The 576,716-nt window shown below is 42.5% G+C and overlaps 5 protein-coding genes across 5 annotated transcripts; 3 read left to right on the top strand and 2 right to left on the bottom strand.

Annotated features, from left to right (window-relative positions):
* The first annotated feature begins 87,885 nt into the window (after nt 1-87,885).
* KCNK5 (potassium two pore domain channel subfamily K member 5) lies at nt 87,886-127,076 on the top strand. Its single transcript, XM_056853191.1, has 5 exons — nt 87,886-88,071; nt 120,476-120,587; nt 123,661-123,827; nt 124,704-124,872; nt 126,184-127,076. Exons 1-5 carry the CDS (start codon nt 87,886-87,888, stop codon nt 127,002-127,004), a joined length of 1,455 nt encoding a protein of 484 aa, XP_056709169.1. The 3' UTR covers nt 127,005-127,076.
* A 100,553-nt stretch (nt 127,077-227,629) lies between these two features.
* SAYSD1 (SAYSVFN motif domain containing 1) lies at nt 227,630-229,976 on the top strand. Its single transcript, XM_056853699.1, has 2 exons — nt 227,630-227,752; nt 229,580-229,976. The coding sequence occupies exons 1-2, from the start codon at nt 227,630-227,632 to the stop codon at nt 229,913-229,915; spliced, it is 459 nt and encodes a 152-aa protein (XP_056709677.1). The 3' UTR covers nt 229,916-229,976.
* Nucleotides 229,977-242,501: 12,525 nt separating this feature from the next.
* Nucleotides 242,502-376,204, bottom strand: GLP1R (glucagon like peptide 1 receptor). The gene is made up of 17 exons (XM_056853359.1): nt 376,098-376,204; nt 334,694-334,772; nt 326,272-326,337; nt 319,608-319,667; nt 310,406-310,502; nt 307,058-307,168; nt 295,962-295,970; nt 294,988-295,088; nt 291,094-291,200; nt 289,208-289,361; nt 287,045-287,204; nt 263,197-263,257; nt 253,001-253,070; nt 251,449-251,537; nt 249,746-249,884; nt 247,555-247,596; nt 242,502-242,669 (listed from the first exon to the last, which is right to left on the bottom strand). Exons 1-17 carry the CDS (start codon nt 376,202-376,204, stop codon nt 242,502-242,504), a joined length of 1,620 nt encoding a protein of 539 aa, XP_056709337.1.
* A 980-nt stretch (nt 376,205-377,184) lies between these two features.
* Nucleotides 377,185-535,911, bottom strand: DNAH8 (dynein axonemal heavy chain 8). The gene is made up of 89 exons (XM_056853358.1): nt 535,789-535,911; nt 533,426-533,615; nt 532,555-532,718; nt 530,494-530,670; nt 527,160-527,273; nt 526,129-526,236; nt 524,647-524,748; nt 523,766-523,912; nt 522,814-523,011; nt 521,920-521,996; nt 520,607-520,706; nt 516,433-516,552; nt 514,543-514,678; nt 514,207-514,394; nt 512,406-512,486; nt 510,160-510,276; nt 508,254-508,370; nt 506,481-506,625; nt 502,167-502,282; nt 501,382-501,488; nt 500,079-500,178; nt 497,561-497,747; nt 496,421-496,617; nt 495,655-495,781; nt 493,521-493,756; nt 493,317-493,421; nt 490,621-490,734; nt 488,827-488,889; nt 487,635-487,735; nt 486,613-486,750; nt 485,940-486,180; nt 483,909-484,108; nt 482,495-482,648; nt 482,210-482,373; nt 480,057-480,159; nt 479,277-479,381; nt 478,087-478,248; nt 475,341-475,565; nt 474,493-474,665; nt 474,052-474,230; nt 468,711-468,898; nt 467,044-467,130; nt 466,788-466,895; nt 461,098-461,232; nt 459,897-460,058; nt 459,363-459,609; nt 457,928-458,169; nt 457,694-457,834; nt 457,216-457,453; nt 455,664-455,806; nt 454,987-455,121; nt 452,646-452,768; nt 450,796-451,009; nt 448,718-448,827; nt 448,054-448,217; nt 445,013-445,205; nt 443,665-443,787; nt 442,571-442,701; nt 441,190-441,343; nt 439,229-439,393; nt 436,643-436,869; nt 435,687-435,805; nt 433,834-433,937; nt 432,800-432,976; nt 432,200-432,367; nt 430,876-431,088; nt 427,974-428,111; nt 426,704-426,831; nt 423,756-423,927; nt 420,690-420,845; nt 418,798-418,953; nt 417,611-417,793; nt 416,233-416,338; nt 412,070-412,322; nt 411,761-411,951; nt 407,730-407,851; nt 405,687-405,805; nt 404,344-404,546; nt 401,092-401,165; nt 398,270-398,422; nt 396,516-396,671; nt 394,489-394,605; nt 393,562-393,663; nt 392,279-392,439; nt 387,475-387,631; nt 383,398-383,550; nt 380,849-381,038; nt 378,621-378,742; nt 377,185-377,561 (listed from the first exon to the last, which is right to left on the bottom strand). Exons 1-89 carry the CDS (start codon nt 535,894-535,896, stop codon nt 377,274-377,276), a joined length of 13,497 nt encoding a protein of 4,498 aa, XP_056709336.1. The 5' UTR covers nt 535,897-535,911; the 3' UTR covers nt 377,185-377,273.
* A 16,682-nt stretch (nt 535,912-552,593) lies between these two features.
* Nucleotides 552,594-563,233, top strand: GLO1 (glyoxalase I). Its single transcript, XM_056853085.1, has 6 exons — nt 552,594-552,677; nt 554,148-554,230; nt 557,077-557,217; nt 560,763-560,830; nt 562,143-562,232; nt 563,081-563,233. Exons 1-6 carry the CDS (start codon nt 552,597-552,599, stop codon nt 563,167-563,169), a joined length of 552 nt encoding a protein of 183 aa, XP_056709063.1. The 5' UTR covers nt 552,594-552,596; the 3' UTR covers nt 563,170-563,233.
* Nucleotides 563,234-576,716: the final 13,483 nt, after the last annotated feature.

Here is a 576,716-nt window from a genome sequence, read left to right as displayed (position 1 = left end):
GTAGAGTCCAATTGCCAAAGCAGCCGTTTTCTCAAGGTGAACTGATCTCTGTCGGCTGGAGATCAGTTGTAATAGCAGGAGATCTCCAGCTAGTAACTGGAAGTTGGCAACCCTATAGTACCTGGAGGTTGGCAACCCTATGCTTTGCTGATGCTGTTTTCACAGCTGCCTCACTTTCTCCACAGAGAAGCATCCAGCAAAGAAGGAATGGGCCTATATACTCTGCATATATTTCTAAAACCTGGCTAATGCTGCTATGGGCCGTTTAAGAGAATTACCTTTCCTATTAAGCAGACAGATATTTAACCTGGCCATTTTTTTCTCTCTGAGCAATGATCAATTTCACTGTAATTACTTCCAGTGTTTATAATCTTGCACCATTGCTCTGTGTCAAGGCCTGCCTTGATTGACACTCTGCTTTCATCTTCTATCCATTGTCTTCTACAACACACAAATGCTTTATTTCTTAGAAATATGTGGGTGTACTGTTGTGTACAACAGGCTGTTACAGATGTTTTATTATTTTATGCAACCACTTTTCTCAAAAAGGCTATAAACTGCCACGTAGAGTGTAAAACAATAAAATACAATACAACCCATGAAACAACAGACATAGATCCAACAATCCTCCAATTAAAACCAGACTCTCAAAAGACCATCAACAATCCTAAACAGGTAGGAAAGGGCACTCCATACCTAGAGTGGTAGCCCATTCCAGAACATGGGGGTGGGGCAGTCACAGAAAATACTCTGGATGCCATCTGTCTGTCCCTGATTGAAAGACCTGCAAGGAGAGACTGCTGGGAGGAATGAAATGGGTTCCTATTTTGTCCATTAAATGTTAAATGGTATAGTATTATTTTTTGCAGGGAGGGTGTTCATACTGGAATGCAATTTGCACACACTGGCATCACTCAAATGATGTCACATATGAACCGGGCAATCTCAGCCAGGAATGCAAGTGCATTTACCCCAGTCCTTTTGCATCCTGGTTACTCCTGGTCCAACATCATATTAGCTGGGCTGTTTGGAGTAATATGGAAGTCCAAAGGTGCAATAATTCAGTACCATAAAATATGCAAGATAAATGGCAGAAAGTGCTGTCCTTTCTACTGTAGTAAGTTTGTCGGCCACCTGGGAGTGCTGAGTGATTTTATAGGCTAACGATCAAAACAGCTGGAAGCCAATTATCACGAATGGTCAGGTACGCTCACTATTATTAGACACCTACCAGGAGAGTTTACACCCTCACTTCTCAAACCTTTATTCTGAGCATTAGATTATCTCTTTTAACAAAAAAACTGTTTTTCTAAATTTAGCATCAGGAAGGATAGAGGCACATAGAACTTGGAAGAAATGGGATAACAGGTTTTCCTTTTAAGGAAAGGTAGCCTTTTAAAAATATGTTTACTAGGCCTTTTACATTGTTTCTCATTTTTCAGACCTAAATAACTAGGCAACAAATTAGCAGACAAGAAATGTATTTATTTAGATTTGTTTACCCTGAATTATCTTTAATTGATTCCACGTGAAGCACTGTTTTGAAAATCTAACATGCCTGGTAAATAAACTGCAGTTTTACCCTATCTTAAACTTATTTTCTATACATAGAATTGTGTGTGTGTGTGTGGGGGGGGTATCTAGTATATTTGCAACATCTGATTAAATGCATCTCCAGTATTACTCAACTCTAATACATAATGTGGTGAATCCAGCATGTCCTATGAGATTTCACACTAAAATGGCCACGTAGTGTCTGCACAGCCACATTTCCTGCCTCAAGTGGTTTCACGATCACCGGCACTGCATTTGGATTTTGTGACTGGCTCAAATGCAGTATTTACCACCGGTTAACATACCTTCAACCTCCAAAATGAATGAATGAACAAATAAACTAGTCCTCTCCCCCTTTTATCTTGTATTAATAACTGTCACACATACACAAAACCACAAGAGACATTTAAATGTACCTTGAGTGCCTCAACATGTGAAGCAGATCTCTGATTATTTTCAATCCAATTAATAAACCTCATTATTATCTCTGTAGTGTAGTCATGGGTCGCCATGAGTCAGAAGTGACTTGTCGGCACTTAATACACACACACAGTGTAGTCATGGACAGCCATGGTCTCATATAATCATATGGAAATGAATATGCAGAGATAATAATGTTTCAAAAATGTATTCCTAAATTTAAATTGCACCGCTGACTGGGACATTGCTTTGGATGTCTGAACTGCAGAATGAATTATGTAGACATGACAAAACATATATGAGTCCACAAAACGTGTTTCTACTAGGTGTGCATCTCCTTCCCAAACAAACCAAGCAAAGCAATGTTTCCTTTTCAAACAAAGGATATTAAATCTTTTGTATATCAGACTGAATTGGACGACGTAGGGCCAGTCCGCACAGGAATTCCAGTCATGGAACTCCAGATGTGTAATTTGGCCTCTAAAAGCAGCTGCTAGGAGGGGGAAAGTGTCTGAACGAGCACTTCACCTCCGGGACAGGAAGAGTTACCTTTCCCTTCATCCCCAATGCCACCTCCCTGATCTGGAAGAAAAGACAAGTTTCCGTATAGTTTGAAATATATTTATGGAAAAATTGACCCATCAAAGATTAGTACAAACTGAAGTAAGTGCAAGCAAGGCACATTTATAGGAGCTTGGTTCTGGTTTGTAGATAAACCAGATTCACATGTTGTGATTGTTAGGGGGAGGTTCCTCTACAGTACTGTTATTAATCATTGTTATTTATGGCTTCTGTTTGTTTTGTTGACTTGTGTTTTGTTTTGATCTGTTATTTTAAAGCAATGATAGTGTGTGTGAGTGTGTTTGTGCCAGAGAGAGAGAGATGTGACATGATTGATTCCATCCAGCAAAGATGAAACAGACAAGTGAAGCCATGGAGAGAAAGAGCAAAAGTACCCAGCCCATCTTCAAAATGTCACCAGCTGCTGCTGTTATGTGAGTTTAGTCAATGTTTTCACATATTGCTTGTTATATAAGCGCCAAGTATCATTATTGTGAAATAGTGTTTTCCATGAGACATTCAGCGGCTTTTAAACAACAACTAAATTTATCCCTGCGGTAGCTCCAGTGACTTGAATTTCTCCCACTATGTCTGAGTGCTTCCAAATGTACAAAAATCTGGACTGATGCTGGACTGATGAGGAGGTAATGGTTTTTAATATGTGGAACACGATATCCCTTGATATACATCCGCATGTTGGATCTCAGCCCGGTTCCTCTTTTCTTGCAATTCTGACATTTCATTGTACCATTAAACAAGGCTTTAAACTGTCAAATGTAGCAAGTGCCTAAAACCACCAAATCCACATAAAACAATCCTAACCTCAAGAGGTTTCTCTGATGTCTTCCTTTGATGCCAAGGATCATTCATAGTAACAAGTTTCCACTGTCAAACTCACTCTGTGGTTACAAGCACAGATGGGAATCAAAACAGCATTTATCATTAAACTCCACTACACCATTTGGAGAATTAAGAGTACCAATAAAACACAAGGTTGGATCTACTGGAAAAGTTTACAAAAGGTGCTGGTGCTGGTCCCTTCCTCAAACAGCCTAACATTTGTCCTGAAGATCCTTTTTGAGAATGGGCAGACTCTCGCAAACAAAATGTGCCACAGGCTAGGGGACTGCAGCAGTGAGGAATTAGATAAAACTGCCCATCGTCCTCTTCTGCAGATGCAAGCCATGAACCTAAGAGGGAAAAGGAGGCAATTTTACCTGATTTCCCCTTGTCTATGCTCCCCCCCACCACCTTGTGGTGCATTCTACTTTGCAAGGTTCTGCAAGGTTCTTGTTTGTGGCTTCCTAGAGGCACCTGGTTGGCCACTGTGTGAAGAGACTACTGGACTTGATGGGCCTTGGTCTGATCCAGCAGAGCTTTTCTTATGTCCTTATGCTGATCATTAGAGAGCCATTTCAGGACAAATAACAAGCCGTTTCAGGACACATAACAAGGTATGTAGGGCAGGGAATTGTAGGGCAGGGAAAAATCATTTCCATCAGCACCTTTGGCGAACTCTTCTGGTAGATCCAGCCTGTAGCCAGCTGCTAGCACTGATCCTAGCACAGTGCAAAGATTTATGGGGGGAAATTTCCAATTGCAGAATGTTCTATCTATACTATTGATGATGATGTGGAAACTAAATTGTTCTTTAAGTGTCCTGCTATATGAACGTTATATCAGGTTCTAGGTTTGACCACTGGTTTGAATGCTTTCCCATATTAAAGATCTCTGCACCTAGGAAACTAATTTGGCAGGGAGAAGGTTATCGATAGGGAATATTTTATATGGCCCCAAGTAAGGGATTAATGAATCTTCCTTCGTTCTATTTCTCTTCATATTTGTTCATATTTTTGTCAGTGGTTATCTGCTTTTCACTGGTGGTTTTGTAGATTCATATACCGTACATTTTACGGGGGGGGGGGGGGAAATCAGTGTGTGGAAACAGAAAATGGCACAATAATAAATAACAGGTTTGGTTTACACAAGGGAAGAACACAAATGAAATAAAAATTTTAAATCAGAACAGCAGTGATGTAAAGTCTGAAATCATCTTCATTCAAAATTTGATGCATGTAAATCCTGCCTGCAATTTGAAGGGGCACAGTAGAAGAATGGTGTCCCATGATTCTGAAAGTCCACAACTGCCTCAAATTTCTCTTCTACACTTCTAAGGAGGTAGATTCCTGTATCTTAGCCCAAAATGCAATTAATTCCAGTACAGTCCCAGTAAATATTTCTTCACAAGAGCGATGCTCAGTATTTGAAGTCTCTATCATAATGGCTGGAGGAGAAGGTTGGTTTTTATATGCTGACTTTCTCTACCACTTAAGGAAGAATCAAACCAGCTTACAATCACCTTCCCTTCCCCTCCTCACAACAGACACCCTGTGAGGTAGGTGGAGCTAAGAGCTCTAAGAGAGCTGTGACTAGACCAAGGTCACCCAGCTGGCTTCATGTGGAGGAGTGGGGAAACCAACCCAGTTCACCAGATTAGCATTCGTCTACTGCTCATGTGGAGGAGTGGGGAATCAAACCTGGTTCTACAGATTAGAGTCCACTGCTCCAAACCACTGCTCTTAACCACTACACCATGCTGGATCTCTGGAGGATAATCATGAAACTTCAAAGGAGATATGATTTGCCCCTCTCTCCTTTCTTTAGAGTGGCCATGAAATTCAAGAATACAGGACACCCCCTTCACCATCCTCTCTCTCACTTTCTCTCTCTCTCACACACACATAATCATGTCAGGGACAACCATGATACTAAATAGGTAAACCCTGCAAAAAAATAATTGAAGCAGCTTTTACTATTTGTTCCTGAAGCCTGGAACCTTCTTTCTTTCTTGCTGAAGTGGTTCCCCAGTTAGTTTAGCTGAAGTGGCTAATGAGTTTAGCAACAGTTATATAATTTCATAATCCTCCATTGGTGGCTCACCTTTTCAAACCACCAGTTCTAAACCACGCTTAAATCAGGTGACTATGGAGCCTTCGGGTTAAGGAGGAGAAAATAATCTAGAACACCACCTACAATAAAATCAAGACAATACAAGATCGCACAAGGGCGAGGGAATTATTGCAAAGAGCATCCAAAAGGCCCGGTTTTCCCAGACATTATATTGCAGAGCACACATGAAAACAAGACCAAATCAAAATAGTAAATAATCCAATCAGATAGAGTGTGGCCCATCTCCAACTGCTGATTAAGTAGCAAAGTGGTAGTAGTAGTAGCAGTAGCAGCAGCTACAGTAGTATAAATCTATCAGTCTAATAGATGTAGTCTTCATGCATCTGAAGAAATGACCTGAATCTAGAAAGCTTATGCTAGGATAAATGTATTTTGGTGACCTTGCCACTACAAGTCTTGACTGAATCCTCATCTGATAACATCAAATCTGCACATCAGTTCCATTCTATCTAAGCAGCTTTTGTTAGGAATCTCTCTTTGAACTTCCTCTGATGACACTCTATATTCTTTAAATCTATTAATGAAAGTCCACGGATCCCCACTTGGGAAGGTTTAAGAGGACTTTGTTACTGGTCACAAGGCTGCTATACTGTCTTTTTTCATTTTTTATTAGCAGATCAATGAAAATGTAAAATGTTCTGCTAATTAAGTAGATCGAGCTGTTCCTGGGTTTAATGCTGTATGTGCCTATGACAGAGCACAATTGTGACTTGCATTGACCTGTCTATAGAGGGGAAGGAGGACCAATTCATCCAGCAAGGTTGCCATAGTTTACAGATTAGCACTGATTATGATGGCAAAATCTGGAGTCAGCTCAGCCAGAAACTCATAATATAGACCCCTAGATTATGAAAGTCCTGTCCCAGATGGCCCAGGCTAGCCCAATTGACTAACCAAGGTTGGTCCTGGTTAGTACTTGGATGGAAGACCACCGAGGAAGTCCGGGGTTGCTATGCATAGACAGGAAATGGCAAACCACCTTTGTTAATCTCTTGCTTTGAAAATCCTATGGGGTCAGCACAAGTAGGCTGTGACCTGATGGCACTTCCTTTCCTTCCTTTCAGATTATGAAAGCGGAATATCACTAGTGGGATGTTCTGTTATTTCAAAATATTGTGGCTTTGCTCATATTCAGTTCAGATCATTTTTATATCCTTACTAGTTGCAAGTTGAAATAGAGTACATTATAAAATAAGTTAAAAGACAAATGGCTTGTATCCTATGAAGGGCAAGTTTGAAGGCACGGAGACAGATCTTTCTGAGTTTTATATCAGCAGCTACTTCTAAAACTGATCTATAATACTTAAGGATGAAAGATCAGGAGCAAATATAGAGCAATTGTGAAGGCAATGGCTGATATAGTGGTTAAAAGTGGCAGAGTAGGATCTGAAAGACCAAGGTTGGGGGGCGGGGAAGGAAACCCATACCATGAAGGCTGCTGAGTGAACTTGGGCCAGTCAAACTCTTGAGACTTAGTCAGCAAAAATTTATGTTCAAGATATACTGGACACCACACTGTGACTCTTTAGAAGAAGAAGAAGAGTAGGTTTTTATATGCCGACTTTCTCTACCACTTAAGGAAGAATCAAACCAGCTTACAATCACCTTCCCTTCCCCTCCCCACAACAGACACCCTGTGAGGTAGGTGGGGCTGAGAGGGTGTGACTAGCCCACGGTCACCCAGCTGGCTTCATGTGGAGGAGTGGGGAAACAAATCCAGTTCACCAGATTAGCCTCTGCCGCTCATGTGGAGGAGGCTAATTTCCTCATGTAGAGGAAATCGAAGCCATTTCTCCAGATCAGAGTCCACCGCTCCAAACCACCGCTCTTAACCACTACACCACGCTGGTGAAGTGTTGGTGAAGTGTCTAATTATTGGTGAAGTGTTTAATTATTGGCATTGTAACTCACCGGACACAGCCCTTAAACATATGCTTTGGCTGTGTCTAGTCATTTGGTTTTTCTGGGGAGAAGTTATTACTTATATCAGTTTTGTATTAGAATGTTCATTGATTCTTGAGGATGTCTATGTACTCTTAAACTATTTTTCTGTTTGTTGGAGGTTAATCCATAGTCAACAAACATGGATTCTTTGTGCCCATACTACCGCTAAAAGATTTATGTTACAACACTGGAAAGATAAAAGTCCACCTCTGGTAAATTAATGGATTGAGGGCCTGAGGAGGGTGGGGTTTGGAGAGTGACTTCAATGTCATAGAGTCCAATTGCCAAAGCAGCCATTTTCTCCAGGTGAACTGATCTCTATCGGCTGAAGATCAGTTGTAATAACACAAGACTTGCTGCCTTGTCTCCAAAGATGTACCGAGCATATTGGATGGGATTGAGCCAGCTTTTTTCACTCAGCTCAATTCCCTTCCATACTACAGCCAGGGTCCCACATGGCTTTTGTACAAACCAAGTCCCATGATTCTTAGTGTTGCCTTTCTGATGGTCAAAGGGGACCCACTTTCTTTTTTCACCAACAGAAAAACTGCTTGGGCACAACCTTTAGTGTACAGCATGCTTTGAAATCTCATTGTTCTCCACAAATCTGTAATGTGGTTTGTGATATGCATCATATGAGGAATAACACAAAAGGATTCAGTGTGCATTTTTTCTTGCTTCATAAGCCCCCTGAGGATTAGATTCATAAAGTGAATGGGTTATTGATCATGCGTGAGAGACTGTGTAAAAAGAGCTAAGCTAAAATTAAAACAAAATAATAAATTGCATCTTAAGCTATAAATGCACGTTCTTTGTGAGTAGATAAAGCCACCATGTGTTGCAAGAATAGAACCTACATAATATGAGTCACACTAATAGCCCATTTCTAAGGCATGCTATTGTCAGCATATAAGGGAATAGAATGAGAGATACTAACAGTTCTTCCCACGAGTACAGCATCACCGACCAAGATATTATGCTGGTATTATAGCAACAGTACATGAAGACATGAGGTGGATTGATTCAATAAAGGAAGCCAGGGCCCTCAGTTTGCAAGACCTGAGCAAGGATGTTAACAATGGAATGTTTTGGTAGTCATTAATTCATAGGATCACCATAAGTTGGAAATGACCTGATAAACATATTTAGGACTGTTGTGCCAGATGTGCATGGGATCTTCCTTGCATCCACCATGTTATGCACAATGTCCTGGCTTAATTAATATCAGAATGAATAAAGGACAATTTCATTCATTCAACTAGTGTGTTAAAGATGGTCCAGTTCACTCTGACAGTAGGAATGGCAACCTTAGGTTATGATTATCTCTTTTTGGAACCTCTGAAGAGCTGCTGATTGATAGGGTTGCCAGGTCCCTCTTCACCACCGGCGGGAGACTTTTGGGGCAGAGCCTGAGGAGGGTGGGGTTTGGGGAGGGGAGGGACTTCAATGCCATGGAGTCCAATTGCCAAAGCGGCCATTTTCTCCAGGGGACTGATCTCTGACACCTGGAGGTCATTTGTAATAGCAGGAGATCTCCAACTAGTACCTGGAGGTTAACCATAAACAACAGCACTCTGGCTTAAAATAGTATCACATAGGGCAAAAACGCATGGTCGCTTTAGCCTCCTTTATTCCCTGTTTCAGCCAGGATCGAACGCATGCGTTTTCGCTGAATGTGCATTCGATCCTGGCTGAAACAGGGAATAAAGGAGGCTAAAGCAATCATGCGTTTTCGCCCATAAACTATACTAAACAAAGTGCTAGACACTACGTAAATATCAAACAGGGGTTGTGAACAAAGACACAAAATCTTACAAACGAACTATCAAACATACATCAGTGAAAGAACATATATTACAATCATGCAACCATATATGCACAAAGAAGTCCATCAGTCAAATTTTTCTATACACTCTATCAAGTCCACCGGAATCATACTTTCAAGTTGTCCTGGGTGAAGATCGTAGGATTCATGCTGTTCTTCAAAAACACTGGTGTAGAATCACAACCAGGAGATACTGGACATACAGGAAAAGTCCTCCGGATTGGTTAAACGTTTTCACCTGGAGGTTGGCAACTCTACTGATTGGGGATTGATCTTACTTACAGTGAGGATGTACACTAATGTTCCTGGGAAAGCATATTGAGCTGATACATTGTGTAAGACCTCTTTGAAATCAGCAGGCATGGACGAACTCCAACACAGGGCATGTGTAGCCATTCCCAGATTGATGTCACCAATGTAAACTGGTCCTTCTAAGAGGGGTTGGCAATGTGACATTCAAGCCATTGGGGAGGAACAGTATAATGGTACACTGAGCACTGAGAAAGAAAAGACAAACTCCTGTGGAACTGGACTCTCAATAGTTAATATATCTGGCTGCTCCTTTGAGTGCTTAATGTAATAAAATGTGTCTGTTTTGTACATAATGTGCATAGAAACACTGAACCTGAATATGTTTTAAAAGAATTATAACTTATGCTCTGTCCCTACCCTCAGGGACCAGAATTGTTAGAAATAAAGAGGAAGCAGACAATCGTAAAGAAGAACTCTCTTCCCAACCATCAACATCTTCAAGTAGAAAACCTGAAGGTGCAGAACAACAGACTTACGAACTATTCCAGGCACTAAAAATGCAGAAAAGAAAAGACCTACGAGAAGTATTCCAACAGTTTATGCAACTGGAGCTGTCGACTCTGAGTCAAGAGCAACAAGAAACCTGAATGTGTTTTGAAGGAATTATCACTTTTGATCTCTTTTCTTTTAAAAGCAGCCCAAGTTACTCTTAGGGGGAAAAACTCCTGAGTCATTAATGACATAATTAGGTTAACCCTATTATTATATATAATCTTCCTTTCCTGGAAATATCTGTGTGTTTAAGCTGTACATAAGTGCCTGTTGTTAACAAGGATTACAAACGCATCTCTGAATATACTTTCCCCACAAAGGGTTACAATGTCATTGCTCCTTCAAAGTATGTTTTGTCCTCAAAAACAAAGGATTCTGGCTGACTCATGGACAGTTGGACTCCTGGGCTGTGGATTAAGGGATTCAGATTGGGACCACAGCACTGGGGTAGGCAAGATTAAACCTTCCTCCTGTTCCATTTGCCCCATCTCAGTGCTTCATGTGAAGCTGCATGGGAGGAACAGTAAGAATCATGAAACAGGCATTGCGCAAAGGCAACAGAACAACTGTCCTGGCCACCATATGGGATGCAAATCCTGGCCACCACAGGGTCTTACAGAAGGGGTTCTCAGGCCACAGCCCAAATGCCACAGTCTAGGGTCCAATAACACAATCAAAGGGAAAGTCAGAATGCAGTCCAAGGTCTCACTCCAGGGTCACTTATTCCACAGGCCGAATCCAAAAGCAGGTAACCAGGTTCTGTGACTGACATAATGCCTTTTTTACTAAGCGATAGGGACCCCAAGGCTACATTGTCAGTGGCAAGATTTGTTTCAGTCCTTATATCCCTCCAACAATAGATATATGCTGCTCAAGATCAATTGATCAAGGAGCTTCTAAGCGATAAAAGAAAAGGAAAGGAAAGGTAACCAGGTTTCACGAATGGATATTAAGCAGGTCAGGCAACTGGTGGGGTAGGCAACAAGACTGCAGACAAATGGATCCTACGCTAGCGCTAGCCTCACTGCAGCCTTATACAGACCATTACCCTACAGGTGAGGCTAATCCTACATTAAGCTCCTGTCCAAAAGCTGAGTCAGCTCCTTTACTCATGAGGAGTAGTGGGGCCCAGCTACAATGACTTATCTGTTTCCCTTGGCATTCCCTCAGCAGAGGGGCTGCTTCTGGCTGCCAAGCACTCCCGAACCTGGTCCAAGCCCTTGCTCTTCACCTTCCCTGCTGTTGGGGTCCTTTGGGACACCATGGCAGGTTTGGTGGTGGGCGGGTCAGGCTAGAACCTCCTGGCTTGAGGGTCCTGCTAGCTTGGGGCACTGATGGTGCCCTGAGACACTGGCCTCACGGGAAAGGTCTACCAAGGCAGGGCTCGGGGAAAAGGTTTTCCTCTTCCTCCAATGAGGACTCATCTTCCCATGCTATGCTGTTTTGAAGCAAAATTATTGTCCTTGAAGCGAAACTGGCTTTTATCATAACTTGGAAACATTTGATAGGGTTAATTATTTATTTATTAAAACATTTATATCCTGCCTTTTCCTATGGCTCAAGGTAGCTTGCAATACATAATTAGAACAATAAAACCTCAAATTCTCCCTGTGGTAGAATGGCCCTGCTGACCTGTAGGCCCTGCTGCATTTTGGACCTCTGAAGCATCTGGAAACCGGCAGTCATCCCGCGTCTCCACCCAGCAACATGCCACTCTCTCAACATACCCACCTCTGAGGGGTTATCTCTTGTTTCTCCTTAATAAGCTGCCACCCGCTTGTCACTTTCAGAATTACTCACCAAGAGGGCCAGCACTCCTAGTATCCATAAGGATACAAACACATAGCCCTCTGTCCTTCAACTCTATACATTTCCTCCCTTCCTTCAATTTTAACATTCATGTGGATAATTCCTCTCACCCAGCTGCTGCCTAAACGGTTGCCAGGTCCCTCTTTGCCAACCGGCAGGAGATTTTGGGGGAGGATTCTGAAGAGGGCAGGGTTTGGGGAGGGGAGGGACTTCAGTGCCATAGAGTCCAATTGCCAAAGTGGCCATTTTCTCCAGGGGAACCGATCTCTATTGCCTGGAGATCAGTTGTAATAGCGGGAGATCTCCAGCTAGTACCTGGTGGTTGGCAACCCTAGCTGTCTGTCATTTTAAATTAATTTTCTTCTCCAGTCTCTGCCTGATAGGATTGCCGACCTACAGGTAGTAGCTGGAGATCTCCTGCTATTACAACTGATCTCCAGCTGATAGAGATCAGTTCACCTGGAGAGAATGGCCACTTTGGCAATTGGACTCAGCAATGCTGATTCTGTGACCTTAGGCAGATGATGAGAGGGAGGGCATCTTGGGCATCTTCTGCTCACTGGGGGTGTGAGGGGGGAGGTAGTTGTGAATTTCCTGCATTGTGCAGGGGGTTGGACTTGATGACCATGGTGGTCCCTTCCAATTCTATGATTCTATGACTCTATGGCATTGAAGTCAAATTCCACCCTCTTCAGGCTCTGTCCTAAAAATCTCCAGCTATTTCCCAGCCTGGAGCTGGCAACCCTACTGCCTGACTGCATTACATGTGGCTTGAGAACTCTGTGGATCTGGAGTACCCCAGGAACTGCTCCACCTTTGGCCTTTGTGCTATGGAATACCGTTTGACTGACCATCACTCTATCTCCTTCAGCTTTGCACACAATCTACCACCCCCAATAGTCACAATTTGCTCCTTCTACCACCTCTCTTCAGTATGTTATTTTCCTCCATACCGATTTTCATGCAAGTCAGTGGTTCTAATGCCCATTTCATTTGGCATTGATCATGTTTGTTGTTTCTAAAGGGCTTGACTGAAGAGGGAGATCTTGCTGTATTTGTGTGTGTATACACACATGGGAATTACTGTTCTGAACTGAATGGTTCCACTACACATGTGATGTGCAGATACACTTTGCCTTTCTCAGCACCATGTTACTTCTAGGCTGTTGTCAACATGCCCTAGAATGATGATATGATGGGAGCTGAGGGTGAACAGTTCCGTGGAGCCAAGCCACATCAGAAGAGAGTTCAGCCTTTGATAGAGAGCCAGAAGGATTTTGGCTTCTAGATACTGGCTTCTATTATCAACAAATTCAACACGAAATGGCACAACAATTACATGCTGGATGCCTGGCACAATGATGGTAATTCTCCACAATCAAAGCAGCCTTCCCGTCTTTGACATCACAGTGGTTTTAGAGTTGCTCTGACCGCCAGCCCAAACCTCAAGGGATGGTGTCAAAGTGAGGACAGTTGCATTTCACTGATGGTAGTGCAGAGACCATCATGTTTCTCTGAACTGAGGTCTGGTCTCATGATTACCTAAGTAATAAGTGTTCAGCTCTTCCTACTGCAGCTTCTTTTAACTTTTATCCGCCCTACACCATTTGGTCTCCTTGCTACACCCAACAGAGCACAGTCTCTTCATTCTCGCTATGCATCATCCCAGCCTGCGTGCTTGCTGTTGTAACCTCCCTGTTTCCTCTATTCACAGTTACCACGTCAATGTCTTCTCCTGGTTTCTTTTCATATGTGCTTTCTGCAGTCTCATAGGTCTCCCTCTGTACCCTTTCTGCAAATGTCTGCTTGCCCCCTTATTTCCCCCCCTTAGTTTTGCTGTTTCTATCTTAGCCCCATCTCTCTGACAGTGACCTTTTCCACACATTGGAGTTACTCCTGATTTTCTTGGGAGTTGACCTACAAGCACTGGAATTGATTTGGGCAGAGTTCTTCCACACGACTACCCTCCCTATGCATTTTTACAGAGTCAGTTTATTTTCTTCTGAATGTGGCTTGAATAATTAGGATTTTCCAGGGAGGGTGCTGTTGCCAATGGTGTAATTATCAGTAGCATCACAGCACCCCCTTGTTTTTTTTAAAGAAAGCACTAAAATGTCAATATAATGCTGTAGTGTTGTAATGATAGTTTAAGCAGGTTCTCTGAATTCCCAGCTTTCATTTTAAAAAAAAATCTCTATCCCCTCCCCTTTGCAGAGATATGCCTTTTCCCTTATATCTCCATGAAGGAAGGAACTAGAGACTTAGAAAGAAAAGAAAGAAAGAAAGAAAGAAAGAAAGAAAGAAAGAAAGAAAGAAAGAAAGAAAGAAAGAAAGAAAGAAAGAAAGAAAGAAAGTTCAGAGAACCTGCTTAAACTATCATTACAATACTACAGTATTATATCAATATTTTAGGGATTTTAAAAAACGAAATCCCTGTCTTGGGGGGGAGTGGTTTTAAAATGATGACTGTCCAATTATTTAAACATGGGCTGCAGATGGATGGGAGTGGGCTGGATAAAGAAAACTGATAGAAACATTGTGCCTTAAGAAAAAGCAAACTCAAAATCGACTTCCAGGAAAACTTTGGGGTAAAAGTGGTATCAAAAGAGGCGAAAAAAGACTGGGGGGGTGGGGACACAAACAAACAAACGAAAACAGAAGTGAAAACTAAAGGCACAAAAATGTGTGTGGAAATCAGGGGGTGAGCTGAAGAAGTATAGGGCCAGAATTGATGGGGGGAAACCCGAGGAAAAGCCCAACTTACAAAGCTTTTAGTCTTCAGGCAATTCATATACTATGAGCCTCAGACATAGCTAGGGTTGCCAGGTCCCTTTTTGCCATCGGCAGGAGGTTTTGAGAGTGGAGTCTGAGGAAGGCGGGGTTTGGGGAAGGGAGGGACTTCAATGCCACAGAGTCCAATTGCCAAAGCAGCCATTTTATCCAGGTGAACTGATGTCTATCGGCTGGAGATCAGTTGTAATAGCAGGAGATCTCCAGCTACTTCCTGGAGGTTGGCAACCCTAGAAATAGCCATGCTTTGCAGCGTGAATGGCTTCATGTGGGTCTGTCTGCTTGCACAGCACAGGCCATTTTACTTGAGCTAATGCTTCCCTCAGCTTTACCTTTTTACTGTAGCACCCACTACAGAATTATACTAAAATATAACAAAGCAGAATGCAAATCCCTCAGCTGTGGAAAGGGGCTTGCGTTCTCCATTTAATGAGGCACCACTTGAGTTAATTAACAGTATTTAGCACATACCTCATACCTATTTGTCTGGCCTCCCTTTCAATTAGCACTTGTCTTCTTCCTCTTCCCTTTCCACTGGATTACCAGGAGGGCAGAGTGACCTGCCAACAGTCAAAACCCTATAGAGCATGGGTGAGAGTAGTTAGCCATGAAAAAACTGGCTCACACTTTGCCTTAGGAGAGGAAATGTGGCCTGGCAGATGTCATCAAGGGAGAAAGGAGTCCATGTTCCCTGCAGGTACATCTACACTTACATCACCAGTAAATGCATATTAATCAATGGGCTAGCTGGAATCTACCTCAAGTTGCCTGTATGAACTGCCTAATTTAAGTATCTTTCTGGTTTTCTTTTTCTTTACTAAACCTTAAGCCCTAACCTGAATGGCCTAGGCTAGCCCGATCTCATCAGTAGGGTTGCCAACCTCCAGGTGGTATAGCTGGAGATCTCCTGCTATTACAACTGATCTCCACCTAGAGAAAATGGCTGCTTTGGCAATTGGACTCTATAGCATTGAAGTCCCTCCCTTCCCAAACCCTGCCCTCCTCAGGCTCTGCCCCAAAAATCTCCAGGTATTTCCCAACCAGGAGCTGGCAACCCTACCCATCAGATTTCTGAAGCTAAGCAGGGGCAGCCCTAGTTAATATTTGGACGAGAGACTTCCAAGGAAGTCCAGGGTCACTATGCAGAGGTAGGCAATGGCAAACCCCCTCTGAACATCTCTTGCCATGGAAACCCTATGGAGTCGCCATAGGTCGGCTGCGACTTGATGGCACTTTCCACCACCACCAAACATTAAAGCATCTGGTAGGGGGAACGTCTTATCAGGAAAATGGCATAGAGAGGGAAAGAATTACCACCGCGCCCCCCCCCCACTTCCCTGATCCAAACTCCTTTCTGCAAAGCAGTTTTTTCCAGGCCAGATGACATCTCTGGAGTTCCTGTCACAGAACTGGCAGCATCGGGGGTAGTTTGTCGCTATATTATGAATTTATCACAGGGCAAGAAACACATTTCCTAACAATTATTCTGACTCTAGGGGCATGTCTGTAAGCCAGTGTTTTGGAGAATCACAAGCATTCTGTCACATGTACACTCTGAAAACAGGTTGGCATAACCCTTGAACCCATGGCCACTGTATTCTGTTCATTACAGATCAAAGAGCTGAGGTTGCAAATGGCCACTAAAAGCCAATCCATGCTGAATATCAAATGCGGTGTCACCCATCTGGCACTTCTGTTCCACCTTACAATGTTAAAAGGTTGAAAATAACTGAAGCCACCATGGGTTCAAAGGGTAATGCCAATAGGCTCTAAGGCTTCAGGCTGTGAAAATCCTTAGCTTTTCCCCATTCCAGATCAAGACGGTTATTGGGTCTGCCTATAGGGTGTAGTTTCTATAGTTAGGTTCTATCATCTTGTGGGAACCCCAAGGAAAGGGATAGCTACCTTTTTCCAGGGATATTTCTCAAGTTGCCATATGTGCTAGAACGCGGGGTCATCTGCTGAAGCTGGAGGGCAAGTGATTTGAAACAGATAAAACGAAATGTTTCTTCACACAACACGTTGCTAAAGTGTGGAACTCCCTGCTCCAGAATGTGGTGACGGCTGCCAGCTTGGAAGGCTTTAAGAGGGGAGTGGACATGTTCATGAAGGATAGGACTATCCATGGCTACTAGTAAAAAGGAATGCTAGTCATGATGATGCATCCTATCTCTCTAGTATCAGAGGAGCATGCCTATTATATTAGGTGCTGAGGAACACAGGCAGGATGCTGCTTCAGTCATCTTGTTTGTGGGCTTCCTAGAGGCGCCTGGTTGGTCACTATGTGAACAGACTGCTGGACTTGATGGGCCTTGGTCTGATCCAGCAGGGCTTTTCTTATGTGCTTACATTATGCCTTATGGCACTTAGTTTGGGATCATGAGCGTATACTGGGCCAATGAACCATTAATGTAATTTCAAGTTGCACAGACAGAACCTTTGTGAAAGAAGATAAAGAATATAGCTCAAAATGTGAGGGAATGTCAAATACGGTAAGACTTTCTCCTCCTGGTAAGAAATCGAAACATAATCATTTCCATAAATACCGGTAGTGTATTTAAAAACGCTGAATGCATAAAAGCGCTGTTTATGTGCTTGTCACATGTTTACAACATGAATACATTTTTTCATTGAAATAATAATAGCTAATATGCATAATACTATGCTTGGCACATAGCTGGAACCATACATTAAGGCAGGGGTCCTGAACATGTAGCCTGTGGGCGCAAGTGTGCCCATGGACACCTTTTCACTCAGAATGTGGCAGATATGACGGTGTTTGTTTTAACACATGGATTTTGACTGGGTATTTGCTTTAGCTTCTCTCTGTCCCGCTAACCTAACTCAAGTAACTTCTTTGATGTGCCTTTATGGCTCCCTTTTTGTGCGGCTTTGTCATTCCTCTAGTTGTTGACACTCCCACTTTCCCCTCCCTCCCAAATGCTATTTGATATGGGATCCTTTCTTTCATCTCCCGGCCTGGCTGGCTTGAGCAGTTCCTCCGGAGCTAACTAGCTTGAAGGGAGAGGAAGGCCCTCTCGCAGAGCCAGGTGTCTTCTTTCCCTTTCGAGCAGCAGCACCCGGGAGAAGTAGGAAGGCTCCTACTTCGGGGAGGGGGCAAGAAACTATTCATTTAATATTTTTCTGCTTTTTACGCTTGTCAAAATGAGCAGGAAACGGAGCAAAAAACCCAGGACCTACTTTTTCAATTCTGACTGGGAAGAAAGATAGTGTTTTGTGGATGGCAAATGCAAAGCTGTGTGTTTGTTGTGCTCTTTAGCTGATGCAATCCCCCAAAAAGCACAACATTGAAAGTCACTTTGAAATACAACATAGCACCTTTACAAAAACTATCCACTCGGTTCTGAGATTGGTAAAAGAAAATGTCTGCACTGAAATCAAAATTGGCCTTTCAACAGTAGCTGTTCTTCAAGCCAGGGGTGCGAAGCAAAAACACCACCGTTGCACCTTTTATAGCTGCAAACTTGCTTGCAAAAAGGAAGAAACCTTTTGAAGATAGAGAGTTTTGCCAAGAGATACTTTTTGGCTGTTAGTAAGTGGTGTTTTGAAGGTTAGTGTTAGGAAGTGGTGTTTTCACAATAAAGGTGAAATCTGTCTGCAGTTGCAGCTCTCTAGGAACACAGTGGCCAGAAAAAATGAAGCCATTTCTAGTGACCTGGAATATCAGTTGCTAACTGATTAGCAGAATTGTCTGTGGCTTTCACTCCAACTGGATGAATCCACAGACATAACAGACAGCGGTGAGGATGGTGTTCAGTGTTTTTTCTGTCCAAGAAGAGCTCCTCAAAATACTACCTCTGATAGAACGTACAAGAGGTGAGGATATATTACAAATTTTCAAAAAACTATGCTACAGAAATAAATTTGCCTCTTCACAAACTATCATCCATCGCCACTGACGGAGCACCAGCAATGGTGGGCTGCATCAATAAATACATCGCCCTCTGCAAAAAAATATATTAAAAATCCCAAAATATGTTTTGTACCATTGCATCATTCATCAGGAAGCTCTGTGTGCTAAACACATCATAGGTCTGGTTACAATAATAATCCACCAAGTGTTTTTAGGAAGTGAGTGGGGCCAGGTAGTGTTTTTGCCCAGTATGGCTTCTGATTGACTATTGGAGATTTGATTGGCTTTACAGGTTTTTTAAAATGTTTTTTTGGCAGCAGCTAACACCACAGCACAAAGATCTGCACTGTATTACTGAAGTTAAGCAGTGGCAATCACTTTGTGGCTGGCTCCACCTCCTGTGGCAGCCATTTTGGAGCAGCCATTTTGTTGTTGTGCCCACCGTGCCACATCTGAATTCCAAATGTGCCCGTGGGCTCAAAAAGGTTGGGGACCCTTGCATTAAGGGCCCCTCAGTTCTCCCATGGTTCTGGCTTAGAACTATGGGTTGCAAGCAGGGTCGTGGCAATGCATTCTGGGAAATTGCTGAGCAGCTATACATCAGACGTTTAGGCTACAGGTACCAGGAATGCTGAACATCTGTTAAAACTATCTAGGTGAGCCCTAAGCTATAACCAAGATTAGCCAACCAAAGAAGCAGCATAATGTAACACAACTTGACTCCAACTCATTAGATGGAAATAAGGGCTGGCGCACGTCACATAGTAATTCACAGCAAGCATGTGAATTGCATCCGTCAGAAAGAACTGTATTTGAAATGGTGTTGGAGGATATGAAAATTCTCTCTGACATTGGATCTGTGAAGACTGTTCTGACTATGATGGTGTTTGATGCATGGTCGCTTTAACCTCCTTTATTCCCCATTTCAGCCAGGACCAAATTTTTCAGTATGCACGATATCTCATTCCTTGGAAGCCCAACGCTGTTTCGACGCAAAAGGGACCTGGCTTTTCCCATTCCTCTTCTGGCCTGAATTAAACCGTTCATCCTGGCTCACTCCGGAGTCACAGAGCGTGCATACTCCATTCTCGGGTTGAGCTTCCCCGCGCCATCACGCCCCTCCCTTTTCCAACCCCCTCCTCAAAGCAGCATGCTGATAGTTAAACGGGAAAACAGAAGATTGGCTTCTCTCACAGCCAATCACCAAACAGTGTGTAAAGAGGTGGGGATTCAAGTGCTTCCTGCTTCCTGCTACCTCGGAGCTCTTTCTGAGCAAAAGAAAGGCTTTTTAAAAATGAGGCTTGGGATTTCCTCCTCCCCCCCACTTCTTTCAGGTAGCTCCATTTTTTTTTTTGTTCTTAAAATGCTTTTTATATGGCAGTTGGGTCTGGGGGAAGGAAATCTCTCACGGGGAGCACTGAAGTAAGCCAATTACAGAGCAGCATTTAAAGGGGTGGAACTTGATTTGAGCTTGGGAGACTGTTTGTCTGTATTCATGGTTCAATTACCACACAGTTTCGTCCCTGATCATTCAAGCCAATGCACACAGTTTCCCCCAACCCGGGTTACTTTAATGTGCGATGAACCCAGGTCCAAGCAGGGAGATCCAACTGATGCATAAAAGACCATTGTGTTCATCAATTGGTGATCATGCATGTGTACACTCAACCAAAGCCTCACTGCAATAAATGAGAGTCTGCTTTAGAATGAGTGAAATGATTTTAAAGAACGCGGCATGCTATAAATAGTGTTTCCAGCTCTGGGTTGGGAAATACCTGGAGATTTGGGGAGTGGAGGGCAGGGTTTGAGGAGGGGAGGGACTTCAATGCCATAGAGTCCAATTGCCAAAGCAGCCATTTTCTCCAGTTGAACTGATCTCTATCGGCTGGAGATAAGTTGTAGTAGCAGGAGATCTCCAGCTACTTCCTGGAGGTTGGCAACCCTAGCTTTAGATTTATACAGCTTTAGATGTATACAAGATACATTTCTGCACATAGAAGGATACTTGATCTTCATGAGGGCAGCATGCAGGGCTTTCATTGGTTCTGTGGCCCTTTTGACCTGAGTCTTCTCTTGTGTTTGACCTTTCCCCCTCTCCCTCAAACCACTATGACACATAATACCCACAGATTGTGTATCAAGTATCTTATTGCCCTACCTTGCTGGTAGGGTTGCCAACCTCCAGGTAATCCAAAAAGACCCAGCACGAAGGCTCTGCTCTTAAACATCAGATTATATTCACCAATTATGACTATCCCTTACTAATGCATCACTATATGTATCAAAATACAAATAAAAACATTTCCACATAATAATACAAAGTGTTAATTCACACTATTCAATTTCAAAATCAGTTACTCAAGTGTAAGCTGCAAGAGAGTCCAAATGAAATCCAATGACAAACTCAAGCAAAAGTTGCACTGCAGCTGCCTTCCCGCAGCCAAAAATTAGGGACTGTACGGCTTGTATGTTATAAAGTTCAAAGCAAAAAGTTGCGCCGCGACTGCCTTTCCGCAGCCGGAGACCGAGGATCTCGTGCCAGCCGTGAAGCAAGGCGCAAGAAAGCACAATTGGTGAACGCCCAAGCAGGTTACCAGATGAAGAATTTGTAGAGTTGAATTGAAGATTACGCCAAACCGCGCCTCCCTGGTGTCGGGAGTTCCCGGAACAAGCCATACAGTCCCTGATTTTTGGCTGCGGGAAGGCTGCCACAGTGCGACTTTTGCTTGAGTTTGTCATTGAATTTCATTTGGACTCTCTTGCAGCTTACACTTGAGTAACTGATTTTGAAATTGAATAGTGTGAATTAACACTGTATTATTATGTGGAAATGTTTTTATTTGTATTTTGATAGTGATGCATTAGTATAGTGCATATAGTGATGCATTAGTAAGGGATACTCATAATTGGTGAATATAATCTGATGTTTAAGAGCAGAACCTTCGTGCTGGTTTTTTTTGTATAACTGCGGTTAATACAGCATAGATTTGTTGTTAATATTAAAACCTCCAGGTAATAGCAGAAGAGCTCCTGCTATTACAACTGATCTCCAGCTGATAGTGATCAGTTCACCTGGAGAAAATGGCTGCTTTGGCAATTGGACTCTATGGCATTGACGTCCCTCCCCTTCCCAAACCCTGCCCTTCTCAGGTTCCGCCCTCAAAATCTCCCACCAATGGCGAAGAGGGACCTGGCAACGCTACTCGCTGGAGGGGAAAAAATATCAGAAACAGATGGGGCAGAAATTGCAAGAAAGCCTCAGAGGAAAACTCTGAAAGTTCTGTCTAACCAGTAGCTACAGAAGGAAGAAGAAAGCATCTAGCTGGAACTACATCTAGCAGTGCAGATATTATTACTGACCCTTTGTGTGACCTTTTTTCTGACCAAATAACATATTGTATGTATTTAACACAAAGCCTTTGCTTTCTGTTTAGCTCCTATTTTTTTCCCTACTTTCCAGATAGTAAAAATTAAGGTATATGGGCTAAGGTAGCATAGGGTGAATCAGTTTGGGGTTTCCTCTTAAGCATTGAGTATATCTGCAATTTTGTTTGTAAGAAGCTTTTAAATTCCAGAAATATTTCAAATACTGCAATTTTGTATGTTAAGTCCGTTATAAATTATGCATTTTTCTGTTATTAAAGCAGTGAAATTAGTTTACATTTGATAGGACAGCATGTATTTCAATTTTCCCACAAAATTTCTGTTTTTTTTCTGGAAAAACTTTTTTGTGTATGGCTTCAAAATTTCTCAAAATTTCACATCTCTAGACACAGCAAAGGGTTTTTTTTTTTGGGGGGGGAAGGGCTTTTTTGGGGGAAAGAAGCCAACTCTCAGTTGAGTAGCAGTGGGCTTTTGCTCCATCCTCTCCCTGAAATATCTCTGATTTTGGGGGTGGCTGAGGCACAGCAAAGTTATAGATCGATGCTATCTTGTGTTAATGGTGAAAAGAAGTCTAGAGATGAAAACCGAAGCTCATGTTTATAATGGAAGAAGGTCCAGGATGTAGAACCAACTCAAAATGATGAAACCCTTTATATCAAAATGATGACACCCTTTATATGAAACCCTTTATATCCTTCTACCTGACTAGTGCCAGGTGATTGCAACTAGGAGGTGTCAGAGCCCTCATGGGAAAACCTGGATGACTGGTGCCCTTGGCCAGGGTCCCTCACAGGGTGGACTGGAATGTCTAATGCCCTCGCTGGGGGATTAGTAACAGGTCAGGAGATAGGATGACCCTGCCTGATGGAGGGTTTGGTTAGGTTTTTGACAAGTCTGACTTGTCAATAGTATGGTATGCAGACAGTGTCTTGCAACCACTGACTATTAGTGTAATGGGTACTGGAAAAAGGGGGCTAGATTGGGGTGTGAAAGCATTGCCGTGCGGTTTATGTATGTGTGTGTGTGTGTGTGTGTGTGTGTGTGTGTGTGTTTGTTTGTTTGTTTTGATTCCTATTCCGCCCTTCCCAGCAAAAGTCAGGCTCAAGGCAGCTCTTGGGGACTGAGGTGTGACAGGATTCCTTTTGCAATTATATTTATTTTATACGATGTGATGATAATTTTGTGGGTTGATATGAAAGAGAGAGTCTGCTGCTACATCTGGCTGTATATTACTCCAATATCTAGGGGAGCTGCAACACATGGTTCTCAGCAGAGGGTCTTAAGGAATCAGTTAGACCATTGGTTCTTGGAGAGAGCTTCTAGACATGTACTAAAAAGGGTCAATGACTTATCTAAAGCAGAAAGCTACGTGTAGGTTCAGGTTAGACATCCCTTAAAGTCAGGGTGGATAGAAGCGGCATATGTCAACACAGCAGTATAGTACCTCAGTCACAACCATAAATGCTAGCATTTTATTGCTATCAGTTACACAGACATTTTAACCAAATGAATAATTTAACTCCTTCAAGGATGCAAATTAGGTAACTGCCTGAAACCAGCATTTTCCACTCTATCTGCAGTGCCATGTTCTGCCACTAGATGGCTATTATATATATTTCCCCGAAGTTTTACATTGTTGTCTCTGACTACTTGGCAGAGTCTGGGCAGGCCTGATCGAAAATGGAGCATCATGCATGAAATGACAAATGCTGAACATGGGAAATCCCACTCACATTTACCCAGCAGCTTTTGACTTTAAAGGATCTGGACAGGCAATGTGTGTGCAGAAGCCTATTTTAACATGTGGATCGTATTTACCGGACTAGGCCAAGTCTCTATATTCTAATTCTGAACATTTGGTGGGCAAGTCTGCACTAATTGAGACTGAAGCTCCATTCAGCCCATAAGCCATGAATGGCAGCTTTTTAGATCTTCTGTTTGCTTGGGATGGCACAGCATACTATAATGCATAGCTGGTTCAGGAAGCTGGTTTACTATAAAGATTTCCCCCCAATATGCTTTATTCATGCAAAAGACGAGGGGGGCGCACCAAAGCAAAAAGCAATGAATGGTGCAAGGGAATAAAATTTAATACATAAAGTACCTCTACGCATTTCGCACGTAAGATCTCCCTGAAGAAGCTCATGCGAAATGTGTAGGGGTACTTTATTCATTAAATTTTATTCCCTTGCACCATTCGTTGTTTTTGTCTCCATTTCAGTATGCTCTGTATAGTGGGGGATTGCAATATACTCATTTCAGTTTTCCCAACATTTCTTTCTGCTGGCAAAAAAAGGATGGAATAGAACATTTTTTCCGATCAAATAACTATAACCTTGATAGCATGATTGTTTTACAAATGTCTCTTATGAAGACACCTTTCTCTGAGAAGACTGCCAGTACAGTCCTAAGAAGAGTTACAGACACACAAGTAGTTTGACTTCAATGGACTAACAGCACATTCCTGACCTTCAAGGGCGAAAGCCCTTAGGAGGCTAGGAAGGGGCCACAGCGGCATTCGATGCACCCACGCCAGCACCCGGGCTACTTACACCAGCAGTAGTGGCCCCAGCGCTGGCTTGGAGGCCTGGACGCCAGTATCTGGATGCCACTGCGGCAGCGCCACCCTGGAATGCTGGTGGGACCTTCCGCTGGTGTCCACAGCCGTAAAGGCCCACACCAACGTTCTGGGGGGCGTTCTGGTGTCCCAGGAGGCGTTCCTGGGGCATTCCAGGGGGAGGAGCTGCTGTTAGGCAGCCTTTTGTCCCCTTTCAGCCCTGGACACCGGCAGCGAGAATGGCGTTGCGCCTGTTTTTTTGCAGGCGCAGCCTCGCTATTCTCTATAGGGCTTTTTGCCCCATTTTACATGAAAAAAGCTGGTTAAAGACTTTTTTCGTGCTTTCGGCATGCAGGGAACATTTTAGGAGGCGCCACGGCGGCACCTCCTCCCTGCTGTCCCCACACTCCAAAAGCTCAGGAATGGGCTGTAAGAAAATTAGGTCTGTTTAGAACTGCACTGCTAGTGTCGTGAATACTCATTAATCCCTGTCCTTTTGGTGCACTCCCCCCTTAACCTTATGCACCATTTCCACATGGTGGAAATGTTGACTCTGATAGTACTGGTCAACAAAAATTTTGACCAAAGACCCAAAAGACTGTTAAATTTACTTCCTCTGGAAGATACCTGTGCAGTTTTGGCTGCATGAAAGATGCCAGATAGAATGTTAGTCCTTCAATGCTTGCCTGATCAGGTAGAAAATTATTAGCATAGCTTTCTTGTTATCTAACACTGGGATGAATTCCAGGATGGGATAAAGGCAGGGAAGTCATCTTCATTCTTTTCAATTCTGCCAAATAAACAGCATTCCTCGTTGCTTGTTTTGTTACTCTTGGAAATGGAGTGATCTGGTTTTCCTCCCCCTGAAGCTGTTTAACAAAGGAAACAAGCCCTGGTCCACAGATGCAACAGAATGATGTGGTAGACTCAAGAGGTGCTGAAGTGGAATATGCAATTCAGAGCGGAATGAGGATGCCATTTTTAATGTTTCCCTATTTTTAAAAAATCCTGAAAGTAAAAAAGATGTATTTATCTACTATTTATTTGCTTAATTTATACCCCAGATTTCTCCCCCAATAACGACTCAAATCAGCTTGCATAATTCTCCTCTCCTCCATTTTATCCTTACAACAATCCTGTGAGGTAGGTTAGGCTGAGTGTGTGGGCTGGGCCCAAGGTCACCCAGCAAGCTTCCATGGCAGAGTTTAGATTTGAACCTGAGTCTCCCAGGTCCTAGACCAACACTAGGTAGCACACTGGGGATGACATTTGGAGCTTTTTGTGCTAGTTTTCAGGGAGTTTATTTAAACATATGTGAGAATTCCAAACTGTGATTCCATATCTGTACTCGAAAGTGGTGCAGTTCAGGACTTCCTGTAGAGCGTTTGGTCCGAGCGCCATTGTTTCCTGGGGGCTCCCAGGAAACACCAAGAGTCGTTTAGATTTGGAGTGCAAAAAGCACTCCAACTCGGTCCTAAATAGTGGATCGGGAAGCAGGAAATTCCCCTGCAGCCTTCAAGAGCGGTTTGGACTCCCATATTCTCCGAGAGAGCTTTTTAAGCCTCCCGTTGAGTTGGAAGTTGTCCCCGCCGGCATAGGGGCTACCATTGCCACGGACGACTCTTTGGATTATAGGCTTTGACCTCCTCTATACATTAACATCAAATAATCTATGAAAAGAACAAGAAGCCTCACCTTTGGAAGTCAGAGTGAGTAAAAAGACACTTTTTGCCTTTATCTTGATTGAGAAGACCTGAATGACGATAAAAACACCTACGAAAACCGGCGACTCCCTGCCCAGCGTAACGAGACTTTTAAAATAAACAAATGCCATTAAATGAACTGACTAAGACCTTATCAACTTGATCAGTGAGTAGACGCAATAAAAGGGACTTCTGAATGACTTTACAACTACCAATTAAATGCTTTGAGGGGAGGGAGGGAGACGAGAACCTTCCCCCCCCCACTTCCGGCTTCTTTGATTCAATGTCCAGCCACGTCGCCTCTTAAGACCGGAAGATAACAAGAAGGGCTTTGTTACCATCGAAAAGACAGGGCAGATTGGAAGACTTGAAGTGAATCTCCCCGGTGTAACCATCAAATCGTTCCTACTACTTAACCACCGAGAGGAGACGACGCAGGGTCTATGATACTGCAGTTTCCTGTCTACTTTCTTTTCTTTATCTGTGCTGCTTTGAAGCATAATTGAGGATATCTTGAAAATTACAAAGCCTGCTTCTATATAAGAATACAAGCAGATATGTCAAACAAGAGGTTGGAAGAGATGTTACTCAAACAAATGGACATGTTTGCAGTGCAACAAGATTTAGTCTTCGAAAAACAACAAGCGCTCTCACATCAAGCATTTCAACTAGCTGAGGTGATGAATATCCTATTTAAATCAATTAATGGAAAACTGGACACAATTATTGAGGAGATCCACAATATGAAGACCCAAGATTTTAAAGAGGTAGCTGCAAGTGACCAGCTGGCAAGGAGAGAGAGCAACATGAAAGAACTCAATACCTCTACAATTTACTTGTCTGAGTCACTGCTGACAGGAGGAGCATTATTATCCCAAGAAAACACTTCCTGGCAGCCAGCGATGGAGGGAGACATGATGAAGGATTTTACCAAGAAGATGCTGGAAATTTTAACAAGAAGCCAATGGATACAATCACCGGGATCTTCTTTTACATCTTCAGAGGCCAGAATTGCAGCTACTATATTGAAAAACGGGGGGTGGGGATTGGGAAATAAAGAAGGACTGGCAGATCCCCTCCCAAAACAAGATAATGGCTAAAATGATGCTTATTTTTGGGGTGTAAGGGAGCCACGGTGGATTTACTTTGATGAATTTTTAATGGGAAAATTTGTTTATGTATTGATCTAATCCCTTTAATTTAGAATAATAGAATGTTATATAGAGACAATGATGATAATATTATAACTAGGTAGGACTTGAAATTGCTTATAGAAGTAGTATAGATAGCTTAAAGCAAGTCTGTATGAGAGAAAATAAGGATTAGAAATTAATTTGAAATGCAAAAGTGTTAACCAGTAGAATTAGTGACTGAAGAAGATGCGGGGAAGTCACATATAGTAGATAGCATAGAATATTATAGATAACATATTCTCAGTAATAGCAATGAACTTTTTTTGTTACAAGCAGTTACAACTGAATATATTGTTGAGATATGTTTATTTTAGTTGAATTGTAGAAAATAATAAAAATAATTTAAAAAAAAAAAGAAAGTGGTGCAGTTCATTCTGTTACCTTTGGACTTTATTACCCTGTTTTACCTCATTCTGCTGCACCTGTGGATCAAGCCCAACATGTATCGAGTGGTAAGGAATATCATGTAGTCACTGCTAGTGATTAAATATCTATATAATATCTAAATATCTTCATGCTACAGGGTACACACATGGGGTCCAGGGTAACAGTCAGAAGTGAGTTGCGGATTGTCCTCAGATTGCAACTGTGGCAATTGGGGGAAAGGCTTCCCCACCCCTATGCCATACATCCTGACTCTAAACAGCCCCGACTAGCCACTTTTTGACTTGTTGAGGAAACCCATGTGAACAATTGTGGGCCAAAAGGCACCCCCAGATTATTTCAGGTCTATTATTAGATCTTCTTAATATGTTGTTTCCTATCAGTTAAGATCTTCTGCAGGGGGGTGAGTGGCTACCAGTGATAGGATCTTCTCAGTGGTGGTTCTTCATCTCTGGAAGTCTCTCTCCACAAAATTCACCTGGTGTCTAGCCTATTTAGTCTTAGACACCCAGTGACGGTGTTCCTTAGTTCTCAGATTTTAAGTGATCAGTTTTCTAATCTACTCCTATGGCTTTGTTTATGTATGTAATCAGTTGCTGGTTTTGTTATCCTTGTTGTTTGCAGTAGTTGACATTTTAGGCTGCTGTTATGCTACTTATAATTTTATTTTTTAGATTCTTTATTAATGGAGTTGATTATTTTTGTTCTGTTTTAGTCTAACTTTGATGCTGACAAGAGCGTTTTAGGCTTAAAGTTGTGGAGTAAACATTTGCTCAGGAAATAAATATATTCATTGACTGCAAACTTTTAGTATTGATGATTGTGTTCAGTCAAAGTATATGATGAAGATCAGTAAAGGCAAGAAAATCAAAAGGGGTTTTAAGCTAGCCTAATATGTCAGTTACCAAATGTAATTGGCATATTGCTGTAGTTTGTACTAGTTGATAATTGATAACTAATATATTTCTGTAGTTTAATGCTACAGTGATACGTAGGGTTGCCAGCCTCCAGGTACCAGTTGGAGATCTGCTATTACAACTGATCTCCAGCTGATAGAGGTCAGTCCCCCTGGAGAAAATGGCCACTTTGGCAATTGGGCTCTGAGGCACTGAAGTCCCTCCCCTTCCCAAACCCTGCCCTCCTCGGTCTCCCCGCAAAAAACATCCCACCAGTATCAAAGAGGGACCTGGCAACCCTAGTGATATGTAAATGATTGATTTTTAAAAAAAGACCCCCAAAAGCCCTAGAGTAGTGCATGGGGTTGGAGGTGGGCGTTGCAAAATGTTGAGGCAAGGGCAGTGCAGGAAAAACTGCAATTTGGGTGCTCCGTTGCTGCTGCATTCACAGTGGGAGCAAGCTCCAGGGAGAGTTTTTGCTGCCTGGAAGTAAACTTACGCTAGAATGTTGCTGGGGGGGGGGGGCAGTCTTTCTGCTTACTAATACTGCTGGCACACTTTCACTCATACCTTTAAAAATACAAAGCTTTACTTTTTTTTTGTTTTTCAAATGAAAGCTAAGAATCCAGGCTACTTAGTGCTCCAGACAAACACCAGATGGTACGCCTAGAATCTACAAAAAACAAGCGATGGCTGCCATATAGAAACCTCGCTGGAAATAACTGGAGAACATTCTTCAACGGCATATTTTCAGCTGCAGGCCTTGATCTAGCGACCACAAAATTCAATATTTTTGATATTCACTTATTCTGAATGGCAAAGGAGAGATGTTTGCTTCCCTCCAAAACCAAAATCATTTAAACCATCTTTCATAAGGAAAAAATTCTAACTCACCTTGCACCCTGAAAAAGGCAATTTAAATGATTAAGGACTGAGATGTGGGAACAGCAATGGTGTTATTTTCCTGCAGCAAGATTACTCCTCTCTTCACCCATGAAAACTGCAGTCCTAAGCATATTTTCTTGGAAGCAAGTTTGACCGATGTCAACAAGATTTGATTAGTATTGGGCTGTAAATTCTGGCAGGGTTGGGATCAGGGATGCTTGTACACCTCCCAGTTCAGGACACTTCCCACTCCCAGCAGTGATCAGGCAAACCATCGATGGGCAGTTCTCAACCTGTTTGTGTCTATTCACAGGGACAGGCTACTTGCAGCCATCAGAGGTTGACTTCCAGCAGATCTAGGATCCACCATTTTTGCATGGTAATTAGCAGCGCGTTCCAGGCTGAATTGCCCCGCACATTTTTTTGTGAATTTTTTATGCTGAACCGTCATTACAGAAGTGACTGCAAAGCCGGCGCATACCTGCTTCGCATTAGTACAGAGCCCATTTAACATGATCTTTGGTGTTTGCCGCGAAGAATCCCCCTCAAGGAACTATGTAAAACAACAGAGGCAAATTAGCTGTGCACATGCTAATGGCTATGCAAACCTGAACAAAGGAGCAGGCGAGTGGGGTGGGGTGGAATTTCTCCTTTTGCGTTGGGACTGTGAATTGACATTTTTAAAGTCACATTTTTAAAAAGAACTTTGAGCGAGCATCAAAATTGTGCAAAAATGGCCAGCATGTGTGTGTGTGTGTGTGTGTGTGTGTGTGTGTGTGTGTGTGTGTGATCAGTAGCCAGATGATTGCCCTTCCATTTTCCCCACTCCAGGCTGTCTGCTTTGGATGCAGAGAAAAGAAGAGAAAGAAGCACTTTCTGTCCCCTACCCAGCTGAGAGGGAACAAGTTCCATCTCTTCTGCCTTTACAACTTCACTGCGTAGCAATTTTGCTGATGGGAAGGGTCCAGAACCTGACTTCCAGCTGCTCCCTGATTAGCTGTGAGTGGGTTTCTGAACAACAGGCAGTTGCAAAATTGTTTGGCAGCTGTTTGAGTTGCTCAGTGCAATCTGACCATATCCATGATCAGCACACAGTTTGATTGTGAGTGTTGAACAAGGTAAATTCAACGACTGAACAGGTTCACTGATAAGTTTGTGGCATCCCTAGTTGAAATGAAATAGCCATGAACAACATATCTGGTGGAAGAACCACCAGTTCTCAGTGCAAGGGTAAGCTAAGCTTAGCGAATGAATTATTTTTTCACTCAGTCACAGAATGAATCTAGTACAGAATAAAGCTGAAAATATTATTAATAGCGTCCTGGATGTCTCAGTTTTAGTTTGGTAACAACACAGAAATATTTGGGCTGGCCTTCATTTAAAAGTTGCTCAATATATAAGTAATATCAGTGCATCATAATTGGTGGATGTGGCTTTGGGTTTATGGGAAAATATCCTGGCTTTGAAAAGAGCACGCTATGATTTGGATTTTGGGTGGGAAATATATTAGATAAAGAGCACGGCAGAATTCAACAGCTGTTGCCAGACACTACTTTACTGCATCTTCAGTCTCTGAAGCAATTTTGGCAGCCTTGATGCCTCCTCTGTTACAGCCACAGTGCTGTGGTATAGGACTATATTAATCCAACCTATAATGAAAGAAGAAGACTGAAATAAGAGGCAACATATATGTGAGCACTCAGAAATATTTTTTCCTGTCATCAAAGCCCAACGTATACATACCGCTCAAGGTAAAAAATAGTATAGAACTTCTACAGTATGCTTTTACTGCTTTCCAATAAAATACTATCAAGTATCTTAAACTCCCCTTGGGCTTTATAGACTCATATATACCTCACCTTTATTGCATTAATTGGCAAAATAGAATGATTTTGGCTTATGTTTTTATTTCATTTCGTTATTTGAGTCAATTCTACTTCCACGTGAGTTTGCGAAACAGTAACGTACAAGTAAAGCAATGCTCAAAATCTTACAACAACTGTTACCATATACTGTGTGAAATGAGAAATACCTGATGTTCAAGCTGGATTCAGAAAAGGAAGAGGCACTAGAGATCATATTGCAAATTTACAGTGGTTACTGGAGCATACAAGAGAATTTCAGGAGAAAATCAGCTTATGTTTCATAGATTACAGCGAAGCTTTTGACTGTGTGGATCATAAAAAGCTATGGATGGTTTTAAAAGAATGGGCGTGTCACAACATCTGATTGTTTTGATGCCCAACCCGTACTCTGGACAACAAGCTACTGTTAGGACAGAATATGGAGAAACAGAATGGTTTCCAATTGGCAAAGGTGTCAGACAAGGATGTATTTTATCTCTTCAATCTATATGCAGAACATATCATGAGGAAAGCTGAATTAGATTTAGATGAAGGTGAAATGAAAATTGGGGGGAGGAACATTAACAATTAGAGATATGCAGATGACACCACATTACTGGCAGAAAATAGCAAAGACTTGAAACAACTACTAATAAAAGCAAAATCAGGACTACAGCTGAATATCAAGAAGACAAAAGTAATGACTATGGGGAATTACTCGACTTCAAGACTGACAATGAGGAAATTGAAATTGCTCAAGACTTTCTATTCCTTGGCTCCATCATCAACCAAAAGGGAGATGGCAAATAAGAAGGAGATTGAGACTGGGAAGGGCAGCCATGAAGGAGCTAGAAAATATTCTTAAGTGTAAGGATGTGTCACTGACAACCAAAATCAAGTTAATGTAAGCCACAGTCTTCCCTATTACTTATGTATGGGTGTAAAATTTGGACAACAAAGAAAGCTTTGAATTGTGGTGTTGGAGTTTAGTGGATACCATGGACAGCCAGAAAGACAAATAAGTGGGCTCTAGACCCGTGTTGGCGAACCTATGGCATGCGTGCCATAAGCGGCATGCCAAGTGGGCACGTGCGGAGCCGTCGCATCTGCCCCCTCCTCCACCCCTCCTCGCGGCCTCGATGCAAGTTTCCACCACGCCGCAGGCAACTTTGTTGCGGGGCGGAGGCAGGGGCGAGGCGGAAGGTGTAGCGGTGCGGCCGGCCGGGTAGCCCTCAGGGCTGAGCATGAGCGGCCGGTGGCGGGTCTGGAGTGGCACCTGGGTGGGGCGGCGGCCGAGGAGCTGCTGGCCCGGGCGGCAGCGACGGCAGCTTCCTGGTGCGCAAGAGCGTGGCCGGCGCCTTTGCCCTCTGCCTGCTGTGAGTGGCCCTGGCCCCTTGGAGGCTAGAGGAAGAGGGGTTTCTCTCCCCCCAGTAGGGGGGAGTTGGGAATCGCCCGGGGTTTGCATTTCGCTGCAGGCGGCGGAGGGGAGCCAGGGAGCTGGACCGGAGGAACGGGGTGGGAAAGCCCCCCCAACCCAACCCACTTTTGTAAACTGGCCGCCCTTTGCACCCGCACGGCTTTTGCTGCTGGCGTGGGAAGCGCGCGAGCTTGCCCCCCCCCTCTTACCCGGGGTGCAATGCAAAGGCTCCTCTTCCTCTGCAACGCGAGAGGCTTTTTTGTGTGTATTTGTGTCTTTGCATCGTTGGGGGGCGAGTTGCAAAAGTTCACCTTGCGGGTTTTCATGCAAGCCTGCGGACGACTGGACCTTTCCTTGGGGGGGGGGTGTCTCTCTCTCTCTTCCCCCCCCCAATAAACCCGGTTGCTGGGGCAAGATGGCCCCTTGCACATTTTCCCCACCCAGATTCTCAAAACTCTGCATGGGGGGTAATTGGCCATTTGTGAATGGGAGGTTTTGCCTTGGATTTGCCACTCAGATGCACATTTCCCCCATCCAGATTCTCAAAACTCTGCATGGGGGGTTATTGGCCATTTATGAATGGGAGGTTTTGCCATGGATTTGCCACTCAGAATTCCTTAAAAGTGTGGAATTCTCTACCAAATAATGTTAAGTCAATGAAAGCACTTGGGATTGCTTTCCTCACTTTGTTTGTGAGCAGCTGTTTTCAGCTTTGAATTATATCAAATCTGACACCAGAAACAGACTAACAGATGACCTGAGTGCTGCATGTGTTGCTCTCAAACTTACAAAGTATGAGCCAAGGGTAGACAAATTATCAGCATGCACACAACAGCAAAAATCACATTAATTGTTCAAAAGCATGCCTTTCGATAAAAAGTTGTTTGTATCATTGAAAGCTCTGTTATTGTGTTTTTCTTTTAAGGCAAAAGATGTGAACGTATGAGTTGTTTTTTCTAAACTAAAACCTCAGTATTCAGGTTAAATTGCCGCATTGGCACTCGGCGATAAATAAGTGGGTTTTGGGTTGCAGTTTGGCACTTAGTCTCTAAAAGGTTCGCCATCACTGCTCTAGACCAAATCAATCCTGAACTGTTCCTAGAAAATAAAATGACTAAACTGTGGCTATTGTACTTTGGTCACATTATGAGAAGACAAGAGTCACTGGAAAAGACAATAATGCTAGGAAAAGCTGAAGGCAGCAAGAAAAGAGGAAGACCCAATATGAGATGGATTGACTCTATAAAGGAAGCTATTGCCCTCAGTTTGCAAGACCTGAGCAAGGCTGTTAACAAAAGGACGTTTTGGAGGACATTGATTCATAGAGTTGCCATGAGCCGGAAGTGACTTGATGGCACTTAACACACAAACTATGTACAAGCCCCTGCTGGGGGGCATCTTTCCCCCTCCCCCACTATTTCATCTCTCTCTTCCCTGAAAGCCCCCAATTGGATGATGAGCCATAAGAGCATGGACCTTGAATAGTTCTCCACATGGAGAGCAGACAGAACTGGCACTATGGTGAGTTGCATTTCGATTTAAATAATAGTCATTATGTGTACTATTGCATCTATGAATGTAAATTAGCATATGCAAATTTTCTCCTCTTTCACGCTCTCTTTTGAAGGCCCGCCCTTGTCCTCTTTTTGGGTTTCCAGGCAGTGCAGCTATCATGATTGCCATTTCTCTGAATAGTTGAGTCTTCCTTCTTTAATCTCCACATCTCACAACACCAGCGTCTTTTCCAAGAAGTGTTTGGGGAAATGAAGAAAACAGCTATGAGAATAGCAATGAATGGTATTTCACTCCAGGGGTGGCAGTACATTTTCAGTGATGCATCTGAGATTTGAAATACTGTTAGGCGCTCCCAGAATTAAAGTGTACTAGGAAGTACTTTAGAGCAACTTGAAGCATATAATTAACATGACACCGAGAATGAAATGATTGCTGATCTGTGATTCTCCTTGATGCAATTTTATGCCTGTAAGGTTTTGCTTCTTTCTTGGACTCCTTATATGTAAGACCTATAATGGCACCTCTCTGTAGTGTTCTGAGATGATGTGTTCTATGCTGCGTCCTTGCTTTCGTTAGGGTTCCTTACTTATTTTTGATGCCACAAAAGGCTCTCACCTTTGGTGAACCCAAAGAATAGGATGGTTTAGTTATATTTGGTAGAATGACAGAATGGTCAGCGCATGGGAGAGTGGCCCTAAAGTAAAAGGGAATCCTTTAACTAAAACAGTTGTTTTCTCTTAAACATAAACAGAGATTATTTAGAAGTATAACAGAATAATGATTTCAGTATAGTTCATAAGCATAATGGTTTCAGATAGGTACAGTTCTCTTCCTTTCTCTAAACTTCCTTAAATATACCTAGCACAAAGTATTATTTCCTTCACTTACCACTTAGGCTCATAACTTCCTCATAGGCTGATTTTCCTCACTTGCCTCTCAGGTTAATAACTTATGCAAAGCTTAATTTTTTCACTTGCCACTTAGGCTAATGACTTCCAAACAGGCTTATTTTCCTCGCTCACTCACTTCACCCACTCAACTTCCTTCTCATTCACACAAACCCTCTCTACAAACCAGTCAACTCTGTCCCCTAGGGCACAGCTACCATCCAATCATATCCAATCACTCTCCCAGCCCCCTTCTTTTTAGTCTAGAGGCCTGAATTTTAAACCACACCTGGATGGCCCAGGCCAGCCTGATCTTGTCAGATCTCAGAAGCTAAGCAGGGTCAGCCCTAGTTAGTATTTGGATGGGAGTCTACCAAGGAAGTCCAGGGTTGCTATACAGAGGAAGGCACTGGCAAACCAGCTCTGTTAGTCTCTTGTCTTGAAAACCCCATAAGGGGTCGCCATAAGTCAGCTGCGACTTGACAGCACTTTATACACACACACACACAAAACATACTTATAAAACCCTACATTAAAAAAAATATGCACAAAATATTTACATAGTGAAACACCACAATACCCTTAGATATATTTCATGTGATATACTCATCCTGAAAGCAATTCACATGTCCACAAAGAATTCCCATCACCATCCATTAAAGATTCCACAGTACTTCGCAATGAAATATGAATTAACAGTAAGTGCAACTAGTGATGTAGATTGATGACCTACGCAAACATTATGTTATCTTACTTTCTTACTCCATCTTTTAAAAAATGGTTGAATGAAGCTCTTCCTCCCCCTCCGCCTCCTAAATTGGCTCCCAGCTATTCTAATAAATACTTATCAGGGTTCCCAGTGAATATATGTTTTCTGAACAGGTATTTTAGGTCACTGGCTTATGTAGTTGCTAGATAGACAATAGCACACACACACACACACACACACACAAATCCAGAATGGGCTGTTCCCCAGTAAACAACTTGGTTAAACAGGTTTACTGAAAGGGCTAATTGTAAAGGCAATGGAATATCTATCAGGGTGAGATAGCTCTATTAGAAATGAAATGAAATTATTGTTAAGTTTCCAAGTGTTCATGAGGGATGGTGCAAGCATGGCAAACAAGCCATTTTTGTGCCCAGCATGAAGGAACGGGTCTAACAGTGCCATCCTAAGCAGAGTTACACCCTTCTGAACCCAATCAATGGTCTTAGAAGGGTGTGACTCTGCTTAGGATGGCACTGTAAATCCTCTCCCTTTGAGATTATTTGAAAAAGTATGCAGTATGCGGCAGTGCATTGTCTATTGGGGGAAAGGGGAGAATTAATAGTAAAATAAGAAGGGCTATATTGCACTGCATAGCTTTTGGGGTTAATTAAACTTACGTGTTATCCTGATTTTGATTATTGCCTTTGACTTCACACATGCAATTTTGTATTCTTTCATTTTTTACATTGTACAGTGACTTAATAATGTTAATTGCTTTCATCAGTCCGATAGAACCTGTTCAGAGTTCATAGTATGATATGAAAAACAAAGATAATAGCAATGGTTCACCTAATGACGAGTGCTTTGAAGCCACGTTGATTACAGTTGGAGAAATTTATAGCACTGTCCTAAACAGAATTACACCCTACTGAGTTTATTGAAATCAATGAGCTTAAAAGGTTGCAACTTTACTTAGGATTGCACTGTTTGTCACATGTTTAACTCTCCCTTGGACTTAGGGGTTGCCAACCTCCAGGTACTAGCTGGAGATCTCCTGCTCTTACAACTGATCTCCAGCCGATGGAGATCAGTTCACCTGGAGAAAATGGCCACTTTAGCAATTGGACTCTGTAGCATTGAAGTCCCTCCCCTCCCCAAACCCTGCCCTCCTCAGGCTCCGCCCCAAAAATCTCCAGGTATTTCCCAACCCGGAGCTGGCAACCCTACTTGGAATCAATGGCATGTGAAAATGATTCACAGGATCATGCCTAATGGTTTTGCTATTCCAAAATGTGTAAGCAATGATCAGCTATTACCATGGTGGGGACCTGCAGAAACTGTCACTAAAAGTAGTTCTGAGAGGCCCACAGCACACTCAGAAAGGCTATGTCCACACAGATAGTCCCTTGCATGGAATCCAGAGAGCCCTCATGTATTGGGCAGAAGAAGATTCTGCCCCCTTTTCTCCATGTTCAAGTAAGGAGATCGGTTCTCCAGGGGAACTGATTTCTATCGCCTGGAGATTAGTTGTAATAGCGGGATATCTCCAGCTATATACAATGTTAAAATTGTATATAATGAAGGAAGTATTATTAGGGTGCCATTGAAAGCAACTTAGAGTTTTAAGGTCTATCTATTGATGGTTTTATGTTTATGTTGAAATTAATATATAATGTAAATTATATATGTTGTTAGCCACCCTGAACCCAGCTTGGGCCAGGAAAGGGCGAGGTAGAAATTGAATAAATAAATAAATATATATATTTGAAAGGAAACCCATTAACCACTCTACCTCACACACCCCTAAGGCTGATGGTGGAGCTGGGATAGTAAACACAAGTCTCTGGCCTGAGGGGCTTGTTACTGGTATTAAGAGAGAGAGAGAGAGAGAGAGAGAGAGAGAAACACTGACCCTCCTTCCTGTTTATAGGTTGGTTTATGTGTTTGTTTTAAAATTGTTTTTATAATATGAATTTTAAAAGCCTTTAAAGTGCTTTTTGCTTTTCCCAGCTGAGCCACACTGTAGCATTACTAGGGCTGCCAGGACCCTCTTCGCTAGGGTTACCAGGTCCCTCTTCGCCATTGGCAGGAGATTTGGGGGGCAAAGCCTGAAGAGGGTGGGGTTTGGGGAGGGGAGGGACTTAAATGCCATAGAGTCCAATGGCCAAAGTGGCCATTTTCTCCAGGTGAACTGATCTCTATCAGCTGGAGATCCGCTGTAATAGCAGGAGGTCTTCTGCTATTACCTGGAGGTTGGCAACCCTACTCTTCACCACCGACGGGAAGTTTTTGGGGCAGAGCCTGAGGAGGGTGGGTTTGGGGAGGGGAGGGGCTTCAATGCCATAGAATCCAATTGGCAAAGCAGTCATTTTCTTCAGATGAATTGATCTCTGTCGGCCGGAGATCAGTTGTAAGAGCAGGACATCTCCAGCTAGTACCTGGAGGTTGACAACTCTAAGCATTACAGTGAGGCTCAGCTGGGAAAAGGGGGTATTGCCAGATCACAGACAGGCCTGGTGCCATCTCCACTGTGTCTGTGCTTTTTCATAGTCACAATGGAGGGAGAGGGGTGGTTGCAGCAGCAACAGGGAAGCTGAGGAAGCAGGGCCCACCATCTCTAGTTCCCCCCTGCCCTTCTACACCTGCTACCAGGCCAGGGATAATCTTACAGTCCTGTGGGACAAAACAACAAACAAGATTCCCTGGGAGGATCTTACTTGGGGGGGGGGGATTTTTGTTTGTTGATATTTCTTAGAATGGCATTAGACAGTCTTTTACTTGCCCCAAGACTCTTAGCTGAACCAGGATGAAGGTGTAATGCATGTAACAAAAATACAAAGATTCAAGAGATTCAAGAATACAAAAATGTGTTTCTTAGATTAATTATTTTTAGGTGTATTCACTCTAGAATTTTCATTTCCCATAGTAAACAGTAACTAAGATTGAACTTTGATATCCAGCAGGCTTGTGACACAAGTGTCTACGAGGGAAGGTTGGTTGGCTGGCCTTAGGCTGAAAAAATCCAAACAAAATTGAAAGAGGGAACTGTATCTGAAGTAAAGTCCTTGGAGTCTCTCAGTCTCCCTTCCTTTTTTATAATAGAAGCTCTTTCACAGAATGTGTTTGGTAGCCGGCTTGAGTTTGGGTCTGTGCACAATAATTATAGCTTCACTGCTGGTCATTGCCTCCCTCTGGAGAGGGAATGCTGTGAGACTATAATTGTGCAATGTTAGCAGGGGTAATCTCAGGGCAAGTAGCTCTTGAGGTTAATTGGATATATTTGAATCTACATTTGCAGGTAGGAGTAAAAGGCAAAGGCTGGACTGGTTGAAAAGCACAGTTGTCTTCTACTGAAGCACAGGACTTGTTCTAGCTGTCCTCTTCTCTTGAAGTGCACTACACCGTCAAGCCAAGAGGCCTGAGCTCAGACAGTAAGCCATTAGCAATTAAGGTGGAACTGTTTGTTATAAGAGACGTGGAACGGCTGTCACTCTATGTTTCTTTGATCTCGGTTCCTTGTACCATCTAATTCAACACAGTGCTTGACATGATGCCATCATTCCCCAGTCCAACCAACTAGTGAGGTGAGGTTAAGGTAGGAGAGATGAAGGATGGCTCTTTTATATCAGCTGCTCTGAACCACATTGGTATTGTGCCCTTTCCTGTAGCTCAGGAGCAATTCATTTTGTTCCATTTGGAATTTAAAATTAAAAGGAATAATAAAAATGAATGCCATTAATGCATTTGCTCGATTCCTTCTCCTTTTCCATCCTCTCTTATTAACAGTGCTCCAGCCATAGCTCCAGACATCTAATGGGTAAAGGAGTGGGATGAGAATCTCTTCTCCAATGTTTTTTCTAGCACATTAGATGCTGGATTATTTTCAGTGTCCATTTTGCCTTAGTTGTCCCTGGGGAATATAGCCCAGGGTTACATCTCCATTATGTTAAATGTGGGTTGCTAGTTTATTTTACTGCCAGAGTTCAGGCAGACCAACTCTGGCTCCAACCTTGGCCAGTGTCCTTACTGATTGGTTTTTCCTAACCTGCATATAACATAGTCATCTTGTAAAGTGCAGCTCAAGCAACTATGGAGTTGTTTGATGCTGTTCAGCACCAATGGTGTCCCTCTCCAACCTACTGGCTACTCCAATCAATGATGGGTTGGTTAATGCCCCTTGCATGCTTCAAGGTGCTTGCCAGTTGCCCAGTCTACCTGCAAAAATGGTATGTACATCACCCACTAGGACCTGTAGTTTGGTAGATAATTGGTGGAAATTCAGCTGCCTTGTGTCTCCAGGCAAACACACCAAAGAACATTATGTTTTAGATCTTGATAAAGTTAACAAGCACATAAAATGTTATCAGGAAACAGTTGACAGGATTGAGTGGCCCAGACAAAAGAAGATGCTTAGCAGCTAAAAAGCAGTGTGATCAGGTGATCTGGTTTATTACTTCACAGCAATCAATAAGAGTTTCATTTAGAGTAAGCAGTTAACGTGAAAGAAGTATACTGTCGTAGGTGTGCCTGCTGACGGCTCCTTGGGTGAGGAGGAGATGGAGGAAACCAGCCCCAGGCCTCGGATGCTGCAGAAGGACCCACTGGATGAGACTTTGTTGGGTGTGGAGAGAAAGAGTCTTGGGCTGAGGCCAGTACACCACACCCTCAATCCCACAGCCTCGGTCCTGAAGCAAAAGCAGCCGCCCCGCAGCCTTCAGCCTCACCCCCCGGGGTAGCCCGGGGCCCTTGGAATGCTGGAGAAGGCAGGCCCGCAGAGAGGGGCAGCACCAGCACCATAGCACACAGCTGGCAGCTCAGCAGCGGTCAACCTCTGACTGTGACCTTGGATCACCTGAGGATCAGGGCTGACAGCCACATAGGCTGCTCAGCCATTGATGAGTTGCACTTGTTCCTGGATGACTCAGCAGGATTTTCCTGATAAAAGCAGCCAGGAAAGGGCGAACCAGTGTGGAAGCAACTGGTCCACATCCCTCGTGTGCCTGCCATTGGTCCTTGTCCTAGACTTCAGTGTGTTTGACCTTCTGGACCGTGACCTGGCTTGTGCTCTTCAGATCCGCCCTGCTGGTTTTGACCCTTGGACTTCTGAATACCTGTGCTTTGACTCCCAGTCTGTGTTTTGACTACGCTTGTTGCCACAGGAGCTGGCCTGAACCCGGACATAAAAATTTCTGGGACATGGCTTTGGGTTCCTTTTCTGCTGATGGCTGTTTATGAACATACTCAAAATCTTATTTAACACCCCAAGCCAGAGAATACTCTTTGGGGAAATAATATTTTATTAGTAAGAGTACTGGAGCTGATCAAATTCGCACACTAACCAAGTTGTTATGAATTGTAATAACACTGTTAAACCTGGCAAGTCTTGGGCAGAGTCTGGGGGAACCAGAGGGTAAGTTCAATAGCAAGGTATTTAGGCTGGTTGTGACATTTATAGTTTTCAGAACCCAGTATCAGTAAGCTCTCAGGAGCAGTTTTAGTCAGACAAGTAAAATAGTAGATGATTGGCAACTCTGCTTAAGGGGAAAGAAGTTAATTATTATAGAAATTAGTCTGAAATTAATTCCTTGAGCTTGATTAGTCATCCCTTTTTATTTTAACAAGAGTCTTATTAAGGCTGAGCTGAATTGAAGAAAGTGAATGTTATCCATTAAAGTATACAATAGAGGCTAATTTTACTGGGGCAACACGTAATATACAAATATTGGAGAATATTATGTTAAGGTTCATTTTTTCATAAGGTCAGCTTGGGACAAAAAGTGATGGGGGTAGGACCGAAAAATCAATAAAGTTTTTGTTTCAACCTGCACAAAAAGTATTATTGTCTGGGGGGGGGGTGTTAATTAAATTTACTACTCTGAGCCTGGAGAGACCTAGGAATTAATTGGACATAGACCATATTCCAGCACAAAGTTAAGGGTGCTTAAAGTTTCAATACCTAACTTTGAGCTGAACTGTATCCATTAAACATGACTGAAGAAGGCCAGTGAAATTATTAATTCTACTTCATCTTTGTGGGTGTTGAACACAATATAAAGGCAAAACAAGAAGCACATTTTCTTTGGTATTACCATTCTATTTAACATTTGGGAACAAGAGTCATATTTTTTTGTATAAAGAGACAGTAGTAAGTGGCGTCTATTTGGATATAACTTCATTTCCTTTAGTCCTATGTCTAAAACCTGTTTATGAAAATTGCTTAGGCAGTTTTAATAACAGCATGGGTTTTTCAAGAACAAGTCATGTCAGACTACCTTTATCTCCCTTTCTGAGAAAGTTACTACCTTGCTGGTTAAGGGAAATGCTGTGAATATTGTTTATCTTAATTTCAGTAAAGCTTTTGATAAAGTTCCACATAATATTCTTGTTGACAAGTTGGTTAAATGTAGTTTAGATCCTATTACTGTTAGGTGGATCTGTAACTGGTTGACAGATTGCACCCAAAAACCGCTTGTTAATGGTTCCTCATCCTCTTGGAGAGGAGTGACAAGTGGAGTGCCTCAGGGATCTGTCCTGGGCCCTGTGTTGTTCAACATCTTTATGAATGATTTGGATGAAGGAATAGAGGGGCTGCTTATTAAATTTGGAGATGATACTAACTTGGGAGGGGTAGCAAATGCGGTAGAAGACAGAGCCAGGATACAGGATGATCTTGACAGGCTGGAAAACTGGCCTAAACCAACAATATGAATTTCAACTGAGATAAATGTAAAGTTCTGCATTTAGATAGGAAAAATCAAATGCATATTTATAGAATGGGGGAGACCTCTATGTACAAAAAGGATATAGGGGTCTTAGTACATGAGTCAGGATAGTGATGCGGTAGTTAAAAAGGCAAATGCAATTTTGGGCTGTATCAACAGAAGTATAGTGTCCAGATCACGTGAAGTGATAGTATTGCTTTACTCTACCCTGGTTAGACCTCACCTAGAGTATTGTGTTCAGTTTTGAGCACCACAATTTAAGAAGGATGTAGACAAGCTGGAACTTGTCCAGAGGAGGGCAATGAAGATGGTGAGGGGTCTGGAGACCAAGCCCTAGGAGGAAAGGTTGAAGGAGCTCAGTATGTTTAGCCTGGAGAGGAGACGACTGAGAGGTAATATGATAACCATCTTCAAGTACTTGAAAGGCTGTCATATAGAGGATGGTGCAGAGTTGTTTTCTGTTGCCTCAGAAGGTTGGACCATAACCAATGGGTTGAAATTAAATTGAAAGAGTTTTCGGCTAAACATTAGGAAGAACGTTCTGACAGTTAGATCGGTTCCTCAGTGGAACAGACTTCCTTGGGAGGTGGTGAGCTCTCGTGCTTTGCAGGTTTTTAAGCAGAGGCTAGATGGCCATCTGAAAGTAATGCTCATTCTGTGAACTTAAGCAGATCATAAGAGAGAGGGCAGGAAGGGTTGCGTCAGTGTTTGGCTCTCGTGACCCTTTCTTACATGCCCAGGGTAATGTTGCTCACCACTTTGGGGTCAGGAAGGAATTTTCCTCAAGGCCAGATTGGACAGGGATCCTGGAGGATTTTTGTTGCCATCTTCTGTGCATGGAGTAGTGGTCACTAGGGGTGTGGGGAGAAGTAGTTGTGAATTTCTTGCATTGTGCAGGTGGTTGGACTAGATGACCCTGGTGATCCCTTCCAACTTGATTATTCTAAGCACATCCCAGGACTGGTTAAAGCATTAATGAAACTTTGAAGATACAAGACATTCCTAGATCATGATGGGTAGCTGTGTCAGTCTGTCAATAGCTGTTGAAAAGAGCAAGAGTCCAGTAGCACCTTAAAGACTAACAGCAAGATATTCCTAGTCATCCCCATAGAGCATCCAAAGATAGAGGAATGGCTGGTTAAAGTTAAAGAAATTTATGTTTTAATTAAGCTAACAGCATATCAGAAAAATAGAGATACAATAAGTTTAGATGAGTTATGGTCACAAACTATAAATAAAATAGAGAATTTTATAAATAAGGGAAAGAAAGGGGAATGCGTTGTACTCAGTCAGGACGGAAAGATGAATATGAAGACAAAGAAATAAGCTGTAACACAGGAATCCTGCTTTTATCTTATTGTGTATATAGATATACTGTTTTTTAAATCATGAAGATTGTCTTTCTTTTTTTCTGCTTCTTTCAATTGCTGTTATTGTTTATTGTTATTTTTAAAAAAGGAAATTGGATTAAAGTTCCCAGGGCTAAGACAGAGTCAATACTATCAATATTCAGGTTTGAATAAGCAGTTTATTGCTTAGTCATTATGGCTCTTCTGATATGTTGTCTCCATATAAATGTAACAAGAAGATTCCCTAATTCCAATTCTTAATTTTTTCCAAAAGTGTATGTGTGTTGGGAGCGTGTGTGTGAAATTTCCATCTACATTACATGTGAATTCATGTGATGGCTATTTTTGTCAATGTGATCAGACAGCAGTACCTTGAAGGCACTACTAGATACAGCCTCCTTTGGTTAATTAGGCTGTGAGTGTTTTTAACAATACCCTGAATTCTCCAAAAGACAAAGTTCACACATCACTAGCACTACATGTGACAGTGTATTTTATACTGCAACTTGTTCACTTAAAGAAAAAAACTATGTATATCCTTTATATGTCCTTTGTGTGTCACACAACGGCTTCTTCTCTTGCCCTGCAGACGCTCCAGATTCCTCATTACTTTCTCATTAACTGTGACGTCACTCACTGACAAGAAAAGAGTCTTTGAAGAAAGAAGACAAGAGATTCCACTTTGTAGATGGCATTACTGACATATTTATGAGCTTATTTGCTGGTTTGGAAAAGAAGAATGTAATAAAGAGATGCTTGTGCAAGTGAATTAAATGGAACCGCAATTAGATTTCATCTTTCTAGAAGACCACAAGTCATAAGGTTGTCTTTGTACTGAAGATAATTTTAGAATTAATTTGTGCAGTGGTAAAATTTATTCCTGTAACAAAAAATGAAAACAAGTATTCATCTCCCCTCCTTTCCCCCAATTTCTTACAAATATTGGGACTTGTTTGTTTAGATAATGTATGATTGATTTTTTTGAATGCTGATATCTCAGCTAGTGCTCCAGGCATCCTTTCTCAAGAAAGTGCTACTGTTTCAGGGAACTTATGTTTTGTTAAAGCTGAAAACATTTTTTACACCATTGAATACATCTATTGCTATTCCTAGTGCTGTATGAGTGATTGCATTGATGTCCTAGGCACCTTCTGGATGGTGCCCATAACATCATAGGTATCCACTAATTACTCCTTTGCTATTACAATTTTCAGGGGGGGGAATGTATACGCGTGCACACACACACACACACACACACACACACACACACACACAGCCTTTTCTGCAGGTGAAAGGAGGGGGAAAGAACTGACAAAACAATCCTAAACAGTGTTACACCCTTCTAAGCCCACTGATTTCAATGGATTTAAAAGGACATAACTTTGCTTAGGATTGTATTTTAATGGTATGAACAAGCTCTGAATAAAGACTGTAACAAACATGATCAGAATAGATAGTATTGTATTTGTTTTAGCTCAGCTACATGGGATAAAATATGATCGTTTTCAGTGAAACACAGTACCATCAGAAGACATTTTGTTTGTTTCTCTAAACTGCCAGGTAGTAGCAGGAGATCCCCTGCTAATGCAACTGGTCTCCAGCTGATAGAGATCAGATCACCTGGAGAAAAATAGCCGCTTTGGCAATTGAACTCTATGGCATTGAAGTCCCTCCCCTACCCAAACCCCGCCCTCCTCAGGCTCCGCCCCAAAAATCTCCCGCCAGTGGCAAAGAGGGACCTGGCAACCATAGTTATATGGCAAGCAGCATATTAGGCCTTGTCTAATACTATAACCACTACACCATGCTGGCTAGCTCCATGTTCTGAGCAAGCTGACGTTTTCAGGCTTTCTTCTAGGGCAGCCCCTTGCATAATATGTTTTCATAATATAACCTGGATGTTACAAGAGAATGGGCGACAGTGACAGGACTGTCTCTTTCTAAAGAGAGGATGAAGTTGGTGCACTAGCTAAAGTTGATAGACAGCACCTCTATATGCTGCTTCAGTATCCAAAATAAGGGCTGCATCTTTAAGGAGGAGTACAACCGGGATTAACACAGCCTGAATACCATCTCCCAGAACCATGAACTGCTTACTGAAAGTATCTCCATCTTGTATGACTTGAGCTTCAGTTTGTTGGACCTTGTCCCAGTCATTACCAGTCCCAGCAAATCCATGACCACTCCCATCGGAGACAGCCACAGGCAATTAGCCTTGAACTGGTGAAGCTTATTAGTACATGTGAAAAGGAATAACAGGAAGTTTACAGTTTCAGAGAAGTGAAGAGGAGGCTGCTATTGAGAAGTGCAAAAGAAAGAAGAGAAAAGGAGTGAGACTTTGCTGCTGTACTATTTCACTCTTTTACTATTTATTGCTGCTTTGAAAATGACTTTGAATGCATACTGTATATTTCTGTTATATGGGCTGAACAGGTTGCTAAGGGCCAGGCCGACACGACATTTAAAAACAGATATCATGTCCTATTAAAAGTGAATTAATGTATGAAATAATGAAAATGGGTGTATAAAAATAGATGTCCATTGCTAATGAAAAATAGGTATCTACACATTTAAGGATGCAATCCCAAAACAGAAGTACCAAGAGCACAGGAAGCAGTTTACCAGTACCTCTCATATTTCAGGATATAAATGATTATTTTTAAAGAGCACCAACATTTTAGTTTCTTTTGAGTTACAAAGTAGTAACAAGAAGAAATGTGATCAAAAAGAACTACTTCTTTTGTCTTGTAAGCCAGAATAGATCCAACATACCAAACTGATACCCCTAAGTATTGGAAGGTTGAGACTCTGTGCTCCATTACAATCATTGGGGCTCCTCCCACGTAAATGTGTTTGGCACCTGAGAAGTTGGATACATCTATGTTCTCAACAAATTCCTATGTGTCTGGGCTGTCCGCACCTCAAACTTACCCTTACGCTTTGTTGTTTTTCTAATGGGTTACTTTTCTTTAAAGATCTCTTTTGACTGAAAGCATTTCTGCTATTTGAAACCCTGCACATGCAGACTTTTACATCAGTCTCTTAGATCATACTCTTGGCAAGCAGCCACTGAAGCAAGATAGACAAAACCTGTTTTAATAGGCATTTTGAATGCCACAGGAAGAATGTCAACAGACAAATTATCATAACCTGCCTGAACCAGCTCCTGCCCTCCTTGGAAGTCAAAGCCAGACCTGTCTGGGGATTGTTTCTTTACCCAGTTAAGAAAATAAAAGGAATCAATGGATATTCATAGCAATCAGCAAAGTAAATGATTTGCATGGACGTTCTCTTCTGATCCATTACAGCTACTGCTGACTAATTGCTGTTCCGTTTGCTATCAGACTTAATCACACCTGGAGAAGCTCCAGGCACTGCCTGAGTCACAGACTTCAGCTCAACAGATTAGTCGGTTGTGTTCATTTGATAGTGATGAACTCTGGAATACAGTTTGATACGTACCAAGTCCATCTGGAAAAACAAACCCATGAGATAGCTGTTTTGCCATCATCTTCTCAAACTAAGCCATGAAAAGTTAGTCCCCAACAAGATTATGTGGATGAAATGCAATCTTTAAATTCATTTGACATATACAAGAAACACAGTCCTTAAATTCATTCGATGACACAACCAGCCTGTATTTGATGTCCACTTCAGGTAACCTTTCTTCCCCTATACATAATTTCATAAGAACATAAGAAAGGCCCTGCTGGATCAGACCAAGGCTCATCAAGTCCAGCAGTCTGTTCACACAGTGGCCAACCAGGTGCCTCTAGGAAGCCACTAACAAGACGAGTGCAGCAGCACCATCCTGCCTGTGTTCCAACGCACCCAAAATAATAGGCATGCTCCTCTGATACTAGAGAGAATAAGTATGCAGCATGACTAGTATCCATTCTAACTAACAGCCATGAATACCCCTCTCCTCCATGAATATGTCCACTCCCCTTTTAAAGCCCTCCAATTTCAGCATACACCCTGTGACGGATAAGGGGTTCACCAGCAGCAAGAGCTGACAGGCGAAGAGTGGGCGGAGCCAGAGAGCTGACACTCTGAGCTGAGAGAGGCAGAGAAAGCATTCGAAATATTGTCAAAGGCTTTCACGGTCAGAGTTCATTGGTTCTTGTAGGTTATCCGGGCTGTGTGACCGTGGCCTTGGTATTTTCTTTCCTGACGTTTCGCCAGCAGCTGTGGCTGGCATCTTCAGAGGAGTAACACTGAAGGACAGAGTGTCCTTCAGTGTTACTCCTCTGAAGATGCCTGCCACAGCTGCTGGCGAAACGTCAGGAAAGAAAATACCAAGGCCACGGTCACACAGCCCGGATAACCTACAAGAACCAAAGCATTCGAAGTTTGGGACCCAGCCTGACAGGAGGGCTGTGATAGGATTCAAAGCGTGGAACCAGCCTGGATAGGAGGCTGAGAAAGTAGTGGAAGCTTGAGACCAGCCAGAGAGGGCTGTGATAGATTCAGAGCTGGGTGAAAAGACGAAGAAGAAGCGAGACTATGCCCTGTGAACCTGAGGGTTCAGTGAAAGCCAAAGCTATTGACACACACGACCTGTGGGAGTGACAGGAGTGAGAACTGGGTTAGAGAGGGCCCATTCTCAAGTCACAAGAGGAATTAATCTCTGAGGTAGAGCTATTCCAGTGGCAGGAAGGTGTGGAGGATTACAGCCACTGAGGTGGGCTAGTCGGAGAGAGAGCTAGGCTGGGGACAGAGATGAGAGTCTGAAGCTGAATGACAGACTGAGGGTCTGAACGTCTGAATAATAGTTCTGTGAGGTAGAACTAAGCTTGAGAACTGAGAACTGAAAGTAACTTGAGTAAAGGGAACATCTAAGCTATTTCTCTAAAGCAATCTTGCTTGTATCAATCTAACTCTGAGTTTTCCCTCAAAAATATTCTGCCTTTTCCTTGAAAACCTATTTCTGTGAGTTCTGTTAAATAAACTTCCCTCTTTTGTCTGTTTAATTTGAAAAGCCTCTTGTCTCCTATTTCTCACTGAGGTAAATACAGATGTGGGACTGGAGGAGGAGAAGGAAAATAATTCTCCTCACAAATATACTCAGGCCAATGCCTTTTCCCCTCAGCATATACGACCGGGCTGAATGAGTGGGATATTGAAGTGGTTGGAAGGGGGGGGGTGCGTCATACACCCCTTTCAACCCTTCAGGAATCTGAAGTCAGATGGATATAGGTATACAAAAAGACCACAATACATTAAAGCAAAATGGGTAGTTGCAAAAATAAAACAAAGATTGGCTTGCAAAATTAGGATTACAGAAGATACTCTTTGTTTTATTTACTTTCCTATATATTTATATGTGATTATCATCATTTTACCATTTATCATTCCAATCTTCATATTTGCCAGGATTACATGAATGAGAGACCAGGGGACATTGGCAAGGGATAATTTGCGGAAAGGAGACAGGGAGTCTGATGCACACACACACACACCCTGGAACCATTTCCACATCCATTTCCAGTGTCTGAGCCCAACTAGGAGACAAAGGGAAACAAATGGTCTGTTTGAAGGAATTGCTGGGGGGAAATGGTAGGGGGGGGGGGTAAGAGCTCCTCCAGTGTGCTGCTTTTCTCTTGCAAATTCCTAACCTGCATTCACTTTGAAGTCTTTAGCTCTGTGCGAAGTTTAATTGTAACTGAACAGCCTTAAGCAGGAATGGGCAACCCCAAGCATGCCTGCCAACAATAGCACCATCCTTAAGATGCCGGTAGTACATTTCTCTCCCCCCACCCCAATTTTGTTTGCTGGCACACCAACATCTTCACCGGCAGATGTTACATTTTTTCAGCATTTGGGCCAAGTTTGCCTATCCTTGCCTTAAGTTTTCCATGGAATTTGGGCATACATAAATTTGTCTAGGTCACACCCAATATTAGCATAGGGAATACCTGGTATTGTTTCATAAAATTAAATGTTGCTGGAATATTTTTTTAAATGCATTTATTTTCACTTTTCTAAGGAAGCACATTACAAGATTAGATTTCCAGACTATGCTGTTGGCATATTTCTAAGATAGGTATCCTCGAGTCCCCATGTATCAATTGCAGTGTTTTTGCAAGAAAAAAAAATCTATTGCGGAAAGTTTTTTTTAAAAAATGGTGCTGCTGTTGTACAACAGTGAATAAATGTCACTAGCGATCATTAAAAAAACAACAGTAAGGTTTCAAAAATAACAAATTGTTAGGGAAGCAGGAGCTTGTAACTGCTCTGATGTTTTTGTTTTGCTTACAAATTAGATTTTGCTTATAAATTTAAGTTCCATGGGTGCATATCAGTGTATAACAAATGGCACAATTGAAAGATCACTTTAATAGGGAGGAGGGGACTCGGTGAAGTTACCCGAAATTGATCTCAGTGTCACAAGAAGCAATTATCTTTGAGTGAATCTTGACTAGAGGATGTAAGGGTTAGGTGAAGCTGCCCGAAACTGATGTAATTAAAACTCACATTTGAAGGGTTGCTGAGAACAGGGAATGTGGAAGGGAAAGGAAGAAGGTAAGCAGGAAAGCTCCCTTTTCTGATTTCCTGATGACAAATCCATCCTTTTTTCTTTTTTCTCTTGCTGAGGGGATAGTTATTGTAAGAGAAGGGTGGGGAACGTCCGGCCCGAGGTCTGGCCCTTCGTGGGTCCTGGCAAATCTCTTGCTCAGAAGGATCTAAGACTCGCGATCTGCCCACTCCCGCGGACAGGAATAGCCTCTATTCAAGGCGGATGTGAGTTTGTTTTGCCAAGAAAATGAGCCTTTTCCCCCCTTGCAGAAGAGTTGTTAGCTATGGAGCTGCTAGGACCGCCCAAGAAACTGTGTTAACCCTTTCCCACCGGGCCGTGGAGAAACGTATTCCCTCTGTACTACAAGAGGGCTGGGGGTGGAAGTGGCAACAATGGAGGGGTTAAAGGGGGCAGGGCCAGAATGCGCGGGGGCGAGTTCTTAGCCAGTGTGTCCTCATTTCATCCCTGCAGGTGGAGGTAGCAGGAGCCAGATGTAGAATCTGGCCCCGACCATGCGGAGCAGGAGCAACTCCAGCATGTGGCTGGATGGCAACAGACCATCCTGTGCCACCAGGTGGGCGAGTGCACCACCGGATGGATGCCTGCCTGCTTGCCCATGTGGGGAGGTCATCTGGGGCAGCTGCCTGCTTGGGGCTTGGTCGGTATCCCCTCTCCCTTCTGGTTCTTTCCCCTCTAAGTCTTGCAAAAGACACATAGGGTGGGAAAGTGCTGGATCGGGGCGTTACTGGACTGGACTCTTTCGCCTACAAGCCCCGAGCAGGTTGTCACTCATTCCATCTTGTGTTTGCTGCCCTGCCTGAATCTCTCAGGCCCAGCTGGGGATGGCAGAGCTCAAAAGTGAGTTGCTCTACGTGGCAGACACTCAGAGCCATCTCCGGTCGTGCCTCTTGGCTAAATGTTTGACCAAATATAGCAGGCTAATTTTTGAAAATTTTGTATGGCCCGCGAATGATGTTATAAATATCCAAATGGCCCTTGGCAGAAAAAAGGTTCCCCACCCCTGTTGTAAGATAATGGATTCACAGTTATAATTCCGCTTCTAACAGATACTAAAAGAGGGATACTACAGCAGTGCTAAGAAATCCTATTGTGGAGGACATTGTATAGCATCTTCAGAATTGCCAGTTATATAGCTTAGTCTTTTTTCTGGGATGATAGACCTTGACGGGATTATTTATGTGCTAGAAGATGTTGATAAATGTGTTACTTATAAAACAATTTTGTATCTGGTGGCAGCTGAGAAAAAGAAAGACAAGTATATTAAATCTATTGCTAGCCTTTCTCAAGAAGATCCCTTATCACACTGATGCTATGTTTTTCACTTGTCTCATTTGTATTACATATTTTGTACTTGTTCAAATAAACTGTGCCTGAATGTTAGTTCTCTGAATTAAATTTTACTTCTTTTTCTTTTCAGCAAATAAAATACTGCCTGATAACATCTGATTGAGTTGATATCTAATTCCATGGAATTAGAAGATGTGGATAGTGACTAGCCCAAGGTAACCCAGAAGCTTCGTAGCTGGAAGGGGATTTGAACGTGAGTGTTACAGGTCCTGGTCCCCCACTATGGCTTTCTGAGGTAGGCTATTTGTTGAGTTTGATGTTGTTAAGCCAGAGCCAATCGAGATATAGATACATTATCTAAACCAGTGTAATCTGGTTTACACTAAATTGAGGCTAGAAGGTATGATTTACAATGCTGGTAAATATGAAAATATTTATCACAGTGTCACCCAAGAAAATATTTGTCTGCTAAGCAGGAGCTATTGTGACTAATGCCCTTTGCAGACATAATGTTTAACTCTGGTGTTTTTGTATGTGCAGAAAATATATATAATAAACAATAACAAACCCAAAGCCATAATAAAGTGGGCATCAAACCAATTCCAGTAGATTTATCTCTCTTAGTATAGTCCGCAGGTCAGTAAATCTCAGAATATTATCAGGATTTTCTTTTGTCAATTTCCCCTTAGAATCTGCATATTTGGATAGGGAGAGGAAAACACAAACTGAAGAACATGCAACTAGTCCTATAGCAAAAAACAAATCATTATTTTTAATAGGCAAATTCACTCCCCTCCCTACATCAATCCCTCACCGTTTCACATATATTTCCTCCTCTTTTTTTGATGGCTGTGCTCTCAATCCAGATGAGACTGAGGTGCTACTAATCAGTGACAAAGCGGCTCAAGAACTGAGGAGTGAGGGGGTTGTACTCTCCCTGAAGAAATAGGTTCATAGGTAGGAGGTACTACTGGATCCTGGCTTACAGTTCGAAGGCCAGATCTCCTCTGTGGCATGTAGTGTCTTCTATCAGCTTTGATTGATATGCCAGCTACTTCCATTCCATAAAAAGTCTGGCCACCGTGATCTTCAGCTCATCCAAAATGAAGCAGCCAAGCTATTGTCAGGAGTGGGATACAGGGATCATATCATTCCAGTGCTGAATGATTCTACAATGGCTGCCCATGTGTGTCAGGACACAATTCAAAGTGCTGGTTCTTATCTTTAAAGCCTGAAATGACTTGGGGGCAGGATATCTGAAGGGGCACCTCCTTCCAACCTGTCAGTTAAGATCTGCCTTTCAAGCCCTGCTCTCTGTGCTCCTGCCATCAGACGTAAGGTGGGTGCAACCAGACAACAGGACTTCTTCCTCCCCCAAGATGTGGTGATGGCTGCCAACTTGGAAGCCTTTAAGAGGGGAGTGGATATGTTCATGGAGGATAAGGCTATCCATGGCTACTAGTCAAAATGGATATTAGTATCAGAGGAACATGCCTATTATATTAGATGCTGAGAGTTGCCAACCTCCAGGTACCTGCTGGAGATCTCCCGCTATTACAACAGATCTCCAGCCAATAGAGATCAGTTCACCTGGATAAAATGGCCGCTTTGGCAATTGGACTCTATGGCATTGAAGTCCCTCCCCTCCCCTCCCCTATTCAAACCCCACCTTCCTCAGGCTCCACCCCCAAAACCTCCCACCGGTGGTGACCTGGCAACCCAAGCTGTGGAACACAGGCAGGATAATGCTGCTGCAGCTGTCTTGTTTGTGGGCTTCCTGGAGGCACCTGGTTGGCCACTGTGTGAACAGACTGCTGGACTTGATGGGCCTTGGTCTGATCCAGCATGGCTTTTCTTATGTTATTACGTTCTTAAAAGATTCTGATGTGAAATTATAAATAAACTTTCAGTTGGAGCCAGCCAGCTTTTTGTTCGATCTCAACTATCTGGCCTCCTTATTACACACACACCCAATTCCACATGGCTTTTTTATGCAGATCCAATAATCTCAAACATAGCCCTCATAGTGGTCAAAAGGGACCCCTCCCCCCTTTTTTTCCAGTAGAAGAGTTGGATCCAACTCACTTCGAGTGAGAATTGCTGAGAGATGCTATAATAAAATCATTGTACCACAGTGAAATTTCTAGGCAATATGGTGATCTGCCACTTGGGAACTTGCCCTACTGTATTACATCAAACACTGTCTTTTACAGAAGAAAATATTCATTGCTCTGCATGGTTTGGACTCAGATGTAGCTGTTTCCCAGTTGTTCCTCCTCCTTGCTTTCATTATCATATCTTTTATACCGGACTGTTTTATTTTCTTATTTTGAATATTGGGCACAAGCTTTCCCCTTCTGGTTTCATAGAGAAGCAACCTTCCCTTAATGCTGATGTTCCGAGAATCTCACAGTGCACCCAACCATTCCCAGGGCTGTAAGGCTATTCCATAACTACCACTCATTTAGTGAGTTGCTTCTCTTTAAGTCCTACCACACAGAACATTTGAATCCTTTGTGGGAACAGCTGGTGCACAAAGGAGCTAGAAAAGAACAGGTCACTGGGTAATTAGTACAGCATGGATGGGAAAATCTCATATTACCAGGAACAAGTAGCTGTATTACAGCACGCCTACCAAAGTAGCAATGTTTCCAACTTTATTTTAGGAAAATTCAGTAGAATGCCATCTATGGAGAAGTCAGTCTATATGTGAAGGTAGGATCATGTTCATTGGGAAGTATTTGATGACACTGTTCTGCTGTCAGTGGAGATTTCTGATAGCATAAGGAGTGTATGGAGCTGGTGTATGGAGTTTCTTTCACTGATGAAAAGTTTCCAATCATTCAGAGCCCAATTTGGATAAATACCATAGAGTGTGGAGAAAATGGGCTTCTGCATTCTCCTGAGCTGCTTCCTCAATGCGAAATGGCCCTGGGGGGTTGCTATTTGTCCCCTGGGGGCTGCAGGTGTACTAATGAGCCACTGCAGCCTCCCAATGGGGCAAATAGCACCCCGGGACTGTTTGGGGCTGGGAAAATGTTATGGCAGAGAACTAGGGCAGAACATAATAAATGCTCATGCTGGTTCAGAGCAAGATCTATTTAATCCAGCATTCCTATTGCCTCCAAAAGTGGTCAACTAACTGCTTCTGGGAAGCTCACAAGAGGAGCAAGAAGGAGATAAACAACCCCTTTTGTTTACCTCCTAGCATGTATTAACAACCCTGAATACAGAGACAGCATTTAGTAGTCAAGTCTAAGAGCTGTTGACAGCTCTATTTATTTATCTAATCCAGGGGCCTCTGACAGGTAGCTCATGAGCTGCGGAATAGCTTGCGCTGCCCTAGGGAAAGATTGTAGAAATATCTGCTGTAGGCTGATTCCTCCCCACCCCCGCCCGCCTCTGGGGTTTCATTTCATTGGATTTTTCTCTATTCTGCTTACTTGATAGCTTCATTTCTGGTGCTCTTTCTAGGACAGAGCAAAACTTGGTGACATGCCATGGTGGGATGGATACTTTTCATTACTATTATGTGTTCCTCACCATTTGTAAATATGCAGGTAGAGCACAGGTGGACGCAAACAAGCACTTTTACAGGGCAATACACCAAACATCTCACATCAGATTTCCAATGAAAGAGATCCTATACCTTCAAGATGCTTCAGGCAGTTCATAATAAATTGCATCCAATAATGTGCATCCTTTGCTAGAATCTAAACTACTGCTGTTTCACACATAGACACACATCTGCCCCCTCCATCCAGCCAGAGGAAGTCATTTCCTCTAACCTCTGTTGGGTCTTCCACAGAACCATCACAGGGCCATCTCCTAATGATTGGTGTACGTTCTGAAAACACCATTGTTGTTAAGAAACTTTAACTACTTTAGTCATAGGCTTTGGCCCTTCGAGACATAGCACCATAGGTCAAAGCCATAGGTCCTATTTAAAGTGACCAGACTCCAAATTTAAAACAAATTGAGACATACCCTAAACTGGTATTTTCTGGTGGGCAAGAATGCAGAGGTTTGGGAGTGATTTGTTCTTGTATCATGGACAGATCATTGTCTGATATTGAGGCATTCAGAGAATTCCAACCCTCTGCAAAGCTGGAGGATGATTCAGGTTACCGTGATGGTTTCCAGAAGTCCACAAGGAATTGCTTTAGTTCTGTAAAAGCCTTTGGTCTTTTATGCAGGGACGTTGCCCTGCAGTTACCCCCGTTGACTGCTTTGGGGCTTCCTTTAGATTATGCATGCCTTTTCCGTCTGAGAGAGGTTGCCTCGCTCTCCCTGCACATTTTGCCCATGTTTTCCAGATGTTGTTTTAGTCAGAATCTGGAAAAGGTGGGCAAAACGCATGGGGAGAGCTAGGCGACCTCTGATGGATGGAAAAGGCATGCATAATCAAAAGGAAGACCCGACGCAGTCGGTGGGGGTAACTGCGGGGAAACGTCCTTGCATAAAAGGCCTTTGTCAGCCTCTGCAATAACAAGGTAAACCAGACAGTTTGTGCAATTGCTCCTAGCTGCCCTCTTTTGTCAAATATAAACCAGCTCCCTGGTATATAGGGGTACTTGTGGCAATGAAAAGTCAGACAGACCACCAGTGAGAAAAGAGTGCCATGAACACAGATTACAAGAGTCCACTTCACAACCTACCATGATGGCAGTAAAGAAAAGTTGCTTCTTGTGCAGAAACATCAAGGAGAGCTGTTTAGAGTGGTCAGGAACCTGCTTAATGCAGCCCTAGCTGGCAACCATATGGAACACTCAACCTGCTGCTATGACATCTCTGCAAGGATTTTTTTTTGATAAAATCACCTGCATCACTTTGATTTTAACGCCACTATTCACACAGTGCAATTATCTGACGTCACAAGGGCACCAAATAGACATTGTTGCTTCAATAGGAGTTTTCCCTATTGCAAACCAAGAATGTGTACAAGATGCTTAGGGAGTTGCCTGTTTGATCCTTGGCTGATTATATCCAGCCAGAGGGGAATGAGTGGCTGGATCCAGGAGGTCTTGAATATCTCCCTGTACATACTATTAGTCTTGGCCACCTTGGAGGCAGTCATCAGGCCACTCTCAATGAAACCCTCCAATGACCAAACAATTGTTTCAACTATCAGCCAGTCGCAGTTTTCCTTTCTTGGGCAAGGTATTCAAACAGTTGTTGGTGATTCAACAGCAGATGTTCTTATGGAAACCATGTTTGTTTTAATAGGCACCTCCTTTTACAGCCTAAGTGCCAGGGCATCTAGAAATTTGGGAAGTCTCATAAAGGCACCTGGGTTCAACCATGACATTGGAAATTCCCAGGATGAAGAGGAAGGGTGTCGTTGTAAGGAAAGAAGAACAAGTGCAATCTCCACCGGCTCAGTGGCAATAACTCAATAACAAAAGACTTTTCAACACTGGAGACATCACCCAATATCCTGACATACCCCAGAGGTGTCTGCCCAGCCCAAGGACATTGCTGATTCATTAACCAACTCCCGGTTCCTCTTTTTCCTTTTTTTATTCAATCAAGAAGGGCACAAGTCATTTATTTGCCCTTCATCTTGTTTCAGGAGCTATCTTGCCTCACCCAAACTTTTGTGTCCATGCAGATTTGGCTCATAATAGCCAAATCAAGGTATTTTTCCCCACCAAAGTTTGACAGCAGTTAATTTTAAACCAGCCAGTGAGATTAACAGTGCATTCCTGATCTTTAAGGGTGAAAGCCTTGAGGAGGCCAGGAAGGCACTGCGCCGGCGTTGGGGCCCTCCAAGCCAGTGTCTGGGCTACTTACACCACCAAAAATTGCCCTAACCCTGGCAGGCAGGACCCGATGCCGGTCACCAACATGGCAGTGCCACTTCGGGACATTGAAGGGGCCTTCCGCCGGCATCCCACCGGTGTAAAGGCCTGCGCCGGCATCCAGGAAGGTGTTCCGGGAGGAGGAGCTGCCATTAGGCAGCCTCCTGTCCCCATTAACCTTCAGTACATCGGTGGTGGCAAGAAGAGTGAGGCTGCACCAGCTTTTTGCTGGTGCAGTCTCGCTTTTCTCAATGGGGTGAAAAGGCCTCATTTGGCCCAAAAAAAGCCTCTAAAAGTTGGAATGGTCAACCACCACCTACTGTGGGGATCTTCTGTCCTTAAAAGAAGGACCCCCGGACTCAGCAAATTGCTCCTCAGATCTCTAGTCCAGATCTCTGCTGGTCATAACTCTGGTTTCCTTTTGAGAACCCATGCTGTTCTTCACAGGCTTTTTCTCTTTGCTTTGCCAGCTCCTCACTCTGCTCCTTGAATCTCTGCTGCATCTACCCCTGGACCTCTTCAGGCCCCAAGCCCCAGATTTAAGGTTGCATGTCCTTTCCCTAAAACTTCCCAATTTCCTCCCTTCGCCCTTTTATAAAGTGAGTCATCTCGTTGGTGTGTATGTGTGTGTGATTGATCAGGGAATTCAGTTCTCAGGTGCTTAGTGTAGGTTCTTTACATTTTTTTATTTTTTAAAGTTTGTATACAATAACATTATTTGTTTGTTTGTACAATCACTCTTACTCTCTTTCTTCATAATTTTATTTTGGGTACCTCTACCAAGATCCACCTTGGTATACAGAAGCGACAAGGTCTCACTTTCTTCCTTTTAAAAGGTAAAGGTCCCCTGTGCAAGCACCGGGTCATTCCTGACCCATGGGGTGACATCACATCCCGACGTTTCCTAGGCAGACTTTGTTTACGGGGTGGTTTGCCAGTGCCTTCTTCCTTTTGGGAACCCTTTTTAAAGTTAGTTTCCCCTTCTCTGGGTCCAGTTTGGGTAACAAATTTGTTTCTTCCACTCTCTGCTAACCATTCAACATCTCTCAAATGTCATTCTCTGTCTCCCATTCCATCATCCTTGATTACTAACAAATTATATTATAAGACCTTAGGGCAAGGAACCAGTAATTTAATTCTGTGTTCTACATACCATCTAGTACACCATGGGCATTAAGTAACAATTAAACAATAGCAGCAATAAAAGCCCATTAAAACTACCTGCAAATTTGTTTATATGAATGAATAACACTCATGGTATTTATTTCCATTGCTTCTGCTTAATCATTACTTAGTTCTGTTATCGTGTCTGCTATTTTGGATCTGATACTATACAGAGGCTAAATTATTATAAGCCATCCTAGAAATTACACACAAAACTCATGGCAGTTGAGCCTGAATACTTCAAGTCCCAGTATTTTACTCCTGTTGTTTCCTTTCATCTGTCATTATACTAGTTTTTGTTCTTATTTTGTTTCGTTGCGTACGCTGGACCTTGAGAGGGGAATGTACCTTCAGAAGTGAGCAGCGCCCTTCAAATTCTTATCTAAAGGAATCCCACAGGAAACCTTGGATCTCTTACAAAAATTTGGGCTGTCTGTTATTTATCAGTTTTACAAGGACACTAGTCTTTGGCTATTGAGCCATTCTGTAAATGACCAACCCTTTCCCCTCCCATTCTTCAATTTAACCAAAGAGGAAAATGCTGACTTCACTATGCTGTGCAGAGCTACGTTTGAAGGAAAAATATTAACTAAAATGCTAGCTAGACTCTAGCTTATGATTAGCTACTGAACTTTGAAATCACTGGCTGATTATGTCAAGATGACATAGTGTCCAGCAACTAGCTGGTCAAGACCACAGCAAGTAGAATCTTTGAATACAGAAATGCCTTGTTTTCTAGAATGTTTTGACTAATGTTACATAGCTGGTGATTTCAGAGGTTTTCATGCTATTTCTATTACTTTTTTTCATAATGCTTTTAATGTGCTTAGGGCAACTGCGGCAGTCAAGTGCCTGCTCTTCAAACACTAACACTGTTATACAGTATTGGGACTCAGTATTTTATTTTATTTTTAATTTGAATCTGTTCCAAAGTACTAACCTGATTTTGGCATGCAGAAGGTACTGAATGATATAGTTCACATGTATTTTGACTCAGGACAGAGTTTCCAAGCACAACATTTAACAAAGCACAACATTTAACATTGCGACAAAGATTATATGCAGGCCACATGTAGCCCAGCTAACCAGGCACAATTTTTTTTAAAAAAATGCTGCTACCATTATCCACTAAAAGTATGGGTAAACAAGATGAACTTTGCCCGGTGCCTGTAAGATAACAAACACAATGCCTGGTAAACAGATCTAGGGAGGGAGTTCCACGGCGGGGACACAACCACAGAAGTGCCTTATCTTCAGCAGACACCTGCCTTTAGTCTGAAGGCAAGGGCAACCAAAGAAGAGACTCCAAATGTAGACCTCGATGAATGGGCAGATTCATAAGGTGGTTCATAAACTAGCACTCTGAATTGTGCACACAAACACAGCGGAAGCCACTAAGTCCTTTAAATACAGGAGAGACATGTTCAGTACAACTCCCAGTTACAAATAGACTAGCAGTTATTTTGGATCAGTTGATCCAAGAGCCCTCACATATGCTTTATCCTAGCAGGACAAACTCAGGACAAACATTGGTAGCTGCCAATGCAAATTAGCTGTCTTTGGTCAGCTCAGTACAACATAATGTTTCATTGCAACTGCTGACTCTGACCAGCATAAGCCAATGATCATACAGTCAATTACTGGCAGTACAAAGGAGAAGTTTCATATGAATCTCACCTGGCTCCCACCAACTAGCCTCAGGATAAGCTTTCAAGCCACTTTTACTGACTATTTGATTATATAATCTGAACATGGTTTATTCATCAAAGTGGTATAAGCTATGCATCAGAATAATGTTGAGATGCATTATCATATCTGGAGATATGCTGGCATACTGCCCCACCACCACACCAATGTAAAACCAGCATTGCCACAGCTGTACTAGTGTAGAAGCCAAGAATAGGCAGCACCAGGGACATACAAGGGAAGCAGCAGTTGGTATTCTAAACCTCTCAGTCCATGCCCTGCCCCAAGCATAAACCCAAGTAGTATGAAGTTTCTTCCCTGCCTCTTGCCATGCCTACTCAGCCATGCCACAGCTAAAGATACCAACTAAGTCTGCAGGTAGTCAAAGCACCATATAAACCCCATATAAGCACCATATAAACCACAGCAAGGATACACATGGGTCAGATGATAGATGCACGATGTGGAACTACCCCTCTCAGCTAGGGCTGCCAACCATCTTCAGCTGATCTCCAGCTTTTCAACTGATCTCCAGCTGAGAGAGATCAGTTCACCTGGAGAAAATGGCTGCTTTGGCAATTGGTCTCTATGGCATCGAAGTCCCTCCCCTTCCCAAACCCTGCCCTCTTCAGTCTCTGCCCCAAAAATCTGCCAGGGGTGAAGAGGAACCTGGAAACCCTACTCTCAGCCCACTTGGGGTGATTCTGATGAAGGGAACTCTAGATAAAGGGCACTAAAGATGAGAACAAACATGATTGCAGTATATAGCTTAGTTCAGAATCCTCACAGGAACTGCACCTCAGGATGCAAACATCACTTTTACCCTCCATTTCCCCATCTGGGAAAGGAAGGGAGATTCCCCAGCTCAAATGTGGACTGCTGCAAATGTCTTCAACCACCTACCAACACGTACTTACTGTGCACTGTTCCTTCTTCAGTAGTTGCTGCTGGGCTTTCTGCATAGTGCCAAGGGGGAGGGTGAGATAAAGTTGAAAAACATCACCGTGATGTCAATATTATGGTATGCTGGTATAACCTCACATACAAGTGGAAGAAATGGCGAGCGCAACCAGATTTACCAGCCACTGTACTCCAAGCATTGCATCTGTTTGCCAAACATTCTGCTCTCCAAACATTCAGTACCCCCCTTTGCCTTGAAGGATCAAAACCAGAGGAGCAGTCCAAACAGAACCAGCCAACAGTCCCAACACAAGTCCCTACTATGAATGACCACAAAACAATTGAATTGCAAGTATGGGAACCCACAGGGAAGAGAAGAAAGAACTGGGCAAGCACTTTAGTGGTACCACTGTAGTTCACACTATGTATGGAGAGCTTTAGTCCACTTATTGTTATGGAATATTACTCATTACTGTCCTTTTGGCTCTCCACATGCAGCCCTCAGCAGTGATAAAGGCCAAAATTGACCACAGACACAATGAAGAGCCAACCCCTCTGCTACAACACAACCACTTGCTTGTTACCCCGGAAAGAGGGTACATATACAGGCACCGTCACAACTATCCCACTAAGAGTTTTAGGGTTTTTGTATACACAAGTGTGTTTGGGGGGTAATAGTAAGAAAAAGATAGAAGGCAGTTGTAAATTCACAAGTTCACTTTTATTGGCTACTAAAGGGACAGAGAAAGGCAAGCAAAGGGGCAATTTAAATGCAATGCAAATTAAAAAAATTCAAAATGTGAACAATAGTTATATCTAGTTACAACCCTCCCAACGATTACTCTTCAATTCCCCCCCATGTGTGGTTTCATGAAAAGGGTGTCCAAGCTAAGAGAAAATAGTGGGGTTAAGTGAAAGGAAGGAGAGGGAAAACAGACGAGTCCAGTGCTCTTGCTCAGAGAATTGTAAATATAACAGTGGAGGGAGTAAGAAGTAGAGGAGCAGCAGAAACCTGAGGGTAGGGCAGCCAGAGAAGGGCTTCTGTAGAAAGGGGAGGAATAGGTATCTGGGATGTAATGGATGCTGGGAATGTGACCAGTAGAGAGGAGGCAGGAAGGGGGAAAGGTTTCAGGGGTAATTCCAGGTACTGGACAAAGAAGGAGTGGGAGAGACTGGAAAGGAATTACATTGTCTGATCTGAAGTATGAGCAATGAGGAAGATGAGGAAAAGAGGAAGACCCAACACGAGATAGATTGACTCAATCAAGGAAGGCACGGCCCTCCATTTGCAAGACCTGAGCAAGGCTGTTAATGACAGGCCACTGATTCATAGGGTTGTCATTGATGGCACTTAACACACACACAGTTTACTGAAATGCTTATCCTTTAAACTCTAAATTCATAGGCTTTTTGTCATGGTGTGAGATTAGGGGAACAGATCACCTCATTGAGAGTGATTGCAAGACAGAAGATGGCTCTGCTATTATTATTTAATTCTGAAGAAGAGCTTAATTGCCCTACTCTGTAGGACTGAAATTTCTTTGAATGCGTAGGAATGGCTGTTGATGGCTCACAATTGTTGGTCATCCTGTTTTTTTCCTGATTTGAGGTGTTCTCCTGGAGTCACATGACAAGTCTTTAGGCAGAGGGGTTTCTCATCTTCCTTGTCAACTCACACCAAGTCAATATTCATCCTTGAAAGCTTCCTCAGAGTTACTTGCTGTAGCTGTTTGTCAGTGCAGCTTTCAAAAGCAAAGGAGTCTGGCTAGATCAAGAGAGTTTACACCCCCCATTCATATGACTCTTTTCCAAAACTCCCATTTCTCGTGCAGTTGAATAAATGCTAAGATCGTGTCACATCTGTCTCTCTAATGGTTCGTAGACAGGGATCTATGCCAATCCCCTGCTCATTGGTAACCTCAGCTATTTTCAGCATGGGAATCAAAGAAGGAGGGGGAGCTGAGTTTTCCAACATCTGTAGCACTGTGCTCTTGCAAGGGTGAGGAGCAGGATCTTCTTGAAATACAATCCCTCTGGTCTCTATTAATATGCAAGAAACCATGCAGGCTACAGGGCAGGGTAAGGAGATAGAGAACAAGGGTTGCTGTGATGAATAGCAGCAGGCAGCAGTAATAAACTTCATGAACAAGTGGAAGGATAGCCACATAAACAAAATGGAGGTCTGAAGCCCTCCATCAGTATAAGCAGCCCATCCCTAGTGACTAGGTTTGAAGGTACACAATTCTCACCTGTGCCTAGTACCATTTCCAGGACTGTTTGGTAGGTGGCTGTGTACATGCATGGTTTGAATGGAGAACTTCATGTATGCTAAACCAGTGCTTCTCTGCAATCATTCCTGCCTGGCTGTTCCTGTATGCCTGGTTTTGACAGATGTGCATTTTTCCTCTGTGCCTGGCTGGGATTGTGGTTAGAAGAATGCACTGCAGTGTGTGAGGTTTGGGTGCTTGTCCTGTTCCTTCCTTCTGTTTTGCCGGTGATCAGTTAGTTGCTGGCCAAAAGATGAGCTCTGCTTTATCCCCAGCTTCTCCTTTGTGGTACAATCCCCTCATTCCTCATTTTCCAAGAGTGTTTGATCCTACTGAGCTATTGAGGAGATGACAGGAATGCTTTCTGTGAATGTGTAGTTCTGTGTTCTTTGTTGCTATCCTAATAACTATGCAGCTCTTGTCCTGCAAAAACAGTCCATGGGGCCTAAATCCAGGGTTAAAGGGCCACTGGACTATCTATGGAGGCTTCCTTTGGCAAGTAGTGGTGTCATGTCTGGGAGATATAGTTGGAGTGGTCATGCTTCCTTCCCTATGTGGTGTCTTAGCAAAAAAGGTACACGCTATAGCTGGGGATATGAACCCCCCACCTGCTCTTCCAAGACCATGGTAGTTACATGCTCCTACAGAGTACATTGTAGTCCTCCAGACACTGGAAGGTTCTATGTTTCATTTGTTCCTTTCTTTGGTCTGTTTATGAGTAGGGACAGGGTAACAGCAAAGAATCTTGGAGGTATGTTGGCTGTCTGCTTCCATATACAGTGACTTGGGTGCTCCATCAGAGCCAGCATGGTGTAGTGGTTAAGAGCAATGGTTTGGAATGGTGGAGTCTGATCTGGAGAACCGGGTTTGATTCCCCATTCCTCCACATGAGCGGCGGAGGCTAATCTGGTGAAGTAGATTTGTTTCCCCGCTCCTGCACACGAAGTCAGCTGGGTGACCTTGGGCTAGTTGTGCTCTCTCAGCCTCACCCACCTCCCAGGGTGTCTGTTGTGGGGAGGGGAAGGGAAGGAGATTGTAAGCCGGTTTGAGTCTCCCTTAAGTGGTAGAGAAAGTCTGCATATAAAAACCAACTCTTCTTCTTCTTCCATCAGCAGAGAGAGGGGATTTCTTTTTTTCTGCTAAGTATGCATAGCATATTAACTACCTACAGTAGAATCCAGGGTCCCGAGTTGTGTAAGCAGTTCCAAACCGCTGAGGACCCTGCAGTAAAGTCCCTCCCATCACTTGTCAGTCCCCACAAATGTTGGGGAATGTCAGCGGGGCAGAAAAGATAGAATGATTTTTATGGGGATAGGGACCTTCTAAAACCCAGCAGAATTTCCAATATCGTATCACAATAAATCCAGAATTCTACCATTTTCTAAGCACGCTCTGTCCATTGCCCGAGCTCACCACAAGCTGTACCATTATGCCTATATCACAAAGAGATGTACCCATGGATAAGCTTCATTTCCGTAAGAGTTTTTGTGTGTTCCGAGACACGATGTTTAAGAGCGTGGGATTACAAAAGGCCTTCGGCTGATGTAATAAGGATGGGCAGCAGTTACACTACTCATTTTATAAACAAAACAAAGCCCAAGAGCTGAGCTGCCTGGAATGTCTTCCTGTTATGAAATCAATGCTTTCATAAAGAAGATAAAAACAAGGAAAAGTCTATTCTATGCATTATTAATTGGAGCAAGGATGCGGATAGTAACTTGGTCTCTGTATAACCATCAGCAATGTTGTCAAAGGGCCTTTCCAGACAATATTTTTTCCCGTAGGGAATATACAGTTATTACCTTTTTTTGGGTGTGGGAACCAGATTACATTTCCCTTGCTCACAGTGCCATTCTAAGCAGAGTTAAACTTTTCTAAGCCAATTGACTTAGAAAGTGTAACTTTGTTTAGGACTGCATTAGTTCCTGAAAACAACATTATTCAAATTATACTTAAGGTGTTGAGGGAAATACAATTTTCTCATAAATAACTATATAGATCCTAGTTGTGGTTGCACACAAGTATCTCTTGGATACTGCTGGCTAGCAACATTATCATCCTGTGTACATCATTTTGAGTTATCTGAATGCTCTGCCATTTCATTTAAGTCCCTTCCCCCCAATTTAGGGTTGCCAACCTCCAATTAGTAGCTGGAGATCTCCTGCTATTACAACTGATCTCCAGCCGACAGAGATTAGTTCACCTGGAGAAAATAGCCGCTTTAGCAATTGGACTCTATGGCATTGAAGTCCCTTTCCTCTCCAAACCCTGCCCTCCTCAAGCTCCACCCCAAAAACCTCCCGCCAGTGGCAAAGAGGAACCTGGCAACCCTACCCCAATTAGGTCTTCCAGTAGATAAAAAAAATCCACTGTCTTATGTCAACAGAACCATAGTTCCCTTTCATTATAAGAAAATGATGATAAAATACCATTGGCATTGCATGGTGCAATCTATCACATTTTAATACACCCTTCTTCCCCGAAGTTCAGAGTGGTTTCCACCATCCTCCATTTTATCTTCCCACCAACCCTGTGATATAGATTATGCTTCATGAAGGTTGATAGCCCAAGGTAGGGTTGCCAGGTTCTTCTTCACCACCAGCGGGAGGTTTTTGGGGGTGGAGCCTGAGGAGGGCGGGATTTGGGGAGGGGACTTCAATGCCATAGAGTCCAATTGCCAAAGCGGCCATTTTGTCCAGGAGACCTGATCTCTATCGGCTGGAGATCAGTTGTAATAGCAGGAGATCTTCTGCCACCACCTGGAGGTTGGCAACCCTAGCCCAAGGTCACCTAGTGGATTTCATGGCTGAGTGGAGCTAGCTCTGAGGAATAAAAACTGTTATCCTTGCATAAACAAAATACCCCTCAGACTGAAGACAATGCAGAATTTAAAACCAGGACCTGATTCTCACTTCTGCAAAATCTATGCACAGGACCGGGTTCCATTTTTACTGTTTAATTCTGTTAAGATGTACAGCCATATGTAAAAAAGCACTATGGATATTATTAAGACTTCAAGTATTTTACCCATTAAAACAAAAAGTTGAGTGGAGTGTGATTACATTTGTTTCTTGCATGCACATGTCTAACACTGCGGAAATTTTTAAATAATGGTCACTGAGATCATTGTTTGATATGGAAGATGCTTGTGGTTTTCCACTGGACTTTCTGTTCTATTTGGGAGCTTTATTGTTGGCAAAAACCATGAAGCCACTGCTCTATAATGCACTCAGGAGCCTTGAACTGTGATAACAGCATACCAGTTGTACTTTGTGATATTTTGAGTTCTCAGTTGCTTTGGGAGGGAAACCAGTGTACCAGACGGAGTGGGAAATTTGACAAAATATAGTATTAGTCATAATCAAATGTGTTATAATGCAGGTGTTCAAACCAAAATATTTATGAAGACAAAAATGGATCACAGCCACTGGCAATGTACATAGACAATTTAGAAAACAATGTGCTGCATCTTTATCAATTTTATTCTTATCAATTATTCTAGAGGCAAGGGCTTTGTAGCACCGTCAAAACACTCAGGGCCTATCCACAGTGACATTATAATTTCAAAAATTAGAAGGGCTGCAGCTAAAATCTGTCAGGAAGTATGGTTCTCTGAGCTGCACATCTTTTCCCCAGAACCCTAGACAGGTGGGACGTGTTCCAGTCAAAGCAACCTATTGTGGTACCTGCCCTGACTTGGATAGCCCAGGCAAACCCAATCCCCTCAGATCTTGGAATCTAAACAGGGTCAGCCCTGGTTAGTTCTTGGATGAGAGGCCACCAAGGAAGTCAAAGGTTGCTACAAAGAGGCAGGCAATGCCAAACCATCTCTGAATGTCTCTTGCCTTAAAAGTGCTGACCCTACAGAGTCACCATAAGTAGGGTTGCCAAACTCCAGGTACTAGCTGGAGATCTTCTGCTATTACAACTGATCTCCAACTGATAGAGATCAGTTCACCTGGGGAAAAAATGGCCGCTTTGGCAATTGCACTCTACGGCACTGAAGTCCCTCCCCTCCCCAAACCCCGCCCTCCTCAGGCTCCACCCCCCCCCCCAAAAAAACCCTGTTATTCTCTACTTACACTACCATAGTGTTATTGAGCAGGGTTCAGTGAAAGGGACATTTTATTGACATGAGTTTAGAATTACTCATCCACTAAACATTTTGCTGTTGCTACTCTGCTACAGTTAAATCCCATTCTTAAAGCTTCCCCACTGAAATCAATGGAAAGTTAAAAGTATTTCACTTTGGCTGAGTTATGCTCCATGTCACTGGCTTACAAGCAACAGATTATTAGTGGTTGTTCACTAAAACGATCAGGGTATAAATCTTCTTGCCAACAGTGAATTCAACAGTGAAAGTGATCAACAAGGAACACAGCATACTCCATTACAGCGTAATGCTGTACATTTTCTTTCAGTACATTCTGTGCTAGCCACTGTCAAGGCAAAATACTATTCTCAAGAATAGTATTTGGCTTGATCTTGTAAAACTGGTCTTTTGTTCATAAGCACCCTTTGACAGAACCGCAATCAACGGCAAGAAATTGTCAGTTATAAGGTACCAGTAGGGCAGGAACCACAGCAGTCCTATAGTCTTTCAGCACCACCGAACTTTTAAAGACAAAGATATCTTGTCTGGGAGAAGATGTGGCAATCCTTTATGTATATATTCGTTCGTTCCCATTTTCAGCACAGACTGTAGTGTGGTCCTGCAGTGCCTGTAACCATAAGAACATTCTCACTGGATCAAACCAGGTGTCACGGAAAGGGGTGAGGCTGTGAAGGGTTTGCTAGGAATGGAATGTCCCTTCCAGGGATCTCTCCCTCCCCACACATACCCTCTATTTGGCCTGCAGTAAACAAGGGCCTTAACTGGCTGCCACCACTCTGGTTCTAGGGTAGGGTTGCCAGCTCCAGGTTGGAGATTTTGGGGGCCGAGTCTGAGGAGGGGAGGGTTTGGAGAGGGGAGGGACTTCCATGCCAGAGAGTCCAATTGCCAAAGTGGCTGTTTTCTCTAGGTGAACTGATCCCTATTGACTGGAGATCAGTTGTAATAGCAGGAGATCTCCAGCCACCACCTGGAGGTTGGCAACCTTATTCTAGGGCTTTTCTGGAGAGAGTCCAGAGCACCCTCCCTGTCCCTCACACATCTCCCTTTTCAATCAAACGGTTTGAGGAGGAAACTTTGCGCGATTTATAGTTTATGCAGAGGACGCAATTCCCCGGCACTACGGTCCTATACCGGCTTTCCATATACAATGTGTTCTTATTTATTGCCGGTTATAGTAAAGCACATAGAACTGAAGAAGCCTCTTTGAAACGTGGATGTATGACTAGCCACATGTTCTGAAGCTTTGAAACTCTTTGGATTTTTGCCTTCGGGCTTTTCTTGGACTGAGCATACCCACCACCGAATTCACTGTCTCATTTTTCATGTGGGGTGCTGCTGTGCCCTACAGCTGAGTGCCTTTAAAACTTGTGTTGTGCTTCATTATATTTGTTCATTTCCATTGTATGTTTGTCAGTTTCACTGTTTCACTGTATGGCATGATGTTAATGTCCACTTACTATATGGCATGAAGTTAATGCTTTATTTTTCTTTACAATAAATTGTTTAGCACATAATTTATGTTTATTGTATCTGAGCCCTTGGCTGCCAATTCCCTTAAGGTATCTTAACTCTGGCACAGGTGTGTTTAATTGTTGTAACAGTACCTGGAGGTTGGCAACCCTACTAATGTGACTGTCTTACATAGTTCCTATCCTCTGCCAATATTTGATCACAGTAGTCCAGACTCACCCCCACCATGGGGCAAGGGATCAATTCCCTTGTAGAGTTGCCAACCTCCAGGTGGTGGCTAAAGATCTCCTGGGATTACAACTGATTTCCAGGCAATAGAGGTCAGTTCACCTGGAGAAAATGGCCACTTTGGAAGGTGGACTGTATGAAATTATATCCCATTGAAGTCCCTCCTCTTCCCAAACCCTGCCCTCCTCAAGCTCCACCCTCAAAATCTCCATGTGTTTCTCAGTCCAGAGCTGGCTTTAGGGAATGAACACCTTCCTTCTCTGTGCAGTGTCTTATATGCTGTCTGTCCAATCTTTACCTCCACACCAGTGACTGGCATCTGCTTCAATGCCATAGAGTCCAATTGCCAAAGCGGCCATTTCTCCAGGTGAACTGATCTGTATCGGCTGGAGATCAATTGTAATGGCAGGAGATCTCCAGCTAGTACCTGGAGGTTGGTAACCCTAGCATTAGGCCTAGGATCAGGTAGGATCATCACACACACTACTTGTTATATACAGAATTATACAAACCCAAAACCTGCAAAATTTTCAAATTGGTATTGTTTTGCAGCCTGGAATTCTACGGATCACTACTTTTTCCAAAACTCCTCAGCCTGAAACATTTCTTACATTAAAATACCTTATACCCACATTGAATGTAAGAATTCAGTAGCAAACGGTTTCCATAGGTCCCACAGTGCATACTCCATCCTTCAAAGTTTGGGTTGTAACACTATAACAGTAGTTAGGTAAGACACAACAGTTAAAAATTAGATGGTGCTTTTCAGAGTTCACTAGACATCTCTGCACCTGTAAAATAAGAACTAGGTAAATGTCCTCTGAGTCTTTAATGGGCTGGGGGTCTCCTGGTGTCTCCTCCATTGTTATTTTGTTTGCAGGATACATTCCCCCTCTGGCACTTTGCATCAAAGTGTCTTAGACTCACTGCAAATTTCTTTTGCACAATCATGTTTGGATCCAGAGAGGCTTCCTTAAGGCTTACTGGCTGCCTATTCTTTAGCCTTAGGCCTAGGACCATGACATCAGGCATCCAAGAACTAAAAGCACACTGGCATTTTTGTTATGCTGCCAGAACAGCTTTAATGGAGGCAAAAATGTTGCAATTCCTCTTCCCTACTAAATTCCATCCCAAAGTTTGATATTTGCAGATTGTACTACACAAGGATATAAGGAATCCCTCAACTACTAATTTGTGACATCTGACGGAAACTAAAATACAAAAATAAAGAGTGGTACATTCACGAAACTCTGTTCAAATTAAATACGGTTGCCAACCTCCAGGTGGTGGCTGGAGATCTCCCGCTATTACAATTGATCTCCAGGCGACAGAGATCAGTTCTCCTGGAGAAAATGACCGCTTTGGCAATTGGACTACATGGCATTGAAGCCCCTCCCCTCTCCAAACCCCACCCTCCTCAGGCTCCAGGTACCTGAGGTTTCCCCACCCGGAGCTGGCAACCTTATAATTAAAGCTGTTAAAATTTGGTTTCGGCCAAGAAATCTTTACCTGCTTACCCTAACAGTAATTATTCAAGCTTGCCAACCTAAACACACATAGTTTTCAGATTACCTCAAAGCAATGCCATCATCTAAATATTCATTTATCTTCTTTCTACTAGAACATGGCATGTGGCCTACTGATGAAGTGCCCTGCATGCTTTATTTCCATTCTTAATTTCCTCTGGCAACAGAAAAAAAATTGTCAGAGTTGTGAGAATATCACCGGATGTAGTCAACAACCTTCTAACCAAAGACTTGACCTTTTCCTTACTAGGAAAATGCTTGTGAAACCCCCATTCTCTAGGACCCATAAAACTCATATAGCTGGACATTTGTAGGAGGCCAAGGGTATCCAACCCTTACAAAATCCTTATGATTTGGCCACCAAACCTCAGGTACTTTTCTGTATGGCCGGATAAGGTATTTCCAAAGCCAAATACAATCCAAGAATGTGGCACTTGATGTCTTTAAGCAAAATTAGAGTAACTAACTGGAAAAACGGTATTCCTTCAGGTAAAACTTGGTTATACTGGGGTCTATGTACAAGTATATTAAATACCATGCCCTATCAATGATGTAAATACAGGACAGTTCTGTTAGACTGCTCATTTTTATTGTTTATTATTCTTGATATATTTTAATTTAAAGTTTTTAACTATAATTTTAAAAAATCCTGATTTGGATCCAGCCAGTTTTTCCACTGGTGAAAAAGGGAGGGGAAGTCCCCTTTGGCCACCCAAAAGACTATGCTAGGGATCACGAGACCTGCACGAACAAAACCCATGTGCAACAGAGGCCATAAAAAGAAGAAAATTGAGCAAGGTTTAGCAGAAAGCTGGCTGGATCCCAGCCCCGTGTCTCCAACAACTCTGCCCCCTAGAAGATGTGGCCTATTCTTACTGCTGTAAGGCAAGCAAATGGAGAGCTTTGGCACTAAAGAGCCCACTGATATGTTCAATAGGACCATATGGCACATAGTAAGAGAATATTTGGTACCTTTTCCAGAACACTCATTCCCTTCAGCAGACAGGTCTCTACAAAATCTGATAAGAGTTTGCTCTGGAGACCGCTGAGCTACTTTATGTATTAGGAAATAGCCAGGCCCCTTGACAAATAGGTCTCAGGAGCATTACAGAATAACCTATGATGTGCTGACAGTTCTCTAAAATTCCTTCATTCTCAAAGGGAAATGAAAGCAGAGGGCATCTTTTACAGACAGATTCAAGAAATGTGATTATTTGCAGTAAAATTTCAATTCATGCATTGAAACGAACCAACAACTCTTGTAGTGTCCCATGTACTCAGTCTTGTAATCAAAGTAGCCAGTTTGCCCAGAGGAATGAACTTGGTATAATGCAAACTAAAAACATTTCTGGATGATCTGTGAAAACCTATCACAAGCAGTATTATTGGGCAGTGATATTTCGTAAGTGATCTGTTCAGTGACAACAAATTGATTTTAAAAAAATGTAGTTAGTTATGCACTCCTGAGCAATAAATAGCACAGTCTTTAATTATTATTTTTTTAGAAATTGAAAAAATGTGGCTGCATGCAGGCTTACCACAGCTGGGTCTGTTCATGCCAACTATGTCCAGAGCGTAGGCTGCCCACTCATGGCAGTGTGTACCCTCCTGACTCTGGGTGACTACAGAAGCAGATTCTTGCTGGGGGGGGGGAGGGTGAACAGTAGGGTTGACAGCTCTGGGTTGGGAAAGCCCTGGAGATTTGGGGATGGAGCCTGAGGAGGGCAAGGGTTGAAGAAGGGAGGGACTTCAATGCCATAGAGTCCAATTGCCAAAGTGGCCATTTTCTCCAGGGGAACTGATCTCTGTCGCCTGGAGATGTTGTAATATCGGGAGATCTCCAGCCACCACCTGGAGGCTGGCAACCATAATGAACACTGATTCCTGGGCCCCATTCTGGACTTTTGCCTAGGGTCCCAGAATCAATAAGCCTGCCCCTAATGACTGGACTGTTGCCAAACAGACTATCCTAGGAGAGGGTAGCACCAGACAGAGGCTGTATGAGGAATACAAATGGTCACAGGGGGATATTAGGAGATGCAGTCTGAGAGGTATAAGAGTTCTGGATTGTGAAGGTCTTTAAAGGTGATAACCAGAATTTTGGATTGTGCCTGAAGGCAAATAGGCAACTAATGCAGTTGACACATCAGTAGTGTTATCTGTCCCAAGAGACTGACCCCAGACAGGAATCTCATTGCCACAATCTGCACCAATTGAAGCTTTTAAGATGCCTCCAAGGGCAGCCCCACATAGAGAATGTTACAGTAGTCCAACCTGGAGGTTATAGTAGAATAGATCAGTGGAGCTAGGTCAGCAGAGTCTAAGTAAGGGGCTAGCTTACAAGTCAGATGAAATTGAAAGAAGGTGTTCCTAGCAACAGCACTGATCTACTTATTGATCAAAAAGTCTGGGTCTACAGGCCAAAGAAAGCTTACCCCGCAGGTAGATTGACCCCAGCTAAGTGTATTGGTGACAACTCAGTCAGATCTAAGTATTGGTGACAACTCACTCAGAAGCTCCCAATGATCTTTGCCTGGAGCGTTAAAAACAGATTATAAAAAGCATTGGTGATAAAAATGGATCCTTGGGGACCCCATAACACAAGTCCCCTCTAGCTGATTCTGCTCTTTGCTTCTTGCCTGCAAGAAATGAGGAAAACCAATGGAAAGCAGTCCCCTGTACTTACAATTGATCCACCATAATATCATGGTTGATAGGTCTACTGATAGTTCTAGAAACATTAGCAGCAAGTAACGAAGCATTCGTTTTTTTCCTGGAATGCAGTTCTGCCATCTTTGATTTAAAAAAATATCAATGAGCATTGCTTATGAGATGTAAACAACTCTGGAAAAATTGGTCTTTATCAGAAATATTATACATTCTTTGACAGGGTATGTTGTTGAGTAGCCCTAGCCGACGTATGTTTATCTAGAATTAAGTCTAATTATTTCTGAGCACACAGGACCGCAGCCTTAGGTTGCATTTTCATGCACTAATTGAAGCACTTCTCAATCCTTTATCTGCTGTTAGTCTGCATGTGTGAAAAACAAAACAGTAGGGTCAAAAACGCGTGGTCGCTTTATTCCCTGTTTCAGCCAGGATTCAGCCAGGATCGAACGCATGTTCAGTGAAAAAGCATGCAATCCTGGCTGAAACAGGGAATAAAGGAGGCTAAAGCGACATGCGTTTTTGCCCTAGGTCTACATGCACTAGTGTCAAATTTTTAATGTGTGAAAAGCAGAAAGACTGGTTTTAATGTGCATGTACTGGGTTTATTAATTGTTTGACAGCCATGTAGGAAGGTTGCTTTACAATTGCATTTCAACCTCGATACACTTTACAATGCACATGTGATTTTGTCCCTCATTTGTATTCTCGTTCTGCTGCAAAATCATTAACAGGTTGGGCTGTGACCTAGTCATGCACCAAAAGACCTGATGTTAAGTTCTCCCTCAGCCATGAGTTTACTAATTACTAGGAAGAAGAGGGCAATTCTCCATCCCTGTGCATGAGTGACCCTTGACAGGCTAAATGAATCACAGCCGGTATGGAATGTGCACACCAAAGTTTGAACCTCCATTTAAATGTACCACAAGTAGTTATCTCTCAAGCAATTGCTGCTGCACAGCAGACTTCGTTTGCTATCCTTTTCCATTTGCTTGATCTAGAACAATTTTTCTGACAGTTATTTATTTGCTCATCCACTTGATCTAGGAAACATCTGTACAGCAAATGTGTCTTAGACATACAGTTCGGTTGAAAGATATTTCCTTTCTGGACTGGGCAGCCTGAAACAATGATGACTTATGCAAATAGTATGAATGATTGATAATTGTAGATTGCTCACAACACTATTATCTGTTTCACCTCATTCTATTTTTTTTAAAAAATAGACGTATTTTTAAACATTTAAATGACCTATTTCAGCCCTTTTCATTAACTCAGTTAACAGGAAGAACCATGGGGCCCATGTGGCAGGTGCCAAGGATGAACAATAAAGGTACTGTTTAAACAGAATGGTGAGAAAGAGACTGGGAGTGGAAGAGGAGAATAAAAAATGGAGGGAACTTTTACGAGGTCAAGAGAGCCATTTTAAATCAGCAGACATAAAAAGAGGTGTCAGCTATGGAAAACCACTTAAGGAAAAGCAGAGCCTTAAAAGTGCTGAATAAAAAGGATCCATGGATTAGACAAATTCTTTCTTGCCATATAGACCTTAAAAGCTGAAAAATATGCCTTGTAATTCTTTCAGCAGGAGACAAGAAGGACTGAAGTGAAGTTTCCAAACAAGAAAGAATAGTTGACATAATAAAAACATAAAAAAAGAGTTAGCTTCCTACTAAAATTATATTGCAGTATTTTTCTGATGCACTGTTACTATTCTGAGTTGGCTACAAAAGGGGAGGGAAACAATCTGAAAAGGCATGGCATGAGTAATAATGTTTTAGTGTAGAAAGGAGATCTTAATGTAGATTATAATGTATATTTTCCCCTAAATGTCTGCAACAAATATTTTCTTCCCACCCAGTTTGCAAAACTTCAGGATGACTAGAAATATTTCTCATCTCTAAAGGTGGTTGCTTCATCAAGTCAGTACAAGCTCATGTGCATTAAAAAAAGATAAAATAATAATTATTGGCAGTATCCCCTTTATACATAGTACAAGGTTTGTATTCTGTGACCAAATGAATTTATACTGAATGATATTAATTTTGCTGTACTGTGCTCTAATACACCCAAGCAGAAAGTCATCACCAAAAATATGTCTGGCTCAATTTATGACAGGTTGAACTATATATTCTGCCAAAAGACTATTATTCAGAGCCTTCAATTCCAAACAGACAGTTACCAAAACCATATGGAAAGTTGTTTTGCTCTTGTACCCAGCTGTTTTGAAAACCTCTGTCCTAATCAAAGTCAAAAGTTTGCTCTAACGTGTATTATACTGTAATAATTTGTGAACATTCTTAATCACTGAAATATCTGATTATTTTATTTATTTACTTCACTTACACCCCGCCTTTCTGCCCACCATGCAGAATTGAGTGACCTGTCCACTAAGTAAAATATTTACCTTCTGTCCTCTCTAAATATAATTAATTTCAATTTCATGGAAAGGCTTTTTGTTCTGATTCATTTGAGTTCTGTTGCAGGGTATTCCCATAAGAAAAAAAAGAAAAATTGAACAATTAATACATCAGTGGAATTACATTCACTGTACTTCCATTGCAGAGCTTGTAATTCTTTTGTATAAGGTATGAGACATAGCGTAAGCCATTATCTTCATTTTTTGGAGGTGCAACATACACAAACTTACACACACATTAAACTTATGCAAGTCAGCTGCTTGAACAAATGCAGCCAGTGAAGTTTTATCCCCTTCACTTAAAAAAAATATTTTTAGTTCTGTTACATTTAAATACTCTCCGTTTCGTCACCTATAATCTTTTCCACCTACAACCTTTAAAAAATCAGAAGTTAAATTTGTAATAGAAATATTTTAAAATTCAGGTGTAAAAAAGTGGTGACTATAACAAAATGTAGCCTGGTTTAGTCTGAGACCTTAATTTAATCCAAACATGTTTAAGGCTACAATTCTGAAGGGGGGAGGGCTGAAGCTCTTTAAGAACCGGTGCAACCCCGTGCCGGTGTAGGTGCCATCTTATCATGGAATAAAGTGGCACCTACGCCGGCATGGGGGCAAACATGCTGGCGCCAGGCAGCCATGCTGCTGCGCAGGGCTCTGCTGCTGCTATGCCGGCAGCAAAATCCCAGGAGCGGGAGCTCATGCACGTTCCCAGAGTATTCCAAGGGGTGGAGCTGACATTAGTCAGCTTCCTAACCCCTTTTGCCCTGAGAACGCCAGTTCGAGCTGTGGCTTTGCCACACCACCTTTGTGGGTGGTGTAGCCTTGCTGTTCGCTACTGGGGCATTTCCCCTTTTTTAGTTTTAAAATTGCTTTTATTTTATTTTTGGCAGGCGGGAAGCCTCTGGAGGTGGCGCAGCTGCGCCACTCCCAGCCACTGTAAATCTCCCCCCCCTTTGGAATGGCTACCCATCTACGCTGACAAGCTCTTAAACGGAATCATGATGACCTAACAGATTGAGTTAAAGGTTAATTTTCTATGGCTTGTTTTTTTTTGTTTTTTTTAATGAAACACAAGGAAAATATCCGATCACTGAAGTTTAGGAATTAAAAAGCATTGTATTGTGTTTTTTTTTTGGGGGGGGGGGCGTTCCTGCAGTATCCAGGGACTAGCAAATTGGCACAGGCATTAAAATCCTAGAGATACCCTATATATCATAGAATCATAGAGTTGGAAGGGACCACCAGGGTCATCTAGTCCAACCCCCTGCACAATGCAGGAAATTAACAACTACCTCCCCCCACATCCCCAGTAACCCCAACCCTCCCCCCGCCATGCAGGATCCCACAATCAAAGCACTCCCGACAGATGGCCCATCTAGCCTCTGCTTAAAGACCTCCAAAGACGGGGACTCCACCACCCTCAGAGGCAGCACATTCCACAGAGCCCAACGGGCTTATGTTATTTCTTGTCTTTAACATACCTGAGCTCTGCAATGTGTTCGGTTCTCTAACAAATAACTCTACTAACTGAACAGCATGGATATTTACTTTCCGTCTGATTGAGAAACACTAAAGCCTAGAATTAGTTGTTTATGGAAACTGAGCCTTCAAAGAAGTCATCTCACTTAGTGCGTACAGAGTCCACCAAACAGAACTCTTTGATGGAATTCTGCAGTTCATGTGGGCTGCAAGCCCAAAGATTTTGGATTATGCTCTTAAATTGTATAACGGCTTGGTAAATTTGAAACCTGGTAGGCAGTATGCATGGTTGTTCAAGAAATATGTTAATTTCTAACTGGGAAGTTTGATTTAAACCAATCACGGTCTTATCCCTCTACTTTCTGTCATTTTCAATATTTTTCTCCCAGATTAAGCTGTTCTCTTTCTTTTTTCAGTGTTGTGTGATGGTTAGAGTGTCAAACCACAATGTGAGAGACCCAAGTTCAAATCCCCACTCTGTCAAGGAAGCTTGCTGGGTTATCTTGAGCCAGTCACACACCCTCAGTCCAATCTACCCTGCAGTGTTGCAGTGAGGAGAAATGAGAATGATATAAGCCATTTTGGGTTCCCAACGGGAGAAAAGAAAGATAAAAATAAAGCAAAAACAAGCAAGCGAACAAATGTGTGTGTAAAGTGCTGTCAAGTCGCAGCCGGCTTATGGCGACCCCTTATGGGGTTTTCAAGGCAAGAGATTAACAGAGGTGGTTTGCCAGTGCCTTCCTCTGCATAGCAACCCTGGTATTCCTTGGTGGAATCCCATCGAAATGCTAACCAGGGCTGACCCTGCTTAGCTTCTGAGATCTGACGAGATCAGGCTAGCCTGGGCCATCCAGGTCAGGGCAAACAAATAAATAAGCATTAATAAATATTTATTCTTAACTATTTGCATATTGAAAAGGCTGCTGTAAATTCACTTCTGTGGTAACTTACGTTAGTCTTTACACAGGTGTTTTTTGTTTGTTTTTGCAAACAAAAACTGACACACAGACTCCAACTTTTTATTTATTTATTACATTTATAGCCTGCCCTCATTCCCAGCCAGGCTGGGCTCAGAGCAGGTAGCAACATTTTAAAAAAACAAACATAAAAACACCAGCTAAAACCACAATAACTAATCACAAATATAAGATAAAATAAGATAAAATCAAGATGTCATTCTCACACCGGGGAATAGCAGTCGCTGTGGACCCGGTCAGGCAGTGTAACCCCCACAATCAGAGAGAGGGGGGGAGAGGATGGGGAGGCCAGAAACAATATAAAACTTACGGATGCCCTCAGTTATAGGGTTGCCAACCTCCAGGTACTAATCTTCACATGGTCAGTCGCTGAAGATCTCCCGCTATTACAGCTAGGGTTGCCAACTGCCAGGTAGTAGCAGGAGATCTCCTGCTAATACAACTGATCTCCAGCCGATAGAGATCAGATCACCTGGAGAAAAATGGCTGCTTTGCTATTTGGACTCTATGGCATTGAAGTCCCTCCCCTCCCCAAACCCCGCCCTCCTCAGGCTCTGCCCAAAAAACCTCCCACCAGTAGTGAAGAGGGACCTGGCAACCCTACTTAGTTATAGGCCTGGCGGAATAGTTCTGTTTTGCCGGCCCTGCAGAACTCACATAAGGAGCCCTTCCAGTTGGGAGTAAAGATCTATCAAGTCCAACATTCTGTTTCAAAAAGCAACCAATCTCCAGGAATATTACAGACCCAAGGTAACAGCTCTCCCTTACTTTGTGTCCCTGATATCTGATGTTACCACTTCTAAAAATGATAGGCCCTTTCAGCTATATCAAGAATAACAGCTGTTGATAGTCCTGTCCTTCATGAATTTGTTGAGTCTTTTTGAAAGCCATGACCATAATCGCATTATGCGGCAAGGAATTCTTCAGGCAAATTACTCACCTCTCCTCCATTCTACCAGCGATTAGGGTTGCCAACCACCAAGTACTAGCTGAAAATCTCCTGCTATTACAACTGATCTCTAGCCGATAAGAGATCAGTTCACCTGGAGAAAAAGGCCGCTTTGGCAATTGGACTCTATAGCATTGAAGTCCATCCCCTCCCTCCTCAGGGTCCACCCCAAAATCCTCCTGCCGGTAGCGAAGAGGGACCTAGCAACCCTACCACCACCCTGTGTCAGAATTCCAAAGGTGCCCGCTGGCTCAAAAACGTTGGGAACTCCAGACATAACATGATGCTATCACATCATCATATAGTCAATCAGAATATAATTTAATTAAATTACATAGTAAATAAATCTCTCACTGTGAATGGGCTGGGAGAGAAGAAGTAATCTTGTTACTAATTGTTAACACTCCCCGTTTTGCTCTGTGGCATTGGGCAGTTGTATTGCAGCAACATTACAAAACAGGAAATGGTGGCTTGGTTTCCTTAAGAGGAGCACCTTCATGAACATTTCCAGTAAAATAAATAATAAACCTACAGAAGGGGGAATTTTCATGAAAATTTCCACCCGCGAGGGTTGCCAGGTTCCTCTTCGCCACTGGCAGGAGGTTTTTGGGGTGCAGCCTGAGGAGGGCGGGGTTTGGGGAGGGGCTTCAATGCCATAGAGTCCAATTGCCGAAGTGGCCATTTTCTCCAGCTGAACTGATCTCTATCAGCTGGAGATCAGTTGTAATAGCAGGAGATCTCCAGCTAGTACCTGGCAGTTGGCAACCCTACCACTCACCCACAAATATGCAGCAATCCTATGATGCTCAGGGCACTGATGCATTAGTAGATTGGGAGGGCTATTCTACCCTCACTTGTAACTGTAGCTCATAAACTAGAGAGGAGAGTGTGGCCACCAGGCACACAGTTGTCATACCGTTGCCCTCTCTAACAGGGTAGAAGAAAGAATGTTAAAGTTCCACAGTTTATCACTGAATTATCTTTGGCCAATACCAGACATTACTGGAAAAACAAACCTGCTACCAATACAGCAGTTTCTTGTTCCCTCCTCCCCACCCCCTTACATCTAGAAAAACAAAATGCGTTATATGCTATTATCATGTTCTGATTTTGCGTGATTGCAGAGGCAAAGAAACTTTGAGTCTTATTGCATCAGATCACACTTTAATTTCCTCCCCTGTAGTTAACCACAGAGATGGTGCAGGCTTCCATTTGTAGTGTAAGCCACGTAATGAAAGCCAGTAATGTCTATTTCCAAACTTTGTTTCCTCTATAAAAGGTCCATAAGTTCTTTAAGGTTAGAAAGGAGAATAAAAAAGCCACATGTGCAGTGATTATATGCAGCCAACATGACGACGGCTGCAAAATTTAGCTCTACAGCCATGCCTCCTGCTTATATCCCATCCAAAGATTAGAATTCCACAACCAGAAAATGTGTGAGACAGTCTACGGCCCAATGTACCTGTGCACATATCCAACTGGAGCCACACATATCAGTAATTGCAGGACTGAATCCAGTGCAGGACTAAATCCAGTCCCATCCTGTCTTCCTGATTGGTTCTACTGCCAATTTTCTGGCAGAATATCTAGATTGCAGAGGAATTGTATCACCTGTTTGCACACAACACACCTCATTTCTGACCCTTTAAATGGTTTCTTCCACCCTCCCCCACCCATCTAAAATTCTCCTTCTCCCTTAACTGACTTCATCCTTTACCGCCTCATGTGCCAGGAACCCTTTTTGGGGGTATCTTTGGCATGACACTTCTTTGTCTTCTACCTCTTTCCTTTAAAAAACTCACATTTTCCATGAAACTTTTGGCACAACCTCTTAATCAATCATTCCCTACTGAAACCAAGCCTAAGGACTTATTACTGAATGGAATGCATATTCTTCCTTAGTTTACCATTGTCATCGTCCCTTGCTCTTCCCCCACCCATATCTCACTTTAGATAGCAAAGTCATCAGGACTGGAGGGATCTGCCTTTTTTCTTATTGTTCTTTAAAAGCCCTGTGGGGGAATCTATGCATGGAAGTCTGCTTCTGTTCATCCATATTCCCCAGGGGGCCACAGACAATGCAATCCTATGCAGAGTCTAAATCAATGGGCTTAGACTGGAGTAACGCAGGAAAGGATTGCATCAAGAATGTCTTTTGGGCTGCTGTAACAAATGAGCAAACCAGCTGTAGAATGAGTCTCCTTATTTCCTGAATGGCTAATAGTTAACATAACTCCAGTGCTCTGAAGATCTAGCTAGAATTATATTAATTGTTGCATTTCTTTACAATTATCAACCCAGAAGTCATCAGCTTGTTCTTAGTCCTGATCATGGAATTTTGTGAGATCCTGCTATAAGTATTTACTATCTGCTTTGTACTTTAGTTTTTATACTAACTGTGGTCAAAGTCTGCTTTTAAAACCTATCACAAAAAGCCAGAAGGAGCTTCTTCCACGTTATCTAGTGTACACAATGTTCTAGTGGAGTGGTCGGCAAACCACGGCTCGCGAGCCACATGCGGCTCTTTGGGCCCTTGAGTGCGGCTCTGCGCGCAGGCATGAGGGAAGGTGGGTGCCGCCATTTTGTCGGTGCAACAGGGAAGCGGAGGCCTTGCCGGGGAAGCTCATCCCGAGCCTTTGTAGGGCGCTGCTGCTGCTTGTGACCGATGCCCTCGGGGCCAACGCCACCAGTAAGCACAGCGAGCGGGTGGAGATGATGGCTCCGCTCGGTCCGGGCCCTGATCCGAGCAGCTCTGGTGCCCTGAGAGGAGAGCCGGGCCTAGCGTGTGGTGAAAAGGCAAGGGAGGGAAGCCGCGCATCGTGCTCGGGGGACAGGGGCTGCTCTCGTAGGCAGAGGCACGGGTCCATGGAAGGAGCGGTGACCTTTAGTGACGGTGAATGCGAGGCGCCGGCGGCTGCCGTGGCTCGGAGCACCTGTTGCTGGAGGACCTCGCTCCATCCCCTCCGGGCCGGGTGGATCGACCCCAGGAGACTGCCTTGCAGCAGGGGGGCTGCCGTGTTCCCCCCCTTTGGCGTGCACAGCCTCTGCGCTCCTGGTGCTCTGGCAGGGAAGCAAGAGAGGCACGCCCAGCACCCTTCCCGCTGAAGGCAGCGTGCTCCCTGAATCCCCAGCAGGGCTGCGCCAGGGAGGAGGGGGGGCTTTGCATTCAGCGGTTCCAAACGCCCCCCTCCCCCCAAAAAAACCCTGGACGCTCCTGTGAACCAGTCGGGGCTATTTAAAAATAAGTGGCGAACAGGCCGAGAAGAGGCAGGAGTCGGCTCTGCGCAGCCCCTTAAGGGCGCGGAGGGGCCTCGATCCCATGCGAAGAGCCGGAGTCGGAAACCGACAGGGATCAGTCTCTTCTAGGCCTGCTTTTGCATGGGGGTGGGGCGGTGGGGTCTTTTCATTGCCGGGGTGGAAAGGGGCCGCCTGTTGGTCTCGCACCGTGAGCTGTCTGGGCCATTCCCCACGTCCTCCTCCGGGCCCAGAAGCCCCCTCCCTGCTCTTTGTGCTTCTCTCTCTCTTCCCCCCGTCCAGGTCTCTCCCCCCTGTGAGCTGCCCTGGCCCTCAGCCCAGCCGGGTGGCGCCATCAAGGAGGCGTTGCGGGTGAAGGCGGCAGCGGCGTGGGAGAACACGGCGGCGCTGAAGGCCTGGCTGGGCTGGCACCGCCAGAACCCCTACCCCAGCAAGGGCGAGAAGGTGCTGCTGGCCCTGCTGAGCCGTATGAGCCTCACCCAGGTCTCCACCTGGTTCCCCAACGCCTGGCACCGCCTCAAGAAGGGGGACCGCACCGGCCCTGCCAAGCCCCCGCCACCCCTCGAGGGAGACAAGCCCCAGCAGCGCCCCAGCCCGCCCGCAATGGATGTTTTTTTTGGGGGAGGGAGGAGCAGTGAGGGTCCTGCTCCGCTGAAACATGGACAGCTCTTTCCCCCCCCCCACGATAATGCGCTTGGTTTCCAGAGGACCAACAAACGCCCCCTCCCCATTCTCAATTTATTCCAGAGGGCTGCAATCCTCAGGGGCAGACCACATCTCCCATCCGTTGGATTTACTTCCGAGGAGACCGGTTGAGGGGCGAGGCTTACTTAGATGTGAAATTGGGGGGAGTGCCTCGCCTGCGAGTTAGGGGCTCCCCACGACTTCAGGGTGCGACTGGGGGGGGTCTGTTTACTCGGGAAGCAAACCCGGCGGGGCTTGGAAGGGCTTACTCCTAAGTAAGCCCGCAGAACCTTCGGGGCTACCTAATTCTCCCTGAATGGGCTTTGAGTGTCTGCAGTGGAGGAGGGCGCAGTGGGGGGGTCAGGTTCTACATATTCATGTGAACAATCTTTTTCAAGCATGAACCTTATCAAGAGTAAACTGAGAAGTCATCTTATCGATGAGAACCTGGAATCATGCCTAAAATTAAAAACAACATACAAACCTGACTTACCCAAACTTTCCAAAGAGATGCAAGGCCATTGTTCACATTAAGTGTTTGTAAGATCATTATTAAGTATGGTTTTGGACTACTCAGTAGTTTTGGACTACTCAGATATCTCCATATGAGGGGAGGAGGAGATCCTAGAGAATTAACAGTGACAACCTAAAAAGATTTGTACCCTTCTAAGCCCACTGATTTTAATGGACAGGCAGCCTATTCCTAAGGGGGGGGTGTAACGACGGCGGCCGGGAGCAGGGAGTGGTGCTCCTCCTCAGAGGCTTCCCAGCCGCCAAAAAGAAATTAGCCTGTTTTAATAAGGGGAAAAAGGAAAATGCCACCATATACTTCAACGGAGCTACGACGCCAAAACAGGTGTCTTAGCTACGCCACTGTGAGAAGGGGTGTTCCCGGAGCAAAAGGGGTTAGGAAGTTGCCTAAAGGAATGCCTCCCAGGATGCCGGCGCGGGGACTTGCACCACTGGAACATTGGCAGGAGGCAGTGCCTGTGCCTGAGCCCTGCACTGTGGCATGGCATCTCGCTGCCAGCGTGGATGCTACCCATGATAGCATAAGTGCCCCTTATCATGGGTTAAATGGGCACTTACGCCGGCGCAGGGTCATGCCAGCTCCTAAGAAGCTTTGGCTACCCCCTTCAGGATTGCACGGTTAGAAGGTATAGTAGTTAAGGTGTCGGACTAGGATATATATAGCCATCAGGTCACAGAAAACTTATGGCAAACGTTTGGAGGTAGATTGTCATTGCCTGCTTCTACCTCATGACCCTGGTATTCCTTGGAGGTCTCCCATCCAAATACTAGCCAGGGTCAGGGCTGACAGTGTGTGACTGGCCTAAGGTCACCCAGCAAGCTTCTGTGGCATGAGTAGAGATTTGAACCTGGGTTTTCCAGTTCCTAGTCTAACACCTTAGCCACTACACCACCCTGGCTCTCTAAGCCACACTGGCTCTCTATTATGCATATAGGGCTTACCTAATAAGGGGTTCACGAATGAGAAGCAGGGAAGTTACCGACACTCCATAATTGGAAAATGCAAAATATAACTAGACTGAAAATGTAATTACTGAAGTACAAAAGCAAAGTGTGTTCTGTCTTTAAGAGTATATGCAACATTGGTGGTAAACCTCATTAGTGTAATGTTATTCCAGATAAAATATTGTTACCTGCGGACACTGAAAAATACTATACATTTTTTTCCACTAAAAACAAAATGTGTATGATCACACACACTGAGGTCTGAAGACCCATGTGGCATTTTTTATATGGGATTCACCAATCTAACTCGTTCATATGTTGGGAATGGTTAATAAAGGCTCATCCAAAGAGCAAGTTGTCAAAATTACCAAAGTGAGAAATAGGGTTGCCAACCTCCAGTTACTAGCTGGAGATCTGCTATTACAACTGATCTCCAGCCGACAGCAATCAGTTCACCTGGAGAAAATGGCTGCTTTGGCAATTGGACTTTATGGCATTGAAGTCCCTCCCCAAACCCTGTCCTCCTCAGGCTCTGCCCCCAAAAAACCTCCTGCTGGTGGCAAGGAGGGACCTGGCAACCCTAGTGGGAAAAGGCAGGCTAGGAAAGTGGCTGGCTTAATAGTGTTGAAGTCGCTGGGGAAAGTACTGAGACGTTGAACAGCCATCAGATTTGGCTTGAGATCATTCTCTTGGATTGCCACTCCTGATTCTTGACCTGCCGTTTGGACTAGCAGGGATCAGCACTACACTCCATGCCTGTTCTGTATCAGTATACCTGACACCATGGAACAGAGCCAGCCCAAAACATATGCTGCTTCAAGCAGCTGCACTGAACAATATAAGATTTCCTATGATCTTGCAGGGAAAGCTGAGGTAACAGATTCTCAGATTTCACTAACAGCTTTATCGATGTTCCTAAAAAACAGTTTCCCCAAGCAACAACCAGTACTGCTAGGGGACAGGACTTCATCCCAAAACAGCCTAAGGTTGCTACATATAGCTGGAGCATAAATCCAGTGGGATTTTTATATTGTGCCCTTCCTTTTCATCTTCATAACTCATGGTAATTTGCCCAAGGGTTTCATGGACAGGTGGGGATTTGAAGCCCTTCTGAGGAAGCAGGAACAGAACAAAATCCTTAAGTGTGCTTTCAGGTGAAGTCATTCTGGGACAGACTTCCGAGGTTAGGCTTGCATTGCTATAAGCAGACGCTTAGCTGCCAATGGAGATAAATGTGTTATATCCTCTAAGGCATGGGTTCTCAACAAGGGGGGGGGGATTTTTCGGGGGGGGATTTTAGGGTTCCAGGGGGGAATTGGGACCTCTATTCAGCAAATATGCATACTATTTGGAATGCACCTTTTGAGTTAGACTATCTTGGGAAGGGGGAATCATATTCTGAACAATGGTGAAAGGGGGAAATGGAACAAAAAAGGTTCAGAACCACTGCTCTAAGGCATGGGTTCTCAACAAGGGGGGAATCCCGCCCAGGGGGGATTTTAGGGTTCCAGGGTGGGAATTGGGACCTCCATTCAGCAAAGTGTGATGTCCTGTAGATTATGTACAATTTGTAAAACTATTTTTAATTTAATCTGTGATATTCATTAAAACTTATGACTATTTTGGGAAGGGGGGAATTATATTCCGAGCAACGGTGAAAGGGGGGAATGGAGCAAAAAAAAAAGTTTGAGAACCACTTCTCTAAGGGAATGTAATTATTAATTTTACTGTCCAGAGTAGCTATTTTTTTTTACTGGGGGGGACGACGACCCAAAATGACTTTTTTTAAAAACAAAACAAAAACACAACATTATCTGTGTTAAGGGGGTTACTGCACTTGTATTCCCAGCGATGTATTAAGAGTTTGAAAATGTTATAAAAATACGGTTCGCACTTTCTATGTATTCCCACCGATGTATTAAGAGTTATAAAAAATACCGTTCACACTTTGTTTGGTCCCTTTAGCTGCGAAGACGTCTTCCAACCATTTATAAGCCGTGGCGTCCAAAAACCCTTTTAAAGCGATGTTTTTTTTTTATAACATTTTCAAACTCTTAATACATTGCTGGGAATACAAAGTGCGGTGACCCCCTAAAGCTTCCCTCAGCCCCGCAAGGAACAGGGAGAGAACCAGCGACTTTTGCAAGGGAGGTTTAGCCTTGGATTGGCCCCTCTTTAGAGGCGCATTTCCCCCCATCCAAGTTCTCCAAACTCAACAGAGTTCTGAGAACTCAGATGGGGGGGGGGGAGAGAAGGAAACGCGCATCTGGAAGGCAGCAAACCCAGGGCTCCAACCTCCCGGGCAGAAATGGCCCCGGGGTCACCCGCAGGACACGCTGCCGACTGAGGTTCCCCACCCAGGTCAAGGCAGGAACCCGCGCCTCGCTTCGCCGCGGCCGGGCGCAGCTCAGCCCGCCCAGGCGGGGGCAGCAGCCGCTGCGGAGCTGCCCACAAGCGAGCCGGGCGCCGGGGGAAAAGGCTGCCCGAGCGCCGAGCGGGGCCATTTCTGGACTTTGCAGAGAGGGAGGGATCAAGAAAGAAAGAGAAAGTTGGGTCCGGCGGAGCCACCCCAGCCGGGCCAAGCGCGGGGCTGCCCAGCCTCGCTTTCCCCGCCGGGCAGGACGAAGCCGCCCACCCGGGGGACGCTCCGCATGCGCCGCTCGGTGAGGAGTGCGGGGCGGGCCGGGGGGAGCAGGAGAGCGCCCCATGCAGACGCGGGAGGGAAGGAGGGGTGTGGGGGGACAGCCGGGAGGTGGGGACGGTGGGAGGAGAAGCGGAGCGGCGGGGTGGGGGGGGGGGGAGGGAGAGGGAAATAAAAAGGGAGGGGGGAAGAGGGTGGGAAGCGAGGGCCGGGCCATTGAGCGCGCTCCTTTCTCGCCCTCTGTGCAGAGGGAGCGCGGCTCTCCTCCGTCCCTTCCTCCCGTCCCGAGGCGGCTCCGAGCGGCCCCCCGCTGTTGGCTGCTGCTGCTGCTGCGCGTCCCCCGCTGGGCAGCGCCATGGTGGACAGGGGCCCCCTGCTGACGTCGGCGATCATCTTCTACCTGTCCATCGGCGCCGCGATTTTCGAAGTCCTCGAGGAGCCTTATTGGAGGGCGGCGTCCAACGAGTACAAGTCCAAGAAGACGCAGCTGCTCAAAGAGTTTCCCTGCCTGGGCCAGGAAGGGCTGGATAAGATCTTAAAGGTGAGCTTTCCGTTCCTTCTGTTGCTGTTATCTGCCCCATTACAAAAAAAAAAAAAACCCCAAGACTGAGAGCTGCTGAGTTGGGAGAAGTCTGGCGGTTTGCCCCCCCTCTTCCTCCTCCTCCTCCTCCTCCCCCCCGTGATGTGCCTAAAAGCGCCAGGTGCGGATTTTCAAGGGTAGCCTTTTGTTATGAGCCTAAGAAAATGCCATCCGAGAGGATTTCGGGATGCATACTGTGTGTCTTGCACAGGAAAGGGAGAGTGGGAACGGCCTCTTTTTTTTCCAAACTGGAGGCGATTGTGTGCCTGGTGGAAGTCAGACGTTTGAATGAAGACACGCTTATTGTTCAGCTCTGATGGCGCGTTTCGAGCCCTGCGCTTGCCTCCCTCACCAAATTGCACAAACCTAACAATGCATGAACGAAATTCAAAGTAGACGAACGCTGGAAGACATGTGTTTGCAGAACAAACCGTTCTTTGCAAGAAGGGCATTAATGGTGACGGCAAGAACTTGAGCTGTGAGCAGTAATAATCTCGATTCATTTTTCCTTATGCTCACTGTATGTGAAATGTCATAATGCTGCTTTTCTGAAATAATGGTTATCAAAAGGTTTCCCGCCAGGTCTGTTGAGATTCAGTTGGCTTGTCACTTTTTCCAGCAACTTGATCGTACTTTGCGACTGGTTATTTTATGGTCTTTCTAGGGGGCAAGCCCAGTTCTTTGTTGGTCTGTTTTATGTCAGCAGCAGGTGCTTTGTTTCCCATTCTACTTTTTTTAAAAAAAAATGTTGCTCAGATGTATGAGTAAAATTCAGAGCAGGTGAAAAGAGTTATGGAGATGGAAAACAGAAAACAACTGCCAGGATGGAGGGAGAGACTAGCTTTGCAAAATGGTTTCTTTCCCCTTAAGCCTAACGGAAAATGCCCTTGAAGGAATGTGTAGCTTCATGGTTGTTGGATTTTCCCCCCAGGATTTGAACACCAACTTTAAGATGTATGGGTGCAATCACTTGAGAGTAAGCCCAATTGAATTCTGCAGTACTTATTTCTGAGTGAACATGCATAAATCCCAGCTGTTTCATGAGAAAAAAGTCTTGTCTGTTAATAAGCACTTCAGTACTGGTAGGCTGGATAGCCCTTTGGGCTCTTTGTCTCCTTCTGTTGCTTGAAAAGTTCAAAGGTGAAGGTTAGTTTAAAGGAATTCACCGTGAAATGTTCCTTCACTGGTTCACTGGTAATGCAATATTCAGTTTCTCTTGCTAAACTAAGAGCTCTTTTAAAAATAGCAGTATGGGGATTCTGATGAATCTTTGTATTCATGTTCAGATTTAAGTCCTCAAAGCCCCACTGATGGAAGAGGCACCAGATTCTGGAAACAAAAGATGATGCTAAATAGTTTCTGCACTTGATCCTTCTCTTTGTTTGCCTGTCTCTTTTTATGTTCTTAGTAAAGCCTACTGTGTGAAATTTTGCTTGGGACTTTGTTAAAATCTAGCTTGAACAGGGTATGAGGTCAGAGAATAAAATAAAGAACTGTGGAATTTTTGTTATGATGGAGTGATGTATGACTTGGGTTGAATGTTAAAAGCACTTAATCTCCTATGGAAATGTTCTCCTTTTTCTGGAGTAAAAGCAATAATTAGCACAAAAAGCTTTCATGGCTTTAAGAGTTGGCAGGTGTATATATCAAAAAAGGGTGGGGGCAAGATGACAGGAAGTGCAGAGAAGTACAGTAGTCTGTGACAGTTCTGTGTAAAGCTCATAGTTGTGGGGTGTTTGTACAAACTGTCTTAGAAAAGTGAACATGGAGCGTGGATGATCCAGCACTAAGGAGTACTGCATCTCTCTTTCCACTGAAGACTTTTGAAGCTAGTGTGATTGTAGATGATCCTGCAACAAGAGCAGTCAATTTTGTCAGCCAGAACAGAAATTCATAGCGCTAGTGAGTCTATGTATGTCTATCTAAAGGGAGTGGGGGGGAGACTAACAAACATTATTCTTTAAGCTTGTCATTGTCTTTCCTTTTGCGTTATTATTTGTATTGCATCTTTTAGCTTGCAAAATACGTTAACTGTCCTCACTTTAACCACAGCTATGTGAAGCTGACCATTACTGCACCTCTTTTACAATGAGAAAATGACTTGCTGATGAGCAAGAGATGGAATTTAAATTCAAGTCTCTAAGGTTACAGTTAACTATGGAATCTGTCGGTCCACTGGCATTGCACTGTATAATGTAGATGAATTGAACTGAGCTAAATTAGGACTCAGAATGAATATAGAAAATCCTGTTTAGGGGCAAGGGGTAAGTTAGGTGAGCTTTAGGAGTCTTCCGCCTTCGAAATTTGTTTGGCCACTTTTTTTTTAGTTTTTAGGCTTCTGAAACTCCTCCCCTCCTTTTAACCTTGCTCAGTGATAGACTGGCACTGTGTCATCTAGGGAAGTGGTTCTTAATCTTTGACGTATTAATGAGCGGTACTGTAGTTTGCTTGTTATTTGTGGACTTGTATTTTCATGCCCTACACCTACTACATGGGAGGCTGCTTGACAGGCTGCTAAATGAAAGCTCAGTTACTGCACAATCCATTGTGTGGGTGTTTATCTGTATAGGTGAGAACCATGCACCCACTGTTGAAGGGTTTTTGACATTTTCATAGAGGCCCCTTGCTCTGTTTAAGAGGTACTTCTGACTCTTCAGCATTTTACTTTGATGGTGTAGTCTCAGAGGCTATCTGGAATGCATCAAAGATTAGTAAATTGAACTCCAGGAACTAAATATCGCTGGTCTGGAGTAACTAACAGTGGTTTCTAAGCAGAGTCACACCCTTCAAAACCCCTTTACTTCAATTGGCTTACAGGGGTGCAACTCTGCTTGGGATGTCACTTAGGGTTGCCAACCTCCAGGTACTAGCTGGAGATCTCCTGCTATTACAACTGATCTCCAGCTCATAGAGATCCGTTCACCTGGAGAAAATGGCTGCTTCGGCAATTGGACTCTATGGCATTGAAGTCCCACCCCACCCTCCTCAGGCTACGCCCCCAAAACCTCCCACCAGTGGTGAAGATGGACTTGGCAACTCTAATGTCACTGTTATCTAAATGCTGTAGAGTGTGCCTGGCATGATTGTACACCTTTTGTAATGTTAAGCAGTGAGAGAATCTCTTGGCTTTTTAGCATAGATTCCTCCAGCTGCTTTGTCACCAAGGTTTACAATACTTTGAAGCTCTGATTCTTACTACAGTTCTCTGACAAGATGTGCCTTGCAGCTTGACACAGAGCATGAAGACATCTCTCCTGCTGAGTCATGATCTTATTTACAACACCTCCAAAATCTACCCTGTCTGTGTGCTCCAGTAGCCTAAGATTTGAATTTTTGTTCAACTGGTTAGCACTTCTCCTTTTTCAACTTCTTGTTCATCTCTTCCCATTACTCAAGTTGCATCACATCCGCTTGAATCTTTTGTCAGCTTCCATATGGTGCTTCAACTCAACTCAAATCCATCTTTTGTACTCTTCTGTCCTTCAAGGGCATTTGCCGTTTTTCTCTTTGCTCCTTCTATTTTTTTTTCATTAAAATTTCTGTGCCAGCAGGCTAAGAACTATAAGAGCTACATAGGTTTTGATACAGTATTTCTATGCATAGCCCAAGTGCATCCACCAAGGAGCTTGGATGGCATATATAATTTCCTTCATTGTACCCTCACAATAGCCTTCTGAAGTAGGGTAGGCTTCGAGAGACTGGCTGGCCCAAGGTTCATGGCCAAGTGGAGAGTTGAACCCAGTGCTCCCTAATCTCAGTACAGCTCCATAGCCACTACACTAACATGTGCTGTGGGAAAGAAGTCCACAATTCAGAAATGAATAAAGTCAAGTTTAACAAATCCTAGTTCAGTAGTTTCACATTGGAGTGGAGTTCTCACTTAGGAGTAGAGTTCTCATTTGGCCACTTCACTGGGTGAGTATTGTAAACCTTTCATGTCTGAGTCTCCGTCTAAGAAACTAGACCATATGCTTTTAGAACATGGGTAGCAAACTGGAAGAGTGTAGATATGTGTGGCAGTCAGTGGATTCCAGTAAAAGGCACTGTCTATAAAGATAGCTAACAGTTACACTGTGGTGTTCAGAACTTGAACTTGCTGTATCCCATTGTGTTTAATAAGGCTTACAATCGTATTTACTTTTTTTTAAACGTATCTTATGTCTGAGAATGTTTTAAAAGGCATGTAGTGACAGCAAGGGATTAATTGGTACCAACTAGTGAACTTTTCTGCTTCTTTTAGCTTTGTTTAAATAAATTGTTATGTTGTATAGCAGCTGGCAAAGGCCATTTCTAAAGAAATGGAGAAGTTTGGATAAGTGTCGGCGGGGTGCACAGAGCTGGCTGGGCATGTTGGAACGACGCGAGCCGGTGTTCCCCACCCCGACGGCCAGCTGGGAGGTGGGCGGGGCGCACAGAGCTTGGCGCGTCGGGACGGCGCGCTGGGAGGCGGGCGGGGCGCACAGAGCTGGGCGCATTGGGAGGGCGCGAGCCGGCGTTCCCCACCCCGACAGCCAGCTGGGAGGCGGGCGGGCCCGCACAGAGCCCGCTGGGCACATCCAACGGCCAGTCTTATGGTCAGGTGCGTCTTATGGAGCGAAAAATACGGTATTTTGTTCACAAATGCTGGATTTCCATGGCACTCTACTTCAGAGCAAGAACCATAAGAATTTAGTTTTATATACAGTATGTATTGTTGAACTTGACATATCCTGTGAACTGTTTTTTTTTAAGCTTAGTGTCAATGTTAAATTTTCCTTTCATCTATTTAACAAGTAATTTGTGGTGCTTTATAATACCACAATAATTGCATAATCATTTGCTCCTTGGTGGTAAAATGATAGGCATTTTCTAAGAATCTTTTGTATTGTATTCATGGGGTCACACAATGTCCCAGCTAGTAACTAGTTTCATTTCCTGCATCATCAGTCTAAGGACTTTCTCACTAGAATCTTTTGAAGGAGCAAGTGCACTTGTTAGTCCAAACTTCCACCTGTAAAATGCACATAATGTAAATGTATATGAGAAAAGACTCATTCCATGTACATAGCTGTGTTAAGTTTGGATATGATGCCAAACCATGGTTTGGCATTATGTGACGTAACCATGTGCTTGTAAATGCGTTCTTCTCTCTTATACTTATTTAGTCGTAGGCAGTTACCGCACATGTATTCCCAGCGATGTATTAAGAGTTTGAAAATGTTATAAAAAATACTGTTCGCACTTTCTATGTATTCCCACCGTTGTATTAAGAGTTTGAAAAAGTTATAAAAAATACTGTTCGCACTTTGTTTGGCCCCTTTAGCTGTGAAGACGTTTTCCAACCATTTATAAGCCGTGGTATCCAAAAACCCTTTTAAAGTGATGTTTTTTATAACATTTTCAGACTCTTAATACATCGCTGGGAATACAAATGTATTCCCCCCATTGTCAGTAACTGACTTCAAAATTAGTGCAAGCTGTACGTCGGTGGAAAGTTCTGTCAAGTTGAAGCTGGCTTATGGCAATCCTGTAGGGTTTTCAAGGCAAGAGTGAAAAGGCAGGAGTGAATAGAGTTGGTTTGCCATTGCCTGCCTCTGTGTAGAAACTCTGGACTTCTTTGGTGGCCTCCCATCCAAGTACCCTGCTTAGCTTCCATGATCCAACGCAATTGGGTTAGCTTGGGCTATCCACTCAGAGCAGGCTGTACTTTACAGTTGCATAATCCTTGACAAACTGTAGTTTGTATTTCTCCTCCAGACCACTTTGTATGCAACAGTAAATTAAAGCTTGCACTAAATCAGAAGAGATGCCAACCCACGAAGGGAGAAAGAAACATAGTGCAGTGTTTGCTTGCATAGCAGACATAAGAGAAATGTAGCATCAAATAAATTTACTGCTCCCTTCAGACATGGTTTAGTTAAACGGATGGTTAGCATTATCCTATATTCTAATAGCCAAATCAGCCAAAACAGAGGTTACTTAAATCTGGTGACTGGAGCCATGAACGAACAAGACAGATCTTTCTACGAGCCTGAAAAATGCCCCAGGTTTGCAGAAAAATCAGAAATCTAAATAAATACACTGGAGAGGGAAAAAACAAACAAACCCAAAATGATAAAAAAGAGCACCTGTAGTTGAAGAAATAGAAGCCCTCAGTGGCAGTCTGCCATGGAAGATCACTTGGTGATGTTGTAGTGTACCAGTCATATACTTTCAGCCTAATCTACCTCACAGGGTTTTTGGAGGATAAAAATGAGAGGAAGAATTTGTAAACTGATTTGATCCCCTCTGTAGAGAAAGGCAGGGTGTAAAGGAGGGGAGAAAGCTGACGACGACAGATGGCAGATAAAAGGTCGGTTGGTGAATGGCTGAGAAGGAGGGAATGAGGCAGAGAAAGGGGAGAGGATATGGGGGTTGTCATATGGTGGCACATAGGAAATAATGTGGGGAGGGAGATACAGGAAGAAGTGATGTGTCATACCACAAGTCTTTGAGGGTTCCCTACCATGCAAGTGGGCCTGCCCCAGCACCCAACACCACACCACAGGGCCATAGTTTTCCTACATAGTGGCTGGGGGTGGGGGAGCTGAACACAGAGGGGCAGATACAGATAGGTTGACTGTTGGGTGGGAAGGAGAGAGGGAAACAGGAAAAGGGGAGAGGCTATGGGGGCTTTCAGGGAAGGGAAAGAGGAAAAAGTGGAGGAGGGGAAAATGAGATGCCCCCCTCCAAGTCTGTGCGGGTTCCTTTTTGTCATCTGAATAATGGCCACTCTGCTCAATATCATTATCACATATCAAACCAGGATCTAAAAATTTGATTCAGAGTTAATATATTTACAACAGTTTGTCATTTGAAACTAGTGAACACCTGGCCAGAGTAAAAATAATGAAACTATTTCTTTTAAACGCCAGAATTTGAGTGATCTGTTCAGACTTTCACGTGCAGCAAGATTCCTTGATTTTAAGAGATTTGTGTATTGTGGCAGTGCTAGAGTTCCTGTAGAGCACCAGTGGTCTTCTGTCTGACAAGGCCAAAAATCCTCAGCTTCTGATTTCTTTGTGTAATGCCAGACTCCCCTATACTTCTGAAATTGTGATGGAAATCAGCTATAAGAAATGTCTAAAAATTCTGCACCATGACCACAGATCATCCAAATGGCTGTCTTAATCTTGCAAGGATGGAGATCTTGCATTTAATTTTGATTGCATGCTGTTTTTCCACTGGCATGCCTGAAGCCATTAGAAAGGGAAATGCGATAACTATATTGAACAAAAACCAGTTTACTTCTGCCCAACAATCTTAGTTTGTGGCATTTACACTTTTAACATCTGCATGAAGTAACTAATTTTTTTGCCCTCTTGCAGTATTCCTTTCCCTAGATTTAACAGCCATTGGCTATTCATCTGCCATTTCACACTTTTAAAAAGGGGGAAATGAAAATTAGTTTTTTCTTGACATTATAAAGAGAAAAGTTGCCACATCTCTTCCAGTATGAAAATACTTTATGCTTTTGAGTTGTATACTGATGATAAACTGTTGGCAAAGGTGGAATTGGATAACCGAAGAATTTCTGTCCACCTGGATTGATTGTCTGACTACTAATAGCTACATGAGATGATATTCTATGTTTAAAATATAAGGGAGGTGCTAGGGTACAATTTTTACCCTTCTGTGAACAGGGCTAGAGCAAATGAAGTATATACCCGTGTGCCTTCATTTGCAGCCTTCTTTCTTACAATATTGTCAACAGAATTTTAGATTCTAGATTTCCTGGCACAGACTTGCTGCATGCAATGAAAGCACTTTACCCTATTTGTGTTAAGAAACATGTTTGTGTGACACCAGTATCAGTTATGTTGCATCATTTCCCTTGTTCTTGTGCCTGAAAAAAATTGGGATTGCGTACTTTATTAGGAGAATTATTTTGAACCCAGTAGCATTTTTAACAATAGATATTATCTATGTAGGCATGAAGGGGGGAATATAACGCAGTATAAACCTTATTCAGAATCTTGCTGCTGTCTTGAGAATTGTGTGTCTCTACCTAGTTCTCTATATATGAGAAATGACATTTGTTCCAATTGCCACTGAAAGCAGAACATGCCACTAAGTGGCATAGGAAGTTGCTTTAACTGTCCTCTGCCAAAATATTGTTTTTTTCCATGGTTGTTGAAATGGGCTTGTGAAATGGCTGACAGCCCACTGGGTTTTCCAAGGGCTCAAACAGCAATGTGAACATCCATCAGAATATCATCCTCTGGTTCTTCCCAGATGAGACATTTTTATCTGAACTGTGAATATAGAGACAGATGCACCACACAGACTACAATTTTAGTAATGTGTCCAAAATATTTTCTCCTTTCCCTAAAAGTAACAGACATATTACAAATAATTCAAAATATTGCTGGGCTTGTTTAATCAAATGCTTTTTATACTACTTTTCACACCTATTGAAGTTTGCCTATTTTTATTAATATTTATGTTTTAAGCTGTTTCAGAAGCAAAAGTATATTGTTGGATGTAAATACAAAATCTCCTCCCAACTATGTCCCATAGTGCATCGGACCGAAACAATAGTGGTAGGAACCCCCTAAGGTGGGAAGAAGCTTTAACATCTCATTATTCCAATGTGTCTGTAGTTGCTCCACCCCTAAGATGAGTCAGGAGCCACATACTATCTGAAGCCAGGTTTTACGTATTGTTCATATCTGTTATAAGCTACCTTAGAAACAAAATGATCAAAAGATAGAGTGTAAATCCTCAAAATAAAGAAATGGTAGCTTGGTCAAAAGCTTGAGTTGATTCTGGTTCAAGCAGTGAATTGAGGACCATGGCGATCATGACATTTCAAGACAGACATACCATTGATTGTCCCAGTTGGGTAAGCGAGGAAGCAGCTGCTGCGGATATTACAGTTAAGTCCAAAAGTGAACAAGATGTTTTTGGTTCTTTTCAAAGAACAGGATGCTATCTTCGCCAAAGCAATATCTTGCCCCACCCTTCATTTGCTTCTGGGTGTCCCACCCTTAATTCATTTCTGGGTGCTTTAGGAAAAAGGCACAGACCGTCTCCAAGTAAACTGTCCAGCCTAGTTCTGTATTGCTCCTTATAATATATAGAAGACATATTGCCATATCTTTGGCCTAGGACAACACCCTGAGTAGTCCACTATTTCTGTCATTTGTACAATGTAGTTTGTCTAGATGTCTAGCCATGCAAGCCTGTGGAAAATTACTCCAGTCAAAGCCCGTTAAAATCGATTGACCTATACTGGAGTAACTCTGCATAGGATTGCATTGTTAGCTGCATAGCTTCAGTTTAACATTTGGGGATATTGTACATAAAGGATCTGTTTTTGCCAAGAACTTCATTGCAATCTCTGGAAATAATTCCAACTTTAACTATATTATGCGGGGGAAAGTGATTTTAAGTACCAATATGACTCTTGCAAGTTGAGAAGTAAAACTAAGGTCAACACATGTAACAGTAGTAACACAGAGATTTTTCAGGGAGTATCCTAACTTTCATTTTACAGATATTTTAAGAATGCAAATCCAGACGTGCTCCAGTATGGACAGCTGCTCTGTTGGACAGAAGTCCTAGCAGCTGTTTTCCCTTCTCCGACAGAGCATAGAGATGATCCAATTTCAGACTTCATGATGCAGCTTCACTTGCAGCTGCACTTGTTTCAAAAGCGTGCTTCCTTTTTAGTGAAACTGCAGTATGCTCAGGAAGTTAGAATATCTGAGGCGAAGTTTTAACAGATAGAGGGAAGTACATGATAACTTTTTTTCTGTGGCACTGAGGGAAGAGTAAACAGGTACCAGAATTAGAAATGGGGACAGGGAAACAAAGAGTTCTTAGCAGAAGTCTGCCGCTTGGTCGCATTTTTCAAAGGCAAATTTGCATTCGGTATCCACTTCTTATTTGCCTGTAATATGAATACTCTGTTTTCTAAAAAAAACCTTGTTTCTTACAAGAGCTGATTGTGCTAGTTCTTCACATGGTTTATCAGCCCACCATGCAACTATGTTGATATTATGAAGAACAACCACAAGAAAGCAACAATTGTGTAAAGCCTAGGGTTCCACTAGAAGAATGCATCATATGTAGAAACGACTCAAAGCAATTGCACCCCATCACAGGCCATAGATTTAGTGGATATGGCTGCATTATTTATTGATCAATAAATTTCTATGCTGCCTCTTCAGAATCCTGCTTGAGGCAGTTCACATTCAAGTACAAACTATTAAGACATAAGCAGCATAAAAACTTTCCGTAAAACAGAGCACACCATTAAAAAGTTGATAAGACAACCCCCCCAATTAAAAGTTGGACTAAAAAGATGTGTTTTAGCTTGGTGTCTAAAAGAAAGTAAAGTAAGTGCTGGGGGGCTTTGCAAATGCAAGGTGCCACCACTGGAAATGCCATCTCTAGTCACCTCCTGTCTCACCCCTAGCAGGGGAAATAGCGCGCTGTGAGCTTTTGTCCAAATATTCTCCTAGCCAGTGTGTAAATTCCATGGTGATTCCAAATCAAGCAGTGGGAAGAACAATAATTGCTAATAAACCAGACTCCAAAAACTCACATGACCAACCACTGAAGAAGTGAGCTGTGGCTCACGAAAGCTCATATCCTGCCAGAAATTTTGTTAGTCTTTAAGGTGCTACTGGACTCTTGCTCTTTTCTACAGTTCCCAGTGGTTTCATGTAGCTATTAAGTAACATGAAAGGCAGAACTTTTGGCCAGGTAGCAACGTTTATGTCTGTCTTCTGGAGTCTTCCTGACACAGGCAACCAAGACAGTGTTGGTTCTACCATCCCAATCTCTTGGGTGGGAAAGAAAAGTTATCTCGATCATTTGAAGATCCTGCAGATGTCTGAAACAGAGATAATATTACAGTACATTACCTTTCCGTTGGTACTAAACCTCTGAATTTTATCAGGTTACATGTTAATTTTTTCTGAAAAACACACAAGGAAATCGCTTTTCCATTTTAATCTCCCTTGGTGGTTCTGGGCTTTGAAGGGTGCACGTGTGTTTTGTACATGTACAATACGTATATGTGCAAGGGGTTTGAAGGGTGCACTTGTGCTTTGTATATGTACCTTAGTACAAAAAGCAAAGTAATTTTAGAATTAAGCAACCAGTAATGCTGTTTGTACACCAAGACATATATCTGAACTCCAATTGTACTAACAGTGGAACGTACCCTGTGTCGCAGCTCCTGTTTCTCTGTGTTGCTTATGAAACACTGAATTTCTGTTGCATGGCCATTTAAACAAAAACAATGGAGATGAGGTTTTTTTTGGGGGGGTAATACCATTGACCACACCCTTAATCATCTGCGTAAACTGAAAATATCTCTAAAGTAAAAATATCTAAGTGCTGTTGCACAAAACAGCAACCAGATACTGCTTTGGCAGTACTCTGCTTTGAATGGTTTGTTTAAATATTATTGAAGGATTCCCCCCCTTTTTATAATTACATGAGATGTTTGTTCATTTGTACCTTGTTTGAGCACCATGCCAAATAAGTAAATGTGGATGAGCAAGCTATTTCATACTGGAGATGCAGGTAGATTTCTGTATTCAGTATGTTGTGTTGGAAGTGGCACATCTGAAGAATCGCTCCAGTGATGCTTTGCAAAGATTGAAATGTAGCTAACTTCTGAAAAGGAGGAAATGTGTGGTATATCGTTGCTTCTTGAAAAACTGCTTGTGTTGATGAACTTCTGTTCATTCTCTCTCTCACTTCCTCAATACAAGAATAGACCAAAAAGTTTCTGCAGAATTCTTACAGATTTGTTTGTGTGTGAGAGAGACAGACAGAGCACTCATTTGTCCGCCTCTATTCAAAGTTGGATGGACTAGAAAAAATGTTATACAGGCGATAGGTAGAAAGGTAAAGGTAGTTCCCTGTGCAAGCACCAGGTCATTACTGACCCATGGGGTGATGTCACCTCACGACGTTTACTAGGCAGACTATGTTTATGGGGTGGTTTGCCATTGCCTTCCCCAATCATCTACACTTTACCCCAGCAAGCTGGGTACTCATTTTACTGACCTCGGAAGGATGGAAGCCTGCATCAACTTTGAGCTGTCTACCTTGAACTGACTTCTGTCAGGATCGAACTCAGGTAGCGAGCAGAGCTTTTGACTGCAGTAGTGGAGCTTACCACTGTGAGCCACGGGGCGCCTTCATAGTGGCGATATGAGAGCTTTAATTGCTGCTAAATACTAACATTATGGCAATTTTAAGCATAAACCATTTTGGGATCAATTTTCAAATGACAGTTCTCAGTTGAGCTCAGTTAATTTGGTTGCTTGGTGAGCCATTTGTGCAAGTCAACATAACACAAAATTGCAAATTCATCCTGAGGTGGGCAGAAATGTTTCTCAAACTCTCCTGTCTGATTCAGCAAGGTTGAAGTCCATTAATGCTAACTTTGCTGCACAAAAATTAGTCTGAAAAGCCATAGTAAATATGACAACCTGCTAGTGTAACCACCAATACATTGTTCCATTGCGTGGAGTGGAGGAATGAGTACTGTATGTTATGAAAAGAAAATGTGCTAGTTACATAGCTTGGTTTGTGCCTCCAGTCACACTGAACCAAAGTAAACGCTACATGGAGTAAAATGTTTTTTTTTATATGGATTGAATGAGGTAGAGCTTTTCCCCCCTACCCTCTCTGTTTGAAGAATCCAGACAATTGTGGGAGATAGAATTTGTGAGTATGTCTTTAAGGGCATATGAAAAGAGAAAGAATCCAGTAGAATCTTAAAGACTAACAAAACTGCTGGCAAGAGTCTGAGCTTTTGTGAGTCACAGCTCACTTCATCAGATACAGCTAGAATGTGACTCCATCTGTCCTTAAGCAGAGAAGAGTGAATTCAGACACCCAATGGCAATAGCATGTAAATATCAATAGCAAGTGAATAACAGTAGCAGGCGTGATTGGATTAGGTGTGATATGCAGAGGGGTAGTAGGCAAGGAGAAATCAGCATTGGTAATGATTACCATTGCTTATAATGATTACCAGTGCTGATTTCTCCTAGCCTACTACCCCTCTGCATATCACGCCTAATCCAATCACGCCTGCTAATTTAACTGCTATTGACATTTACATGCTATTGCCATTGGGTATCTGAATTCACTCTTCTCTACTTAAGGACTGAGGGACTCACAGTCTAGCTATATGTGAAGAAGTGAGCTATGACTCACAGAAAGCTCATACCCTGCAAGAAATTTTGTTAGTCTTTAAGGTGCTACTGGACTCTTGCTCTTTTCTACTGCTACAGACTAACAGCGCATTCCTCAGAGGAATGCCTGTGCCGGGCTTAGGAGGCAAACTAGCGGCCTTGCCTCCTAAAGAGGCACCACTGAAACCTCTGTGTGTGTGCGTGTTAAGTGCCGTCAAGTCGCTTCCGACTCATGGCAACCCTATGAATGAAAGTCCTCCAAAATGTCCTATCTTTGACAGCCTTGCTCAGATCTTGCAAATTGAAGGCTGTGGCTTCTTTTATTGAGTCCATCCATCTCTTTTTGGGTCTTCCTCTTTTCATGCTGCCCTCAACGTTTCCTAGCATGACTGTCTTTTTCCAGTGGCTCTTGTACTGAAACCTCTATCCGACGCAAAAAAACCTCATAGGGTTGCACGGGAGATACACCTAAAAAATGGCGTATGAGCCAAAATGGCTCAGGAGGCCGACTAATGTCAGCCCTGCCCCCCGGCCGGCGCCATAACGCCCCCCAGCTTGCCGCTGTGGCCTGTGCCGGAGGCCGGATGCCAGCAGGAGGCTCCGGCAGCTTCCGGGTCCAGAGCTGCCACGGCGGCAGCCGGGAACTGGCGTCTGGGCCTGCACACCGGCGCTGGGGCCACTCACACCAGCGTGTACCTTCCGGGCACTGGCGGTGTGAGCCCTTGCGCCAGCATGTGCCGTTGCCGGCCTCCTAAGGCCTTTTGGCACAGCCACCGGCGCATCTCAGGAATGCTCTGTAACACAACTACCCATCATGATCTATCTTTGAGGATATACGTAGGAGCAGGACATATGTAGGAGCAGAAAAGAATGTTGTATATTTGCCAGGTGATTACAATGATGGGAGGGAGACAAACCAAGAAGGATATTAATTGGAGAAGCCCAGATGGGTACAATACATATGGTACCCAGAACCCATGCTCCATATTAAAAACCAGCCTTTGAATAGTGGAAATGGAGTCAACTTTTGTTTGTACTTGCAGTCCAGTATTCCCCATTACGTTGTGGATTACATGTTCTACAGAGTGGTACTATATTTATAAATAAACTGTACTGAGGCAGTCTTTTTAAAATCACCTGTTGTATTAAGGCCCGCTAAATAAAGCAGGAAAGTTGATCCAGCTTTCCAACTGCCCATATTGATAGATGTAGTGTATTTTCTGAACCTAGATTGATATATTAATGGTCTTATTTCCTTCCACTGCTGTCAACACAGTAAAGCTTCTGTAACTTCAAAGCAAAGGAAACAGGCATCTCAACATCGTGACTGAGCATTTGTATAATCATTGTTTCTGGTGATATGAGGGCAGGATAGCTCCTAGATTTTGTTTTTTTGTTTTGTTTTTTGGTGGGGGTTTTTTGCCATCAAGTCACAGCTGACTTAAGCAACCCAGTAGGGTTTTCAAGTCAAGAGATGTTCAGAGGTGTTTTGCCATTGCCTGCCTCTGCGTTATGACTTCACTTCCACTATTCAAAGGCTGGTTTTTAATATGGAGCATGGGTTCTGAATACCAGATGTATTGTACCCATCTGGGCACCTCCAATTAATATCCTTGGTGGTCTCCCATCCAAATACTGACCAGGGCCAAGTTAAAACACTGATCTTTAAAGGGTTTGTTTATTTGTTTATTGTTGTTATAGCCAATGGCCAACATAACTCTTTAAAGTGATAGTTGCCTAAAAGAGAATACTTGTAAAACAGTTACTTATCTGGGTACCTTTTAAATGTGCAAGTGCTAATTTACTTACAGGATGTTCTCACTCTACCTGTAAATCCTGTTGGACTTAATTTTCTAGCATGTTAATTCCCAACATGAGGTTGGGGGGGGGGGAACATGGGACATGGCACTTGTTAATATTTTACCTGGTGCCAAGTCGCTCTTTGAGTCTTGGTGATAAAATCCCAAGTGGCTTGACTGGAACAGAAAAATACAGGGAGCTTTGAGTCAGTCCCTGCATAACTTGCAAAGCACTCAGCTCATCCTGGGTAGTTGCAACACAGCCATGTGCCCTCGGCTTGGCCATAGACACCCAACTTCCTTATGTCTCTGAGTTGGAAAACCTCTGCACACCATGAAGGAAACAACACCCTTAGAAACTGAAACCATGCGGTATCTCTTCCTGAAAGCACTGCTCAGCACGGGAGGTCCTTCAGAAGAGCACAGGAAGCACTGGTTTTTCACTAATTCAGAAGCAGCTGAATCAGTTATAAGATGATGTTTGGCTAGTTGGCTTCCCAGGATTTTGTAATCAGCCTTCACCTCCATGACTGCCATTTTGAAACTGGCTGTGCCCCTGTGGCGTTCATTTTGTTGAGGTGTCTCAGAATTCTAAAATTCAGAGGCTTATCAAAGCTGAAGATCCCTCTTCTAGCCTTGACAGTACAGCCACTTACCTTCCTATGGGTTTCTTAGAATTATTTTTAGTTTCATTAGTCTGGAATTACCATAATGTTTTGAAACGGAATGAAAAGGGACAGTTAAAAGATTAAAGATCCTGTCTTTAAGATGATGTATTACAAGAAAGCTGCCTTGTAACGTCAGTAGCTATTTCCCAGGATATATTTTTTTCCATTTCCTCTTAAATGTTCTCTATGCCAAGAGGGGGAAAATATGCTCGTGCCTCAAGAAGAATCCTGACCTCAGGCAGACTTTTGTGTTCAGTCTTGTTTCTCTTCTGTATTTTTCCATGTGTTGGTTATAATTGTCACAAAATTCTGAAGAAACTGTTTCTCTGCACGCTTGCAGACAAAATTGCTATCCTTCAGGACAGAGAGGGTACAGCATGGTGCAGTGGTTAAGAACAGTGGTTTGGAGCGGTGGACTCTGATCTGGAGAACCGGGTTTGATTCCCCACTCCACATGAGCAGCGGAGGCTAATCTGGTGAACCAAGTTGGTTTCCCCACTCCTCCACATGAAGCCAGCTGGGTGACCTTGGGTGAGTCACAGCTCTTTGAGCTATCTCAGCCCCACCCACCTCAAAGGGTGTCTGTTGTGGGGAGGGGAAGGGAAGGTGATTGTAAGCCGGTTTGATTCTCCCTTAAGTGGTAGAGAAAGTCGGCATATAAAAACCAACTCTTCTTCTACTGATGACTGTTTGGAGTCTGGAATCCTTTGTGCATAAAGCAAGACATATCATTTGTTTTTATCTAATACCTGATCTAAATCAGGGGTCCCTTTTTGTGCCTGTGGGCACATTTGAAATTCTGACACGGCATAGTGGGTGCAGCAAAAAAATGGCTACCACAGGAGGCGGAGCCAGCCACAAATTGACTGCCTGAGCTTAACTTCAGTAAGATAGTACAGATCCTTGTGCTGTGGTGGTAGCTGCTGCCAAAGCAACATTTTTTTAAAAAAAAAAAATTGCTCAGCCAATAGTCCAGTAGTTAATTAGAAGCTTTGCTGAGCAAAAGCCCTATCTGGGCCCATCCACTTCCTAAAACCCTTAGTGGGCTCCAGAAGAGGTGTTGGTGGGTGCCATGGGTCCAAGGGCACCACATTGGGGACCTGTGATCTAAACCTGTGATCTAAAGAGATAGTATGAACCCTGGGTGATGGCCACTGTTTTTGGACTGTATCAAGAATATGAATTCTAGACAAAAATTACCACCTCTTCTCTTGGCCTTCTTTGGCTTTTCTTCAAGAAATCTTCTAAGTTGTTCTTGACAAACATGACACTTGAATAGTCTCATACAGAATGTGCGGGGAAGGAGCTGTTGCTCATTGTGGTATAGCTGTCTCACTTCATCGCTACCCATTGATGGGACCTTTTATCAAAAAGCCTGAATGTTCATTTTATTTGTAATTCTTAGGCATATGAAGAAAATCAAAACAGATCAATTCTGGCAAGCATAAGGCAGGGTATAGACAGTAGGCAACTGCGTTGTCATCATCCTGTTCACAAAGTCACTAGTAGTATTTTCTAGTTCTGCTGATCTTTGCAATGGATGCAGAACTGAATCTTGAGATTTCCCAAGCAACAGTTGGCTATTATATGAGAGAGCAATAGGAGAAAAGGCATCTCTTTGGTGCTAATGCTATCAGCTTTCAGGGGCTCTTCAGCAGTGTAAGGTGTATGCGTCTTTCCCCTCCCCAATAATATAGATGCTGAAGATCACCTTCTTAGACTATCATCTGCAAGGGCAGATAGGCTATTAAAGCCTCCAGGAAGAGTCCTGGAGGGCTGTCACCCCCCCCCCACCTAGAGAGAGTGGTGGGCCCAACTTGGAAGCGTCTCCCAGCCCACCCTCGTTCTGCCCACCCTCACCACAGTGTGGGACAGGATGTGCCTATCCTCGCCACAGTGAGGGCTGGGCAGGTGCTGTCTCCCTTGCAACAGGGCTTAGGTGGGCTGGGGGCAGGGCTCTTTTCCAGGGCCATTTCCTCCCCCCTCCCCCGTCCACCCCAATCACCTGTGTTTTTACTTGCTTCTGCAAGAGAAACTTGGCTACCATTTGCAGAGAATACACCTAGTCTGGTCAGAGGCAGAAACAGCAATTTTAAGTGCTGCAGGAAGACTAGGAGTAGGTTTTAGAATCAGAATTTGGTGAAATAATTATTTTGCCATCCACCATAAAGAAAGCAAAGGAAATTGGTGTAATGGTTACACTTTTTTGTATATATGCCATTTATTTGTTTAATTGCTTAATTGGGATTACAGTTTAACTAAAACTGATGATCCTTACACATTTGTATCAGTTAATCAATCCTCTCTCTTATCAGGACAAGTCATGCTCTTCAAGGGTAATTGTAACCAGAAGGATTATTAACTAGAAGTAGCTTTTGAAGAGAATGAAAAAAAAAACCAAGCATGTTAAGCCTTATATAGAGAAGTGTAAAGCCTCTGAAATATGCTGTTGCTTATTTTTTTTCTGAGATCACGAAGTAGGTCAAAAGTGTAGCGATGACAACTTTGCTGTGGGTGTGGTCCAGAAGTCTCTGGCTCCCAGTAACTTTTGCTGGCAATTATACGTGCAAATGTACTGTAAACTGTCAGACTCGGGGTGGGAGTGAGGAGGTTACAGCTACCATGCTCATCTTCCATGCAGATATCAGCATGGCTCAGGTAATGAAGAAAATAAAAAATAACAAAGAGTAATGTCAAACCACAATTTGCGGTAATCATAGGTTGGTTTACATCCCAGACTTGAACACAGCAAATTATGGGTGGTGCTTTTTGGCTCTGTACCTGAATCTTCAGGTGCTATTCTAAACTGCTCAGCCTTGTTGCTCACCATTATACTTACATCACCTAATAAATGCTTGGAGGAAATGGGTTTTGGTTTTTTTAACATGGCAGATGAAATTTCTGTGCTGTCACTCATCGGATGTTTATTTTCTTTCACTTAAACGCAGCTATGGGGTGGAGGTTGAGAATGAGTTTATGGTCTGGAGAAAGGAGTGTTTTGGGAAACTGTCAGTGAGAACTGCCAGAGCGGCTTCATTTTCTGCTCACTCTGGTTTTTCATCCTTGAAGGGTGCCAGACCACAGAGCAAGACTGACATCTCAAACTCTCTTTTGATGATTTGGATGTAGTGCCAAACCATAGTTTGCCCAAACTGTTGCTTCCAAGCCAAGGGGATGCATTATTTGAGATTCCAGTTTGCTGTCTGCTCTCAAACCATGGCCTGACAGGTCAAACGTAACAAACCACAGTTTGCAAATTAGTGTTTGATGTTGTAATTGGTCGATGCTACCATGTTTAAGCTGCAGTTGTTGGTTATAATGTTGCCTTTTATGTCACTGTACAGTGTTCATCTGTATGTCGTGTTAACTGGTTACAACATGCTTACTTGGCCTCAACATCTGCACTGAAGTAACATGACCCAGCATCTTGTCTAATTCCTTTCCTTGGAAGATGAATGGTTCTAGTGTGCAATTCAAATTGTTCAGGTTTTTCTTATACCGTATGAAGCCAAATTGCCTAGTTGCAAGCATTAAAATAGCTAGCAATTGTATGGAACACACACAAAAAAGGGAAACGGAAATGGGATTGTAATAAAACATGCTGTACTAGGGCTTTTCGGAAAAAAGAAAAAGAGATAAGATTCTTAAATTTATGGTAAATCAGGACCTAGCTGTAGATTATAAAATATAACATGGATTTCTCCCTAATCGTATTGGGAATAAAACTACGCATAGTGTATAATTTTCTTACATAGAAAATAAACAGGAAACCAGGGAGTTTACTTATGTGCTTTCAGTTTCAGACTTTGCCTTAAACTTTGGGCACTCGGGTAAGAGGTTTGCTCAAATTTAAATCCACGTTGTGGCACAATGAAGTTACAAATGACAGAGAAACAAGGATAAATGTGGCATCATGTCTTAAAGTCTCAAAATGTCTGTACGTGCAGTAGTACTGTTGAATAAATGCTGTGGAAGGTTGGGAGAATGGTTAAAAAGGGTAAAGGCATGCCATTCACGGAGGATTAAAATATAGTTTGGATATCTTGTTTTTTTTGTATTGGTGGGTTAAATAGTTGAGATGTAAATACATCTTACCCCATTTATTATTAAACTTTTGTCCATGCACTTGTAGCTTGGTTTGCCATCCTCCAGGTGGGGTCTGGAGATCTCCTTGAATTACAACTGATCTCCAGACTAAGAAGGTCAGTTTCCCTGGAGAAAATGGCTGCTTTGGGGGGTGGATTCTATGGCATTATATCCTGTTGAGCTCCCTCCCCCTAACCCCACTTTCCTCAGGCTCCTCCTCTAAATCTATAGGGATTTCCCAACCTGGAGTTGGCAACGCTATTTGCAGCGCAATGTTAACTTCATCGGCTGAGAAGGTATCCCTGTTCATTATAACGAGAATTGTCTGCAAATAAGTATGGCTCTGTTTGTGGCCTAATTTTGTTTGAGATATTGATTTTATCGATTTTATGTTATTTACTTTGGTAAAAAGTCTTTGCACAACATGTTGGCCTGCTGATTAGAAGGAATCAATGGCCAAAATTTAATTTGATATAGTCTGAGTCACCAGATATTCCACTGTGGTGCATAAAGCTTTCTGCACCTGTACAATTGGAAAAGAAATACTTGTTTTAGAAGAGGGATTGCAACACACCACTGGAACTTTATTGCTGTTTTTGGAAAGATAACACTGCAATTCAAAACAATTGTTGAATGACAAATGGTATCTGTTGGCAACAATCAGTTTTTTCATAATAGGCAGTGTTAGAAGAGAATTTGAGTAAGGCCTCTGCAAATTTAAACAGCTATCAGAAAGTGCAAGTGTTAACACCTCATTTGTTTGTGAACTTTATTTTTTTGGTGAAATAGCAAAGATTGCATTTCATGTTTATCATATGGATAGTTGGTCTTCTTAAACTGTATCAGCACATTAAATAGAGTTTAGCTTGCATGTTGTACCAGTGCACAGCTCTTTCCCAATCTGCTAATGCAACCCTTGGGACAAAGATCTGCCCAGGACAATGACATTGCATCATGTTTTCAGGAACCATTTCAAAGAGGAAATAGCACATAAGCTCGATGGTTTTGGTGCAACTCATGTTTGGCATTGGAATTAATTCCATGCCGAATCCACTCTTTGCACATTAGAGTGTGACTACAGGCTGGTGTCAGTTGTCTTCGGTGCTTAAGAAAGCTATAGTCGATAAAGGTCACACTGTACCTTTTTGGCAACGAGACACAGAGGGAATCGATTTCTAATCCCAGAAAAAACACCTTCTTGTTTTGAATCTTTTGTAACAAAACAAAAATCATTGTTACAGTCCTTATAACACTTTTGCCCCAAAGACCGACTTTTGAGTAGACCTGTTTAGGATTATTTCTTCAGTCTTTCCAAATAAAAGACCCACTGAACTAACAAGCATATGATAGGAAGTAGTATAACATCAATTACATGATAAACTAGTGGGCACAGAGATATGACCCAACCAGGGTCAAGTCTAGCTCTGTCCACAGTCAACTAAGAGATCTGGGGACATGAAACACAAGCTGAGTGCCTGGAAGTACACCATAGTGAAGAACAAGCAAAGATTCAGAGCCGTGAAGGACTCTAGTACTACTAAGTGACCTTGCCCCTCCATCATGACATTGCTCTTAGTCCGCATGCAAAGAGAAGTAGGAGACGTGGCACTCTTGTTCTCTCTGCATGCACACTAGCAGCAGGCTCTTTTAAAAATTCTGCTGCTCTGTCATTTCAGGAAGTAGTGGCAGGCTGCCAATTTATAGTGTGTTTTATAATGCTGCTATAATGTAATTATAATTTTATACTGTACTTTAGGGTGGATTTTTTTTCCAAGTTGTAAAGTTGGAGTAACCAGAGCCCTCTCCCCAACCCTCAACATCCCTAATTCAGATTACTCATGATCTGTTAGTACCCAGGGAAGGAGAAGAGTAAAACTCTATAATGGACCCTGAGACATCAGAGAGAGCTTCCGGTTTGAGCAGCAGGATATCTCTCTAACCACTGAGGCAATTAAAATAATCACTGCTGTTGTGGGACTATATGTATAGACCCATTTTACAGTATATCTGGGGTTTTAGAATTTTTAATTAATGATATGCGCTTCCCTTAATGCAGGTGCAAATGAATGCTGCTGCTGACTCCCATCCTGGGCCTTTTGCAGTGGTTAGGAGCGGTGGACTGTAATCTGGAGAACTGGGTTTGATTCCCCACTCCTACACACAAACCCAGCTAGGTGACTTTGGGCTAGTCACAGCTCCCTTAGAGCTCTCTCAGCCCCACCTACCTCACAAGGTCTCTGTTGTGGGGAGGGGAAGGGAAGGTGATTGTAAGCGGGTTTGATTCTTCCTTAAGCGGTAGAGAAAGTCAGCATATAAAAACCAACTCTTCTTCTTCTTCTAACCCCTTCCAGCTTCACTATTTTCTAGGAAGGTTATTTAAATGAAGGGATAAAATCTCCACACAGGTTGCAAACCTCTAGGGTGTTGCCTATTAACCTTGAGGTAATGTACACATGAATACATGAAGCTGTCTTATACTGAATCAGACCCTTGGTCCATCAAAGTCATTATTGTCTGCTCAGACCGGCAGTGTCTCTCCAGGGTCTCAGGAAGAGGTCTTTCACATCACCTTGCCTGGAGATGCCGAGATTGAACCTGGGACTTTCTGCATGCCAAGCAGATGCTCTACCACTGAGCCACAGCTCATCCAATAACGATGATGATAATAATAATCTAATCCAAAGGTCACTAACCATTCCCAGAAAAGTCAAATGTGAAGTGCATTTATCAGCCATCTTGAGTAAATTTGTAGAGTCCCAGAGAGACCGGTGTGTCAAAAGCCTGAGGCTTCTGGTAAGGGTTGCTCACTTGGCTGTGTACTCTTGACCCTAGTGATGTTCCAATGCCTTTGAAACAGCTGAGGATTGAGAGGCCAAGTGAACATTCATAACATTGCCATTTATGTCTGAGACCAAAAACTAGAATGGACAGTAACCAAAATTCCTGGAAATGCATTTGATAGTTCACATTGCATGCCCCATTTTATCCTTAAATTTGTTTGCTGTGTAAAACTTATTTTGGCACAATGTAAATTTGAACATCAAAATTGGCATTTATTTTTTTAATTACGGCTTTTCCACTAAAATAGCTTACAGCCCTGTTTTAAAAATTCTCTAAAACAACAAAATAACAACTGCTAGGCAAAAATTTTAAAGGATAGGAACAAGGATGTTACTGAACTTAATGAATATACAATTCCAGTTCAAAAATCCAGTTTCAGTGTGGCTTCTCCCTGCTTGGGATGAAAATGAAGTAGTCTCTTTCCTAACTATAGTAATACGTTAATAGAGTCATCACTATTGTCATTGCTACTTTCTTTTTGCATCAGTGGTATACACCTTAAAAAGGGGATATAAGTAGCATTTAAAAATTAATTTGGGAAGACCAACAAAAATGAGCTGAATGAAAAGGCTGATGACAGCATACAAAAAGAAATTTACGGCTATATATATGCATTCCTAAAAAGGATTCCAATACTAAATTTTTTTTTTTATTATTTTCAAGAAAAGACTGTGTGCAGCCTAAACTCCTTTAACTGCATATTGCTGGATTGGAGCCGCAGCTCTCTATCCCCTCCACTAAGAATATCTGGCCTGCAATCAAATCAGTATATTTTCACCCTCTGTAATGGGGAAGACCCATTGTGAGGATTAGGTAGAGGAAGGCTGAAATAGTGTGTAGGGTTGCCAACCTCCAGGTACTAGCTGGAGATCTCTTGCTATTACACCTCATCTCCACCTGATAGAGATCAATTCACCTGGACAAAATGGCCACTTTGGCAATTGGACTCTGTGGCATTGAAGTCCCTCCCCTCTCCAAAGCCCACCCTCCCCAGGCTCTGCCCAAAAAACCTCCTGGTGGTGGCAAAGAGGGACCTGGCAACCCTAATGATGTGTCATTTTGCTTTGGGTCACTAATCAAGGAGAAAAGCAGAATATAATTTTTAAAAATCTAACAGATCAGAAGATTGCACTGTAAGACGATGCAGCATCTTGCAAACTTTCCACTTTTTCGTCTCTGTGTATGCAGTAAGAGACTGGGGGGCAAAGATATGTGTATGTGGGCAAGAGCAGGACATGCATCTTGAAATTTTCTCTGATTATCCTTTAAGAATTGGGCTAGGGGACCATAGTCCCTCACCTGTAATTTCCCTTGCAATGCATGTACCACAGTTTGCTATATTTAGTTGCTTTTGCATCTGAATGTCTTTTGCCACAAGGATTTTGCTGATTATTTGGATACAAGGCGAAGATCCATAGGGCTCCCTTCTGTGGGTGAAGAAGCATGGGAGTCTCACGATTGGGCCACTGTTGCTCTGTGGTTTATGCAGAATCACGTGAACATGTATTATCCTTTTATCCAACCCCTGGGTCTCCTTTTTTCATTTTCTTTGTTCTCTTCCCCTCCAAAGGACTTGTTACAAAATCAAAGGCAAGATTGCAGTGAGAATGGCTAGAGGATTTATTGTCTCTTGCAATTTTGCTTTGTTACTACTGGCTTCCATTAAAATCAATAACTGACAGGGAATGGGTATAAAATTTCATCTGATTTAAAACCCATGCTTTTGGTTTATTATTGTGATTGGCTGAACACTTGGTATATTTGTGTTCCTGTGGTTAGATAACACATCCACAGACTTTTCCCTATCTTAAAGCTTATTGCGTAAGAAATGTGGAAGCATGCATGAAATGCAAACTCAAAGTTGCTAAAACCTGGGAGCTTTAACTGATAAGGCTGATTGTAGGTAATTAAGGACATCTAAGCCTTTTGGGTAGGGCAGGCAAATGAGCATAAAATGAGTTTTTAAGTTAAACGAAAGGTAATTTTTTAACCTGAGGTGAAACAGGAATGCATTGAAGAAGGGTACCATTTACCATATTAGTCTTCTTTGATAAATTACCTGGAGTCTGCATAAACATGTAGGCATGTTTTCTGGCCAAAAATGTGGCTAGCTCCTAAGAGACCTATTTCATAGAGACCTTTTTACATAAAAGCTTATGGGTTTGCATAAGACTACTCTATCATCTGAGACATTTTTGGCACATATGTACATGTTTTCCATCTACTGAAGCTATGACTTAAAAGTGTGGAGAATGTCTCCATTAATAGCCTTGCAATCAAATCAGTATATTTTCACCATCTGTAATAGGAGTGTTCTGTGGCCAGATATTCTTAGTGGAGGGGATAGAGAGCTGTGGCTCCAATCCAGCAATATGCAGTTAAAGGAGTATAGGCTGCACGCACAGTCTTTTCTTGAAAAATAAAAATAATCATCTTTTTATGAAGCAGGCGTGTGGGAGGGATAGAATTCAGCTTTGTATTCTCCTTTGTATTTATTGGAATGTTAACTTTATTCAAAGGGTTATATGTATGTAGCCCTAAATAAAAGATTGGGAAGGGTTGATGCAAACAAAACATGTGTTGAGTATGAGATTTACTGTCCAGCAAAGGATGAGTACATGGAAGCCTGCTTTCTAATTGTTTCACCCTTAGTTGCATTGGATCCAAAATCCAAGCAGGATCATAAAGTTATATTGACCCAGGGTATTCAGTATTCTTTCAAAAGTAATTGAGCTGCTACTAGTGTTTAAACTTTCAGCAGTGAAAGTGCCCTCTTTTCCCCAAACAAGTGGGGAAAATATGGGGAATTATACAAAAATTTAATTTGCCATGTTAGAGAAGCAAGTTTTATAGTATATAGTGCTTGTATGGAAAATTTACACACTCCCCCAACCCCCGTATAACTAACTGGTACTGAAGGAACCCCTCTTATCACAAATGACAACGTATAGTAACAATATATGGAAATTAGTGTTAGAATATATAAACAGAAATGTGAACTTTCCTTCGTGAATGCAATACAATAACCTCTGGACTATTAGGGACCATATTCTTTTTTAAAGAATGTGTTAAGAGATTTTTTGCCCTGTGTGTCCCAACTACCTAATATTTGGTCAGATTTTATATAGTTTCTATAAGCCCATAGTAAGACCTGCACAGGTATGGAACACATTACAATCCCCAAAGAGTGACATAAAGTTAAAGGAATGCATCCTTTAAAATTTTACAAAACAGTTATTTTCCTTACGTGTGAATACATGTTTTAAAACGTCCTGCCACATAATTAAAGTTTGCAGATGAGGCTTGACTCACCAGTGGATCTTCCCTGATTTGCCTATTATAGCAGAGGATGTAATTCTGACAAGTTGTTTTTAAATCACGACGATTTCTATGGTGGCACATAAGCACCATGGTATATAATAATGGAAGTTTACACCATTAATAGGATGGTAGATGTAAAAAGAAAATCAGAAATCCTGTTCAACTAAAATGTAATTTACAATATTCTATGAACATAAGAAAAGACCTGCTTTATCAGATCAAGGATTGAGCTAGCATAGCACTTGTTTCTAACAGGGATAATCCAGATGCCTCCAGGAAGACAAAAAGAAGGCATGAAAACAGTAGGTCTCTAACATCTGGAGTACTGCCTGAATCCTACCATGAATTAATGTAACCCTTTAGTCTAAGTTACGTAGCTTCCACCCCAGTTTGGCTGCGTTTACCTTCAATGACATCACACCGTCCCCTGATTGATTGGGGATCCCTCCAGAAAGTAGCATCCAGAAAGAAGGGGGGGAAATGGCGAAAACCCAGGGCAACAATTACAGTGAATGAACTCCTGAAAAGCACAAAGTTTGCTCTGACAGAGTAGGCTCACAAGTAAGCAGGCTAAGAGCTGTGTAACTGTTCCCTATGCGAATAGAAGTTGGCAAACCCAGCTCTTTTTTAAAATCAAAGTGGTGTTATTATTGTGCTGCTAGTTCTACTCGTGTGTTGACATGTAAACAGTCCTGTGCCAAGGGGGTTTAAGTATTGGAATCATCTAGTGAAACCTGTTACAGGTGTAACATAACAGGGTTTATATGCCCATCGTAACCTGCTTTGTCTAAGCAGATAACAGTTGTGACTTCACTAGCATATCTTCAGATAATATTGTGCTGGTTAAGGGTAAAGGAATGAGACTATAAAACTTTTGCTGGACTTAGAACACTCTTTGTCTGGTAATCTGGTGACTGCTGGTAAGTGATGAAACTGAAAATGGAGTACACTAGACTTTGTCTATTAGGAGACTTAAGAAAAGAAAGGCAAACAGCTAGCATTGATGCTTCAGATAAGCTAGGGTTGTCGGGTCCCTCTTCCCCATTGGTGGGAGGTTTTTGGGGCAGAGCCTGAGGAGGGTGGGGTTTGGGGAGGGGAGGGACTTCAATGCCATAGAGTCCAGTTGCCAAAGCGTCCATTTCCTCCAGGGGAACTGATCTCTATCGGCTGGAGATCAGTTGTAATAGCAATCTCCAGCTAGTACCTGGAGGTTGGCAACCCTAAAATAAGCTGGGAAATATGCAGTGTCTTCTGTAAATTCTTACTTTGCTGAAAAGTCGAGCACTGATTCCAGAGCTGGGGTTGGAGTTACCCTGTCATGACTTTCTTTCAATACACAGTGTTCAACAGGATAAGGGCTGCATTTTTAATGCTGAGTTGTTTTGTGCACCCTAAGATAATTTGCTTCAAATTTTTGTGTTGTAGAATTTATTTGGCTGAAATGGCTACATACTTTTACAAAGTGCAACAATATTAACTTCCTTGTTTTTCCTGCCTTGTGATTTGTTTTTATCTCCTACTGATATGATTAGTTTGTTAGCCTTTAAGGGACATGGGACTAGGGCTGTCAAAAAAAAAAAATTTGGTACAGTTCGGATTCGGCCGAATTTGGCCCTTGTGGGTTCGGTACGTGCCGAAGTCCGAACTCCCCCACTTCGGATCCGTTCAATTCGGCGGGAATTCAAAGTTCGGAAAAAAATTCGGCCGAATAAAGCCATTAAAAACACAACCGCGCCTTTCCGTGGCTCTGGGGGGGGGCATTTTTGGGCTTAGAGGTCCCAAACTTTCAGCAGAGCTTCAAAGGACGTATATTGAAAGACTCCCCAAGTTTTGTAAAGATTGGGTCAGGGGGGGCTGAGATATGGGCCCTGAAAGGGGTCCCCCCCACCCTTAATGTGTATCTCTCCGCAGAGCTTGCCGCCCACGCACAAAGCTCCCGCCCGACAAACAGCTGATGAGAGCAAGGGCGGGGCAGGTGCTAAGAACTTTGCAAAGCAACACAACGGCAGAGCAACCCCTTTGCAAACATGCAAAGAGCGGGGCAGGTGTGAAGAATTTTGCAAAACAATACAACTGCAAAGCAACACAAGCACGCAATGCAACACCTTTGCAACAGTGCATAGCAACACCTGATGCCTGGGAGTTTGCATACCATGGAAAGGGACAGAGGCAGCTAGCTATGCATAATGAGCAGGAGGGGGTGGAATTTCTCCTTTTGCATTGGACTTGGGACCAGGCAGATGCATTCTTTAAGCAAGCATCAAAATAACCTAACTGATCTTATGAATGAGGAAAAACCTGAAGAATAAAAATGAAGCCCCCCCTCAAACCAGGGAGAGAGAGACTGAAGGGGGAACACACACCCCAGGCAGAACCGGCAAAAGCCCCCTTTGGCTTCCCCCCCCCCACAGAAACTGCTCCCTCCCCACACTCACACACAGACTCTGCTTTCCCCCCCACACACACACAGAAAAGAAAAAATATAGATTAAAGCCCCCAAAGGGGTCTTACTGTGGCTGTCTTCTGTTCCAGCAGGAGGGGCTGGGAGGCTGGGTAATCCAATATGATTCCATTTGTATCCAATATAAGATCCATACGTATGCATCTCTCGAGGGTGATCCATTCATCCCAATAGGGAAAAGGGGAAAGCCCATATCTCGGGGGGCCCCTACCCAATGTTTACAAAACTTGGGTGGTATCTTAAAAAGCCTTGACTGAAGCTCCGCTGAAAGTCTGGGGTCGGCACACCCAAAAATGCGCCCCCTGCAGCCATGGAAAGAGAAAAGGGGGGGAGCCGATATTTCAGCCCCCACTGAACCCATCTTTACAAAACTTGGGTGGTCTCTTAAGAGGGATTCTCTGAAGCTATGACAAAAGTTTGGGGGCTGCACCCCCAAAAAAGCGCCCCCTGCAGCCACGAAAATGGAAAAGGGGGGAGAGGAAAAAGGGGTGGAGCCCATATCTCGGGGGGCCCTGACCCAATGTTTACAAAACTTGGGGGGTATCTTAAGAAGCCTAGTCTGATGCTCCGCTGAAAGTTTGGGGTCGGCACACCCAAAAATGCGCCCTCTGCAGCCATGGAAAGAAAAAGGGGGGGAGCCCATATCTCGGGACCCCCTGACCCAATGTTTACAAAACTTGGGTGGTCTCTTAAAAAAACCTGTCTGAATATCCCCTGAAAGTTTGGGGTCAGTACCCCAAAAAATGCGCCCCCTGCAGCCACGGAAAGGAGCGAATGTGCACAAGCACCCCCTCACACACACATGAGGATTTCCCTCTCTCTCTCTCTTTCCCCGGCCGGCCGCACATCAGCTGATTCCTCCAGTACTCAATCCTGACTGATTGGCCAGAAGAAGACCCAGCTTGGCCACCGATTGGCCGGGGGAGGAGAATGCTGCTTACTGAAGGTTATGCTGCTTACTGACGGCCCCGAATTGGCCGAATTTATTCGTGAACTCCCGAACTCGCTGAATTCGGCCCCCCGGTTGCCCGCCAGTTTTGAGTTCGGTTCGTCCCGAACTAAAAACCGCCGAATCAAGGGAAATTCGGCTGATTTTCAGTTCGGGCCGAACCGAATTGACAGCCCTACATGGGACTCCTTTTGGGATTCTTTTCCCCTGTACCAAACACTCCTACTCCTCGAGTATTGATATCATTGCACACAAAGTCTCAAGGTTGCCTATGTATCCTAAGGCATTCTATGGAACAATTTACAAAACTCAGCTTTTATTTTTGGAAAATACTCCATTTGAATTAAAAGTTTAGTGTAAGCAACAGCAGTTATAACCAGGAGGCTTAAAAACTTATATTGAATTGAGCGGATATTCTCAACTACATCAATTATCTTCTTGTCTCATAGCATTTTTTGCATGTATAGAGTGGAATCTTTGGACGTTCCTTTGGCTTATGCTACAGATTCCAAAACAGGGTTTGTGCATATAATTACAGCTCCAGAGGACCAGAAGAATACAAGACTTCATATTTAAAAAAATCAAGTTTCTAGATTTCAGTAAAAACCCTGAGAAGCGAGATAATGTACTGCGTAAAATGGATAAAATTGGGTTCCAGGGAAAGTACAGGATTGCAAGAATGGACCCCAATAAGAATGATATTTAGAACCTGAATACATATTTAAAACCAAGTATATATAAAAGAATTTCTGCTGCAAAAAGAGGGAGAAATTTAGCATAAAACTTCAGGCACCCGTTAGAATATACTGAAAAGAGAGAAAGGGCAACGACAGATCTGCTCTGTTTCAGGCTACTTCATCTTCCAGAAGTACCATGCACGGTTAAGGTTAGATTGTGTGTTTTGAAATAAACCCTGTTGCTTCAGTTCCATGTTGAGATTTATTATAGCCAAAAGAAATGAGGAAAAGAATGAAAGCGGTGTCAGGCAGGGCCACGGCTCATCCTAGGTAAAAGCATGCCAATGGGGACAAGAGGGAGGTGCAGCTTTGGCAGAGGGACAACTATGAGTATAAACCTGTGAAATGTTGACACAGCAATGAGAAGAGCTGGCCCTGTAGCTTTTCTCAGGATATGAACTACACTGATAGGCTCTTCCTCTCCATCTGCTGCTTTATGCTCCTCACCTCTTTATCCTGACACCCGAGCACTTGAAGACTGTGTCAGCTATTTCATATAGGTATTGGAGTAATCCCATTAGGAGGGAAGTTCCACCCTATGCTAAACTCGTTATATCAATGTCAGTTTCACTGGAGTGTGCTTTAATGGCTTGGGAGTTTCCCGTGGCCTTCTGTCAGAGGCAAATGTTAGCACAGGTATGTCCGTGTACACAAGGGAAATAAAAGCAAACCTCTCTTGCATGGCAGACTTCACAGGCTCTTGGACTGTTACATATTTCAGTCCTCAGCAAACCGGCTGCAATTCAAACAGTGACTAATGAAGTTGCTTACAATAGGATTAACATGCCTGAAGGACCACCTCCTCCCATACTATCCAGCTCGCCAATTAAGATGTGCCTCTCAAGCCCTGTTCTCTCAGTACCCCTGCTTTCTGAGGTGAGGCAGGTGGCAATTAGAAACAGGGCATTGTCTGTGGTGGCACCTTGCCTTTGGAACACCCTTGCCCCTTGAAGCTCACCTGGCACCTACTGTATTTTCTTTTAGGTGCCAGGCTTTTACCCAGGCTTTTAATTATTAATTATATGTTTTTGATCTTGGTTGTAATTAATGTATGAACTTGTTTTCTGCTGGGTTTAATAGAACCTGGTATGGCCTAGTAAAATGGTACAGGATGTCAATGGTGCTAGTGGTAATAGGAGGCTGCATATGTAGGGGGAGATGGAGAGTCCCGAGATAGCACCTACAGAATGCAGAAGCTGAATTTCTTGAATTCTGGTACCCTGAGAGAAATGCTTGAAGCACTGAAATTTTTGACGACGAGGGTCTGACTTGTTCTAAAATTGTAGTAATCAAATATTTAGTGTTCATATTAATGCAGCAGATTCAAACAAGGGGTGTGTGGTGCAGAGCACATGCTTTGTACGTTGAAGGCCTCTGCTTCAGGTCCTGGCAGAAAATATTCTGTAAACTGGGGGATCCAGCAGGTTTGCAGGACTTATGTTGCAGGAACTCCCTGCCCCAGGATGTGGTGATAGCTGCCAACTTGGAAGGCTTTAAGAAAAGAGTGGACATGTTCATGGAGGATAAGGGCTATTCATGGCTACTAGTAAAAATGGCTACTAGTCATGATGCATACCTATTCTCTCTAAAATCAGAGGGGCATGCCTATTAGGTGCTGTGGAACACAGACAGGATAATGCTGCTGCAGTCATCTTATTTGTGGGCTTCCTAGAGGCACCTGGTTGGGCCACTGTGTGAACAGACTGCTGGACTTGATGGACCATGGTCTGATCCAGCATGGCTTTTCGTATGCTCTGATGTTCTTATGTGGTTGGCCCTGTTGTGTGGATTTGGCTATCAGCACGGGGGCCAATCATTTGCACTTAAGACAGAGATCTTCCCTTACTTTAACTATTCCCAAAGCCACTGTTTTAACACTGGAGTTCTGAAAAAGTACTATACGCTGAAAGATAAGTAACCACTGGCTTGTACTTCATGGAAAAGCCAAACTTGAGAAATGTGAAAAATATATTTCTATGCCTCTGTTTTTGGATGACTATATGAAAGCATGACATTCTCTCCCCCCCCCCCCGTTTTTGCCATCAAGTTGCATCCAACTTATGGCGACCCCATGGGATTTTCAAGGCAAGAGACATTCAGAGGTGATTTGTCATTGCCTGCCCCTGAATACCAACCCTGGTATTTCTTGGTGTTTCTTGGTGATCTCCTATCCAAATACTAAACAGGGCTGGCTTACGTTGCCTAGCTTACAAGATCTGACGAGATCCACCTAGCCTGGGCTATCCAGGTCAATATGACATTCATTTACATAAATTATTTTGCTTGCATAGAGTAACCTCTGTCACTTTGCTGCAGATTGTGTCAGAAGCTGATGGGCAAGGGATTTCAATTGATGGCAATGACACCTTCAACTACTGGAACTGGCCAAATGCGGTTATCTTTGCTGCTACTGTGATTACAACCATTGGTGAGTATTCAAAATGCAAGAGCTTTATTTGATGTATTTCCTGGTGATAACGAAGCTTTGTATATGTGTGTTCCGCTTCCCGCTGAAGCAAGTGGTTAGACAGGCTGTTCAGAAGACAGCCCAGGAAATGTATTATGAGTGAGAATAACTTGTAGCTGTTGGGTCCTAGTACTAATCAAATGCACGATTCATGGCTGCGAGAGCACAGCCGAGGAGTATGTTGCACCAGTTCTGTGAGCTTTAACTGTCTTCTGATGGTGGAATTCCATTTTAATGAAGCCTCCCATTGCCAATTCTGGATATTCTAGCAAATTTTTGTTTCACTGCATATAATGAAGAGCATTCAAAGTCAGAAGGTGGTTAATTATAATTGTGCTCTTGGCTTCAAAACTCTCACATCTAGTTGTGTTATGTTTCGCTTCTACACATTATCTTTCAAACAGAATAGTCCTACAAATTCTAATAAATACTATCGATATTTTAGATCTTTTCTCTGTGACCTAAAAGGTTCTGTTGAGAGTAGGTTTCTGTTACCCTTTGTACAAATGCTTGTAAGGGAAACTAATGTATCTGTAAAACTTCCCTTTGTGGCTTGTCCATGACTATAGCCCAGAAAGTGGAAGGGAGACAGCATGAATCCGAGACCAGGCTTGGGTTTCTTCTCATCTTGCCAGTCTTCCTTGGCAGCAGTACATTTGTGCCTTTCGGCTGCCACAGACAGGCTTGGCTTTGTTTCCAGCTGTTATCCTGGTTTCATACCCAGCGATGTTGATCTAGAGGAATGCAAACAAGCATTGCCTGGCCCAGGTTTTACATTGCTTACCTTCCTCTAATAAATTTGGTGGATTTAGTTTCACATAAATCAGTTTGTGAAATTATTCTCTTTGCTGCCTTAAGGTTTCCAAGTCCAGATCATGTGATAGCCTCTAGCCCAGAAGTGAAAATTTACCATGTATGGCGTTCTTATATTCTTATAATGATGAGAGAAACTGCATCTGAGGAATCTCCCCTTCTCAACCTTTTTTGCTCCATTCCCCCCTTTCACCATTGTTCAGAATATAATTCCCCTTTTCCCAAGATATAACTAAAAAAAAAAAAACCTACCATTTTACAGATTGTACATATTGTATTTTTCGCTCCATAAGACACACTTTTTTCCTCCTCAAAAGTGAGAGGAAATGTCTGTGCATTTTATGGAGTGAATGTGTGTCCTGAGACGGACCCTAGCCCGGTCCATCCGGGGCAGGAGCCGAGCAGCCCGGACAGCCCGCAGAAGCCAGGGAAGACCAACCGGCTGGGCACGCCGGAACGACGCAAGCAGGCGTTCCCCGCCCCGACGGCCAGCTGGGAGGCGGGAGGGGCCGCACAGAGCCAGCTGGGTGCGCCGGAATGACAGAGCGGAGGCCGAGGAGGAGAGCGGTCAGGAGTCCTCAAGCTGACGTCAGTCAGAGTGAGAGACCCTGGCTTCCACGGAGGAGGAGAAGCCTTTTCTTGTTTTCCTCCTCTAAAAAACTAGGTGCGTCTTATGGTCAGGTGCGTGTTATGGAGCGAAAAATATGGTAATCTACAGGACATCACACTTTGCTGAATAGTGGTCCAAATTCCCCCCCCCCCGAACCCTAAAATTACCCCCCAGGGGGAATTCCCTCCTTGTTGAGAACCCCTGTCTTAAAGTAAAAACAATGTAAACAGGTGTGGATCTGGCAACCTTACCCTTCACTTTTTGTTCTGTTGCCCACTGGTTTCCCCTGTTCCTTGCTTTCAACATTTCTGACTTTAAGGTGCACGCCTTATTATTATTGAAAATGCTTTGAAAGAAACCTGACTAATGGTGCAGTTATAGCCTTCTAAATCCATTGATTAAGGATTGTGCAGTTAGCTTTTTTTATATTTCCCGTAAACAGTTCAAGAAAAGAAAAAGTAGTTGACGCTTAAATATTCTGTTCTATAACACGTGGCTCCCTGCTCTGCCTAGGTCTTTGCTTAGAACGCCACTGAGTACATGTTCTGTCTAAGACAGTGTCTGTCTTGAGCCACTATGCTGTAGTGGTTAAAGTGCTGGCCCAGGACAGGGGAGTCCCAAATCCCCATTCAGCCGTGAAACTCACCAAGTGACCGATCATTCTCTCTCTCTCTCTCTCTCTCAGCCTAACCTACATCACAGGGTTGTTGTGAGGATCAAAAGGGGGAAAGGGTCTTTTATTCCACCTTGAGCTTCTTGGAGGAAGGCTGAGATTAAAAATGTAGTAATAAACAATAAGAGATTATACTCAGTTTTGTTTCTCTCCTTCACTGGAAGGAGGTTCATAATATGTTTTAGGAAGCAGTTATATAAACGATCTAATAAAACTTCAGTTCAGTGAAAACAGGACACTTTTCTATCTTCTCTTAATCCAGAATGGAATACTTTGCACTGTAGAATGATAAGTGCTGGTTTGCACATACAATTTCGGGATCTGATACCGTAATGGTGAGACTGGGAGATGTCACCAGGATTATATCCATGCTGATTTTTCGATAGCATGCAGTTCTTACCCAAATTCTGTACAACTGTACAACACCTGTGAGGTAGGTGAGGCTGAGAGAGCTCTAAGAGAGCTGTGACAAGTTCAAGGTCACTCAGCTGGCTTCATGTGTAGGAGTGGGGAAACCAACCCGGTTCACTGGATTAGCATCCACCACTCATGTGAAGGAGAGGGGGAATCAAACCCAGTTCTCCAGATCAGAGTCCACTGCTCCAAACCACTGCTCTTAACCACTACACCATGCTGGCTCTAGACACAGGATCTTTAGCCTATCTCAAATAGTGTATGTCTTGAGAGCCAGTGCCATGGTGTGGTTAAAGTGCTGGTACAGGATTTGGAAGTCCCAATCTAATCTCTGGTTGGAAGTCCACTACCCAAGAATGCACCGGATACATTACTAACTCATGGATATGAAGTGATCTAATGCTTTATAGTGTGTGAACAAGCACTGGAGGCTTTAACAGCACCTGGTAATAGGAGAAAGGTTATGCCTCTACCCAACGTTTCAAATTGGTGTGGGCCCCTTTAAACACAACGTTCTCTTTCAGGATATGGAAATGTTGCTCCTAAGACTCCATCTGGGCGGCTTTTCTGTATATTCTACGGACTCTTTGGTGTTCCTCTCTGCTTAACATGGATCAGTGCTCTGGGGAAGTTTTTTGGTGGACGTGCCAAGAGGCTGGGCCAATTCCTGACAAAAAGAGGAGTAAGCTTGGTATGTATTTCTGTGTGCCTTGACCCCTAGAGACAATATACGCAACTCTGGGACCTTTTAAATTCTAACCCTGGATAATCCTCTTTTCCTTAACTTGTACAGAATGTTCTAAGTAGCTTCTCTGGAACATGAAATATGCTCCAGGGTCTATCTACCATGTATATTATGGGATATTAGCGTTGACATACATCTCAACTGCATGCAGTATAAATGGACATCACATGGAATTAAGGACAAGATGGCACAGTGATTTAATTTTTTGGCACACGTTCCTTATTAGCTATGTAAAAATGAAAAAAGGTACTGGGACATAACTTAGGCTAATTTTTTTTCTACCATATTGCCCCAATTCCAGTGGGAACGCAATATCACAACAAAAAAGCCAAAAGGAGGTTTGGCACTTTGAAGCATAACATTTCATAGGCAACAGTGTATTTTGTTAGTATGAGATGGATTCTCAGTCAGTCTCATTTTCATTGCCTGATTTCAGTTACACGAGCTAAAAGTATCATTTGTCTGTTGAAGCAGTAAAGGTTGCTGAGAACTGATTATTGGATTGTGTTCTAATATATTTGACTAGTGTATACCGCTTTGAACATGACTAAGTTTAGGAGGAAATGCAGACATTTCCCCAAGCATAATTTGGTAAATACCATTAAATCCGATTCATTTTATTTTATTTTCAACTTTGTGTGCATAAAATATCTATAGAAATTACAAGAAAGCCAGAAATGGGCCTGCACATATATTTCCTTTTGTTAGGCTGCAGTGTTAATTTCTTGCCATAACATGGACTAACGTTTGTGACAGAGGAAAATGCACTAAAGGGTACAAGTTTGACTGACTTTCCCTTCCCCCTCTTTCCATTTTTTGCAGAGAAAAGCACAAATTACATGCACAGCCATTTTCATAATCTGGGGAGTCCTAGTCCACCTAGTCATTCCACCCTTTGTCTTTATGGTGACTGAAGGCTGGACTTACATCGAAGGGCTATACTTCTCATTCATCACCATTACTACCATAGGATTTGGAGACTTTGTTGCTGGTCAGTAATCTCTCCCTCTCTCCCTCTCTCCCTCTCTCCCTCTCTCCCTCTCTCCCTCTCTCCCTCTCTCCCTCTCTCCCTCTCTCCCTCTCTCCCTCTCTCCCTCCCTCCCCCTCTCCATCTCAAAATGGTAACTGGTTTAGTTTAGCTTTCAGCAATTCCTAATTCAGTCCTTTCTGAAATTTTTGCTGCTGTAACAGGCTACAATGTTCATTGTTCTGTGAGGGGTGCATAACTTGAAGCAACGAGAGAGAAGGGATGGATGAACCATTTTCTAAGGGCCACACTAGATGTGACGGCATCCTCATGATTGCCATGAGCACCCCCATAATCATTTTAAAGTGACTTTAAAATGCCATGGGGCCCAATCCTGACAGGACTTGCAGTGCTGTGGGCTAAGGGGCTCTTTTTCATGCACACCCATGCCTTTTCAAGTGCAGCATCATTTTTAAATGACTTTAAAAAATGCCGAATGCATCTTCATGGCCACCGTCACGAGGGCACTGTCACTTATGGTTGGGCCCTTAGACAATGGCCATGAAGCTAACAAGACTTGGCATCACACGTGAAACAGTCTTATACTGGATCAGACCATTGGATCAGACCATTGGTCCATCAAGGTCAATATAGTCTCAGCTCTCCAGTGTCTCAGGCAGAGGTCTTTCACATCATCTACCACCTGGCCCTTTTAGCTGGAGATGCCGGGGCTTGAACCTGGGACCCTCTGCATGACAAACCATAGGTTCTTCCATTGAGCCACAGCCCTTCCCAGAACATCCTGTTTCATCTTGCAGCAATATGAATGGGCAAGAACATATTTATTCTCTATATATTTATGGTGTTTCATCTGTCTGGGCTGCCACAGATATCTCTGTCTGTGTGATAAATAAACCGTTCTTAAATGTTCAAAAGCCAAAGTTTCCAGATATGAATGTTTATTTGTAGTGGCTGGCTTATGACACATTGTCTGACCCAAATGATAACTTGTGGGAGTTATGAAAGACACTGAAAATGGATCATAATTGGATTGTGATTTGCTATTTTTGACGAGCATATGAGAAGGTAGAATGTATTTTTTTCAATAAGTAACTAGATTTGCCACTCACTGTTGGATACCCATGTTATCAGAAATTCCTTTTAATGTGCTTTAAACGCAGATTGTTTTTGTGTTTTCTCTTGTATATGACTCCGTGAAAATAATGATTTGAGGCACACTGAAGGCTTTCCAATAGTTTTCATCAATTTCAATCTATGACATGTATTATATGTAAATCAGGTTCTATAATTTTTGTTCTTTGTGTTTTCTTTTAGGTGTGAATCCAAGTATCAATTACCACTCACTGTACAGATACTTTGTGGAGCTCTGGATTTACCTGGGCCTTGCTTGGCTTTCTCTCTTTGTTAATTGGAAAGTCAGTATGTTTGTCGAGGTTCACAAAGCGATCAAGAAACGAAGGAAAAAAAGGAAGGAGTCTTTTGAAAATCACCCTCCTGCCAAAAAAGCTCTTCAGATGTCTAACACAAAAGACGTGAACATTTTCAGCTTCCTTTCCAAGAAGGAAGAGACCTACAATGATCTCATCAAGCAGATTGGGAAGAAGGCTCTGAAAACGAACAATGACAGAAACCTAAGAGCAGAGCAAGTTCTACCCGCCTTGCAGCATGGTAGCTCAGATATGAAGGTGATGTACACAAAGAACAAGTTATTTGACTATGATGAAGTTTCTCTGAGTCTCCAAAACTGTCATGTCATGAGGCATTTGACTGACAGGCGTGTCGGGGACAGCCCAGTCGAGGGATCTGTATTTGTAAATCAACTAGACCGGATCAGTGAGGAAGAAGGAGAAGCATGGGACTCCAGGGATTATCGACCATTGATCTTTGAAAATGCCAATATAACATTTGTAAATGAGGATGAGGACGAAGGGGAGGATCTTTCAGATGATGAAGAAACATCAAAGTCTTCTATGGATGACAATCTTGCAGAGGAACCTGAGAGTCCTACACAACTGGTGAAATTTCCATCCTCTGATGAGTCTACCTTTACCAATAATGAACTAGAGGTATCTGTACCTTATGAGCAGCTAATGAATGAGTACAACACAGTGAATAATTCAAAAGCTGCAACGTGAAGAAATACTTGTCTAGTCACTGGTTTTCTGAAGATCATTTAATGCAGATTATGAGCAGATAAGCATGGGAGGAGGAATGTATATCATTTTCTGGCATTTTCTACTGCCATAGCCTTCCTTGTGCAAACTGAAAGGATCCCATGACCATTATCTGCAGTTATTTATTGGCTCTGATGACCCACTGTGAATTGACAGTTTAATTTGTGGGTTCCTCTTCCTTTTCTGAGAGTTCTTAAAAGTTAGGAAGAAAAACCTAGAGTTATCACATGGGGTTTATTCAGTATTTGTTTCCTTCTTGGTGAAGAGTGAAGCTCTGATGCTGCAGTCAAGACGAATTTGGGTCAGCGCATGGCGTGACAGGTTACTGCCTTACTCCTTCAGCTCTGAAAAACTGAATAGAGGTCATGCCCGGGCACAAAACGTTGGTGGCATCACCTTAGCTGCACATCCCAAACTCCCTCTCACGCTATGATATTTCCCTTCTCTTTTAAGGGATGCTGTGAACTGGAAGAGTAAAGTATCCTGAAAGTTAATTGAATTGTACCAGCTCGGTTTACCAGTGAGCTTGAACATTTTGTTAAAAACAAACAACAACTAGCTTAGAATTCAGAGCTGATTTAGAGAGAACTCCTCCTACTAAAGACACCTGTGGTTAAACTCTCATCATGGTCATGGAAAGCACATTGAGATGAACATCAGAGAATAATAACAAAGAGCAGTGCAAGAAGATGTGCGGAGGACAAATTTCAAAATGAAGAAATGCACAGTGACAAACTCGGTTTTGCATTGGAAGTGCCCTTTCACGGTCCATACTCTAGAGGAAATACTTGAACAAACTTTATATGCGAGTGTCTCTAAGTGAAGTTTAGTGATGCTGCATTTTCTAATGTGTTTTTAATAGCAAAACACAGCCTGAATATCTTAATTTCCATCTGAAGGATCTAAGAGCTGCTTTAAAGTCCTTTGTACACGTTATGTTCAATGGCTGTACTCCTAAAAAACTTTATTTCTCCTGCCCTCTCAACTCCAGTTGGTAGTTTAAATCAGATTAGATAGTATATTTAATGACTGCATAACTATTTTCCCATAAGGTTTTTTTTAAATGATAATCTACCCTAGGTAACTTAGCTATACATTGGCAAGGAAGTAATTAACTCAGTGGTTAGTGTTCCTTTTGAGAAGCCAAGAACCGCCTACAGTTTTCCAAGTTACTGGAACTAAGAAGTACTGCTGTACAGTCCTCATAGTGCTTCCTAGCAGTGTCACTTCTGAGCTGTTCAGGGATGAGGTTGTGAGTCACTATTTAACTGTGTGTTGAGCTGCCACTGATTCCAGTACGAAATGGAAGAAATCATGAGTGGAAAGCCCGGGAGTGGTGAATTTCAAACATTATAAAAGGCCAAATGGAATTTTGCAATACAATCCTGTACAATTAAGTATACTCAGAACTGTATTGACTACTGCTTGGCTTTGGAATTGTTGAGGTAGAAGTGCTCTGATTTGTTAAAGATGCCTCCAATCAACCATACACTCCTATTTTTTTAAAAAAACCTCCTCAGAAGGACACCTTGAAAGACGTTTGCTGCCACAAAAAAGGTCTCTCTTCATTTCTGTTCAGAAATTTTGTACTGTACATGCAAGGAAGTTAGCTAAAAAAATTAGGTATTTGGGTCCAATGTTATGCTTTTTCTAGGTGGGAAATTATTATTCTGTATTTACTTGTGTTATCTTGGGCATGGGCTGAAACGCAGCCCAAATTGCAATGGACGACTGGGAGGCTACTGTTATCCTTGGAGCCCCAGTGGCTGGTTCTTCTCTTTCCCCCCCCACCCCCTGATTGACCCTGGACAGCCATGAATGAAGTTAATCTTTTGACAAAAAACAAAAAATTCATCATCAAACAACTTCATCCAGCCTCAACAGTGGCATTCTATAATTTAGTGTTTCTCTTATTCCATGGCTGATAATACACTGTGAGTTCTAAGCTGTATCCTCTTTTTGTTCTGAAAGTTCCCGTCCTCTTAGTAAAAATAAACTCCACGAAGCAGGTGTTCTGGTGTGTCTTCCATGACCGGAAGGCTAAAAGGTTTCTCTCTGCTGCACTAAAAAGAGAGGGACTGAATGGTGCACAGAAGACAGTTACAGGAACAACCAGCAGATGATCAGTGTTTTGTCTTAAAATGTGGTTTCTCTTTATGTGTAATTACTGCAGCACATGCAAAGCTGGGCTACACAAACAGGCAGAGAGGAAATGTTGCAAGCATGAAGCTGTGGTTTTCTCTATATTAAGCCTTGCATCTGTATATCTAGAGATGAAGATAGCTCAACGTTAACTTGTTGTGTTGAAATACAGGTTAGGTGCTGCTCTGTAGACCTGATATATACAGGGTATTTAAAAGAAGTGCCCTGAATTTCTAAGAACTTAACCAGGTTTCAAGGAAACAAGGCCGGATTTTCAAATTAGACAGATACAAACACAGCCAGTAAAGGTTGCTGTGCTCCCTACTGCTTGGAAGGAAGATCCCATTAAAATCAGCAGGGACTTATTCCCAAGCAGATGTTTGAAACATTGATACACTCTTACATCCAACAACTCCACTGTGTGCCTTGTAGTGGACAAAGTTTAGCTGTGTTTTTGTCTTAAGAGCTCCAGCACAAAACATACAGAATATTATTCATTGAGACTTTGCTTTTATTAGCTGCACAAGCCTTACATTTACCCTTTACTTTCCGAGTGAGTTTTATCTCTATTTTTAAACAATAGAGACTTCCTGAAGCTTGCTGAAAACTGAGCTGCCTTCACAGTCTACTGGGTATAAGTACTGTTTTCCACTTGTCGAAGGGGAGCTGAAGTCTTCTCAGTCTGAGTCAACTCTATTTCTCTACTTTGCATCTGATGAAGTAAACATTAAAATCTTGATTCCTGGAAAAAAACCAATGTTTGAAGTGCCTTGATGTCCCAGCTACATTTCAGGAAGGATTTGTATAATGTGAAACTGTTCAAGTAAACTGAAGGTTAAGGGTTTGACTATTCTGTGTCTCCCTTCCCCCCACCCCCAGGTCTATAATTTAACTAAGGGTAACCATCTCTGCTTTATGTTGATGTTAAATTATTTAGGAGTTTGTAGAAGGTGTTTTTTTTTTTTTAAAGATAGCTGCTAATTTTGAAAAGCAACAGACCACCAATATGTGTTTCTGGGAAGGGGGGAAGAGGACTCTTGCACCCCAAGCTGTGGACCACTGAATCTGAGCTTCTGGATTCTCATACCACTGCTGTTGTTAGTGGACTCAAAACAGAGAATCTGCTCAGCTCTGTACTGTGTGGGGAGGGAGTTGGTTACAGAAATTGGACCAAAAAAACAACAAGTAGTGATTATTTTCCTATTATGTGATTGCTTATAATATTCTCACATGGTGAGAATTGGCTAAACATGGAGACCATTCCTGGGGCTAAGTTCTGTAGCATCTGCATTCAGTAATTGTATAGCAAGGCAAAAGTTTGCTGTCAGGGGGTGGGGGGAGTACCACTCAGTTACAGTATTGTTGCATGATTACTGAATGTGTCCAGTACAGAACTGGCTAGCAAAAAAAAAATTGACCTGATACGTACAGCAGAATAATTGTTAATTTTCTTTCAAACTGGTCCACTTCAATGAATCCTTGAAATGTTGCTTACACATCTGGTAGCATAATGGATTCAATATAATAGTACAAAACTGTTAAGCAACACTTTAGAAAGAACCCTCTTATTTCGAAGGCATGAATGGCTCCATTTCTGGCAACAGATGTCTTAAAACATAGAACAGTAATAAGTGCTTACTGATTGCCGTCACCCTGAATGTGGCTTATTTCATTCTTTAGTTTGTTTGAATGAGCAAGTAAAAATATGCCAGTGAACATGGAAGCAAAAAGCAATAGATAGTAGGGATTTGGGCCTTAAGAGTACCCCAGCAGCTTGACTCCTCTGTAATTTTCATGCCTTTCACTGCACTGAACTTTTAAAATGAGGGTCTCCATCTTTCACGTTCATCTTGAACTTTATATAGCCTTGATCTCATCTGTGTCACTCCATCATTTGAGCAGATACAACTCTGTCTTGGTCTGTTCTTTTATTTGTTGATTTTGTGTCACTGGAATCACACTGTATGTAAATATTAGACTGCGAAATATAATTTATTTTAACTTTTTTTTCAATAAAGTTTTTTTTAATAAAGCACATTGTTCTTGATTTCTTAATAAGAAGGCACTGGAGCTGAATTAACTCCAGCTGTTGCACATTGGATTAAACACTCAGATCCTATAAACTTGGTGCTTGTGGGCAGGGGCCCGGTAGTGTTCTTACAGCACAGTGGCAAAAAGAATGGAAAGGTCTGTGGCTTGGTGATAAAGCACAGGCCAGCCAATATCTAGTAGGTGTTGTTGCCATGAGACGTGGCAATAAGCTTCATATGTTCCAAGTGAAACATGTCCTGTAGGAAAGTTACAAGCTGACTATTGAGCACCAATGACCAGAGCATATGAACTGTTTGCTTGTACACCACATATTTTGGTAGAAGCTCATTAGTGAATGTACTAACAGAGTTAGATGCTTTTGAGGCAAAAAAAGTTCCATGTTTACAACAATTGCATTTTTCAGTTTCTTTGTAAAATAATGGAACTACAAGCAATAATGGAGGAAAAGGCCATAGAGAGTATAGACCGAGCAAAACAGAGCAGTATTTTTAAAAGCCTACATAGGAGATACGCCCTTGGAACTTAAAAAAAATAATTTAACACCACTTTACAACATACAAAAACACAATTTGAAATTACAACAATTAATACGACTCTTGTGGCTACATTTACACTGTCATGAAACTCGCCCAGCCCCAAACAATGGGGCTTGCTTCCTTCCTTGTTTCATAATGCTGTCCTCCCCTGCCTGCCTCCTCAGCAACTTTGGGAGTTAGTCTTGTCCTGGGCTGAATTTCCGGCTATGAACAGTGAGAAAGCACAGGCAATAGTATAGTGGGTGCAGTCTCCTTTTTGGAAGCCAGAGCCAGGTTGGGAGGTCCTTGGAGCCCTCTGCTACAGATTCCCTTTGCATAGGCTATTCCATCATTTCAGAACTGATCACCAAGTGTTTCTTGCACCATTTGTGCACCTTGTACCGAGTAAAGGGCACAAAGTTTGGGTTGGCATCACAAAATAATACCATTCCCGAATCTTCTTCTCTTTGCTTGGTGGACTGGAATAAAAAGATTTCCAGAAGCTGCACTTCCTGTAACTTATAGGTATGATGCTATCTATTGAGTAGGACCATTTGGCTGCAGGTTCTAAAACTTCCAGAAACCTTTTGTAGTAAAATTACATGCCAGTGCTTATAAAATTCTAATTCCCTTGCTGTTCCATGCATGGCATCAGATTTCTCCTCCAGCTGACTCATGTAAGAATTTTCCCAAGGGTGTTGCCTTTGATGTAATAGTAATCTTGTTGCCTTTCTATGCTGTGCATGCATATTTGAGCCAACCAGTGCAGACAGAAGAGTATCTGTTTAGTATATTTATCCTGCACCTTTCTTCAAGGAGCTCTTGGCAGCATATCCTCCATTTGGCCATCACAACAAAGCTATGATGTTGGTTAGGCTGAGAAAGAAACTGGCCAAGGTCACCCAGCAAGCTTCACGACACAGGGAGGATCAGTACCGGGTCTCCCAGATCTTAGTCCAACCCTTTAACCACTATAACAAGCTGCTTCTGAAGACCTGACCTTTTCAGTGGCAGGGGGTGGTGATGGAAAGAAGAAGAGTTGGTTCTCTTTTGCCACAAAAATGTGTTTCAGTAACTTTATCTCCAGAGGCCCATTTTTGTATTGATGAAGAATAACACATGAAGCTGCCTTATATTGAATCAGACCCTTGGTCCATCAAAGTCAGTATTGTCTACTCAGGTGAGCAGCAGCTCTCCAGGGGCTCAGGCAGATGTCTTTGACATCACCTACTTGCCTAGTCCCTTTAACTGGAGATGCTGGAGATTGCACCTGGGACCTTCTGCATGCCAGGCAGATGCTCTACCACTGAGCCACAGCCCCTCCCCTGGAATAGATACTTGCATACCCCACACAGTGTCCAGAATGTAATCGGGCATGTGGGTATGCTCATTATTTAAATATTTTAGTTTTCCCCCTCTCCAGGAACTCAAAACCGCTTGCAAAATGAAGTACACACACACACACAGTTGGTTTAACCCAACAAGGCGGGGTTTGGGGAGGGACCTCAATGCCATAGAGTCCAATTGCCAAAGTGGCCATTTTCTCCAGGTGAACTGATGTGTATCACCTGGAGATCAGTTGTAATAGCGGCAGATCTCCAGCTAGTACCTGGAGGTTGGCAACCCTAGCCACAGCTGTGAGATCCAAGTGTCAAATCTAGGCTTCAAATACCTGCAAAAAGGAAGTGCAGATGTTCAGCCCAGATCATATTCAACTGGCTCAGTTCTCACTTTCCTTCCCTCTTCGTGCCTCTGTCTAAGTTCATGTTCCAAATTCCTGCAAAAACATTCATGAATAACCTTTACACACACACCCAAAAGTAAACAGAAGAGAATGGCAGTAAAAGGTCTGTTCTCTTGAACTTGGTTCTCCAGAATGCTCAGTTTGGGTTTACAAGTTCCCCACCCCTCTCCGTTCTCCAGCCAGATGCCTTGATGCCTCCAGACATTGTTGGGTTTCTGACAGCCAGCCCTGTCAATTGACACCATCCTCAGGTGCTTCCGTTCCCCCTCAGCCTGCCTCCAGCTGTTAGGAGCCAGCTGTGCAACAGGGGTCCTGGACAATCTGGCCACATGTATACCTACTGCATAGGATAGCTCTGTAGCTTGAGGGGGAGCAGCCTCACCAGGTGTGGGGGCTGTCACCATGGCATTCCCAGTGGAGGGGGTTTGGTTGCTTCAAATTCCTCTGGGTAGGGCATGGGGCAGAGCAATAAGCTTCAGTATCCAGTATATTTGATTAACCCACAACCACCATTGTCTACAGAAGTACCCAATAACAAAGCTTTTACTATATTACAACTTTTTTTTGGTAGTAGCTGCTTTTTACCAACTCTGTCCACCTTTGGCTTAATATTTTTTGGAGAGACAAAAAAAAAATCTAGAAACATGCATCATTTTCCAGTTATGAAACATTAGCATGCCCAGCAGCAGGTTGTGTTCCTCATAACAATCATTATGTAACTATATAATTTTCATTTCGTTAAGTTTGCCAAATGATTGATGAGATATGTATATGCAGAAAATAATAAATTCCAGGGCCATGTCACTGACTCCCTCTGATCCTGAACCACCTTGGAAGAATGTCTCTGTTTGCAGCTTCTGTCTAGGAAACATTGGACCCTGACTTTTTAAAAAAAGAAGTAATCTACTGCTTGTATCACTTTGGGTAACAGCAGCTTACTTTGAGACTGGAGATGTCCTGCGTTGAAGGCGTCTACCTTTACACTCTCTCACAGGTTTATGGCTTCAAGCCCATGCTGATTAAATCTCCCTGTACTGGCCCATCAGTTTCTGGGCGTGTGCAGAAGTACTGCTTTCTAATGAGTTCTAAAAGGAGGGCATCTTATTTGAGTGGGCTGGGTACTGTTTTGTGTTGGTAGTGGTAATACACTACCTGGCAATAACACACAACACAACACAACACAAGCCTTTTTTGGCATATAAAAAGGAAGAACATACATTTGGATAAAACCGAGTACAACTAAATAAAATTGGATAAAACCATCCCAAAGCAGCCATTAAGGAAAGCTACACACCATTCACAATGCCTGATTGCTAGCGGTAAGAACCTTGCCACTGATTCAATTATTTTTGGGTTTTGTGTGGTCATAAGCAGGCTAGCCTGATCTCATCAGATCTCAGAAGCTAAGCAGGGTCAGCCCTGGTTAATATTTGGATGGAAGTCTACCAAGGAAGTCCAGGGCTGCTATACAGAGGAAGGCCCTGGCAAACCACCTCTGTTAGTCTCTTGCCTTGAAAACCCCAAAAGGGGTCGCCATAAGTTGGCTGCGACTTGACTGCACTTTACACACACACACACAAGATAGGATGTCCTTATTTCACCAGAGAGCCATTCCCTGTTTACTAACAGTGGGTCAATGAACTGAGATCGGCTACAATATAAAAGGACATGCACAATTGAAAAGGACATGCACAAGGGATTCAATTTCACCATTCTCCATGAGGTGAAGAGCATCTTGCTGATAGACGGGTGTTTCCGTTCCTGGGCTCATAGATAGGCAGGAAGTACAAAAAATAGACCTCACTTCCTGTCCCCTGACAGGAAATGCCCCTTCGTCTCCACTTGAGACTTCCAGAGCTGGACGGGAATCTGTAAGGGTAAGTAATGAAGGACAACACAGGGCCAAATTTCGGGCACTTGGGTGTTGTAACTTTAATGAGGAATAAACTGGGGTACACTGAACTTGGGTCCACTATCAAACACAAACTTTTTTTTTATATTCACGTATTCTACGTGCAACTTGTCGAACAGGTAGCGTCAAAGGTGTGTGAGTGGAAGGAGGCCAGCTCTCTCCCCAACTATGACCAATAAAGGACAAGGAATATAGTGCTCCAGTCTCTGCCCCAGGGTGGGGCCAAGATGCCCTTCGTACCTCAGAGGAGAAGGAACCTTCTCGGTAAGTAACCAAGGTCCCGTTCCCACAGGGGCAAACTGTCTGCAAATGGGATTTTATTAAATCTTCCATACTACCTGGCAATATTGTCAGATCTATCCATAGGACTCATGCACAGGGCTTCTGATATCTGTAAACAGTCTTTGCTTGAGGAAATTTATATCTACCAAGAAAACAAGCATGAAATGGCCACCTAGAAACTAAGAGACAATGGCAATTGGTTGAAGATGTAGCCCATAATACTTGTGCTCATGGTGGCTGATTATGAGAAAACGTTCAGCACCCTCGTGTGTGAAGAAGAATGACCAGTGATGCAGTTAGGTAGTTTTAAACTCTGGACATCATGGGTCAGATCCTATGATCTGTGAGTCCAAGGATCACAGATCTTTCTCGCTTTCCTCTCTCAGCAGTCCTTTCTGACCCCTGGAACATTTATTTGTAGCAAGAAAAAAAAGCACATGTAGCAAGAAAAAAAAGCACCTCCTCCCTCCTTCTGTCTGGAAAGAGGAAGGCAAGCCTTTCCAGAGCCAGGGCTGCTGGGAGAATTAGTTTCTTTGAAATCCCATTACAGTTGTAATGGAAAGGAAAGATACTCATCATTTAAACAAATACACTGTTTGCTTCCAATACGAATACGAGAATTTTTCTATGTGAATGTTTTTCTGTGTGGGCATTTTTCCATGTGGGCTTTTCTCCATGTGGGCATTTTTCTTGTGCACTTTTATGACAGTGGTTTTTTTTTTCTGTGTGCAATTTTCATGTGGGCTTTTTTCATGTGCCTTTCCCCATCCCCATAGAACCCATTTATTTCCAGGGTTACAGGACCCACCTGGTCTAATAGCCATATGGGTTGGAAGGCTGCTGTGAGAAGGGAGCATGGTGACCTTTTCCTGCCCTTTCATTCTCTTCTCCCCACTGCATTCCCCAACCCATACTTCTTTTTGTGAAGGACAGTATAGCAAGCTGACACCAATGGAGTATTTTCTCCCCTTTCCAATAGCCAATTGATCTGTAAGGGTGTTCTTTGGAAAGGATAATGCTGAGTAGCCATGATAACATGAGGCCTACTCTGGTAGATGTTGTCATACAGTCCTGTTCCTGACTATGCAAGTGGCCATCCTACCTCCCTCCTCAGTTTTTGTTGCCATGTGTTGCTCCCTGTAATTCTACAATCATTGGCTTGAGCCACCAGGGCCCTTCCACATATGTAGGGTTGCCAACCTCCACGTGGTGGCTGGAGATCTCCCGCTATTATAACTTATCTCCAGGTGACAGAGATCAGTCCATCTGGAGAAAATGGCTGCTTTGACAATTGGACTCTATGACATCGAAGTCCCTCCCCTCTCCAAACCATGCCCTTCTCATGCTCCACCCCCAAAATCTCCAGGTATTTCCCAATCTGAACCTGGCAACCCTATATGGATGGAAGGTTTTCTATCTGTGAAGTGTGATTTTCTCATCTCCTTCCTCCCGCTGCCACCCCAAACGCCCTCTGAAATGCTGGTCCTAAAGGACAGGGAAATCCCTCTATCCACAGAAAAGCTGCCGCGAAGCCAGCATATTGAGTCCACTCTGAAATGTTCCCTCACACATGAAAAATCTTTTTACAATGCACTCCCATGAAGAGTAACTCTGATCTCAGCACTTTGATTTCAGTGTGCTTAGACTGGAGTAACTCTGCATAGGATTGCACTGTTAATCTCTTGGTGGGGAAGTATATGTATACATATATGTCATTGGGGTGCAGCATCCCTGAGGTCAGTTTCCCACCTCTTTTCACTTGCTGTGTAGAGAATTTTACTGTGCAGATTGCAACCACTGTGTGAAGAGTCTCCAGGCCCCCCAGTTGCAGTAATATCCAAGGGAGGCAATGAAACTCTCTCTGTGTGATGTCAGCAATCTAATTACCAAAACATTCTACAGCAAACTCTCTGTGGCAATACCATTTTCATTGGTCTCACATGGGCAAGTTTAATATCTGTTCCGGCTGTTAAATAATAGTTGTGAGACTCAGTTCTTGCAATACGAACTGTTTGAACTGGTAGATCTGTTGATTATCCCATTGCATAGCCTTGTCCTCAAGCGAGCAGGCCAAAGTTACTGTATTACAGTAATCTGACACCCTACGAATGATGTAGCCATACCTTGTTTTATTGCGTTTCACTTTATTGCGCCTCACAGATATTGTGTTTTCGAGCAGGTCTATCTGCACCATTTGCCCAACAGCATGTGTGCATGTCATGTCTCTGTGTTACATTTCAGTAATTCTCCCAATATTTCAAACTTTTTCATTATTATGACAGCACATTTTTTTAGACATAATGCTACTCCACACTTAATAGACTCCACAGTATAGTGTAAACATAACTTTTATATGCACTGGGAAACCAAGAAATTCATGTGACTCGCTTTAGTGCAATATTCGCTTTATTGTGGTGGTCTGGAACCGAACCTGCAACATCTCCAAGGTATGCTTGTAATCTCTAGCTACCATGCCTCCTTAGGTGAGCCATCAGAAGGGTTTTTTTTTGTCAGAGGGCTACAGGTACTTTTCTCAAGGTAGTAAGACTGAATGTATTGCTTGCTACTTCTTCATTTCAGCTTGTCTTTTGGAGTTACCCGTAATGCTGATTGCAGGTATGCTTAAAGTAGGGGCAATACTTGCTGCCTTGTCCATTGCATATCATTAAAAGTAAAGGTAAAGGTCCCCTGTGCAAGCACTGGGTCATTCCTGACCCATGGGGTGATGTCACATCCCGACGTTTCCTAGGCAGACTTTGTTTATGGGGTGGTTTGCCAGTGCCTTCCCCAGTCATCTTTCCTTTACCCCCAGAAAGCTGGGTACTCATTTGAGCGAGCTCGGAAGGATGGAAGGCTGAGTCCTTTTCCTTTTATCCCTTAGAAGCTCCTTGATCAATTGAACTTGAGCAGCATATATCTAGTGTTGGAGGGATATAAGGATTGAAACAAATCTTGCCACTGACAATGTAGCCCTGGGGTCCCTATCGCTCAGTAAAAAAGCATTATGTCAGTCACAGAGGCATTGGATTTGTATATTAAAAGGGGGGAAATATAGTGCTGAGTCAACCTTGAGCGTTGAGCTACCTGAAACCGACTTTTGTCGGGATCGAACTTAGGTCATGAGCAGAGCTTGGACTGCAGTACTGTAGCTTACCACTCTGCGCCATGGGGCTCCTCGCCACGGGGCATATCATTAGTCAGCTGAAATTGCAAAAAGAAGGGTATTCAGCAATCACTGCTAGGAAGCCTGAATTTTCCAAGGTGTCACAATTAGTACTCTCCTGTCACTGTTAGCTCATAGAAAACTGCAAGAATGTCATCCATAATAAACCGTAATGAAAGACTGATACATAAAGATTTTTACTACATTACTTAGAAAGCTTAGATTTTGTCTTGTCATTTAAAACAAATTCCACTATTATTTAACAGCTGTTAAACTACTCCAATGCAAAATATTAAAAGAAAAACCTAGAAAGCCGTTTGACATAGGGCTCTTCTGCATTCTCATATTTGTTGTTTATGTGTCCCTGTTGCTTCAGGGAGAAGGGTTCTTTTCTGTACATGTTTTGCTTCTTCTAGTGTGCGATTCGATATTACATCACTTTATGTCTGGCATATCTCCCTGCAAATTTAAACTGCGGAGTTTTATGCCAGACACCTCGCAATGTAATATTTAATTGACCACTAGATGGGAGCAAAATACATGCAGAAAAGACCCCCTCCCCAAGCAATAGGGGCACATAAGCAACGAAAATAAGAATGCGAAATAGCCCATAATCACAAAATCAACCACAATTATAGTTCATCAAAAGCCATGGTGAACTTTGTATTTAATCTAGCAACTAAAAGATATTAACAAGCGAGCCAGATGTATATCCCTGGGGAGAGCATTGCACAAGTGAGACTTACAACAGAAAAGGCCTTGTCTCGGTCATACACCCACATTGCCTTTAAGGAAGGAAGTATCCAGAGAAGAGCCTCTGTGGATGATCTCAGCAGACAAGAAGTTTCATACGGGAGGAGGTGGCCCTTACCTTTTGAAATTGGAGGCACTGTGGCTGCTATCAAGGACATCTGTGTAAGGGGAAACAGAAACACAAAGAGGCCTCAACCCTGCTTGCAAGAGGATAGGATGTCTTATGCTGGCACAATCCACCAGGATTGTGCAAATACCATCAACACTAACGGGAGCTGCACAGGAGTCCAAAGGTCTTCAGAATGGATTGTGCCCAAAAGTTGTGTTTTCCTCTCACAGACTGCAACTTTCTCATGTCCCCCCTACTACTACTACTCAAAATGCCCCCAAATGCTGCTCCATGTGGACAGGGGACCCACATGAACAGTATTTTACAGGGCATTCCTATGCAGAGTTATTCTAGTCTAAGCCCTTTGAAATGGACGGGCTTAAAATGGGGGTAACTCTCTTTAGGATTGCACTGTTAGGGTGTATTTTAGGCTGCAGCAGATGGGGTAGGTGAGAAAATCATTCTCCACAGGTAGAAAGCCTTCCATCCATAGAAAAGGGGATCCAAGCCACTGAATGCTACCAAATGAGCCAACTGCTGCTGTTATTTCTTATGTCACGTTTGCAGAGGTTATGAAGGTTGTTTCCTTGAATTAATGAACTGTCTGATGACAAAGCCTAAGTATGCAAAGTTTCCCTCCCAATTTTTGATCCTATCAGCAATGTATCTGATACCTGTCAAGTTGAAAGTTACAATCCTAAAAGCATTAAACCGGGAAAATGCTAGGACAGAGGAATCCTACAGTTTGAGCTGCATAAAGAGCTGGTATAGTTGGACTGCATCATGAGTTGACAATTTTAGTCCAGAAATAACCTTCCACGAAAGTGATGCCACAATATAAATAAAATAGTTTCATTCTCAAAGGATAATAGTCAGGTATGGGGTGGTTCAATGGAAAAATTCTGATTGGCTGCTTAAGAGGAGTGGCTATTATTGACTTCTACTTGTGAGATGTTTTGAAATTGATGAGGTGATAGGTACTATGTCCTGAAAGAGCTAACGCCCTCAAGATAAATGAGAAAACAAAATACACTCAGGGAAATACCAACAACAAATATCCGTGGGGCTAGCAGGTACATACTATGATTACAGTTACGTACGAATTAGCCAATAAATCAGTTTGTTTGCCTAAGTGGAAAAATAGACTTAACAAAACGTTTTACAGATATGTTACACACAAAGGAAACGATCCAGTATGGGAGAGGGGTACTTTAATAACCACAACCCAGTAGAACTGAGCAGGCTAAATAAACCAAGGATGTTGTACCTGTCCATAGACAATCCCAAAACCAAACTGGATATAGAATTTTTAAAAGTATGTTTAATTACTGGCTTGTATCCAACCAGACGTTGCACCAAGTTTTCTGGCATTCCTCTGTTTTCTTGAAGCCCCTATCAAATTCTGGAAACATAATTCCAAAGTCTGTGGGACTTGCATGGAAGAATAGCTACCTAGTTGGGGGAGGGTAAATAAGGAGAGACAAGGGGGTGAGATCATTTCCTCCCCTCAGCAGAGTTGCACTTACGCTTCAGGAGGGGTTTCATCCCCATGTTCCTTCTCAATCTAGCCACACCTCCATTGTACACCGCTATTGATCATGTCCCATGATCCTGGGAATGATCATTCCAGGTGTTGGAAGAGGCTGTAGGAACATAGAGGAACATGGGAAAACTCTATCTCTGATGCCCTGATGGCCACTGATGTTTTGAACACAAGTTATTTTCATGGGGAAATTACTGAGAGCCAGCGTGGTGTAGTGGTTAAGAGTGGCGGACTCTAATCTGGAGAACTGGGTTTGATTCCCCACTCCTCCACATGAGCATTGGACTCTAATCTGGAGAACTGGATTTGTATCCCCTCTCCTCCACATGAAGCTTGCTGGGTGACCTTGGGCTAGTCACAGTTCTCTCAGAACTAGGGTTGCAATCCTCCAGGTACTAGCTGGAGATCTCCTGCTATTAAAACTGATCTCCAGCAGACAGAGATCAGTTCACCTGGAGAAAATGGCAGCTTTGGAAGGAAGATTCTATAGTATTATACCCCATTGAAGTCCCTCCCCTCCCAAACTCGCCCTCCCAAGGCTCTGCCCCAAAAATCTCCAGGTATTTCTCAACCCAGAGTTGGTAACCGTACTCAGAACTCTCTCAGCTCCACCTACCTTATAAGGTGTCTGTTGTGGGAAGGGGAAGGGAAGGTGATTGTAAACCACTTTACCTTAAAGGTAAAGAAATGCGGGGTATAAAAACCAACTCATCTTCTACTTCGTAAGTAAAGTAAAGTTCACCCTATTGAGAGTCATCTTCTTTTGATTTATGATTCCAAAGCAATGCAACTCCTCCTTATTGCTTGGCTTAGGGCCAAACTAGACATGGTGTTGTATATGAGTTCCCAACAGGAACCAGCAGCCAAATTGCAGCTGCAAGTCTCTGGTGGCAACTTCATGTAAAAACACCAAACGAGGCCGAATTGCCTCCCCCCCCCCATTTTCTGGGTCCAAAGTGGCCTGGGGGGGCATTATTTACCCAGTCACAGGGTTGCATGCGGAGGGCAATATGATATGAGGGGGCGAGGCAGGACCCCTTCATCCCTCTCACACCATGGTTCCAACCAGAATTGGGGCCCCGCGGTGCAACTAAACCAAGTTTCGGTGAGGTACCTGCAGCTGCTATCTTGCAGCTGGCAATATTGCCTTTTTTGTCATGAGGGAGCAGAGTAGTAGGAGAGATTAACTCTAGTAGGCTTCCCATTCATGGCTGCCTATATGCACAAATATGGGCGAGGAAATAACAGTAGTAATCTATGTGCTCCCACAAGAGTAGGTCAAGGAAGATAACTCCTTGTGGCACACTGTAGTAAGATTGCTATTGGTACGATGCCACCAATAATTATTAATATTATTATTCCCACTCCAATCGTATTCGATTATATATAGTTACGATACTGACATTAACACTGATGGCATAAATGCTCTCCCGTGTACATCAGTTCTAACAATTATACCTCGCCTAACTACTTCCAGCAGGAAATGGCACTTGCAAATGTCAGAAAAGGGCTCTACCCAGATACCAGTAAGGAATAGTATTGAAACATGAACCAAATGTTTGTGGGAAATGTTGAGAAATGTGCAGATGGAGGTTGAATAAATCATTGGTTGAATAAATACTTGAAAAGTAATTTGTAAGACAACAACAACACAACACAAGCCTTTATTGGCATATGAAAGGAAGAACATACATTTGGGTAAAACTGAGTGAAATTTGTAAGAGTAAACTGTGGAGTGGGGAAAACATTTTTTAAAGTGACTTGTTCCAACCATAAGGCCATTTATGCTTGGTAATTAGCAGCGTGTTCCAGGCTGAAGTGCCCCACATATTTTTTTGAGTTTTTCCACGCTGAACCGTCATTCAGGAAGTGACTGCGAAGCCGGCGCATACCTGCTTTGCATTTCTTAAGAACCCCTTTAACATGACCTTTTGTATTTTCTCCACCCCCACACCAAAGCATTTAGTGAAGGAACCATGAAAAATCACAAACATGACTTAACTATGCAAACAACCATTGCCAATGACTATGTAAACAAAGGAGCCAAGGAGCACGCGAGTGGGGGGGTGTAATTTCTCCTTTTGCATTGGGACCATGAATAGGCATTTTAAAGATCGCATTAAAAAAACCCACTTTGAGTGACCATCAAAATTGACCCTGCATAAATGGCCTATGCTTTATTTTCCTCATAATAATATGTGCACATGCACAGACACATACATACACATAAACATCTAATATAATGTACGTATATAAACATTTATTAGGCATTTTTTGCAATGTTTGCATATAGGAAATAATTTTTTAAAATATTAATAGGCTGAGGAAGTCAACTAGTAAAAATGTGTTACATGTAAACCAGACAATATTGGGGGGGGGGGTGAGGAAGGGGAACATTAACCACAGTCCAGTAGAACTGAGCATGCTTACAAAACTAAGGATGTTGTCCCACTCCATGTGTGTGTGTATAAAGTGCTGTCAAGTTGCAGCCAAGGCAAGATACTAACAGAGGTGGTTTGCCAGTGCCTTTCTCTGCATAGCAACCCTGGTACTATTGCTTGTTGGTCTCCCATCCAAATACTATCCAGGGTTGACCCTGCTTAGCTTCCAAAATCTGATGAGATTGGACTATACCATGCTGCCTTCCCTCCCGTCCCTCTCCATAGACAATCTGAAATATTTTTTTACTTCCCATCTTGGGATGGAACCTTTGCCAAAAATAAAGACTTCAATACCGTGTGCAGCATGCCAGAGATATTCAATGAAAGTTTCCAGTGAAATCTCATAGCTGATGAATGTGGCAGTTTATACTTTTCCTTCAGATAAGAAACTTTCATTTACTTCCTCATTTTGTAAATCTGGGGGGAAAAGATTACGTAAGGCCAAGGAGAGGAACTAAACTGCTGGCATGAGCAAGATATTCCTCACAGCCTCTTGCCCTAGCAAACAGCTCCTAAACATACAGAAAAATATGTTGCATTGCCCTATTTTAAACTGCAGAATAGCCATAGAGTAGGACATCTTTCTTTCTCTCATTCTCTCTTTCTTGCATGTTCAGGAGTCAGTGTTCACTTTTACAATAAAAGTAGTTTGCAGGAGAGGGGTGCTGAACCATTCCTGTCCTGCACCTTACCTCCCCTCATTTGTTTGCTCCACATGCTCCCCCACTCTCCAGTTACTTTTTGTGGTTTCAGTGGTAAAGGTGGAACTTAGTGGGATGGATCCTACCCATATCCTCCCACTCCACCGAGCAAAGTTTGAAGCCTTCCTCCAGCCCAAGGAAAGCTTAAATGGTTCTTTCCCCAATGGAAAAGCCATTAAAGTTAGAGAAAGACTCCTCCAACACACAGGTGTTTCATTAACGCTGAACATTGGGTCTCTACATGTGGGAACCCACAAGGACTTCTGGGAGGCATCCTATTTCCCCCTCCCTCACTATTTCCTCTTTCCCTTACCTGAAAGCCCCCAAAGCCTCTCCCTTTTTCCTGCTTCCTTCTCTCCTTCTAGGGTTGCCAACCTTCCAGTGCGGCCTGCAGATCTCCTGGAATCTCCCAACTACAGAGATCAGTTCCCCCTTAGGGTTGCCAGCTCCAGGTTGGGAAATTCCTGGAGATTTGGGAGTGGAAGGTGAGGTTTGGGGAGGGAAGTAACCTCAGCAGGGCACAGTGCCACAGAGTCCACCCTCCAAGCCAGCCATTTTCTCCAGGGGAAGCATCTGGAGATCAGCTGTAATTCCAGATGATCTCCAGCCCCCACCTGGAGGCTCACAACCCTAGTTCCCAGGGAGTAAATGGCTACTTTGGAAGGTGGAGTCTATGCCGTTATACTTTTCTGAGGTCCGTCCTCTCCTCAAACCCAACCCTCCCCAGTCTCCACCCCCCAAATTTCTAGGTATTTCCTCACCTGGAGTTGTTAACTCTATCTCCTTCCCACCCAACAGCCAACATAGCTTTATCTACCCCTCTGTCTTAAGCTTTCCTTCCCCCCTCAACAGCCTCTACCTAGGAAAACTGTGTCTCAGTTGTGTGGTGCTGGCTACTGGACCATGGCCACTTGCATGCTGAGAAACCCTCAAGGACTAGTGTGGTAGCACCTCACTTTCACCTATATCCCCCTCTCCACACTATTTCCTCTTTCCCTCCGCCTGGCAACCCTCATATCCTTTCCCCTTTCCCTGCCTCATTCTCGCCTCAGCAATTCCCCAACCTACCTTTTATCTACCTCCCAACTTCAGTTATATTTATTATTTATTTACTGCATTTATAACCCCCTTTCTTCACAGTGGGGACCAAAGCAGCTTACATTATTCTTCTCTCCTCCTTTTTATCTACAAAACAACCCAGTGAGGTAGGTTAGGCTGAAAGTATGTGACTGATCCAAAATCACCCAGTGAGCTTCCACATCACGATGAGGATTCAAACGTGTGGCTCCCAGATCCTATTCTGAAGCTCTAACTGCTACACCACACTGCCTTTTATAGCGTGGCTGCTGCTGAACACTTAGGGTTGCCAAAAGCCCGGTGGTGTCAGGTAAAATCCCACCAATCCACCGGGCTGCCCGCTGACCAGATAAGGGCCGGCGGGCAGTGTGTGTACACGTGTGCACATGCTGTGCGTGCGTCACTTTCGGGTTTACCCGGAAGCGATGTGGACGCTCTGGCAGGAGATCGCTAGAGCGTGTGCGTCACTTCTGGGGAAACCTGGAAGTGACGTAGGTGCGTCACGTGGGGTGCGCATGCGTGCTGTGCCAGGCACGTGCGCACATCGCGCACCCTGGCCACAGCCCCGCAAAGCTCCCATCGGTGGAGCTACAGGGCCTGGCAAGCCTATGAACATTAGCAAGCAGCCAGGCCTAATTGAGTCAAGCAAATAGGGTGGTACCAAGTCACTCAGAGGTTGCTTCCAGGCCTATGGTTGCCAACCTCCAGCTGTGACCTGGAAATCTCAGTATTATAATTGAACTCCAGATGACAGAGATCTGTCCACCTGGAGAAAATTGCTGCTTTGGAGAGTGGACTCTTATAGCATTATATTTGACTGAGGCCTCTCCCCTCCCCAAACCCCGCCCTTCTCAGATTACACCACAAAACCTCCAGCAGTTTCCCAACCTGGAGTTCACAACCCTAGCCAGCCCTGCCCCTATGAATCTTCCTTCAAAGGCCAAAAATAGGCCTGGAAAGGACTCTGCCCTCTCCTCCTATCTTTCACTCAGAAACCCAGCCTGGAATACTGTGATTGCTTAGCAACAGCCACTGAAGGAATCCGTTGCTTAAAGCTACAGGTGCTCCTTTTATCATTTTCAGGTTTTTTAAACCCCAAATGTATTTTGTTTAGCTTTCAGATTTTTCTAGGGGCCTCCCTTTTTAAGTTTGTAGAAAGATCTGTTTGTTTGTTTTCTGTTTGTGGCTCGTCACCAGATTTAAATATCCTCAGATTTGCCTGACTTCAATATTAATTTATAGATTTTTGAAGTCCTATGCTTCTTTGCAAATAGCCCCTAAGGCTACAAACCTATAAATACTTCACTAGGAAGAAGCTCCAGTGAACACAAAGGGACTTGCTTCCAGATAACCACACACTGCATAATATGCATACACATGCACCAGCTATCTCATTCAACCACAATTTATACTTCCTTCTCCCTTTCATCTGAATGTATCTGCAAAAGATTGAGTATGTATATATTCATGCTTTATAAAACCTTTGCCTCAGGAGGATTTTCTACCCCCAGGTTGCTTGTGGAAATCTAGTCTACATTGCTCATAATGTAGAATGAACTGTTCTCAAAAAGGTTAGTAGCAAATATGTTTGTAAAATCCTATTGTAGAATGCTAGAGGTACTTATAATATTAGGAAGTAAACTCTAGAGCAGTCATATTGAGAAGGAAGAAACCTTTTCACTATGGAAAAAGTGAGTAGTCATGTTTGTCTATAGCAAAATCTGAAACCAATGGCCATGTAATATCTTTAATTAAAATTCACAAAAATAACACATTGTGCAAGTTCTTTCAACTTCTCCAGAACTGGATGTTTAAAAACAAAAGTGGTGTTGGAGGACACATCTTTCTGGCCATGGTATGGATGCCTCTTTGTCTGAATCCTGTAGGATGCCCATAGAATACTTAGCTGACTTCAGTGGGCACAGGGAGTAGACAGCTGGTCCAGCTTGTGCCCCTGGCATGCTGGGGAGAAGAAGTAAAACGGAACCCATTCAGTTGAAAATATAACAACCATGTATATCAAAATATATCAAATGCCTCTCAGATGCCCAACAGAATGCACAGGTCCCTTTAAAAAGCTGAAAACAAACATGGTAGTCCTTGGTTTAGTAATACCGGACAATCATTTTAGCTGGTGCACTAAATAAAGTAAATGAAGCAAAATTGTGGTAGCATTTGTTCACAATTTAGAATGAAATACAGAAACAGATGGAAATGCACCAAAATACTGGAAATGTGCCAGAAAGAACTAGAAATTCACTTTGCAATATGGAATTAAATCTCACTGTATTCTTCCAAATATACCAAAAATGCCAGAAATGCACTGAAAATGGTTGGAATTACACCAAAAATAGTGAAACATACCCCATAAATACCAAAATCTTTGCTTTCCAGCCCTATATCGTGTCATGTCATGTCCAAAATATAGAAGCAAAAGTCTCAGAGACTGCAATAATTAATTTATTTTAGCTGTTTGTTATTTTAAAAACAAAAGCTAGGACTAGAGTTTCCACATAATATCTCGTCCCATACATGGCACTGGTTATACTCTCGATTTGGTGATTCTGTGCAGAGTATGAGTCATCTGATCTGGAGGTGGAAGAGATTAATATCACTCAGCTGTCAAGGTCTAATAATTACCTGGTGGTGTTTCGACTGAAAGTGACTCAGGGCCCCTGAAGAGGAGGAGAACTAAATAGAATGGTCCACCCAAGAGAAAGCTGGACCCAAATGCTTTCCTGACAACTCCTGGGAATTTTTCTTCTGGCGTGGCTGGCAGTCACGTGGAAGATCTAGTGGGCCTCCGGAGGCCCTTCATGCAGTTGGTGAGATTGCTTCTCGACATCCTCTCCCTTGCACCCTGGTTCATTTGGTCATCTGGTCAACAGTTGAATTAGAAGAACTGAAGAACCAGGGATTATGAAACACAGGCAGTGTCCAACCAATCACAAAGTGCATAGGAAAGCCTATTTTGAGGTCATGATGGTAGCAGTGAAGGAACACACTTATCAGCCATTTACAAGGTGGTATGAGGCCATTTACAAGGTGGACTATGGGAATAAATAACAGCACCTTTGGTGACCAATTCTCTAATAACTTTGCAGCTAAAATCACTCACAACTTTGGATCCCATATTAACAACAGTTGCTCTGAATATTCCTGAGGTTTCCGCCTGTCATGTACAATCTTATACCTCTCAATTAATTCAGCTGAAGATATGGTCAGGCTACTTGGAGATGTGAGGCCAAACACCTCTCTATTGCATCCATAGCCTTCACAGTTTATAAACTTTGCCAGAATGGTGGTGCTGCAGAATGAAGGGGGTCTATTGCCAAACAACAACTTACATGCTGGTGTTTATCTATTTTTATTATCTGTGACTTGTTTTAATAGAACTGGATGGTAAACCACCCCAGGGACCATGTTTGGTTGAAAGGCAGTTTAGAAAGTCACTAAATAAATTTAAATTTCTTTAAAAACTAAAAGCCAGGACAGCCATAGATTACATGTTATGATGAGTTAGCATTGGTCCTGGATGAGTGGAAGACAGGCCGTGGATACCTAGTTGCATTCCTCTCCCTCCAGGCATAATCATCCTCCATTGCCCACATAGTTTTATGCAGGTTTGAGTATTTCCCTAGCTAGGAGAAATACCCTGGCCATGGTAAGCTTCTTTGTATAGGGAGAGGTTTTGGTGGAGGCGTATTCAAATGTGCAATTCTCCCTGTGCATCTGAAAGTGCTACCATCTATGAAAATGCTTTACCATGATTCTTCTGATGATACAAATTGACTGTCCACATGTGACAAACCTTTTTGGAGAATGCAGGTTTCAAGGCAACCTCCAGCATCTCTTTTCTATGCTCAAGTCTTAAAGCCACCTTGAGTATAAGGCAAGAAGATGGGATATAAATATTTTAAGTAAACAAGTTAAAGAAAGGTTACAAAAATATTCTTTCTACTATAAAATAATTTGAGCATATCTGACACCGTATTTAAGGAAATATTCACTGAGGAACAAATCATTCCTACCCATCCTTCATGCCAAGGAAAATATTTTCCTCATTGAATAATCAGTAGATTTTGTGAACACTATGGGACAACCCCTGTAATATAAATAATGTACTGCTCTTGGAAACAAATGTGGAAAAACCTACTTAAAGCAATACAGAATGAAATTAAGATACTCATAGAATATCGTCTGCTTGATTTTTTTTTAACCAGCACTCATGCAGAAACTACAGCCACTGTTTGTAATTGTCCTGACCCAATATCATTGGAATCAATCACAGCTATCAATCCTAAACAGAGTTACAACCTCCTAAATTAATTGTAATCAGTAATCTTAGAAGGGTGTGTTGGATTTTGTGGGCTTCATTATGCCCAAATCCTTGTTAATTTAGCAGAGTGCACAAAGGCTAAAGTGCCTAGAGAAGCTCATCCCAATCTTCTGTGTGTGCCAGGAACTCAGTTGCTCAGAGCCGTTTGTCTATTCAACTATCATACTTCATTTATTGTAGGAAATCCATTTCTGGATAGGACAGAGTAAAATATAGTTCCCTATCTATTCTAACTTAAGAGCCCCATGGGGCAGAGTGGTAAGCTGCAGTACTGCAGCCCAAGCTCTGCTCACGACCTGAGTTCGATCCCGACGGAAGTTGGTTTCAGGTAGCCGGCTCAAGGTCGACTCAGACTTCCATCCTTCCGAGGTCGGTAAAATGAGTGCCCAGCTTGCTGGGGGTAAAGGGAAGATGGCTGGGGAAGGCACTGGCAAACCACCCCGTAAACATAGTCTGCCTAGTAAACATCGGGATGTGACGTCACCCCATGGGTCAGTAATCACCTGGTGCTTGCACAGGGGACTACCCTTACCTCACCTTATCTATTCTAACTAACTTAGAGGGAGACCCAGGACTTGCGTCCTTCCCTCATGGTGGCAAGATGGAGAAGAGTGCCTACGTGTTTGAGGTGAGGAAGAAGCAGGAAGGGAGGAAGTTTCCTTAAGACTAGCAAACTATGCATCAAAGGGATAGTTTGGAGCAGTAGAGGAAGGATGCCCCCGTGTCTTGTCCCCTCTATCTCTCTGATTCACTAGTCTTGTCCTCCTCTGGAGTCTGAGCCAAGAGACCGCTCAAAGTCCTTCACTTCCAACAGGGTGTAACTCTGTTTAGGATTGCATTGTTAGGCTGCCAGTTACCAAAGCAGATAATAAAAAGGGTGGGAAATGATTTCTGTTGGCAACTGAGCAAAGCCCTGCCAAGTGTCCCCTTAGCCCAAGTCAGTTCCAGTGACAACGATTCCATTTCCTCTGTTCTAAATTGTTCCCAGGGGTCTGTGCTGATGTGTAAGCAGCCAATTTGTGTGTGGGTTTTTTTTTCTGGTTGAAATGTAATTTCATTATAATTTCCTGTCCTCATTAGAAAATTAGAATAACTGGCTGCTGTCTTCATCCTAATAATTACAACTTTCTGGATGCCTAAGGCCTAGTGGTCTCTGTGATAACAAGAAAGAACAAAAAACAAATCTCATTTAAATTACACAGTGTTGTCGATTCATAAGAACATAAGAAAGGCCCTGCTGGATCAGACCAAGGCCCATCAAGTCCAGCAGTCTGTTCACACAGTGGCCAACCAGGTGCCTCTAGGAAGCCACTAACAAGACGAGTGCAGCAGCACCATCCTGCCTGTATTCCACAGCACCCAAAATAATAGGCATGCTCCTCTGATACTAGAGAGAATAGGTATGTAGCATGACTAATATCCATTCTAACTAACAGCCATGAATACCCCTCTCCTCCATGAATATGTCCACTCCCCTCTTAAAGCCCTCCAAGCTGGCAGCCATCACCACATCCTGGGGCAGGGAGTTCCACAATTTAACTATGCATTGTGTGAAAAAATACTTCCCTTTATCTGTTTTGAATCTCTCACCCTCCAGCTTTAGCAGATGACCCCATGTTCTAGTATTATGGGAGAGGGAGAAAAACTTCTCCCTGTCCACTCTCTCCAAACCATGCATAATTTTATAGACCTCTATCATGTCTCCCCTCAGCTGCCTTCTTTCCAAGCTAAACAGCCCTAAGCGTCTTAACCGCTCCCCATAGGACAGTTGCTCTAGTCCCCTAATCATTTTGGTTGCTCTTTTTTGCACCTTCTCAAGCTCTGTAATATCCTTTTTTAGATGTGGTGACCAGAACTGTACACAGTATTCCAAGTCTGGTCTCACCATAGATTTGTACAAGAGGAGTATGATATTAGCAGTTTTATTCTCTATTCCTTGTCTAATTATAGCCAGCATGGAATTTGCCTTTTTTACAGCAGCCGCACACTGGGTTGACATCTTCATTGAGCTATCCACTATCACCCCAAGATCCCTTTCTTGGTCTGGCGCTGCCAGCACAGATCCCATCAGTATATATGTGAAGTTGGGATTTTTTGTCCCAATATGCATCACTTTACACTTACTCACATTGAATCTCATTTGCCATTTTAATGCCCATTCTTCCAGTATGCAGAGATCCTTCTGGAGCTCTTCACAGTCTGATTTTGTTTTAACCACCCTAAATAATTTGGTGTCATCTGCAAACTTGGCTACTTCACTGTGTAACCCCAACTCCAGGTCATTGATGAACAGGTTGAAAAGCACCGGTCCCAACACAGATCCCTGAGGCACCCCACTGCTCACATCCTGCCATTGTGAGAACTGACCATTGATCCCTACTCTCTGCTTCCTATTTTTCAGCCAGCTCTCAATCCTTAAGAGGACTTGTCCTCTTATCCCGTGACTATGAAGTTTGCTTAGCAGTCTTTGGTCAGGGACTTTGTCAAAAACTTTTTGGAAATCCAAATACACAATATCCACAGGTTCATTCCTGTCCACATGCTTATTGACACTTTCAAAAAACTCTAATAGGTTAGTAAGATAGGACCTACCCTTTCAGAAGCCATGTTGGGTTTTGCCCAGCAGACCTTGCCCTTCTGTATGCTTGACAATTCTATCTTTAATAATGCTTTCCACTAATTTACCCGGAACCGACGTTAAGCTAACTGGCCTGTAATTTCCTGGGTCCCCCCTGGAACCTTTTTTTATAAATGGGTGTTACATTGGCCATTCTCCAGTCCTCTGGTACAGAGGCGGATCGAAGGGACATATTACATATCTTTGTTAGAAGTTCAGCAATTTCCCATTTGAGTTCTTGAAGAACTCTAGGATGAATACCGTCTGGTCCCTGTGACTTGTCAGTTTGCCGTTTGTCTAGACATTCTAGGACTTCCTGCCTTGTTACCACTATTTGCCTCAGTTCCTCATTTTCCCCTCTCCAAAATCTCTGTTCAGGAGAAGGAATCTGCCCTGTATCTTCAACAGTGAAGACAGATGAGAAGAATTCATTTAGTTTTTCAGCAATCGCTTTATCCTCTCTTAGAGTTCCTTTACTCCCATTGTCATCCAATGGTCCAACTGCTTCCCTAGCTGGTTTCCTACTCCTAATATACTTAAAGAATTTCTTATTGTTTGTTTTGATGTGTTTAGCAATATGCCCCTCAAAATCTTTTTTTGCATCTCTAATTATCTGCTTGCATTTCCTTTGTGCAAGTTTGTGTTTGCTTCTGTTCGCCTCGTTTGGGCAAACCTTCCAGTCTCTGAAGGAAGACTTTTTTTCTCTAATTGCTTCCTTCACCTTACCTGTTAGCCATGGTGGTGACCTCTTGGACTTATTACTACCTTTCCTGACCTGCGGTATACAAACTAGCTGATCCTCTAGTAATGTGGACTTGAGTAACTCCCAAGCCTTTTCAAGAGATTTAACCCTCCTAACTGTTCCTTTCAACTTCCTCTTTACCAGTTTTCTCATTTTAGAGAAGTTCCCTCTTTTAAAGTCAAAGGTAATTGTGTGAGATTTCCCAGTCACTTTCCTACTTACATATAAATTAAATTTGATGCCATTGTGATCACTATTGCCAGCTGGCTCAACTACATCCACATCCCGCACTAAATCACTGGCAGCACCACAGTGTATTAAATCCAGGATCGCCTCCCCTCTGGTTGGGTCTATTACCAACTAGTTTAAGTCTTAATTCAGCTAGATTAAGTCCAGTAGCCCCTTAGCGACCAACAAGATTTTCAGGGTTTGAGCTTCTGAGAGTCAAAGCTTCCTTTGCCAGATTCCTATTGAGTCGTGAATATTGTCTTTAGAGCCCCAGCTTCCCAAAAGGGCAAATCATGGCTGAACTAATACAAAAAAAAGTTTCTGATTTGAATTGTGATTAGTACTGTTGGTATGTACTCGCTATCCTTTTTAAAAATATATATTTTATTAACAAAATAAAGTCCCCAAAAAACACAAAATAACAACATCAAAACACCAGCCACCAAAAAACCAGAACCAACGGGTTGAAATTAAATCAAAAGAGTTTCCGTCTAGACATTAGGAAGAATTTTCTAACAGAGCGGTTCCTCAGAAGCTAGATGGCCATCTGTCAGCAATGCTGATTCTATGACTTTAGGCATATCATGAGAAGGAGGGCATCTTGGCCATCTTCTGGGCATGAAGTATGGGTCACTGGGAGTGTGTGGGGGAGGTAGTTGTGAATTTCCTGCATTGTGCAGGGGGTTGGACTAGATGACCCTGGTGGTCCCTTCCAACTCCATGATTCTATGAAAACAAAAATAAAAAAAACACAAAACATAACTACAGTTGAATCATTATTGATTGAGGGCTTAACATTTGGTACATATCCTTGTATATTTTACAGTTACAGACATGAGAGGAATACTTTAATGGCATAGGTGATTCAAAAGAGAGAGAAAAAAAGACTTTTCAAGTCGGGTAATGCTGACAATTAGCATAATATTGGGGTGGGGGACCTAGGAAAACTGCCAAACTGTCCCACCTATCCAACTTGCTGCCTCCTACTGAGACCCCAGAATTTTTTTTTTCTGGGGATTAAGGGACTTTCGTAAATAATGTAGAAGGCACCATGAGGATCTGCAGAAGGGTAGAAATGGCAAAAACGGAACCCCTCCTCTGCTGATGGAAATGCCCTTCTGTAATTGAAAACACAGCACAGAATACAAGCCAATGTTTTTAAAGCCGAGTATTAAAATCCTATTCACTTTCAATGCCTCCCAAGATTATTCTGTGAAAATAAATTATATTAAAGGACTGTTTGTAAACAAGATTAACCTTTTCTCTCAGATTGATTCAGACAAGGCCAGGCTAAACCCAAGGGAAGGTCTACCGAGGAAAGGACATATAACCGAGGGAAGGATGACAGAACTCTTCTGTGAATATCTATAGCTGCCAGATACATCTTGCCATTTTCCTGGATTTCAGGAAGGCCATGGGAAAAGAAGACCCGTTGTTTCTCACAGCTTTCTAACCCCAAACAACAACTTACAAATACTTACAAATACACAATTTACTTTTAAGAATCAGACCTCTTCTGCTCATAATGCATGTGTTTCTTTCCTCTTAAGATGATCCCAATACTTTTGACTTGCCAACATGTTTGCAGTTTGAAACAAGATGCATTTTTAGTTGATGCAACCCTTTGCCATCTGCACAGCAGACAACATTAATCATTTATCATTGCACCTGGTGCACCTTTGCGCCTGGTCGCTGCTGCTGGCCCCTGATCATAATAATAAGGCTTCTTGATGCGTAATGTACAGAAACTGTTACAGTGTTGCCTTCCCCCATGCATGAACCATAAGTCCCATGCAACAGTGGGAGAATTTGTATTTACAAAGTACGGGAGGATGCCGCTTGCAATTTGTAATCAAAAGATTTGTTGAGTGGAGAGGAGTTTGCACATTACTATTTACTAGGAATCACAAGAAGTGAAACAAAAACATGGATCAAGTTCTGCAACTCAATACTCTGCTGTGTCTTCTCCTCCAGCAACAATGTTACACAAGAAGCTGTTTCAGGCCAAGTGAGACCACTGATCCATAGGGTTGTCAGGTCCCTCTTAGCCACCAGCGGGAGATTTTTGGGGCAGAGCCTGAGGAGTGTGGGGTTTGGGGAGGGGAGGGACTGCAATGTCATAGAGTCCAATTGCCAAAGTGGTAGGGTTGCCAACCTCCAGGTACTAGCTGGAGATCTCCTGCTATTACAACTGATCTCCAGCCGATAGAGATCAGTTCACTGGAGAAAATGAACTGGCAAATAGACTCTATGGCATTGAAGTCAATCCCCTCCCCAAACCCCACCCTCCCCAGGCTCTGCCCACAAAACCTCCCACTGGTGGTGAAGAGGGACCTGGCAACCTTAAGCAAACCCATCCCTGGCACTGGGCCCAAAACAACTGGCATATGTAGGGTTCCCAGTTGCCTGCTTATGGCGGCCAATCTACCGCCCATTTTTCCTGTTGCCCGCCAACTCTCAGGTGTCGGCGGGCAGAAGCAGGTGGGGGAAGGGAGGGGTGCAATCCACCATGATGTCGTCATGAGTCCAACTGGGGCACTGGAGAAAAAAAGCAACCCCAGACGACCACCAGAATGAGCAAAGCAACAAAGTTAAAACAGGCTGCAAGCAGCGCCCATCCTTCTGCCTCGCGCCAAACAGCTGATTTTGAAAAACAACAGATTAGCCTGCCTTATTTCCCCCTCTCCAGCTACCCTCCCCGCTCCTCCCAGAGCCTAGCTGCTAATCTGCTGTTTTTCAAAATCAACTGGAGCGCAAAATAGGAGGACGGGGTGCTGCTTGCAGCCTGTTTTACCTTCATTGTTTTGCTAGTTCTGGTGACCATCTGGGGCTGCTTTTCTTCTCCAGCAACCCCAGTTGGGGCCGCCCTGACAATCCATAGGTGATGTCATCACACAGATGACGCTGATCTCCACCCCAACCCCGCCTCCCTAAACCTGCCTCTGGTTGCAAGGAGGGACTTGGCAAACCTAGGCACATGGCAGCTGGAGGCACCCAGGGAGAAGGCCCAGGCCCAGTGGCAAGCCCTTCCCAGGAGTTGCTATTACAACTGATCTCCAGCTGATAGAGATCAGTTCACCAGGAGAAAATAGATGCTTTGGCAATTGGACTCTATGGCATTGAAGTCCCCTCCCCAAACCCCTCCCTCCTCTGGCTCCACCCCAAAAACCTCCCGCCGGTGGCAATAGGGGACCTGGTGACCCTATATATGGTGGGGAGGAAGCCATGGGAATGGGATAAAGGGAGTACTAGCTTTGCTGTCGAGGAGGAGGAAGCTGAGACTGGCATGGCAGAGAGAGGCCAGAGACAACTGTGGATTATGAGTGCTAAAGGAGCCTGGCCCTGGTTGCCGAGCTCACACTGAGTGTCATGGGTCAGCCTGCGGAGATGTCCTCAGATGAGGAAGAGATGGAGGCAGAAAGCAGGCTGGGAACAGAGGAGCAGCAGCAGGCTGCAAAGCAGCCACAAGCAAGAGGGCAGCCGCGAGCCGAAGAGACCTCACCATGTTCCCAGCCTTCTGGCTCAGGGGATTTAGATATGCCTGAGGCCCAGGCACAACCAGCACTACCATCAGACAGATCAAACGTCACAAAAGCCTCTTGAATGCATGTGTTAAAGGCTCAGAGTGGCAATGGAAGACCGTAGGTGAAGCAAGAGGTTAAGGAGCCAGCAAAGTACACTAGCCATCAGTGATCATGAAGATTGATGTGAGCAACAACTGGTCTGCTACCTGAACAGGATTTAAGCAGGAAGCAAAACAAGCTTTGGGTGGGAGCCACTAGTTGCAGCCGCATCATGTACCGTGTCTGCTTCTTCATCCCCTGGACTTTGCTGGACTGCTGTTACCCTGACCTCAGAACTAGACCTGACCCTGAATTTGGATTGCCCCTCTAACACTTAGGAATCGGATTGGAATAAAATGGTGCCTGACCTTGGACTGGCTTTCTGATTACACTATCTGCCTCTGGCCCTTGTATCAGCTGGCATCCCAGACAATGAGACAGCAACAGAAGGCTCGCAAACCCAAAAGGGGAGTGGGCACCCCTGGAGACCTCAGTGGCTGATGCTGACCCTGACAATTAAAAGTAAAGGTAAAGGTCCCCTGTGCAAGCACCGGGTCATTCCTGACAATTGGCATATCTCAAATTATTTATGTCCCTTACTTTTTATTTTCATCTGTTCTTCCATTTTTTCATTCTCTTCTATTTCCTTACACTGTTTACTACATTGGTTACACTGGTTAAAAAGGTAAAGGTCCCCTGTGCAAGCACCGGGTCATTCCTGACCCATGGGGTGACGTCACATTCCGACGTTTCCAAGGCAGACTTTGTTTGCGGGGTAGTTTGCCAGTGCCTTCCCCAGTCATCTTCCCTTTACCCCCAGCAAGCTGGGTACTCATTTCACCGACCTCGGAAGGATGGAAGGCTGAGTCAACCTTGAGCCGGCTACCTGAAACTGACTTACGTCGGGATTGAACTCAGGTCATGAGCAGGGCTTTTGACTGCAATACTGCAGCTTAACACTCTGCGTGTCAACTCAGGATCTGTCCCTAGCATCCTACAAACCAAACACGCTCAGAGTGGCATTCTGAAAGCATGCTGGTTTATTCAGAGCAAAGAACAGGTTTCAGAAGTGACTGCATACAAGCAAGCAAGGGATCAAGTGAAGTGAGGCTGGGTGTGATACAATTTTAAAAAGCATTTTAGCCAAGATGCTGGATACAGAGAGTGCAACTATGGCAACGGCTAGATATGGATTCTCACAGCAAAGGCAAGACATAATATTGGGGTGAGGTAAACAGTAGCCTGGGAAAGTAACCTTGAAATGCTGCCAGCAAACGGCCGGCACCTGGGCTGCAGTCTCAAACTTCATTTTCATTTCTAACAGTCTCAAACTTCATTTTTATTTCTAACACAGCAAAGTTCCTGACTGCAAAAAGCCAGACTGCAGAGCAAATGTAGCAGTGGGCCTGCCATGGAAGCAAAGGCCTGACATTCTGCCCCCCCCAGGGCCCCCTCTTGCTCCTCTCCCCCCAGGAAGGTTTGTCAGGGTAGGCTGTGTGAAAGTGACATATGAGGCAGGGAGCTGCTACATGATGTTCTGCCACCCATTCGTCATGACCAGGACCCAAATGTTTCCAACTAACTAGATAGTAGAGCATTCCCCTGCGGACGCGGGAATCAAGGATCTTTGACACTTCAAAATGTTCTTTCCCCCCCACCAGTACAGGGACTTCGGGAGGAGCCTCTGGGTGCCACTCTGGAGAGGGTACATATTTTTTCAGAAGACAGACATGGAAAACTGGATGGCTTCCTCGGAGGGATTTGGGGAGATTGAGCTCTACGGTGACGTCATTTATATACCGTGTAACTGGAAAGGGTCCCACATACTTTTTGTTCAGCTTTTTACACGGGCGTAAGGAACGCAGTTTCTTGGTGGACAGATAGACTAGGTCCCCTACTTTTAAGTTCCAATCAGGGGACCGATGTTTATCTGCCTGTGCCTTGTATTTGCTTTTGGCACGGTCTAGATTCTTTTGTAGCCATGGCCAGGTATCTTGTATTGTTTTTACCCAGTCCGCCACTTTGGTGCATCCCTCCTCCCCCGAGAAATCTATATTCCCAAAGGGTCTGAACTCCTTGCCATACATGACTTGAAATGGATTAAAACCTGTGGATTGGTGTGTGGCATTGTTATAGGCATACTCAGCAAATGGTAAGAAGTCCACCCAATCATCCTGGTGGTAATTCACATAACGTAAATAACATTCCAATACAGCATTGACGCATTCAGTTTGTCCATCAGTTTGGGGATGGTATGCACTAGATAGTCCTTGTTCCACTCCCACTAGCTTGAGAATAGCTTTCCAAAACTTAGCTACAAATTGAACTCCGCGGTCGGAAATTATCTTGCGTGGGAACGAGTGGTATTTAAAGATATAGGACATGAACATTCTGGCCAATATCTGGGCCTTAGGCAGCCCCATGCAAGGAACTAGGTGTACCTGTTTGGAAAACAGATCAGTAACCACCCACGGTACAGTTTTCCCCCGACTGGAAGGAAGATCAGTTATAAAGTCCATTGCAATTACTTCACAGGGTCCTGAGGGCGTCTCTAAAGGTTTTAGCAATCCAGGTGGCTTTCCCATCACTGCAGTGTGCTGATAACACCAAGGTCGCGGGTTCGATCCCCATACGGGCCACCAGGTATTCAAACATCCCAAAACACCTGGAAAAAGTGGTCAGTTGTTCGTCCCCCTCCCTTATTCGAACTCAGTAATATGCCTCGACTAAGTCCAGTTTAGTGAAGATGCATCCCTCCTTTAATTGGCTAAGTAAATCAGGAATCAGTGCAATATGGTAAGCATTAGTCTGGGTGACTGCATTGAGTCTGCGGAAGTCAATACACAACCGAAGGTCACCCTTCTTTTTCCACACGAAAAACGCTGGAGTGGAACTAGGAGCTGTGGAGGGTCGTATGAAACCTTGAGCTAAATTCTTATCCAAAAAGTCTCGGAGTACCGACTTCTCCTTCGGGCTCATGGGGTAGATCTTTCCCTTGGGTAAGTTACCCTCCCCCACCAGCTCGATAGCAGCAGCAGGCCAGGAAGAAATACACCAAGGTGAACATACCCAAGGTCATGGGGTTATAGGTGTCTGGAGGGTCGTGGAAGAGGCTGACCATGCTTTTCTCAGGCATATTGAAGAAGGCCATGGCCATGGAGTTGTATTCTCCATCAGCGCAGAACAGCTGGAGGGGGTAGGTCACCCGGCTGCCTTGGAGGGGCTGGCAGTCTTGAAAACTGTAGATCATCACAAACCCCACGGCCGCCGTCACAGCCCCCACCAGCATGGCCTCCAGGACCTGCAGGCATGGGCGGTGGATGTACCTGATCCGGAACATGGTCAGCCAGTAGTTCAAGGAGTTGAACAGGGCACTGAGACCCACAGATCCGCAGGTTGACCCAGAGGGACGGGCACTTGTAGCGGCTGCGGCTGAGCTGGCGGTGCTTGGGGCGGTTGGGGCGGTTGGGGCAGCGGCAGCCAAGCACGCTGCACCTGACACACGCCATCCACTTCTTGCCAAAGGGCATCCATCATGCCCTGCATAGCCGCCACCCGCTCTTCCAACTCTTGGTTCCAGTGGCAAAGGCGTTGAAACTCCTCTTCGCTCGCTTGTGGCTGTGGTGGAGAGGTTGCCCTGGCTCTCCACCTCCGCGACACGCGGAGATTCGCTCCCCAATCTGGCTTCCCTACTGTGCCAGGGTCCAAATACTGGTCAAAAGGCAAATCCCAGGGGTCACCGTCCCCCGCACTAGCATAGTCTCTCTGGCAACCCTCGTCAGCCATCCTCCGGCGTCGGGAAGTTACACTGACAGGCAGGGCAAAAAACGTCGACGGCGGTGCCACCGAGTCCCACCGCCTTGAAACTCAGGGTACAGCTCCAGTGCTTCCTCCTGGAGGTCTAGGGGACTCCGTTGGGAACAACGAAGCAGTGTCGGGCTGCTGGCCATTCCCGGGAACCTCTGTTTCGGAACCACCCGTGGCTCTGAGCGCTGCAGCTTGTTCCGCCACTACTGCTGCAGAGCCTGCAGTGATTCTTTCGACCTCCTCCATCTGGGCCCGTTCCACCGCTTCCTGAAGTAGGGTTCGCAGGGCCTCCGAATCGCCCATCCTTGCCATAGCTGCTTGGGCTACTTCTATCCGGACGAGACAGTCAAAGTCAACTTCCAAAATTTGCCGGACCTTGGCCTCCGTGAGCCCGTCTGCTGCCAACTCTAGCAGGCGAGCCGCCGCAGCAGCAGCCTTCTCAAAAAACTCCCGAAAGATGCGACACGGCTTGCTCCCCTGCAAGTCGCTTGGCCTCTGCCTGATTGCCCAGACCTGCCATCTGAGAAGGGCATGCGTCTCTCCTTCCCTCGGACTGCACAGCCTCCTCCCCAGCGAGCCACTGCCCGACCTCTCCGAGGGCACAATGCTTTGCCACCAACCGGGTAAGCACGCCTGTGTCTCGTTGTGAAAGACGGGACTCCTCCAGAAGCCGGGCAAGCCACCTGGCCTCCTCTCAGGTGCAGAGTGCGGCTTTCAGCCCCTCGGGTGCCTCTGCATTCGCAAGAGCGATCCATTGCGCGGCTACCAGCCCAGCAAGCCGATAGGCCTCTCCATGGGTGAGCCACGCTTCCCTCAGGAGCAAGCGCTGGAGGTCCTCCTCAGATGCTCCCACCAGGATGCCAGGATCAGCTCAAAGGTGTAGTAAAAGGGACTTGATCCCTAATGTCAACTCAGGATCTGTCCCTAGCATCCTACAAACCAAACACACTCAGACTGGCATTCTGAAAGCATGCTAGTTTATTCAGAGCAAAGAACAGGTTTCAGAAGTGACTGCATACAAGCAAGCAAGGGATCAAGTGAGGTGAGGCTGGGTGTGATACAATTTTAAAAAGCATTTTAGCCAAGACACTGGATACAGAGAGTGCAACTATGGCAACAGCTAGACAAGGATTCTCACAGCAAAGGCAAGGCATAATATTGGGGTGAGTTAAACAGTAGCCTGGGAAAGTAACCTTGAAGCGCCGCCAGCAAACAGCTGGCACCTGGGCTGCAGTCTCAAATTTCATTTTCACTTCTAACACAGCAAAGTTCCTGACTGCAAAAAGCCAGACTGCAGAGCAAACGTAGCAATGGGCCTGCCATGGAAGCAAAGGCCTGACACTGTGCCAAGGGTTACTACACTACAATATTCTCTTTATCTCTACATGCAAGTTGCTGGAATTCTGCATTTAGACTTTTGATTCTCTACCTGTCACCTTTTACTTTTGATTTTTGTGTTTAAGAGTTTTCTTAGTCATCCTTCAAAGTTTTTCATTTCTTTTGGCTACAGGAATAGTCTTTGCACATTCTTCCTTGATAAAATCTTTAGCTTCAACTCATAGTTCTTCTGGTTCACATTCGCTTGAACTTAGTAATGCAAATCTGGTATTTACATGGACTTTAAACTCTTCAGGAATGTTGCTTATATTTTATTTTGGCACTATGGATGTTTTGGTGTTTTTGTTCAGCTTTATTCTAATTTTTGATATTAACAATTCATGGTCTGTACCACACCCAGCTCCTGGTGTTGTTTTAGTAGAGACAATAGAGCTTTTCCATCTTCTGCTTCCAATGACGTAATCTATTTGATTTCTATATTGGCTATCAGGCTAGTGCTATGAATTAAATATCCCCCCTTTTATATAGAAAGTACTTAAAGCAGGAAATGGGAGACAGCTGAGAGAGCCATTCATAATCTTTACTTGAAGCCTGAAACATGGAGCCAATTGGATAAATAGATTTAGGTTCTGAAACTTTTTCTTTGTCCCTTGTAGCAACCCTAAGGTTAGAGATGGAATGTCCAGGAAAACTGCAAATTTCCAAAACTGATTAGTATGTTTCAGTTGAGAATATCCAGTTCATGTCCATTTATTCTCTTTTGCAGGGACTGCAGTGTTTGACTGATGTAATGGAAACAGCTGCATAGATTACACTGAGATTGTAGCATATGATATATTAGAGGGTTTATAGGCATGATAGCCTTTGATTGAATGTCCATGTTGTGTTCTTAGGCTCAATAATGGGGGGAGTCCATAGCTGAGAGGCAGAACATGTGCTTTCCACAAATGAGATTCAGTCCTTGGACTCTCAGAGGGCAGGACTAGGAGAGCAAAAGCCCTCAAGGTAGGCAATACTGGTCTAGATGGATCAGTAGAGTTGCCAACCTCCAGGTACTAGCTGGAGATCTCCTGCTATTACAACTGATCTCCAGCTGATAGAGATCAGTTCCCCTGGAGAAAATGGCCACTTTGTAGGGTTGCCAGGTCCCTCGTCGCAACTGGCAGGAGGTTTTTGGGTCACAGCCTGAAGAGGGTGGGGTTAGGGGAGGGGAGGGACTTCGATGCCATAGAGTCCAATTGCCAAAGTGGCCATTTTCTCCAGGGGAACTGATCTCTATAGGCTGGAGGAAGAGGAAGGAGGAAGGAGGAGGAGGAGGAGGAGGAGGAGGAGGAGGAGGAGATGACTTGGTTTTTATATGCCGACTTTCTCTGCCACTTAAGGAAAACTCAAACCGGCTTTCAATCACCTTCCCTCCCCCTCCCCAAAACAGACACCCTGTGAGGTAGGTGAGACTGAGAGAGCTCTAAGAAACTGTGACTAGCCCAAGGTCACCCAGCTGACGTCTTGTGTAGGAGTGGGGAATCAAACACAGTTCTCCAGATCAGAGTCCACCGCTCTAAATCACCCCTTTTAAGCACTACACCCCGCTGGCTCTCAGTTGTAATAGCAGGAGATCTCCAGCCTCCACCTGGAGGTTGGCAACCCTAGGTTTGCTTGAAATGGCCCTGGAGTCGTGGGCCTTGGGGATTCAGTCAGCCTCATCACCGTGGCTGGGGAGAAGAGAGCTGGGCTTCTTTCCATCGTCGGGCTACCCTCCATGCTCCAGGGTGCTGGTAAGTCGCCGCAGGGGTCAGTCAGGTCCAGCGAGGCAGGGTGCGAGCTGAATCGTCTTGCTGCCCTGCCTCTGGGTGAGGGATTGTTGTTCTGCCTTGCTGTGGAGCCTGTCACTTGTGCTCCACTTGGGCTTCTCCCCCTCAAGGAGGCCCTGCACCTTGTTGAAGCCTGGGGTGGCATCTGGTGCAAGCAGCAAGGAGTTCTGGGCATTGTGGAAGTCCGAGACCATGGCTGCTACGCTGGCCGGGTCCAGACACCAATGATACCACATTAAAAGGTAAAGGTCCCTTGCGCAAGCACCGGGTCATTCCTGACCCATGGGGTGACATCACATCCCAACGTTTCCTAGGCAGACTTTGTTTAGGGGGTGGTTTGCCAGTGCCTTCCCCAGTCGTCTTCCCTTGACCCCCAGCAAGCTGGGTACTCATCTTACCGACCTCGGAAAGATGGAAGGCTGAGTCAACCTTGAACCGGATACCTGAAACCAACTTCCGTTGGGATCGAACTCAGGTCGTGAGCAGAGCTTGGACTGCAGTACTGCAGCTTATCACTCTGCGCCACAGGGCTCCACATTACTGGCAGAAAATAGTGAAGACTTGAACTTAGTAACTTGAAACAATTGCTAGTGACAGTTAAAGGAGAAAGTGCCAAAGCAGGACTAAAGCGGAACACCAAGAAGACAGAAGTAATGACTACTGGGGAATTACTCAACTTTAAGGTTGACAATGAGGAAACTGAAATTGCTTAAGACATTCTATTCCTTGGCTCCACCATCAACCAAAAGGGAGACGGCAACCAAGAAATCAGAAGGAGACTGAGACTGGGAAGCGCAGCCATGAAGGAGCTAGAAAAGAGTCTTAAGTGTAAGGATGTGGCATTGGCAACCATGATCCAGTTAATTCATGCCGTAGTATTCCCTATTACTATGTGTGGGTTTGAAAGTAGGACAATGAAGAAAGCTGACAGGAAGTAAATTGATTTGTTTGAAATGTGGTGTTGGAGGAGAGTTTTACGGATGAGTCGGCAAGGCCGTAATAAAGTTGTTGGTTTGTTTGTTTGAGTCGGAGGTGACTTGATGGCATGCAACACACACACACGCCTGATTCAGCATGAGTGGTGTGATAACTGTGTCCAACTTTAAGTTGAGCTCAGCGACATCCGAATGCTGATCTGTGTATGTGAAAAGCCAAACTTTGCCCTTATGTTGCCCATGCACACTCACAAAGCAGTTGCCAAGCTCATGCCACATGGGCAAACCAATGTATCTTTGTGGTACAGGCCAGCATGGTTGCTCTTCTGAAATCTGTAGGATAAAAATTAAGTAAACCTGTTTATGCGCTAAATCCAAGCTACACGGCCATCTGTATAGCTGTATCCCAGTAACTTTGGGCAAAAACGCATGGTCGCTTTAGCCTCCTTTATTCCCTGTTTTAGCCAGGATTCAGCCAGGATTGAACGGATGCATTTTCGTTGAACGTGTGTTTGATCCTGGCTGAATCCTGGCTGAAACAGGGAATAAAGGAGGCTAAAGCGACCGTGCGTTTTCGCCCTTTGTTTTAAATAGTGTTTTGGAGGGTTTAGATGGGACAGAAACAGTGATTCTTTTAACCATTCCCTCACCTACTCTAAATCTCTCCCACACAATACAACTTTCTCCTTCAGGAGATTTAAAACACATGTTTTGAAACATGCATTTAAACCCATAGGATGTGATTTGCAGTGGGGAAATGGCATTCCCTGTCTCATTGCCGCTATGTATTACTCAGCCAAGGTGACGTTTAAAACCAATGGTGGTGGTGGGGGGGGAGAGTTCTTGGGATGCAGTTACATGAGTTTGCATGTAATTTGGCCCTAATCTCATGCTGAATTTAAATTCTCCACTTGGAGTTTACTGACCTCTACTGGAATATTAAGTAAGTGCAAAGCATATTTGGGATTGGAGATTGGAATATATAAATTGCCGTACAGTGAAGAGGGGATGGGCAAGAAAAGGTAGCCGATCTCTACTGGCTAAGCTGTACTTTGTAATGCACTTCTAAACCATACATTTGGCTGTTTTGATGCATAAACACTAATTTCAAACAAGAAAGCCATAGCTGGGTAATTGGATATCACTTTGCCAGTCAGGGCTGTTCCCCTGTTTTGATGGGCCCTGGAGAAAGAGTACTCAAGGGCCCCCATTCCTCCTATGCCCAATACCAGGACCCTTGCCCCCAACAACATACTCCCACCTCCAGGTGGTGGCAGGAGATGTCCTGCTATTACAACAGATCTCCAGCTGATAGAGATCAGTTCAGCTGGAGAAAATGGCTGCTTTGGCAATTGGACTCTATGACATTGAAGTCCCTCCCCTCCCCAAACCCCGCCCTCCTCAGGCTGTGCCCCAAAAACCTCCTGCCGGTGGCGAAGAGGGACCTGACAACCTTACCCCACCTGCCTGTGCATCCTTCACCTATCTGCTCATGATCACTCTCACAGCCCCTGCGTGCCCTTTCCTCAATGGTATGATGAAGTGTGGCTGGCAGTATCACTGCTGTGGCCATCACTGTCTGCAAGCTCTTCCTTGGAAGTGGTGGGCAGCCAGGTATCTGGGCGCATTGGAGGTGGGGCACTTGCACACAAGCTGGCAAAGGAAGGGCATGCGGGCAAGTGGAAGAGGAGGAATGCGGGTTGAAGCCAATGGCAGTGGGCCCTGGCAGATGCCCAACCTCAGGGTATGTTGACGCTGGCCCTGTTACCGGTAATCTTTACTTCTCCCTTGGTCCAGGGTTGTAGCATGGTCGGGGCTGCCATGTTTCCAGGTAGGATTTCAAAGGAATATATGGAAAATCAATGACATTCACAGGCCCAACACCTCTCACCAAGCCAAATATTTGCTTCTTTTACTATCTCTGCAACATTACTGTCAGAAACATATAAGATGAATAACAACTAATATTTCTAACTTCCAAAGCTTGTATAAGCTTACAATGGACTCTTGCCATAAATAAATAACTTCCTCCTTACAGCTTACTCCTTCTAAAGCACTCTACCATTCTCAGAGTCATAGTCGTGAAAGAAGGGATTCTTTTCAGCAGTCTTAAGAATGAAAAGGTGGTTTTGAAAAAGCCACCCTGAGGAATTTGGAGTCAGAGGAAGACATGGCTCTGAAAAGCTGGGTAGGTCACGTTGGTTGATTATGGGGCTCTACAAGTGTTGGGAGGAGAGAAACTGTGAATTTCCCAGTTTTCTCCCACTCTTAACCCAAAGAACTCAGAGTGGCATACATAATTATCCGCATGCACCCAACTCTGTTCTCATCCAACACCACAGTGAGGTAGATTACTCAGAGAGTGACCGTCCCATTATCATTCAGTCAGCGCCATGGGCAGCTGAGTGGGTCCTACTTGGATGCTCTAACCATTACAACATATTGGTTCTAACAAAAAGATCATGCTTTTAAAATGGAAACATTCTGTCACAAATTAAGAAGCATTTTTTTTTCATCGCAAGTGGGACAAACCAGTGCATTAGATAACACAGTTTGCCCTGGCTAAAGACCTGCCTTGGTCAACTGAGAAAGGGATACTCAGAAGGGGGGAGAGGGAGAATGAGCACACACGAGAGATAAACAGAGAGAGAGATATTTGTCAAATGAACTATAGTTAGTCATGGTTGCACACGGTCAGGACCTCTTCGATTTTGTCACATGACATGCTCCTGCATTGAGGGGAAGAATTTTTTGACCTTCTCCAAGGACAAGTCTACACATAGACAATACAATGGTGTTCTGTTTACCTTTATCCCAAACACTAAGCAAACCCACAGGTCAGTTGGCTATTAGATTCATTCCATCTACAGTCACCTCATGTGCTACAAAACAGATTTGAGAACACCAAACTCAATAATACATACATCAGCTCTGTTGTTGGAATGAAAGCAGTTCCAATGGAGGATGGAGGTGCCATTTGGTAATAGTCCTACACTATTATAAGATGGCCCGGTTTGATTCCCCTCCCCAATAAAACCAGCTAACACTGACATTCTGCTGAATTCGGAGCAAGTGGGAGAGTAACACTGGTTTCAAACAGGCCACCATTTCTCCATACGGCTCTATTTCTCTTGCAAAAACCTTGATTCTGTTGCTACTGCAGCACCCTTGCTCAGCACCCTTGCTCAGCTTTCCTGCATATCAGATCTGGAATGAGTGAGGTTAGTATAGTATTTGCAACACGTGTGGAAAAGTAGAATAAAAAAATTAACTGAGTAGGACAGCATACTTTCTCTAAATATTTAGCAGCAGTACAAGACTAATTCCAAATCAATATATCTAATTCTCAACCTGGCTCCATCTATGGATGCTTAATTCCATGAATCGGGGCCAGGTGGAGAGAATGAAGATTTCCTCACAAACTTGGTGCACCACCCAGGTTTGCAGACAAATCCACAAACTTACCCCAGTGGTTCCCAACCTTTTTTTGACCAGGGATCACTAGGACTTTTTTGTTCGGTGCAGGGACCCCAAGGTTCAAAATAAAAATTCAGAGAATTTGAAAATAAACTTTAATCATAACTGTTAGTTAAACATTAAACTTAGAATAATATTTGAATATATATTTTTATAATAGAGAACTTTTAATTGAAAATATTAATTTATTATGGGTTTATAACTTTGTTTCGCGGACCTTAATTTAGTTCTCGCGGACCCCTGGGGGTCCACAGACCCCCGGTTGGGAACCAGTGGTGTAGAGGATCTGTCTGTTTTGGTAAATTGGCTGCTCCCTCCAAGGGGCTCAAGTTAATATGCAACATTCTCTCCTCCCCCTTTCATTCTCACAATAACCCTTTGAGGTAGGTTAACCTAATAGAGAATGACTGGTTCACCACCATCCAGTGAGCTTTGAACTTGGGCATCCCAAGACCCTGGCTGCTTCCACACGGGTATTTTTCCCCATGTGGATGCCATATCTGTTTGGGGGGATTGTCTGCAATGACAGCGTGCTCCTTCCATGAATGACTTGTAAGCCTCTGAAGGCTTTCCCTGTTGAGCTACCAATCCACCCACAGCCAATACAAAGGGGGCCAGAACAATGTTCTACCTTCTAAATGGTATACAAAGGGCCACATTTCCTCTCCCCTCCATTACATCCCCTTACCAGGTTTTTCACTTTCCCCATCCAACATGGTGCAGCATTTCACAATGGCTCAGGAAGGAGGGGGAAAGGAGGGTTCCCGGGCTGTGGAGAGGGGCTGGCATGATTGCCATTGCATCAGAACCTCTGCACTAATGCAACAGTGGGAAATGGATAATGGCAGGGGGCAAACAGCAGTGTCAGCAGCCAGCAATGTGGGGATGGAGCATGCAAATGCCACTCCTGCCTGCTTCAGCTCTGCTTGCTGCTGCTTCAAAAGTCCCCCTCCCCGTGGAAGCAACTGTAACCCAATACTTTGACCAATGACTCTGTACAACAGTCCACAGTTATCATACCATGGGTAGAATCACTATGGCTTGCCTAGCTAAGTCCATTCGGAGACCATTGCTAGCTAGAAGATGCAGCTTCTAAGACGAGCCAGTTCTACAGAGCCTCACTGCAGGTTCCTATGGCAACCTGCCAGATGAAGCACAGCTATACTATTTAAAGTCTGCTGATTCTTCCATGACACCGGAGGTGCTAACAATAAGATGCTTTTGTGACTTGTAAGGAGGGCCTTATTTAAAAATAAATAAACAGCAGCCCTCTAAGTAACCAATGCAATTATAGATCTATTATCCCGGCATAATTACTGATTAGTTGGACCGCAAAATTGTTCCATACTTCCAGAATCTATTCTTTTCCCTTTCAAATTGCAAACATTTCAGGGGAAGATAACAAATGACTCAACCAAAGAATGACACAGATCTTCCAAGCACACCCCAACATCCTGATCTGGTCATTCCAGAAGCTTGCTCTACTTTCAGAAGAGTTGATTTACTGAAGTAGCCAAGGAGGAAGAAATCTAAGTGTTTGCATTTGCTGAAATGTACAGCATGTTATTTCTTCTCTCCAGGAAGGAATTTTCAGTTTGGCTTCCACTCATGACGGAAGCTGTAAAAGTGTAAAAACTAAAATAGAGCACCTTGAAGTGTACACTTCGCTTGGGAAAGTATTTTTAGCATTGGCTTTACATAGGAACACTTCATTGCCTGGATTCTTGAGCAGGTCTTGTGAAATACTGGCAAAAAAATAAGACAGCCATGGAGTGTTTGTGCTGGTGAGGCAATTGCTAGGTCTTGTCTGAGGCGCTGAATTGCTGGCACAGAGTACATAGGACCGGGCATGAAGGAAAACAGCTTGTTCTAAGTCTTCAGAAACTGTGCAAGTATAGTTGTGCAAGTAACAGATCCTAGACAATTACTCAATGGAATTTCCTCAAACTAATAATATTTACTGCAGTTGTGCCAAAGATATCTGATCCCCCTAAGAAGCAACCCCAATTTAAAAAAAAAAAAAAACATTTATTGATACTCAGGTCCAAACTACACATTATGTTGTGGGATCCATTACTGGATGTCTCAGTGTCTACTTCAGGGGTGTCAAACCTATTTGTTATGAGGGCTGGATATGTCATAAATGTCACTTGATCAGGCCAGGTGGGACCATGTTTACCATAAAATTTAATGCCAGGTACCAGAGAGCCCCATGGCACAGAGTGGTAAGGGAATCAAAAGGGGCTGATTTTTACCAATTCCCCTCTCTTACTGCAGCCCTCCTTATGCTCAGGCTGCTGGGGGCAGGGGCTCTCCCACAAGAGCAGCACTTTTCTTTTCTTTTTTAATGTTTTTATTAAATTTTAACAAAACATACAATATAAAAAAAGGAAAAAAATTATGAACAAAGAATTTGAAAATTAAAAAGAAAAAAAAGAAAAAATTAAAATACAACATCATTAAAAAGAAAAAAGACAAGGAATGATGAAAGGGTAACACAATTAATAATTATTGCAATCTTAATTGATCTAAATATTCACTAATACCCTTTCCCCTACACCCACCAAAAAGTGACCCACCACCTTGACTTCCGAAGAAGTGTCTGGGTAGTTTTATTTATCTATTATCTAAAATTAAAATTATTAATACATTATTTTTCTATAACTCACTATATAATATCGTAAAATCCATTTTTGCCATCTTATCCCAATATGAGGTGGCCTTAGACCATGTCTGTTTAAACTCTTCCATATCTTTTCCATGTAAAAATTCCGTTAATCTTGCCATCCTCATATACAACCACAGTAAGAGCAGCACTTTGAGAGGTATTTGGGGATGACGCAGGAGAGGGGAGGCAGGGACAGTCTGTTCTGCTGAAGGGAATCCCTTCTGTCCATGGAAACGTTCCATGGGATCCAAGAAGGGATGCCAACCTCCAGGTACTAGCTGGAGATCTCCTGCTATTACAACTGATCTCCAGCCAATAGAGATCAGTTCACCTGGAGAAAATGGCCACTTTGGCAATTGAACTCTATGGCATTGAAATCCCTCCCTTTCTCAAACCCCTCCCTCCTCAGGCTCCGCCATAAAAACCTCCCGCTGGTTGCAAAGAGGGATTTGGCAACCCTAGATCCAAGGCAATATAATGAAGCAGCTGTTCCATTTCAAACTCTGCATACAGATGTTACAGAAGTCAAGGCGGTACTGCTAATGTTACATCAAGAGCAGGATCAGGAGTTTAAAGCTACAAACTAAGTGTGAACATGAAGTGCAGAAAGTGGAAAACTGGTGCAAATGGGAGTAATTGCTTCAGGAGTAACTACAATGTGTTTGTAGAATAGAAACCAAGAAGTTACCTCATAATTTATCTTAAATTTGAATTGAACCTAAGCAAATAATTAGATTAATATGAAAATTAGATAATATCAGTTATGCTAACATCCTCTTTTTTATCTTATTTTTGAATACGCTTCAAGAAAACAGGCAAACTTCACGAAACCACAGAAGCTTCTGGGACCAGGCAAAATGATTCTTGTATTTATAAAAGCTCAAAATAAATGTGTGTTCTGCCTACAGATGACTCCTAAAAGCAAAAAGAAGAATCTTCTCATCTTGCTTTTTCTTTGTTGTAGACGAGATAATTGTATAACTGCATGAAAAGATGAAGGAATCTGAAGGCGGAGCACGCCAACTCAGCTATGAATCATCTCCCCATGAAAATACCCTTCCCAACCATTAAGCGTTTGAAAAAAGAAGCTTAACAAATAAATAAGGAATACTCTGAAAAACCAAAGCTTAGTTCAGGCAGTATTCCAGCTCTTCATCTTCCAGAAAGGATGCCCAGTGTTTTCACCGAGGCTATACAACTTGAAATGCTTTCACACTTTTACTGGGAGCTGGAAAGTAAATTGGCAGCTGTTCGGATAGCCAAAAGAAGTTTCAGCAAGCCTTCGAAGCACAGCAAAAATATGAAGACCTCAACAAGAGTCAGCCTGGAGATCCGGGCAAGGGCTGAATTATTCACAAAAACAACCTGTTCAGGTGTTACAATTTTTGCGATCCAACCTGACGTAAAGGGAAATCATGCTATGTGCGATCCTCTTGATATGTGCAGGCACCATTTTGAGTGAATAGGGCAACGCACGTAATTTCCAGCTTTGGTACGCACAAACTGAAATCCATATTTCAGAAGGTATGCATGTGCGTGTATTGATGCTGGATCATACGCCTGTTGCCCTATTTACATAAAGTGCTGGCTAAACGTATCAGGGTTGCTGATAATGCTGGTAATGCTCTCCTGTAATGCAAGGTTGGTGTGCCAAAATCGTAACAATTGAACAGGGTTACATACCTATAGAAAAATCACCTTAGGTTAAAAGGGAACAGAAAGGCCATCTATAGGTTCACAGATGCGAGTGTAAACACAGTCTGATGCTCTGGGACAGCAGCAATATGGGCTGTGACTTCCACTAGGGCAGCTGAGCGAAGCACTCGTCTCCCCGGGGGCTCCCAGAGGGGGAACCAAGAAACGTCTTAAATAGGAGTGTCAACGTGCCCCTTCCGATTCCTAAATAGTGGAACGGGTATCAGGAAATCTCCTGCAGCCGAGGAAGAGCGGTTTGACTCCTGAACTCTCTGAGTTTTACGACTTCGGAGTTTCAGTAGTAGTCCCTCCAGCTTGAGGGGTAATAAATCGCCACAGATGTCTCTTTGGAATTTAGGCTTCGTTCTCCCCTATCTATTACCATCTAGCAACTATACAGAAGCAAGAATACCTACTCTCCTAAAATCTGAGTAAGTTTAAAAGAACTCCTTTGTTTTACCTGGATTTGGAAGTCCCAGGAGACTGCTAAATACATCAGTAGAATCCGTGTCTCCCCACTCAATGTTTAAATGACTCTTTAAAATCAAGAAAAGATCTGATAATCCGGCAGGGATCTTATCAATTTGATCAGTGGGAAGACATAATAACTAAGATTTTTGAAAGACGCTTCAGTTGCCAATCAGGAACTATTACGTATAAAGGGGAGGGAGGAGTGGAAACCTTCCCCACCCCGAAGAGTAGTCTTTCTAACTAAACAAAGCCTTCCTGCCACGTCCTTCCCGGAAACAATCTATCATCGCGAGAGAGTCAGAGAACCTGGAATCAGAAGTGTGGTATTAGTGTGTAACTGGCAAATATTTCCCAAGTTCCTGACCACAAAGAAGATGGAAGGTCTATGACCTTGATTCCTGCAGCACCTCCTTGTTATTTACTACACTGGAATTTGCCTGGATCTTATTAACTGAGTTTCAACAGGAATTTTCAGAAGTAGCAACCATGAAATATCTGATTACACAAATGGAATAACTCTCTGCTTTGATGAACATTTCATTTCAATTTATTAATCAAAAACTGGACATCATCTCAGACGATCTGAAAGACATAAAAACCCAAATTATCACAATGAGATCAGAGGAGATACTAGAGGGCCCTCTAGTTGACAAGAGAGATGGAGAACTGAAGAACCCTGCAAAGGAAACAAGGAATTACAATAAACAGTCTGCAATAGCCCATCTGACAACAATGGATTTGAATGTGAGTGATTTTGACTTCTGTCCCCTTAATCTGCTTGATGAACTTTTCAACACCTGCTTGGAGGATTTAATGAGTAGAAAAACTGGGGCTGTCAGGATCTTTTTCTTTTAATTTGGGATGTAAGATATTGCAACATGGATTTACTATGGAAATTATCTATCTGCAGAAGAGATTTTACCAACAATCTCCAAGGATGCTGTTCGACGATTACTGCTAATGTGGGAAAGAAAGAAATGCTGGAAATTCCGGACAAGGGGACTAATTTAAAAGAGTCTAGTGTCTCTTCTGGATAAGATCGAAAAGGAGCTGGTTAAAAGGATTGGTTATAATGGAAATAGAACTATATGTGATATCAATTTACTAGAAAAACAATGTGTATTAAATGAGTGTTAGGGAGAAATGGAGGACTTACAAAATAATTATTTTTAATGGAAATAATCAAATGCTTTTTATTATACTAATCCATTTATTATTAGTGAGATTTACTATTTCTCTTCTTCTTCCTTTTATTCTTATTTCCTTTTTTCTTTTTTCTTTCCTTTATATGATATTACTAACTATTAATCTTTTTTTTCTTTGAAAAATATAAATGTCAAAGAGATCAATAAATATTAACAATAGTATCAGGATTAGAATTTTGTGCAAAAGAGATTACTAATTTATCACAAGATGAAGGGGAGTGTAGGGGAAGTCAACAATTCTTGATTATATATAATTTTTTAAAAACAATGTTACCTATTTGTTTTTACTTTTTACTGTTTATGTTATTGTTAAACTATGTAATTAATAATTTTGGGAAAATAATAAAAATTTTATTAAAAAAAACAGCAATATGGGCTGTAACTGGTTACAGTCATGTACAGATCTTTTCAAGGATGCCTGTTACAACAGGATGTTACTGACCAATTTCTAGTTACTCAAACTATGATTACTATTTCACAAGGAAAAGAATGAAGTTATCAATGGAGAAAAATGATGCCAAACCAAAGAGAGGTGCCATACCATTCCATTTTAGGCAGCAACCTGTCACTGATTTCAAAATGGGGAATGTTATAGATGGATATACAGATTAATTATTAATTATTCCATTTATATTTAGGGTTGCCAACCTCCAGGTGGTGCCTGGAGATCTCCCCAATTTACAATTGATCTCCAGATTACAGAGATGAGTTGCCCTGGAGAAAATGGCTGCTTTGGAAGGTGGGCGATACGGCATTATACCCTCCAGAGGTTCCTCCCTTCCCCAGTAGTTGACAATCCTGTTCATATTTCTACAAGGAGCTCAGGGGCAGATGATCTCATTTTGCCTTGAACACATAAGGCTATCTTATACTGAATCAGGCTGTTGGTCTATCTGGGTCATTATTGTCTCCGCTGACTAGAAGCAGGATCTCTAGGATCTCAGGAAGAGGTTTTCACATTGCCTACTACCTGATCCTTTTTTCTGGAGATACTGGAAATTGAATCTAGGACCTTCTTCATGTGAAGTAGATGCTCTATGCTGAGCCACAGCCACATCACAACAACCCTATGAGGTAGGGTTGCCAGCTCTAGGCTGGGAAATGCCTGGAGATTTGGGGTGGTTGGCTGAGGAGGGCGGGGTTTGGAGAGGGGAGGGATTTCAATGCCATAGAGTCCAATTGCCAAAGCAGCCATTTTCTCCAGGGGAACTGATCTCTGTCGCCTGAAGATCAGTTGTAATACCAGGAGATCTCCAGCCACTACCTGGAGATTGGCAACCCTACTGTGAGGTCAGTTAGGCAGAGGAACAGTGTCTAAGGTCATCCAAGATACTTCACGGCTGAGTGTTTTAACCAAGCCTCCATCATCTAGACCACACCGGAGAAGAAATAAATGGAAATCCCACAGTGTGTGTGTGTTAAGTGCCGTCAAGTCGCTTCCGACTCATGGCGACCCTATGAATGAAAGTCCTCCAAAATGTCCTAACTTTGACAGCCTTGCTCAGATCTTGCAAATTGAAGGCTGTGGCTTCCTTTATTGAGTCAAAATCCCACAGTCGTGTTACTAAATTGACACAAAGTCTACCTTTACTACTTGGATTTTAAAGTTTGGTCAATTAACGAGACCAAATAATGAGGCTTAAAAACCATTTTCAGGTTACTTGTTCACTAGAAAATGGTTTTTAAGCCTTTGGTATTTGGTCTCGTTAATTGACCAAACTTTATATGTGTGTTTGTTTGACTGCCACTTGAAGCAGAACCTTCACCCCGCTCCCTTTTATATTAAATAGGTAAGTGTTGGGAAAGTTTCCATGGAAATTCTTCTGTCCTGTCAGACCACTCCATAGAGGATGTGAAGTGGCCTAAAATTACTCAGTACTTCATAGGTGCTGGTTTAAATTTCCATTCATATGTAACAGTTTTCAGACCCCTGTTTATCATATATGCTTATTTAACTGGCTAGTTGGCCAGCAGAATCATAGAATCATAGAGTTGTAAGGGATCATACAGGCCATCTATCCCAGTCCCCTGCTCAGTGCAATATCACCTCAAAGCGTCCCTGAGAAGTGTTCTTAACCACGTGGTGTAGTAGTTAAGAGCTGTGGTTTGGAGCGGTAGAGTCTGATCTGGAGAACCAGGTTTGATTCCCTACTCCTCCACATGAGCAGCAAAGGCTAATCTGGTGAACTGGATTTGTTTCCCCACTCCTACACACAAAGCCAGCTGGGTGACCTTGGGCAAGTCATTCTCTCTCAGCCTCACCTATCTCACAGAGTGTCTGTTGTGGGGAGGGGAGGGGAAGGTGATTGTAAGCCGGTTTGATTCTCCCTTAAGTGGCAGAGAAAGTCGGCATATAAAAACCAACTCCTCCTCCTCCTCCTCCTCCTCCTCCTCCTCCTCCTTCCTCTTCCTCTTCTTCTTCTTCTTCTTCTTCTTCTTCTACCGCTGCTTGAAGCTGCTTGAAGACTGCCAGTTTGGGGGAGCTAGGAAAATACTGGAGATTTTGTGGGTGGAGCCTGTTCTTCATCAGTTCCTCTACCTGTAGGGATACCTCTGAATTCCTATTGACTTGTCTAGCCTATCTAGGCAGAAAGCCCAGTTTCTACCCACGGAGAGTTTATATTTATAACTAATATGTTAAAGGAAGTATACAACAACTGAAGAAATTAAGGTAGAGGAACTGATGAAGAACAGAAACGGCTGTCTTCCTCGCCTGTCTGACATTTGATGAATCATGATCCTGTTTTGAAAGAAAGAAATAGTACTAGACACCTATAGACTAGAATTGGATATAATTACCTGTATTTATCCTTTTGTGAATTTTGATGTGAAACCACTGTTTTGTATGTGACTGTTGGTTGTATTTTCTACTATATTGTAGACTTAGATATTGGAATATAAGTGTGATTTTCTTGATAATATGATTTCTGTGTGAATTTGAGTTGAACCACCTGGAGGCTGGCAGCCCTACTTTCCATCTCAGCCAGCATGCATTTGCAGAAAGCAGCTGTTCCGGTTTACTCAGTAGGAAACCAGACAAGCTATAGAGGAGTGTGTGTGATTCCATTGCACATCACAGCACATTTTCACAAACAAGGAAGGGTCTCCTGAACATGCACGCTTCGTATGCGTAGGAAGAACACTTCAGAACAAAATGGCTAACAGTCTGTCAACAGGCCCACCCATGAGGATTCAATTGCCTGACTATTATTTCCTGATATTGTGCAGGCCTCTGTGTTTATGCAGGGTTTTTTCTTCCTTTGTTGAAATATCGAAAAGCTCATTTCGGAAGCTAATTGTTTGGGGAGGTCCAGCTTTGCGGGAGGCCAAAGTGTGAAATATTCCCTTACACTTTGAATGCTGAATGGTAATTTATTGCACATGCTGAGACACCAGTTTCCCCTTCAAACATAGTATATAGATCCATCTACAAAGCACCCTTAACTTTCATGTGGCTTTAAGACAACTTTCAGCTGATCTGAATAATAACTTCAGTGGAATTCTCATATGCAGGAGAGATCCTGCACCAGCAGACTTTCTTGTGGTGGTCTTCATTTCAGTTTTCACTATGTTGTCTGTTACTGTACTTACCCATTGTGTTGTCTTGGAATTATAGTCTCATTTTTTCAAAAATATACATACAAAGTTACAGGTCTTTATACATACAAAAATATACATACAAGTCTGCTCCTGGAATGAATAGGCCAAAGCTTTTCATGACATGGGGGTAACTTAGGTAAGCACTAGCTATAACTGTCAGTCAGTCAGTCATGTTTATTGTGCATGACCATGGGCCATTACAATCAAGACAATATCACAACAACTTAATATATATATTAAATATATATATATATATATAAAAAAACATTAGAAGTCGTAAGATTAAAATACACCAGTATGGCTCCTTTCCTCATTCAATGGCTTTCTTTGCCCTGATTTTCCTGGCCGCATGGCCATAAAGTGCCATTTTCCAGGAAACAAAAGGGTCAATATCGGAAAGCAAGAAAATTAGTTTATCTGTATCAGATAATAAGTGTACAGTGGAAGATATAACAGATTATGTTATAAAGACAGTAGAACGAGGGCTCAGGGTCAGTTCATTGCATGGAGGACGTGAGCAACTGCTTGAGGATCCAGATACTGAGGAGGGTGGCAGCACAGGAAAAGGCATGGGACTGGCTTGCAACCAGAGTGCAAAATGCCTTGAGAGGTTCCTCCCAGAGCTGATTAAAGAAGAAGAGTTGGTTTTTATATGCCGATTTTCTCTACCTTTTAAGGAGAATCAAACTGGCTTACAATCTCCTTCCCTTCCTCTCCCCACAACAGACACCTTGTGAGGTAGGTGGGGCTGAGAGAGTTCAGAGAGAGCTGTGACTAGCCCAAGGTCACCCAGCTGGCTTCATGTGTAGGAGTGGGGAAACCAACCCGGTTCACCAGATTAGTGTCTGCCGCTCATGTGGAGGAGTGGGGAATCAAACCCGTTTCTCCAGATTAGAGTTCACTGCTCCTAATAGGGTTGCCAGGTCCCTCTTCGCCACCGATGGGAGGTTTTGGGGGCAGAGCCTGAGGAGGGCAGGGTTTGGGGAGGGACTTCAATGCCATAGAGTCCAATTGCCAAAGTGGCCATTTTCTTCAGGAGAACTGATCTCTATCGGCTGGAGATCAGTTGTAATAATGGGAGATCTCCAGCCTGGAGGTTGGCAACCCCAGCCTGGAGATTGGCAATACACCACACTGGGTCTCTTAAAAGATGGCAACCCCAGTTACATCCACTGAGACAAAGCTCTCTGCAATTTATGCACTTAGAATGTCTGAATATGCATGGGGGTGGAACAGGATTGTGGTGGCAGACCCCGCTGCCGGCCTACATGCATGCAATCCACTGAGAGAATTAACCATACACAGGTACAAATTACAGATGAAGAATTGATTGATTGATTGATTGATTGATTGATGTAGAATTGTCCACATGCTCAAGGACCTTGCTTTTTCAGGATTTCTAGTCCCATGTATGGAGCCTTCCTGTGTGCATTTTGAAGATGTGCAGATTCCAGTAAAACAATATACTTCTCTGGAAAAGAAAAGATTTGTGTCTGCAGAAAGTGGTGAAGCTATGTCATTGCAGTAACATTCAAACAGCAGCTGTTTTTAAAATTGGTGTTAAACTCGGCTAAGAAAGTAATTAACAAATTTGTTCATTCTTTTGTGATCCTGCCTCCTGTGCCCAAGTCATGTTAACAAATAATTCATCATTGCTCATAATAATGAGCTCACATTAGTATAGGGTTGCCAACTGCCAGGTATTAGCTGGAGATCTCCTGCTATTATAACTGATCTCCAGCCGATAGAGATCAGTTTACCTGGAGAAAAATGGCTGCTTTGGCAATTGGCCTTTAGGGCATTGAAGCCCCTCCCCTCCCCAACCCTGCCCTCCTCAGGCTCTGCCCCAAAAATCTCCTGCTGGTGGTAGAGAGGACCTGGCAACCCTACATTAGTATAGCCATCTGCAGTGTTAAAAAAGATAGCGGTCATCACAGCCCTCACGCACATTCAATTTACATGCTTAGAACATTTGAAAAAGATTCCAGAGTGCTAAAAATAGTAGGATGTGCAACTAGTTCTGAGGTGCCTAAGGGGCATTTGAGCCTGTGTTTCCAAAATGGCAGCCTCACATGCTGGCTGATTTTAAAATAGAAGAGAGCTTTCAAAGGAGGTTGTATATAACGTGTGTGTGGTGGGGGGTGGGGGGTTCTATTGTCCCTCTTCCAAAATTCAAAAGTCCTAGTGGGGCTGAATAAGCTCTTGCCCATGTCTAAAACCGTACTTTGGATCTCAGCCTACACTGTGTTTACTGTGCAATTTTTATTGTGTTTATAATAAAATGTGTTATTGTTTTATATTGAGTCACTTGTAGGCTGCCTTGAGTTTTGTACAGCAGAAAGTCTGTGTAGCAGCCATAAAAATAAATGAATACGTGTGTGTGTGTGTACTCACATGAAAGTATGTTTGTTTTGGAAGGCAAGTGTAGGGGAAACAGAAAAATGTGTAGTATCTTCTGAAGAAGTATGAGGTGCACCGTCAAAACTACCTTTCCTACTAATATCTCCCACAAACGAAATTAGCTACCACCCAATGCATAAAAACTGCTCAATTGTTCAAAACTTCCAATGATGAAGGAACAGTGGCTAGGACGAGGCTTTTTTGAAGCATCTGAATTTAATTATTTAATGGGAAAATAACTACAATTAATCCAGATTTTACATCCTCTTTTGTGTTGTGGTTGCTACCTCAAATCTGCTCTAATGGGCAGTCAGCTCTTACGTTGCTTCTGCAAAGTGTCAAAGTGATGGTCAAGTCACTACTGCCTTGGAAACAAACTACGTGACGTAGGTCACTAACTAGATCACACAGTTGGGTTCCAAGATACTAACAGCAGTTCTAATAAATCGGTGGATCTGGCTGATCCAAGTGATTGCTGCAAGTTTTTTCCTGGCTTCCCACTGCACCACTTGGCCAAAGTCTACCCAAGGAAAGGCTGTCAGGGACAAGGAATTAGGGAAAGCTGGAGATGGGGAGCAGATAAAGGTGGGAGGGAAGCAGAGAAAGGACAGGACATTTTACTCCAGGTCTGCTGGGAACCCTAGTAGGAGAGACTTCAACTCAGAATTTCTTGGTCATGACTATGTTGCAGCAGTAACCTAATTACAACCATGAAATTATGGGTGGCATTTGGCAATGCATTTTTTCCTTACCTTTTAGTGGCCTTAGGCAAGCCATTCCTCTCTCAGTATCAGCCCCCTTATGCTATATGGCCATAATAAGTCACTTGTGTCTCAGGGGACCTTTGTACGTGAAGCACTTTCAGTGGTCCACTTTCTTTTTTAATTCACAGTGGGTAGCCGTGTTAGTCTGTCTGCAGTAGTAGAAAAGGGCAAGAGTCCAGTAGCACCTTAAAGACTAACAAAAATATTTTCTGGTAGGGTATGAGCTTTCGTGAGCCACAGCTCACTTCTTCAGATACAGCTAGAATGTGAATCCATCTGTCTTTAAGTAGAGGAGAGTGAATTCAGACAAGCATTAGTATGTAAATGTTAACAGTATGTAAATGTGAATAGCAGGCATGGTGGGATTAGGTGTGGTTTGCAGAAGAGTCTGTGATGTCCAGGGGAGAGATGGGTGTGGAGAAATCAGCATTGGTAATGAGCCATGAACGCAAGGTCTTTATTCAGCCCAGGTAAATGCATTGACTTTAGTTGGAATATCAACTGTAATTCAGCAGTTTCTCTTTCCAATCTCCCTTTGAAATTCCTTTGTAAAAGAACTGCTACTCTTAAATCTGCAACAGAATGTCCTGGAAGGTTGAAATGTTCTCCCACTGGAGGTGTTCTGTTATAGCTCCCAACTAAAACCAGTCCAACGTATTATTAAGGACCTACAACCAATGCTGGATTATGACACTTCCCTCGCTGAAGCACTGGGGTGTGTGTGTCCCTTTCTTGCTTACAGACAGCCGGCTAACCTAAAACAACTTCTCACCCATGATGATAAACTACTTAACAGGAACATGGACTCTGGGACCAAGGCCTGCAACAAACCAAGGTGCCAACTTTGCCCTCATATAGATTCTAGGAACATCATCTCTGGACCCACCAATGTCAGCCATACTATCTCAGGTTCATACTCCTGCTCATCTTCTAATGTGATTTATGCCATCACATGCCAGCAATGCCCTTCCACAATCTACACTGGACAAACAGGTCAGACTCTTAGACAAAGATTAAATGGACATAAGTCTGACATCAGAAACCGCAATATTCAAAAACTTATTCAATGAATGAATAAGGCTTGGCTTCCTGTCTTGAAAACCTCCAGACTAACAAAGACTACAGACAACAATAGCCATGAAGATTAGCTTTGGATTTCACACATTAACAGATCACTTCAGGATACAATGGTTCCATATTAACATACCACACCCTCATTAGCACATTATCTTGATACTTACAGGACAATGGTTAGCACATTACCTTTGTTACTTTTTGCAGGACAATGACTCAGCTCAAATCTAACCCCCTTCTGACTATATATTACTCTTCCTACACACTTGACACTGAGAGACACTGTCCTTCAGTGTTACTCCTCTGAAGATGCCAGCCACAGCTGCTGGTGAAACGTCAGGAAAGAAAATACCAAGACCACGGTCAGACAGCCCGGATAACCTACGAGAACCAATTTGAGGACTTATTTTACATTCCCAGAGAAGTATGGAATCTCAGTCCTCTTATGCAACATGGCCATAATAAGTCACTTATGTCACAGAGGGGCTTTATACGTGAAGCTCTTTAAGTGGTGCACTTTCTTTTTTTAAGGTAAGATTTGAGCTGGGTTGCGCATTTCTCATTCTTTCTCTTAACCACGCAGCTACCCATAAGCAATGGAGAAGAATTCAGGACTTATTTTAGATTCGCAGAGGAGTATGGAAACAGAAACTCACACTTTCTGTTCCCCAGAAAACTGCAAATTCCTCTCAGAGGTGCTGAACGAACCCCCTCATAAATAAACCATCCTACTTGAAAACCAGTTAGTGAACAAAGCCACCTCTTGTTCAGATTTTAGCAAGGGCGTAGGGATTACCGTTTCCAGGAAGAGAAAGAACCCTTTTTTTTTTGCATTGGAGTTACATTCCACATTAAGAAACATCCAAGGGATCTATAAATACCTAAATATAAAGAGAGGGGGTGGGGAAGAAAATCTACCATGTGGATTTTTACCAGTAACGTGTCCCATATGAATCCCAGGTGGAAACAGCAATTGTCTTTACAGTCATCATATTTGGCAGTAAAAACAGGTTCTGAAAAGCATTGACTAGAATATGATTGGTATAGCAGTTCTAGGTAATGTGGACCAAAGTTAGAGTTGCCAACCTCCAGGTACTAGCTGGCGATCTCCTGCTGTAACTGATCTCCAGCCAACAGAGATCAGTTCCGCTGGAGAAAATGGCTGCTTTGGCAATTGGACTCTAAGGCACTGAAGTCCCTCCCCTCCTCAAACCCTGCTCTCCTCAGGCTCCACCCCAAAAACCTCCCGCCGGTGGTAAAGAGGGACCTGGCAACCCGAACCAAAGTGGAGTGTTATATCCATTTTTTTAAAACAAATGTTAAAGCTGGAGCTACAGTTTAAAGCAGAAGTCTTGCATGGAAAGGACGGACCCTTTACCCTTGCCTTGTTTTCCTACTGCAAATCATCCTGCCATGCTGCTCTTAGCCCTGCCAGGCAAAGCCTAGGGGCTCCCCTGTTTGTATTTCCCAGATGAGGTAAAGCCCACTTCAGGAAAGAGTGTCAGTTAGCAACCCATTCTGGTTTGACCTGTTGGGGGCCTGTTAGGCAAGCTGTCCTCTCTCGGTTCCCTTTTCCCCTTTTCATTGCAGTCCCAACTGCTGGACTGTTATTGCATTTTAAAATGACTGCTAAAAGAATCATGCCCTGACCTGGATGGCCCAGGCTAGCCTGATCTCATCAGATCTCAGAAGCTAAGCAGGGTCAGCCCTGGTTAGTATTTGGATGGGGGACCACCAAGGAATACCAGGGTTGCTGTGCAGAGGAAGGCATTGGCAAACCACCTCTGTTCGTCTCTTGCCATGAAAACCCCAAAAGGGGTCGCCATAAGTCGGCTGCGACTTGACGGCACTTCACACACACATACACAAAAGAATCACAGATCTACTACACATAATGTGTAGCTCCACCCTAACAGAAATGGGCTGCATTTTTTTTTTTTACAGTAAACAATGTACATCATATCTTTGAACTGAAGGCCTTTTATGCAGGGATGTTTACCCCGCTGTCACCCCTACCGACTGCTTGGGGGCTTCCTTTTGAGTACGAATGCTTTTTCTGCCTGTCAGAGGTCGCCTCACTCTCCCAGTGCATTTTGCCCGTGCTCTCCAGATGCTGTTTTAGCGGGAAAAGGGATGCATAATCAAAAGGAAGCCCCAAAGCCGTCGGCGGGGGGGTGACCACAGGAAAATGTCCCTGCATAAAAGGCCTGCCTGTTTTCCACAGTAAATTCAAGGTGTCTAACTAAATGAGATGCTGGGAGATTTGTTACTGGGTCTTCGCAGCATTTTAAAAGTAGAAATAGGAGCTGCCGGGGTATCTGTTTTTCCCCCTACCACAGCTAATAACAGCACGGGAGGAGGCAGGCTTTGAAAGTCAGAACTGTGCTGCCGGGGTGGAAGAGTTAAAAAGATGACTAAACATGCTGATTCCCCCCTAGGGTTGCCAAGTCCCTCTTCACCAGCAGCAGGAGGTTTTTGGGGCGGAGCCTGAAGAGGGTTGGGTTTGGGGAGGGGAGGAACTTCAATGCCATAGAGTCCAATTGCCGGAGTGGCCATTTTTTCCAGGTGAACTGATCTCTATTGGCTGGAGATCAGTTGTAATAGCAGAAGATCTCCTGCTATTACTTGGAGGTTGGCAACCTTATTCCCCCCCCCCCCGCCGGTTGGCCCTATTTTCTGGGTGATCTCTGCCAGCACAGGGGAGAGAACTGCTAAAGATTGCTACCGGGGTTGATGAAATGCCAAGAAGCAATCCCTAAGGGAGTCAGTCAACGGGTCATCTAGCAGCTCCACATAGTTTTAGGTTTCTCCCAGCACCGGCAGTACTTGCAGGGCACTCCACACTGGCATTGCCAGATGTTATGGGAGGGACCAAAACTGGATGTTAAAAGGCATCTCTCAGGGATGTTTTATATAGATGCTCTGTTGTGGCAGGGCTTTGGTCTAGCTGACTCACTGGATCCTTTTCAGCTCTGTGATTCTGATCTTCAAATAGAGTCTGGACATTCATTCCAAGTTGGTCCACTCGCTTAATTATTGTTCGCCATATTTGTGTTGCTCCATGAGCACATCTTGGGAGCGTGGGTGGACCAACCCCAAATCCCTTCCTGCTGTGCTTTAGAATTTCTGTTGCTGCTTTGAAGGGGATTGGTATTACATCCACCTACGAACTTTTAAAAAGCTTTAATGTGTGCATTTTCAACTTGACTATGGCAGGAAAGTCAGCAACAATATGGATGTTTTCCATTTCCACTTCATTTTTAGACAGATATCCATATACATTGTTTCGCAAATACTAGAAAACAGAAAAACAGATTTTCCAGTTCCAGCAACCTAAATTGTGATTTTATACTAGCATGAAATATTCCATGCATGAGGATTCTTTGACAGTGGTGTTTAAAATGTGCATCCATTGTAGAAGCAAAATGGTTGGGAAGATTCGGGGTGGTTTTTTTTACTCTGAACTGTAGATTCTGCACTACTTGCTGGACTGAAAATATAAGGTTTTTCTGTTTTAGCAACTGTACAGACTGTCTGCTCTCTTTTACATAGGTAAATGCATCTGGTTAGAAGGAAGGATGTATTCTGAATTCGAGACTTACGTTTTCAAAATAGAGTTTTAAAATACCAATATAAAAGGACGCATTTCCAACTGTGTACAAACATTGACTGATAAAATTATTTCTTTCCCTATTTATTCTTAAAAGGCCATATGCTTTATTTAAACTAAGGCGAAACACTTGAGACACAACATTTTCATTGTCTGGGTCCATAGGAAGGAAGCCCTTGAGAGATTTCGTTGGAACCAACAGTTTCGCTCCACCATCGACCTAAATCTGGATCAGTCAACACAACAGGCTTACTTTCCAGAATACTACTGAAAAACTACATAATGGATTGCACCACATGGTTACAGAAACTTCTTGACTGCTACACATTCCTCCATACTTATTGCAATCATGCAGAGGACAGAACATGGTGTAGTGTCTACGATCAAGACCTACAATTGTCCTACACTTGTTCCTTAAACAGGAGCTCACACTTTTAAAAGATCGATATCAAACACTATTAAATGAAATAAAGAAACAGATTGACAAGCCAGGCTGGTACCCAGGGGCAAACTAGTACAGGACAGGCCCACAAGAGAACATCTCTTGTTGTCACTAACAGGTCCCAGCTAAAACCACTTTAATGTCAATAACCTACAGCCTGTACTGGATAATGATGGTTTCTCACAGGTCTTTAATTGGCGTACATCTTAAATGTCTAGAAAAGCCATTATTGATATTAAATTTTATATTTTAGGATTCAAGAAGATATCACTGCTTTCTGATTTCTAATATTGGAGTTAATATAGCCATGTAAATACATAGTTTTTACTGTTATGAGTCAATGAGATAGTCATCTGTCAACAAGTTACCAAGTCTGAATTATTTGAAATGAGTCTTGAGCCTGGGGAACTCATTAAACTACCCGTATGGTTCTTTTATATGGATGTTTCAGGAGGGCAGCCACATTGCAGTAGACGGGCAAGATTCAAGTCCAGTAGCTCCTTAGAAATGAACAAGATTTCCGGGGTATCGGGGAATCAGCTTTCAGAGTCAACACAGCCTTTGTCAGATCTGATGAAGAGAACGTTGACTCTAGAAAGCTTACACCCTGGAAATCTTGTTGGTCTCTAAGGAGCTACTGGACTCGAACCTTGCTCATGTACGTACGTGTATCTGAAATTATGACTTTTGTATAAAAAAGGTAAAGGTCCCCGGTGCGAGCACCGGGTCATTCCTGACCCATGGGGTGACGTCACATTCTGATGTTTACTAGGCAGACTTTGTTTATGGGGTGGTTTGCCACTGCCTTCCCCAGTCATCTACACTTTACCCCCAGCAAGCTGGGTACTCATTTTACCGACCTTGGAAGGATGGAAGGATGAGTCAACCTTGAGCCAGCTGCCTGAAACTGACTTCTGTCGGGATCGAACTTGGGTCATGAGCAGAGCTTTTGACTGCAGTACTGCAGCTTAACACTCTGTGCCACGGGGCTCGTATGACTTTTGTATTCTGATATGCAAAAGTTTATGATATTTTCCATACAGTTCCTGCATATTGATGAGCATTTGATAACTTATCTATAATTCTATACCATTGTTTATGGTTAATATGGTTATACGTTATTTATGCATAATGATACACTGTGAGAATATATATGGTATTTTCATATTCATTGTTTAGGGTCCTTTTTTTGTTGTCAGCATTTTTACGCAGGCCTTTTACTGCCTATAGAGAGCACCATAATTGAAAATAGTTTTTCCTTTGCAACAATGTACTACCAAACAGACATTCCAGGGATAAGACCCCAAGCCAAGATGGAAACTCTGTCCTCATATCCACTGAGGCAATGCTATTCCTTGATCTAATAATATCACCTATAATACCGGAGACCTGGTCATCCACAATTATGAGATAGGCTATCACACATCAACAATGTTATTCTGCTTCTACATAGAACAAAAAGGTCCGTCTCTATCCAAAAGAATAAACAGACAAGAATTGGACACAAAAGGGCAGATTTCAGAAACCTGTGGGAAATTTCAACCTACATGGTATTCTGTCCCAGACCTGAAAATTACTGTTCGTCAACAAAAGAACTATAGAATGAGACTCCAAAGAGAAATTGCTAAATTCAGAATTAATAACAGGTGTGGTTATGTCAACCAGGAGTTAACTTGTTCACCTTCCTTAGCATCTAGAGCTATTAAACTGCTTTACATAACACAGTTATCACCACCAATTACAGCTATTTTGAATGACCACTCTGCTTATTATCTTATATAATAGTGAGGTTTACATAGAAATGGCACCATGAATTTCATGGTCTTTTAACCCACTAATTACATTCTTTTGTTCTCTCTCTCTCTGTGTATATATTCCTTTTTTAATATTCTATTTAACGCTTCTATATCCATTACAGAGCCAGTGTGGCATAGTGGTTAAGAGTGGCAAACTGAAATCTAGAGCGGACTGTAATCTGGAGAACGGGGTTCAATTCCCCACTCCTCCACATGAAGCCTGCTGGGTGGTCTTAGCCCAGTCACAGTTCTCTCAGAACTCTCTCAGCCTACGCAGAGACAGGGAATGGCAAACCACCTCTGAATGTCTCTTGCCTTGAAAACCCTGAGGCAAGGGTGCCAAAGATAAGGCCTGAGGCCGGATCCGGGACTTTGAGAGCTGTTACCCAGCCCTGTGAGCCAAGGTACCCATCCCCCACTCCTGATTCTGGGCAACGGGGGCTTTCCGATCCATGTGGAGCAGGGATTGGTAGGCAGGGGCTCCAGCCCAGCACATAGATCACCCTCCCCTGCCGCCCCTGAAGTCAGCTGGCGAGCTCGCTGTGAGCCCGTCAGCTGAGGCAGGCACCCCCCTCAGTCCTGATCTGGGCTGCAGGCTGGTACCCATGGCCGATCTGGGCTGGTATATATGGCCCAGCCCGACCAAATAACATTTATGTCATATCCGGCCCTCATAACTAATGAGTTCAACTCCCTTGCCCAAGGGATTGTTATAAGTCAGCTGTGACTTGATGGCACACACGTACACGCACTTCTGTTACAGACTAACACAGCTACCCATCTGGAATTATCTTCTTCTTGTGGCTCAGCAGCTAAGGTCTACATGTGCTAAGTCTCCTGACTCCATTGCCTTGGAGCTCAATCCACCTGGAAACCATTATCTGATATAAAAGTTCTTTATACTAACCTAAGGTATGTTTAGGGTGGTTGTGTGTAAGGCACACACCAAATGCTGTATATATACCATGTGTACACCAAGATACTATCCTTTCTTACTCCTTTACATTGACTTCATTTATACCCCACCTATCTCCCCAATGGGGTCCCAAAGTGGATTATGATGTTCTCCTCTCCTCCATTGTATCCTCACAACAACCTTGTGAAGTAGGTTAGGCTGAAAGTCTGTAACTGGCCCAGAAAGCACCCAGCAAGATTCCAGGGCTGAGTGGGGATTTGAACCTGGGTCTCCCAGATCCTAGTCTGTCACTCTAACCACTACACCACCACGAAAAAAGGAAGAGAACAGTGTCAAATGAGAGAAAATATTGAAAACGACCGAAAGGCAAAGGATAAAATGGTATTTACTACATCATCCTGGCACTCAGGGTTTAGCCTGGGTGAGCTCTAGTTTAGTTTAAGCTCTGTGACCGAGCCTTTTCTATTCCCCTTGAGAGTCTCCATACACATCTGTCTTCTGTCATCCATGCACAGACAGCTCTGTTAGTTTGGGGTAATTAAATGTGCCACTGAGAGTTGTTCAGCCATGTGGGTGAACAAAATCCTCGGCTGTGTCCCACTAATTGCCAGCTCTGGACCAAGACCGTTGTCTCCCATGGGTTTAATCTGGCATTAAGCGATTTATGGGTCTTTTCTCCTTTTCAGATATCCAGAATGCTCCCGAGGAGCGTGTTTCAAAGGCACACCCAAAGCTTATGGAAACATTCCCCTGGCCTGGTTTCCACAGGGGGTTAACAGAGCTGTAATGGGAAGGGGAGGATGCCTCCCGTTTGTTCCAGCGGGCCTGCTTCTTTGAAGAGATCTGCAGGGCCTGATAGTGTTTATGATGAGGCTAATATGGGGATATTTCAGAGAGGGCGCGATGACAAAACTCCCAAAGAATGCATGGAAAGATTTTTAAATGCTACATGTACATTTCAGCTGCTCAGGCAGGGTTCCTCCCTTCCTCTGTGTTTTGGAGCCAGGGCCCATGGAGGACTGGGAGACTGGGACTTTTGCCCTGCCTCTATTCTGGGGGTCATGAGCGAGTCTGTCATCCAGATGGTGCTAGAAGAGAAGCTCTAAAATTGTGCGCATTTGCATCCTGTTCCCCATGGCCTCTGTCAAGCGTCAACAAGTGCAGAATTTCATTGTATATTACCATACAGAGGAAGAAAGAAAAATACTGTTATCTTCACCTTCGTGATCAAGTTTCCCTCGTGTTTAGCCCTACATCAGGGACGCTAACTACATCAGGGCCACTAGCTTTTAACACATATATACCTAGGGGTCAGTCTGATCCCCTGCAGCTTCCTTCCCTCATGCAGCTGTGCATGTGGGAATTCCTTGATGGTAACCCTCCACCACCACCAGCCAGCCCTTTGGCATCCAGAGGGCCTCTCTTGTAAAACGGCCGATGGCTTGCCTGACAGCACACATAAAAGGCAAGACTAGATCAGCCCCATAAGATTAAATCTTCCTTAAAATGTAAAGTGTGACCGTGGGCATGTTTGCTAACACGTTTAGCATACTCTCTTTGGTAGCCAACCTCTGGCTTGGGAAATTCCTGGAGATTTGGCGGAGATTTGGCTGTAGAGCCTAGAGTTTGGGGAGGGGAAGGGTCTCAGTTGCCCTCTAAAGTTGCTGTTTCCTTCAGGGGGATGATCTCTGTAGTCTGGAGATCTGCTGTAATTCTGGGAGAACTCCAACTCGGTTGCCAGGTCCCTCTTGGCAACCAGCAGGAGGTTTTTGGGGCGGAGCCTGAGGTGGGCAGGGTTTGGGGGAGGGGAGGAACTTTAATGCCATAGAGTCCAATTGCCAAAGGGGTCATTTTCTCCAGGTGAACTGATCTCTATTGGCTGGAGATCAGCTTTAATAGCAGGAGATCTTCAGCTAGTACCTGGAGGCTGGCAGCCTTAACTGCAGGCCCTGTCTGGAGGTTGACAACCCTAGGAACATCCTCACACATGATGTTTAAAATAGGTTGTACTTTAATTGGTGTATAATACTGAAGTATCTGAAGAAGTGAGCTGTGACTCAAGAAAGCTCACACCCTGCCAGAAATTTTGTTAGTCTTTAAGGTGCTACTGGACTCTTGCTCTTTTCTGCTGCTACAGACAGACTAACACGGCTACCCATCATGATCTGTAATACAAATATAAAACTTACACTAGCAATCTTTGACTTCCACTTCCATATTCATCCTGTCCCACATTGACAATATTCACATTTGGTGCAACTAGCATGAGTGAGACTCAAATTACTCTTTTAGATCTTGTGTGAACATGCTTTTCTCCAGATGCAATTGTAGTACATGTTGTGATGCAAAATTCCATTATTCTTTCTTCTGCTGCTTCTATTTAAACAAAGAAACCTGCCCCAGTCTGAGTGGACGAAGAGATGGTGGGGAGTAGGGAATGTCTGAATACCTGCGTTTTTGTCCTGCCTATTTTCTTCAGCAAATTTCCCATTTTTGTTCATTTGCTCCATGCAATTTTAATGTCATTGACACACCATTATATATAATTGATGCAAAAATCACATCAGTTTTAATTGCAGTAATTCTGACCATTGCCCTTCTTTTTGCTTCTCAACGTGTCCTTCATTGTGAAGGTGATGATCCATTGTAGACCATGTTCACCTGGTGGTGAACGCTTCCTGCTCACCAGCTGGCAGTGAGCAGAAAGCAGCTGGTACTGAGGGGGCAGGGACGTGCTCTGAAATATTGCACCGCCTTTGCTATGGCAGGCTTGGTGCAGAAATGGAAGAAAGGGCTAGGATCCAAGTCGGTCTTGCTATAGGAATGTGGCGAATATGTCTGGGGAAAGGGATGGACACGATTTTTTCCTGAGCAAAGAGAAACCAAAAAGGAAGTAGAAACTTTGAATCAAACAGTAGGGTTGCCAACCTCCAGGTACTAGCTGGGGATCTCCTGCTATTACAACTGATCTCCAGCCGACAGAGATCCGTTCCCCTGGAGAAAATGGCCGCTTTGGCATTGGAGTCCCTCCTCTCCCCAAACCCTACCCTCCTCTGGCTCCACCCTAAAAACCTCCTGCCAGTGGCGAAGAGGGACCTGACAACCCTATCAAACAGGAGTTGCCACAAAAAATGGTAATATCTCGAGCAGGGAGTGGCCGCTTCACTCTGTCCCCTCAGCTCAAAATTATCTTCCTGAAGTTGCTTTGGGATTTCAGCTCAAAATTATCTTCCTGAAGTTGCTTTGGGATCCATGGGGAAAACCACAGGGACTCTGTATCTTTCCCCCTGTGGGTGAAAAAAAACAGCTCGGGGAGGGTGTGGTTTTTAATTTTGATTTATTTAGGAAATGGAAGTGCCACCTCTCCAGAGTACCTACTTAAGGTGGCTAAGCCTGAACTGAAAAAGGACTGGCGAGGAATGGGTTAAGCATCCTTTCTCCATAGATCCTTCCCTTGCTCCAGTTCACAGTCTGGGATAGAGGGGGAAACTGCACAGGGGAAACTGAGCTCTGCGCATAACGTGTAATAGAAGCCTTGCACAGCAATTCTGAACAGAATTACACCCTTCTAAAAGGAGCCCCGTGGCGCAGAGTGGTAAGCTGCAGTACTGCAGTCAAAAGCTCTGCTTACAACCTGAATTCGATCCCGACAGAAGTTGGTTTCAGGTAACCGGCTCAAAGTTGACTCAGCCTTCCATCCTTCTGAGGTCAGTAAAATGAGTACCCAGCTTGCTGGGGGTAAAGTGTAGATGACTGGGGAAGGCACTGGCAAACCACCCCGTAAACATAGTCGGCCTAGTAAACATCAGGATGTGGCATCACCCCATGGGTGAGTAATGACCTGGTGCTTGCACCTTTACCTTTAAATGCATTGAAGTCAGTGTGCTTAGAAAGGTGAAACTAGGCTGCATAAGGTAGCACCGTCAGTTTCCAAACAAACAGAGGTTACAAACTTGTTGAAAGAGGAAGAGAGTCCCTGACCAGGTAACTGAAAGCCAACATGTTGCCTTCAAGGTTTTGTCCCCTAGTGCTCTCTGTTCATTTTTGTTGTGCAAATTCCTTCATTGGAGTGATAAACTCTTTGCTCTCTGGCCTTTCTGAAAAACTTTCCATGACTGCATTGTCAGAGAACAGAAATAGCCAGGAATGTTCCAAACAACCTTTTGAAAACATTTTAATATTTTAAAGATTCTTCCGAAATACCTTTTAAATTTGATGTTCTTTTTTGCTTTCTCCAAACAGCATGCAGCCCTGAAGACAAACATGTCCAAAATCTTACACAGAGACTGTTGACATCAATGGCACAATCCAGCACTACTTAGTCACCACTAAGGTTACTGTCCTTATTGAAACTGATCTTTCCCCTACCTTTCTGCCAAGGACTTCAGGGCAGAATACGCATTTTATCTTCACTAAAACCCTGAGAGGGGAGTAAGGGTTGACCCAGTGTCCTTTGTGGCAGAGTGCACATACAACCACTGCATCAGGTACATTCTCAGTAATGGAGTAAGAACCACTGAACATAGAGGGATTTCTTCTGAGATAACATATGAACACATGAAGCTGCCTTCTACTGAATCAGACCCTTGGTCCATCAGTCAGTATTGTCTACTCATACCGGCAGCAGCTCTCCAGGGTCTCAGGCAGGGGTCTTTCACATCATCTACTTGCCTAGTCCCGGAGAGATGCGGGGGATTGAACCTGGGACCTTCTGCATGCCAAGCAGATGCTCTACCACTGAGCCACAGCCCCTTCCCAATAAATCAGTATTATCTACTCAGACAGGCAGCGGCTCTCCAGGGTCTCAGGCTGAGGTCTTTCACATCACCTACTTGCCTGGTTCTTTTCACTAGAGATGCTGGGTATTGAACCTGGGACCTTCTGCATGCCAAGCAGATGCTCTACCACTGAGCCACAGCCCCTCCCCAACACATGGAATGGGCTGAAAGTCCCAATGTATAACATGGAATGGGGGTGCGTCATAAATAATTTAAATCCCATTTAGTTCAGTTGCTGGATCGTGCCCTTAGATACTATTTGGACCAAAATCTACAATGGTATCTAAGGTAGCAAGTGACAGGACACTCTGTACTCTTCCCACCCCCACAATCTTCCCTGAAAAAAACATCAAGCCTCTAGGGGGCTATTCTGCATTCTCATTTACATTGCTTGTGTGTTCCTGTTGCCTCAGATGGGGGTTTGGGGGGTGTTCTGTGCCACAGGTGTTCTGCTCACTCTAGTAGTCGATTCAATATTACGTGGGTTTATGTCCAACATAAAAACCTGCAGTTTAAATCTGCAGGGAGAGATGCTGGACATAAACCGATGTAATATCGAATCAACCACTAGTGGGACCAAAACAAGTGTGGAACAGGAAAAAAAAAACCCAAAGCAACATGAACACACAAGCAGGGAAAATGAAAATGCAGAAAAGCCCAGAGACTAGTATCCCTAAGCGGCTTTCAACAGAAAAAAAGTCAGGCATTGGTCTCAAGTGAGCTCCCTTGTCAGAGGCAGTTTACCACTTTCTGTACTGGTCATCATAGAGGTAATCTTCAGATTAAAAGAAGCTACAGGGTGTGTGGCTTACATTTTTATTAGAGACACATAATGTCTTAAAAAAAACAGGAAGATAAGCGGGATAACAATTCGGCAGTGCTGACACTGTATTTGAAGAAGAAGAGTTGGTTTTTATATGCCGACTTTCTCTACCACTTAAGGGAGGCTCAAACCAGTTTACAATCACCTTCCCTTTCCCTCCCCACAACAGACAGCCTGTGAGGTGGGTGGGGCTGATCGAATGTGACTTGCCCAAGATCACCCAGCTGGCTTCGTGCGTAGGAGCGGGAAACATATCCAGTTCACCAGCCTGCGCCCGTTCATGTGGAGGAATGGGGAATCAAACCTGGTTCTCCAGATCAGACTCCACCACTCCAAACCACCGCTTTTAACCACTACACCACGCTGGATACTTGTGATTTGTCTGCATTTGAACAAACAAGAAGGTCGCTAGAAGATAACTGGCAAACCAACAGAACTCCAAAATCCCTGTTTACATAGACAATCTATTTCTTAAAAGACTATTTATTTTATTGCTCAGAACATTTCATAAGACACATAATAGTTTATTCAAACTGAGGTCTGGGGCACGTTACCCATTTACATGCTGTACCAAATGCATCATCCAAAAAGCTGTTTTGTTGTTTCATTTTTCCTCTGTTATTCTTTATGAAAAATCTCATAATCAGATGATATCATGGGAGAGTAACATTTTCTGGATTCTTGACATATCACTGGTGTTCTAGCACTGGTTATGAAGTCAGTCAGTGTAAGAACTATTGTAATGGTTGTGAGAATGGCAGTTCTTCATGAAAAATAAATGAAGGGAAACAACTCCAAAGGGTTTTTCTTGTGTTTCATTCTAAGATCTTCTATATCATCCTTCAAATGTTACTCTTATTGATGATGTATCCAGCCCCTTCGGAGTATGTGATGCTTTAGAAAGGAAAGTACATAAAGAAAGAGCTTACAATCTAAACTTTGCCAAATGGGAGGCAACAGAGGGATGGAAAGTCATAGGCAATGGCTACAAGGCTGAAGATTTAGTCATTGGTGAAAGTAGCAGGTATTGTACACGTCATGTACACACTGTGAGCTCTTGTCTTTCAGGTTATGCCTGATGAAAAACCCATAAGGAAAAGCCCTTGTGCTAGGAAACAGGAAGCCAATGCAAATTTTTCAAGATCAGAGTAATGTATTGTCAATGGCTTTACATGCTGTACCAGAGTAATGTGTTTCTCATGGTGAGTCCCAACCAGAACCCTAGCTGCCGTGTGATAAACCATTTCAAGTAGTCTGAAAAGTCTTCAGAAACAGATTCATGTAGGGTGCACTACAATAATCAATCCTGGATGTGACCAGAGCATGGATAAGAGTAGCAATCACCACTTTGCCAAAGTCCCACCATAATAAAAATTGCCTTTTCTTTCTACGGCTGGTTATTCAAAATAATCCTTGGAAATATGCCAACAGAGCCAATCTCCAGGATTGCTGTTTCCCTTAAACAAACTCCAATTTTAACAATGTCAGTACAGCTTCAGCTGTGTTTTGGGGCAGAAAGTACACAAGGAGCACACTGGCACACACAATAGGAAAATTTTATGACACCTCTAGATGAGTTGTGGCTTTATTGACATCAAAGAGCTGGAATCACTGTAAAGAAGACAAAATGAGCTTAATCCAAGGTTTTCATGCCTGATAAGCCTGTTCTAGCTGCTTCAATAAGGTGGGCATTGCTGCAAAGAAAGAAGAGATATCCAGCTAATATCTGGAGAATAATCTAAACAGAGAGCTAGAGTAAAATATACATCTATGCTAGAGCAGTCCTAGCACATTTCATCATCTGAAATCTACATTTTTCTATAGTTTACTGTGGATGTCAAGGGAAGATTATTAAGCACAAATGTGAAAATCCTTCAGATTTTGTTGGGTCTTAGATAGCGAAATTCGTTACATGTCAGACAGTCAAAGGGTTAAATAGCCAAATGGTCAGGAAGAGCAGATCACCATTGCTTTCATGTTATATAGTCACGTAGGCAAAGTAATCTGCATTTTACTGCTTTGGTATATCCTTTGTTTGAAAGAGAAACTGTATCCCAGTTACTTGTACGTTACCAACCTGCAAGCATGGAAGAGCACATTCTCCCTGTGAGAATGGCTACTCATGAGTAAGCGTAGTAACTGCTAAAGGAGTTTAGCAAGTCTAGGGAACTTAGACATGTAGGATGTTTATTGTTTAATCCATGTACCCTATCCTTGAGATTAGTTAGTAAAGAATTGATTTGATTAAGAAAACTACTCTCTGGTATTTTTGTGTGTGACTAACCTTTATTTTCAATAAGCCAAAACCAAGATCCATCACCCTGAATGGTAGCAGATTAATTAAGTAAGTTTCAGATCCTAACAAGTGGTAGCAGAGGTCGGTTCTTGGCTATTGATATAAAGTCACACAGAACAATTTTTGATTTTTGAATCGTGTCCCATCGGGGAACTGAAGAATACAAAGGACCTTACAGACGCCTGCCTAACAGTTTTCCTGTACTTTGAAATGATTAAATGTTCCGGAAATCTTCTGGAACTTGTTGTGACAACTTACCATTAGGAAATAGAATGCCTACACAAAATGATACATTGACAAGTAGTGATTATTACCACTGGCTATAACAAGTGTGTTGCATGGGAGAGTGTTCCACTGCCAATATATCACATCCTCCTAGGTGGGCAAAACTCTGAATGTCTGGACTTGTCTAGCTGTAGCCTATGGGAAGGGCAGGGATGAGGAAAACATCTGGCTTCAGTTCCTCTGGTTTGCAAAACTGGTGACAGAGGGGTGGGGTTAAGCTTTCAGCTTGAGGACTCAGATGAATCAAAGTCTTTGGTAAAAGATAAAAAGGACACTCCTTCTACTGTCTTACTTCAAACCATCAGGAGGTCTTACAGAAGAACTATGTGAGACTCTCTGACCTCTTTCCCAGGGCTGAGAAATTTGATGGCTTTGATCCCCCAGTGCTTGGACAGTGGGAAGTTGTGGGGGGAGCTTCCTAGAGGGCCATTTTTTCAGGTGGTCTCAGCTTTCTTGAAGTGATAATACCACCCCTAAGAAGCGTTAGGGAAACCAAACTGCATTGCAGGAAGAAACAAAGCCAAGCCTTGGACATAGTTTGGTGTACAAACGCTGTCACAAAGGTCATATATGCCACTGCGATGTGACTGGTGTTCCATTGTGTTTCTGTTAACTCTGGTATAGAGGAATATTCAAGTCTTACCAATGGACTGATGACAGTCCTACTATGCATCAGGTGGAATTACAACTCTTCTCATTTATGCTACTGGGACAAGAAAAAGGTGGTTTCCCCCTGCTCACTAAGAACAATCTGAACACATGAAGCTGCCTTCTACTGAATCAGACCCTTGGTCCATCAAAATCAGTATTGTCTACTCAATCCGGCAGCAGCTCTCCAGGTCTCAGGCAGAGGTTTTTCACATTGCCTACTTGCCTAGTCCCTTGAACTGGAGATGCCGGGGATTGAAGCTTGGACTTTCTGCATGCCAAGCAGATACTCTACCACTGAGTCACAGCCCCGAATCTGCTTTCTGCTAAATCAGATATTAAACCATGTAGCCTAGTACTGTCTCCTCTGCCTGGCAGCAGATCTCCAAGGTCTAAAGCATAAGCCTTTCCCCATGCCCCTACTCAGGGTCTTGCAGATAAGATTGAACCCAGGATCACACACCTTGCATGTATATGGTTTTCCACTAAGCTCTGTATGAACTAGTGAAAACTGCCATATACCACTGTCCCATCGAGAATGTATTATGTAATCTGACTGACAGCATCCATTTAGGGTCTCAAACAGAGAGTGAGGCCTTTACCAATACCTGCTAGATCTTTTCACTGGAGATGCCTGGGGCCATGAAGAACCTGGGCCATGAAGTGAGCCAAACCACCTTTTCTGAAGTATCACCAAGACCTATTTGTAGTTTGTTCAGACAGGTTTTTGGTTTATAACCACAACCGTGAAGGTTGGGGGGATATAATTGCATACGTAGTACGATGCAATGCTATTCCCAATTGTTACATTTCTCCCATGAATATAAATCTAAAGAAGCCAATCAATATTGCATGTATTCTCCAAATCAACATGACAGGCAAATAGGTTGTTGTACAACTAAGGCAATATAGTGATTCAAAGCACACACACACACAAAGTACTATTACAGCACTGGTTGCCTACCTTGTGACAACACTTCAGATTCCCACGCAAGCGAACTTGCAGGAAGCATCAGCTTTGAAACCCATCATCCAAAGGATTTAAAATCTTAATTGTACGAGCCAAATGTTTCCAGCTGTTGCTGTCTTCCATTTTTTTCCCACACCATCTTGGCTGAGGTCCGTTTGGGATCTCTGTTCAGCAAAGGCCTGAGATATTAGCATAGTCATTGTTTATGCCGGATAGAGGGATATTCCTCAAGACTTACTTCATTATCTTTAAAAAAAATTAACCTGTTTATCTTCAAAGGATGGAAACTTTTTCCATTCAAAACATTTGGCCATTTTTTTAAAAAAAGAACTGATACTAAAGCAAACCAAATGCCAGACATCAATCCAAGCTGCAAACTGGGAAATGTCAGTCAGACACCAGCTTTCCCCCCAAAGTTAAGAGAAAATGTTTTAATAAAAGCTTTTAATTCTTTAGGCTATGTTACAACTGGTTTTGCCTGCTCCTTAACTGGTGCTCTTAATTTCCAGCATCTGCTATTTACTTTTACCCAAATATTTTCTTCATAAACGACTACAGTGGACTGTAGGAAACCTTGTGACATAATAGCTCACTGGGGAGACCAATTAACTTGAAACAACAGTGGAAGATTTAAACAGAATAACTGCCATTGTCTTTTCAAAGAACTCAGGAGGTTACAAGAAATAACCAAAACATTTTTTAATGATATGTTGAATTAAAGATCATTTGCCCTGAAATGAAATAAGAGGACTTTGCTTAATGTCCCCATAATACAGACTAATAAGTTAACTTTTCATTGCTTATCAATTTCATAGAGCAGTTCAATTTTTGTTACATAATAATTAGTGTTTATAATTGTTTTCAATGTCTCTACTGATGCAATAGGAGGTACACTTCAGTGGAGCGTGGAACCACTGCATAGGTTAGAATATCTGGAGTAGCTGCAGTGACTTGCAGTTGTCAAGGTGCGAGCAAATGATAATCAGAAAACTATTGTGCTGCTGAAAGTACCTCAAAAAAATCAAATTGCAGAATAAAACATGTTTTTTTAAAGAAATCCTGTAAAAATACGGGATACACCATGTACGATGGACTAAGAAGGGTGTAACTCTGCCTAGGATGGCATTGCCTATATGTGCAACGGAACAAACTGGGAATGAAGTGGTGGAATACCAAGATGGAAAGACATATCACACTTTCAGGTGGAGGATTTTGAATGTTCTCCTACAAAGTGCAATCCGCCCTGCAACTAGAAAACTGGCACAAGCATGGAGAAGATTTAGCTGCTTTTTTTTTCTTGCAGAGATGTTTTGCAGTGGAGGAGTAACATGGCTCTTTCCCCCACGGGCAGCCTAAACTGGTTCAGTCTGTTCTACCAGGTAATTCTGCAGCATATGGTGATGCATTAGGCAGAGATTGTTTTGCCCTCCTTGTTCATGGTGTTTTACTTCCTTTTAATATTCGTCCAGAGTGCAGCTATTGATTTCAGTGGGCAAGAGAATTATTTTGCCATTTTACAGGGAACAATAAATTTCAACAGCATGAAAACTGAGTTATCCTGACATAGATACAGAGGGAAGTTCACTAGCTACAGACAGCGGCATGGCAAGAAGCAGCACTGAAGGGCAAAATACTACACAACATAACAAAGAATCCTGATTCTTATTTCTTCCTTGCACTTTCCTACATCAGTTCCTACTAAATGCACTTCAGAAAGAAAATGTTAGCTTCCTTCTATCCCATCCCACATCACTTTTGACCTGACAGCTAAATCTGATTAGTTAATTGAAAGGGTGGGAGAATATTACATACCCACACACTTCTTCCCCTTGCAGATGTCACAGAGGGAGATTCAGAACAAGGATCTTTGTAACTTCATTTTTTTCCAGCCTAATTTTCAATGCTGCCCTCTAGGTAGGTTTGTGAAGTAGTAGCGACAGCTAGTGGTTGCACAGATTAATCTGAGGCAATTATACTGTCTCTGGAGGGGATAAGCCATTGAAGTAGAAAAGAAGTAGAAAGAGTTCTAAATTGATTTCTACTTTACCATCAATAAGTCTTTGGGTTTTGATAAAGCACATTTATTTGGGATCAGGTTGAAAGCAGTTGGAGAAAATTTTTCACAAGTGCCATTAGCATTAGGGGTTGTTAATCCTGTTCAACGAAGTACTCAAATACAAGCAAAAGGAGGAAGAAAAAATACTGGAAGATGGTAACCTACATGCAGTCCTAGTACACTGCTTATTAGATATCTCATCCTAATGATTGTATGGATCTATGCAGTATAATCTGCCTTAAGTATCAGTGAGAAAGGTGGACTATAAATACATACTTCTTTTAAAAGTGTTTTACACACATATTTTATAGAAATCCGTCACAGGCTCATTATTAGACAAAAACAAGTTGTATTTATAATCTACATGCTCAGGTTTATAACATTCAGGATAAAGAGCACGATGAATACTCTTAGCAATACAACAATGTTTACATTTGTTTCTCATAAGAGAAAAATGTTTTTGGAAAAATACAGAATTAAATTGGAATTCCCATATTCTTAATACAATGAGCATACATTATCCATTTATGTAAAAAGCTGGGATCACTTTAAATCACTGCCACAAATAGAAATAGAATAAGTTATCCGAAAATACTACAGGGATAATGTATACATCACTTCCAAATTCTGCATTACTTCAGATATTGAGACATAATTACCATTGACTCAAAACACCTCCTATCTTTTGAGAGAATTGTCATGTACAGTTGGAAGAAACGAGAAATCTAGAAAAGTACACCACAAATTATGAAAGGTAAGTTGTTTATTATCAAGGGAAAACTATTTGATAAGCAAAGGATGAGCCTGCGAGATGGGAAGAAATATACGCCAAAACACACAAACAAAACAATCCATTGTACGCCACCACAAGGCTAAAGTTTGAAGAGAGAGAGAGAAAAAAATCAAACAGGCCAAGAGTGGAAATATTAATTAGATATAAAGAAAAACAAGGGATTTTGCAATTATTGTCAGGAACAAGAGTCCTCGGGGATGTTGCTGGAACTCAGGGCAAAAGAGGAGTCATGGGAGAAAAGGGCTTGCTGAAAAAGTATGTTACAGTCACCCATTACAAAAACTATCTGGCGCAAGATCAGATAAAGTTAGTTTCAATCACTGGACATCGATGTTTGTCTAGCAACATATAAAATCAATGTTCTTTTGTAAGACAAAAGACATTTTCCAAGGCTATAGGATGTTAAAAGCCTGATAGGAAATAGCTGTAGACTCTCAAGATATGACATGAGTTTTACTCTTATGGAACCATTCACACCCCAAATTCTTTTTAATCAATAGGTCGAACTGAATTAACTGGGGCTTAAGCAGGGATCTTACAGGTGCTCACTTAAAACTAGAGAGACAGTGCCAGCTGTTGTGAATTGTTATGTGTTTAAACAATGAAAATACAGTTAAAATATAAAATTCAGTTAAAAACACATAAACAGCACTAGAAGGAGGGTCAATAATTGTTATTGGAGGTGTGCCAGACAAAGCAAAAAAGTCTTCACCTCCTGGTGAAAGACACTGATTGAGGGAGATAGACAAATCTCCCTGGGAAGGGACTTTCAACGTTTGGGTGTCAGGAGGAAGCAGGAACTTCCTTGGGTTGCCACCTGTCTAGCCTCAGATGGTGGGGGCAACTGTAGCAGGGCCTCCGAGGATGACCAGAGTGAGCAGTAGGCTCATATGGGAGAAGGCAGCCATTAAGGTATGTTGGCCATACTGTTCCCATCTTATATACTTCAGGGTTTTGTGTAGAAATATCACAAATTGTACCTCTTGTCACTTACTTCTACAGATCACATTGCCCTCCCTCTATACCTGTGGCTGTATGTGCTCAGTCAATTGGATACACACTTCATTCCACTGATATAGTATCTTCTAGCCCACAAAAGCTTATGCTACAATAAAAGTACTCGTTTATAAGGCACCAAACAATTTATGTTTGTTTTATCCCCAGCAAAACCTCTTTTTCAGACAAGATGGCTCAGGAAGCTCATCATCAGTGCTGGAGCTTGTCTGAACCCGTACACTTTCCATTGTCCTTCCCCGGTAAAGCCCTTTAGCCATCCAGGTCCCGGCTCATCCTCTGAGGAATCAGAAGAAGTTGTTGAGGCAGGTTCAGACAGAGAAGTGCAGGAGCACTTGACATCAGCTGCATTATGTATACTAGAAGAAAGACGTGTGCGGCTGTTGCCCCTAGGGTTGCCAAGTTGCGGGAGGCTTGCGTGTGTGGAGACAGCTTCCCAGGAGAAAAATTAAAAAGAAAAATAAGTCCTAGGCTACTTACCAGAAGTCCTGACCATAGAGTTTCTGGCGATTCCTAGAGCTATCCGAAAGTGACAGGGTAGCTAGAAATTGTCAGTAACTCTGTAGTAATCCTGTCACTTCTGGGTAGCCCTAGGAATTGCCAGGAACTCTACGGTCAAAATTTCTGGTAAGTATCTGAGGCCTTATTTTTCTTTTTAAAATTTTCCTACAAAGGAGGATCGCCCCCTCCTTTGGCTCCAGTTTCTACCCGCTAATCTGCTGAGCATCAGCAGGCAAGGACTCCTATTGCCTGGAGGTCTCCCACCGAAAGCGGGAGTTTCACCCAATCGCCGTTATCTTTCAGCAGCCCTTTCTGCACACCCATTCTATCGGTGTTGGAAAAGTGTGATAATCTGAGGTTCAGATATTCTAACCAATGAAAAAAAATTACATTCCCATCTTTGCACAAATTTCCCCACCACATCTCAAGGAAGAAAGAGGCCTGAATTCCCCACAGGGATATGTTTGCTTTCCTCTAGTACATCGTCTGTTTTACTCAAGTCCTGGAACTGGTGGGAGAATTGGTCATACTTCAAATGTTGCTGGTTTGTTGTCTGTTTCTCTCTGGAAAGGAATTTTCTCAATGAATATAAATAAAAACATCCAAAGAGGCCCAATGACACAATATCAATGGTTTAAGCTCCATTGTGAGGTGCTTAAAAGAGCTTCTTTTGCTCTCTGGGGTCTCTGGCCTTTGAAGTGGAATTTCTTTTTCCCTCGGTGTAGGTGCTCTGTTGATGTGAAGAGAAAGAATAGGTGAGGGGGTAGAATTTAAGGGTGCACACATCAGAAATTATCATTTTAATCTCAGCTTTGGTTTTTCTGCAGGGCATGTTTTTTATTTTGCTGGAATTTTGGGAGGGGGAAAATCTTTTCCAGAACTGCACAACCCAAAAAGCGTGACCTTAAAAAAAAAAAAAGCCGACCTGTAATTAAAATGGAAAGTTTGAAGGGCATTTGCATTTCCCTCCACCCCCACATCCTCAAACATTAGTTTTTTAAACTTAGGAGAACCAACTCCCAGCTACAGTTGGGCTGTTCCCCCCCACCCCCGTGTTTCAATTTTTTAAACTGAAAAGGGAAGGAGACAACTGTAGGACTTAACTGTGTTGACTGGGTCTGCATAATAGTCATTGGCCCATCTCCTGGAAGAGTTCTCCTGGGCCTCAGCTAGGGCTGCCAGGTCCCTCTTTGCCACCGGTGGGAGGTTTTTGGGGCACAGCCTGAGGAGGGTGGGGTTTGGGAGGGACTTCAATGCCATAGAGTCCAATTGCCAAAGTGGCCATTTTCTCCAGGTGAATTGATCTCTATCGGCTGGAGATCAGTCGTAATAGCAGGAGATCTCCAGCTAGTACCTGGAGGTTGAGCAACCAAAATAAACACCTCTGTACTGATACCACCGGTAAGGAAATGAGTACAGGAGAGGCTAGTATAACCAATTAAACACAGCTGGTGTATAACAAGGTGTATTGGGTGCATTAAATGACAAACAACAATAACAAAGACAAGAAACTATATACAATACTGTATGAATAGTCCACCAGGGGTACTAGTATCACAAGTTCAAGGATGTGTGAGTAGGGAGGAAATCTTCATAACAAAGTTGCAAGGGAGACGATCGTTTCTATTCTTCTTCAGCCCCGTTTAGTTGAAGTCATATCAATTACAAAAATATTCCACACTCCCATAGGGATGAAAAAACAACTATGTAGAATATAAGTAATAAGGTTCCAATTCAGGATACATCATTTCAAAAACATAGTTGTACAGACAGGTTCAGCCCTTGCTAGGGCTCATCGTCATTTTTTGGCATTATGCCTACTTTTACCATTCCATCTTATTTCTATCCATCCCTAAATACTGGGGAAGTTTTCTTTTGTTTAAATGATTTTCCCATCTTAAAAGCGACCGTGCTGGATGCGATTTCCTATGTTCGCCCTGCACTTCTGCTCGTTCTAACCTCTCTGAAATGTTTGCATTCAGAGCGCACCTCCAATAAAACAGTGCACAAAAGAGAGAAGGGGGCGTGGAGGGAGCACCACGTAACTTGCTTGGGTTCCCCTCCACCTCCCTCGGCATTTTTGGTGTGCTTGCATGGGATCATCAGTGAATCGGGAAGATAGGACGTTGGGCTCACATTTCCCCCGATGCTTCTAGTTCTCGCGGGAATGCAAAGGGACAAAAAGCAGGAAATCATTCAGATCTTCCCTTGGGGATATTGCACCAGGAGGAAAACGGTGGGAGGGGGGGGGGGGAGAGAGAGAGAGAGAGAGAGAGAGAGAGAGAGAGAGAGAGAGAGAAGAAAGAAGAAACTCAGAAACAATCGTTCTCCTGCAGCTCTCAAGGGAAGGGGGGATCAGAAGAACAAAAGCAACAAATTTCCTTTACAGCCTTGTCCGAGCCTCGTCTGTAACACAGAAACAAAGGAGACCTGGTGGAGAATAGGTCGCTTCTTTGCTGGCTTTAAATAACTTGCCTGATCTCTTTTTTAAAGAAGAAGACATAGCGATCCAATGTTACTCCAAGTGCATTTATTTTAAAACAAAAAACCACATGGCCACCGGAGGGAAAGAGGAGGGGACATGGGCTACACAGTGGGTGTGGATAACAGAGGGGCGGAGAAAGAAACAGCGTCTCAATCTTATCTGCACTTCGGGGGAAGCCATCTGGAAAACGGGGAAAGGAAAAACATCGTTCTATAAGTGTTTTTGGAAACCACGGGGATTACACGACTGCAAAACGGTTCCACCCGCAAAGGGAGGGGGGGAAGTGCGATCATGAAATAATAAAATGTCTCAATAAACGTTTCAAACAGTAAGTGTGTTAGCCCTTTGTGTCCTTGTGAATCTGGTGCAACTGAAACTTTAGCTCATATCTTCTTTCATGGAGTGTTGGTGACCCCTTTTGAGAGGTCGTTGGATTTAGCCAGTGAATAGTGTCTGGTGCTTCTTCCGCTTCCCTGGCTTTTCTAATTTTGTTTTAGTGCTGGCTGTGGCAAAATGTTTGGCTGCAGTGGCTTCAATGTGACAGTGGAGCTACAGCGTGGTATTAGAGTGATTTATGTTGTCCAAGACTGTTGGATCATTGGATTATTTGAAACAAAATAGAAGCAAATTTGTGGATTTTTCCAGTGGATGTTGGAAAAGCTGGACGGATACATGTCTGTAATGTAAGGGCTCCAGATACTATTGCAATTTGCAACTCTTGAAGGAAAGAACATATGTAACTACTTTGCGGGAAGTCAGTCTAAAACTTACATGATTTTATTAGACTTTGAGAAGGCTTTTGATACGGCTGTTAATGCAGTATGCCACACAATCATGACAATAAAAAGTGAAGATAGGAATATGAAGGATGGCCTTCTCAATCAATATAAGTCAATGGAAGTTAAGCCTATGATTTAATGAAGTTTGCCTGGTACCCTACAATTTGAAGCTATGGAAAGGGTAGTGAAGCAATAAAAACTGCATGAGAAATAAAACAGAAAATGCTGCTGTGGAAATCCTAGACACCATCTGTTATGATGCATAATTAGGTGCATAATTAAGGTTGCCAGCTGGTCTGGAGAAAAAATGACCTGTCTCTTTAATAGAGGTTCAGTGCATGGAAATGGGCAGCTAACATTTTTCATGGCTCGAAGGCAAAGAACATTAAGCCTTTTTTAAAGGAACAGGATATTTTTTCCTCCAAGTAGTTGGCAATCCTATGCACAATGAAGGCTGCAAACTTAGGCACACTTATTTGGGATGAAGCACTATTGAATCAAGTGGGATTTACTTTCAAGTAAACTTGTATGAGGCCAATATTCCAAATTTAAGAAAAATTCAGTTAGAGTTGCCAACTTTTTTGCTGGCTCTACTCCACTGTGTTTTAAGCAGCAGCCAGATACCGAGAAATTTCTCAAGATGAGCCTTTGCTGCTATGTACCTCCATGCTTGGAAATTCTTCCCCTGCTAAAGGCAAGACCACTGGTGGTGATCCCAGTCCCTATTGAAGTAAATGAGATGGAACCCTTTGAGGGCAGAAATATTTGGCCACACTAGATTCACTAGTCTACATATGGATTACATGACTCCAATTGCAAACGGCCTTTTGGGTAGCTGGAGAAGAGATACAAGAACAGATCATAGAAGGCTCCAAAACTCTCACTTCAGAATATGAATAGAAGCATATTGAATCATATGGAAAATGATAAGGGACAAAATACTTTGCACAGTGAGAGGAGAACCAGCAATGTTCCCTACACTAATATCACTCAATGGCTTGGAAAGGTGGGAATAGCTGAAAAAAACCTGCTATTGTTTAAGCTCACAAGATGCTTGAAGACTTCCCAGCTCCCATTAGCATCTCTCCACTGCCACCTAGTGGCAATTGTGATGTAAACATGCTTAAACATGTAACGGAGAAACTGAAGTACTAATTTAAGGAAGTCCCCGGACCCCAAGTTATGGAAACTATCTTGAAACTTAGCCTTTGTTATTACTGTTTGTTCTGCATCCATTAGGGCTGCCAGTCAATTAAAGGATGTCCAACTGATTAATCCTCTGCCTCTTAATAAAATAAACCAGTAAAGTTATGCTTTACTGAGATAATGAAGGAAATATAATTTAGCATAGGCCCCAATCCACTCACTCTTTGCATCATTCCTATCAACTCAAGGGCATTCCGCCATGCATGCAGGAGTTCCCAGCCACCAACACTCTCTGCCCCCTTAGCGGTCTATCCAGACACTGAGAACTGCAACTTGCGGGCTTGTCTATCAGATTAGCCTCAAAAGCTATGATTCAATATTAGAATTTCCACTGCAAAACTTCTATTTGCCCTCCTCTCTTGTTAAGATAGAAGGAAGGATCATGCTGGGCATCATACTGCAAATTACTTCCTTTAACATGGTCGTTATTCCTTAAGATCTACACTGTGATACTCACCATGGTTCCTTCCTGGAAACAAGCTTGCTAAGACAGGAGAACGATCACACTTCACATTGCACCACACATCCCCTCCTTTAAATCCCCTGCTGTTAGCAGGGAGAGTACCCTCTCTCCTTTCAGCAGTTCAGGCCAAGTTCTAGGGTTGCCAACCACCAGGTGGTAGCTGGAGATCTCCCGCTATTACAGCTGATCTCCAGGCGGCAGAGATCAGTTGAGAGAATGGCTGCTTTGGAAGATAGACTGTATGGCATTATACCCCATTTAAGTCCCCAACCCCGCCCTCCCCAGACTCCACCCCCAAAACCTCCAGGTATTTCCCAATCCAGACCTGGCAATCCTACCAAGTAGGGTTGCCAGGTCCCTCTTTGCCACCGGCGAGAGATTTTTGTGGCGGAGCCTGAGGAGGGCGGGGTTTGGGGAGGGAAGGGACTTCAATACCATAGAGTTCAATTGCCAAAGCGGCCATTTTTCTCCAGGTGATCTGATCTCTATCAGCTGGAGATCAGTTGAATTAGCAGGAGATCTCCTGCTACTACCTGGCAGTTAAAATGGAGAAAGAAGGAACCTATGCTGAAAATAGTAGTAACTGTACAAAGAGGCAGCACGTGGCTCAAAATAATAAACATCAATATCAAAAAACAACAATTGTGTTTGTCTTACTGTCAAATGTATTGAAAATAGACCACCAAAACAAATGAAAAGTGTGTCAAAAAACACACACAATAGCCTTGCAGGGCTAGCCTCGCAGGGCTTAAGGCAGTGCCAATAGGCTGAAAATATAGGAAAGCCGAACAGCTAAACAAAAATAAAGTCTCCCGGGCTGAATATAAACCAAAAAAGATATGGTTATAAGCAATACACAACAATAGTGGTGGTTGTAAGCAATACACAACAATGGTGGTATTACAATCATAATAGTAACAAAACAAAACAACAATGCGGTCCAAGGTGGGTCCGTCGCAAAGACGCGTTTCGAATCTTCTTCAGTTTGCCGACCCTGAGGATTTAAAGGGACCATACCTTTCTTAGGAAACAGACATTTCATGCAATATTATGAAACAACACTATTAACAACAATGTTTATCTAAGCAATTTTAAGAAATTAAAGGCTTTAAAGGCTTACCAACCACTTTTAGAGAAGGAATTAGAACTTAGTAGAATAGTTCATTACATGTATAACCTGTATAACTGCATTGTTGTTTTGTTTTGTTACTATTGTGATTGTAATACCACCATTGTTGTGTATTGCTTACAACCATCACTATTGTTGTGTATTGCTTATAACCATATCTTTTTTGGTTTATATTCAGCCCGGGAGACTTTATTTTTGTTTAGCTGTTCGGCTTTCCTATATTTTCAGCCTATTGGCACTGCCTCAAGCCCTGCGAGGCTAGCCCTGCAAGGCTATTGTGTGTGTTTTTTGACACACTTTTCATTTGTTTTGGTGGTCTATTTTCAATACATTTGACAGCAAGAAAACACAATTGTTGTTTTTTGTTATTGATGTTTATTATTTTGAGTCACGTGCTGCCTCTTGGTACAACTACCTGGCAGTTGGCAACCCTACTACCAAGTTCTCACAGAGGTGATAATCCTGTGCCTGAGCTGTACCACAACAGTTAAAAAGGTAACATACATAATTTTTAAAACCTGCATTTAAATGAAAGTTATTCCACACCTCCAATATTTCACAGTCAAAAAAATATGCTTGACTTATTCTCATACCAAGGATTACTGCTTTACAACACTACAGAAGGCCTTGCCTGGTTTGCTGAAAGAAGTCCTTTCATTTTATTTCCTTTTCAGTAAAACAGCATAATCTTCAAAGCAAGGAAATTAAAAGAGAGAGAGAAAACTAGTAATGGGAATACTGGAGATAAAGGACTCAATTACATGCAAAATAATGGGAGAGAGAAAGAAGACTACCAGGCGTCAGTAGTTAGAAGGAATAATCTGTCTGGGAAATGAATTTAATAAATAGATAAAATGAAAACTGTAATGATGTTTGTTGAAAGCAGTGAAATAGCAGATGTAATCCTGGCCCTTGAGTGGCCAGTAGAGGGACAGAGAGAGGCCCAATAGTACAAAGCGCAAAGTACAAAGAGACACAATAAGTAGGGTTGCCAACCTCCAGGTGGTGGCTGGAGATCTCCTGCTATTACAACAGATCTCCAGCTGATAGAGATCAGTTCCCCAGGAGAAAATGGCTTCTTTGGCATTCAGACTCTATGGCATTGAAGTCCCTCCCCTCCCCAATCCCCCTCCTCAGGCTCTGGCCCAAAAACCTCTCGCCAGTGGCAAAGAGGGACCTGGCAACTAGGGTTACCAGCCTCCAGGTAATAGCAGAAGATCTCCTGCTATTACAACTGATCTCCAGCTGATAGAGATCAGTTCACCTGGAGAAAATGGCTGCTTTGGCAATTGGACTCTATGGCATTGAAGTTCCTCCCCCTCCCTAAACCCCGCCCTCCTCAGGCTCCACCCCAAAAATCTCCCGCCGATGGCGAAGAGGGACCTGGCAACCCTACCAATGAGGCCTGGTGAGTCTACATTCAGGGAATGACAGCCCTCAGCAGAAAAGCCTGCTGGATCACACTGAAGCTCCATCTAGTGGGAATCAGATGCCCTGCAAAGTCTGCAAAGCAGTGCAAGTAGGCAAGGGAGGCAGCAGTCCTGCCGAAGCAGAGCAAAGCAGCACCTGGTCAGTGCTTGAACAGGAGTCTTCCAAGGAGGCCTGTGTAAGCTACCTCAAGTTCCATGATGAGAAAAGGCAGAAAACAAGGGCAATAAACAGACCAACAATATTATCCTTTTACTCCCCACCATAGCAGCTGATACTCAGTGGCATACTGCTTCCTAACACAGAATAGAATAGAATCAAAATTTTATTTATACCCCGCTCTCCCTTGCAAGACTGGGCTCGGGACAGCTAACATCATAGATTTACATGCACAATAAATACAAAATTTAAAATACAATTTAAACAACGCTAAATTATTACATTTTCCTATGGAGGGCACCATAACCCCTCTTTTTATTACAGGGAAAGATGGTTCTGCAAGGCGGCCATGACCCAACCATCTAGATTCATATTGCACTTCAAGGGGAAGAAGAGATGGGCGTACAAGGGGAAAAAACACAGAGGAAAGAGAGGTAAGGAAAGAAGGGAAAGGTAAGGGAAATGGAAGAGGGAAGGAAAGGGGGAGGGAGGAAAAAGAAGAGAGCAATCCTAAGCAGCTGTTCTTAGAATCCTATTCAGTTCCATACAATGGGGCTCACTCCCAGGAAAGTGTTCTTAGGGTTGCACTGAATGTTTCTCTCCTTGCATTACACAGACACTGGATCTATGGTGCAATCCTATGCAGAGTTACTTTAGTCTAAGCCCACTGCAGTCTCAGGCTCCATCTACACACTACGAAGCCCTATGAACAATGAGAATTCATAAACGGAGGTAGCACATACACAAACATGTGGTGATATTATAGGGTAACAAAGAACTAAAACTTAGGAACTGACTTTTTATATATATTATAATAACATGCAGCCAAGAGACTGCAGCCAAGAAATTAGAAGGAGATTGAGACTGGGAAGGGCAGCCATGAAGGAGCTAGAAAATATTTTGAAGTGTAAGGATGTGTCACTGGTCACCAAGACAAGATTAATTCATGCCATCGTATTCCCTATTACTATGTATGGGTGTGAAAGCTGGACAGTGAAGAAAGCTGATAGGAAGAAAATAGATTCCTTTGAAATGTGGTGTTGGAGGAGGGTGTTACCGATTCCATAGACTGCCAAAAAAACAAACCGGTGGGTTCTAGATCAAATCAAGCCTGAACTGACCCTAGAAGCTAAAATGACTAAACTGAGGCTGTCGTATTTTAGTCACGTCATGAGACGACAAGAGTCACTGGAAAAGACAGTCATGCTAGGAAAAGTGGAGGGCAGCAGGAAAAGAGGAAGACCCAACAAGAGATGGATTGACTCAATAAAGGAAGCCACAGTTTTCAGTTTGCAAGATCTGAGCAACGCTGTCAAAGATAGGACATTTTGGAGGACTTTCATTCATAGGGTCGCCATGAGTCGGAAGCGACTTGACGGCACTTAACACACACACACACAATAATATGCATGATCTTCTCTTTTTGACTTTCAGTGTTCTCAAGATTCCTGAAAGATAAAAAGAAATTGAATTAAAAATATAAGATATATAACCTTGGTTTAAGTGATAAGTAGGGTTGCCAACCTCCAGGTACTAGCTGGAGATCTCCTGCTATTACAACTGATCTCCAGCCGATAGAGATCAGTTCACCTGGAAAAAATGGCCACTTTGGCAACTGGACTCTATGGCATTGAAATCTCTCCCCTCCCCAAACCCCACCCTCCTCAGGCTCCACCCCAAAAACCTCCCACCGGTGGCGAAGAGGGACCTGGCTATGTTACTGATAAGTCGTCCTATCTTTAATATAGACCAACACTGGCATACCAGAACAGCACGTGTTACTTAAAATAAAGCTGCTACACTTTGGGTCCATGGTTGGCATATTAGCAGATTCTTCTTCTTTTTTTGTCTCTTGCACATTAAAATGTTTCTCCTTTATCAGTTCACATCCTTATCACTTGCTTTCAATACTCCTGAAGCACAGACATATCAAACATTTGCAGAAACCTGACTATAGAGGAAGAGGACCATTACAAAAATCTACAGAAAAGCAAATGGAGGAGCCACAGTGTGACAACAGAGTATCCAAGCAAAGAGACATCTGTTTTTGCATTTTAAACTCCAAATAAACGAGTTGTCTTTTAGAACTCTGTTTGGAAAAGCTACCCGTATACATCAAAGCCCCTTGCCCAGTATCAGCAGGGCCAGCCGTACGTTTCACATAAAGCAGGGTCAAGTTTAGTATTAGGATAAATTGCTTTGCATTGAAAACATAATGTTAGCAAGGGGGGATGCTCACAGGCGATCAACCTTTCCTTCTTTGGACCCAGTGAAAGAGGCTCGTTCATAATAGTATGTATTAACTCAGAAAACTGTTATTTGCTCCTTATGGCAGCTGTGCAAAGCTGCCACCCATATTTGTTGCGTTTGGCAGAAAAGCTTTTCAGACAGCCATTAACAACACAATTGACAGATTTCCTAACCACAGCCTTACCTTGTGAGCATAAGAACTCCGTGTTCCAATAAAACTGTCCACCCCAGCAATCAATGTGGCAAGGGCTAAAACGGAGAAATGTGCTTTGCATGGACTAAATCTTCAAGGACACAGGTCCAAACCACAGCTTTTAGCAAAGATCAGACATCTTTTTCACTTGTTAAACAGATGGTTCACAAATAGCATCTCCTGCAAAGCATTTTCTCACACTCTATCCTCTATTAACGGTGTATAGTATTTCTGTGTTCCTCACTCTTACACCCAAAGTACACATTATGTATGTGGTTGCTAACTCTGGTACTGTCTAGTTCAAGAAGAAATGAAATATTAAGAAGAAGAAAAAGAAGAGTTGGTTTTTAAATGCCGACTTTCTCTATCACTTAAGAGAGACTCAAACCAGCTTACAATCACCTCCCCCTCCCCACAACAGACACCCTGTGAGGTAGGTGGGGCTGAGAGAGAGTGACTTGCCCATGGTCACCCAGCTGGCTTTATGTGTAGGAGTGGGGAAACAAATCCAGTTCACCAGATTAACCTCCACCGCTCATGTGGATGAGTGGGGAATCAAACCTGGGGGGTTACCGCATTATGTATTCCCAGCGATGTAGTAAGAGTTTGAAAATGTTATAAAAAATACTGTTCACACTTTGTTTGGCCCCTTTAGCTGTGAAGACGCCTTCCAACCATTTTTTAGCCGTGGCATCCAAAAACCCTTTTTAAGCAATGTTTTTTATAACATTTTCAAACTCTTAATACATCGCTGGGAATACATAATGTGGTAACCCCCCTGGTTCTCCAGATCAAAGCCCACCACTCCAAACCACCACTCTTAACCACTACACCATGCTGGCTCTATTAGGTTATCACACTCAATGTTTCTGCATCCTATGCAAGTGGCATCCTATTAAGTCAAGGAGGGGAAAGGAAAACAATGTGAAAGCAACTTCATGTTTTCATTGTATGAATTTGCAAGGAAGATGAGGCACGATACATGTGTTGGAAGAAACAAGCTCTCTCCCCAAAACATCTAGCTTGGGCCTCGTATCTACTATCTTTTATCTGGACATTTAGAAAAGATGCATCAATGTGGATCTGATCTCATGTAATAAAAAAAGAGGTTAGAATCAGCAGAGGAGGTTACCAAATCACCATTAATATACTGTGTGAATGTTAATCAATACATCTAATTCTCAGTGGGGCCAAATCTGTGGCTATTTAAATACAGAGCCTGGGGACATGAACAGACATAAAGAATGGAGATGTTCAAGCCATTTTATTTATTTTTTCCTTTTTTTGTATATTACCAGATCACCTTTTGATCAGAGCTGATTCCCAGGGCAGTTCACAATACAATTTAAAACCAGATGACATAAAATCAGAAATGATTAAAACAATAAATAAGAAAGGTCATTTTAATTCAGAATGGTCCAATCTCTGCACAAAGTAGTACGGTAATTACAAAGTTATGACAGTATCAGCTCCAGGATTCAATAACTTTGTGGCATATATAGATCTTTCTGAACATGTCACCATACTCTGACCCCACCTAGTTTGTATTTCTCAAACTTCTTACCACTTGCAGAAGTGGGGCACGGGCTTCCAGGCAGTGAATTCATGAAGTGGTGCTGAGAAGACAACTCTATGTTTGTGTCTCTGTCAAAAGAGAGATCAAGTTTTCTTTCTGCTTGATCTTCTACTTCCTGGTTGTTTGCTGTTTCTGTAGTCAATCACACAGACAAACAGCATACCAGGAAACAGAAACATATACCAAATCTAGGCCAGACAGTGCCCCAAGCAACAAGCATGTTTTGGCAGTAGCCTGAATCACTACCCTAAATCTGACCCTGACTACTACACCTCACTCTGTGAGACCCTTGTCTATTCTCTTTACTCCCCAAAATCCCTATGCCAGCGGTACTGCAGCTGTGGGAGAAGAGCATTTGAGTGTCTATCCACTGGGTGGAAAACAATCCTTGTAATGTTGGCATAATAATCACCAAATGATTTTTTAGGCAGCTGATCCACCCCTGGTCTGCTAGATATGGATGACAGATAAGAAACAGACAATAAGAAACTCACCTTGTGCAGCATATAAAAAGGGGAGCAGGATCGGGGAACCCTTCAGACCACCGTGGGTCGTCGCTCCCACCCTCCACTCCCTCATATTACAGTTCACTTGTATTGTCACAACTTGGGCGTGCTATGCATCTGGGCTGGATCTAGTGGGGTAAGGCGGTCTGCGAACCCCCTTCCCCAACAAGCAGAGTCCCCATAAGGGATCAGGAAGTGGCATTACGCAGAATTAAGATCACTTCAAGGGTTAGTTACCAGAATGCCACTGACCTGGCAGAAGGGATCACCCAGCGGCACGCGCCCAGGTGTCCTCGAGTTCTGCCACACCCACGTTACTCCCAGTGGGACCGCTGGGAGCCGGAGTCACACATCAAGCCACATTGGGGTTTGCTGATGTCCCAAGATCCAGCCCATATAATTTGCCAATGTACCACAGCTGTTATATTGAAAAGTTGTGGCCAGTTATAATCCAATATTTATAGTTCAAATTCCAGTTATTTCATTGTTAAAATATTTTATAGTTCCAGATTGTTATAAAGTTTCTATTTAAGCAACAAAAAAAATGTGTGTTGTAATTTTTGAACATTCCCACATCATTGCCCTGGATCTGCAATATAAGCCATACTATTTCAGGCCAGAAAGTGATACATGGATATCATTTCCTACTATTAGATACAGTTTCATCAAAAACAAAAGCAATATTCTGAATGCTGGAGTTCATCGCACTTTGCATCATTTTGCTTCTTGAACTGCATCAAAGTGGAACACACACACAAAAATCCAATCTGAAGCAAGTCTTCATTTAGAGAGAATGGAATGGTTTAATGATTTGTTTCCGTTACACCACTTTTAGCAGAATAATATCTGACATTTACAACTGACAGCACTACTAAAGAGAACTATTTATTAACATTGTCCCCTTAAAGGATTTTTGTGAACATTTAATGAACCTTTTATATTTAGTAAGGTTACGTAAAACATAGATATTTCTGCCTTGTTTCGTGTATGAAAAGCATAATATTTAAGCACACTGGAACTGGTGGAACATCCAGTTCCAGTTCTAAAGACCTACAGATGCAAAGAACCACAGAGAATCATGTACTTTTGTAGGTTCACCTCTTGTTTTATGAAATCTGTTATAATATCACCATGCTAGATGTTTTTATTATATGAGAAAAAAGTATATGCTTTGTACAACAAAATCTTAATTATGTTTCAAGAATTCACATTATTATTTACAAAAGTAGATTACTACTAATAAAAACAAGAAAAAAATCAAAGCCCAAAAACAAACAAAAAAGGAAATAGAAAAAAAGGGGGAAAGAGACAGGGAAAGGTGGAAAGAGGGAAAACAGGGTAGGGAGGAAGGAAAAAAAAGAAGAAACATGAACTAACCTTGAAAGAAAATAAATAAATTTAAAAACGTTCTTGCAAATTCAAACAAGGATAAAAGAGGAGAGGGAGAAAAAATGAGAAAAGGTGAGAAGGGAAGGTGGCAAGATCCACATGCTAGATCAATAGGGTTGCCAACCTCCAGGTACTAGCTGGAGATCTGCTATTACAACTGATCTCCAGCTGATAGAAATCAGTTCACCTGGAGAAAATGGCCACTTTGCTAATTGGACTCTATAACATTGAAGTCCCTCCCCTTCCCAAACCCCATCCTCTTCAGGCTCCACCTCAAAAAAACCTCCTGCCTGTGGCGAAGAGGGACCTGGCAACCCTATAGACCACTGATGAAGTGATTGCACTAGAACACCCAGGTTCAAATCTCCCCTCAGCCATGAAGTTCACTTGGGTGACCTTCAGCCAACCTTTCTCAGCCTAATCCGCCTCATGTATGTCATTTTGAGAGATTCTTGGAAAAAGGCTGAGAGAAAAGTATACATTTTCTCCAATCCTTGACTCCAGTTCAAGTATGTCCAGCGTGAAAGGGCTTGTTATTCTTACACTCAGGAGAATATTCCATGCGCACACTATAGCGTATCCCCAGTTGTATTTGTGCAAAGTTCTGCATTACAGCTCTGCAATTCTGGATCACAAGGGTGATGACATGGTTCCAAATGCCTGTTAAATAGCTTGTACTTGAAACACCTGCAGTCGTGCCATTCCAGCTGTTTTTGGGCCCAGAGTAACATCTTTCTGGTATCTGCATCTGGTGCTGATGGCTGTAGCTCTTCTAATGTTACCACACCTTAGTAAATCAGTTCTGCAAACTCTGTCACCTGTGCATCACTTGGGTTATGTTGATTCGCTATGGTCCATCCTTTTAATAGGTTTTCCTGGTACAGCAGCTGATGATTTCAGTCCTAAAACACCTGTAATACCTACCATTGCATTTGACCCCAGCAAGTGGAAATTTTGTGTTAAATCAACATTAAAAGATAAATAGTTCTTTAAGGTAGAATCAGATTCACCAGATTCACTTGTGCTGCTTCCATAATTTTAATATAGTTTAGACAAAACTTTTGGGGCGATTAGAACATAAGAACATAAGAAAGGCCATGCTGGGTCAGACCAAGGCCCATCAAGTCCAGCGGTCTGTTCACACAGTGGCCCAACCAGGTGCCTCTAGGAAGCCCCCAAACAAGACGACTGCAGCAGCACCATCCTGCCTGTGTTCCACCGCACCTAATATAACAGGCATGCTCCTCTGATACTGCAGAGAATAGGTATGCATCATGACTAGTATTCATTTTGACTAGTAGCCATGGATAGCCCTATCCTCCATGAACATGTCTAGTCCCCTCTTAAAGCCTTCCAAGTTGGCAGCCATCACCACATCCTGGGGCAGGGAGTAAGGGATTGTTGCCCTTACTCTTGAAAAACATTGCTTTTAGTTCAAACACATAAATAAAAGGGACACTGATCATACATGCATAAAACTAATGAAGAGAGTACCATTAATGTTATTTGATAGTTTTATTTTGCTCTTTTTCTTCAACTATGGTATATCAATGAGTTGTACAGTCCAATTTTGTGAAAAGCTTATTGAGAAAAACGTACAAATGAAGAAAAGTTTTTATCCACTGCTTTTCTTGACCTTAAGGAGTCTCAAATTAGTTTATGATCTCATTACCTTCCCCTCCCCACAACAGGCACCTTGTGAGGTAGGCTGGGTGGAGTTTTGAGAGAACTGGGAATGGCCCAAGGTCACTCAGCAGTAGGGTTGCCAACCTCCAGGTACTAGCTGGAGATCTCCTGCTATTACAACTGATCTCCAGCCAATAGAGATCAGTTCACCTGGAGAAAATGGCTGCTTTGGCAACTGGACTCTATGGTAGGGTTGTGCATATTGATAAACCTGAACCAAAAAAATTAGCTGTTTTGGCAATATTCGGGTTTCAGCTTTACCGAATGCCAAAACCTGGGAATAAAGATGACGCCAGACAGCCGATCGCCGAATCAGCCAAGTAGGTTTTTGGCTTTTTTCAGCTTCAGCTTTCCCCAGGATTTTCCCTAAGGGAATTTTTTTAATGAGCTCTAGGGGAGGCATTTTTGGAGGTAGAGTTCCCAAATTTTCATGGTAGCTTCAAGGGATTCTCCTTGCATGCACCCCGAAGTTTGGTGAAGATTGGGTCAGGGGTCCGATTTTATGGGGTCTGGAAGAGGTCACCCCCTCCTCTATAGATATGCATTGTAAACTTTACCATACTTCTCTATGGAGGAGGGGTGACCCCTTCTGGACCCCATAAAATCTGACCCCCTGTTCCAAACTTACCAAACTTTGGGGTTCATGCAAAGAGAGCCTCGTGAAGCTACACTGTGAATTTAGTGACTCTACTTCAAAAAATGCCCCCAGGTATTTCCCACCCTGGAGCTGGCAACCCTACTCAGCAGGCTACATGTGGAAGAGTGGGGAATAGGCTGCCCCATCTCCATCTTCAAGGAAGTGAGGATAGGGGTGTGTTTTGACTGCCAGTGGCGCAAACAGAGAGACAGTCTGATTTCATGCTTTGGGCTTGACATAAAAAGAGAAGCTGGCACATGAGAAAGGGCATATAGGGCCTACATCAGGCTATTCCTCCATCTCGGGCAAGCAAACGCAGGAGGCGGACCAAGCAGTAAGCTGACACCCACCCCCCATGGCGGGAGCAGTGCAGGAAAATGTGGCTTCAACGGTACATGGAACAACTCAAGTGAGCACCCTGAGGCATCTGTTTGGAAGATGAAGGGGTAACCCCCAGACCAGAAGCCTGGAGCCTCAGTGCTTTGCAGTGACCTGGGACAGGAACTCCTTGAGGGGTGCCACTATCCTTGACCTACAGACCTCCCAGCTTGGGGGATTGGACGTGGCACACCTCCTTCAAGCACTAAAGAAGGCTTCGCAAGGAGGAGCATGAGCTGCACCCCACGTGATGGCTCAGAGCTCAGAGCCAGGGTGGTCTTACCCTAAGATCTGTGATGCACAAAACCGAGGAGGCCTAAGATCTGGGAGGCACAAAACAGAGGAGGCGTGACCTTTCTGCATCCCACCAATTGCTCGCACTGCAATTAACTCTGGGCGGTTTTGGCCAGTGGGCGCTGCAGATCCCTCTGTAACAATAAATAAAGTTGGCCCTTTGATTATCCCAGCTTTGGTGTCAGCTCTCTTTATTCCACATCTGTAGACAACAGGGTTTCCAGCTCCAGGTTGGAAAATACCCGGAGATTTTGGGGGCAAAGCCTGAGGAGGGTGGGGTTTGGAGAGGGGAGGGACTTCAATGCCCTAGAGTCCAATTGCCAAAGCGGCCATTTTCTCCAGTTGAACTGATCTCAATCGGCTGGAGATCATTTGTAATAACAGGAGATCTCCAGCCACCACCTGGAGGTTGGCAACCCTAGTAGACAAAAACCTGTTCTCCACATTCAAGTCTGCTGCTCTTAACCACTGCACAACGCTGGCTTAGTCCCAGGTAAATGCATATAGGATTGAAACTTTAAAGGTGAAGCTACCAACAACAGCGTTTTAGGAAGCCAGTTTTTGAAACCATTCCTCTCTACAGTCAGTTCTCGATATGCAAAGCTACAGGAAAGACCAGCATACACAAAGGGGCAATTCTTTCTCAGCCTTTGGTAATGCAGACTTCACTTTTTGAACTCCATTGGATTAATGAAGGCAGATCATTCATTTAATAATTATCAGCCTCTTTCTTTTTATATATTAAAGGTGCTTAGCTAGTCAGGGTGTACAGATATACATGTCACACAGGAGTCATTTTTTCCAATAAATTAAATAAACTCATCTGTACCCAATAAGACAAATGAGATTAGCTCATCATTCATTTTATTTTGGAACAGTTTGACATGCACAAAATTGGCTGGAGCAGATCAAATGTGAGGCCAGTGGTGCTATTGAACAACAGGGCCCTAAATGATTTGGCTTCGATTGGGCAAAGTGAATAAATGGCTTCTGTAGGCATTTATTCAACAGTACAGTCACAGTGATCGACCAGCAGCAAATTATTTAGTTAAAATTAAAACGTAGGGATTGGAGCGTACCTCAAACTGCTTAGTCAGGTTAAAACGAACAGATAATTTGTTGTTGCATCTTGTCAAGGTTTTGGTGTTTCCTTTCCACCTGGTATATATGAGGAATGATAGAACTTCTCTGTTTCCAAGATATGGTGGTGTATCCAACAAAGCCAAAAAAAGCGGTATTAAAATTAACAAAGAATAAAAATAAAAGAAAATCTCATCTTGTTTGGTTGGGTGTTCTCCTAACTCCTTGATAAATGTCTTGGAAAGATCTAACGCCTGATAAGCAATTTGTCACTACAGTGGGACCCCAGAAAAATGTGAAGTTGTTAACATAATGGCAGTTTTTAAGAAAAGCAAAAAACAACAAAAGCAAAAATGAAAAATGGTACAGACCATTTATTTTAACACCTCTTCTGGTAAATGGAAGGAAAACGTTACTAAAGATCGAATTGTTAATCATACAGAATAGCCCTTGCTCAGGAAGCATCTGAATAGCTTCTACAACGCAAACTCTTGCCATTCACACCCTTTGAAGCTTTTTGAGAACATTGACAAATATGTGGATCGTGGTTATATATCTCCACTTCCCAAAAGCTTTTGACAAAGCTCCCTATCAAAGGTGCCTAAGTAGACTTGCAGTCATGGGATTTAATGGATCCTCTCATAAACTGGTAACAGGTTTAAAAAAACGCAGAGGGTAGGAGCAAATTGACAACTCTTGCAATGGAAAGAACTATTCAGGATGGCAAAAAAATCCAAGTGAATTAGACAGAGCTCCAAAAGTTTTGGACTAGGTCTGAATCCCCACTTTACTATGGAAGCTTGCTTGGGTGGACTTGGGCCAGCCATCACACACACTCAGCCTAGGTGAGGTGGTTGTGAGGATAAAACAGGAGGAAAGGAGAACAATATTGATTAAGCAAGGGAATTCTTCCATTCCTTGGTCCTTTATACAGAATACCCTGATGCTTCCCCCCACCACCACATCCGACTGGAACTCTCATGTCTCCTGATGCTGATATACAGCCACTAAGAACTGATGAAATTAACTGGAAGTTGTAAAAGTTATTGCAAGTGAATAAACATCTCTAAACAGCCTATCTGGGCATTTTTAAAAAGTATCTGGTTCCAGTGTAATGACCTCTGACAAACTTAATATTGTATTAAAATAGGGTAGCTTCTCACACTCAATTCTGTAATAGATTGTACCCATTCAAATAATTTCTTATCATAAAATGTGGCACGGGGGGAGCTCCAATTGGCCAGACAAAGATAATAGTGATAATAAAGGTAATGACCTTTACAAAGAACTGCTGCTTGTAAAATTACTTGCAAATGCAATTTTACAATCCAGATAATTAGGGACATTTGAAAAGGTTAATCATGCTAAAAATGAAGACAGAAAACTCTTCCATCTTCTATTCAGCCTTATATGGACCATTTTCTAAGTTTTTTTGTGTTTAGATCCCAATTCATTAGTATTCCCTATTACAGAGCCAACTATAAGCCACATGCAAACTATATATTAAGCCCCAAAATTGTATGATTATCCTTATTGTTATTATATTTAAAAGCTGTTTTGGGAAGGAGAAAGAGCAGAGAAGTTGTAAATGGGAAAGGTGCTTAACTCTTTCCCACTCCAAACATTCCACTAAGTGACGCCAAACATGTTTAGAACCTTTTGCAGAGGGACACTCGTAGTGGAGGAAGTGTAGGTGTGACTTCTGTTCCCCTTGGTCCTCTCCCAAAATAGATTTTCAACGAAACACCCAACACCGTGCTGGAATATGAATTCTTGAATTTTCACACAACTCACGATTAGTCCCTCTGCAGCATCCAGAGATTTATGCGGGGCAGGAGGCTGATATTTTTCTGGAAGGAACAAACTCTGCTGATCTTATTTTTTGGTCTGCATTCTATTTCTTCCTGCCACAACATGCAGTGAAGGGCTAAGGCAGGGGTCGGCAAACTCATTAGTCAAAAGAGCCAAATATCAACAGTACAACGATTGAGATTTCTTTTGAGAGCCAAATTTCTTAAACTTAAACTATATAGGTAGGTACACTGTTTATTAACTTAATAAACTTTAATTAAAGTTTTAAGTCTTAATTAAACTATAGGTACACTGAATAAAACTTGATATCATACTTAATAGTGATCTTATTTATTGATAAAAATAAAATTGTAAGTACCTGCCATTTCCCCCTCCCCGTCCGGAGTCCTCGTCTGGAGGCCTGGTCTACCGCCATAAAAGCCTATTGGTAGACCTGGCCTCCAGCTGAGTCCCGTTGGGAGGCCAGGTCTACCCATTGGCTTTCTTGGCAGTAGACCTGGCCTCCATAGGCCCTTAGAAGCCAATTGGTAGACCTGGCCTCTGAAGGGGGACTTTTTCCCCTCCTCGGAGTCCAGGTCTACCGCCAAGAAATCCAGTGGGTAGACATGGCCTCCCAATGGAACTCAGCCGGAGGCCAGGTCTACCAAAGAAAGCCTGCCCCGCCCAAAAGCTGATAGGCAGGGGGGGGCAGGAACTGCCGAGCCGCCCGCCCAGCAATTGCGCGGCTAAAGGGGAGGGGAGGCTTTAGCCTCCCAACCATTGAGGGCAAGGGAAAGGGGGACCATTCTCCAAGGCGGGGAGCCGCAGTTTGCAGACCCCTGGATTAAGGCATTCTAGCAGCTTTAGAATTTCAGTGTTTTTTTTTCTTGTGAGCTTCCAGACCCCTTAGAATTATGTAGGAAAACCAGGGTATGTTAAGACTAGACAATAGCTTGGGAAAAATTGCATCTGGCTAGCTTTCATGTAGGCTAGGGACAGATAGTGACATTGCCACAAGCCAGAAAACCAGTGTAAGGTGAAATGCTGATGACCTTCCACACACCCTTGTGTATTAGTTGAGCTCTAAGAGTACAAAGTTTTAAAAAGAACAAGCCTACTTTTTCTAGTTTATTTTTTAAGAGAAGGCTAATGCAGTTTTGCCACTGTTCCGCAGAATCCAAATTAAACTATTTATTCCCCCCCAAAAATTATGCCACCTCTCTGGGGAACATGCCTAAAGCAACTTACAAAATAAAGCATAATAAAGCCATAAAACATTCAAAGTAGCCAATTAAAACCCAGCATTAAAAACTCAGCCAGAGCATAAAAACAGTGAGATGCTTAAAATGAACTCAACAGCTTTCAGGCTAAAAACACACTCTAAAAAGGTGTTAGAAGATCAAGCCCTTAATTAAAAGCCGGGGTAAACAAGCAGTACAGGCATCAGGTTAGTATCAAGGGGCATTCTATAGGCACGGTGCCACTACTGAAAAAGTCCTGTAGCATCTCAAGTTGAGGTGAAGGTACATGGATAAGTACAACATAGTCATGAAAGGCAATGCTGAATCATTGCAAGTTTGAGAGAGAATAACTGGCCCCAATTATTTCTTTTGCCTACATGGCAGAAATCAAATGAATAAAAATACCGTACTTTAAATTCCTTCCTTTCCTTAGTACATTAGGGTGCTTTTGTCTTTGTTAACAATAATAAAGTGCATTTTCCACCAGTTCATCATACACTACTACCCTTGTGCAAAACTCCAAAGGGCACCTGCCAAAAAAGACCAGCCCACATTTTACAAATAAGCCTAAAGTCGCAAGCGACAAGAACATGAAACCTAGTTGGCTACATTTTACGTAAGATTTCCATGTTCTATGATTCATTAACAGCACAAATTATAGAAACTGCACAAGAAGTTCAAAGTTACATTAAAACCCCACATGTAAAAATGATGTGAAGATCTGGGCCAGTCAGATATCATGAAGCAAGAACAGGAAGTACTCTATTTCTAAAATGAGATACCTGCCTGGCCATTTCCTTTAACCTAGAAGCCCAGCTCTCTAATCTCAGATGTATGCCAGTTCTGTTTACTCTATGGTAAAATAATGCACTTGGCACTCCCATAGAGAGTATTTCACATGAACACATGAAACTGCCTTATACTGAATCAGACCCTTGGTCCAACAAGGTCAGTATTGTCTAAGACCGGCAGTGGCTCTCCAGGGTCTCAGGTAGAGCTCTTTCACATCACCTACTTGCCTGGTCCTTTTAACTGGAGATGCCAGGGATTGAACCTGGGATCTTCTGCATGCCAAACAGATGCTCTACCACTGAGCCACAGCCCCTCCCTTTTGGATGCTGATTCTTAGTAGCCATTCCTGAATGCTGTAGGCCTATCACAGATTTGGCTGTCCCAGCTGCATGATCAGTAACTTGGAAATGCCATTTTGAGATGCCAACATGTAATTCAAGGAGCATCCTCCCAAATCTCTTGCAAAGTCAGAGGGTGCAGAGAGGATCCCAGAGATTATACAATGAAAGCTGGTGTGTTTTGCCTGCAGGCTTAATTCATATTTGGGGGTTTGTCCCCATATTAAAAAAAAATCTAGAAAGTTATTTTGCACCCAGTTGAATTATGAAATTATTTAGACCCATTTCATATATTACTTGATATACTTCCTGGAACTGCAGGAAGCTGCATTATTCATTAATCTAAAATTTATTTACAGCTGCAAAGTCTTAATAGCAAAACCTTGGCGCTGCTCAGAATTTCCTTTTGGCTTGCTAAAGCATGGGCTAACACAGATAATTACATTTTATTTTTTAAAAAACATGAAATACGTTATAAAGAATCTTATCAAATAATACGGGCACAATCTGCCGAGTTCATTATCGTATATTTTATTTATCAACATTGCAATACATTACATATGTATAAGAAGTGTTTAATTTGGCATAAATCCAGTGCAACTTATAATGTAAGCAAGTTTAGGAACGGGTTTTATTGTGATGGCCGTCTTGCAATTTTTCTTTCCCCTTTAATTCTGAATAATAATAACAAAGCTGATATTTTGTAGAGGCTAGCCGAAACCTAGGTTCACATCCTCACACAACCAGGGAAATCTTTAGGTGACCCTGGGCTCTCAATCCATTCTTAGCTACTTCCCGTGGTTCTCGTGAGGAATTACAGACACGTTCTTACGGCCCAGTGCTCCTTAGAGGAAGTTGCAGAACAAACAATAGTAGTAATAAACTGGAAGAACCACCTGTTTTGGGTTGCCAGGTCCCTCTTTGCCACCAGCAGGTTTTTGGGGTGGAGCCTGAGGAGGGCGGGGCTTAGGGAAGGGCTTCAATTCCACAGTGTCCAATTGCCAAAGCGGTCGTTTTCTCCAGGGGAATTAATCTCTATCCGCTGGAGGTCAGTTGCCATAGCAGGAGATCTCCAGCTAGTACCTGGAGGTTGGCAACCCTACACCTGTTTAGAATCCGCCCTCGCAGCCAAGACAAACAGGGCCGGCGCCACTCATTTTTGCGCCCTAGGCAAGGCTAACTACTTGTGCCCTCCCCCACATTGCTAACCAATTTTGAAAAACAGACGTCTTGTAGAGAAAAAAAAAAAAGCATAAGATGTTATAATTAATTCTGTTCCATAGCACTGTTGTGGCACTTATCTTAAAATGTTGTGTGTGTGTTAAGTGCCGTCAAGTCGCTTCTGACTCATGGTGACCCTATGAATGAAAAGGGCACGAGTCCAGTAGCACCTTAAAGACTAACAAAAATATTTTCTGGTAGGGTATGAGCTTTCGTGAGCCACAGCTCACTTCTTCTGAAAATATGAGGGTATGAGCTTTCTGGAAATATGAGGGTATGAGCTTTCTGGTAGGGTATGAGCTCATACCCTACCAGCAAATATTTCTGTTAGTCTTGAAGGTGCTACTGGACTCGTGTCCTTTTCTACTACCCACTGTGAACTATGAATGAAAGTCCTCCAAAAAGTCCTATCTTCGACAGCCTTGCTTAGTTCACAGTGGGTAGCTGTGTTAGTCTATCTGCAATAGTAGAAAAGGGCAAGAGTCCAGTAGCACCTTCAAGACGAACAAGAATATTTTCTGGTAGGGTAGGAGCTTTCGTGAGCCACAGCTCCTACCCTACCAGAAAATATTCTTGTTTGTCTTTAAGGTGCTACTGGATTCTTGCCCTTTTCTAGCCTTGCTCAGATCTTGCAAACTGAAGGTTTTGGCTTCCTTTATTGAGTCCACCCATCTCTTGCTTATCTTAAAATAAACAAATATAAATTGTCAATTGCGTTCCCCCCGCCCCCAAGAAACTAATTTGTTTAAAAACTGTGCCCCAGTTCTGCGCCCTAGTTCGCCTAAAGGTAGCCCGGGCCCTGGACTTCGGCGACGGCCGGTCCCTCCCAGGGAAGAGCGACAGGCGCGGGCTGCCACTTGACAGTAAAGCGCACCCACCCAACAGCTGCCCGGGGCCCCTCTCGGAGGCGACAAAGGGCGAAAACGCAGGGTCACTTGATCCTCCTTTCATTTCTGTTCCAGCCAGGATTCAGCCAGGATCGAGCGCAGGCGTTTCGCCGAACGTGCGTTCGACCCTGGCGAAAACAGGGATTCAAGGGGGGTCCAGCGACGAGGAGCTTCCACCCAAAGAGTCACAACAGGCGGCCGCTTGGCAGCAAAACGCGAGTCCGGGGCCATTTACGAATGGGAGGTTTTGCCTTGGATTTGCCACTCTTTAGATGCACTTTCCCCCCATCCCTATCCTCCAAACTCAACAATAAGCCCCCCTGCAGAGTTTTGAGAATTCAGATGGGGGAAATGTGCATCGAGAGAGTGGCAACTCCAAGGCAAAACCTACCATGAATAAATGGCCCGGCCGGGCGGAGGCGGGCGGAGAGCTGGGCGAGGGCCCCGTCCCCTCCCCTCCCTCCCCCTGGGCGGCGCGCTGCTGGGCTCCCCTCCGCCCCGGAGCAGATCCAGGCCGACGCAGGCAGCAAAGCGCCCTTCTGCCCGCGCCTCCCTCCCTCCGGCCGGCCCTCCTGCGCCTCCATGGAGCGACGGCTGGCCGAGTTCCGAGCCGCCCGCGGCGCCACCGCCGCCCGCCCCCAGCCCGCAAAGCCCCCCGCCCAGCCCGCGGCTCCAGGCGCCGGAGGGGCGCAGCCCTCGCACGAGGTGGGTCCGGCGGGGCTGAGCTGGGGGGCCCCGCCTCGAAGGAGCCGCTCCGCAGGAGGAGGAGGCGGCGCCGCCGCCGCTCAGGCGCCCCGGCCGATCGGGCCGCTTTTACGCACGGGAGGCTTCGCCTTGGACTCGCCGCTCTCCAGATGCGCATTTCCCCCCCCCCGTCTGAATCCTCAAAACTCTGCGCGGGGGGCTGGGGGTTGAGTATGGAGAATTTGGATGTGGGGGGGGGGGAAGAGCGCATCTGAAGAGTGGCAAACCCAAGGCAAAGCCTCCCGTGCGTCAATAGACGCGCTTGACGACGCCCTTGTTTGTGACGTTACTCCAGCCCATTGAGATCTGCGGGGTGGAGTGAAGCCCTGGGCGGCGCTGGAACAGCTGCTCGGTTGGGCCTGGCTGCTTGCGGTTTCGGGTTGCACTTTTCTGCCGCGGCTGTGCATGTATTGGAAGGAGTAGAAAAGAGCAAGAGTCCAGGAGCACCTTCAAGACTAACAAAAATATTTTCGGGCAGGGGACGAGCTTTCGTGAGCCACCGCTCACTTCTTCAGAAAGCTCCTACCCTGCCAGAAAATAGTTCTGTTAGTCTTGAAGGTGCTCCTGGACTCTTGCTCTTTTCTACTGCTGCATCAGACTCACATGGCTACCCACTGTGAATTATCTCCATGTATTGAAAGCTATTTCAGAACGTGGGTTATTCATTAATACACACGTGCAATTGTATTTATGTCTTTATTTTTTTTAAAAAAAATATTTTATTAATATTTTCAAATTAAGCACAAACATATACATACCCATCCACATACAGATTGGGCTTTTTCCAGGAAAAGTAATGAACAATTTTAAGTGATAGTATACATCACACGTTGCTTCATCTGTATGTATGTAAGCTTTCTATTCTTTGCACTTCTAGTTTATTTATGTATTTATTATTCCAATTTATAGCCCACCCTCATTTCCAACCAAGGCCGGGCTCAAGGTGGATAACCACCTTTAAAATACGTAAAACTATGAAATGGCAACTTAAAAACTTGCATTAAAACCATAAACCAGATGGCCTTAAAACAACTCGGACGCCACAGTGTAACTGGGTCAGGGCAGGTCAACCCCCACAGATGTTGAGTGTGGGGGGAAGGATGGGGAGTCTTCTGCCCACCAAACTTCCTGAAAGGTTTAACACCATTCATCAACTCTGTTAGTCTTTGAAGGTTCATATATGTTAATTATTTAATATGCTGCCTTTCCCCCAAGGGTTTATCAAGTCCCCCCCCCCAACTTGGGGGCTGCCAGCTCTGGGTTGGGAAATAACTGGAAAGTTTTTTTGAGGGGGGAGTGGAGCCTGAGGAGGGAAGAGTATAGGGAGGGGAGAGACTTCAATGGGGTGTAATGCCATACAGTCCACCTTCCAAAGCGTCCATTTTCTCCAGGTGAACTGATCTCTATTGCCTGGAGATTAGTTGCAACCCTAGATCTTCAGCCACCACCTGGCATTTGGCAACCCTGACAACTTTGTGAAGCAGGCCAGGTTGGGAGATAATCTGCTCAAGCAGGACTTTAACATCAGTCCTAGACCTGTTCTTTTGCTCGTACATTGACTCTAAAATATTGTTATGCTTTCTGCTTTACATTCCATAATGAATAAAATGTCTGTCTTTCTGATGTGTGTGTGGGGAGGGAATTAGTGTATATTGTGAGGACTGTTAAGGGTTGGTGAGTTCCAATCACAACGTCCTTAGTCCATTTAGCCTTTTTTTCCTGTTTTTACAAAACATCACATCCATTACATGACTAACCATATTATCTCTTATTGCTCTCACTTCCTAGGAATCCAGTCAAAGAACACACAGCCCCACAGACCATGCGGTTTCAACCCCTCCACCACGGTGGACCCATTATTTTTTTATGAATGTGACCTTTCTCAAGTTTCTCCTCTGGCTGGTCTTACTGGGACTCTTTGTGGAACTGGAGTTTGGTTTGCCCTACTTTGTCCTGTCTATGTTTTATTGGATCTATGTAGGAACCCGTGGCCCTAGAGAACGACAGAATGGAGAAAAAAGTGCTTACTCTGTATTTAACCCAGGTTGTGAAGCTATACAAGGAACGCTTACAGCAGAACAACTTGAGAGAGAACTACTGTACGGGTCCTTAGCTCCGAGGTAACTGGTATCACACCAACTTACCTTTTGCCTGCAACTACTGTGAACATGGTTTTTTTGCTTGAATTAAATTGAAACAGTTTCCTATGGCATTTTTTCACCTTTTCACAGAAGTTCCACCTTTGTAAACAGATGCCCAAATGTACTTTTTCTTATGAAATCCAAATGTTGAAAGAAATAAAGAGAGGGGCTTATGAAATGCAAAAGCTGAATCAAATACTGGTTGTTGATTGGTTTTATTGAATGTTCCTATAGTGAACTAAAACTTATTGTTGCTTCTGTTCTGAATGAATGGCTGATTTTTATATGTATTGTTTGCCATGGGCCCACTTAATCTGGACAGGCTAATAATGAGAAAAAAGGCCTCCCTATAGTAGTGTAAAATCTGGCTATATTTTGGGGGCAATGATCTTTCCAATAGCTACGCATATAAAATACAAGACCCTAGAAATGATGATATCTATATTTTGGTAAAATCTTGGAACAAAATTACCATTCTTGTAAAACGACATGTATTCATATTTCATGGTAAAGCAGCCTAAGTGAGTTTGACACATGTTCAGGAAATGCAGGCCAGCATTCTTAGATCCTATTGATTTGCCTGAGAGGGGCTAATCATGTGTTTAGCTCTTATGCTGAAGTCCAAGGGATGCCTTGATTGGCACTCACATGGGAGGAACATAATGAACCAGAGTAATTTTAAGCTAGTTTGGGTTACTAAACAAAACTAGAGTCTACCTAAATGTAGTGCTTCTAGCCGCAATGTAATTAATACACAGGCAACTTTTCGTTCTTCAGTATTAAGCTAGATTCTAGCTAGCTGCTAGAAGGATCTCCCTTCACTTTTCGGAGACTTGTGCCTCTTGATTATTCTTCCTATTCATTGCTATGTTGCATGTGGAGGGGAAAATACTATAGCTCATGTAATCTGTGTGATATACTGGAGATCAATACATCATATCCATCGTTGCAGGCCAGGATGTAGAGGCTTAGCTGAGGTTTCTTGCAGCCCTGTTGATGTAGGGGAATTTTAAGCATCTGTTTAACTCTTGTACTGAAATGAAGGCATCCCGTAATGCTTACTTTGGGCTTGATTGGGCCCAGTAGGTTTTGAAATCTAGTATTGATTACTCAAGGTACTTGGGTGCATATTATTCAGTGAATTTTCACTAAAATTGAAGGCAAAACTTTGTCAGATTATCAAAAACAGTTGCTTTTTCAGGTCCCTTCTCGTCTAATGCAGTCAAAAGTATCCATGATGAGACATTCTCCCAAAATGATAACGTTTTTCCACTCACGTAAGAACAGGTGGTCACAACTGGGGATATTTTACCCGTTATCTTTGTCTAGAGAAAAGTGTTCCCCTCAAAGATCTCTGCCCATGCTCATACATGCTGTGCACTACCTGCAATTAAATTCCTGCTTCCTGCAACAGGATGAGGGTGGGTGGGTGGAGGGGGCAGTTAAATCAGTAGAGCTGTTTTTTAACTCTTCAAGTGACAGGGTAGGAATATGGCAACTTGTTTAGCACAGCGCTGATTCTGTGGCTGCAAGTCAAATCTTACCCCAGTACCGTTGATTTTGATGTTATGTTCACTTAGCTGCTTAATGGCAGGCAGGACCACATTTTTATACTCTATAAAAGTGTAATGGGTTATTTGGTAATGAGGGATAATGATGGCCTCTGCTCAAGCACAATGGGAATATGTTACAAAGTTTGGGGGAAAATAAGTGAAAGTTTACCTGAAATATATTTCAAAGAAAGCACAGATAGCACTAATAATAGTAACTTTATTTGGCAAATTACACTGATTTGGCAAGAAAACGAACAAGGATATATTCACAACACAGTTGAATTGAACATTTATAACTGCCTTTAAAAATCTTATACGTGCAATATTAAAATAAATCTGTTTCTCAAAGTATAGATCAAAACAGCAAGGATAGAAACAAAGCCTTAACTTCTAATCCTAAATATATTCACCTACGTGTACATTTTACAACGCTATCCTGCATTAGTTATACGCCTTACGACTCCTATTAAATTAAACATGATTTTAATCTACATATATTTTGAAGTAGAATCACAGTGAGTGAGCAGGTTGCTGGTGCCGTGGGCTGCTCAAGCCATTTCTGAGCACTTTTCGAGCAGCAGTTTTAAGATTACTACAGATTCTGAAGCAAAGGCCATTGAAGACACAAGCGCAGGCACATTTTCCCCTCTTATCTACCTCCATCAGTCCTAGCTATTTAGGAATGATATGGTCACGCTGCTGGTAGTTAAGGGGTGGCTCCTTGTTTTCCAATGCTGCTTTCACCAGCCTTGAGAAGGAGGTGGAGAGAGGCTTCAGTGCTCCTGTCTGTTGTAACTGTAGTCTCTCTCAGGATTAATCAAGCTGGTTTGAGGAGTTGGATGGGCTGCAGCAGTATTTTACCACTCTACACCCCCCCAAAAAAACTTATGTGGACAGGAACTGCCTATTCTTAGCAAGAATAATATTATTAGAAAAAAATGCCTAAGAAAGATCACCCTTGTTAAAGCAGACTCAGATCTCGGGACTCATCCCTAGGAACAAGGTGCTCACAATGCCTTTTGAGGCTGCTCCTCTGGCCAGACTTCCAGGCCTATGAAAGCTCTTTTGACTGAAGCATGTTCATCACGAATGCTCCGGCCTCAAACCTGTGTATTTATGTGGTTTGGGGTGGGGGGATGAATGAGTGCAATTACACAAAAGTGCAATTTGAGGAAAGACAAGGAGAGCATGGGATCAAGATTCCTTACCAATTAGTAAGCTTTCCTTGGGGAGAAATTCAGCCAAATAAAATCTTTGTTGAACTTTAATGGAACATTGTTTCCTTCCTGGCAATTGGACTAACTTCAGAATTGCATTATATGCAAGCTTTATTAGTTTACCATTCATTTGTGGGTATCAAATGGGTTAAATTCACGAGAAGCCCTGATTAACTCTGTTGTGCTGATAATGTACACTGTAGACAAGTTACATGCACTGGATGAAAACGATCAACAACTTTGCAACCAACTGTTTGTAAATGTATTTACGCGTTCTTATCTATCATAAACATCTTTACAAAATTGGTTCTTGTAGGTTATCCGGGCTGTGTAACCGTGGTCTTGGAATTTTCTTTCCTGACGTTTCGCCAGCAACTGTGGCAGGCATCTTCAGAGTAGTAACACTGAAGGACAGTGTCTCTCAGTGTCAAGTGTGTAGGAAGAGTAATTACTCTTCCTACACACTTGACACTGAGAGACACTGTCCTTCAGTGTTACTACTCTGAAGATGCCTGCCACAGTTGCTGGCGAAACGTCAGGAAAGAAAATTCCAAGACCACGGTTACACAGCCCGGATAACCTACAAGAACCAATGAACTCTGACCGTGAAAGCCTTCGACAATATCTTTACAAAAATGTAGTAATCCTAAAAAATCCCATGTATCATATATATGTGAAACCCAAGAGAAGATTATGCTTAATTATAATTTTGGGTTTCTTCCCCCACTCAAGTTTGTGGACTTTACAATTCTGCACCATCTTTTACTGTTGGGGGGGGGGGGCTTGCCCTTATCAGATGTCTTTTTACTGTCCTGTCTTCAAATACCTGTTTGTTAAACTTTTAGTTCCCATAAAACAGTGACAAGTATTCGAATGATGTAGTCTGGGGGGCTGCTCTTGGATCTAGGCCTACTGCTGGATAAGCACCTGAGTGATTTTTACCAGCTTCTACTGGATAGCCAACTGCGGCCTTTCCTGTGCAGAAGAAATCTGGCCACTGTGGTGCATGCCCTGGTTACATCTAGATTAGATTACCGCACTGCACACTACATAGGGCAGACTTTGAGAAGTGTTTGGAAACTTCAATTGGTACAGAATGCTTCAGCCAGAAGGCCCATCTACACTGGCACCCAATTTGTTTCTGGGCACAATTCAGAGTGTTGGTCTTAACCTTCAAAGCCCTATATAGTTTGGTTTGGAATCAACATACCTGAGGGGACAAATTACTCCCTTACGAACCTGCCTGGCTACTATAGTCATCTTTGGAGCCCTGCTTTGGGTGCCCCCACCTTCTGAGATTATGCAGGTGGCAACATGGGAAAGGGCCTTCTTGGTCATGGCACCAAAGCTCTGGAACGCTCTCCCCAGGGAGTTTTGTCTGTCCTCTTCTGTTGCCATCTTCTGCCAGTGAGTGAAGAATTTCATGTTTTGTTGGGCATTCCCTCAGTGATCCCTCTTTCCTAACCAATATTTTAATTGCTATTTTTATGTTTGGTATGTGTTTTAAATCTGTTCTTTTTAATTGTTTTAATGTGTGTTTGGGGGGTGTTTTAATGGTTTTAAAAATGTGGTTTTATTATGTAGGTTTTAAATTGTTAGCTGCCTTGGTGGCCCTTGTAAAGGCAGAAAGACAGCATACAAATGTTATAAATAAAATAAAAAAATTTTTAACAAAGCTTTCAGGTGACATCTTTTAAGCCTTGGGAATGTTTATGATGGGATAGCAATGGAGATGGATAACATGATAGGCGCTATCCATAATTTAATTTGCAGCTGTCTCAGTTGCAGGGTCTGATATGTAGGATTTCTCAGAGATCCAGCCAGTTATACTGCAAAAACAGTTTGGCAGTCCTAGTATTTTGTAGCCTGAAGTTCACTGAACCATCTCTTCTCCCTCTGAGGCGAAGGACATCTTGGAGACAGATGGGTGATTCCTTTCCGGTTCTAAGGTAGGCAGGAACTAAAAAACGTTTCCCACTTCCTGCTTGGAATCACCCTCTGTCTCCAGTTTCCTTCCTGCCTAGCTAAGGGTAAGGCAGCTGATCATGTTGCTCTGTCTGCAACCCAAGTAGACATGTGGGAGCAGGCTTCTAAGCCTCCAATGATTCAAACGGCAACTACATCTACCAGCTCGACTTTTTTTCTTCACCATCAAAAAAACAGCAAGCAATAGCCACTCCTTTCATACGGGAGCCAAAGGGTTCCTCTGGCCGGAGGACCACGTGTCCGGAGTCCTCTCAGCCGTGAAGTCTGGGAACGCGGCCACATGGGCTTCCATGGAGGCGGTTGAGCCGAGGACCATCTGAGCGACTAGCAGGGCTCCCGCGGAGGTGGTAGAGCCCACAGAAATTAAATCAACCAGCTAGGCCCCCACAGAGGTGGCAGAGCCCAGCCGCCGCAGTATGGCGGCTGGCCGGGCCCCCGCAGAAGCAATGGAGCCCGGCGGCAGCAGATCGGCCAGCAGCTCACACGGAGGTGGTAGAGCCCAGAAGCAGCAAGGCGACTGGACGGAACCCCCTGGAGCTGCAAAAGAGTGCCACTGGTGGAAAGAGGAAAAAGAAGGACGCCGGCAAGAGCAACTCTAAGAAGCCCCGCCAGGACGACAACGCTGCAGCAAAGGTCCATTTGGCCCGCGGGGGCGGCAAGGACTTTCGGCACGAGCCACAAGTGGGGGAAAGGGTGTGCCATGAGGTGCCCCCCCTGGGAGAGGCCCCCTTCACCAGTGTGCGCAGCAAGAGACCCAGTCACGAGCTGCAGCATGCTGCAACTGCCACACACCAGCTGGAGTCGCCTCAATGTTGCGGTGAGCTACAGGGGCCCAGATTCTTGGATGTGGGGGATGGGCAGAAGGCCAAGGACCTTCTGGCTCTCATGAGGTGGGCACCCAGAGAAGAGTTTCCCTTCCTTCAGGCAGCCAATGCTGCATCTTCTTGGGGAGGGGGATACCAAGCCTCGCAGCTGGATTCCTCCCCTGAACTGGAGGGACACAAGTGCGAGAGCCAAGCCCACTGCCCCGGGGACAGGACTCCATGGCCCACCAAGGCAGAATGAAAAGCCTGGCCCCCACAGAGCCCCAGCCATAGAGTGGACTCACCAGCTGCCTCTGTGGCCTTGGAGAGGGAGGAAAGAGAGGACGGAGAGTTCTCTTCGGACGAGGAGGAGCTTCCAACCACCATAGACCAACACACCAAACTATTTGTGGGGGAGGATTACCAGCACCTCATCTCCAAAGCAATTATGGCCTTTGACCTAACAGAAGCCACAGAGCCAGGGGAGGAGCACAAGCTCAACTCCCGACCCAAAGGGCCCAAGGAGTTTTCCCCCAGGCCTCAACGCTCTGGCAAGGTGGTCCCCTTCCCCGAGTTTTTTGAAGAGGTGGTCAAGTGAGAATGGGAAAGACCGACTTCGCACAGGCAGTTCCCACGGAGTGCCAAAGGCTTATACACCCTGGCGCCACATGTTATGGACATGTTCAAACTTCCATTAGTGGACGCACCTGTAGCAGCACTGCAGTCCTCTGGCCTCTTGTCCAAGGATGGCATGGGCTCACTCAAGGACCTCCTCGATAGGTGGGCTGACCTGGCATCCAGGAAAGCCCACAACACCCTGACCACGGCTATGCAAGCCTCTGCTTCTGTGTCCCTCATTGCTCAGGCAGCCATAGTTTGGGCGAGGAAGCTAGCTACCCTCATCCCACATGAGCACAAACATGCCACCGAAGGCATGAATAGAGTGCAGAAAGCTATCACTTTTCTGGCAGATGCTACTTTGGATACCTTGACACTCAGTGCCGGAATGGTGGTGGCCAACATAGTTACCAGGAGAGCATTGTGGCTCAGGCCTTGGCCAGCCGACTTTTCCTCCAAGGCCATGCTCCTGGCCTACCCATGCCAGGGGATTTGCCTCTTCGGTGACAGACTTGACCCGATCCTGGTAGACACAAAGGACAAAAAGAAGGTGCTACCCCGGAGCCTCAAGAGAGACAGCAGGGGACATTCATCTTCCTCCTACCTGTCCTTTTGCTCCTTCCACTCCCTCCCATGGCCAAGGTCTGATACACGATGCCCAGCATGGCCTTCTGGACGGGGGTCACCCAGAGGAGACGGCAGATTCAATAGAGGCTTCCAGACCCACAGAAACAACAAAGCCGATTGCTTCAGCAAGCAAAAGAGACAGTGATGTCAGATCAATACCAGTGGGGGGTTGGCTGTGCCACTACAGTCAGCAATGGGAACAAGCTGATCCCGACCACTGGGTGTAGCAGATAATCCGGATGGGTTATCAGATCAAGTTCCGACAATCTCCCCCCGACCGCTTTGTTTAGTCTCCGGCGTCATCCAACCGCAACAAACATATGAGGACCTTGGCGGCCATACGTCACCTGTGGCAGATACAGGCCATCAAGGATGTCCCACAGGAAGAGAGATCCTCCGGAGTCTACTCCATCTTTTTCATTGTGCCCAAAAGGAACGGGGACTGGCGTGCCATTCTGGACCTGAAGTACATCAACAGGTTTATTTGCGCCAAGCATTTCCAGATGGAGACCCTCTGCTCCATTGTCGAGGCTCTTCACCCCGGCAATTTCATGTCCTCGACAGACCTCGTGGAGGCATATCACCACATACCCATCCACGTCAGCCATCGCTGTTACCTCCACTTCAACTACAGAGAGCGCCACATCCAGTTCAAGGTGCTCCCCTTTGGTCTCTCCTCCGCTTCCAGAGTGTTCACCAAGGTTCTAGTCACCCTTGTGGCCCTCCTCAGGAAGGAAGGAGTTCACATCTATCCCTACCTCGACGACCTCCTGATTTCCGCTCCCACGGAATGCACGGCCGTCCAGCACACATGGAGGGTGATACAAGTACTGGAGGCGCACGGGTTCCTAGTCAACATGAGCAAAAGCCACATGTCCCCAACACAATGACTCCAGCATCTGGGAGTCATCATAGACTGCACAACACCCTCATAGATTGCACAATACCCTCTACCTCCCGTGGGACGAAGCTGCCAAAGTCTGCACTATGGCCAGTGCACAATCAAGTCCAGGACAACCGGGCTGTCTTCTTTAACCCAGCTGCAGGGCCAGATGATCACCTGCATAGACTCAGTTCTGTGGACCCGCTTACATGCCCGCACCCTCCAGTTGTTCCTCAAACCCTACCAACAACACATTTTTCAGAGGAGGAACACTCACCTGACTCTCCCCCACCCCGTCAAGCACAGCCTGTGCTGGTTGGCAAACCCCGCCACCCTTTAGAGGGGTTGACAGTTTTGGCACCAGGGGATGACCCAGCTCTCCACTGACACCAGCCTAGACGGCTGGGGCACCACGGTGAATCAGCAGATGGTGCAAGGCACATGGGCCAAGAGGGTCCTTCACACCAACCAGCTCGAGCTCCTGGCCATCTACAATGACCTCAAGTCCTTCCAGCAGCTGCTCGAACACAGTCACATGCTAATCTGGACAGACAACATCGCCGCAAAGGCGCACCTCAACAAGCAAGGAGGGTCCAAGTCGTCCGCACTCCATCAGGAGGCTGTCCGAATCCTGCAATGGGTGGAAAAGCACCTCATGTCCCTCAGGGCGGAACACATCCAAGGTGAGCTCAATGTCCAGGCCAACTGGTTGAGCAGGCAGAAGATCGACGAGGACGAGTGGTCGCTCCAGCCATGGACATTCCAAGCGATCTCCGCTCGCTTTGGGCAACCAGTGGCAGATCTCTTCACATCCTCAACTAATCATCAGGTACCTTGATTCTTCACAGGTTACGCTCACCCCAGTGCAGAGCAGACGGAGACTACACCACATCAAGGCATCCACATGTCCTCACCTTCCTGAAAGGAGTATCTTTGACATCGCCTCTGGTCATTCACAGGTTCCCCTCCTGGCACCTTCACATAGTCCTCACAGTGCTCCCCAAGCCACCCTTTGAGCCCCTAAATGAAGTCTCTCTGAAATTCCTCCTGATGAAGGTTCTGTTCCTCACAGCAGTTACATCAGAGCACAGAGTCTCCAAGTTGACCGCCTTGTCCTCAAGGCAGGGGCTCTGTGTGTTCCACAAGGACAAGGTGGTCCTTAGGCAGGACTCCACGTTTTCCCCCAAAGTCAACTTACTTTCCCACAGGCAACAGGAGATACACCTGCCCTCCTTTGCCCCTAATCCACAGCACCCTAGAGAGAAGGAATGGCACACCCTTGACCTGAGGCGGGCGCTGCGCATCTACCTCAACCACACCAGGCCGTTCCAACAGACCGTCGTGCTCTTCGTCTCCATGACTGCCCCCAACAAGGGCAGAAAACTTTCCAAGCCAGCCATCAGCAGGACATTTTGCAAGTGCATCGAGGAGTTCTACAAGCTCAGCAACAGGCTGAGCAAGAAGGTATTTTGTTTTGTTTTAAAAACAGGCTAGTCCCTCCTGGAATCACAGTGCACTCAATACACAGTATGGCCACCTCGGCAGCCTTCGACAACAGGGCGCCAGTCGAGGAGATGTGTAAAGCAGCCACGTGGTTGTCAGTCTCGACCTTTGTTCGCCACTACTGACTAAATAAGTATTCCTCAGTGGATGCAGCCTTTGGCTGTCTGGTGCCCCAGCACATCCTTGACGAGGACGACTCCCACCCTTCGACAGCACAGTTCTTGGGACCTCCCATCTGTCTCCAAGATGCCCTTCGCCTCAGAAGGAGAATGGGACCTTGGTTTACTTACCATGAAGGTTCCATCTCCTCTGAGGTAAGAAGGGCATCATGCCCCACCCTGGGGCAGAGACTGGAGCACCCTCCAGATCCTCTACTAGATGACCAACCAAGGGGAGAGAGCGGGTCTCCTTCACACAGTCACTGTTGGTTATACCTAGTCAATTTGCCCGTTCTGTATATATATGTTCAAATGGTTATTTTCTGTTCTGTTATGAGTGACACTTTTTACCTACATAAAAGTTTTGGTTTTTCTCATTTGCTGTGGCCCCGGGTCTTGCCTTGTTGTCTCCTGCATAACCTTAGGTACAGCTTCCTGTTGTTCTATCCTTTTGAGAGAAGCTCTAGCTCTGGAAGTCTCGAAACTGGAGACAGAGGGCGATTCCAGGCAGGAAGCAGGAAGTGGGAAAAGTTTTTTAGTTCCTGCCTGCCTTAGAATAGGAAAGGAATCACCCATCTGTCTCCAAGATGCCCTTCTTACCTCAGAGGAGAAGGAACCTTCACGGTAAGTAAACTAAGGTCCCATTTCCACATTCCAGGTCACCTACTAGATATCTATTAGCAAACTGACTGGAATCCAGCGATTGATTGGCCCTAGTGATTCCAGAGGCTTTGTATGAAGCATTTAAAAAAGGCTGCTTTGCTATTTTAACACAACAATGTCACATTTACAAAGGAGAGGCTTCTGCACATATTGGGGATTGCCTGCAGCACTGAGAGAGGCTTCCTCAGTGCTGATGTGAATTAGGTATGAAAAAAGGCTTAGATATGGCACAATTATTTTAATGTACAAACCCAGGTGCACAACCTATGCACAACCTACGGCAGAGACAGCCTCCTGGAACTCCAGCAGAACTTTCTGGAAAATCTAGGGACTAGATTTGAACCTCAAATCTACCACCATAGTATGCTTAAAATAAAAGCCCTACTTGTCATTTCTTGAAATAGTTCAATTAAATAGTGCTTTATAATATTTTCAGAGCAGATGCACCTCAAATGAGCACTGCAAGGCATACCCCTTAGTACCAGTAAGTTCGTAAAGTATCAGGAAACCAGAGTATATGACAATGAACTGTTTAGTAACCTTGAAATTGGTTTACTGGGGGGGTGAGTACATGAAGTTGCTATATTTTAGCTTATTCCAACTAAGAAGTCAATTATTAAGATTCTAAAGGCTTACTGACATTGGACAGCAATAATTTTAACAAGCTGTAGCATACAATATCAAGCTGGCCAAAGTGGTGAAAAGTTATAGGCACAGAATCTATCCACTCAGAGCAACAGCAATGGCTCCCAGCATGAAGTGTAAAGAGCCTTGCAGTTATATGGCATTTGCAGAGGAAAGGAAAAAAGCCCAGAGGTAAGAAAACATGATAGGTTGAACAGATAATTCCATGACTCCTGGGCCTGAAAGATTATAGTGCTACACAGTAGTTTTTTCATAAGATAGTAGTACAATAAAAGGTATCATTGCTTATCTCGCATTTCTGTGACTCTTATCTGTCTATAAGGGGTAGATAACTTTTTTTTTTGCTGTCAAGTCACAGCTGACTTATGGCGACCCCATAGGGTTTTCAAGGCAAGAGACCTTCGGAGGTAGTTTGCCGTTGCCTGCCTCTATGTCGCGCCCCTGGTATTCCTTGGAGGTCTCCCATCCACATACTAGCCAAATACTGTGACTGGCCCAAGGTCACCCAGCAAGCTTCCATGGCGCGAGTGGGGATCTGAACCTGGGTTTCCCAGGTCCTAGTCCGACACCTTAACTACTACAGTACGCTGGCTCTCATGATAACATTGTTCATCATCAAATATTGATGCCAGCAAGCAGCTAAGAGTTTTGGTTCATACTAGCATTTGTGCAGCCTTCTGATGTAGTAAAGGGCTATATAATGGGTAAAACCGAAAGCACAAAGAATAATAATCTTTAAAAGACATTAATGGTCACATAAAAGGCATGTATTTACCACCTCAAGTCAGTTATATGAAGTTTAAATTCACTCTGATGAAAAGCTTCTTAAGCTTGAGAGCATATAGCAAAAGACAACACACGGGCATATCTGCTTCAAGGTCGTTTCAACGATACAGAAATGGTATCATAATTCATGCTTTTCCAGGAGGGCAGGAATTAGATTTTTACACTAGTCTATAGTAGCACTAACTGGGAAGAGCTCCGGTGCTGCACAGAACAGATGCGGGGAATGTTCTATTTTGGTTGTTTTTGAAGAATAAGACATGGGAGGGGCAAGAGGGGCTGCTTTTAAATGATGTGTGAATTCCCCTCTGCTTGGGTCAGAATGTGTTCAACATTAACAAACATCCTAGGAGAGCACTTTGGGGGGGGGGAAACCCTCTTAGTGTTATCTTCCTGCACATTGTTATGTTTGTCACAACTGTGTTTACAAATACTAAAAAGCTGTGCAGGGACTCCCACTCTGTATAACAAAACTTATTTAGAAGGTGCTACGATGCCATGTAAATAGAAGGAATAAAAGTTGCAGCACAGGTACTGGCCAGCAGGTTCCTGTGACTCTGCTCACAATGCACCAAATTGCCTTGGACATGCTGTGTATTACAGTCTGAACAGAGGTAAAATGCAATTTCTCTGCAACAAAGGTAGTAGGTGAGGGGGGAAAGACACTTCGAGAACAGTCATAACTGCATGTGTACCAAGAAAGCTATCATTTGAAAAGCCTGAAATAACATGTTCCAAGTCTGATAGCTGCTTCTAATTGTGTTTGCTTCACCTTTCCTAATGAAAGGTTCCCCCTCCTCATCTATCAATTGCATTCTTGTAATCTAAAAACCAACAAAACCTCCAGTTCATCCACCTAAATGAATAAGCTGTTAGTCTCATGCTTTGTGACTGCATCATTGCCGTGTTAGGGTCTTGGAGGCAAAAACATTGATTGGAAAGAAACTCATGAGGCTCTTTAGATAGGATTCTCTCCCTCCCCACCCATGTGCAATGATTATACTAGCAGTCTGCTTTATTTTAAAAGCTTGTTCAACTGCCATGAACAATTGAGGCTTAACTTTTCAAAGGGCCTCTTACAATCATTCTAGCTGAATTTCAAACGATGTTCCATTTCCTCTGCAGAAATTTTAGCTGCATGTAGCTTGGCAAGTGGCAGCATAGACTGTGCTGCCCAAGGTACCACCACTGCTTATGCTGTTGGCCGGACACTTGAGTGGCTTCATACTGCTGTCTCTTTGGACGTAAAAGTGTTCTAGTCTCCAGCGCTCCCAGCTTTTCTGAAATTCTGTTCGAACCTTACACAAGAAAGGAAAGAAACAGGAACAATCAGGTTATTGAGATGCAGCTAGTGTATCTCCGAGAGAAAAAACACAATGTCTTGTATTAAGTAGCCCTGCCGTGGTTAAGGCCACCCTTATTGTTACTTTAAATACTCTCTGAAATTACCTAATTGATCCAAGCTGAGGCGGATTCATCACTGAAATAATCACAGCACTTTCTCTTATACAACTAGATCTGTGAGCGCAATACAGCAGGAAACATTCTTTAGCTGAATTCCCTTGCCACAACTGCTATATCTCAAGATTGTGCTCAACATGGTTGAAATCAGACCTTTCTTATCAGCCTTTTGTAGCACTCGGTATTCCAAATCAGACTGCAACAAGTATACTCCCTAGTAAAAATACCAGTAAAGTCTGATTTCTGTGTTATCTCAATGGCCTTAGGATGTTGATTAAAAATTATCATACAGTGCTATTGACTATATAATTTGGTATTCTCTAGTTGAAGAAATATACAGTACAATAAAGTTACAGTAGATAAGTGAATAGCAGGGTAAGATAAAGTGAGAAACCTCTCATTTCTCAAAAATACCACCAATATTCTTCTGTATCTTTGAGTTCCCTACTGTTCAGTTCTACATTATTTCTGATGAGACCACACACTTTTTAGATACTGAACTGAGACTTGAGAATAGGGTTGCATTCAGACATCTGCAAACCTGAGTTTGTTTGTAACTGGCACAAACCTGGTTTACTGTCAGTTTTGTAAAGCCCCCTCTCTCAGGAGTCTTCCATTAACCCCCATCTGCCATGATGTCCAACGGTTAGAATTACACTGAGGTATGTTTTTCCAGTACCTTGGATTCTTACCCAGTATTAAATCATGCCTATGTATTCTAATTAGTGGGGAAATAACACACCTTAGTTTGTTAGAGTGTTCACGTTTTGACTTCATGGAAAACTGGAGTTAATTAAAAACATCTTACTTCAATGTCAACACATTTCACAAGTGTAGGAAGCGTGCAAGCAAGCCAATTAATGACGTTTGTGCTCATCATGAATAAAGTTCCAAGTTGTTCATGACGTCTGAACCGAGCCTAGAAAACAGATATATGTAGGAAACCAACATTACATTCATTTTATGTCTATGGTAACTACAGGTCCCATGTGGAAGGAAATCTCCTGTATGGATACAAGATCAAGATTTCATTAGGCAAGAGAGCGGGATGAGGAGGGAATACCCTGATAGAACTTTTTATAAAAGGGTTCTTTAAAGTCCAATAGTGTGGATAGTAATGCCCCTTTATGAACAGCAAAGATTATGAGGAGCAACAAAATAATTATACCAATTGAATATGATACATAAACACAGACAAATCAGAATTTACCATTTAACCTAAAGCCACCCTCCTGGATTTGATCAAAATGATAGGTTATCAAATCAGTATTATCTTACTCTGGATTTACAGGCACATACTAAAAATTAAGAAGAAGAGTTGTTTATATGCTGATTTTCTCTACCTTTTTAAGGAGAATCAAACCAGCGTACAATCTCCTTCCCCTCCTCTCCCCACAACACACATCTTGTGAGGCAGGTGAGGATGAGAGAGCTCTAGAGGACTAGCCCAGCTGGCTTCATGTGGAGGAGTGGGAATCAAACGTGGTTCTCCAGAGTCTACCGCTCTTAACCACTACACCAAGCTGGCACAGCAAAAAGCAGTCATCTAGGGATTGATCCTAAAATACAGTAGGGATTGATGGTAAAATACAGTAGACAGTGCACTGGAAAGTCTAGTAAGCGTTGGCAACTGTTTGGCAGTTTTTGAAAAAACATGCTACTGAAGTTAGTTTTTGAAAAAATATTTTAATTTAAATATGCAAAGTGAATTCTGCCTTGTTGCAATGAAAAATTCCCTGATTTTCTTATTTGTACAAAGCATGCAATAATTGTTTAAAATACACATCATCTTTATCTTGCTCTGAAAGCCAGTGTAAATGGATAAACAGAATTTTAATGATAAAGGCAATGTCAAAAATGTTCAGTTTACTATTTGATCTTTCAAAGGTATGGTAGATAGAACAAATGTTTAACAGTTTTAATGACAATTTTTTTACAATATCTTCTAACCTTCTGCTCTGTTCCAATTAATGTAGTACCTTTTATATTTCACAGTTCACTGAATGAAGCAGAAGCAGGAGGGTTGTCACCTATCCAGCAGTGAGATTACTTTCACACTGTTAAATTGGGTCAGAGTAATTAGTTTAAATACAATTGTGGAACACCTGTTCAGAACCACAGTGTGAGGTCAAATACAAGCCACCAAAAGTAAATTTAAAAAGACCTGAAACACACATTTATGCCAATATATACTTTATTACACAGCTACAGGCCTCATTAGATAACTAAAGTTTGCAGCCATAAAGTATTTGTTCACAAGTTAACAAATCAATGTGGGTAGTGTTAAGTCTTTCTGACCACGAGCTCCCTTAACTGCACAAGGATCCATGTGCACATACACTGCACAATTTCTTTCCCTCTCCTCTCAAGAAAGCAGCTCCTCCTGCTGCCTCATAAACATATTCAAAATACTCAAGAATCTTTTCCATTTTTGGCTTGCTGGCATGTTGCTTGGTGTATTCCTATTCTTCTTTCTCTTTTACGAAAGGCACCCATAATAAATCACTGAGGGGAAGCCTCTTATTCCCTCCCCTGGCTGGTCTTCCTTCCCAAGCTATTTTCACTTTCCTTCCATCTCCCCCCCCCCGCAACCCAGCAGTCTAATATCCTCACCGGCTTCCTTTTCTCCATCCAGCCTTCCTATTCCCCTCATTGCTCCATTTTTCTTTCCTCCCTCCCTTTATACTACCTTTATGTCCTCCCTTGTCTTTTCCTGTCTGCTCCCACCTAACTTACATCCAGTCTTAAAGTGAAGCAGCAATAGCCATTTTGTTGTCTGGAGTTACCTGTGTATGTGTGTTATGTGCCATCAAGTTGCTTCTGACTTACGAAGAAGAGGAGTTGGTTTTTATATGCTGACTTCCTCTACCACTTAAGGAAGAATCAAACCGGCTTACAATCACCTTTCCTTCCCCTCCCCACAACAGATACCTTGTAAGATAGTTGAGGCTGAGAGAGCTCTAAGTGAACTGTGACTAGCCCAAGGTCATCCAGCTGGCTTCATGTGTAGGAGTGGGAAAACAAATCCAGTTCACCAGATTATCGTCTGCTACTCATACGGAGGGGTGAGGAATCAAACCCGGTTCTCCAGATCAGAGTCCATAAAACCAATGCTCTTAACCAAAATATTAACTCATGTAGATAACAACAATAAGGTAATCCAAGCCAGAAATGCCACATTGGATGTCGAAGGAGAAAACATTGAAACACTCCTCACAGATCTTATAAAACTTTGAAATGACTGGAAATGCATGTGGAATGAAGTCAAAACTGTTGCATTGATTCTTAAGATAGAAATAAAATTCTCTCATGGATGTGGTGGAGTTATGCAAAAGAGGGCAAAGGTGTATGATATCAGACCTGATGCTAATTTGCTGGAAATGAATGACAAGGGTGATTCACCAGAAGAATCCTATTTCAGAAAACCTGTGTTTTATGTTTTGGTTGACAGTGTTATAGCAAGATTAACTGTAAGATTAAATGCTGTGAAGCAGTTGGCTGAAAAGTTCAATTTCTTGTGGAAATATCTCACCATGTCTGAAAGTGATTTGAAAGGACAAGCTTTATTTTTATCAAAAAATTTCTTGATTACCTTAATGATGAGGATTTTTTGAAAGAAATGCAGCATTTACCTTCAGTACATAAGGTACATTTTGGAAATGCACAATTAAAACCATTGGATCTGTTGAATGTATTAACAGAATACTGACTTGGTGACCTGTTTCCAAATGTTTGTGTCAGCTTACAAATTCTTTTAACAATCCCAGTAACAGTAGCTTCTGCAGAGAGATCATTTAGCAAGCTCAAGCTGATTAAGAATTTTTTAAGGTCTACAGCAGGGGTGTCAAACATAAGCCTGGGGCCAGATTCAGCCCCTTGAGAGCTGTTATCTGGCCCACGAGCCAGCCGAGGAAGCCCCCCCCATCCTGAGGTGTCAATTATCACAGACTGTTAAATAAAGGAAAATAAGAATGTTATTGTTGTAAGCAGGTTTGTATTTTAAGTAAAATATAAAGTAAAAATAATATCATTAATTGGCTTTGCCTGTGTCTTCTATACAGTTTGTACCTCCAGTACCTGGCATTAAATTTTGTGGTACACGTGGCCGGTCCCAACCAAGTGACATTTCTGTCATATCCGGTCCTCATAACAAATGAGTACAACACCCCTGTTCTACAGTGTCTCAAGAAGTAAATACAAAGTGCTTTGAATAGTAATAATTAAGCTCCACTAGCAACCCACAGAAAGTTTTCATTTGCCTCCAAACACATTTTCTTGTGGAGTGTTGGAGATATAGTGGCACTCCCCTATATTATGTAACATACATGACACAGGAACTCCCACTGTCCCCCCCCAACTGTCATGAGCCTGTGAAGGTTGTGGCAAAGTGAACAGAGAAATCAGCTCGGACTTAGCACCAGCTTTTGTGTGCGGAGGAACCATTTTCACTCTTCCCATTAACAGCCTTCTATGGCACAAGCAAAGGAAAGGCACAGAATTTCTGTGACAATTCTGCTTCCTCACCATTTCTGCATGCTTAACTTTCTTGCCCATTTGGCCTCTTATGATAGGCAACAGCACATCCCACCCTTCTTCCCCCCCTCCCCAGATGGCAGCCCATGGCTACCACTACCTGTGGAAGAGGAACAAGAGCATTTTAAAACTTGCTTCCATACTAGAGGGGGGGGGGAGTCAATACACGCCACTTCCCATGCCCCTTACCTCATTGTTGACGAAACAGTAGAGGACTGCAACCAGAAGACCCTGGGAGAAAGAAATCAAAGACAGCAAAGTAGAGTTAGAAGAGCTATGATTAATAAACTTTACCAGCCAAATAGCAAGGGAAAGATACCATGCCTTGGAACCCATGGCAAATCTTTGCTAATGGAATGCATTTCTGACAGCCAATTGGGACTGCCTCCCAACTTCCAATGCAGTCTGAAAGGTTCCCCTAATGAATCAGCCCTTAGCAGAAATTTACAAGTCAACGTCTCCTTCAAGATCCACTGTATCATGAGGCAGGAAAATAACACTAAAGGCTTTATTCCTAACCTTTGAATAATTGCCTTGTTGACTCAGGACTAGAAACACCTCCTATGCAGTGACAATTTAATTCATTTTATTAGCAATTTACTTAGCTGCCTTTTGCATAAAAATGGCAAAAGCAATACAGCTTGCAATGAAACAGTGGCACTACCATCATAAAGAAATAGCAGCGAACAAAAAAAGATGAACATTCATGATCGTGTCTTTTGCCAAGTCAGTGTTGTGATGACTGCCAATGTTTCTGATCCAAATAACAGTCCTCATGATGATTGGTTCAGACAACCCAGCAAGCTCAGTGTCAGTAGCACAGCTGTGTGTGTTAAATGCCGTCAAGTCGCTTCCGACTCATGGCAACCCTATGAATGAAAGTCCTCCAAAATGTCCTATCTTTGACAGCGTTGTTCAGATCTTGCAAATTGAAGGCTGTGGCTACATGCAAAGCTAGAACAACATTAGTGCACAATACCAGTAATAGCTGGTAACTTTTTTTTTTTGGAAAGGTACATTTCACACAATATCATGAAAAAGAATAGCACTGCATACTATTGTAGCATGTTCCGCATTTATTATGTTTCATATGGCAGTGTGTCAAGACAGAAAAGCCATTTGTTCTTTGCTACCTCACTGTTCTCCATTTTGTGTGCCTAGGAGTCAGGCCTAGCTCGTTTTGTTTTCACAAACACCTGTAGCTTGTTTCATCAATGGCCTGGCTATCAAGGTCACTTGCTCATACTATCTTCATTAACTGAGTGAGAACATCTGTGTGAAGATGAGAAGGGTGAGATCACTCTTTTCCTTTGAGAACCTTATTCTAGTTTAGGCAGGTATGCACCAACCAGAGACTTCTCCCAAAAGTCCACCTTGATTGGGAGTTGGAGGTCATCTAACCTGGGTTCACTTTTCCATAAGTTTAGTTATGCTTTACAGTAGCTAAGCTTCTTCTGTGCCTTGATTTCAGCATGTCACTCCATTGCTTTGGATAACATCTTTTTAGCTTTTAAGATGCAGCTATCATGTAACAACTTAATAAGTATTATGTAGCCGGCTAGATTTATTGTTTTATTATTGCCACTTGCCAATTGACTATGTAACTTGTATTTTAATCTCTTTTTTGAGCTTTTCTATCAATAAAGCTTTTTAAGCTACATTGGTTGAGTTCACTGGCCTAACTCTGAACAGTTATTCTACTGGTAAAATAGCAGGGGCTCTGTTGTCATACAGTGTCACAGTGTAGTCTTCATAAGATTAGTGTTGTGCCCCCATGGTGAAAGTCCAAAATCAGCAGTCTTTCCCTACCTTTGCAATATTTTAATTTTTCACTTGTTTGCAAGTTGCAAAGGTTGTTTAACAACTGCCAGAAATATGGCCCAAGCAGTTATGCTTGTTCATGTACTTTTTGATCTTCTAGGAAGCAGAACATCCTGTTATTGGTGAGACTGCCTGTTTTCAAATTAAAGAACTATCACCATGAGCTAAGTAGTGCTCAGATGCAAGCTGGTTTGTCCTCCAACCACTAGTTAATATTACTCAATTTTGTTCAATTGTCTCTTTATCTATTATCACTATAATTAATCCCCAGACACTTGACTAATACAGGGGCTCAGGCTTTGCATAGGGCCCGCTGGGTCATCTGAGTGGTAGCTGCAAAAAACATACATACACAAATACAGTTTTAATGAATGCACTCGGTAAAATGGGAGCCAGTCCCATCTTCCTCTACTCTAAATTATTAATCCTGAAATAGACTGGTACACAATCTCCTGTGTACCATAATGGGAGGATCTCTTGGGATGAGATAATAAAGCCTTGCATCACTGATGACATTCACTAGAAATATTGCACTGAACACATGATGGCCGGGTGCTACCTGAAAGGAGGAGGAGGAGAGTTCAAAGAAGAGCTTCACGAAACGCAGCATTCCTTTAGCATGCTCGTCCGTAACAAAGGCAAAGATGATCTCATGTGTCCCCAGCAGCGGGATCAGAGTCAGCGTCGATTTGGCCAGCCTAGAGAATTAAGCCAAAGGAAAAAAATATAGCTCCACTGTAAGAGGCAGTTATCAAATGTATTATTCATATCAGAGCCCTTATGAACTGGTTGCAGATCAAATTATTACTTATTTTGTTATCGTAAGCAAGTCACATCTTGTTTCCATGCCAGTTTTCTCTTGCACAAAATGCAAACTAGTAACATTTCTTACATTTACTGTTGTGCTTGTTTGTACAATTTTATTTTCCAGATGTCACTTTCAATCTTCTGTGTACTGTAATCTCTTCTCCATCTAAACTTCCAATGTTATTCTCTCCAATACAGTTATACTTTCTGTTCCCAAAATTTCGGTTTCTTCTATTTTAGTTTCTTATTTGTAAAATAGTGAGTACTTAGTTACTTAATTATAATTTAATGCACTACAGATTCTTATACATAACTAAATCAGTTACACAACACCATCAAGGTCAGTATTGCCAGTATTGACTGGCAGTGGCTCTCCAAGATCGCAGGCAGAAGTCTTTTGTATCACCTACTACCTGATCCTTTTAGCTGGAGATGCCAGAGATTGAACCTGGGACCTTCTGCATGCTGAACATGTGCTCTACCACTGAGCCATAACCCCTGCCACTTTTTTGGTGGCTGCTTCATGCCTCCTGGAGGAGGCCAGGGGGAGCTTCTATCCTCCTGGCTTTCTGGCAAGGCTGTAAAGTGGAATTACCCAAGACAGCTTTTAGAGCAGTCATAGAATTGTAGAGTTGGAAGGGACTACACAGGAAGGGGCTATACAACCCCCTGCTCAATGCAGGATCAGCCTAGACCATCCCTGACAAGTGTTTGTCCAGCCTTTGCTTAAAGACTGCCAGTGAGGGGGAGCTCACCACGTCCCTAGGTAGCTGATCCCACCGCTGAACAACTCGTATTGTAAAAATTTGTTTTCCTAATATCCAGCCGGTACCACTTTGCCCACAATTTAAACCCCTTATTGTGAGTCCTATCCTCAGCTGTCAACAGGAACAGCACCCTGCCCTCCTCTAAGCGACAGCCCTTCAAATACTTAAAAGAGATTGATCAAGTCCCCCCTCAACCTCCTCTTCTCCAGACTAAACATTCCCAACACCCTCAGCTTTTCCTCGTTGGGTGACACTGACACCAGCATAGGGGCACTTACGCCAGCCACCCGGACCGCAGTGGCAGCATGGCCCCTGGATGCCAGTGCGGCCTTCCCACAACGTTCTCTGGCACAAGTCCCTGCGCCGGCATCTTGGGGCATTCCGGAGAGCAGAGCTGTGGCTTTCAGGAATGGGCTGAAAATGGTTTAGATGGCAGGTAACAGATAGGTCTTACTAGGGGAGGCGTCTCAACCCATTACTCCTCTTTCCCACATTCAGTCCTGAAGACTTTACAAATAGAGGCTTCCCATATTTACTGTACTCACTATCACTGACATTAAGCAGATGTAGATCACGTTACATTAAAGCTTCTCAGTAACTCCCACTAGTTGTGATCTGAAAGTACTCCAGTTAATCAGTTCCTGCAAACATTTCCCTCTGAATAGGTTTTTCCGACAAGATGACTCACCGGCACTTTATGTCAGTTTTGCACATCAAATTAGCTTGCAGCTTAGAAATGATAATGCATATAATTCTGATAAAGATCAGGAAATTCACCTGGGGAGAAGGGGGGACACAAACAAAACAGCAAAGGATTACAAAGTGTACTGCAGAAATAGAAAAGAGCAAGAGTCCAGTAGCACCTTAAGGACTAACAAAATTCCCAGCAGGGTATGAGCTCTCATGAGTCACAGCTCACTTCTTCAGATACTTCTTGTCCTTAATTGCTGATTTTACATATGGAATGCATACATCCAAGAAATAGTCAGGTGTACGTGTGCGCACATGCAGGACACCCGGTGGCATACAGTATGTTTTGTCGAATAAAACTAAGTTTCACTGGGGTTCTTTTTTAAACAGGGTCAAAAACAAAAGGGGAAAAATAAATGTTAGATATTATCTATATACTAACATATCCACAAATATCTCATATATAGGAAAATCTCCTTAGCTGCAGCAGATATTGCAGGCTTGTAATTTAACTGGTAGTTAGGAGAAGTCTTAAAGTCTATACGTACTTATAACAAGGCTTCTATGAAGTCCTACAGCTATACATGAGATGTGAAGCACATAACCAGGTCAGAGTGGATAGGATAATACTTGTATAGCCATCAATCAATATTCAAGACCAACTACAGAAATTCTGTTAAAGTTTTTTCCTTACTTTATTGTATTCATCAGAAGCTTTTAGCTGGATAATTCTTATTGTACCACTGAGGAAGTAGCCAAAACACATTTGGTCTTCTGTTGATTTTAATCTTTGACCAACTGCATGTGTGATTGTTCTGTATGAATTAGTTTAATGGTTTATTTGCCATATTGGTAAAGGGATTTATATACAGTAGAGCAATTTTTTTTAGTTTATGTGATCTATCTGTTAGTATTTTAATGTAATTAATGGAGGATTAAAATTATTTTTTAGTTTTGTTTTTCATTTGCATATAATTTTGAGGCCTGTTTACTTAACCCTTTTGATTATTTGTTGTTTTTTAAACACCACAATACTAGTGTGGGGTAGTTAGTACTCCCCCGCAACAAGTTTTTCTCTTCTTTCCAGTCAAAGGTAAGCAGACCTGTGTCCATTCTAAAAATTTGCTAGATATTTCATCCCTCCATAGAAGTGTACATCCTTTTCTGAGGTAGCATTAAAACAAATACATAATTTAGATATCTAGGTTTTACAGTTTTAAAAAATGTAAACATTTTTTTTTCAAATATAAATGTAGTAAGGCTTTGAAGAATTTGGAATGAGAAGGAGGAGGAGAAATTGTTTTTTATACACCGCTTTTCTCTACCGTAAAGCGTCTCAAAGCAGCTTACAATCACCTCCCCCCCCCCCACAACAGACACCTTAGGAGGTAGGTGGGGCTGAGAGAGTTCTGTATCCATTGTATATGTCCCGTATTCGTTATATATGGCCCCAATACAAATCAAGGCTGTTCAAGCCCCTTTTTTTTCTATTGACAGAGATCCAGGATCTCTTCTGGCCCTTGGCCAAGCAAGCATTCTTGATCACTCACCCCTATAGCAATCAGGATGGGGAGCCTGATGATCAGCCAGTAGTTCATGTTATGGTTTCTGCTCCAGCAGCTGAAGAACCAATAAGAAAAAGAAGTGTATGCGTGGAATCATTCTCACCTCCTCACACATCTCAAAATTCTAAATGTAAAACAGCAACAAGAGTTCACCGGCAAGGTACGTTGTACTGGCATGGAGACTAATGTCGCTGCTTGGTCCTGAACCAGCTTTAGACTAATCTGCAACTATCATGCTAAAATGAATCCTTTGAAGCCCCTGACTTTTGCTTTATGATGGCCAATTTCACTTCCACAATGTGTTATGAAGTATCAGTATACAATTCTGGAGAATTACTTCATTAGAAGCCAAAAGACTGAGTGGTGATTTGTTAGCCAAATTTGTGTCAGTACGTTCTTCTTCTTTTTTTTTTAACCTTTTTATTAAATTTCTCCTCTACCAACTATTTTTTCCACTGGTATCAGAGCCTTAAAATTAAAAGTGATGTTTTAGTCAACTTCCAGATTTGCACCAGTTTTTCTGTTTTCAGCAGTAAGTAAAAGTGCTTGAGTTTGTAAACACCTGCTCATGCCACCTGCTAGATTTTTGAAGTGAAGACCAAAACGCAACAAGACATTCATATCCAGCTGCTTCTTTTTGTAAATTTTGTCCTCAAAAGAAGACTTTTGTGTGTGCAAAAAGTTAAAAACACTTCACAGTAACCTTATATGGGTACTTCAAAGTGCAGTGTGTTTACCCAGTATCATGCAGCGTTCCCTTGTCTTCAGAATGGGAGTTAAGTAGGTTCGTTCTGTCATTAAGCTATCCAACATTATTCAAAGGCTAGCAACATGGCCATCATTATGGTGGATGGGTTATGTGTGCAAGTAGACCAATTAGATGGCACAATGCACACATTCTTCTCTACTCCCTACGAGGTCTCTGATACCCGGTGCCAGGAGTGGGCAGTACAGTTTGCTCTTTGTGTCCCCAAATGCAGCACCTTACTTTTCCCCATAAGAGAAGAACAGCAACCATCCATTTATATGGGAGAAAGGAACAGGATGCATTTAGGGACACAACTGGAATGGCAAGTATATCTCCTCCCTTCTTTGAAGATAGGGTTGCCAGCTCCGGGTTGGGACATATCTGGAGATTTTTGGGGTGAAGCCTGAGAAGGGCAGGGTCTGGGGAGGGGAGTAACTTTAGTGCCATAGAATCCAATTGCCAAAGCAGCCATCTACTCCAGGTGAACTGATCTCTATCAGCTGGAGATCAGTTGTAATAGCAGATCTTCCAGCTAATACCTGGAGGTGGGCAACCCTACTTGAAGACCTCAGCTACTGACAGTGAAACACATTTGGGAAAAAATGGGTTCTGCAGACACCTGATTCCACCACATAGGATGTGGAGTTCACTCAGCAGGCCCAGATCTCAAGCTGCTAGACCTCAACGAGTTTACCTCCCCAGCTCTATTACACCCTCTGCCCCAGCACGTCTAAGGTTCCTTTTCTCTGCCACCAGAAATTTTTTTCTGATGACCCCTAACCAGACTCTCTCTTCCTATCTCTTGAGAAATTTTTGCCCAAATTCAGAATCACTCTCCTACTCAAACCCATCATGGATGTACAAGGAAATAACCCTTTTAGAGTAATTCAGAACTAAGCAGGCATCTCCGCCTTTCCCTTCGTAGCTTAGTAAGCATAAACCAAGTTACGCTTTATATGTGGGTGCAGAGATCAAACACCACCAATTTCAGGAAAAAAAAGGAATAACCAGCCACTGGGAGCAAAAAGCAAAAGCATAAAAACATACGAGCATAGGGAATTAAAATGAGTATTTAAACACAATCCCCCTCTATCTTCATAAGATTAAGACAAGACAGAAGGAAAGAGATTGACAGAATCCTCCAAATATCCAGGTTCGTGTTTAGGCACTGTTTATTTCTTTATTTGTCTCTGCTATTTTGTGGCCATGCCTTTTGAGGTCTCCTATACATTTACCCTCTACTAGAGAACCCAGCGATTCCATAAAGGCCTATGAGACCACTCCCCGTTAAATTACCAGCAAGGAAAAACAGCAAGATTCTGGTAATTGCCACTAGAAAACTCCATTAGTCTCCACAGCTCACACGTGCAGCTTCAGGTTGTATCTGGCCAGATCCTTTTGTCTCTGCGCTACCCCTATTAACCTTTATTAACCATTTTGACCTAGCAGAATGGACTTAGGAAGAGACTGTGAAAACAAACTGGTTCTTCAACCTTTTCACTATATTGCAAGATGGTCTAAGCATTCACAGAATATGAATCCAACAATGAAGTGGTAATTTTTTACCCAGATGCCTGGGGTTGAAATATAATTTCATCATATTGTTATCTGCCTAACCTCAACTTCTGTTTCTTGGGCACATTACAGTGTGACAATATACAATCTGTTTCTGTGCTCATAACTACTAGATAAAAGCAGAAGCTATGTTGAGAGGCTTATTGGTTTTAAAAGACTACACCTCACAACTCTGAGCCTAGAAGTCTTTCTAGGTGACTTTCTGTATTCAATTAAGCCCAGATTAAAAATAGTAAGACAAAGCCTCGCCAATGCAAAACAGCCCCAAAAAACCACAATAAAGTGTCAGCCTAAAAAATCAAATACAAAATCTAAAAGACAAAAACCAATCAAAATATCCAACAGGACAGAAAAAAAACCAGTGCTATCCATTAGAACAGGGGTGGGGAACGTCAGGCCCGGGGCCGTATAAGGCCCGCGAAATCATTTGGTCTGGCCCTTCATGGGTCCTGGCAGATCTCTTAACTCAGAAGGATCTAAAACTGGCAATCCGCCCCCTCCAGCAGCCAGGAATAGCCTCTATTCAAGGCAGATGTGAGTTTGTTTTGCCAAGAAAAGGAACCTTTCCCCCCCCTTGCAGAAGAGTCATTAGCTATGGAGCTGCTAGGACAGCCCAAGAAATTATGTTAACCCTTTCCCACCTGGGCTGTGGAGAAATGTATTTCCTCTGTACTACAAGAGGGCTGGGGGCAGAAGGGATGACAATGGAGGGGTTAAAGGGGGCAGGGCCAGAATGTGCGGCCAGCGAATGATGTTATAAATATCCAAATGGCCCTTGACAGAAAAAAGGTTCCCCACCCCTGCATTAGAAATTCGATAAAGGAACATTTTTACCTTGTTCCCCAAATCAACTAGTAGTGTTAAGAGTGCTGGACTAGATCCGGGAGACCCAGGTTCAAATCCCTTCTATGACTGACCCAATGTCACCCCGCAAACATCTGTGGCACTTACTCTCAGTGTAACTTGTCTCACACGGTTGTTGTTGCGGGGATAACAGGGAGGATGGGAAAAGTACACTGAAACTTGCTTTGGGTCCCTATTGGGGAGAAAAGTGGGCTATAAATAAAGATACTAAACTGGGATTTAATCAAGGTTTAGAATCCTGGCTTTGGGGGAAAACAAAGCCCAATTTGGCAAGGCATCTGTGTTGGGATGTTGAAGCAAACAGGACCTTGAACTGGTAAGTGTTCCTTCAAGCCCCATGTACTAGAACTTAGAAGAGGAGGGAGGCAGAAGAGCTAGAGCACAGCAACAGACTGTGCCTGACTGGAATTTAATTACAGCTTGTACTGACATCTCATTATCAGGTCCAGGTACTTATAAAGTACTTATATGCAAACTTAGCTGTGCCGTTTGCATTTTAGAGTGATTACACAATCCCAGGAAGTGATGTTATAGACCCATCTTGCACCACTTCACCTATTTGTTGCATGCTTAACTAACTTCACTGACAGACTAAGATACAAGATTCTTATAGCTAAAACCCAAGCACCCTGAACCCATGATAAAGTGGTCTGCTTAGTTCTAAAATATTAGCTTTCCAACGAGCCCTTCAGTTTTGGGGTGGCTTTGTGGCTTTTCAGTGCTGTACATATTGCCATCTTTTTTCTAACATGTTAGTTTGTTTCCAGATAAGTGTTAAAGATATTCAACCAATGACGCATGGAAGCATGCAGTACCATCAATGGGTGCGTAGGTAGGACCTAGTACAGGAAATTCACTTCAAGGATACATTTGACTGAGAAACACCTTTAACAATTCTTATCATTTGTTCATAGCAAAGATCTCCTAACAAGTATGCTGGGAAAAAGGCTTATTTTCTCTGAATCATAATGCTGCAGCAATTTTAGAGGGTTCTTGGTATAATGACAGGGCAATGTTGCTTTACATTAACTCTGCTATACTTCTTACAGAGCAATCCTGAAGGGGGGACAAATGGCCTAAAGAGCCAGCGTGACCCCTGTGCCAGCGTTAGTGCCACTAGCGCTGGCTAAATGGGCACTAATGCTGGAGCGCAGTCACGCTGGTGCTAGGGAGTTGGGCGGCAGCACCACATATGGTCACCAGCACAGCCACCACAGCAACATCTCTCTGCCGCCAGGGCTAGTTCCTGAGGGTGGGGGCTGACTTTAATCAGCTCCCTGAGCCCTTTTGCCCCAGGAACGCCCCCTTTTACTGGTGCGAACTTGTGCCTGCAAAAATGGTGGCGCAGCCCCGTGAAACTGCATGGAGCAGTTTCACAGGGTTTGGGGGAAATTACATTTTTGGCTTGCTGTGCCGGGCCAGCAAGTTGCTCAGGAGGCAGTGCAACTGCGCCATCCCTGGGCCCACCACAACTATCCCCCCCTTAGGATTGCGCTGCCTGCGCATTAATTGGCTTCTTACAGAACTCTGCCACTTTAACTGCTTTGAAATGCATATACATGTGCAATCAAAAATCCACTACAGTAGAACTATAAGAAAAACAAAGAGAAAAATATAAATAACAGAGTTGTGTACAAAGCAAGGGCTACTTTGTACTTTTTGAAATTTGTGCTATTAAAATCAAAGTCCAGTGCAGTCAGCAGCACTAAATCTACTTCAATATTCTTTGTCTAACTACAGATATAGATAGCTACATCTAAATCTAATGCTGTATTTAGGAGTCATAGAGCTGGACCTCCGAGAACTATATCACTAAGTCAGATCTCTACTATGAGTCAGTCTGTTCTCTCTCTCTTACACACACACACACACACACACACACACAAGGACATAAACTTCTGATGTCACAGAAGCCTTGTCCTCTTTGAGATGGTAAATATTTGTCAGGACTGAATATTCCTCCACACAAAAATTCTCTCCACATAGAACTTTAGTGTGTCAGGGAAGAAAACTAAGCTAAAACCCTTTTCCTAACTGTGTTAGTTTTCTATGTGGAATATATGCCCTCCCCCCGCCCCGCTGCCAGGAACATTCAATCCTGACAGCCCCTACTTGAAGTGAGCAGTCAAGATACGAGTTTACCATCTCAGTGAGAGCTAAGCCTAAATGTCAAAGATTCCAGGACGTTTTTGTGCCTATGTCACCTTTGCATGAGTGAGACGCGTCCCTTGAACTTCGGCTCAAGAAAAAAAGAGTATCAAGACCACTCTGCCCAATATCCTGTATTTAATAAAGGACACCGCGCAAATGAAGCACAGTAACTCATCAGCCTATTTACAGTGGGGGTCCTCTGTTTTCGTTGCTGAATTTCTTGATTGCTACCATCTTCTGTACTCCAATCTGTCAGCTGCTCTGAAACATTGTGACCTGTACTTTATTTCCCAATGTCCCTCCTAAAAGAGATGTTACAGTCAAGAATGCAATACATATCTAATGTATTATCACAGAGGCAAACAGTACCAAAATTGTTAGGGCATAAATAAAAATGGCCATGACTGAGGCCTGAGGCAAAATCTTGCCCACTGTGGAAAAGAAAAATCATAATGCTTTGTATTGTACGGTTTTACAAGTATTTATATAAGATTTAGTTGTCTGAAACTGCCCGTTACAATTGGCCGAGAGTAGCGGACTGTGGGTTTTGTTTACTGGAAAACATAAGTTAGCTTTGAGTAGTTCAAAAGGCAAGCAGTTCAGCATGGGTGTTACAAATAACATTTTTCCCATGGGCAAAAAAACCCAGCTAGCCTTGTAGCAGGAGAGCTGGTCTGCAGCAAAACTAGTAATCTCTGCTCCAGGGATCAGTATGGTTTCAGTCATGGCAGCCAAAGTCTTATTTACTTTAATCTGGTTTTAAGGAGGGGAACGAACAAACGAACGAACAAAAACACCCTGGGAATTTTAAAAACAAACATACAAACAGTAATATGAATATACACAAGAAAATTATATAGTTTATGTACCATTTATTAAAAGAAAACCATAGAAATCTAGGACTGCGCTTGCAGGATCCTCCTTTGCACATTGCAAAGATGAAAAGTTCTGATCTGACATTTTCATTAAATTCAATTAAATTTCATTAAACAATTCAATTAAATAATGAAATATATTTATTATAAAGCACTCATGCAAATATTAAAAACAAGCCCTTATGGCAACCCATACAGGGTTGATAATCTAAAACCACAGGGTTAATAATCTAAAACCACAGGCCAAACGCTGACTTTCTTGTTTGGTTGATAGTGATATGCACACTTTGAATGTAATGCCAGCCCATTCTAGAAAGAAATATTAAAACTGCATTCTTGGATGTGTGCTTTTACAATTCAAAACATATTTAGTAACATTCTGGTATCATAGGCACAAATTTGGAATACATCTTATAATAACACCCAGGCTGATACAAAATCGTTCTATTTGTTAATGAAGGTGTTTGTGTGCATAATACGTTTTATTAGACCACTGAAGAAGGCCTGGGGGCCAAAACACGTTTGGCATGTGGTTTTAGATTATCAACCTTATACAGGTTGCCATAAGAGCTTTTTAAAATATTTGCATGAGGACTTTATCATAAATATATTTCATTGCTTATTAAATTTTACCTTTTGAGTGCCCAACTTTGTTTTTTAGGTGGGGTCATTTCCCCCTCTGTTTTGTCCAGTGACATTTTCATATCCATTAAAATCCATCCAGTAGATGTGAACTGGAGCTGACTCAGGTTTGATGTGCTCAGTTTTGCACATTGCAGAATCAATCAATGTGAAGGGGAGCTGTTAGTCTGCAAATACTTTGTATCATCTGCTAGGGAGTCATGATTACGCCATCATTCCTTGGTGCAGATCTACTGTGTGTCCAAGTGTTCAGCTACTTAAGTCGTCCCTCACACTTAACCTGTTTTAGGCAGCAAGTACTGGCATACACATGGCAAAATGTGAATGGGCCCCCACAGCACTCCAATCAATACTAGTAGCGCTAACCTGTATTTTTAGCGCTTAGAAACAAGATAACTATTTCTGAAAACTGGGAGAAACTGAGGCCTTAAGCCACTACTTGTTACGCTCATGAGATCAAACACATTCCATGCTGTCAAGAGTTTTCCTTTCACCCAGTATGATGCAAATCCTTGGTCAGTTGTGAACAAATTACTGTGACTCAGCACCATTTCTCTTTTAAAAGGTAACTGTTCCCAACAATTTGCTAAGATGATCATTATTCCCACCATATTGATTAAGTGACCTGCACGAATAGCAGAAGGTTCCTATGCAATGAGAATCAAATGCAACAAACAATGCTCATGGCATGCACTTGTGCATGGGCATCAATATGAGAATAGTATTATACTCTGGGTTATGAGTGGTAATCACATGGCTGGTTCTCCTGACCCAGTGGAAAAACTACCCAATGAATCCTCTTTGGGAGTGTACTATATTCAATTATGTACATTAACAGTATCATCCATTGGCTAATGGTGATGTAAAAATCATAGGACTGAATTTCAGCTTCCTTGAAGTGCTGTGGTGCAGCTAAAGAGATACTTCCCTTTACCGGCACAAGACATTCATAATGCACTGTAATACTAGGCTAGCTGCATTGGTGCAATGATGCAATGTCAACTGGTACCTATGATGCAATGTCAAAAAGGATGAGATGGTGCCTGGGAAAGCAGGGGAAGAGTGGCTGGGGCCACCCCAAGTCTGGGACTAACCAAATCAGCAGGGTTCTCTACACGGAAAATGTGAGCAATAAAGGTACACATAACAAGGCAGATGTCAGGAGAGGATTGTGATTAATTAGCTCAGCCAACAATACCATACTAGGGATACAGGTGTAGCAGTTTGGGAACACCTCGACTTCACCTCTACACCCATGGGACCATGACCTCACAAAATAGAGGGTCAAGATGGATGAATGATAAAAGGGCACACAATACTAAACAGAAGAAATGAGCTCTTGCTGTTGCATTTATCCATCTAGCACAGTGAGTATACTGTGTGAGGACATGACAAACAACAGTCATTGTGCATGACCACAGAATCAGGCTGCCATACAGCAATCCTGTGTCAAGTTAAAAAGTATTTAAATCAACAGGTTTATTAAAGTGTGCATAACTGGATAGATGAGTGAACATTTGAGTACAGGTGGAAAATATTATTCTTGCATCATAGTAACGCAGATGTACAATACACATTAAAAGCATGATTTTTAAAAACCTACAAGATTAAAAAGTATAAAATACAATCAAGCAATAACGCACTAGAATTAGCAGCAATAAAATTTAGAAAATGCAATACAGTAACAGATAAATAAAAGTTATAGCTTTTTTGTTATTTGTTGTGAAGGTCTTGCAGCAGATGAAATAGGTCAGATTTTTGGCAACAGACAAAATAATCAAATCAGCACAGAGAATATGAAAAGCACTGGCCAGTGTCCCTAAAACAAGATAAGACATGTAAATGTCTGCCATCTGAAGTTAGTGGCATGCTCTGACCACTGGTCTTTTCATTCAAGATGAAATCCTAGATGAGAACTATTTTTCCTTTGGACCAACCTGGCATTCAGTAAATTTATAACTTATTGATAAGACTACCATAATCACTGATAGAAAAACCATTATTATAGATAATTAACATCTATCCCCCCATACCTTTTCCTAGCATGTCTGGCTCCAACTACTACATCTCCTGATGCCCGACATACAAATAATAGAAGCCTATACATACTTCCCCACCCCAATTCTCTATGCACAGTGGTTAAAAACAAACAAACAAAAGGCTCTTCTCCTTTTCATCGCTGTCACTTGCCCTCTATATCCAGGTTCTCACCAAGACAGAGTAACTGGCCCCTGCATCTCTATGAAGTAGTGAAGTCATCCTTCAGGGCCTCTCTATTGCTGGCAAGCCTCAGGGGAAACACCCCTTCCACAGTTTTCAGTATCTAGGGGGGAGTGGGGGCAGAGGAGCAGCAAATGTAGACCCTGCTACCATCTTTCCTGCCCCTTCTCAAATTGTGGCAAGTTGAAAGGAAACAATGTTTGTTTGGATATATCTGTTCTGACATCTTCCATTAAACTGGCCCCAATGCTAATAAAGGAGAAAGGTGGCAAGTATTTTGTGATGTATTGTACTTCCTTTTTAATGCATACTTCACCACAGTAGCAGTCTGCTTACAACGACAACTGGGTTGTATATGCATTTTTGAAAGTTGAAATAATCCAAGTTAAAGCAAACAGATAATCAAGCCTCCAACTGTGAGCACTATCTTCTCTGCAGGGGAATAATGTTCAGAAACAGCAGAATTGTGTAAGAGAGTTTTACCATCCTGTACAAGAATTGCATTTTACAGAGATCATGGATGGGTTTCTTTTTCTCCACTTCAATTCAATAACTTTTAATAGACATAGTAGTCTCCACTTCATACATGGATTAGACATTGGTGCAATCACCTCTTCCCCAGTTTATGAATTTGGAATGCAGACACAATCTTGCCCACAATCTTATTCACACAATATACGGTACACACTTCTTCCAACACATAGCTTAACCTCAGTATCAGGAATCACATACGTTTCAGTTGTGTGTACAGACTGACATTGGATGTTACGTTCTGTGATGGTCTGATCTGGCATGATCGGATTTACAATTAAACAGAGTCGGGGGGGATTCAAAGAGAATATCGTCCCAAAGAAACATACATTTAAACATGCAAAAAGAAAACTGCCCAGCAAAAGCTTGCGCATACTTATTTTGCTGAAATGTATAATGCGAGGCTTTAAAATATGAGACACAATCTACTTCAAGGCTGGGTTGAAACACAAGTAAATGCACAGCATGTCAATGTAACAGCCACTGCCAAAGCCAGCAAGCTGAAGAAAAATGGGCACCCTCCCACAAATAACATGACTGCCAAGAGACGAGCTAAGAACTGGAACTCAACCAACCCCTCATCTTCATAAAGGTACTTGACAACTCCCCAGAGGATAACAAACAGCATTGGTACACCTAGGAAAAGAGGAAACAAGATATGCAGAGACAATGAGACCAAAAAATAAAAGATGATCCAAGATTCACACAATGTAGAACTTCTTCAGTCAACAGAGGATTGGGCATTACCTACAAACCACCACCCATTGGGCCTGAAGAGCATCCCCATATTAGTTTGATTTTTTTAAAAACTGAATTTTCAAAAGGAGCTCAGAGTCTTAAATTCAGTCCTACGTGTATTCATGCTGGTAGTTTAATTAGAGATGTCAGTCCAAGTGCCACATTCCAATAATTTTTCTCTGATAAACCAGGTGCCATGCAAAACAAATTAGTCGACATCAGACAAGGTTTCCCAGGGAGGAAAAAAACAATTTGCGTAGATCAAAATATACAGTGACTAATTTCTGATTTAGAAAAATGTTCTATAGATATGATGTGCTCACTTCACCCCCTTTCCCAACTTCCTCAATGCTGTGTTGAATGCTAAAATGATACTGCCAATTTAAGGGACTGAAAAGGGGCTTTATAAAAGAGGAAAAGAATGCTAAATTACCTAGGCAATGACTTGCTTGGATGAGCTAGATTTTACAGTTGTTAAAACTAGTGAGCTTGGAAGGGCATCTCTGAAGGAAAGGCAGTATTACACCTCCCAGCCTTTGCCCAATCTGCCAGGGATACCATTAAAACAGACAGAATTGTTTCAAATAACCTGTGTTCCCACACAGCCAGCGCACACTGGTTAATTTAAAATTACTTCGGAAACAGAACTACACTGAGTACGCAGGTTCAAGGTCCTCACCTTTACTTAAAAAAACAACCATAGATAATGACCTCCATAAGACAACCGTAAACAGGCAGAACAACCTTGGCTAGTTTGTCTTAATTTGAGTTTTTAACTTATATTTACTTCAAAGTGACTGAAGTCTGAAATAAGTGGTCGTTTAGTGACAAGGGCAAATTTCACCTAAGAGTCTGTTCAGTCCTCCAGTTAACCAAAGCTTTTACTATCTCTGAACTGCTATTCTCATCACAGCCCTCTGCAAATGTGACAGCTGAAAATGTCTGCACGTGTAGGGGATTTCATAGTAACAAATGCAGTAAGTAAAAGCTCTGTTGTTGTTTGAATACACAGCATAAAAATGTGGGAGTAGGGTGGAGTGAGGGGGAGTTAAGCAGTGTAGCTATGTCTCTAGGTGCTGGGAAATTTCAGAAAGCAACCTGAAAGCCCGTACAATACCATTTTAACATTCTGCTGTAATATGTTTTCCAGACAACAGAGAAGTTAGCAGTTATAAAAACAACGCAAGGTATGCTGCTTTTCGCTTAGGGAGAAGAGAGAAGTAATAGGCTCCACCAAAACGAAGACCAGGAGGATCATTTTTAAGTTAGAAGAACAGTTCGTTGGGCAATGAGGAAGACACTACATGTTCAAGACACTACATGTTCACCATCCCTGGTGACGTCCCAAAGAAACATAACAGGTACCTACCAAGAACAATCTCATAACAACCAACTTTGCCAACTGCTACGATAAGAAAATGCATTAGATGTCCCACCATAGATCACTTTGAAACCCAGGTATGTCTTTAATCCAAGGAAACATTTAAAATTACTTTGAATTTTTTTTCCTTGGCTTTGCATGGAATTAAAGCTGTTTTAATAAAAAAGCAAACCAAAAGGAGAGTTGGTTTTTATACCCTGCTTTTTTTTAACCTTTTAAGGAGTCTCAAAACGGCTTACAATCACCTTTCCTTCTCCTTTCCACAACAGATACATGGTACATGTAAGGTACATGGGCCTCAGAGAGTTCAGAGAGAACTGTGACTAGCTCAAGGTCACCCAGCAGGCTGCATGTGGAGCAATGGGAATCAAACCTGGTTCTCCAGATTAACCGCTATACCATGCCGGCTCTAAAATCTGCTAAATGAGACACCAAGGCTCAACAAGCTGTATTTCTGCACCACTAACACATGTGCAGTGATAACCACTAAAATTTATGACATTTTTGTAGCCGGGAGACACTAGAAGAACCCTGTATTTAATTGTGTTGTTTGATATTTAGATTATGTAGGATCAAAATAGGGCTTCCAACCCTGGGAGACGCAATTCCTGGAGATTTGTGGTGTTGGAAAATTAAGGGGTTGGAGCACCTTTCCTAAGAGAAAAGGCTGAAGAAGCTGGGACTTTTCAGTTTAGAAATGAGGTGACTAAGGAGGGACACACGAAGATTATAAAATTATACATGGGGTAGTGAGAGTGGACAGAGAACATTTTCTCCTTTTGCCAACTAGAACTTGGGGGCATCCAAGTAGATTCAAAAAGGACAAAAGGAAATACTTTTTTTTATTCGAGTGATTCAAATGTGGAAATTGCTCCCACAGGATGCAATGATTACCACAGGCATAGGCAGTTTCAAAAGGGGATTAGGCAGCTTCATGGAGGATTGGTCTATCAGAGGCTACTGGCCATGGTGACCAAAAGGAACCTCCACATTTGGAGGCAGTAAACCTCTGAATCCCAGTGCCAGGAGGCAACAACAAGGGAAAATCCTATTATTGCCCTTTCAGAGTAACTGGCTGGTCACTGTGAGTGACAGGATGCTGGACTAGATGGACCACCGGTCTGATCCAGCAGGGCTCTTCTTATATTCTTATTTTCTGCTTGTATGTTTATTTAAAAAAACACCACAAAGTTTCCAGACCTTCAAAAGAAAAGTGAACACTGTAGTGCAATTTCTAAATTCACTGTTCAGAAGTAGGAAGTGCAAAAAAACTACTTCTCTTGTACTAAAGGCAAAAGAGTTTTACTCACAATGTAGCTACAGTCTTCATCCAGGGCAAATTGATAATAGTATTATTAAAGTCTGGCACCAACTCTCTACATGGGAACAGGTATGCCTGACTATTCCGAAGTCTTGTTTAGCAATTTAAAGAAGATTGCCGTAGGCCATTACTTAATTCTACTAAACCCAATTATTTACAATATGTTCAGTGCAATTTGTATTGACACTTCTTGTGATTTACAGCTAAGTCAAAACATTGTTATCATTTGAATCTCCTAAGTAATTTGATTTCACAGCTCCCTCAAGGTTTCATGAAAATAGATTTTGCAGTCAAGTTGGCTTGTATTAGTCTTCCATTATAGTGTGCTTTGGTCTTACTCCAGCCCTTTGGCTGACCTCTGCAAGTTAAATCATATTGAGTACACCATTCATTACCACACAGACAACCCTCTGGCAAAAAGGCCTGAACCAGGCTGTAGCCATCTTATGAAAGAAGCCACTTCATGAAGAGACTTCATTTTCTCAGTATATGCAGCAGCACATCCGAAGCTGCACCTAGATGTCTAGAACAGGGGGACAGTAACACATACATGCCATGAGAGTATTTCATGGGACCCTACATCTAGCTGTGAGGAAGTCAGCTGAAAGATTCACCAGCTCTATTAGACTGAATATTTTTAAACCATCTAAACAAACTAAACGTTGTCCTAACAGGATGCACTTGTGAGGTAAGGACCTGACAAGAATCTTTCTTGTTCTTTAGTCAAACTATTTTCAAACAGACACATACTTAAATACATAGAATTGCAGAAGAAGTGATTCCAGGTGCAAGGAATTATCTTACAGAAAGGCAGAAAAGTCATTACACAAATTTAACCCTTTGGGTGCAATGCAATCCAAAAGTTGTACGAATCGGGCTTCCTGCTGACATAAGATCCTATCAAAATCAGTTCTTTGGTATTTTTTTGGTGTAATTTGCCAAACCGCAAAAATTTTTATATCGTTTTCAGTATGCTTATTTTTAATCCAATGCTCGACGATCGGTGCATCCATCACGTGATTTTTTATTCTGGATTTGTGTTCTCCGATTCTTAATTAAGTGGGCGTGTCGTTTTCTCCACATAAATTAATTGGCATGGGAAAGTAATTAAATAAATGACATTTGATGAATTACCATTAGTAAATTGTCGTAATTCATAACTGAAACCAGTATCTTTTCGTGTGAAGCTTTTTACAGGGAGGGAATGTTGGCAGAATGCGCATGCTCCACATCTGTGATGGCCAACTGCTCCCGTTGTGGGTGGGGTTGACTAAAAGTCGGCATGTATGAGAGTCTCCTAAAGAGCCCATGCGTTTAAAACCTATAAGCGGTGGCTCTGAACATCCAGCTATGTTTTGTACCAAGTGCCAGTGCTTAAATATTATTCGTTTAATTTTACTGACTAATGGAGTAAAGCTTAAAGAGGCTGTCGACCTACGTTCAGGACGTTGTTTTTGTATAAAGAGAGAGGATCTATCCACTGTATTAGCCCGTTTGTAGGCTTGCTGAATTACATGTTGTGGAAAGCCTCTCTTGGTAAGTGTCTGACTAAGATCCAATGCGGCTTTTTCAAAATCCCCAGGTTTTGTAGCATTCCTTTTTAATCTTAAAAATTGTCCAAAAGGTAAGTTGTTCTTCAGAAACAAGGGGTGATGAGACTTATAATGTAGAAGCGCCCCCTTATCAGTTGATTTTTTGTATGGAGCAACCCATAGTCTGCCCAAATTGTCAACATTAACAATGGTATCCAAAAAGGGACAGCTAGTAAAGCTATACTTACAATCAAATTGTATATGGTTACAAAAGGTGTTCAAATCCTCTAAGAACAATTTACAATTTTCCTCAGTATCAAACATAATCAAATCATCAACAAAACGCCGAAAAAATATTACGTGTCGTTTATAAATTTCATTCTCATATATGTATTTGTTTTCAAATAATATCATAGAAATATTTGCCACAGACAGCGCAACTGCTGACCCCATCGCGACTCCCTTGATTTGTTGGTAGAATTCATCATCAAACCTAAAATAATTATTCTCTAGCAGTAGGTCTAACAGATCATTAAGAAATGGGTTGGGGGGTGTTGCTCAGACCTGCTCTCGAGTAGTCTTTCTATTGCTGTGTGGGTCTCCTCTAGAGGTACATTTGTGTACAGGGCTCGTACATCCATGGTTGCTATAACTATGCCTGGCATTAGTGGTAAATTTTCTATTTCTTTTATGAATTGTGTATAATCAAGAATATAAGACGGTGTTTTGACAGAATATTTATGTAGATGGCTCTCCAAATACTTAGAAATATGATTAAGTGGTCCGTTAATTCCTGAGATTATTTGACGTCCTGGGGGAGGAATTATGCCTTTATGGACTTTGGGCAGCACGTAAAAAATTGGAACTTTTGGAAATCTAGTGTATAGGTAGTCAGCTTCTTTTTTTGTTATATAATCTCATGTTAGAGCTTCAAAAATGACAGTTTTGATGTGGTTAAGTACTGAAGTTGTGGGATCACTGCGTAGCTGTTTATAAAATTCTGTGTTATGCAATTGTTTATGGCATTCCGTGATGCAGTCTGATTTCCTTAAAAGGACTATTGCTCCTCCCTTGTCCGCTTGTTTCATAACCAGATTAGGTATAGTTTTAAGTGTTTGTATAATGTCTCTGTCTTCCTTGGTAATATTCTGTGAGGAAGGAATCTTTTTACATTCCAGTTTTTCAATATCTCTTAATACTATTTCTTGAAAAGTAGATATAAAGTGGTTTTGTGATGGACTAAAAGTTGATTTTATTTTGAAATTAGTAGGCTGTGTTTGAATTTGTATCATACTATGTAAGTATAAATCCTTATATATCTTTATGTTTTAAAAACTAAAAAATTATATATATTAATAGTTACATTTATATCAACAGTAAAGTATAATCTGGGAATATACCCAGACACTTGAATTATTGGAACTTATGTCCTTTGGGGTGGCTGAAGAAGATTGGAAACAGGCAAAAGTAACCGGCATCCTGTTCTGCCCTTTAATCTACAAGGACATTCAAAGAGAAATTATCTCTACATTAAAGAAGACAACAACTCAAGGACTTTGCTGTTGAAAAACACTTTTATTTAATTTTTCATTTGTTGCTGTATGAATCTCATTTGGTCTCAGCAGTCGGGCTGGGAATAGTGCATCAGCCTGCAGACGGGCAGGTCAATGGTAAGGATAACGCCCCATGCCATGCCAATGCCTTGCTGATGCAATCAATAAAGTTGTGGCCATTTTCATTCAACCTTTGTCGTTGTGTAGTTTCCTGCATGCGCTTATTATTATTAGGTACACAGAGTGTCACCAGGCAAGGGGTCTAGGTGCTCAGCTCGGGAGTGCCCTTACACAATTAGGCACTAGGTTGGCAAGCAACTGCGCTCATGTGGATTTGTTACTGTTCTTTCATGCCCCTCAAATTACAGCCTTAAGTGCTATTACCTCATAAGAACATAAGAAAGGCCCTGCTGGATCAGACCAAGGCCCATCAAGTCCAGCAGTCTATTCACACAGTGGCCAACCAGGTGCCTCTAGGAAGCCACTAACAAGACGAGTGCAGCAGCACCATCCTGCCTGTATTCCACCGCACCCAAAATAATAGGCATGCTCCTCTGATGCTAGAGAGAATAGGTATGCAGCATGACTAGTATCCATTCTAACTAACAGCCATGAATACCCCTCTCCTCCATGAATATGTCCACTCCCCTCTTAAAGTCCTCCAAGCTGGCAGCCATCACCACATCCTGGGGCAGAGAGTTCCACAATTTAACTATGCGTTGTGTGAAAAAATACTTCCTTTTATCTGTTTTGAATCTCTCACCCTCCAGCTTTAGCAGATGACCCTGTGTTCTAGTATTATGGGAGAGGGAGAAAAACTTCTCCCTGTCCACTCTCTCCAAACCATGCATAATTTTATAGACCTCTATCATGTCTCCCCTCAGCCGCCTTCTTTTCAAGCTAAACAGCCCTAAGCGTCTTAACCGCTCCCCATAGGACAATTGCTCTAGTCCCCTTTTCATTTTGGTTGCTCTTTTCTGCACCTTCTCAAGCTCTGTAATATCCTTTTTTAGGTGTGGTGACCAGAACTGAACACAGTATTCCAAGTGTGGTCTCACCATAGATTTGTACAAGGGAAATATGATATCAGCTGTTTTATTCTCTATTCCTCGTCTAATTATGGCCAGCATGGAATTTGCCTTTTACAGCAGCCGCACACTGGGTTGACATCTTCATTTAGCTATCCACTACCACCCCAAGATCCCTTTCTTGGTCTGTCGCTGCCAGCACAGATCCCATCAGTGTATATGTGAAGTTGGGATTTTTTGTCCCAATATGCATCATTTTACACTTTACACTTGCTCACATTGAATCTCATTTGCCATTTTAATGCCCATTCTTCCAGTATGCAGAGATCCTTCTGGAGCTCTTCACAGTCCGATTTTGTTTTAACCACCCTAAATAATTTGGTGTCATCTGCAAACTTGGCTATTTTACTGTTTAACCCCAACTTCAGGTCATTGATGAACAGGTTGAAAAGCACCGGTCACGACACAGATTCCTGAGGCACCTCCCTGATGATATAGGAAAAGTTACAAGAGATAATCTACTTTTCAAATAAGGGATGCTGTGGTGTGTGACAGCTCCCCTGGGTTCATTCGGGTTTGGATAAGCAATCACCATAGCTATCACACTGAGACAGATTACCAAGGGACAGAGGAAATTACATGTGTGTGGCCTTCACATACATATCTTCCAATCCAAAGGCAAAGATCTACATCCTTCTATACACCAGTGCATTGTTGGGAGCGATATCTCAGATGAAGTTTTGGAGGGGACAGGGTGGAGGAGGAGGAGAAAGGCAACAACTTAAGAGTGAACTGTAGAAAAGGGCAAGAGTCCAGTAGCACCTTAAAGACTAACAAAAATATTTTCTGGAAGGGTATGAGCTTTTGTGAGCCACAGCTCTCTTCTTCAGGTATCTGAAGGGTATCTTCAGGTATCTGAAGAAGTGAGCTGTGGCTCACGAAAGCTCATACCCTACCAGAAAATATTTTTGTTAGTCTTTAAGGTGCTACTGGACTCTTGCCCTTTTCTACTACTGCAGACAGACTAACACGGCTACCCACTGTGAATTAAGAGTGAACTATATCTGATCTTAAAGAACCAACATGCAAGGAGAGTAGATGTACTTCCTCAGAAAGTATGGGCTGCGATGTCACCAATATGCAGATAGCCAGCTCTACCTTTCTTTTCCACCTAATTTTGAGGATGCTGTTGATGTTCTGAACCGATGCTTGGAGTCAGTAATGGGGCTGGATGAGGGTGAACTGGATCTGCCCTTGCCTGGTAAGCAGAACACGTCTTGACAGTTCAATATAAATATGAGGGGGAGGGGTAATGATAACAACCCAACGTAGAAATGTAAAGAAAAAATACCCCAGATATTGAAATTATCAAATATTTTGTGTAATTGCAGTGCCTGTATTTAAAACTTCTTTTGTAACCACTGTTTAATATTGTCATGCCTGAACAATATATGTGATTTTCATTACTTTACATACAGATGTGAATATGTAAGCATTATATAATAATATTTGATAATTTCAATATTTAGGTATTTTTTCTTTTCTACATTGGATCACCTCTTGACAGTGGCAAGAAGCTCAAGCTTAGGAACCACGTGAGGAATTATATCTGAACAGCTGATGAGGTTACAATGAAGGATATAAGGTGAAGTAGAAGGTTGCTGTCCTGCACACTTGGGTAATTCATCTTACCTGAGGTGTGTGAAGACCCCAGGGAATCACAGAACAAAGCCTTGGTTAGGGTATGTGACAACCAGGGAACTGGTTCTGTCATCTGGAGATGCACCTTATTAACACATAGGCCTGATCTTGATCCTGTTGTTTGATACAAGATGGAGCATTGCCATACCTCTGTTGCACAGGACCTTTGGATTGTATGGAGCTCCAGGGAATCATATCAGCAAGTAACAGTAACAGAAACCCAAAAGATGCTTTGTACAACGACTGATGATTTTACATCAAGGCAGAGAGAACACTGGACGTGCTGTGCTTGAGTTAGATAGTAGAAGACCAATTAATTGGCTTATGTTACTGAATCAGGATACAAAAAGAAGGCAGGGGGGAAAGCCATTGCTTTTTGTGTCAGATACTACAGAAAGTGGTTCTCAGAAGGACAGTGGTGGTGAAATCATCACTTAGGGCTCATATTTCAGTCGTTCTGAGTTTAATTGTTCTGTTTTTTCACACTTTTAAACCCCGGAACCCTGATGAGATATCACAGCTTGAAGCTACAGAATTACTTAATTAATGCGTCATGGAGGCTATACATCTGATGTTGCAAGCAACTGATTTTCCTGGATTGTTAATTTAGAGAAATTAAAGTTCCCCATTCCCCATCGGCAAATTTACTTGCTCATTCTTTGCAATGTTCTTTTTTCCCCAGACCACATTTCAGAGGACTGACCAAGTAAAATCTACTTTCCTCATTTGTGTAACCAGAGCTCCAGTAGCCAAAAGGTTAACTATACAATAAGGGGCTGAGCTGCTGTGTACAAGCGAATTAACTAGTTTAAACTCTTGATGCTATACTTTCTCCAGAAGATATCTTGGGTTACTGTCCTTTGCACAAACAATTGATGGTTCAAAAATGGTTCAACAACTCATCTAAAACACAGTATTTCCTATTAAAGAGCTATTAATGTATTAATACTTATGGGAAGCGTTTCACATCAACGAGAAGAGTCAAGAGGTCACAGGCAAATGGAATAAAGGAAAGCAAACAAACAAACCTGCAACTGTTCTTTTCCATTGTGCAGGTCCCTCCTGGATCTTTTCCAGGTATCTTAACATTCTACTGTAGTTGCCAACAAGCTATACTAGGCCCAGGACACAAATAAATGAAAGCAGAGAGAAGTAAAATTATCTCAAACACAACAGGGAATTATGATACTTTTTTATGAATGGCAGTTTCCTTGCCACTAGCACAGCTGGATGGAAAAATACTGCAGAATAAGGAACTGAGATTTTCATTAACTTCTTTTTAAAAAAATCTTAATTTTTCATTTTCTTGTCACAACAATGTCTGTTGGAATGTTATCACCAAAGAATGTTAACACTACTCCATCACAGTTTCACCACCATTTCTGAATGTAAACAATATTTCTTAGATTCAATTGCTTATGGACGTGTGGATGAGTTGAAGTGGAGTCTACCATTCCAAGAGACAAAAAGAGTTGGCAGGTCTCAACAGTGGATTTCGTGCCTTCATAGACTGGATAATACTCTCCAACTTTATTTACAAAATCTATAACCTACCTTTCTGCCTTCATTGGGCCAACAAAGCAGCTTATATTTAAAATAAGCACATCATAAAAGCAGGTCCTCAAAAGATGACTATAGTTGTTGGGTAGATATACATGGGAGTAGACAGTCCTTCAGGTATCGTGGTCCCAATTCACATAGCGTTTTAAAGGTCAACACTAGCACTTTTGAGCTGGGCCCAGAAACAAACAGGGAGCCAGTGCAGAAGGGCCAAGACTGGAGTGATATGGCCCTTACAATTCACAGCAGTCAACATCCTGGCTGCAGCATTCTATATACTAATGGAAACTTCCAAACACTATTCAGGGGCAGCCCCACATAGAGCGCGTTGCAGTAATCAAATCTAGATGTAATCAATGCATGCATCACAGTGGCCAGATCTGTTTTTTTTTTCTCCCTAGAAAACGACAGAATTGATTAAATAGTAGAATCTAGTAAAAGGCACTCCTGGCCACAGTTGCCACCTGCTTCTGTTATTTATTTACATTATTTATAGTCTGCCTTTCTCGCTGGGACTCAAGGTGAATTACACAGAGTTATCCAGCGATAGGCCTGGGTCCAAGAGCACCATCAGACTACAAATCTGTTCCTTTAAGGGGCGTGGGACCCCATCCAGAACAAGTGAAATGTTAAATCCCTGGGTCAGACCTTCCACTCACCACTAGCATTTCCGTCTTGGCAAGAGTAAGCCCAAGTTTATTCGCCACCATCTACCCCAAAATTGCCTCCAAGCATCAGTTCAGGATTTCTACAGCCTTCCTAGTATCGGACAGAAGTGCAAGATAAGAACTTTTATCTGCATGCTGGTAACCAATCAGCCCAAGTCTCCCGGTGACCTCACCCAGTAGTTTAGTGTAGATGTTGAAAAGCACAGAGGACAAGATGGAGCCCTGCAGGACCCCACAGGCTGCAAGGTCCCCCAGCACCACCGTTTGAAACCTACCTTCCTGGTAAGACTGGAACTTCCACTAAATGGTGCTTCCAGTCTCAATGCTGAAAAGCAATCCAGAAGCATACCATGATCAATGGTATCGAAAGCCACTGAGAGGTCCAGGAAAATCAGCAGACTTTCATTCCCTCTGTCCTCCCATGGCAACCTTGGTCATCCACCAGGGTGACCAAAGCCATAGCCAATCTGAAATCAGACTGTAAAGGATCCAAACGATCTGCTTCATCCAGGGATCCTTGAAGTTGTCTAGCTACCCATCCATTCAATCACCTTGCTCAAGAACAGAACATTTGAGACTGGTCAATAATTATGAGATCTCCTGGGTCCAGGGGAAGGCTTTTTTTAGTAGTGGATGCACTACAGCCCATTTCAAGGCTACAGCCACCACCCTCTCTCTGGAGGAGGCATCAACTGCTTCTAGGGCCAAGTCATCCTCTCCCCCCTGGCATATTTAAGAAAGGGCAAGTGTCATACAAGCAGGTGATGGGCCTCAAACATCAAGCATTGCAGCTCATATCCTCAGACTGAATGAACTGAAAAGTATCCTAAACAACTGGAAAAGTTGGCATCCTGGAACCTTCAGATCCTGTTGCTGCTAACGTAGAGCCCGAGTCACAATGGATGTGAGGGATGTTCTCTGCAAAGTGTTGAGCAAAATTGTCACAGTGAGCCACCAAGCAGTTCACATCCTCCTGCAGGCCAGATCCCCACAGGCCTCTGACCACCCAGTACAGCTGCAGGGGGAATTTTGCTGCCTCTATTTTGATACATAATAATAGGTCGATAGTATTTGTAGGCTCTTTTGATCCCTACCATGACCACTGCCCCCCTCCCATTTGCCTTGCTTTTAATCAGAGTTTGTATTTGAACATTTAAAGCACAATGGCCATTACAAACACTATAATGAACCTCTGACAGTTTAATATTTCCCTTTCGATGCATAATGAGGATCCCATAGAAGAGGTAAAAAGGAGGGGAACTTCAAATGGAAGGAAATAAGTACTCAGTACTTTGATCCACTCTCACTTAACTCTTGATTCCTTTAGCCATTTACTCCAAGCAACGTATGGCACTTTTAGGGATATAAACCTGCCCTACAATGTCTTTCTTGTGATTTCTCCCAGCAATACATCTGCTGCAGACTTCTAATTTCCAAGCTGTTCCTGGGGGTCCCCCATCATCCAGGAACAGCATTTTAGGGAGCATTTCGGTCTCGGGGTGGGGGCAAGAAAGTAGTGCTCTACTAATTGGATGATTTCCAGCAGGGCGTTTTTTTGGCAAGATCTAAGGCATTGTTTCCCAGCAGTGCTATATTAGGAACATAATTAGCTGATGGGGTACCTACAACTAACAACCTAAATCTTCTGGATCCAGGAGGAAGCATAACTGTTCCCAACTGTATGTCAGGAGAAAGTTGAGGATCTCTTCTCCTTTGGACAGAAATAAACTGTGCATAGCTGCAATATGGACAATGGGGCTTAGGCAACCTGAAAAGCCCATGCATGTGGCAATACCTAAACAGAGAAATCTGACTGTTTTATTTTCAACAGGATGGTGGCTGCCATCTAACTACCTACATCTACTAAAATCAACAAAACATCCTACCTAAGATATAGCGAGAGATATGGGGTAGGGGGCTCACAACAATGGCTTCTTCACCCACCCTTTTCTTGCTTTTTAACATCCACCTGATGAAGACGTCTTGAGAACTCAAAAGTTTTCACAATGCGTTATGTTATTTCCATTAGTTTTAATAAAAGGTATTACCTGGTTTGCCCTGACCTGGATGACCCAGGCTAGCCTGATCCTTGGCAGATCTCAGAAGCTAAGCAAGGTCGGTCCTGGCTAGTGTTTGGATGGGAGACAACCAAGGAATACCAGGCTTGCTATACAGAGGAAGGCAATGGCAAACCACCTCTATTAGTCTCTTGCCTTGAAACCCCTACTAGTTGGCCATAAGTCAGCTCTGACATACACACACATACATTATCTGGTTTCTGTTTTACAGAAGCTTACAGACTCCTTGCTTCTTATTAGTGTCTTATCAGGTATATTTGCCTTGACCTGGATGGCCCAGGCTAGTCTGATCTCGTCAGATCTCAGAAGCTAAGCAGGGTCAGCCCTGGTTAGTATTTGGATGGGAGACTACCAAGGAAGTCCAGGGTTGCTGTGCAGAGGAAGGCACTGGCAAACCACCCCTGTTAGTCTCTTGCCATGAAAACCCCAAAAGGGGTCGCCATAAGTCGGCTGCGACTTGAAGGCACTTTACACACACACATCAGGTATATTTATAGACACTGAAGATGCAGAACTTTTGTCCAGAAAAGGCAGCAGCCTGCATCCAAGACTTTCATTGGTAAGGCTTGCTGGGAACCAGAAATATTCTGTCACAGCTGGTGACTTCAGTATAGAGTAGAAAAGGTAAGAAGCAAGGTTGGAGACAAACAAAACTGAGACAAAGAGGGGAGGGGTGTGTATTAGAGATAGTTGTGCAGAGCAAGAGAAGGTAACCGAACTTCAGCAATTCCTGTAGACAGAAATAAGGTAAAATATGGTCTCATTTACACTGGTGCACAGGGTTAAAGTATGAACTGAAGAGGAGGAAGATCAGAACAGAGGTTCAGATAACTGTAGAAGTACAGGGAAAGCAAAGCATGCATTGGGAGAAAAAATGGAGGTAACAGAGAATGGGTGTTTTTTTTTAAATGTGAAGGTTGTAAACAAAAATGCTTGTCTATGGTTAATATCACAATTCAGGCCTCTTGAATTAGTAAACATACAAAAGAAGCCTTCAGAATGACACAAGCTGTGCGTTCCTGCTTTAGAGGCACCCACATGCACAAACCAATTTACATAATGGTTTTAGAATACTGCTTTTATTTTCATATCTTTTATGAGCACTGCATTTGGCTATTTCACTGCTGACGGACACTGGCTTAATGTTTTCAGTGAGTTTTCTACAATGGCCAAGATCTCTGTCCAGGATAGTTTATAAGCATCAGTGTGGAGCTAAGAGTATTTGCTCTAATGTGCATTCATTGAACTTATTAATGGCAAGTTTCATCTGCTACTGTTGCCCAGTGAACCAGCTTAGAGAGATCCTTTGGAATCTCTTTGCAATCTATGTTTTGCTTTTCCTATTCTAAGCAGAACAGCACAACTGGAATTGGGCCTGTTTTCAAGAGTCAAGCTTCCCCTACAAGCAGGCAATGATGGCCCTCCTTTGGCCTTACACATGTGCATGTGGCTGAAGGACAGTTGGCATGAACCCAAATGATTACAGTAATCACAGTGACTGGAAAAATGCTGCCATGCTCACATTTCTGCCAGCTGCATTTATACATAAATTGTTCACACTCATTTTTCTATATGCTGTCATAGCAGCTAAATATTAATGGGGATGGGAGCCCCTCAAATGTCGTATTAGTTGCTATTGCATCATGATTTTTCCAGTGATGCTTTAGTGCAAAACAGGTTGAGAGATCAGAGAACCTTATAATCAGAATAAATGGTCAAAGGTAGTTGTAACTTCCCAAACATATCTATGACACAGATTATTCCAATACAACATACAAACACATATGTGTGAATTGAGGGGGAGGATCTAAGGACATAAATCTATTAGCTTAATATCCATTCCAGAAGGAAAGTGGGGGAAGAAATTATAAAAAGATGGAGAAGTTAAACATCCTGATCAAGTGTCAACCTTGAATCTGCAAAGGGAAAGGGCAAAGCAGAATATCAAGTGCATCAGAGGATTACAGGACTAACAAAAGGGCCAGAAGGTGCTCATAACATGCTTCGTATAATTGGCCACAAAGGCACCTTGAACGTAACTTGCCTGTTTCTTTAAAGCAAGCATAAAGGTGCATCATGTTAAAAGCTGAAGGGGTGGATAGGTACTACTTTTACTAAGAATTTGCTCATTTTCCCTTCCTTCTCCATTTTTTTTACTACCTTTTACATTTCAGTCCATTAGTTCATATTGTAAACTACCATGAGCGTATTGCCAGAATGATTATCTATAAAACTTAATAAGTAAATACAATAAAAAACCCAAATACAAACACACACACACACACACGTCTCCTCATGTTCTGAAAAGGGGCATATGGCCAGCTTTGCCGGGAAAGTTGCGGGGTAGAAATGAAATAAAATAAACAATAAATAATATCAATTCCCCATAAGGACCCGTTTCACATTTTTTTGTTAGTTAACAGGCCCATTACATCTCTTGGTTTGTTTTGGGGAACTAATCCTTGGAGCAAATGGAAATGGATTTTTAGAAGTACAATACAGAAGCAATGTGCAGAAAATTTAAATAGCTTTAGTTTAAAACTCACAAACTTCTATATATATTGAAAGAGAAACTCAAATCTTTAGAGAGCACACACTAGTAAACTTCAACCCACCCACCCACTTGCTAATGTTTGGCGGAAGAATCTTTTAAAACAGTTTATCATTTAGCTTTTTACTCTGTTGAAGTTTTCCAAGAAACAGGAATGAAGAAGCCCACACACCGTGCCTTTTCTTCCCCCCTGTGAGAAACCACTTCAAACGTGTTTTGAATGGGAAATGTGTGAAGGTTGTTTTTTGGTTGAAAACACATCTTTTAATCTTATTGTCTTGACATTTCATTAGCGACTGAACAGTCACCAACAGTACTTGGCAGCAGTACACTGGGACTATACCTGCAGAGCTGGAAAAGGATGAAATGTGAGTGGACGCTAGAAAAATATTGATGAAGATGGTTGATAGGCAGCCCCATAAAGTCTGAGGTTTACAATTCTGTAATTTTCTCTCACAAAGTACAAAACCAAGTTCTGCATCCCAAGAAGCCAAAAATTTAAAGTTTATCACAAGTATAATTATGCAATGTAATCTGAAATGAAAATCAAATGTGATCACATCCAGAACTCCAGCTAGCATCAGCTAAAATGCCAACACCTTGAAACTATGGACCATTTCACATAACACTTCTTTATCACAAAGACCGAACGAAAGGATGGTGTCAGTGCATCTGTGTAATTATATAAAAATGGGATTACACATTTTTCCTGGGATCCCCTCGTTTCTTCTATCTTTTTTTCATGCAATAATTCTAGAAGTCACGTGGGTGAACCACAAGCAAGCTAAATGTAGACAACAGATATACAATCAGGATATTCCACCATTTAAAAAATTTCAAGTCAATGATACAGGGCTGCTAAATCATTTACTAAAGTGGTACTGGTATGTGACAAATACACGTTAATCTGCCAAACTTTGTGATTTTTGGCTTTGACGGTTCTAGCCTTATGAAGAACAAAATGACTTATTTTATTTTCATTCTCTGATAACATCAAGAAGCCTTTTTGTTTCAACTGTGAAGTCTCAAATGAGACCCAAGGCTAGATGTGTTTGGCAAAGAATGTAGTTGATCTGTTAGAAGGAAAATGAATAAGAGGCTTGGCTACCGTGCTGTTATTCTCTGTCCATATGCTTGTAATCTGGTAGATAAACGTTTTACACAGGTCTCTCTTGAACCCCATCTTTGTATGTTGAAAACAATGTTCAGTCAAGAAAAAATTCCCTTTCTGCTAGTTTAAGCAGGAATAGTCCAGACAACTGAGTCTCCCTTTTAAATAAAACTCTTATGGCAACTGTGCCTCCCTGGAAGTGCTGTTCTGCCATTTTGCTAACCTAGGTTGACTACCCAAAATTTCCATTTACCCTGCCTGCAGAAACTGCATGTTTGTCAGGGTGTGTGTGTGTTAGCATCTGTAACTTCTCCCTTGTGACCCTCTCCCTCGAAACAAAAAGGCTTCTTGGTGTTATCAAAGAATGAAAATAAAATCAGTAAATAGGAACCATTTGGGGCAACCCTACAGAAAGGAAAATTGTTATCACCTCAAAATATTGTCGAAGGCTTTCACGGTCAGAGTTCATTGGTTCCCGTAGGTTATCCGGGCTGTGTAACTGTGGTCTTGGAATTTTCTTTCCTGACGTTTCGCCAGCAGCTGTGGCAGGCATCTTCAGAGTAGTAACACTGAAGGACAGTGTCTCTCAGTGTCAAGTGTGTAGGAAGAGTCAGAGAGGGGTTGGGTTTGAGCTGAGTACTGTCCTGCAGACATAATGTGCTAATCATTGTCCTGTAAGTATCAAGATAATGTACTAATGAGAGTGTGGTATGTTAATATGGAAGCATTGTATCCTGAAATGATCAGGTAATGTGTGAAATCTGCATGGCTATTGTTGACTGTAGCCTTTGTTAGTCTGGAGGTTTTTCAGGGCAGGAAGCCAAGCCTTATTCATTCTTAAACTCTCTTCTTTTCTGTTAAAGTTGTGTTGATGTTTATGAATTTCAATGGCTTCTCTGTGCAATCTGACAAAATAGTTGGTAGAATTGTCCAGTCTTTCAGTGTCTTGGAATAAGACCCTGTGTCCTGTTTGTGTCAGTCCATGTTCAGCCACTGCTGATTTCTCAGGTTGGCCAAGTCTGCAGTATCTTTCATGTTCTTTTATCCTTGTTTGTATGCTGCGTTTTGTGGTCCCGATGTAAACCTGAGAAATCAGCAGACTAACAAAGGCTACAGTCAACAATAGCCATCACCTCATTCCCCACTATCACTTCTGCATCCTGATCCTGGGTTTCCCACATTGTGTCAGAACACCAGTCAAGAATTAGTCTAATGCTGTAGGTATTCCATAAAAGCTCCAGAATACAGAAATAATGGCATGTAGCAGGGGAATGAGACAAGAAGAATATAGAACAAGCAGGTCATCTGGGGATTTGGAGTGAGATGCCACCAATATGGGGATGACTCCCAGCAATATTTCTCCTTAACAGCTAAGCTATATGTGTCTGCGGAAGTCCTGAATAGGTTCCTAGAGAAAGTAACAGGACGGTTGAGGACCAATAAACCAAAGCTTTATCCAAACAAGACTGAGGTGTTGTTGGTCAATGGAGAAGCTGCTCTGGAACTGTGGAGTCAGCCTGTCCTAGAGGAGGTTAGATTCTCCCTGAAGGAGCAGGTTTGTAGCTTAAAGGTGCTAGCAGTCCTGGCCTATGGCTGGAGGATCAGGTCTCCTCCGTGGCATGTAGCACCTTTTTATTAGGTCTGGCTGGTTCACCAGCTACAGCCATTCCTTGAAAAGTGCAATATGGCCACAGCATTCCATGCTCTGATCGCATCCAAATTGTATTACTGTAATGCAATGTATGTGGGGCTACCTTTGAAACTGGTTCAGAAACTTCAGTTGGTCCAAATACAGCCGCCAGGCTACTGTCAGTGATTGGTTACAGGGACCATACCACTCCTGTGCTGAAAGATCTGTACTTGCTACTTCTGTTTCTGGGCACAATACAAAATTCTGGTTCTTTACATTTAAGGCCTTAAAAGGCTTAGGATCAGGGTACCTGAAAGACCCATACTATCCATCCTGTCAGTTAAAATCTACCTCTCAAGCCCTACTCTTTGTGCACTGGCCTTCAGAGGTGAGGCAGGTGGTGGCTAGAGACAAGACATTTTCTGTGGTAGCCCTTTTCCTTTGGCATACCCTCCTCCTTGAGGCTTGCCTAGTGCCTTCTTTACTGTTTGGCATGCAGAAAGTCCAAGGTTTACTCCCTTGCTTCTCCAGTTAAAAGGATCAGGTAGTCAGGGATGTGAAAGACCTCTACCTGAGACCTTGAAAAGCTGTTACAGCCTGGTAACCTAGATGAACCAATACTCTGATTCAATACAAGGCAGTTTCATGTGTTCATGTACCTCAACCAGTACTTGGCAGAACATTGGGACTATATTCACACATATGCCCAGGAACTAGAACAAAGTTACACAGAATAAAACTCCCTCCCCCCAGATTACTTTAGACTGCTTTTAAGCAGCTATCTTGTTTCTTCCCATACCATTGGAAGGCCAGATACAGGCACAATTTTTCTCATCTCACATTTGAGACAGAGAAAATGAACCTATGCAATGGACGTCTTTTTGTACACTCTCAAACATGTAGGAAACTATCCACAACAATCCAGCTAAAATAAAGCATCAGTAACATGTAGGAATGATAAAACTATGGCATGCAGAAACCTTTCTATAAGCTACTCATCTAATACCCATCATGGAATGCAAGCACCATTCTACATTCACCTTCCTCTCAAATGTAACTGGATGGCATCTCTCAACAAGTTGTATGCAATTCAGAGGGAGAAAGCATGCCAATTAAGTAGGAAGTTTGTGCTATAAGCCATAATGATTAGGCAATGGTAATAAAGACTTTATAAGTGACATATAGATTGCAGTTTATTTCAACTAAGCAATTCATTCAGAAAGTAATTTGCATTAGTTACCATCATCTGAGAGACAATGGTTAAAAAAACACTCCCAGGACATCGTTAATCAGCCAGCTCTGATTAGTACTTCTACATGTTTATGTCAAACCAGGAAGGAATGGCTTGAGCTTCATCAGCACTATAGTGCTGCTACACTGCTAGATAAAGAACATCAATATTATGAAGGAGACTCCACCTGGAAGAATCAACCTGGTACATTGCCAAACATATAATAACTTCATTTTTTTCTCATGTGGACAGCTTATGCACAAAAACACTTCACAAAAAAGTGAAAAATATCAGTTTTCACATGCTAATATTCACCCATTTGGTGAAACACCCACTTCTCTATTTCGCCTCACTAAAGACTGACTAAACTGAGGCTATCGTATTTTGGTCACATTATGAGAAGACAAGAGTCACTAGAAAAGACAATCATGCTAGGAAATGTTGAAGGCAGCAGGAAAAGAGGAAGACCCAATAAGAGATGGATTGACTCTGTAAAGGAAGCCACAGCCCTCAATTTGCAAGATCTGAGCAAGGCTGTCAAAGATAGGACATTTTGGAGGAGATTGATTCATAGGGTCGCCATGAGTCAGAAGCAACTTGACGGCACTTTACATACACACACACACACACACACACACAAAGACTGAAGAAGGGACTGAAGGAATTAAACCCCAACTGGATCAGAATTTGTCCTGGTCATACTATTAGCAGCATAACAAAGTTTTATTCAGTTTGAACATTGCCCCCCAACACACACCAGTGCTTTGAAGTCTGCAATGGGAACAGCCTGCACTCTTGTAAATGTTGTTTTCCAAAACATTTAGGGTCCGATTAGATGATACATTAAATATGACTTGGGTTGGGAAACCCCCAATTCATATTTAATGTATTATCTAATCAGATCCTAAATGTTGGGGAAACCCCAACGCAACTCGCATTTAATGTGTGACCTGGCACTCACCTTAAAACATCGCTTATGTGGGGGCAAATTGGATCTCGAGCATTCATGTGGAGGCAACAAAGTCTTCATCATTCCCTCCCTACCACCCTACATACTTTCGCTAGCAGAAAAGGGCCAGGGGGTTGTTTGTCTTACTGCTGGTTCCACATGTCTGCCCAGGAGACACATGAAACTGGCAGTAAGACAAACAGCCTCCTCCCAATGGCTCCTTTCTGCTAGCGAAAGCATGTGGGGTGGAAGGGAGGGAATGACGAAGATTTTGTTGCCTCCACATGCATGCTTGGGATCCAATTTGCCCCCCTCCCACACACACATACACAATGGTTAAGGTGAGAGCCAGGTCTCCTCCAACCCACCTTACGGTTAACATATTGTTTAATCAGACCCTTAAATCCTCAGTATGGATATCAGGCAACCAGAAAACTACATTTCACAGGGTCCTAATATCTCACAAAGCAACTTCATAAGACATCCCTGCAGCTAGACAAGAGGCCTGTGAGAGGCATCAATCCAATTGTGCTGGCTATATCATCAAGAGAATCACCTTCTGATTTTTTGGATGTCAGTTCATTTTGCCAAGCCCAAATCCAAAACTGATCCAAGGCAAGTTCAACTATCAGTAAACTCAAACCACCCAAAACTCATCATTCACTTGAAGATTAAACTATATTATTAACTCCATCAAAGCACAGAACTTTTCCTTTAGAAGGGATGAGGCATCTTTGGAGACAACCTGAAGCATACTGGTCCTTCTCAACTCAAAGAGAACTGCTCAGTATGCACATAGGATCTTCTGCTGGATTACATCCATTCTCTTCAAGTATTGGTAAACTAAGCCTGAATCAAATATCTCAGGCAAAAAGATGTATTTCTGCTATATTTCTTATGATGAATTTTTGGCCTGTCTGGCTTTGGACAGAATATTAATTCTCTTCATTCCCATTTGTTTAGATAAATGTCTTGAATCAGGCAATTTTTATGAAGAACACAACATCTTAAGCAATCTGTTTTGTGTGTTTTAAACAATTGTACAATATAAAGGTGCAGTTGCCCCAACAGAATTCCTTAACGTATTTTTCCTTTCTGGGCTCTTTGTATATTTACTACCATAAATAGACCACAACTTTTATATCATCAATACATCACCAAGCATTCAGTAGTTAAGAAAATAATTTGCAATTGATCATTCATATGAATTTTACTAGTAAACTTATTTGAAAGAATGTTCATGCAAGGTGAAGCTGCAAAAGAGGAAAAAATAGCCAAGGCAATTCCATATTAAAAAAAGAAAAAAGAATCCCAGACCTCTTTTCCCTTATCCACAAATATGCACCAAGGAACTCCAAACATCCCATTTCCAAATTAATAGGGTCACAAAAAAGAAGTGGCCAAAACAGAAAGTATTACAATATTGTCAAAGGCTTTCACGGTCAGAGTTCATTGGTTCTTGTAGGTTATCCGGGCTGTGTGACCGTGGTCTTGGTATTTTCTTTCCTGACGTTTCGCCAGCAGCTGTGGCAGGCATCTTCAGAGGAGTAACACTGAAGGACACTGAGAGACACTGTCCTTCAGTGTTACTCCTCTGAAGATGCCTGCCACAGCTGCTGGCGAAACGTCAGGAAAGAAAATACCAAGACCACGGTCACACAGCCCGGATAACCTACAAGAACCAGAATTAAATCTTATAATGCAGATTCTCTAAATCCCCAATCTCAAAGTGTGCATAATTAAGCTAGATGCCATATTATATAGCCACTTCTTTCTCTGTGATAAAGGAAGTCTATTGTTATTTGTAAAATCAAAGTATTTCTTTCAGTGACTTGTGTCCAGCTCTTCCTGAACTTGAAGTGGTTTACGACATGCAGATATGAAATCCAAGAACAGTTAAAACCATGTAAACAAAACTCTTAACTGAACAGTTAATAATAGGAAGTTTTAACACATATGTACTGTCACAGAAATCATTCACCCATTCCAGAGATTAAAACCCCATTTCTAAAAGTAGTTTTTGAAGCCCCTATGAAATTCAGTCTACAAGGTTGCCTTCCTCACCTCCTCACACAAGCTGTTCCGCAGGGCTGGAGCTGCCACTGAAAATGCCAGAGTTCTCATAATTACAGATTTAATTAAATTATGAGATGAGACGAGCAATTCCTATTACTGAGATCTTCCTAAGTGGATGGGCAGATACCAAGTTCTTCAGATATATGAGTCCTAAGTCACAACAGACTTTAAAGTTTAGTACCTTGAAGAGACTCCAGAAGCAGATTGATAATCAGGGCAGATATTATAAAACTGGATTACAATCCTGGCATCCTGATAACTGGGGTAACTATTATAAAACTGGATGGATGCAATTCTGGCATCCTGACCCGGATAAAGGTAGGCAGCCACATTCTGAATCAGTTGTAGCTTCTGAGAGGTCTTTAAGGCAACCCACTTACCTTGATATTTTCATATATTTCATGGATTGCTGATGTATTCTAGTTTTCTATGCTTAAACATCTAAGATTTCCACAGAGAAAACCCACATTTTATAAATGAGAATTATATGAACAATGAACATTAGCAAGTACTGCCATTAATTTTCCCAAAAATTTTCCAACTGCAAGAACTCTGCGGCTGTATGAAAACTGAAAAATTTGACCCAGACAAGAATAGTGAAAAGAAGGATATGGAGGCAGCATTGTACATAAAGGAGATCCTGTGTTTGATCTCTTAACAAAATGGTGCCTGTGCACAGGTTTATGAGCACCAGAAACCTACGAAAAAGAATGAAAGGTAGAGCAATCACAATTTTATGCTGGCAGCAAGATCATTACAACAAGCATACTTCAGGTTCCCCACCAATAATTCCAAATGACAATTGGCAGAATGCTCACATGGACTTTCATATGGCTTTTTGGCCCAAAAAAACAAAAAAAAGCCCCTAGCATCTTCTGTTGGCAGGCAAACAAATTTAAGTACGTTTCTGATGTATGCAGTAAGTTTTCTGGTTAAGAACTGTATTACTGCAAGTTTCATGAGCTACTGTATAAGTTTGAGAAGGATCAGGAAAACTGCTTTTTCAAAGCAAAAGCTACCTATATTTCAGCTTGCTGGCGAACCGTCTGGTGTCCTTATACGCTTCTGTGGAGTTTGAGAAATGCTCAGAATGGTCCCCCAGTAGCATGCCCCCACACCAACTGCATAAAAAGTGAAACCCCTGGCTGTGTCCCTGCTTTAAGGATTGGACCACTTTTTAAAAAATGAAACGCCTATAAAAGTGAGATTTCAAAGGCAGTAAAGCTCTTTCCATTCCATTTTGCCTAGAGCAGTGAAGTACAGAAAGCCACTCTCAGCAAGAGAGAGAGGACAGAGGAAAAAGAAACTGACTTACCCCAGCCAATGCAAAGGTAAAGCCGAAAGATTCTCTGCTCAGAAAACACTGACACCACTAGCAGTGTGTAGAGGTACATTCCTTCCACCAATAGCCAGTAGTAGTTTGCAGTCACACAATAATGCATCATCACAAAGACCAGACGACAACTAAGAGACTCCTGAGAGAGGAGAACAGAGTTTAGAAAATTTATTTGTTTTATTAGATTTATATCCCACCCTTTCCTGACTACAGTCAGGCTCAGGGGGGCTACCAACAGGAATAAACAGTCCATGTGAAATACATACTATTAAATTTAAAACCTTATAATCTAAATACAACACCAAGTTAAAAACATCACGTTACAACAAGCCAATAGCATTCATCATCAAGTCACAGAGGCTGCTGAAGGCCCAGTAAGGAGTCGGTAACAAACAGAAAGAGGGAGTGTTACAAAGGAAAAAAGGGGGGGAAAGGTAGGAGTGTGATGTCACATACTATCATTCTGCTTCTGGTAATCTATTTGATTTCTATATTGGTCATCCGGTGATATCCACATATAAAACTCTGTTCAGTTGTCTGAAACGTGTTTGCAATGAACAAACTGCTGTCCTCACAGAATTCTATGAGTCGCTCTCCTGCTTCATTTCATGCTCCTATCCCATATCTTCCAACAATATTTGATTCTACTTTGTTTCTTACTTTTACATTCCAGTCACCTATGAGTATCAGCACATCTTACTTAGATGTGTGGTCAATTTCTTCCTGGACACTCGCATAAAAGCATGCAATTTTTTCCTCTTCAGCATCTGTAGTTAGGGTGTAAACTTCAATGATGGTTATGGTGATAGGCTTTCCATAAAGTCTGATATTATTTGGTTAAACGTTGCATTATAACCCTTGACTGCTTATGTGACATCTTGCTTCACTATTAGAGCAACTCCGTTTCTTCTGTGTTGTCATCTTCAGAGTAAAACAGTTCGTTATTTTCTGACTGAAAGTGTCCTAATCCAGTCCACTTTAGTTCACTCAACCCCAGGAATGCTTTTCTTTTATTTTCTGCTCTTGACTACAGTCTTGAGCACTAACAATTCTAACAACAAAACAAGATAAAAAAGAGAGTAATAATAATACATACATAACACATTCCATGTTCCTATTATGTGTGTTGTAGTTTTAGACCTTCCTTTTGCATCCGTTCATGTCAACAACGAACATCCTTTTGGCTTTAGTCCAGTTGCATCATTAAGAATAGTGTTACCTGTAGTTGTCCACCGCTCTTCCTCAGAAGCTGACTTGAGTGCCATCCAACCTGGAGGTTTTGTCTTCCAGAACTTTTTTTTTTTTCAGGTTGGATTGTCTCATCATAGGGTTTTCAAGGTAAGAGATGATCAGAAGTGGTTTACCATTGGCCTTCTTCTGTGCTGTACTAACCAAGGTTAGCTGAAGTGGCACTGCCATTGTCTACGAAAGATCCTCCGCCAGTGTCACCTTCCACTACTGCTGCTGCCCAGTTGCAACCTTCAAGGATTCCTCCACCCCCCTCACCATTGGAACCGTCTGTTCTCTCTTGCTGTTATGACTGTTGATTCCTGAAGGGGGGTGGATGCATTTTAGTCTGGTGTCTCAGTTGTAACCATTCCACCTTGAGTGACTCTACGAGGAGTTTAGCCTTTCGACAAAGTCTAAACTTCTTACAGTATTGCTCTCAGCTTTCCTGACACAGCTTCTGAATCATGGGCAGAAGGTAAGTAGAACTCTGTGGTAGATCTACACATTTCACACATACACACACTCTACAAGGATGCCAAAGGGTTGCCAAGACAGTGATCAGGATGCCAGAATAGTATACCTAGTAGGGAATTGGTCTAAAAGTGGAATTTTCATTTTAAACACACATAATGAACTACTGTGTCTACCTTATTCCCTTCTATACCATAGAGTTCTACTTATCTTTGGCTTAGGAGTCTTTACGCCAAGTGCTTCCCTACCCTAACTCTACAGCAGTAGAAACACTCAAAGATTTCAGACGTTCGGGTGGATCTACCATAATTTTTTTTAGAGAATAAGGCTTCAAAACAAAGGTGCAGTGTTTTATACAGACAGACCAAAGGTACAGAGTTTTATATAGACAGACCAGTCACAGGCCACCAGTATCACAGGTATTTTTGAGTAATACCTTACCTGATAGGATACAATTTTCTCCCATTGATATTCATGAGTGGCAGTACTGTACATCCATGTTAGCACAGAGTCTTTAATGAAGACAGATACAGCACGTAGAATAAAGGAGCCGAAAAGGTTCAAGTGAATGTAGTTCCTGGTGCAATGCAGATGCCTAGAAACATAAGCATGATACTTGAGTCATTTGATCATAATGACTGTCAAAGAAAGCAACACTGGGCTCTGCTTAAAACTGTTATATATAAGTGAGTCATTTGCAGCCTATAATCCAGAAGTATCAGTAGGGTTTGTTCTTACTTCCTAAGGGGTAGGCAAATCAGGACACAGGCAATATCATAAACGTTTTAGATCACAGAAGAAGTTGGAATTTGACATTTTACTAGAGATAAAGGAATTGGAGCTTTTAATACTGAACTCAAGCTTCTAAGCAAGTATCCTGGAATAAAACTAAAAATATAGTGAGTGAAGCATACCTCAGTTTTGCACTGTAGCGGGTTAGTGTGAAGTGCCTACTCTTTATTGGTTTATGATCAACCTATTACCAATCTGAAACCAAGTTTGCCTGTTTAAATCCTCATCCTAAGTTGCTGTTATTAATAAAATCTGTTGTTTTGAACTTTTACCTCACCAAGCCATCAATTTCTGACAGACATAATTTCTGCGAAAGATCATTCTCCCCCCTGATCCGTGACCGTTATGAATATCACCCATCCACTACAGAAGAAAAGATCACAACCGGTCAACCCATGTAACAGCAACGTTCTTTGTACTTCTTTTTAGTGAAAGTTATTTCCCCTCATCTGAAAGCAGATGTGTTTTCAGCAAGGCAATGATCCAACAGGGCAACCACTCTTGTCTCTCCATCTAAACTAAAACACTATTTCAAAGTTACAAAGTTTCCAACCCAAATTAATGGCGATTTTCAACGTTTACTCCTATATAATGCCATCTAGGTGTTCTACTAGCCCAAATACAATGAAGCACTAGAACATATTTCTTTAAAAAGAACAGGTAAGCACAAACAGAGAAGAAGAAGAGTTGTTTTTTTATATGCTGACTTTCTCTACCACTTAAGGCAGAATCAAACCGGCTTACAACCACCTTCCCTTCCCCTCCCCACAACAGACACCCTGTGAGGTAGGTGGGGCTGAGAGCTCTAACAGAGCTGTAACTTGCCCAAGGTCACCCAGCTGGCTTCGTGTGTAGGAGTGGGGAAACAAATCTGGTTCACCAGATTAGCCTCTCATGTGGAAGAGTGGGGAATCAAATCCGGTTCTCCAGCTCAGAGTCCACAGCTGCAAACCATCGCTCTTAACCACTACAACCCGTTGGTATTTTGGCTATGGAGTGCCTCAGGGACAAGTGTGAGCCTAGTGTTGCTGTAACTGATGGAGTTTGAAGTTTACTGCTGTTGGTTAAAATTGCTGTGTGACTGGGCACTCTAGTCTTCCATTACAGCCCCCTCCCTTTGGTAGACTAGCTGCAAATTATTTAATAGTTTACTACTGCTATTACCTTTTCAAGTCCTTAAAAGATTCCCTCAATGTTTATGTAATATTTAACAGTTACATTGTGTATAACAAATCTACATATTGCATTTAAAAGACTGAACCTGAAATTATGCAATGAGAGTCATCACTGCAACCCTCAACAGAGATATAAAGTAAATAATTTACTGTTGCTTAAACATCCAGGTAACATAACTGACAGACTGATTAGGTGTTTCAGAATTTTTTTTCAGAGCAGCAGAAAACACATGGAGACAAGGAATGTAGAGAGATGATGTTAGATCACAGTACTGTATGTATGGATGGCAAATGAAGGTACTAAATTTCTGCTCACACTCTGGTAATACCTTGGAGTCTATTGTAAATATCTGGGATTACCTGAATCCAAGGAGGATGCCAGTTGCTATAACAAGGGCAGAGAAGGAAAGAGCATATCCAGTGGTGTAGACGACAGACAGGAATAGGAGCCGTTCTTTTGGCGCGTCCTGAAAGAGGATTAACACACACAAAAAGCCAAGGATGCAATTGCTAGACTACACATTTGGTCTCTCTCAGTACATGTGGTTTGCCAATGAAGAATCTCACTCAGACACAAATAAGGAGGACAGAACACATCCACTCCACACAGGAGTTGGTTCTTTTCTAGATTGGCAAGAAATCCGTGGTCGTCTAGATATGGGAATATTGTAATTCACTCCTGTCGGAGTAACGCCACCAGCATCACCAGTATTTTGGTGAAGACGTGGGGAGCAGAAGCCAGACAGAAGGGAAGTGCCCTGAATTGGTAGTCTCTCTTGGCATAGCCAAAATCTGAGAAACCTCCTGTGGGAGGGGTGAATAGAGACGTGAAGGTATGCCTTCTTCAGGTCCAAGGAGGTTAGGACATGGCCCACCTGTAGGGCTTCCATAATGGAACGGAGGGTCTCCATATGGAATTTCCTGTATCTGACCTTTTGTTTAGATGATTCAGGTCCAAGGTAGCCCTCCAGTCCCCATTTTTCTTGGGGACTGTAGAGAAGATGGAATATACCCCGTTGCCAATTTTGGGGTGAGGGACTGGTTCTATGGCTTGAATTTGGTGTAGGCGGGATATGGCGTCCAGGGTTCGCTGATGCTTTGTCCCTGCAAAGAGATTTTGGGGAGTTCACAAATTTGTCTCTTGGAAGAGACGTGAATTCTATGAGATAACCTGTTGATAACACCTGAGAAACCCATGCATCTGTGTAAGACCTTTCCCATTTGTGGCGGAATCGTAGGGGTCTCCCCCCCCCCACACCGGCTGTGACTTGGCATCACTGTTTAGGGGCTTTGGAGAACTTGTCTCCCTTGTTGCCCGAGAATTTATGTTGTCCCTGGGGGGAACAAAAAAATCTGTTTCCCCTTCTGCGAAAGGAGCCCTTATTATTATTATTCCAGGAACCCCTGCACTGTTCTGGCCTGAAGGGGGCCAGAGAGTGGAAAGTTCTGAAACTGGAGTAGGCAGAGGAATGTCTTCCCTCCCTGTTGTAGGATCTTGGAAGAACCTTTTTCTTAGCCTTGTTCTCCACAAGGATTTTATCTAGTCTTTCCCCGAAGAGTCTTCCCCCAGTGTAGGGGTATGACATGGTCAGTGTTTTGGTTTTGAGCGCATTTGCCAGGGATGGACCCACAGTGCTCCTCCGATAGCAATGTTGGAAGAAGTGGCTCGAGCTGTGAGGGATTTGGCATCAAGAAATGCGTCTGCCATGAATGCGGATGCCTTCAGAAGTCTGTTAAGGCCTTCCACAATCTAACAATTTTCTCCTGCATAGAGCTGAATAATTTACCTGAGCCACACGATGGAGGCTCTGGTCATAATGGAGGTTGCTGCCGAGGCTTGGATTGCCAGGACGGAGGCCTCATGAACCTTTTTGGAAAGAATCTCCGCTTTCCTATCTAGTGGGTCTCTAACTGACCCCATTCCATCTTCAGATGGTAAATCAGGTGAGTGAACTGCCGCTACCGGGGCGTCAATCAGGAGAAGTTGAAAGAGAGACATGGCCTGTGGAACCATGGTGTACAGTCTCTTGTATTGGTAGGGGACTGTCTATTGGCCAAGGGTTTGTCAAATTCAGCTTGTACCTGAGTTTCAAAAAATTCTGGGAATGGGACCTCCCAGATGCGAGGTTTGGTACTTGGGAAGAACTCCTTGGCTCCCTTTTTTCTGGGTTTAGGAATGGAGTCGGCTACAGGGTCTGGATCTCATTGAGGTCTAGGGCTACCAGAGCCTTGCTTAAGAGTCCCTGAAAATCCTCCGCTGAAAATAGACGGGGATGTTGTTCTTTAAGGAGAATGGGAGTGTCCTCATCGGAATCAATTCCCCCTTTTCTCTGCCTTCTAAATGTGGGGCCACTGAAGAGGTATCCTCCAGGGCTTGAAGGGATTGAAAGTGGGGGAAGGGGCCAGAGGTGCCGCTTTAGTGTGCCACTGTGGGTTAGATTGGTCTCCCTGTCCCTGATGGGAGCGTTGTGAGGTGATTAGAGCAGAATTTGAACCCATGCCCTGCATGAGAGAGGGGAAAGGGATTCCTTGAGGGCCATCATCATTTGAGCCTGCGTATCCAACACCCCATTAAACAAATCCACAATTTCCCGCCGAGTTAGAGAAGTCTCTGCCTCGGTAGGCATTACATTACCCCCTTGTGGAGACTTTGGAATGAGTTGAGAGCTTTCTTCTAAGATGCTCCTAGCTGGAGTGGCCATCACTGCAGTCTCTCGCCTCTCGCTGTGATTCGCGCCATTTTGAGGCGGCTCAACAGAGCGCGCCTCTTTGGGGGCGGTCGGCCCTTCCACGCCTTTCGCGGAGTCACCGCCGCAGCTGTTAGAATGCTCTCTGTGACGTCGCCCTGTCGAAGTGACGAGGGCTGAGTCATGGTCCTCCTCAGACAGGAGGTCCGAGTCAGATTCTCTCTTGGCGCCCGCCATCTTGCCCAACGGGGCGAAGTGGGGAGCGGGAGGAGGGGGGAAATTGAAAGTAGCGGGGGGAAGGGACGTTTGCGGCTAAAGCCGACGAACGGTAAAGGGGGTGAGGGAAGGAAAACAGACTCACTGAACACTAGACAAAGGTTAAAACGAATGGAGTACACACGAAGGAAAAGTCTTTGAAAACGAGTCGGAGTTCAAGAACGAAGCTGCTACCCTGATCAAGGCAGGACGGAAAACTGGAGTTCCCACCCAGGGGGCAGGAAGTAGAATAAAGATTTTTTGGTCCTGCCTACCCTGGGCACGTGATGGGAACACCTGCGAGTTTCAAGATGACCTCCAACCAGAACGAGAACAGACAGATGACAAATAACTGAACAATGAAACATCAGATGTCACTACAAAGAACTGAAGCTTCAGAAAAAGTGCAGCAGAAAGGTAACATTCACAAGTCCATGGCAGAACTCTCATTTATTTTAATGAGCTATGATTTCCCCAATTGTCAGACTGTGACCCTTTCTTTAAGCTTCAATGTTTCAAGTCAGAGTTTCTCCTCAAGGACATCTGCAGCAAGAGTGACCTTCACCGAGCTAGCATCTGACAATTTTGCTTACTTACATCCCTGTGTTTATGTATTTTACACACACACACCATGCCATGCAAGAATAAAGAGATATAATAGGATAATAGGGAAAATAAAAATAAGTATTTACATTTAAGAAGGCAATTCAGGGTCTAAATTATTACTCCCTGAAGCACTCTATTTTTTGGAAATAAGACAGGTGCCAAGCAACCAAGCACTGTCATTAAGCATCTGCCTTCTTGGCAGCTTTCTATATAACGGTGAAATGATCCTTTAAACAGTGAATGGAGACATATAAAGGTTCTGCAAGTGGTAATTCCGTTTCTCCAAACACCGTCTTCTGTGATGTCACAAACATTAAAAAGAATGAAAGTACCGACGAGGAAGCTACCTTGGGGATTTCCTGTATTTCAATTAATCTCACATCAGAATTTCTCCTCTGTCGTCTTCTCCATCTATTTTTCCCCCCATTCCTCTCTGTAGCAAAGCTACACAAACAAACCTGATTTTCTTTCCAGGTTTGCAATTTCCATTCTGGTTATGCTAAACAAGTCACTTAAAGCTTTTTGTAAGCATTAGGGAAAGGATGCCATGCTCAAGCTGCTTGTTTTAGTCCCACTGATGTTATCAAACAAGCAGAACAACTAGTCAGGAATACATATTCATCCTTTATGGAAAGCCTTCATTTAAAAGCCTGAGCAACATTCGCAGGGACTGTCCCACTTTAACAAGCAAATCTTGCTCACTTACTTTGCCAGCATCCTCACACTCAGATGTGTTCCTCCAGGCCTTGGTGGAATTCTCCTCCAGCAGCCACGTGCCCTCAAGTGTACAGAAGCGATAAACTTGCCCTGATGAAGGCCAGAAAGCACATGAATTACAGGGATAGATAGAAAAGCAAAAGTGAATCCATTATTCGTGTTAGTAAGCTCAATTGAAACTCCTAGTTACACATTTCACACAGGACTCTGTGAAAATATATATGTCTATATATACAGCACTGACAGCCTACAGCACCGACACAGGAATTCAAACTGATTCTTACACTTTGCCTTGGGATTGAAGAGACTGAACAACCAATCCTTTTGGTTTCTGATAAAAGGATTTGAACACAGATGCTTCCCTACTCAATAAAGAAACATGAGGATATAAGATGGTCGGAAAGTTTGCCCATTAAAGCTCCTTTACCTATCAGACTTAACTCTGTATCAAAGAGGCAACCATTCTCTGAACTGTGTAATAGCTTTACTACAGCCCATTTCTTTCCCACTGGAAAGAAATTAGAATTCGATTGTACTTTTATCTCTCAATGCTGATGCCAAAGTAAGTCATCTAGTGCCTAAAGTTATCTGTAGATGATCAATGCAGAACAGTCTCTAAGAGCTGTGAGACAGCCAAAGTTTCTATGAAATTTAGAAATAGATCTCAAACAAATAATTTAAGAAGACTCAGATCTTTATGTTAAAATAGGAGCTACTAGAATTCATGCCATCTGCCCTAGAAGCCTTACTGCTTAATCCAGAATGGACGGTGGCAGGAGGCAATTAGTCATGGATGAGGAAGATCACTTCTGCACATGTTCAAAGGAACATGAACGTTTCCTTCACTTTTGGGGCATATTTCAGGACTTAGCATGGGTACTTAAGACAGGTGTGAACCATCATCTACTGTGGAAATCTGATGAGTTTTCATCAACGTATAAGGAATTCTAAGATACCTTGTACCATGTATTACTATGCTTTGATTAAAGCAACTTAACTTAAATGTCCAATTGCCATTCTCTGGCTTGTTTTGCAGAAGCTTATTTTTGTAATAAAGTTGTCCAGAACTAGCAAATCAATAAGCATTTAAAATATACACAAAAGAGACCAATATTTTACAAGTTATGCAGTAAAGATGCACAATTAGGTTAGAGCTTTGATTTATTAAGCTTTGCATGCAAAGTGCTTTCAAGAAAAAAAGTTACTTTCTTAGAAGCAATGGACTTAATGGAGTCTGTTTGCATGAATTCCATGTCAATTACACCTTATTAGTATTAAATGTTTAAAGATATGGATTGGTGCCTAGAATCAAAGCAGTCCCTGTATGCTGATAAAAGACGAAGGGAAGACGCCAATAGTCAGAACTGGAGTTAATGTCATAATTTATCTTGGTCTTGGGTGAGCTTCTAAATCAAATCAAATAGTACATCTGGCTAAACACTTTTATATATAGAAAAATATGTTATCGCATGCCAGGAGGCTCACAAATATTTCATCAGCCAGCTCCCTTGTGCTGGAAATAAAAACCCAAATTAAATGCTTTCCCCGTTAAAACAACCAACCTGATCTGCATTTTACTACAGCTGTGTGTCAGGGATGGTGGGAGATTAGTCACCCAATTGTCCTCTGGAACAAATTGCCACATAATTTATCTTTGAAACAAATTACAGCATGTCCTAGCCTATCACATTTTATCCAGACAGCGAAAGGCAAGTTGAGAGAGAGGAGGCAAAGAGTCGAGTTTTCCCCCAGTGCACTGAGCGTGTTGAGCATCATAAGCTTTCCCAGATTTAATAACTCTTCTTAATTCTCGACAGGGGAAATGTTCTGGAAAAGGTAACAGTTTTTCTCAGAAGGCTGTGGTGAATCTGCTGTTTATGAGTAATAGCAGAATTATTTGCAGTGGCAGACTGACTTTCTGCTCCTTAACAGAGTGGCATGCCCTTTGATCACCAAAACAATGTATCCTAACAAATGAATTTCTTCTCCTGATAAATTTGGTCTGTGCACAGTGAATGGAGTTTATCAGCCACAAAGACAACACATCGGAAGTTAATTACCTCCACTTCACAGGCTGCGCAAGCATCTATTTATTACGCTTCTAGAGGGTGCCTCTACTGAAAATATCCAAAGCAGAGTACACACCACTAGTCTTCAACACCACATTGCATATGCACAATGGAAGCAGAAACATTTGGGATCACAACAAGTTCTCTCAAAATAAGCAATAAAACACTTTAGAATACTCCTGAGCCCACTAGTAAGTATAAGAAGACAGTTTCTATGGCTGAAGATTAAGCAGATTTGTACTGCTTCCAAATTTCTTCTCTAGGTAATTATAAAGATTAAATGCAGTACTGCAAAGTGAGAAAGTATTAAACTGGACAATCACTTCTGAACCAGGCATCAGCAATGTAAGGACCATCTTCAACATTTAACACAATTCCACAATTCTGTCCTTGTGAAACCCATTTTCCTTTGATATCACCTAGACCCACAAGAGAATTCGGCCTTAATTAGTACACACATTAGTACTAAAGATTATCACACAAAATGTGACAGAGCACAGCAATACCTGGGCCTCTGGAGTGGAAATACCTTTCCCCCATTGCTATCCACCTTTCAAAGAGTTTGGTGTTCAGTTGTGTGATGGTATCCTCTTGTATATCTCCCATAATGGAAGATTTCTTTGGATGCTTCAGAGCTTGTGGCAGCCATCTTTGGCATCCACCTGTTATAATGCCAAGATGCATATGTAGAAGCTGGGTCATTACTGCCCTGGAGGCAGTTACCGAAATTAGTGCTGCTGTTTTTTTCATAGAATCATAAGAGTTGGAAGGGACCACAAGGGTCATCTAGTCCAGCCCCCTGCACAATGCAGGAAGTTCCAAACTACCTCCCCCACATACTCCCAGTGACCCATACTCCATGCCCAGAAGATTGCCACAGTGACCTCCCTCTCATGATCTGGTATCAGATTTGCTATCAGAGGCACACACAAAAACCCCAAACCAAAATCTACAGATGGAGGGTCCTTTCCTATATTTAAATCCTGGAAGTCCTAGTGACTCTCATTCATCCCCACTCACCAAACGAGAAGACAAGTTTGCAGGAGGCTGTGCATTTGTATTCATTCAACAGGGACTTTTCCCTTGTTTAATTAGCCCTCAGGGATGATCATCATCAAGCTGCTTTCACTTATGAAAGGCCAGGTTTTTTTGCCACAAAGGCAATTATGCTGATTGAGCACTTGCTTCTGTTCTTCCCTAACTCACTTCACGTTTTTCCAATTGTCAGAAAGCAAAGTAAATTAGCCCCAGAAGTACAAAATGAAGGTGTCAGAGAGCCAGAAGCCACTGTCGTTACCTCCAAGGAAGAGCCATAAAAAGTAGGTTCCCTCATAAACATGACTCCAGTAAGGGTTTTGTTCTTGTGCAAATAAAAAGTTAAAGTGATGAACAGAAATTCTAAAAGTCAACATCCGGAGCGTGTTTGAGGATGAACCTTTTATCTGCAACACTTTCAAACTAAGTAGCAGGGACCCATCTCCCTTGAGGAATATGTGGCCTATAATAAAAGAGTTCCCAAGATTAAAGTTATCTATAAAATACAGGATTGTGAAAGGGCAACAATGTATTTATCACCAAGTCTTTGTCTAAGGTTAAGAATCCTGCATGGCTGTTGAGAGGAAAATGACTCCACTTCATAGATCTTAGCTCCTCACAAATGTAGAAATTAAGTTATTAATAATGTATACAGATCCTAACTTGCAGAAGTGCTTTACAATCTTTATGTTCCTTCTTAGAAGATAAAGGCAGGTTTCTTTTAGCCCCATTTTAAATATGGGACCCTTGAGCTTAGACACATCTAAGTAAACTGGATACCGCACATCGACTTTTTATACAGATACTGGTGGCCAGATATTAGTGACAAGAGAACCAAAACTCTAAAACTCTAAAAAAAAAACCTTCTGGTTTCTGCAATCTCCAACATTTTTACCAAAACAAGAGGAAATTGTTTAGCTATACAAGATACATGTCCTGCTCCCACTGGAGGGGACAGCACTGAAGAGAGACCCGCAGTATTCACCGCACCCAAGAAAATTCTACCCTCTTTGGAGTGATCTGGGAAGAGCTTGTATGGTCAGATCAACAACACTGATACAATTACCTACATAGCATCAACACGTATCATTTATGGCTGGCTTAGAAAAGTTCCTCCTCATCTTCCATCTTCTCTATTCAAGCTAGTGGAATGACATCTCCCAAGCCTACAGAAAGGAAGCCACTGAGAAATTCTCACACAACTTCCACCCCACTATCTACCTGAGCCTGGATGAGCATACGCAGCAATTTCACATTTTGAACAGCATGAGGCAATTATACAATGAATATACCATCTTATAGAGGAAACCAGCAGGTCACTTCACATCCCAAACCACTACACAGAGCACCCTTCACGACTTACATTTACAGCCAAATCCTCCAATAATAATAATCCTCCAATAATAATAATGGTTATCCTTCACAAATGGGGGTAAAGATTCCACAAATAGGATCTATGCATGTTAGACTGTATTAATGTACATGCAAGTTATTACATACATCCAGCGCATACATTCAAGTCAGGCTGCAATGCAAGCATCATCCTGTTGCCCCATTATATGATGCCCTAATATTTCAGCTGATGAAAGAGAAGGCGATATAGTACACGATTCATATCTCATTCCTTTAACAGGGGCTTAGGTAGCATGAGGATCCAGAACACTATTCATGATGGATGCCAAGCAGTAGGCTCTATAATTTAAGAACACTTGAATGGGCTGGAGTGTCAAAAATATATTGTTGAAGGCTTTCACGGTCAGAGTTCATTGGTTCTTGTAGGTTATCCAGGCTGTGTGATCGTGGTCTTGGTATTTTCTTTCCTGACGTTTCGCCAGCAGCTGTGGCAGGCATCTTCAGAGGAGTAACACTGAAGGACAGTGTCTCTTAGTGGCAAGTGTATAGGAAGAGTAATATATAGTCAGAAAGGGGTTGGGTTTGAGCTGAATCATTGTCCTGCAAAAAGTATCAAAGGTAATGTGCTAATCATTGTCCTGTAAGTATCAAGATAATGTGCTAATGAGGGTGTGGTACGTTAATATGGAACCATTGTATCCTGAAGTGATCTGTTAACATGTGAAATCCAAAGGTAATCTGCATGGCTATTGTGGACTGTAGTCTTTGTTAGTCTGGAGGTTTTCAGGACAGGAAGCCAAGCCTTATTCATTCTTAAACTCTCTTCTGTTAAAGTTGTGCTGATGTTTATGAATTTCAATGGCTTCATAAACATCAGCACAACTTTAACAGAAAAGAAGAGAGTTTAAGAATGAATGGAGGGACCACCAGGGTCATCTAGTCCAGCCCCCAGCACAATTCAGGAAACTCACAAATACCTCCCCCCTACACACACACCCAGTGACTAGAAGATGGCCAAGATGCCTTCCCTCTCATCATCTGCCTAAGATCATAGATTCAGCATTACTAACAGATGGCCATCTAACCTCCTCTTAAAAGCCTCCAGGGAAGGAGAGCTCACCACCTCCCAAGGAAGCCTGTTCCACTGAGAAACTGCTCTAACTGTTATAAAATTCTTCCTAATGTCTAGACGGAAACTCTTTTGATTTAATTTCAACCCGTTGGTTCTGGTCCGACCCTCTTGGGCAACAGAAAACAACTCGGCACCATCTTCTATATGACAGACCTTCAAGTACTTGAAGATGGTTATCTTATCCCCTCTCAGTCTTCTCCTCTTCAGGCTAAACATACCGAGCTCCTTCAACCTTTCCTCATAGGACTTTGTCTACAGACCCCTCGCCATCTTTGTTGCCCTCCTCTGGACAAGTTCCAGCTTGTCTACATATTTCTTAAATTGTGGTGCCCAAAGCTGAACACAGTACTCTAGGTGAAGTCTAACCAGAGCAGAATAAAGCGATACTATCACTTCGCGTGATCTGGACACTATACTTCTGTTGATGCAGCCCAAGACCGCATTTGTATGGCAATAGTGCAGTTTGAAGCAACTCTGTTTTGGTCCCTCACACTTATGATCAAATGATAACCTTAAGGATGCCACATAATGTATTGGAGTGCTATTGATGCATAGCTATGCTGCACCAATCTGCAACTAAACTCCACATGCTCCAGAGGGCATAAAACGCAATCAGTGCAGTTACTATGTCTATGTATCTTGCTCAGAACTTGTGTCCCTAGAAGATTTTCTATTTAAGAGGATTTAGTGCCATTACACAATAAATATTAGACCCTGAAGGAGTCATAAAATTTAAAATGGATTACCTTAGCAACTCTAAGCTTTCTTGGTCTATAGCGTTATTGGCAGTGGGCTTAAATTTATAAAAGGTTAAAAAAAATGAGCGCATACTGTCAGTGACAGTAACCAGAGACAGATTTCCTTAAAAGGAAAAGCACCATTTTTCTTTAGAGACTGTACTCTTGGCCAAATTCTATCAATCGTACTTCTTTGTAATTGTAACAACTTCAGTGCATAGAAGGAATCGCTTTGTCTGGGTTACACTTGTGGAAAAGGCATAGCTTGTGCTCTGTATAATTTGCCAGCCAGCAAATTTCCCAGGAAAAAAGATGTCCTCCTCTAAAACAAGGAGCTTCACCAAAGATCAACTTTGTAAAGGCATTGAGACAACCTCCCTGGCCATAATTTCAATATGGTCCTCCTACACCCTACAGGACTAAAGGTAAGAAATGGAAGTCTTCTTCAGTGATCATGAGCTCGGTCTTTATGCCCAGAATAAAAAAAACTTTAAACAGACCTGTCAGAAAATGGTGTTCTATATATTCAGAGTAGGAGAGGAAAGGCAAGGCAGCTATCTAAGATAAAAGGATGGGAAAAGAAAACAGGCTGCGTGGACTGTGATAAGAACAGGATGCCATGGAAGAGGCAAGGAAGCATATGACTACAAGGCTGAAAATTCTCTCATTTGCAGCTCACCATTCTCTTTCAGTCACTCCGCCAAGCAGGATATGTCATGAGCCAAGAAAACTATGGGGGTGCCTGAAGCTTTCCTGAGTGTGAAGTGGATTGAGGAATAACAGCGGGTATGTTCCAGTTCACAACCAGCATGAGTATGTGCAGTGCAAACAAGGCAAATCCCCACATCATAAACATCTTAGGCCAAGCACTTGCTAGTGGCCACATAAGGCATGCTCTCCTCTGGCTGCCAGATGTCTAGACTCATTAAACGAATAATCAGTAGCAACTACATGGTTTTTTGTTCTTTTTTTAAAAAACACACACAACAAAAACAAGCAGCTACATTGCATATGCACCAATGCCTATACATATGTTATGCACTGATCAGAGGTAACTAATGAGCCTGAACATTAAAACAATTCAAGTATTCCTTCGTATGGCCTTCTTGAATATAATAAATACCTTTTGTAAGAACTGTGTTTAAATGAGTACCAGTTTTACACCCATTATCTATTATTATTAGAACCAGCGTGGTGTAGTGGTTAAGAGCGGTGGTTTGGAGTAGTGGACTCTAATCTGGAGAACTGGGTTTGATTACCCACTCCTCTACATGAGCGGCGGATGCTAATCTGGTGAACTGGGTTGGTTTCCCCAGTCCTACACATGAAGCCAGCTGGGTGACCTTGGGCTAGTCACAGTTTTCTCAGAACTAGCTCAGCCCCACCTACCTCACAGGGTATCTGTTGTGGGGAGGGGAAAGGAAGGCGATTATAAGCCAGTTTGATTCTTCCTTAAGAGGTGAAGTCGGCATATAAAAGCCAACTCTTCTTTAAAAGCTTGCTAGATTTGCTTTGACTACTTGCTTGCTTGAAATTAGCACCTTTTCTCTCTCCTTGCTTGCATGTTTTGAGACATCTAAAATGCCCATCTCTGGTGGGAGCAATTATAATGTAACAGTCCTCCTAGCAGTTTTCAACACTGCATAGACTTGGGCCAAGTGCTTTTATTTATATGCAAATGCACTCAGAGTACAAGCAGTATATATATAATTTTTTAAAATACTCCCTCCCCTTATAGGTCACTGAACCCCAATTTCCAGCCAAGACTCACACAGTGCACCCCATTTCCCACTTTAAAAAGTTCTTCAAAGAAAGGAAATCCAAAGTTTGCTTTTACATGGTATGGTCTTTCTACAAGTCAATGGAAACAACAAAAACCTTCTTTTCATACATATGCCTGTGCACAGACTGAATGACAGGACAGCTGCGAAAGGTAATAGGCCTGCACAACACCAACCAAGGAGAAGACACCAAGGGCAACAAAATGGATATGTCAGAGCATTTATACACTATATTATTTTGGACAGCCCTTATTCTCACTATACCTTCTTACTGCAAGAGCCTAATTACTGCTTATCTCCAGGTAAGAAACAGTGAGTTGAAATGGATCTGCATGGGCTTTCTCATACTGTGTAGGACTGAGGCAGAAAAGGGTCATAGCCGGATAATGGCACACCAAGGCATCCAGCAGAGCATACTGTGTGTGTGTGTAATACCAGCCAGGAAACTATCCAAAAAAAAAAAAAAAAACGCACACTCCTATTTGTAATGCATAATTCAAGAGTAGCCACAGTTCACCACCAAGTCTATCAGAACAAAGAGAAAGGTTATCCAATAGGGAAAATAGGATTTATGGCTTAATTGGATTTTAAAGTGAGTTGTAATGCCTCAGTGATCATCTCTTTACAAACCCCAACATTATAATTTTTACTTAAAAATAAATTACCCTCAGGATAATTCAGCTTTTACTTTTTTGCCGAAAGAACCTAAAAGATACAGCACAATGAGTTAATTTAAGGTGCAGTATTATGTTAAATCTTGGTTCTCTCTTGCAGTGATGGTTATTGGCACAGTTGGCAGCCAAATGACTGTCACGGAGCCCTAAAAAGAGAAAACAAATAGGGTTGCTGGAGGGAATGCATTTAATCCAGCAAGTAAATTATTGGATAAAAGCTGTCTAGAATTATCAAAAGGAGTACTGGAATGGCTGAAGGGCTCTTACATCAATTAATTGGGAAGTAAACATTAATTCTGCATGTTAGTAAAAAATTAGTAGCTTTAAATATTGTGTTTAATGATCTAGAAGCATAAACAGAACTTGTTAATTTAATTTTCAGATCATCCTAAAATGGCAGCTACTGACAAACAATGCAAAAGGAATGGGGGAATTTTAGAAATAGAGGTGGCAGCCCAGAGCTATTCCTAGACGTGTCGGAGATTAGGGTTTAACATGACTACCGTTCCACAACAGGGGAAAAAACCAGAACACCCTACATTTTACTTTTTGTTAACTTGACTGTTTGGGAATCAAAACTTCAAGACTTAGCTATTATTCACTCTTCAGTTATAGCATTACAGACCCTCAGTGTCTCCATGCCCCTGTCCTGCAATGCCCATCCCCATGCAACAAAAAGGTTTCCAATCTTAAAGAAAAAGAGTGAAGTTTCTACAGTAAGATTTCTTTGTTGTAGAATGATATGCAAAACAGATTTATGAACATCTACCAATGACACTTGCAGTTGTGTGGTCTGATGCAGCACTGTCCAGACAAAGGTTTACTTACTAGGGCAGTGATGGCGAACCTTTTAGAGACTGAGTGCCCAAACTGCAACCCAAAACCCACTTATTTATCGCAAAGTGCCAACACGACAATTTAACCTGAATATAATAATAAGGAGGTAGCACATACACCTCAGGGCTAGTAACCCATGATGGACTTTTCCTCCAGAAATTTGTCCAATCCCCTCTTAAAGGCATCTAGGCTAGATGCCATCACCACATCCTGTGGCAAGGAGTAGCACAGGTTAATTACATGCTGGGTAAGTGGGTGTTCCTCTTTCAGTAGGGGATTTCACTGAAAGGTGGGAGGCGCCGCAAAGCCCGCGCTGTGGCCCGAGCGCTCTGCTCCCCTCCAGCTATGCCACGTTGTGAGCTATGCTCCCCTCCAACCTAGCTCCTCTCCAACCCCACCACGGGAATCACCTTCGCCACAGACTCAACAGGCTACCCTCACGCCGCACATGAGCCGCCCTGCTGCATGTGACAGGGGAGGGAGGAAGCGCTCCCATTGGGCTGCTGGGCAGAGGGGCAGGTGATGTGAGAAATGTCCTCAGGTGCGCATGGAGAGGGGGAGGGAAGCAGCCCTGCCCCGCTGCCCTCTGGCTTTCTAGTAACGAACTCAGGCGAACTCTGTGCTGGGGCAACGGCGTGCGTGCCCACAAAGAGGGCTCTGAGTGCCCCCTCTGGCACGCGTGCCATAGGTTCGCCACCACTGTACTAGGGGCATGCATTAAGAAATCCCCGAGCCGAAAATATACATGGGAATCACTGCTTCGGATTGTTAAAGTGATTTCCCAGAACAGTTATACAAATCTGGGATTCTTATTATATTACGGAATTCCTTCCCTGAATAATCCATGTTTTTCGTATTTGGATACTGCTAGATGGCTACAGCAGGCGCTTGTGTTTTTCTTTGATTCTAATGATTTCCCGAGCAGTGACATTTCTCCCTTCCAATCAGAGCCTTGAAAGGGAACAGGAAGTGAGAGCTCCTAGATAATTAACTTCCATGGAGGAGTCTGTGGGGGTTACCGCACTTTGTATTCCCAGCAATGTATTAAAAGTTTGAAAATGTTGTAAAAAACATCGCTTTAAAAGGGTTGTTGGATACCACGGCTTATAAATGATTGGAAGACGTCTTCACAGCTAAAGGGGCCAAACAAAGTGCGAACAGTATTTTTTATAACGTTTTCGAACTCTTAATACATTGGTGGGAATACATAGAAAGTGCGAACAGTATTTTTTATAACATTTTCAAACTCATAATACATCGCTGGGAATACAAGTGCGGTAACCCCCAGTGTTGAGCTGTGAGTGCTCAGACTACTCTACGTATTGCTCCAAATTTATGCAAATAACTTCCCACTAGGGGCAAAGGGAAGATGACTGGGGAAGGCACTGGCAAACCACCCCGCAAACAAAGTCTGCCTAGAAAACGTCGGGATGTGACGTCTCCCCATGGGTCAGAAATGACCCGGTGCTTGCACAGGGGACCTTTACCTTTACCTTTAGGGGCACTTTAACATCAAAAAAAGGCTGAGGGGAGAAAGCATCAACAGAAAAATCAGCTTCTACAGCTTTTAAACATTGTTTCTGGAGCCAACATGGGACTCTGATCAAAGTGGTGAACCCAGAGACATCTCGTAAACAAACATATCATGTAACTTAGTCCTCAGACTCCCCACACCACAGTCCCCCTGCTACCGCTTCTTCCTCTTCCAGGAACTTCATAAATGGTAATAGTACAACTTACTTATGATGGTATCCCTACAGTGAGTACCCAATAGGAAAACCTGTGTTTCACAGCAATTGGATAACTGATTCATCACATGCAAACACACACACACACACTACTTAAAAAACATGAACTATTTTCAAAGATTGCAGGGATAGAACGGGGTGTGGTGGGGGAGGTTTCTGCAAAGGAAACTTTCTTTACTTTGTGAAAGGGAAAAAAATGGACCACCACAACAAAGAACGATAAACACATAGTTTTCAGCAGAAAGTAAATTTCATTTTATCATCAATCACTGTGAGATCATATGGGAGAAAACGGATACAGACAGGATTTGTTGTTGTTGTGAAATGCTGTTGGCCGGTGCCATTTCCCCCCAATAAGAATCAGTGGAGAGAAGTGCTCCTGCACTGAAAGGCACCTGCTTCATGGGGGTCAAATAAAACCTTCCCCCCCCCCTACAAGCAGGATGGCTGGGACACCTTGTTCAGAGTCCTGTAAAATTCAACCCCTTTGCTTGAAATTAGGGGTTCTTCATATTAGAGGGAGAATTATGTTCCATGCAAATTTGACATCATAATCTTTATAAAGAGCTGCTCCAGACCCTCAAAGAGATTCCCCGTTGAAGAATGAGACCTTTGTAAACTGAAAATCTGGTAGATAAGAAGCAGCACACATTTGATGTTTGCGGAGGACAGGTAAGCATTGACAGTACTCACCTGTGGTCACTGATGGAAGATACCAAGGACAGCTCATATTCACATAGGTGCCAGGTAAGCCATCTGGCCAACATATATAATCATCAAATGTTCTGTTGCAGAACTTGCCTTCTGTAGATAGAGAGAGGGATGCTTTGAAAAACAATCAGAAAACAGCAGCAGTAACTATATCATTTCTATTTTTTAAAAAAATCCATTTAAAAATGAGCAAAATTCATAAAGACTTTTTTTTTTTACCCCATGTGTTTCTTCCACGGCCACAATAAATATATCTAGGCCCCATCTAGCAGGTAGATTAGATTTGCCTTGCAGATCAAGACAATCTCCTCCCCTGGCAGCTCATCTCACCCAGTCAAACACCAGGGGCAGGGTTGCTGCTTTTACCACCTCAGTTGTAACTTTACAGCTTGCTTCAGCTTAGTAAGTCACCAGCTGCCAACTGAGGTAGCAGAAATGTTTAATCAACAGGATAAGGTATAGCTTGTAGAAAGTACTCAAGATTTGTGTTAGTACAGTAGAACTGGTTTGCTGCTGGTGGGGTGGGGGAAAAGGCTTTTAGATCCAGGCCTACAGGTGAAGACACATCTCCTTTTAAACCTCCACTCAGCTCTGGGTAGTATTTCTGCTGCAACTTCTTCAACGGGTGAGACTGGCCACAGTTATCCATGCTCTGATTGCAACCAAACAGACCCATTCCTTTGCACAGGCTGCCTTTGAAATCGTTTTGGAGTAATCAAGGTACAAAATTTAGCAATTAAATTGTCATGCTGGATACTTTTTCACTTCCAGACCTAATTCAATGGACTAATTATTTAGAAGTCTGGAAACAGAATACTGAAAGGATATTAGTCTCTCTCATACATTCCCGTCTTCCAGTTAAGATCTTCAAGGCTGATCCTATTCCATGTGCCCCCAATGTTGCAGTGTAAGGTGGCTGACCACAACAGAGGGCCTATTTGCACTGATGAAAGATGGAACACTAGGTGAAAACTTTCCTTTTGCCTGGCTGGGGGGTGCTGAGTTTTGGGGTGGGGTTTTTGTAATTTAACTGCTGCTTGTGAAGCCTATTTTGGTGACTCATTCAGCCAGATTTTGTGACTGCTACATTTTTATTGTATTCTGTTGTATTATTGATTTTTAGTATTTCATTTGCAGTTTTATTTTATGATGGAAGCTACCTGGTGATCATGTACGAGTTAAGAGCCACAAAAAATGTATTCAATACTGCACAGAGTGATAAAAAAACCCAAAGTTAGCCAGAAATGCCCTTTTCAATCTATGTTCTTGCGCTAAAATTCCTGATAAAAGTTGGCTTCATTTCATTACCATTCTGGTTGCACTACTCTTAACTGCAGTTAATGGTATAGCAGCACTTCTGGCTACCACCTTGCTCCAATACCAGATATCCTTCCATTTTGTTTGGTTTGCCATAAATAAATCTCTCAACAAAAAAAGAAGCAACTCAGGCAATTGCAACAGTAACTAGACTTTCATAAAGAGAAATTCATTAAGCTCTTACAATGTTTCCACAAACATAAACATACCAACAAAGATCACATTTGACACACAACTACAAATATCTCCATATGCAACCACTTAGGGCATGTTCACACAGAAAAGAACCTATTCCATGTGGTAAAAGGTAAGTATCCAGTTATTTAACACATTAGAGGTAAAAGTAGAGGGCTTTTATTAATTCCGCCGTCCTTTTATTTATTATGCTTTATCCTTGTCAGAAATGCTCAACTGCAATAATTCTATGTTACTATGCAGACACCCAATGTTTCAATTTTATGCCAATGAAGGAGACTGTTGTTGTTGCAACACATTATAAGTACATGTCCATGTCTAATGTATTCTTCATGCTCCTTAACAGGTCTCCGGTAGAATTTATCCTGTTTCAAGAATTCATCTTCATCAGAAGATTCCCATGGACGTTGTACCAAACTAAACTTGTTTAGCTGAGCACTGCTCCTTCATGGCACTGCCATGGAAAACCACGCTTCCTAATGGATGCATATGGATCCATGGAATAGGTTCTTTTCTGTGTGAACATGCCCTAAGTGGTTGCAACAAAGTGGACCTTTGTTGGTATATTTATGTTCGTGGAAACATCGTAAGAGCTTAATGAATTTCTCTTTATGAAAATCTAGTTACTGTTGCAATTGCCTGAGTTGCTTTGCTTTTGTTGATATCATATATTAAGCAGCTGGAGTTCCACCCCTTTTAGGTTGTTATAAATAAATCTATAGCATCAGGCTTGCTAGATCCATCAGTTATTCAGGCGACTATGTATTTTTCCAAAGAAACGAACAATCTGTGGTAACGCTATTTCAGATCCTAAACTATACACGCTGATGCATAGCTGAACTTTTTTTATGCTATCAAGTCACAGCTGATTTATGGCAATCTCATGGAGTTTTCAAGGCAAGAGACATTCAGAGATGGTTTGCCATTGCTTGCCTCTGCTTTGTAACCTGGGTCTCCCATCCAAATACTAACCAGGGCTGACCCTGCTAAGCTTCTGAGATCTGACAAGATCGGGCTAGCTTGGGCTATTCAGGTCAGGGCATTGCTGAACTAACCATGCCAAAAAACAACAGCCACTAATCAGCATCATAGTTTATTCAAGTCTCAGATTTAGACTTATGAAACTGCCAGTCTAGGAACACGGTATAAGCTGCCCAAAGGAGATTAATACTTCCTTGCCATTACTGCTATCAGCAAGAGTCATTCTCTACACTGACGGTAAAATTGAGAAGTAGCAATGGAAATTCTAGGCATTTTGTGTTTTGTTTTGTTTTTAAAAAAGATCTGTTTCAAAAATTGTTTGAGTCCTGTATTATTCCAATGGGTCTGGGCAGAACATTCAGCCAAGTTTTATAATGTCGCAGACTCTCCTATTAAAGTTACTAGATGACCAGCAAAGAACTTAAGAATATGATAGCAACCATGCTGAATCAGACCAAACGTTCATCTAGGTCAGCATACTGCTTCACACTGTAGCCGATCCCACTGACACATCTTGTTTGCCATACCCCAGAAGAAATTGAAGATCATGGATATTTTTCCCCCATCAACTCCTACTGCAAAACATTCATCAACTGAACTAACTGCCACTTAGGTAACGCTGAAGGTCAGCTGTAGCCACATTTAAGAACAGGAGAAGTTCTTACTTTCCACCATTACATACTTGGAACCAAAGATGAACTTTGTTCCTTCAGGTTATAGTACAGGTTATCAAAATGAGAGGAAGGGAGGGGACAAACGTATACTTTAGGGACTGCAATAATTGGAGCAGCATATAGACACAAAGGTAAATACCTCATAGGGGTTCAGTAGGCTTACCTGTCAGAAGAGGGGGTGTTTCATGGAAATATTTATAGCACTGAAGCTGGTATTGTTCCCAATTCTCCTTCAACTTGGAAAAGGACCTCTCTGAGTTCTGGAGGGGGGGGGGAAATCACATCATCTTTAATATAATCCAAATTAAATTTTCCAGAGATATTTTCCACTGAATATCTGAGGCAGGCTTGGCAAACAATAACTACAGTTTCCCAGGATTATAAACTAATACATAATGCAGGGACATACTATTGTCCTGAGACAAATGCATATGAGGGCATACATACGAGGGCATGAATACTTGCTGAATTATTTTGTATTTGAAGTCCAACTTACATGAGTAATCCACTCCACTACCACCCCCATGCTTTTAAAAGGTAAAAATAGCTCCAGCAATCATCTTGAGCTTATGTCCTCCATTAAAGATGTTAAATGTTAACATCTTTAATGGAGGACATAAGCTCAAGATGATGTTAAATGTTAACATAATGCTAATATTATTTCTTGTCCCCATCAGGCATAAATTCATGAGACATACATTGTTATCAATATACTAGGAGTCTCTTGCTGATATAAAAGGGCAGTTCCTTCAATAAATAAGTATGTCTGATCATCCAATATCGCCGATCATCATGAATGTCGGGAGCTAGTGATAATCAGTGGTCTTGCTATCTTGTCAGATGGTTCTGAGGTTTAACAGACACCTAGTTGCACTGCATCCCTATTTCTATTGCCAGGATATTATCAACAGAGAGTCCAGTGCCCATGTACCCTTCTCAACACTGAACTCCGTGGCCTCTAGCTCTGGCATTGTCTAGCAAATGCAGCACATGTACAGTTGCTCAGAAACACTCATCTTATTCCAGTAAAGGACAGGCCTGTGAGCTTAAAAAACCAAGCCAATATTACATTTCAGGAACAGGATGAAGGGAGGCTGCTTGTAGATAAGCAAAGAAGAGTTCAACCTGAACACAATTCCTGCTGGAGCATTGTTCTTATTATGCAGCACCATAAAGCAGATTTTGCAGCATCTGTCACAGAGAACATCAGTATGACATTGGCTTCTATTGGACAGCTGCCTGTGTCCCAGCATTGTATCCACTACTAAAACCTGACCTTCCTCAAGTTCCAGTATTTGCCTGAACCAACCTGTCCCCACTGCCATAGACTGCCCCTTTAAATCACTGACCCAGTATAGTATTCCTTTTATACTACCTCAGTTTTGTGGAAAGATGGGGCACACACATGCACAAAATACAGAGGGGAACAATCTTGTATGATTGAAAGGTATAGGAACAAGCATAGGGGGAAAAGAGAGAATTGGGGGGGATAAAGAATGTCCTATTTTACATGTTTTACACCGTGTCTTTGAGCCTGCAGGCATCTCTGGAATTCTGACATGGCATGGCGAGGACAGCAACAAAATAGCTACCACAAAATGGCTTCTGCAGGAGGTGGAGCCTCCTGCAGCAGCCATTTTTGGTACACACAGTTTAAAGTGTGCTCACCCCCTCCCATCCAGGGGAGCTCTGTCTGGCTGACAGTCACTTGGATTTGCCTGAAGCTATAATCACAAAGCCCTGAAGGAGGAGAAGGACTTTTGGGGGTGATTGCCACAGTAGGCTTGGTCACTTAAAATCTTAGTCAACACCATCTTTGAAGGGGATTCTCAGAAGAGGTTTAAAAAACTTTGTCCACTTTTATAAACTTTTCTAAAACTAAATTATCAGTGTAAGAATTTACCAACCTTTAAATACCTAATAGCCCATTTAAGTCTTCTTCCTTGCACACAGGGCAGTCTAGACTGGATCTTTAAGATGGAATCATAAAACCATCAGCAGGAACCTAATTGTGCAGAATCTACGACTAAGCTGTTAAAATGTCTCCCAACCATAGCTGTTGATACAAGTCTACATCCTCAAGCTGTAGGATTAACAGCCCTTAGAGTTTCATCCTAAGTGCCTTAACTCAAAGTTTTTTCTTCAGGGGAGTAAAGCTTACTATATTAGCATATCAAGTCCTTTTCTTTGGCAGTAGTGGGAGGAACGGAGAGAAACAAGGGCATTTGTATAAATAATTTCTTTAGCATACATGCACACACACCCAAACCCACCTTTCCCACAAACTGCAAAGTTTTGTGGCACTCTAAAAAATGTAACAAATCTATTGTAGCTTAAGCATAAGTTCCTTGTGATAACAAGAAGTTGAAAGAGTCCTTAACCCTTACCCAACTTCCTCTGGACCCAATTTCTACTGAAAACTGAAAACTGAAGACAAGGGAAAATCCCAAATGTCCAGATATTTATAATAAATGGAGCCGCACCTAAATCAGCCTCCTTTATAAGAATGACAAGTGGATTTCTCCATTCACATGCAAATCCCCATCTCTGATGTCAGAAGCTACTTTTAGCAATCAGAGCCATATAAAATATAGTTCCACCTCCATCAAACGCCTAGTAATGACTGAATTTCCATGACAAATAAATGGTCTGGTCCAAACTGGATCATCCTTTGTCCAAAAGGCATTAAGTCTGCCAGTAGGGTCCAATGTGGAATGGAAGTGAATAACTAATTCTAATGGAATCTCTGGGAATCCTAAATCCCAGATGCTCTAGGTGGCACTCGAACCTTAGCGAGTTTTAGGATTTCTGCCACAGTCTTCCAGCATTTTCACTGACTATGAAGGGAGTCAACTTTGTGCTCTCTAGCAGCTCAGTAACCAAGCTTAAGATCACATAATGGGGCTACAGGAACCCACTCTATACATTTTTCCTTTTTGCAAGATACGTGTACTGAAGGACTGTTTTGTGAAGCCACATTTGCACTGCTCACTTTTCATGTTCCTTGAGTGGAAGATCACCAAGGACATCGAGGGTTGCTATGCAGAGGCAGGTAATAGCAAACCACCTCTGAACGTCTTTTGCCTTGAAAACCCATGGAGTCGCCATAAGTCTTCAGCAACTTGATGGTAAAAATAAAAAAAGAAGTCTCTCAGCCTTTAGCCATGCATCTGATTTCCCACTTGAGTATTTTCATTTCAATAATATCACAGAGTCAATCACAAAGCACAAAAACCACTTTGCATTGCTGCATTCAACTAGTGTAAAATCTACAGCAGCCAGTTCTTGTTAGGGATGTGCATATCGATACACCAAATAAAAAAAAAAAATCTGAAAATTTATTGTCAAAAAAGTAAGGGCAAAAAACGTGGATTCGACTAATGCTGAATTTATTTGGCATTATTCGGGCTGCTTTGGCCCCGCCGCCATTTTCCTCCTTCCTCTTCCCTACCTGTTTGCTGACTCAGATCCATGCAGCTATCTTCTCTGTAGTCTGGAGAAGGGGGGCAGCACAGATCTGAGGAACATCCACGCCACCCACCTTCACCAGACTCTGGAGAAGGTGGGTGGTGTGGATAGGAATGCCCTTGCCTTTCTCTCCAGGATGCTTGCTGGCTTGGGCCTCTGGAGAGCAGCTAGGAGAGGAAGGCGTGGGCATTTTTACCAGCCCCGCTGCCTGCAGGTTATGACTCCGGGGAGGGGCCAAGGCCTTCCACAGATTGAGACTCCACAGAGTGCGCAGGCAGCAGTGATCGGAACACCCCCGTTTTCCTAATTTTTTTCAGTATTTTTTGGGTTCAGGTTTATTAACCTGATTTTCTTTTGAAAAATTCATGTTTTTCCAGGTTTTTCAAAAAATTTCAGGTTTAATAAACCTGAACAAAGAAAAATCAGGAAAAAAAACAGTGCACACACCCCTATTTCTTGTACTTATATTACACTTCAGTCTCAATAGGAGTTCCATCAGTTCAGAAATCGATTCCAAAGTTAAACTTCTCTAGGGTTTATAATCCGCTAAAAAGAAAAAAAGTACAATTAGCTACAAACATAATTAAAGAATACTTCTTATGACTGAAAGACTGAAAGTGCAAGTCTTGCTGTCTCCTAATCAAAAGTAGATATGTCTGTATCAGTTTTCTAAGTCTGCCAAGACAGCCATACAAAAATTATTAGCTAATCCTAATATATACACACATACCTTTACTGGCATAATTACAATACTTTAGCCAATGATCGAAGAAGGATATAAGTACAGCACCCTTTAAATTAGGGATTAGTAATAATTCCTATAAATTATGATTTACAAAATATACTGGTTAAAAACAGCTTTAATTTTCAACATCTCAGAAAGAAATTGGGCTACCATCGCCGTTATTGAGTCATTCAAGAGAAATTGGCATTTCAATTTGTTGTTCAAAGATCTTTTGGTAGCTAATAAAGCAGACAATAGTTTTTCGCTCGTACATTCATAAAAAGGACAATCTAAAATTATGTGATCAATAGTATCGATTGAATTAAGATTACACGAGCATAAACGTTCATGCCTTGGGATTTGGGAATATCTGCCGGAAAGCATTTTAGATGGGAAAGCGTTTACTCTAGCTAATAAAAAAGCTCTACGCTGTGTGGGGACATCCAAAGAAGAAAGATAGTTAGCCATTTTACCTATACGGGCTAACCCTAATACTAAAGTAATCAGACATGACCTCTTGCAAAAATGATTAATTTGTGTGATTTGATTTTCATTTGGACACCCTGTTACAATGAGACAATCAAACCCCAAAAGGATTTATTTTCTAACCAGTACATTTGCTTTGGTTTATAATTATTGAGATTCATGTGGATTTCAGTCACTATATTAACAATGATGTTTTACCATGCAGTTACTCCAAACGTTATTGTACATGATATTACTGATGCTAGATTTTCACCGTGGAAAGGGTGGGGCACATACCCATACAAGAATCGCTGTTTTCAGGAAGAGAGTCTGAAGAACTGAATCAAACTGAGTTGACGAGAGATTAAATTCTAGGACTATCTGGACAAATTAAAAACCAGTAAGCCTCTAGGTGCAGATGCCAGACAACCAAGAATTCTTAAGAAATCAAAGGTGAAATTGTTGCTCTACTAACCAGTATTTGTAACTTGTTGCTAAAGCCAGCCTCTGTACCCAGAGGATTGCAGAACAGCAGGTGTTACAGTGATTTTTGTGTGGGGCGTAAGAGCCGCTGCAGGGCCTGCGGACAGTCTGGGCCACCACATATTAGCTGGGACCCCAACATATTCAGTAATGTTGAAGCTCAACAGAAACTGCCAAAATAAACATGAATTTGTGTGTTTAAAAATGCTGATTTGTGTTTATTTCCGTGTAACCCTTTACCTCATACCAGTGTAACACCTTTTCCCTCAATCTGGTAAATAAATTTGATAGATCGAAGGGATTTTCTCAGAACTGTATTGGAGGGGGGAGTGAGCACAGAAATGTAACCAAAGCAAGCTCGAACTCCTGGAATCTGTCCATGTTAGCACAACAGGGACATAGTTGTCACAGCATATGTGCTGAATGCATACTCAGTGAAGTTGATCAAATACAGTGAAAGGAAACCATGAAAGCAAGAAGCATGAGAGACACAGCACAAGTAGCTATGCAATTGTTTAGAATGGATGAGACAGGTACAAATTTGTACAAATTGTGCACAGCACAGGGAGCTATTCATGTCGACAATATAATTAAATGTAATTAATCTCAGGATGATGAATTATCCAATTCAACAATGGTCTCGAGCAAGCTTCAAATACACAACATTTTTTACAGTAATCATCTTGTGGCTTTAGGTAGTGGCCACGTAAACCTCACTTAATTCTTTCAGCATCTCAGAAAGTTATCCTGGCATTATTACAGAATGAATTAAAAAACGCTTTACTAGTATATTAGAAGCAGGTCGTTCAAACTAAAACCCAAGCCCCCCCCCCCCCCACACACACACAGACATGAACCAAGAGGCTATTGGCCCAGCGTGGTGTAGCGGTTAGGAGCGGTGGTTTGGAGCGGTGGAGTCTGATCTGGAGAACCGGGATTCCCCACTCCTCCACATGAGTGGCGGAGGCTAATCTGGTGAACTAGATTTGTTTCCCCACTCCTACACACGAAGCCAGCTGGGTGACCTTGGGCAAGTCACACTCTCTCAGCCTCACCCACCTCACAAGGTGTCTGTTGTAGGGAGGGGAAGGGAAGGTGATTGTAAGCCTATTTGATTCTGCCTTAAGTGGTAGAGAAAGTCGGCATATGAAAACCAACTCTTCTTCTTAACCTGTAGTTTATGCCCTTGAATGAGCTGCTCCATCAGCTTGAATGCCAGCCCAAGTTATAGTTGGTTAGTTTCTGTTTGTTTTGTCTAAACTATATGTACTTTTTCCTACTCTATTTTCATTTTGCCCCACTGGAGTCGAATTTGGTGAATAAATGTAAAGTATGAGAGATTCTAACCTTAAACCCTTAAAAACATACCAGGAGAGCTAAGCAGCTATTAGGCACTTACAGTCAATTTCCTTTTTACAGCTTTGGAACACCAGGGCTGATAGGCAAGTAAGAACACCAGTTCTATTCGGGCCTATGCTATAGTAAAACCAGGACAGTTACTATTCTAAGGCACTTTTAAAGACTATATTCACATTTAGTGTGGCATAGTGAGAATACATGAAAAGCAAATAAAACAGTGAGCTAAGCTATAGATCACTGGTTCCCAACTTGGGGTTCATGGACCCCCAGGGGTCCACGAGAACTAAATTAAGGCCCGCAAAACAAAGTTATAAACCCATAATAAATTAATATTTTCAATTAAAAGTTCTCTATTATAAAAATAGATATTCAAATATTATTCTAAGTTTATTGTTTAACTAACAGTTATGATTAAAGTTTATTTTCAAATTCTCAGAATTTTTATTTTGAACATTGGGGTCCCTGCACCGAACAAAAAAGTCCTAGTGGTCCCTGGTCAAAAAAAGGTTGGGAACCACTGCTATAGATCATGTCGCACATATGCAAGATATTGCTATGGAATTCAGAATAAAGACAACTTTCAAGAAAACCTTAAACCATTTTACTGCCAGAGAAAAGCAAGCTTGAGAGACCACTTGTACAAGAATATTTGTGCATTTATGCCAGAGAATTGTTAGGCAGGTGCCACCTAAAGTCATCAATCAGCTTCTCACTCAATATTCTTAAATGCAGCATCACAAAGCAGAAACGAAATACCTGCCAAACAGATAACTTTTGCAGTTTAACTTATCTTCTTGTTCTACTTTTCTTCTTGTTTTCATTTAAGATTCAGAGACGGCAGTGGAATGGAAAAATAATTCAATCAAAATTTAAAAAATAAAATAAGAAATAAGCCTGGCCAGTAGGAAGAATACACTGGGGATATTAGCCATATAGTAGTCCTCTTTCACAAGAAGTTGTGAAGTTGCATCCCAGAGCATACACAACTTTCCTTCTTTAATGAATCTGTTTCATTATTATTTATTCCAATGCCTTAGGCCTAGAACTACGAAACCCTAGGGATGGAAGTTGCTTTCCTTGTGCTTTTTCATCTCCTTTTGGAAGGTTATACACAATCAGCTAATACGAGATGCTCTGATGCCTTCCCCCTCTGTTTTGAAAGGGAAGAAAAGATTTTTCCATTGGCTAAAATTAGGCACCAGAGGAGTATTCTCACACTTCCCTATAGTATCCATATATTCCTTCCCTCTTGAATAAGGAGGAGAGGTCCCTGAGCAACTCCTCATAACATCCTTTCTTCCAGGGAGATTTATTCAGAAGTAAGTCTGTTTCGTGTCATTGGAGGGGAGAAGACAAATAATTTGTTCCAAACTCTTTGGCCTGCTCTTCCAAACAGAACTACAAGGGTAGTGAGATGAACAACAAAGGCTTCTCAGTGGTGGTGGCAGCACTCTGCACCCATTGACACCCACCCAGCTTGGTCCCCCTGCTAACTCTGGACCAAGGAATAAAGAAAAAGAAAAGGTGTTTATGGGTAAGTGTGCACACAGCTGTTTTAAACTTCAGGCACATCAACAGTTGCTTCTTCTGTGCCAGTCTGCATTACCTGCCCAATATCTAGGCCAACTGTACAACCAAACTCTAGTTTATTCTATAAGGGCATTCAATTACCCAAGATGTATGCTTTCTAAGACTTGTCAACATGGAGGAGAGTTGGAGGCAGATTGCCATTGTCAAGCATTCAATCTCCTGGTTTCTTAGCTACTCTACATTAGATTCCCAGTCCCAATTTATCTGAGTGGAATGGCACAGCCTTTTAGAGAGAGATTTGCCCATTATTAGTCACATGTATCAGAGAGGGATGGAGAGAAGAATGAGAATGATGGTTCACAAAGACTCTCTCGAATAATGATTCTAATTGTTCGCATTAGGCAAACATCAGCTCTGGCCAGGACAATTTTAACCAATACAATTTGAGTCTATTCATAGCACAAGCCAAATTATGGGCTATCTTGTGATGACAGCCTGAGAGATTAATGCAGCACTTCAGCAACCTGCCATTGAAGCTCTACTGCAGCTGTCATGATGCCTACGGGAAAGATAGAGGTTACCATTGTTGAGAAACCCAAGGGTTGTTGAGAAACAAGCTACTGAGCACAGCTATATTGTCCTGTCCCTTCACCAGACTATGCGCATACCAGACCATATTCCTAACCATACTAAGATTGCACAAGGCAGAGAAACCCCAGATGTTTTCCTGGAATCCGAACTTTTCCTTCTAGTGCACAACTGGAATGTTAAATTATACATATTATATATTCTAGTAGCAATATGAACTCAGTTACAGAAAGAGTGGTGTCACTACTAGCTTCCTTCGAACCTCAGAATGCACCCTTCTGCCTTCTCTCTCTCTCTCTCTCTCTCTCTCTCTCTCTCTCTCTCTCTCTCTCTGGACACCTTTGGGCGAGCTGGCTTGCTCCTCACAGGCTCTCTTTAAATCAGTGTTTATTTCAGTGTTTATTTATTTCAGGTTAGTCAGAAGCCAACACAATTCTGCTCTGCTGACTCCACAGCTTCCATCTATGCCACTACACAGCTGACCCTTCTGGCAGCTGACCCTTCTGGTAGGAGAAAAAATGTGTCCCAGTAAGTGCTCCTAGCCTAGGGTGGCTTCCTGCAGCCCAGTCCCTCTGGATTGTTCCTCCCCTCCTGCCGGCTCTGGTTCCCATCCCACTGACAAAGGCAGCCCATCACTTCTATTCTAGCATGTTTACATCTGATCAGGGTGAGAGTGACAGCAGGCCAATAGAAAGAAAAAAAGAGGCGATACCATTTGAGAGAGAGAAATAAAGCAAGACACACCTACCAAAGATGCAGGCACAAGCTGTGGGGCAGGCAATTTTGGTGTCTCTACTTGACTGGCAACCTAGGGAGAAAAAAGAAAGATTTGAAGGGGCTAGAACAAGAAGCAGAAACTCAGAGGAAGCAAAGTTCTGTGCTATGAATTCACACTGGCTGAAAAACTTCACATTTTCCTTGTTGTTTGTCATATAAAATAAACAATTACAGAAAATTACTAGCTGTATGAATCCATCAACGCACCTGCCGGCACAGACTTCAAGAGAAATGATGAGTACATTTAAGCTTTCAACACAGCAAGTTGTTCTGAGACACAAAAACAGACATTCATGCCTTTAAGGATAACCTCCACGATGTCACACATACGTGGAAATTCTTTAACTATCTGAAAGTAGCATTCAATTGTGAATGCAACAGTCTGCCTCTGGACAGATGTTTTAATTAAAATTACTCTTTATTAAGATTCTCTCATTCAAATTCAAAAAAGTACTAGACAGATAAGCCACAGTTACATATAGCAGTTAGCGAAGTATCTGCACATAATTCTAATTAAAAATAAAGTTCATTCTGATATTTCATAGTAATTTAACATTTCTGTTATCCAAGATGAATACTGACAACTTGCTACATAAGGAACTTCTTCCTTTCCATACATCACCTTCCAACCCCACTAGCCCATATATACATATATTTTTTAATAATGGCAGGTAGAGAAACAAAAAACACATCAACAGTACATGTGGCAGGACTGAAGCAATATTAGGCAATCACTCATTTGAGTCAGAGAAGGATCCTTTCACACGCAGCAGTTGGAGGAGCAGATGCTCAGAACTTGCCTGTTTGGACAGTCCACAGAGCAATCAGGCTACTACTTCTACATCCCATCCCTTCTTTCTTAGCCCCAGGAGCCTGCTTGCTTACAAGGAGTGGGCCTTCTTCATATCTCCATTCGCCAGGCATTTTGAAGGAGGTGGGTAGTGTCGAACCCTCCCCTTGAATCAGTGCCAGACTAAGGCCATTTATGCATGGAAGGTTTTGCCTTGGATTTGCCGCTCTCTAGATACACATTTTTCCAATACAAATTCTCAACACTCTGCATGGGGGGGATTTTTTTTTTTAGTTCTGAGAATTCAGATGGGGAAAATGTGCATCTAGAGAGTGGCAAATCCAAGGCAACACCTCCCATGCATAAATGGCCTAAGACAATTTTATTTCTATGACTTGCTAAATCTCTTCTTGTCGGCAGTGCTGCAGTGGCTAACAAACAAAATAATATAAAACAAAACAGACTATAAAATATTAACACATGCATGAGAAAAGCACACCCTAGCTGTAAAGGATAACATAACCGGTGGAACCTTCTTCAAGTTGTTTAAAAGATTATACTGGCCCACCAATGACCTGGACAGTGTGACACCACTTATTCAGTACAAGTCATAGGAATATCCAAGCTTCTTAATAACAGGCAACTTTTGAACTCCTTTTTTCCCCTACCCACTGTAAGATTCTGATGAGCAGAATCAGCAAAGTATAGAAACTTTCATCCTGGATATATTGTTTCAACTGCTGAAGCAAAAACTCCTGTGCTAAAAAAAAACCTTTAGTACTGTTTTACACTAATCCACAAACCTTCACGGATAGGACAGGATCACTATGCATTACTCCCACTATACAGATGATATATCTCAGCAGAAAGAAGAAAGAGTGAAGTTATGGAGGGGAGCACAATTTCAAGAAGTTTGAGGAACACAGGTGTTGAGACAAAAACAGATATCTGAACTGAAGTTTCTAAATTACAAAGTTCGAAGACATTTGGCCATGCAAACAAAGCTAGATGTGCTCCACTGAACAAGGATTCCAGTTGCTAAATCAATCTGGTTGATGCATGCAGGAACGTTAGGTGGCAGAATGCTGATCTTTCAGGATGGCCCAGCATCACCTTCAGACTGAAGGTGGTAGAGTCCAGCTTTGAACGTTCCTTTGCATTAAAAAAAACTCCATATGAACAGATAACTAGCACAAGAAGAAAAAAGTTATCTTCTCTTGGCTTGCTGTGCTCGTTCCAGTTTGCACTGAATGTTTAAACACAGACAGCATTCTAAAACATGATGTTCCACCCGTAGTTGGAAGTGACACATTCCATTCTATTATCTTATTCCCCTTTACGCGAGAACCAGACCTCATGCCCATTCAATGATCAGGAACTGTGGGCCAAACTAAGAATTTACATTATGGTATAATGTAAATTTTCACCCAATTCTATTGAAAAAGCAGCCTCAGGAAGCTGAGAGTCTAAAGCAGAGGGAATTGGAGAACTGCTTAACCCCCTCCCCTCACTGTTGTTTCCCCAGTCTGGTTTCCACCAAGGGGGGAACAGGATTCTTTTACCTCCACCAGTATTCTCAGCCTATCATCACTTTTGCAACCTTGAGTCTGAAACTCTGCAAGAGTCATGAAAGTAAGGGGGCACGTTTTAAAGGGAAGTGACTGACAGGCACTCCTGCCCAAAGGTACTGTGCAAAGGAAAAGTCAGTAGAATAAAATAACCTCTCCATATATGTTTCTCTGCATGACAGCTCTAAGATATTTTCTCCCCTCGGTAGCATCTCTTTTTTTTTACAAGCCAAACATATAGTCCCACTGATGGAAATCTATTACAGACCTAACAATGAATGGCTTTACTTATAATCAACTGAAATTGCATTAGCTATACCTCCCAAGCTGTCTTTTAGAAGATACGGAATTAGTAGCTAGATTACTCATAAATCTTTCGCTTCTTCAAATAGTGATATATGCACTTAAATGACAGGAGCTGCACTTTGGGACAGAAGTCTTACTACTACCTTTGAAGAAACATCAGTAAAGACATTATTATTAGTAACCAGGAAGAACTCTGCCAAGTTTCCCAAGTGCTTAGTTTTGCCTTCTCATTTCAGATTCCTGCTCTCAGTAATGGGAAAGCAAATAAGATATCCCAGTGCCAATTGCTGCAGTTGTCCTGCCCATACACCTTGTGTGGCCCCTCTTTAGCCAGCAGTAGTTAGTGCATTTTTATGTACTGAACAGAATATCACTGTTTTTGGTACAATGCCAAAAAAGCCTACTTATTGTGAATAACTTAGAGCAACTTTGCACACTTCATTGAAGCCACAAAAGTATCACTTATTATGGCTTAAGCATCCCTGCTAAACTATCTATGCTGGATTTTGCAAATGTAAGGATGTCAAATGAAAGGCAAGGATGTAAAACTTCAGAAGTAACTGGAGAATACAAGAGGGGTGCCAAATTTAATTTCTCTTTTGCACCTGTCCTTTATGGCAAATAAAGGCTGAGGTCCTCTTCAAATTATTCTGATTTTGGCGAATTACATTAATCTAAGTGACAAAGGCTGAAGTATAAATTACTAGGTCCTGATTGTCAAAGGAAACAAGATCTAAATTATGGATATTAAGAATTAAGCTGTGCTCCATTTACTAAAAGTAAGAATGCATATTTTAAAAGGAAACTGGGAAATCTTACTACATTACAGAATTCCTATAAAATACTTAGATTTCTACCATTAACCAACTGACATTTCTTTTCTGACAATCAGTGTGTGGTGCTGAGGGCAAGAAAGAAATTCCCAGTGTGCACAAAGTATAACGTAACTTGGTTGCCAACCCAGCACTTAACCGGGGGAGTGACTGGAGCCAGCTACACAGTAGATAACCCCTGGAACCCCCCCCCCACCTTAGCAAACATCATACATACCTGTACCACTTGCAGGGGTGACCCCTGGCATGACCGTTAAAGACACAACTTGCTGGGATGAAAACAACCACAACCTTTTACTGGTTACAGTGTAAGGGTATGGGCATAGCATAGAAGCCAGATCCAAGGCATCAGCCAACCCGCCTGCCGACCAAAGACGTACCTCCTACTCCCAGCCCGCCTGTGGGGAGTAGCCTGGGATGGCAGTATGTGGGACTCACTTGGAGGGGAGCCTGCTGTGTAATTCCCCTGCCATTTGGACGGAGGCCACTCTGACATCCCCCAACTGGGCACGTCCCTTTCTGGCCTCCCCCAAAATCCCTTACTAGGAGCTCCAAAGTGAGGAAAAGGGGGTAGGCAGCCCAGCTTTTCCCCCAAATGGGATCTGGCTCCATGCAAACACTGCCCAAAAGTTGTGATGATCTTACAGAAACAAAAAAGCACAGCCAAAATAGAGGGAGGGAGGGAGGGACACCCCAAAGGCAAGTTAAATGAACGTGGGCGAGGGTTTCTTTTATTCCCGGCCAGCACAACCTGATTGAAAAACTCAGCTTCCTTAGGTATCCTTTGGCAGAAGTATAAATTCTTAAAATAGTGAAGGTGATAGCAAAACAGAAGATGGAGCATCTCCCTCACTCCACTCTGAACTGTTCTTACCCACCACAGATTAGTTCACCATGGCCACTCGTTCTCACAAAATAAAAGTTCATGGAAGGCTCCACACTTAAGAGAAGGCAGAAGTGAACTACTCAGTTCTGATGCTCAGAAATTTTTTTAAGTTCTCTTTCTCTTTGTTTTTCATTTCTCTCTGCTTCTGTTGAGAACCTGCTAGAAGCAGAGAGAAATTGAAAACAAACAGAAAAAGCACTTTAAAAATACACTAACAGCGCATTCCTGAGCTTCCCTTAGGAGGCCAGGAAGGCACTGTGCCGGCATCTGGGCCTCCCGCACCGGCGCCCGGGCCACTTATGCTGGTGTTAGTGGCCCCAACGCTGGCATGGAGGGCTGGATGCTGGTCTTTGGCCGCTGCCACGCCACCCTGGGGCACCCTGGGGCCCTCCGCCAGCATCTTGGCAGTGTAGAGGCCCACACTGGCATCCCAGGAGGTGTTCCTGGGGCATTCCGGAGGGTGTTAGCTGCCTATGCCCTTTTGGCCCCGGACACCGGTGGCCAGGACGGCTTTTAGCCCCAGCGAAAATGAAAAAAGCCTTTAAAAGCCTTTTTTCGTCCTGGTGGCATGCGGGGATCAGGTTAGGAGGTGGCGTGGCTGCGCCTCTTCCCCACCGTCCCCGCACGCCTGCAGCTCAGGAATGCGCTGTAAAAGTACTATTCTCAAAGCAGGGACAATAATCCTCCATTGTTCGGCAGCATTAGAAAGTCCCACTTCTACTAATTCATTCCACCCTCACCAACATTACACTGTTAAGTCTAAGTTAAACAGAGGACACAAGGCAGCAAGAATCACCACAATGCTATTAAACATAATCTCTTTCATATAATTTCATGGCACTTGCATCTCCTAATGGTAAGTGATAGCAAGTGAAGAAAACGATTCTGTCTCAGAAGCTACAGTTCCAGCTGAAGGATGCTGCTTATTTTGCTTTTAATTAACTATGCCCAGGGTAACTCCCTTTAAAGCTCATTGTCAAAGTACTCATGGTTCACTGCTCATTTAACCACTGTATTGATTATTTTTTCCCACCACATCCCTATTTCCATTAGCTATCCCTTCCACAGTTACATTTAGGTGGTGGGGCAACTATTCAAAAACTTTGCAACTGCTGCATAAGATTTTGAGAAGAATGCCAGAAGGAATATAACGGCACAAAACTAGTAAAGTGCTTTAATGCGTTACCCCTTGGTTTGTTTTGGGCTCTACCTGAAGCTAGTAAGAGCACAGGATAAAGAAGCCAATTCTTTAAGTGACCAATTGCCTTGCTTTGCACGGTGAGGAGGGCAATCTAACCTCCTCTCAAGTCCTAGGTTTTTTGAAGGAGTTATGGATTACACTCTGCCCTGACCTGGATGGCCCAGGCTAGCCTGATCTCATCAGCTCTTGGAAGATAAGCAGGGTCAACCCTGGTTAGTACTTGGATGGGAGACCACCAAGGAAGTTGAAAGTTGCCAAGGCAGGCATTGGCAAATCACTTCTGTCACTTACCTGGAAAACCCTACAGGGCTTCTGTCACTGCAACTTGACAGCACTTTCCACCACCATGTACTATTCTAGCAAGCGGCAGTTTTACCTGCTAAGAGAGGGCAGTTACCCAGACTACCAACCTTATTCTGGAGGCTGTTGCTTCTCTCCAGAGGCACTCGGTGTACAAAGCTTCCAAGGGCTTGAACACTAGTCCTAGAATACCTACATGACACTAGAATACAGACAGACTTTGCATATAGTTTAACCCAGTGAAAAGTTACATTTAAAGTAATTTGTTCAACTTGATTAGGTGGTCAGTATACTTCAACACAATACCCATTACAAAGCTTACTGCACATTTAATTAAACAAGGCATCCCAAATGTTTACAAGTTTGGTTGATGCTGCCAGATGCAACTGGCAACCTACCCTATTATTTACTAACACTTTATTTAATAAGTGTTTTTGATGTAACCCTGAGTAATGTCATGGTAAAGAGGACATCAACAAGATTTGGAAAAGACTTCCTAACAGCCTATATACACAAACAACTTAAAAAAACTGGACTGCACAACTTAGATAAATGAAAAACAGACACAATTCCAGTGTTTTGCACATTTGTTTAACATTGAATGACTCCTGTTGACAATGCTGCAAATTATAAATTAAGATGCAATTTATTTTCCTTGCTTTGCCAGGAATGTACAGACCAAAAAGTGGTGGAAAGAGATACTATAAAAGGGCAACTTAGGTAGAACAGAGGAATAATACTGATGCCTTACCGAAACGTTACTTCTAATCTGTTCCAGTTTTTCAACTAAGTAATCCAAATGTTGATGTTTATGCACCTAATGAAAGAAAAGGAAGTGTTAATAGGAACACACACTGTTGTTCTGAAGCACTCCATATCCAAATGCTGGTTCTCTGCTATATCAAACAGTACTGGAATAAGGGAAGGTTAGGATGATGATGCCACATTCTAGAATGTGATCTTTGGGAATTATTCCCCATCACTTCCTTGCTTTTACTTTCACCTCAGGGACCAAGAAGTCAAAAGGTCATTATTTCTTGTATCTAATCTAATGTAGCTTAGTAAGAGATGAAAATATTTTCCCTTCTTCCCAGGAGACATCTCCTTTCACTTGATATGATTGCAGAATAGATCCCAAACACTGATGAATGAAAACAGATCACAATCTTCAACCACTTTCCAATAATTTAGGCTACCACAGATTCATCTAATACACACAGGATAGTGGGGAAAACGTCCCAGCAGGTGGGAGCTAAAATCCTACTAAAATCTTTTGACACTCAGCAGAACAATGTCCCCTCCCCAACTCCTTGGCAAAGCAACGTAACTGTCTTCTAGTTCTGGAGTTGCTATCTGTCAGTAGTAGAGGCAAGAATGACCAGATCTTGCGGGTCTCAAGAAAAGGAATCGATTCCAGAGTGTAATTTAAAACTCAGATTTATCAAAGCTTCACAGAATCACTTAGAATAATTTGAGGACTAACACACTGCAGCCCAGACCTTTTTGAAGGGGTTACAACTAGTCCCACATCTGCATTCCTTTCAAAGTCACAGCTGAGAAACTCCCCTACATGAAGTCTGGTTAACATGGAAAATATCCAGACATCAAGGAAATGTACAAGGTTAAACTTCAATTAAGCAGCTTCTGTGGGAGGTGAGCAGATGCTGGGTAAAGGAGGACCAATTCTCTAATAGCTTTTCCCCTTGGCTGCATTTTACAAGGTTAAACTTGTATTTTATGTTAAATTTTACAAGTGAATGTATTCACTAGAATTTAAACCCACAGAATCAGAGAGCCGGAAGTGACCTCAAGGGTTATCTAGTCCAACTCCTGCACAATGCAGGAAATTCACAACTACCCCCCATTCCCCCAGTGACCCAGCTCTATGCCCAGAGGAAAGCAAAAAACCCTCAGTATCCCTGGCCAATCTGGCCTGGGGGGAAATTCTTTCCTGACCACAAAGTGGCAATCGGCATCATCCAGGGCATGTAAGAAAGGGCCATGAGAACCAAGCACTGACTCATCCCTTCATTTTCATTCCACTACACAATACATTTCCTCACTTGCTTACATTCGTTTGTTCTTTTTTTTTAAAGAGCCCAAATGGTGCCATGGGGGAGGGGGAGGCAAGAGCTCCCCCAAGCAGTTTTCTCACACAAAAGCCATGTTTGGGGGGGTTATTTTGCTGATTTTGCTGCTCCATGTGTGCAGTTTTCATGCAAGAAAACTGCTTGTGGGGGGAGGCAGGAGACCTTCCCTCCCCTGCAGTGCCGGTCCAAGCCCATTTGCCCCCCCCTTTTTAAAAAAAGTAGTTCCCCTCAGCTGCTCTGTGGCTGCACAGAACTAGTGAAAACAGGCGAAGAAATGTACTGTATAGTGTGCCTAATCGAGGATGCATACCAGGAACCATTGTGGACTAGTCCTCTATGACAGCAGTTTCATGGAATGGAATATAATGGCCTAGTATATAACTTCTCATCAGCACACTGTAACAGTCAAAATCATCGTTTGAAATTCAATCTTTATTCCCTATGGCTACGAAGGGAAAATATGTTTCCTGCAGAAGGCCTACGTTCTGTGCTGTTCTCTCAGGGACCAAGTCCCTGATGCCAATATCGTCAGTTATTCTTACCTTTCTTTTACATAACGTGCATCTCTCCTCACCTCAAAACCAGTCTCCAGAGTGACCCTTCTCATACTGTGAAGTAAGAGTTCCAAGTACAATATACAGTGGAAAAAAGATGGAGGGAAGTCTGAAAGTTCAAATTAAAGAAGCAACTGCCTTTGAGCTTCAGCAGAGCCTTCTGAGGTTTGCTTATGGCTACCTGAGTTAACAAGCAATGTTGTTTTATCACCATTTTCAGAGCACCATTGGAAGGAAGGACAGTGTAATAATCTCCACAGTATTCTGAAAATTGGTACTGCCATTTAGCAGAATAGAATCATCTTCATTGGTTCTATAGCAGTAGCTTCACTTTCCCCCCTGAATAACAACTAGTCTTAAGCCATTGATAGTGTTCAGGTAAGAAGCGCCCAGCTTCAAATACTGCTAAAGGAAGAAAATATGCAGTTACAAATAATGGCTACCTTCCTTGATGTAGTAGTGCTATACTCCTCCCCTCCCCCATACACTCATACACTTCCAAACTCATTTATTCCACAGTGTTTGCTCATATTTGAATCCTCACAGCCAGGAACAAAGTAGCCATAAAGTGGCCAATCATTTAGAAGTACAATTCAATTGTTGAGAGATGAAAGTCTCTGCTAAAGGAAAAGTCAGGGTAGGAGCTAGCCATGTTTGAGCAGTAAAACAGTTGCACTTACCTGTAACTGCTGTTCATTGAAGTCTTCGGTGCAGACACACATGTGGGACTGCACCTGTGCGCAGGCTTCCCACCGAACCCACCGCGTGCTCCTGGGCGGGGCATCCCCTCCCTCCTCAGATCCTCTCCCGCCGCCGGCCTGTATACCGGGCTGTAGCCCTCCTAACTGCATGGCACACATATCACACCATGACCCATCGTAAGACTCATGTATCTTGATAAGGATACCAGATTCTCTTGTTTCAATAACTAATTTTCTTTTTCTTTTCTTTTCTTTTCTTTTTAGGTCGACAGCGGGGTCGGAGGGAGGGATGTTTGTCTGCACCGCAGAAGTCAATGAACAGCAGTTACAGGTAAGTGCAACTCTGTTTTCATTTTCAGTCTTCGGTGCAGCCCTACATGTGGGATTTTAGCAAGCTTACCATGAACGGAGGTGGGTGTCAATCTAGGAGAATAATGTCTGGAGGACCGCCTTCCCCACTGCAGCATCACGTCTTGCCTGCAGGTCCAGGGCGTAGTGTCTCACGAAGGTGTCCTCACTGGCCCATGTCGCCGCTTTACAGATCTCGTAGATGGGAACCCGCCTGTGGAGAGCAGCGGAAGAGCCCTGGGCCCTGGTGGAGTGGGCACGAACCTCCAGTGGGCATGTCTTTTTTGCCTCCTTATAGGACAGTGATGGCGAACCTTTTAGAGACCGAGTGCCCAAACTGGAACCCAAAACCCACTTATTTATCGCCGAGTGCCAATGCGGCAATTTAACCTGAATACTGAGGTTTTAGTTTAGAAAAACTCATACATTAACATCTTTTGCCTTAAAAGAAAAACACAATAACAGAGCTTTCAATGATACAAACAACTTTTTATTGAAAGGTAAAAGTTTGCATTTGGCATGCTTTTGAACAATTAATGTGATTTTTGCTGTTGTGTGCATGATAATTTGTCCACCCTTGGCTCACACTTTGTAAGTTTGAGAGCAGCACTCAGGTCATCTGTTAGTCTGTTTCTGGTGTCAGATTTGATATAATTCAAAGCTGAAAACAGCTACTCACAAGCATAAGGTGATCCAAACAAAGTAAGGAAAGCAATCCCAAGTGCTTACATTGACTTAAAATTATTTGGCAGAGAATTCCACACTTTAAGGATTTCATTTTCAGAACCAACTGTGCTATCCTTTGTCATCCCTTCTATCTTCTCAAGTGTTTCACGCAGGTGAAACAGAATTTATTTTTCCAGATAGAGCTTTCTTGAAATTCTATTAGCTCCATTTCCAGATTTTCTAAATCTAACCAGTGTAGGCAGGAAAGATCAAGTTCTTCAAATTTGGCTTTATTTGGAGAAGTAAGAAAACACAGGGTTGTCTCCATCTTACGGAACTGTAAAAATCCGTTGCAAAAATTCACCTGTGCAGCTGCTACAATACTAGAAAATTCCTTGTAGATTTCCTGATGGCTTGTAGGATTGTCTGCAAATATTGTAGAATTTTCTAAATGCATTTTTAGTTTTGGAAAATATTTCAGCTGCCCACTTTCAAGGTCTCTTTCAAAAACCTGCAGTTTTCTCTCAAATGTTTTGATATCACAAAACATCCTTTCTGCTGTTTTCCCTACGCCTTGTAGTTGTTTGTTCAGTACATTGAAGTGTTGTGTAAAATCTGTAAAAAACATGAGGTTGGTAAGCCAGGCCATATCAGTGAGCTGTGGATATTCCTGCCCATTTTCATTCATAAACAGCCTAATTTCATCCAAGCAGGCTACAAATCTCTCCAGGACTCGTCCTCTGCTAAGCCACCGGACATTATTATACATAAGTAGACAATTATACTGTGCCTGAACCTCCTCAAGAAGTGCTTGAAACTGTCGACAATTCAGAGCACGAGCCATGATGTAATTCACCATTTCTGTGACATCTTTGAGGACATCATCAAATTTTTTGCTGCTGTCCCTGGCACAAAGAGCTTCTTGATGTATAATGCAAGGGAACTGAATGACTTGATGTTTTGTTTCTTTAACAAAGAATTGTATGAAACCAGATGTTGCCCCCACCATAGAAGGTGCCCCATCACTAGTAATTGAAACCACTTTTTTTGGTCTTATGTCTTGTGACAAAAAAGCCTCCATCACAGCATTATAGATATCTATCCCTTGTGTTCTTTTAGGCAAAAATACCAGTTTCACCAGCTCTTCTCTCATGATGTCACCAACAGCATAACGCAAAATTACTGCTAGCCTTGCATGATTATTTATATCTGTGCTTTCATCCAAGCACATGGAGTAACAGGCTGCCTTTCGTAAGTCAGTGGTGAGCTGCTGACTAACATCACTTGCCATGCGCTGGACTCGATCTTTAACAGTGTTTCTGCTAAGTGGCATCTCAGAGATGCGTTGAATAATTTTATCCTTGTTTGGGAAATCATGAAAAAGGGAATTACTCCCAGACAACATGGCTGTTTGATAATATCCCCATCAGAGAGGGGCTTACCATAAAAGCTTATGCTGGAATACAATGTTGTTAGTATTTTAAGGTGCTAGAGGACTTGTGCTTATTTTGCTACAACACACTAACAATGCTACCTCATGTAATTTAAACAAAGAAGGTGTGGCTGAGTTAATTATTTTGTTGTACGGGGATGTATTGGGTTTTAAGAAAAATATTGGAAAGTTTCTGCAAGACCTACTGAAAAAGTTAAGTGATGGACAGAAAAATAGCAAGCAAGCTTTGTTTTGTTTTAAAGTAGCCAATGTGGTGTAGTGGTTAAAATGTCAGACTAGGATCTGGGTAACCCCAGGTTCAAATCCCCACTCTGCCATGGAAGCTTGCTGGGTGACTTTGGGCCAGTCACATACTCTCCAGCCCTAACCTGTTGTTGTGAGAATAAAAGAGAGGAGAGGGAAACTATGTAAGCCCCTTTGGGTCCCCATTGGGGAGAAAGGTGGGATATAAATAAAGTAAATAAATACATAAAATCTTGTGGTGTTAATTGGTGATAGTTTGGATCAAAACTGTCAAGAAGACAGGGGTTCTTACTCAAAAGTAAAAAAAAAACATTGGGAAATGACTTGGTAATATGTGCCTAGCTACTGATTAATCTTATATGCATCAAGTCCCTATTCATTTAATCTCTTTCCCAGGAGGAGCTTTAAGCTTTAACTGGCCTAGATATAACCCCTCTCTTTCTGGGAAAGAAGTATTGTTGTGAGATAGCTCTTCAAGTACTGCGAATCAATCTACTGAGGGAGCCAGGGCCTCTGACAGAAGACTGTTAATGTTCCTTAATGGCAGTAGATGGTTCCTCAATGGGTTCTGGCTGCATACCTCTTGCTCACAAAGGTACATACAGAAAATTCTCTTAATTTGAATGACTACAAAAATTGAGCCTTCTTGCTCTTCAAAATGTCTATTTCTGCCATAACACTGAAAATGCTGGATTTTAATAATTTCTTATCAAATGCATTGCAAAACATTAATTGTTGCTAAAATTATTTGCATTTAAACAACACATGGAAAATGTTAGGTATATCTACAGTACACACAGGAATTGCTGCCGAATGCCATAGATCTTACATAACATTTTTCATGCTACACATTTTGAATGTGTAAAACCTCTTCTTAAGGAGTGTTTCACTCATTCCAAAGGAAGACTTTCTTCATACAAGGTTTGTTGAGTACACCCCACAAAAAATATTCCAATGTTTATATTGGAAAAAAGAGTAATTAAAAAGAGTTTTCCCAATTTTGTTGTTTTCTCCCCACCCCGAGAAGGCAAGATAAAAACAGTAGAAATTACAGACTAACAGATCACCAAAGAACTCAGAATATGATAGCTAACGTTATAGTAAACTGCAAAATCACTTAAGTTAATCAGCAGTATGCTTCACACATTAATCCTGACTCGTGCCTAGTTTCCCAGGTTCATGTGAAAGCCAGTACAATGCCATTAGCACATCCTTTAGAATTTATTGATGCATATGAAAGGTATTTTGGCAAGAAATATTTATGCATTTAGAACTTTATGAGGGGCTTCTAAAATTAAATGCTTTTTATTGCTGCTATGCATTTAATTATATTTGAGCGATCACCATCCTGTAAACTTTATAGGACAATTACACAGTAAATAATCACTGGAGCATACCCAGCTACTAGATATGCTAGAAGGCCACATGAAACAGAACAGCCTTTGAGAGGACATAGGTGTAGGGGAAGAAGGGGACAATACAGGTCAAATGTAAAAAGGAAAACCGAGTGCACACAACAAATGCAGTGGAGAAAGCAGTGACATAATATAGTAGCCGTTGTCTTCCATCTAAGAAATTGCCACTCCAACGTCTGCTCAGATCAGCACCTGGCTTTTCCCTGCTATAGGCTCTCAAAGACACTCTCCCCTCCTGAAAGGAAGGGCTAAACTCTGCAACATTTCACTCTGCAACACTAACAGTGGAAGTAAGAGAGGGGGAAAATAACTTAAGGTTTTAAAAGTGTTGTAAGCCTTTTTGAAGACTTCACTGTTAACCCAATTGCCTTTATTTACAAGTTACAGTTAGTATTTTCTGAAACTTTTCTCCGGAAACCATTGTCCCCAGTTTGTCATCATTCTTGCCTTTTCAGGATACCATATTATATGTCATTAGCATTGCCATTCATCAGATTTTGCATCTCTCCAGGGTCTCTTGAAGTGGAATAGATGCAATCTTATTTCTGGTGCATATTCATGCTCATGAACACTATGGCATAATCCAATTTAGTGCCTGCCATTCATTCCCCCCCCCCCCACACACACACACAATGTAGATACTAAGGTTTATTTTGAACTGTTTATCATATTGCAAAACCCTTATGATTTTAGTTCCTTTGCCCCTTTTGCCAGTCATGGGAGAACCTTCAACACCATGTAACAAAGGAGGAAGAGCTTACAAAGAACAGGAGCGACACAAGCACGATCCAATTCTTGTTTGTGAAATACTGAAGGTATTTTCTTATGAGGCAAATGACATAAATCTTTTTTTCCCTTCTTTAAAAAAAAATACATTAGACATTTCCAGAAGCTTCTGCACCCAGACCTACTTGTCTCACACAAAGGAAGGGTCAGGTCCTGCCTTTAATTACTGAGCAACTGTGTGTGTAAAGTGCCGTCAAGTTGCAGCCGACTTATGGTGACCCCTTTTGGGGGGTTTTCATGGCAAGAGACTAGCTGAGGTGGTTTGCCAGTGCCTTCCTCTGCACAGCAACCCTGGTATTCCTTGGTGGTCTCCCATCCAAATACTAACCAGGGCTGACCCTGCTTAGCTTCTGAGATCTGATGAGATCAGGCTAGCCTGGGCCATCCAGGTCAGGGCAACTAGGGTCCTTTTAAGGCAGACAGCATGACATATTAGCCAGCGCAAATCTCCATTCCATGATATCCCTAATGTGTACTTTGGTGCTTTTAAAAAAGTGCAGAATATACTAATGTAACTCAAGTTCAGTACCATGGAAATTCAGTTATTTGACTTACATAAATGATGCAAATTATACAAACAAAATTATTTATTTGGAAGTCTTGGAGAGGGGCAAGTAGTTTTTTGCAAAGCACTGGAACCCCAACTGCTGGCAATCCTGTTCAGCGCCATCTCCAAGTTGTGATGATTCACTAAAATTTGCTTTCACGCTCTCTCCAAAATAAAGTCCTGCAGACACCAATAAGAGTTAAAATCCCTGCTATGTCCTGATACAACAACATGGCGCAAGGCTGCTCTTGGATCTCAAACTCCATTTCTTTGGAAACTCAATACTCTTGGAAGTGATTAAAAGAAAATTCTAGCACCCATTCCAGTCTTGTTTCAAGACAACCCCTCCAGCTTTACCTTTACTTTGTACCTCACCTCGTATAGGCATGACAAAGCCTGGACCATTCTCCTCTGTTCTACCATACTGTTTCTTCAACACTGCAATACAGCTAAGTAACATTAATGCATGAACACATCATGAAAGAAAATCAGGAGGTGAAGCAAGCTTTCTGGGGGGTGGGATAGTAATCCTCTTTCACCGAGAGTGCAGCTTCGGGACGCACATGGAGCGGTGAGGGAGGGAGGGGGCTCCCACCTAGCCAGCCAGATCAGCCAAATCAACCCTGGCGATCAATGGGATGACAGATGTCACATCCAGATCACCCTCATATCCAAGCTTTCTGGGGGACTCTGAAGAAAGAATCAAAGAAATGCTGATATACGGTCTCTGTAAAAGTGGCACATCGAGAATTCTCCAAGTGCAAAGTGTGGGGTCCATTTGGACTAAGACTAAGGAGCAACAGAGATACAACGCAGAAGTATATAAGCCAATACTGTTTTTCTAGCAAACACTGGACAGCAGTGGCCATGATTACTACTGAATGAAATCAAATGAGATAAGATGCAATCTTATCCATCAGTAACTATCACAGAAGAAAAATCAGGAAAAAAAGGACTGCATATTCTAAGTCCTGAAGCAGCAGAGGGCTTTGTTTACACACTTTCACATTTCCAAATATCTCAACTGCAGCAGCCAAGAACAGCATTTGCAGCCATGTACAACTGGGGTTTTAAATATGCATCACAGACTACTGTTGTGGTGAGATATAATCCATCATGCCTGTCCAATAATAGGTATTTAGTGTTGTTCAATGAAGATGTTCGGTGTACTGCATTACTTGCAGGTGATTTATGTTGCAAGTGTGAGGAGTGCCACAAAGTAAGTGTGGCGAAATATCTTTGTTAGTCTACTGGAGAAGAGTCTACCACATTTCTATCTCTAGTCATTGTGGGTTTGATGTGCCTATCAGCTTCACATTTAAATTCTACAGTGTTAAATAAAGCCTGTTCTAACATGTTCTTTTTTTATTCCTTTATTCCATTCTTTATGCTCATGGACCAACAGGTCAGGAGCAATAGGTGAGGCTGAGAGCTCTAAGAAAGCTGTGAGTAGCCCAAGGTCACCCAGCTGTGTAGGAGTGGGGAAACAAAATCCATTTCACCAGATTAGCCTCTGCCGCTCATGTGGAAGAGTGGGGAATCAAACCCGGTTCTCCAGATCAGAGTCCACCGCTCTTAACCACCACACCACACTGGGATCTAGTTCTAACATGTTCTCATACTCCCCGGTTGCCTGTATTTAAGTGTTTTTGTTCCCCTCAAACCACCTCTGTTAGTCTCTTGCCATGAAAACCCCATAAGGGGTCGCCATAAGTCGGCTGTGACTTGACGGCACTTTACACACACTCCCTACTTAAAGGGACAGAAGGGTGGAAACAAGTAAATCAAATAACAAACCTCGCACTTATTCCAGTTTCACTTGGGGGCAGTAGGAGATAGCACAAATACTTGAAGCAATAAAATTAAGAATGACTCAGGTCTTCCAATAATAAGGGGGGGAAATCAGCAGTCGCTGAAGTACTCTTCCCGGCTTTGCTCAGGTAATACAGGGGTCACAGAACACGGTGACTCATCAGATCCCTTTGTTTTTCACATGCTGACAAGACAGTTGAGAGGGGTTTAGCTTTTATAGGTTTGGCAAACTGATTCCAAACCCCCACCACCACTTCTTCCCTTCCACATTATTCTGTTCCCAAACAGCACATACCCCATCTCTACTCTAATGCTCAGGGTTTAAGAAACTCCTGGCAAAACAGATTTCAGCATCAGTTCAACAGGCCAGACATTTCAGCAGTCCTAGATGGGATCACTCAAAGCCCCCCAATGTGCTGTTTTCAAAAGCTCAGCTTCTCAACTTAGGGAACAGCTTCCAATGTTATTGTTGCATTTTATACATAAAAGCAGAGATGGGGTAGAAATACTAGCACAGCATTTCATACACACATGTTCATTATGTGATGAAGATAGTGTGGCTCCTGTCCAGCCAGCATTTTGTAAGAGGATTGCTCGTGGTTGGACAGGGGGTTGGCACTTCATCAACAACAGAAGTTTCCCAGTAGCTGAGACTCTTTGAGGTAGTTGGAGAGATACCCAGAGGTTGGGAAAAATAAGGACACTTTTCTAGATGGGAGTGGAGGGAAGAAAAATGCCATCTCTAGTTGGAATGGACAGAGATGAGAATACCTAGGTGGAGTTAGCTATAACTGGAGGTGCAGTTGCAGCAGGGCCTGCACTAGTTGGTCTCTAGGGAAACTTTACCAGCTTGTTTCTGTCTGGCTTATACATTTCCAAGAAGAAGAGCTGGTTTTTATACCCCAATTTTCTCTACCTTTAAGGAGTTTCAAACCGCCTTACAATCACCTTCCATGCCTCTCCCCACAACAGACACCTTGTGAGGTAGGTGGGACTGAGAGAGTTCTGAGAGAACAGTAACTAGCCCAAGGTCACCCAGCGGGCTTCATGTGGAGGAGTGGGGAATCAAACCCGGTTGTCCAGATTAGAGTCCACCACGCCTAACCACTACACCAAGCTGGCTCTCAAGAAGAAAATATGATAGATCATAATTCTCTAGCATTTTCTTGCCCAAGTGACATAAAACCAAGTAGCACTATTCCTGGAACTTCTTACCACTCATGGAAGTGAGGACCATGTAGGCGGGAACAACATTTTTACAATACTCACCACCCTGCATAGAAGTATATAATTGCAACATATTTCAGCCCACACAGATCCTACAGAGATTAAGATGTACATGTAAGAAGTGGAGTGAAAAATCCACTCAATTTGCACCTAATACACAAAACAAGTAGAGCATGAATCAGTCTTCAGTACGTAAACATGTCACATAGTACTTCTGAAACATTTTCAAAATGATGTAAACTCTGAGAGTGCACCTCTAAACAAAAAAACAAGAAGAAGAAGTCTGGCCACAAACCAGGATTTTAAGACACAGTTTAATCGCTGCTTAGAATCACGATTTGCAAGTGAGACACCAACCACAATTTTGTTCAGGCTTCTGAATCTGGACTTCACCACAAACTGCTGACTCTTTCAAGCAAGGCAGTCTCAGTTCCATACAGGAAGGGAAGACAGAAGGAGTATAAACCTAGGATTATAATCCTGAGAATAAGCCTAGTGTATTCTTGCCATACGAAGAGTTTGTATGCAATATCTGAACACAGCCTTTATTTAGATTTTACTACTTAAAAGGCAAAGCCAAAAGTTTGCTTCTAGAGTATCTCTCTGTTAGAACATGGCTACGAAAGAGTGTAGCCATGGCTGAAGAACTTGACCCGGCAAGGTAGCTACAGTTCTTGAACTGATGCGTTCAACTTAAGCAAAAACTGGTTGAAAATAAGCTGAGCATTTTAGTGTGAAAATGAATCTCTGGAACAATTGTCTGCTTTGGAAAATTTCTGCAGTATCCAACAGGCATATAAAATAAAGCAGAAAAAAACTGCCCATTGAAACAAAACATCAATATAAGCAGGCTATTAACACTGATGCTTGGTTTGTAATAAAACTCACTGCATCACTGAGAATATTTGAGTGTTGTTTTTTTCCAAAAACAAACAAAAAACAGCCTGACAAGAATCATCTGCATGTAGCATCACGTAGTGCCATGTACACATTTCTTTTATTACAGTGATGTATTTCAAAACAGTATTTCATCAATTGGCTTGTTTCTCAGTTAAGAAAACTGTATATGGAACAGCTACAAATCTATCAAGCTCCTATCGCTGCAGCTTTGGCTGAATCTAACCCCAATATTTCTTTATTGCTGAGAGCACTTTATTGCTAACTTCACCCCATCCTCATAATGAGGATGACTGCAGAAAGCGACCTGCTCTTTTAGACAGTGTTGTCCACAGCAGGAAGATTTTAATTAAATATATACCAACATCTAATTCAATTTTGCAAAATCGTGCTGACTGAAACTCTCCCCACTTAGGTAAATGGGTTCTTACCCACTGACTTTGAGGGAGCTGAAGTCTCATCATTTGTACATGAAATCATTTGAGCATAAAATCCAAGCAGGTTCACATGATAGATGTCCATGAGAGCCATAATAGTCACAGTAACTGCTCAGACTGTCTAATCCTTTTCTATTCTAAGTTTTTAGTTGGCCTTAGGGTTTGTTCAACCAAGTTCTCTTGTTGGTTATTAGCTGTCAAGAGTCATGCCAAGAGACATGCCTATTTCTGTTCAAGTGTATCTATCGTCAAGAGTCATGCCAAGTGTCATGCTTATTTCTGTTCAAGTGTATCTGCTGTTCAAGTGTATCTATTGGTTCAAGTGTATCTATTGGTTCTGCTGTTCAAGTGTATCCAGTGGGTTTGTTTCTCTGAGATGTTTCAGCTGTCAGGAGTCATGTCAGGCAGGCTCTTGACATGAGTTAGGCCCATTACTGTTCACATGTTATCCTTTGGTTTTGTTTCTTTGAACTGTTCAAGCTATCCCCGCTCCTTGCCTCCCCCCCCCTGCTCTGACCTTGAGTCTCTAGCACGCAACTTCAGTATTTTGGCTTGCTCACTCCCTATTCCTGCTAGGCACCGTTATCTCTTAATTCCCAGGCCGCTTGGTTTTGCACCTGGGATGACTCAATGCTTAAAGTTATGCTTTGTAGTTTGCTTTGTCATTAGCAGCTTTGAACCTGTGGATTGCTCATGCTGTATCTGCGGCTCCTGAATAAACGTTTACCTGCTTTAGACCTACCTGTCTGAGCGAGTGACTTTTTGGGATTGCCGAGGTTGGCTGGAGAACCTCACATTAGCCATGATAGTTGAATGGAATCTCCAGGTTCAGAGACACGATGCCTCTAATTGGCAGATGCTAGGTAGAAGTCAGCATGTGAACGTTGTTATCTACATGCCTTTTTAGGGCTTCCCTGTAGCAGTTTATTGGCCATAGGAAGCAGGACGCTGGACTAGATGGCATCCAGCCTGACTACTCTTATCTAACAGTTGTGTGTGTGTGTTTAGTGCCGTCAACTCGCTTCGGACTCACGGCGACCCTATGAATCAAAGTCCTCCAAAATGTCCTCTCTTTAACAGCCCCTTTGGGAAGCACACCTTAACGTGGTGAGGGGGTTTGTGTGTGTCAGGGAAGCTGAGAGCAATACCGTAAGGGGACTAGACTCCATCAAGAGACTAAGCTCCTAGCAGAGTCACTCAAGATGGAATGGTCACAGCTGAGACACCAGACGAAGATGCATCTACACCCTTAAGGGATCAATAGCCACATCCGCAGAAGAGAACAGGCAGTTCCAAGGTGATGGGAGCAGAGGAATCCCTGAAGGTTAGCTACTGGGCAGCAGCAGTAGTGGAAGGTGACACTGGCGGAGGAACTTTCATAGACAACAGCAGTGCCACTACAGCTAACCCTGGTTAGTACTGCGCAGAAGAAGGCACTGGTAAACCACTTCTGACCAACCTTTACCTTGAAAACCCTATGATGAGACCATCTAACAGTTACATTTATTTATATACTGTCCTTCCTCATAGGAACACAGAGAGGCATACATTTTCTCCCTTCCTTCACCCTATGAGGTAGGCTTGGAGATAGTGACTGGCCTGCTTTATTAATTTATTTGCTTCATTTATACCCTGTCTTTCTCCACAATGAAAACCCAGAGTGGCTTACACAGTTCTCTCCTCCATTTTACTCTCACAACAACACTGTGAGTTAGGCCAGGATGACAATGTGTGACTAGCCCAAGTTCACCCAGCAAGCTTCCGTGGCAGATTTTGTAGTCTTACCACCATGCCATACTGGCTCTCATGATCCAGTGAAGTTCATAAAGTGTGGATTTTGAATCTACGGTATGTATTTCCAATGCTATTCCAACTCTCTAGCAACTGCTACATTCAAATCCAATAGCACCTTAGAGACCAACAAGATTTTTGGGGTATGAGCTTTGACTCTCAAAAGCAAATCACCTGCCCCAAATCTTATTAGTCTCTAAGAACATAAGAAAAGCCCTGCTGGATCAGACCAAGGCCCATCAAGTCCAGCAGTCTGTTCACACAGAGGCCGACCAGGTACCTCTAGGAAGCCCACAAACAAGACGACTGCAGCAGCACCATCCTGCCTCTGTTCCACAGCACCTACTATAGGAATGCTCCTCTGATCCTGGAGAGAAGAGGTATGCATCATGACTAGTATTCCTTTTGACTAGTAGCCGTGGAGAGCCCAATCCTCCATGAACATGTCCACTCCCCTCTTAAAGCCTTCCAAGTTGGCAGCTATCACCACATCCTGAAGCAGGGAGTTCCACAATTGGACTATGCGTTGTGTGAAGAAATAAGAAATACTTCTTTTTATCTGTTTTGAAGCTCTCACCCTCCAGCTTCAGCTGTGCTACTGGACTTGAATCTAGCTGTTCTACTGCAGACTAGCATGGCTACCCTCTCAAATTTTAGCCAATATATCATGTAAGAACATAAAAGTGAGTATTCAAGGCTTATATAAACACTGGGGCAGCGGTTACTAAATTGATAGGCAAAACCATACAGGTGTGGAAGTAGGAAATCTCCCCCCACCCAGATCTTAATCCAAATTGGGGTCCCATGTTGCACCGGGAGGATCCCACTGTGCATTCAATCAGTTTTGATCATGGACTACACTTCAAAACAAGCTTGGGATATGTTGCTTGACGCTCAGCTGAGGTATCAGCAAAACTATGCCCAGCTTCAGCCAGGCTGTTCAAGCTCCCTCATCAGAATTCAGAGTGCAATTAGAAGTGGAAATGAATCTGAACATCATATGCAAAAAAGCTCTCAGTTCTGAGAACGGCTTTGGCCCACTGAACTCATTTCCTAGAAGCAGGAGAAAAACTGTGCAGCCACCAATAGTCACTACTTCCTTAAGTACAAGGAGAATAGCAGCTGGAACACTGTTCTTCTAAAAGCAATGCTGAGAACAAAAAGGGGAAAGTGCAGACCTTTAGAAAGAAGCAACTAGACTAGGGATAGACTCCTATTTAGACTGGAGGAATATAATGGAAAACTATTAACTGCACAAGGTAACATTCTGGGTTGCTAGTTCCTACTATAAAAGAGGAAGCAAAGCACAAGGACAAGCCCAGCTCGGGGGCTGTCAAGGGACTTGCCCAGTGGGGGCAAGTGGGTTGGCCTCCTTCCAAGTGGCAGAGAACCACACATCTGGCTTCTGCCCATGTGGGTTCAGATACTGCCATTTCATTGGCTCCCAGCAAGTGGTTGGGAGGGTTGCCCATCGGCCAGCAGCGAGTGGGCCGATATGAAGGATCACGCCCCCAGTGCCATGCCAATGCCTACTGCTGTAACAATAAAGTTGTGGCCATTTTCATCCAGCTACTGCTTCTGTGTTTTTTGGGAACTGGGATGTTATGGGGATGCCAATACTTGGGCAAGGGTGCTTATGGGGGCTCAGGCCGGGTCTGCAGTGTTCCCCATAGGCACTGGGCCAGCAACAGTACAAGCTAAAGAAGAGAGTGGTGATCACGACCAAGAGATCCTGGGACCTTAAATAGTAAAAAGAAAGCCTATACAGAGGAAATGCAAAACCTGGAACCAATAAGAAGAGGGTAGAAAGAACGAGCAAGCATGAAAATGAAACAAACAGCAATAAAATCTATTAAAAGCATTAAAGCAGTAATCTGCTGTAAACAGCTAATAAATAGCAAGGACAACATAAACTGTAAATGGCATGAACACATGAGCTCTTCTCTACATGTCACTTTTATTTCAGATTACAGACAGGAGTCACCTGGTCAAGGAGGGCACCATCTAGAAGTGACAACAATATGAGTCATTCTAGAAATGATGGCTCAAGTTCCTGAAGTAAATGAGCTGAAGACAGGAGCAGGGTGTCCCCATCTCCCTCATGTATTATGAACATCTTGTTTAACCATTGGACAGCCTCCAGAAAAAAAAAAAAACCTTAATAACCCTGGGAGTGGGGGAGAGCAACAAAGACAACTACCAGAAGTTTTTGCACCTTGAATTTGAACACAAAGGAATCTGTAATTTGGCTGGAAGTGGAGCACCGTATGGTGCAGGCTGCTCCCCTTGGCAGCCAGGATCAATGTCCTTAGGAGCCTGCTTGGTCCCAAAGTGCTCTGCCTGTACATTTGTAAATAAAGGTACCAAAACCTTCCAGTATCCTTCCCCCCATCCAGATAGAACCCAACCCCTTCCCACAGCTCAAGGAAGTATGCAGCACATCATATTCTTGCTTATGGCAGAGACTTTACAGAACTTAAGGCTAATGTCTTGCTGAAAGTTAAGTTGTTTATAGGATTTAAGCTTGTAGTATCAACAGTAATGTCTGTGCAACATGGATTTAAAATACTGTTTTGAGAACCTCACTGCTGCAGTGTTTCCTACACTTTAGGTTTTAATGTTATCAAAAGGTACAAATCTAGCCATCCGACAAACGGCTTTACTTTTTTCCTGTGTTTACAAACACACAAAAGACAACATCAGTCCTATGCAGCTCACAAGCTGTTCACAAATCCACAGTAATGGTTTGCAGTAGCCAAGCAAACAGCATTATGCCCATTAGGCATCATCTGCAAATGCTTCCTTCCCATACGCACATATGAATACAAGTATCAAGTGCAATTAATTACCCCTTACTGCAACTCTTGCGTTAACATCTGACTAAGGACTCAGTGCTGGAAGCTGAAATAACCCCTTACTTTGATACCACTGTGCACCTGCAGTGTCATTAATGCCATTATATATTTTATGGCTTTGTTTAATCAAAGGCTAGCGAAGCCTGAAAAGATATTCCAGCCCTTAAAAACAACCCTACTTTTTTTTGGGGGGGGGGATGACAACAAACAGCCAAATATATTTGGAGATCAAGGATGCTGCAGTGAATACTGTCATCTCCTGAATGGTGAATTGGCAAAGACTGCTGCACAATACAAAATATATAACAGATTATTCAAATAAGCTATTATGTACTGACTGGTATCTTATCTAAGAAACTCTCATGTAGTGGCAAAACAAATGAAATAGATCTGAACACTCTGTTTATATATTTTTGTGGAATAGACATACCTAAACAAGAAGATACAAACAAACCATAAAAACCACACTGAACACAAAGGAAAAGAATTGTATTCCAATACCGGTATACATTTTGTCAAAATCCAAGTGCATTGTACAAAGAAATGTTTCCCATCTATAGCCTCCCTCCCTCAAACTGTCTACACAGCTATAAACAAATGAAAATGCTGTGATGTCAAGACAAAACAGCTTCCGCAAAGTAAACATATTGTCCCAGCAAGTTAATCAACTGTTGTTAAATTGGTATCCCTGGCAAAAACAAGGATCCCAAACTAAGCTGCAGCAAGAAGGCGTCTTGCTCATGTTAGGGCTCAGGCATCATTTCTTTATGAACCACACCACTTTTCAAGGGCCAAGCTACACAAAACTTGCAGCCGCAGGGAAATTTTAAAAAATTTAAAAACCAAAGGCAGTTTTGAAAGGCAGAGCTTGAAGTGCAGAACAGCTGAAGGGAAAACTACTCACTTAACCCTTTTCACTCCGGCCATTTCCCCCCTGTTCAAAATCATCCTGGTTCCAAGTTGCTAATTTGTTATAGGGAGAAGAGTAGGTAGTTATCAAGAATGTCAAAATCACAGCAGAAACCATGCCAAGGTCTTGCCACCCAAGAGTGGCACAAAGATGAAAGGCAGACTGGTCTTGAATCATTTTAACTCCTATGCAATTGCAACCAGATGTAAAGTTCAAATCACTTCCTATTGATGACCCTGCTGCCATTGCCGAGAGAACCAGGCTGCAATCTTGCACACAGACAGCTGAAATACCACTTGCATCAATAAGATTTAATGAGCTTAACTGGTCACAGGATTGCACTGCCTGGTGACAACAGGAACTGGCAAGGCTCAACAATTCATGGCTCTTTATTGACTCACTAGGAAGACGTGTATCCATATACAGACTCTCCTCTGAATAAGAAAAGAGGAACAGTATTATAAACAAAGAACGTGCATAGCCTGATCTTATCATATCTCACAAGCTAAGCAGGGTGGATGGGAAACCACCAAGGAAGGCTCTTCAGAGGAAGGCAATGGCAAACCACCTCTGCTTAATTACTTGCCTTGAAAACCCTATAGGATCACCCACAGCACTTGACAGCACTTTACACACACATTTCTAATATTTATTAGCATTCATTACTTAGAGGTAGCATTTATGTTTTGTTCCTTTGCCCCATAAACAGAAGGAAATTCTGAAAGGCAGCAGCCTTTTGCAGGGTCACTGTCCTCCGCTGCTAAAGTTCTTTCAATCTGTTTAAAAACCTGTTGGTTCAGAAAGAATAAAGATGCACAAGACAGGTGCACCACATCATCAACATCCTTCATATCTTTCAGGCAATGATCTAAGGAATTGCACAGAACAGTCATTTGTCAGTATTCCAAATCAGGCAGAGGCAGTATGACAGGTACTACATGCACTTATTTTAAATAAACATGCATCTAAATACCAACATGCCTGTCGGTGCATAAGTGGTCCCAGGATCCAAACCAAGAGAAGAGAACAAGTTCCATAACCTTTCCAGATAAACTATAGTAGGCATTTATGCAATTCTTCGTCAAAGTTCACAGTTTCATTTTTAAACATTACAGAGAGCCAGTGTGGTATAGTGGTTAAGAATGGTGGTTTGGAGCGGTTTGACTCCCCACTCCTCCACAGGAGCAGCGGAAGCTAAACTGGTGAACTGGATTTGTTTCCCCACTCCTACACACGAAGCCAGCTGGGTGACCTTGGGCAAATCATTCTCTCTCAGCATCACCTACCTCACAGGGTGTCTGTTGTGGGAAGGGGAAGGGAAGGTGATTGTAAGCCAGTTTGATTCTCCGTTAAGTGGCAGAGAAAATTGGCATATAAAAACCAACTCTTCTTCTTCTACCAGATATGCAACAAGCAGAAGCAGAGTGGAAAGAACCACAGCCCTATTTACTACTTTCACAATATTTAATTGAAGTCTATAATCTGAATCAGGTCCAACAAACACTCTCACTCTGGATTAATGCATCAAATTTCACTTTACTGCACACCCTTGTTGGGAGAAAACCATTTAAGCTTCGCATATCTTATATCAAAAGTTCAGCTCCTACAACTTAGGTGGGAATCTTGTAAAATCCATGCATGCAAAGCAACAGTCTACAGTGCAGATCTATTTTGCAGGAGGTGAGTACATGGCCAGTGAATGGTCACTCAACCAGGTGTTTTCAAGACCGGAAGAGAATGGGTATGCATCCTGACTAGTACTCCTTTTGACTAGTAGCCACAGATAGACCTATTCTCCCCACATCCAGGGTCAGTGAGTTCCACAATTTAACTATGCATTGTGTGAAGAAATACTTCCTTTTATCTGTTTTGAATCTCTCACCATGCAGCTTCAGCAGATGACCCCATGTTTTAGTATTATGAGGGAGAAAAAATTCTCCGGGTCCACTCTCTCCATACCATGCATAATTTTATAGACCTCCATCACATCTCCCCTTAACCACCTTCTTTCCAAGCTAAACAGCCCTAAGTGGTTTGACCACTCCTTACAGGGCAGTTGCTCTAGCCCCCTGATCATTTTGGTTGCTCTTCTCAAGTTCTGCAATATCCTTTTTAAGGTGTGGAGACTACAACTGTACACAGTATTCCTAGTGTGGCCTCACCATAGATTTGTATAAGGGCAGTATGATTGCGGCAGTTTTATTCTTTATTCCTTGTCTAATTATGGCCAGCATGCAATTTGCCTTTTTTACAGCAGCCATACACTAGGTTGACAACTTCATCGAGCTATCCACTACCACCTCAAGATTCCTTTTTTGGTCTGTGCTGCCAGCACAGATCCCATCAGTGTATATGTGAAGTTGGGATTTTTTGCCCCAATCTGCCTCACTTTACACTTGTTAACATTGAATTGCATTTGGCATTTTAATGCCCACTCCTCCATTTTGGAGAGATCCTTTTGGAGCTCTTCACAGTCTGTTTTTGTTTTAACCACCCTAAATAATTTGGTATCATCTGCAAACCTGGCCATCTCGCTGTCCATCCCCAGCTCCAGGTCACTGATGAACAGGTTGAAAAGCACCGGTCACAACACAAATCCTTAAGTAATCCAACTTGGTGTTGTGAGTTTTATAAAGGTTTTTTATTCATATTGCCATTTTAAGCTACAATTAAACACCAGAGAGCCACTGTGTATATGCTGATGGTGAATTTGAACATAGGTTGGCAGCTGAGCTATCCGCAGAGTTGTAGGACAAGTACGAAGCAGTAGATAATTAAATATATTGTCATTACTAACTCTTTGGGTTTGTACTACTTTTCAAATGGTTGAAAGAAAAATGAGTACCTTTGCCCGGAAGAGATCTCTAAGATCCTACAGTGAATACTCCTCCAGAGTGTTCAAAAGATGTGTATTTATTTCAGGGAGGGGATTAAAAGCCCTTTCCTTCTAGATACTTGATGAGGGATTGTTTTGAAAGAAGCTGAATTACTCAGACAAGACATTTACAATGACAAAGTCAGACTTAACAGAATGTTAGTGCTGCTTTCAGTCCTTCATAGTATTTCTTACATTAATTTAGGCTGCAATTCTGTCCACTGCTACTTGACTTAACGTGGGCTACAATTCTGTCCACTGCTGTTTGACTTAATTAGGGTGTATGTTTCTATTTGTGAACAGGATTGTAGTCTGACTATTTATTTGCAAGCTTGTGCTCAGAAGGAGCAATATTGGAAAGGTGGTCCACGCATGGGAATATGTGCACAATTAAAAAATCAGTTAATGATGTGAAATCATTGAAAAGTTTGTAACTGATTCAGGTTGTCCAAAGTTTTCTGTTCTCTTAAATTAAACTTTTGGCAACTTTAATAAGCTGAATAATCTGAGCAAATTCTGTTGCATATAATGGAGAAGTAAGGCTTTACATTCTTGACTACCCTTCTGTGTGAAGCTCTTAGATCTTTTGCTGGTCAAGTTTTACAAGTTTAAAAATTACATAAAATCCCTGATAAAATCCATCTAGTTTATTTCTAGACAAAAGGAGATTTATGGCATTTGGGTAGAATCATAGAGTTGGAAGGGACCTTCAGGGTCATCTAGTCCAACCCTCTGCACAATGCAGGAAATTCACAACTACCCATACACACACCCCCAGTGATCTCCATGCCCAGAAGATTGCAAATAATAATAATAATCCTCCAGGATTCCTGGCCAATCTAGCCTGGAGGAAAATTGCTTCCTGACCCCAAAGCAGCAATCGGTAATTCCCCCCCCCCCCGAACATTACAAATCACTTGTAGATGTTTTTCAGAACTTTCATTATGTTCTTGTGTCAAGTTTATTTACATTCTCTCCAGTATCAGAGGAGCATGCCTATTATATTAGGTGCTGTGGAACACAGGCAGGATAATGCTGCTGCAGTCGTCTCGTTTGTGGGTTTTCCAGAGGCAGGCACCTGGTTGGCCAATGTGTGAACAGACTGCTGGACTTGATGGGCCTCGGTCTGATCCAGCAGGACTTTTCTTATGTTCTTAAGTTACACATAAGAAAGCTTTGCTGTAAAACAAATGACTACAGACACTCCACTATAATCTAGCAACACAGTCTCCAAAAATCTAGTCCTATGGGGATGTTATGTAAACTGCAAAATATTAGATATGTTTTTCCATAAAATATGTGTTATTTGCTTCCAGTTCTTACACGGTGCACCTTAGTCAGCATCAGGTCGTATTGTGAGAATATCCAGTATTCCTACACTGACTAAGATAGATGTAGAATGACTAAAGATTGAACTATTGTTTTATTACAGCTATTTAATAAGTTTTCTGTAGAAATAGAGAACCAAAAAGTGTGGAGATGGCATGGGGGGGGGGCTGTAGTTTAGTGGTAAAGCCCCTGTTTAAAATACACAAGATTCCAGATTCAGTGCCTGGCATCTAAGTTAAAAAAATATGAGGTTGCATTGTGTCAGGAGAGCTTTCTCTACCCATGGACCTTTACTCACAGCTGAAAAAACTTAAATGTATTTTTCTTGCATTAAAGAAATATTCTTAGAAAATAGAACATTCTTAGCATGTAATTCTTAAATGTTCAGAACTGTCCTACCCGTCTGAACGGGAAAGTTAAATCATGCAACAAGTTGCTTAGCTTTTGGCGACTTATATAAATGTGGTGTTAAAAAAAAAAAAAGAACTGAACAGCATTTTAGTCCATGGTGGACACTGAACACTTCACTACCAATAAGAATTTCTATGCTTTTAAAAAAGGGTAAGTATTCTGATCATGGGATCTTTTAAAAATGAAATATTCTTCACTATTGAACAGCTTATTATGAAGAATCCTTTTGTTGGGTGCTTCTAATTTTGCAGTCTTTAATGAAGCTGTAACACTTTCTACCGTACTATTTGAACAGACTCCTCTTGATTTTTAAGTGCAGTTGGTTGATGTACACTGCTTGATGTTTACACATCCTCAAGAGCCCAGCATGTAACAGAAAGTGAGATATGGAAGCAATGTTCTAGTACAGTGGTCGGCAAACTCATTAGTCAAGAGAGCCAAATATCAACAGTACAACCACTGAGATTTCTTTTGAGAGCCAAATTTCTTAAACTTAAACTATATAGGTAGGTACACTGTTTATTAACTTAATAAACTTTAATTAAAGTTTTAAGTCTTAATTAAAGTATAGGTACACTGAATAAAACTTGATATCATACTTAATAATGATCTTATTTATTGATAAAAATTAAATTGTAAGTAAGGTATCCATAAAATTAAATCATGACAATGACTAACAAATACTTAATGTGAACAATGGCCTTGCATCTCCTTGGAAAGTTTGGGTAAATCAGGTTTGTATGTTGTTGTTTTTAATTCTAGGCATGATTCCAGGTTGTCATCAATAAGACGACTTCTCAATTTACTCTTGATAAGGTTCATGCTTGAAAAAGATTATTTGCATGAATATGTAGAACCGAAAAGGGAAAGAAAAGCAAACACTAGCAGAGGAAGGGAGTGGGGAGGAATGGAGAAAGGAAGGAAGGAACTGGGAAAGGAAAGAAGGAAGAAAGAAAGGGGGAGGGATGGAGAAAGAAAGAGGAAGAGAGGAAGGAACTGGGAAAGGAAAGAGAAGGAAGGAACTGGGGAAGAAAGGATGAAAGGGAGGAAGGATGGAAGGAAGAGTGGGGGAGGGACAGAAAGAAAGGAACTGGGAAAGGAAAGAGAAGGAAGGAACTGGGGAAGAAAGGATGAAAGGGAGGAAGGATGGAAGGAAGAGTGGGGGAGAGACAGAAAGAAAGAGGAAGGAAGGGGAAAGGAAAGAGAAGGAAGCAACTTGGGAAGAAAGGATGATAGGGAGGAAGGAAGGAAGGAAGGAAGAGGGGGGGAGGGACAGAGAGAAAGAAAGAGGAAGGAAGGGGGAAAGGAAAGAGAAGGAAGGAACTGGGGAAGAAAGGATGAAAGGGAGGAAGGATGGAAGGAAGGAAGAGTGGGGGAAGGACAGAAAGAAAGGAATGAACTGGGAAAGGAAAGAGAAGGAAGGAACTGGGGAAGAAAGGCAGCCTGGAGCTGGACTTTTGGGAGCCGCCTGAGGGGGACAAGGAGGAGGAAGGCGGCGAGGAGGAGAGTTTACCCCTTCCAAGTGGGCCGGTGATTAAAGCGCGAAATCTGCCCCCCGCCCTGGAAGTTTCCCCGCAAGATCCCGGCAGGGCAAGATGCGGCCTGAGAGGGGGGCGGGAAGGCGATGAGCCGGACCGGCTCCAAACTCTCAGTCTGAGGCATGGGGAGGGCGAAGCGAGCTCGGTCCTGGCCCAGGAAGCATCGTCGCCTTCCCCGCCCGGGGCCAGGCGGAGCCAACAGGAGGAGGTGGGGGGGTGAGAGGTCGCCCAGCTCCGGTCACCCATAGAGACAGAGGAGGGAAGGCGGCGGTGGCCGAAACGAGGACCGGACAGCCACGCCTCACTCCTCACGGTGGAGAGAAGGAAGGGAGGAGGGAGGGAGGAGCCCCCTCTCTGCCAAATCAAGGCGCGCAGCCGGGCGGCAAGAAAAGACGGGGGGGGGGTGGCAGCTGAGGGGCTCTTGTCGTTCTCCGGCCGCCGCCGCAATGGTGGGCGGCGGGGACAGCGCTGGGGCGAGAAGGAGGAAGGGCCACTCCTTCCTCTCTCGGAGACCCTCCCACTGCTTCGGCCAGCCTAGGGCGCTGCTTCTGCACGTAGGAAGAGCCGCACTCAGGGGCCCAAAGAGCCACTTGCGGCTTGGGAGCCGCGCTTTTGCGACCTCTGTTCTAGTATATAAAGAATAAATAACCTTATAGGGAGCTTTATTATACTAGAAGGGCTTTTACGCATTTTTTTACTGTACATTATGACACAATTATATTATTAGGATGTGTACTAAATTATAACTCTATGACCGACCACTGAGGAAGGCCTTCTCAGACCAAAATGTGTTTGGTCCTTATTGGATCCTACTTTGGTCACTGTAAGATTGTACATCACAGGTGTTTAAGTTTGTATATGTTGAATGTGAAAGTCTTGCCTGTGCTAGAGGCCTTATGTTTTTAACTTGAATGTGCACCTTATTAAAATTTATATATTTGTAATTTTATCATTTTTCAGCTCAACCTCTTCGGTTTTGGAGTAAACTTCTGCTCACCCCCACCCCCCATAGCGGCCAATGAAATCACCTTAATACACATTGCACACAAATGTAAGTCTAACTTCATGAGATGCTGCCTGATCAAAAGAGTCACAGAGGCTTGGTTATAAAACTGCACCAAAACTAAAGCAGCCAGTGAGCCTCTTCCAAGTCCATTGACTTAAGTGACTATATGGGTTGCCTACAGCTATCACTGTCTCTGCCTAATCCTATCTTCTCTCATCTACTGCAAACTCACAAGTTTTTCTTGTCATAGAAGCTTGCATCCTAGATTGTTCTCCAAACCGAATGGGATGCAGATTTGAGTTTTTGCTTTTTGTTCTGTATCTTCATAGCCTCATTCTGCTCTATATCTACCGCTGCCCTCATTCTGTCACTGAGACTACAGTAGCCTCCTCTGTCCTCTCAGCCCAATGTTCTGCATAATTTACTATATGACCACAGACGGCACAGGGTATATCACTGAAAGGCCCCTGAACTGTGCTCTTCCTTATCTCCAGTGACCTATAGGTCATAATTATCCCCAACTTCATTCAGTTTTAAGTTCAGAGCTGTATCCTTTCTTCATAAAGCAAATCCTACTTGTAGGCAATGTCCAATTCATATACTTGACCCTCCAACAAGGCACATACTCTTCCTGACAGTGAAGCAATGGCAGCACTTGCCAGGACAGAAGGTAGTCCCAACACGTAGTATGAAAATGATCCTATTTTGGATACTCTCTTTGCTTTATTCTGTATCCCCTTATTGCACAAGGACCAGGTCCACTTTCAATATGCTGCTACTACAATGACAAATTAAGTTAAAAAATCATCTCAGGTTTTCTAAAGTTAATGTTAAGTACAGACGTTCTTGCCCTGACTAGCCTGATTTTGTCATGTTTTGGAAGCTAAGTAGGGTCAGCTCTGGTCAGTATTTGGCAGGGGGACCAACAAGGAATACCAGGGTCATGCTCTGGAGGCAGGCAATGGCAAACCACCTCCGAATGTTTCTTGCCTTGAAAACCCCATAGGGTCGTCATAAGTCAGCTGTGGCTTTACAGCAAAAAAAAACCCAAACACCCAGACATACTTAAATACTAATTCTACTGTAAGTATTCTTCTTACATATCAATGGCAAAAGCTTTATGCGCAAAATCATACATTAAGTTCAAAGCCTCTTTTTTAAAAAAGGTCAGTACCCTGCACTGCTACCGATCCAGCCTTGGCTTTTCACATTACCCGGATGTTTGATTTAGCTCATACTAAGCATAACCTCAACATATTCTTTGGAGGAATAGAAATTATCTTCAGCCTTACTAATAGAATGTCACATTATTTTACAGCCTCTGTTTACATACCTCCTCTCTCAATATCTTCTTTATCATACCTAGTTAGAACGTTCTTTCTGGAGTAGAATCAACTTTGCTAGGGTAGCTGAGATATCAACGTCAACCTAAAGTGCAATGTTAGAAATTCATCTTATTATTTCCTTGTTATTTTCTTTCTTGAAATATTTCAAGTCATTCTATGGAATTAATGCCCTGTTCGTTCACATTTTTCCTTTCCCTGCCATCTTGACATGGGATCAACTGCTCTTCTTCCGGTCTTTCCTTGGGCCAGTAAACAAGTTTTGGCCCACTACCACAACAAAGACAGGAGAGCTAACAGAGTAAAACAAGACCAAGTCTAATCTCATCACAAAACCTACCGAGACCAAGTGACCCAGAGAGAAGTTCAGCCTCTTCCAGGATCTGGTCAGACTGTTAATCAAAGACCTCTGTGAGTAATCTTCAGCCACTAAGATCTTGCTGTATTAGTATTCAGCTAAAGAAGTATATTTCCCAGATATTGGTCTGACATTCTCAATAACGTAATTGAGAATATTTGGAATCGCCCACTAATGATACATATCAACAATTACATCGATTGCTCCTGAGCCACTCTTTAAACACCTAGAGATCTCCCCTTTGTTTGGTTAAAGGTCATGCATGGCTCTCAAACCTTGTTCCATGCCTGGGGGGGGGGGAATCTCTTGTCCCATAACTAGAGCCAGGCTTTGTCCCCAAATCAAGTTATTGCCTGCCCATGACTACCGGGCATTGTGAGATGTGAATCACCTGTTTCAGACACACAAAATGTATCCCTGATTCTCTTTCCCTTTAGATTATGACCATTTCTGCAAAGGTTATCTGCCACGAGTTCAGGACTATGGATAACCAGGTACATTTCCTGATTCCCAAGTCTGACAGTTTCCCCAGTTCTCCTCTGATCATTGTCAAACCTACTTTGATCTGGAGTTTTGGGAAAGATTGTAGTAAAAAGCCTGGATGGCTACTGTACAGGTGCAAAAAATTCAGATTTTCCAACTCACAATAGCAGCCATGTTCCTTGACTCTATCCCCGCATTAGATATTTTCCTCCCCTTCCCAGCACCGCCAGGGAGACTTCAAATTTTGCCTCCCTGGACATTTCACTCCTCCCATGGGAGCCGGACCTCAGCTTTGACAGGCAGCAATAACTTTTCTCTCTACCTAGTTCTTTGACCTTTCACTTTCCCTCAAGTGTGGCATGAGGCAGTGTTTGTGGGTGCTTACAATATCAGCCATTACAGCAGAGATTGATAACTACGAGGGTGTACAACATTTTAAAATCCTTCAATTTCCCTCTGTACAGCTCTCATTTGACTCTTTGACCACTAATTTTATGGATTTTGTACTGCTTTTAACTGAATTGTTATTGTGTCTTTAGCGGCCTTTTATTGACTTTATTGTATTTAACTATGCTGGAAACTGCTTCAGGGTCTTTTAGTTGGGAAGCAGTATACAACCTAACTACCGGATATTGGTATTGCTATCCTCAAACTTTGTTACTGTCTTCACTCTATCCAGACTTTCCTTTACTGCGACAGTGTGAGTGACTGTCCAGATTAGGGTACAAAAACTATACAAGAGTAAGAGGCAGAAGAAGGCGACTCTCGTTCCTCAACCTTTGGTTATTCAGTGTGAATTTGGGCTTGGATTGGAAAGCGGGCTACATGCACACTGACATGCATCTAGAGTACACGCATCTTCCTAACCATACATGGGAACCGTACATCTGAATCAGTCCTCCATTTGTTCCAAACAACAGTTAGAAATATGCTGCCAACAGTGGGTCATACAACAATCATTTACAAATGTAAAAGGTCCAGGATACATGATTTGTAGTACAACCCCATCCTCCCTGCTAGATTTGGGCCAACTCTGGTATTTCTAAGCAAAAGTAAACCGCACCAAAGCCACATGAGATGTTTTGAATCTACAATCTTTGCTTGAAAGAAAATCCCAAAGAAATCAGTACAATGTACTTGCAAGAACATAAGGAGACAGCCCGAAAGGATTTAAGCCTAGCCTTTTCCAGCAGCCTCGCTTTCAGATTTTTCTTCTAAATCTACAGATTACAGTGTAATTAAAATGTAATTAAATGAGGGTGTATAAGGTTTTAAAATCCTTTGATTTCCCTCAGCTCAGTGCTCACCCATAAGTAATAAACACAGGAACACCCTACTGCAGAGGCAGTTGGGAAAAGAGAAACCTCCCGTGCATCAATGGCCAGTGTCACTCCTTACAAAATATCTCTCGCTGTGCAGCTTACAGCGGAGATCTTTGCACTTCTTCAGCTCCAGTGGCAAAACGAAAAACCCGCCCCCAGTAAGAGATTATTACAAATTGCTAAATCAGTGGATCTTCCATAGTCAGGGGAAGTCTACCTTGCTGTCTCATTCCCCTGGGGCAGGTCTACTTTCCTCTTGCAGTTAGGCGGGAAGCTCGACGCACCCAGCTCGTTCTCCCTCCCTCTCTCCCTTAACCCTCGCCCTGTGTTGACCTTCCTGAGTAGGCCATTGTCCACAGTGGAGGGTTGGGAGGTGCTGATAAGGACCGTATGGCTGTATATGCCTTCAAAGGTTTATGTCATCTGTGAACACATGCTCAACCTCAGCCTTTAAACCAAAAAAGATTTAAAAAGGAATGTGTAGGCATGCATGCATAGGATGCCAAAGATGGACCAAAGGCCTGTTGCTAGAAATCTAGGGTGTGTGTATATTTTATATCCCAGCCCAAACACTTCTGCGGTGTCTGCTGAGGATTGCCCCCTGCACCTGTGGCTGGAATGCACACGCCGTGGCTGACAGATGGGTGCAAACTGAAGTTCGCCTTGGATTCGCCACTCTCCAGACGCACATTTTCCCCATCTGAATTCTCAAAACTCAAAAGTCATCCCCCATGCAGAGTTTTGAGGATTTGCATTGGGGGAAAAAGGTGCTTCTAGAGAGCAGCAAAACCTTCCACGCATTAGGGGCCAATGCTCCCTCCTCCTGCGGGCTGGATCACGCAGACAGGGAGCTAAGAAGCAAAACTCCGCAGCCAGCTAAGGCTCAGGAAAGCTGCAGCCTGGCAAGACCCCCCCCCCCCAAAAAAAACTGAGCCCTTTCTCCCCTCCGGGACTCACCTGCCTCGTGGGAGCCGCTTCCCCCACCGCCAGAAGCACTGCCAAAGCGAGCCTCTCCCAGGGAACCCCGGGCATGTCCGGAGCGGCCGGCCGCACGCGGCACCCCCGAAGTGCGACCCGCGGCGCGCGGTCCGAAGCCGCCGCAGCCGGAGGGGCGACGGCGGGAGGACAGCAGCGGGGAGCGGAGGGGCGACGACGTCCGCGCCTCGGCCGCTGCGGAGTTCGGCTGAACTTGGGCGCGCGGGCTCGGCGGCTTTTGTAAGTGCGGCGCGGGGGAGGCGCGGGGGCGGCGGCCAATCGCCGCCCGCCGCTGGGCTGGCCGCGATCGCCGCGCGGCCGCTCGACCCCCGAGGCACCGTCACATGTTCGGTCCCCCCTGGTTCCGTGCTTGGGATGACTAAGGCGGCGGAGGCGGAGGGCTGCGTCCTCCCTCTCTGGGTTTGGAACAGGGTCTCGTCGTGTGGACAAAGGTCCCGGGTCCCGCCCGCCGCTGCATTTCCAGGCTCGGGGAAAACGTCACCTGTTGACGAGCGCACAGGGCAGCCGCTTCCCGGTTTGGTTTGGTTTCCGAAGTGGCAACTTCTTCGGACTCCTAAACCGGAATGGAAAGGATGAGGAAAGGCATAGGATTGCCAGGCCCTTCTTTTGGGGTGGAGCCAGATGCCGGCACAGTGCCTTCCTGGCCTCCTTCAATGCCATAGAGTCCAATGGCCAAAGCGGCCCTTTTCTCCAGGGGAACTGGTCTCTATCGGCGGGAGATCAGTTGTGATAGCAGGAGGTTACTGCTAAAAAAGAAGACGCCGCTGTACTGATACTGAACAGTTAGGAAATTAGCACAGGAGCGACACAACAATATAATTACAAAGTGAAAAAAAAAGTTCTGTTTGGAAAAGCTACAAGTAATAAGCAACAGCATAACAAAAATAAATCACATTGTGTCTACAAAGTCCAATAGTGACTGATGACTCGAGTTATCTCTTAAAGCATCATCACCTGTGCTTTAGTATCATCAATACTAATACATCAGTTTCTATTGGACTTTGTAGACGCAGTGTGATTTATTTTTGTTATGTTGTTGCTTATTACTTGCATCTTTTCCAAACAGAACTTTTTGGCACTTTGTAATTATATTGTTGTGTCGCTCCTGTGCTAAGTACCTGGAGGTTGGCAACCGTAGAAATGCAACGTCTTTGACTGTGGTGGTTGAAGTGGCAAAGATTTAGGGTCGTTCATACTGAAAAATATAACTATAAGCAGAAGTAAATGACTAGCCCTTTTTTTAAAATCCACTGGAATGAACCTCATCATTTCAAAAGCCGCTTCAGTCGACTCCCTTAATGTGGTAACAGCAGGATCCATTTTATCCTGTCTTGGAATTACACCCCTAGGTCCACTACTTCATTTCAATAGCAATCGTTCACACAGCAAAGATTGGCCTGACCATACAGTGCATAAATTACTACCGAAATCCTGGATGGGGCCAGATGGGCTGCCCAAAGATTCTTCCTAAAGTTGGGACACAAGACCATGTCTAGCCATTTCTGTAATCTGTTTTCATTTTGGTGGGGACAGGGGATTAGAAATTTTTCCTTCATAACTCATGAGATTATGGGATGAAATTAGGGTTGCCAGCCTCCAGGTACTAGCTGGAGATGTCCTGCTATTACAAATGATCTCCAGCTGATAGAGATCAGTTCACCTGGAGAAAATGGCCACTTTGGCAATTGGACTGTATGGCATTGAAGTCCCTCCCCTCCCCAAACCATGCCCTCCTCAGGCTCCACCCCAAAAACCTCCCGCCGGTTGCAAAGAGGGACCTGGCAACCCTAGATGAAATGGTGGGGGGGGGCATATTACAAATGTGTATCAGGTCCAGAGAAATAATGCCTCAATAACAGCCTGATTAAAGTCACTTCTCAGCTCTATTTTTCTTCAGCAGAGATGCCATCACCAGACCAGGGCCACTAATTACCCAACAACACCAGTGTAGCCAAGAAAGGTTGGTTGTTTACACACTAGCACAGGGGGAAGTTTGATTTAATGCAACAACCAAGCAATTTATGTAGCTACAAATTCTGTGGGCCTTTCTAGGCCATTTTTAAAACTCTGGCTCCCTCCCCCCCGCCCATTAGCCCTATACCCACACTGTATCACAACAGAGCCCTGCCTGGTGGGGGATAGCTACATTTTGGACTTCCTACTTTGCAAAAACAGAACACGTGAAAAATTGTCTGGGAAGTCTGTGAGAGGGAGTGTTTTTCTTCAAGCTCTTTAGCATTGAGGCTTGTTGCAAAGGTCAGGGAGGCAAGATGCAAGCAGCTCTGCATAGCTGCTTTTCCTCATCACGTTGCAACTGCTTTACAGCACCATCCTTCTAAGTCCATTGAAGTCATTGGGCTTAGAAGGGTATAACTCTGTTTATACCCATCCTGTGCCAGCGTCTATCATTCCGGTGCTACATAATTAATGTGGACTGCTATATTCCTGTCGCAAAGTGTTAGGAGCATGGGATTTACAGGGAAGGTCCTCCCCTACAAGCTTGGCCTAAAGCGGCATGTTTCCCAAGAATGCAAGGTCCTTTCGGATCGGGACCATGGCATGGGGAGGAAAAGAGGCTTCAGCCTTCCCCTTACACCTTTATCCTGATGCAAAACAGCACTTGGGGGTTGCTGTCTGCCCTGTTGAGTGGGGCTGTGTGCATATTAATAGGTCTTGTGTGCAGGACTCCCCACAGGGCAAATAGCGCCCCACAGTGCTGTTTAGTGCATTCCTTATTTCCGACTACTAGGCTCCAGAGGAAGGATTTTACAGCTCTTGGCAAGCCCTTGATTTTTTAAAGTTTATATCCAAAAGAGCTGCCAGCAGAGCCTGATTTAAACATGACGCTGGTGGGCAAGAAGAACTTACCCACTGCATGGGTGATACTGCTAGGCACGTAGCATTGGCACGTCAGTGCTCCACCCTTCCTGATTTTTTGTTGTGTTAACATTACAATTGTAGCAGCTGAGGGATCATTTTAAATGAGACACCCTGTGTGTGCATGGTCACATTTTGATCAGGCCTCACTTTCAACCCCTGAAGGATTTCACTGTGTCATTCATTGTAGGATCTGCTATTCTGCAGGCTGTAATCTTCAAACTCTCCACTGAACAACTTGAGAGTCGCATCACATTTCTGTCACACTGTGGCACTTTGCCATAGGCTGGAGGGGGGGCATGTTCTAACGGTGGGGGAGAAGAAGAAGAGTTGGTTTTTATATGCCGACCTTCTCTACCACTTAAGGAAGAACCAAAGTGGCTTACAATCACCTTCCCCTCCCCACAACAAACTCCCTGTGAGGTAGGTGGGGCTGAGAGAGCTCTAAGAGAGCTGTGACTAGCCCAAGGCCATCCAGCTGGCTTCATGTGTAGGAGTGGGGAAACAAATCCAGTTCACCAGATTAGTCTCCGCTGCTCATGTGGAGGAGTGTGGAATCAAACCCAGTTCTCCAGATCAGAGTCCGCCACTCCAAACCACCTCTCTTAATCACTACACCTAGGGGCTCCCAGACAGAGCTGTCCAAGCCAGGGAAGTGCCCACCCTTCTGTGAGTGGTATCAGAGCAGGGCACAGACATGGTCTGGAGTGTCAATGTGGCAGCCGCTGATTATGACTCCTAGGGAGATTCCCCCACTGCCAGCACTTTTTTTCAAGGCTCAGCTCCAGTTGTAGGCAGAGAGATGCACCTTGGGGGCAGTCAATCACAGAGGTGAGGGGCAGGGAAATGGCTTAAAGGCATTCAGCTGGCGGGAGGAGGAAGAGTTCAGTGGAGGGAGCAGAGAGGAAAGCTTCTGGGTGCCCAAGATGGGGGGAGGGTATCAAAGAGCATTACGGCCGTAAGGTGAAATACAAGTGAGGGGCCAAGTGAGGGTGTACCAGCACTCCTCAGTGATGTAACTCAAGCTTGAGTAAACCAGTGAGCACAGCACTTTGAGGCTACAGTTGTCTTCTTTTCTATGTAGAACTAAGGAGATGTCACATACACCAGGGAATAAAAAATGTTTACATGTGTGCATGTATTATATAGGCAAATCCTTCCCCCTACACATACACACGGACAGAAACACATTTGTTGCAACATAATGCAGCCCTCAGCAGAGTAACTTTCCCAAAAGTTTCTGAGTAATCTCCTAGGACTATTGCAGTAAAAGAAAAGCATACCAATGATTGCAGAAGACATTAATTGTTAAATCATAGACAGTATCTGGCTTGCACTGAGTGAAAAGTGAGAAGAGACAATTATATACTTTGTTGAGATGTGTATCTAAAAGGGAAGGAGCAAGCTAATGCTAATGCAGAAGGATAGTTTTACAGCTTATTTGATTATTGCATTTGGCTCTCCACAGCGAAATTAGTTTAAAAACCTTATACCACTTCTGATGAAATACACAAGGGACAAATTTACAACACAGAGTGTAGAAGCATGATAAGGTGCAGATTTTCCAGTGCAGCCCTGTGGCTGTCATTTCTCTTAAAACCAAACTGAAATAATATTAGATCAGTGGTCATCAACCTTTTTGATCCTGCAGGCACCTTTGGATTTCTGACACAAGGCTGTGGACACAACCTCAAAATGGCTACCGCTCCTGCCGCAGGTGGAGCCAACCACAAAATGCCAAGGATCGAGCTTGAATATAACTCTAATGGTATTCTTCAACATTTCAGGCAGAAACTCTGTTTGACAGGATGCCTTTTAATTTACACAGGCAATTAGGAGCCCTGCTGGGCGAATGCCCCATCTAGCCCCGCCCACTTTTTAAAAGTACTTAGTGGGCACCAGGAAAAGTTTCAGTGGGTACCATGGCCCCACACTGGGGACCATGTATTAGATTGATAATTTTATTTTACAATGACTATCCCAGCTTCAGAATAATAAGTGTTCAGTGGTGGGCAATGTGTATTTCCAGTCATCAGCTTCTTCAGCCATCATAGAAAATGTAACAGGACATTTGCTAAATAAGAGGTACTTCCTAGTATGGGGGAGTTGGTATTTATACATGAGTTGGTCATCTGTTGAAGCTTGAGGGTGACAGATTCAAAACAGATAAAAGGAAGTATTTGTTCACACAACACATAGTTAAATTGTGGAACTCCCTGCCCCAGGATGTGGTGATGGCTGCCAACTTGGAAGGCTTTAAGAGTGGAGTGGACATGTTCATGACGAAGAGGGCTATTCATGGCTATTAGTTAAATGGATACTAGTCATGCTGCATACCTATTCTCTCTAGTATCAGAGGAGCATGCCTATTATATTGGGTGCTGTGGAACACAGGCAGGATGGTGCTGTTGCAGTGGTCTTGTTTGTGGGCTTCCTAGAGGCACCTGGTTGGCCACTGTGTGAACAGACTGCTGGACTTGATGGGCCTTGGTCTGATCCAGCACGGCCTTTCTTATGTTCTTATAATAGCTGTTTTGACACAATCATATGGCACCACATCTGATAATGCCATTTTGGTTTAGCAACAATCCTTCTGTCTAGTGTACTTTTATCCCACCCTGCCTCCAAAAAGCCCAGGGTGGCTGACATGGTTCTCCCTCCATTTTATCTTCACAACAACCCTGTGAGGTAAATTAGGCTGAATGTGAATGGTTGGCCAAAGGTAACGAAGAAAGCTTCATGGCAGAGTGAGGATTTGAACCCAGACCTTCCGCACCCTAAACCGACACTCTAACCTCTACGCCACGTTGGTTCCATCCCTGTGCTGCACAGTCCCGTGCAGATCGCAGGTGCCAGAACTACAGCCTTCCCCGTTGCCGCTATCTGAAAGTTGCGGTGTGCCTACTTGAATTTTTGTAATCCAAAGGAAACCAAGTAACCACAACAAAAGTGGGAGCATAGGACCTCCAGAAAAAGGACCTACTAAAATGGGTTTTTGATGTTACAGTTGTTTCCTCCGGTACTGACCACTGCCCACCCACTCTGATCACTGCTAGCATATGCTCTCCATGAGGATTCCAGGTGTTGGACACTGTGAGAAAACTGTGGGAAACTCCATGCACTAGTACAATGGGGGGGATCTGTGGGAAAAGTAATGGAGGGAAGGGAGTTTTAAGCGTTCCCTGCCTGCCATTTTTCCTCTTCAGATGACCAAGAGTCTCCTCCAAGTATCTTTTCCTCCTGCAGGTCTTGAGATATGTGTTTTTACGCTGGGGCAGTCTAAGCCTTGGGGCATTTAGGGCAGCTGCCCCAGACCCTGCACTGGGAGCCCCCACCACCCTGCATCCAGCCGCCTCACCCAGTCCCTCATAGCCCCCACAGCCTTCGCTGGTCCTCACAATGACTGAGAATCAGGCAGGAGGGAGGGCAATCAGCTGTAGGGCAGTGGGGACCCCTTGTCTGCTATACAGCTCCTGCTCCCTCATGGTTCCTGACACTCAAGCTGTGTGTGGGGTGGGTGGTTAATTGTAGCATGGGGCCCCCCACTGCTCTACTGGTGATTGCCCCCCTCCCCCTGCCTGAATAATTCTGGGTGTCCATCCTCAAGTTTTGCCTGGAGCTCCAGAATCACTATGACAAACCACGTTTTCCAGTCAGCTTACCAAAAATTCTCAGTTCAGAAGCTCTCCTTGACAGTGCATACTTCAGCGTCTTTCTGCTCAAGCTCGTTTGGGTCAGTTTGCCCTTTGTTACTTCACGTTGCATCTACCTTCCAGTACATATATCTTTCATTCTCTCTTGCCTGTTGGGTGTTCTTTTCTTTCTTTGGTTGGTCATAGCTCTCTGTAAATGCACAAAGACAACTGTATCCCCCCCATGCAAATCCAAGGTTTCCCTTAGAAAATGGGGGGGGGGGAGAGAAGAGCTTGTTTGTTTTGATATTTGTGTTTGTTTTGATATTAAATGTTTATTGGCTTAGCAATAAACACAATTACAAATATAAAAGTGAGTTGAATGACTCTTATCGTACTAACACACTGCCAATCTAATTATTATCCTTTGAGACCTTGAAACGCATCTGTGGGCTTGCAAACTCAACAGGGCTGTGTATAGTCAGAAATAACACTATCCCTTTCAAAAAGGAAAGAAAATAGTGGGCATTAAGGATTAGTGCAAAGACAGCACGAACAAATCAAACATTTCAAGTTGTATAGTAGCAATGAATATCAGAAGACATTTGTCCATTTCAAAACAAAGCATATTACTTTGTAAATCAGGGCATGTTTTATTTACTTTGGATTTTATATAACCTATGTGCAACAGTTACAGCTGAAAATAATGACACACTCTTAATGTACTGATGTCACTAACCTTGGGTGCAAACCAGGCTTCTTCCTGAGTAAGCAGCACTGAAATGAATGGGAGCTGTGTGAGAATAATACAATGCAGCTTCCATTAATGTAGTGAGGCTTATCAAGGGGGATTTCCTAATACGTTTGGAAACCGTATTTTCAGTAATGCCTTACATTGCCCTCACTTAAAATAGATCTCTACTAGGCTTGATGAAAATACATAATTTTGGCCCCAAATATCATATTCAATTAATGGACAGGCGAGAAAGACTTTGGAAAAGGAAACTATGAGGAAAATAAAAGTGTAAGTTGACTGGAAAAGTGAACAGGCCAGAATTGTTTCAGAAGGGACTGTGGCTCAGTGATAAAGCAGAGGCTCTAAGATTCATGTTCATTCCTGGGGCATCTCCAGTTGAAAGGATATAGACAGACAGACAGACAGACAGACAGAACAGAACAAAGGGAGACCAATAGAAGTTGCCACATAGCAATGGGGCATCCAAAGAACTCCAGCAAGTATTCCTCTTTCTGATATGTTAACTTACGACCTGCAGTGAGCTTCTAGGCTATAGCAGCCTACCTGCAGCCTGAAGCAACACGATCCAGAGTTCTGTCGTCTCAATCTACTACTCTGTACCACTCTGTGTAATTTGTACAACAGCTGCAAGTCCTGGACGCTGTGCTATATAGGCCATTTAGCCAGATTTAGTGAGGCTGTCTGGAATGAATGTCATGTGCATTGCTATTTCTTTCTATGAACCTTAGTAGTTGAATGGGGTCTATGATACAAAAGTATATTATTCTTATTTATTATACTTAAGTGAAGAGGCTCAGAGCTGCTTATGTAAGTCTCCCACACACTGTCACTGAACAGTCAGAGACCTTAAGTTGAACGGCATAACAGCATGGTGAACCCCTAGGACATTTTCTGGAGTAATATGCTTTAAGCTAATAAAACACGCATCTTGAAAGATTAAATAAAAATGCTACATTTTAATTATGCCTATCAAACAGCCATTACTTAAAACAGCCGCAAGTCAGTTATCCTTAATGGCCAGGATATAATAGAGGGCACTTTACTGTAGGTGCTAGGGGAATGCCCAGAAATTAACTACTTGTAGGAGGTGTTGATTAAAGGCAGCTCAATAGTGGTGGGAGTACGTTTCTGGAAATTCTTATTTTTGTCAACTGCTCGACATATTAATATTAAAGAGCTTACAGTCCTCTCCTAATGCCCCAACACGAGCATGGCATCGGGGGCACTAGTTGGCACCCTGTGGCCATTCTGCAGAGAGCAAATTAGTGACTAAAGCACATGTTCCCAAGGCTCAGACTGCAGAGTGATCACACCAGAGCCCGCCTGAGTAGACAATACTGACTTTGATGGACCAAGGGTCTGATTCAGTAGAAGGCAGCTTCATGTGTTCATCCATCAGTTGTGAGAAGCTGCGGTGGAACTGTGCCTGCACTATCTGGTTGGGCTGCCCCTTGGGGCTCTGATCTTTCAAGGCAGCAGACATCAGAGGAGTTTGGTCAACCGCAGCACAGATTAATGTGGTGTGGCTGGTGGTTACCTCAGATTACAGTTGTGTTTCTTGTGTCCGTCACCTGCACTGGAGGATCATAGGGTTTACCAACCTCAAGGTGGAGCCTCGAATTCTCCTGATGTTACAATAGAATTCCAGACTACAGAAATAAGTTCCTCTGAAGGAAATGGCAGCTTCAGAGGGTGGATTATAGAGTATATGATAGAGGCTAGGAGAAACAGAAGTCTTAGAATTATATTACATCCTGGATGAACTCCTCCCTCAAAACTCCACTGTCTCCAGGCACTGTCCCAAAATTTCCCTGGAGCTGGCAATCCTAGGGCTGTACCAGCATAGAATCCCACTGATAGCATGGTACTGGACTGCCAGAATATCTATAAGCCCCTCCCCTTCTGTTTGCAATGTACATAGTTACTGCTAGTCACAGCTATGGGAGACAATTGTTTAGACAATACACAGAGTAGGGGGTAGGGGAAGATACATGCAGCAGTCTCAGTCTGGGGCAGGGACTAGGGTGGCCACCCATTGGCTGGCAGCCAGTGGGAGAGGGAGGGGGAGAGGACAGGGGAATGACATTGGGCCACTTCCAGTAAATAACTGGCAGTGACGTCACTGCATCATTGTGACACTTTAGGATTCCCCCCAAACTGTATGGTAGGTAATGACTTTCTGTTGCTGTCACAACTGAGCCCCAGCCATGGTTGTAGAGTAACTAAGGGCACTTTCACACGTGCCAAATAATGCACTTTCAATGCACTTTGAAGCTGGATTTTACTGTGTGAAAATCCACTTGCAAACAATCATTAAAATGTACTGAAAATGGATTGAAAGTGTATTATTTGGCATGTGTGGAAGTGTTTCTGGGCCAGGCCAGTAAACTCAACAATCCTTAAAAGCTGAAAAAAGCTTTATTGACAGTTAAAAAATTCAAAAATAGATTGAAGAACTGGTTACATAGTCATAAGGCGCACTGGCAAGGAAAATAATAAAGTCTTAGCCCGATACAATATACTTTCAAAGCTGTTACATAGCTGCTGCTCTTAATAGCGATGAAGACATAGTCTCAGGCTACAGAATAACTTGCTGGAGTTGTAATATTGCAAAGGAAAGTAGAACAGAAAAGTCAGAATCACAATAACCACCCTGAGGTATAGCCTAACTTATGGCAAAGTGGACTCTTCTCAGATGACCCGCAACTCCCAATCAGAATAGTCTCTAGGGGGAAGTCTCTAGATGGTTCAAGCTGGAATAACGTTCTCAGGAGACAAGAGTGATCTCATCCCCTCCCATCTTCCCACAGATATGCTGACCTAATTAAGGTGGTATGAGCTGGTGTCCTTGATGGTTCGATCTGTTAGCTGATCAAGCTGCAGGGGTTGCTTGTTAGGACAGAGCGAGCTAGGCCTCTGGGAAACTACCAAAGCTAAAATTTAAGACACACACAATGGAGAATAATACTGATGTGTCAAGAGCAAAATGGTTCTTCTGTCTTCACAGTTGCACTACTGTGCGGTGTTTTCAAATGTTTAGAGTTTAAGTCTTATGGGAGTGAACCAGAATACTCAGCAGCTATGCTGATTAGAATCAGGGACTGGAAACCTAGCCACAGAAATTTCATCTTAATCCAATTCTGCACTCTTCTGATAAAGAAACTTCTAAACAGGCCACAATAATGAATTGCTGTCAGATGTTGTTCACATGTTTTAAAATATATTCTGTTATTTGTTATGTGTAGTGCTGTGCTATGGTTTTGCAATGAATTGTATAAGCATCACATTTAATAACATATATATGCTATGTTCAAATTATATCACATTTTGTACATTGAATATATATATGTAGTTCTTTATAATAGTGTATGCTGTGTAGTGCTTATTAGCATTTTGGATTTAGTGTTATTATTCCTCCTTATTCATAGATCTTTGAGACACACCAAGGTATCTCTAAAATAAACTGGTATAGGGCTTAATCACTATTCCTAAGGCCTTTTGAATTGGCACTGAATTCAGCTTCCCACATCAGAGAGGTAAAAGATAATGAACACTTCATTGCAGATATCCAATGCAGTTATTGTCAAATATGTTGTCCACTCATGTGAGAAGTTAAATTAAAAAGTAAATAAAAGCATTCTGAGCACAATCTAGCCAAAGTTAAGTGCCACTGATTTCAAAAGGAAAAGTAGAGTAGTATTTTCTGGAGTCTGTTGTGTAGGATTAAGTTTAGCTCTCCAGATAGCACACAGGAGACTGGCATCCTCAATGCTAAGCTTCTTTATTGCTTCACGCACACTTGTAACTACAACCCACACACACAGAACTAGAAGTGAGGCCCTTCCCATACAGGCCTTGATGGGGAAAAGATAAAGTAGTTTGTGAGGGCTTACTTAAAGGCATACGCATTAGGGATGTCAGCCTATATCAGTGATATGAAAATGCTTTCCCCTCTATTCTGCTGAGAAGATAAAGCTGGCAATCCTAGGGCTGTACCAGCATAGTATCCCACTGTGTATTTACAAACAAAGGCATTATCCTTAGCAATACAAACAAAGGCATTATCCTTAGCATCATAGCTACAGAGCAAGACAAATGAAAGTTGGCGGTCTTTCTAGGGCCTTGCCCTATTATAGTTACATGGCAAAATAAAAGCACTTTGTTACAGGTTATTTCTGAAATGCATAATCTCATACAATGCAGTAAATCACTGGTTCTTGTAGATTATCCGGGCTGTGTGACCGTGGTCTTGGTATTTTCTTTCTTGACGTTTCGCCAGCAGCTGTGGCAGGCATCTTCAGAGGAGTAACACTGAAGGACAGTAAATCACCTTCAGGGAGAGCTCAGTATTATTCTTATTGCTTCTTTTCAGCACCACATTATGGCGTCTGATTTGTGGGTTGTGTTGCTAATGGGGTAAAGACTACAGTTAGGTCAATAAGCCCCAGGTATCATTCAAAGACTTTGCCTCCCCCATAGAATTAATTTCTGCGGACGCCCATACAGGCCTTGAGGGAGGAAACAGAAACTATCTTGTGAGGGCTCATTTAAAGGCATACACAGATACACATCACAAATAGCATCTGCTTAATTGTCTGCTATTGAAATCAGTGGCACTTAAAATTGCTTAGCTTTTACTGGATGTTGCTTAATAAAATGGGAGTTCTATCAAAACTTATTTTAATCATCCAATATGATGGTGGATTTGTGGGGAGACAGCAATATTTCTCCTTTGAACAGATTGTTGGGCTAGTGCAAGATTCCAGTGGTTTATGATGAGAAGGCATGTTGCTCTGACTCTGAACTGACAGGTGAGAAGTTACTTTCTTTTGTTAAGAAACTACCGCACAACAGTTTCTGGAAAGCAGCAGGTGAAGCAAAGCGACTAACATGCAAGTTGAAACTGGACTGTTAGATCCAGAAAGACTGGTTTTAAAATAAAGCCATTTAAAATCCTGATTAGTTTGAGTGTACCATTATATTTAGAGGATCCTGGTCACTGGGTTATTTTAAACTCAGAATGTTTTGGTCTCTTTCTCTGGGACATAATGTCTTAAAACTCCCATCATTGTCTTTCAGGACCAGTTCATATATCTCCTACCAGAGGGAAAGAAATACACAAATAGACTTCTGCTTTTTTTGTGAGAAGTTTGCTCTAGAAGTCATATGGAGCCTGTGAATAAGTTACATGAGGCCTAAATTATCACTGGGCTTCACAGCTTCACCATATATGAGACAGACAGCTTCCATTTCACACATTTCAGCAAAAGCCAAGAAGAAAAAAGAATTGTAGTGACTCACATTCATTCTTCTTTCCCCTTTTTATGAGTATGTGAGCCAGCCCTCAGTTAAGTGGTCATCCCCATGTTTCAGATTAAGCATAGTGTAGAGTAAAGGCAAAGGTAATTCCTTGCGCAAGCACTGGATCATTCCTGACCAATGGGGTGACATCATATCCCAACGTTTACTAGGCAAACTATGTTTACAGGGTGGTTTGCCATTGCCTTCCCCAGTTGTCTACACGTTACCCCCAGCAAGCTGGGTACTCATTTTACCGACCTCGGAAGGATGAAAGGCTGAGTCAACCTTGAGCCGGCTACCAGGAACTGATTTCTGTCGGGTTCGAACTCAGATAATGAGCAGGGCTTGGACTGCAGCCTACCACTCTGCGCCACGGGGCATGTAGAATGTGTAGAGTACTGCTATAAAAACATCTGATGACACTCAGTTCTTGGCCTATCCCCTACAAAAACATTGCATGCTTACCTTTATTTAATCAGGAAACACTACAGGGATCTCCCAGATGTGTTACCCACAGAACCTGCAAACACTTCAAAGGGTATTATTATTCCAGATGATTTTATACCATGGAGAAGTTTCTGGTACACTTCCAACAGAGCTTTAAATTGGTGTGGGAAAGGGACTGCCCAGGACAAGGACAAAACACACAGCACCGGTATTTTGACAAACGATTGACCTTTGGGGTTCTCAAGGGAACTTGATGTCTTGTTGATATTGTGTAAAAAACAAAACAGTCATCTTAGAGCCTGGAAATGGGTCTTTGTAGCAGCAGCAGATATATGTTTCAGTTCATTTCTTACATAGACAATTCAAAACAGAAACAGAGGGCCCCCTGAGCTCACTAAATGCTATTATACCTTGTTGAGGAGCCAAGACTTATGAGCCATGGGTCACATTACCCCAAGCTATTGAAACAAATCTTTTAGGGAACTGAGATCTGTATTTAAGAAATGAAAACAGTGCAGCTTTCTTGTTGTAGTCAGATGATGATGCCTGGTACAACACAGCGTTCCTTAAAAAATAATATTCTAAACCTTCAGTAAGAGATGTAATGCTGTCTCTTATTCACAGAGCCAGCAGCTAGCTGAGTCAGTTTGTATTCAGCAGCCCACACTGAAGGGTTTGGATGGGTAGTTGAATTTTGTGTTTAAGGAGTCAGTGGGAGGGATAAAACCACAACCAAACATCCCTTCATGGGTGCAAAGGTCAGCTGCCAGTTCTCGCCACCCAGTCACATAGCACCAATATTGCATCCAGGCAGGGCACAATCATGTCGGAGGAATGTGTACTACTGGGGACCCTGATCGCGTGGAAAGGCAGCATTAAAACGTTTTAAATAAATCAAATCAATAAATATCATGGTGGCTTCATGACAGGGTACCCTAAACCTCCCTACAAGATCATATGCTAACAAAGAAATGGCAGGCATATTATACATACGGCTGTGAAGTAGAGGTCAATATTCTTCCCAGTTTTGAATGCCAGAAACCGAAGCTGAAGCAAGCATAGAAACATAGAGCTGGAAGGGACCTCAAAGGTCATCAACCCTCTGCACAATGCAGGAAATTCACAACAATCTCCTCCCCACTCCCCCCATGACCCACATTCTATGCCCAGAGGAAGGCAAAAAATCTCCAGGATCCCTGGGCAAATCTGGCCTGGAGAAAAATTCCCTCCTGACCCCAAAGTGACAATTGGCATTACCCTGAGCATGTAAGAAAGGGCCATGAGAGCCGAGCACTAACTCAGCTCTTCTTCCCCTGCCTCGCATGATCTGCCTAAGTTCACAGAATCAGCACTGCTGTCAGATGGCCATCTAGCCTCTGCTTAAAAACCTCCAGAGAAGGAGAGCCCACCACCTCTTGAGGAAGCCTTTTCCACTCAGGAACCTCTCTAAATGTTAGGAAGTTCTTCCTAATGTTTAGCCAAAAACTCTTTTGATTTAATTTCAGTTCATTGGTTCTGGTGTGACCTTCTGGAGTGACAGAAAACAACTCTGCTCCGTCCTCTAAATGACAGCCCTTAAAATACTTAAAGATGGCTATCATATAACCTCTCAGTCATCTCCTCTCCAGGTTAAATATACCAAGCTCCTTCAACCTTTCCTCATTGGTTTTCAGACCCCTCACCCTCCTCTGGACACATTCCAGCTTGTCAACATCCTTCTTAAACTGTGGTACCCAAAACTCAACACAGTACACCAAGTGAAGTCTAACCAAAGCAGAGTAAAGCGATACCATCACTTTGCATGATCTGGACACTATGCTTCTGTTGATGCAGCCCAAAATCACATTTGTGTTGTGGGCCTCCCAGGAGTTGTGGAGTTGGGGAATGCAGAAGCCTCTTCAGATGAGGAGGAAGTAGTTGAGGCAGAACCAAGCTTGCAATTAACAATGGGTGCTCCACCAGAAGTGGTGGTGCCTTTGAGTTCAGAAGGAGATCTCCAGCCCAAGTCTAGAGTAACTCTGTGGGAGTCCCTGGGTTTGGAGCCAACAGCTGAGGGAGGGCAGCAGGTAGGTCACTACCTCAGCTCCCTCAACAGCCATGTTGCTTCGATCCATATTGGAAGTGGCTCAACTTTTCCTGCACTCCCCTGCCAAACTCTCACACAAAACTCTGTTTGCTCCTCTTACTCCAGGTCACAAGCTCACTAGTTTTGCGATGCTATTTATACAGCTGTGTAACTGCAGACCCCACCCCCAACCAAGACAGGTGACTCAAGTCAGGTGACTCACCTTAATCAGCAGACACTAGGAGGGAAATACACACTAGACAAAACAAGCCTTAACTTGCTCGTGGTTGAACCTCCCACCAGTGCCAAGCACCAGAATCAAACAGCCAAATCAAACGAAGCACAAACCATGCCCTTTGTAGTACCACTTGTTTATGTCCACACAATGCAAACCACACCTGTGGTATTACCACTTCCTTTACTCCCACACCTGCTTTACTCCCATTTGCTTGCTCCAGCAACATGAGGATAGCACACAGAAAAGTCTCCTTTGTTGCAATGACCATAGTAATTATGACCATAGGGCAGGGGGAGATGGAACAGGGTCTAGAAAACCATCCACTTCATCTGCCAGTGTAACAAGCTTTTTTCCTTTCTTTCTCTCATTTCTTTATTTGGTCATAAGCAAAGATAGGGAAGAAGCTACCTAATTATAAAGGATATAGTTACATCATTGTTATTATTGAATGCCATAGACAGGAATTTTGCCACTGCAAGAATCACATGAGGATCAACATCAGCGAACAATTTAGCTACAATCGCCACCTCTGGAGCTGGGGTCCATTTTTGAATGTACATTGTGATCCACTTTACGCCGAGCAGTAGCATATTTGCTGCAGTCAATAAAGAAGTGTCACATTGTGTCTAATTATCCAGATTTGCAATCACAAAGCCCCACTCCTACACAAGAAGCCAGCTGGGTGACCTTGGGCTAGTCACACACTCTCAGCCCCACCTACCTCACAGGGTGTGAGGAAGGGAAGGTGATTATAAACTGGTTTGATTCTTCCTTAAGTAGCAGAGAAAGTCAGCATATAAAAACCAACTCTTCTCCTCCTCCTCCTCCCTGCAAACCTGCCTAATGGTTTCCCTAGCAGTAGCACATTTAATCTGGCTTTAGAAAAAAAAATGGTATTTAGGGACTGATAGGCGCTTACAATATGCTGGTAAAGTCTTTGGGATTGAAAGACCCAAATAATACAAGGAGCAAACGCTCTGGGCTCTGCGGCACGTGCTCCGTTTGTCAAAAAGCAGCACGCTAGATTTAATTAGTTTACATAAAGAGGTGTAATCCATTTGCTTAAGAGACTCAATAGGAAAACCCATTTTCTGTAACTTACTATCAACCAATTTTGCCCATGTGCTTCAAAAAACATCATTAGCAAGATGATGCAGATAACACCCTTCAAGAGAATAGAAGATTTTAAATCTAAAACGGAATGTCGTTATCCATGCTTTAGCCTCCAAGGATGGTTTAGCAAATTCTAGTCGTATAGCTGGACCAGAAACACACATTGGCAGATTTTATACTGAGCACAAGAAAGAAACTAAGGGGAATCATGATGATCATTTATTGCCAGGGGTACACCATACAGTAATGATGGAAAAAACATTTGTCTGAAAAGCCTGAATGGCAGGGGGTAAATCATTGCCGCCCGAAGTCCCAAAAAAGTGTTAACAGGCTTCTGAATAAGGTACTTTCGATTGAGAAACAGGACACTGCACAGGAAAGTGTGGAGTATGCAACAACATTAAAACAAATGGTTTAAGGGCTGTACTATTGGGTATAAAAGCAGAGGTGTAGGCCTTCAAGTTGATGTCACAAATCTAGTTTTCTGTCCTAAACAGAAACCATTAAATAACAGAGTGTAAAATTACTAAGACAGTCCTCCTTTTTGTTTGTTATCTCACACAATCCCTCTCCTGCTTGTAATACATCTTGGGAAGGATACAGTGGACTTAGGGTTGCCAGGTCACCCCTGGCCATCGGTTAGGGTTGCCAACCTCCAAGTGGTAGCAGATTTCCTGCTATTACAACTGATCTCTAGCTGATAGAGATCAGATCACCTGGAGAAAATGGCCTCTTTTGCAATTGGACTCTATGGCATTGAAGTCCCGCCCTCCTAAGGCTCCGTCCCCAAAACCACCTGCCAGTGGTGAAGAGGGACCTGGCAACCCTACCACAGGTATAGGATGGAGGGCAGGATTAGCAGATCCAGGTTGGGAAACTTCTGGAGATTTGGGGTGGAGCCTGGGGAGAACAGGGACCTCAGTGGGGCACAATGCCACCCTCCAAAGCATCCATTTTCTTCAGGGGAACTGGTCTCTGCAGTCTGGAGATGAGCTGTCATTTTGGGGGGGGGAGGGGCTGGCATCCCTAAGTGGACCTCTCCTCCTATGGAAATTAACAGAACTCTTCCCTGTCTGTTCAGCTACATTACCTTTCTCTTTTAGTATTTTCTTTTGTGTTTCTACAATCCAGGAAGGTTTCCTTCAAAATATGAAAATGAGGTGAAGTATGTGATGGAATAAGCAATGTGTTGTGTACAAAGATAGAGAAGAACTGCAGTGTGCAGCAAGTGGGCAATTAGACAGGATAATGGGAACAGGACTTTTAAGTGTCCTTTCTTGTCCCCAGACTGATATTCTTAGGCCAATATCCTTCATCTTCTCGGAAGTCACTCTGACACTCTGCTCTCAGCTAGTTGTGTAGTAAGGAAAGTATCTCTGTCTCTGATTGTTACTATCTAGTATGTAGTTAGTTAATCTATCTACACTTTAAGCAGATTGTACACCTTTGCTGTGTTAATCACTCTGCCAACAGTATGTTTGGTTGTTCCTGAATGCAAAATCACTGTTGATCCCTTAATAGTCTTGATAGGCTGGACAAGGGTCATCTGTGCAGCATGTGAATGAACATAAGAAAAGCCATGGTGGATCAGACCAAGGCCCATCAAGTCCAGCAATCTGTTCTGAAGATTGGGTCAGGGGGTTGGATTTTATGGGGTCTGGAAGAGGTTGCCCCCTTCCTCCATTGGGACCAATGCAAAGTGTTTGCATTGCAACGTGTTTGCATTGGTTTCCAATGGAGGAAGGGGGCAACCTCTTCCAGACCCCATAACATCGGAACCTCTGACTCAATCTTCACCAAACTTTGAGGTTCTTTCAAGGAGAGACCCTTCCAGCTATCCTGAAAATTTGGGATCTCTATCTACAAAAATGCCCCCCCAGGAGCTTCGCAAACAAAAAACCCCATAGGCTAACATGGGTGGGAAATTTTCCCAGCCCATTTTCTCCTTTCATAACAACTAATTCAAGCAAGCCAGCCAAGCCCTACACAACCACCAGACAACCTAGCATCACAAACTAGCTACCTAGAAGCACAACAACCTAGCAGCACAACAAACCACATGGAGAAATCTATTCCAGCTGAGACTCTTCACAAAAAAACCCAAAACACAAGACACCAGAACAAAATCCAAAGTGGGGGCTCTTTTGCCATCCCTTACCAAACCTACACTATGCACACAGTGGAGGCTGGACACAGCAGCACCCAGGCATGCTTTGGCGGCACACACCCCACAAAACCCACGTCCAGCCACATCATGCCAGGTAGCTGGAGGTCTGGGGGCACTGCTGCCAGCCCAGATGTGGTGCCAATCAAGCCAATCCGATGCACAGTGCTAAACCTGACAACAACAACCAGGCATGCAATAAGGATACACAAACCTACCAGCAGCCAAGTAAAATGGCTTCCCCCATACACAGAGAACGAAACCAAAAAGTCAAGACTTAAACAGGAACCAAATTAAACTTTAACACTTTTAAAGAGGAATTAAAAAGGAATTAAACAGGAATTTAAGCAGTTACGAGCAATAACAACTACAAAGTGTTGAAATCAATATAAATTCAGTCCCATAAACCCCTCCCCTTGCTTGCATGCTGCCAAGTTTGGGGGGGGGGGGAAAGCCCCAAATGAAATAAAACGATATGATCTCAAACTGTTAGATGTCTTCTCTTCTCCTCCAGGTAGCAGGCAGGAAATAATCCAATGGAAGCAGCAGGCTATAATCCACCAGGTCAACTCAGGATGAGTCAGCAGGAGCAAAAGCCAAGATTTTTGTACCAGAACAAACTCTCTCCCTCAGTGAGCAACAGCCAGTAGACAGAGACCAGGTAGTATAGCCTTTGGCCAAAACACAGAAAAGTTTGAATGGAGAATCCAGCTTCTGTGATTGGCCAAAGAATACTCTTCTCTGAGGTCTAGCCATTGTCTGGGAGTTAAATCCCCCCTTCCTCCCCCTTGTTAGGCTGTCCGGGCAAGGTAGGTTGCACCAAGGAGAGCTTTCTCCTTGCAAGAACGCGGGAAAGAGCCGAACCCGGATAAACCGAATTCTTTTGGCTTATCTGAGAATCGCCCGATTCAGCTTGGGTATTTACCGTGTTTTTTTGTATCCGGTAAAACTCGAATTCGGAAAAGCTGAAATGGCATTTATTCGGCTTTATCCAGTTTGGGTTTTACCGAATGCACAGCCCTAAATAGGCACACTTGTTTGTACCTCATTGCTTATATTTCCCATTGGGTCCTGGTTGGAGTACAACTTCTATATGGACTGGAATTCATTGCATTAAGAGGGACACTAGCAGGGAGGCTGGTATTAGCAGAAGAGCAGCAGCCTCAAGTGCATCCTGTTTTGTAGCTGTGAGGCAGTTAAAAAGACGGATTCTCCAGAGTGCAATATGGCAATACCTTTTCCATATATTAATGAATTATATCATGAGAGTGCAGATGCCTGGAGGCAAAATGGAGGCCAGATGGGAGAAAGTCTTTACCTTGCATAAAAATATTGGTGTGTGCATGAAATAAGCTTAACAGTGAAATCCTATGCAAAGTTACTCCAGTGTAAGCCAACTGATTTCTGTGCAACTGCTGCAGAGTGCATAATGTAGGCACTGCAATTACTTTTTTCTCTGCCAACTAGAACAGAGAGACCAACCTGAAAATTTGAAGATGAATACACATGGGCAGTTAAGGGGCTCTAATTCCTGTGGTAGTAGAATGACTGTCCTGCTGATTATATAGTATCAGTTTGCCTTATACTAACCGTTTTGGTTTACTGGGTATCATATCTTGGCTGGGTTCTTTTTCAATATCAATTGCGCTCACTGATGCATCAGTCAGAACAATGGTATCATAAGAACTGGAGTCCATGACTTCGGGGAACACTTAAGTCGACAGGGTGAGAAATGTAGCAGAAATAATTGTACAAACCTTGCCTATGGTAGCGCTAAAACACAAAACAGATTGCTTTCCATTCTGGATGTCTCAGACCACTTTTTTTACAATATGCATCAGCAAAACGACTATAGAGCATAGCCAAACAGGCCACAAGACAACTGAGTGGCTTATCTCTACAAGTATTCATAATGCCCTTTAAATACTTGCCTATGCTGTCTGGCTTCAGAAACTATCAATGAGATACTCAGTGCATGAGCAGGTACTCACAGTGTCCTTTATCAAATAGAGATTTTTTTTTGTTGACTATCAAACATCTTTTACTGGTTTAACTTCTGTAAGTTTTTGATCTTCTGTAAATTCATCTGAAAAAATTGTTTTGCCTGAAAGAGCTTTATGCGTGAAATGTTGAACATATAACTCTGCAGTAAAATAGGTTCCAGCAGGAATTATTGTCCTGCTTATATTGCCCGTAATCCACAAAATTTAAAGCAGTATATTCTCACCTGGATTGACTTGGCTTGAATGGGCTGAACTAGCTCAGGAACTAGGGTGTTACAGCTTGCACTGTTCATCAAGAAGAAAAATACCCATCTGTAATTCACGGTTTTGAACTACTTTCAAGATTTATATGTATTCCATAGTTTTTGACAGGCAGCTTGATTCACAATCCAGTTAAAACAGAGTACCTAGACATAAGCCAATTTAGCCCCAATGACTGGGCCATTAAATCTAAGTACTCCAGCACAACTGGTTAGTGACGTGGACTCACAGGTCCAGGCAGGAATTGGTGGCGTTCACCCCTAATGGAAAGGGAGGACGAAATCAGAACTTAATTTTCCATTTAAACAGAAAGATTTATTACACTTGACAAAAGACAGACTATCAAAGCATTAATGTACATGGCAGAATTATTAGAGCAATAACACCATTGCAATTCAAGAGGGAAAAGAACAGCTAACTAATAAAAGGAAACAAGTCAAACATATATTTTTATCAATATCTCATATTTTAAAGAGTTTTATAGTCATCTAAGGATGAGGATTTATTTGACGTCACACAGGAGGGCCACTCCTCTCAGTATCCAATGATCTGGAGACACAGTTGTCCTTAGGTATATTGCAGTGATGTAGGTCAAATCGGTTCTCCTTGGCTTCTTGTAAATTGGGCAAACATAGAGTTTGGGATCTCTTGGGCCAGTCGTATTAATTGCAAATATATGCACAACCGGGAGTACCGTAAAAAGAATCTTTGCTGTAGATTCAGTGAGTTTATTATTTCGTCTGTCCCACCCAGCTCCATCCAAGTACAATCCATAAATATATACACCTTCCTGTAAAGAAAAAAAAGTATGTTTATTAATGCACAGAAAAGTATCTGTTCTTTAAAATTATGACATGATTGGGTAACTTGCAGTGCAACCCTAACCTCATTGACTTCAGTGGATCTAGAAAGATGTAACTCTGTTTAGGATTGTACTGTTAGTCTTTTCAATATACAACAAGTTATAATTAGCAACATTTGAAATCATAAGGAAATTTGATCTTATAAAGTTTTTGACATTGCAGTAAGTTAGAATGAGAAATGTTCAGATATTGAGTTCTTCAAAATGAGACAAAATAATTCACATTCTCTCTCCCTAAGTATAAATATACATTGTACCACAATCATGGCATACACAAAGAAAAGTGCTTTTGGTGTAGACTTTCACTAATTTTTAGTCAATTGCCAACCCAACGATTCTGTAATATGATAAATGTCAATTACTCAAATTCAATTCTCTACAAGAAAACGAGACAATAGCCCTTTTCAAATATTTGATCATGGCTACACTGAACATGTGAAGAGAGGAACAGGACTGTGCCCACTGGTCCTGCCCTTATCCTTTGTGTATGTATGTACATAGTGCTGTATGCATAAACATGAGGGCCAGTGGGCTATTAAAGCACAATACAGAAGTCTCCACTAATTTATTTCACACTTTGCCATCACTATAAATGAGAAAATTATTGAGTGGGACCCATCATAAAAAAATTACAGAAGGAGTTCATAGAGCAGGTCTTTCCCTGCCTTAAACTTCCTGGAGCCTGTTGCTTGACCTGAAAATCCTCTTTGAGAACTAGGGGGACCAACCAACAGTATGAGCTTGTTCATGAGACTCCCTCAACCTTCAGAAAGGATTTTCAGGATAAACAACAGGATGTCGAGGGAAGGCCCTTCTGTGAGCTCTTCTGCTGGATGCAAGCAATTGTCCTTTCTTAAATGCAAAGAAATGCAATACCTATTTATTCTTTATGATAATTACAGATTCAGGTTTTAAATGCTGAAGTGTGATTTGTTGTCAAATCAATGCCTATATAAATATATATATATACATATGTTCCACACGTACCGCAGGGCCTGCTGTGATCTCTTCTCTGATTTGTTTCAGCACTTCATTATGAATTGTGACTGTATCCAAAGCCCACCCTTTGTGTGCTCGAGTCACTTCTTGCCTCATAGCTGTGAGAAAACCTGCAAAGTCAGTGAAAGAAGAAAGCAGGTAAATAATAATGCTCCATCTGTTGTTTTAGGTTAGCCGGCCAGGGATGCCCTTTCTTGCTTACAGACAGCCGGCTAACCTAAAACAACTTCTCACCCATGATGATAAACTACTTAACAGGAACATGGACTCTGGCACCAAGGCCTGCAACAAACCAAGGTGCCAACTTTGCCCTCATGTAGATTCTAGGAACATCATCTTTGAACCCACCAATGTCAGCCATACTATCTCAGGTTCATACTCCTGCTCATCTTCTAATGTGATTTATGCCATCACATGCCAGCAATGCCCTTCCACAATCTACATTGGACAAACAGGTCAGTCTCTTAGACAAAGATTAAATGGACATAAGTCTGACATCAGAAACCACAATATTCAAAAACCAGTGGGAGAACATTTCAACCTTCCAGGACATTCTGTTGCAGATTTAAGAGCAGCAGTTCTCTTACAAAGGAATTTCAAAGGGAGATTGGAAAGAGAAACTGCTGAATTACAGTTGATATTCAAACTAAAGACAATGCATTTACCTGGGCTGAATAAAGACCTTGCATTCATGGCTCATTACCAATGCTGATTTCTCCACACCCATCTCTCCCCTGGACATCACAGACTCTTCTGCATACCACACCTAATCCCATCACGCCTGCTATTCACATTTACATACTGTTAACATTTACATACTAATGCTTGTCTGAATTCACTCTCCTCTACTTAAAGACAGATGGATTCACATTCTAGCTGTATCTGAAGAAGTGAGCTGTAGCTCACGAAAGCTCATACCCTGCCAGAAAATATTTTTGTTAGTCTTTGAGGTGCTACTGGACTCTTGCTCTTTTCTACTACTGCAGACAGACTAACACGGCTACCCACTGTGAAGCTATAATAAGTTTACTGGAATAAATTCATGACAGAAGCTTATGCAATAAAAAAGGGGAAATGACACAAATAAGAAAAGTAGGGCTGCAGACTTAGCTGTTGCTATTTATTTATGAATTAATACTAGCCCTATCCAGAGTTGCAGTGAATATTAAGGATTTGATCAACTGGGAAGTGTAATCAACAAAAAACAGTGCTGTCCAAGTTATGAGGGAGTCACCTTTGGGCTAAAGAGTTATGGTTGTTATTGGTCTGGATTGTATTTTATATCTGGACATTCCCAGTGCTTCCCATCTTAAGCCCACAGATGACACACCATTCTTTATGGAAGTATACTTCAGCAAAAGCTTTTATTTTTACTTTCCTTGAAGCAAATTGGTTTTCTTAAAATTTAGGTGGTAGCACTTATAACTTCAGCACACTACATACAGAGTGGTCATTCAGCCACTGAAAGGGGGAGATGATTTATTATGTTTCATGGTCTTTTCTTCTTGAGTTTTTCTACCTGATAGTAAATACCATTCCCGTTGCTTATCCTTTCACCTGCAAAACTCCATTGGTGGAGAGAAACTGGCTGCTGCAAAAGGATGAACGGTTCTATAAAGATGGCCAAGGTATGACTTTACATCCAAACCATATATAAGCATAAGCTTCTGAACTGTTTTGGAATTTATGTTCAGGATGGGCCACTAGCACTGTAATGCAATAGCATAAGCCCCTGATAAGATTTGTGTTGTTAACAGATGTCAAAATCTGTTGACATTAGCACACCAAAAAAATTGAAATGTTTCTTGGCAACATCATTTTCTTTTTTTAATGAAAAAATTAAACACCACAGTGAAAGTCATTTATCCAGTCTTTGCCACTTGTAATTTAGAAAGGACTACGTAGCCTTCTTTTATTTACATGTCTCAAGGGGCACATATCTATTTAGATGATCAGACAAGGAAATAAACGGAAATGCCCTTTTACATTAATTTAATGGAAAATATGAACAGTTCTTACCTTATATGACAAGTGCAAATTCTTTCATTGTAGAATTGAAAAAAATAGCCTCTAAACTTTTTTGAATCACCCCTCTGCATGATTCCACCCTCCTGTTCACTATAAAACTCATGTACAGTAAATGTAGTAGTTGAATAATTCAAACTGTAGTTAAATATAGGACCATGTATAATACATATGGCCCTCCGTACACTGACCTTGAGGATTAAAAAATCCAGTCATCCAAAATACATGTGGCCTGCCTTCAAAAATCCAGGTTCGAAACTGGTTGTTTCTCTCCAATAGTTCAGTAAACCAGAATCCAAGTGTGGAGGAATCCCAAGACACACGCTTCCAAAGTTGAGGAATTCGAGCATCATACATGTTATCAAGTGCATCTCTTAAGTTCTGAAGAAATCAAAATATGTAAAGTAGCTGATGACTTGAGATGTCTCAGTTTGAAAATGAGTAGTCATTAGAGATGTGCATTCAGACAATAATCAAAAAGTGAACCAAAAAGCCCCCATATACTTGTTAAACCTAATCTAATCTGAAAAAATAACTACAGGTGGTAATATTTGTGAACATTGACTTGCCCAATCACATTGATTGTTCAGGGGCTATGGGAGGGCTTTGCTCAGTGTAAGCAGTGTCTCCTTTTCCCTTGAGCTATTCTGTTCTCTGATGTTTTAATCTAGTTCTGTTCTGATCTAGCCAGCGTGGTGTAGTGGTTAAGAATGGCAGACTCTAATCTGGAGAACCGGGTTCTATTCCCCAGCCCTCCACATAAAGCCTGCTGGGTGACCTTGGGCCAATCACAGTTCTCCCAGAACTCTCTCAGCTCACGCGGAGGCAGGCAATGGCAAACCACCTCCGAACATCTCTTGCCTTGAAACCCCTACGAGGTTGCCATAAATCAGCTGTGACTTGATGGCATTTTCTGTTATGTATGTATACAGTTAGGTCGGTAAGCAGGGGAAAACCTAGGAGCTTGAGTCCCCGACGAAGGCTCCTAAACCTGCACGCGTCATTGGCCCTAAGCTGGCACACGCCATTGGCAACCCCGGGGGTTGTTCCCCCCTATCACGGATTAGGGGGGAGTGGCTGCGGGCGGCCAGGGGGGCATATAAGCAGGGCCGGTTCACTGTGTTCTCTAGTTCTGTTCTGTTCACAATAAACGTGTTGCTGTTGGAACTCCATCTCGACCTCGTGTGTCCTCCCCATGCAGACTTAACATTTTCCACCTCCATTCTGATTTCAGATATGCTTGCACACCTTGGCGTACAGGAAGTGCTACAGACTTGGAAGGGTTGATACAGCCAAATGTTATATTTCCCTTCCCAAGCAACAGACGGTGTTACCACTGGGGTGAAAAGGCAGAGACAAACATTTTTGATGCACCCTGGTAAACCCAGGTAGCACTAAAGTCTCAGAGAGGATAGAGGCAAATGTTATACTTGTTCCTTCTTTCCTGGCAATATACAGCATCTCTGCAGTTTGGGGCAGTGAGAGAGGCAAACATTTTAATTGCACACACACACACACACTCCAGGCAGGAATAATCCTCTCAAAAGATAAGTGCAATTGCACTGTAACCAGTTTGACAGAGTCAAACCAGATGAAATGTGAGAGAGCTCTTGGTGTCTTTAATTTTCCTTCATGGTCAAGGAGGTGTAGCAGGGAGGGTGTTAAGTCCACGTGGGATGGAGACGGAGTTCCAACAGCGACGGCTTTATTGTGAGAACAAAAACTGAACTGAACTGAACTACAGTGACCGGACCCCTGCTTATATGCCTGCTTGGCCGCTTGCGGCCACTCCCCCACAAGTCCATGATTGGGGGGGGGGAACCCCAGTAGCCAATGGGAGCATACAGTTCAGGAGCCCTGGGGAACTTCAAGCTCCACAGGGTGCTTCCCCCCCGCATTGCAATTACAAGGAACTTGTTTCCCTTGATTCAATCACATATACAGACATGCATACATAACAGAGGGTTAAATCTTTTTTCCTGCGCTACTATTACTCTTGCAGAGGCAAACCACCTCTGAACATCGCTTGCCTTGAAAACCCCATGAGGAATCGACACAAGTCGGCTGTGACTTGATGACACTTTTCACCACCGCCATTATTACTCTTGCACTGTTCTCGCCTTACTCTTGAGCAACTATTAACCCTGATAGGGACAACCTAAAGATGGGCAACTTTTTTTTAGTTAATTAAAGTAAGCACCAAAAGAGATGTGATGTGGAGGGAGATCCATGTGCGGTTATTCAAGTGACCTCTTATTTACATCTAAAGCACAGGGTGATGCCGCGTTCAAACAATAATAGAGTATGAAAGGAACTAACAGTGGACTCCTACACAGAGTTATACCATTGCTTTCAATAGACTTAGAAGGTTATAGTGATGTTTAGGATTGCACTGTAAATCCTGCCCCCTTCCTGCATCTTACCTCTCTACCTCCTGATGTTCTCAGAATATTTTCTTCCAACACAATTCCAGTTCCAGAAGGAAATCTGGCTTTGAAAAAAAATGCTGAACAAAATGGAGGCCAGTGAGGTAAGGTGCAGAAGAGGACACAATTTAGTTTTGCACACCCCATAAATAAAGTTACGTACAGAAATTAGTGAAGAAAGGAACAGACTAACCAAAATCAGTGGCTTTAAGAGCAAAGTTTAACAAAACTGAATCACTATTTTTAAAAATAAAATGAATGAAAAAAATGTGTACATCTCAGTAATTGTACGTAACAATGAAGTGCTTGGTTACCTCACTCATAATAATAGTTCCTTCAATGGCTAATTTAAGATCACTGAGACTATTCCGAACTATTTTGATAACTTTTTGCATTCGGTCAATTTCTTGGCGAAGAAAAATATTCATAGAACTGAGATGTCCCATTTTAATTAAGCGAGCTTTAACCTAAATGAGAAAGCAAGTTGGTCAATAAGGCATTTGGAATAGCACTAGCAAAATACTTACATTTCATACTTGGAAAAATAGCTGACTTCCTATTTATGATTAAGGAAAAACCCTTACCAATTCAAAAAGCTAATAAAGTATTTCATTGCTAGCAAGTCATCTTACTGTCATCTTACTTACTTACTCACAACACAGGTTCTGCCAGTCCCTGTAGCTTAATAAATGGCTCTAATACGACCAAAATCAAACAGAAGTCCAGTAGCACTTTAAAGGCAAAGCATGAGCTTTTGTGAGTCAGAGCTCACTTCTCCCCCAAGAACAGGATGGGGGGGACATTTCAGGGGGCTGTGAGGGGGGAAGCAGAAAAATTACACTTCTTGTGGCCCATGAAAACATCTAGTATGGATTGAAGCCACTGGCTCCAGCTGGACTAATACCACGACCAGCATGATGTAGGTGTTAGAGTGCTGGACTAAGATCTGGGAGATTTAGGTTCTAATCCCCACTTTACCATGGAAGCTTGCCAGGTGACCCAGTGGTTCCCAAACTTTTCGAGCCACCGCCCCCTTGGTTCCACAAACTCAACCCCAGCGCCCCCTACCCTATCCTGTAAAAAGTATTATTCAAAATAGAGATTTGCATGACTCACTAAAGAAGATAATAACAATAAAATTTCAAAACACTAACAATTAATTGCACATCTTTTCAAAATCAAACTAAAACTTTTTAGTTGAAATTTATATCAACAAAACTGATGAACTTGATCCGGTGGTACCAGCTATTCAAAGTATGGGGGGAAATTCTGATAATTTCCACCAAATTTGCCAGCATGGTGCCATAGCGTGATCTATTGTAAATTAGTGAACAACACAGTTGAAGGGCCCACCTCTAGCGCCCCCCTGATGCCCTCTTGCCTCTTAGAGCCCCCCCCAAGATATTCCTACTGCCCCCCAGGGGGTGGTACTGCCCACATTGGGAAACACTGGCCCAACCTATCTTCCAGAGTTGTTGTGAGGATAAAATGAAGGAGAAGGATGTAAGTGGTTTTGGGTCTCCATTGGGGACAAAGTAGAGTTATAAATGAAGTAAATAAATAAATGCAAGTCAGATATTCCAACAAGCATGAGTTATTTGCATATTAATGTCTGCAAGGGAAATGCATGGAAACTCAGCTGCAATATATGGATCAGACCACTGGTCTATCTAGCCTGATATTGTCTACTGTGACTTGGCAGCAGGTGCCCAGAGCCTCAATCTGGTGTCTTTCAAAACCCTTCTACTTCTTTAACTACAGATTCCTGTGTCTGGATCTGCGAACATGTGCATGTTTTCTATCACCGAGGTATTACCCCTCTCTTGCCACTCCACTGCATGTGATTCAAATACAGTGCAACTCATGGACCCCAACTGAGACAAATAAAAATATCCTGGCAATCATAGCCAGCCTGTTCACTAGAAAAACAAGCCCACCTATCCTGAGGTCTAGTGTCATAGACAATTAGATGCTGAGGTAGAAGAATCAGTGTTTAGATGCTGACTGTGGTAGATGCAGTCAGCAATTAGATGCTCACTGAGGTAGAACAATCAGCATTATTCTTGGAGGGTGAAAGACAAGCAGTGAGAGGGGGAACCTGGTAGCCCAACGTAAGGAAGAGGTGGAGCAAAGTAATGTAAGTCCTGGTGGGAAGTTATGGAAAGGGGACTGGTCTGGTGCAAAGATTAAAAGTATCCACAGAACAGGCCAACTCAGCCAACCTGGAAAATTCACCATAAATGGAACTGAAGATAGAGCCAAGTGTACTTGCTCATGAACAGGTCAGCTGAACAAGACTTCCAAATTAATGTGCAGGAGACTGCAGTACCAAAGTGGCACCAAGACAGAGACACACATCAAAAGCCAAGATGTACATTTCTATCCCAATATGTGTTTATGCAAAAGGTTATGTCAGGCTATGTTACGTGCACAGGGTGGGAAATCGTGAGAGTAAGGACGGACAATTATTGTGAAGTAAAATAGCAAATTGCCCTGACCTGGATGGCCCAGGCTAGCCTGATATCGTCAGATCTCAGAGGATAAGCAGGGTCAGCCCTGGTTAGTATTTGGATGGGAGACCACCAAGGAATACCAGGGTTGCTGTGCAGAGGAAGGCACTGGCAAACCACCTCTGTTAGTCTCTTGCCACAAAAACCCCAAAAGGGGTCGCCATAAGTCAGCTGTGACTTGAAGGCACTTTACACACACACACACACAATAGCAAATTAAGTCAAGAAACAAGTCAGAACAATAATTGGATGCTTTAATACAAACCGAGAATCAAATGATTCTGATTTTAGGCAAAAGGGCTATTACTAGTGCAGTACACAAAGCTCTTATCCTGCACTGCCTCTTTTTATTTCAATGGGGAGTCCTTAGAAACAGTCCTGAGTGGACTGCATCCTCAATCAGTAGATTTTATGATCATCTATGAGCAGATATATAAGGGAATGACTAGCTAGTTAGTGAGAAGAAAATGCAATTATTGTGTTCTCATGTTTTACTTAAAAGATTGGTAATCTGTTCATTGTGGTCAATGCACACTCCTATTAATTTTTAAGAAGTTCTGCAGCTATATGTTGAATTTAATAAATCCTTTCCAGATTTTTTTTCAGGATGAACAAAATACAACTTTGTTATCACTTTTATTCTTTCAAATTGCTTGTGGGAGAATCTTATAATTTGCTTTTTTCATTGTTTTTCATTGCCCTTGAAGAAGCCACTGAATTTTTCATTGGCAGAATGCATGCCAAATGTTTGAAGCATCTTGACTATAAAAAGAGAATTATTCACTAATAAGTACAGTTGTCTGAAGTTACTATAATCTGGGGATACACATGACCTTTGATGTGATATATGGCATCAAGGGAACCATTTTCATTGGAAATTGATTAGCTAATAATTTTTCCTTAAGGTTCAGCTATTAGATGTACATCCAGCCAAATTTCTGTTCTAACATCATAAAGGAGGTGTAATTTTCCTTTTATGCAACACCAGAGGATTCCTTTAGGCATGAGCTGAAATGAGGGGGTGTTTTACAAAAACTTCACCTCCCCTAATTTTTGGCAACTGATTGGGACACTATGAAAAAAGATCAAAGATGTTTTCCCATTCAGAGTGTAGGCAGGAAACACCGCCTCAGTCTTCATGATGTCATCAGATACCTAAATCTGACTGACTGCTAAATATTATGATATCATGATACTACTTATGTGTTTCCTGATTGATGGATTCTCTCAAGAAAAATGCCTCTGTTTCTAAGAAAAACTTAACCAAAACTGAAGATCAGGAAAGGACAAAGATGTGCCCCACTTTGCTAGATTATCCGGACCTAGAATAAACTTAGCACCTGCCCATTCTTATTCAAAAGACTTTATTTCAATGTAAACTATGAGACTTTTGCTTTTTAGAACTCTAAAAAGTTTCCCTCCATTACGACCTCCTGTTCACAGCTTCCCCTTTACATTTACAGCCATTAAGATTTTTGCTGTGTAACATGCATAAATGAATGCCATTTCTATAGGGCTGCCAGCCTCCAGGTGGTGGCTGGAGATCTCTCGCTATTACAACTGATCTCCAGGTGGCAGAGATCAGTTCACCTGGAGAAAATGGCCACTTTAAAAGGTGAATTCTATGGTATTATATCCCACTGAAGTCCCTCCCCTCATCAAACCCTGCCCTCCTCAGAATCCACCCCCAAAATCTCCAGGTATTTTCCAACCCAGAGCTGGCAACCCTACATTTCTAGCTATTCAGTGTTTTTCACAGTGCCAAATGCAACTTCCAGACCAACCAGAAGCCACAACTGTCCCTTGGGTCTGCTACAATGAGTTAATATTTTCATGTCTGTGATTTTAGGAAAGCTCTCATAAGAAATATAAAACAATCACCTCATGGGGTACATAATCAGGAGGAAGTTTCTCAAGCATATCTTCAGCTAATCGATAGACAATGGCTTCTCGAGTTTCTCCTACTCCACCTCCACTTTCTTTTGGCTGAATATTTGTTATGGTGTTCAGAACATCAGCTGCTGTGTTACTCTGATACCTGAGGGTAATTTTAAATAATATACAATAACTAGAATGTCCAAGTCCAGTAGATGACTTACCAAAAGAAAGTGAAGAAAGAGATCTCATTTGTTCTAGAAGGAGTTGCAAAAGGGGAACTAGCCTTGATAAAGAGCTGTACATTCAAAATGCATTGGGAAATTTTCTAAAATACAACCAGATTTCTATAACATCTTTGGATGTTGTATTCTATTTTTTGCTATGGATTTGGTGTAGCTTTTTTGTTTCGACTCATCACATTTAAGGAGCCTCCATTTCCAGGGAGATAACATTTCCTGTCAGGGAAGACTATCCATAAAGGAAAATGCCCTATTCTCTAACACAACTTGTACAACAGGTTGACTAGACTCATGCAAGCATAATGAGATCACATAAGCCAATATCCTCCTTCCCTTACCCACAGCAGTCTCCTCAGTGTAACAGGGTTATTGCATCCAATTCCCCCTCCTGACTGTAGCCCCCATATCATGGAGCATTTTTGTTTTTGAGAGTTCTTCAACCCTCAGCACAGAATATGGAGGGGGTTACTGTGGGAGGAGGAAAGCAGGGAAGATATGCTTCAAATTTCTCTTTTTATTACAAGAGGGGCAATGAGTTTTAATGTATAGTTATACAGGTGCAGAGGGTAGCCAGGTTGGTCTGCAGTAGAAGAGCTAGATTCGAGTCCAATAGCACCTTAAAGACCAACAAGATTTTGGGGTATGAGCTTTCAAGAGTCAAAGCTCCCTTCATCAGCTACAAGTAGGAATGGAGATCCCTAAGTCCTTGTATCCCAGTCAGAAAGTGGGAAGGATGTTGCAAAGAAAGGAGCCAGGATGCAAAGTTACAATGCAAAATGTAATCAGCTTGATTAGAGATGGGGAGAAATACTTGGGGCAGAAAATTAGCATCTGTAGTGAAATAAGAATCCTATGTCCTTATTCAACCCTGGGGGAGTCCATTGTTCTGAATTTGTGAATGAACTCAAATCCAGCAATCTCATGTTGTACTCTCCTCTTGAAGCTTCTCTGTCTGAAGAGTGCCACTCTTAGGTCAGCAATGGAATATTCTGGAAGAATATTCTCCCACTGGTTTTTGAGTGTTGTGATTTTTGACGTCAGATTTATGCGTATTTATTCTTTTGTATTGACTGTTCAATGTAGAGAGCAGAAGGGCATTACTCACACTTGATAGCATATATAACATTGGAAGATAAACAAGTAAATGAACCTGAAATGGTATGGCTACGGTTGTTAGGTCTGGTGATTTGTGTTGTCAGAGTGAATATGGGGACAGAGTTGGCATGTTGGTTTATTGCAGGCTCTGGTATCAGATTCCATGTCCATGTTAAAAAGTGTATTATTGTGGGTGAGAAGTTGTTTAAGGTTAGGAGGCTGCCTGTTGGCAATAAAAGGTTTACCTCCCAATGCCTGTGAAAGAGGGGTATTATTGTCCAGCATAGTCATTAATGGTACATTGAACTGTTTTGAGCTAAGAGCTGTATGTGACTGCCAGTGGTGTTTTGTTGTTGTTTCATTTGGGCTGTCTCATAGCAGGTTATCCCTTGGTATCACTCTGGCTTTGTTGATGTGTTTTCTTGTTATTTCCGGTGGGTATTATAATTCCAAAAATATCTGTTGTAGATCCCCCAAGTGAGAATCTCTGTCAGAAGGGTCTGAACAGATGAAGTTTTAGATAATGGATTGTTTAGCATGTTTAGGATGGTGACTGGAGGTGTGTAGATATGTTTGACAGTAGGTTTCCAGTATAAGATGGTTTTTATGTGTCCATTACGTGTTTGTACAGTGCTGTCTAGAAAATGTACTTCTGGTGTGGGTTGATTCATGGCCAGGTTGGTGTGGGGTGGAAGTTGCTGAAGACTTGGTAAAAATTTCGCCAGTGCTTTCCCCCCATGAGTCGAGATGATAAAAATGTGATCAATAAATTTCAAGTTCAAGGGGTGTTAATGGATGGGAGCTGAAGAGGTGTTGCTCTAGATAAGCCATGAAAATGGTGGCGTATTGTGATGCCATTGATCTGAAGGAATAAATAATTAATACATTTGAAGCAGGTGAGGACTAACTGGCAGAGCTTGGTAGCAAGATCAGCTGGGGTGTTGTCAGAGATGGTGTTCCTGATGGCTTGTAGTCCATTTTGTGGGGGATGTTAGTATATAGAGACTCAACATCCATGATGGCCAAAATAGTATTACCAGGAAAATTGTTAACAGATTAATTTTTCTCAGGAAATTTGTGGTATTGCGTACATAACTGGGGACATTGATGGCATAGGGTCTGAGAACGCAGGCCATGTATCCAGACACTCCTACAGGGATGGTGCCAATACCTAAGACAATAGGATGTCCTGGGTTGTCAGGCTTATGTATTTTGGGCAGAACACATAAAGTGCCCGGTAGAGGTATTTGTGGCATGCCCATATAGATCTGTTCCTATATGTGTGTGGGTAATTCCTTAATAATCCTGTTTAGTTCTTTTTGGTATTCCTGAGTGGGGTCTGAGGATAGTCGTTTGTAGAAAATGGCAGTGGAGAGTTGTCTTTTGGCTTCCTGAATGTAGTCTGATTTGTCTATGATGAAAACTGCCTCTCCTTTGTTAGCTTCTTTAATCATTATTTCTGGATTGTTTCTGAGGTTGTATATTGCATTTCTTTTGGTGTGGGTGAAGTTGTGTTGCGAGATATGATGTTTCTTGATCATTTCAGTTTGCACTCATCAGTGAAAACATTCTGTGTAGAGATCTAGTGTGGCATTGCAGCCATCGGGGGGGTGGTCCATGTAGAGTCCTTTTTCCTGTAGCGTTGGGTGGGTGGCAATTGGTAGCTAATGTGTTACCCATTGGTGGGTTGGATAGATGGCAGCTGTTCAGCAGCACATTGTTAATTATTATGTCATGAAGATGCTGTCTGTCCATCTATGTTCTGTTCTGAGGCTCGATCAAAGTACTCCTGTAGATGCAGACAGTGAAAAAAGGCCTCCATGTCACCACAGAATTGACCCTCTCATCCTGTCTCCTTTCTCTGCAACACCCCCCTCCCCATCTTCTGACAGGGATATAAGAACTCTGGGATCTCCATTCCTGACAAAGGGAGCTTTGACTCTCAAAAGATTATACTCCAAAGATGCATAGTTAGAGTTCATGTTAATGTATGCTGATGTGTATTCTGGAATGCCAAAGATCCTCTTGAGGAGATGTTTCAGGAAACACATTAATTCTCCAGTTTTTCATCCAACTGTTGACTTGTGCTGCCCAATGTAGATTCACATAGCAATTATTCCCAGGCACAATGTCTGCAGGTAAAAGGTTGTATTGTGCACTGTATGTAAAGTAAACATCACTTTGGAAGATCAGAGACATATAAATGCTCCAAATGATTTTTTTAAGGGATATCCACTAACAATTTTTGGATTTAAATGTCAAAGCCTAGACAACTTGAATCAGGTAAAGAACAAGGTGTGGAAGGAAAACAACTTACTGCTGCTGTTCTGTGAGTAGCCTACTTAAAATAAGTATTGTGGGAAATGATCCCATACTATTAGTCAATGCATACATAATTCTGATGCACAGAACATTTCCTAGCATTCCAAATGATTTATTGTGAGGCATCATATATGAGCATAACCTCCACATCACTATACTTCTACAAGTCCTGCAAACTAGGCATTCATGAGAACAATGACATTGGCAAACTCTATGTTCCTTAACACTTTTACATCTTAGGGCTTCTCCTCACATTACTTCCGAAAGACATGGGTGTAATTGCAAAAGGCAGGCATGCCTGAACAATGACAAAATGTCAAAACCATAATAAATGTTACAATATAATACAAAATGTCAACGCTGTAATACAACACTATAATAGGAGAGGAACTTGAGGCTGTGCTTGTGTCTTTCAAAAATAATGCAAAAAATAGTCCTTACTCTGCCCATCAGATTGGAAGATGAGGAAATATATAAAACTTCTGTTCACAGTAAAACTTTTTGAATCCCCTGGGCCATTGTATCAATAGCACATTTGAGAATCAAGTGTATAGAACTTGTTAAACAAATCATTTGACCAACTTTTACAACCCTAGAAGTGTTAAGCATGAACACCTTGCAAATTATAATTCATAATGGAATTGTAGGAACTACAAAAAACAAGTAAAATTTAATGTTGACTGATTATATCCTGTAACAGATGTTATGATGTTTGAAGCAGAAAATAATAAACAACCTGCTATTTACTTAAGGGTAAAGTGATTCAGTGAAAGGTAACACTTAAAAAGAAACTGGTTATCAGGTAAGTTTCAAATTCCATCATCAAACATCAAAAACTACCTGACAAAATTACATCATTTTTTGTAATGTTTAATCAAAGTTAACTTTGTAAAAAAAAAATGTCAACTAAACTGTTTGTGTGGAACTAAAATGTGCTTCAGAAACAGATTATTTCAGAAAGCTTGTCTTAAGTGTATATATTTCATGCTATAAGTTTACTTTAAAAAAGTACAGAAAGGCTTTCTTGAATGATTGGATTTATACAAATATTGGACATTTCTAAGAATATGTATACTGTTATTTAAAGCATATATTGTATAACTAAAAAAACTGAATAATTTAATATCTGCTACAGAATTAGACCCACTCACGTTATATCTGCATTTGGATGAAGACCAAAGACTTCTGGACTATCCATGCTAGGAAGCGTTGAAATATACTCATGATATTGATCCAGAGTTTTACATACTGGAATTTTGTATCCAGTGTAAAAACAGAATGTGTTCTCAAACATTTTTTCACTGAACCAGACCTACACAAAGTAAAGACAAAGTAATAACACTTTTGGTAACAATCTTGATTACTTTAATAAAGATGGTATAGATGATAATAAAGATGGTACAGTGGCAAGGAGCCACTCGATTCTTGGGAGGATGGTGTCCACAAAGAGGATGGGGGGAAGCAGCCAGAACGTGTGGGAAGAGAACAAGCCCTTCCTTCAATGTATACCAACATCACAAAAATCAATGATCCATTCCTCATCATTCAAGGAGCTGAAACCTTTCTGTAGATTTAACAGCCATTAGCTATTCATCTACCGTTTCACACTTTAGAAAGGGGGCAATGAAATTTAATTTTTCCTTGACACTATAAAGAGAAAAGTTGGCACATCTCTCACACAATTGACCAATCTACTTGACAGCAGATAACACAGTATCCACTTCTCAGAAAGTGTCTTTAGCTGTTTTATCCAGGGAGTGATGTATTTATTTCAAGCAGTATTATTTTGTGGACATGCTAAAACAATGTGGGCTAGGGAGCTGAAACCTTACTAAGACAAGAAAGGAAAGATTTGTATTGACAAAATGCATCCTACACATAAGCCAAAAACGTGTATATATTCATTTTAGGAAATAGTCAAACATATAAATAAGAGAGATCTTATTTCAGAGGTGATTTGTTTCTTGCTTTGCATGTCCTGAAGAGTATCTCTGGATCTTGCCATAAGATAGCTGAAGAGAAGGTTTACTTAATGTTTCCATTTGTGCAAGATTTGGACCAAAGCTACAGTAAGACCAATCACTGATTTTCAATCAGTCATTACATATTATCTGTGACATATTATCTGATCAAATAAAGTCATAATTGGGGGCTGGGACTGGCTAAAATATACATTAAGCTATTTCTTGTGCAAGTGGAAATGCAAGACTGGATACAGTCAAGTTGAAAGCACAAGGGCTACTTGTGATAACTTTCTTGTGTTCCTGCCTACGAAAGAGCTCTTCTGTGAGCAGAAATGCTCCACGAGATACAACACTAAATTTTTGACAGTATTATACAGACTACTCCAACTGAAGATTTATCATTTTTCATTTGAAACTTGTTTTCTTACTAAAAACAAACAAACAAACCCAGTTCGATCACATTTTCTTACTCTTGCAAAGCAATTAAGGAGACGCTTATCATAGTCATCTGTGACCCTGCCTCCATACTGCACCTCTCCAATCATGTATCGGACGGTACTCCAAGATATTCCCTAGTGGAAAAATGGTCAATTAAAAAAAATTGTCAGAAACATGTATATTCAGAATCCTATTCAAAACTATGCAGTGTGCCCAAAACATGTTGGCAACCCCAAAGTGCAAACTGCAGTTTCCCTCTTCTTTAAACAATAACTACAGGTACAATCCATTGCCTTGTGTGGGTGCAGCTGTACACACAAGAAAGGATCGATGTAGGAGTCAATGAGCTCTTTTTTTCTCCCTTCCCAACTTCAACTGTGCTCTATACCGATGATATCATGTGCAAACTACAGAACAAGGACCATCACCTTCAATACAAAGACCATGGAAGCTTCTCATAGATGCATCTAGCTATCCCTCTTCTCCTAAAATCCTGGCCTGCTAGCAACTTATGTCATGAGCACCTTGAGTGCAAGGATCAGGGAAAAGAGGGACAGCTGAGCGCATGTATGGACGCTACACTCAGGCTTCCTGCTGAAAGTAATGCTTAGCAAACTGAATTGCACATCCAGTCAAGATCCAGAGAGGGAGGAGAAGGGAGGAAAAGAGTCTCCATTGAATTCTACGCTGATTCTCCTCTGTACCTACAGCTGTATCAACTGGGGAGTGGGTCATTCTCTGTATCTTAAACTGCACATAGCTGTGCCTGGGAAAATATAAATGCACAGTTGATTAAATATGAGATAATGATGGTTAATATTGGCAATCAAACAGCTGGCCAACAGGCAGAAACTGTTTAACTGAATTATTTCTTTATTAGATATACACTGCAGATGTTAGAAATTAATTAACTGTCATAATAATGCACTTAGGGAACAATATAGGATACAGTTACTAACTTTCTTAATGTCACATTCATCCAAGTGATTCTGTATAAATTGAACACTTGCTGTGAAGTCTGCTGAGTTGAATTCATAGGGAATATTCCAGCCCAAAGGACCAAATTTGCGCCTTTCCTTCAAAAAGACAATACAAAACAAGTAGAGTGATTTCTTTTGATGTCCTTGTTTATTAAAGTGGTTTAAACTAATTATGCTATGTTATTGAGCCCTTTCTATTATGAATGTTTCCAATTAAAACTACTTGCCATGACACTGATGGAAGAGGGACAAGTGTTTCTTGGCATGAAGTAATTATATACTGTTTTGCGTCTGTACCTTGTGAAGCTCTAACACAAATGGAAGCAAATGGAAGGATCCCCAGGGTCAGGGGCAGGACACACCACATCCTGAGAACCAGAAATAGTGGGGTGTGGCCATTCAATATCCCATTCAGACACTAGCAATTGTACTGGTCTGTACTGTGAATTTGATGTACAGGTGATCCATGGTGAAATACAGAGTGCATGGGTTGTTCGCTCACGAGCACACAACTGATATTAAAGCAAAAATTGCATCTGAGTTATAGCAAAAAACTTCAGACTTTTCTTTCAGAGCAGCAATTTGCATTTTTGCTGTTTCCAATGCTAAATCATGTGTTAACTGGGACGTAAAGGCAATACCACTACAGCTTTAGGAGAAACAATATTGCATACAAACAAATTTAATGGCAAGCAATCTGTTTATCTCCTCCCTTTTTAGGGTATGTTCATCAGTTTTCTTTTATGTACTTCAATTTACCTTCAGATAAAGAGGAATGTATTATGATTGGTCATATTTAAAGTGTAGAGGGAAGGCATGAGGTAATAACATCCCTCTACTCAGAGATTCTGTGTACAACCTATAAATGCTGAAACAGAATCAGTACCTTTTCTAAACAAATAGTACACCTCTAAATAATAAGACAATTGTCATCCTAATTGTTATCTTGTATAGCTGCAGAATATGGCCATATGGGCCATTCATTTTAACTGGCAACATCCATTCATAACAGAGAGACAGGCAAGCTATATTATTTTCTTTCTGGTTTATTAATTTTCTGGATTACAACATCTACCCAAACTACAGGTAGGATCTGCAACTGGATTTCTGCCCCCCAGAACATGGCTTTCCCACTCCTTCCTGTAGCAGGCTGCAACCAAAAAGTTATTTCTGGGGATTGGGGGACCCCTCAAGAAAGCAATGGGATGTGGCATTGGGGGGGGGGGAGACTGCAGCTGAGGCAGAAACTGTGGAAATGGAGGACCCACCCCCTTTAATGAGCAGAAGGGCCTTTAACTCATATAAGAAGTCCTTTAGATCCAAACTTATTTAACCACAGCGCAAGGAAAAAACTATTATTTTTCCAGAATTATTATTATGTTTGATAAATTGCTGTGGTTTCTCAACAATGAGAAGAGGTAGGCCATTTATGCATGGTCAATTTTGATGCTCGTTCAAAGCTCTTTTTAAAAATGTGACTTTAGAAATGCCTATTCACAGCCCTAACGCAAAAGGATAAATTCCACCACCCCCCACTCGCCTGCTCCTTCATTCATTTGCATAGCTATTAGCATGTGCATAGTTAACACGCTGCTGTTGTTTTGCATGGTTCCCTCTGGTTATTCTTCGCAGCAGCAGCGGAGCAAACACAAAAGGTCGCTTTAAGTGGGCTCTTTTGTAATGCAAAGCAGGACTGCGTCGAATGACGGTTCAGCGTGCAAAATTCAAAAAAATCTGCGGGGCAATTCAGCCTGGAACACACTGCTAATTACCATGCAAAAATGGCCAAAGAGAAAAGGGGGGGGGAAGCATATCAGCAATGCTAGCAAAATGCTACTAGGCCAAGTACAGAAACATTTGAAGCAGAACTGTGGCTTCAGTGTAAGCCCTGGAAATACAAAGCTTGTGTGCCACAGTAAGCAACTAGAGTTATTCTTCATATATCTGAATGAATATATTCTATTTTATGAACAGTGAAATGCACATTATACAGATATATGCCATACCTGAACAGTGGAGTGCAGGAAAGCTACAGTGTAAAGAAGGGGCTTCCACATAGGCATGTTGCTGATATCAAGCAAATCTTGGTTAATACCAGAAAATGTTCTTTTCAGACCTGCGCGGACACCCTGTGGCGGCTCATTTGTGAATTTTATTGAAGTCTGTCATATCAAGGAAATACATATATTAGATTTGACTCCAAAGAGGCATGCTGCTTCTAAAACAGAGTTCATTGTGTCTATGTATATGAAATGCTATTGTATCAGTTACAGGAACATCAAAGGCCAGTATGTTTGTTCTGACGTGCAATGTTTAATTTTCTGACCATATCAAGTAATTGTTGCCATGATGCTATAAGATGATGCACACTTATTTAAACACACATAAGAACATAAGAAAAGCCCTGCTGGATCAGACCAAGGCCCATCAGGTCCAGCAGTCTGTTCACACAGTGGCCAACCAGGTGCCTCTAGGAAACCCACAAACAAGACAACTGCAGCAGCACCATCCTGCCTGTGTTCCACAGCACCTACGATAATAGGAATGCTCCTCTGATCCTGGAGAGAACAGGTATGCATCATGACTAGTATTCATTTTGACTAGTAGCCATGGATAGCCCTATCCTCCATGAACATGTCCACTCCCCTCTCAAAGCCTTCCAAGTTGGCAGCCATCACCACCTCCTGGGACAGGGAGTTCCACAATTTAACTATGCGTTGTGTGAAGAAATACTTCCTTTTATCTGTTTTGAATCTTTCACCCTCCAGCTTCAGCAGATGACCCCACGTTTTTGTATTATGAGATAGGGAGAAAAGCTTCTCCCTGTCCACTCCATCCATACCATGCATAATTTTATAGACCTCCATCATGTCTCCTCTTAAGCACCTTCTTTCCAAGCTAAACAGCCCTAAGCATTTTAACTGCTCCTCATAGGGCAGTTGCTCTAGCCCCCTGATCTTTTCTGCACCTTCTCACACATTCAGCATTTTCTCATAGGGCTGTTTATAACATTTGAAAGAAGTCAGTTCCCCCCCTCCTAATTTTTGTTACCCCAAATTAAAGAAGTTAATAATCATCAATAACTTTTTTTAAAAAAAGTCTTTCGATTTACTCTTGTCCCCTTCTAATGTATGCGTATCCCCCTTTCTAACATCAAAACTCTCCCTTAGCGTGCTTCTTCCATTCCAGGAAGAATCCCTTTTCATACCTAAGCCTGCATCCTTGAATTTGTGATGTCTCTTAGAACATGCAGTGTGCCTTTCCTTCATCACCAAATAAGAGAGCCTAGCTCTGCATGCCTAGAATTAAGGTGCATACCAAGGCAGCACCTCATTCTTGGAAGAAATTTATTCCATGCTCCCTATGCATCGAAAGCGACATCACCCAACTGAATTCACACCAACAAATCTAACATCAATGACTCTATCTGAAGACAGCGATGCCTTAAATTGTCATGAAAAAGTTGGTACCCATCAGCTGCCACTGAGCAAAAAGCAGGAGAGTGACAGGGCAGAACACAGCCAAATAGAGAAAACAGCAAGCAGTTAACAGCATAAGAACCTTGCTATAGGAAGTCTGTTTTCCTCTGGAATAGTTCAATATCCTCTCATTCAGTAGACAAACCATACTCTACTGTTTCTCATATGAGGAAAATGTTCATAGGTCTTTCAATCGCTTCCCTTTCAGTGCAGGTAATATTTTGACTTCTAAGTTTCCCCATTGCTTTTATCTAAATTCACACGAATATACTAGATCTAACCTGCAGCAAAGTAATTGGAAACTTAATGTGTGGTTCAGTGGTTATCCAAACGCGGAAGCTGTCATCAGGAATATCGGCAGTCAGCATTGTTTCCAAAAGCTCTTCCATGAACTCTAGACCTAGATGGCAGTTCTGTAGCAGCACCCAGCCACCCTGAAATTGATCAAACAATGTGTATGCCTTCCATGATAGTGTAACTGAATAACCACAGATGTATGTGAAAATTCCATTTGGGGCAGGTTATACTAATTTAATGTACTAGTCCTCTCTTATTGCTTCTTAACTTCTTTTTAAAAAATTGGTCAAGAATAAATATGGATTTGCATAGAAATACAACAGCAAGTCTCCTTCCACTGAGTAAGTAAAGTAGTATTGCCATCTTGTGGTTGTTATAAAAATTGTAGAAGGGCATTTTCTACAAACTTTGGTTTCCTGAAATAATACATTATTTCTAAAGAATCCAATAGAGAATGTTGCTGCTCAGAGTTAGCAAATGTATCTTCTCTTTTAGATTTGCATGTTGAAGGATGAAATGCAGAAAGTAGCCATGCTCTGAAGCAGTCTTGGAAGTAACATTTCTTGGAAGTAGATCATATTGAGTGCAGTGAAAATTACTTTCTGTTTCAAGCAACAATGCTTACAGAGCATTCCTGACCTTTAAGGGTGAAAGCTGTTAGGAAGCCAGGAAGGTGCTGCACCAGTGTTGGGGCCCTCCACACCGGTGTCCGGGTTAGTTACGCCACCGTAAGTGGCCCCAACACTGGCCAGACGCTGGGCGCAGCCGCCGCAGTGCCACTCCAGGATGCCGGTGGGGTCTTCCATTAGTTTCCCACCGGTGTAAAGGCCCGCTCCAGCATCCCGGGGGCTGTTCCAGTGTCCCGGGAGGTGTTCCCAGGGCGTTCTGGGGGAGGGAGGAGCTGCTGTTAGGAAGCCTCCTGTCCCCATTTGCTCCAGGTTCGCCTGCAGCGAGAGGAGCGAGGCTGCACCAGCTTTTTGCTGGCACAGCCTCGCTTTTCTCAGTGGGGTGAAAAGGCCCCGTTTGACCAAAATAAGCCTCTAAAAGGCTTATTTTTGGTCTTTCGGTGGTCGTGGAATGGCTTAGGACAGTGGTGGCGAACCTATGACACGTGTGCCAGAGGGGACACTCAGAGCCCTCTCTGTGGGCACGCACACCATCGCCCCAGCACAGAAAAGCAGCCCCAGCAGCAGCAGCAGGAGAGGCGGCGGGAGGGATCCCCCGAGCCGCCTCATGGTGGTGACCCCTGCCCACAGCCCCGGCTCTTGCACCGGGCAGCCTCTCTCCTCTCCTCCTTTTGGGAGCCACGAGGGGAGGGATGGGGGGGAGAAAGTTGAGCTCCCGGGTCCTCTCGCCACTGCCGGGGCACCTGTGAGCTTCCCTCTCTCTCCCTCTCTACGGTGCAGGGCGACCTTGCTGCGACCACCCCCCAGGCGCTGGGACCGGCCGGGATGGCTGGCGGCATGTCCAGGCTCTCCTTGAGTGGGAGCTGCCGCACTGCTCCTGCTTTGCACCACCAGCATCTGTCCCACATGGCATGAGCGGTGGCGAGACTGGAACTGGCTCCGGCTGTCTGCACCACCCCCGGCCCTGCCCTCGGAGGAGGAGTCCCGCCTGGGCAACCTCCGCCCTCGCTTCTCACCCAGAACTGCTGCTGCTTGCGCGGCCTGGCCAACTTCCCCGAGGCTGCAGTAAGTGGGCGATCCTGAGGTAACACGGCAACGTTGCCTTGCTTTCCTGCCGTTGCAGGGATTCCTCCGCTGGTACGATTGCCAAAGATAAGACTTTTTGGAGGACTTTGATTCATAGGCACTTAACACACACACACAATTGCCAACCTCCAGTTGAGGCCTGGGAATCTCCCGGGATTACAGCCGGCCGCCGCTCTACACAGATCAGTTCCCCTGGAGAAAATGGCAGCTTGGAGGGTGGACTCTATGGCATTAGACCCCGCTGAAATCCCTCCCCAAGCTCCGCTGTCCCCCAGATCTCCAGGAAATTCCCGGCCTGGAGTTAGCAACCGTATTCAGGTTAAATTGCCGTGTTGGCACTTTGCGATAAATAAGTGGGTTTTGGGTTGCAGTTTGGGCACTTGGGCTCTAAAAGGTTCGCCATCACTGGCGTAGGAGGTGGTGCGGCGGCACCTCCTCCCCGCCATCCCGGGCCGCCGCCAGCTCAGGAATGGGCTATTAGGGTAGCAGTCACAGATGTTTATAAGGTCTATTAAAATATGTGGGACTTACAAATACACGTCTTCGGTGGGGTGATTTTAGTACAAAAGCTACAGCTATTCTTCAATAACGACAACTGAGAGTAAGTTAACACTTCAAGTTAACACTTGCCAACTTCAAGGTTGGGGCTGGAGATCTCCCAGGATTGCAACTGATCTCCAGGTTACAGAGATCAGTTCCCTTGAAGAAACCCCAGGCTGCTTTGGAGGGTGGACTCTATGGCATTATACCCTCCTAGTTTCCTCTCCTTCCCAAACCCCAGCATCTCCTGTCACCGCCCCCAAATCTCCAGGAATTTCCCAGCCTGGATTTGGCAACCATATCTAGTCAAATTGTTATACATCTTTCATTTGTTTAACTACGGAACATTTTAATGTGGCCTTAAACCAAGGAGAAAGGCAGGGTATGAATGTTTAAATAAATAAAGAATGCAAAACATGAAAACCAAGAGAAATGTCTGCAACTACAAGGATAAAAATGAGGATTTAAAAAAAATGAATTTTTTTTTAAAGGCTGAATGTTTTTAAAATTGTTTAAAAAAATTGTTTTAAAGGTCTCCTAAATTATACACATACCTGCACCATCGACATCTGTATTAGTTTGCGTGCATGAACTTCTTGTCCCTGACCCATAGAGATAGCTCTGTTTTCTGTAACAAGTGAAATGATATAATGGTAGTAAGAACAGAAACGTCAGCTTCCTCAGCTTTTGAAAAGGATGAAGATAGTTTTCTTTGTTAATTCAGGTTTTCAGTTCTGTGATTTTGATTTAACCATTGACAAATAAGACTTTGTGTTTTTTTATTATCAGATTTTTCAGGGTTATGTCTTTGTAACATTTCACTGAATGTATCCACTTCATCCATTTTATTCTTGGTTGTGTTGTTCTCTGCTCAGTAATGAAATGTACCTGCATTTTACTCTTAACAGGCTGGATCTAAAGATGCCATTATGATAGCGTCATGGCACTTCCCACTGCATACCTCCACCCCCCCATTGTGCCTGAGATTTCCTTGAACCCCAGGAGCAGAAGTTGTGGGGCTCAATAGGCTGCCGTAGGAGGAAGGTGGGAGGAGATCCCCCTCTATAGGGTTGCCAGGTCCCTTTTCTCCTCCGGTGGGAGGCTTTTTCGTGTAAGTGCATCTGGCGGTGTGCGTGCATGTGCGTGCGCCGATGCACACACGTCACTTCTGGTTTAGAACCAGAAGTGCTGCCTCGCAAGGGACCTTATACCTCTTAGTTTGAGTGGTAAAGTGGACCAGAACCAACAGGTTGAAATTAAATCAAAACAGTTTCCGTCTTGACATTAGGAAGAATTTTCTAACAGTTAGAGCAGTTCCTCAGTGGAACAGGCTTCCTCGGGAGGTGGTAAGCTCTCCTTCCCTGGAGGTTTTTAAGAAGAGGTTAGATGGCCATTTGTCAGCAATGCTGATTCAGTGACCTTAGGCAGATGATGAGAGGGAGGGCATCTTGGCCATCTTCTGGGGGTGGGGGGGGGAGAGGTAGTTGTGAATGTCCTGCATTGTGCAGGGGGTTGGACTAGATGACCCTGGTGGTCCCTTCCAACTCTATGATTCTATGATTCTAAAGCGGCCCTTTACCACTCAAACTAAGAGGTATAAGGCCCCTCGTGAGGCAGAACTTGCGGTTCTAAACAGGAAGTGACATGTGCTGTATGCATCTGCGCATGCATGTTTGCCCGCCAACCCTCAGGTGGTCGGCGGGCAGAGGGGTCAATTGCTGGGGGTTTGCCCACCACCAGCGGATACCTGGCAACCCTACCCCTCTACCAGCTTCACTGAATTGGCAGTCCTCTGGATGCCACTGAACACTGAAAGGGCTTTTCATTAGCCTGGGGCTCTCCAGGAGATGGAGAGGAGGTTTAATCCTTCAACCTCCACTTGGTTTCATGATTTGAAATTAGTTCTTATGCCTTGCCATTAGAATTTTAAAGAAAAAGACAGTGCCCTTTAAAACAACTTACATTTCTCTTTAAAATGCACACAGCAGAGAGAGGGAGCCACTTTCAAAAAGTGAAACCGAGAGGAGGTTGAAGAATTAAACCTTCCCTTTCTTTCCCACAGGGCTCTGAGGCAAACCGAGGCTGCACAAGCTCTGCAATTGACATTTTATAGACAAACCAAGATGCGTAATAGTAGTAGCTGTCTGGTGTTTCTTCAATAGCAAACTGCCTCCCAGCCCAGCCCTGACAGGAGATAGCGCTGCTTCACAAAGTTACTTGAGCTGTGTTGTGAGGTAAAGGGGGAAATTGAATTCCATTTACACAGCATCCTGGGGTCCTTTCAAGTCACACAGAAACCATGCATGAGTACAGTTGCCTGAAAACTGAAAGTAACTGGCTCAGAGAGGGCATCCCAGGCAGATAACAGTCAAACAGCTTTGCTTTTGTTACAACACTTTTTAGATACTTGTGGTCCTTCTTTTGCTGCTTCAAGAAGTATCAAGGATCAATAACATCAGACTGTCTGAATCATAGGCACGAGTACCTCAGTCCCAGACCGATTTGCTATGAATGATGTTCCATGGCTTTTAATGAAGTTTAGAATTGAACATTACTACTTGCAGAAACCTCGGTAGTTATGTTCATCCAATCCACTGCCTTAGGGCACAGTAGAATATTCCTAAATAATCCTGGTATGTCTGGTCTTTTTTGCTTGATACCTCCAAAGAAACCGATTCCACACTCTCCCTTATGTGTATCATTGCTGAACTAATCCTGCGGTTAGGAGGTTTTTTTTTTTTTTTTTGGTAGTACTTATCCTTAAGATCTTCTTACAATACACATAAAATGTAAGTTGGGACGTGGGTTCCCCAACCTGACTCACATTTCATGTCCGATGCAGGACTCAATTTAAAAATAGTGTTGGGGGGGCAAATTAGCTCCAGAGCATGGCACAGTGGCATGAGCTGTTTCAGCCTTCCCCCCTCCACTGCTTTCACAAGAAACAAATGGCCATGGGGTGGTGGTTTATCCTGGTGCCAGTGCCCCTGTCTGCCCACATCTCCTGGGCAGACATGTGGCACTGGCAGCCAGACAAACAGAAGTATTTTTTCACACGACACATGGTTAAATCGTGGAACTCCCTGCTCCAGGATGTGATGATGGCTGCCAACTTGGAAGGCTTTAAGAGGGGAGTGGACGTATTCATGGAGGAAAAGGGGTATTCATGGCTATTAGTTAAAATGGATACTAGTCATGCTGCATACCTATTCTCTCTAGTATCAGAGGAGCACGCCCATTATATGAGGTGCTGTGTAACACAGGCAGGATGGTGCTGCTGCAGTCGTCTTGTTTGTGGGTTTCCTAGAGGCACCTGGTTGGCCACTGTGTGAACAGACTGCTGGACTTGATGGGCCTTGGTCTGATCCAGTAGGGCCTTCCTTATGTTCTTATGTACCCACCCCCCAGTTATTCTTTTCTGGCAAAGGTAGTTCAGGATGGAAGGGAGGGAAGGCTGAAGCCCCTCCTGCCATTAAGCCATGCTCCAGAGTCTTACCCCCCCCCCCACACACACATTGTTTTTAAGCTGAGCCCTTGGTCAGACATGAAATATAAATCAGGTTGGGGAAATCCCCAACACAATTCACATTTCATTTATTGTGTCAGGAGACCCTCGGCTGATCATCTTGTAATTTAAATTCATAACAGACTAAAGACAAAAAAGGTAATGCAAACACAGTAGTCAACGTCATATAAAGGCTAAGAAAATGCCACCTACATGAACCTTTTGAGAAGAGAACTGAAGCAAATGAATTATAACAAGGAAGATCTAGCAAAGCAATTTTCTATGATTAATTTAACTGTACCCAGTTTAAGTTTCCTGGCCAAGGCATCAATCTGGATAGTTGGGTCAGATCCCATTGATAAAAAGCAGATGAGCGGTGTTCGTCTATCACTTTCCTCCCAAGTTTTTTCTAAATTTAAAATGACTGGCTCTGTATATTTCTCACTCAATGAATCTGCGATGTATTTCCTAGCTTGAGAAAGTGTGCGATCTGGACACCAAGACCTAGAAACAAAATATATAATGAACTTCATATTAAGGGGCATTTTCCTTTCTCTTGAATAATTTCAGTGCTTTGGAAACTGCATAACAGTCTCCAAGAGGGGAACTTGCAAGAATTTCCAAAGGGCACCTCATTTCCCCCTGTATCCTACTCCCTACACTATTTCTTTTCCCTCCTCCTGGCAGTCCTCATATCCGAACCCCTTTCCCTGCTCCCTTCTCTCCTTCTCACTCATCAACTAACCTGACCCCTTCAACTGTATTCATTATTTATTTACTTCGTTTATAACCCACCATTAATTTATTTATCCATTTAAACATTTTTATGCCACCTTGCCACCCAGTGAGGATGCACAGTGGTGAACATTAAAAAAATTAAACCATTTGTGCAATTCAGAATGCATTTAAAATTATAAAATAATTAAATAAATCACATAAAAAACACCAGAAGGAGGCCAGTAACCATTATTGGGGGTATGCCAGGCAAAATAAAAAAGTTCAAAACTTTTGGTGCCACAACTGAGAAGGCCCTTTCATAGGTTGGCCCCCCGTCTAGTTTCAGATGGCGGGAGCAACCAAAGCAGGGCCTCTGAAGATGACCTATCCTTCACCATCCATTTGTAATGCCAGCAATGGGGGCTCTCATTCCTCTGCACTTGGCTGTTTGCCTGGCCAGCTTGCTGGCTTGCACAATAGCAGCTCCTGATTTTCCTTGCCTATCAAGTTCATACAGCAGTGATGGCAGCTCTGGCTTCCCCCTTCTCCCCCTCTGTCTGCCCAGCTCGGATGGTGGCAAGTCTTCCTCATCTGCTCCCTCATCTGACCTCTTTCAGCCCATGGGGAATGTACAATCACAGACAACATTCCTCTCTTGGGAGGGATTTAAACCCTACCTCTATTTTTGCACTTTTCTAATTTTTCTGCAAACCGGAAGTGTCCCACAGGTCTTCAGAAGACTATACCCCCTATCTGAATCTGGCCCCATTCTGTGGGTGCATTGATCCATATGGGGCCCAGATTCAGCATTAGGTAGAAATTGATATGGGAAAAATATGCAGCATGCATAAGTATTAATATATAATACTCTTAAAAGGAGACAAATGACTTAATGCAAAATGGAAATATAGAGACAACATTTCTCACCTGATAAGCAAAAGTTTACGACAAGTATCTAAAGAGTCATTATATCCATCAGGAATAACTTCTTCCTCTGGAGCATCTTTATCGAACCAACTTTTCCATCCCTTCTCATTACGACAGATCTAAATGTAGACCAAAGCAGTAGGTGGTCACATTTCCCATTTTAAAGAATGTCTTTAATAAATTCTAGGTACTACCACTTCAGTGATACTTTATCTACTAATGAAGTATATTTACACTGTGTTTCATATCGTGGGGAAATGGTCTAGCAGTTACAGGGGTTAATATTCTCATGTCTTAGTGGCAGGAAGATAATGCAACATTTAGAAATATAGTTGGAAATGCCAAACAGACATAGAAATATAGCAGGAAATGCCAAAGTAGAGATGCAACATTTGACCATATTTCTTCATCGTGTAAAAAAGCAAGAAAATATCGGAAAGTGATACATGATGAAATACAAAGAAGATTGACAATCAATCTTGTGTTAGATCCAAAAAGTATGCTGTTAAATGTTTTCCCAGATAATATACCAAAAATATGGGGTGAATTGTTTAAGTATATGGTGACAGCAGCAAGAGTGGAGTATGCAAGAAAGTGGAAAGCAGAAGACCACGTAGAAGTAACTGAATGGACAGATAAAGTAGCATAATATGCAACTGTGGCTAAGTTAAAGTCTTTAGTGAACTATACATCAACCTCTGATTTTCATGTAAAATGGAAAACATTTCTTGACTAATTAACTAATAAAAATAAAATAATAATAATAATAATAATAATAAATAGAAGTGTTTTTTCAGATATGTAAATATCATAATTCAAAGAAGCTATATTAAAATAGAAGTTATAAAGTAAGTTCCAGTATAATGTAAGATTTTGATGTGTATATTTGTATGTTTTGTTTTACTTGTTTGAAAAATAAAACTTTTTTTAAAAAAAGACACAGAAATATATACATTTGAGATAATGACTCCATCTGGCTTGTCTACATATTATCTAATCCAGGGGTCCCCTACGTGGAGCCTCTGGGCTCCCTGTTGCCTGCTGACACCATTCCTGGTGTCTTCCAAGTGTTTTTAGAAAGTGGGCAGGGCCAGGTGTTGCTCTGGACTGCGAGACCTCTGATTGACCGTGCAGGTTTTTTTAAAATCGCTGTGGCAGCAGCTCTTGCCACAATACAAGGAACTTCACTGAGTGACTGCCAGTGCAATCCTAAAGAGGGAATAGTTAGGGAGTGTCTGGGGATGGTGCGGCTATTTTTAAGAAAACCCAGTAAAACTGGTTCTTGTAGGTTATCCGGGCTGTGTGACCATGGTCTTGGTATTTTCTTTCCTGATGTTTCACCAGCAGCTGTGGCAGGCATCTTCAGAGAAGTAACACTGAAGGACAGTGTCTATGCAGGGCCAGTTACACCAGCCCCGGGGAGCGGCTGTTCCATAGGGTTTCAGGGGGCTGCACTATGAATATATAGGTACAAGTTTGCACCTACAAAAGGGGGTGTTCCGGAGGCGAAAGGCCTTTGGGAGCTGACTAAAGTCAGCCCCACCCCTGGGAACACCCCCTTGGCACTGGCAGGAAGCCCTGCACTGGAGAGTCGCTGATTGCGAGGCTCCACCAGCGCCTCTGCCTCATGCTGCCCTGCCGCTCCCCGGGGCTGGTGTAACTGGCCCTGCATAGGCATTAGTGCCACTTTGCCAGTGCAAGCGGCACTAATGCCAGCACAGGGGTCATGCCAATTCCTAAGGGCATTGGCACTCTCTTGAAGATTGCTCTGTGAAGGTAACAATATCATCATTTTAAAAGCATCCTGTTTGCAGAACGTCTGCATGAAATTTTGAAAAGTTACTATTAGAGTTACTCCCTGAAATGTTGTGGTTAGCTCCTCCTCCTGTGGCAACCCTTTTATGGTTGGCTTTGCACTGACCACCCTATGTCAGAAATCCAAAGGAGCTTGCAGGCCCAAAGAGTTCGGGGACCCCGATCCCAACTAGCAGGATCCAATGGTGAAAATATATGGAATATAAATAATTATGCCAATATCGATACCTGGTTCATGATTTCAGAAAACTGTGGCAGTTTGCTCAGTTCCACTAGATTCAGCCATGTCATATCAAGAATCCACCGGAATGGTTTTGGTGGACATGCTTTTAGATCCAATGCTGCACCCCCTGGACAAAAATGATCACCATCATCATCATCATCACTATCACTATCACAATCATTATTACTGTTATTATTATTATTATTATGTCCATACAATTTAAACCTGATATTACTAGGTCTGAATTTTAGTTTATCAAAGAAATCCCACCAAATAACAGAGAACGAAAACTGGCACAACGCAAATACAGGCTGTATTGGAAAGTGGAGACAAACCTGTGCTAGAAGCACTTTGCAGAAATATGTGTTTGGGTCCTGCAGTTCTTTGAGAGAGACGTCCACTCAATAGGGAGTTAAGTTCTACTAAACTCAGTGCAACTTGCATCTGAATAAATGCAGTTAGGATCATGCTATATGGAACTTTTTACTCTACTGTACTGTACTGTAGTAGATTCAGCAGCCATGTGGAAAGAGTGTACTTAACTTAATTAGAAAGTGTCAAGCGGGGTCTCAAAAAAACCCTCTCTCTCTTCCTAAGTCACTATAACCTTCTTCCTCCTCAAGGTAATTGTTCCCTCTCATCCGCCTTCTGCTTGCCATCACCGCCATCTTCCCTTTGTCCCAGCGACTATCACTTAGGCCTGCATCATACTGTGAGGAGGGTGCCTTGGTGCACATATTTGTTGCTATTGCAACCCACAATAGTCCCCAATTCTAGCTTAATTTTTTCCATGGTAGTGCAAGCATAGACACTGTGTTGTTCAAGGTTGTTGTTTTTTTTTTTTTTTTGCTATCTGCATGGAGACCAGCACTTAGCAATTAGATACAGTAATGGAAAGATTACCAACCAGAGATCCAAAATAAATGGGTTTGGCTCAGTGAACAATGGCGTCCTCAAAAGGGTATAGTTAACAGGTCACTTATCTGCATCAACTGTGCTCAAGGCCATGCACAAACTGTACCATAAAATAGCCACGAAATTAGGACAAATCCAGTCTCTTCCCGTAATTATGCAAACTAATCAAGTTTTCATATATTACTTGAACATGAAGTTTCATGGTACTCCTATCCTACTTTCAGGAGCCTGATATATACCCCTGCTCACTTACTCTTAGGGTCAAACTGGAGCAGACATTGGGAGTTCCATGTTCGAAGGCCCCAAACATTTTGTTTGTGTAAACAGTAGCCATATGAGGACCTGAGTAGGATCAGGACTGCACTGGGATAACCGTTTCCTCTCCATGCCATTTGCCTGACCTCAAAAGTTCCAAGGAGCTACTAATTGCTCCCATGGGGCAACAATACCAGTAACATACACAGGACTCCTCTGTGAAGCCATTTCAGGTTGGGAAGATTAAATGGGGGGAAAGGGTTGAAAATCCCTCTCTCATCCTCATCCAAACTGGGGCCATGGAAAGCTGCTATTAACAAAGGAAATGAGTACTGTTGTAGCTTCTATTCTTCCTTGTGCATGGTCCCCACCCACCTTTCCTGAAAAAATGCTTGTTCTTTTTCTAGCTGCCTGGTTGTCTGTTGTGGGTAGAAGGAGGATGTGTACTAGGTTGGACGTACTTATTCAGCCTTCACTGTGCACTGACTGTTACCTCCCATGCCTAGGGAGGAGGAATACCAGGAGGGCGTAGTGTTGTGACTGGGAAGTATTAGCAGAATTCCCATGGGTGCTGTCTGTGCTAGCTGGTAAGCTAGTTTTGGTTTGTACAACCACTGTTCTGTTATTGTTGTGTTACTGATTGACCATAGGCCCACAACTTCACTGCACCAGCATTAGCCCTGGAATAGTGGCCACTTAGCATACCAGGAATTTGTTCTGCTTGGACATTTTTTCAAAATACCTAACCAGTAAAGTACCATCATCATCATAACTCAATAATTCACTAAAAACTAATTCAGGGTAATATCAATGCCTATGGAAACTACTGTCGTTTTGTATTGCATTTTCATATTCTTAATAGGAAATAGCTGACTACCTGTAAGATGAATGCTTATATCCTTGCCATTATCCTCCACTGCAATAGCAGACAATCAGTTTTCTGGCTTCAATTCATAATGTCTGCTACAAACTTTTAATTGCCCTAGTTTCATAGCATTATGCATGATTATTGTATTAATTCATCCTCTTTACATCTGTGATGATAATGTATTATGGGCAATTCTACATTTCTGTATGACACATACACATTTTCCTTTATGAAAAGCTTCCTTTTAAAGAATCTTTTTCTATGACTAATACAAAACCAGAGCCAAGAGTAACTCTAATAGCGTCATACACAATAGCCCATCAGCAGCATTGCCTTCTTTAATATTTTGAACCCATATAAAGCTTTTAGTCTAAAACAAATGTGGGTGCATTAACTGAGAAATCTATCAGAGATACTGGATGTCCTTCTTAAAACTTCCAATAGCAAAGTCAAAAGCTGAGTGCCTTCCTAATAATCATTCAAAACACACCCCAACCACATTATAACCATTGCATGAACAATAGTATGACACACATACTACTTTGTGGAGAGGCTGTCAGAATCTCTGTCCTGCTCCTTGTGTTCTGAGATGATTTGGGAAACCATTAAGGAAAACTCCTCTGCTGTGGCATTACCGTTATGGAGGATATTTCCTGTCATCCATTGGTGCTGAGTCTATTCATCTTTCAGTACAAGGTTAACACCTGTTTATTTGCCCAGGCACTTTCTTAATGGCAATGGAACCACATTGCTGTTGTCAACAGCTCTGTAGCTTTTTAAAATGCTACTTTTATTCTGATAATTTATTTCTCTACTGCTCTCGTCATTCTATTATTCTGCTCCTGCTTAACATATGGTGCAATCCTAAGTGCAAAAGGACAGCAGAGTTATACCCACTTAAGTTCACTTAGGTCAATGGGCTTAGAAAAGTAGGACTTACAAATTGCATTGTTGGTCTGCTTTTTCCTTCTGCTGTCTATAGTATTTTATGGATTTGTTTTCTTACATTTCAGCTGTTTTTGCCTATTGGTGGAAACCATTTTGGGGTCTTCAACATTTAAACCTGATGACTGAAAACACTAACAAGGCTACTTATATTGGGATGACAGGGGTGTCTGATTGGCTCTGGGTGCTGTCAAGTACAGAAAAGAGAGCTGGATAGTGTTGCTTGTCTCCTCAGAGCCTCTTTGGGTCCCCAGATATTCTGAATAGTAGCAGATGTAGAAGGAGACTGCACAAGGAAAGGAAAACTTTTAGACTTATCTTGTTGCCGTTAACCTTTTTTTTTACAAACATAATTATATAGAAAATGTACTTCTGGGGAGTGCTTAGACTCTAAATAATTATAAACAGTATAACTCCTTATTAAAATCCCATGGTACAGTTGAACACTTTTTTTAAAATAGTATTTATTTGTGTCATTTTTATACTAATATAGCACTCAAGAAGGCTTGCATGTAATTTTTTTTTTTTAAAAAAACCCTATCAAATAAGCATGTAACAGCAGTCAATCAAAAAACAGTAATATTGGAAAGGACTTTCGGGAGTGAGTGGAATGCAGAAAAGGTCCCTGATCATTGTGCACATGAATTGGTGGATCCAATTCATGGTACGCTTGCAATTTCATACTGCAGCCTCTGTGTATACACACAAAATAGTCCCATTCATTTCAATAGAATTATGTGTGGACAGGTTTTCTGCTTTAATAAGGTTTCAAATAAAGTCTAGAATAATGTTTTATTAAAACTAATGTTCATAAAGTACGTTAATAATATCAGTGAGTAGTACAGAATGAGTGATTCATATGTAGGAGACCCAAAGCCAAATCTCTCCTTATCTAATGAAGCTCAGTAGATGGCTTTTGGCAACTTCTCAGGTCTCTGTCCCCAGGGCTGTCATGAAATAAACATGTCATGCTGTCCACATAATGGCTTACAATGTATAACCCATCTCAAGCCTTTGCAATAGGGTACAAAGAATTCAAGATTAAATGATTACCTTTAATGAGTGATTGGAATTCCTTTGACTTCACTTGGCCCCTTTGAAGGTCAATTTTTAATGTCAGCAGCAGTGTAAAGAGAAATTTGTGGTTTTCATACAAGCCTCTAACAGAGTATGCAAATGTTTCATATGTCAAAAACTCTATAATATTTGTGATTCTTTTCTGTGGGATAGGGGACTTTTCAGATCTACAGCATGAAAACAAAAGCAAGCAAGAAAAGTGATTAATATTAATATTAGATGGAATGGGGAAAGACAAAGGAGGTAATGAACCTTTGAAGAGCATCAGTACCATTGTGTTCTTACCTTGCCATTGACTGATCAAACAGTTTTAGGAACTGAGCCAGTGAAGTTTGGTACATAGTATTGACCATGCTCATTTCTGTGATAAGAAAATAAAGAATGCTTCCTCGTGTAGCAGCAGGACGGTATTCCTCTTGTGCTGTGTTAATTTTTTTCTCTGTCTCTCCTGCAACCTCCAGCTTTTCTGATACCTCTGTAGCAGTTTGTTTGGTCGTTCGCAAAACACCAATCAAAGACTCATCATCCACCAAAGAGCCTAAATAAATGTTTCATAACAAATTTTTAGAACTGATTCCGATCTAAGCATGAAAAAAACCCTTTTTTTCTCTATCAGACGAGTGCTATTTAATGGAATTACTTTATACCACATAACCAAGCATATTAAAGTGAAGCAGTTCTTAACGTTATAAAAAAGTGAAACGTTAGATTTTGAGCAATATGCTAATTGTTTGTTCTGCATAATGTTACGTATCTTGCAGCAGCAGCAGAAAGCAGCCCAGCAAAGAATTAGAATGAAGAATGTAGAGGGAAGCCACTGCCAGATATTGCTGAGCTAGATAGACTAATAGTCTGACTTGGGATAAGCTTCTTATGTTTGTCAGTTCATGTTCACAAATGCTTATGAAGAAGAAAGACCGTGCCTGTTGCTCTAGTGTCCAGGAACTTTAAAACCAGCCTATTTCATCAGAACCGGAGGAGACATCTACTATTTCAAACAAACACTCCCCCCATAGTTACCTGTTCACAGTCTTAAGTGTGCAATACTTCACATTCATATGGACAGGCAAGGATACATGAAAATATTGAGCATGTTTGACAGATTTGTCTAGGGGTATAAACATCGTCATAACAAATAGCATACAAGGTGGTCCACCACTTCAGATTGCATGTGAAGGGTGTGGACAAGGCTAGAGTAATTCTCCCCAATATCTAGTTTTCTATGTGCAGAGATTTTTTTTTCCTATAGAGGATCATGCAGCCATGGTTGGCTGCAGTTGAAAGTGGTTCAGTCTAGGAACAAGCTACCTGTTGTGAGTCTGCCTGCCAATGCCTCCTCAGATGACGAAGAGATGGAGGAAGCCGACCCCAGCCCTTGGATGCCACAGGAAGACCCACTGGACAAGGCAGAGACTCCATCAGGTACAGAGGGAGAGTCTCAGGCTGGAGTCAGCATGCCACACTCTCAGTCTTGCAGTCTCCTAACAGCAGCTGCCAGCCTCACCCCCGGTGCCACCAGAGCCCTCAGAATGTGAGAGAAGGTGGGCTCAGAGGGAAGCACAGCAGCAGCACCATAGTGCATGGTTGGCAACCCAGCACTGGTAAACCTCTGCCTGTGAGCTTGAGTCACCACAGGATCAGGGCTGTCAGCCATGTAGGCTGCTCAGCCATCCATGAAGTGCACCTGACCTTGGCTGACTCAGCAGGTTGAAGAGTTGCACCTGTTCCTGATCAGGGTTTTCCTGATAAAAGCAACCAGAAAAGGGTGACCTAGTATGGAAGCAACTATAAATTACGTAAATAAAATAGGTGCTCACAAAGAACATATATGGTGGTAGTGTCCTGGTTCTGGCAAGCACTGGGGGCAAGAGGTAACAGGCATAGTCCAGGGTCAAAACACAAGAATCCAGAAGTCCAAGCATCAAACCAGAAGGACAAATCCAAAGAGCACAAGCCAGGTCACACTCCAGAAAGTCAAACACACTGAGGTCTGCAACGAGGCACAAACCAACAGCAGGCACACAAGGGTTATGCACAAGTTAGCCTTTCACACTGAGACTCAAGGCAGATGATAATTTTTTAAAAATAGTTAAATCAGATAGCAAGGCCCTCTAATAAACAAAGCAGTAGGACTGTGTGCATTATGTGTTGTCAAGTCACTTCTGACTTATGGTGACCCTATGAATTTATGACCTCCAAAATGTCACATCATTAACAGCCTTGCTCAGGTCTTGCAAACTCTAAGCTGTGGCTTCCTTTATTGAGCCAATCCATCTCATGTTGAATCTTCCTCTTTTCCTGCTGCCTTCTTTTCCTAGCATTATTGTCTTTTCCAGTGACTCTTGACTTCTCATAATGTGACCAAAGTACAATAGCCTCAGTTTAGTCATTTTGGCTTCTAGGGAGAGTTCAGGCTTGAGTTGACCTAGAACTCACTTATTTGTCTTTTTGGTGGTCCATGGCATCCACAAAACTCTCATCCAACTCCACATTTCAAATGAATCAACTTTCTTTCTGACAGCTTTCTTCACTGTTCAACTTTCATGCCCATACATAGTAATGGAAAACACCATAGTATGAATTATCTTGGTCACCAATGACACATCCTTACATGTAAGGATCTTTTTTAGATCCTTCATGGCTGCCCTTCTCAGTCTCAGTCTCCTTCTGATTTCATAGTAGCAGTCTCCCTTTTGGTTGAGGATTGAGTCAAGGAATAGAAAATCATTAACAATTTTGATTTCTTCATCATCAACCTTAAAGCTGCATAATCCCTCAGCAGAAATTACTTTTGTTTTCTTGATGTTCGGCTGTAGTCTTGCTTTGGCATTTTCTGCTTAAACATTCAACAGTTGTCGTTTCATGTCTTCCCTATTTTCTGCCAGTAATGTGGGATCATCTGCATAGTTCACATTGTTAATGTTCCTTCTCCCAAATTTCACTCCACTTTCATCTAAATCAAATCCAGCTTTCCTTATGATACTTTCTGCATATAGATTGAAGAGATAAGGAGAGAAAATTCATCCTGGTTTGACACCTTTGCTAATTGGAAACCATTCTGTTTCTCCATATTCTGTTCTAACAGTAGCCTCTTGTCCAGAGTACAGGTTATACTTCAAAATAATCAGATGTTGTCGCACACACATTTATTTTAAAACCATCCAGAGCTTTTCATGATCCACACAATCAAAAGCTTTGCTGCCATCAATGAAGCACAAGTTGGTTTTCTCTCAAATTCTCTTGTATGCTCCAATGTAACCAATGTAAATTAGCAATATAACCTCTAGTGCCTCTTCAATTTCTGAATCCAGCTTGAATATATGGCATTTCTCATTCCATATATAGTAACTATCTGCAGTCTTTGACATCTTTTTTTGGAACTGGAATGTTGAGGGATTGTTTCCAGTCTGTGGGATATTTTTGTTTTTGTTTTCTATATTTGTTGACATATTCTTTTTATGATTTTGATGGCTTGAAATAACTCTATTGATATCCCAACAACTCCTGGTGATTGATTTCTCCCAATTGCTTTGAGTACAGCTTTCACTTCATTTTTTTAAAATTGCAGGGTCTTCTTCAAAAGATTCTTCTTTGAAGGGCTCTGCTGACCTTTCATCTTTTCTGTATAGTTCTTCAGTGTTTTGTTCCTATCTTTTCTTTATTTTCTCCTGTTCAGTTAATGTATTTCCATGTTGATCTTTCAGCATGGCTAATGGTCCCTTAAATTTCACTTTGATTTCTTGGATCTTGTGGAGCACATCTCTTGTGCTTCATTTTTTTGTTGTTCTCTATATCTTTACACTTATTATAATTGTTCTCCTTGTCTCTACCTGTGAGTCACTGGAACACTGCATTTAGACTTCTGATTGTATTTGTCACTTTTTGCTTTTGCTTCTTGTCTATCTTTAGTAATTTTAAGAATTTCACCAGTCAGGAAAGGTGTCTGAATCAATGATTGATTTATAATTCACAATAGAGACTCACTGATGTGATTCTTACATGATGTCAGTAACCAGGACAAGAATCCACAGTACAGGCAGCAGCCTTCACAGATCCCAGGATTCTTTCAGCATCCCTTAAAGTAACCGGATCAAAATGATTCATAAATGGACCTGGCGGTATATAGGAATTTCTAGTTTTGCATTTATATTACAACCAGTGTCCAAATCAGAATGTATACAAGAGATTTTATCTACCAAAACACACACACACACACACACACACACTTTTTCAAAAGCATCACAACTAGTCATCTGTTCCTGGGGTTTCAAAGACTCAGTCTCTGGAGTCAACAGGTGCCAAAATACCTTAAACAACTGCACTGGGCAGTAAACCAGAGATAAGATTTTCTTGTTGGAGTAAATTTATGTTTATATTTCATATCCATGATTTTATGACTGAGGGCACAGTCTTCATAATTAAGTAAATAAATAAAATGAATATATTACCCTTAGTTGCAGTTAATTTATAAAGGAGGTTGTCTTCCAGTTCTTTCATCTTCCGTTTATTGTAAGTTACATCTTCCATGAGTTTTACTCTCTCTGCTTCCAGTTCCTATATTTAACACATTTAATATAGAGATGGACCATGAAAATATTTTTACTGTTATCTTATGCCAATGAAATTACTCACATTGCAATCCACTTCTGTGCTTTATGTTTTTTTAATTTATTTATTTATAACAGTAATTTATAGAGAATGTTCTATCTTTTACACTGAACAAGGGAGATTTGTGCAATGTTCAACTCACAGCCCAACTTTCAAACATGTTGCTGACACCTTCAAAAGTATCTCTTCTAGAGTCTTTAGTCTCTATCAGTGCAACTCATTTGTGAAGGGGCTGTGGCTCATAGGTAGAACACTGTATGCAGAAGACCCCAGGTTCAATCTCTGGCATCACCAGTTAAGGATCAGGTGGGAGGAGAGGGGGCATAGTATAGCCCTATCTTGTCAGACCTTGGAAGCTAAGCAGGGTTGGTACTTGGACGGGAGACCACCAAGGAAGACTCTGCAGAGAAAGGCAATGACAAACCACCTTTGCTTCTCACTTGCCATGAAAGCCCTTGCTGGGGTCACCACAGGTTGGCTGCAACTTGATGGCACTTTACACACAGTAAGTAATGTGACAGACTCCCACCTGAAACCCTGCAGAGCTGCCAGTCAAGTAGATAACATTGAGCTTGATGGATTGCAGAAGAAAAGAAATGGAAGGAGGAGGGTTAAAGATCTCTATTGCACCTACAGCTTCTCCCTAACAAATGACTTCTTCCACCAATTTTTTCTTTCATTCATAAAAGGTAATAAAAGCATGGGGTTGGATTCTAAGATACCCTTCTGTTCATGGAGGAATATTTCATTCATGGAAGGAGTCTGTGAATGAAGTTTCATTTGACAAAGGAAGGACACCTTTGGATCCATCCCCTAACAATTAGGAAATGGTTTGTTTGTCCCTTACATTTTTTTTTCATACTATAAAATACTTAGGGTACAATGCAACACCTAGACTTCTTTTTTCTCCCAATCAAATCAAGGGGACTAGTGACTTAGGCAAGATTGAGGCCTTTCATTCACTGATAGAATTTTTTCATGCCTGGATAATTATGAAGCAATCTTATCCCTGATATAGAAGTAATAAAATCTTGGCCCATTTGTAATTCCTCTTCCTAAGATATATACAGAAGCTGTCCCTACACACCATCTCAAACTACCATGGCCTGCTCTTGATGGAATCCAGACCACTACTTCAGAATCAATGTTGAGGCTTCCATGAAGCATTATGGTTTCATTATGTTGTCAGTAGAAGTTTATTACCACTTGTGACCTTACCTGTTTCTCTGTAAGAATTACTCTCTTCAATAACTGATTTTCAAGGCCTTTCATTGTAACAGTAAAATCAATGACTGATGTTTTGGCATTGATCTCAGGTGTGAAGGCAGGATTGGGCAGTTTCGTAGTAATATAAAGTTTAAATGTATTCATGACATCTACTTCCTTGTCCCCAACTTTCACCTAGAAAACAATTCAAACAACATTTTAGTGCATTGTAATCAGTACTGTTGCTCAGACTATTAATTAGTGAGACAGATAATTATTCACTTGAAATAACTCGAGGTACATTTAATATCCCCATTATTTATGCACAATTAAATTTATGCACCTAATCTACTAGGTACAGCAAATAATTCTTAATGTAATTGTAATGCAACTCACAGATTTCTTCCTCTACGCTCCCCTACAGCCTTTGCCAGTCCCCAAGCTATCTAGCCTTTCTGGGTGGTTGTAGTGCAGGCACATAATAATCCAGCCAAAATTGCCATGCAGGAAGGGGGAAAGAGCAAAATTAAAAAAGAAAGAAGGTGAACTCTTCCCAGTTCCTCTCAACTATTGCAAAGGAATGTCTGGGACTGCTCCAAGTCGTAAGGTAAATCAGGGAGGCAGGACATGAATTGGACAGGTTGAACTGTTCTAATGGCCATCAGCTGGGATATAGGATAGAGGAGGGAACTGCTGGTATGAGGAAGCAGCTCACTGGAGTTATAATTTGGTACATACAAAATCTGTTCAGGGAACTGGTAGTTCCCTACAATACTGCGAGAGTTAGTGGGTATGCTTAAGCACAGTTTTATTCTTGTTTTCCAGCAAAGATGGTCGAATGCCCTTAATGCAGCCACCGACTATGCAGCTCAAACAACTTTATTGGTAACACAGAATTTCATTTAGATGTCCTTGATAGAAGTAAGGGAATCTATTTTGGCATTTCTAGGAACTCCCTGCTTGAGCAACTATTAGGGCTGAAAAGGATGGCCAGAAGTCCAGGCAAACCCATCCCATCTCTTGCTGGGTGAAGTCAGGTTGGGCAGGCCTGAGGCTGTGAAGTAGAAAAAAATGTGGCCAGGTGGTGAAGAGGTGCTCACCTGGACACACAGAATTTCTATCGTTTACCAACTGAGATGGGCAACCACTGATCACACATTTAAACAATAAGTAAAATTTACTTTTGTAAGGTAACTAACCTTGAAAGAGCTTCCTGATTTAATGAAGTTCTTCTCTAATATATTATCAAGGGCAGGATCTAATTCTTCACTTATATCCTCAATCAAAAGAGGTCTTCCAAGTGAAAGGCTGTCCTCTAACTGTGCGCGGAAATATTTATGATTCAGTGTTGTCACCTTAGAAAAAGAAACGGACCCTTTCCTTAGAAGAAAAAAGATACTTCTGCTTGGTGTTATTTATTTCTAAAACACTCTTACAGCCCATTCCTGAGCTGAGTGGCCAAAACTCCTTAGGAGGCCAGGAAGGGCCCGTGCTTCCATCCACAGCACTTGCGCCGGCATCCTGGCCACTTCCACTGGTGCGACCGGCACAGAAGCCAGGGTTGGGGCGTGGATGCCAGCCTCTCAGCACTGCTGTGGTAGCACAGCCGAGTGAGGTCGGCACAGCCTCGCGCCAGCGTCCTGACAGCATACTTCCATGCACCGTCTTCCCAGGGGCGTTCCCGGAGTGTTCCCGTGCCAGGCCAGGGGAGGAGCAACCTTTAGGTGGCCTCCTAAGCCCTTTCGGGCCAGGAATGCCCCCTTTGCCCTTACCTGGAGATATGCCACCTTTTTAGGTGGCGTATCCCTGTACAACCCAATGTAGCGGGTTCCACAGGTTTTACAGGTAAGGGCAAAGGTTTGGCTTCATGGGGGGACAAATCCACCTTTGGAGACAGCGCGACTATGTGCCTCCAGCCCATCAGTGCAGCCCTTCCCTCAGGAATGGGCTGTTTGTGTGCAGCTCTTTTCATGTTTAGCCTCCTAATAACTCTGGGAGGGAGGTCATTATTCTAAGGAAGGTGGAATGAGGTTGAAATTATTTATTCAAGGACACCCTGTGAGCCCATGGCTATTTGAAACAAGGGCTCAAATCCAGGACTCGCAAGTCTAGAACAACCCAAATGACTCTATATATTTACTCATACTGATTCCCAGTGGATAGACCTACATGAAAATGTGTAAGTAAAATTTCATTTCTGATCTGAAATCAAATCACATGGATATTTTCATATGTCACAAAATCAGACCTCTACTGACCAACTATGGAGTTTTGGGGATCAATTTTGATGTGTAAAGCAATTAAACATAAAGCATAGGAGAACCTGCTATTCTTGAGACAATAGAGACATCTCCAAAGAAGCAAAAAAAGAACTGAACCTCAAACTGTTAGAGGTTGAAGAATTTATCAAAGTACAATGCACGGTGCAGTTAAACAAATAGGAGCTCTTCAAGGGCTATTGCTATATTTACCCTTGCTCCAAAAAGCTGCTGTCTCTTGAGTTCTGGTTCTCAAAACAACATGTGACACTTGGACACTTTTTAATAGCAGTGTTGTGACGAATTCATTTGGAAAAATTATGGTCTTGACATTTTATTTTAGTCACCTGTGTAAGGAAATTAATTTTTGTAGGGAAATTAATTTATTTTAGTTACTTGTGTTGGGAAATTAATTTTTGTAGGGAAATTAATGAATATGATAAAATGGACTAGGAATATCTTAAATGAAAAATAAATGTGGTATGTACCATAAGCCCTTCAGATGTAATGTAGAAACAGAAAACGAGAACAGACACTTATCTGGGAAGGGTCTGAATACAACGGCTTTGCTTATCTGAATGGTGTGACACAGGAATTGTCTGGTGAGACATCAAACACACATATGGAAGTGAAGCTATCAGGAGAAATCAAAGGGTGCCCTGGACACTCACTGATCAGCAAGATTTCAGGACACAGGCTTCTTTGGGAGCAGGTACCCATTAAGACCTTCAGTCCCAAAATAATTGACTGTAAGTATTGCAACAATATAAACGTGTAAAGTATTCACAGGTAGCAGAAACATACATTTTTCCTTTAAAACTTGGAATACTTACTTGTAGTTCATTGTCCTTTTCTTTCTGTTTAATCCACGTTTTCCCTTGAGTCTGTGGATCAATGAGCAGAGGGTATCTTGTTGCCTTAGTGACAATAATGCCATTTTGAACTGAGAGTTCATCTCCTGGAAGCCCTTGTAGGTTCCACTCACTAATCTGGACATTGAAAAGAAGTCACAACCGAGTAACTATTACTGAATATCTGTTTTCCAGGTAAATATTTAAAGATGTAATGAATACAATGACAGTAATATGCAGTGAAACAACATAAGTATGATCACAACATAAAAGTAAGATAGAGCCCCGTGGCGCAGAGTGGTAAGCTGCAGTACTACAGTCAAAAGCTCTGCTCACGACCTGAGTTCGATCCTGATAGAAGTCGGTTTCAGGTAGCCAGCTCAAGGTTGACTCAGCCTTCCATCCTTCAGAGGTCGGTAAAATGAGTACCCAGCTTGCTGGGGGTAAAGGGAAGATGACTGGGGAAGGCACTGGCAAACCACCCCGCAAAGTCTGCCTTGGAAATGTCAGGATGTGACGTCACCCCATGGGTCAAGAATGACCCGGTGCTTGCACAAGGGACCGTTATCTTTTAGAACAGATAAACCTGCTTTTTAAGATCTTTAGTCAACAACAACAACTTTGAGTGTGAAAATGTTATCCTAGATTATGCTTAAAGCAATAGTGCCCTGCACGGTCAACACCTGGATATCTCAGTTCTGGAAAGTTGATTGATTAGCTACCATTTCCTCAAACCAGAAAAGCCACCATTGTAAAACCACTGCAGAGATCCATAGCCCACTCGTTGTCTTTACTCATATTCATATTTCTCATGAACTCATGTACATATACGCATAACTATGTATATCAAAATCTATGCACCCATTGACTCTCCCTCTATGTAGAGCTATAAAAACGAACACATTGGCTTCTATCCCTCATTTTCCTTTCTCCCCCACCCCCCAGTACTTAAACACGGGTCCCATTCTCATAGACTATGGTAACTTGACCTGCATTCTTTGCACAAGGAGTGGGAGTTTTATTATGGTGCTCTGCACCTTACAACAGGCCACTTTTGAAGACTGGGGAGTTTCAAAATTAAATTGTGATGTGTCAGGTGGACTCTTTGCAACTGAATAAAATATTACTAAAGCATTGCCACTTATTGACTTAATCTTGGTGTACGGCTGAAAATGTATTTGATTATAGTTTCTTCCTTGCTGTAAAAACAACCACCCTAAACATAATATCAAGCTACAGCAATACTAAATATTATGCTAAATGATATCGTTCATCTTTAAAATGCCATAGAGTTTGGGGCTCTTTTATGTACACAAGGATTTAAGAATTACTGTGTTCAATTATTTTTCATAAGGTTAAATTTATATTGAATCATAAATGGTAATGCTCTGCAAAATTATCTGCTACAAGGCCAGAAGTGTTTTATTGTATGAAGACAGCCATAGCCATTTCCATGATAGCAGCAGTTAGAAAAATTACTCCTGTGATCATGGAAACACTTTCTCTGTGTTCTAGGCATCTCAGTTTACATTAATGTACATGTAGTCTTGCATGCATATATACAATTGCTTAATATCACCCACAGGGTTCCCTGTGAGAATCATTCTTAAGTCCGGGATGGACTCAAGGAAGTGTGATTTCCTTCACTTACTCCACCCACTGCATCCCCACAACCCCCCCCTCCAGTGCTGCTCTTGAGGGACAGGATACACCCAGGAATAGCATGGGAGGAGTTCAGGGTCTGCCAAAGAAGGAAAGGATCAGCAAACATTGCTCCCCCTTGCACAATGGACATTTTAGGCCCAATAAGAATAAGCAAGAAATTTGTACATGTTACGAGCTACACACTGAACAGTTTTCTCTTATAGAGATATTAGTGACATTAATAGATTACACATGTATTTCATGTTATTTAAAGTGGAAGGAAAATTTACATTTCTGGAAATTCATAAAATGACAATTATGTAGTAACTATGGGTTGGATTCTATCATTCCATGCTATTAATGGGAGAATGGATTTTTATGAGGTAATTTTAGGTACTCTCATGACAAATTGTGTAGAGCTTTAAAGATAATAATGAATTGGGACTAGAAACAAACTATTAGTCTGTGCAATTCTTTCGAAAGTGGCAGGATAGTTACAGAGAACTTAATGTCACTCAGCAATCTTGCTGCGCAGTTCTGTACCAACCAAAGCTTCCTAACCATCTTCAACGGAATCCCCACGAACAGCACATTGCAATAATCTTACTCCAGTGTAATCCTATCAGCTGCCCTAGAACTCTTCAGGCAGGGGTCTCTCTATTACAATTTTATTCCCCTGCCTCCAAGGAGCTCAGAGTGGTATAAATGAGCTACACACTGAACCTCACAGCAATTGTGTGAGGTAGGTAAAAAGTGACTGGTCGATGGTAGTTTCTACCTTGACCGACCCATAATAGAGCAGGGATTTATTTATTTATGAAAAGATTTATATGCCACCCATCTTTGCTAACAGCTTGAACCCAAGTCTCCTCAGTCTTAGTCTAACACTCTAATCACTATGCAACAGTGGTTCTCAGTCTTGTCTTCTTGTACTCTGTAACATACCATGCATGCTGCTCTTCTATAAGAAATAACTATAGCTAGCAATCAGTAGTAATTGTAATATTTACTGCTTCTAAGTGTGGAACAAACAAGTTTTTGTGAATGCTGTGCAACTCTTGCAACAATGAAACTTAAAAGGCTTGCTGGCTCAGGGTTCAGGTCTCGTGAGTTTTCCCTAACACATTTTCTCTCCAGGCACACTCTCACAGAACACTCTTATCACAGGGTCCTCTTATCATCACAAGAACAGCAATCAACTTTAGCAAGACTTTATATAAACTATGTTCCAATGCTTGAATAAAGAGATGGTATCGTTCAAATGGTTAGAAAAAGTTGATACCACTCAACCTCTTAAGGGAGAGAAAAAATGTCATATAAAAAGCGACTCTTCTTCTTCATAAGCTAACAACAAACATGAATAAAAAATAGAGCTACAAAACATTAACAGAAAATGAGACCTACCGTAGGTGGATCTACCAACATTGAAATTATGTTCAAGTTTTCAGTAAAAGGGATCTTCCGGGCTCTCATCTCTGCCTCCCATAAATCTTTAAGCAAAAGATTTCTGAATATCTGATTAAAAGGGCCACAGTATGACAGGAAACCTGTGCATAGTAAAACATCTCCAACAAGTCTAGAAAAATAATGAATCTACTGTTAATGTGCTTTTAGTTTACAATTATCAAAAAAAGTTAATTTGATACAGCCATTTTTTAGAATGACATCTGTTTTTACTTATGAGTTTTCAAACGGAAAATATGTATTAAAATAGTGAGCCAGTGTGCTGTAGTGGTTAAAGTATTGGACTAAAATCTGGGAAACCCAGGTTTGAATCCCCATTCTGCCATAGAAACTTGCTGGGTGACCTTGGCCCAGTTACACACTCTCAGCCTCAAACCTGGCAAATATTTGGATGGGAGACCTCCAAGGAATACCAGGGGCATGATGCGGAGACAGGCAATGGCAAACCACCCCTGAATGTTTCTTGCCTTGAAAACCCTGCGGGGGTCTCCATAAGTCAGCTGTGACTTGACAGCCAAAAAAAAAGTATTAAAACTGCATGATTGACTGAGACAGCTGCTAGCACCACCCCTTGTTTCGATGAGCTGATTCAATACAAGTGAAGATACTAGAGTACCTTATGCTTCTCATGTCACTACCCCAATAAGAGCAAAATGGCCCCCTCCCAATTGCTTTTAAGGCGAGACCCCCTCTTGAATGTCTGACTGCGAGTTAGGTTACGGAAACCTGGCTTGACTCATGTCAGGTGATCCCTGGCCCAAAAATTGTTTGGCTGTCCTCAACCAGAGCAAGGGCTTTTTTGGTCCTGGACCGAGCCTTGGTGGAACTCTTTGTAAATGAGACCTGGGCCCAGCAGGACTTAACTCCACAGGACCTGTAAGACAGAGATGTTCCGCCAGGCTTATAGTTGAGGGCAGTGACGGGAAGATATGCAGAGCAGGCCTCTCTTCCCCTTATTCCTTCCTTCTCCCTTTCCTTTCCTGGGCCTTGTCCTTAAACTTCCCTTAAAATGTTTTCGCCTTAAACTTTCTCCATCTCCATCCCCCCTCCCCCAGGATTATAAGACATCAACTATGGGGTACGGAGGCATGAACACTCCCTAAACTTCTCCCTAGATTTTTGGTGCCATCGGGGTGGGATTGGGTTTATTGTATTGACTTGTATTTTAAATTGGTCACACTGGATTGTATTTGTTTTATGGAATTGTAATTATGATGTTTTTACATGATGTTAGCCGCCCTGGGCCCGGTTCACTGGGAGAGAGCAGGATACAAATAGAATTTATTATCATTATTGTGTAATGCGAGCCTGAAACAATTTTGCAAGTAACTTGCTCATACTCCTAGCTGTCAAGAAATTGTGAACCCCACAATTCCTTCTGTCAGGGAGTTGTGAACCCCACAGTTCCTTGTTGCGAAATTCTTTGGTTCAGACCTTCTGACCTGGGCTGTTGCAGTAGGGTAATATTAAACTGCAGGCATCCCAGAAATGCAGGCCCCATTTGCATCTGTAATGATTGCAGAGGTAACCCACATTTGCAAAGCTTTAGGAAGGATGGTTTCCCCATTCGCCCTGACCTGAAAGCCATTTGTTACCAAGGTAACAAACGGCCCTGCAGTTAATTCTCATCCTGTCTCAGAGAACTCCAGGTGACAAAGTGCACTGCAGGCATTTTTCTCACCTTGGTGTTTTTCTGATGCAAGCCAGATGCAACCTCTTTTGGTCAGTAAAGTCTGACATGTCATCAATCTTCGGTCAATTGGCATCCCCAGAACCTCATTGGGTTTTGAGCTCCCCCATTGAGATTCTGGGAAATAAAAGATGAACACACACAATTGGGAGCATGGTTGTCCTACCATGTGGGCAGTATGCGGGGGGCTCCATCAACCAACCCGTTTGAATGCCGTCTGCGAGACGAAGCGTTATGCTGAAACCATTTTGGAGTCTGGTAACTTTGTTTAGATGTTAACCTTTTGCCAAACGCTTGCTTTGAAGAAACCTCTACTGTGCATTTAGTGCATAAATAAGCTTTGTTGTTTTGTTTGCTCTGCTTCACGAAAAACCTCTTGTTTTCTGTAATAGCACAAGCTTGCTCAAATAAACCCTTTAAAAATATAACTTGGTATGGTGACTGGCTCTCTGGCTTCAAGGTCTAAATCCAATTGCCTTGTTAAGCTGTGGTCCGCTTACCAACTACTTAACCTTTTGCCTAGCTTCTCCTTGCGAGGTCCTACCCTGCAAGGGGAGCGCCATTTGTTAATTCGATACCAGCAGGCAGAAGCTGCTCTTATATCCTGCCTGGCCTTGAACTGGTTAATAACAGCTGGTGGTAGCCTCTGCTTTTGTTAAGTGTCTTTTGTATTTGCCCCAAAATAAGGAACCAGGAGCGGATGCAACTGGCTTTTTCCTCTACACTAGCTATCAAAAGGAAGAAGGAACAGAGACTCTAAAAAAAGAAATTAATGTGCTATTAGTATAAATTAATCAGGAATCTAATAAATAGAACATATTAAAAGGTTAACATTATATCCTTTAAATTAATAGGTTGGACTCAGAGTGGTAGCTGCTTGCACCAAGTCAAACTTACTGTATCCCCATTTGTGTTTCTGATTGCATAAGATATTGTGCAACTAATTTCTGGGCACCAGAATACATAAAAAGGAAAGTACTTGGTGTTACACAAGATCATGCACAAGCAGAACTATGCTGAGTCTGTTTCTGTTTGTGCCTTGCTGGATCCAAACAAATGTTATTCCAGAAAAAAGAGAGTGTCAATGTCTGAAGCATTTTAAATATCATTTCACTGGAGCCAAAATGTGCCACTTTTAGAAAGATAATAAACTTTAAAATTAATTCTACCCTGTTCCTTGACATATATAACAATGTACCTGTTTATCTGGGCTCGGAACTCTTTACTTTGTTGGGTCCATCTAATTTTCTCTCCACTCAAGCCATCTATAAGTGTAGAGGCTGCCTGCATCTTTTTTCTGCACATTTCTGCATCATTCAAAAGGTCCTGAAATGAAGAAATGCCACATAACATTACACTTTTCAATTTATCATATGGATAGCTCTTCTGCTTCAAGACATCTGATAACTTATTTCTTTAGAACAAATACACCTAATATAATAAGCATGCTCATCTGATCCTGGGGATACCCTTAATTGTTAATAACAAAAATTAGAATAAAGCTGAAGATAAAAACCAAAATATTCACAGTGCCAAAATACAATCTGAACAACATTCCTGAAGAGTTTGAAGACCATGTAAAGAACAGATTTGTGTTACTAAATTCAAATGAATGTGAACCAGAAGAACTATGGTTGAAACCAGAGACATTATCAAGGAAGAATGTGCAAAGACTATTCCTATAGCCAAAAGAAATGAAAAGACTTGATAGATGACTGATGAAACTCTTAAAATTACTAAAGACATACAAGAAGCAAAAGTAAAAGGTGACAGAGATAGAATCAGAAGTTTAAATGCAGCATTCCAGTGACTTCCATGTAGAGACCAAGAGAACTATTATAATAACAGTGTGAAGAAATGGAAGATTCTTACATTTGATTTGATCCTAGTGGCCATTTTACAGCTAAAGCACAGAAGAACCCCCCCCCCCAATTTGTTTCTGGCTTTCTCAAGGAAGGGGTCTAACGCTGGCAAACTATAAAGAACTCTTGCTGCTGAAACTGACCAGAAAGGACGCATATTGGGGGGGGGGGGAAGCCAGCTCTATTCCCAAGATCTTAAAACATGCTGCTGAAACTCATCAAAATGGCTTCTAAGGGAGGGGTTGGATGAGGGAGGGACAAGCAAGAATGGGCATGGGGAGAGAAACTCTAAGTTAAGAGTATGCACAGAAATTGCCTTGATCAGCTTTGCTTTGGAATTGAGGCAAAATTTAAATTCGTGCTAAAACACGTTCCTGAAACCATGGGACAAGTGTGCCGCAGCAGCAAAGTGACTTCTGAAGGTCAGAAAAATCATGAATAACTCAAACAAATCCCCGAAGCAGTCCAGTGGAGAGCGCGAGGCAAAGTACCCAAGCATAAATGGCCTTAATGTGCATGAAATATTTTACTTAATGGTATTTTGAAGAAATCAAGTGCATATAGTAAAAACAAAGTTCTATGTTACAAAATATTCTCCCATTTTACCATCTTCTCCTTCATAGCTGCATCAAATTTTGCTTGCACTTTATCCAGTTCGGCTTGTTTTTCATCTAATAATTCCTGAGCCTTTCCTAATTCTGCATTTGCTATTTTCAAACGTCCTTCTTGTTTTGCCAAGTTGGTCTAAAATGAAAAATGAGGCAATAATAGCTTTACAAAATTTGGTTAATTCTTTTACAACAGTTTGTAAGCTTCCCCCCGCCATCAGAGCTATTAAAAACAGAGAAACAAAACAAAAGTTGAATACCAGTTACCTAACAAGAAACTGTCTACCAAAAAAATTTACCCTCAGAAAATGCCTACTTGGTTTTGATCTGCCTGGCAATCAAAAGAAGCACTAAGAGAGCAATCCTAAATAGGTCTAGTCAAGAGGGCTTACTCCCAGGAAAATGTTCTTAAGATGAAATTGCAGAGGTAGAGGAGAGGGCAAATCTATACTGTCCAGTCTATACTGTCAAGACTCTCTAACATTCTATCACTAGGGCTTATGAAAGTAAAGTACACACTTGTGGGAGGTAGAAAAGATCATGCGTGACTAATAATACAATTTAGAAGGTGCTGCTGCATCTTCTTCAGAATTGCACCATTTCTTTGGGGGAGATTATTAGGTATTTTCTTTACCAGGGTTTGTATCATACAGATGTGTAAATAGAAGGAGCTTGTATGATAGAATTTTCCACATCTTCCCTTTTATCCCATTACCCCTCTTCTCCTGCAAACCCTGCAAACCCTCTGTTGAGGGTCAGGGAACCCCTCGTCAACAAAATGGCAGTGAGGAGGGGTAATTGGGAAAATTCATTCCCTGTCTCTTGCAACAAGCCTCAAACTAAGCTTGGGAGGAAGAAGAAGGGGAAGATCTTCTTTCATGAGCTCCTTCCACACATATCCATAAGATCCAAACCTGTGTTACCAGCAATACTGGACCGCTCAATGGCACCATTTGGCGTTGCTACCAAATCTTAGTTCCAGTAAAATGCAAAGCAAATTTGGAGGGACCTACCCTGGTGAAATAACCATTTTAATTACAAGGCACGTTAAAAGATTTTTTTACAAGGTTAGTGAAATCAGGGTGAGGGGGAAGAGATCTGCACATCTGTATTGCCATTCTACCTAGCATGGTACAGACACAAAAGACTAGGGCTGTCGATTCAGTTCGTCCGGAACCGAAAAACAGCTGAATTTCCCCTGATTCGGCAATTTTTAGTTTGGATGGAACCGAACTCAAAAAAGGCGGGAAAACGGGAGCCGAATTCAGCGTGTTTGGGGTGTTCGGCAAATAAATTTGGCAAATTCGGGGTTCGGCGCAGCAGCATAACCGTCAGTTAGTAAGCAGCATTCTCCCCCGGCCAATCAGTGGCCAAGCTGGTTCTTCTTCTGGCCAATCAGTTTGAGCGACTGAGTGCATGAGCCCAGCTGCTGCACAGCCCGGGAAAAGAAGGAGAGAGTATCCCCGTGGGGGGTGCTTGTGCACATTTGCTCCTTTCTGTGGCTGCAGGGGGCGCATATTTGGGGGTAGAGACCCCAAACTTTCAGCGGAGCTTCAAAGGACCCTTCTTGCGAGACCCCCCAAGTTTTGTAAACATTGGGTCAGGGGGTCTCGAGATATGGGGTCCCCCCTTTTCCCTATTGGGATGAATGGGATCAGCCAATCCTGTGTGCATCTCGAGAGCGGCAAATCCAAGGCAAAACCTCCTGTGCTTAAATGGAATCGTATTGGATTATTCAGTCCTCCCAGTCCCTCCTGATGGAACAGAAGACATCCACAGTAAGACCCCTTTTGGGGCTTTAATCTATAATTTTTCTCCTGTGTGTGTGTGGGGGGGTGAAGCAGAGTCTATGTGTATGTGTGGGGAGGGAGCAGTTTCTGTGTGTGGGGGAGCCAAAGGGGGCTTTCACCTGTTCTGCCTGGGTGTGTGTGCCCCCTGGAGTCTCTCTCTCCCTGGTTTGAGGGGGGCTTCAGTTGTGTGTCCTCAGGTTTTCCCTCATTCATAAGATCGGTTATGTCTATTTTGATGCTTGCTCAAAACTGGTTTTCAAATTGTGACTTAAAGAATGCATTTGCCTGGTCCCGAGTCTGATGCAAAAGGGGAAATTCCACCCCTTCCGGCTCCTGCTCCTTATGCTTAGCTAGCATGCCTCTGTCCCTTTCCATGGTTTGCAAACTCCCAGGCATCACCTGTTGCTTTGCATGGTTGCAAATGTGTTGCTTTGCATGGTTGTGTTGCTTTGCATGGTTTGCAAACTTCTTCTGTCCCTTTCCATGGTTTGCAAACTCCCAGGCATCAGGTGTTGCTTTGCATGGTTGCAAACATGATGGTTTGCATGGTTGTGTTGCTTTGCATGGTTTGCAAACTTCTTCGCACCTGCCCCGCCCTTGCTCCCCGCAGCTCAGCTGTTTGTCGGGGCTGGGAGCTTTGAGTGGTCGACAAGCTCTGCTAATTGCAAATGCACATTAAGGAGGGGGGACCCCTTTCGGGGCCCATATCTCAGACCCCGCTGATCCAATCTTTACAAAACTTGGGGGTTATTGCAAGAAGGATCCTTTGAAGCTACGCTGAAAGTTTGGGACCTCTACCCCCAAAAATGCCCCCCCCCGGAGCCACAGAAAGGTGCGGTTGTAATTTTAATAGCTTTATTTGGCCGAATTTTTCCCCGAACTCTGGACCTCATGCCGAATTGCACGGACCCAAAGCGGTGGAGTTCGGACTTCGGCATTTCCCGAATAAAAACATGCTGAATTTTGCTGAATCCGAATTTTACCGAATTTTTTTTTCAACAGCCCTACAAAAGACCACAAAAGCTTTGCAACCGAATTGTATGATAATACAGCATTTCTTTTTACTCCCCGTAATTAGAAACATACAGGGCACCAGATGTTGCTGTTTACCTTAAGAGGCAGCACTTCTCTGTTTATGCCGTAGAATGTTGCCATAGCTTGCGTCCAAGAAAGGAGGCCTGCCACATTACCACAGACCTTTTTACCATTCTCAAAAGTATAATCCTCCATTTGAAAATAAGGCTGCAGTAATTCCACCATCTCTTCATTGATCGAATCTTTCGCAAACTGCTGGAGACTCTGCAGAAATGGCCCACTCATTAGCTGAAAAAAAAAGACCCCAAAACAAAAGCTGCTTTAGATGCAAGTTGGGTTGTTGTTTTTTTGCTTTCTCCATTCCACTTGTAGGGATTTTTCAGAGGGACAATCTTTTTTCTATATTTGTTTGTCTTCCTTACTTCATTGGTGTTTGAATTCAATCAAAGGTGTGAAGCTACTGACAAGTGGCTTTTCCACACCAGATTTTTCTCAAGCTTGGTTTAACTGCATCATAGAATCAGAGTTGGAAGGGACCACCAGGGTCATCTAGTCCAACCCCCTGCACAATGCAGGAAATTCACAACTACCTCCCCCACACACACCCAGTGACCCTTACTCCATGCCCAGAAGATGGCCAAGATGCCCTCCCTCCCATGAACTGCCTGAGGTCATAGAATCAGCATTGCTGACAGAACTGCCTGAGGTCATAGAATCAGCCTCTGCTTAAAAACCTCCAGGGAAGGAGAGTTCACCACCTCCCGAGGAAGCCTGATCATAATGTCATTTGTACTCTCCCAGTTTTCATTTGATTTTTTTCTTGTGTTTTTTTTTTCAGAAGACGTTTGCATTGGTCTTAATGATACTTGGTATAAGGGAGAAGACACATGGATGGAGTTAAGAAGCCAAGCTGGAGCAAAACGCTGGTGCGGAAAACCCCTGGCAGTAGCAGTTTCATAAGGATTATCCATGTATGTTTACTGAGATGGGGTGATAAGAAACTCTGCCACATTTAGGAATTTTTTAAGCAGATATTTTTCTGGCTACTTCGTATATCTACTGCATTAACTAAGAGTTCATTTACTAGATGTTGTACTGCATGGGATTCTACAGTACAGGCAGGCTGCAGAATTGGAAGGTTATTGTGGCTTGGTTGAAGGTACACTGTAGATGAAACATTAAAAGAAGTGGGACTTGCCATGGCTCAGTGGATAGACCACATGCTTTATATGCAGAGGTCTTGACATCTCTAATTAAAGGACCTTAGGTGGCACATGTTGGGAAAGACCTACGGTCCTGAAGAGCCCCTACCAGTCAGACAATGTATATTTTGTACAGAAGATAATGCATACAAATGAACAGGTTTTACTTTTTAGAAGAACTCTGAAATATTAATTACTTTCAAGGACTCGCCCCACGATGGTTTCAAGCAAGGCTTTTCTGGGTCCATGGTAACCTGGTCTATTTTCTTTTGGAACAACAACAGGCAGCAATCCATGATCCTCATGATCAGATGAGGTGGCTTGGCAAGTTTTCGAACTGTTGAAATATCTGCTGGTTTGATAGTCTGCAGAGAACCGAATCACATTCAATTATTACCTAAACAAAATGTCATAAACATGGGGAATTTTCATCAGCCTGCATTTCTCTAAGCAACAGACTGTACTAGGATGAATGAAACATGTCAGGTTCCAGTAGGCGACCCAGATGGGAAATCAGAAGTGTAAATACACCAGTGTGTGTGGAGGGGGGGGGGCAGTCTCATCAAACGACAGTAACTATGAAGTACATTTTCATAAAATTGATATGGTTTTGTATTCTTTATGAGACTACATGTCTTGTTACCAAGAGACGCACAGAACTTCTGACATAAGGCAAGGCACTAATTGAAAGAAATAAAAATGTTGAAAATAGTGCTAGCTAATGAATAGCACAGAGAACACCATCAATGCACAGTGGCTTCAAGAGAACAGCTGAATAGAAGAAACTGGTCACTCACATTCAAAGCAGCTTCTGCTTCCTCTAATGCTGGTCTAGCTGCCTCTAGCTTTGCCTCCGCTACCACTTTCTCAGTATCAATTTCATCAACAATCTTTTGTGCTTTGTCTTTTACGCCTTGGACTTCATTTTTCACTTTAGCTGAAGCCTCAGCACTTACTGTTACTTCTGCCAACACCTAATAAAAAATTAAAAATCAGGACTGTGGCTATCTTTAGTGATGCAGACCAGGGGGAGGGGGAGGTATCATCAATGCAAACTCAAGGGTTCCCTTCCTCATTATCAGTCAAGATCAACCCCAGCATGTAATGGACTTGCCTCCTGCCAGCCCTCCCTGTTGTTCCCTCCTCTTTCCTGAGCAAACAACCAGAAGCAGACTGAGCAGGGGGCAGAACCAGCCCTTCTTAAATACCCAGCCAGCAGACCTGAGTCAAAAACCCAGGTCCAAGCCTGCCGGCTGGGAAAAACAACAAACACAAGGGCCCTGATTGTCCCATTTGAATCAGGGGTGGGCCTGAACAAAGCAGGGAACGTTCTAGCAGCCTCTGCTGCCATGCCAGCTCCATTACATGCAGCGTGCTCTTGGCACCGCAAGGATTCCCGCTGCCCCGCTCACGGCCTGGCTCCAGTACCTCAAAACCACCAGGCAGCCGAGGCCAGCTCCAGCCTCCCTGCACTGCAGGACTGCAATCTGGGGTTCCCAGTAAGTCAGAGCCCGCGTTTCTTACAAAGATGGAGGGACTGACAGCAGAGAGGATGGGATGTCCACTGTAGATCTCTTGCAGGCCCAGATGCTCTTTATTTGCATTGCAGGCAAGATTCACTGTGCCCTATGGCGCATGCCACAAGACAAAGGCAATAGCAATGGAGTGTGTTGTCTGGGAGCCAGAATATAATTTTACATCAAAACACTGAACACCTTTTCTTGGGACACTGCAATATTATTGCAGCATAAATGCAAACTCAACAGAAGAAATCTGTGCTCAACAAAACTGCAACCATACATTCACCATGGTCATCGGCCTTGGTACTCACTTTGTCTGCTTTTACGGAAGCCAAAGCCAATTCCTTCTCTTTCACTGCCAGCTCCTGAGAGAGTTTAGCAACAGATTCACTTGCCTCCATCAGCTTAGAAAGACCTGCACACAGAGATCAAAACCACAGGGTTGAAGGGTGTTAAGTAATATATAATGACAAATGGGAATGTGGGATGGCATCTCATTTCCCCCTCCCAGACTATTTCCTCTTTCACTTCCCTGGCAGACCCACAGCCTCTCCCCTTTTCCTGCTTCCTGCTTCTTCCCACCAAACAGCTGCCCTACCTTTATCTTCCTCTTGTCTTGCCCCCCACCCCAGCCTTACACTTATGTAAAGTCTTTTATAAACAGGTAAAAAAACCTGGAGGCTTGAAGTAAGGTTTGTAAAGATGTGTATAGCTTGCAATAAATGACTCAACAAAAATGTTTACAACTTGCAGTAAGTGTAAGGACTCAAGAAATCATGAGGCCTGAGAGTTCTGAAGTAAGGGGGCAATGGTGAAAAAGTGCCACAATCTTCCTCTTTCACCAGTGCTTTTGTTGGCAGAAGGGGAAGTTGGAGAGATTTTACAGATTTTACAGATCCTACAGCTTTCCCTAACCTTTCCATGGCCCCAAGCAACAGCATTTCAGAAGTCTCATAGGGTTGTTGGGGGAAATGGGAAGAAGTCATGAGCTTCTTCTACTTATACTTCATAGGATATAACCATATTATAGGTACAAAAAGCCAGATTTTTCATTAGTCTTTCACTAAAGAACAGACACAAACTAGCCAGCACTATTTCCACCTCATCTCCAATAGGAATGCTTGCAGTGAGGCTTATGCTTGCTTGCTTATTTATTTATTTATTCATTTACAGTATAATTCAAGGCAAGATGGCAGGCTTAAGTCCTCTTGGTTTCATTAGGACTTTAGCATGCACAAAGGCTAGTATACTATGATGCAAATTTGTACATTGCTGATACTGTATACCTTGGACTATCTACAAATCTAGTATTCTTAAACTACTGTCCACTTGTAAGGTAAACCAATATTTATACACCAATGGCTTTTCAGTGTGGTTTACATCCCTCAAAGTATATTTTGTTTCTCTTCTAAGCCTTGTAAAAATAATTTCTGGATTTTTTGAAAAGGACTCACGACAATTGTACTTTTTTGAAAAATGTGAGGAAAACTCACAGTAGAACTTATTTTAGTGGAAATGTTTTGAGACAGATGTCACAGATGTGACCTGGGATAGGGGAAGAATTGCTGGACTTGACCAAAAAGGTCATGGAAGATGTTTCTCCACAAACCAGGGATAGAGCAAGTATAGCCTCTCAGCTAAACATGCCAAAAAAAGCATTTAGAGACCCAGAATAGAACACCCTTGGAGGAAACAAAGAAGTAACACAATTGCATGTCCTAGTGTAGATTAGAAGGGATCTAATCCATACCAATATATATGTTGAGGCCCAGCTACACATGCATCAGAGGATGGTAAGTATGTCCAGCTTCTCAGAAGTGAAGATATAGTTCAAAGATGGAGTGTATTAGTTGAGGACTAAGAGATATTCACATGTATGAGAAACTTGTAGCCACTATTTTTAAATAGACTTTGTTGTGATAAAAAGTAGGAAGAAAAAACTAACAATTTTTTAATATATTTGATGTATAGATAACTTTGTGAGGTGTTTGAAGTTATAAGATAATCAGTCAGCCATGCATGTGTGCCATGGGACAGCTAGCTATTGTTAGGAGATGATTTTAAAAACCAATAAATATGGAAAGCTGAACTGATTAAGAGCTTTTTCTCAAAAGGTGCCCGGTGGGTTTCCTCCAGTGGCACGTCACACTTCTGTTCATCTTACCGATGTGCATACGCTCGGCTTGCTCATTAATGCTGAATAACTTTTCAGCATACACTTCCTTGTAGCCATTAATAAAAGAGAGATATGACTTGGGTGTGACGTGCGCTCTTCGTCGGTATCTGTAATGCACAATAATGGTTGAAATTTAATTAACCATGATATTATCTATGCAGTCCTAAAAACTGGTGCACCCACTACTGATACATGCACATTTACCAGTACAATTGACTAGTGTAACTGGCAGAGGCCTCAAGTTTCACTCACAAATTTAATGTTAATAGATTTTAATGCGATACAGTTGTCAAAATGGATATCTAAACAATGGTTGTTGAAATAATGATAAAAAGGCATCCTCTTGAAATCAATAATTGCTTTATTTATTGAAAACATTTATATCCCACCTAGGGTTGCCAACCTCCAGGTACTAGCTGGAGATCTCCTGCTATTACAACTGATCTCCAGCCGATAGAGATCAGTTAACCTGGAGAAAATGGCCACTTTGGCAATTGGACTCTATGGCATTGAAGTCCCTCCCTTCCCCAAACCCCACCCTCCTCAGGCTCCGTCCCAAAAACCTCCCGCCGATGGCGAAGAGGGACCTGGCAACCCTAATCCCACCCCAATCACCAAACGGGACCAAGGTGGCTTATATAATACAAGCCACACAGGCCCTTTCACTCACACAATTGTGTGATATGCATTAATGTCAGAACAGAAGTCAATGTAATTGGGATGCAAAAAAGATGCACCAAAGTGTTTTCATATAAAAACATAAATAAAATATTTATGTAGGATTTTTAATATAAGGGTTATTCACATTCCCTTTGCCCATCAACTATATCAGCTAACATCTTAACAGGAAAAAAATATCAGCTTTTATATATTCCAGTCACAAATTCCATCCTTCACTTGAGTAACTACAGAATTACTATATATATATATTTTTCAATTGTTACCTTTGGAAATAATTTTCACAGCTTTCTGAAACTAGGTCATGAAAGATGCCCATGGTTTCTACTACTTGTGCTTTAACTTCAGCGGAACAGACAATGTTAAATTCTGACAGGAAATACTGGGAAACAGCAACGAGGGCTTCCTTGGGCCACTGAGTGAACCAATCCATGGTGCAGCCTGATATAAGACCAGGAAATTTCAAAGACCGTGCGCGAAATTTCTCACCAACCTAACAAGAATAGGGGGGGAAAATGAAGTAATATAAGTAATACATCCTAACAACATTTTCACTAAACTTCCTCTCTCATAAAGGTCCCAATTCAGTTGCATACAAGTGGGAAGCGATGCAACAATGTAGCAGCATTTGTAGATCACCCCTCATATCATAGGGTGATCCCTTTATCTTAAAACGTATTTTGAGAGAAAATAAATTGCTCGATTAGTGAGACATCTGACTTTTAACAAGAAAAGAGAATAATAGAATATGTAGAAATATCATCCTAGTTTATTTTACTTGTGTGTGTGTGTATTGAGGATTGCGTTTGACTGATCTAATCTTTATTTATTGGCAGTCCTGACTGGAGTTTTAAAATTGTGACCTTGTATGTGTTTTTATAATTGTTTTTTTATTCACATTGTTTTTATTGTGTTTTTATAGTTATGTTGGAAGCTGCCTTGAGTTCTGCAAGGAAGAAAGGCGGCTGGCAGAGCAATCCTGAGGGCCTGTGCCACGGTGGCTGGCCATGGCACTAACTGTGGGACTGCTAGTCCATTCCCTAAAGAGTGCCCTAAAGGCAGAACCAATCAGGGGTCACCAGGCACAGAGGCTGAGCCTGTCACAGCCCAGGGGCAAAAAGGGCCGGGGATACTGGCTCTGTGTCCGCGGCACACACTCACACTCCCTGAGAAGGACCAAGTCCCTTCACAGATCCCTGGGCCCTTGACAGAGTGGACAAGGCCCCCAGCTTCCTCTCCCCTGGCAGCTTTCTCAGAGCAGTCCCCATGCACCAATCACCCTTGCGCGTGAGGTGGCATTGATGGCAGGGGTCCACAGATCCTGCCACCCCACTGGACTGCCATACTGCTGGACTCGGGTGTGGAAGGTAGAAGAAGCAGCGTTGGTTTTTATATGCCGACTTTCTCTACCACTTAAGGAAGAATCAAACTGGCTTACAATCACCTTCCCTTCCCCTCCCCACATCAGACATCTTGTGAGGTAGGTGGGGCTGAGAGAGTGTGACTAGCCCAAGGTCACTCAGCTGGCTTCGTGTGGAGGAGTGGGGAATCAAACTCGGATCTCCAGATCAGACTCCACCGCTCCAAACCACTGCTCTTTACCACTATACCACGCTGGCTCTTAACCACTACACCGTGCTGGTGGTGTTGCCAGGGCAGCTCCTGGCCACGAGGAAAGGGAAAGGGGGAAGGAGGTTTGGGGGAAAGTCCCCTGCTTATCTGTCAGTGCACGGCCACCCCTTTGGGTCCTGCCTCTGGGGATGGGGTACCTGTTAGGGGTCAGAACTGGAAGAGGTCAGCCACAGAGTGTGGACTTTGCTCTCCCAGTTGGGTGTTGATGCAAAGTGCTCCTCCAGTAGTGCTAAGTGCCCTCTCTGTGCTTTTCCCACCACCAAGGTGCCTTCGCCGCTTGTTGGAGCTGCCAGACAGCATCCGATGCCATGCACCCCACCTTGTGAGTTGTGGGGGCATCCTAGATGGGACTTTTGTAGGGCTGGGGGAGGCATGGTTGGGTGCTGGGGAGGGGGAGGAGGTTGGCTTGGCCGCCACACGGGAGGGGGGTGATTGGGCATCCCTGTAGTTGGCATCCTGAGCTGCATATGGCCTCACGGCCATGGCCACAGGAGTGAGGGTTTTTTTGCTTTTCTGTTCAATGGGCACCTATGGACTGTGCTGTGTTTTTTTGAAGGTGCAACTTTTCTGCCTGTGTCAGGGGGAATTCCTGAGCTGAAAGGGCTTAGGGAAATGACTAACTCTGGCCATGCCCTGTGAATCACCTACAACCATGCCAGCGCATGGGCCACTGTGGAGCTGTATTGGCATCCAAGAGCAGTGCAGCGATGCTGGAGTCCTACACCGGTGTAAGGGTCAGTTTGTTCCCTGTGCCCATTCACACCCACCCCTTTAGGACTGCACTGTGATAAATGGTTTAAATGAATAAAACAGTACACTTACATATAGGTACTTCTGGGACTTCTTCAATGAAGTTCTGCTGCGTTTTGCCATATGCCAAAAATGGAATGGGAATGGAATATATTTTAAAAGATCAGGGCTGTAATCTTATTTAATCTTGAAAGGAAGCATCTCACTGACCTCAACAGGCCTAATGCTGGGCTCCATGACTCAGTTTCCTAACTCACAAATGAACTTATAAAGAACTGCTGGTAGAACAGGTCTCCTAAGATGCACCTCCAGAGTGGGTTTCAACAATATTAACTATTTGTCTCTGAAGTGTCTTTTTTCATTAAAACACTATTTTGTACTTTTTTCTCTTTATGATTCTTCATAAACCTTGAATGAAAACATTTTCCCTTGAGAAAATCTGCCTAAGGATATTTTTTAAAGGAACTCACTGGAGAAAAGCAGAGGACAACATGAAGATTTTTCCTGGACCGTGAGATAAAATATTCATATAGATTATCAAAGGTTGGTGGAACTCGTGGTAACTCTTTTTTCATTACAGATATCAATGCTTGAGTTATTTCATCCAGTTCATCTCGAGGAAATAAATTGGAGATCTTAGCAAAAAATAAAATTTAAAAAATGGAAAAAAATTAAAATTAGAAAATAAAATACATATATTACGATCATTACAATGTTATAAAAGCGCTGTTTATAAATTAGGTAAAAAGCACATATAGAACAGCAAGGGCAGTGTATGCACACATATTCTTTAAAATCTACAACTATGCCTATAAAGAGTTTGGCTGACAAAGCAGAGTGGAGAGTGGGCAACAGCTGATTTTGTAATATTTCTGCTTCTAAAAAGGGATTCCATGTGTACAGCGAGAACAAGTTGGATCAGAGAGGGAAACTACATTCAGTACCTACATGTACTACTGTTTCCCATTATCCAGCCAGTTAGTGATACACATGTAGAAGCCAAGCCTTCCACATGTATAGTGCCCTATCTGGGTCGGGCAACGTATTTTCATAAAATTAACATGTCGGGCAGTATTCAGTCTCAAGCTCCTCCAGTTTAAGGAGCCTTCCTCCAACTGAAATGGCTCTTCTATTGAAGAAAGAACCTCTTAAGTTTGAAGACGACTTCAGGCTTTGCTTAGTGGAGCGGTAGGATACAGACGGGTTGTGCCAGAGGTCTTTGAGCAACAGATGCCTATTTCCCTTTGGTTTTCTTTGAAACATTTGCCTTTCCATCCCCCAAAATAAAGATGCCAACACAAGCAAATGTGTTCTAATGGGATGGTGTCATTAAATAGCTGATCTGAGCCTAATTATAGCCTAGCAGGCACTGTATCTACTGGGCTGCCATATTTTTTTCCCCTTGCTGAATACTGTGGTATGCTCAGAAGAGCTGTTATTCTACCATCTTCCCCCTCCCTCATGCTGGCAAATACTAGGGTTTAGACTGGTGAGTTTGGCTTGGGAAACCTCTCCCACCAAAAGATGCCACAGGCTGCTCGCCAAATATTCTTAACTTGAGCAGAAGCCCAAACTGTTCCAGCCAAACCCAGTAGTGCTTAATAAATTTAAACCAGGACTATTTAAATGAGTATGGAAAGTGGCAAAGTGAAGCAGGCAAACAAAAAAAAGAACTCTTTCTAATTCAAAATATTGTCGAAGGCTTTCACGGTCAGAGTTCATTGGTTCTTGTAGGTTATCCGGGCTGTGTGACCGTGGTCTTGGTATTTTCTTTCCTGACGTTTCGCCAGCAGCTGTGGCAGGCATCTTCAGAGGAGTAACACTGAAGGACAGTGTCTCTCAGTGTCAAGTGTGTAGGAAGCTGGATTATTTTCTGTGTTTTGACCAAAGGCGATACTACCTAGTCTGGCTGTTGCTCACAGAGAGAGAGAGAGTTTGTTCTGGTGCAAAAAACAGTTTTCTTGTTCCCTCCCCCTGAGTGGATGAGGAGCCCAGTCTTCTCAAATATCCATTCCAAAGCTTCCTTTTCTGGAAAAGGAGGGCAGGCAAAGGAATCTCCTGAGCCACGAGAGGAAAGAGCTGGACTTCCACACAATTTCTGATCCAATGGAGATCAGAACCTAAAGAAGTCCAATACTTTTATATGTCCTACATCAATCCTGCAAGAATACAGTGCCTTTCAATAAGCCAGTTATTGTGAACATCAGTGGCCAAAGTTTGTCCTTCCAATAAATTAATGCAAAAATCAATGATGAAGAATACCTAAGAATTTCTATTGGAAATTATCTTCAAATTATACATGTATTTTTGGGTGTACAGCTGTACTATAACTTGTCCTAGGCCTTTGCAATTCAGCAAGCTAAAAATCCAATAAATATAACAATAAAATAAATAAAATAAAATAGCAAGTGTTTTGATGTGAAACCCTAACCTCTCCAGAAGAAAGCAGGTTGTTAAGATATTCAAGAAATGCCTCGTCTTTTATTTCATTATCTGTGAAAATGAATGTGATTCCTTTTCCTTCTCCACCAGCGACTCTATATAAAAGCTTCAGATCATCTGTGAGATTGATCACATTGTAAGATCTGGGAAAAGGAAAAATAAAAACAAGCTTAACATAATAGCTATCAGATAAATTATGCCAGCCAAGTCAGTGGGGAAAATAAATTAGCATCTAATTCAGCATGAATTGCTCTTTTGTATCATGCTGATGAGCTGCAAACTGAACAGAATGTGTAGGTATAATTTAAAGGGAGCACACATGCAGAAACAGCATCTCTAGAGACAACAGCCAGGCCTGTTTGCAGGGAGGCGGACTATAAGCGGTGGTAATATGAAGCCATGTATTCCTTAGGCATAATGGTGCCAGCTAGACTTACCCTTCTAAAAGGGGAGTCTCTGATATGCTCTGTCCAGTCCTAACATGTGTAACCTGTGACTCAGTGCTGTGATGATAGCGTTCACATTTTCCCAGTAAATGTGGGTTAAGACTTGGATCCAACAATCACTGTTGTTGTGAAAGACACATAACTATTCTTGCTTCTCTAGGTTCAGAGTATGTACAGATTCTAGCCCCAAGTAGGCAAACACAATCTTGCCAATCAGATCAATCTGCAATTGAATACTTCCATAACAGTACACTACTATACATTGTTACTATATGTTGTATTCTAGTACTCTCTGCTCAACTAATGATGGCATGCTCTTTCGATGCAAGAAAGCTTTCTCTGATGCAAAAGGTTTTTCTGCTGTGGAAGAGTCCTGGCATAATAGAACAGGCAATAGTAGAGGTAGACAATGTCAAACTAGAGGTGACCACTAGTAAAGAGGAACTAAAGAGTAATATGTCATAAGAACTTTACAACACACAATTAGGTCATTAGAATAGGAATTGAATAGCTATATAGCTAATATTAAAGCATATAAGATTCATAAATATAACAGGGATAAGGAGGATTATGCCCACAATCGTGTTTATCATATGTAACTAGGTATAGTAAGTGTGACAGTGTCCTGTTTATATATATTAGTGAGTTAGGGTTCACATATATGCACTTAAATAGAAGTTAGATTATAATGTATGTATAGTAAAAATGGAACCATCGGGCTGATTTCTTTATTGTCTGCATATTGTTCAGCATAGGTTTTCCTTTCCTTTTACTTTTATCTTCCTGTTGATAAGCAGGCTAGGCCTGTCATTCATCTGATCTGCAAGATGGAAATATGATGTTGTGTCTTCACATATAGCAGCAGCTTTTAGCTTTGCAGCTGAAACAATAATCAACAATCTTGTTCAAATATATTAATCTCACCTAGTTAAAGTTATTTGAAATATTTTGTATCCAGCTATAAAAGAGGCCAGCCTTGAAAGACTCTGTTTTCCAGACCCACCAACTCCTACAAGTAAAGCATTTCCACATGCTGTCCGAATTATTCGTGAAATCTAAATTACAAAAAAAGAAAAAGAAAAAAAAGAAGACAGTGGTGTGCTGAACTAGTTATATAGGGTTAAAACGTTAGTTAACCAATGGTTTATTAACCAATGGTTTATTAAATAATTATCACAAGCCTCATTTGAAAAGACATCTTTTAAAAGTTATAAAAAGCAATCCAAAATATATATTATTTAATTAATCTTTTCCATACTAAAAAAAAAAAATTACTGCCACTATATCTCTGATATGGTATTTGATTCTGGCACACATTTTGCAGAAACTATGTATTTAGAAAAGCATTTGCTTGTAGCATTAGAAAGCTCCTGTAATAAGACACTTAAAGTTTTGCTGTATGACCTTAATGTTTTATTATTAATCAGAAAATCAAATCTCAAGTATAACCTCAAGAGCATAATTTTGAAAATTTACTTCTCCACCTTATATGTAAATGGAAGATTATTCTGTTGTGTTTTTCCAACAACACAAACCACATAAGTAAGCCCTAAACTAACAAAACTAATCAGTCATTGTGTTTTATCTATAAAATCAGTTTAATTAAGAAAGAAGAAATGTGCCATCAAGTCACAATTGACTCACAGTGACCTTAATCATAGGGAGTTCAAAGCAAGAGATGAGAAGAAGTAGTTTGCCATTGCCCTCCTCTGCATAGCAACTCCAGTCTTCCTTGGTGGTCTCCCATTTCAGTATTGATGGTGACCAGCCTTGCTTATCTCCCAAGTTCTGATAAGCTTAGACTTTAATTAAAGTGCAGTAAAAATTCTACTTCTGATAAAGCAGTTAAGGTGTGGTGATTCCAATCCACTTTAAACTAGAAAACGTATATAATAGAACCTGGAGGCCTTAAGATGCCTATTTGATTAACCTATTATTTCCTTTCAGAATAACTCATCTACAGAAATGATTTTCAGTGGTATACAAATTGAAATGAAGATAAACATAAAAGCACAAACCTTAACAAGATGTGTTATTGCATCTTTGAAAAACACCAAATCAAGGAATGCTCCTCTAACAGCTTCATTGTATTGTTTCTGGTAAAACTGCAATTTTTCACATAAAAATTCAAAGCTTGGAATCTAAGAAAGAATAAGGAGAATTTAAAAACTGGATTGAATAAATGAATAATAATAAAAATGGGGATAAAAGTAAATCACACATTTTTGGCATAGTATACTCCTAAAAATTAACTTTCTCATACAGAATTCTACTAATTTATTCTGTTTACATATTCTTCCTTAGAAATATATTATTCTAAAGACAGACAAAGAAATTTTCTTCCCTAGCAGCACTGTGGCACTGAAGTGTAGGATACTATAAGCAGATCCCAACACTGGCTTCACAGATATCTTGTTCTCTTTCTCTAGCACTGCAACCCATTCTTACCATCTGTATGCACTAGTTTTTTTGAATGTTATGCTTGATTGCTTATTCTAGTGGCTACTACTACCCCACCCCCAGCTGCTACAATTTCTAATCCTCCCAATCTTGTAGAAGTGATACAATAAATTTCTAAGTGTGCAGGTATCTCTGGACTAGGGATGCTCAAACAACTGCTAATTCAACTCACTTCCCATTTACCACGGCTGATCAGGTTGCCAATTTATCAATGGGCTGTTTGCAACTTGTTTGTGTCTATTGATAGGAATAGGCTACCTACAGCCATCAGATGCCAACTCTGAGGGATCAGCTGGGAGTTGGCTTCTGGTCTCTTTCTGGGGAAATTTTGCTCTGTATCCAGAGGGGGGAATCGGGAATCAGGGGCCTATTCCCAGCTGATGGAAATTGGATTTTTCTGATCTCATATCCTGGAAACTGCTGCTTCCTAGATTTGCTGAGATAACAGCAAATTTGGGGGACGGGTGTGTGAGATCAAAAGCCCAACTAATTTCCCATCTCTTCTTCCCACCCCAGCTTGGTCTGTAGAGAAAAGAAGGAAATCAGTCCTGTTCTCTGCAGCCCAAGTTTCAGTTTGGGGCAGGAGAAAATCAGATCATAACCTCTGACCAACCGGCAGCAGCAAATTTGTTGGTCAGCTGTTTGAGTTGCTCAAGGCAAATTAAATTCCTGATTTGTTGACACTCATGGTCAGAGTATAAAACAGGTTGAGTTAAACTGCTGAACAGGTTCAATGAGAAATTCATGGCATCCCTAGTCATAATGAGGAATATGAGGGATAATTTTAATAGTCACTGCATACATTTTCTGTTTTATGTACATGTAGTATGTTTTACATTACATTGTTTTTATTACCTAGACAAATATCAGGAAAAAGAAAAGGTAAGGAATGAATTAATTAAATACCAATTCATAAACTTTGGGAGCTTCAAACACAAAATCTTCAGGTTCTTCACCAGTTGGTTCAGGCATATCTCGCAGAAAATCTACAAAATATGGCTCTGCTTGGATAACTGATACTAATTCTGAATCAACATGCTCAACAATTGCCTTAGTAAAGTTTCTGTCAAACCAAATTTCATCATCTTCACACACAAATCTGTAAGACACAAGTGGGTTACAATGAACACTGTTTTTCAAACATGGGGTCAATAACTTTAGAGGCTATTCTGTTTACCTGAAGGAAAGACTAGAATTTTTCAACACATCATAAAGAAAAAGAGAGGGACGTCAAAGTCACATTCAAGTTACAGTTATGTATAGTAATAAAACAACCTATTGTTTATAGCATCTTAAAGTGGGAAATTTAGGGTCATTGTTGTTTTTGGCAAACAGTAAAGACGTTCATGTTATGGCAGACTTACAGTTCATTCCTAAGGAGAGTTACTCCAGTCTAAGCTCATTTAATGAGCTTCGACTGGAGTAACTCAGATACTTCTGAAGCAAATGCAAGCAGTGACTCCACTCCAGGGCAACTTATCATGGAGTAAGCTGCTCTAAAATAAAGCTTCAGGATGGTCCCCCTTCAGCCTAGTTTTCCCAGACACTCCTAAAAGGATAGGTCAAGAAACTGGTCTCTTAATTTAGTTTCTTGTTCTATTCAAACAATGGTTCAGGCTGGGGCCTAATAAAGATGGCAAGTTTCTTTTACTGAAACTCAGCAAGTTGTTGGTAGTTGCAGAGCCTTAGACAAGGGAGATGGGAACCCAGATGCTGTGCATACCACTGAGGGTAATCAGCCCCAAGGACATCAGGACTGGGAGAGAACATTTTAATAAACTACTTTAAACATATTTTGTGGCTTTGAGTTCAGAAGGCTTCAATTTGAATCTAATACTTTGGCCTTTATTGGCTATTGGTTATCAAACTTGCCTTGTAAGCTTCCTACCTTACAAGGGTGATTTTCTTGATCTTTGTCCCAGGAGGGTCAGAGGCTTGTCCCCTGGTCTCTGGCAGACTGAGTAGTGAAAGGGACTGGTGGCAGGTTACCAGCTAGGGTGTGAAGAGTCACAGCAGTTTTTTGTAATTTGTTTTGTTTAGCTATGGGTGGTCTTGGATTAGACATAGGGTTGCCAGGCCCCACCTCGCAACCGGCGGGAGATTTAGGGAGGCAGGGTTGGGGGAGGTGACCAGCGTCATCTATACGATGACATCACTCACTGTTTAAGCGGAAGTGCCAGGGTGAGACTTTTCCTGCCCCTCCTGTTCCTCACTCTCCAGGTTTCGCTGCCCCCCCCCCCGCCGCTCAGCTGTTTGGTGGTGGCAGGGGCTTTCTCTTTTGTTCTGGAGCAACTTTGCGGCTTCCCTGGGTGCCCCAGCGGTGCGAGCCTTTTCTGCCTTTCCTCCTGTGGAAAGCTGCTTGGGAAGCAGGGAGGTTGGGCAGAGCGGCAGAGAAGGCTTCCAGGGAAGCTGCAGAGATGAGGCAGAGTTAAAGAGAAAAACCCTGCCCCACCAAACAGCTGAGCAGCAGTGGGGGGAGTGCCTCTGCCGCTCTGCCCGACCTCCCTGGCAGAATGGCAGAGATGCTCCCCCCTCGCTGCTGCTCAGCTGTTTGGCGGCAGCAGGGGCTTTCTCTTTAACTCTTCTTATCTCTGCAGCTCGCACTGCTGGGGCACCCAGGGAAGACGTGAAGATGCGGCAGAATGAAAGAGAAAGCCCTCACCACCGCCAAACAGTTGAGCAGCGGTGGGGGGCGCAAAACCGGCTGCCTGATTTAGGAACAGGAGGGGGCAAGAAAAGCCTCACCCAGGCACTTCTGCTTATAGGGTAAGTGATGTCATCACGTAGATGATGCCAGTCACGCCCCCTCTCTTACCCTGCCTATTTCTGCCCGCCTACCAGCTGAGAGTCAGTGGGCAACAACAGCAAAGAGCGGTAGATTGCCTGCCATAACTGGGCAGTTGAGAAGCCTAATTAGACACTCTTGACAGGGTACCTTGTAGTCTCTCCCCCCAACTGTTCCTAAGCTTCTCTAGAGTGGAGATCCAGGGTATCTAATAGTTTTCCTTAGCTACAGAGAAGGAGTACATGAATTATGAACAGTTGAAACTTGTTGAATAAATGGTTGCAGTCAGACCTCATGAACAAACTTTGGTTTATTTGTGAGCCAAGAAGTTCTTGGGCTTACACTCTTGCCTCCTCCCACCTGCTTCTTTCTCCCACGTGCAGCTGGGAAACTGATGCCCTCCTTGTTTGGAACTAAATTGTGATGTCTGAACTGGGTATAATGGCAAACTGGTTTGTTCTTTTGCCTGTAAACCAGTTTCCTAAACTACATTCTATACTTCTCTTTTTTGTTAGAATGCTGCTTTTATTAATTCTGTGTTTTTATGTCACCTGCTGGCCATTAGAGGCATCCAAGGTGGCTAACAATTTAGTAAACAAAACATTATAATAAATAAAATTCAATTAGAAGCCAGAATCAAATGAAAACAATCAGTATATGAAACATCAGGTGCCATACAGCCAACAGACACTGTTCTTAAATCAATATTTTTCTAAGGTTTTCCAGAATAAATGCCTTCTACTTGCTCCAGAATTGCTGTAGGTGATGGTGCCACTCCCATCTCCTGAGGAAATTCCAAAGTTTGGGATCAGCAGATGAAAAACCCACCTGGCAGGTCCTAACCACATAAAGTTGGTACTTACAGGAAGGAAGCATTTACAAATGTCATACCCGGGGGATTTCCTTCTGAAACCAATACAGGACAACCCAAAACATGGCTGGTTGAATGTGCATTGACACAGCTGTAGACTTGCTTGAGCAAGAGAAAAGGATTTTTTTTTTCACAAGAAGGCTTGTTTTTCACCTAACAGGTTTTTTCTGGTACTGATTTTCCTCAGTTCATCTCTGGGGCTGCCTGAGCTACATAATGAGACTATGTGGATGGTGATGGGCTTTCTCCTTGCCCTACTTAACTCTTCTGTAAACAATATAAGGAACATACCTGTCAGCAATTACTCTAGTGCATTCATGTTTAAATAGTGCCAGAAGAGTATCAACACTAGCACATTCATCTGCTTTTACAGTTAACATTCCTTGCCAAATTCTGGAAAGGTCTCGAAGATTGAAGATGTAATGGAATTTGGATGGTGTGGGAAGCATCTTCACCTAAAGCAAAAACAACATGTTGAAGGTTTCCATGGTAGCTACAAAGTAATAAGGGCACTCAAACTTGCAAAACAATACATACCTCTGCTTTCCCATTTTTTGTCCCTAGGCTTCTTTATTTAGATATAATCAGTGCCAAAATATCATGGGCATCATACACACACACACACACACATTTTCTTTTGGGTAGACTGAAGGACACAGGATCTCTGCGCCTGGCCTGGCTACTAGTAGCAGCAATGGTTCCCCAAAGGATGTGGGGAGAAAATCAGAAGAAGAAAAATCAATAAACAATTTTTAAAAATAACAAAATACCAATGGTGGCAAAAAAACCTGAAAACAGCAAAAATACACGTTTTTAAAAATGAAAATAAACTGAAAGCATAAATTAATCTTCTGGGCATGCACCTAAGGGTATATAGCAGATTTCTGTCCTCTGTTATAAATATTTCAAATTGTGAATATATAGTCTATATTTCTGTATATTCTGTAGTTTGTACCTTAGTCCATTGCCATAATATTCTGCCTGCTGATACTAATTTAATGATCATATCGCATATTTCTGGTTTAAAAGATCTACATGCATGAAAGTATCCACAGCCAATTATACCTGAAAAGGAACAGAATATTGTTAATAATCTTAACATTTTAATAATTTTTAAAAGACGCCTTTTACCACACTGGCCCAATTGTACAGACTCCACACAGACCCTGAAGCAAGGGCACTGGACAGGGGAACTTCCAACACAATAAGGCCAGCACAACTGAAAATGTGACGGCCCCTGTGTAGCAACATGGTCAGTGGGAATTTCTAGTAGTCTTTATGTAAAGCATTTTAAAAAAAACTATAAGGCTATAATTTATTTTTTATTAATTTTTATTTTTAACATATTGTCTAATGTTTAAGGAGGGCCACTTCATCAGGGGCCCACAGAGCCCACTTGCCATTGGGCAAGCTGACACAATGGCCAGTCCGCCACTGCAGGCAGATTCCCCCTCTTCTAGCGTTTTGCGGAACGTATACAACAGAATTGTTTGGGAAAGAATTTTTATACAGGGAATAGAGCTGTACATGTTTTTAAAAGGGAACATAAGAATATAAGAAAGGCCCTGCTGGATCAGACCAAGGCCCATCAAGTCCAGCAGTCTGTTCACACAGTGGCCAACCAGGTGCCTCTAGGAAGCCCACAAACAAGACGACTGCAGCAGCACGATCCTGCCTGTGTTCCACAGCACCTAATATAATAGGCATGCTCCTCTGGTCCTGGAGAGAATAGGTGTGCAACATGACTAATATTCAATTTAACTAACAGCCATGAATACCCCTTTCCTCCATGAATATGTCCACTCCTCTCTTAAAGCCTTCCAAGTTGGCAGCCATCACCACATCCTGGGGCAGGGAGTTCCACAATTTAACTATATGTTGTGTGAAAAAATACTTCCTTTTATCTGTTTTGAATCTGTCACCCTCCAGCGTCAACAGATGACTTCGTGTTCTAGTATTATGGGAGAGGGAGAAAAACGTCTCCATGTCCACTCTCTCCAAACCATGCATAATTTTATAGACCTCTATCATGTCTCCCCTTAGCCGCCTTCTTTCCAAACTAAACAGCCCTAAGCATCTTAACCGCTCCCCATAGGACAGTTGCTCTAGTCCCCTAATCATTTTGATTGCTCTTTTCTGCACCTTCTCAATAGAATAGGGTCTGTGAAATTTTAGGCAGTTTTCATTGCATTGTTCATTGTATATACTGTATTGTTATATTGCAAATTCTCTAATCCTGTAACCCAGGTTTATTCCATTGTTTGTTGTATGTCATATACTATTTTACTGCATTGTTTTCCTGACTGTAATCCTGACTACATCACATGTGATGTGGTTTCTAGAGATTGGTCAATGATCATGATTATCATTGCTTATTATATCACAGTCTCGTTGGATAGTTAGATTATTTTAATCCTTTATTTTAACCTTTCGTTTAATCCCAAAATATGGTACATTTTATATATTTTATACTTAATTGTATTGTATACTCTGTAGGGGCCCTGGTTTGTCCATCAGGGATTTGTGTGATATGTTTTCGATTGTGAGAATCTGTATGAGCTGCGTACTATGCCTATTAAAGGTTATTGAATTGAATTGAATTAATCCTGACTTGTTGGATGTAATATACTGTTTTAGTGCACTGTTCTCTATTTTGTAATTCAGTTTTATTGCAGTGTTTGTTGTATGTATTATACTCTTCTTATTGCATTGTTTTAATTATATAATGCACCTTGAGTGTCAGAGAGAAATGTGGAGTATAAATGAAGTCAACAAAAATAGAGTGCATTATGTGGGGGGGGGGCTTTAGAATTGTCAGTAGCAATTAAATTGATATTTCATTCTGGTAATTAACATGGAGATATATGTTTTGCAAGAAACAGTTTGATTCCTTACGGAAATTTTACACATGTATAGGCAGGAGTTGCCTTGTAGTACAGAACTAACAATAGGGAGAGGAAAAAGTTTTTAACGCTTCACAGATGAACTCTGTATAATACATTGAATTTGAAATCACAAAATAAGCTTTGGTACCAAATATTTTGTCTATGGATGCATTCGATGGCAGCGTGCAGTTAAACACAGTAAATTGCCTCTTTAACCGCTGTGGGATATCATTTCGGCCTCCTCCTGGGTGAATCATTGCAGCTATTAACTGCACATCAACAATCGTAGTAAAATCTCCAGGTTTATCCAAGCTGTACATTCCTTCCATTTCCATCATTTGACGCACTATTTCATTTGTCACCTATGCAATTTAGAATGGAATCATTTATCACCAAAGAAAGTGGCAAAGATTTTTAAAAAACCCTGCTGATTTAACTAAGAGCATACACATAAGGCATAGTCCATAGCCATCACCACATCCTGGGGCAGGGAGTTCCACAATTTAACTATGCGTTGTGTGAAGAAATACTTCCTTTTTATCTGTTTTGAATCTGTCACCTTCCAGCTTCAACAGATGACCCCGAGTTCTCGATTTATGGGAGAGGGAGAAAAACATCTCCCTGTCCACTCTCTCTAAACAAAGCGTAATTTTATAGACCTCTATCATGTCTCCCCTTAGCGACCTTCTTTCCAAGCTAAACAGCCCTAAGCGTCTTTTTCTCTACATTCCTTCCATTTCCATCATTTGACGCACTATTTCATTTGTCACCTATGCAATTTAGAATGGAATCATTTATCACCAAGGAAAGTGGCAAAGGTTTAAAAAACCTGCTGATTTAACTAAGAGCATACACAGAAGGCATAGTACAAGGATTATGATGGGAGACTTCCAAGGAATACCAGGGACATGGCACAGAGGCAAGCAATGGCAAACCACCTCTTAATGTATCTTGCCTTGGGATCGCCATACGTCAGCTGTGACTATCTATGTACGCTTATGTCCCACTGAGATCAACAAGATTTGAGTGAACCAAAACTATTTTGGTTTAGATTAGGCCAAATCTTATATCAAGATGAGACTAAGAGTCATAAAGATGACTTGGTATTCATGTACAATAATACGATTCTTCATAACATAATATGATATTAATACAGATACCTTTTTGTGTTTTATGATAGACTAAAGAAAGCAAGATACTGGACTGCACTGGGTCCAGGACATCTATATGCACTCATATGTGCTCACAGGTCTCTTGTATACACTGGAATTTTATTAAGTTTCAAAAGGACAATGTGACCCATGTTCAAAACCTTGCACAGCGTAGCTGAACTGGTGAGGTACCTCTCACATTACAGAACTACATGTTAAATATTTGCCGTTTACCTTTTACGATTACTATTTATGTGAAACATTCTGGAGTTGCTATGCAACCACAACCCTTTAAGTATTTTGTGGCAGTGGTACAACACAAAAATCTGCAACACTTTTTGCTGTACTCATACTTGCCTCCTGTCCTTTTGCCTTGCAAAGCAGACCACAGAATCAGGCTACTGATAACTGAAAAGACAGGACCTGGCCTTGCTCTTCTGGCTCCATCGATTCATTAGCTCATGCCCTCTTGGAATGCCGCTTTTATGAGGAACTTCAATCACATTATATCTCTCCCCTTTTAACATATAAATCTAATGCCTCTTTGTCTGACATAATGCCTTTTTTACTAAGTGACAGGGATCCCAAGGCTACATTGTCAGTGGCAAGTTTTGTTTCAGTCCTTATATCCCTCAAATATTAGATATATGCTGCTCAAGATCAATGGATCAAGGAGCTTCTAAGGGATAAAAGAAAGATAAAGGAAAAGCTCATCAATAAGCAATACTATTGTTAACTCAGGAGGATGAAGTCTCCCCAACAGCTTGTAATTCAAATATTTCTACTGAAAACTGTAGAGGTAATCACTGCTTAGCTGTTGTAATATGTATAAATGCTTGAACTTTACCTGATCTCCCCATTCATTAATAATTGGCATGTTAATATCATCAATGAATATAGTCATTTTTCTGCCACCCGGAGGTCCATACGTACTGCCCATCCGTTTGTCCACATAACTTTCTATCGTCCTCTAAACAGTTAACCAACACAAAAACAAGAAAAGAAAATATAGGTAAATTACTAGTCCCTGTTAAATTTTTCCATCTTAATCTTCCACCAATGCAGTTGTATGCTACCCCAGAGGTGTAAAAAAAATAAAATCATTTTTTGCACATCCATGCCACTTTGTATTCCTCAAGGACCATGGGATGACTTGTTCCCCATTGGTTCATGCTCTTTCCCCCAACTCCATTTTTCTTTAAAAAAGAAGTTAAAATTAGGACCTAATTGCAGCGTGACTGACCTCTGTTCAAATGAATGTGAAATCCAAGCTCTATATACCAAGGCTTATGGAATCATACTGGCTCTAAATGCACAGCAGAATTTTATCTGTTATCATAAAATTCCTTTTTCTCTACATATATTTCTGGTAGGGGGGGGGAATGATACCACAAGTGAAAAACTTTGGTTACCAACTTTCAAATTTGATTTACCTTCATATCCTTTATAGAGTAGTTCACCCTTCAGCATTGTTTTTTCTTGCATGGTTGGGTTAGGAACATATCCTATATGACTGAAAGGTTAAAAATCCCTTCTTAGTCACTATGACAGCTAGCTGCTTTTTGCCTAAAACTGTTTACACAGGGAGCTAGGATTCAATTTTGGCAAACTGAATTGCCCTTGCAAAGTGTTCTTATAAGCAACCTTTAAATGCCCTCAAGGGTACACCCAAAAGATATTCCCCGTCTTCCAAATGGCATACATGGTCAAGACCAACAAACATCTAAATGGCAGCTTCCAACCTCCCTGCTGCTTGCAAACTTCATACAAAGCAAATAGGAATTATCCTGAAAGACGGAGAATGTTAGGTATTATCAAACCCAGTCATATTCATGTTGGATTTATATTTCGATAGAAAAAAACAGCAGGCTGCTACCTATGTAAAGGTTGCAAAAGGAGCTGGAGGAACAGATCTCTCCTACATTCAGTTTCCCCTTGGCTGCTCCCAGCACACCCTGAAAATCTTCTGGTAAGACTTGGGGGGTTCTTGGGGGATGCAGTGAGGAGGAGAAATCAGGCAATATTGTACCCCCTCCCTCTTCTCCCAGTGGTAGAGCATGGTCTATGCAGCAGAAGAGGGTAAAGAAGATGATTTTGCCCAATTCCCACTCCTCAGTGTTGCACTGTGCTACAGTGTAAGGGGTGGAGCCCCTGGTCTTCAATAAAGAATGTTCAGGATGCCAGGGGAAGGGACTCTGCTGGGGGAAGGGAAGGCAAGAAAGACCCACTCCATCACCTCTTTCCACGAGGTTTCTCATAAGATTCAACAGAGTAAAGTGTAATTGTTTATGTTTACCTGAAGTATTTTTTTAATTCAATTGACTTTCCCCCCTACTTTGACTGAGTGGGGCTATATTGCCCCCCCCCATAACGTCTACTGTAATTAGCTCAACACAGTCAGGTTTTTAAGTGGAAGAGGGTTAAAATGAGTGTGCTTTACTTTGTTTCAATTACATTGGTGCAATAGTCCTGAAATTTTAGGAGCATGAATATCACTGAAACGTAATGTTAAAAAAAAAAAGAAAACAGTTGAGACAAAACTAGGATTTATAGATCAGAGAGACTTGTTCAACTATATGATAACAGCAGGGAGACTAGTATTGGCAACAACCTGGAAACAAAAAGAAATTCCAGAATTGGAGAAATGGCAAAACAAAATGGCAGAATATGCAGTGATGGCCAAATTATCCAACTTGGTGAATGGCAGAACAATGGAAGAATTCCAGAAGAAATGGGCATTTTATTTTGATTATATAAAGTAGAAATTAGAATTTAGTAAAGAAGGGTGGAGGCATGGTAATAAATATAAAAATATCAATATTAAGGTAGCAGAAACATTGTGTATATGAAATAATTAAGTTTAGAGCAGCAAACGAAGAATAAAAGTGAAGTGTAGAATGGGAAATATGAATTGTATTAAGCATCAAGTATTAGTATCGCTTTGATAGATAGCCCGGAAAGTAGTGGAAATATGGACAAAGGATTTAGGTATAACAATCTCTGAAAGATTGTTCACTCTGTGTGTATTTGAATGATTGTGATTGTGATGTTTGTGTGTTTGTATGTTTTTGAAAATTTTAAATTAAAAAATAATTTTAAAAACCTAGGATTTATACTGGATTATTTCAAAAAATACAAATATTAGTACAAGCATCATCATAGGGAATTGGTGAAAAGACATAGTTTACCTGAAACATGCCAGGTTCTGTTGCTGAGGAAAAATTTAAACTTTTTGATAAATGTTCTTCAGGATCATATTTTTTTAAATAGCCTTTAATCATTACAGTTTTTGCAGTTCCTTGTTCACCAATGAGCAACACTGCCTGCAATATTTTATGATCATTATTATCATGCAGTCATGAGGTATAACAAATGTATATCACTGCAAACAATTACCAGTCTTCATGTAGCCATTGTAGTATTTGTTCAGATAAATATGTTCAAATATTATTAAAATTTCAGCTCTTGCCAAAGCCTTTATTGGAAAACTATATACATATGGTGCTTAGAAAGGAATCATCTAGGACTGACAGTACCAGTCTGGTCCTTTGCCTTTTGAATGATAATTGTCAGACCAGATCATCATCCATGCAGGACTAGATCCAAGCATTTTTTAATCAAGAATCTTGGATGCTTAAATAGAATTTCTGTTTGGTCAAGTTCGCATTTCAAGGTGTTGTAAGAAAATCTTATCTAACTCTTAGAAATGTAGAGGCAGATTACTAAAAGGTGTGTCAAAAAACAGTTTGCGCAAGTAGTGTTCATTTGAGGCACAGAAAAATAAAGAAAAACTGGGATAACTCAGGCATGCTGGTATAGAAAAGTATTACCTTAATCTCCCTTTTCCCAGAAATCATGCACTTACTTTGTGTTGTTTTGCTATGGTATCCATTAAAAACTGTGTCCTAACATTATCAACATTTGGAACCAGAATAGATGAATACTCAGGAATACTGTCTGTTGGATAAATATATTCCTGAACTTTTTTATTCCAGTGCTCCCAGTCTCCTAAAGGAAACAAAATAATGGTGGGAGAGGCTGAATTATTTTCCTTTCTCCAACGAGTATCTTTACTACTCTAACAGTGCAATCCTAAAGAGTGTTACTCCAGTCTAAGCCCATTCATTTCAATGGGTTTAGACTGGAGTAACTCTGCATAGGATTGCATTGTAAGTATTTGGGAAGCATCATAAAACTTGTTGCATCTACATAAAAGGCCTTGATGAATTCAAGGAATCTGACATCAGACCAAGGCATCAAAAATACAGACTGGCAGAGTCAGAATTAAAAGGTAAAGGTCCCCTGTGCAAGCACCGGGTCATTCCTGACCCATGGGGTGACGTTACATCCTGGCATTTACTAGGCAGACTTTGTTTACGGGGTGGTTTGCCAGTGCCTTCCCCAGTCATCTTCCCTTTACCCCCAGCAAGCTGGGTACTCATTTGACCAACCTCGGAAGGATGGAAGGCTGAGTCAACCTTGAGCCAGCTACCTGAAACCAACTTCCGTTGGTATCAAACTCAGGTTGTGAGCAGGGCTTGGACTGCAGTACTGCAGCTTACCACTCTGCACCATGGGGCTCCTTAGAATTGTGTGTGTGTGTGTGTGTAAAGTGCCTTCAAGTCGCAGCCGACTTATGGCGACCCCTTTTGGGGTTTTCATGGCAAGAGACTAACAGAGGTGGTTTGCCAGTGCCTTCCCCTGGTATTCCTTGGTGGTCTCCCATCCAAATACTAACCAGGGCTGACCCTGCTTAGCTTCTGCGATCTGACAAGATCAGGCTAGCCTGGGCCATCCAGGTCAGGGCTACAGGAAGACAAAATCACTGGGCATGCAGTCACTGAACAATGTATTGTAAAGCATTATCGGCCACCACTGAGTATGGCTATAAGGGAGAATGAAAAAAGATAAGAGCAGAAATGGGGCACCGTGTTCCCTAGATCTGCTTCTTCTTAAAGCTATGCCTTATGTGCAAAATTCAAACATGATAAACACGATATAGGTAAACTAAGATAAGTGGATTAATTGGTCACCATTAACAATTATTTATCTGAATGGCCTATGCACAACTTAGGCTAACTTTAAGTGTTTACATCTTAATACAACCATTTCCTCCAGTAATAAAAGTTAATGTAAGTTGTACCGAAGTCATTCAAATAAACAGTGATGCATTATTTAGAGATGAGTTCAATGATAGATCCTTCTTATCAGAGATACTTACAGAGCATAAATCATTATTCTGATACTGAAAACTTGTATGTTAACTCAAATATATTTATTTGGAATTTCCAGTGGGATCAACGGAAGGTATTTCTATATAAATGTGTTTAGGAACATAACGAAAGGACATCTCCAGTAGTAGTGATTAAGAATCTATTCTTAAGTAATAATAAGAATCACAGTGCTTTTTGACTTACCACAATCACTGACATAAAACTCATACATTGTTTGTATGGTGTCTTTAGGAATACGCGGCAAATCAATTTTGCTTTCGTGACTTCTCAAAAAGGCTTCCAACTTATCCCTGCTTTCCAGTTCAAGAAGGGAGCCTAAACTCCACATCAGGCCAAACACGAACAGCTTATGAAGATGTCCCAAACATGATATACCTCCTTCTTCCTTTGAAGGTATCAAACCTTCCAAAAGGTTAATGGACTGGAAATGTTTTAAAAGGAAAAAAAATTACACATGATTAATTTGGTTAACAAAATTGAAATGTGATATTCAGTGAAATCAAAGGCTGGTGAAAATAATGTACCGTTCCTCTACAAAGAAATGTCAGATTTTGATTAAAGATGTCTACTGTTGTTCACAGTTTGTCAAGAAAGCATGATTTCTATGTTTGTTTCTAAAAAAAAAATATTCTAAGGATTGATACCGCAGTAACTGATATACCTGCATAATGTAGTTACATTCCAGGAGCTCCATTTTTGGGGTAAGGTTTACTTTCATGTATGTATACGCTGCTTCAAACACTTTATCATACAAGCCCAACAGCACATCAGCTTCTTGTGGAGTGCGTGTCTTTAGCCAACCCTTTAAATAGGCAGAAAATTGGTAAGTATAAAAAAACCTCCAATAATTGTTATTTTTTTAAAAAAATTAAGCAGCCCTCACGGTTAAATGTACCTGCAATATTGGCCTCCAGCTCAAGGCAGAAGAACTGATATATACCATACCCATTCTAGAAACTGTAGCAGGAGAAGCATTTTCAATGTTATGAACTTCAAACAGCAGCTTGCAAGTAGGAGACATGGGAATCCGATCACCATTTGCTAAAGTGAGGGTCTTATTATCGTCCAGCACTGAATTCAGATTTTCAATCCAAATGGCATCTACAGGGCCATCTAGAACTAGGAAAATATTCTCTCCTGGAAATGAAGAGGTAGGGATTACACAGTGGGCATACAATTGCAAAACAAACAGATAAAAAGCTGTTGTCAGGCTTCCCGTAGTTCTGCAGGGGAGGGAGAGAGATGGCAGCTCCTTCCATCAAGCTTGCCTGGCCAGCTGCCACGTGGCCCCTTCCCTCTTGGATGCCATCCACAACCAGCCAGTTCCGCTACCTGCAGTTCAGCAGAAATGTAGCCCTTTCCATTGGCCATTTTAACCTGTGTTCTTTATCATCCCAGCGGGTAACATTTAACTAGTAAGAAGACAGACTGAACAGTTTAACAGAAACAAATTAAACCTGTCCATTATACCAGAGTTTGGTTTCAGCTGTGGATTAACAGGCCTGCCCAGCTCAGTGGCTATCTGTTACACTATTAGCCAATGGCCATTTTACAAAAGATGGGGGAAGAAACTGCAAGGTCCCTCCCACTGGCCGGCCCTCACTAATTTGTAAGAAATATTTGCTTGTTACTTTGGATTTTTGGAGAAAGAAAGAAAGAAAGAAAGAAAGAAAGAAAGAAAGAAAGAAAGAAAGAAAGAAAGAAAGAAAGAAAGAAAGAAAGAAAGAAAGAAAGAAAGAAAGAAAGAAAGAAAGAAAGAAAGAAAGAATTTTTTTAACGTGTCCTCAAACAGAAGACAGTTCATCAAACTGGGGCTCTATTTCAGTGGAATTCAAGTGAATTTAGCATGTCAAACAGACAATCAGAGGAATCATATGGTGCAAGGTTCTAATCCAGCCTTCACCCTGACATGTTCATTTTGTACATAAAAGCACTTTTATACAGTGCAGCTTTCAAATATGTATTCACTCATCTATTGCTGTATATGACATAGGCCAGCTAAAACAACATCACAGAAGTATTCTCCCTGTGTGTTTAGGCTCTTGGTAGCTCTGAACTGCACACAGAGGACACATCACTTTAAACCCTATTAAAATCAACAAGTCTCAAATCTTAAATCTGTATAACTGTATGCTATCATTCAGCTAGTAGTACTTATTTTCTAACCACACTTCATTTTAAAAAAAAACTCAAGTTACAAGTATTTTATATTCAGGGTTTGTCTCCTTTACAAGAGAGAGAAGTTAATAATCTGCAAACAGTAGATCCATTTCAACAGACTACCAATATGGTGTAATTATATCCTGTAGAATGCGCTCTATTTGGCATACCTTTTTTAGCTTTTAGAGTTTTTCTCCACAGTGTGGAAAAGATTCCATCTGTCCAATCATTAGTCGCTGTATCCAGTTTGCCAAACATCTGAGGGGCGGTAATAGCTTTAGGGTTCATACGCATTTCTCTGTGAGGATATCCACATTCCGTCATGGCTCTCATCAGTATAGTTATAACAATCGTTTTTCCAGAGCCACTGGGCCCGAGGGTCATCAACCCATGGCGCACTTTGGAAGTTTCATACAACTAAAGGGGGGTGGGGGTGGGAAACAGTACAATAGCCATTGGGTTCATTAGTCTTCTTATATTGGGTGTTACACTAGGATTATGTATTCATAGTTATATGCACACTTCAAGGTACATAATGTTACACCTGAATTCCCCCCCCCCCATCAGAGACAATTGCATAACATGGTTCAAATGACTAGACAGTATGGGAAATGTTTAGTGCTAAAGTTCCCATTGTAAAATTTTACTAATTGGCTTAGTTCATGTTCTTTTGCCTTCTTCTAATAAGATGTATTATGCTATACCTGTACAAGCTTAAGATTCCAAGGTGGGTGATTAATCAATCCAGCCTCTTCAACCTGATTTGCAACAGCTGCTTGAAGTTCAACGTATGTATTGCTGTCCAGCACTAACCCAGGAAAGAGGTCATTGATAAGACTAAGAAATAGGGGTTCATCTTCATCTACCTAAAAAATAAAAAATATGCTTTATAATATGTTGAAATGTGCATTATTTTTGAATTAACTACTAATACCAATACATTTGCAGATATAACAATTGTTCGCAAGTTGTTTCAGTGTCGTTGATCTCGGAATGGAGCTTTCTTTGTTTGCATTTGTCCAAAGGAACAGTCTACCTTTTTACTGGATTGCCTTTCTATAGCGTCGTCATGTTGACAAAAACATTAGAAAAAGGGATTTTGCCCTGCTCACCAATTTTCTGCTCCATTAGCCAAAGATAGATATGGAAGTACATATTGTGAGCCTCACTCCAGATGCCTAACAGCCTGAACAGCATGGCCTCTATCTAGAACCAGCAGCTTATAACAAGAGGCTTTTAAGGCTGTATTTTACACAAAGGGACAAAATAAATGCCTGATGCCACAAATCTGTTGATGACAACTGTACCAGTTGATGTACAACTGTACTTCTCTTCATGCGATCATGCACTGGTCCAGACAAAGCAACAGGAAAAAAACACTGTGAAACTGCAAACATTGGATAATTGAAAAGACTTGTTAACTGTAATTGCATTCATGCAGTATCCTTAAAAAAGGACAGAGTTTAAAGGCAGCTGCACTGGCTCAAAGCAAAATCTAAAAACAAAACTTGTGTAACCCTTTTTATTAGGACCAACCAAAATAACATTTATGCAAGCTATCAAGCTCTCCAGAACTGTTTTGTCATATTCTATGATAAAGGTGGGAGCGTGTATGTATCCTCATTGTATCAGAATTTTGGTTGAGTTCCATCAGGATTCCCCCCCTCTTTTTTTATGTATCCTTTTTATGATCTTAAGGCCTTATCTTGTAAAGATCCTCTGTGAAAGCAGGTATGCAGATTTAAAATGGTGCTAGTGTCAGGTTCCACTTGGTCTTCTGAGAATAAGAAACAAAAAAAATGTGTGTGGGGGGTGGAATGGAAGAATTCCACTGAAAACAGAAAAGCCACCAGCTGATCAGATCTCTCTCTAACAATATATGAAACACAAATATTTGAGTCTTACAAGTTTCGACAGATTCATATCCCTTAGTCCTCTCATGACTGTACTCAATTCACTGTCATCTGGTCTGGCTCTTTTCTGAGATCCAAGAGTTCTCAACACTGAAAGGATATTTCTCAAGCCAAAGTCATAATGAACCTAAAAATGAAAACCAAAGAAGTTTATCGGTTCTGGGAGTCATTTAGATATATTGCTTCCATAATGACAGGCCCATTGTATGCTGAACCATAATATTTATATATTGCAAAACAGGGAAATTGAGAGCATTCAAAACAATTAAGTGTATCAGTGAATTATAGTACTTTCTATTTCAAAAAGATATAATGCTAATACAGATATTTTCTCATATATAAATATTACAAATCTAATCCTCCAAACTGATTAGTTTTGGTTTGCTCCATCTGAGGAATACTTTGCATGATGTACATATGAGAACCAATAAAGATTAACGCTGAAGACACACTGTCAAGTTACACTTAACTGCATCGAGAAATAAATTGATGTTACTGAGAAACAGACACTGAACAAGTTGCCTCATCACAGAAAACAGATTAGCACATAGTAATAAAAGCAGGTAGCACAATTGTCAAGAAACAGCAGGTTATATATTTGAAGTATCACTTCTTTATAGTAAAATTATATCAGAGGTCAGTTCTCATTCCTGCAGTACAAATGAAAGTGGTCATGAAAGTAATTTATCAATCACTCATGTTCTCAAAAGAGAGGAGGAAGAAGAAGAAACCAGCAAACTACCCAATGGCGAGCTTTCCAGAGTCTGGTTCCTCTTTGTTAAGTCCAGAACTGATCTTCAGGGGGATGGTTGGGGATAAGCAACTTCTTCCTTCTCAATAAATACAGTATAGGTGCTTATCTATAGCTACCAATCTGACGCGGAAGCCAAGCGGATTATCCTCTATCAAAGCTTGCAACATTGACTTTAGATAACCAATCCTCCTCTCAGCCACACCATTCTCCTGAGGAACACAGGGATTAGCCAATCTGTGCTCAATTCCCTTGCTTTCTAACCACTTGGTAAATGCACTAGAGACAAATTCACCGCCTCCGTCAGATTGTATACTGGATACCTTGAGGTCTAGCTGCCTTTCCATCCTTTTAATCCAATACTTGATGGTTTGACATGCCTCACTTTTCTGCTTCAGCAGATACACCCAGCCATAACGAGTAAAATCATCCACAATACATAAAGCGTACCGGTTCTTAGACACACTCTCAGGAAATGGACCACAGAGATCTAAATGAGCAATTTGCAGAGGTCTGCTTGCCACCCTTTGGCTTACCTTAGCCACTGGACTACATCTGCTTTTAACAGATTTGCAGACAGTGCAATCTAGGAAAGAATTACACCCATTCAACTTAATGTCATCCTTCCCTAACACACTTTAGAATGGAAAAGGAGGCGTGGCCAAAACGCCTATGTAGAAGGTGTATGCACTCATTATGTGGATTTTTATTCACAGACTTCACTACCATAGAAGTTTCTCCTGTCCTTCTATGCACCACATAGACATCCTTTTGCAAGTGCCCTTCTAACATTACAACCTCCCCCTGGCTTATCTGGCAGGTGTTTCCTTCAAACTGCACCTTAAAACCAGTCTTAGCCAGCACAGAAACACTTAGCAAACTATGCTGTAACTCAGGCACACAAAGTACATTTTGAAACTTATGTTTTAACTCTGGGAAAAACACCTCCCCTTCAGAGTGTACCTTTAAGTGTCTCCCATCTGCTAGACTTGCATAAGACTTAGCAGACTGCTTTTGGTTAACCAACATGGAAGCTTTGTTAACAAAACATGTACTTGCCCCACTGTCCAAGAGCCAAATGTTCTCTTTGTCTCCAGCCTCTGCCAGCACAACAGCAGTGTAAGTTCCATTCACTGACTGTCTCTTTGGTTGCTTATTCCTGGCCAACTGGGGACAATGTCTTTTCAAATGTTGTGAGGACCCACAGAGAAAACACTTTCTGACAAACATCACGCATTCCTCATCTTGCTTGTAGCTCCTACTCTGCCTTCCGTCGCCTCCCCTCTGCTGCTGCCACTGGCTCTGCGCTGAGTAGACCTCTTGCCCGTCTCGGGCTTGTCTAAACAGCTCGGCTGCAGTCCTCGGCATAGACTCTATCCAGTCTCTCTGCCTGTGATGAAAAACGCGCTGGGGGGCTGAGGTCTCGGCAGATGGGCGATTCGTTGATTTAACCTCGGGGGTGTATCTCAGCTGGGCTGCTGTCTTCTGCTTACGTCCCTCCTCCCGTCGTTCCTCTTCTTCCAGAATTCGTCCAGTCAAGTATTCATAGGTTAATTGCCCTGCTGCCAGGCTCTCCAGCGAGGTTACTAAAACATCAAAGGTTGCATCCAGAGAACTCAAAAGCAAATACACCCGGTCCTCCGCAGATATAACTTTCCCCCTCAACTCCAGCTGTCTAAACAACTCTGCTAGGGTCTTCAAGTGGGCTGCGGCCGGCGTGTGCAGTGATTTATGGCATCTATAAAGACGCCTCATTAGTGCTAGCAGTGTGCCTGCTGAGTCCCGGAGATACACTGCTCGCAGACTATCCCATGCCAACTTTGCATGCTCTTTGCCAACCACAAAAATAAGCTGGTCATCTCCCACCGTCAAGGTGATATTGGCAAGGGCTTTTATGTCCTTGGCAATCTCGGCTGCTGTAGTAGGGAGTCTTTCCACAGCATCCCATAAATCCTCCCTTTTCAGATACTGCTCCAACCTCACAGACCAAACGTGGTAATTCTCTGAGGTGAGTTTATCCACCGGGATAAATGATTGTTGTGCCATTATTACTCACACACAGCCGTCACTTCTCCAGTAGCCTCTGAAAATCCTGGACTCTGCTTAACTACCACCACACATAAAACCTGCGCAGTGTAGCAGAAACACTCCTGTAACGTAGAGGAGCTGGGCCCAGAGCCCTGACGCGGAAGCCAAGCGGATTAGCAGTCTTGTCCAGGATACCCATCAGAAAGTCCACGGCCACATAGAAAAAGTGTAGTTTATTTGTACAGTGCAGAAATATATACGGATACTCCTTTCACACTCTCCGCTCATAACATCCCGCATAGAACTGCAGTCTCACTTCATTATATACACCTGGTGGTTGCAGCCACCAATCACAGTAGATATCCAATTATCCTGGTATTGCTACTGCATTGCATCAGCCACCTGGCTCTAACTGGATCAGGCCAGCTTTCTCTAGCTCCCCAGGTACTTTCCAGGCTGATTACATCATCCTTAGATCTCACTGATCTATCCTGCACCTGTCAAACTATCTGACAGACTTGTAATCTTGACACAATCACATAGCCCAGAAATATGCAGTGTGCATGAAAAGCCAGAGCTGCTCCTTATTTATCGTATGTTTAAATGTTACAAATTGTATGTTAAAAATTTAGTTACAGACAAAGCCCAAAACCTGATCTATAAAATCTAGAGATAACAATGTACTTCTAACTGCAGGAGCAATTAATGTGCTCCCCCCACACCCCAGTTCAAAAAGCTTCACCCAATTTTGGATCCATAATACGGCTCACCTTCACCATTACCCCACTATCATTCTCAGCAAAGGAAACTATAATTCCCATCCCCCCAGCACGTAGATTATCAACACAAGAAAAATGGGCCCCAAAGGGTTGAGAAACCTTTCTATACTGATAGTCTCCCCCCTCCTTTGTAAATGTTTTGTTTTTAAAAAGAAGGAAACAGCAGGACAGGGGAGCTTTGTGAATAGTGCTTTGTTTATTGTCTTTGTGGAGCAATAAAAAAATCCCTTGAACTTTTTGAAGCCTTTGACAGGAATGCTCACAAGAAGCAGTTATGGGGGGGGGCAAGCTCAGGGGGAATTGCCCATCAATAATGTAGTAGTACCATTATTCAAACCCACAAGGATCTGGAATCTGGGAATTGTCAGATATCGCTGTACAGTTTGATCAATCAAAGGAACTGTGGGGAGATGAAATATACCGAGCAAGCAACCCTCTTTATACATATAGCCAGAACACATCAGGTGATACTTCAGAGTTCCTATAAAGGTCTTTGGCTTGCTTGCTGATCTGAGCCATTGGGGTATTTTTCAGGGAGATTTGCTGCTGTTTCGACGCTGATTTGCGTCGGAGTCAAATTTTGGTTATTCACTGCAGATCCGTATTTTCCCCCACTGAGCAAAATAAGCCGGGTTAAAAGAGAGGCAATCCAAACCACTTTTGAGACAATCTTTCCTGTGGACGCATGTTTTGTTGCTTGGATGCCCATGAAAAAACGTTTGCTTCGCTCCCCAGGACGTCTCCTTTCTCCTCCCCCAAGAACGGTGATTGGCTGGGGGAGTTTCGCGCTCGGACAAGAATACCGCCCCTTTTGCTGCCTGCCTGCCTGCCTAGAATCCTGGCACTTCTCTCCCTCCATCCCCACACGCCTTCCCCGCTCCTCGCCCGGGATGGGCCTTGGAGCTGGGCCCACACCTCCAAGCCCAGGGGGTCGTCAGACAGACGGCTCCAGGGGGAGACCGGCGGGGCCACGCCATGTGCTCCTCGCGCGCTGGGGGTGGTGGTGGCAGCTCAGTCTAGGGCAGCTGGACCCGTGGGGGGATGTTCAAGGGAAGGGGCTGTTGGCCCCTCTGCCCCAGAGGGGAGGGGGGATTTTTGAGAAATCAGATGGGGAAAATGTGCATCCTGAGAGCGGAAAACCCAAGGCAAAACTCCCTCCCATCACTCTTCTGAAGAGGGGCGGCCAGCCTGCTCTTATCTCCCTCCTCTCTCTCGATGCACTGTGGCCGGATCATGGCCGGTGCGCAATCCAGGGGCCTTCTTTCCTCTCCCCCCCCCTGCCATGCACACTCGCTGGATCGGGGCTGGCGTGCAAGCTAGAAGCCCTCCTGTCTCTCACGATGCAATGTGGCCAGATCATGGCCGGCACGCAATCCAGGGGCCTTCTTTCCTCTCCCCCTCCCCTGCCATGCACACTGGCTGGATCGGGGCTGGTGCGCAAGCTAGGAGCCCTCCTGTCTCTCACGATGCAATGTGGCCGGACCATGGCCGGCGCACAAGCCAGGAGCCTTCTTTCCTCTCCTCCCCCTGCCATTCCCACTTTCAGCTAAACACTTCTCTGGGCACATGGATTCCTTGCCCCTCCCCCAATCCTGTCTATCATTAAAGGGCAATGGGTTCCACACCTATAGAAAATAGAGGGAAGCTTTGAGGAAAGCGCTGCCTTGCCCCCCCCCCCAATTTGGAATCTGACTGTTCCAAAAGCAGAACAGAGCGAGGGTGGAAAAAAATGGAGGAGACCAGAGGGGCTGGTGCTTGTTTTTTGCGCTGGGGCTGGTGAACCACACGAGGTAATCTGCTGAGCGGAGTTGGGGCTGAGCTGGGGGCAGGCATAAACAATGAGCCTGTTGGAAGGGGAGGCCTCCTGCAAAAGGGACAGACCAAACCGTTGTCAAATACAGCGGGCTTTGTTCCCATGAAAAACCAAAACTACATCAAGATTGACAGGGATAAATCGCGGCCATGAAAAGAAACATTTAAATCGTGTTTTTTTTTAGTCTGTGGCAAAACAGAAGCAAAATCTACCGTGAAAAATGCCCCATTCTGTTGTCACTGCTCTCTACAACCTATGGACGCACCTGCAGTCTCTATTGCTACAAAGATGTAATAGTGCTATAAGATTACCTGCTTAGTAAGCTGCTCTTCACAAAGCTTATAAAGAACAAAGAATTTCTGAGCCAATATAACGTTTTCAATAAAGCCACAGCTTGCAAGTTTCACTCTCATGATTATCTGAAATGGAATACTACAGTATTAAGAATTTCATGTACATTTTGAGAAGTGAGTTTTTTTAAAAAGTAAACCGCATGAGCTTTAAAGAAACAATGTTGCACAATAATTCCAAACTTAATGGATTTTCTACAACATAATGATAAACTACCTGTCTGTCCGGAACCATCATAGCAACGGTTCTAAATTGAATTTTCAGATTTTCTGGCAGTTCCTGGCGTCCAGCATAGCCAGGATTCTACAAATAAAAACAAAGGATTCGCAAGAGTTTTACTCAAACTATTTGAAGTAACTTGCATGTTTTAGTATTGTAAATTATGTAGTTCATTTAATACTTTCATTCAGTGGTGCATGCTTATCAAAGTTGTTTTTTTTTTTTTACTTTTATCCAGGCAAAGATGGTAGTTTCATCTCACTCTGCCTGTATTCACCGCTGAGCCTCTGCTTCCAGTAAACTAGAGTCAGGGGTGGCCTTAGTGGTTCTGGGGCCCTGGACAGAGGTCTATTAAGGGGCCCCAGAATCACTGCAACACCCTAGCCTCCCCACCAGGTGCAAGCAACAGGACACCCTCACACCATGGGAGATGGGTGGGGGCCATTGCTGAAAGCTGACTGCCCAAGCCTGGATCGGTTGTATCTTAGGGGCTGTTGCTGCATGGGCAGCACAAACCCCCAATAGGATGGAAGCAAGTGGCAGTGGTGGGGGCATGTGTGGGCATTCCTCCAGCATGGAGCCCAGAGCAGCTGCCTGTGTTGTCCATTGGCTAAGACAGCCCCTGGTTGGAGTGGGCAGAGTTCCCAGTTATAGACCTCCTGCTGCCTAAGAAAACTAAGAAAACTGTTGTCTCAATCCAAGAATAAGTTGCTGTTTAGCACAGGCAAAAGATCTCACTATGTGTAGGGGGGGAAATGTGCAGTCCACCATGCTATACATCTCTTTGTGTGGATAAGCTGACTAAAACATCTTTCTACGGTTTTGGATAAATGGGAGTGAACTAGCCTTGCACACTGTCTGTGTCTTTGCAAAATGTTTGCCTAAGCTTTAAAAATAGTCATTGGCCAGAGCAAACAAAATTCTATTAATTGTGGGTATGGGTAAGCAATCCCAGGAACTCATTTTCCCCCCGCAGCACCTCTCCCTCTTATACAGTTTGTTCGCATTATTATTAATCACAGTTATAGTTAACCAGGTTTCTGTTTAAACAGGTTTCTGACATTATAGGGTAGACTGAGTTCCAAGTACTAAGTTTAAAGAATCCTGGTTAATGCTAACTGTAGTCATCCCAATGGTTCTACAGCCCTGGTTAAGGAGGGAGAGATAATTTCTTTCAGGAAGAGGGGGGAATGTGTATTAACAGGGATTCTCTGTTATCTATGAACTGGGCTACTTATTCCAGATGGACAGCAGCCCAATATTTAATTGTGAATATTCTGAAATAATACATACAGTATTAAAAATGAAATCCCTTTTGCTAACGATTCTAAAAAAATACAGTCACTGCAAGAATGGCCATTATCTTCACAAAACAAACCACTCACAAATTGGCTTATCTACTCTTAACATTCGTCAGAAAGAACAAAGTGGCACACATCTAACCAAAATATTTGGGTTTTGTTTTCGAAGAAATATTATTAGTTACAGTAATACTGATTAAATGTTAATAAATATAAATTTAACGTTTGCAAATATATTGCTACACTAGACAGAGTAATTAACCACACATATAATTTATTTTCAAATACACCTTGAAACAGACACGTGATTGATAGTCTCTCATCAAGAATAGAGCATTTATAACCTTATCTTAATAAATTTACCATTGTCAGAAAAATTCCAAACTCTGGGTTTAAATCTACAACATCTCCATCAGAAAATATGAACTGTTTCTTCCTTTCTTTCCTTGCTGTCAAAATTATATAAATTTGCTGAGCTGCTACTGACAACACGGGTAATTCAATTCTGTTAAATTCATCAAAGCATCCCCAGGAACCAGACTGTGCAAGACCTAAAATAGGAAAAGGAGTTTTTGCCCTGATTAAAACCTTTCTTTTTCATTCTTCCATAATATTTGGACATCATTTTTTTCTTGTACAAGACTAAAGAAGAACCTATAAACAGACTGTTTCTGAGTATTGGCTTGACTCTGGAGGAAAATGTAGAAAATCATCACTTAGCAAACTCCTGGTCAGCATATGCATAACTAGGCAGTCGTGTTATTCTCAAGCTCTTACAGGACAAATTACTGAGCTGCTCCCAAAACTTTCACATTGAAAAATATAACCAAATCATCTTTCCCTAGGTCAAAGCTTCAGAAGGTCCACGCCAGAATGAATTACGATTATTATATCCCACCACTTAGTTCAACACTACATTGTGCATACACAAATGGGCATTTGGAGTATTTAATTTTATTTATTTAAAACATTTCTACGCCACCTTTCCATCCAATTCGGGGTTCCCATGGTTGAGAACATTAAAACATTTGAAACATTAAAAGGATTTAAAATATGTACATATGTATAATATTTAAAACATTAAATAAAACATAATATAAACACATAAAATATAAACACATAAAACACACAAACAGGGAGGAGTAATAAAAGTTAGTGAGGGAATGCCAAACAAAATAAAACAAAAATCTTCATTATCTGGCAGCAGACAATGATAGAGGGAGACAGATGAATCTCCCTAGGGAGGGAATTTCAAAGTTTAAATGCTGCAACTGAGATGAGAATGCCTTTTCTCAGGTTGCCACCCATCTAGCCTGAGATGGTGGGAGCACCCAAGTGACTGGAGTAGTCAGGTAAATTCTTATGATAATAGGCAGTCCTTCAGTTTTGCTGGCCCTGTCATATAGGGCATTAATGGTCTATACCAGCACTTTGAACTGGGCTTGGAAGGAAATTGAGAGCCAATGTAGATGGAACTAGGCTGGAATTATGTGGTCCCTACAGCCCACTCCTGACAACATTGTGGCCACATCATTCTGTACCAACTGTAGCTTCTGGACAGTCTGGACAGTACAAGGGCAGCCCCATGTAGAGGGTACTGTACTGCAGTAATCAAATCTAGGTGTTATCAGGACATACACCAAAGTGGCAAGATCCTTCCTTCCCAAAAACAGCTGAAGCTGGTGAAAGGCTCCCCTTGCCACTGCTGCCACCTGTTTATTCAAAAGGAAGCCTGGATCCAGCAGCACCCCCAAGCTACAAACCGGCTCCCTTTGGAAAGTGCAACCCCCTCCAGAAGGACATATATCCCAGTTCCTGGGTCAGACTTTGCCCTCACCAGTAACACCTTCATTGTGTCAGGATTAAGTTTCAGTTTGTCAGCCCTCAGCATCCCTAAATGGGTTCAGTTTATGGTCCATGCATGAAATATTACCACATAAAACATTTTACCATGTAAAAATACTTTGGGACCATAATCAGACCAACATGTTTTCAGAGACCCACTGCGCATACATGATGGCTGATGAAGGCGGAGGGTAAGATGCCATTTGTATGCCAAGCAAACACATGAAATTTGAAGCTCTAAGGTTCTGAAGCACTGGGTAATGTAATCAATCACGGGGGAAGAATTGGCAAGGAGCCTGCTAGTTAGTAGCAGCTGAAAAATATCTTGCTGAATTTGCTCTCTTCTCTGCACACACATATATATGAGGCCTGAGAGTGGCCAGAGGTGCAAGCCAAAGGGCTCTTGCTGTTGGCTCTTAGCCTCCAGCTTGGGCCTAGAACAGGTCATAGGGTTGCCAGGTCCCTCTTCACAACTAGCAGGAGATTTTTGGGGCGAAGCCTGAGGAGGGTTGTGTGGTCCCGATGTAAACTTGTTCACAACTGCAAGGTATACGATATATTCCTGCGGAGGTGAGGGGGTCTCTTTTGTCTTTTGCTGATTGTAGCATCTGATGTATTTTCTTGGTGGGTTTAAACACTGTTCGTAGGTTATGTTTTTTTCAAAAGTTTCTCCATCCTATCAGTGACTCCTTTAATAAATGGCAAGAATACCTTTCCTATGGGAGACTGTTTTTCCTGAGTTTTGTGATTTTTTTTTGGTTTAATGGCCCTTCTGATTTCATTTCTGGAATAGCCGTTTGCTAGCAGTGCGTGATTTAGATGATTAATTTCTTCCTTGAGAAACTGTGGTTCACAGATCCGTCTTGCATGGTCCATTAATGTTTTGATTATTCCTCTTTTCTGTCGGGGGTGGTGGTTGGAGTTTTTGTGTAAGTTGCGATCTGTGTGAGTTGGTTTCCGGTAGACCTTGTGACCTAACTGAAAGTTTGTTTTACGGATAACAAGGGTATCAAGAAATGGGAGTTTACCCTCAATTTCTTTTTCCATGGCAAACTGAATGTTTGGATGGATATTATTGAGATGGTTTAGAAAGTCCATTAATTTTTCTTCACCATGGCTCCAAATAGTAACATTACATCAGGACCACACAACGCAGCATACAACCAAGGATAAAAGAACATGAAAGATACTGCAGACTTGGCCAACCTGAGAAATCAGCAGTGGCTGAACATGGACTGACCCAAACAGGACACAGGGTCTTATTCCTAGACACTGAAAGACTGGACAATTCTACCAACTATTTTGTCAGATTGCACAGAGAAGCCATTGAAAATTCATAAACATCAGCACAACTTTAATAGAAAAGAAGAGAGTTTAAGAATGAATAAGCCTTGGCTTCCTATCCTGAAAACCTCCAGACTAACAAAGACTACAGTCCACAATAGCCATGCGGATTAGCTTTGGATTCCACATGTTAACAGATCACTTCAGGATACAATGGTTCCACATTAACATACCACACCCTCATTAGACATTATCTTGATACTTACAGGACAATGATTAGCACATTACCTTTAATACTTTGCAGGACAATGACTCAGCTCAAACCCAACCCCCTTCTGACTATATATTACTCTTCCTACACACTTGACACTGAGAGACACTGTCCTTCAGTGTTACTCCTCTGAAGATGCCGGCCACAGCTGCTGGCGAAACGTCAGGAAAGAAAATACCAAGACCACGGTCACACAGCCTGGATAGCCTACAAGAACCAATGAACTCTGACTGTGAAAGCCTTCGACAAAATTTTACCCTTGATTGATAAAATGAAATCTGACCATGAAACTTCCATATGCCGGTCTTTAATGAATGACTCTATCCCTGAAGTCACATTAAAGGTGGCGGAATTTTTGATGGAAGTTATCAAGACTAGGACCAAAGTTTAAATCATATTTATATGGGAAATGCATGGATCAAGGATTCTTGTGCATCGTCTATGCTATATTTCTGAGAATATGCTAATAAAGGTTGATTGATTGACTTAACAGCACTTTACACACATACACACACTGTTAGCCACTTTGGGTCCCTCCAGGGAGAATGGTGGAATATAATTATGCTAAATAATTATGCCAAACACACAAATAAATAAAATATCCAGTTTTTCATCTGTACTGAAGTGCCTTACTATATATGTTGCAGCTATGAAAACTCACCCCATACCTATATAAATGGTACTACACGATAATATTCTCTCTCTCTTATCTTATAAGCACGAGCACCAAAGTTATGACCTTTTTAACAATGTACTCCCCCACAGTCATAATAATAACCAGGCCATTACATTTCTAATTACAAAACAAGTATTATTTATATACCAGTAAAGTTTAGTGAAGTGCAGCGTCACTTCCAATATATTTTAATATCATGTTGAACTCATCTGCATTTTATGTAATGTTAATGTTATAAATTATTATGTTTCTCACCTAACTCTACCATCAACATTTTATTCTTTTTATCTTATTGATTTCTCCCTTATTGATACAGATAGCCCAATCCTATGCCAAATTTACTCAGAATTAATCCCATTAAATTCAGTAGAAACTGCTCCCAGGTGAGCGTGCAAGGGATTGCATCTTTAGGCAATCTGTCAAAATAGTCAGCATGGGAGAATAGAGAAATAAGAGCAGTTTACAGCAGGAATAACTAGTGTGTTGTCAAATACGCAGAAAGCCCAGTTGGGGTGTAAGGTGACAGCTCCTTTTCAATCAACATGATGAGTTGACAAAAGCTATCAATACATAAAACTCTTGCTAGCTTTGTCTCCCTAAAATTATTTCCCCAAAGCCCCTTGTCACAGGCTGACATCCTTAACATTATCAGATAATTTCAACTCCAGCAAACCAGTCACAAAATGATGAATGTTCTAGAGTAAAACTTGATATTTTTATAACTAAAATGCCACAAAGTAAACACTAATTCGTTTCTCAGTCCTGATGGATGGTAACATTATCATCTGTTTTAAATGCAAGTTTCATTCAAGTTATATTTCAAGTTATGCATATGAGAAATATTGCAAAGGAAAAGGCAAATACAATTTTGAAAGTAAGGACCTGTGTAAAGTCCAGTATGTTTTTGGCTGATAATGCCTTCTGTGCGGCTGTTCTATTTGCACATACCACATTCATGCCCACTCTTCATTTATATACCCACATCTGAACATTAGTGTTCCACTTCTCTGCATCCCCTTTCACCAACCAGACATTTCCTTCTGTTGCTTGGCCCTTTATGCTGGCAGTTCACTCTAAACAGAGAGAATGTGTGCATGTGCACACCACAATAGCTAAGCCAAAAGGAGGGCCAATTTTTCTGACCTCCAGGCTCCTGTGACATCCCAGCTAATCAGAAAATGGATAAAGAAATTTTGAAGACTGTATTTATCGTTTTTCTTGTTCTTTTTTCTATAGTCTATAGTTTGACTTATTGTGGCTTTAATTTGCTACCTCACTCATATTACTAGAACCAAGGTAGATCCCTAGGGTTGCCAGGTCCCTCTTCGCCACCAGCAGGAGGTTTTTGGGGTGGAACCTGAGGAGGGCGGGGTTTGGGGAGGGGAGGGACTTCAATGCCATAGAGTCCAACTGCCAAAGCGGCTGGAGATCAGTTATAATAGCAGGAGATCGCTAGCTAGTACCTGGAGGTTGGCAACCATATAGATCCCTGGTAATTTGTCTATGCTTGCTCTGACTTTGCTATTAACTACAGTTACTAATGAACATTTGTTGAGAAATACTATACTGAATACTGTTCATTTCAAAGTTCTTTTTTTAAAAAATGTGCACTACAAGCCAAGTCTTACCTTTGAAAATCCGGCCCAGTCCTCTGAAATCCATTTGATCTGAGCAGTTAAATACTACTACATACTTCCCCAAAGCCTTTCCCATGTCTTTTGTAGTTTCTGTTTTACCAGTCCCAGCAGGTCCTGCTGGAGCTCCTCCCATGTTCATTCCTAGAGCCTGAGCCAAGGTAATGTAGCATCTGTAAAAGTACATTCAAATCATTACAGTATAAAACATTTAAATGTGAGATGGTATATTTACATATCATTAATTCAACTTTACATTTGGTATTCCAATAACGCTCAAATTTTCATCAAATGAGGAGGATGCCCATGTGTAAATCTTAAATCTAACCCCTGGGGAAATGCTCAGAAGCAGCCATTAGAGAGAGATCAGGCCCTTAATTTAGAGTATTAATATTCTGTATGGCTGCTTTAGTCAATAAATTAATTGCTTCTCACCTGTCTGTTAAAGGTGTTATGACCAAACGATCTGTACATCCCAGAAATTCATTTTGGTAAACAAAATCCACGTCAGTAATAGATACCAACGTTTGATCCAGATCTTCCTTAAAATAAAACCTGCTCTGCTTTAACCATTCAAAGTCAGTCACTGATTTGATATGCATTTTAACCTTAAAAAGAGGGGGAAACACCACATGAATTATTCTCAAAATGTATAGATATAATGTATTACTCGTGATGTGGTAAATTTAAACGAGGAAGGGATCACAGCTATTACTTTAAAACGGGAGTCTCCAACAGGTAGCTCATTGGTTACTGCAGAGTAGGATTGTGCTCCCCCTAGAACACCCGGGAAAAGGTCACAAAAATATCTGCTCTAGGATTTTTAAGTGTTTATTTCAAAAGCAATTTCTCTGTGCAGCTTAGCTGATAGCTTCATTTTGGGGGCTCTTACTAGTCCATGTTATATTTCTAGAACAGAACTTGGTAAAATGCTTGGGGTGGAGTATCTTGAGCTGTTTTTCATTATAGGCTTCATACTGCCTGCAATATTTTGAAGAAGCAACTGCTACTATGCAGTTTGAGGGAGAACCAACTGACTAAACACTTTGCTGAAGCCAAGAAACTACAGGTTTAAAAATTCACTTCAGGAAAGGGGAGGTTTTAATGACAAAAATTATTACGTTATCATTGCAACCTTAGGGGCTTGGGATGATCTGTCGATCAAAAATAGGTAGGAACAACTGTCTTTCCCCACTGATTAACAGGCTGATTGAAACTTGTGACAGTTCCATTGGTCAGATATGAAATATATTAAAGTTCCAAAAATAACATTTATACTTTACCAAGTCATCAAATATATCACGCTGATGCACATGAATGGTAATAAGGGTTTCAAATTTCACTCTGTCAAACTTGGAAAGATCATGAGTAGTCTGTCCAATAAGAGTATTTAGAATATCCAGAAATTTCTGATTGGTTACGGACATGACTTTTCTATCATCTTTTGCATTGGTTAAGGCTTCTTCTGAATCATGCGTCCATAGCATCTGAATTCCCAGCAACCCTACCTATAAATTTAACAAACAACTAATCAGAAATGCATATGAACATTTATAGTGCACTCCACTTTAGATAATTAATGTTCCAACAGCTCATAGTTTAAAACTATAATTTAGAGTGATTAACTGGAGTGATTAACAGCTGGGTTTTTCCTATGATTTTCTTTTGTATGTAGGAAATAAATCAGGGAGTTTCGAAGGTGATCTTCTCTATCATACTCAGATACATTCATAAGCAAATCTGGATGTACTTTTATTGCCTTCTGACAATGAAGTATAGACATCATTAATAATATTAAAAAACCCACTCTTCTGCAAATCCATTATGGTATAAATATGACCCCCACACACACACACACAACGTATATACCCCTCAAAAAGACAAGGAAACAATTCTGAAAGTTTGCCAGAAAGCTTCCAGTAAGCAGCTCTTAACCTTTTGGAATATTGTCTACAAATAACTTATTAAAATGAGACAAAATTTGACAGTGCACATAGCAGATGTTTATCAAGCCCCATCTGGTCCATTTTCTACTACAAGTGGATTGTGCTTTCACAAATAAATGGATGACTCATCACTATAGGCTCTCTTACCAATACTTCAGGTATCAGAACACATGAAATTACTGGAGCTGCATTTCTCACAACACTAATCTTCCGTATTTGGTTGCCAACTCTAGGTTGGGAAATTCCTGGGGATTTGGAGGTAAAGTCTGGGGAAGGTGGGGTTTGGGGAGGGGAGGAACCTCAGCAGGGTATAGTATGATATAGTACACCATCCGAAACATCCATTTTCTCAAGGGGAACTGATCACTGTAGTTTGAAGATCAGCTGTAAGTCCAGGAGATCTTCAGGTCCATCCTGAAGGCTGGCAAGTGGCAACTCTACCCCCATGGCTCTGATTTTTTTTAAAGTAGAAGGCATGTCCTTTGTCATGGAGGAAGTGTCAGTAACTTAAATGTTCTTTGAAGACTCAAAATTGTTACAGCGTCAAATAGCACAGAGAGAAACTGCCACTTCTGTTGAGCACATCATCATTATAACATATGTTCATTATATAAAAAAGTAAAAATGGTGTTCCCAAATTTGTAGTGTAATCGTATTGGCCATATGATTATATGATAGATCCAAGCAGGAGGAGGTTAGGCACCAAAACCTGCGGAGTCTTTTAGCTCGACTGTTTTAATCAGGGTCTTCCAATCTTCATGTATTGCGGCCCTTTTCTTGTTCTTTATAAAGGTTTTGTAATTTTTTTTGCTATCCAAATTCAGCTGTTTTGCTGATAAAGATGGTCTGAGTTTATATTCGTTAAAATACCGTAGGAGGTTTTTCTTAGCAGTTAGGCAGTCCTGGTCAAACCAACTCTTGGAAGCTATCATGTGGTTAGGAGGGACTGTGCTAGGTTTTGATAATAACCCTCTCATGGTAGATATAAGATCTGTGTATGCTGAGAGGATACTGACATTTTTGTCTATATTCCCTACATTCCCTACAAGGGCAGCGTAAACTGAGCTGCCCTGTTCAGATTTTATCCATTCTGAAATTAAGTTATTAAGTTGATGGGTCCATTTTGATCCTAAGCCTTCCAGATTGCACTGAAGCGTTTAGATGAATATGCTGAGTGTCTATGAATTTGAAGTACTAAATCACAGACCAGGGTGAGGGGAACACATCATCATCTATTTCATTCTGTCTTGTCTAAAATCTATTTTTTAGATAATTAGTACATACATAAATTGAAAATCATACCACTTGGTTGTTCTGATACATGCTCTAGTGTAAATTATTTAATTGCCCTTTCCCTTCTTTCTCTCATCCTGACAATTACAGTACAGATAAGGTATGTCGTTCACCAAGCATATGCTAATCTTTAGCTGAAAACAATGATTTTGAACCCAGCACAGTCACTGTTAAGCAAGTGATTTAACTGTATCCAAGAGAACTTAGAAGCATGGCTGGATCTTGGGGGGGGGTGTGTCTGTGGCTGGATCTTAGAGGGGGGTCTGTAGGGGGCACTGTGCTGGAGAGGGGCCACCAGCGTGGGGATGGGGAGCATGGGCACAGAGAAAATGAGCGCTGCCATGGGTCTAGCTGTCCACCCATGGCCTAGCTGGTGCGTGCATTGCCCACCCACCCTCAGCTCATACTGGTCCTGGAAGTGAGGAGAGGAGGGGGCACAGGCATCTGAAAAAGAGGAACGCCGCCACGGCCCAGCTGGTGAGTGTGCCACCTGTCCTCAGCTCAGGTGTGTGCTGCCTGGCCCAGCCCCTGCTCTCCCTCTCCCTGGTGCGTTTATCTCCACCCTGGGGCCACCAGCGCCTGGCTCCAGTGTGCAAGTGGCACACCCCTCCCTCCCACTCCAGGCACTCCTTCCCCCAGCTCCATGCCTGTTTAGAAGTATGCAAAAGCATAGACCTCAGTGCAGAAAAGTGTGCACACTTAATCAAGTTTCTTGTTCATTTTTCAGTCTGCAGGCCAATTTCTGTGTTGCCATTATGGTTATACTACAGGCTGCTTTTGAACTACTCACCTGTGCTGGAAAATGGTAAAGGAAGTTCAGCAGCTGATACCCTGGGTCACTAATCTGATAAAATGCTGCTCGAATTACACAGTGCAATGAAGACTGTTGCATTTTCAATAGATCCATCAGCCAGAGTTCTACAGGTCCTTTTGCATTCACTGCGGTGTCCAACTAAAAATCAAATTTGTGTTAATCATACAAAATGGGATTATATATTAAAAACTAGTATGTTTAGTATCACTATATAATAGCCATAGAAGAGAAGATTGATGTTTACAGTTTAATTCCAGTAGCATACATACCCAGGGAATAAAATCAAGACATTGGACTGGAGCCTCGACAGTGTAGGGGGGACACAACTGTCCTAACCCTTCTACAAGTTTCATGTACTCTCTCTAAACTGGAACAGCTTATTGAGAACAATCATATAAGAAGAATCTGAAGTGTTTAGCATAGGGTTGCCAGGTGCCCGGTGGTGGCGGTTAAAATCCCGCCAATCCACCGAGTTGCCTGCCGGCCACCTGAGAGCTGGTGGGCACAGCGGGCCCACGCGCACTCTCCGTGTGCGTCACTTCTGGGTCTACCCGGAAGCGACGCGGATGCTCTGGCAACCTCGGCTGAAACTCGGAAACCAGAAGAATCAGAAACCATAGAGTTTCGGCCGGGATCGCTAGAGCATCCGCATAGCTGCATCACGCAGGGTGCACACGCATCCCCCGCAAGGCACATGCACACACCGCGCACATCCGACACGGCCCCGCAAAGCTCCTGCCGGTGGAGCTGCAGGGCCTGGCAAGCCTAGTTTAGCAGTCCCCAGATCTTATACTAGCCTGATCTTGTCAGATCTCAGAAGTTAAGCAGGGTCAACCCTGACAAGTATTTGGATGGGAGACCTCCAAGGAATACCAGGGTCTTGATGTAGAGATGGGCAATGGCAAACCACCTGCCACTCACCCCCCCAGCCTTATGCCCCAAACACAGCCCTCCCAAACACAGCCCTGGGTGAGCCCAGGGGGCTGGGTTTGAACTGGGAACTATAATGTGGAAGGAGGAAGGGCTCTTGCCTTCTCCCTCACAACCTTTCCCAACTGAAACGGTGCCGAGAAAAGTTATTTCCACCACTTTGGGTGCTTCATGTGTCATATTCTACACAGGGGACCCAGATTCGACTCTTTTTTTTAATGTAATATTATTATTACAGGAATTTTTTCTCCTTCTCTTGATATGACTGCAGTTATGCGATCATAATCCTTGGGATGAAATTCCACTTCGTTTATGTTGTCTGATAAACCAGGCAGGTGTGGCTGAAAGAAAAAAATATTGAAATGTCTAAACAGAGCATTTTCACAAATGGGCTCAACTTCTTTAAAAAGTGTAAAATCAGAATTTGAGAACCCAAACTGTGCAGATGATATGGATGACCTGATCCCAGAATAGCTGCATAGCCATATGGGAAAGTCACCAGATCTGTATACATCACAGCTGAAGAGTCAACCAAATTTTGTCTGAAGGAATAGGGAATCCAGTGAGGACCCATTAGAATGCAGGAGTTAATTCACAAGTTTTCCTTGAATCCCTCCTAAATATAGTTACAATGAAATAAAGTACCTATTCTCAAGGTAGATTTAACCCTTTTATTTTTGCTAGAATAAATACATCTGACCCCTTTTCCATCTAACCCTTTTTCTACAGGGCTTTTTCAAAGTGTTTGTTGCATCCCAAGCACTGATAGTTTTTTTCAAAATATTTTAGTTCCCCAACACAAATTAAAAACAAAACACTACTGGGTGGATGATTTTATCTGAGGATAAAAAAATCTAATATTATATTACAGGATCAGCTTGCAAGAACATTTACTAATGCACTAAAATGCTGAAAATTAGAAATAAACTCTGATTATTTCTGTATTTCATATCTTGATTTCTTTCTTTTTTTCATTTTGTAAATGTAATTTTGCAGATATACTGCTTGTAACATACCTGAATAGTGTGTGAATCACTAGCTTGTCCAAGTATTTCTAGAAGAGCAGGGTCAGAGATAAAAAAGAATCTGGGAAACAGCAGTCTTTTCTTTTCCAAATACCTTTTTAAAAGAAATATGCAAGAAAATCATATATTTTCCCATGTTTATTCATTTTATCATGCTAAGGCTGTGATCCTATACATCAGTAGCCTGGGAGCCAGATGTGGCTCTTTGACATGGTCTTTGAGGCTCTTTTTAAGCTCTGTTCCCCAAAGTGGCACCCACCCTATGTTTCAGGAAAGTGGGTAAGCTCTTACTTGGTGGGGACTGTGGTTGGCACCTTGAAACAACTGCTGCTAGAGGAACCCTTCCTGTTGCCAGAGCCTCCCTGTTGTGGGATGAGGGGCAGATGGGTAAGGTATTCTGTGACAATTATGATGATGGAAGAGTACACTGGTATCCCCGTGAGAGTCAATGTATGGGAAAGGTGCACTCCTCTGGATAGAGAGCACCATTTACAACTTAAAGGGGAAACATGCTAACTCCTAGATGGGCTAACACTTCTTGATTGGAGGGTCAATTTTATGGCAGGCTTGATCCCCAGAACCTGGCACCCAGATTGGTTAAGGCCCTCAGGGTCCATGTGGTGAGGGATCTGAAATGGGAAGCTGTTTCTTTGTTTGGGGTCTATCTTTTTGGGGAGATTGGCACTCGCTGGTGCGTGTATTTGCAATGACAGATGATAGAGGGGAATTATGCTAGAGGATACTTACAGGTGCATTGGGGGGGGCACCATGCAACTTACGAAGACCAGATGTGCCATGGATTGTAAGTACCTAGTTAGTAACTTTTGTTTTCTTTATTTTGTTAGATGTACCTAGAGCCTGTCTTGTAGCTACCCTGAGTTTGTGCCTTGTAGAATTAAAGTTGTTTAACTAAAGAGTCTGCACACTTCCATATTCATTTGCCTTGCCACCTGGCATGATAAAGAAATACACCCCTGTGGTGTTGACCTTAAGTGATACCACAAGAAAGAAAGATTTATGAGAAGAGCTACTGCTGTTACAAATAAATATTCCTTCTTTTTCTGCCAAATGTTATTTGTACACTGAGCAATCAGCTAACCTTGGCAATTGAATAAATATCTGAAGTGAATTACAATCTTTAAAAAATATTCAGGACTTTGATTCAGAAACACAGCCACATATCTTTCTTTGCAGATTCAAAAGTAATCAGTTATGATTATTATTAATGAATATTTTAATATTTTTAAACACATATTTACATACAGAGGCCCAAACTTATATGAATTCACATGACAAAACGGAGGTAATGCTGGTTGGGAAGCATAAGGTCTTGAAGGACATTGAACTTCTCACTTTCAGTGGAGTACAGCTGACTCAGTTAAGAGCCTAGGAGTTATAATAGACCAAGCATTACCCCTAGAGAAGAAGTTAATGCAGCTTCAAAAAATGCTTCCTTCTATCTCTGTTTAGCCCAGCTGATCTGGCCACCTAGATCTATGCCACAGTAACATTAAGACTAAACTATTGTCATATTAAGACTAGACATTCTACACAGGCCTGTTCTTGAAGTGAGCTGGTCATGGCTCTGTACATATTTTTAAAAAGGCAAGAAGGGTAGTGAGGTATGACAGTAGGGTTGCCAGGTTCCTCTTCACCAACAGCGGGAGGTTTTGGGAGCGGAGCCTAAGCAGGGCAAGGTTTGGGGAGGGAACTTCAATGCCATAGAGTCCAATTGCCAAAGTGGCCATTTTTTCCAGGTGAACTGATCTCTATCGGCTGGAGATAAGTTGTAATAGCAGGAGATCTCCATCTAGTACCTGGAGGTTGGCAACCCTATGTGATGGCTTGATCTACTTGTAACTCTGAACCTGAGAGAGAGAGAGGTTGTGGAGGGTGGTAGGCACTCCATGAGAGTGGAAAAGCTGCTTCAAATCCTCTTTGAGTCTTAATGAGAAAGGTAGGCTGTAAATAACATAAATAAATACATAATATGTAATATCTTCCTAGTTGGCTATCCTAGAACACTCCTGATCCCCAATAACATTAAAAACTAAGAAGCAGATAATTTTTTTTTACAACCTGCAATAATATATGATGGTACCTAAGACAATACATCAGTATTTGGTTTAAAACATTGTTTGTACCCTGTAAGTGACTTCTGGCACACTTCCAGCTGCTCATGCAAATGCGGCAAAAGTTGGCCCATGGTCTCATCTCCAACACAACAATTAACAACGTTTGGGTTTTCATGAGCTCGTTGCATTATTTTTATCCATGATTTATCAATGTTTTGAAAACGTTTTGCTTCCTGAATGGAAACAATTGGAATGAATACATGAATTTGTATCATAGGATGCTCCCAAGTTCAAATTGGTACTAAGGTATGTTTAAAGAATAATATTTATGTAATGGAACAATTAAAGATTAACCTGGGGTAGCTGCTTGGCAATATCTCCTCCTACAAAAACAGCTTCAAGGTAAACCCAAAGGTTTTGTACAATCAACCATTCTTCAATTATATCACTGGAGGTGCTGAGTTTGTACACCCAGTTCTGAATATCCTTTTTAAATGGTGTATTATATCTAAAATAGAAGGCAAAAAAATTAGATCATGGAATTCAATTACATTTTTCATGTTACTTGCTGAATTACAATTAAAAAGGTAAAGGTCCCCTGTGCAAGCACCGGGTCATTCCTGACCCATGGGGTTATGTCACATCCTGACGTTTACTAGGCAGACTTTGTTTATGGGGTGGTTTGCCAGTGCCTTCCTCAGTCATCTTCCCTTTATCCCCAGCAAGCTGGGTACTCATTTTACCGACCTCGGAAGGATGGAAGGCTGAGTCAACCTTGAGCCGGCTACCTGGAACCGACTTCCATCGGGATCGAACTCAGGTTGTGAGCAGAGCTTGGACTGCAGTACTGCAGCTTATCACTCTGCAATTAACAAGCTTTACTCAGTCAAATGTGTGTACAGTTCATGGTTTGGAATAGGTGGACTGCTGCTTGGGGGCTTATACAATGTTCCTCTCTTGTGTGCACTTCTGCCACACTATCAGTTCTGCAACTAACCATGATTTGCCTTTTGTTTGTTTGTTTCTATCCCATCGCTCCCCAGCAATGCCAGGCTTGGGGTGGCCTGCAGCATGTAATAACAATTTAAAACATCACAATCATAGTTAAAATTCTCAACATTTAAAAGTTCTGGTGGCGCCCCTTAATCATTTTGTTACCAGCCAAAAGTTAATAAACTAAAAAGCCAGGGAAGAGGGGGAAGGGAGGGAGGCCAACAAGATGGAAAACCACCGCTGTCCTTAACCATTGGCAGGGCCCTGGTCTCACTTGAAAGAGCATTCCACCAGGCCAGGGCCAGAGGTGAGAAGACTCTCTCTCTGGTTGAGGACAGCTGGACACTCTTTGGGCCAGGGACCACCAGTAAGTAGTATCCAAATATTACTATAGGGTTTCTGGTGATCCCTAGAGCTACCCTTGTCACTTCAAGGTAGTTGTAGGAATTGCCAGGAACTCTATGGTCAGAACTTCCTGTAAATAGATAAGGCCTTATTTTTATTTTTTTTATTTTCTGCCTGGGATGCTGCCCACCACAACCCTCCCACCAGTTGCCGGCCCCTTCCTGGCAACCTTAGTTGTAATTCTGGGAGAACTTCAGACCCCACCTGGAGGATGGCAACCCTAAGTCATGGTGGTCAAAGTTGAAAGTACCTATCTGTTTGGCTGGGATACCCTTAGACACCCTTGATGGAATGGTGGTGAGGCTAGGGCACTCAGTACAGAAACCGTATTAATAAGAATGCATTAAACTCATAAATTACTTTAACCTACCTGTTACTAAGTAAAGAGCCCAGGACCATTAAACTGTCTTCCATCAGTGTAATAATTTCAGCAGATTCAGTTCCCTTGAGGAGCAACTCTCCTCTTCCCTTGAATGCTGAAAAACTCAGGGTCTGATTTGCCCAACTGTCAACCACCTGAGCCAGTTTAGCTTCAATATCTTTTTCTTTTATAGCAGATATGCAAATGTCCTGGCAAAGCAAAGCATATTCTTACGATGTTGAAATATTAAAAATTATGATTAAAATGTTAAAAAAATATTAAAACTTCCAAACACGAGTACAGAGATAACAGGACAGACTTTTTAAAAGGCAAAGTAATCATGCGGCCATTTAAATTGCAAATAAGAAAATTGGAAAAAGGTTAAATGTAGTGTAGGCTTCCATTTAAATAATATGCACATAAAGCATCCAGAATTTTCCCCTTTATATTCACACATTTTCTGCTAAGCATTTGGGGATTTGGAAACAGGCTTATTAACACTGTGCCGAAGAGACCTTCAAAATATCTTTTACTTTTTGAACAAAAGCTTATGTCTTCACTGTAGTGTTTGGGGTCTCATGGCTTGCCATTCTAGGAAGTGTTGGAATTCAGCCTTTAAGCAAGAACAGTTTCACTTTTCAGTTTCAGTTCAGTTGGGCTTTCATTAGCAGCAGTTTAAGATTTCTTCCTGATGTTCCTGAGTGGTTACAATAAGATGCCAGCTCCAGATTAGGAAATACCTGGAGATTTTGGGGTGGAGCATGAGGAGGGTGGAGTTTGAGGAGGGGTGGTACTTAAGTGGGATATAATGCCATACAGTCCACCTTCGAAAGTGGCCATTTTCTCGAGGTGAAACGATCTCTGTCACCTGGAGATCAGATGTAATAGCAGGATATCTCCAGCCAGCACCTGGAAGTTAGCAACCCTACTGCTTGTTGTTTACATTGAATGTGGCCGCCTCTTCATGATACTTCATGATCTGTCTACTGTGCTCTCACTCTAGTTACTACAGATTGTTTTTGCCTTAACACTGATTTTTTTTTTTAATAAGAGCATTGAGCAAGTGTCTATTGTAGCCTTTAAATACCAGAGAGTTTCTTAGGTGTCTTCAGCCTGCTGTTTAAAGTTTTTAGGTGCTGGTGGCATATGAGTTTTTAAAGATTTTGGACCCTTTGTACAGGAGGGACAGCCCACCTGGGAATATCATAATCTGTTGATGTAACTTACTCTGTCTGTGCTCAAAAGCCGACTCTCTATCACATCTGGTATCAGTAATCTATAGATTCTACTGATTTACACTTTAAAGATGCCTGAATTCTAAGCACATTAATTATTAGCTTGAGGAACCATATCATATTCATCAAATGAAGCTCATGTAAAGAATGAGAGCAGCGTATCCAAATAGGAGCAGGGTCACATTAATAATTTTTCACGATTCCCTTAGCTTTAAAGGGTTTACAAATGTATTTGCTCACTCAACAAGGAAAATAAATAACTGCATACTTCTCAAATGTACATAAGGTTTGGAAGTGAAACTAGATGAGCCTAATGTACAGGTGATCAGTCTTCTGGACTGTAAATTTCCCTCTAACATATTCATAATTAAATACATTTAAAAAATAATCACCTAAATTCTGTACTTTATTTCTTTCTAATGGTGTTTTCAAAACCAGTAATTTTAGTAAGGGGCATATTGTCTTTGTCTTGCACCTAGGGTTGCCAATCTCCAGGGACCTGGCAACCCTACTTGTACCTGAAAGCAATTTCATCAAGGAAGCAGGGTATATATTGATAGATCAATTGCCCAAAGATTATGAGCTACCACCTGATTGATTTATACTCATCAAAAACATGTGAAATTTAACTTATTTGTTTAACTTGAGTTAAATTTCACGTGTTTGATGTGCAATATCACACATGGAATGCTTATCTCTCACAAATGCCTAGCTTTCTTGATCTAGCCTATGGTTAGTGCTGGCGTGCACCCTAGGCTGTCTAAACATAAGGGACGATAACATGGAAGACTCAAACGTTTCCTACCTCGATATCATCCTTGTGCTTGAGAAGTGGTGCTTCCATGATATTCCGAAGGCAAAAGGAATCAGATTCTACATCAAATGGATGCCCAGTTGTTTCAGAAATGCGGTTCCAGTGTCTCAGTTTCATTGCTTTGTTGGTCATCATTTCTAACAGTGGGCACGATTCACTGAAATCATCTATTCTTTTTTTCAGATCTAAAAACGCCTGCCAGTCTTTAAGTCCTTTGGGTAGTTTGCGGCACCTTTCATTGAAAAACAATGCAAAAAAAAAAACCCAGTGCAAAGGTTGTAATAGAAACAAATATCATCATTTTAAAACAATCTCTAATGTTTTCTTTAAAAGGCAAGTTCTGCATGGCACTCTAAAGGATTGCATACCCAGGATCAGGCAGATTTAAGTAGCACATTCCAAAGCTGGGGACACATCAGGAAGGTCTAGCTATGCAGAATGGCTCATGTTGCCTCCCAATTGATAAGAATGTTGAGCAGGGCCACTTCTGTGTATCTTAAGTGATATCAAAGGTCACAAAGAGGGGGCATTCACCCAGACCATATACTATGAGGTAAAGTGTCACTGTGTCAAAATGTGGGTTATACAGCATAATCTATAAAGTTTATCCTGTTAAAAATACTAGGTAGAGCAGGTCATGCCGTAATGTAGAAAGAAAGCTCACCTGTTCTGAAACTCCAGAAGTTCAGCATTAATTTTTTCAATGTCTACATCTCCCCAGAGAATTTCGTAATACCCACTAATATTATTCATCACAGTGTCATACAATCCATACAGTTTTTGAAGCAAACTTAGCTCCTTTCTGCAAGACAAAAGTGGTAATGTTTATTAGACTCATTAATGTAACATGATTATACAAGTATAGCTAATGCATTCTGAAATATAAACCCATGGGGCATACAATTGAATTTTATCTTTGTGTTCTTTAGAAGCTGTGAAAGCACAAATGCATTCAAGTTATAATTTAAGCAGTGTGAAAAATTAATTCAGGTCCCTACATTCTGTACAAAAGACATTTGTCTACAAACTACATGGGGACAAATAGTAACTGTTAAGTTATCAAGAATGAACAAATTAAATTATCTGGATGATCTCTTTTGGAGTTTATTACAGAGATAGATTTTATTATGTCCTGAAACAGTTTAATATAGTAGAATCAAAGTTCATTGCTGTGTAAAAACCTGATTACCATACTAATCATGAAATAAAAACATGTGGATATGGAAAGCAAGTGATTATAATTCATAAAAACAAGAGATCCTAATTTCTACAGGAAACCCAATTCCATAGTTCTTCAAATTGTTTCCAAACAGGCCTCCACAAATGATCATCCTGCTTGACTCCATTATCTTATATTTCTCACATGCAACAATTCCCATTAAATTTGCATGTCTTGACAGCCCTGTTCTCTGTCATAGATTCCACCACTAACTTTTGATTTTGCAGACCTTTGATTCTGCACTTTCAAAGCACACCAGAGCTGTCCTCCTTTTCCTTTCTTCCTGTGACTGTTTTCATCCATGCATGTTTTGAAGTTCAGTTCTGAAGACTATATAATGTTTCCAGTAGACAGCTACACAAGTAGGTACAATTTGTACAAATGTAGTTTTTCAACTTCCTCTATCATTGAAGCTTTTCTACCATGCTCAACTTATTCTGGCAAGTAGAGCAATTTTCCATAATTACCTGATTTTATGTAAAACCTCATAGTCTGTGACAGGCAATCCAAAGAGCTGCTCACCAGATGAATAAGTAACAAATTTCCTCCAGAGCTCATCAAAATTGGCCTAATAAATATAAGTATAAAAATGAATAAAGTGTTTAGATTGTGCAATACAAAAATTGTGAGGTTTTACTACATGGCTGTGCAACTTCAAGATCTGTGTTCTTTTTTTAAAAAAAATTAACACAATGTGCACTGTATTGGTGATCAAGACAAATCCTTTGCATTTAATTCTCATTTGAGAAATTACAGATTTCTGATAAGAACAGCACAGCAATGGAGGAAAAATCAGTGAACCTTTTTAATGGGGGCTCTGAAAAGCAACACAAACATTTCTGTACACATGGAAATGAGGCACTGCATTAATGTCTGGGGATGAAACCACATAAAACTAGTTCTTATGGGAAGATAGCATGAGCATTTTAGTTATTTTGCAGATCCTGAGGAGCACTGGAGAAAATGGCCACTTTGGCAATTGGACTCTATGGCATTAAAGTCCTTCCCCTCTCCAACCCCACCCTCCTTAGACTCCACCCCCACAATCTCCAGGTATTTCCCAACCCGGAGCTGGAAACCCTGTCAAAGTTTGTTCTCTTAGAAAATAAAGCAGCTACAAAAGTAGCCAGACTGCATTAATGTCTGGGGATGAAAATAAATAAATCCAGTCAATATACATCTCTTTAGTCAAACTATACCACAGGGTTTATAAGGAAGAATCCCACAAAATGATTCTACCTCTTCATTTAAAAGTATGTTTATGATCCTTGTGATTTCAGAGAGAAATCCGAATTTGGGGAGGCAAAATAAAGTAGTGTGATATCTAGTACTGAACACGGCACTACAGTATTTACTTGAAAGGAAGACAATCCTGAATGTAAGATGACCCCCCTCTAAAAATGTTATATAAAAAAGTTGTTTTTTAAATTATTGAACAAAGCTGTAATTGCTAAGTGAGTTTAAGAGAATCCTGTCTTTTGTTTGATGGTACACCTGGGGGTGGAGGGAATCCAGGCTTGCATTTAACACTGTAATTCTAACGAATGACAGAGATTACGTTCTGAAAGATTAAACATCAAAATGGTTGCTGAAGCTACATCCAACATAATCCATTAAAACCTAGCCAATCACCCAGTTTAACATTTTAAACATTCTTACCTGGAATATTTGTAATCTATTGCTAGCTTCTTGAGGTGGTGTATTTGGAACCATAGGTCCTTCCTAAAATAGAAGCAGGGTGCAGTGATGAATAGTAGTTCTTTATACTTGGTCTTATCCCCTTTTCTCACATTACTTCAATAAATTGACCATACGAGTGCTAGGGCAGAGGGATTTAATGTTATATATAAACATGCTGGAATGTATACATGCTAGAATATATGTTTTTAAGATATATATTTTTTGCTTCTGAAGAAGTTTTTGAAGGTATGTTAGACATGCCATAAGTTATAATGCACATTAATTCACGAGAAGCAGTTGTTTTGCCTCTCCTGATGGGGTTTAAGCTACATACATTCCACTTTATTCTTGGGCCAAAAGGAGGAGTGAACAGGAACCAGTGTAATCCCCATTGTGCCATTGCAAGTGGAGTCATTAAAATAATATGTGAACAGCACTTTTTCTATATATATACTTCGGTTCCTTTGGAACCAATGGTGTCACCTAAAAGTAAGTATGTTTAAAGGTCCCAATGAGAAATTATTTGAAACACTGGGAAGTCTATTGAAAGTTGTCTATAAATACCGCAATAATTCCTTTGCAACATTGACAAAAACATATCCCTTCAGTTCTTAATTTTTTTTTAAAAAAGTGTTGATATACCATAATTTAAAATGATCAGTAACACTGCTGTTAGTCTTTCGTGTATATTAAAAGAAGCATGTTCAATGGATAGATTATCTGTTTTATTGAAGTGGTTAATTTATAAAGCCTGAGGTATTATGCATAAAACTTTGGACCCATGATCCTCAGAGGGCTGCGTGTGAGCATTAGACATTCTTTAGTACACAGAAGGAACACTCCTAAATATGTCCTATTTTATTTAATGAGTATTACTGACCAGGAAAGTGTTCTAAGGATTGCAGCCAGAGGGGAAGAGCTGATTTTTCATGTTTCATGGAGTGCTGTGCTGGAGAGACACTGACAGCCCATTCCTGAGCCTCAAGGGCAAAAGCCCTTAGGAGGCCAGGAAGGGGCTGAGTTGGCGTTCGGGCCTCCTGCGCCGGCGCCTGTGCTGCTTACACCATCCAGGTTGTCCCGGGCATTGGCGGGGAGGCCTGGAAGCTGTCCTCCTCGCACTGCCCTGGCAGCGCGGCCCAGAGATGCCAGCACAGCCTTGTGCCAGTGTCCGGGGGCGGCCTCCTCAGCCCTTACAGGCCAGGAACACTCTTTTTTATTTTGCTGAGATATGCCACCTTTTTAGGTGGTGTATCCCCATGCAACCCTATGGAGAGTTGTGCGGGTTTTTCCTGATGTGGGAAGGTTTCGGCCCCAGTGGGGAAGGGGGCAAAACCTCCTTTGGAGGCAGTGCCGCTGCGCTGCCTCCTGTAACTGGCGCAGCCCTTCCTCTCAGGAATGGGCTGTGACCTTTGGAAGGAGGTGTTCATGAGCACAAGAGAGCACAAAGAGAAGAGAGGAGATATAAAGCTCCCACTTTGGGTCCAATTTTAAACGTTTCCATGTTTTTAAACATTTTTTCTCAAATTAAAATGTCACTACAGTTTTGGGGAAAATATTTTTTTTTCCTTTATAATGTTTCTTCTTCATGTGGGACAGCAACACAGCTGTTTCTGATCAGAGCTATATAGGACTGTAAAAACCACACATGACTGCAATTTAACATTTCAAATCCACTTGCTTTTTCTGAACCTGTGTGCTGTGTTCAACGTGATACAAAATTAGATAAGAATTGATAAAACATAGCATTTTCCAAAAGCCATGCACATAAATTACCATCTCATATGCAACTTCATAGCCCGATACATCCTCACGGAAAACCTCAACAGCGTCCAATAGTTGAGCCTTAAACTTGGGCTGCACCTGAATCAACTCATCTTGAACATTCGACTGAAACAGAAGTAAATATTCATGAGTACTACAAATAAAAGAATAATACCACATTTTATGTTATTGAAATCTTGATCCAAATGTCCAGAGACTCATTGGTCTAAAACGCATGGTCACGTACTCCGGTTTCTGCCCAGTCTCCTCCCTGTTTATTCCGTTTCACCCAGGATCAAATCCTCGCAAACGAACGACACTGCAGTTGCTGCTGGCTGAATACTGTCTCGACCCAAAACGAACCCGGTTTTGCAATTGAGGACCCAAACTGTTACCCCTGGCTCGTTTCAGATTAACACGAGCCGAGTCTTCCAGCGTCACAACGTCCCGCCTGCCTCCAAACCCCTCCCCTCCCAACCTCACCGCCTTTTTTGCATAATTTCCCCCCCCCGATATACCAGAAGCGGGGCGTGGACATCAGAGCCATTACTCTCCTACCCGCCAAATTTTCCCACTCTCACCCTCCTGCCCGTTATTCGGCATTCCTGCGTGCTCCCAGTCCTAGCCAAGGAAATGTCTGTCTTAAGCCGCCCAGTTGGGGTGAGGGGAGTCTAAGGAATGAGCCCCCGTGCTCTCATTCATCTCCATAGGGGGAAGCTCCCTCCCCAACATGCATTCACAGCAATCCTATGGATTTGCGGCTCTCTAGGAGCACATTTTCCCCATCTGAATTCTCAAAGCTTTGCATGGGGGGCTTATTTTTGAGTTTTTGAGAATTCGGATGGGGAAAATGTGCATCTTCAGAGTGGCAAATCCAAGGCGAAACCTCCCAGGCATCAATGGCCCACGTCGATTTCAAGGAGCTTTTAATAAGACGCAGAAGAACTCTTCATAGGATCTGGCCCCGACTGTACCGGAGGAAACTGTGCACAGGAGGTTTTGCCTTGGGTTTGTCGCTTTCTAGGTGCACATTTCCCCCATCCCAATTCTCAAAACTCAACAATAAGCCCCCCAGGCAGAGTTTTGAGAACTGGGACGGGGGAAATTTGCATCTGGAGAAAGGCACAGGCAAAACCTCCCGTGCATAAATGGCCTGGGTCCACTTCTATCCATAACCCTACCCACCACGTTACGGGTTCCCACAAGCCCCTCTTCGGCGTGGGGCTCGCGGGATGCCCCCCTCCCCCTGGAGCCACCGGACCCCCCCTTCCACCCCCCAAGCGAGGGGGCCTTCTGGGGCTTTCTGCCCCGGCCCGATCCTGCGTGCAAGGCTATCATTGGTCAGTTTGAGTCAACCAATCACCATGGGGAGGGGGCGTTGCTGAATGGCCAGAAAGTATGTGTCTCCCGCATTTTCTGTTTTGACGGACGGATCAGCATGCTGTTTCGCCATGGATCAACAGAGGTAATGCGCACAGATTCTCCCCCCCCCCCCCGCCTGGGTTCATTTAATCCTGGCTGGAACAGGGAGGAGACTGGGCAGAAACCGGAGTAAGTGACCGTGCGTTTTAGACCATTGAAAATTATCTAGAAGATTTATTTTCAAAGACTGCTCTTTCAGATGCATTGTAGAACAGATAAACAGAAAAATTACAGAGCATTCAATCAAGAAGAATGAAGTCAGCATCTATCAGGCAAGATTCTGAGGGAACCTGGTACACAAGATAAAGTATTTGAAGGAAAAGTCCAGCCGACAGGACCTAGCACATAAAAGGAAGAGACATACATTCTAAAGGCTTGAGTGGTGACTTGTTATTAACAGGATATGTCAGAATATAAAATAGGAGTATTCAATAATCTGTCACAAGGCAAAGAACCTCTCTGAAAGCTATTATGGTTGGAAAGGGAAGTAAATGAGCTACAACCATATTGAGCCTAATTAGCTTCAAAGGAATTCATAAATCAAGATTATTTATTTATTTAGAAACAAATTATGCCCCCTGTCCAGGAACGTGCCTGAAGTGGTTTACAAAAGAAAAAAGAAAAACATTAAACAGCATTAATAAAATCCAGCATTAAAACCCAGCCTAACATAAAAATATAGGCCATAAAAACAGACCCCTGGCAGCTTAAACTAAAAGCTTCCAGACTGAAATAGTATTAAAAAAATAAGTAAAAGCCTGGGTGAAGAAAAACATTTTGGCCTAGTTTCTAAAAGAAAGCAACGTAGGCACCAGGCAAGATGCCTTCAAGGGGAAGGTATTCATAAGAATAGTGCCTAGGGTTGCCAACCTCCAGGTTGTGTCTGGAGATCTCCCACTATTACAACTGCTCTCCAGGCGAGAGATCAGTTCCTCTGGAGAAAATGGCTGCTTCGGCAATTGGACTCTATGGCATTGAAATTCCTCCCCTCTCCAAACCCCACCCTCCTCAGGCTCCACCCCCTCAAATCTCCAGATATTTTCCAACCTGGAGCTGGCAACCCTAACAGTGCCACTACTAAAAAAGTCTTGACTGCCAACCGCCATACCTTTTAAGGCAGAAGAACAGAGAGCAAGGCTTGTAAGACAAATCTTAACTGGCGTCCTGGAAAATATCATTTTTTTCTTGGAGGATAGGTTGGTTTATATACCTCAGTCTCAGCTGATATTCATTATTTATATTAACTTCCAGAAATATTGTATAAAAACCTACTTTCATATACTTACTGCTTTGTTTTGTAACTTGTTAAAAGAATACCGCAGTGTATCAACTCCTTCTGATTCCTCCTTTGTCACTTCAACTTCGAATCTATTTAAAATTGAATAGGCTTCCTAGGCAAAACAAAACAGGTAAGCCACATAATTCATATTTTCAGGAGAATTTAATATCCACAATCGGGATCCTTTTTTTGGGGGGGGGAAGAACCTTACTTCAATAGGCCCCAGGGTCATATCCATTTCTATTTCCTTGTCACGTATGTTAGCTAGAGCTTCCATAGCAAATCTGACATCATCCAAATCTCGAATAGGTCGAGATAGCTTTTTCAAATATTCTGTTGTGAAGGTTATCATGTCTTGCATTTTCTTCTTGTATTCTTCATTTAAATAGCGACAGAGTAACATTTTCCATGCTTTGGCTTCAATTGAGAGAGCCAGTTTCATTGGTCCTATTAAAAATTATGGTCTCTAGGTTATTTACATATACAAAGCAATTGACCTTTATATAGCACCCATTCACAGGAATTACACAAAGTCCTTTAAGAAAAAGCAATGAAAATAAGAAAAAAAAATCACATTTACAGTGCAATCCTGTTGCACCGTTTCACTAAGATCTAAAAAAATCGTGCAACTAGTTTTACGTAGCCATAGGCTTTTGTTGTGTGTTTGTATCTCAAACTGCATCCCACTCAGGAGTTGTCTTCCTTTCTGAAGATGGGGCTATAAATCCTGTATCCGTGAGGCCAGAAGTTTTAAACAGGACTCGATAAGACAGAGCCTGATGCAGGACTTAAGGAACCTTTCCAGTGCAGGTTGTGATTCCATATATGTGTGTGTATGTGGAATTCAAGAAAGTGAGTAAAAAAAACCTAGATGGGATCGAACTCTTCTGCATGCCTACATCAGCTTTGTGGATTTTGGCTACAGTAAACAAAATAATTAGATTAGACTGATTCCTAAATTATCAAGTGAATTCTGCAACTAACAAACTTCCACGACTTTTAAGCACTTTGTTGCTTCCAAAGCACTTTTCAGGAGCACCTAAAACTATATCACTTGTTATTTATTTATATTTTTATCCTGCTCCTTCCCTAGCAATCGGGACGGTTAACAACATGAGATAAAACCACTCTGCTTTGTCGTACAGAGCAGGATGAATGCACCGTAGGCTAAACTGCACCTGGCCTAACCTGAAACAAACCTATTCCATTTCCTTTCCCCCCTCCTCTCCCATAATGAACACTGTCCTACACTAGGGATACATTCTTACATTGTATAAAATAGAGTGGCTTCACTGAACTATGCTGACTTGCCCTAACTGAGGACCTTGGGTTTATAGTGTCACTCTTTCTTTTGCTATAAATATGTGCTGTGTGTGTGTGTGTGTGTGTGTGTGTGTGTGTGTGTGTGTGTGTTCGTTCGTCAGACCTCAGAAGCTAAGCAGGGTCAGCCCTGGTGAGTATTTGGATGGGAGACCACCAAGGAATACCAGGGTTGCTGTGCAGAGGAAGGCACTGGCAAACCACCTCTGTTAGTCTCTTGCCATGAAAACCCAAAAAAAGGGGTCGCCATAAGTCGGCTGCAACTTGACAGCACTTTACACACACATCTCAGAGTCCCATTTTTTTCTGTTGGGAGAAGAATTCATAATATAATGGTCTTATATCTTGTTTGAAAGTTTAGTAGATACAGCCAAGATAACTGCACTTCTTTTGCACGGGACCTTCATTCCTGGTGGTCTATGCCCCTGCAGAAGGGGGCATATGTGCATGCTAGGCTCAGAATATCGAACTCAGTCAAACTCAGTTAAATCTGCCATTATCTTTCTTCAAAGGAAGAAAACTCAACTTAAATATTATGGGCGCACAATTTAAAAATGTGGCTATTGCTGGAGTATGGCCATTGTAATTTAAGATGTATTTCAAAATAAATTTCCAAATTTTTTGATTTCATGTTAGCCTGGCATTTCCAGACTGCCTTTTTGTTCTCCTCCCAACCCTCCCTCCCAAATTAAGGTGCGGACAGAGCAAAATCTGAAAATGTACAAACAATAGGAAAAGGTAAAATAAAGGCCACATGAAAAGTGTCCTTTGGTAGGTGCAGCTTTCCAAACCCTGCTTCCAAAGCAGATACTGTAAAATTGGGAAATTGCTACCCACAATTCTTTAATCTGATCATACCTATTCAAATATTTGTATCCATTGATTACTGAATATATTTGCAAATATGAATTATGGACTCTCAACAGCAAAGCAAATTACATACTTTAAATATAAATCTGAACTGGCGCATCTTACAGTGTAACAGATTTTCCTATATGTTTCATACAAGGAAAATGATATCATACCTGTGTTCAGTTCAATGGGGCCAACAGAAATTGAAGGTTTTAAATCTTCTATCTCTTGTTCAAAGGTAGCATAATGAAGAATTTCTGATCTGATCTCAGTCAGAGAGGGATTACTGGTCAAAAATTGCTGTGCATAGATAAAACAAACCATTGATATTCTTTTATTCTGTTAAAATGATCTTCAATTTAATATTATTTCTTAAAATACTATGTATAGATTTTGTCCCATATATATAACTCATACAACAGGCCTGAAAATGCTACACTCCCCCTGACACTCCATCAGCCTATGCCTATGCTGTTCCTCTTCTATAATATCAGATGTCCATACCAATTTGAACAGCGCAAGAGCCATGGACACTGGCGAAGGGGTCCCTCCAGTTCCTGTGCAGCTCTGCCCCCCCCCCCCTAGGAATAGCCTGTAAATCTAGAATAATGTACAATAATGTTTTCTTTTACCCATAGGACACAGACTACTGGTATGCCCATACCAATGGGGCAAATGAACAGATTCACAAGGCTGTTTCAGGTCAAGAAAATGGTGCAGGGGGAAGTGTTAACCCCCTCCTCCCCATGCCATAGTCCTGATTAAAACTGGAACCCTGCATAACTGTGATTTTACAATGAAAAAAGCTAGGGAGGCTGAAACACAGAACTCTCAGCACTGAGTTTGTTCTTCAAAGATCCCATGCAGTACCTTTTGAACGATGAACTACCTTGGATAACAGCCCCCTTGCAAAAATGGCTACAAAAGGGTTCAACTAACCTGAACTTTAGCATCTCTGTCTTCTGTCCACAGAGCTTTATATTTCTGAAAGTCAAGTAGGGCCTCACTAGCTGCTTTCCGTACAGAGTTTACCGATGAGGACAGAAGCACAACTAATTTGGAAATATCTTTGTGTTCTGCAACACCTGGATAAAAATTTCTCAACTTTCTTACTGGAAACTTCTCTTCTACTGTCTCTGAAAAATAAAGAGTTTTCACTATAAATTTTGCAGCCTCTCCCCACACTCTACCCCTCAATATATGAGAGGAGCAACAGCATCTACTAAAATCTGCACTTACTTCCAAGCAAGTTCCAGGCTAACTATAGTTTTAAAGTATAGTGTTGAAATTAAGAATCTATGGTCATTTATGCATGGTTGCTTTACCTGCCTTTATTCCGTTTTAGCCAGGATCAAATTTTTCAGTATGCACATTACCTCATTCCTTGGAAGCTCAACACTGTTTCAACGCAAAACGAACCCGGCTTTTCCCATTCCTCTTCTGGCCCGAATCAAACCGTTCATCCTGGCTCATTCCAGAGTCACAGAGCATGCATACTCTGTTCTCGGGTTGAGCTTCGCCCCACCCTTTTCCAAACCCCTCTTCAAGGCAGCATGCAGATAGCCAAACAGGGGAAGCACAGAAGATTGGCTTCTCTCACAGCCAATCACGAAGCAGTGTGTAAAGAGGCAGGGATTCAAGTGCTTCCTGCTACCTCGGAGCTCTTTCTGAGCAAAAGAAAGGCTTTTTAAAAATGAGGCTTGGATTTCTCCCCCCCCCCCTTCTTTCAGATTGCTCCATTGTTTGTTTTTTGTTCTTAAAATGCTTTTTTATGCAGCAATTGGGTCTGGGGGGAAGGAGATCTTCTCTCAGGGTGGGTACTGCAAAGTCAGCCAATTACAGAGCAGCATTTAAAGAGGTGGGACTTGATTTGAACTTGGGAGACTGCTTTTCTCTATTCATGCCTCCATTAGCACACAGTTTCGTCCCTGATCATTCCAGCCAATGCATACAGTTTTCCCCAAACCAGGTTACTTTGATCCTGGCTGAAATGGGGAATAAAGGAGGTTAAAGCGACCATACATAAATGACCAATGTCATTTCATAAAGTTAACAAGGTAAAGTAAGGAATTATCTCACTTTCATCTTTTTTGGCTGCTTTTCCTCCCATCTGGCTAGGTGATAAAGGTAAGTTGCCTTCCAGTACTGTATTAGATTTCCGCAGGTGTTGCTGTCCCCAATGTGCCACACCACGGCTTACATCCAGGGTCAATTGTATCATTCGATTGATGGACTGCTGGATATCATCTAAACTTGGCACCATTATCTATACAAAATACAAAGGTATGTTTCAGGCAACACAGTGAAACTTTCTTAAATCCAAACTGGAACTTATTCAGACAATCAGCTTACCAGCTCGCTTGCTCAAAACATTACATGAGTGGCCTACTCCTGAGAGCAGAGTAATATCAGACCGAGAAGACTGAGCTCCTCATATAAGGACTAGAACATAAAGCTGCAGTTGTCCAATCTGTGAAAGAGGAGAAACAACTTCCTATGCCATTCCATTAGCTGCTCCCATTTTTGCATGTGAGTTGGCCAGTGAGCGTTAGAAGCAACTGATATTCTAACTCCTTCTTGTGTGACCACGTGAGAGGATCTGTGCTGCTGCTCCTCCTCGCACCAGCGCTGCATTTCAAGGACAATACTGGGATGGGGAAGAGATGTTTGGGATCTTCTCAAGAGGTCCTGGACTTTTCATGTTGCCCAAGTGGAGCATGATAGGGGCCCTCTTCAGTGACTTCTACAGTACAAAGATAGCATAAGGAGAGAACCTACAACTTTACTTATAGCCTTGATTAAAAACCGTGTTATCATCCCATGAGAACAACAAACCATGAATCCTGTTTAATTCATGGAAGGGTATCTGTTGGATTGCCTCATTGCTGTAAAAAGCATATTTTCTATTCATAGTCCCACTCTTTCATTTTTACAGAAATAAAAATCTACAGAAAGTCTGGAGGTGATCTACGCAACCAGACCAGAGGTTAGGTGAGCACTGAAGGTGGAAATAGATGTTACAAGAAGTTTCCTTGTCCACTCAAATAAAAGCCAATTAAAATGAGAGGGCATGTGGGCATCAATTCATGCATTATTACTTCCTAGACCTAGGCTTTATAAGACAGAGGGGGAGAAGAAGATGCTGTCTACTTTTCCGGGTTACAGTAACACATCTTTTGCAATGTTTTGCAATGTTGAGTTCTGGCTGGTAGGAACCAAGTTCCTATTGGTCCACACATCAATAATTTCATTAATTTATGAATTATTTCTTTTCTGTAAAAGATGTATATTTCACTCTTTGAACTAGCACAGGTCCAAATACTGGCTAATGTTGGTTAAGATGACAATGCCCTCAAAATTCATCAAAATATTATACCCTAAACAAACAACCAAAAGCAATCACACAGCAGAAGAGTCAGCCAATTGCATGTGGCATCTGCAAATCTTTGATAAGAAACCCGCTTTTTATCATGATTCTAAACTCTCTCTCTCTCTCTTTTTGCTGTTCTTGCATTGCTGATTGGGAACTGCCATGCAGAATGGGGGAGTAAACATGTTGTGTGGGCTGCCATCCAAGACTCCCTATAGAATCATAGAGTTGGAAGGGGCCATACAGGCGATCTAGTCCAACCCCCTGATCAATGCAGGATCAGGCTAGAGCATCCCTGACAAGTGCTCTTCCGGCCTCTGCTTAAACACTGCCAGTGAGGGGGGAGCTCACCACCTCCCTAGGTAGCTGATTCCACTGTCAAACAACTCTTACTGTAAAAAACTTTCCCCTAATATCCAGATGGTACCTCTCCACCTGCAATTTAAACCAAATATTTTCTTTCATTATTTTCTTCCTATCTTTCAGGTTGCCTTGCACTTCTTCAAGTAATTGCCAAAACACCTGGGCTCCACATTTGTTTTTGCATAATCAATGTTTACATAATACATGTTCAACCTTTGGGATGTACATGACACTTCCAGCCATTTTGATTGCTAAAGTCATGATCCATGGGAGCCAGGGTATTGCTCTGCCAATTATATATCCATTTTTTACAAATTCAAGACAATTTCAGCAAACAATGAATGTGTGCTTGCCTTTCAGACAGGTAACAAATCAGCTCATAATACTCTTGAAGTACAGGGGCAGCACAGCTTGTCTGTCTCAATGTACAGTTGAGCAGTAAACTGGGTAAATCCATTTCTCTTAACCAGTCTGTTAAGGAGGCTAAGCTGAGAGAATGTGACTGGCCCAAGATCACTCAGCAAGCTTCATGATAGAATAGAGCTCTGCTCCTGGTTATATAGATCCTAGTCTGTCAATCTAATTCTTACACCACACTGGCTGTAGATCAATATATTTAGTTTATAATTTCGGCTACTGGGTCTTTGTCAGATTTATGTTTCCATAAACTTACTGTGCCAGAAACGCCTTAATGACAAACCAAGTCATTGCAGCATGAGTTGTGGTCAAAGGCAAGAGTCTGTTACCATAATCATAGTAGATATTTTCATTTTATATTCTTGCACTGAGTTCTCCATTCTGAAGACATTCTGAAGAAATTTTCAGGTAATGGCTGTTACCTTCTTAATTTCATAAATCACTTACCACGTTTGGAATAGCTAAATGCACTTCAGCTTTTAGAAATGAAACAACATCTTCCTGTTTAACAGGAGCCTGAGACAAATAAGATGGCCGTCCAAATGCGCTAGAGCTGCAATGTAAATGGGGATTACATTATAAATATGCCACTACAAGATGTGTTAAACTAAAATGAAAATGTGACTTGATCTGGCATTTTAATTCCCTTGTGCTCCCAGAGTCCAGAGAATAACAATAATAGGACTTGGAGCCTTTATTGCATTAGAATCTTGCTTGGGATTCAGCCAAAACCACAGCAGGCACTGCCTGAAAGACATACTTGGTCTCTTTTCCCCAGCAAAGTGGCCATGAGGGAAACAGCAGTTTGTGGTGGAATTTTAGAGAATTGAGACTAGGCCTTGTTGTCTCTTCGGATTCTCAGATTGGTTCTTCTTCCCATAATCCTTTGTACCTATACTGATGTGAGCTACAAGGAGGCTCTGCCCTGGAGATGGCCTCTGGTTAAGATAATTCCATAGTCAAGCGTACCATCCTCAAGTCTAAATAAACAGATTATTTAGCTCCAAGTACTAATGGTATCAGAGATTATCCTCGATGGTGACCTGTCAGGGGCCAGATGACCTCTGAGACAGGGCAGGGGGTTTGGACAAAATTCCTGTATGACATGTGCATCCCCCATACCACCTTCCCCTGAAGGGTCTGGATAATATAGTCACTTACATTTTTGATTGACATTTGCTACATTTCTATGGACTGAAAAGGGTATAAAACGTGCCTGCTTGCCTTTGTTCTGGGCTCCATGCCAAAGTCCCAAGTGCTTTGCTCGTGCTTGGGGTGGAGACGGAATATATTCCTTATTATTGTGTATTTGTATGAATGGGTTTCTTAGCTTATATTTGCAATGCATGTTTTCTTTTTAGTTTGCTTTATGGTACAATAAATAGTTTTTGATCATTGGCTAAAGTATGTAATTATGCCAATAAAGGTATGTGTATGTGTGTGTAGAATAAATAGTTGTTAAGTGTTTGAATGTAATTTGCCTTTCTCTCTCTCTGAGAATCTGGTTATACAGTCACTTACTCCACCCAAGCAAGAACTAAGGGAAAACGAGAGGCTGCTTTTCCAGCCCCCTTCCCAGAATTTCCCGAACACTGACTAATGGAGAACATGTCTGCAAGGTACAGAAGTCTTGTCAAAGCTGAGCAGGTCTGGGTCTGATTGTGCCTGGAGAGGACGCCTCTTAGGAGGCCCTATATATGCTGCCTTGTGTTTCATGAGAGCTGGGATATAAAAGTACTAACAAGTATACCTTGCAACAAATATTCTTCTTTTAAGAGCATCCAAAGACAACCGAGTGGCTTTCTGCAGGCTATCCAACAGCTGATGACTAAAATATGCAACAACCTCTTTGCATTCCTGTAATTAATAGAAAGACCATCAAATCTATAACTGTCTCAAGCATTCAGCATATCAGACTAGTGAGGTGAAGGTTACAGCTAAATTTTCTGATACAGCTTATTAGCCTGGCCAATACTGCCTCTGAATTCTCTTTAATTCTTTTTTCCCTTTGTTTTTCTATATAGGGGGGATACAAAAGGGGAAAATGGGGAAAATAGGGATGTCAGCAATACAATTAAAGAGACAAAAAGTTAAAAAGGCAAATCAAACATATTACATTTAATTCTTCAAACTAAAGAGCTGGTTCTTCATTTACAACTGAGTAGACTATAGGGAGGACTCCCTGCTTTCAGACAAGGAGTTAAAACTGCAACCCTATTCACCTTCCAGATTAGTGCTTCTGAACTCACTGGGACTTACTTCTGCATAAACATGCATAGGATTAAACTGCAAAGGTCCTAATCATTTGGATAAGAATAAACAAATGACGTTCTTTAAACATAAAAAATTGAAAAGGCCAATAGCAAATGTATAATTTGTACTATTACTTTTAACATTTGCACATGGCAAATGTAGCCTATATAATTAAAGATGGCTTCACACTTTCTGAAAGCATCCTAGAAGATGAATCATAACCCTCCAGTTATGGAGTGTATTTGGGAGTCTTGTAAACATGTAGTTCTTGCAATGAAATACCTTTTTAAACTCATCTTCCTTTTCACTGTCCTCAGCTTCTTCACTAGAAACAACGGAACTCCCCGAGGAACTTTTCTCCATTTTTTCACTTCCAAATGCCACATGCTTCCCTTCTGCTGTAAAATAAAATTTAATTGATTTCGTTCAATTGATAGTGTTCTGAATAAGGCAGAGGGTGAAACTACAAATATGGGTCACAAGGATTGCACTGGCTTGCTGTGGCCCTGCCTTTGGTTGTCGTTCACATACTTGATTTAATGTAGTATCCTGCTCTAGTAGAAGCCAACACACACGTAGGCTCTGTCTGCGTGATGTGTACACCATCAAATTGAGGTGTCGGAATCATGTGGATTAAGCCTGTGTGCATCAGCTGCCAACTTGGAAGGCTTTAAGAGGGAAGTGGACATATTCATGAAGGAAAGGGGTATTCATGGCTATTAGTTAAAATGGATACTAGTCATGCTGCATACCTATTGTCTCTAGTATCAGAAGAGTATGCCTATTATATTAGGTGCTGTGGAACACAGACAGGATGGTGCTGCTGCAGTTGTCTTGTTTGGGGGCTTCCTAGAGGCACCTGGTTGGCCACTGTGTGAACAGACTGCTGGACTTGATGGGCCTTGGTCTGATCCAGCAGGGCCTTTATGTTCTTATGCACATAAGCTCCTGAGCAACAGTTGCATCAAACACACAAATAGCAGGCAGGAACCGGGTGGGAACACCACAGGGGGAAGGTTCCATGTGTATAACTGGAACATTTGTGCAGGAGTTATATTGGTTATTTAATGATGTATGTCCTAGCTCTAGTCACCTTACATTTCTGAATGCTAACAATACCTAAATCAGTCTCCTCCTCTGAATTTGTTGAAAGGAACTGAATTGAACCCTTACTTGAATTGAAAAATATATATTAAGTCAACTGGCTTATTGAGAATGACACAATTAATACACTGGACAAAATGTCTCCAGAATAGGAGTTGGTGAGCATCAATCAATCCCGCACTCCCTTGCGCCAGCCCAACTTGACAGACAAGGGGAAGCGTTTTCTCTTCGAGATAGTGGCTGACAACCCGTCAGTCGCCCTCCCCCCCCCCCAGATAGACACATGCCCTCACAGGCGTGGTGCCGCAGGTTTTGGGAGGATGCGGCCGAGCGGGTGTCGGCCCTCGGCTATGCCAGCAGGACAGGCTCCTCCTGTCTGAAGTGTTGGAATGACTCCTTCGGCCGGGCAAAGAAACGGGTGCGGCAGTTGGTGGTGCAGGGATTTGCTGTCGAGGATGCCCTGAGCAGGGGACTGGAGGGGCCCGAGACCATATTCCTGCCTCTGATTCCAGCCGCGTCGGTGGAGGGTTGAGGTGCTGCATGGTGAGTGTCAGGGGTTGGGGGAGGAACAGGACAGTTGAGGGGAGAGCCGCTGATTGGTGGTCCTCTGCCTTGCAGGGCATGACATCCAAGTGGGGAGCGAGAGCCCACCAGCATCACCTGGGAGCTGACTCACAGGGCAGCTTCCCCAGGACGGCTCCCAGCAGAGAGGCTGACATCGTTCCGGAGGCTGGCCCTGGCGTTGGTTGGTCACGTAACCTCCCCATCAAGATGGGGCATGAACCGGTGAGCTGCTCCCTCGAGAGCCAGGAGCCTGCCCCAGATGAGCCCATGGAGGTCTGCCCAGACGTCAGCCTTCCGACGGTGGCCATCTGGATGCTGCCAGAGAGCGGAGGTATGGGGGGGGCGTCTGGGAGAGGAGGGTGGGAGGACACTTGTGGGATGGCATGGAGGTGATGGCTTCCCCCCTCTCTGCAGGTGGAGATCCCTCATCTGATGACGCTGGGGCCACTGTCATGGGGGCCAAGAGGCCTCCAGCTACTCCAGCCCCGTCACGTGAAGACGCATGGCCATGAGGAGGTCTCACAGTGGGGGTGGGCGGCCCCAGGCGGCAGCTGATTCCTTGGGAGCGACCTCTGCAGATCAGCGGCCTGACGATCCATTGGGCCCCCGCTCACCCCCCCGACCGTCCTGCCGGCGCCCCCAGGCAGGAAGCTGTCCCCTGCAAAGAAGAGGGGGGGACGTGCAGGTCCCTGGCCTGTGCGCCTGCGGCCCCCACCTGTCCCAGCTCATCCCCCCTGTTCTCCTCCATGTGGGCTGCCATTGAGAGGGATCGCCTGGAGATCAGATGGGGCTGGCAAGAGACTCGTGAAAGGGCTGATCACTGGATGGAAACTCTGGCTGGAAATGTGACCGCCTCCCGAGGCCTCCTGACAACGATGCTGGATCTGACCCGCTCCATGTCTGAGTGGCTGGCTGGGATCCTGCAAACCCTTAAGCGCGCCTCCGAGCCTCCACCGCCACCTGCCCAGTTCAATCGCGCCACCCAGGGCCACGAGCGGCCCAGACCCGTGCCCTCCGTGGCCGCAGCAGTGGTCACGGCCACGCATGCTGATGGCACCCATAGCCCGTTGACTTCTGGCAGCCAGAGGGCGGCAACTGGCGGCTCCCACCAGGCGTGCGGGTGTCAGTCCTGGCCGAGTGTGCTGTGTGGAGGCCATGAGGGTGCGGCTGGCCACTACTCAGTTTCTGAGGCAGCTGCTGCCTGCCGTCGCCATTCTCCCTCCGGGAGCTCTCCTATCCACTAGCTCCCGTCCCACTCTGCCCGCCACCCTCTCAGCCCCCGCCCTTCGCCTGGCATCCCCGCGCTTGAGACAGTCCCTCCCCTCACACAGCCTGCCCCTCCCATCCCCATTTCATGGCCTGCCTCCCCGCCGCTAAATCCCTCCCCCAAAGTTGCCCTGCGGACTCGCCCGGCCTTGGCTGGCCTGAGGCCGTGCTGTTGTGCTTTTGCGCTGCGGCGACCCTGCGCCGCCGGCCCCCTCCTCACCTTCTCATTTCTTTTGAAACTTTTGCCTTTTACTTGACGGTGCACACCGCCGTGAAGCCCCTTAGGATGTAAGCCTTGGTTCTTCAAGCCCAAGGGATGTATGAATCTTAGGCTTGTTTTTTTTCCTTAATCAAGTACCAGGCTCCCATCCACCCCCAATGCCACATGGCAAATTGCTTTTGACACTGAGAAATTTAAAAGCAGTTTGTGATATGGCAGGCAGTGTGTATAAGAGAGCCGTACAAATGAAAAAAAAATCTAAGCAGCTCCTGGCTATAATGTGTAGCAAAAAATAATCATGCCCCTGTTAAATTATGTCAGATCAGTAGTAATAACAGCAGGTGTTATTCTGGCATTGCTCTACAAAAGAGATGGATTGTGGCAGAAGTACAGAGAGGGAACAGCAGAGAGAAGGGGCGAGAGCAAGAAGGCCAGAGAGACAGAAGACTATCTCTAAATGCAGTAATATTATATCATCAATTTTATGCTACATATTAAAGTCCCAGGGTATGATGGAGATTCTTGCTAAACCAATCTCTCCAATTACCCACTCCCTTGAGCCAGAATAAAAACACATCTCCAGGAAAAGGAAGGCAGCTGGAATAGTCTGTTTCACTTTACCACATAACACCAGTCCCTTGGGATTCACCAACAATACCCTCAGTTATATATTTATTGAATCATTGTATGTTGGTAGGAGTCAAAACATCTTTAAACTTCATGGGGATAATCCTAAGGAACAATGGAAGGCAAACCAATAACTGAAGGAGAGAAAATTCTGAAATGTCACGCAAAATAACGTTAGCTAATGCTGTAGTGGTTTTGGGTAAGAAACATCTTGATTCTAGCCCTACAGAACCTCAAGCTACAGTTGGCAACAGAATGGTCGTTCAAATTTTGTGGCCAAAAAGAAATTGGGGCGTGATTGTTGGAAGAAGCAGCTGATGTTCAGTTGCTGAAGAAAATACAGGCTTTTAACTTTTATAGACTTGTCAAGCTTGGAGTCACAGAAAGAAAAATCTATGTATAATAATGCTTGTTATAGTATCTTCCTCTCATCCTAGAAATTAAAATTATTGTATCATACAAGAAAAAAGGAGAAATGAAATGTAGGGAGTAAGCACATTGCATTGTAAGTAAGGCAAGCTAAGTCAAATGAAATGTCTTCCACGGAGTGAAAACCAGAATTAATATATTTTTGCTTTTAGTGAAGTTAAAAAAAAAAACTATTCCTGTTATTAATTTTGAATGGACCTTGAGCAAGTCCTCTAATCTTGTATTAATCACCTACAGGTTAAAATAAATGGATCGTTAATTTGATCCATTCTAGCTCTTCTTGTAGCACTAAAAACCAATTATACCAATACAACCAAAAAATAATAGAGAAGATAGAACATTTCTATAAATATGACAAGAAATTCTTCTTGCTCGCACACATTTACCTTGAGTTGGAAATTTTTTGACAGGCGGCTTTTTAACACGCTTAACTTCATAAATTTGCTCAAAAATAGATATCAGCTCCTGTACAGCATCTTCTACGTGTCTGCTTCTGTTGTTTAATATTTCAGCCCATTCTTTGCTATTTGTCTGTTTATGAGATACAATAAGGTACCTTAGGATGGTTACTATGCACATGTAGTCAGGGGAAAATAGATGCATTTGAGCAAAACTGTTCATTTTATTGCTACTACAATATTACAATTAAAAACTTGTTTTCAAATGTATTTCATATTTATAAATATCTAGATTGGTGGCTTTGGAGCACTATAACTGATTTATATACACCCCCTTTGAGTTTGGAGCAGCATTGGGGTCTAATGTACAAAAAATTATATTACAACAGCAGATGTGCCTTTTTTGTTCTATGAACAACATGAATAGTTATTTTGTGACTACCAGTGTTGTTCAACAGTGGAAACGTTTAATAACAAACTAAGAAGGCTCACTGATTTGAGGTCTTCTAGCTCTTCTGTCTTTATACTGAAAAACCATCCTTGACATATTACTGGTATGCCTCAAACAGATATTTGCAATGTTAATATGTAGGGACAGAATTCTTGCAGTGACTCTGGAGGTCGAGCACCTTACCGGGACCTTGTCAGCTGTTGTTGTTATGGTTGTTACTATAAGCAGGGAACCTGCAAGGACTTCCAGGCATCATTTTACTCTGTATCTCCTTCCCCACACAATTTCTTCTTTTTCTCCTCTTGTCAGCTCCATATCTTCTCCTAGGGTTGCCAGCCTCCAGGTTAGGGTTAGGGTTAGTTTAGTTTTAGGTTAGGGTTAGGTTTTAAGGTTTTTATTAAGCCTCTTTTCTACATTCCACTGGGAACCCTATTCCCAGGGAGTGTTCAGTTCAGATTTTGGTTAGTTACTCTGAATGCATATCCTCAGCACAGCATAACTCTCCATATTGGCTCCACATGGGGTTGCCAACCTCCAGGTACTACCTCGCTTTTCTCAATGGGGCGAAAAGGCTTTTTTGTCTTTCAACGTCCTTGGAACAGCTTAGGAGGTGGTGTGGTGACACCTCCTCCCTACCATCCCCAGCCGCCACCAGCTCAGGAATGGGCTGTTGGTTTCCCAGAACAAGAGGGGGCACACACTTTGTAAAGGTATTATGAAAAACACTGCTTTGTGAAGGGGATCTGAAGCAGGATATACCATAGCCTCGCCAAGTCTGTGTAACATTTCATTTCTTAATCCTACAGTTCCCAAATCACAGGTCCATGCTGCAAAGCTTGTGGCCAGCTCAACAGAATAACTGTGAATATTATGTATTTATTTAGATTTTTTTAATGCAACCTTTCCTGGGAACCTGGCTTGTAACAGATACCCCAGGTGTCTTAGTCTCTCAAACTCCAAATCAGGATCCTGAGACGCAAGGACATTTTGATAACCTAGGTTTTCTCTGGTGACCCTGGAGCTCACAAGGTCTATGACGCCCCACTTTTTAAAGCGAATACCTCAATGACAAAACAATAATACTAAAACCTGTAGATTCAGGAGATGTATGACATCTAGTGGAAAACTACAAAAATACACTCAGAATTCTGTATACAATATCGTAAATTGTTTCTTTTATATACCTTTTGCTACATTTAGATGAGTAAATATTGTGATAACAAAAACATATATATTTGGAACAATGCAGTAAATAAAATATGTGTTAGAAATCTTCATGTTAAAGAAACTAGAGAAAGAAATATGGTCACCTCATTGCGTGCCAATAAATCCTCCACTTTTGTAGCAGTGTCTGGTAGTACAAGCAGAAGAGTATTGGATATATCTTTCAGTGTTAAATCAATCTGCATTTCACACAAGTCATTAATCTGCCATAAATAAAAGAATAATTAATAGCATACCACTTACTTTTATGTAGCTGCATTAGTTAAGCAGTCTGATAAGATCTTGATCTTGGAAGGGGGAAGAGAACCCAACTAACACAAAAACAAATGAAATAGTACTGAATCAATGATAAGAGGAGCTGTGGCTCAGTTGCAGACCTGAGATGTGATTTGATCCTTCTTTTAACAACTGCAGCAGTGCATGGTGGTGGTTTAAATCCACTTCCCAACTGCCACTGACTGTGTATGAGCTAGGATTGCCAGCTCCGGGTTGGGAAATACCTGGAGATTTTTGGGGCGGGGCCTGAGGAGGGCAGGGTTTGGGAAGGGGAGGGACTTCAATGCCATAGAGTCCAATTGCCAAAGCAGCCATTTTCTCCAGGGGAACTGATTTTTATTGGCTGGAGACCAGTTGTATTAGCGGGAGATCTCCAGCTACTACTTGGAGGTTGGCAACTCTAGTATGAGCTGATGCAGAAAACAACTAGGTGAAGAGGCTCAATCACAAGTGATACAAGCTGCCTATCAAGGAATGGCCTCCATAATCACCATGAGCAGACATGACACAAACCAAATCGGGCCCGGGGGGGTTGCTCGAGGACAACTAGTTTAGGCTTTTTTAAGACTCAAATCCTGTATCTTTTATATTCATCCCTAAGGGTTCTAAAATTACAACATTTTAAAATGGCATTTTCAGGGGGACATTGTGTGTTTCCTTCTGTTTCAATAGTTGCTTGTCATATTTTGTCCAATGTTACATTATTCAAACAAATATTGAGGAACGCGTCCTTTCTATAATGCCAACAGTTAATAGGCCATTTAAAAAAAAACTCTAATTTATAAATCTAAACAAAAGTTTCAAATACAAGTGGCTTGACTGGTCTTTGGTTGTCCAGAAACATCCGGCTCCGCAATCCTCCTCCCCCTTACCTGGGAGTCCAGGAAATGCAAGGCTCCAGTGAAAGTGGGAGTCCCTGTTCAGTGCAGCCCTGAGAGCTGCCATCTGACACCAGCCTGAATGTTGGCACAGGTGGCCGGTCAGCCAACAGGGGCTCAGAGGAAAGCATAGCACAGTTGGAGTCAGAGATGGCAATAGCCCTGCCCCCACCCCCAGGCTGCATGCGTCGGGTCAAGCCTTAGAGAGCCTGCACAGCTCAAGGTGGCTGGGACCAGGAGGGAGAGGGTCGAGGCCAAGTGCACCAGGCACGAGCAGGGAGAACGACTCCCAGCTGGGAGAAAAGGGCTGGGGCGAGCATTTGGAAGGGAGATAGAATGGGATCTACTGAGTGATGAAGGAAAGGGGGTGGGACTAACCACCCCATAAACAGGGAAGCTTCCCAAATAGCTAAGGAGGAAGACAGCTTGAAGGTTCACGGATGTAGGAACCAGCTAACCGGGGGAAAGAGCTACTTTATGTTTAATATCTTATATTTGCCAAAATATATGTGCTTGTTTTTGTTTTTGTTTTAACAATTAGTTAATTTTCTGGAGCTGATCTTGTATTGAAATAAATTTTAATGATGATGAGAACTGCTTTTAGGCTCTGGCACTGTTCAGAGGCCTGGGAAGGTGACCATGAACGAGCTGGAATCATGGTGGAGGGTCAGGGCTTGGGGCAGGTGCTGGATCCACCTCACAATGGTTCCAGCTATCATGTAAGCATTCTGGAGTATGAAAGGATTTTTTGTTTCTTAGTTATAGAAGGTTTCTCGAAATGAAATGAAATAAAAAGCATATTTAAACCAATGTCTTTGACATTGGAAAATATGTTTACCTTTTTCAAAAGCTGATTAAACATTTTTATGACTTCATCAACTTCTTGAAAGAAGCTATCTAAAGTCAAAGATGACCATGTTAAAATAGTAAGTCCTTGTCTCAACACAGACTCCACCTAAAGAAAATAAACAGGGTTAAGAAAAGTAAACATTTAGTGAGACTGAAGTACATACAGAATGATGAATATCAGATGACTGTCATACCCATTTTAATGTAAGCTTAATGTTATTTTAGCATCTCTTTGTAGCATTAAATTATACTTCAAACAAAGTTTTAAAATTTGTGCATTCAGAATGTGATGACTTCAGCTGGTGAACAGGTAGATGCAAGAGAAAACAATACTGCAGGTACCCTGGCCTCGGGCCATATAAAGCATTAGAGTAGCACTTTGAAATGTGCTTACAAGCAAATCAGCAATCAGTGTAAAATTTTTAAAACTGGCAAGATGTATTCCCTGAGCATGACACCTGCCAGCAGCATAACCTCTACATTTTGAACAAGTTGAATTTTGAGCCATGTAGAATGCTTAGGAGTAGTCCAATTTGGAGCTTGGATAACTGTTGCCAAATCCTGCTCATCAAGACAGGCCACAAGCTGCAACAACCAAAGTTGGTGAAATGTATTACATATTACAGAGGACACCTACACCACCATGTGCAGCCCTGAATCAAAAACCAAATTATACACATGCTTCTTAAGAGAGAGGGGAACACCATCCAGAACAGACTCACTTTGCAAAATTTTGATTATAAACTGATAAGTCAACAGTGCTTCAGTCTTATCTGGACTGAGCTTGAGTTCATTAGCTCTCATTTAGCCAATTACTGCCTCCAAACACAGGTTGAGAGCATACACAATCTCATCTGACTCAACTAAATAAAACTGAGCTGGACGTTTACACACATTGATGACACCTTAGCCCAAACTACTGTCGTCGGAGCTAGCGGATTTAGGCAGAGTTCCCAGGAATAAAACACCAGTCGAGCCAAGCTACATAAAACAGTGCTTGTTTTATATACAGTGTTCAGATTACTTACAACGATCACCAACACTTTCCACATCCACTAAAATCTCCCACACCTGGATACAAAAATATATACATTTATACCTTCCCAATCACCAGCAACCAATCAGCTAACTGCTGAGTCATTGTGCACTCATTTCTGGTCATTTCATTAGCTTAGCCAGAAACCGGTTCAGACTGGCTCTTACTTGACTTCTGTTAGAGCCTCACAATCCAGATGCTTATGATCTAGGTTTCTGAACTGTCAAATTCTGATATGCCAGACTTGCTATTTTGACAACTACCAGTCAGCCTCTCTGTGTTTACAATTTACACATTACAGAGTATATAGGTTGTGTTCTGCATTCCTACCCGGTGTCCAATTCAGAGTGCCCAATTCAGATCACAAGACTGCAACATGTGGAGAAGGGTCTTTAGCCTTCCCCCAAGCATGCACTGACACCATTTCCCTGACCTCAAACACTGGGGGAGGTGCTATCTGGCCCACTGGAGAAAACCCATGAGTGTACTTGGAGACTGCTCTGATCTGCTATAGCAAGGACAGTCAGAACATTGTGAATGAAAGAAATGCTTAGCAAGTAAGTGAATCACAGTACTGGGTTGTTCAGGCCATGCTGGTATTATCAGGGGCCAATCTCAAAAGCTCCCTCACCACCTGGAACACTTCCACTGAACAAGCATGTTGCTGGTGGAGAAGCTTCACCACTATCATAGTCACAAAATAAATTGCCCACCCCTGCAGTGATTGTAAGTCTTTGTAAATCTAACCATTATCAGGTAATGGTTCATCCATAACAAAAGACTCTAAGATATCCTCCACACCCAAACCACTTTGAATTGGACCAGTAGTACAGTGAGGTAGCTTTAGCCTTTGGACTTAATAGTCTTCTGGGCACTCTTCTTGAGAAGGTAATATACATTTGAAATTCAAAGCTACAGCACACTTTTTTTTGGGGGGGGGGACCCTCCTGAGCCCATGGAGAGGGGACCAGGTCTTCTATACCAAGTCAAGCTTTAACAGCAGACAAAAACCAAATCAAGCTTATATCCTACTACATGTGTGGGAACTAAGATAACAACCCCATGGCTTATATGGAGGCCATGTCATTCTGAGCTACACCATATTGAATAAATATATACACCCCTTCCACATGTATGAGTAACTATGTACATATACACACCGTGAGTGAAATCTGCAGAATTAAATTACTGTGACTCACCTTCTTCATTTTTGGTGCCATCAAATTTACAAACACAGTTGGCACTTCCTGGCACAAATTTTCATAACATGCTAGAATACTCTGCAAATTAAAATTAATGTTCAACATTTTAATGAAATTTTAAAAGATGCTAAAATATGACTGCAAAATGTAATTCATTTGGAGAAAAATGAAACAATGGCTACACAGAAATTGCTCAGTGACAAATGTCATTACTTTTTTACTTCATTTATAGCCCACTTTTCTCCCCAATGGGGTCCAGAAGTGGCTCACAACGTTCTCCCATTCTCCACTTTATCCTTACAACAACCCTGTGAGGTAAGCTAGACTGAAAGTACATGACTGGCTCAAGGTCACCCAGCAAAGCTTCCACGCAGTGTGTGAATCTGAACCTGGATTTCCCAGATCCTACTCCAGCGCTCTAACCAATGTGTGCTTGTGTGCACATCATAGGCACACATAATGTAAGACAGTTTGTTTTCATTGATAGGGTACCGAAATTGAAGATACTTCCCCATCAGAGAGAAGGTTGAAATTTGGAACTCGGACAGTCCAAGACACTGAATGGTCTGCAGTTGTTGTTTTTTTACCTGTGCCACTTTGGAAGCATTCCATGCCGTAAATAAATTTATTAAAAAAAAAAAAACCTGTGCCACTCAAAGCCTGTGACATGAAACTAAACTCCTCACAACTGAGATGAACACTCTTCATAGGAAACAACTAGGGTTGCCAGGTCCCTCTTCTCAACTGGAGGGAGATTTTGGGGGCAGAGCCTAAAGAGGGCGGGGTTTGGGGAGGGGAGGGGCTTCAATGCCATAGAGTTCAATTGCCAAAGCGGCCATTTTTCTCCAGGTGATCTGATCTCTATCGGCTGGAGATCAGTTGAATTAGCAGGAAATCTCCTGCTACTACCTGGCAGTTGGCAATCCTAGAAGCAACACATAAGATGAAATGTTCAGCTGTGTGGACATTAGGAAGCAGACTCAGCTGGGCGAGGGGGGCGGCTTCTTAAATACCTAGCTAGAGGAGCCGAGTGCAAAAGCTCAGGTCTGAGCCTGCCTGCCGGCCCCGCCCCTATTGAGCCAGGGCCTGATTGGTCCATTTGAAATACAGGGCAGGCCAGGAAGGTATGCAGCAGGGCAGGAAAAGCTCCAGCTAGAGTTAAAGATGCTATGGCTCCTTCTCCAGCTTCCACACTAGCAGCCATTTTGTGGCAGCATGCTGGCTGCCCAGCTGAGTCCCAGCCCCACCAGAGAAGCCCCTGAACCTTGTGCTAGGTCCCGACCCTCAGAGGTGGTTTGCCATTGCCTGCCTCCGCATCTCAACCCTGGTATTCCTTGGAGGCCTCCCATCCAAATACTTGCCAGGGTCAGGGCTGAGTGTGTGTGACTGGCCCAGGATCACCCGGCAAGCTTCCATGGCGCAAGTGGGGATTTGAACCTGGGTTTCCCAGGTCCTAGTCCAACACCTTAACCACTACACCACGCTGGCTTTCGATTCACAATAGGCACATAATAAGCCCTAGAACATCAAAAAGGCCAATGAAGCTACTCCATCAGAAGGTGGTTACGAAAGTGGACAGATACAGCTAAACATCTGGATAGCTCTATTCATGTAAATGAACTTATCTTTTTGTCTGTTCAGGATAACAGTTAACAGTCAATGAACAATCAGCAAGGCGAGTGGAATAAATTTCAAATTGTCATACAAAGAAATATGTTAATATGATACTGTAATCCAGTCAAGGGCCTGCATTCTTTATTTTTGAAAAAAAAATCAATGATAATAATTCTTTACATACCTCCAAACGTAATTTATTTGTCTTAACCTCATTTTCAATTTTAACTATCCTCTTTGCCTGTTCTGGTACATCAAGTCCCATCTTTATCATGCATTTTGTTTCTCGGACAATCTCTAAGATTTTGGGGTCAAAATTAACCAGTAGCTTTCCAGTTTCAGGATGACGTACCAAAAGTGTCACTTGCAAAGCTGCAATAAATATGCAAAAATATTATAGAATTCGAGTGCAAAAGATCTCCCCCCCCCCCCGTTGGACAAATCTGCAAAATTGTCCAAAGCCAAGGTGACAAGACAAAGATACTATTCAGTATAACTTGTGATGGAACAGAAGACTCACCATATTGTAGCTGTGAAATTTCCTTCGTCCAAGCTGTGTGATAGAGTACTTCAAATTCCACCAGCACATAGGAAATTTTATTGTACAATCGAACAACTGCTTTACCTTCTGGACTTGCCAAGATATCTGAATTTTTCTGTTAAAATATTTGGAATCAATGTTAGACATATTAAAAAGATAAATTGATAGAATGCTGTCTCTTGTTTCTCTCTTCCTCTCACTAGTCTAGGAGAGTACATAATGTGATGTATTTTTACAAGCCTTTTGTCATGAGTCAGCCTGTAGAGACCTCCTCTGACAAAGGGGAATTAGAAGCCAGAACAGAGGGACATCCTCAGGCAGAAGTCCCAGAGGAACAACCACAGGGACTACAGCCTGCCAGAATAGAGGATCAGCCAAAGTCAGGAGATGACTCACCATGCCTGCAGCCTGCCAGCTCAAGGACTCCAGTTGTACCTGACACCTTGCAACATGCAGTGTCTCCAGAGGCCTCGCCAAGGCCACTGGAGCAGAGAAGAGAACAGGTCCGTCTGGCAATGCAGCAGAGACGGCAAAGTGCTAGACTGAAGGCTTTACAGAGGAACCTCCTCAGTAGCAGTGATGAGGAAGAGCAGGGCAGAAGCACCACCTGTGAACTCAGCCTCATCAGCATCAGCTGGCTCTGCTACAGCAGCAGGGGAAGGGATTTAAGCCATCAGTTAGGCTGGGCTGTTGTGCAAGCAACTTGTCACCAACCTCCTTGTGTACCGGCCTTGTTTCCCTGCTATCCTTTGGATTCATGGTATCCTGACTTCTTGGACTGGCTTTGACTAACACCTTGGACTTCCCTTGCTGGTATTGAGATCTTGGACTTTGCCTGAACTGTGAATGACCTTGGACTGTTCCCCAGACTATGCTTCCAGCCCTCGCTCCTTGCCTGCACCACGACACCTTTTCAAGATTGCGCAGATGTTGATACTGCTCATTATTGCTTCTTTAATTACAGACAGTACCATATTTCAACTTTTCTAGGCATGGACTCAGAAGCCCTATGATATAGTGGGAAAACATATAAGCAGCCCCGTCTTTCTTTGTTGTTTACAAAGGATCAGAGAAGGCATTTTTAAAGGGAAGAGTTATATGATTGTTCAAATGTTGCATAGGAACTAACAAAACTGTAGCAGCAGATGTGGTTCAACCTTGCACTCACATAATATTCCTTTGGATCCTGGCCAAAGGCACAAAAGAAGCTATCATTTGATAACTTTAATGATGAACCAACAAAAAGAGCAATGTCCTATAATCACAGGAGCAAAGCATACCTTTCCCTGCCAGTAAGTTTGCCTCTTCCTCAAACTTTAAAAATTCAAGCAATCCATTATCTGGGGCGGTAAATATTTTGTTCAATTAAAGTGGGTTTCTTCAGGAAAGATAGTTTCTAAGGATTTTTGGGACACCTGCAACCATTCTAAAATAAGTCTGATATACACCTTAAGGGCTGCTACTAAATTATCAAAGGGCGAAAACGCATGGTCACTTTAGCCTCCTTTATACCCTGTTTCAGCCAGGATTTAGCCAGGATCGAACGCACATTCGGCGAAACACATGCGTTCGATCCTGGCTGAATCCTGTCTGAAACAGGGAATAAAGGAGGCTAAAGCGACCATGCGTTTTCGCCCAAAATCGTCTCAATATTAGCTTTACAGTAGTAAAGCTGGAAATTTGTTCTCATGACAGTCAAACAGCACCACCTATAGACTCTTCCATATCACTTCAGGGCAACACTAATCTCCAGAACTGGAAACACATGATAAGCATCAGTATTCTTACCATTTGATCACCGTTTTTAAAGACATAGTATTTTATGCTTTACCAAATCTGTCTGCTTCATGTGGATGACGACAAACTTACATAAAAATAGTCGATCGGCTCATTTATGCGCCTGAAGAGCTGCCTCACCCATAATATCTTCCCAGCTACTGGGGGCATATTACGAGCCAGAGGAGGGTCTTCTTTTTGAGCCTGATAAAGCTATGGTAAAGTAAACACAGATTTAAAACATACCATCTAGTAACACTTTGGCTAAATATTGCACCTCTCTAAGCATTTAGAATTGAACAAGCAAGTGTGGTATTAAACGGCAGATGATGTTCTGACAACAAGCAAACCCATAAGGTACATAATTTTCCATAACAGAATGAAGCGAAGGGGGAAAATATGAAGCACTGAATTAGAGCTTGCTGACATGCTAATACCTATGTGCAAAATCAGTTAGTGACACTACACATCCCCATCTTTAGTTTTCTAAATTAAAATGTATAAGATTCATTTGTTCCCCTCTCCCATGGGTCTGCTGTTCACTGTTTTACTATTTTTCCCCTAATGCTAATCAGCCCAATCTTCAATCCAGCATTGCCAGAGAATGATAAAATAAAATTACAGTTTACAATACAGACTATCAACATCAACATGGAACTTCTCTGCCTCTACAACCGCATTAACTATTTTAAACCATTCATTATTAGGGTTGTCAACCATTTTTTTAAAAAAATCATGGTCAAATGTTTGCTTTTTAACCAATTTGTCAGTAAATGAATAAATAACAAATAAATGTACCTATTCCCAAGCCACAATACAGATTATTTTTGAAAGAGTACAACTGTAAAATAAAGTACAATTTCAACAAAAATGATCACCCATCCTTAGAACAAAAGGCTACCACTGATAATTTATTTTTTAAAAAACATATTCAGAACTATATGACACTTTCCTGCCATACAGGCCCTCCACCATAACAGTAAATGGGCTAATTTTTAAAACTAATTGTATTCTTAACAGTGCAATTCTGAGGGGGAAGGAATGGGCTTTTGGAGCCAACTGACCCTTATGGCGGCGTATCTCAGAGATATGCCGGTGTAAGGGCCACATACAGTGAGGGGAAAAAGTATTTGATCCCCTGATGAATTTGCCCGTTTGCCCTCTGACGAAGAAATGACCAGCCCATAATTTTAATGGTAGGTTTATTGTAGTTGTGAGAGACAGAATAACAACAGGAAAACTCCCAGAAACCCAGAAGACAAAAGTCAGAGATTGATGTGCATTATAATGAGTGAAATAAGTATTTGATCCCTTTGCAAAAGATGACTTAGTACTTGGTGGCAAAACCCTTGTTGGCAATTACAGAGGTCAGACATTTCTTGTAGGTGGCCACCAGGTTTGCACACATCTCAGGAGGTATTTTGTCCCACTCCTTTTTGCAGATCCTCTCCAAGTCAGTATGATTTCGAGGCTGATGTGTAGCTACTCGAACCTTCAGCTGCCTCCACAGATTTTCGATGGGATTAAGGTCTGGAGACTGGCTAGGCCACTCCAGGACCTTAATGTGCTTCTTCTTGAGCCACTCCTTTGTTGCCTTGGCCGTGTGTTTTGGGTCATTGTCATGCTGGAATACCCATCCTCGATCCATTTTCAATGCCCTGGCTGAGGGAAGGAGGTGCTCACCCAAGATTTGATGATACATGGTCCCGTCCATTGTCCCTTCGATGCGGTAAAAGTGTCCTGTCCCCTTAGCAGAAAAACATCCCCAAAGCATAATATGTCCCCCTCCATGTTTGATGGTGGGGATGGTGTTCTTGGGGTCGTAGACAGCATTCCTCCTCCTCCAAACACGGCGAGTTGAGTTGATGCCAAAGAGCTCGATTTTGGTCTCATCTGACCACAACACTTTCACCCAGTTCTCCTCTGGGTCATTCAGATGTGCATTGGCAAACTGCAGACGGGCCTTTACATGTGCTGTCTTGAGCAAGGGGACCTTGCAGGCTCTGCAAGATCTCAGTCCTTCACGGATAGTGTGTTACCAACTGTTTTCATGGTGACTATGGTCCCAGCTGCCCTGAGATCATTGACAAGTTCCCCCCGTGTAGTTCTGGGCTGCTTCATCACCGTTCTCATGATCATTGCAACTCCACAAGATGAGATCTTGCATGGAGCCCCAGACCGAGGAAGGTTGACAGTTAGGGTTGGGGTTATGGTTGTCACCTTCTCACCAAGCTGGTTGGAAATAGTCTTGTAGCCCAGTGCAGCCTTGTGCAGGTCTACAATCTTGTCCCTGACATCCTTGGACTGCTCTTTGATCTTGGTCATGGTGGCTAGTTTGGAATCTGATGGATTGATTGCTTCTGTCGACAGCAGAACCCTAACCCTAACCCGGCTGGTTGATAGGGGATCAAATACTTATTTCACTCATTATAATGCACATCAATCTCTGACTTTTGTCTTCTGGGTTTCTGGGGGTTTTCCTGTTGTTATTCTGTCTCTCACAGCTACAATAAACCTACCATTAAAATTATGGACTGGTCATTTCTTCGTCAGAGGGCAAACAGGCAAATTTAGCAGGGGATCAAATACTTTTTTCCCTCACTGTATGCTGACGCAGGTCCCCAGCGCTGCCGTTCCACTGTCAGGTGCTGGTATAGCTCTGCAGTGGCTGCACACCAATGCAACTCAGGCACATGGCTGTGCACCAGCATTGCTGTGGGCAGATCATGGGGCATGGCTGGTGTTAGTTCACTCGCTACTGTGTTTCAGCCCAGCAGTGCCCCCTGATAGAGGTGCAAAGTTGCACCAATGAAAAACGCAGCACAGCCCATGGGCAATCATTGATCAGAAAAAAAAACAAATGCCCCTCCAACTGTCTTGGCCACGCCCATAAGCACCCAAGAAGCTCCAGATGCTGACTAAGGGTGCAATCAATTACCTCCCTCCCTTGTGGCAGCCATGCCCCCTCTTTAGAACTCAACCATGCCCCCTCCAGCCCTTCAAGAAGCCCGGGCAGGATGCCCCACAACTTACAAGATAGGGTGCGTGGCAGGGGACGCTGTCTGACAGCTCCCTGCTGTGCAGACTTAGAGCAAGCGCCAAGGCATCCTGATGGTGGGTAAAGCACAGAGGGGGCACTTTGCACCAACACCCAACAGGGAGAGAAAAGTCCACACTCCATGGCTGACCTCTCACAGTTCTGTACCCCACCTCCAGAAGCAGGACACAAAGGGATACCCATGCATTAACAGGTAAGCAGGGGTCTGTTTCCCCAATCTCTTTCCCCCTTTTCCCTCATTCATTGCTGGTAGCCACCCCAGCAATCCCGCCTCCTGCATACGAGCCCACCAGTGTGGAAATCCAGCGGGGTGGCAGGAGCCGTGGAACCTTGCCACCATGGTCCCCATGCACAAGGGAGTTTGGGGTGTGAGGTCTAGCCCAAAATAGCTGGTGGGGGAGGGGGCCCAAGTTCTCAGCTGTGTACTGGACTGACAGCTCAATCATTTGCAGGGCTCCCCTTGAATAGGGCACTACGGGGGGGGGGGGGCTGGAGTCCCACCATGCTGAATGGAGTGAGTAACTACACAATCCTTGAACCCATTCCCTTGCAGGAGCAGACTCCCGTGAAGCAGCTGCCAAGGTGGACCCATCTTTTGCTGTTGGTTTGGACACTTATGCCAGACAAGTGAGGATGTTTTGAATGATGCCAGCCTTTGGGGCGGGAGAGCCAGTTGCAACAGAGGGCTGACCCATGGACCCCAGAGTGGACTACTTGCTGACCCCAGATGGATCTCTATGAGCCCAACAAAGCACTTGTGGCACCTTGTTGCAGGTGCATGTGTGTCTGTTTCTTCCTTCTGCACGTAAAGATCCAACAGGGTGAGCTCTGGCTCAGACCGCTATCCCACCAGCCCACTGTGCCCTGACCACAAACCAAGGCTGACTTTTGAAACCAACAAATTTTATTTGTTTTCTGAAACCGAAGCACTGTTGTTCCATCCCTTATTCAGGGGAACAAACCAAATGTAAAAAACAGAACTGAAAACTCTGGTGGGGGGCTGGGGAAACCCCTATCACAGGCCACAAGGGTGCCAGCAGTCATTCCCTGCCTGCCTCTGTGTCGGCTGGTTCAGAGTCAGTTAGGAAAAACCAAATTGTTTGTATTTGGGTTTTTCAAAAATTTTCGGGTTTATTAAACTCAAACCCAAAAAATACCCGAAAAAGTGCACAGCCCTAGTCTCTCCTTACTGTACATACAATAAAATACCTTTTTAGTGGCTTCAAGTTCGGCAACATAATGCTGAAGAATACATCCAATAGTACGCTCTATTTCGTTTTGGAGACAGGGCATGTTCAGCTTCTGAAACCTAAATAGAATATCTTATTCAGACACAGAACATGCTCCTGTAAGTCAGAATCATGAAAAATTATGGTTGGCTTTAAAAGAAATAGGGGTGTCTAGACAAGAGACTACTGTTGGGACAGAATATAGAGAAACAGAATGGTTTCCAATTGGCAAAAGTGTCAGACAAGGTTGTAAATGATGTTATCCGCCCTGAGCCGACTTGCTGGGGAGGGTGGACTACAAATCTGAAAAACAAGCAAACAAACAAATAGTTTGTCTCCCCATCTGTTCAATCTGTATCATAAGGAAAGATGTATTAGATTTCAATGAAGGTGGGGTGAAAATTGGACAAAGGAACGTTAATGATTTGAAATGTACAGATGACACCACATTACTAGCAGAAAACAATGAAGGCTTGAAACAACTCCCGATGAAGGTTAAAGCAGAAAGTGCAAAGCAGGATTACAAATGAACATCAAGATGACAAAAGTAATGACTATTGAGGAACTTTAAGGTTGAAACAACTTTAAGGATGATGAAGAAAATGAAAACTGTTGAAGATTTTCTGTTCCTTGGCTCAATCATCAACCAAAAAGGAGAGTGCAACCAAGAAATCAGAAGGAGATTGAGACTGGGAAGGGCAGCCATGAAGGAGCTAGAAAAGATCCTTAAGTGGCAGGATGTGTATCTGGTGACCAAGATCAAGATAATTCATACCATAGTATTGCCCATTACTACGTATGGGTGTGAAAGCTGGACAATGAAGAAAACTGACAGGAAGAAAGTTGATTCCTTTGAAATGTGGTGTTGGAGGAGAGTTTTATGGATACTATGGCCCACCAAAATGACAAATCACTTGGTTCTAGATTGAATCAAGTTTGAGCTCTCCCTAGAAGCCAAATTTACCAAACTAAGGCTATTGCACTTTGGTCACATTATGAGAAGACAAAAATCACTGGAAAAGACAATAATGCTAGGAGAAGTTGAAGGCAGTATGAAAAGAGGAAGACCCAATATGAGATGGATAGACTCAATAAAGGAAGCCACGCCCTTCAGTTTCCAAGACCTGCGAAAGGATGTTTTGGAGGTAATTCATAGGGTCACCATAAGTTGGAAGTAACTTGATGGCACATAACACACAAGAAAGGCAGCATCTTCCTGTGGTTTTTCAAAATGTGTGTAAATTTAAAGCACTGCCCAGTTTAAACCAACTACTTTAAACCTATTTGACCTACCTTTGAAGCAGTTGGACAGAAAGTTGTGAAGACAAGAGTCTTCCAAAACAAGTTCTCATAAATGACTGTATCTGAACCTAAAGCAAAAAGTACACATGTTATAGTGATAACTCACATCTTTTATAATAAATTGTGGATCAATTTATTAAAGTGCTGGAAGCATGTTACAATTAAGATTTTATCACTCCCTACATTATTGAAATGGTTCTCTCGCATGGCAATAGCATGCAAATGGGAAGTGGAGGGAACACAAGGCTGCTATACCCAGGGAAAGCCACTAAGAATGCAGCGGGGGTGGGGGGAACTGCCTTACCAAAACATGCCTTCTTTCTCTGTTCTCACATGCATGTGGCCATGCTGTCTGGCCTCAACCTGATCAAACAGGGTTTTTTGTTTGTTTGTTTGTAGCTAGCAACAATGCTGAAATAATCACAAACACCCGATGAGGCTGCTTATTTGGTCAGTTTCACAGCGCCAGCACTGTGCTGATGTAAGTGCTTTTTTCCACTAGCGATCTAGCAATCTATCGCTAAAGCATATGTATGAACCAAAAAAAAAAAAAAAGTTGGCAAGCCGCATAACAACTATGACATCAGTCACCACTCCCTCATTCGTTCTGAAGCTCCGCATTTTCCCTGGTGATGCATAAATTTAACCCCAAGTAGTTTGGGAATTTCTTTGAGGGGGGGAAGCCCCCGTGCATAATGATGTGAGAATTCAAGTTCAAATACTGTGCATTGAGAGAGCAGCATATCCAGCGGAAACTATCCATGCATAAAAGGCCTAAATCTGTAAGAAGGAAGTTTTATTTTCATGTCTGAAAATGTCAGTCATCTTTGAACTACAGCAAATTTCCAAGAATTGACTCCAAATTAGAATAATTATGTTACTTACTTCTAAACCTTCTATTTTTGTCATGAAATCAGCAAAATCTACATCAAATTCGGTTTTCCTTGGATCTAGAATATCATATTTTTTCTTTTGAACACTTTGGTAAATATTTTTGAACTTAATTGCCATAATATCTATTCCTTCAATGGTAGACATACTTAGTGCAGAAAAGGTTTGAACTATGGTTATCATTTCTGTAATCTGAAATTTGAAAAAAAAATCACTTTAAAAGTCATAATGGGATTCTTTAATAACGTTGTACTGCTTCTGCCAATAATTGCTACATTTGGAGTGAGGCTCATTTGACAAATATAGATAGCTTATCCGATTGGCAGTTACTCTGGGAGTACTTTTTGCAGAATTCTGTAACAATAATAGCTGTTTTATCCTTGGAATTTTAATCCCAAACCCATATTCCCAAAAAGAGAAACCTACCTTTAGGAGCCTTGTATGCAATGCACTAAGACTTAGTTCTCTCTGAGGTGGTAAACTTGCAACTGGGCTGTACCACAGCCATATGTATTGTCACCTGTACAACTACTTCCCTGTTCATAGAAAACTAGCATGTAAGAGAGGCTGTACTGCAACCCTTTCCTTTGACATCAACATTTGATGTTGCTGTGATTTTTGTTGTATTGGGGAGGGGGAGTCAATCATGTAAGGCAGTTTGAAGTGGTACCGCTCAGACACAGATTTACTTCATAACTGGGAACTAGGCCCACATTGCAACAGTGAGAATTACAGTACAGAGTTTAGAATGTTTAATCTCCAGGTCAGTCATTGGTAGTAGCTGGTAGTTCATAACATCCTGAAAGAAAAAAATTCTGTTTCCTGCTCACTAAAATGAAAAGCTTGACAACCACTAGCTTTACTAATACTTATGTGAACATAAGTGAACAGGACGGAATAGAACATAAATTGTGTTTACTCTTAAATAGGTATTAGAGCCACTTACTTTTTCTAGTCTTTTACAAAAAGCTTCAAATTTTCCAAAAATATACATCTCTGATACTTCAAATATCTTCTCCCCTGAAGTCTCCAAAATATGTTTTTTTGTTTTGTGAAAACTTTTCTGATATTCTTTAAACAGAAAAATGCAGTCCTAAAATTTTAAGAATAAATATTAGAACCAGTTAGGTAGTATGGGGGAGAGAAAAGTCTATTATTATGAAGTTTTAAGCTGTGCTTCATACCTTTTGTGTAAGAAAGATATAAACTCAATATTACAATTAATGTAGAAAGGTGACACCATTTACAACTCCTTTTACTGTCCTGTAGCTTCTCCAATTAGTACTTATCTTAGAGTTTTAGTATTTAGAATTATTATTTCACCTAGTTTAATGGCTGTCATGTGGCAAAAAGTAAAAAAGCCAATACAGTTTTTATTATACTATTATTATTCATATGAGCAAGTAGTAGAAATTCTGAAGAGAAAATTTGCTTAGCCTATATGACAGGCTCCCTCCCTTCCTGCCTACATTGCTGAACATTTCTTATTAATTAAGGGGAAATGCTGGCAAGAAGCTTGGTATTTTGTTACAATTCAAAATTAATTTATTTTAATTTCCCATTGTAAAAAATCAACCCACAAAGAGCAGCGGTGGTGCAAAGCCCTTGAGGCCTAATTAGGCAGCAGGCTCCACTATAAAAGACCAGAAGTTTTCAAATATATAATGGGACATGTAAATTATTGCACTATACATATTTTGCTAATAGATATAATGAGAATTCACAATCATGATTTATTTAGCATAAAAACTAGAGTCTTATTTTATAGCAGTAATATATTCTGCTCTTTGGGGAAGCCGCCTTATCACCACTGTGCAGCATACAAACCTGAATTTTCTTAATTACTGTTGGGGTATCCTGTTCCCATACACGACTAAAGCCTCCATCAGTAATGTATGCTTTACATGCTGTTACCATCTGATTTGTAACCTAATACATGCAAATAAAAGAAAAAGAATCTAACTCACTGTGTTAAATTGGAGAGAAAGATGCACGTGAAATTAGTCTATTATATAAAATTATGATAGCTAACCAGTGACTTTAGGGTCAAATTGTAACTCTCTACGAATGTATATGGGGATACCACGGCTTCACTTCTAGCTCTTCAAATATGATGATTTTCACAAAAATTGTTTTTGCAATGAATTTTGCTAAAACTCAGCATATTTCCACAAATCCTACTGCTAATCCATGCACAGTGCAATCCTGAAAGGAGGGGGGCCAGAGCTGCTTAGGAGCCGGTGTGACCCCAGTGCCAGCATCCTTACCACTTGCACCGTCCAAAGTGGTATGAACGCTTGCACAGGCAACTTACGCCAGCTTTGGGTAGTGATGTGGCAGAGCGAGCCTCATACATTGACGCTGCCTCTTTGGCAGTGTTTTTCCAGCACAAGTGCTCGCGTTAGTGTCCAGGGGAGTTACGCCTGCAAAATAGCTGGCATAGCCCCATGAAACTAAATGGGAGAGCTTCATGTTTTGTTTTGAAGTAGAGTTTTTATTTTTATTTACGGCCTGGGAAGCCTCTCAGGAGGCCGTCACCCAATTACTCCCCCCTTCAGGATTGCTCTGTCCATGCTAATAGCCATGCCAAAGCAAAGGGTTACAGCAGTGACACAGTCTACACAGGAATTTGCTATGTTGCCTGTGCAAAGTGCTACCTGCTTCCTACACATCTGGTTTAATGCTTAAGAAAAACACCAGCATTTGCTGTTGCCATATCCTTGCATGTAGCTGCTAAAATCGTAAGAATTATCATTTGCTTTCTCTCATTCACCGTCAGCATAGGAAAACTGCACACTAATTGGCACAAATGCAAGCAGTAATCCTTTATTTCACAAATAAGTTTACTGTATGTATTTGGTCTGATATCAGAGCGGTCTGCTGGGATGTTTATGCAAATTAATAATAATTTGAGAAATCTAATATATTGTCCCTGCCAGCAAGCACTTGGGGAGTTTTACCAATAATTAAATCATATGGGAAAAGTTATGATTTTTTACAAAACTCCCTTGAGTGACACTGGATCCTATTCTGGAGGGTTTCCTGATCTTTAAAAAGGGTGGAGCATGAGGGACAGCAGTAGGAAGAGGATACTTGAAAAAATCCTTTGTATGTGTGGAAGCAAGCCACTTGGATCTTACTCCAAGTAAATAAATAAATACAATAAATATAAATACAATCATTGTAGTGGCAGTTTTATTGCGCATACACTTCCCTAACATAGGACTGTGGATGAATCTGCCCCCCCACCCACATGATTTTCCTGTCACCCATATTTCATAAATAAATCCTTATTATCAAGGGACTTACCTTTACAAACAGTGATGTCATTCGTTCAGAAGTATTGTAATATCGGGAGACACTGTGTATCATTCGTATAGCATTAATCAAGTTTTGTATTCCATGAGCCATGGAAACCTTAAATAAACATATTGTAAGATTAGATGAACTGATGAGTGATAAATGAGATGCAGAGTAGCTGTGCAGAATTGTGTATTACTTTAGAGGTTTGGACAGTAGATTCAGATACCTTTATTGGCATAATAAAATAGCAATGAGGGAGCATAAATAAACGCACCCGCAAGGATTCACACACACGCTTTCCAACAACAGCCTTTCACCAGAGGAGAGGAGGGATCTGGCAACTCTAGTCACAGGGCAATGTAGCCCAGCATCTGAATTCCAAAAATAGGGCAGTGGAGGGATGTCTCTGCCCATACTAACTGGAGTGATGGTATAGAGAAAAGCATAATTAATAATGGCAACATGCATTAACAAGCATGGCAAGATCCTCAAGTGAAGTGTTAAAATACTTGCAAATGTAGCTATGACGTGGTCCTCGGATTAGGCAACCCAGTTTCGGCCCAGTACCACTTTGCAAATGATTTAAATTACTTCTCAACATAACTTGGAAGAATGAGGGGTTTTGTTACTACCACATGCTCATTGGCTTCTTTTGAGCCATTCCTTTGATAAGAGTCAGACCATGTCAAAGCCTAAAATGGGGGGGGGGGGGGTGTTTTTCCACTTTGCTTAATAAGACAATATGATCCAAAGTACCATATTTATATTATACAATTTTCTCTTACCTTAGAGGTTTCATTCTACTGATCACCACTGACAAAAAAGCACTTCTAAGTCATATTATTATACTTTTAATATATAATTAGCCCCAAAATCTGGTCTTTTGGGTTTACAAATAAAACAGGTTGGGATTATGTAAAAAAAAAATATTCTTGATTTTAGGATTTAATTATTTTAGCGTACATTCTGCAGAGGTTTGTGTTTTATGCTATGATATAAATGGAGATGTTTTGAGAATTTTGAAAAAGTGTACTTACTAAATCATAGTTATAGAGAGGCTGGCAAACTTTTTCAAGTGTGTATAAATATCTCACATTATCTTTTGATTCATTTGCTGTATCTGTTATCCTTGCATCCAAGTCTCGCCATAGCTAAGGTAAAAAAATAGAGATCATACTGGTGACAACATAATTGAAATTTGTAGAATGCACAGAACAGAAATGAAATTCTATTCAAACCACACAATCATCATCTTCTCTTATAATTTTCTGTAAACCACTAATTCATAAGGAAGCATTGTATAACTCTTGGGGGCATGCTAAACTTGAGGGAAAAATGGAAGGCTTGTGATTTTAGGAAGCTCCTTCTCCACACTTTCAGTGGCTTCTGAATTACAGCAGAAAAGAATTATTTTATACTGTTCACCCTGAAAAATCCCAGATTTCTCCCCTAGGTACTTTTAAAAGTAGCAGATAGCAAACAGGAACAAAACAGGAATGCCTAATTCCAACTTGGGGCAAATAGCAACAATAAAAAAACTTCTCCATTTAGAAGTACGCCTATATTAATAATAGTTGGCTTTTCTGGGGTTCTGTTTTTATGTCCTGATTTTTGAGCCTTAGGGGACATTCAATGACAATGTTACATACTTGGTGGGCAGCAGCAGATCAAAAGCTGAGAACCACCCTACCCCACCCCCTCCCTATCCTGTATCACCAAAAGACCAATAACACTAATAATGACGAAAACAACAAAAGAAGGCATGTAGACGGGTTTTGGAGGGCATGGACACAAAATGAATTGCAATACTTTCCCCCTATTTGTCTTTTCCCTCTCTTTTTCTCTTCCTGTACCCCTTTTAAAAATGAATAAAATTACTCAAAAAAAAAAGGAAAAAAGAAAAAAGCTCAGAACCACTTCTTTAAACTATTTCATGGCTTTAAAGACCATTTTAGTCTGTCAGACAGAAATTTGCAAGCGTCCAGTAGCACCTTGAAGACTAACAAAAATATTTTCTGGTAGGGTATGAACTTTCGTGAGCCACAGCTCACTTCTTCAGAAATTCTTCAGACAGAAATTTGATTTTGGAGTTGGAGTCCTGACAGCTATGGGCTCAGTGGGGTGGATCCAACCAGCTTTTCCATGCAATCTTTACTACATCCCCTGTCTCACATGACTTTTGTCCATGCAGGTCCCATGATTCCCAGCATAACCCTTTAGAGTGGTTAAAGGGGAGCCTTCCTCTGTTTTTCATCAGGAGAAAAACTGGGTGTATTCACACCACTCTATGACCTTGGGCAAGTCAGTTTATCTCAACCTCAGTTTTCTGTAAAATGAAAAGGTAGATACTTACAGTATGGCTGAGAGGGAGCATACAATAACATTTGTAAAGTGATATGTAAAATCAAAAGTGTGTATCACTCTGAAGACTTAGAATAGCTTTCCTTTCCTTTTTTTCCCTTAGAAGCTCCTTGATCCATTGATCTTGAGCAGCATATATCTAGTGTTTGAGGGATATAAGGACTGAAACAAATCTTGCCACTGACAATGTAGCCTTGGGATCCCTATCGCTTAGTAGAAAAGGCATTATGTCAGACACAGAGGCATTAGATTTGTATGTTAAAAGGGGGGAAATATAATGTGATCGAAGTTCCTCGTAAAAGCGGCATTCCAAAAGGGTGTGAGCTAATGAATCGATAGAGCCAGAAGAGCAAGGACAGGTCCTGTCTGAATGTGGTATATTCAAAATTCTTCCCTGCATAACCATAGAGGGGTTAGCATTCAATCTAGCTAAACAAAAAGCTCTAGAAAGACGAAGAGTGACTTAGAATAGCACTATATAAACACTCAAATCTTGAGAGTCTATCTTATCCAGATGACATTTTTTATTTGTTCTTCTGCTAAGCAACAGAAATTCATGCAATGTTGAAAAAGCTATTATTAAGGTATTCTGGTATATTTCCCACATGCATTATCCTCCAGTATTTTGGATTACCAGCGAAAAGACCAAAAGAAGGGTATTAGAGCCAAACTGATGCACCTTCTCTTTATTTGGCATTAGTCATGGGCATTGACAAAATGTCTGCCTGGAATTAAATGCTTGAAAAATTATTCAGTGGGGCACCTTTTCAAGATCACTTATGATGACAGGACAGGTCTAATTCATATGTACTGAAGCTGCATGAAGGCTGATCAGTATAGCCTGATCCCATCCCTATTCCATACCAGCAGCATCTGCACTTAGGGACCATGTGAGTATTTAAATCAAGCAGTAAATTCTTATCCCTGCAGGAATAATAACTCTACTGTACAACTGAATTCTTGCACACTATTTTATGAAGAGAGTGATTAATGAGCAGCAAAGGGGTATTTTCTAGTTTTTCAGTGCATTGTTATGAAAAGAGTCAGAACTGTAATCTGTTAGTGATTACTGAGCATTGATAGTTAGTCTAGATTAAATAGGATTCATAGAACATGATTTTATGTATGCCTTATAGGCCTGAAAGAGAAGGGTACCATGGCGACCCTGTCATTAAAGCAGTGGTGGGGAACCTTTTTTCTGCCAAGGGCCATTTGGATATTTATAACATCATTTGCGGGCCATACAAAATTATCAACTTAAAAATTAGCCTGCTATATTTGGTCAAACATTTAGCCAAGAGGCACAACCGGAGACGGCTCCAAGTGTCTGCCACGTAGAGCAACTCGCTTTTGAGTTCTGCCGTCCCCAGCTGGGCCCAAGAGATTCAGGCAGGGCAGCAAACACAAGACGGAGTGAGCAACAAGCTGCACAGGGCTTGTAGGCGAACGAGCCCGGTCCAATAATGCCCCGATCCGGCACTTTCCCACCCTACGCGTCTTTTGCAGGACTTAGAGGGGAAGGAACCAGAAGGGAGAGGGGGTACAGACCAAGCCCCAAGCAGGCAGCTGCCAAGATGACCCAACCCCATGGGGGCAAGCAGGCAGGCATCCACGTTTTTCCATGGCCCAGGTGGGAAAGGGTTAACACAGTTTCTTGGGCAGTCCTAGCAGCTCCATAGCTAATGACTCTTCTGCAAGGGGGAAAGGAGGTTCCTTTTCTCAGCAAAATAAACTCTCATCTGCCTTGAATAGAGGCTATTCCTGTCCGCCGGAGGGGGTGGATCGCCAATCTTAGATCCTTCTGAGCTAGAGATCTGCCAGGACCCACGAAGGGCCAGACCAAATGACTTCGCAGGCCTTATACGGCCCCCGGGCCTGACGTTCCCCACCCCTGCATTAAAGTCTTGAGATGCTCAGAAGAAAGGCAGGCATATAAATATTTTAAATAAATAGACGCACGTAGACACATTTTAAATCAACAAAATATTTTGAAGAATTTATTCGTCTTACCTTTATAAGTTTGGAGCGTGAAACATTTAGAGTATTTATGACACTCTTGCAATTTGGTCCTTTGATCTGTTCAATTATAAAATTAAATTTAGCAGACATACGCTTCCAGTGTTCTAGTTCAGTCAGAGGACCTGAGTCATCAGCTTCTTTTCTTATTTGCTCACTCTCAATCAAAACCTGCAACCAACAGAAGAATTTGTAAGTGTGTCATTACAGCTTTTCACTTGCTGATAGCTATTTAATGCTATACATTATTATTACAATCAATTTTTTATCATTTTCTTCTTTCCTGTGGGAGGAATGTAAGTACTGACCATAGATTCTAATGGGAGTAAACTAGCTTAAATTCAGCTATACCAGTTTAATCTACAAATAATTGCTTTCTTATCCCTCCATCCTATTGCTTGATGAGGTCATTGATATACAGTAACTTGTTTCAAGTGCAAAAGTTACCGGCTGCATTCCAAAGAAATGTTTAGGCATGCAGAGGGGAACAATGCCCATTGGACACAGACTATTTTAAGTTTGCCTCACAGTAGTTCCAAGAGCTGAAGAGGCAAGTCACGTCTTAAAACGGAAAGCAGCTTGTGTCTATTGAAAGTGGGAGCTGCTGCAACAGCAATGAAAGAAAGTTCCAGTCTGAAGATACGGGTCACTAGAAAAAGGTTCTGTTCGATATTACCCCCCAGGATCCCTACACTCCTGTGGCCTATGAGAGCAAAGGTATAGACTGGATGCTGGATCCAACCAGGGAATCATGATACAAATTAAGAGCAAAAAAGAAGAAGAAGCCACTTCACAATGAGACAATTATGTTCTTGTGGAAAATGGAACACTGCTCCACCTATGACTTTTCTCGGGACTCCATAAGATCTCCCAACAACCCAAATCAAATGGATGGATGGTGGCTGGGAGACAATAACCAGACATTCCACTCTACTCAGGAAACATCCAGAAAAATGCATATCTGCCATATATATCAACCAAGTACTCCATGGCCAGGAAAACTCATTTCCTGCCCCAATTAGCATGTCCCTTAGAGTAACTACCTTGTTCTGGCCACTGGCAAAAAAGGGTGCAAAGTTTAAGGATAAAAGGACCCCCCTCTTTGACCGCATTTTGGGTTCAGTTCACCACAGAACTGTCACTCCACCACCATGACTCCTGACAATGACATGCTTCAGGTCAAGCAACGTATGAACCTCTCTTGATTGTTCTCCCTCTTGTCCCTCCATCTTTATCTGCCTCTCCTGGATCCCCAGCTATTGGCCCTCCCTCTCTTTCTCCCCTCACTTCCTCCTCCCACTTTGCTCCTGTTCTCATCCACTCCAGCCCAGCTAACCTGCCTGTCTTCCCCAATCCTTCCTTATACCCTAATCCTTCTTCCAAGCTCTCCCTGTCTCTCTGTTCTTCCCACTTCTCCCTCTCTTTCCTGGCCAATCTTCCTCCTCACCCACATTCTGCAAATCCATTCCTTTGTTTTCCCCTTTCTCCTTTCCTTGGGGACATGGGACACACACTCCTGAGTGGGTTCCATTAGGACTAGTTGTGGGTGTATTCCATTAGGAATTGCTTGACTGCCTTCTTACTGCATTTCAGGTTTGCTTACAGTAAGTTTGCCTCTTCTTCTTACTTGTTTCTGTCATCTGCCATAGCCAAGAAATATTGATTCATTAAAATTAGGGGGGAAAAACCCTCTCTCTTTTTAAAATCATACCAAATACATGCCTTTGTATACACAGGCTTAGAACACAAATAGGCTCAGAAAAATGCACATGGAAGGATACTTCCACATGTAAACCCCTCTCCCCCTTCCCGTTGGGTAACACTAAACAGCTTATTTGGTATGTGGCCATAAAGCTTTGTTTTGGACAACATTTTGTGTAAGTTTACACCACACTCCCTTCCTCTCACCTCTCCATGTCTATCTGCCACTTCCTCTTCCCACTGCGCCCCGTTCTCACCACTCTTGCCTGGTTACATGCACAAAACCTACAAAGGCAATACACCCCATGTACTGTGAATTCCTGATTCATCCCAGCAGATGGACAAGAAACTTACTTGTTCAATTTGCTTATACCAGATCATAAGCACATCCTCTAACTGATGAACGGTATCAGGATTAGCAGCTGCTGCTGTCACTTCCTCGAAAGAATGGAGTTTAGAAAAGTCAATGTAATCTATTTTTCTCAACTCTACAGTCCCCTCAATGCTTACTCTAGCACCTGAAATAAATAAGAGAACACATTCAGAATCTGCCATTTAATCCTTATAGCATGTTTAATTTACCAAGATAATTCATCCACACTTCTCTTCCCCCACCCACATTTGAAATAATGGTCTCCCTACTGCCCTCTCTCCCAGAAACTAGGTGTGATGCAGCTACTCCTCACAGACCCTTGATGATTTTATGCTCCCAGGGAACAAAAAGTCTTGGACCATGCATATTAATTATGGCCATCTTCTCTTATTCCTGAGTTTCAGATGTTACCTATTTCTCATACCTCTGCTCTCAGAATGTAGAGGCAGAAGAAAATCCACATTGGCTCCAGACTACTTGACAGCAATTTCCTAGATGTGACCCAGCTGGCTGGACCAGTGATCCACATGCACAAAAGATCACTGCCAGACCAAAAGCTTCACATCCAGCTTATATAGGCTATGTGCAGAAACGGTTGTTATAGTTATCTCTGTCTCCAAACTTGTTAAATGAAAGCAGTCTCATAAAATAACTCCCAATTTTATTCTCTCAACACGTGATTATCAGTGCTGACTATTTTTTCTGATGAGGGTATATGTGGAAATATATAGGCGCATAATGATAATTTTTGTATTTAGGACCCATCTCTGTAATAAGTGTACAAAAGTGTTGTGTTTCCAATCAAACATATTGCATTGAATTCTTTACTTCTTAATTTAATAATGTTCTTACCATCCAAAAATGAAAGGTATCTGTTAAGAGTTTCAGTAAAGCTCTGTTTTTCATGTTCTCCCTGCTTGGTTTGATTTAAAGCACCCCAATTACTAGTTGCAAGGATAGCTGGTAAAAATACACGTGAGATAACATTCCTGATCCCAAGGAGAAGACCTTCACTCCCATCCAGTACTGAGAAGTAGGTATCCTGAAAACCAAACGTTAGGATACGGATTAAAAATCCAAAAAACAAAATGGTGTGCCTTTGGGGCTTTAAAAAAAGATTCTAAATCTAGCTCTCAGCCTTAAGCTGAAGTACGATTTGTGCCTGGATAGTGTGTGTGTGTGGGGGGGGGATTGGGCAATTGGGCCCAGTGTTTTCTCTCAGCCATGTGGTTCTCTAGGAGCTTTCTGCAGCCCCACTCCTTTTGGCCAGCCACATGGCTGGAGGAGAGTGGGGTCAGCGGATCTGAGGGCTGTAGGTTTCAATTTGGTCCACAGCTCATGTTTAAAAGGAAAGGGCAGCAGGTGTGCTGGGCATTTAGAGCCCTCTGCCAGGGAAAGTCTTCTTCCAGATGGAAGCCTCCTGCCAAGATCGCAGAGCCACCGCCTGTTCATCAGCTGTTCCAACTTTTCAACAGAGAAAGTCTCATGTCACAAAGTTTACCCCTACTTCTGGGGCTACCTGGCTTTCAAGGCAGGGGGCCTATGCCTGCACATCAGGGCCAGATCTAGGGTTGCCAACTCCCAGGTAATAGCTGGAGATCTCCTGCTATTACAACTGATCTCCAGCCAATGGAGAACAGTTCACCTGGAGAAAATGGCCACTTTGGCAATTGTACTCTATGACATTGAAGTCCCTCCCCTCCCCAAACCCCGCCCTCATCTGGCTCCGCCCCCAAAACCTCCCGCCGGTAGAGAAAAGGGACCTGAGTGGCAACCCTAGCCAGATCACCTTTCAGCCCCCCCCCAGTCTACCAGGTAGAGAGGCCACACCTTTGCAATGCAAGTACAAGCATTAGCCAATCCAGTTCCTCTCCCCTCTGGTGAGGGACATAGTAATTAGAACTCAGAGGTAAAACACTGTTTTTGTTCACTGGCAGGTCTGTCAAGGGACATAACAAACTTCACCAAGCACCTGAGACATGATGGGGAAATGAAGGCTACACAACCAGGAGCCAAGAGGCCCAGAAAGGCAGCATCACCCTCTACTGACAGCTCTGAGAGTAAGGATCAAGGATGGTCAACAGTGTAGGACCACCAAAAGGAAGTCCATGTGCAAGTGATCCAGCTGACAGGACAGGGTTGAGTATTTCAGACAGCACTGGATCCTCAGATGAGGCATCTTCTTCCAGGAACGATCCCCCAGTGAGGAAGTACTGGAAGGCGGGGGCTCATATTCCAGAATTCCCATGTTGGGCCCTGCACTCAGGGATCATTCTTGTAAAGATTGACCAACTCCAAAAGAAGTATGGGTTCCTAGCCAAGAAACAGACAATGGTGGCAATGCCAGCTTGACCACATATGATGACTGACAACCCACCTGGAGTCCATCTTCCTACTAGGTTTCAGAGGAGGATTCTTGGGGGTAAGTGTGTGGCTGTCTCTTAAATAATTTGTGGAGGTGATGAGATAAAACACAGGAGAATATAAGGATGAGAAGGGGGCAAAAGGGAACAAGGAAAAGGAGGTGGATCGGAATTTTAACAATTGGATGACAGGTTACACACTGTACCCAGGGGTAATTCAATCTGCCTTCCCTCAAGAGACTGGCATCTTTTGAGCCATTTTGATACTGTACACAAAGCCTGTGGCTGTCAGGGGTAGGAGCTGCCCTAGCAAATGATGAGAATTCAAGCTAAGGGCCTCAGGAAACTCCTCAGGTCTCCTTAAGGGGCTCGGGGGATAGAGGACATGACAGACAGCCTTGGGGCTGATGCATTGGCCATGCCCCCAGGAGGCTGGTGAGGCATAGGAACAGCAGTTTTCCTTGTTTTAGGAACAGCCTTCTTTCCTTGGTTACCCCAACAGGCAGGTTGGGGAGGGTTACTGACAGCAGTCGGGTTGTCAGCTGCCCCCATTGTCCCCAGCCTATGCTGACCAAGATCTGAGGGACCTGTAATCAGTAAAGTTGTGGCCTGATTCTCTCCAGCAGAATGTGTCTATGTCATCCTTCTCTCCCTCCCCCACCATGGCCTGGTCCCTACTCCAGGCACAATGATTCTCTTTGTACAAAAGCCTGTCCCTTACACCATGTGCCTTAGTCTCCACTAAGAGGGATCCCACAGAGCAGTGCACCCACTCAGAAACCCCTCTGTCCCTCTGCATGTTGCAATGATGGATGTAACCATGATGGTATTAATAGCTGGGAAGGAGTATACCTCATGCATAGATTTCACATTCACAGCAACATCATTCCGAGCGCGTACAAAAAATAAGCACTCTCCTTTGAATTTGTCTGGTGATTCGTCAATGTACAGCTTCATCATTTTAGTTCCTTTTAGCACTCCTGGAATTGCTCTACCACATTCTAGAAATAAACACATTTAAAAACAACATTCTTATCTTAAAAGATGTGCATGGTGGTATTGGCGAACGAAGCACTAGGGCTGTCGATTCGGTTCGGCCCGAACTGAAAAACAGCCGAATTTCCCCTGATTCAGCGGTTTTTAGTTCGGGACGAACCAAACTCAAAAATGGCAGGAAAGGGGGGGGCCGAATTCAGGGAGTTCGGGAGTTCACGAATAAATCCGGCAAATTCGGGGCCGTCAGTAAGCAGCATAACTGTCAGTAAACAGCATTCTCCTCCCCCGGCCAATCGGTGGCCAAGCTGGGTCTTCTTCTGGCCAATCAGTCAGGATTGAGTACTGGAGGAATCAGCTGATGTGCGGCCCAGCCGGGGAAAGAGAGAGAGAGGGAAATCCTCGTGTGTGTGTGGGGGTGTGCTTGTGCACATTCACTCCTTTCTGTGGCTGCAGGGGGCGTATTTTTTTGAGTACAGACCCCAAACTTTCAGCAGAGATTCAGACAAGTCTTCTTAAGAGACCACCCAAGTTTTGTAAACATTGGGTCAGGGGGGTCCTGAGATATGGGCTCCCCCCCTTTTTTCTTTCCATGGCTGCAGGGGGTGCATTTTTGGGGGTACAGACCCCAAACTTTCAGTGGAGCTTCAGATGAGCCTTCTTAAGATACCCCCCACATTTTGTAAACATTGGGTCAGGGGGTCTCGAGATATGGGCTCCACCCCTTTTCCCTCCCCCCTTTTCCATTTCCGTGGCTGCAGGGGGCGCATTTTTGGGGGTGCAGATCCCAAACTTTGAGCGGAGCTTCAGACAAGCCTTCTTAAGAGACCACCCAAGTTTTGTAAACATTGGGTCAGGGGGTCCCGAGATATGGACTTTCCCCTTTCCCCTTTTCCCTATTGGGATGAATGGGATCCTGTATGCATCTCCAGAGCAAAACGTCCCGTGCCTAAATGGAAACGTCTTGGATTACCGAGTCCTCCCCAGCCCCTCCTGATGGAAAAGAAGACAGCCACAGTAAGACCCCTTTGGGGGCTTTAATCTATAATTTTTCTCCTCTGTGTGTGTGTGTGGGGGGGAAGCAGAGTCTGTGTGCGTGTGGGGTGTGCCCCCTTGAGTCCGTTCTGCCTGGGGGGGGTGCCCCCTTGAGTCTCTCTCTCCCTGGTTTGAGGGGGGCTTCAGTTGTGTATCCTCAGGTTTTCCCTCATTCATAAGATTGGTTAGGTCTATTTTGATCCTTGCTCAAAACTGATTTTCAAATGGTGACTTAAAGAATGCATTTGCCTGATCCCGAGTCCGATGCAAAAGGGGAAATTCCACCCCCTCCTGCTCCTTATGTATAGCTAGCTGCCTCTGTCCCTTTCCATGCTTTGCAGTTGCAAATGTGTTTCTTTACTTGTTTGTGTTGCTTTGCAGTTGTGTTGCTTTTCAGCTGGGTTGCTTTGCAAACGTCTTAGCACCTACCCCGCCCTTGCTCTCATCAGCTGTTTGTCAGGGCTGGGAGCTTTGTGCGTGGGCGGCAAGCTCTGCTCAGAGATGCACATTAAGGGTGGGGGGGATCCCTTTCGGGGCCCATATCTCAGCCCCCCCGACCCAATCTTTACAAAACTTGGGGGGTCTTGCAAGAAGGGTCCTTTGAAGCTCCGCTGAAAGTTTGGGACCTCTACCCCCAAAAATGCCCCCCCAGAGCCACGGAAAGGCGCGGTTGTGTTTTTAATGGCTTTATTCGGACGAATTTTTTTCCTGAACTTTGAATTCCCGCCGAATTGCACGGACCCGAAGTGGGGGAGTTTGGACTTCGGCATATCCCAAATCTAAACGGGCCGAATTCAGCCGAATCCGAACTATACCTAATTTTTTTTAATTCAACAGCCTTACGAAGCACCTGTTAAAGAGAATGAGCCAGTCCTGCTGCAATCCTTTTAACAGATTACTGTCAAGTAACAGGGGCATAGATCTCTGCTCTAGTAACCAGTTCCATAATGTACCTACAAGTACTTGCAGAGGGCATCTCATTCCCCTCTCTCCCCCTTCCCTGAAAACCCCTACAACCTCTCCCCTTTTCCTGCTTCCTTCTCTTCTTCCCACTCACTAGCCACCTACCTATATCAGCCCACTGTCTTCAGCTTTCCCTTATTCCTTTCTCCTGGTGGATTCTCCCTGAGAAAAACTCTGTGCCAGACCCAACTGCATAGTGGGGAACCTGCAAGAACTTACGGGAGGCACTTCACTTTCCCCTGCATTCCCTTCCCCGCACTATTTATTCTTTTCCTCCTCCTAGCAATCCCTGTATTTTCACCTGCAGAATCACAGTAAGTGCATTGTGCATTTTTTATACAAAATGTACACATAAAAACTCATAATTTTAAATATAAACAAAGGGCATGCAAGGAATTATAGGAGGGGGAACAGTTTGGAAATTTTGCCTCCCCAAAATCTTCCTTTCATGAATTCCATAAACTCTCAGGGACCTTCGCAAACTAATTTCCTCTTGCCATGGTGCATGTAGGTGAGGGGTGTTATTAATTCACAGATTTCTGTGGTTCATTTTCAGAGATTTCTCACCTATGCTGAATTCCTTGATTAACATAGACATATTAATTAGACTATCCACTATGATCAGAAGTAATTCTTTAGGGGGGGAAACATTCTAAATCCCATTTAAAGTTGAAGCACATCACAGAAAATTGCTAACACTTACCTACACCAGGTGCTTCACCTTCTTGGTGTAAGAACTTCAGAGTTCTGCTTCCTCCTTTTGCAAAAAAACTTTCACATGCTTCTAACTGATAAAAGAAAAAGAAAAACAGATGATTCAAAGTCAAACAGTTCTGAAGCACTGCATCATTTTTCTGTCCAGTAACATAATCTTGTTTAACTGGTGATTATTAGTGACAGCTACTAAATGTTTCTCCTGACCTGGATGGCCCAGGCTAGCCTGATCTCATCAGATCTCAGAAGCTAAGCAGGGTCAGCCCTGGTTAGTATTTGGATGGGAGACCACCAAGGAATACCAGGGTTGCTGTGCAGAGGAAGGCACTGGCAAACCACCTCTGTATAGTCTCTTGCCATGAAAATCCCAAAAAGGGGTCGCCATAAGTCAGCTGCGACTTGATGGCATTTTACACACACTAAATGTTTCTACCGCCTTTCCAAGGCAGATGCATTGGGATATTTCAGGCTCAATAAAAGCCCTGGCTTGCAGACTGCTTCTTCAGTCTGGACAACTTGTCAAGGTGTGAAGAGACACTGGGTCCAGGCTGAGTGCAAGCTTATTTCTTCCTGCTCTACCTGATTCCCCCCTGTGATTATGCTTCTTGCCTTTAGTTCTTGGAAATTCAATAGAATCCTCATAAAACTGACTACTGCCTGTGTTGATTTGCAGTGTAATACTATTTTTTTTCTCAGTGCTCTGTAAAGTTTCTTTAATGAGTGAAATGCTTTTCTAAGAAAAAGGTTTTCACACTCCAGTAAGGGAAATATTTCACCGGACTTTTTTTCCAGTGCTCCTCTACATTTCTCAGTTTTTCCACTGAAAAAATTGACAAAATCCTTTGGCTTTTTTATGCTATATGTTTTGTTTAAACTTTACCTTAAGAAGCATTTCATTCATTCTAAAAGAGAAAATATTTCATTTTCCCCCCAGTGATCCCCCAAGTGTTACATTTATTGTTAGAAAATTTGGGAAGGGAAAAAGACTTTGGGGAGGGGAACTGTTTTTTTCTCCAAATGTTTCAGTTTTTCTCCAGCCTTCAGCTATTTAGGTGTAGCAAAATTAAACAGGAGTACATTAAAGATTAAGAAAATTTATTATAGCATGAGTTTGAGTTATAGCTCACTTCCTTAGATGTATACCAGTATACATCCATCAGGCCTGGCTAAATGAGCAGCAGAAGGGGATACATGTTACAAAGAGAGGCTGGAGTAGAACAATCCAATCATAAGCTCAATCACTTCACCTAGAGTGGCTGTAAGACACTCCAACTAACAACAGCCAAGTACAATAAACATCCAATACTAATAGCCAAGTTGGCTAAATCTAAGGATACTTAAATCCGGTGACTGGAGCTGTGAACGGGCAAGACAGATCTTTCTACAAACCTGAAAAGGGCCCCAGGTTTACAGAAAAATGTGAAATCTAAAAAAAAAAAATTGGGGTATTTAAAAAACAACTACTAGAATGATAAAAGGAGTACATGTAGCTTTAAGCAACAGATTCCGTCAGTGGCTGTTGCTAGGCAACCACAGTATTCCAAGCTTGGTTCTGTCAATAAAAGGCACGGGGAGGGGCAGGGCCCTTTCCAGGCTTTTTTTTTTCCCTTTGAGGGAGGGCACATTGGGGTCAGGCCTGTATACAGTTGCCAGCTCCAAGTTGGGAAGTTCCTGGAGATTTTGTGGTAAAGTCTGAGGAAGGCAGGGCTTGAGGAGGGGAGAGGCCTCATCCAGATATTATGCCATAGAGTTCACCTCCAAAGCAGCCATTTTCTGCAGGGGGACAGATCTGTATCATCTGGAGTTCAATTGTAATTTTGGGAGATATCTAGGTCCTGCTGGAAGGTTGGCAACCCAAGACCTGGAAGCAGTAGCAGAAAATAGGAGTCAGATAAAAGGTAGGTTGGAGAATGTCTGAGAAAAAGAGAATAAGGCAGGGAAAGGGGGAGAGGATATGGGGGTTGCCCGAGGAGGAAAACAGAAAATAGTGTGGGGAGGGGGATAGAGGGGAAATTGAGGTATCACCCCACAAGACCTTGCGGATTCCCTACAATGCAAGTGGTCTGGCCCAGTGGCTATGACCACTAACCCAGGCCACAGCTTTCCTAGGGAGAGGCTGCTCGTGTGTGTGGGGGAGAGAAATCTTAAAACAGAGGGGCAGATAAAGGCAGGTTAGCTGTTTGGGGAGGAAGGAGATAGGGTTGCCAACTCCAAATTAAGAAATTCCTAGAGATTTGGGGGATGGAGAGTGGGGAGGGTTTGAGGAGGGGTCGATTACCATGGGCCCCACCCTCCAAAGCTGTCATTTCCTCTAGGAGAACTAGATTGCCAACCTCCAGGTAAGGGCTGGAGATCACCCAGGATTACAACTGATCTTCAGATGTCAGAGATCAGTTTCCCTGGAGAAAATTGCCTCTAAGGGTGGACTCTACAGCATTATATCCTGCTGAGGCAACTTCCCTCCCCAAATCTTGTCTCCCAAGGTTCCACTTCCAAATCTCCAGGAATTTCCCAGCCTGCAGAAACAGGGGAGAGGCTATGGGGGCTTTCAGGAAAGTGAAAGAAGAAATAATGGGAAGGGAAAGTAGATGCCTCCCACAAGTCCTTCCAGGTTCCTTCTTGTCATATCTAATGCATGATGAAATGAGATAGTGGAAAAGACCTTGCCTCTGGCCCTTTGTACCTCAGAACTAAGCTCTGGTACCCTAACAATGCTACTTGTAATTGGGCATCTTCTCATTCTGTTCTCCTGAATTTGATTAAAGGTAAAGGTCCCCTGTGCAAGCACCGGGTCATTCCTGACCCATGGGGTGACGTCACATCCCGAAGTTTACTAGGCAGACTTTGTGTAGGGGGTGGTTTGCCAGCGCCTTCCCCAGTCATCTTCCCTTTACCCTCAGCAAGCTAGGTACTCATTTTACTGACTTCAGAAGGATGGAAGGCTGAGTCAACCTAGCACCGGCTACCTGAAACCGACTTCCGTTGGGATCGAACTCCGGTTGTGAGCAGAGCTTGGACTGCAGTACTGCACCTTACCACTCTACGCCATGGGTGTGAATTTGAGGGAGGTCTAAATGAGTTGTAAGTGGAGGCGCAGAAGGAATTTGTCCACTTGGCTCTAGTTAGCTCTGTTGTGTTGTCAGCCATTCTGGGGGAATCCAATTTACATTTGTTGTTGGTCTGGAGGAAGAATATTTTTCCTTTTGGGGTGATGTTTCTGAACCCTGTCCCTATACTTCTCAAGAGCACAATCATGGCTGTGACACAAGACATGGTAGCAAGGAGAACATTACTAGAGCCTCCCTTATATAGTGCTGCAGTCATGGATCCTCTGACCAAAGATTCCCTAAGACTTCAATATCATGCAAACCTAATCTAAATATCACAAGGAAACAAATCATAAGACTTGTCTGGTTGTATGGGATACCATGGTGACCCAGGGCTCCTAAAATCTTGTTCCTGTAAGTCTTCTCCCCCTTTTGGCAGCCCTGCCCTCCTACAGTAACTCTTCAAAATCTCGATATGCTTTACACTGTTGTTGATCGTAAGTCTGGATGTCTGACTAAGTTATCCTTAGCTATGCCACCTGAGCCCTGTCCTGGATGGCCCAGGCTAGCCTGATCTCGTCAGATCTCAGAAGCTAAGCAGGGTCAGCCCTGGTTAGTATTTGGATGGGAGACCACCAAGGATGTCCAGGGTTGCTGTGCAGAGGAAGGCACTGGCAAACCACCTCTGTTAGCCTCTTGCCTTGAAAACCCCATAAGTGGTCGCCATAAGTCGGCTGCGACTTGACGGCACCTTACACACACACACATGCCACCTGAATGACTTGTGACCAAAGGGAAAGCTCACCTGGCATGAGGACTTCAATCTATGGACCCAGACCCCTAGGCAGTATGCAGAGCCTCGCCTGTTCAATCAGGAATCCCACTGAACAGCCATCTTGACTTCGTTGGTTTTTAGAAAGAGCTGCTGCTAGTGTGATATGTATAGACAGTAGGTGTGCCACGCATTCTTTACACATATGTTGAAAGGAACAGCGGGATGGTAAGGTGATGTCACTAGTGGTAGAGAGTCCTTTTTAGCTTCTTACTACAGTACCCCACCTGATACTCAGCTTGTGTTTCCTGTCCCTGGCTCTCTTGGTTTGCTACTGATGTAAGGCTTTTACAACAACTACTAATTTTCAAGTAATTGTAATAAAGCAGACTCACCGTTGGGCCATCTAAAATTAGTTCCTCCACGCCTGTAACGTCTAAAGCAAGTTGGTCTGATAGAACTTCAAATATATATTTATATGCAGCATTAATTTTCATTTTACGGCCTTCCCTTGCTTCTCTAAATCGTGCCTACAAAGTAGGAAAAGGGGTATTTAAAAGGGTGTCACTGCAATTACATGTTTAAACACATAACATGAAACTAATCCTATACTTCCCTTACTGCATATCAGAGAATCTTTCAATTATTCTTTTCCCCCTGAAACATCCCCCTCTCAAAACCCATACTGTAATGAAAAACAGGTTTATGGTACAGAATACAAAACTGACAATCACATTGTATGCAGAGTTACTTCAATCTAAACTAACTTAAGTCAATTGACTTAGACTGGAGTAGGGTTGCACTGTTATTCACTCACCAAACTCCCAGGAAAATAAATTCCTGTTTCCAATTTTGGCGGAAGGTCCGCAGGCAAACTCAACCAAACGCCCTCCCAAGAGTTTCATTTCTGCTTGCAGCAGACGGCGCACCCTCCTCCTCTCTCTCTGTATTAGTCATACGGCATGTTTGCATCTGCAAACAGGAAGACTGCAACAGCATCATGCTGTCTGTGCTCCCCAGCATCACTAGTAGCCATTGATAGCCCCATCCTCCATTTGTTCCTTCCCCTTTTACAGCCTTCCAAGTTGGCAGCCATGACCACATCCTGTGGCAGTGAGTTCCAAAAATGAACTATATGCTGTGTGAAGAAATACTTCCTTTTGTCTGTCCTGAATCTATCACCCTGCAGCTTCAATGGATGACCCTGGGTGCTAGTATTATGAGAGAGGAAGAAAGGTTTCTACCTGTCCACTCTCTCCATGCCATGCATAATTTTATAAACCTCTATCATATCTCCCGTTACTCACCTTTTTTCTAGGCTAAACAGCCCTAAGTGTTCTACTGTGGTCTGGCAAAAAGACAATTCAGTGGGTTCTAGATCAAATCAAGCCTGAACTGTCCCTAGAAGCTAAAATGACTAAACTGAGGCTATTGTACTTTAGTCACATTATGAGAAGACAAGAGTCACTGGAAAAGACAATAATGCTGGGAAACGATGAAGGCAGCAGGAAAAGAGGAAGACCCAACATGAGATGGACTGATGCAATCAAAAAAGCCACGACCTACCTGAGCAAGGCTGTTTGTGATAGGACATTTTGGAGGTTATTAATTCATAAGTCAGAAGTGTCTTGATAGCACTTAATGCACACAATGGAACTTCAGTGGCAAGTGGGGAGAACCAGTTTCCTGCTTTTGAATTCCACCCCTTAGGACTGGGTTGCTCCTAGTCCCACACTCTACATAAGGAATTATCTGGATTAGGACTGCACAACATGCAGCCCCGTGCAGAGTACTGAACAACGTCAATATATTACAGACCTCTAGGTCTCCCCAATCGTTTTCTCTCTCTTGAAAATTGTACTCACCAGTTTGAGTCAGATCATTCATGATATGTCCAAACTATTTGAGCTAACATTTGGTGCTTTCCTTACAACCCCCGTAAAAAGGTCTGAATGAGAGTGCCCATAACCATTTGCCCGTTGTTAGGCAGGGGAATAAAATCAACTTAGTATGGAGTGCTCCAAAAAGTTGTTTCATAAGGATATGCCCAAATGTCAATGAAAGTTAAGAATTTTTCCCTACAAAAACTGCCACCATTTAAAAAAATTATTTATTCAAAAAAAGAAACAACAACAAAAAACACACAATCTTCACAATTTAAAATACAATATATATGTGTAAACTTTAAAAATTAACAAAATTTCTATATTACAACTTATTCCAATATCCTCATTCATACTACCACACCGAATACAGGGTTTAGTCCTCTGTAAAATAGCTAGACTATCATCGCTGCACATTGTCCTTTCTCACCCTTGATTATAAGATTTCCCATTTTATTTACAGCTCGTAACCATAGCTCATCTAGACTCACTGTATCACCATTTTTTTGATGTGTTGTTAACTAATACATACATTTCTTTAACTTTAACCAACCATTCCTCTATATTTGGAGTCATTTTTTTGTTTCCAGTGTCTGGCAAAAGTTGTTCTAGCAGCAGTTATCATGCGTAACCCCATACATCGATTACAAACCTGTTTTTCTTTCAGAGTTTCCTGTAGGGATTGAACTCCACTGGTACTCCGACGGAATTTAGATGCTCTGCGGCTTCCAGTTTCTATAGTTGTACGGGGAGAGGGCCTAAATCGAGAACGTTCACTTCCTGTAGTTTCTTCATCCAGTGGAGCTGTCACCTCTGGTGGAACAGCACCCTGTTCAGCATCTGCTGGTGGCTCCTGGCTTTGCTGAGCATCCTCTGGTGCAGGGGCTGTGTCTGGGGGCTCATCAGGCTCAGGATCAGGCTCAGGAGCATTGTCTTGGACAGCAGCAGGCTCAGCTGCATCTGGTTCTTTATTGTCTACCTCTTCCTCCATTTTGAATCCTACAGTTTACAAAAGCACTGGTTAGTACAATAAAAACCCAATAATAAGATCATAGGAGGTAGTTGTGCACTGAACTATTTCAGCTGCCACTGAAGGCCTTCCATTTCTACCAACCAAGACCAATTTCTACAAGCTAAAGTATGCAGAAGTATATTTAGCATTTATGTCAAGGGTGTTGGAGTGAGAGCGACTCAGCATGCCTGGACACGGGGGAGGCTAATTTACTCAGTGTGTAGGTGTTATTCCTTGAATGGGATGCTCCTCTTTGAACCTGGGGACTGCCCTCTGACCCCTCCTTCTCTCTCAGTAGCCATTGCCTCTCTTTCTTTCCACGTGGACCTGCATGGAGGCAGACGTTTCTACAGGTTTTTCCTGTAGAAACAATATATCATACTTGCACTCACGTGATGCTGGATTAGCTAGCCACTTGTATAGGGAAATGTATTCTTTAGGTTAGGCTTTCTATTTCTTTTATAAACTTCAACAAGAATGTGAACCGAATCTACTTGAAAAAATGTAAGTTTTACTTTTTGCAATTTACTTCTTAGGAGGACTGGGTTTTTTACTGCACTCAATATCACATTTCCATGACTGGGCAAACTCTGCTATATCAACCAAATATATACCCAATAAGGGGTTCATGATTTGGGTGAAAAACAGGAACATGGTAACCTCTGCTTGCACATTAATTGCAGAGCTGTGTACTGATGGAACAACGAAATGAGAAACTATAGGGCACACAATCTTGCTCCATCCTTTCCCCCCCTCCCAGGTAAGCTATATCCTGGGTGGGAAGGCAGCATATATAGCCCAATCTTGTCAGATCTTGGAAGCTAAGCAGGGTCAGTACTTGGAAGGGAAACCACCAAGGAAGACAATGGAAAACCACCTCCGCTTCTCACTTGTCTTGAAAGCCCCTTTCTGAGGTCACCATAAGTCAGCTGTGACTTGAGCGCACTTTACACACACACACACACAAACTATAACCTGTTGTTTCAAAAAAGGGCATGAGCAAAGGCTCAGGTAAAGGTATGTTTTCTATTCTCCTCTTGCATTTTTGTGGCAGATAATAGGAAGAGATCCAAGAAAAGTGGTAGATAATACAACAGTTAATGTGCTTGGTTTGTATATTTAGCAAACTAGCTGCATAATTTACAAATGGGACCTTGAATACATGGCAACTCAATCCCTGTTAACATTCCTTGTTACCAAGGTCTTGGAGTCTCCGTTATCTACCAAGTCATGTCAGATATTTTACTGCCTCCCACAAATTCTTTAGCAATCCATTAGTGACACAAGATCCAACTTTTTCTCATAGAACATGACCAACATTTTAAGGTTTGTCTTCTTTACCATGAGCAATGAATCAGGGTCATTAGAGAAGATCAAGGACAGTAGGTTCTCCTACTCTAAAGCAGGGCTCAAGATGTCAATTCCACCCCCCAGGTTAATATGGTACCTCAACTGACCTTGTTCAAAAAGACAGATGAGTCACTAGGGAGAGTCAGTGAATTCACTTCTTCCACCAAGCACTGAGCAGTTTCCCTGTTCTGCTCTGAAGAAAATTAAATCCGTTTACAGTTGGTGGAAGGATTCAAAACAAGAGTATATGTGGAACTATATGTGGAAGGATACATGGCATTCTAAGGAGTGCACAAGAATAAAACTGACAGTTGATCACAGAATCTGATGACCCGATAATGGGATAGAATGAGTATATATGTACCAGCACCTTCTTGCCCTGCACTAGTTTTATGCAGCCAGGCAATCAAGGATGCAGACTTTTCAACTTTCCAGAAGGAGCACAGGCTGGGCCAAACCTGGAGCCTAATCTGGGACAGCACTTGTAGCTCTATACCGTATATCCTGAATCCACAAGCCAAAGGACCAAAGTCCAAGATTCAATAAAAACAGCTCAAAAACATGGTTTTGCTTTACTGTACTGGGCTCTGTAGGAGGGAATGGGGTGAAGGGAAGCCCCTCAGCAGGTAGCTTGCAAGACCAGTGTTTCAGGGGGTTGAAACATCACCAACCAGTATTTCTTTACCTATACAATTTAATAGTGAGGATGTAAATGTAAAAGGGGGATGAAGTGTGTGTGTGTGTGTGGGTAGTGAATTAGTCTTGCCTGGAAGGGGCAACGGATCATAGAGCTTGAAATCCAGGTTATCTTCTTACGGTCAGTAAAATCAAGGACAGACAGATTCTGAGACTCAATAAAAGTGTACTTATTAAGTATACTTAATCATAAATATTAATACTGGTACAAATATCAACAATAATATTTGGTTTCAAATGCAGAGACTTAAAATCATGTACTTACTAAAATAGGACAGTGACACAGACTACCATCACAGAAATGCTGAAGAGCCAATTCACTTAAAAAATATAAACTATATTGAGCATAGCCTCTGAAGGACTTTGGGAGACCACAGATTCAGTTATAGAAAGGTAGCTCAAAAGATAGATTTTTTCCCCCACCTTTAGAACAATTGATCGGATTTACAAAATGGGAAATGTCAAGGTGATTTACAGCGCAATCCTACAGAGTCACTCCAGTCTAAGCCCATTCATTTCAATTGGCTTAGACTGGAGTAACTCTCTATAGGATTGCACTGTTACGGCATCAGTATCTCTGCTCCTTATACTTGTAGCTGAGTAGCAAGCCTTACAAGGGACACTTAATTAGTTTTAAAGAAAAGGAAAGTTGTTTTTAAGATAACTTAGTTATCCTGTTTCTGTGACTGTGGAAAAGGCTTTGCTGCCATTAATGGCTGTGTTGCAAGTATTTGGGGTTTGCATATTTTCCTTGATGAAAGTGCTCCTGTGTGAAGGTGATCCTTTGGTCCTCTGCTTCCTTGGCAGAACTGTGCTAAGTAGCACCAATGGCTGAAGGGCTCCTGCTGTTCATCTCAGAACAAGCTCTTGATCCTCTCTTGGAGGCTGGGGTTTGCCCCCACCCTACCTGTTGCTCATTGGCTTATGATCAAAAGATGCTTCTTCATCTGCTGCTTCCTCTCATAAACTCAGATAGATCAAGCTGTCCTTGTTGCTGGAGGGAAGAATTCTTTCAAAAATTTGTGCGAGCCAGTGTGGTGTAGTGGTTAGGAGCAGTGGTTTGGAGCAGTGGACTCTGATCTGGAGAACTGGGTTTGATTCCCCCCTCCTCCACATGAGCAGAAGACTCTAATCTGTTGGACCGGGTTGGTTTCCCCACTCCTACACTTGAAGCCAGTTGGGTGACCTTGGGCTAGTCACAGCTCTCTTAGAGCTTTCTCAGCCTCACCTCCCTCACAAGGTGTCTGTTGTGCGGAGAGGCAGGGAAAGCCAGGTTGATTCTCCTTAAAAGGCAAATAAAATTGGCATATAAAAAACCAACTTCCTCTCATGGGGGGAGTCTCATGTCCCCATTCCCTCTCCTTCTTGTGTTTCTTCTTTGTCTCTCCATTATAGCTTGCCTCCTCCCTTGCCTTCTGTCCCACCTACCTACCTACTTCCTTTTTATGTTCCTCCCCTGGCAGCCTCTGTCCCCACTCACTCACCCAACCCAGATTTTTTTGTTCCCACCTTTGCCCTTTTCTGCTGTTCCCCTTCGAGCTTTACCTTTCTTCCCTCCTTTTACTTTCCCCATCTGTCTCATTCCCCTCTCCTGCACTTGCACAATCTGAGGTTTGGATTTTTTTTTTTTATTTCCACATTTTCCTGCAAACCTGGAGTTTCTCCCAAGCTTGCAGAAAAGTACCTGCCCCCATCAAGGGTTTCCAGCTCTGAGTTGGGAAATACCTGGAGATTTTGGGGGTGGAGCCTGAGGAGGGCAGGGTTTGGGGAGGGGCTTAAATGGGGTATAATGCCATAGAGTTGACTTTCCAAAGTAGCCATTTTTTCAGGGAAACTGATCTCCATCGCCTAGAGATCAATTGTAATCCCAGGAGATCTTTGGTCACCACCTGGTGGTTGGCAACCCTATTCCTGCCTGTTAGGGTTGCCAGGTCCCTCTTTGCCACCAGCGGGAGGTTTTTGGGGTGGAGCCTGAGGAGGGCAGGGGTTGGGGAGGGTCTTCAAAGCCATAGAGAACAATTGCCAAATTGGCCATTTTCTCCAGGTGAACTGATCTCTATTGGCTGGAGATCAGTTGTAATAGCAGGAGATCTCCAGCTAGTACCTGGGGTTTGGCAGCCCTACCACCTGTCCTGCTCCATTGTGTGTGTTTTTTGATCTACACTCTATTGCTTGGTTCAGCAATGGATATAATAAGTGGGAGACATTTTTGATTCCCCCACCTTTTCCTCTTTCTCTCCCATGAAACCCCCCCTCACCACTCCCTTTTCCCTGCGTCCTTCTCTCATTCCCATCTACCAGCCAACTTACCTTTCTTTACCCTCGTCTTTAAATTTCCCTCCACCTGGCAGCCTGTGCATGGAAAAACTATGGCCCAGTAGCACAGTGCAGGCCAATAGGCCAGGCCCAGTTCCATGTGTGGGAATCCACAAGGTCTTAGGGAGACCTCCCTTTTCCCTGTAGAGCTTTCCTCACACTATTTCCTCTTTCCCTCCTCCTGGCAGCTGTCACACCCTCAACTTTCCTTGCTTCCTTCTCTACTTCCTACACACTAATCTGCCTTTCATTTGACTCCCCCCTATTTGCAGCTGTATTTATTATTCACTTCCCATATACCCCACTTCCCATATTTCTCCACAATGGGGACCCAAAGCAGCTTAAATAATTCTCTTCTCCTCCATTTTATTCTCACAGCAGCCCTGTGAGGTGGGCTCAGAATGTGTAACTGGTAGGGTTGTCAACCTCCAGGTGGTGGCTGGAGATCTCCTGCTATTACAACTGATCTCCAGCCAGTATAGATCAGTTCACCTGGAGAAAATAGTAGCTTTGGCAATTGGACTCTATGGTATTGAAGTCCCTCTCCTCCCCAAACCCTGCCCTCCTCAGGCTCCGCCCCAAAAACTTCCCATCAGTGGCGAAGAGGGACCTGATACCCTAGTAACTGGCCCAAGGTTATCCAATGAGCTTCTACTAGAATTGCCAGTTCCATGTTAGGAAATACTGGGAGATTTTGGGGGTGGAGACTGAGGAGGGTGGGGTTTGGGGAGGGACCTCAACGGGGTATAATGCCATAGAGTCTACCTTTGAAAGCAGCCATTTTTTCCAGGTGAACTGATCTCTGTCACCTGGAGATTAGTTGCAATAGCAAAAGATCTTTAGCAACCACCTGGAGGTAGGCAACTTTAGCTTCCACAGCAGAGTGGTGATTTGAACCTGGATCTCCCAAGTCCTGGTCTGAAACTCTAACCACTACATCACACTGGTTTGGTGTCACTGCTGTTGAACAGTAGCAAACAGCCAGTTCTGGATGTCTCGTGCAATATCAAGTTTCCCAATATTGCTACCAGACCTGGTCACAATGAGTCCTTCCTCAAGGTCCCTAGAAAGGGCCCTTCCCCCTCTCCCTGCCTTTTACTGACAGCAGGAAGGCTGTCCATACTATTACGTTTGCCTAGCAATACCCACAGTGGCCACTGAAAAGGCATTTATTTCTTAAAGAGACATGTGCTGCTTCTATGATTGGAAGTGGAAGGTTAATCTGTCAATGGTTTTTTTTTTTTTTTTTTGTAATTTCAGATTTTTTTGCACACTTGGGGCTTTTCGCAGGTTTATAGAAAGAACTGTCCTGTCTGTTCATGGCTCCAATCTCTGGATTTACGTATCCACAGATTTAGCCATAATGAGAATTAGATATATAAGTGGGGGGGGGGGTCTGTGATGGGGGGGTGGCCGCAGATCCCAATGGTGCCCAGCTGCCGAGCCAAGCGTGGGTCCCCGTGCCAGCCACCGTGGATCCTAGGCTCCTCCACCATTGCAACCACTGCCAGGCTCTAAGGAGGTAACGCTGTATTTAGTTTGGTGGGGATTTAAACCCTACATTAAAAAAAACCTTTTTGGAGTTTTTGGCAGACCCAGGGGGTCCTCCAAGTCTGCAGAAAAACCTGTTGCAGGGAAGTGTGCTCCCTATCTGCAGATTTAAGTATCGGCAGGTACAGGACACACATGGGAATTAGATATATAGACTGATGGTATTCTTGAATAAACTCTTATTGACATTACATAGGAGAATCATAGGCTTAGCCTTCTCCTACACACCTAGGTTATATTGTTCATTGATAACCAGGAGGAAGCAGGTGCAGATTAACACATCGGCAGTACAGTCCTAAACAGCGACACCCTTCTAACACTATTGACTTCAGTGGTATTAGAAAGGTATAACTCTCTTTAGAATCACGCTGTAATGGACTCACATGGTGATGCTGTCTAGCCACCCAGGTGAGACACCTCTGCCAGGAAATCTTGATGGGGGCTTGAGTCCCGGTGTCCCCATCAAGTTATACCCATGTTAAGGCCATTATATTTCCCCAAGAACTAGCAAATACCCATCATGACTGGGGCTGAGAAGTGTATACAGCAGGGCTGTCTGAGTGACTGTTTTGTGTGCGTGTTTAAACCTCATGGCTGATTAAAAATTTCCAGACGTTTTTAAAAAAAACAAAGAAAGATCTGCAGCACGTTAAAGACGAACACATTTCCGGTACAGTTTGGTGAACGTCAAAACATGTCTAAAGTTTTTGATACATTTTAACCACTTGCATAACATCTTATATTAACATTTGGCTGCAAGTTCTCTTTGCTCGGAACGGGATCTTTCATTCAAGTGCAATAAGCTGGTGGCATTCTGTTGCCCCATCAAATGCTGTCACTCACCCTGTATTAAAAAAAAACAAAACCAAATTGCACCTTGATCGCTGAAATACGTGTTTTCAGCCGGCTTTGCCGCTTATGCCTTTTCCTTTAAAAAAGAAAAAAAAAACAGTGCTGCAATCTGGGAATGAAGTCGCAGGGAAGTGTATGATGGGACTTGTAGGAGCACGGCTTCTGTGGCTATGCTGCTGTTGGTGGAGATAGGGACCCCAAGGCTACATTGCCAGTGGCAAGATCTGTTTCAGTCCTTATATCCCTCCAACACTAGATATATGCTGCTCAAGATCAATGGATCAAGGAGCTTCCAAGGGATAAAAGGCAAAAAGGCTATTGGTGGAGATCGGTAAAGAGACCCGGCCTGAATTTGCATTCCCGGTAGCGATTGGTCGCAGATTTCTCGGGTCACCTTTTCCGACGCTGCGATAAAACGCCGCGCTGGGATAAGGAGGCGGCTTGGGAAGAAAGCAGTCCGGGAGCGTTGCTCCAACATGTCTGAGCAATCCGAGGCCGGCGGTCTGCCTGACGAAGCAGCGTTTAGTGCCTGCTCCGATCCCGATCCCAGCACGAAGGTAAAGCGAGGAGACTTTAAAATGAGCTGTGGGTAAAGTGGAAGAGCAACGGCGGAAAGCAAGAGAGAAGGGATAGGGGCAGCGCGTTCTCTTCCTTCGTATGGAGTGTGCGAATGGGCCTGGAGTCCGCTTAGGTCGCGGGTTGCGGGGTCGTAATGGGATAGGGGGGCCCCCTGTTTCGGACCGGGCCAGGCAGAGGCGTTTCCCTGGCTGTGACCTTTCGCTCGCGGGTTTGCTTTTGCCGTCGTCTGGACATTCAAATCCCTCCCAGAATGGTTCAGTAGGCTGTCGCGGGCATTTAAAATAACTCTTTCGAAATGTGCTTGACAAGGGTGGCGTTTCTGCAGGGTGTGCCTGTGCGTATTCTTTACTTTGCCAGGGGTGTGACTGGTTTCCAGGTTTAACAACTCAGTATTTGCCAATAAGCAAACCTGGGTGGCCCAGGCGAGCCTGATCTCGTCAGATCTCAGAAGCTAAGCAGGGTCAGCCCTGGTTAGTATTTGGATGGGAGACCACCAAGGAAGTCCAGGGTTGCTGTGCAGAGGAAGGCATTGGCAAGCCACCTCTGTTAGTTTCTTGCTATGAAAACCCCAAAAGGGGTCGTCGTACGTCAGCTGTGACTTGATGGCACTTTACACACACACACACACACACTTTCCAATAAAGGAAGCCACAGCCTTCAATTTGCAAGATCTGAGCAAGGCTGTCAAAGACAGGACATTTTGGAGGACTTTCATTCATAGGGTCGCCGTGAGTCGGAAGCGACTTGACGGCACTTAACACACACACACACATTTACCATTCCAATACATTACCCACAACGGGACGTACTAAAACTTTGTGGGCAGTTATGTATTGTCTATGGGCAAGCGCTGTTCCTAGTTTTAGTAGGTCCCCAAATGGTCCTTCTTTCAGTAAAATGATTTGTGTACCGCCCAGCATTTCATCAGTGTTTTTCTAAGCCATTCTAGTGCTCATCCCAACCCCAGTTTGAAAAAATATGTTTTGCTGCTAGCTCAGGATGACCACTTTCCCTTTTGAGTGATCTGGCAAAATGCTTCTTGAGGTTTATAATATATGCTGTTTTGTCATTCCCTGCATTATTTCTTGTGGCTGATTGTAAAAATTCTGAATCAATAGACAAGTCTGGTAACCGTGGGAAAAGTTGCCATCTCCTAACAGTATGAAATTATAATTCTGTCAATCAAGTCTACACGGTGGCATATACTGTTACAATTGTATATTATATGTGGCCTTCAGATTTACACAAATCGCATTTGCATGTGTTCCGTATCTAGTCCTGCTCCTCTATGGAAATTTTTTATTTAGCTATGTAAGATCATATTAATATCATTTGGCCTTGACTTTGTTTGGGCCTGTATTTCACTTATTAATTGAAACCCCACGCCCCATATTCTAATGTTGACTTTTTCATAGTACACCAGAGTATAACAGATGTTCTTTCTGCAGGATTTTATTCTACAACAAACAATGCTAAGAATAAAGGATCCTAAGAAGTCGCTTGATTTTTATACTCGAGTTCTTGGCATGACGTAAGTGTTAATGGTTTCAGATTAGGTTTTTTAACGGCGTATTCTTCCAAAAAACGTACCTGCTAGTTCTGTAAAAGTACAAAGTTAGAGACTTAAGTTCAGGACTCACTTTCTGCATGACCTACACTGCCATCCTATGCAGAGTTATTTCAGTTTAAGCTCACTGAAATTTGTAGGCTTACACTGGAGTAATTTTGAGCAGGTTTGCAGTGTCAGAGTTAATAAATCACACACTGCATTTTGTTTACTACAGCTAATGGCAGAGGAAGGGTGAGAGAACGCTTACATTCTGGATTCCAACTTGAATGGGCTTCAAAAAATTCAAATAATGAATAAGACATGCTACTTATAGGTGAAATTTACTGTCTAAGCTTTTTGACCTGAGGCAGTATCATGGCATAGGAGGACTGATTCGCAGAATGATCTGATGATTCTTACATGTTGTTAATTATTCAGTGGGAAGTTATATTGCCTTAATTGAGAAGTACCTCTAGCAAGTTTGTGTCTTTACACATAGGTGTAAACTGAGAACACCAGTTCTACATGACATGTCTGATCTTAACAAAGTACCCACTGTCATCGTCTGTGCTTGAAAATCTTGACTAATAGGGTGTATGAGGATTTGATGCGACTCTGTTATGAACACCATTGGCTCGTTTCTATTTCCTTGCTTCTGGCGGATTAATTTTGCTGTTTGAGTGAAAGGTAAAGATGTTCAGCAGGAGTAGTAATTTAAGGAAGCTGGGAAGAAGAGGAAAATGCTTGTCCTCTAGAATGGTTCTGTGAGCATCCATGCAGAAGGGAGTACCAATTTAGTTACCATTTCTGTCATTATTGTTGCGTAACATTTGGCGCAAGCTCCGTGGCCTGTTTCAAACTGGGCAAACAGCCTTGGCATTTAACTTTGTTCTTTTAAAAGGTACAGCACAGAGCCAACAATTGATCTGTGTATTCTTGTTCAGAAGTTCCAAGTTTTGTTACGGAACCCATGTCCAACCACAATAGCCAATGTGGTGTAGTGAGCAGAGAATCAGACTGAGAAGACATTTATCTATTTATGATTCATTTATGCCTTCTTTCTCCCCAATGGGGACCCAAAGCAGCTTACATTGTTCTCCTTTCCTTAATCTTATCCTCAGAACAACCCTGTGAAGTAGGCTGAGAGTGTATGACTGGCCCAAGTCTTCCATGGCAGAACGGGGAGTCGAACCGGTGACTCACAGATCCTACTCTGACACTAACTAGGCAACACCGGGTCTTGCTGACTTGGGTTCAGATCCCAATTTAGCTCATAGATTGAACTGGGACATTCAACTTAACCTTCCTCACAAGATTGTTGTGAGGATGAAACAGCGAAAGATGTTGAGCCCCTGGAAAAGTTTTTTTTTTGCATAAGTACGATATTTGCAAAGTTAATATATCTTTTCCTTAGAAAACAAAATGTGACAGTTGAGGCCCTCCAAAAACAAACACCCCCCCTGCTTCATACCTAGTTTGGGTTGTGCAGATTTTACAGGCCTCTGTTGTATATTTTTTGTGCTACAGTTAGTGACGGGATGTAACCCACCTTGTACTGTCACCTTCCAGGGATTGTATCTTTCTGTAGGCTGTTGTTACAAACCTGTTGCACTTTGCTTAGCTAAATAGGCTGCCATGCTGCAGGTTCTTCTTCGGAATTCTAGTGAGAGCAAGACTAACCACACACAGCAAGTTGGATTTACAGATCAAACCAGTTTACTAAGTACAATAGTGCATTACATTAGTGGCATCAAATAATCAAGTAAAAACCTGCAAAACACGTCATAGTATCTCACTCTAGGGAATTAAGAGTTCTAATAGAAGGTATGTGGTGGTCAGCCAGTCACTTCAGAGCTAGAGAGCATGTCTGGCCTTTTCAGGGATGGCAGGGAGGAGGTTAGCACCCATGGTTGTACCTAGCTTTGCTCTTGCTTGGTTGGAGACCATAGAAACAAGCTGAATTTCTTGGCATGGTAACGTTTTCTCTGGGCTTCTCCCTCTCTGGATTGTTTAAGTTCATGTTTGCTAGATGGTCCACTTTTGAGGAAAAACGCTTCAGTTAGTTTAAATGGGAAGGTGAAAAGTTCAGTCACACTGTCTCCTTGCAACTCCCCCTGCCATGCATCTTGTCCAAGACTGACATACTGTCATATGTACGTGTGAAGCAAAGGCTTAAGCATGATTTTAGCAATTCCTAACCATGCCTGTTCAGTCTCCCTCCACACTCTCTTTACATGTTGCATCAAGCAGCTGTTTCTATTCTAAATTATTACTTTGCATTAGCTGTGCCCCCTCCTACCTTGAGACACCTGGGCCAGTTTAACCATAAATCTCTTTGCTTTTCTCTTCTAGAAACTTACCAGAGAGTCCTTCAGTAACTGGCTTTGTTCAGTTCTTAACAGCAACTTAGCAGATCACCTATTTGACACATAGGCCTCTCTAGAGCACTTTTTCTCTGCTGCGGCCTCTGGATTTTTAATTCCTTAGTCAAGTTCTGCCTGACTTGGGTCTGGAGTCCATGTACCCCTAATGTTCCTTGTGCCCCAATACATCTTTTGGCTTTTTTTGAAGTCTTAAAGCATTTTAATATCTGCACACATCTTAAATAAGTGCATGGTGTAAGCAGCAGCAATATTTTTTCCCTGTTCCCTGCTGAAAAGCAAGTGGTAGAAGTATTGCTTTTCTAGCTTTGCTTTCAGTGACTGCAGAATAGCTGTAAGTGTTCAGCGCCTTTTGGCATAAGAATGCAATTTCACGTATTTGAATATATCTGGCGGTGCCCTGTTGCCTCTTCCCTCATGACTTCATATCAAACTGTTGTCTTGTAGGCTACTCCAGAAGTGTGACTTTCCTGCTATGAAATTCTCCCTCTATTTCCTGGCTTACGAAGATAAAAATGATATTCCAAAAGATGCCAAAGAGAAAACAGCTTGGACTTTTTCTAGGAAGGCCACACTGGAACTCACACAGTGAGTGTTACATTGCTTTGTCTACATATTTTTAACAGATGAATTATAGCTACTCTATGTTCTCCCACAAATGGACCTTGAGCTTGTTTGGCGAGTCTACCCTTGACTGAAGAACGGTACATTCCTTCTATCTGGGATGGCCTTCCTCTTCCACTGAGCGCGCAGCTTCGGGAGGGATGCACATGGAGGGGTGAGGGAGGTAGAGGACACCTGCCTAGCTAGCCAGATCAGCTGAATCAACCCTGGTGATCAATGGGGTGACAGATGTCACAGCCAGATCGCCCTCACATCCAAATTGTAGCTACGTATTGTCGGCTATCTCGATTCCCTCCCCCCCCCCAGGGAATTATCATAGCTATGATTAGTTTAATGCTACCTTACTGTACAAGTCTTGAGAGCAGAGTACCTGTTGCATACCTTGAGTAACCACAGCAGTTTGCTGAAACACCCTGGATCAGGGATAATAACTTTCAGGGCAGACAAGGCAACTTTTGAGGAGTCAGAAGCCCTGTTAATTTTCATTTAGAAAAAAAATTAAACTTTGGTCCCACATGAAGCAGTAAGTGTGCTATGTCATTTGGGGCGGTGGAGGGGGAAGTATATTACCACTCAGGTAATTTTCTACATTTGGAGTATACCATTAAAATTATACCATTAGTAGGCATTAAAATGGAAAAAAAAAGTTGAGTACTTGACATGTACAAGTAAATTCCCACGAATAGAATAGTCTTCTGGGAGAGATTAGACTCCAAAGTGAAAAGAAATACGAAAAAATAATGTTGTTAAAGGTAATACTCATTATATAGGCAATGCTTTTTGAATTTAACATATGCTTGTCACTTGCTCTTAAAAATAAAACATTCATTCCAGCATATGCTTCAAATCATAACAAAGTGTCTTTCAGTTCTTGTCAGTGTGTCACCATATGTTATTACTGCAAAAACGAAAGTCTACCCAGAATGTTTTGACTGCAATGAAGTGCTAAGAATAAATCTGAAACATCCCTGTCATCTAAAACTTTTTAAAAATATAAGTGATATGTAGCATAGTGTGAACATGAGAAAAAGATGGTTGTGGGCTACAGCAAAGAGCTTGCCTACAAAGAATCGAGGCTCTATCTGCATCCACTCTTACCTTATATACTTTGTGCCTTTTGTCGTTGAAACAGTACTTGAGGCTTACTTCTTGTGTGTGTGGGTTTTTCCTTTAGTGTATGATTCGTATATAGGGTTGCCAACCTCCAGGTAATAGCTGGAGATCTCCTGCTATTACAACTGATCTCCAGCCGATAGAGATCAGATCTCCTGGGGAAAATGGCCGCTTGGCCATTGGACTCTATGGCGTTGAAGTCCCTCCCTGCCCTCCTCAGGCTCCGCCCCAAAAACCTCCCGGCGGTGGTGAAGAGGGACCTGGCAACCCTATTCGTATAAGATAGCAATGTCTGAAATTCTACTTGGTTTTTGATTTCCTGACGTTGGGGGTGAGGGGGAGATAGAATCAAAGCCTGGATCTTCTCTCTGCCCTAGTAATCCTGACCCAACACTAGAACCAATGGTGGTGAAATGGTGAATAAGAACATTGGTTTCGGTGCACAAGCTCTGTACTTCTAGCAGAGGCAGAAAGAGTAAGGTTTCAGGCTACCAAGCCATCCTAGCAACATGCACACCTGGTCTACACATGCAGCAAAATAAGGTGGTAGAATTCTGAATGGGCTGTACTGCTTTAGATGGCAGGTAGAATGTAATGTGTTCAGTGTTTCTGCATATAAAATTTCCCTGCAAATAAATATATAAAGCTCACAATGGTGAAAGATTCAGGTCCAGTACTTTACATGTTGTACTAGTTTTCTACTTATTGGGAATTACGAATGTAGGAGAACTATCACTCCTGGAGTCTGAAGTAGTACAGTCCACTCTGCCACTTCATATTGCTGCATGTGTTACTCAGTTACAAGAGGGAAGGAAAGGCAATTCAGACTGTCTGCATCATTTTCTTATTGTAAACATTCAGTAGGTATCCCGTTTGTTTAACTTATGGCAAGTGTAGACCTTTTGGTCTGCAGCTACCACAGGCTTATTCAGTTGGTGGGTTCTATACTAGGAGTACATCAGAAATTGGATTTTGGTTGAAAGGATGAGAAGAAAGGCATTGTGGAGTCAAAATATCTCAACAGGGGCCTTCCTAAATGCTTTCCCTCTGTGTAGATTCAGTGAGGGCGCTCCAGATTACAAGTAGAAAGCAAGAACATAATTTAGTATGGTTTAGCTCAGTATAAAATTTTGAAGGAAAAATCACAACTTTTGCTCGTTCAAAGTGCCAAGTGATGGCAAATTGCAATAGAACAGTAAAAACAAAAACTGAAGAAAGAAATAACAGGATTATACAGAGATGCCCAATTGTGTTTAAGTTGGATACTATTTGAGTAGATTGAAAACAAGAGCTCCAACGTAAAGAATAATTGTACAGTAAAGGTTAGTTGAGTGGCAACTGGCATACTGAGGGACCATCCTGATTCATTCATGTACCCCCTCCCCCAGCTTGGCACTGCTGCTTTTTTGCCAGGTTGGGGTGCCAATGAGACAGCAGCAGTGCTGAGCAGGTGGCAGCAGACTGTGCTGCAGATCCCTAGGCATGGTTGTCACCTGCGCAATCTAGCTGGCCTCTCATCGCCAGGTAAAAGATTTGTTAACCAGCATATTTGGTTAACAGACAACCCCTGTTCCCTGTGGATGGCAGCTCACAATGCTTTTACTTTATTGCCAATCTACAAATTTTCTAGATCTTTCTGAAACAGCAGAAGTCTGTAACCTTGCTTGCTGAAACATCTGGAACAAGTGGGTGTTTTACTCTTCCAGAAAATCTTTGTGGTTAGTCAGTAATTTAAAAAAATCTTGTACCTTTCATAAAACGAGGTAATGTAAAGGGGAATATAAAATGAAAATGTTCATTGATTAACTGGAAGATGCCAGTGTCCACTTTCCATAGGGGACTATTGCCTTTCCATAATTACCTTTGAACTGCATCCTGATTTAAAATGCTTATTGTAAATGAAGTAAAAGATACTAATGTCCATAGTTCAGAAAAAATATCATTACTTATAACAACTGTTTACTGGTGCTTGTCCTCCTGTTAACTGGTTGCTTAGCTGTAGGTTAAATCCTGTGATTTGTGATCTGAGTGGAATGGACCTTTCCTGCCTCCTATCATAGCCCTGGGAAAATGCTGTCTCTAGTGTCTGTGTGTGGGGGGGGGGGGGGAGGGAGAACAGCACCAGGCAGATCTGCAGTAGGAGGGGCAAGTTAGCAAAAATTGCTTCCACAGCAGAAGTGCACTTGCTCTGATAGAAATGGACTCTAGGGTACAACCACATTAGGATAGATATTCTTTTCATTTTTGCTGCTCTCCAGAGTATTTTTCCTCTTTCTGCTCTTCCTCTCTCATTAAATATTTGTGCTTTCTAAAATGGTAAAGAGTCTTTGGTTTATTTTAAAATGTATTCATCAACATGCCCTTTTCCTTTCATTTCTCCCCTTTTCTTCTCTCAGCAACTGGGGTACAGAAAATGATGAGAACCAGGCTTACCACAATGGCAATTCAGACCCACGAGGATTTGGTATGTTGTGACATGCTTTGGCTTTCCTTACAATCTCAATTTTTCATTTCAGCGTTGTCTGTAAACCTCTAAAAAAATCTAAAACTCATAATTGAATACCAATCCATTTTCAGGCCTGCCATAAATATAGACTAAAAATATTTTTCAACCCATATATCCCGTAAAGTGGCAAAATTACTCCTCATTCTTAATCACTTCAGAAACCTAAAACAACCTAGCACTTCCTCTCCCCCCCCCCCAATATGAGGCACAAGATTTTGACAGCACATTCTAGATCTTGACAAGGAGGCCATGATCTGCAAGTGACTGAAGAGACAAATCCAGTTCTTTTCTTCTTACTCTTTGCCACACCCCTTGTTGCTTAGCCAGTTCTTGCTTATTAAAACTTATCATTGTTATGACTGATCCTTTGCGGAGGGGAAAAAATGACAGTCATGCAAGACAGGTGGTACAGTTCACTAGCTTACTGCTTTTCAGTTCACTAGTGTAGCTATGGCTTACTGCTTTTTCCCCCAATTAAAATTGGAAAAATTGAACTTGCAGTATTTCCCCCCCCCCCTTTCTGGTCAGTTTCATTCTTTTTTCCTGCTGTGCATAGAACTATGAAATTATATCCTGTAGTACTGTACTTAGAGCCCCGTGGCGCAGAGTGGAAAGCTGCGGTACTGCTGTCCAAGCTCTGCTCACAGCCTGAGTTCGATCCCAATGGAAGTTGGTTTCAGGTAGCCGGCTCAAGGCTGACTCAGCCTTCCATCTTTCCGAGGTCGGTAAAATGATTACCCAGCTTGCTTGGGGTTAAAGGGAAGATGACTGGGGAAGGCACTGGCAAACCACCCCATAAACAAAGTCTGCCTAGAAAACGTCGGGGTGTGATGTCACCCCATGGTCAGGAATGACCCAGTGCTTGCACAGGGGACCTTTACCTTTAGTACTGTACTACAAGATATGATTGTGTTCCTATACTGTTCACTGATTCTTTAGAACAAAGTTTCTACTACTTTCTGCAGTGGAGAAAAATGAGCCGGAGGGCTCAAGTTGGCCAAACCAGCTTTAAAAGAGAAAATGTATACTGCTCACTCATTCATACGTTAGGTTGGGACTGGTATAGAAGTTTTTTTCCATGAGAAAGTTAGTTCCTCACCTTGAGATCCCACAGAAAATGTGGCTTTAAATTTTCTGGATAACATTTTCTTCTCTTTGTGTTGGGATAGGATGAATGCACTCTTCAGTAATGCAAACATAATTGATTTATGAAAGAAAGTATCAGTCTCATATTCAGTCCTCATATCATTGTGGCTTTGTTGCTGTTCAGGTCACATTGGAATCGCTGTCCCTGATGTAAATGCAACTTGTAAAAGATTTGAGGAGCTGGGAGTAAAATTTGTCAAAAAACCAAATGATGGTAAGTCTTTGCCATAAACCAGTGGTTCTAAACCCTTAAGGGGTGTGTGTGTGTGTGTGTGTGTGTGTGTGTGTAAAAATTTGAAGGAAAGAATCCTGAGATAGCACCAGCCAAGTCCTAATGGACTTCATGTCCCCTAGCAGAGTATTCCCACTGATTGGATTTATGGGAGCAACTGCTCCCCCGCTTGCCCAATCACTAGCTTGATTTGCAAAAAATAACTATGATTTGCAAAAAAACTGAATTATTTCATAGTAACTATGAATTATTTAAGGAAGAAGCTTATGTCTTGTAATATTTGTTTAAAGCCAGCATTTAATCACTTATCCCAGCCCATCAGTCCTTGCATGCAACAGGAGGCTGTATGTACACAACAATATGGATGGATTGCTGTGTGCTTACCCCATGGCAGACTCCATTGAGAAGCGGGACCCAGCCACAGAAAGCCTAAGAGATGTTGCCATAACGCTCCCCATATCTGTTTATCATGCAGAATAAATTAGTATACATGAAGGTACCTGGTCGCTAGTGGTTTTTATGTGTCATGATTCCCAGAATTCAGTTATTGTTTGTAATTCTTGTGGCAAGTAAATGCAATGAGGTTTCAGTCATTTATCCTATGTGAATACAGTTTAGGTTTGCAGAACTACTTGCATGGTTTTAGTTTTCTTAGAACTGATAGTCATCTTGAATCTTCCAGTTGAATAGCAATGGGACATAAAAATGAACACTTTAAATTGTCTGCCATTTCTGCAGATGTCGTCTGTGAGAGATGCTCTTCAATATAATTTGAGAGGCTTGAAATGTGTAGCAGTTTTGAATTCTCACAGTATCTCCATCTTTTATAGGTAAAATGAAAGGGCTGGCTTTTATCCAGGATCCTGATGGCTATTGGATAGAAATCCTGAATCCGAATCACATGGTGACTCTTACCTAAGTTGGAAATACTGCAAAGCGATCTTTTATCAAGAGAGACTGAAAATACACAAAAATGTTCTCCTGTTGTGAAGCATGTACTGGATTTAAGAAAGTTTATTTAGTAATCGAAGCCCATCTAGTATAATCAAGTGGTCCCTTGTTTTTCTTTTTTTCTTGGATGTGTTCCCCCCCCCCCGGCTTTTCAGTTCGGCTTATTCTGAAGATTTTTGCAGAGTTTCTTTCATTGCCATACTTTCTTTCTTAGTCTTAATAAAAGTTTTGGGCAGGAAAATTGCTACATTTGCCTTAATTCAGATATGCTGAAAAGACAAAGATAGGAAACTTAAATGCCTTTGAAATCGGAATAGTATGCAGAAGTCTTATTCCTTTTTCCACTGATAGGGCCAGTGCTCCATTTGAACATTAGAATTTGTTCAGCTCTCAATATATGACAGTAAGCAAATCTTGTGACACTCTGCAAATACTTCAATTTCTTATGGAAGTGTTCAGTTTATTAGAGTAAAAAGTGTAGCCCATATTGCTGCTGAAACCAGTCCATTCTCTAGACTAGGTGCCATGGAGAGCCTTTCATCCAAGAACAAACAATATAAGGAACATACTATGGTAGAATGTGCACTTAAAGATTGCCATAACCCCTGTGTATGTGCATGGGATAAATGTTAGTAAATGCAACCATTCTTGTCTTTTAGGGACTAGGTAATAAGGGTTGTATTTTTAAAAGTGCGTGCATAATATAATCTTTTGTGTTGATACAGCTAAATACAGAAATCTGATGTAATCTAAATCTATCCATCTGAAATATTAATAGCATACCTATGCTGGCATAACTTTTACCTGCTCTTTAAAATAATAGTTGAATTCTGAAATGGTGTAACTGAGGTTTATAAGTCTGATTCATGAGCCAGTTAGTGGTGGTTGGTGTTTATATTGACGTATTTGACCTGGGGTTCTCAACGTGGCGCCCCCAAGTGCTTTTACAAGGTGGGGTGGGGTCAGGTGGGGCTTTTCCCAGCAAGGCTCCTGACTGGTCATTGGATGTTTGATTGGCTTAAATACTGCTTTGGCAGCAGCTGCCTCCACAACACAAGGATCTTCACTGTGTGACTGAAGGTAAGTTGTGGCAGCCATTTTGTAGCTGGCCCTGCCTCCTGTAGCAGCCATTTTGTGCTTTGACTGCCATGTTGTGTCAGAATTCCAATGGTGCCCGCAGCCTCAAAAAGGTTGGGGACCCGTGTTAGACTATGCAACACACATTTTGCCAAGAAGCCCTACCTAAGTTGTCTTAGCTGATACATTGTTAGCAGCACTTTAGATTTCCTTTTGGAATGCAGTGACATCAAATAAAAAGTATTTATTTCTGAGCAAAGTTCTGTGACACTCTTTTGCCAGAACACAGCTAAAAAGATGCAAATGAGGAAGAGTTGGGTGGGATGCCCCCAGTCCCACTCCAAATACTGGACCTTCCACCCTCCTGTGCTTAGAGAGATGATGAACAGGTGCTGCAACTGGCAAGAATTGCTGGTTTGGTCCAATTCAAATGGACTACTTGCCATGGGCTTAGGTCAACGGTTCCCAACATAGTACCCATGGATGCCATGACACCTGCCAAGTGTTTTTAGAAAGTGGGCAGGGCCTCATGGATGGGGCATTTTGAGTTTTGGTGTTTATTGTATAATGGTGACAGTGGCTTTATGTAAAGTACTTTAGATGTCAAACAGCAGAGTGATGTTCTAAAAACAGTGGGACTTGCTTCTGTCTAAACACTTAAGCGCAACATGCCTGAAATGCTGAATGTTCCATACTGGAACTTCTAGTGAAGTCATCAGATCGTTCTGATTTTCATGTATGCTTATAATTCAGGCGGGAGTTGATAACATTTTGGTAACTTTTCAAAAATCTATGTTCCTATCAAAATTGGCCGGGAATCTTTGTGAACACATCATGTGTGCAATGATCCACATCACCAGCCCTTCAGCACCAACAGGCGTTAACAAATGTGCATATGCAGAAAAATATTTTTGAACAGTATGTTAATCTTCAAATGCATTCTGTTAAACAGAGCTTTGGTCTACTATCAGGGTTAGGCATAACTTCACTCCCTAACATCTTGTGGTTGGCTCAGCTTCCCCCAGCAGCCATTGTGTGGTTGTGTCCACCACCATCTATCAGAAATCTGAAGGTACTCTCAGGCGCAAAAAGACTAGCTTAGATTAACAAGGCAGAAGTGCCAAAAGGATCTGAGACATGCCGATTGAGGCCTAGTGGGAGGAAGAGTGGAACTTGTACTTTTAAAAGAGCATTTAAGTATTGGGCACATGTTGTGATAACTTGCTGGTTCTAGATAATAACCAAGTCTCTACAAGTCGCTTCAGCCCGAAACATTACATATTGCAGTTTTCTAACTTAAATGTTACCAAGGGATGTGTTTCTCAAGGGCAGCTGAAACAAGCTCAACAACCCACGTTGATAAAAGACACTTAGGTACCTATCTACATGCTCTTGGACAATAAGCACTTCCAAGACCTTTGTTTTAACTAAGCAATCAACTCCCACCCCTGGTCAACATGCCCTTTATAATCTTGGCACAGTTTGAAGTATTTTCGGAAGTTGAGCAGCCCAAGAATGCAAAATGGCTAAAAACATGTTTTTCTCCAGTGTGCGGCAGATGGTATGTTTAGCCATTAATCCTGTGTGTAAAGTGCCTTCAAGTCGCAGCCTACTTATGGCGACTCCTTTTGGGGTTTTCATGGCAAGAGACAGAGGTGGTTTGCCAGTGCCTTCCTCTGCACAGCAACCCTGGACTTCCTCGGTGGTCTCCCATCCAAATACTAACCGGGGCTGACCCTGCTTAGCTTCTGAGATCTGACGAGATCAGGCTAGCCTGGGCCATCCAGGTCAGGGCAGCCATTAGTCCTACAACCACTCAATAATAGTGAAACTATACAATGCAAACACAGCAACACCTACGGAAATTCAAGTAACTGTGCAGCATTTACCCGTCACAGTGCTGTAACTCACAGTGGGTAGCCGTGTTAGTCTGTCTGCAGTAGTAAAGGGCAAGAGTCCTTAAAGACTAACAAAAATATTTTCTAATAGGGTATGAGCTTTCCCCAGTGACAGTACATTTCTGCCATATTCACGTTTCAAGAGTAAAGCCTGTCCTGTTTAATTATCTGGTGCGGTATCTTTGCCGTTGATGACGGCTGAATATCTAAGCCAAATTGCTGCAAAAACGCTGCATGGGTAACAGGGCGGCGCCTGGCTTCACCCTACAGCTCGGTGCCCCCAGGGCCAGCGCCTGTCATTTTTGCGCCCTAGGCAAGGCTAACTACATGCGCCCCCTCCCCATTGCTAACCAATTTTCAAAAACAGATGTCTTGTAGGAAAATAAAATAAAAGCACCAAACTTTTTATATGAAGACATTATAATTTTTTGTTATTATTGTATTTGTTTTATTATAAAAATAAAAAAAAATTACACTAAAAAAAGGCATTATAATTAATTATATTCCATAGCACTGTTGAGGTACTTATCTTAAAATAATATATATATATATATATATATATAGATTGTCAGTTGCATTATTTCTCTCCCCCCCCGCCCCCCAGAAAGTAATCGGTTTAAAACCGTTGCTCTCAGGCCAGTTCTGCGCCCTGGGCGACGGCCTAGTTCGCCTCAATGGGTGAGGCCGACGAGGAGGGGAGGCGCGGCCAGCAAGCAAGGGGGCGGCGGCGGCCCTTGTACCCAGCTTTGCTCCGCCTCTCCGGCTGCGCCAAGTCCGGGCCAGCGAGGAGGGCCGCGCGGGGGTGGGGCCCATCTACTGTCCCCCACGAGAAGCGGGGCGCGCCACGAGAAGAGCCCTGTCCGCAGGGCCGCTCCGGCCTGCTCGCCCGCCGGCGCACTACGCAAGCTCAGCCTCGGCCCCGCCTTCCCCTCCAGCTCCCTCCAATCCTCCCCCTCGTTGCCAATGACGTCAGCACGCAGAGGAGCGGGGAACGCCGTTGCTAGGTGACGTCAGCGCGCGGGCCGACGCAGGAACGCGGCAGCCGGGGGGTGGGTGGGACGGAGGGGGGTGGTGAAGCGCTTCAGCCGGTAAGTCTGGGGAGTGGGAGTGGGAGTGGGAGTGGGGGTGGGGGTGGGGTCCTCCTTCGGCACCTCGTTTGCAGGGTCGCGCGCTCGTTAAGGGACGGGGGGAGGGGCGGCAGTAGCTACTTGTCCCCGTGCTGGAGCGCCACACCGGCCCTCTCCCGCCTCTGATGCCTCGCTGTGCTTTGCGAGGGGGCTGGGGTCTGTAGTGGCCCTGGGCCGCTTTATTGGGGTCGGTGGTAGAGGGAGGGCTTGAACTAACGGCCCCTTGCATGGCTTCGCCGGGGAGAGGCCCACGCGGTAGCCCTTCTGCAGCTGGCTGAGGGCCAGGCATGCCCACTCCACAAGAGTCACAAACACAACAAAGCCACGAGATCCCTTTGCAACCCTCTTTGATCTAATCCCTTATCTATACTGGGTGTTAATTTTACATTGGGTACCGATTTAATAATGTTGGATAGGATAAGAACAGGTTAATTAAATTAATATTGGGATTAGCTCCGTTAGCAAAAAGTTTATACAATTTATTTTTAGGTGGAAGAGGGAGAGGGGGAAGTCATTTTATTGTTAAATTAGTGATATGACTTGTTTTTTTTATTGCTACTATTATTTTTACTATTGGTTATTGTTTTCATGTTGATATGTCAAATAAAAATATATTATTTAAAACAAACAGATTCCTTTGCGACCCTTGCCTCTGCAGGAGAGGTTCCTTTGAGGGCTCGGTGGCTTTTCTCCGAATTTAACCTCCAGCTGCTGCTTCTGCATCCGCCTTCCTCTGCTTCCTTCCCTGTCTTCCATCGTTTTATCTTTTTCAGCCATTGGGGGTTACCGCACTAGTATTCCCAGCGATGTATTAAGAGTTTGAAAATGTTACAAAAAATACTGTTTGCACTTTGTTTGGCCCCTTTAGCTGTGAAGACGTCTTCCAACCATTTATAAGCCGTGGTATCCAAAAACCCTTTTAAAGCGATGTTTTTTACAACATTTTCATACTCTTAATACATCGCTGGGAATACAGAGTGCCGTAACCCCCATTCTGTCCCAGGGCCAGATTGGCCATTGTGGCCACCAAGTAAAGTCTTGCCATGCTGTGAAATAAAGCAGAAGTCTAAAGGTAAAGGTGCAAGCACTGGGTCATTCCTGACCCATGGGGTGACAGTACATCCCGACGTTTACTAGGCAGACTTTGTTTTTATGGGGTGGTTTGCCGTTGCCTTCCCCAGTCATCTACACTTTACCTCCAGCAAGCTGGGTACTCATTTTACCGACCTCGGAAGGATGGAAGGCTGAGTCAACCTTGAGCCGGCTACCTGAAACTGACTCCTGTCGGGATCGAACTCAGGTCGTGAGCAGAGCTTGTACTGCAGCTTACCTCTCTGCGCCGCGGGGCTCTAAAGTAGAAGTCTACTGGCACCTTAAAAACTAACCACATTTATTGTAATGAAAGACAGATGGTGACTTGCATGGGTGAGTCATGTGGTAGCCACCACTGTGCCTGGTTGATTGGCATGAGTTGTGTGGTAGAGAGGTGCTTGGGCAACTTGTGTGGTTGCTGCTGCCAGCCCTAGCTGAATTGTGCAAGTTAAGTGGTAGCGAGTCACATAGAGATGTTGTGTGGTGGTTGCCGCTAGGCCTGGCCAGGTTTGCAAGTTGTGTGGTAGAGAGTTGCCTGGGAATCTTGTGTAGTGGCTGCAACTGGGCCTGGCAAAGTTGTGGAAGTAAGATACCGATGGGTTTGTCTCACATACAACTGCCCTGTATGCTCTGGCAGCAAAGAAAATAAGGGCCAATATGGCTGCTAAGGGAGCAGATCCTTCAAGTTGATTTTAATGGTCACTAGGTCCCATTGGCCGATTGGGACACCACCACAATTTTTAGTTATTATTTTTAGTTGTTGTTTTTGTATGCATTGATTTAGCATAGTTTTATTATGTATATTTATTATTAATCCAGAATTTTATTAACCTAATATTTCCTTTTATTATGTATCTGTGGTATCCTTGTTAGGTTTATAATGGCCTATGGCTAAATGCAAATAAAACCATTCATTCATTCAAGTTGTGGAAGTTGCTTGTTAGCAGGTTGCCTCGTGAGAGCTGTACAGTTGCTGCCACGGGCTCAGCTCCATGGTGGCGACTCACTGGGGTGGGTGGCATAGTAGCCACTGTTGGGGCTGGGAGAGTTGTGTGTCAGATGGTGGCTGTGGTTCAGTGGTAGAGCATCTGCTTGGCATGCAGAAGGTCCCAGGTTCAATCCCCGGCCTCTCCAGTTAAAAGGACAAGGCAAGTAGGTGATGTGAAAGACCTCTGCCTGAGACCCTGGAGAGCTGCTGCCGGTCTGAGTAGACAATACTGACTTTGATGGACCAAGGGTCTGATTCAGTAGAAGACAGCTTCATGTGTTCATGTGTTCAGGGTCACACAGAGCTCTGATTGCCCTTTTGAGGGGCTGTGGCTCAGTGGTAGAGCATCTGCTTGATATGCAGAAAGTCCCAGGTCCAATCCCTGGCATCTCCAGTTAAAGGAACCAGGCAAGTAGGTGATATGAAAGACCTCTACGTGAGACCCTGGAGAGCCGCTGCCGGTCTGAGTAGACAATACTGGCTTTGATGGACCAAGTGTCTGATTCAGTATAAGGCAGCTTCATGTGTTCATGTGTTCAATTCATCTTGGTGGGTGGGGAGGCCTGCTTTTAACATCGTCTTGGTTGTTCGCTGCCTTGGGGACCCTAAGTTTGGGTGGAAAGGCAACATACAAATAAGTAAGTTGCTCTCCTTTAATTATATATGTAAAATCAACAGAATGTATCATCATGTTATTTTCAGATAGTCAGCGTTAGATGTAAATAATTATATTTTAATAAAAAATCAATGGACGCAAAGATTTTGTAAGAATATTTACCTGTGTTCTGAGTCCCAGAAAAAGCACTGTGGGTGTATCTCTTGTCAGAAGGGTAAAAGGTCTGATTTGGGAACACTGACTTGGAGCTCAGAGACCCTTAAGAGCACCCAGATCATGCCCGACAAGAATAATCCAGAACAAACAGGAGATAAAAACTTTGAGCCAGGGTTTTTGCTTGCGACACCTACTGCTTGTTAGACCCCATATTGCTTAAATTAATGACTCTGGGCTCCTCTGTTGTTGTTTTTTAATAGCTGTTCAGGTAGAAGGATATTGCCAGGTAGGTGCTGCTTATCCTCTGCAACAATATGAAAAAGGTTGTGTGGTGACAGCAACTCTTAATCCTGAGAAGTCATTAGAGGTAGAAGCCCAACTCAGTATGGCATTTGCAGTCTGGTTCAGCTAGAGATGTTTCATATCACTTACTGCCTAGGGAGAGGCTGTGGCTCAGTGGTAGAGCATCTGCTTTGCATGCAGAAGATCCCAGGTTCAATCCCCGGCATCTCCAGTTAAAGGGACTAGCAAGTAGGTGATGTGGAAGACTATGGATTTTATGGCTGCTAATGGGGACTCAGTGGGAAGTGGATGTAGCTCTGGATAGTGAGAAAATAGCCATTTTCCCTTGGTGAGTAAGCACCAGTGGGGAAAGGTTTGGGGATCATCCCGTTGTGTGAAGAAAGCCTTGAATATTCTAGATTAGTGGTCTTCAGCCTTTCCAGACTCAGGACCTACCTTTCATTCCTAATTAGAATATGGGACCCATTCAGTTCCAAGCACAATCCAGAAAATAATGTGATGTTACCATCATGCGGCGGAAAGAGAAGGAGGCAGTGTTATGCTACCACCACTGTCAAGGATAGGTCTGTGGATAGTAGATCAAGAAATTTGAGGAAAGGAAACAAGAGCCAGACACCAGATAGTGCATTATAGTAAAGGAAACACAAAGGCACTGCTGCGTGACCTTGTATCACAGGCTTGTTGATCCTCTTGGTGTGTGTGCAAAGAGCAGTAGGAGATATAGTGCCGTTGCTCTGTATACATTTCCACCAGGACTTGGTCCTTTGAAAAAACAGCAAAAAGAATATGGCTCTATATGGACTCATGGTTTAGCTAGCAAGTGAGGCATGACTCATGAGTTTATGATCTCTAGAAGCTATTGTATCAACATTTTCTCCTGTTCTTCCTTTTCATTTGTAAGTATGCACTTGCCTAGATTGGCTAGATAGTTTCTGTTTATTTATTTATTTCTCGAATTTATAGCCCGCTCTCATTCCCAGCCAAGGCCAGGATCAGGGCAGGTAACAACCTTCAGATACATAAAAACCTCAGGCGCCACCATGTGACCGGGTTTTGGCATGTCAACCCCCACAGATGTCAATAGTGGGGGAGGGAAGGATGGGGAGGCCAGCAATGATGAATAAACTTGCAGCTTCCCTCAGTTGTAGGCCTGGTGGAATAGCTCTGTTTTAGCCTGGCGGAATAGCTCTGCGGAACTCCTTAAGGTCCCACAGATCCCTGATGTCACTAGGGAGACTATTCCGCCAGGGCCAAAAAAGGCCCTTGTTGAGGACAGCCGCACACTCTTCGGGCCAGGGACCACCAGCAGATTACTACCAGTGGAGTGTAAAGCTCTTTGGAGAGGCGGTCCCGAAGGTATGATGGTCCCAGACTGTAAGGCTTTAAAGGTCAAGACCAGCACCTTGAACCTGATCCGGTGCTCTAGCTGGAGCCAGCACAGTTGTTTCAGCACTGGTGTTATATGATCTTGTGGTGAGGATCCCGTAAGGCGCCTCGCCGCGGCATTTTACACCAGCTAGAGCCTTCGGACCAGTCTCAGGGGGCAGCCCTATGTAGAGTGAGTTACAGTAATCTGGTCTAGAGGTGACCGTCACATGGATCATTGTGGCTAGGTCGGGGCGGGAGAGGTAAGGCACCAGCTGCCTGGCCTGGCAGAGATGGAAAAAGGCCGCCTTGACCATGGCTGTGACTTGAGCCTCCCATCAATAAGGAGGCATCAAGGCTCACAGCCAGACTCTTGATGGCAGATGCAGATGTTAGTTGCACGCCATCAAGAGCTGGAAGCCAGCACCCCACCCTGGGGCCGCCCTGACTGAGCCAAAGAACCTCCGTTTTCGATGGATTAAGTTTCAGTTGGCTTTTCTTCAACCATCCAGTCACGGCATCCAAGCACCTGGCCAGTGTGTCCAGGGAGGAATCCAGATCGCTGTCCATCAGCAGATTAAGCTGGGTATCATCAGCTTACTGGTGATACCTGAGTCCGAGACTCCTGACAAGCTGGGCGCATAAAGATGTTAAACAACATAGAGGAAAGGATTGCACCCTGCGGCACCCCACACACCAAAGGGTGTTGCTGCGACACCTCCTCCCCTAGTGCCACTCTTTGCCCCCAACCCTGGAGAAAAGAGCGAAGCCATTGAAGTGCTTAGCTGCGTATCCCAATGTCAGCAAGTTTTATTTAGGCAGTTTTTATGCCACCTATCCATAGATACTGCTTGAAGTGGCTATCTGCATTGAAGTTTCTGATCCTAGCAGTGTGATCCATATTCTCCTTGTCATGTATACTTGCACTTTAATTTTGTCTAAATTGCTTTTAAAAATTGTGGTCAGCCTCATTAACACATATTGAAAATGTTTTGTACAAATGTTGAAACAATAACCAGCAATTGCTTACTCCATTCATAAGTGGTTAGGGCTTACATTCTAAGTTGCAATATGTCTGCTGTGCTGTGGAATACATTACGTGAATATACATGTTAAAAGCTACCTCTGAATTTTTGCAACATTACATTATCAGGTGATTACAATTTATTATGTACTAATGAAGATCTTAAATGTGATTTAACAGAGGTCACATCTACATATTGTTGTATTTTGCATTGTTGATGTATTATGGCAGTCATTCACCACTGGGTCTTCCTGTGCCGACAAAACAATCCCACTTCGAATCTTTGCTATATGTTTATATAAATGTTCTTTCTTTTTTAAAACTAGTAAAAATAGCTCCTTCAATACAACATTGAAGATAAAATTATTCATTCATTGAGTAAATACTGAATGGGAGCGGGTTAGAAACATCTGCTCTGTTGGCACAAATATGTGGCTTCTTTGGCTTCATATGAAACAAAAATGTGGCTCTTAAAAAAAAGAAAGTCAGTTCTTTAACTTAATGTACTGGGGGAGAGAGGGGTTGGTGGGATGCTGGAATAACCAGTGTGTGAACAGAATGGCAGAAAGTATTTTCATGGGACCAAAGGACTTCTTTAAGAAGCTGTACAGAAAAGGAAAAGCTAGCTGCGGTTAAAAATTCAGGTGTAAACCATGAACAGAATTATGCCAGTACACTAAAACCATTAATTATTCTGAGGCCTTGTGTTCTACTTCCTAATAAAGAACTCTCAACAATCAGTGTTTGGGCTGCAAAAACTTTATGGGTTATTAATCATCATGTCAAAACATTAAATAAAATGTTTTCAGTTATGGAAATGGCCTTTGTCATACCAGCTCATTGGCTCTGAATTTTGACATATTGCGACCCTTTTAACTGTAAAAGGTTGTTGACCTCTACAATTAACTAAAAGCTATTTATTGTTGTGTACTGGCTATTTAAGAAACTAGCCCAAAAGGCCTCAGCGTAAGCAGGGGTTGTGTGAGAGTAGGAAGAAAAACAACTGTATTTGTTTGCCAGCAACCTGCAGGAGAGGTGGGCCTACATAAACCACGACAATTCTGGACCTAAATGGACAAGAAACAAAAGCTTTTAGTTTAGTATTATATTTTCCTTTCAAGCCAAGTTGTCTGCCCTGAAGTTCTGTAAAAGATACATGCTATTAATTTAAAGGAAGCTGGGTGTATGTTGCTGCTCACCTATGCAATACTTCGAATTAATACGGAACAGATCAGGTTTAAAGATTTAAGACACACACACAAAATCATACAGAAGGATAGAACATAATGGCATGTACTGAATTCCCAGTCATTCCGTTTATAGCTCTTAAAGAGAGCTGGCATGTGTCCAACTCACAGTGCTTTTGAAAAGCAGCAATAATCCCTGCTACTTGATACTTTTAAGGGGGGGGGAACAAGATGATGCCACAGCTTTGTAGGTGCTACAACCAAAGTCCTGCTCCAAGCTGCTGAGGTTCTCCTCTCCCTCATTGATAGGGTGTTGGCAGGGCTTGTTCTGATGAATGCAGCAGATACAGAGTTTGCCCAGCTATATAGTCAAGCAGAAAAAATTAGATGTTCTCATTTTTGCTTTATCTGGTTTGGTGTTCTGGTTTGGTACCAGACAAGAGCAGAGTCTGTTAATGTCTTCTTTCTTGTATGAACTACCTCTCTTATTGCCATATCTGCTATTCCTTTCACCTCAGTCTGAGCCTTGGCATCTCTGTCCCTTCTTACATGATACCTCTTACCAGAAGCTATGCTAGATTGCCTGAGCTCCAATAAGGATCCAATAAGTTTGTGCTATAGTTGTTTTTGCCTCCTTTCTACACAGTCTTGGACTTGTGCCTGCCATAAATTGTGCGTACTGTATTGCTGATAGAATACTGCCAGCATTGTACATCCCATTTAAAATACAGCCTTATCCTGGACTTTCAGTGTCTAATCATGGAAAAACATGCTGTGTAGCATGACTCTTAAATCCCACTTTCTACTTTTCTAAACAGACCCAGGTTTCTAGTACACCAAATGAAAAGGAGAATGGCTTTGCATTTTTTTATATTCAATTGGACATTTTTTTGTTTTGTGATGTGTTGCAGTTGTAGCTTCCCGGAAATAATATATTGTGCTTTATTGTGCTTTATATCCATTGTGCATATTACAGCAAGCAACATTGTAGGAAAGTATTAACAGTTTTCTGTTCTAGCCATGATATAAACTATATTTGTTGGGAAATGATTACATAGCTTCATTTTTCTTGGGAAATTGGCTGGAAGAGCAAGCCATGCAGAAATGGCATGTTTTATTCTTGGGGAAAAGGGATGATTTTTAGGCAATTGTTGTGGTTAACTACAAATTGCTGTTTCAGAATATTGTGTGGCAGCAAGTCAGCAAATCTTTTGCTAAATGGGGAAGAATCCTCATTTCTGATTATTTGCTTTTATATATTGCCCTTTCTTGTTAACGAATAAACTGTATGCAACAAGTTGTTGCTGGATACCTATTTAAATTAATTACTGTGATATTTAGAAATCACACACTATAAGCAAATATACTACAAACTGTGCCCTGATTTCTGGACCGTGAACTCTTGAAACAACTGGAGAATTCATAGATTTGCCACTGACGCTACAGGTGTGCAGCTACCTTAGAGGTCAACGGTAAGATAATGTGAGGCATTCTGTTGACTTAGAAGTACTTTCTGTTTAGCCCTGTGTCTCATTCTCTTGCCTGTTCACCCATTGCTTAAGGCAACGCTGGAGGATTTATGTAAAACTACCAATCATTTTGATTTATTAGTTGTTTGTTGTTTTCTGTCCAGAGAGAAACTGAAAAATTACCATTCAGACCATTCTTCTTTTGGGTCCTCCGAGATTAGCACTGTTATTCCATGTGCCAGACGTGTACAATATTGTGCCCATCATAGATCAAAGACTAAATACCAGAATAGATACAAATCTGTGGTCAAAAGCCTGATTTTTAAATAGTTTTTTTAGCATTCAAAATAAACTAATTATAGTATTATTCTCTCATTTAAGAAATACTCTGATTTAAAAGGGTATCTGAAGTATAGAAGGCCTGTGTTCATCATTTGTCCAAACGGAACTCTTTGTTTGTAGATACATGTAAAGTCTACTTTTTTATGTAGAATAAAAACTATGTTGGGGAAAAAATCTGCTTTTTGAAGGCAGCTGTTATAAAATATATTATAGTCTTGATTCAGACCGAGGTGATGGGAAAGTAACCACAGAAACAGGAATCCAATGTCTAGCTTTAGAAGATGCCACTCTATATCCCTCCAGGGCAATCCAGTGACTCCACTGGAATAATCATATATTCCTATGTTATGCCTTCTAGTCGTTTAAATTCTGCAACTTGCTCATTTCTCAAATCGCTACTCATGGTTTAACCTGTCAACAAAATGCCGTCGCTTCCCATTTCAAGGACAAAAAGAGTGTTCTGCCCAGTAACTACCAGCTGTTGTTTCTGGGAAGTTCTGGGTACTTGATCTGCAAGTAAATAGTGTTATTTTGAATACCGTATTTATTGCTGTATTGAAATGCATGGAAGTTGTGGACTGAGTAAAGAATGTGAAATCTTAGCTATGTACATACCTAGAGACTTTCTTAATTCTTCATTACCTTTATAATATCCGCGATGAGCTTGCCTCTGCATATCCTAGTTTTCCAAGAGTGACTCGGGATGTTAAAACATCCCATGACGCAAACTGATCCAAGCAGTCCCTGTAGTCCTAGCAAAGCTACAGAGGCTGCTCAGCTTGGACTTGGGCCTCTGCAACAATGACAATGGGTGTAGGCTTGCCCACTGGATGAGCTTATACCCATAGTTACAGTTGCTACAACTCAGGTC

This window comes from Euleptes europaea, chromosome 7 (genome assembly GCF_029931775.1).
Source record: "Euleptes europaea isolate rEulEur1 chromosome 7, rEulEur1.hap1, whole genome shotgun sequence".
NCBI lineage: Eukaryota > Metazoa > Chordata > Lepidosauria > Squamata > Sphaerodactylidae > Euleptes > Euleptes europaea.
Note: the sequence above shows the minus strand (reverse complement) of the source record. Positions and strands in the feature narration are given on the sequence as shown.

Excerpts from the sequence above, each read along its gene's own strand:
- GLP1R (XM_056853359.1), bottom strand. The coding sequence starts at position 376,204 with ATGGACTCCAGTTCTTATGATACCATTGTTCTGACTGATGCATCAGTG. Across the intron at positions 251,538-253,000 it reads CCATCCTGATTGCTATAGGG|GTGAATTTCCTGATCTTTAT; the intron begins GTGAGTGATCAA and ends CCTTCTCCCCAG. Across the intron at positions 247,597-249,745 it reads TCTCCTCCTCCTCCTTTCAG|GGTCTTCTGGTTGCAGTCCT; the intron begins GTAGCACCCGGC and ends TCTTTCTCCCAG.
- SAYSD1 (XM_056853699.1), top strand. The coding sequence starts at position 227,630 with ATGGAGCGACGGCTGGCCGAGTTCCGAGCCGCCCGCGGCGCCACCGCC. Across the intron at positions 227,753-229,579 it reads GGGCGCAGCCCTCGCACGAG|GAATCCAGTCAAAGAACACA; the intron begins GTGGGTCCGGCG and ends CTCACTTCCTAG.
- DNAH8 (XM_056853358.1), bottom strand. The coding sequence starts at position 535,896 with ATGATGAAGCTGTACATTGACGAATCACCAGACAAATTCAAAGGAGAG. Across the intron at positions 490,735-493,316 it reads ACAAGTTACAAAACAAAGCA|TCGAATGTTCAAGATGAGTT; the intron begins GTAAGTATATGA and ends CTTCTGTTTCAG. Across the intron at positions 435,806-436,642 it reads TGTGAAAATTATTTCCAAAG|ATACCGACGAAGAGCGCACG; the intron begins GTAACAATTGAA and ends TGTGCATTACAG.
- KCNK5 (XM_056853191.1), top strand. The coding sequence starts at position 87,886 with ATGGTGGACAGGGGCCCCCTGCTGACGTCGGCGATCATCTTCTACCTG. Across the intron at positions 120,588-123,660 it reads TACTGTGATTACAACCATTG|GATATGGAAATGTTGCTCCT; the intron begins GTGAGTATTCAA and ends GTTCTCTTTCAG. Across the intron at positions 124,873-126,183 it reads ATTTGGAGACTTTGTTGCTG|GTGTGAATCCAAGTATCAAT; the intron begins GTCAGTAATCTC and ends GTTTTCTTTTAG.
- GLO1 (XM_056853085.1), top strand. The coding sequence starts at position 552,597 with ATGTCTGAGCAATCCGAGGCCGGCGGTCTGCCTGACGAAGCAGCGTTT. Across the intron at positions 552,678-554,147 it reads ATCCCGATCCCAGCACGAAG|GATTTTATTCTACAACAAAC; the intron begins GTAAAGCGAGGA and ends TTCTTTCTGCAG. Across the intron at positions 557,218-560,762 it reads GCCACACTGGAACTCACACA|CAACTGGGGTACAGAAAATG; the intron begins GTGAGTGTTACA and ends TTCTTCTCTCAG.